We start from the raw sequence: 576,716 nt of genomic DNA, 5'->3' as shown, positions 1-576,716 counted from the left end.
TGTTGAATAATATCATCCTCAATGGTGAAAAATGGAGTAAATTTCCCCTAAGGTCAGGAACAAGACAAGGATGTCCATTTTCAACACTTTTTTTTTTTTTTAAAAAAAGGTTTTATTTATTTATTTGACACAGAGAGAGAGATCACAAGCAAGCAGAGAGGCAGGCGGGGGGGGGGGGGGGGGGGAAGCAGGTCCCCTGCTGAGCAGAGAGCCTGATGTGGGGCTTGATCCCAGGACCCTGAGATCATCACCTGAGCTGAAGGCAGAGGCTTAACCCACTGAGCCATCCAGGCGCCCCCATTTTCACCACTTTTATCTAACATACTACTGAAGTCCTGGCCACAGCAATTGCACAAAGGAAAGGCATAAAAGGCACCCAATTGGTAAGGAATTAGTAAAATTTTCAATATTTGTAAATTTCATGATATGGAATATACTTATGTATAGAAAACCTGAAAGGCTCCACCAAAAATCTACTAGAACTGACAAATTATTTTAGTGGTCGTAGGATACAAAATCAATGTACAGAAACCTGCTACATTTCTTTACCTTAATGAAGCAGCAAAAAAAAAAAAAAAAAAAAGAAATTAAAAATCTCATTTACAATTGCACCAAAAATTTTAAAATACCTAGGATTAAATTTAACCAAGGAGGCTAAAGACCTGCACCCTAAAGACTATAAAACACTGAAGAAAGAAATTGAAGAAGACACAAAGAAATGGGAAGACATTCCACGCTCATGGATTGGAAGAAAAAACATTGTTAAAATATCCATACTACCCAAAGCAATCTACATATTTAATACAATCCTTATCAAAATAACAACATCATTTTTCACAGAACTAGAAAAACAATCCTAAAATTTGTATGGAACTACAAAAGACTCCAAAGCAATCTTTGAAAAGAAAAACAAAACACAACACCCCAATTTTAGTTATATTACAAAGCTCTAGTAATAAAACAGTATGGTACTAGCACACAAAAAAAAATTAAACATAGATCACTAGTACATAATAGAAAGCCTAGAAATAAACCCACAATTATATGGCCAATTAATCTTTGACAAGATCACTAGTACATAATAGAAAGCCTAGAAATAAACCCACAATTATATGGCCAATTAATCTTTGACAAAGGAGGAAAGAATATCCAATGGAAAGACCTTCTCTTCAACATATGGTTCTGAGAAAAATGTATTACATGTGAAAGAATGAAACTAGACCACTCCTACACCAAACACAAAAATAAACTCATGAATTAAGGACCTAAATGTGAGACACAAAACCATAAAATCCTAGAAGATAGCACAGGCAGTAATTTCTCTGACATCGGCTATAACAACATCTTTCTAGATATGTCTCCTGAGGTAAGGGACACAAAAGCAAAAATAAACTCTTGGTACTACATCTAAATAAAAAGCTTCTGCCCAGCAAAAGAAACAATCAACAAAATTAAAAGACAATCTACTGAATGGTAGAAGATATTTGCAAATGATGTATCTGATAATGGGTTAGTATCCAAACTTATAAAACTCAACACACAAAAACCAAATAATCCAATTAAAAAATGGGCATAAGAAAAGAATAGACATTTCTCCAAAGAAGACATATAGATGGACAGCACACATGTGACAAGACGCTCCACATCATTCCTCATCAGGGAAATGCAAATCAAAACTACAATGAGAGATCACCTCACACCTCTCAGTCTGGTTAAAATCAACAATATGAGAAACAGTAAATGATTGCAAAGGATGTGGGGAAAAAAGTAGCCCTCTTGTATAGTTGGTAGGAATAATTTGAGGAGGAATAATTGTGAAGGACAGTATGGAGAGTTCTCAAAAATTGAAAATACAATGACCATATGATCCTGTAATTGTAGTAAAAAGTCTGACCATGAAAACACTAATTCAAAAGGATACATGAGCCCTATGTTTATTGTAGCATTTGTTACAAAAGCCAAATTGCTGAAGAGCTCAAGTATCCACTGACAGATGAATGGATAAAGTTTTGTGTGTATATACATACATACATATATATACACACACACACACATATATACACACACATATACATATATATAAACATCCACACACATACATATATAAACATGTATATACACATGCAGATTCTATTATATAGAAATTATATATATATATATATATATATATATATATATATGTATATATACATAAACGTGTGTGTGTAATGGAATACTATTCAGCCATTAAAAAAGAATGAAATAGGGGCACCTGGGTGGCTCAGTGGGTTAAAGCCTCTGCCTTCAGCTCAGGTCATGATCCCAGGGTCCTGGGATCGAGCCCCACATCGGGCTCTCTGCTCCGCGGGGAGCCTGCTTCCTCCTCTCTCTCTCTCTCTATCTGCCTGCCTCTTTGCCTGCTTGTGATCTCTCTCTCTCTGTCAAATAAATAAAATCTTAAAAAAAAAAAAAAAGGAATGAAAACTTGCCCATTTGCCACAATGGCTAGATCTAGAGAGAATAACGCTAAGTGAAATAGGCCAGTCAGAGGAAGACAAATACCACGATTTCAGTCATATGTGGTATTTAACAAATGAACAAAGGAAAAAAAAAAAAAAAAGGAGAGAGACACTGAAAAAGAGACTAACCATAAAGCACAAACTGGTGGTTACCAGAGGGAGCCTGGGGGGTGAAACAGGTGAAGGGGTGGGGTACCTGGGTGGCTCAGTGGGTCAAAGCCTCTGCTTTCGGCTCAGGTCATAATTCCGGGGTCCTGGGATCGAGCCCCGCATTGGCCTCTCTGCTTGGCAGGAAGCCTGCTTCCCTTCCTCTCTCTCTGCCTGCTTCTCTGCCTACTTGTGATCTCTGTCAGATAAATAAATAAAATCTTTAAAGAAAACAACAACAACAACAACAACAACAACAAACAGGTGAAGGGGTTAAGAGTACACTTACCTTGATGAGCACTGAGTAACATATGGAACTGTCAAATCACTATATGGTACACCTGAAACAAAGATAACACTGTTATGTTAACTACACTGGAATTTAAGTTTTAAAAAACTAAACGACTAGAAACAATATGTTATTCAGAATAGGAAATAAAATACGATTTAATCATAAAATGGAATTTTGAGTATAAAGAAGTATATCGAACAGATAAGACACAGAAATCAATGTGGATAAATCTCAAAATCACAATGGTGAGGCACCTGGCTGGCTCAGTTGGTAAAGTGTGTGACTCTTGACTCAGGGTCATGAGTTTGAGCACCATATTGGGTATAGAGATAATTTAAAAACAAAATCTTTTTTAAAAAAAGTCACAATGTTGACCAAATATAGGAAAGTTATAAATCTATATATGTACTATATAATATTAAATATTCAAATATTTTAAACCCCCCTAAAACAATAGAATATAGGATTTTAGATATTTAAAGACCAAAAACAAAACAAAACAAAACAAAACAACAACAACAAAAAAACTGAAGGACACATCCAAATACAGAAGAGTAGTTACTTTAGGTATGAGGTTCTTAGAAGGGGAAGAAGCTAGGGCTTTGGTTTTCTGTATTGCCTTTTACGTTTAAGGAAAAATAAGCACACATTCTGAGTCAAAAAGATAATGAAGGAATTGTGCGTTGTTAATGTCTCTTTAATCTTTGTAATGTATTTATAAATATATCTATTATACCATTTTCTACTACTTTTTGTAGTTCAACCTTATTGACAACGAGGAACAATTTGTACAATACACAGCAAAGCAGCTCATTTGCCTTTCTCATTTCCTTTGTAAGAGCAGTATTTAACTATGGTATAGTTACGGTAACTTCAATAAATACTGAATAAGCCTTATTACATAAAAATCAAATTAGTGTGTGGTTTACCGATATTAGAAAGGTAAACACCAAATGATTCAGGTAAAAAGTATTTAAGGATTTCCTTACTGTAATCATAAGTCTGTTTTATAGATTATTAACTATTTGATAGCAGTTTAAGAGGAAAGAATCTTAAGAATCGGATAAGAAAAATCATGCCAGAATTTAACCAAAAGAGCATATACTTATGATTAAATGAAATATTTACACAGCTTGATTTAAAGTTAATTTTATCTCTATATGTCAAAATGCAACTACTGCCAAATGTCAAAGTCTTATTTTTTTCCAATTGATAAGAATATTGCTTAAAAATATCTGATGATGGGGAAATAAGGATATATTTTATTTTATTTTTATTTTTGTAAAGATTTTATTTATTTATTTGACAGACAGAGATCAGAAGTAGGCAGAGAGGCAGGCAAAGAGAGGAGGAAGCAGGGCTAAATCCCAGGACCCTGAGATCATGACCTGAGCCAAAGGCAGAGGCTTTAACCCACTGAGCCACCCAGGTGCCCCAAGGATATATTTTAAATTTAAAAAGTCTTATGAGATATTAGTATATTTACTTCATCCAAAAATGCCAAAGCAGTTAGCAAAATGACTTTTCTATTATTAAAATAAATATCTATGCAACTCCAATAGTAGCAAACATCAAAAGTCCTTATTTTGTTATTTTAAAACTTTTTATTTTTTAAGTGTAGATAAAGAGATATAGCAGAGTTCTATTCTTTAAGTGTTTTTGTTTGAGACAGAGATAGAGAGTAAGAGAGAGAGAGCACAAACAGGATGAGGGTCAGAAGGAGACACAGAACACAGACTCCCCGCTAAGCAGGAAGCCCAATGGGGGTCTCGATGTGGGGCTTGACGTTGGGACTCTGGGATCATGACCCAGGCCAAATGTAGACGCTTAACTGACTGAGCCACCCAGGCGCCCCAGCAGAGTTCTAGTCTTAAAAAAACAGATTACATGTCATAAATAAGTAGGTAAAAGAAATTTGGTGCTTCAAGATCACAGAGAGAGCAATCTCATTTCTCAAAAAGGAATTCCTCAAAAACAGACATTGGGCTTTATGTCTCCTTGTATTATAGAAGAATAGTATCTATGCAAATTCTCAGTGATGAGACTTTCACGTATTCCAGGATTGTATAGCAATACCTGAGTGAATTTCCAATCTCAGAAAATGTTCACGTCCATGTCCCTTGAACACCCCGAGAAAGAGAATACCTCACCAAGTCTGCCACTCCAGTCATCCCACTTTTCATTCCAAGTTTCCTGGTATAATGAATAATTAAACCATCCAGAATTATGTTTATCTCCTTTTCAAATTATAGTAAGTAAATTCTTTCTCTTTCTTTCTTTGTAAAATTGCTTTAATATTTAAATTACAAATTTATCTGCCTTCAGAACCCTCTCTAAAGATGATCCTATCAACCATGTATTTGACCAAGACACATTATTTAACCTGTTTCTTCTTCTATGTGATGTAATAATAGGACCTATGTAAAAAACATTATTTGGAATGAGGACCACACAGTTAGTATCTATAAGGTACTTGGAAAAGTGCCCAGCCTTAGTCAAGTCTAAATTAGCATCTGTTTAATTTAAAAGGTGAGAGAGGGAATGATGGGTATTTTTTATTTATTTATTTATTTTAATTAATTTTTTTCATTTTTTTAATTTTATTTTTTATAAACATATAATATATTTTTATCCCCAGGGGTACAGGTCTGTGAATCGCCAGATTTACACACTTCACAGCACTCACCATAGCACATACCCTCCCCAATGTCCATAACCCCACCCCCCTCTCCCAACCCCCCTCCCCCCATCAACCCTCAGTTTGTTTGGTGAGATTAAGAGTCACTTATGGTTTGTCTCCCTCCCAATCCCATCTTGTTTCATTTACTCTTCTCCTACCCCCTTAACCCCCCATGTTGCATCTCCTCTCCCTCATATCAGGGAGATCATATGATAGTTGTCTTCCTCCAATTGACTTATTTCGCTAAGCATGATACCCTCTAGTTCCATCCACGTCGTCGCAAATGGCAAGATTTCATTTCTTTTGATGGCTGCATAGTATTCCATTGTGTATATATACCACATCTTCTTTATCCATTCATCTGTAGATGGACATCTAGGTTGTTTCCATAGTTTGGCTATTGTAGACATCGCTGCTATAAACATTCGGGTGCATGTGCCCCTTCGGATCACTACGTTTGTATCTTTAGGGTAAATACCCAGCAGTGCAATTGCTGGGTCATAGGATAGTTCTATTTTCAACATCTTGAGGAACCTCCATGCTGTTTTCCAGAGTGGTTGCACCAGCTTGCATTCCCAACAACAGTGTAGGAGGGTTCCCCTTGCTCCGCATCCTCGCCAGCAGAATGATGGGTATTTTATCAACTGCTCTAGCAAATGATGTTCGCCGTCACAACTTTTTAAGTGATATATCAGAAAGTTAAAACACAGCAACATTTTCAAGGCTACGATCAAAAGATCACCTCTGACCTGATCACCTTTGGTAATTTTTCAGTAGTGATGAGAGGCAAAAATTACACCCCATTTGGATCTGTATTGTATCTATAAATCAGCCAGTAGCCCCTGATGATAACATCTGAAGTTTTACTATTTACACAATTTCCTTCATCTAGTCTGCCTTTTAAATACATATATAACTGACATTAGTATCATGAGTTATTAGTTCATAGGGTGAAGGAGTTTATCTGGGTGTTTTTTCTGTAAAATTAAGGAACCCGCCATCTGTAAAGACACGGATTAAAGAGAAAAAATAGAGATACTGGTGTTAAAGGAAAAGCTTGAAGTTGCAAAAGAAAATAGAGGTACTGTTTTATCAAGGATCTGTTTTATCTTTCAAAAACTCACGCAGGAAAATTGACAAGAGTGAGAAATAATTTTCCAAAGTCTGTGATCTATTGTCCACTTCCCTGGGGAAAGTCCATGAAAAACACTAAGAGAAATGGTTGAGTATGAGTCAATATGTGACAAAGCGTGCCAGGCTCTGCTTCATATCCATCACAGGACAAATGAAGCTGTTGGCAGTGATAGTCTGGATAACATATGTCTCTACCTGTTTCCTAAACTGGCCTCTAACTTATAATATTTGCATGGAAAAACCTCACACGAAACTAATTTGTGCTAAAGAAAAAGAATGTCAGTAAAACTGACATATTAATAAATCTATTATGATGTTGGAAATAAAAATTCTAGCAACTAAACTGTGTGCCTTTGAGAAAATTAGAATTTACTGTAGGCTTAGTTTCCTAAGACATTAAATGAAACAATTGGGGCAGAATTTCAGTGTCCACGTGAGTTTTGAAACTCCTCAATTCAATGAGCCATCTTGTGGTTCGCCTTTAAAGTAATTGTCTATACTGGTTTTAGAGATGGTGTAAAGGGTTAGGCCTTTCTTTCAAAAACAAAGGTCACTACCATTGACAGCAATAAAAATTCCCTTTGTCCTTTAAGCCTGCATTGCTCACATATCATATCTTCTGAATTATTCCAAGAACAGAAGGAACAGTTTGATGTGAACAAGAGGGTAAATGCTAGTGCCATAATTCTCAGATGCCTGTCACAAAAATTGGAGACAGAGCTCATTGCAATCAGCGATGATTTCTGTAAAGGAATAATAAAGAGAAAAGCTGTCACCGAAAGTGGTTTTGAATAAAGGAGGAATCTAGAAGAAAGAAATAATTATTATTTTGAAATCTGACATCTTTTTACCTCCTAAAATTCCAATTTATATTGACTGACTTTGTAGTTTACTTGTTACATGTAAGCAGAATAATGAAAGTTATGATGTCAAGGACTAAAGTGAACTACACATAGGACTGTCACATCATCATCATCGTCAATTATATTGTTGAAAGCCTACAGGGTGTATGATACTATGCTATGAATAATCAGTTTTCTTCTCCTCACTTTAGCTTAGAATATATTTCCCTGACTGTCTCAGAGAAAGGAAAACTCAATCTGTCTCCATTCCGGAGACTCTTATCTCTTCAGATTTGGGGTATATAGCTGGCAAGTGACCTACCATCCTAAGAAAGAGAAACACAGAAGTAAATTTTGTCCTGCCCTTGACTGTCCATTTATTTTGTGATATATGATTTTCACCCTCCTTGTGTATTATGAATACAAAACTGGGACAAAAATTAGAACTATACAAAGAACTTTCTCTACCTCATATATATGAAGCCATAAAACTAACTGACAAACTTAAAAGTTATAGTTATAGAAACACACTCAAAGCAATAGTTAAAGAGGTAATACACCAATTTGCAAAACTAGTGAAAGGTATGATTTTTTATTATACTTCTTATATATTTCTTATATATATATTCCTTACATCAAGCAGGATAAATGCATAGAAATACCTAAATATACTGTAAAACTGTAGGGACAAAAGTTAAAAAAAAAGTACATAAAAAAGAGTCAGAAATAAAAGGTAGATTATCTATAAATAAAAATATTTAGGGGCACCTGGGTGGCTCAGTTGGTTAAGCAACTGCTTTTAACTCAGCTTATGATCCCAGGGTCCTGGGATTGAGCTGGCATTGGGCTCTCTGCTCAGCAGGGAGTCTGTTTCTCCCTCTGCCTTGGCTGTTTCTCTTTCTTGTGTTCTCTCTCTCAATCAAATAAACAAAATCTTTAAAAATAATAATAAAATAAATTTAAAAATAAATATAAAAAAATTAAAAAAATATATCTAGACAAACATCCAAATTCTCGATGCAACAATGGCAGCTGGAAATCATGGAACATCTTTAAAATGCTTGGGAGAAAAGGACTGTAAACACTGAATTGTTCACTAATGAAACTATATTTCAAAAATGATTAAATGAAAAATATTTCAAATATAGTCTGCATTTATTACCAATAAATTCATGAAAAAAAGGAATACATTCCTTAAAAGTGCTTTAATGAAACCAAAAAGATGGTCTGAAATGCAAGAAAATAATAGTAACAAGCAAACAAAATGGTAAACTTTCTTTTCAGGGAATCTAAACAAAAATTACAAATAGCAAAAATGGGACTCCTGGGTGACTCAGTGGATCAAGGTGGGACTCCTGGTTTTAGCTCAAGTTATGATATCATGGGTCATGGGACCACCCCTTAGCTGGGATTCTGCTTGAAGATCCTCTCCCCCTACTTCTCCCCCCACCCACCTGTGTGTGCACACTCTCTCTCTCTCAAATAAATAAAAACATCTTTAAAAAAACAAATAGCAAATATAAAAATCTCTAACTTACAGACTCAGGAAAAAAACCAGATATAACTAACTAGAAAATAATAGCAGTATACTGGGAAAAAGATGAAACACTGGGAAATTGTGCAACGCTTTAAGATCTTTGTATTCATTACAAAATGCGTTCATTACAAAACACATTTTTTGTGTTCATTACAAAACCATATTGATTGAGAGAGACCCCCTCAGCCTATGATGTAGATTGCTAGAAACAGTATCACTCCAAACCTAAAAACAAGAGAAAAATCTGTCTGAAGCCCTCAGAGGGCTGAGATCATAGGACAAACAAGCAACCTAAAATCTCAGACCCTGGAAAGAGAGACTGAATCAGAGCCCTGGCTGACGTGTGGATGTGCAGAGGAGGAAATCATGCCAGAAATTACGTAAGGAGGTGTAAGAATCTAGTTCTCCCCCCACCCTACAAATTGCTAGTGATTAAGTAAGAGTTAGAATGAAAATATAGAAACTATGGCAGTCACAGCCACAATAAGAAGAGTTTATATTCATGAAATAAGATTTTCATAGATCTCTACCAACCTCATGAAAGAGGACTGTTACAGGCAGGAGACTAAGGAAAGCTTCCCTTAGGGATGGATGCCACAGGATGGACGGAGGCATCAAGTCCAGTGAGGGATGAGCCCCCACCTAAAGCTATTATCACTACAGAAGAAAAGTCTTCTGGTGCTGGGGAGGGCAACAAACCTCACTGTTCAAGGCATAGATGAAGACAGAAGACAATAGCATGACATCCTTAAGGTACTGTAAAAAATTAAAAGTTGTCACCAAAAATATGTTTCAAAAATTAAGGTGGTGATATAAAGTTTTTTTGAGTCAGAGAAATACCTAAGAGAATATGTTTCCAGTAGCCATGTCCTAGAATAAATTTTATAGTCCTTAAGGGAAAAGGAATATGATACCACACTGAAGCTTAGTTCTACAAAAAGGAAAAGATCTCTGGAAATGGTGAAAATAAAGGAAATATTTTAAAAACTTATCTCTTATTTTAATTATGCTAAAAATAGTGTATAAACCAAAAATACCAAAAAACAAAACAAAACAAAACAAAACAAAACAAAAATATTGTGGGATTTGTAGCATATGTAATATGTACATTGTAGCATATGTGATAGTGAAATGTATGGCAACAACAGAACAAAATATGAGAGAGCAGAACTGGAAGTATGAGGTTTAAGTGTCCAATAGTAGGCATAATGGAGATATTATTTAAAGGTGGGATGTAACTGAAGATTTATAATTTAAACCCTAGGAAATAGAGACATACATAATAATCCAAAGACAGAGATAAAAAGAAATAATACATTGTTAAAATCCATGTTGCTTATTCTAAGCCTTAATATCTAGTAATGTAAGACCTACAAATTTGTCCTTCTCCAAGACTGTCTTGGCTAGTCTTTGACCTTTGTATTGCCATATGAATTTAAGAATAACCCTATCAGTGTTTCCCCAGCCCCCCTCCCTGCCACACACAAAAAACTGTTAGAATGTTGATTGGAATTACATTACATATTAACATAATCATAATATCTTATCTTCCGGTCCAAAACCATGACATAATCCTTCAACTATGTGGGTTCACTTTGAATTGACTCTATAGTGATTTGTACTTGTGCATATAAATATATAAAACCTCTTGTTAGTTTTGTTCTTAGTTACTTAAATTCTGTGATATATTAAGTTGTATTTTTTATAATTTCATATTCTATATATTTGTGTATATAAATACAATTGATTTATTTCTAGGAAAATTGTTAATTCGCTTATAAACTATAATAGGCTGTTGTTCTCTTTTGGGTTTTCTGAATACAAAAAGCATGTCAATTATGAACAATGACATATTTATTTCTTCCTTTCCAACATGTGTAACATTTACTTATTTATATTACCTTAGGATAATAGCTGGAAATGACAATTAAATGTTGAATATATGTGATGGCAGCAGAAATTCACACCCAGAAGAAAAGTCTGGCTTCAAAGGAAAATTCTTTAACTCATGGTGTTTGTTGTATTTGTTTTTCTTTTGTCATTCTGTCAGTAGGTTAAGAAAGTTCCTTTCCTATTCCTATTTTGCAGATTTTTTCTATAAAAAACATTAACCTATTAATGTATTTTTCTGCATCTATTAAGATAGTCATGACACTTATTTTGTTAATGTGGTAAATTATCTTCATTATCTAAAGTTAAGTCAATTCTATATTCTTGATTTGGAGCAGTGATATTTGCTTAGGAGTTTAGCATTAATGTTCATGCAGCTATTAACAGTACTTTTTTTTCCTTACTTGTAAGGTCTTTGATAGTTTTGGGGATCAAAAGTATATATGCCTCAAAAAGTGAGTTCAGAATTATTCATCCAATAAGGATATCTGGCCAGGATAAGCAGAAAAAGAAGAAATAAGCAAAAGAGAATACACACACACACACACACACACACATTTAACTCAGGGAATTAATTTTCTCTAAAAGATAGTCTTGATATTGTTAAAATTTCAGATAATGAGGAAAAATTTTGCATATTTTATATTATTAAAACTGCATATGACAGACGAATTTATTTTAAGATGCACATTGCAACATCTGGCAAATCTGGCTATAACTATGCATAATTTGAGAAGGGAGTTGGACCACGGTATACATTTTTGGTCAAATATTTAATGTGTCCTTGGGGTGTACTTAATTTTAGCAAAGTCCTAATAAATTTCAGATGTTTTTAGGGTAACATCTAAAAAACAATTATATACATTTTAGAGATGCTGAGCTGCTTACTCTATTGATCCTATTTGAAACATAGGAACAGTGCCAGGAAAAAGTAATGTGGTGTGATGAAGGGTGGACATACGTTTTTGGAGGAGGTAATCCCCTCTTCCAAGGGAAAGCTATGCTTTCATCTCAAGTTGCAGAACTTGAAGTGTAAGAGCAGAAATTTCATGAAGAGCTTATGTGAAGTATTCTAACCTCAAGGAAGAATGCAAGGCTTTCCTTTCTTTCCATCCACAGTGGGGAAAAAATGTATTCTCACTTGGATCAGAGTCTGAGGATTGTTCTCTAGTACTAGGCTTGGGCCCACAATGAGAAGAGTGTTTCTGGTTTGGTCTGTATGGCATTTTACAATGGGATGAGATTTTACAACGTTCTGTTTTGCTATTCTCTTTTAGATTCTTTCCCCCAATGAGACTCTGCAGTCAGATAGCCTGGTGTATTCTCTTTTTCCTCTTTAAACACCCAATGGCCAATTGGAAATGTGAGTATTAGGAAATAAGTCAAGGAAAAATTTATTTAAGTTTAGTTTTATATATCTTATTCTAAGGATGAGAATATTCTTCATGGCTTACTCACACCTCAACCAAATTGACCAGAAAACAGAACTACATCAATACTTGGGGCCAACACCATAGGAAATAATGATTAATAAATTTAACTCTGTGCTAGAAATAAACTTCGTGTGTCTAGAATGCTGGTTGGTGACATCTTAAGTTCCTAAGATCTAAGGATATTACCCAAAGAAATATTTAGCAAAAATAGCTAATAACTTATTTATTTACTTATCAAGTATTATACAGTAGACTGAATACTGCAAAAGAGTTAGACTTAAAATGATCCGTGAAATTAAAGGAAGAAGAAATCACAAGTAACAAGAATTAAAAAGGAAGCCTATTTAAGAAGAAATTGCTGTGATTAACTGCATTATGAATCCACACAAGGTCCTTGTATTATGAGAAAGACTATATTCACATAAAGGATAACTGTGTTAAAAGATATGTGTAGTGATCCAAAGGGGCACATGCACCCGAATGTTTATAGCAGCAATGTCTACAATAGCCAAACTATGGAAAGAACCTAGATGTCCACCAACAGACGAATGGATAAAGAAGTAGTGGTATATATACACAATGGAATACTATGCAGCCATCAAAAGAAATGAAATCTTGCCATTTGCGACGACGTGGATGGAACTAGAGGGTATCATGCTTAGCGAAATAAGTCAATCGGAGAAAGACAACTATCACATGATCTCCCTGATATTAGGGAGAGGAGATGCAATATGGGGGGTTAAGGGGGTAGGAGAAGAGTAAATGAAACAAGATAGGATTGGGAGGGAGACAAACCATAAGTGACTCTTAATCTCACCAAACAAACTGAGGGTTGATGGGGGGAGGGGGGTTGGGAGGGGGGTGGGATTATGGACACTGGGGAGGGTATGTGCTATGGTGAGTGCTGTGAAGTGTGTAAACCTGGTGATTCACAGACCTGTACCCCTGGGGATAAAAATATATGTTTATAAAAAATAAAATTAATAAAAATTTAAAAAAAAATGTGTGTTGGGGCACCTGGGTGGCTCAGTCAGTTGAGCATTTGATTCTTGGTTTCAGCTCAGGTCATGATCTCAGGGTGGTAAGACAAACCTCCACACTCAGTGGGGAGTCAGCTTGAGATTCTCTCTCTCCCTCTCCTTCTGCCCCACCCACACTCACTCTCTCTCTCTCTCAAATAAATAAATCTTTAAAAAAAAAAATGTTGCCTGTCTGTCTCTCTCTCTCTTTCTCTCTCTCTCTCTCTCACACACACACACACACAAATACAAACACATAGAAACATCTCACAACTGTCCTTAATTCCTCTTATGTGAGAAGAGGAAAATATGACGAGTAAGAGAGATACAAGGTCCCCTTCTATGCTCATGTTATGATTTGTATCAAGTGCACCTAGATCTTGATGCATATTAGGACTCGATTTTTACACTGAGAACATATGTTTATGACTCTCAGGAATAATTAGCACATCTTTATCCTTGTATCTTCAGTGTTTTAAAAAAGGAAGGATCTAGAATTATGGTAAAGAAGGGTCATCTCCCAATTCCCAATGGAAAAACTTCTTTGCTTGTAGGCCATAACTATATTACCATTTGTATATCCCGTAAAGGAGAACTTCCTCCAAATAGCTTTGTAATTCTTATTAGTAACTTCATACTCTATAATGAACAACCGAGTACTGGCAAGTACTAGGCACTCACGAAATATTTTTGAACTAGGCATTGGTTAAAAGAAATAGGATGAATTATTGACACAAGAAATTACACATTATCTGTGGAAGACAATGCAATTTTTGTCTATTTAAAATAATCAGGATAGCTTTGCTATTCTTTTCATTCATTTGTAGCCTTTCTCTACTCTATAATTGACTAATTCAATATCTTCTTTACAGTCTGATTAAGACCGTTTATTGCTAGTAAAATGGATAAAAATACATTGAAATATATTATTGCTCACAGAAATAAATGTGTTGTTTTCTCTTAATAATTACATTCTTTATTATAATTCACATTCATAGAATATGGTCATAGAATTTTTATTAATTCAGTCAATGTGACAAAATACAAATGGTCACTGAAAATGTCAGTCAAATCAGTTGCCTGCTTAAATTGATGAGTTCATTCAGCTAAAATGGATATTCTACTACACAATCATTCATAGAGCTACCTTTGTAGCTATAAATGACCTAACATAAAGCAAGATAAAGTTACTAAACTTAAAAATGTATGGCTCTTTCTATGTGAATGTAATGTTCTATTTAGAATCAAATCTGATAAGTGTTAATTAGTTTCCTGACTTATTTCTGAGCTGGTTGATGCATGACAGAGTACAACTTAATTCAGTGCTCCTATTTCTTGGAAGATAACTGTCAAAGTATATTATTCTAAGAAATTTGATTGAAGCAATAAGTAACATATAGAATTTAAAATTAAGATTAAAAAAACTATCTAACATAGGCAGTGGGTATGCTCCAGTTAAATCAGTATTGTAGGCACGGAAATCTGCACTTGTGTAGATTGATGGTTCTTCAGAGAAATGACCTAAGATGTCAAGAGAAACATTAGAGAATGGAAGTCTTCAAGGAAAATGTCTCTGTGATTGCTCTCACATTGAGATCTTTGCTCATCTTTCTCAGTTGAAGCAGCTTGTGAAGATTGCTGACAGGAAAAATGTTACAGATAAGAATGCAGACGATCTAAAGCATTTGTCTTTGATACAACCATGTGCAAGGGAAAGTCCATGGAATGAGTGTATGAGTAGATAATAGCACTGAGTGTGTAATGTACCAGAACTTTCATAGTACTCCTCCAAGTGTTCCTACGAAACAGATCATGATAGATCTACCCTTGACAAAGAAGAGAAGGTTGTGGAATAAGGACTTGCTCTATCCATAACCAGGCATCCACTTTTCACCTACAATTCAAAGTAGGACAGGAAAGAATTTCTGAAATCTCTTGACCATTTTAACTCCCTATGGCAGTGCAGAATCTCTCCACTTCCCAACCTATTACATCCATTATAACCCAGGGCAAATATGAAAACTTCTACTTCTAGTACTCCATTTTGTTTGTTCATTTTTCTTGCTTTAATATACCTCGGATATCACTTTCCATTATGCCAATTAGAAATGAAGAAAAAGCTGTATGTCAGAAATGGTTAAATATTTTAGTTATTCTTATTCAATTAAATTGCATAACATACTTTTTAAGTTATTGCTATAAATATTTAGAATAGAGGAGAAGTGAGCAAAACTAAAAGTTAGGACATAAGATAATGATGGCTGATGCAAAGGATCTATATTATAGTAAACAGGTAATAAATTATTACTGACATTTCAGAGGTGCAGTTGAAAAAGTCTTAGGAGTTCAGACCATGTAAAATACTTTTACACAAGTTCTTGTTATTGCATATATTGCTTTATCACTTGTGAGACTCAAGTTGAATCTCTTTTCTAAAGATGTTTATGACCACTTAGCCCCCCAAAATAAATAACTGGGTATTGTTTTCACAGAGAAACATACTCCATTACAGAACTTTTCCACCACTCTTCTGACTCTTTAAGGGCAGGTATTTTTATATTTTCCAACTTTTTATTCCTATAATTTAGCATGCTGCATAGAAAATAGAAAATACTCAAATTCTGTCATGAATGATATGTATTTAAATAAATTTTAAAAATTGAGTATGAATGACTAAAAATTGAATGGGTGATGATGTTATTACTTAAAAGATCAGGAGGAAAAATGCGTTGTGGGTTGTTTTCTGTCATGAATATTTTGGAACATTAAAATAAGGATTTCAAATGAATAGCTGTGAATGCCACCTAGGATATTTGAAAATGTTTATAACGAAGGCAAGCATTTGGAAATCACCAATTCAAAGACAGTATTTAAAGTTATCAGGATTAAATGAAATGATCATAATAAATAAAATAGTCATGGAAAAAAACATATAAATCAACAAAAATAGGAGAGCTTTGATTGGACTTGAGCAAAACCAATACAATGAGGACACAAGAGAAGATCCAGAGATTTAAGAAGGATGAATAACAGCAACTAAAGACAAAGGAGGACACTAGAGAAAATCCTGTCACAGAAGACAAAGGGAAAGGAGATTCAAAAAAGAATGTGTGCTTTATTGCACCAAGCCTTAGGGGATAAAAACTAAATATATTTCTTACTATGAAAAATCTATGGGAAATATAAGAAAATAGGAATAAAGCACAACATGATGTCATCATTTTTTTAATAGTGAGAGCTCAAAAATTAGAGGACAGATATTATTCTAACTAGGTGATCCACCCAAGGCCTTTCCAAAAATACATTATTAGGATTATTGTGTTGAATAACCATCAGTTTCCCAAATAAAACTGGAAGTTTTAGTGAGAGCACCATGTGGAAAGAACAGGAGTAAGAAAGTCAGAGTTTAGAAATCCACAAGTGCTTAGAATGAATGCATCACACAGTTTAAGAGATGGGGCTAAAAATTGAATGGATGCTGTATCAAGAGCAACCCTCTAATCTATGCTAAGGAATTCTGGCTTTGTCCTAAAATTTAAAACAAACAACAACAACAAAATTGACAGATTTTAAACAGAGGAGTTACATGATCAGATTTTTATTTTATAAATACCACTATCTCACAGCTGGAAAAATGGGAGGCAGGTTGCATCTTTAGGAAGCTGACTCTTCTCTCAAGATAGGAAACCATAAAATTCAGAACTAAGATTCTGAGCATATGGAAACAATGCCAGCCTGTGGAGTTACAGAAGAGAAAGCAAATTGAAGGATTTTAGGGATTTGTATACAGCCTCTGGCAAGTCTCAGTATCTCAGAGCTGTAGGGTTTTGAACACAACTGTAACTCTTTTGCAAATAACTCTTTTACTTTTAAGAAACAGATTTTGGCTTGCCATTTGGTCCTGGATAGGAGTCTAAAATTCTGCAAACTGAACTGTTTTTTATGAACTAGGTATTATTGGACCCAGAAAGCCATAAATCTGGGATTTACAGCAGCATTCCATCTTCAAGTGGAAGCAATATGAACAAAGTCCAAACTTTGCATTGTTCCAATATGTACACATTTTAGTTGCTATAGCTTAGTTAAGTACCAGTCACCCAACAACACACCTCAAATTCCAAGTACTATCGTATATTCACCTGGAGCAACTGCATGAGAGACAATCTTTACTGCCAGCTCTGCAATCCAAAAATCACTGTGTAAATAACATGTGCATCATGATCGGTGACCAATAGCATCACTTTGTTTAGTCTGCTGAAGACTGGTCATGCTGTTATTTGGTTCATAGTCAGACAGGAAGGAGAGTAGTCATGTTGTCTCCCTGTGTCCCAGTAACAAACCTACAAGACCACTCACAAAAAGTGGTAATTAAAAGAGGGCCTTGTCCAACATAGATGAAAGTGCAGCAAAGTAATGAAAAGTGGTATTGTTGGAAGTAAAGTTTGAGTGAGACTTAAATGGAGTTATAGAAGAAATAGCTGATGTCGACACTGCCACCATTGGAGAAACTAAATATGTGGACCCTGGTGAACATGAAGTCATTGATATAAATGAGGAAAGTAATGAAAAGGATGATGATATCCCCGGGGAAGATCCACATTAAAGAGACTTTCATGGATATTTCACAGCATTGAAAGTGCAAAGGAAAAAAAAAATGTTGGAAGCTGACACAAACTCAGATGTATGACAATTCACCAAGGCACAGAAGAGATGCTCACTCCATATAATAAGTTATATGACAGGAAGAAGGCAAGCACTCTTCAAACCATTCTTGGTGATATTTTACAAAGAAATAACACACTTTAATTTTCAATGTTTCTAATGTTTTTTTTTTTAAGATTTTATTTATTTATTTGACAGACAGAGATCTTAAGTAGGCAGAGAGGCAGGCAGAGAGAGAGGAGGAAGCAGGCTCCCCGCAGAGCAGAGAGCCCAATGTGGGGCTCGATCCCAGGACCCTGGGATCATGACCTGAGCTGAAGGCAGAGGCTTTAACCCACTGAGCCACCCAGGGGCCCCTCTAATGTTTTAAATTGCAATGTACAAAATACATATTAGCTTTACCAGTTTTTCAGTTGCCTTTTTTATTTTCATATAGTTAATGTTGGTGTTGTTTATCTTACAACTGGATACAAAATATTTAGAGGGGATTTTTATTGAACTTAAAGAGAAATTAACATCAGTCAGAGCTGAACATGGAGCCAGATGTACTTTGTGTCCACTTAGGAAGAGGGAGATAGTGTTTTACAGAAGTGATAATTGTATCTTATTGTTTTACTGTTTTATTTATTTATTTATTTATGAAAGAACCTGAAAGAGTGAGAGAGCAAAGGGAGGAGCAGAGGGAGAGAGAGAATCCTGAAGCAGACTCCCTGCTGAGCATGGAACACCCCCCCACCCCCACCCCGCCACTATGAGAGGCTGGATCCCAGGACTCTGAGATGATGACCTGAGCTGGAAACCAGAGTTGGCCACTTAACCAACTGAGCCATTCAGGCACCCCAATTGTATCATTTTGAATGGAAACATGATGTCAGTTTTACTGCATGCAGTCTTGAATATGAAGAGAAAAATGTTGTGATTCAAAGAAGTAGCATGACTAGATGCTGAGTAACTGTTGGTAACCGTGTGGGTAATGTACATTGTGGCTCTTAGCTTTCTCATCCTGGTCATTCTGTAAAATTATTTGGCTGGGATAGGGGTGAACAGCAGTATTTTTCTCCATAAAAATCTGAGTGACTGCATCTTCTTTCCTTTTACTCTCCCAATTTTTTCAAACTAGACTCTGCTTTCCCTAACCACTTGAGCTCTTTTCTGTAATTGGAAGGGGATGGGATCACACAAACCTCATTTTTCAAGCTTTTTGCTGACTGGTTTCTGGTTTGGTTCTGCCAATGAGACGCACTGGTAGAAGATCAGATTAAAAAGTAGGGGAGAAGTGCGTCTCTTATTTTCTTCTGGGTTCTAGACACGACTATAGTATTTGTGATTTGGGCTTCCAAGTTCTCATCAACACTGCTCAGCTCCTGGTGGCAGGGTCAGAACTGACATGGGACACAGACTTCAACCAGATACACTGGGTTCCTGGACTTTGTAGAGCCATTTCTTTGTGTTCCTGCATTATTGGTCCAGGGACCAATTGCCTTCTCCCTTTTCTCCTCCCTCAACCTTTCTTGAATAGTTTCTGTGTTAAATCTTCTCTAATAAAGATTTATAGTATCTTCAGTTTTTCTGATAAAATAGAACTGGTGATTATTGAATATTGAGCTTTAAGAATTGGAGGAAATCCATGATTATGACAATATTCTACCTTAACAATTGTCTAGATGGTGAAGATAGGTTTATTAGTGGTAATGATGTGTAATAAATAATACCAAATATTGCCAATATTTCAAACAGGGTAAATACTACAAGAGAAATGTTGAACTTACAATTAGATGCTTACTTTCAGTATATTTAACATAAACTACCCTTATGGTTAGTTTGAATTCTCCTTATCCTAAAAGCACATTTAGGGCTGAATCAAGATCCCCTTTATTTGCAAAGCAAGTCTGGGTAGTATCTCTGGAAAACATAAACACATGTTTGTAGAAAAAAAAATGGTTATGGATTACTCTTTCACAATTACATGATAAAGGGGAGAGATTTATAGAATAGCATAAAATGTGGCAGAGTTATTTTTTGATCTTGGGAGACATGGGAAAATATATCAGTTTTGAAAGCAGAAGAGAAAGAATAGGTAAGAGGGAGAATATTGAGATGCCAGCAGAAGGAGCAGGGAGATTAATGGCCAGTTCCTAAAGAAGATTGATTCAAGTCCAGAGACAGAGATACTAACCTTGACAGAGAGAGTCACTCATTTCTAGGATACTTCATGAAAGAAAGGAGGCAGAAGTAAGATGCAGATGAAGGGGTAAAATTACAGGTGAATTAGGAAGGTCATACAAGATTTGAGTCTCCACACAACCAATTTTTTTTTTCCCCAGTACAGAACACACATCAACCCATCCCTCACTGAAAAGCTAGGACAGAGTCAATGGAGACTGGCAAAGTAAACAAGAGGATGTTTGGGAAGAAAATCAAAGGCCATAACAGTGATGAAACAGGAGTTTCTGGTCCCAATGAATCAATCAGCTTCTACAACTGGTCATATGTAAACCATATATATGGCTTACATTAATTGGGGGCTGTGTTCCTATATGTTCTTATACGTTATGTTATGTGTAATCTATCACACCCTTTAGTCTATTCAAGGTGAGTAGTGTTTTCAAATAGACAGGATAAAACCAGTCAGGTATATATTACTGTGTAAAACTTTTTTAGAGGACTATTTTTTATGTTAATCTATATTTTCATTTATAAACATATATACTATATAATTCAAACCATGTTTAGAAACATTATGTTGTAGTATAAAAGTACTAGTTTGGTAATCCATAGATTTGAAGTAGTCTTGCCTCTCTTTATAAAGTTTTAGGCAAATGCCTTTGCCATATTAGTTTTCTATTGTTGCTGTAACAAATTAATACAAACTAAAAGTCTTAAAACAACACTAATTTATAATCTACTTTTCTGGAGGTCAGAAGTTGAAAATTTATTTCACTTGGCAAGGTATTTCAAGGTAGTGACAGGACTCCTTTTAGAAGATTTTGTTCCCTTGCCTTTTTTAGGCTGCCTGCATTCTTGGCTCATGGCCCCTTCATACATTTTCAAGGCCAGCAGTGGACAGTCAAGTCTTTCTCACACTTCACTACTCAAACAATGATTCTCATATCTTTCTTCTTCCATTTGTAACAGTCCTTATGTTTATATTGGGACAACCTAGATAATCCATGATAACCTTCCCATCTCAAGATCCTAACTTAATCATATTGGCAAACTCACTTTGCCTTGTAAGATAACATTTCACAGGTTCATAGATTAAATGTGAACATCTTTGGGGGTCTGAGAGAGCATTATTCTACTACATATGCCTTCTCTGAATCTTTTTTCTTCATCTAGAAAATTGTATAGGTACCATCAGAAGTAAAATACTACCTCCCTTCTCTCCCCAATAAAAAACAACACATTGAAGATAAACTATGATCAGATATGAGAACTTTTGTTTAACCTTAAAGCATTTTTTTTAAAAAAACTAAGCCTTATTGTTTAATTTTTCTTGGCCTTAGGTTCCTCTGGACAAAATCGCTACTTCCATTAATTAAAAAAAAAAAAATCTGGATAATAGTTTTCAGGAACATAGACATAAAAGAGTATTTGCAACATACAGAGTAAAATGATCTCTAGACCATAAGTAATAGTTTGCAGGCTCCATGAAGTGTAAACTGGTTGAGAACGTTTCAGACTATGTACCATATTGTTCAATTTTGCATTTGCAATTTAAAGGGGGTGTGGGCACCTGGGTAGTACAGTCCCTTAAGCATCAGCCTTCAGCTCAGGTCATGATCTTGGGGTCCTGGGATCCAGTCCTTACCAGGCTACTTGTTCAGCAGGGAGTCTGCATCTCCCTCTCCCTCTGCCCGTGCCGCCTGTTCATGCTCATTCTCTTTCTCTCAAATAAAAAAATAAAATCTTTTAAAAAAGGAATGGAGATGTTGCAACATAACAAAGAATAGAGCCACCACTAGAAGTCATAGTGGATGCCACCCTTCTTTATTTTCCTCCATTCCTTCACTGACCCCAAGTACAAAAAAATTTACTGCCTTTGAAGAATCCACCTGAAAACAATTCCTCCCATATTAGGTGAAGAATTTCCAGTATTATCAGAGCAAATTTTTGGAAATCTGAAATGCTTGACAAGAACGTAGCAAAGGAGAGAGCAATATAGTTGTCCTTCCAGAAAAAGGATTGCTCCAGATGACAACCACTGTTGAAACTTTCTACAACAACCTGTTATCAACTTTTGAACTCTTTTCCCATTTAATAATAGTAATAATAATAATAATAAATTGAGATTTTCCATGTTCCAAACACATAATGCAATCGTTTTATCATTTATTCTAATAACTCAAAAGGCATTACTAATATTATTATCAACATTTACATTCTATAGATGAATAAATTGAAGCCAGAGAGATGAGGAGAATTGCCCACTACCACATGCTGTAGGTGAGAGTCTGAATTGTAATCTGTGTCGTCTTCCTTCAGAGCTTCATTCCTAACAAGCTCTCCAGAGTTTCATGAGTAGCAGCATTAGGGAAGACCACACAGAATCCAATCTTAATTGTGATTTATGATTCTTATCAGAGAATCCCTTTAACTAGTCCTGACAGTTGAATAAAGAGGTTATAGAATATTAAGCATTGCTGTTTTGCTCATTATTAGTAGACCAAAGAATAGAATTTGACTGTGAAATCTCTGATCATCTTCAGTTGTCTCAATGACTTCAGAATAAACTAAGTACATATTGACGTGCTGGAAGAGATCGATAGCCACTGTATGGTGGAAATTACACCATTCAACGACCCATGTTACATCAATATTTGCAAAAGAGTTAGGCAATGCTGTACACTATCTCAGAACTGTTCTGCTGCAGCCCTAGAACTGCTCTTTAACCAAATCCACTGGGAACACAGTCAGCAGAAATGGTAAACAGCTCATACAGTCTCTATCAAAAGATGACTTCATGTTACATGTTAATGACACATGTGGCATAATTAGGAACATATCTGACTAAAATACTAAACTCATGAATTGTACTAGTGAATACAACCAAAATAAATGGCTTGTCCAGGTAAGTTTGGAGACTTGAACAAAAATGTTTACTTCTAGCAGCTCTTAAAGACCCTCAAAAAATAATTCAGAAAAAAATATTTAAATGTACAGGGTCTAGAAGGATACAAGAGATGAAGTAGATAAGTAATATTAATAGCATTGTTTTAAGGAAGGAAAACAACAGATTATCAGTACTTGACTCATCAGAGCAGAAACCTGAAGTCTAAGTGCATATGGTTAGGAGTGGTGAGAATCGTATAAGAATCACATTGTAAAATCCCAGGAAGACTTATTAGCATTGCTGTCCAAGAATTTCTCAAAGTGGGACTGAAGGGGTGAACCTGAAAAAGATGAATTGGTTAAATATCTTCAAAATGAGAAGTTAGACACTGGGGTCCTCTCTCCCTCTCCACATCAAGAGTTAATTGCTCCATCTGCATTCCAGTAGAATGTAGGGAGTTTATTTCTAGAATGCCTGAAACAGAGAACTGGGAACTTGGTCAAGTATATTAGAGGTCAGAAGTAAAACACTGTAATGAACACAGATAAAATAGAAGTCTGCATAATGAAGAGGGAGACCTGTTTTCTTGCCTTCCAGGCTTCAAGTTTATGGTGAGCCAGGCTAATATCCTCCAGGAAAATGACTGAAGAATTATTTTCCTAGGAAGATTCATTAGCCTAAGGGAAAAATTAAAAATAAAGACAGGGAGGGAAGAGGCATTACTAATGAGATGGTAGGATCCCTAACTATCAGGTATGATTGAGATTGAACAGTAGACCCCCCCTTTTTTTTTAATCTATGAACACAAATCTTTTCACCTATTTTGTATTCCTCCTTAAATATCAGCAAAAATCCAAGCATTCTGAGATTAAGAAAATCCTCCAGTATGAAAATTGGAGAACTAATGCTGGTATTAACAACAACAACAAAAAAAGTAAAAACATTCAAATAAAATAAATCAGTGGAAAAAGACACCTCAAAAGTAGCAGAAAAATATGCCTATATATATATATGTATTTTTATATAAGAATATAAACATATATATTCTTATATATCTTAGATGTATTTATTTCTGTTGATACTGATACACAATACATAGAAAGAATAACCTTAGAGTAATTTGACAAGCTATTGCACCTGAGGACTACAATAAGAAAATTTAGAGAACAAGTGATGAAAATATTGCGGATTAAAAGGTGCCTGGCTGGTTGTCAGAGAGCACATGACTCTTCATCTTAGGGTTGTAAATTCGAGCCCCACGCTGAGTATAGAAATTACTTAAAAAAAGTAAAATCTTAAAAAAATATATTGTGGATGAAAAATAGAATTTTTAAAAATTACCAAGAGATTAAAAGATATGACTAAAAGACTAGCATAGAAAATACAACAAAAAAGTCAAAGGACAGAAAATAGGATTTAAAAAAAGTAGAGACCAGGGGCACCTGGGTGGTTCAGGCAGTTAAGCATCTGACTCATGGTTTCAGGTCAGGTCATGATCTCATGGGTTGTGGGATCAAGCCCCAAGTGTGCTCAGTGGAGAGTCTACTTCAGATTCTCTCCCTCTCCTTCTCCCTCTCCCCTTTTCCCCACTTATGTGCATGCATCCACATGTACTCTCTCTCTCTAAGATAAATAAATAAGTAAATAAGTAAGTAAGTAAATAAATAAATAATTTTTTTAAAAAAAGAGTAGAGCTCAAATTACGTATTCCCAATAGCTGTCTAATAGTTGTTTTAAAAGGGAAGGAATATTAAAAAAAAAAAAAAAAGTTGAGAACTTCACAGAATAAGTATTTCTGAAAATTTTCTGAAAACCAAGAGAGCTCTGTTTACCAACTGCAGTAGGTTTTTTGATATTCAGTTTGTCTAGACTAGAGTCAGTCCTAGTTGCTCAAGCACTAACCTAGGTCTTGCTGTGAAGATATTTTGAAAATTTTAAGTAAAGCCTCTATTGCTTGATTTTAACTAAGAGAAATTATTTTGGATAATCTGAGTGGGGCTCACCCAATCAGCAAGAAAGAGAAGAAATTCTTCTTGTGGATGATGGTTTATGGTCATCCTTTCCTGACTATCTTCACTGTGGACCTTTGTCAAGAACCAACCTTGACTGAATGGAGAAACCTGAGCTCGGGGTTGGGAATGAGAAAAAGAAACACAAAGAATGGGATCAGGAGGGTCACAGCTAATGCTGAGATGTTTATGGTTTATAGCAGTCTTATATGATTCAAGCACAGTACAATCACGGGGGAGTCACCTTGATCATTGCATAGATAAGTCAATAGAACAATCAACAGGGCAATCTACCCGTGAATAAGTTTCCTCATTTTGCCTATTATACCACATTGTGTCAGATCAGAACGTTGCAATCCTATCAGCAACTAGCTTAAGGCCAAATATATTTTTCTAGGCCTACTTCCTGCTAGTGCTTCTGCAAGCTGTGGTGGTGAGGGCTGGTCTCTGACCTGGCCCTAGGACCGCAAGGACCCTGTCAGCTTGCTATCTGGCCAGCACAGATTTTGGATTTGTCAAAGCCCCTGAGTGAGTAAATCTATTTATATATATATGTCTGTATGTGCATATAGTTATATGTATATGAATGTACAAATCTCTCTTCTACTGCTTTTCCTTCTATGGTTGAATCTTGACTGATACACAGATTGAATGAGCTGATTTAAATATTTCCTTAGTAGAATAATGAAAACCTACATCAACACATCCTATTGGAAATTTTCAGAACACCAGGAAAAAAAAAATCAGAAAAGAGAAAAGGAGAGGGAAATACGTTGTACATACACAAGTTCTTAGAAAACAAAATAACATCATACTTTTCAAACAATACTAAAATGTACAATATGATAAAAAGATGACTTCAATTATCTGAGGTAAAATTATTTACAAAAAAAAATTGCATGGTCTGTGTTAGGAGTTGGATTGGGTCACTCTAAAATACAAATGTTGAAGTCCTAACTCCTAATACCTCAGAACATAATCTTATTTGTAAAAAGTGTTAAGACGTAACTAGTTGAGATGAGGTCATAACTAGAGTAGGATAGGCCTCTAATCTGACTGATGTCCTTATAAAAGAGGGAAATTTGGATACATAGACATATGGGGAGAAAACTATATGCAAATAAAGAGATCAGGTTGATGCTCTACAAGCCAAGGCACACTGAAGATTGCCAACAAACCACCAGAAGCTGGGGGAGAGACATGGAATGGATTCTTCTTCATAGAATTCAAAGAGAATCAACCCAGATAATACCTGTACTTGGACTTTTCGCCTCTAGGACTGTGAGACGGTAAATTTCTCTTGTTTAAACCACTCAGATTATGGTCTTTGTTAAGTCAGCTCTAACAAACTAATAAAGTCTGATAAATTAGTGAGTAAATTAAGAGTAAGGTAAAATATAAACACTTTCAGAAATTCAAAATCTCAGATATTTGCCTCTCATGTACTCTCTTAGACACAGATATATAAATTAATACAACAGAAATAAAGGTATCATATAAAGAAGTAAACCTAGGGAATTTTCCAGAATGATGCTGAAGGACTATTTGAGGATGTCAGTTGTACAGCTGGCAAGTTTCTAGCAGGTCTAGAAAATAACCAGTAGGTAGAGGATCTGAAGGACAGAGGACTTCCAGAGGGAAATAGAAAATAGATTCCCTGATGGGGTAAACCATATTAGAAGAGATTTACAATTCTGGTTGAGGAGATTTGGGTACTGAGAAACCTAGGCAGATGAAACAGGCAGTTATTAGGTCCAAGAACAACTATACAAAAATGGAAAGGAAATCTTAGTACAATACAGAGTCCATCTATGAAAACTATTAATATAATCATAATGATGTAAAGTAAATATTAATTTAAAGATGTGATATATAACTATATTTGAGGAAGTGGGTAGATAGATATGAAGAAATGAAACCAAAACTTTATTGTTCATAGTTGAAGGTCAATATTCAATAATCCTAATTTTAGGTAACAAGAAATAGTATAAAATTAAAAATTGGATGGTAGATAACTAAGGTAACAATTTAAAAGTGTTTGGAGCTGTGAAACAAGATTAACATGGAGGATACTTTAATTAAAATCCTTGGAATAAAATTGCAGTTTTAAAACTTTATATATTCAGTAAATGAATACCAAAAGTTTCTGTAAGGATCTTGCTCAGTACACTATTCAAACCAATAAAAAATGAAAAAAGAAGTCCATATTTTTCTCAGCAGACTAATTCAAAAGCACATTCACTAATAAAATAAAGCAAAAGTATGTGTATGAACATAAATATAGTTATCAAATAAACTACCTCTCTATGAAGACTTCTGAAATCTTAGTAAAAAACATGGTATTGAGTTCTTGTGTACAATCAATAACTCAAGAGAAATAGTGAACAGTTATACAGAAATAAATTGGGTAATCTGTATATAAATTTGACTTCAGGGATATATACAAAAGTTTTCCATTGTATGACTCCTATATTTTGTTTATCCATTCCATGGGCATTTGAGTTGCTTCTACTTTTTAACTATTATGAATAATACTGTTTTGAACACTTGAATACACATTTTTGTGTGAACACTTTTTTTTAGGTCTCTGAGACAGAATTGTAGGGTCATACAATAATTCTATGATTAACTTTTTTAAAAGATTCATTTATTTATTTTAGAGAGAGAGAGAGAGAGTGAAAGTGGGAAGAAGGGAGAGGGAGAGAGAGAGACTCTCAGACTCCCTGCTAAGTGTGGAGTCCAATGTAGGGCTTGAACTCATGATCCTGATATCATGACCTGAGCTGAAATCAAGAGTTGGATGCTCAACCAAGTCACACTGGCATTCTCTATGATTAACTTTTTGAGGAACTGCCAAACTGTTTTCTAAAATGGCTGCATCATTTTACATTCCAATAGTAATGTATGAGCATTCCAATCTCCCAATATCCTTGTCAACACTTATTATTATCTTCCTTTTTATTATATCCATTATGGTATTTGGAAAGTAGTCTCTTAAGGTTTTGATTTGCATTTCCCTAATGACTATGATGTTGAATATCTCTTCATTTGCTTATTGGCCATCTGTAAATTTTCTTTAGAGAAATGTCCGTTCATTCTTTTGATCATTTTTTAGATTGGGTTTTCTTTTTTACTGTTGAGTTTTTGTTCTTTATTCTTCTCTAACCAGATGATTACAATCCTCCTCTGTAGATGTTCTTCTTTGAGGAGCATTCAACTGAAACAAAAATATATTTATAATCTCTGGAGACTTAAAAGGTTTACCTACATATGTCTCCCCTAGACCCCCTTGTTACCAATATTCCAATTATATTTCTTCTAAGTTCTCTGACTTTTTAACTAATACACTAACCACTGTACATTAATTTATATAAATTTGTACCTCTGGCTATCTTGCTATTTGCCAATTGTTTTCTTAAGTGTTTCCTAAGTCCTCTATTACGGTTAAATGGATATTTCTAATGTATTGTTTTAATTCCACTGTCATTTATATATGCATATATACTTAAGTATATATATGTATGTTTTTATGTTTCTACTTATTTTCTTAGTGATTGTTCTAAGGCATACAATTAAAGTCTTAATTTATATCAGTCTAATGATTGAATTAGTATCACACTGATTTCAACAATATACAAAAAATGTGTCCCTATATATCACTATTCTTTTATTATCCTTTGTGTTCTTTTAATCATGCAAACTGTATGCCCAACAACACAGATTAATATTTCTGCTTTATGCAGATGAGTTTTAAATCAGTTAGAAGAAAAGACCTGCACCAAAAAAGCATATTTATATTACATTTTATGTTTACTCATGTTATTGTTATGTTAAAGTTACTGTGTTTATGATAAATACTTCTTATTGGTGCTCTATATTTTTCCATATGAATTCATATGAATTTACTGTTAGATGTCCTTTCATTTCATCATTTCATCCTGAGAGATTCTCTTTAGTATTTCTTGTAGGGTGGGTTTGCTAGTGACAAATTTCCTCAGTTTTGTTTCATTTTTTTTTAAATCTTGGATGTCATAATTTCTCCAATTTTGAAGGATAGTTTTGATGGATACCGAATTCTTTGTTGTCAATCTTTTTCTTTCAGCACACTGACAGCATCAATGCACTACCTTCTGGCGTCATGTCTTCTGTTGAGAAATCAGCTATTAATCTTATTGAGGTTCTCTGTACATGAAGAGCTACTTCTCTCTTGTATTCAAGATTCTCTGGCATCGGCTTTTAACAGTTAGATTATGCTGTGTCTAGGGGTGAATCTTTTCGTGTATATCCTGCTTAGACTTTGTTGAGCTTCTTAGATGTGGGTATTAAAATTTTTCATAAAGTTTGCCAAGTTTTTGGCCATTATTTCCTAAGATATTTTTTCTGCCACTTCCTCTCTCCCATTTTCTTTTGAGATATTATGTATATGTTGGTATACATGGTTTCCCACATTTTTCTGAGATTTTGTTTATTTACCTTAATTCTTTGTACTTTCTGTTCCTCAGATCAGATATTCTCAATTGGTTTATTTCTAAGTTCACACATCCTCAGTTATGCTTGCTAAAATCTGATGGTGAGCTCCATAATGAATTTTTCATCTCATATAATGTATTTTTCATCTCATATAATGTATTTTTCAATTCCCTAATTTCTATGTGCTTCTTTTTAAATAATTTCCATATATTTTTTGATATTCTGTATTTGATGAAACATTATTTTCATACCTTCATGCATCATTCCCATTAGTTCTTTCAATATATTTCAAATAGGTGATTGAAAGTCTTTGTCTAATAAGTTCAACATGTAAGCTTCCTCAAGGCAGTTTTCTATCTACTGTTTGTTTAGGTACTTTTATGAATTAATTATGTAAAGTCTGAATTCTCTTGCATATGTGACCACTTAAATATCCGTTCAGTTAGCATAGTTTTTCACTAGTAATTAAACAGAGAGTTCCATAAGCACCTGGAACCAATAAATCTCCCAGTCTGCTGGGAGAGTCTCCAAATTTGAGTTAAGGTTTATCTTCAGCACTTGGGCCAGCAGTTAAAACCCATTCATTAACCTTAATATCTTTCTTATACAGAATCTCAGGAACAGCTAGAAGTGAGCTCAGTGCAACTCAGGGTGACTTTGCAGATTCTAGGAATACATAAGAGTTTATTAGTTCCCAAGCTTTTTCCTTTTGAACTTTTTGCTTTAAATACTGCTTGCCCCAACTATTACCTACTGCCTCAGGAAGCTGTAAAGTTAAACAATTCCTTCTATTTGATTTTGACAAACAACATGAGGCCAAAGATAATTGGAGTTGGGTGAGCTCTAAGTGAGGTCAAATAAAGACACTTCAAAAGAGGATCCTCTGGGCGCCTGGGTGGCTCACTGGGTTAAGCCACGGCCTTCGGCTCAGGTCATGATCTCAGGGTCCGGGGATCGAGTCCTGCATCGGGCTCTCTGCTCAGTGGGGAGCCTGCTTCCCCCTCTCTCTCTGCCTGCCTCTCTACCTACTTGTGATCTCTCTCTCTCTGTCAAATAAATAAAATCTTAAAAAAAAAAAAAAAGAGGATCTTCCACAGAAACAGCAAACCAATCAAATAACAATAGTTCTCTAGGAACTGGGTTGATAAGAAGCTCTTACTCCAGTGACTGCCAGTCTGCTGAATTTTACTTTGACTGTGAGATGTTCGTTTTCAAGGCTGCGGGAGAGCTCGTTAGGGGCTGGGAACAGAACAAGTTACAATTTCTTAAAATTCACTTTTTTTTTTTTTGCTGAGATTTGGTTGTCATTGTTGCAATGATGCTCTTCAGATTGTTGTAAGACCAAGAATAATTTCCAGAGTTCTGAAAATGTTGATTCTGATGATTTTTGCAAGTGTTCTCCTTGCTATTAGGGAAGAGAGAATTTCTGGAGGCTTTTATTATACCATCTTCACTGATATCCTCTATACAGAAATTTATAATTCTACTTTTAATGTTAATGATTTTAAGGTGTCTTCGATATGGAATGCAACAAGATGGGACTGACATATATTCTGCCATCTCAACCTAGAAACAATGTGTTTTCCAATTTAAAACATTCCATGTACGAGCATCAAGAGTTAGGATTTATGGGGCGGCTGGGTGGCTCAGTTGGTTAAGCAACTGCCTTCAGCTCAAGTCATGATCCTGGAGTCCCAGGACCGAGTCCTGCATCAGGCTCCCAGGTCCATGGGGAGTCTGCTTCTCCCTCTGACCTTCTCCCCTCTCATGTTCTCTCTCTCTCTCTCTCTCAAATAAATGAAAAAATAAAAATAAATTAAAAAAAGAAAGAGTTGGAATTTATAATTACTAGATCCTAATGATAATATTGTTTTTTAATAAAAAGATTCAGTAAAATATTAACTTGTTTATACAGTGAAACTTGAGGAATTGAAAATAAATGAGTAAATGAAATATATTTTGGAGTTTCAAAGGACCAAAATTAGTATGTTTGCTTTTCTGTTAAGAACGTGGAGAGTTTGTAAGATGTGGGTTGCAAAAACTGTTATATAATTATTGACTTGGCAAGTAAGTTATTTTGTGAGCTGCAATTGATTATAAAATAAATCAACAAGATAAGCCAAAGGTCAACAAGTTTATGTGTATCAGTTATTAATGAGGAGAATAGTTTCTTGATTAGACTAGAATAATTTCTAGGGGAAAGATAGATTATACTAAGAGCTTGTATAAATTTTTTTGGCATCAGTTTGAGTAAATAATACATAATAAAAGTATTTGAGAACAGACTATGCATTAACGAACAGTGGGGTTGTAAAGATGTGGCCTATGCAATCCAGAAAAGAAAGAACCCACCCCGCCCCACACACACACAAAAAGTACCTACCAGGCACAGTACCTACCAGTTACTGTGTAGTAACAATTTCCTTTCTTTCTTTATCTCCCTCCCTCCCTCCCTCCCTTCCTTCCTTCCTCTCTTTCTCTCTGTTTTACTCCCCCTCACTCACTCTTTCTTGCTTTCTTCCTTCTTTCAGCTTTAACATCTTGGAGGACTGCATCCCCTAGGGCTGGCCAATTCCTAGAACAGTTAACAGCTCTCCTGGGAGGGTGCCTATATGCAAGCCACCTAATCCAGAGTTTATCCCCAAATTCACTTCCTTTATTGGGTTTCCACCCTCCAAATCACTGTTCCCCTGTCCAATCACACCAGGGTCAATTTGAGACAGATCCTATACACAAGAACTCCTTTTGAAATCATTCAAAATAACCAATCCTTTAGTCTGCTTTCCCTGACCCACCGATTCCTTCCTACATAAACCATTATAAACCCTCTTCCTCATATTTTCCCCTTGCTCCCTCTGACTCCTGATGTAACCTGCTCCTTCTCTGTGGCCTTGAGTGGCATGTGGCACCTCCTATTTCTAGGAAAATGTGAGTAAAAATTTCTTATTTCATGACAGTAATTTCTGTTTATATATATTCTGTGAGTTGTTTGTATATAACTATACAGACCAATAAGTAAGAGATCAAAATTGAGCTCCTTGGCTTTGTTGGGATATCTTCACTGTTGCTAAAGATTCCTTTATTGTTTATATTTGACATATGTTTGTCCTGTGAAAAATCATGCATATTCTTTGTAAGAAAGAGCTGTTAAATTTTATGTTTGACGATATATATTTCATGAGAAAGCTTCATGGAAGACAATGGGAACATATAGTTTTTCTTGAATCATTCAGGTATTTATATTAAAAAGAAAGTATGCTAATCACTTTTTTAGATGATCTAAGAAAAAAACAAACAAACAAAAAAAGGCGACTATAGCAGGATCCTTACCCTTGAGGATCTCTTCAGGAAGTGAGGCAAGATTATAAGTTATCAAGTATAACATGAGAAGTTCGAAAGAATGAGATACAATATGTTGGAAAGAATCAAATAATTTCTAACTTGGATGAAAGGAGAGGTATCAAGTAGAAGTAAGATCTGAACTCAAATCTGAATTAAGAGTTAAATCTTGACAGGCAAATCAACATAAACAACACATTCTAGGGTCACCTGGCTGGCATTGTAGGTATAGTACATAACTCTTTTTTTTTTTTTTAAGTTTTTACCCATTTATTTGACAGAGATCACAAGTAGGCAGAGAGGCAGGCAGAGAGAGACGGGGAGGCAGGCTTCCCACTGAGCAGAGAGCCTGATGCGGGACTTGATCCCAGGACCCTGGGATCATGTTCTGAGCTGAAGGCAGAGGTTTTAACCCACTGAGCCACCCAGGAGCCCCTATAGTACATAACTCTTGATCTCGGGGTCAAACCCCACATTGGGTTCAGAGCCTACTTGAAAGAAAGACAGACAGACAGACAGAAAGAAAGAAAGAAAGAAAGAAAAAGAAAGGAAAAAAGAAAGAAAGAATTCTAACACAAGTAGTAACATGACCAAGAAGAAAAAGCAAGAAAACATGAACAGAGTTTAGTTATGACATTGGGTGACCAAAACATTAGTCAATACTAAAAGAGAACTAGAAAAAAGAAAGATAATTAGGAAAAAAAATCTCTTTTTTTGTGATTAATATTTTAAGGATGATCAAATCTCACATTGCTAGATTGTTACCCCAGAGAGTTATACTAAGTTGATGGCATTCATGACTTCAATTCAACTTCAATTCCCCGTAACCGTGTCTTTTCCCAGGAAATTTTGTGGTGTGCTGCTGGTTGGTTCCCTGTGATATAGATTCTGAAGTGCAGACTAGTGGCAGGAAGTGAATTAGGGAGAATTGGGGGCTCAATATTAGCTGAATGAAATGAAGAAGAAGAAAGTTGAACTGCAGTGCAGTTTCTATAGAAGCTTCAGGTGATCCTACAGGAAGATCTGGAAATGAAATTACTAATCAGAACTGTTTACAGCAGGGGTAAAAGGTTTTAATACTCCTGTGTCAACCAATCACTGACTACAAGGAAGGAGGCATGATCTTTGGGAAGGTAGCTCTCTGTAGCTATGGCACTTCCTAAACTGAGCTGACAACTGAGGAAGCCTTCCAGCAGCACTCCCATCAACTGATTGTTTCATTCCTGAAAGGACGTCTGAATATCATGCAACGGCTTTCATCATACAGTGCCTTCCCACTCAGATGGATGGCCATTTGATATGATTTCGTTCACCCCTATGATATAATTTGGACAATGGATGTTATAAATCTGACAAAAGCAGAGGTTTAAAAGCTCTGGAATGATTCAGCCTGTCCTTTTGTTCCACCTGCTCTGTAATTAATACGAGAATATGATTAGGCTTTCCTGCTGAAGCCGGAAATAAAGGGATGGATAATTCGAGGGCCACAAACCATCTCAGCTGAGACCATCCTACAACAAAGTCAACCAGCTGACCACCAGGCTTGTGTTTGGGCCAAGATCCAATTAGCCACCCAGAAGACCCTGAGGAGATGACCACCAATTCATGAGTGATTCATTCCAATTAGCTGTACCATGTGGATGTGGGAACTAACTCAATGTTTACTGCATGCCATGGAGACTTTGTGGTTGTTTGCTATTCAGGATTATCATTGCATTGAATAACTGACATATTAGCTAAATACAAATTATTATGATAATAGAATTTATATTTCATAACTCATCTTGATATTAGGATTACTGTATGGGATAAGTTCATAGCATGAACACCATTTCAGAGGGATTCTCTTTAAGGATTATAACTCAACAATAGATCTATTCATATTTGAAAATGGTAGATGGGGACAGAAAGCATTATAATTGTTCAATCAGGAGGTCTGTACTGAAACATCATACCTGCTCTGTATTTCTTTCTTGATATAATTCCAAGAAAATGTAATTCAGATGCAGTTAATTGTAAAGAATAGCATACAGATAAAAAAACAAAAACATATTTCTTAAGAGTCTTCCATTTTGGATTGATAAGGAAATAGTACTTTCAGCCTATTAATTCTCAGGTCATCACTTTATATTTTACATTGGATATCGTTGAATTTTCTGAGACAATTAGACCTTACACTTACAGATACTTAATTAACTTGACTATTAAGTATAAAGTGCTATATTATTCTAGTTTCCTTTTTAATTAAAATGTCAGATTTGTTTATTCTAGATTGGGCAAAATATAACAGAATGTTGAAAAGATAGCACCAAAGAAAATTAGTAAGTTAGTTTCAAGGACCTTATTTCATAATTCAATAATCATTAAAGAAAAATCAATCAATGCTTAATTGTCTATCATCCTTTCATATTTGTACAGTAAATAACTATTGGCTATGCCTTTAATTGCTTTACCTTTTTCTTACAAAATTCAATGAGAAGAAGAATAATTTTAATTCTCTTGTCAATTTCAATGGAATTGGGAGGAGGGGAGGTGGTAATTAAATGACCTGTTCATTTATGAGTCTTCTTACAAAAACTAAAATTATAAAACATTCTAGTTAATTCTTCAAACTTAATTATTTTGACCATCTATAAATTAAATTAGCTAGTAGGCTTTCATTCAGGCACATAAATAAAGTATTAATTAACATTTCAAGGTTATTTCTATCATAAAAAACAGAAATGTACTCATTGTAATGGAATGGTAGGGATTCTTTTCCAGAGTTGTTCTTCAAACTTTTTGCATTCTACCTAACCCAATCAACTTCACAATACAATTGACTTCTTAAAACAGACATATTTTTATAAACCTCAGGAACCAATAAGGAGACAAAACCAAATTTTTTAACATGAAGTTTCTATTTAATCACAATTCTTTTACATTTAATAGAACTAGTATTTTAACATATTTTTTGGAATCTTTTTATAATAATGGTGACTAACTATTACCACAAACAGTGATTAACACAATCATAATCTTTTAACAGACTACTTAACATAATTGATAATTCTAGCAGGTGAGAAATTCCTGTTGCCCTATGCAAGAAAAAAATAACCAGTTGTTAGAATTAAACAAAAAAAAAAAAAAGAAGAAGAAGAAGAAGAAGAAGGCCAATTGGTAAGTCAGATAACAGTGTCAAAGTCATTATTGTTTTGTTTTATTTCAGGCATTGCTTTTTAAAAACTGAACACTCTACTATTTCCTAACCAGTAACAAGTATGATATAGTATAAAAATAGGTAAGATGCCTGGATTTATACTCTTGCTTTGACATTTACTGGGCATAAATAAATTTGATAAGCAACTTTTATTTTTCTGTAAGATAAAAAAAACTATTTCTAATAAATATAGTAATTACCAATTACCAAAGTAAAAATCTATAAAATATAACCATATATTATACATGTATAATACATTAAATATATTATAAATATATATATAATATTATCAAATATGTATGCATGTATTGCTAAAATAAATAAATTATATATGTATGTACAGAAGTGTGTGTGTGTATACGTATAGCATATATATGTGTGTGTGTGTGTATATATATATATATATATATACACACTATTTATATACATATACCAAAGTAAATAGTATATATGTGTGTGTGTGTGTGTGTGTGTATAATATATGTAGTATATACATATATATAGTATTTACTTTGGTGATACTACAGACAATTGAGAAAACAGCTACTTTTATGTGGTCTGGAAGCCTTCATGGCTGCATTGACTGTTGACTAGATACAATACTGTGCTTAAGGAATTCCTAAAAGAAATATGGCATGAAAAGATCCAAACTTTTTAATAAAGCCCTGTGTGGTCTGGGCTTACTATCTATCCAGCCTCATTAATACCACCCTAGGATACAGTCAGGTCATCATTCTACAGAGCTCATTTTGATCTCAAGACACAAACATGCTTTTTGTATGAACGCATTTTCATTCCTTAGGTTCTAGCTTAAAGCATCTCATCATAAAAGGCTTCTCTGACAGCTTTATCTAAATAATGTCTCCTACCGCCCTATGATCTTCCCATTCACAATATGACTGTTTTCTTCCTCATAGCACTAATCATAATTCATATCTCTTTGTTAACTTTTTTATTATCTGCCTCTCCCACTGGATCTATTTATTTACTGCTGCACTAGCAGCTACTACTCTGTTACATACATAATAGATACTTATCAAATATTTGGAGAATGAATAAAAGAAATAAAAAGAAGGACTAAATGAATTAATGACAAAAAAAAAACAGAAAATCTTCCAAAATCAGCACTAAGTCAAACAAGGGCAACAATATTTCTAACCGTTCTTTTCCAGAAAATAATTCATAAAGACGTGAAGTGTAAAATAGAAAGCTATATGCCAGTGAAGGACAATTTTACTTGGGTAAAAAGAAAGAGATTTAAACAACAAGCTGGTCTTAGATCAGAGTACTTAAGCAATCGAGTTGCTGGGAGTCTCTTGTAAAATCTAACAGTTAATGTAATATTCTGCTAGACCAGCTCACCTATTTGAACACACCCACTCAATTATTCTACATTCCAAGTCACCAGCTCACTCCCCATTCATTCACTCTACTATTTTGTCCTGTCACTCTATTCAGATCTTTGCATCCCTATTTGACTAGTTTGATTGAACAGATCTGACTGTAAATATTGTTTCTCTCTGTTCACCCCTGGGAAAGATACACTCTGATCAGGCCCAGCTCTCTACTTACTTTACTCTGTGCTTATCTTTTGTAGCTGAATATTGTTGGTGGAAAGTACACAGTTATGTTACCAATTTTCAATTCTAATTCACGGTACTGTTGGCCATGTATCTTACATAGACCTACTGGTATTGAACTACACTCTAGACTAAATGGACTTAACATATCCAGAACATTCCATCTAATATCAACAGAAGACACATTTTTCTCAAGAGTACATGAAATATTCTTCAGGATAGATCATATGCTGTGCACTAAACAAGCCTTAACAAACTTAAGAAAACTGAAATCCTATCAAACATCTTTTCCAACCACAGTGGTATGAAACTTGAACTCAATAACAGAAAAACTGGAAAATTCACAAATACATGGAAATTAAACAACATACTTTTGAATGACCAATGAGTCAAAGAATAAATCAAAAGAGAAATCAAAGGTATTTTAAAACAAATGGAAATGGAAACACAACACATCAAAACATATGGAATGCAACAAAGGCCATTCTAAGAGGGAAGTTTATAGTGATAAATGCCTACATTAAGATAAAAGAAAGATCTCAAATAAACAACCTAACTTTATACCTCAAGGAACTAAAAAAAACAAGAAACTAAGCCCAAAGTTAGCAGAAGGAAGGTAAGATAATAGTTGTGTTAATTAATCATTCCACAATGTGTATGTAATCAAATCTTGTTGTACTCTTTATACATCTCATGTGTACTTTGTATGTATTATTTGTATATTTTGTATATTACAAGCATATTTGTACATATACACACATATTTTAAATGTTTATATACAGTACAAAGAATGTATATATAGTTAAAGAATGTTTATAAATAGAGTTGTGCATATGGTGTATACACACACACAACATATATACAGTTAAATCAATTATATCTCAATAAAGCTGGAGACAAAACAAGAAAACTACTAACCCATCTAGACCTGTGACTACACTCTCTGCCTTTTCTCTTTTCCTAAGGATAATTTAGTACTGGTTACATTCATTCTTTTTATATCACTGACCTTCCTTCTCTTCTGGAAACAGAAATAGAAATAGAATCAAACATTCTCTATTTGTTATAATCATCCTTTGACCTCATGTGATCTCCAGATATTATCTGCTCTCCTCTTTATTAAAAAACCTAATGAAAAAAATTAAAAACTTAATGAAAGACTTATCTATTGTTATTGTTTTTTCTTCATGCATCAACCCAGGAAACAGAATGTGGTGTGTGTGTATGTGTGTGTGCACGCACGTGTGTGTGTACATGTGTGCGTGTGTGTGTGTGTGTGTGTGAGACAGAGAACTTGCTTACTCAATTAAATAAGCTGATTAAGTTGTCTCTGTAAGGCTGCTGTCTCCTTGTCTGTATTGGAACTTGAAATCCATGGGCAGGCGGTCAGGAAATAAAGGTCACAAGCAGGCTGGAATTTACACACATAAACTAGAACCTCACAAAATCATTCTGAAATCTATAAGCAAACCATGAGGTTTCTTATTGCCTCTGCTCTCGGTGACAAGAAAACTTATGGAAACTGGACCTTTCTGTCCCAAAACTAAATGTACACCACTGGTCAGTAACTGGAGAAGAGCAGAACAATTGTAGGTTCAGTTGCTTCTTCACACCGGTGGGTGGTTCAGCAGATCCATAAGTATGTGAGTTACAAAATGGTTTCTGCTTCCCATCTGCCTTTCAAACCTCCCATGAATCTCTCCTGTTGCTCATTCTAATGTAAACATACAATAAAGAAAATTCTGGGAAATGTAGTTCAGCTTGGCTAGGCTGACATATTATAATTCCCAATCCACATTCTACACTCAACTAGACTATATCAACTGGTTTTCCCTACTAGCACTACTCTGAGATTGATTTCTGTTCTTATTTTTTAAGACCTCTCAGCAGCTTTTTGTGTGGTTGTTGATTTAAATAATTGATTAGAATTGAAATTTTGGAGAGGATCTGGAGATTAGGATTCTTTCTGATGTTACTAAACTATTTCCATGCATGGAAAGAAAAATGACTGCCTGAGAGAAATTTTCAGCCAGTGGTGCCAGAGGTTATGCTCCTCATCCAAGATAAATCAAGAGGCAACGTGGGCATTTTATTACCTTCCCAGAAATATGCCAGAATGATGCCTAAGCATATTCTAGAAATGTTGACAATTAATATCTTGTATTCCCCTGTTGGAATTCAAATATTGGACAATCCTGAGAGCTGCCCCTAATTGACAGTGAGCTGTGATTGAAGCCATAGGTATATATAGCCCAAAAAGTCAATATATAGAAAGGTTTAGGCTGAAAATGCTATTCAGATATTACTAGTAACTGGCATGAAGTTTTTTTAATCAAAAGTCTTTTACACAATATTTCAAAAATGAGCTAAGAAAAATAATACATAATGAAAGGAAGGGGGTAAGTTGGATTTTTTCCAAGTTGGTCTGTTCAAAGAAATAATAATTATCCCAAAGCATTATATTTTAAATGAAGAGCTAAGAACTTCTAAACCAAACAATATTTAACTAAGGAGTGTATAAAATATCTCAATCATGTTATTTCTCTTTAGAGAAGTGTCTCTATGCTCCATATCTTTGTGTATTATTTGAATTTTGGAAGCATACATTATTTTTGCATTTTAAAAAATCCCATTTTTAAGAAATATGTAGTTCAGAGAAAGAAAAGCAACAAAACTAAATTTTACAAATATACACACACACAAATGTATGTGTCTATGTGTGTAAGTACTTGCAGTGGACTACTAAGCAGTCAATAAAAATATATTTACTACTAATCTAGAAAATTGTTATAATGTACTTATAGCTGGCAAAAGTGCATAGCATCTTCACTTTTATATAAAATATATATTTGATTGTGTGTATATATACAATGAAATTTTAGCAGAAGTATTTGGAAATACCAGTAAGAACAACTGATGAAACTAACCTGAGGCACAGACTGAGAGCAAGGGACAAATTTCACACTGCAATTTACATACTTTAAAATACAAACTTAATTGCCAAGAATAATTTCTAATTATAAATTAAAAATAAAATGAACAGTTCAATGTCCTGATTTTTTAAAAACCTAAGTATTCTTTCAGAAAGAACATCATCCGTGTTTTCCAAGTAGATCAGATTTATACCAATGTTTATACCAATGTACGTACCTATGTGATTCACTGGATAGTCTCAAATAAACCCAGGAAATGCATTCATTTGGGACTTGGAGAGAAAATCACCTTCCACAGAGGAATCTGGTGGGACTGAACTGCAGAGCTTGGTTGTTGAACTGGCTCCAGGTTTAATATGTTAGCCAGTGTGAACCTTCTCTCAGCTATTAGTCCCCTGTTCTGCAGCACTGAAGGAATGAAGATTCTATAAGACGTGACCCACTGGAGTTTATCCTCCAGCACATCTACCACAAGGAATGAAACCAACAACACTCAAAACAGCATGAAGAGGATAGGGTATACAAGCAGGAGTTTTATATGTGGGGGATAGCATCCCTAAACCCACACAAACATACCTATGCAACTACCACTGGAACTCACAAGAAAATTACCTTCCTGCTACAGTCTGGAGAGGTCTAGGTTATATTAAGATGACACACAAAAATATTCCTGGGATCCCTGGAACTGTTTGGGAGCCAAGATCCAAAGCAAGACTAGACTTATTACATATGTAAAATACAGAAAAAATAAGATTTGGGGAAATGGATGCTCACTTTCAGCTTCTGCTTTACACATTTAAGTATTATTAAGTAGTTAATATTTGTAGTAAGCATATGTTATTTTGTAATAAAAATGATCACATTTCATGTTTATGATATATTGACATTTGTTAAATCATCTCTTACAATTTTTAGTAAGTTCCTTACTCTTCTGTATCTAATGCTTTCTCCCTGTGAGTATGAAGGTATTTAACTTGCTGCTCCTATTTTTACTCCACTCTCTTCTGAGATACATCTCAAACTTTCAATGAGACACAGAGCTGTATCTCGTTTTAGCCTCTCATCCCACATTTCTTGGAAAATGAACAAGGAGAGTGTTACTTAGTTTTAAGAACTCTAAAAAAGGAAGGTTTTGTTTGTTTTGATACTATGAAAGAGGATGTAGTAAAAAGACTAAAAAATGCACTAGAGTGACCATTTAATTGTATTCAAGCAAAAAAAAAATTACATCCCTTAAATATATGATGTTACTCAGTTGCTTAACTGGGTTCAGATTCATTGCAAATTGATTTAATTGGTAAGAATTCCTGCTAAATGATAAGGATTTATACATTATAATGATTGTGATATTTTCTGTCCTATACTAATAACAATAGTAGGCACTGCTTATTAAGGTTTTCTATAAACCAAGCATGACACTAAACATTTTGTGTAACCTATATAATCTCATGTTCACAAAAACTTAATAAAGTTTGCTCAGAGGGTTAAATAAAGTGTCCTTCATTACTAGACACCATTACTAGACACCTCACCTAGTGAGGGCTAGACACAGCAGATCTCACCTCCAAACACAGGCCTCTCTTAATTCTGCTTCAATTCTGAAATCTTTTCATGACTCACATTAATGTGCATGTAAAAATATGGAAATAATACTATTTTTTAAGATCTCTCAAATATTAGTTGGCACTTGAGTCTCTTTGATAGAACTTCTGATACCACGACACCAACCTCAGAAAACCAATATAAATAAAGGACAGACTTCAAGAAATTCAAACTTGGTAATATCTATTTCATTATTAATTAGCTGGTTTCATTGCAAATGTGCTAATTCATCATTAAAAAGCAGTTTCAACTCAGAATGGACATATTACCCACACTGTAATGTAATCATTTCCTCTACAGTAAAGGTATTATTAACTTATTTTTGGTGTGTCCTTCCTGAATATTTCTTAAGTATTCATGTTTTAGCAGGGAGTAATTAATGGTTTTGCATTCCTTTAGCATTCTGCATGCTTCGTCTCCAAAACTTGATCCATTCTCTTATAACATTACACAAATAATTACAACTGATCTAGACAGAATCCCAGAATTGGCATGAATCTTAGAAATCACCTCATCTAAATCTTCATTTTTGAAGAAGAAAAAGAGAATAAGAGTGACGAAATAATTTGGGAAATTCATGATATCAGACAGAAAGGGATGGTTGCTATGACATACAAGGAGGAAAGATTTCTTTGCTGATGTGACTGACTTTGAAATTGGAAAAATGTGAGTTCATTGTAGGTCCAACAGCTGTCATTCCCAAAACCTTAAACAGATATCTACTTTTGTGTGTATATGCCTCAGTTTCCTGGCTTGCTGAATTGTAAAGGGTTAAGAACAATGTTTTGCATATAGCAGGTACTCTGCAACTGGTAGCTACAGGAATACATTATTGAATTAGTTACAGTTAACGGGAAAGAAATTATGCTAGATTAATTTCCATCTATCTCGTAGATTATCAGACATCGCCACGCTTCTAGTTACTCTGACAGGATATCTTGTACTAGGTTTAAATGTTCCCTTTGTCTGATTACATCCTATTTGCAACCATTCATCTACTCAATTCTAAAATATTTAATGAGGAGTAACTATATCTCAGTTATTTTTCTAAATTCTGTGGCTATAAAGACAAACACTGGAACGTTGTGTCAATTAACTCCTTCCTTCCTTTAGAGGTAGAATTTCATATAATAAAGCAACACATTCTTTTGTTCTCTGGTGTCTAGTTGGGTTGGCCAAAGAACAGTATCAACAATTTATCATGGACAGTAGAGGAATGAAGTGCAAGTTTGCAAACATCCTCCCTACTGAACAACACCTTAGCAGCATGCAGGCAAATTTGCCCCCTGTTATCCCTCTAGGCTTATGCATCCTAACAAGTCCCCACTGTGTTTTACCACTGTGTGTTGATTTTCATTAACCATGACTACACTTTCCTGTGGTCACCTACATAACCTCTTCAAGGGTGTCATCAGTTTCTGCTTAGCCCCTGATATATACACGTCAAACCTAGAAGGTGAATTCTCTAACAGGCCATGAGACCGTTCTTGATCAGGGCACTCTAGAAACCTAGGACCTAGTGATCCAAAGGAGCCAAAACTGGAACTGGGGACACCTCCTTAATTGCCTCTCCACAGTTACCTACATACACAGAGCTATAAACTCCTAAATGGGAAATACACGCTATTGTACAGTCCTGTGTACTTCTAAAATTTACGTGCTAAAATCAGTCATGTTCGCCTGTGCATTTCAGTTAGTATAGCATTCTCCCTTCTTCATACCCTTTCCTTCACCATTTCTGCATATCTATCAAAGATATCACCATTCTCCTAGTCACTCAAATAGGATATATTATAGCAGTTTTTAATCACCTTCTCTGTTTTATTACAATCATTTTCCCACTAACTTTTAAAATACTTAGTGAACAATTCCTCTATGCAAGGCAATTTTTTAGGTCCGTGTATGTAGATAAGGACAAAACAGGGGAGTTACACCTTGGCAGAAGAATAAAACAAGTAAACAAGCACATGAACAAGAGAGATGTAGATTGCTATATTACTAAGAAGGAAAAAATAATGATGTAGAAGACAGAGTTGCAATCATTGTCATAAAGATTTAAGTTGATATGATAAAAAATAAAATGTTACGGATGGTGAGGCTACTATGAACTGGCAACTAAAGGATGACCCCAACCGTGCTGTGCAATAAAGCTTAAAAAAAAAAAAAAAGAAAAAAAAGAAAAAGTTGCATTTCAGCCAGAAAGACAAATGCAAAGTCCTGGGAATAGGAAAAAGCTTGGAATGTTCCAGAACATTAAAAAAGTCAGTAAGCATAGAGTATAATGTGTTGTAGAATCACATGGACCAGATCATGCTGAACTTTACACTCCGCAGTAAGGAATTAGAATTTTATTGTTAATAGCAAGTCATTGATATATTTACTCTGGAGAATTATGTGATTTAAATTAAGTTTTTAAAAAGTTCTCTCTGGCTGTTTTGTGGAGATGAGACGTGAGGAAGCAAGAGAGGACTACTCAGGAAAAACAGCAAGGAGGCCAGGTGGTACTGTCAGAGATGGAAAGCAGTAGAGATATTAAGAATCTATTATGGGATTAATTATGCAGAATAAAGAAAAGGATGATATCTGGAATGATTCCTATAATTCACCTTCCACAATTATGAGCGTGTTGGTGGCATTAACAGATGGGGAAGACTGAGCATTGCCATGTTCTGAGCATTGCCTTGTTCTGTACATGCTATTTCTAAAATCTTTCTGACATACGCCCACACCACAAGCCATTTCTCAACAATCCCCTTCATTCAAGTGAATTAAGCAATGGTTTCCCAGTCTTCTACCAAATATTCAGCACACAGTTAAAAGATTTATACTGCTGAAATAAGGTTCCAGAAACTCCCCCTCCCACCCTCCTTAAAAAAAAAAAAAAAAAAAGAACAACAACAACAAAATTACTGCAAAAAATCCCTCCTAAACAAGGACAGGACTCCTAGGATTCACAGTTATGGTTTCTGAAATCTCTCTTCTAGCCATATAATTTATTCACCTATTTCTCTTCTTCATGCACAACACATAAGAACTCAATGTTCTCCATAGTCCCCAGTGTTTTCCTATATCTGTCCTTTTGTACCTCTTTGAATAGAATGTATGCCCCTTTGCCATGTGATCAAATTCTTTATCTAGGGTCCAATGAAATTTCTATTTTTCCTATCAAGGTTCCCTTTTTTTTTTAACAAATGAAAAAAAAAATTCCCTCTCCTCTGAAAGCCCATTGTACTTTATATTGTCCCTTTTCATACCCCTTAACTCTTGAGGCCTTATATTATCATTTTATATGACTATGGAATATTCTCTATTATAATGTATGTTCATTATCAGAAAAAATCTGATTAAATTGTCCATACCCCATAGCATTTAACCATATTAGTCTCTCAAAAAATGTTAAATGACTAGATGAACAAGAGATTAGAAGATATTTAATAAATCTAAATGTCTGTTAAATTGAAGGAAATTAACAGTGATGGGTCAAATTGATTCATGAGATACACTGAATGAGTCAATGAAATGTGACTCAGATGTTAGCCAATGTTCTCTGTTCTTGGAAATTTAAACAAAATTGGTTATATCTACCTATCTATCTCCTTCCCATGGGGAGTATAATAACCTTCTCAACATTTTCACTGATTTGTAAAGGCCTCTAGTTAATACAGATATTTTTGATTCAGAGCTTTTGCTCCTGCCAACGAGGAAGAGCTCCTCAGTCTTTGTATAGTTTTCTTTCTTCTTCTGTTTCACAAGTTAAAACAGGTAACTTGATTTCATTTCCATGATTAAAATTAAGCACGGCACCACACACAAGAACAAACCACGAAAAATGGGCAAATATGTGTCTAAAGCCGTTATCCAGTCCCCAGCTTCTTCCCTGTTCTTTGCCCAGAAGCCTGCACCCTTCATCCCTGAGTGTTCTGCTTCCTCCATTCTCCACCGAAAGCAAACAAAATTCAGATTCCCCCCTTTATTCTGCTCTCCATCCCCAGCTCAACCCCACACCTCACTCAGAGTTCATGTCTCTGATTAAGAAACATCTGCATCTTTTGCTGACAGAGAAACTAGAAGTTTTCAATCTTTAGACTTTCTTTTACCAATTTCTACATGGAAGGCAAGAACAAAGAGGTTTACTTTTTTCCCTGGTATAATTTATGTAAGAAAAATACATGCTTAAATGTACCACACACTCTTATTCTCTCCTACACACATGTATGCATGCATTTATGCACATTTCTGAAACCACAAAGTGACTATTTGGGTTTTAGCTTTAAAATTTCCTGGTAATAAACTCGTGGAATAATACTGAAGCACATATGATGCAGAATTAATTTATTCTGGAGAAAGTGATCTTTGAGAGTTACAGAAAAATTAACTAAGGAGGCAACATTATTCCAGACATGTTACGTATTAAATGATGGATCTATCTCTAGATAATTCCAGGGAGTTCTAAATGACTGAATATTATTTTCTAAGCTTTTATTCATTTTATTTAATTTTTAAAAAAATTAATAGTTCAGGTCTTTTTGTGGTTTTTTTTTTAAGTTATGAGAATGTTGACTTTATTCTAGTAATAGGAAATATTCTTTAAAATATACTTAGTTGTATTCTTTAAACAAAAATAAAATCAAATGTGATTATTAATAAAATATGAGTATAGGTGGTATACAGCTTTCATAAAATTTTTAATGTCAGATGTGATTAAGTGGTTTAGAGACAATGATAAGAAACATTTTAAAAAGTGGTATGTATGAAGGGATATAATTCAGGACTTCAGCTTTCTCAAAAGGTGCCAGTTATTTAAGTTTGAAACTCAAAATAATTTGATATTTTACAAATATCCATATATAAGTGTATATACATGGATATATACACATACGTATTTAAAACACATTAAAAGAGCACATAAATCAACATTCTAATGAAGAATATTTCAAAGTAATGGGGTTGTGAGTTTTTCTTTAGCTTGTGGGTTTTTAAAACTTCTATCTTTTTTATTTTTTTCTTTTTTTATTTCTCTTGACTGATAAAAACAATAAAAGAAAAAATAAGTATCTATATATCTTAGTACAGACTGATAGAAAAAATATGATAGACTGGGTAGCTTAAAAAAAGAAATTATTTTCACACATTTCTTGAGGGTAGGAAGCTCAAGGTCAAGGTGCTGGCTGATTTGGCTCCTGATAAGAGTTCTCTCCCGGCTTGCCGGCTGCCTTATCCCTGGAGGGAGAGGGAGAGCAACAGGTGGAGGGGGCAGCTCCCGTGTCTCTTCCTCTACTTGTAAGGACACTAATCCTATATGGGGAACCCACCTTATGAACTCATCAAAACCTAATTATATCCAAAAGCCCCACCTCCAAACACTGTCACATTGGGAGTTAGGGGTTCAACATATAAATCGTGAGTGGATACAATCAGGCCAGACAGTATAATAGCAACTCCACGTAACCATTATCTAATGACATCCTTTTGTTACAGGTATTTTTCTTTCCTTATAGTTTTCCAGAAGTGCTTCACTATGTACATATTCTTCTCTGGTTAATCTAAATGACTATATGACAACTCCTTATTGTGTGGCATGGCTGTAAATCACTACTATTTTTTATTTTGTTTTGTTGTTTTGCCTTATTTATTTCAGGTACTTAGTTATTGGAAATTGAGTGTTTTCTGATGTTTTAAAACCATCAGTGAATATTTCTTCCTTAGTCTGTTTCAGCCGCTGTATACAAGATATCATTGCCTGGATAGCTTGTAAACAACATTCATTTTTCATAGTTCTGGAGGCTAGAAGTTCAAAATCAAGGTGCTACCACATTCATGGTCTGGTGAAGGTCCTCTTCCTGGTTCACATAGGCAGTCTCTTCATTGTATCCTCACTAAGTGGAAGGGGTGAGGGAGCTCTACAAAAGATGGATCTCTTTTATAAAGGCAAAAACAGTATTAGCAAGAACTCCTCCCTCATGACCTAATCACCCCCACAAAGGCCCCAACTTCAAATACCATCATATTAGGGATTAAGTTTCAACATTAATTTTGTGGGGAAACAAACATTCAGTCTATAGCAATAACTTAATACTTGAGGATGGTGGTGAAAATTTTGTGTTTACAGCTATTATATTAGTTACGCATATTTTACACAATGCCTAACTCTAAAGAAAATTTAAGGTGGTTTATACTGTTGATTTCTAATTCTGGCAAATAGAATGTATACCTGCCATATCTACTTGATGAATATTTATTGTATTTTAAATATTAATAAATACTCTTAATTCAGACTGCCACAGACCTACTGAGTGCACTTGGTAAAGGATAAACAATCTTCTGGCATATCTAAATGATTTTCCAGTTCCTACATTCCTATCAGTATCTAATATAAAGAAAAAACTCTAAATATTGGTATTTCTGTGTGCACTGATATATTCTATTCTAGCTACAGGATTGTCTAACTCAACTTCTCCTCGTCCAACCAGCTTCCTCTTCACATGACTTTCCATCTCATTTTCTATGTATTCCCTTGTTTCCAATGCGATGGCAAAACCTTCTTTCAAAGCTCACATCGACAGACATTGTTTTTTTTCCCCTTGAATTCTAAAGTTTCCTGAGCTTATGTGTGATCTTCGATCTTCTCGTTCCTTTCTTTTCTGATCATTTTCATAGTTCAATTTCATACTCTTCTTTTTTTGTCCCTTGTTGTTCTTTCTTTTATTTATTTTGAGGGTCAGTAGTAAAGGCAGACTCATTAACACCTTTTTGTTGAATTTAACTTTAATCTTTATAAAATATGTTTATTTCTGGGAACTACTTTATCAGATTAAAGTCTACTTTATCAGATATTAATACAGCTACCCCAGTTTCCTGGTGACTATTATATTCTTGCTTTATCTTTTTTTAATCATTTGTATCGCAACATGTCTATGATTTTATGATTAAGGTGAATATCTTATAACAACATACAGCTGGGTCTTGCTTTTATACCCATTCTGAAATTCTCTGCTTTGCAATTGAAGTGATTAGTCATTTAAATTTAATAAGATTACCAATATAGAAGGATTTAACTATAATCTTGCGAAAACTGTTTTCTATTTGTCACTGTGTTCTTTTTCTTGCTTTCTTCTTCTCATCCTACCTTTCTTTTGGATTAATTAAATATTAATATTGAACTTTATTTCCTTTATTGACTGGTCAACTATAGTTTGTTATTTTGTGTTTTAGTGGTTCCCCAGTGAACACAGTGTGTATTCCTAATTTACCATTCTGTACCTTGACTTGCTATTATATCATTACACATACAGAGTAAGAACCCTGCAACAATATGTCCCCATTTAGCTCTCTCAGTCCTTGGTACTAGTGCACATTTAATTTTATGTGTCCTATATACCCCACAATACAATGTTATTAATTTTACCCTAAATAATCAATTTTACTTTAAATAAATTAGGAAGTGGGGGGATTCTGTTACATTTCCCCATATATTTACTCATTCTGTATTCACCATTCAAATAGATCCAAGTTTTCTGATAACATTTCTCACGAGCATGATTAACTTGCATGAACACTTTTTATAAGGCAGTTCTATTAGAGATATATCCCAGAACTTGTTTTTTTCTTTTTTTAAGATTTTATTTATTTATTTATTTGACGCAGAGAGAGAGAGAGAGAGATCACAAGCAGGCAGAGAGGCAGGCAGAGAGAGAGGGGAAGCAGGCTCCTTGCTGAGCAGAGAGCCTGATGTGGGGCTTGATCCCAGGACCCTGAAATCATGACCTAAGCCAAAGGCAGAGGCTTAACCCACTGAGCCACCCAGGTGCCCCTCAGAACTTGTTTTAATCTGAAAATATTTTATTTCATGTTCATTTTAAAATCCCAAAGCTTTAGCAGTAGGAACTCTAATCCTTGTTTCCCCCACTGAGAAAGATCACTTCTTTCAAGCTTCACTTCTTGTTCTATGGTTTCAAATATGCCTCTATTCAAAAAGCCTAGATAAATGTAGAGCTCACCTCATAGGTTTCCCATTTCTTAAGGACCAAAGTCCTATGCTGTCCAATGCTGTCCAATGCAAAAAAATATATTTTTTCCAGTTTTATAGTTGTTTATAGAAACATGTTACATTTATTTACCTATTTACTTTAAAAGATTTTGTGTATTTATTTTACAGAGAGAGAAAGAGAGCACAAGTGGGGAAGGACAGAGAGTAGGAGAAGGAATCTGAAGCAGACTTCGCACTGAGCATGGAGCCCACGTGAAGCTTGATCCCACCCCCAGGAGATCATGACTGGAGCCCAAACCAAGAGCCCGACAGAAATTTCAAGTTAATGATTTGGAAACATCTGGGATAAATTGATAAGTCCTCATTTATATAAAAAAGAGACACGGAGCGCCTGGGTGGCTCAGTCGTTGAGCGTCTGTCTGCCTTCGGCTCGGGTCATGATCCCAGGGTCCTGGGATTGAGCCCCACATTGGGCTCCCTGCTCGGCAGGAAGCCTGCTTCTCCCTCTTCCACTCCCCCTGCTTGTGTTCCCTCTCTCACTGTGTCTCTCTCTGTCAAATGAATAAATAAAATCTTTAAAAAAAAAGAGAGAGAGAGACAAAATTTTGAATGTGAGAAGACAGTGCTGATTGAAATGAACATTTTTCATTCAAATTTTTGTTTTTGTATAAATTAAACCCTTCTAAGTTGTTAATTTGGTGGAATATGAGCAATTTAAGAAACTTTTAAGTTTTATCTCTAATTTAAATGCATTTTGTTACTATTTAGTAATATCCTTTTAATTTTAACTTGTAGTAATTTTGTGCTAATAGGTAATACAATATAAATGTCGTATTGATCAACACTGTCACTGGTCTCCATACACTTATAATTATGTTTCTATATATTCATATTGATTCTTTGAGGGCCTGAGGGAAAATTTAAATCAATTATAATATCTCTTACTATTTGGGTACAATCAAAGTTTTTTGCTATTAAATAATATTGATCTAAATTTTGTAGAGCATATCTCTTTGCTTTGACTTCTGTACCACCTCGCTTCAATATTCATTTCAGGTAGATTCTATATAAATATGAAGAACAAAAGAAAAGGAAATTAATCTAGGGAAATTAAAACAGTGATTTGATAAACATGATACCAAAGATAAATTGTAAGGTTTATTCTAATATCATTAGGCATTTGTCTACCATTGTTTGATCTTACAGCTGAATTAGCAATCTGAACCCATTTTCAAAAAGAAAAAAATATTTATTTTAAAATATAATTCCACATTCACTTTGCTCCTTTTTCCAAATGATAATAAGTTGAATTTTTCATTATAGAATTTAGGAAGCAAAGCATTTATAGGATTTTAATCGCTAGAAGAGGATTTATTGCCATGTAGCTAGGACAGCATCACCTTTATAAAGTTTAAATCTCAAATCTCTATAACAAGTCTTGAGAGGGGAATTAATTGAGAATGCTTCTACGGAGAATAAAAGACTTTGTAGAGTAGCCATATACTTACACGCTCATAGTAAGCACCATGAAGCTAAGCAATTATTTCCTTTCGAATGTCTCCATGCACATCAGCACTGGTTTTCCAAGTAGATTATTTATTAATTCAGCCACTCTTACTGCACATTCATTTTATGACATCAAACTAGGTAATAATAATACAAAGATGAAGAAGAAGTTGTCCTTGTTCCCAAAGAACTCAGTGCAATAGGAAAGGCAGACACACATACTCATTTGTAATAGAAGGCTTCAGTTACAGAAATGAATGAATGAACAGAGCACTTCTGGAGCACAGAAGAAACTCTACCTATATCTTACACTTTAACTTAATAACTCTTCTTGAATGCCACTATCTGTCAAGCACTGCACTAGAAATCATATTATAGTAAAAAAGATTATTGAACTTGGATCTTACAACTAAATTTTATATCTAGTTCTACTAACTCTTAGCTGAGAAATTATGTACAAATAACTTCATCTTTCTTAGAGTCTTTCTTCCATCTGCCTAATAGAAATAATAATATCCATTTTTTAAAAATAATTAAACCTCTTTAATGTAACCACTCTACTACCATCAGTGATACTTTCCATGCTATCTCAATGACCTCCACTCAGGTTCCAATACTCCATACTAGCACAACCCACAGATGAAAGTTTCTTACATTCTTCAGGCTCTAACATTCCATGGCAGATCTCCCAGATGCTCCCCCACACCCGCGTGGGCTCTTAAACCCCATTTCAGGCCACAGACTCCTCTCATTTGCATGCAGCAAGCTACCTTCCACGGACTCACTTAATGGCTTTTGGATAGAAAATTTCAAGAATAGAAAGGAAGGGAAGAAAAAGAAAGGAAAAGTAAAGGAAGAGAAAGGTAAGCTATGCATAGTCTGCAATATAACAGGGAACACAAAGCTTTTCAAAAGGGTTCTACCAATTTCCACTCCAATCTACAGTTCAGGTAATTTGTTCATAAAATGTGTTGTTCAAACTAATATACATTAAAATTTTAAAAGCTCCTTTTAAAAAAAAGTGTGCTGGGACAATTAACTTTAGCCAGGATTTTATTAGGCAAATGGAGATGTTCTTGTCACCCAATGCATGAAAATTTCTATCTCTGTACATCTTCAGCCATACTTAATATTGCGATTAATTTTAATGCCAACCCTTTAAGTTGGTGCAATGGTAGTATCTTATTTTAGTTTGCAATGCCCTGCATGCTAATGCCACATATTAATATTTTTTGATCTTTGAGCTATTGTCTTTGAAGAGAACATATACAAGTCTCATCTATTTTTATAATGGGTTGTCTTTTTACCATTGTTTTTTAAGTAGTATTTCCAGTTTCTGGATTATGAGTCTTTTCCCTTTATTTTTCCATTCAGAGTAAATTTTAGTTCAAATAAACACAGTCCAGATAACTGTTTGGGTGTCTCACCCAGAATTATTATACATTCCAAGACCAAGGTATCAGATATTCATTCAAACATCATAGTGGAGTGGGGAAATCATATGTCATACCTTACCAATCCACTACTGATACATTATGTTACTATTGCAAGCCAGCATTCTTCATTCATACAAATATTATGTCCACTCTGCAGTGATTCCTCACCATTCCAACCCCATGCATAGACCACCAACGATTTCCCTTTCTACTCACATTCTCAGGCATGTTGTCCAGAGCACAAAGCTTAGGGTAGCAGAATAGGTTTGGAAGAACATTTCCAAATTAATTATAAGATACACTAAAACATTTTCCCAACATGATCATGAGTTTCTTGTTTGAACCTAGGTCACGACACTATCCTAGGACAAATAACATTTCATATAGGTAATCTGATTAAAGAAGCTGCATTGTCTGTTTTTTCCACTGAGACAGAGTTGAGGACAACCTATGTCAGCCCAAGTGGTAACTCAAAAGAAACAGAAACTGGCAGCAGACACCCATATGCCTCTGACCTTTCCAGGTGCTAGTTTCTGTATTTCTGGATCCGAGCACTTTTTTTTACAGCCCAGAACACAGGAAGGAGGTTTTGCCTGTAGTCACAGGAGACAGGTAAATGCTAGTGAATTAACACCATTTCTTTCTCCCTGAGACAGCCCTCAATCAATGACCCCCCTGAAACTAGCCTATAAATAAACAGCACAGAGCCCTCACCCCTTCAGAGCGAGAATTCTGAGTCAGGAATTAAACTGAATTAAAATGAAGTTTCTTATTGTGGCAACTGACTTCATAACATACACATTAACTACCTTCTCTTCCCTGTATCACTTCCTGACTCTCCTGGGGGATTACCGGTACCTCTTTCTCCAAATTACTAGGGCCGAAATCTATTTCAGCATTAGCTTCTGGAGGAAACCAAACTAAGAATTCTAACTTTGTAGTCCAGATACATGTAATCTGCTTAGTCTTCAGTTATCAATCTTAAGAAGAAGGAATCTCAGGGAGTGACACCTTGACAGAATCAGAAAAGATTTTGTTATGCCATCATCCAGATGCCATGATTGCCCCTGTCTTCTCCATCTGCCTCAACAGCAGAATCTCTTAGTAAACTTTCACAAGACAAAAAAGCTCAACTGTTTAATAAAAAAGACAACATATTGAGGTGCCTGGGTGGCTCAGTGGGTTAAGCCTCTGCCTTTGGCTCATGTCATGGTCTCAGGGTCCTGGGATCCAGTCCCACATCGGGCTCTCTGCTCAGTAGGAAGCCTGCTTTCCCCTCTCTCTCTGCCTACCTGTGATCTCTGTCTAATAAAAAAACAAAATCTTTAAAAAAAAATTTAAAAAGACAACATGTCTTCCCTGATTTCTGTTCCTTTTCTCCAATTTGTCCTTTAGGCCTGGTCATTCTTATGCAGAGTTGACATTCAGATGACACGCAGAGTTGACACACCTGCACATTTGTTAAATATTTGAATACTTCTAAGCTGATTGCAGAACATCCATCTCCTGAGCTCCAGAGCTTTCACTCCCCACCGCCTGGGTGACCTTGATACGTTCCTTGGGACTCCAAAATGGCCCATGATTAAGGAAGAAAGGGTTTAATGCCAGGCCAGTAGGACTTCTTAGATCCATCTCTAAGGTACAAGCCTCATTTCACAGCAAGGATATCCTCTGACTGATCAGTGCCAGTGTGGTTGGGTAGACAGCTGGTTAAACATTTTCACTGCCAATACAATTCTTATCTCAGCCTGCATTTGGTTAGCTAACACTTCTTTACCCTTCACTGGAGCCTTACCTGTCCTCACAGAATCCTTCCATGATCACTTCTCTAAAGCAACAAAGTAAATATTCCTAGTGATAAGCTCCACAATGTGCAAAATCAGCTTCCCCCCCCCAAAAAAAAAAAAGAAAAGAAAAAGGTAACTCTCAGGCTTAACAAAGTAAAATTTTCCTTTTGTGTTAAATGCAGTCCTACTCTGACTTTTAATATGCTAATTAGGTTGTGAATATCCAAGTATGGATTTCAGCAGTGTTTCTGCAGCCTATTTGACCAGTACTTTGACTAGTAGTAGACATGTACTAATGTTCTACATGCTTAACATTAGAAGGACAGTAGTATTTTGATTTTGATGTAAAAAGCATAGGTACACAGCATCAGATACATGACAGTCTCCAGAGAGACAAGTATTTGACCATTATCTTTTGGGGGGGGGGGGGGAAAGATGAAGAAGGAAAAAATAAAAATCAATTCAATCCAACAACAGTAACAATATAATATAGAGATTTTAAGCCAAAATGTGTTGTTTGACAATTTTTTTTCAGAAACATAAAGAAGCAAAATTAGGGGCACCTGGGTGGCTCAGTGGATTAAAGCCTCTGCCTTCGGCTCAGGTCATGATCCCAGGGTCCTGGGATGGAGCCCCGCTTCCGGCTCCCTGTTCAGGAGCCTGTTTCCCCCTCTCTCTGTCTCTGTCTGCCTCTCTGCCTACTTGTGATCTCTGTCTGTCAAATAAATAAATAAAATCTTAAAAAAAAAAAAAAAAAGAAGCAAAATTATGTAATCTGAACTGTCTATGTGCACATTTCTCCAAAATAGGCCTACTGAATTTAAGTTAGAGGCATCACTTCAGAACGATAGGCCAGTCCCAAACAACCAGAGAGAAACTGAACTCTGAAGAACGTTCCCCAGGCTCTCTGGAGTAGTCCTACAAAAGCGTGTGGGGGCGATGCCAGGCAGCCCGAATCTCTCCACACCCACCAGCAGCCGCACTGGCAGAGCCAGACTTACCCTTCCGGGACGTGGTGGGGGGCTTGGGTGGGCAGTAGTCTTTTGCGCTCTCATACTTGACCAAGTCGTAGGCAGGAGGTCGTGGAGCGGGCAGCAGACCAAGCGGCCTCCAAACCCACAGCCTCTGCCGCTCAAGATAGCCCTGAATCCACGCAGGTCCAGGCCAGCATGTCAACAGAGGGAAGAGCACCGCAGCCTTGTCGGTCTTCGTGGCCGCAAGCATCTGGGCCATCTTGCAATGCATGACAAGAGGGTTCCTGGGGATGGGAGGGAGCAAAGGCACATTAGAATGAGGAGAGTAGCACCCCCCCCCCCCCATTGTCCTGGGCAGAAGTATGGGCATATTACTGCCCCTAGGTTTGTTCCTCCTCTCTAAAATTGGTTAGTTCCGGCATGCTTACCCCGACCTGAGACACCCATCGGATCTTGCATGAAAACCCACTCCTCAGTGCAAAACCAGTGAGCCGCCCTTCCTTCCCTGGCCGATTGGGCTTGCTACCCCCACCCCCAACAGCCACAGCGCTTTCCGCCAAGTCACTCAACCCTCGGGCTCAAATCCTTCTCCACCCAGAGCAGTTCTCTTGGGAGGAACTGGAAAAGAGGCCTGGAGAGGGGAGCGCGCCTGTGGCTTCACCTACGAGCGCAGGCCTCTGGCGGTGCTGAGAATTCCAAGGGCCAGGCTCGGGAGCAGCCTCGGACACTGCGGGGTCAGGAGTACCCGCCGCTGGGCACTGTGCACCCGGCCGCCCACAGAGGCCAGCCACAGAGGCCTACCACGGAGCGCCCCGGAATCCTGGCGCGGACCCTCCGAGGTTCTCTCCACCAGCCAAGCCACCAATACGTGAGTTCAAGTTTGGGCGCACACTCGCGCAACACGAGCCCATGACGTGTGCTCACACTCCCAGCCGCAGCACAAAAAACGAACCCAGCGTGGGCGGAGGGGCACAAAGTAACACCCGTGCACGCTCGCCCCCAAGCACAGCCCCCGCCCCCTCAAATGCACGTTCGGAAACACGTGACATGCCACCCAGCCCTCACCTTCCCCTGCTCAGACACGGAGACACTTGCTGCAGTCTCATACTGCACGCAGGCTGCTCCAGCATCCCCCTCAGGGTCCCCCTCCGGGGGGCCTCAACCCTTCCATCATCCCTCCAGGAATAGGGCTCAGGACACCCAAACACTCCTTTACCCTTCGGGACTCCCCGCGCCTTTCCAGAGTTCCCCAGACTGAATGTCAGTGGGTTGTTAGCCTTGGATCTAAAATGCCGAAATGTAGGGGCGCCTGAGTGGCTCAGTGGGTTAAAATGCCGAAATGTTTGATCTGGATTAATGATGTCAATATAAGATAGTTATAGGTATAAGGCACATGTAGCTCTTGCTATGTCATTTGAATATTAAAACTGAAAAATGGTTTCTAGATGGCTGCCAGCCTTCCTGTCATGTAAGCCACTATTATCCTTCAGCTGTCACTCATTATGGGATTTTAATTTAATTTTAATATTATGTTGTATAGACTTTTATTGTTCTCTGCTTACTTAGTGAATCCAGCAATTATTTATAATAAGAAAACTGTAGGTTTAAAGAAACAACTCCTTGAATTACATTTCGTTAATGAATGCTCTAAGGTTTGCTGTATGTTATTCTTGGAGCTGGAAGAGAGGATCTGGATTAGGGAAGAATTCACAATACTTCAGAAATAATGTTCAAGTTAGTGAAGTGTGCTCAGATCATGATTAACTTGCCAACACCTGGCTGAAATGATGTACAATGCAAGTTCATAAAAGGGTGAGGAAGGATAAAATAATTTGTTGGACATTTTTCCTTTTGAACAAAATGAAGTTTTAATCTAATGAATGTCTGAAATAGGGTTTAGAAAGTAGTGTACTTCATACCTCTAAACTATATACATCTTCTATTAGGGTGTGTGTTTGCCTGTGTTTGTCCATACTTGCATGCCTGCAAACATATTAAAAGCTAGACGTGGGGTGAGTGAGACACAGAATAGAACAGAATTGTAGATGTTCCCTTTCCGTGTACATAATGAAATAAACAAAAGATATGTTAAAATTTGCTTACATGTGAATGCACCAACATCAAATAAGTAAGAGGAAAATAGATGAACTGTCAAAGGGGAAAAAATTGAAGCTATTGGAAAGACAAGAAAGACTCTTGGTCAGGACCTCCTCCAGCCAAACAGCACTAAGATAAGCAGGTGACTGGAATTGGTCTTAAGAATTCTTACCAATGCCTTCCCATCTCAAAGGTGATTAGGATGGAAATGGGTGAATCATGAATAACAGACTCCTGTGAGAAAGGCGGAGCAAAAACATTGAGCCTAGACAGTGCTGCACGCTCATGGTACCAGGGAAGGTACCAGAATGAATGGCTACTGAGCATGTCACTTTTCAGGCATGTGAAAGAGCCTGGAAAGTGAGCAGAATCTCATGAGACTAAATGACACCCTGATGGAATGGAATGTCTACATATTTCTATTTTTATTTCTATCTTTCTATATATTTTTATTCCTATATATTTATTTCTACATATATTTTATTTCTATATATTTCTTTCTATATTTCTATGCCATTTCCTTCTAGAGGCGATCGAATGTGTGTGTATGTGTGTATATATACGTGTGTATACACGTATATATACACATATATGTTTGTATATGTGTACATATGTGTGTATATACATGTGCACACACACACATATATATACACACATACACACACATTCGATCGCCTCTAGAAGGAAATGGTACAGAAAGGCTGGCAGGGCTATAGCATTGCCTAGCCTCAGGAATGAGGCAGGTCTCTAGAATATAATTCGCATGCCCACCTGGAATTTTCAAAAGCTGCATTCGACCCAACCAAGTTTCTGCAGCCTACATATTTTCAGGACATATGGTTCAGATTAAAGAAAATTGGCTAGAAAATAACACTCAGCCCTAATACTATCATGCTAAGAAAGATGAATTGCTTTCATTTAATGGTTCTTTTTTTTTTTAAAGATTTTATTTATTTATTTGACAGAGAGATCACAAGCAGGCAGAGAGGCAGGCAGAGAGAGAGGAGGAAGCAGGCTCCCTGCTGAGCAGAGAGCCCGATGCGGGGCTCGATCCCAGGACTCTGAGATCATGACCTGAGCCGAAGGCAGAGGCTTAACCCACTGAGCCACCCAGGCGCCCCATCATTTAATGATTCTTAAATATCATTTAAAGTATATTGTATCTTAAAATGTATCTATTTGTTTTCCATCCATTCATCTATCCATGCATGTATGTATATATAGCCATCCTTCTCTGTGTATAGAGGCATAAAGAAATGTCTATAATGATGTTCACCAAATGGTGACAATAGATTTACCCCAGAGATATATTTGAGTTATCTATTGCTTTTTTCCTGTGGCTCTTTTGAAATTACAGAATTTAATCATTAGTAGAAGAAATAGAAGAGGGGCATCTGGGCGGCTGTACTGTTAAGCGTCTGCCTTCCACTCAGGTCATGATCCCAGATCCTGGGACTGAGCCCCATGTAGTGTCAGGCTCCTTCTCTCTTTCCCTTTGTCTGCTGCTCCCCCTCCTTGTTCTCTCTCTCTGCCAAATAAATAAATAAAATCTTAAAAAAAAAAAAAAAGAAAAGAAAAGAAATAGAACAAAATAAAGAGAGAGAGAGAGAGAGGGAGAGCTGCATCTCCTCTCTTAACACTATGGAGAAAGAAAGTTCTCGAAAATAAGTTTTAAAAATTTGCATTTCTAAATTTTTTAAAAGAGAGTAAGGGAAACTAGGATATTTGTTTCTTTCTATCCCAGCCTTATTGAGATATAATTGAGATATAGAATATTTTTTTTCCAGCAGTAAACATAGTAGCAACAAAAAAAATTGTAAGAGTTTAAAGAGGGGATAGAGAAATAGACTTTGCTAAACTGGTTTTAATACCTCTAATCTTTGCATTTGTTATTCATTGTTTAGTCTCTCTCTTTTTTTTTTTTTTTTTAATTTCATTTTTCTCTGTTGAGCTTCGTTTCTGATACCAATGCAGAAATGAAGAATTTGTGTTGAGATGGATACGTTGGTTATCCCCCTGCTGGTTTTTGAGATTCTGTGTGTGCATTTTTGTACGTATGTGTGCGTGGGTGAGTGTGTGAGCACGTGTGCATGTTGTGAAAAGAGGGCAGGGACAGAGAAGATTGAAACGAATTAAAAACATTGTCTCAAGGGGTTTTGAAAGCAACAGAGATTTACATTTATAAATCACTATCTTTCAATACAATTATAGACCACAGGAAGAAAACTACCCATGACTTACAAATTAATGCTTGATTTACTTAGGGTTTTTTTGGTTTTATTTTTATCTGTCATTTTGCACTTTCGTCCATAGACCTAACAGCCTACAATAATGCTAATGTTATTTGACTTTGTAAGATCTTGTTATTCCTATCTTTTTGCTATGACAAATTGTGTAGAAATTTATTTGCAGCACAATTTCCAAATTTCCTTTTGTCTTTGAAACTCAGCTCTAAATCAAAGTAAAGTTGGCTAGTATTCCAGAACAGCCAATATTTCCATTTCAGTGGATATGGCTCTGCAAAACGCCTGCAGCCCACCCAGAAAACAAACATCCAGAATCTTTAGTTCTTTCTGTAATGACCTTTAAATAGAGGATGCTGACTTCGGTGTTCTGTATCAGCCTATATACTCAAAGTTAAATCATTATATCTAAACCAAAGTGCAAATTCTAATCATACATTATCACTGTATACTGGGAGAAATCACTATTTATATTTTAATGTTTAGAAAACAGTTTTCCTAAAATTTCCAAATTGTCCATTAAAGTACTTTACTAAATGAAATAAAGTTGAAATACAACAGAATAGGCTTAGATTTTTGTGTGTGTGTGCTTTTAAATTCTAAAAAAAAAAAGAAAAAAAGTGATCCAAGGTATTATCGAAAACTTCAACTGTGCAACATCTATTTAGCTGTTTATTATCATGTGGGCTGAATTTATACCTTCATATATTCCATTAAGTGTGTATATCAAGATATTAATCCACGCTGCTTTGGTAAATCCAAATTCTATGCCTTCTGAAGAAAAAGCAGTGACATTTCCTGGGGTCTTAAATGCTGGTTGTAGTCAGATTTTTCTTGAAATCTGTAGTGAGAGAAAATACAATTAATTGTTAGTTGTCACTTTTGATGAACTCAACCATCGAGGAATTTTCAATAAGTAGTAAAAATTGCCAGAAATGGTTTTGTAAAATTCTTCTGATGATTTACATTCCCTGAAACAATGTACTGTAAGTCATCAGGCTGCTGAGACTTTGTCAGTACCAGAGAATGTAATTATACCAACAAATAGAACTTTACTTCTAGAAAGAAAACAAAGCTCATCTTCAATCACATTATAGGTGTGAATTTAGGTCAAATGATTTTGTATAGTTAGTGATAAAACTTAGAAGAGCTCTAGGCCTATGATATCTTTTACATTCTCAAATTTAATTTTTTTTCAAATCTTGAAATTTTAACAATCACATAAATTAAACTTCTAGACCTTTGCTTTCTTTCAAACCTTCAAACTACATATGGATCACGGAAGCACACACATGCACACACACACACAAATGACAGAATGAAGTTAGAACTTTGAGCTAATTGCATTATTTTGTTTTTAAGAAGTAATTCTGGTTTCACACCAAAGGACAGACTAAAGAGTAAAATAAACAGACCATATAAAATGTACAACAAATTATTTACAAATATAAAAAGTACGTCAATTAATGTATGTTTTTATAACCCATGTGAATGAATCATTCATGTTGATGGTATATTTCCAAATGCTGCTACTAAATACAAATTAAGAATAGAGGGCATATATAAACATTGGGTTTAATATTGGAAATAAATGTTCTAGATTTGAAAAATAAAAAGAGTAGAAGGCACATCAAAGATGTTCTATTAGGAAAAAGATTTCTTATTCACCTTGGAAAATGGCATTAGGCAATCTCATTTTGCATTCCTTGCCAATTGTTTTGTGTTAGTATTCCACTCTTCATACAATTGCGAAGGGATCTGTAGAGTATTAATTATTTTGCATTACGGTTGTAGATAATTTATATGTACTTGTGTTATACATGCTTAATAAATTAAGAAACCTATTCTAAAAACAGTAACTGCTATACAACTCATGGAATTAGTTGATTTTGTTTTGTGGTTAGTGAAGCCCAGGTACATTGATATACCTTACCATTGCTTTTTAACCTACATTGTATTTAGTGATGCAAAACAAATAAAATTTATATTAAAATGACATGGACTTGGTAGCAACAAGTATAATGTCAGGGATTTTCCTGAAAGAATTATCATGTCTTCCCATTAAATTGAGATTATTTTATTACTATCATTTAATGAGAAATACTTATTTGTTTACATTACATTAAAATATATCTCATATTTGATGATTGTCACAGAACTGGCCTTTCCAAAATAATGTATAACACCTTCCAGAAACCACTTAATGAGCAATGTATAAGGAATAATGGATCTAGTTTCAGAATAAATGCAATGTTCCTTTTTTGAGTATCTGTTTAGTCAGTGGTGATTTTGAGTCTTTTTTTTTTAACTACATTGATATGGCAACTGTTTGAAAATATTTTCATGCTTTATATGATGAAACTGGCAATTAAAAAAAAAGTGATTTGCTCATCAAGGCTGTTTAGGTTATGACTCCAAATAACTGGAGGTAAACTTTCCTTCTCCCTTGCCATAAGAATTTCTCTGATGGAACTATCTGAGAAGCACTATACTATAATAATACCATATTCCCAACAGTTTTAGGATTTATAGTAATTTTTTCTTCCAATATTGAACATCAGAAAAACCTTCCATAGTTTAGGAATATCCGGAGACATTGGCAGAGCTTTCAAGGAAAATGGCAACATTTCTCTTAATTTGCACTTATTTGTGAAAATGGACATGGTATAAAATTAGAATAAAACTGCTTATATGATGTAAATGAGGAAAACCTGTCAGACATTCCATATTAATAATAGTATGCAAAAAATAGAAAAGTGAGTTATTTTATTTCTCATGAACCAGAACATAAATGAAAGGGAAGTATGAAAAACAGGGATACTCCATAACTGAGAGAAGGGCTGAGTGAATGTAGAGTCACAGTTGAGTGAGGCTGCCCCGTGGCTGGAAAATCCTGCCAGGAAGAGGCACAGATGTCACTGGGGTAGAAAACCTGTGTGAATGGCCATGCCAGATGGAGGAAAGATACTCTTTTTGCAAAAAGGTGAACCTTTACTGTGACTACCTGAAATCTGCCATCCTCCATACTCTATTTTAGCCACTCTGCAAGCACAGTGTTGGGGTAAGCGCTGAGGACATACTTTAGCTCAAGGGAAGTGTGCTATGACTGACTAGCAAAGTTTGCCATTGGAACAATGGTAGGAAGAGACATCAATGATTCATGTATTTTATAACTTTGATGTAAATTAGTTCATTTCCAAACATTTTTTCGATTCCATTTTTTTTTCCTTTTTTCTTTTAATCTTTACCTCCTCGCCATACTTTGTAGGGTACTTTTTTTTTTTTTTCCTTTCAGAACCTTTTAGAATTTTTCTTTCTGTGTAGTGATTCCTTACACCCACTAACTTGTATTGAGTTGTGTGTGGATATCTTAGTTAATATTTATTTTACCTGGCACTCAGGAGGGGCTGCCATTTGAGAATTTAGATCATGGAATAAGTGGCAGCAATTTTTAATTTGAATCTTGCTTCTTCTCCATTCCCCCATTCTTTTTTTTTTTTTTCCCTCCTTCTGGAAACTTTCTTCCATTTTTCTGAATTTCCCATTCTATTCTTTATGCCTCTTAACTGCTGGTTCACATTCCTTTTTGTCTGTTTGTGCTGGGCTGCCAGTTTCCTTCTGCTCCATCTTCCTCTGCTGCAATTTTCTACTCCACATGAACTTAGAAGGATCTAAAAGAACTGCTGAAAATGTTTATTTCAATAGCAAATTATTTCTATTTCAACAACTTTTGACAAAGATATTGTTAAAAATGTATACATTGCCTCAAGAATAAGGTTCTGTCTCCTGATTCTCCTCCAACTCCCACATATAATATACTGAAATAACTTCATGCTCATGATAAAGCAGTTATGTGCACACACAATACACTTACTGCAAGTAATCCGAACATAAGAGCTACTTTAAGAAGATAAATTATATTTACATAACAGGTCCAGAGTTTTGGTCATATATCTTTAAAGTTGAGAAATTACCATTATGGGCATGGGGTCGTCCTCATTTCTGGCCTGCTGGTTAAGCTATGTAAGAAAGCAGCAGATTGTTATTTTTTCTTTGAGAGAGAGAGAGAGAGAGAGTTGGGGGAGGGGGAGAGGCAGAGGGAGGGAGAGACAGAGACTGACTCTCAAGCAGGCACCATACTCAGTGAGAACTGGACCCGGAACTCAGTTTCATGACCCCAGATCATGACCTGAGCCAAAATCAAGAGTCAAATGCTTAACTGACTGAGCAACCCAGGTGTCTCCAGAGCAGCAGATTCTGAAGGAAATCAATTCCTTTTGACCACTTGTCCATAAACAGTAAATGCTTTGATTTTCTTTCTCTCTGTCCTTTCATTCTCAGTACTTTCGTTTTTTGTAGCATCTTGTATAAAGTAAAGGAAAAACCAGAATTGACATAAGGCAGAAAAAGTAGAATGTGTGTGTGTGTGTGTGTGTGTGTGTGTGTGTGTGTATGTCTGTGTATGTATGTATTTAAGGAAAATAAAATTTGAATATAGTCAGATGATGATTTGGGTGAACCAGAGGTCCAAAGGTTTTATTTATGTCACCACGTTTGTCTGGTGCAAGGGATTGATGTTATTTGTTTTCCTTAATTTTCTTTAAAGGATTTTATTTATTTATTTGACAGAGAGAGAGGGAGAGATCACAAGTAGGCAGAGAGGCAGGCAGAGAGAGAGGAGGAAGCAGGCTCCTTGCCAACCAGAGAGCCGGATAGGGGACTCGATCCCAGGACCCTGAGATCATGACCAGAGCTGAAGGCAGAGGCTTCAACCCACTGAGCCACCCAGGTGCGCCTTATTTTCTTTAATTTTTAATGAGATAAATGGACAACTTTTAAAAATAGAGTCAAAATGTAAAAGTCTGTATCCCTTGAAAAACTGGAATTCTTGAAACCTGGCCATCTTGGGCCCATTATTCTATTAAGCAAAAATGTGAGCACGGCAAATAAGTCTCACATTTAGATGAGTGTCAGTATTTTTAGTTCTTGTTACAGGGTCTGCTTCATTTATTCACATTGTTTACCTGTCACCTGTGTCATTTGGGTCTGCAGCTCCTCTCAGGAATTCCATGAGGTGGGTTCCAGGCTCTCTGTTCTTTCTCTTAGCTTTCTCCCTAGATCATTCCATCTATTCCCATGATTTTTCATTTCTATCCAAATTGAAACAACCATCTTCACCCACCTGATGTGTTCGTTAAGATAGGCTAATTTATCAAACAACACCCAAAGCTCCGTGGCTTGACACAGCAAAGATTTATTTCTCACTAGTGCCAAATAGATTCTGGATACAGATAACTCCGCCAGACAACGGATGTATGCCACAAATTACTTCCTTAGTATGCTTCTGTCCTGTGCCTCCATCTTATCTTTTGGGGTAGTTGATTTTTAGGTATCGACTTGACTAGGTTAAGGGATACCCAGATAGCTGGTAAACCATGCCCGAGTGTGTCTGTGAAGGTGCTTCTAAAAGACCGCGGCATTTGAATTGGTAGACTGGGTAGAGTGGATCTCCTTTACCAACGTGGGTGGGCCTTCTTCAGTCCTTTGAGGAAGGGCCTGAGTAGAACAAAAAGGCAGAAAAAGGACACATTTGCTCTCCACTTGAGTTAGGACACTCCTAACCTGTCCTTCTTCTTCTGCCCTTCAGAGTTCCTGGTTTTCAGGCCTTCTAGACTCAAGCAGGAACCTACCTTATTGGCTCCCCTGGTTCTCACATCTTCTTGGCTGGGGTACAATTACAGAACCCCAATTTTCCTGGTTCTTCAGCTTGCTCAGTAGATGATGGGATTTTTTCAACCTCCACAATTACGTGACCAAATCCCTCATACTAAATATATTTCTATATACCCTCTATCCTTTTGTAGAACCCTGATTAATATAGTAAACTTCCTTAATTCCCTATTAAAAAAAAAAAAAACTTACTAGGATTTCAAACCAGAAATTAAATGTATCTGTCCTAGAAGGGGCATATGCACCTCCACGTTGTCCAGAAACAGTCAATGCAAGAGTCCAAGAGTTAGTCTTTCGTATATGGGCACAGGAGAGGGGAAACATATTTGTAGGGGAAAAATGAAGCTACACATCTGGAAAACTGCAGCACATTCTTCCTGGTCCCCTTTTATACTCCCTTCCCCCATTTACAATATATTCTCTTCACAGGAACCAGAATGATACTCCAAAAACAAAGTTTTATTAATCCCATCTTAAACATTCTTCAGTGGTTTCTCATTGCTCTTTGAATAAATTTCAGTGCTTTAAAAATGAGTTATAAGCCCTGCATTATTGGTTTCATTTTATAACACTCTTCCCATTGAACACTATTTCCCAGCTACTCTGGACCTGCTTTAGTCCTGAAACATTGCAAGTTCATTTCTACCTGAGAAATGCTGCTGTTTTTCACTGGCAAATTTTTTAACTAATACTACCCTTTTTTAAAATTTAAATCTTAATTAGTTAAAATACAGTGCAATATTGGTTTCTGGAGTATAAGTCCGTGATTCATCACTTACATACAACACCCAGTGCTCATCACAACAAGTGCCCTCTTTAATACCCATCACCCACCTACCTCCCTTCATCAACGCTGAGTTTATTCTCTATCATTAAGAGCCTCTTATGACTTGTTTCCCTCTCATTTTTTCCTCCTCCTTTTCTTTTTCAATTTAATGAGCAAAGCACAAACTTTCTATTCTGATATATTTTTATACCTATTAAAATAAATTAGAAAATAAATGCTTAAAACAATATCCTTACAAAGCTTACTTCTTTGGTGATGACTTGAGTCATATATTGGGATTCTTAGTGATCACTTGGACATGCCCTAAGTCAATTACTAACCTATTTATTAGAGTGGATTCTCCAGCAGATGGCTAAACCAATCCATCTTTTTTTTTCCCAGTGTCTGGGCATACATTGATACTGTGAAGAAATATCTGGAATATATAAGTATTTTATTAAGTAAATAATTACCTTAGTGAATTTTCTTTTTTTTTTAAGATTTTATTTATTTATTTGAGAGAGAGACAGTGAGAGAGAGCATGAGCGAGGAGAAGGTCAGAGAGAGAAGCAGACTCCCTGTGGAGCTGGGAGCCCGATGCAGGACTCCATCCCGGGACTCCAGGATCATGACCTGAGCTGAAGGCAGTCGTCCAACCAACTGAGCCACCCAGGCGTCCCGCCTTAGAGAATTTTCATCCAAGATACTTTTACAAACTGGAAAACTATCTTTAAAAGTATCTTTGCAAGACGGGCACAAGGGTGGCTCAGTGGGTTAAGCATCTGCCTTCTTCAGCTGAGGTCATGATCCCAGGGTCCTGGGATTGAACCCCATGTCAGACTTTCCTCTAAGGGGGAGCCTGCTTTTCCCTCTCCCTGCTCCCCCTGCTTGTACTCTTTCTATCTCTATGAAATAAATAAATAAAATATTTTTTAAAAAACTTATAAAAAAAAGAATATTTTTGTAAGAAGCATTCAAGTATCCATTATAAAATAGGTCTTTCTACTTACTCAACCAGACCTTCCTACAAAAACAATGATTAGTAAGAATAATATTTAGTAATCAAAACTCTTTAACACTTGCAATGATCCAGGTATTTTGCTAAGGGCTATACATTCATCATCTCCTAGAATCTTAATAACTCATGTTATCAATTAGTAATTTCAGACATATTAGCAAAACTTCCAACACCTGTAAGTAGCCTAGCAGCAGAAACCTTGAAAGGGCATTACTGAGTCCAGTAAAATTTCAGAGACTGAAATGTATGTTTTATTATTTTTTTCTTTTTGTATAGGTAAGCACTGAGGTATAGATAAGGTTTAAAACAAAACAAAACATGGGTGGCTTGGTGGCTCAGTTGGTTAAGCGACTACCTTTCGCTCAGGTCATGATCCTGGAATCCAGGGATCCAGACCCACATCGGGCTCCCAGCTCCATGGGGAGTCTGCTTCTCTCCCTCTGACCTTCTCCCCTCTCATACTCTCTCTCACTCTTTCTCTCTCTCTCAAATAAATAAACAAAATCTTTAAAAAAGAAATAAAAACAAAACAAAACAAAACAAAAAAAAAAAACAAAACTTCCTGAAGTTTGCTGTATTTAGAATATGTTCAAATTAGACTATATTCTAAATCTATCAAACAGCAGAAAACATCAGACTCAAAACTTCTACATTACCCAGGACTAATTCCAACTCAAGACAAAATATATTTAATTGGCTCTTGTCCCACATATCATGGTTCTAGTTCCAAGAAGACTTTTCTGCTAATTCATCCAGTAACCTAGTCCTAATAACTGAATTTGTGCATTGTGGATTCTGTTTGAGCTATACTTCTGATACTTTAATTCAACTTGTTTCAGCATACTGAGTTTGTTTTAGTTGATCTCAATTAAGCCTAAATTGCCCCCATTAAATAAATGTGCATATGAATAAAATTCATATTATTTAAAATAGCATAGAAAATGTGAGTTGTTTTAGATTTATAGCAACAACAAAAACTTTCTTTTGAACAATGAAATAGGTGAGGATGAATATTGTTTCTGTCAGTTTCCATATCATAAATAGTGCACTTGTCCTTTCATCATTAGTTTTAATGCATATAAAGCCATATGTAAGTGGTGAAATTGATATTAAGTCACAGAAAGTAATAATCAGAGCTGGGGGGGATATATTTTAAGAAAAATCAGATTAGGGGTGCCTGGGTGGCTCAGTGGGTTAAAGCCTCTGCCTTCAGCTCAGGTCATGATCCCAGGGTCCTGGGATCCAGCCCCACAACGTGGGGGGGGGGGGGTGGTCTCTGCTCAGGCGGAGCCTGTTTTCCTTCCTCTCTCTCTGCCTGCCTCTCTACCTACTTGTGATCTCTCTGTCAAATAAATAAATAAAATCTTTAAAGAAAAAAAAAGAAAAGAAAATCAAATTAGTTCATTTCAAATATATCAAATATGTCAAGTATTAACTTCAAATATTAATTTGAAGATGTGTCAAATGATTCAAATTTTCCATGGCTAGGAAAAAACAATATACCATAAAGTTGTAGGAAACTAAGAAAATATAAAATTCTGTTTCCTGTAATACCAAAATCATTGTACTTTGAGACAAACAGAGAAGCACTACCTAATTATAATTGAATAAAGATTTTAACAAGAGGTCAGAACGTATCACTGGAGCGATCCAATGGAATCAATTACACCAAAGCTGACCTAGCTCCTGGTGTTCACCTTGGGAGAAGATATGACCAGTAAAAAAAAAGAATCCGCAGATAATAAAGGAGCAATAATAAGGAATTTTAGATAAAATATCATCAATTCCAACAGATGCATATAAGCCAGGTATTAAGACATCTTGAAAGGGGTAGTAAGGTATAAGTGAAGACTTCAATACTGTGGAGAATACTCACAAAAAGAAGATATCGTGGTTCAGGTTGAGGACAGTAGTTCACCAGAAAAAAAAAAAAAATAAATAAATATAAAAATTGATAAGAATCAAAGCCCATGGAGATACTTCACTCCCTGATTCATAATATTAAAATAATACAGAGGACTGGGCCAACAACAAAACAATTTGGGGAGCCTAAAGTTTGTGTATTGTGTGGCTGGAGCTAGATATCTTGAGTCTGTAGGAGATGAAATGGCCCCAGCTATGGTGAGAGTTATAAATTGAAAGTTTGGTCTAGGTAAAGCTTAATCTAGTACATCTTGTAGAGAAGGTGATAAAAGTATTTATTTAAAATGATGAAAAAAGACTATAATTTCTTGAGTTATATGTCTCATGCTTCATTATTCAAATTGTTAAAAAACTTTGTTCCTCAAGATACTATCTGAAAAGGGAGAGTAGACACAAAACTTCTTATATGGAAAATGTTTTTCAATGAAATAGACTCTCATCCAAGTCATTTTATATATATGATGAAGTTTTAGAATATAGGTGAGGTTTAGTAGGGGGTTCAGTAGGGTGAAGTCCAGAGCAGATGACCAAGAAAGAATTCTTGAGACATCTTTGGTGCAAAATGGTGGCTTATTAAAGCACGGGGTGAGGGGGTGGGGGGGTGAGGGGTGTGAGGGGTGGGGTGGTGGAGAATAGGACCCGGGGCAGAAAGAGCTGCTTCCCCTGGGGTTGTGAGGGGTGGCAGATTATGGGTTGGGGGAGGTAAGGAAAAAGGGCTGTTTCAAAAGAACTTTCATATGGTAAAGAGGACCTACAAGACACCAGACACTAGATACCAGATACCAGAGGTCTTGCCATTATCAAGGTTTTTCCCTCCAGCAAGGTATTAAGATTAAGGTAGTTGGGAGATTCTTAAAGAATGTCACACCTGTCCCACCCCAGGAGAGGGGGTGGGCAAAGGTTGCAGGGTGTCAGCTTTTGCTTTGTCCTCAGCCAGCCTCATGTTCCCTCATCATACATACAGAGTTGACTATGGCAGGGTCCTTACTGTCAAGGAATTCATAGTCCAGTGGAGAAAAAGAAATTATAAATTATTTATTTATTTTTCTATTAGAAAAGTCTAATAGAGAATAATTCTAAGGCTCAGAGAATTCTTTTATGAATTTAAAATTTATAGATAGAAATGCAGCTGTGTTTCATATTATTAATTTAAATACTCTGTATACTCAGGATTAATAAATGACAGCTCACAAAATAAACCCAGCCCTCCGTCAGTTTTTGTAAATAAAGTTTTATCATAACACGGTTATGCTCAATTATTTACATTCTGTCTCTGACTGTCCTTATGTTTTGGTGACAAAGCATAGTAGTTGTAACAGAGGCCAAATGGCCTACAAAGCCTAAAATATTTACTATTTTGCCCTTTATAGAATAAGTTTGCCAACCCATACTGTAGATTAAAACTATACATAATAATTAAAATGTAAAACATGAATATTTAATACTCTTGTCACTATTTTTCAAGAAGGACTTTCATTACCAGCGGGAAATAGGAAAATGGGTCTTAGGGAATTTTACAAGAGATCAGGGTGATTATATTTAGTTTTTATTTTTGAATCTACATAAGCACACATAAGTTTTTTGGGGTTTTTTTTTTTGACCTATGAGTTATTTGTAATATAATACAGAAAATTTAGTTTTCTACAAGTAGAATGAAAAAAATGATTAGTTCCATATATTGTTCCTCTGTTAAAAGTAGTTATTTTTAGGTAACAATTTATAACAACTTTTTTTGTTAATTTGATGTATTTCTACAAAGACTGTCTTTATATCTTACAACTAAATAGAACAATTGGGAGCAAATGAAACAGGAAGTAATTACTAATTGTCTAAATTCACCATTTTCAACAAGGTGGTGGTACGTATTTTGGACCTTTTTGCTTTTCCGGCTATGCTGAGTAACCCGCAATAGCTTTTCTGGAAAGACGAGAGAAAAGTGCCCAGGACAAAGCACAAGCAAACAACTGAGCTTCTGTTTTTTATTTGGAGCTGTTTCACCTGACAAGGCTTTTTCCATCTCTCCCTCACTACTCTAATGACAAAAGTACAAACTCCTCTCTAATTAGCTTATTTGTTTTGCCTTCCCCTAGGCAGTCTCTATATCTTCTGCTTGTGTTGACACCAAACTATCTAACTTTAATGGCCTACATATGAAAACTCCGTCTTTCTTCTCCTTCAAAATCAAGCTGTGGAATAACCAGTTTATTTTATGTACCACAGTAGGTACCAAGCCTTTGCAATATCCCTTTCTTCACATAACTTCAAAGGTGATTAATCTAGTAAATGTTGCTTATATTGTTATAGCTTGAAGACTCATTTTTAAATAGTTATCATAATGCCGCTTCAATATGGTTTACTATGATGTGTGAACATTTATTTATTTATTTTCTTTGTGAGCTGATTAGCATAAAGGAGACAGGAGATTTATCTTAGAGATGGTTCTTTATGGACTATATTTTATTCATGTGAACTAACGCTCTTAAATTGTGTGTCTTACTCAAGAGTCAGTGTGAAAGACTTCATGTAAAATTACAAAAGCTCTTTTAGGATCCTTGAGATAGATTGAATCATAAATATACAGGAAATTCAGTTCGTAAAACATCACTGGACTGTTAAGTTAAATCTATAAGGATTTAAATGCTAACCATATCTGTGCTAACTAAATCTGTTCTTGATAACCAAATATAATTCTAGTTCACATTTGAGATAATTCAGTGTTTCAATACTATAGTAGTAATTTAAAATATACAATACAAATTTTAATTAATAAAATATAACATGACATTGTAAGTTATCTAATTATTTTTATAGTTCTATAAAATATATGCTCTATTTTGAAACACACGTCTTGAAAGATAGGACAGGTACTCAGAGAAGTTAAAACATTTTTCCCAAGGAAATGGAATTAACATTAGAGCCTCATGACTATAATATAGGGCTTTTTTTTAGATATCAAACTTCTATTAAAATCTGGTATGACACAATTGTAATTCATAAATAACATCATATTATATAACAAATATAATACAATGTATGTAATTTAATTGTAGTATGTAATGTCTCAAACTATTTGAATAATATTTCTGAACCTGGAACAGAAAAGCTTTCCACCACTCAGAAAGCAGGAAAGCTGGGGATGTAGCAGACAACATCATGAAACTCTTAAATCTCTCCCTGGGAGTCTAGAGAGTTAGTGAACATCTCCATCTCTATGAAAGGAAGGGAGAATGATAAGAGCTAGATAACTGGAGGCAGCTTGTGCATAATTTCTGTAACGACTATGAGAAAAAGAAATAATTACTTGCTTTTTTAGGTAGAAAAACTAGTTTCTATGCTCACAGATAGTTAAAAAAATATTTCTATATTTTATCTATCTGACATTTCCAGGCCATGATATAGCCAATACTCTTATAAGTAACTGAGCCTGAAAAATATTACATTAGTTCTAAGTAAATTGGACTGGCAAGCCATGAATTGTCTGAGGCTGTATCAACAGACATATTTCTAGTATTAAAGCATAACCCAATGATCGCTAATATTATTAAAAATGCTAGATATGTTTGATTTCAACAATATAATCTCAGCAATATAATCTTATAATTTTATGTCTATTGTTTGATAATTTTAATATTTATATCACTGAAAGTTAAAGAGTGGGACTGTTCCAGCAATGCCAACCTCATATTAAAAGAGACTGAGTGAAATTCATTCAATAGAACGATCAAATATATACAAAAATTCCCCAAGCCATAGGTTTATGAATAAAAAAGAGGATATTAGCTCAATACATCAAAACATGTGACATATATAGGCATCCAAATAAATTGAAGATATATTTTACATATGGCTACATATTATAGATTGGATAAGAGATATGAGTTTGTAATATTTTTCTCAAGATGATGATAAATGAGAGAAGATTAATTTTGGAATTTGTCTATACCATCCAAACAAGAACATCATCTTCCTGATTGATATATTGAATTTTCTACAATGGATAATGATTGATGTCTACCAATTTATTGTTCCACGGGAAATATGTTTAGTAGCCTAAAACCATACAATATAGTGCTATAAATACATTTTATATCTCCATGTAGTGATGATGAAAACTGCCACTGTTTGATAAGAAATGTTAAATAGTATTAAATCTATGAAGTTTCAATCCAATATACGAATGGAAAAATAGAGCATTTTGAGTTCAAAACTTTAAAAAGCACAAATACAAAAGAAATAAAACTTGTATTTTGGTATGCAGATTTCAAATACCAACTAAATGTATTTGTAATATAATTCCAGTTGGAAGTATGGAATATTGGCAGACCATGTTGCAAATTTGTGAGATGTCAAAAAACAAATATGTTTAAAATCTCATCACAGTTATATGTCCACAGATCAGTAATTCCCAAGCTTAGTTTGATAGAGATACACAAGGTAGTGTGTTAGATTTCTGGGTCTATTATCCAGAGTTAGTGATTCACTAAGTCTGTGATGAAGCTCAGCAACAAGAACCTGTAGTAATTCTGGTGCAATGAAACCACAGGTCAAACTTTGGGGAAAAACAAACAAAAAAAACTATCACTGATAATGTATCTTCATGGACAATATTTATTTGTGTAAGTAAAGATAAAATTATACATTAATGCTCAACTTGGATTTTCCTTCTATTATTTGAGAGAGATGAGAATAGAATCTTTGTTGGGTTTCTTCAAGCAAAACAGGTTAAACTTAGCAGGATCCTCATCATACTTTAAGGACCAAGTTGCTATGGTCACCTTGAAGGATGAGGAGAAAAGTTACACAGAAAAGTAACACAGAGGCAAACAGTCATCTGTGCTTCTTCCTACAAAGAATCAAATTAAAATATATATAAATGGGGGGGAGCAAAAAACAAAAAAGATTCATATATTTAAAACCAGTAGCCAACCAATGGCAAGAAGAACAATTGTATGTACCTGACCAGTGTACCTGTCATCGCGATTTCAAAGCTCAAAGCCCTGGCTTCCTGAAGCAGATAATATATTATTCTTGAAGCCAATTCTAAGTGAACCAGACTAGTAAGTTACAACTCCTTTGAAGCAGTTTCAAAGAAAGGGTTTCAAAATTATAAGAATCAACCTTTCTGTGTCTACCTTAGCTGTACAGTAGAATCTTAACTTGAACCTAAGCTCTGCTGTTCCCATGATCATAAATGTCTAAGTGTAGTCAAGGGTCTGTGTGTCGGGTCCCCAACCATATTCTATGATGTCTTCCGTGGAAAACAAAACTCATCCAAAGAGAAGAGGTAGTCACATATTTGAAAGTTGAACCAAGACAGTAGTTTAATGCTGGAGAAGATCCACTAAATACGGGGAACATCTTAAGTATATTGTGGAGTCAGATAATATGCCAAAGAGCTCCCAGGATATTCATTCAATGAACCTCTTTATTCATCAGATCCTTAACATATATCTTACCTGTATCAGGCATGACTGTGGACATTAGAAATGCATCAGCAAAACAAAACAAAATGAAACAAACAAACAAAAAAGCCCTCTCCCTTGAGGGAGCTTACATGGTAAGAGGATAGATTAGTGATAGGTGATTCAGGTAAGGTTCACCCCAAATGACATTGTGAAGAAGTGACAGTTGAACAGGGTTTAAATTAAGTAAGTTTCCCCAAGGCAGAGAAAACAGAGAATGCAAAGGCTTAAGGAGCAGAATACGTGAAAAGAAGAGAGTGATGCCACAAAGGGCCAGATCATAAAGGAGGTCTTACACCACTGCAGAGAATTTGGGGTTGGATGATGTGGGATAAGGAGACCGAAATCTGTGGAAGAAGTCAAGAACTAATAACCAAATGAGATCAAATCAACACTGCTTTAATTATATGTGCTTAAATGAAAAGGAGAGAGGTTGCGACTTTTAGTGGGAAAAAAAGAAAAACAAAAAGAAGTACAATGTTTAAGTAATTGATCTCTGGGACCATCTTTCCTGGATTCATATTCAGAATTCATCATTCACTAGCTGTGACATTTGGGTAGGTTTTTTAAATTTTATTTAAATTTTCTTTACCTCAGTGACCTCGGATAATAAAGGTTTATTGTGAAGAGTAAGTAACTCGAAGGATCTGGTGTTGTACTGAGTATATATTAAGCATTCAATTAGCGTCATTTTTTCACTGTTGTTATTACTTATTTATTAAATTATGAAGAGTTTTTGTACAAAATGCTATTAAAAGACAGCTTATTCATAATTTCAAGGTGATCACATAAAAAGCTAATGCTACAGCTGATATTTTCTATCAGGTATGACTCTGGTTTGTAGCTTTATTCACATCTATAAAAATTTTATTTTTAAAATCTATAAAACAGGGCCCTCTCGGCAGCTTCTGCATCAAGTGTAGAATTGTAAGGAGTTCAGAAATAGTAGACAGCTTTCTCAATATGAACACATATCATATACATGAACGTTCATAGCAGCACTAATCCTGTATCCAAAGTTCAAAACAACCGAAATGTTCATCAACAGAATGAATTAACAAAATGTAGTAGAGCCATACAACCATATAATGAAATATTCAGCCATAAAAAGGAATGAAGTATTGATACATACTACAATATACTTGAAAACATTATGCTAAGTGAAAGAAGGAAGACATAAAATGCTGCATATTGTATAATCCCATGTAATAAAATATCTAGAATAGGTAAACTCATGCCAACAGAAAGCAGGTCAGCGGCTCCCATGGGCTGGGAAAGAGGAGACTGGGGAGTGACTGCTTCATGGGTATAGGTTTCTTTTTGGGGTGAAATGATCTGAAAGTAGAAGGAATTGTTGCACAACAATATGAATATGCTAACTGCCACTGAATTGCACAGTTAAAATGGTTACTTTTATGTTACAGATATTTCACTTCAATAGAAAGTCTTAGACTATACACCACAAAAGTCTATTTTAACTTGTTACTTGAATCTAAATGTTAAATGTTTCCAAAGTAAAAGGCAATAGTAATTTTTTTAACCCTATGAAAGGGTCTGCAAAAACAGGTGGCTTATTTACTCCACTTGCAAGGAGACCAGGTTTCAGCCTGTACTTAAGTAGAACGAGAAAAAAGGACAGCAAACAAGTACCACTGAGAGCAACGCCCATACATATGAAAACATCTAGCTGAACTACGTTCTTTCTACTTATACAGTAGAACTGTATAAGTTCTACTTATATGTAGAATTTGTGTTCTACGTAAGTTCTATATTCTTTCTACTTATACAGCAAGTCTATTAACCCACATAATGGACACTTACACCTCATGCGACAGAATCACTAAATTAACTATACATCAATTAGAAATTCCCAAACCCCATTCTCCAAAACAGTTTTAGTACATTGTTAAGTACTGTAGGTCACTTAGAAAAACAGAAATAAAACATACAACCAGTCTTTGCAATTATAAAGTTTTCATAACATATAAACAATGTTCAGATACAAATTCTGAACCAAATATGTTTTTCTAAATATGATTTATGTAATCAAGGCTTTCTTAAACAAAGCCAGGTCTTAGGTATATGATCTGTACAAACTTACAGTAGTGTGTATTCCAAATAGAGATTTTTTTTCCTATTATGATATGAAAATGTAACTCTTTTCTGAGTGAAGATACATGTTAGCTTAAGGTGTAAACAGTTTGGGAGGCAAAGAACTTAGTAAAGAAATAGCCAGTAATTTAAAAATGTGTATCATCTCATAATAGGCCTCTGAATTTTCAAATTTACATGTGAGAATGCATTTACATCTTAAATATCTAAGAAAGGCACAGGCTTTATATAAAAAAAAAGCAAAATTTTAAAACCACCGATTTATTGAAAAAGTCATTTTATGAGAAACAAATAATGCTTCTCAAGACATTGGCAACAGGTCATAGTATAGACATATATTTCATACAGTGTACTTCTCCCTTTAATTATATTCCAGAAGGAGGTGAAATACCTCCTTGGCTGTGGGAAGCAGAAGTGTTTGATGGACTATGTAAACTGGTCTCCTTGTACACAAACCACACATTGATATCGTGAAAATAAATGCAATTTGGATTTCATGGTTCTTAATGTTTAATCTTATTTCACAAATAGATCATTAAGGAATTATGCATCATAAAGAGGAATTTAAGTGAGCTGTATTATGGGTGCAATCTCTTTGCACGCACATTTGGGTATATTCTGAATGCAAGATTATTCACATTTTGCTTCCTAATCTTTTTGTTGTACAGGGCCAGATTTCTTGTTCTTACCACGTGATTATTTATATGTGAAGCACATCTTGCTGTTGCCTTATTTTTTGTTGCTTTTGTTCATGACAAGAATTGTCAATATGAGAGTGTATATCTTTTATGCAACAAACTTAATAAAGAAGTTAAAAGAAAAAAATAACATTCAAATTTTAAAAATATCCATAAACATCAGAAAGTATGATATTATGTGTTGGTAACTGTGGTGAAATCACGGGACATAAACAGCAAGAAACCGTGCCTTGACAAGGAGTAGCAACTCAGTACGCTCAGGGTCAAGCACATAATTTTATAGGTGTGAATTTTGAGACGACTTTCTAGATGCTAAAGGATTTAGCAGGAGGCCATGTCAGGGAGATAGGAGTTAAAATATAAGGAAAATGAAGAACTTAAATAGCAGAAACCAGAAGTGTGGTGATGATAACAGAGAATGCTCTTATGTTATGATTGGAACATTTGTGTCCCTCCAAAGTTCACATGTTGAAGCCCCAACTCCCAATGTGATAATATTTGTAGGTGGAGCCCTTGGGAGGTGATTAGGTTTAGATGAGGCCCTGGGCCCTCATGATGGGATCCATGCCCTTAGAAGAAGGAGAAAGGGGGCTCCTGGGTGGCTCAGTGGTTAAGCCTCTGCCTTCAGCTCGGGTCATGATCTCAGGGTCCTGGGATCGAGTCCTGCATCGGGCTCTCTGCTCGGCGGGGAGCCTGCTTCCTCCTCTATCTCTCTCTGCCTGCCCCTCTGCCTACTTGTGATCTCTCTCTGTCAAATAAATAAATAAAATAGTTAAAAAAAAAAAAAAAAAGAAGAAGGAGAAAGACCAGAGCTCTCTTGGCCACTCCTCTATGTGAGCACATAGTGAGAAAGTGACCATCTATGAGCCAGAAAGAGGGTTCTCACTGGAAGGGAATCTGTACTTTGACCTTGGACTTTGACCTGTACTTTGACCTTGGACTTCCTTTCCCCCAGAACTGGAGGGGAACAAATGCCTGTTGTTTAAGCCACCCAGTCTATCTATGGTATTCTGCTATCACAGCCCCAGCTGATTAAGACTCTCTAAAACACTAGCCTTCAAAGTTCTTGTTTGTTTAATCCTTAAAGGGTTTTTGGAAAAGAAGTACATGACTCACACTTTTAAATTTAACAGTGGTGCCAAATTGCCTGTTAGCAAATGAGCACCATTTCTGCCCCTGCCCCCTCTTATTCTCTTTGCTCCATCACAGAGGCTGAAAGCTTTGGAACTACCTTTTTTTAAAGTGTTTGGCAGCAGAGTCCTAAGGAACATTCTGCCATTGAGATGCATTTGCACAAGACTGAGAAAACATAAGAAAGCTGAGGCCATTTTACTATTTCTGTAGCAGAGATTTAGGCTGGAAAAGCCACAGGTTTGTCGAAAAACTCAAGACATTTCCCAGCAAAACCAACATCCTTAATACTGTAGAAAACTATAATCACTAGTGTAATTTCCTGTGATTCTTGCAATTTTTAATTCTCTGAAAGCTGTATGAATCTGAAACCTGGTGGAGGTTTTCCTGACCTTTATATCATCTATCTCTTTTAATGGTTTTGTAAAGACCTAATTGTTCTTTAATTTCAGTCCTTCTTAAAATACATGGAGTGGTTTCTGTTTCCCTTCCCAAATTTTGAATGCTACATTTAAGATGTAATATGTGCAAAGTATGTATTTCTGACTTTTTGTATATTGTTACTGCAAATATAATTTACATATATTTTCATGAAAGTATTTTGAGATACAGGTCTAGGTCATCCAATATTTGAAAACATGCACAATTTGACTTAATGATAAAGTAATTCTCATCATTAAAATAATCAGCCAAGGCAGACTTAATTTCCATCAGAAAAGTCACTCTTCCCTAATCAGTTCAAATAAGTATATTAATATACTTATTAATTATACTCTCTTATCTCTGAATATCAAGATAGGTGATAGATGATAACACACATACTGTGCAAAATTCTGGCTGTAGATTATCATGATGTACTCACTTTAGTATACTTACAGGCCCATTATTATCACAGGCCTTGCCTCAGTGGCTCAAGTTTCAGTTGTCTCTATGTTTGCTTCTTTAGAGATTTTTTAGTTTTGTTTTTTTTTTTTTCTCCCCTGTAGCAATAACTCATTGATAGTTGAAAGATATTCCTTTTTTATAATAAAATGGGAAATGAGTTCTTATGAAAGGGGAGTTTGGAATAGAAACTAGGGATCAGAAGTAGACTAATTTTAGGAAACAGCACCCATAAAAATTGAGGATCTGGACAATTGTTTCCTTTAAATTATTCATGTCCATACACTTCCTAGAAAACCAGAGGTTTGTGTTCAAGACCACTGCTTTAATGGCACATCTTTATTTCCTCTGCCTCCAAAACAAGAGGCTCCAGGAGAATGAATAGTTATATATTAGCCTTAAATAGGATTTTCCATTTTTTATATAACAATCTTAGAAAGAATTTGTGGTTTTTCAGTACTTGAATGAATGTGCTTAGTGCTCACCACAGGTGAATGCTTTGAAGTAACATTCATTTAGCTTGATTTATTAATGATCATAATGCGGCACTTCAATACTAAGCATATTTTGAGGACAACTATTGCATCTTAGAGGATATCTTCTCTTTTGACTTCTTTTATATACTTCTTTTTAATAAAAATATTAATCACTAACTATGTGATGGCATTAGAGTGAACTGAGGACACATGAGTGAACTAGGTTTCCTGGCAGAGCAGAGCTCTCAGTCTAGTGGTTCAATCTGTTGCAGACAAGGTGTCTAGAGTTAATTCCTAACACACAAATCTATCGATTTCATTCATTCTCAGCCAGCCTTTCTATCCACCATCAGAAAACACCATTCGCCTCCCTCCAAAGGGAACAGCATGGAGAGTTTCAACTACTACATTACAGAAGAAAATAATGAGTGTTCACATCTTCTATGATCCTAACATTTGCCAGATAATAAACTCTTATAAAAAAGCTCTTATAAAAAATTATTTAACTTAATACTCAGAATACATCTATGAGATGTGTATTTTTTCCTCATTTTCTAAGTGAATGGGCTGTAGATTAGATCATTTTATATACTTATACAAGGTTCAACCTTTATTCAGTAACAAACTCCACATTTGTCCCATGTTCCGGGTTATTGTCCCCACTGATTCCAGTCTTCTAATGTAAATTCTTACAGAAAAGGAATCCTGTTTGTCTCTCTGTCACACAGTTTTGCTTCAAATACACTGATGTACTTATTACCTCTCTCATGATACCACAAATATGTTTTGCACTTTGACCCCAGGATATTCATAGATCATTTTACATTGGCTAGAGGATCCATGTCACGTACACATTTCGAATATGGCGCAGGTAAATTCTGTCCTTTCCTTTGATGTTAAGATAAAATCTTACTTCCTTGAGTAAGTATTCCTCAGTGACCTCTTCTCTTGAGGACATGGCATGTAAATCAGATGTAATATATATCACACTTTCGTTAATGTCAGTTCTAATGCAAGGAAGTATATTAATTTATTTATATCAATTGCTTTTAAGGATATTTTTTTTTCTTTCTTTCTTTCTTTCTTTCTCTCTCTTTTTCTCTTTCTTTCTCTCTTTCTTTCAATTTTACTTAAGAAGGAGAGAGAGAGAGCATGAAAGACAGCGAACATGATCAGGAGGAGGGGTAAAAGGAGAGGGAGAAGCAGATTCCCTGCTGAACAGGGAGCCTGATGCAGGACTCAGTCTCAGGACCCTGGGATCATGACCTAAGCTGAAGGCAGATACTTAACCAACTGAGCCACCCAGGCGTCCTAAGGATACACTTTTATTTAATTTTACTTTGAAGCTTCTACTTACCAAAATTTTCTTTTGCCTTAATTTTCAGAATTCTTACCTTTTATTTGATTACACTATTTTCTCTTTTTTGTGCATGGATGTGTGTCCTTAACTGGTTTCAAAGTTACATGCTTTTTGTTTTATCTACTTGACTGACTATAAATATTTTAGCATGAATATTTAACTGAGTAATATTCAAAATTAGCTAACATTTCTGTTTGTCTCCTGAACAAAGACAATACTGCAGATATTCCTGTATTCCAGAGCACTGTTGATTATTAATTTAGAGCTACTTATTTTTTCTATAATATTTGTAATCATAATACTATTACTAAAAAGTCATCGTTAAAATTAGATTTGCTGAGTATTTTACTTTTTTACCCTGACTTTTGTGTACCAGTCTCTTTTTGTCTTTGATTTGCTTCTTGCTGGCAGACCCCCTTCAGTGGTTTATTTGGAGAAGAACTAAGAGTAATAAATTCTATTCGTTTTTGTAAAGATTAAAATTCACCCTTTCTTTCAATAAAAGCTTAGTTTATTACAGAATTCTGGGTTGACTCACTATATCTTCTGGCCTCTGTTGCTCATGATAAGCCTACAGCCAGTCAGAGACTTTCCATTTTTTGGATTCTGTGTTTCCTCCTTACTATTAAAAAATACATATTTAGCTTTGATATTCTGAAGATGTACTACTATGTATTTCATCATATGTTTGGGTTTGTTTCCACTAATTAGGATTAGAGGTGATTTTTCAATCTGAGAGTTCATGTCTTTTCCCTATTATGAAATGATTTAAACCATTATATTTTTCAATCATGCCTCTTCTCCATTCATTCTCTCTTTCTGGAACTCTTATAAAATTCAAGTTGAAGCTTGTTTTAGTAGATGCCTTATCTCTGGATGTTATATTCTAGTAATTTCCCTGTGGAAATCTTTATGAGTACTACGTCTTCTATAAAGCAGTTCATTATTTTACCTGTCTATTTTTTTTTTATGACTATGTTTTTCAGTTCCAGAGTTTCAATTTTTTTCTTTCAGATCTGCTTGCTTTTTTTTTTTTTTTCCCCACACCATCTTATTTTTGTTTAATTGATTCTTTGGTGCTTTAGTGGGCCATTTTTAAAGTCTTGTTTCTGTTTTGTTGTATCTATGAACTCTTTCTGTCATGGTGGTTTTTTCCTATATTGTTTTGTATATTTTAATCACAAACTCATCCTCAACAATTCTTGATTTCATGGAAGTACCACAGACCTTAGGTTGTATAGGGCCTTTGTAGGGGCAGTTTTTATTTGATTCTGCTGGAGCCCCACTAAGGCCAGTCTTTTTCTTTTCTATTCTTTTCTTTACTCTTTTTCTTTCTTTCTTTCTTTCTTTCTTTCTTTCTTTCTTTCTTTCTTTCAGACAAGGTGTTGATCCCACGAGAGTGGGATTAGTTTAGAAATAGCACCTAATCCAACTAAGGCTTAAGACTGTGATGAACCTATCTCATTTCAGTTGACCATAGTGACTGAGGCCATCTATTTGTGTGTCTTTATTTTCTTCTTTATAATATAAAACTCCGTTACAGAAAGAATCATCTTTTCTAATGTTCTTTGTCTATGCTTACACATTGTAGATAATAAAAATATATACTTTCTCGAGTAAATTGTCTATTTAGCAAGTAAATATAATTCAACCTGAATACAAAAGTTTAATTACATGAAACTAAAGAAGCCATAAGAACCCATGGTTTATATTGTAAAGTTTATCAATGAAATGGTATTTAAACAAATAATTTTAAAATAGAAGTCCAATTTCTCCAGTATTTTGAATGTGTTTTTCTATCATGCAAGTAGAGAAAATAGTACAGATATATTTGCATAAAAGCCTCTGAGTTATTCTTCAAGTATAATGGTTTTGTTCTCCTAATCCCACCTGCAAATATTTATTTTCCAAGAAAGATTTTACCTAATTCTCTCCAGTAACAACATGATAAACTTATATTGAGGGAAAACTAAAATTCCTAAAGGAGTGAAGGTACATTCTAAGTACATTAATTATAAAAAACAGTTTTAAATGTTAATCTATGTGCAAAACAACATCCAATAATGAAACTTTCCTTAGATATACCCTATAATGGAATAGTACATACGAGATGTTTAGAGGAAATCACACTGTTGGCAATCAAACCCACACCACCCCCCAAAAAGATCGCATTTCTATAGTTTGCATCGTCATAGAACATCCATCATAAAGTAAAGGAACCAGATACATCATTACGATATTTTGTGCTTGTCTATAGAAAATGCATCAATATATAGGCAGGTTTGCAACAGGGCAACAAGATCTTCGCTGAAATTCTTTATGGGAAATACATCTGGTTTCTTTGCCATAAAGATGGAAAATTAAAATCAAAGGTGTTAATTTACATTAGCTCGATGTTTGACCATGGACAAATCACTCACCCCCTTTGTTACTTATTTCCTTTATCTATAGAATGGAATAAACTTAGATGTCACTAAAGGTCCATTGCAACGTGAATAGCCTAGATTGCAATTGCCCTTCCTTAGAACTCACTGGAATGTAAGATTGATGCTGGAAAAAACAAAGCTACAGTGATGAACCTAAAACAAATTTGGATTCTGTGGAAGAACTCCTCCTCTAGAATCCCAAACCCCTAATCTCTTTGTTCTTTAAAGGCGGGAACATTCTACTAAAAAAAAAAAAAAAAAAAAAAAAAGGTGGGAACATTCTAGATACCAAAGGAGGACTTCCCTACTAACTAAACTGCTAGCAAGTCGCCTACTTCCCATGAAGGGAAAAATTAAAATAAATAAAATAGAAGACTTATTTTCATCAGAATAATTTCAGAGAAATTGAAAAATTTTCAAGAAATTGGTATCATATTAGAAATCTCAAATTTGGGGGCGCCTGGGTGGTTCAGTGGGTTAAAGCCTCTGCCTTCGGCTCAGGTCATGATCTCAGGGTCCTGGGATCAAGCCCCGCATCGGGCTCTCTGCTCTGCGGGGAGCCTGCTTCCCTCTCTCTCTGCCTGCCGCTCTGCCTACTTGTGATCTCTCTCTGTCAAATAAATAAATAAAATCTTTAAAAAAAAAAAAAGAAATCTCAAATTTGGAAATAAACAGAATGAACTGTAGCCTCCATCCAAGGAAGTTTAATTACAAAATTGCTGGTTTTGATTTTAATATAGAACAGCTATTATTTGTGTTTTGTGCGTTATTTAATCTAAAACACCAATAATCTCCTTTGAAGAAAATAATTGAATAATTTTTTAAAGAAATAATTTTGAGTATGATGAGTAGAGTATTTTTTTAACTTAGAGACAAAAACAATCAAATTCTCTGTCTCCCTCTCTTTTTCATTGTATCATGTAACTGGAAAATTAAAGAGGTCCTCTTGTAAGATATATACAGTATATATTTGCATAAAAAGGGGTACCATTTCAAATCCAGACAAAATAAGTAATTGCCTTGGCTTAGTGTCATAGCTCAGACTCTTGGGTCAGGTTGTTAACCTTTCAATCACTGCTATCACTCAGTAGCTATAAACTTTGAAAAACTTCACTTTGCCCTTAGTTTTCTCATCTGTGTGATGAGACCCGTAAGAAAACTGAATACACTCAACTGGAAGAAATATTAAGAGAGGAAGAACGAGACACATAAAGAAAAAGAAAGAGACAGAAACAGAAAGACAGAGAGACAAGAGACAGAGAGAGAGAGAGAGAGAGAGAAAGAGAGATCTTTTCATCTAATGCCTGGTCCAAACAAGTTGCTCAAATATCTTTGCTGTTTTTCTTCCAATGATCATTATTGTTGCTCATACTATTACTTTGTGATGAAAATCAATGGACTTTAAGATCCAACATTATGAAGTAACAGATTTTTTTCTACAGAAGTCCCAATTTAAATCCATTTTAATTTTGTGAGAAAAAACATATTAATAAACAACAGCAATTTTTCTATAACCTGGGCTAATTTCCTTGAGCTAGAGTTAGGGGATTCGTCATTCCTTTGATCACTCAATAAAACACATACTGAAATTTACTACGTACCAGGTCCTGGACTGATCCTGTAAAAGCAGTGAGGACCAAAACAGTTTAAACACAGGCCATCATAACATCATAGAGCTTATATTATTGGAGCAGGAGAATGGATAGACATATATGGGTATATATATGTGTGTGTATATATGCACAAATACAATGTTTATTATATATTATATACACATAAATAATGTCAGATTGTGATATGGTAGAATGTAGGAAATATAACTGGACAAGGATAGAGAGTGTATGGGTAAGTGAGGAGAGAAAATAATTTAAATAGTGTGGTCAGAAGGATTCTGACCCAAATGAAGTGAGAGAGCAAACCTTGAGAATATAATGAGGGAGAATGAGCAACATAACTGAAGTAATGTTCCTGAACACAGATTATGTTTGACATGTTTGTTCATAATACTAATTTAGCAACTTGGTTAAAACAAATGTAGTTTCATAAATCTGTTATGCAATGTCTGGTACATAGTAGGCACTCAGCTTGTGATAGTTAACTATTATGAAAGGAAAGTATGGGCTAATGGCTATATGTGGATTTAAGGGGAACTAGAAATACCTAGAGAGAGAAATTCTCTGGTAAAGAAGTGGTTGAGGGCCCCTGAAATATGAGAAAGTGCCAAAAAGAAAGAATAGGCTATTAAAAAACAGACAAGGGAAACCCAAATATAAAAACAAATCATTCTACTGCCTGGCCAAATGTAAGGAATAGAACTGATTCTTTACAATTAAGCCCATCATGTCTTCGCTAAATCAGTTTCCATCACTCTATTAAGAATGTGCAATGTGTTAAAAACATAAATAGAATTAATGCCTAGGTTTAATGACAAACGTTTTACCTATACTTTTGTCATTCTCCTATGTCATATTAAAGAATTTAGACATTATTTTAGAGGAAATAATCTCAGCAGCTATTTGTTAGAAAGTAACAGTGGAAAAAATCAGAAAATAAAAAGTTGAATTGATTGAAGACCTCCAGTAAGTTCACCTGTGTTTAAAAGACATGTGTTAAAAAAAGAAAAAAAAAAAAAGACATGTTAAACATGTACAATGTACTCCCTGACACCTGGGAAGAGGCAGAGGATGAAAAGTAAATAATTTAGTCCCAAATGACAAACTATAAAAGTAGCATAAAGTGGATGATAGCAGCGATAGCAGAAAGGATCAGAGGGATCCAAGGGCTACATTCATTTTGATAGAATTTATTAACATAAGTAAACAAAGAACACATCTTTCAGAGAAAAGGTGGGGGAAGAAAGGAAAACAAGCAAACAAACAAACCAAAGGGGCAAATTCCATAAACTGATAATCTCTGTCAACCACTGTCTGAAGGACTGGATGTGTTGTCCAAGGATTTTAGTGTAGTAGCCTTTGGGTTGCTGCTAATAGCACTTTATTAGGAAAGCACTTCTAACTCCTATGAGCCCACGTTAACGAAGCCATTCTCAGACTGCTATTTAAATTATGATAAAGATTTCCTTATAAGTAGAAAATATCCTGGTCATCTGAATGTGACTTTGTCATGTATGTGATTTTTCTGTTTCTCATTAGTATTTTGTCAGTCTGTTGATCAGACCCTGAGGTTGGATAGTGTGACGCTGTCCTGAAGGACATTTTGATTTTCACCTGCATCAGGATACAGGATCTACAATATTGGGTTCCATATCAGGATCCCCAGTCAATTCCCCAAGGATGCAGCCTTTTACAGACCTTGAAATAGTCAGCGAGCCTTTCCAGGAGATCTTCCACGTCATTTGCAGAATTCGTTTCAACTCCTCCAAATACATTTTCTTTTACCTGTCTTTTCCAAAAATCATTTTTTTATGTTTAGAAGTTGCTTCTCCCACCTGTTAAAAATCTCATCATTCTAGGCCTTTAATATCATTTTAAAACTACCCTGTTTGGGATGTCTGGGTGGCTCAGTTGGTTAAACGGCTGCCTTCAGCTCAGGTCATGATCCCAGCGGTGTGGGATCCAGTCCCACATCGGGCTCCTTGCTCTGCAGGGAGCCTGCTTCTCCCTCTGCCTCTGCCTGTGCTCGCTCGCTCTCTCTCCCTCTCTCTCTGACAAATAAATAAATAAAATCTTTAAAAACAAAAACAAAAACAAAACAAAACTACCCTGTTCCCTGGGTTCCCTGTTCCAACCACTGGCTGGAATAATATTTTGGTGTTTTTAGCTCCCATAATGCTTAGTATCTGTGGGTGTGAGTGTGTGTAAAACTATGTTTTATTTATTTTTTTAAATTATTTTTATTTTTTTAAAGATTTTATTTATTTATTTGACAGACAGAGATCACAAGTAGGCAGAGAGGGAGGCGGGGTCTGGGGGGCGGGGAGGGGGAAGCAGGCTCCCTGCTGAGCAGAGAGCCCAACTCCGGGCTTGATCCCAGGACCCTGGGACTATGACCTGAACCGAAGGCAGAGGCTTTAACCCACTGAGCCACCCATGCACCCCTGAAACTATGTTTTATATCATTTTCAACTTGTATATTATTTCTGCTTTTTAAGTGATTGCTACCTAGTAAAAGAAAATGGTGACACGTTATTATGTAAATCTGGATTTTTTTTTCACTCTTTCTTTTTAAAAGACTATTTTTTAGAATACTTTTAGCTTCACAGCAAAACTGAGAGGAAGGTACAGAGATACCCTTATAGCCTCTTCCCCCCAACAGTGCACAGCCTTTCCCCTTACCAACATCCCCCACCAGAGTGGTACACTTGTTACAGTTGAGGACCCCACACTGACCTAATATAATCACCCAAAGTCCACAAATTAGGGTTCACTGCTGATGTTATATATTCTATGTTTTGGGATACATTTGTAATGATAACTATCCATCATTATAGTATCATGGAGAATGTTTTCATGGCCCTGGTAGTTTTCTGTGTTCCACCTATACATCCCTTCTGAACACTTTCCCGAACCCCTAACACCCACTGATCTTTTTATTTTAAATTATTTTATTATTTCTGTTAACACTTTTTCCAGAATATCATATAGTTGGGATCATATAATATGTAGCCTTTTGAGATTGACTTATTTCACTTAGGAATATGGAGTTAAATTTCCTTCACGTCTTTTCAGCACTTTGATAGCTCATTTCTTTGGAGCACTGAAAAATATTCCACTATCTGGATATACCAGTTTATTTATCCATATACCTACTAAAGAGCATCTTGATTGCTTCCAAATTGTGGTAATTATGAATAAAGTTAGTATAAATACTCATGTCATGGTTTTTGTGTGGACATGGGTTTTCAATTTATTTAAATACCAAAGAATGTGATTACTGGATTGTATGGTAAGGGTGTATTTAATTTTTTAAGAAACCACCAAAGTCTCCTACAATGTAGCTAAACCATTTTCTGTTCTCACTGGCAATTAATGAGAGTTCCTGTCATCTACATCCTCCTCAGCATTTAGTGTTGTCAGTGTTTTGAAATTTGGCTATTCTAATAGGTATGTAGTGGTATACATTGTTTTAATTTTCATTTCCCTGGTGATATATGATACATCTTTTCATATTCTTGCTTTCTGTATATCTTCTTAAGTGAGTGTCTGTTAAGATCTTTAGCCCCTTTATTTTTTTTTTAGTCAGGTTGTTTATTATTATTGGGTTTTAAGAGGTTGTTTTATATTTTGGATAATAATTCTTTATCAGATTTTTTTTTAACATTTGTTTTCAGTCTGTGGCTTTTCTTATTCTTTTGACATTGTCTTTCACAAAGCAGAAATTTTTAATTTTAATGAATTTTAGCTTATCAAAATTTTTAATGAATCGTGCATTTGGTGGTATATCTAAAAAGTCATTGCCATAACCAATTCCATCCAGGTTTTCTCCTGTTTTATCTTTGAGGAGTTTCATAGTGTTGTGTTTTACATTTAGGTCAGTGATTTATTTTAAGTAATTTTGGTGAAGGGTGAAAGTGTGTGTCTAGATTCATTTGTTTGCGTGTGGATGTCCAGTTGTTCTAGCACCATTTGTTGTAAAAAACTATCTTTGTTCCACTATATTGTCTTTGCTCATTCATCAAAGATCGGTTGATTGTATCTATGTGGGTCTGTTTCTGAGCTCTCTGTTCTGTTCCATTGATTTATTTTTCTATTCTTTCACCAATACCACACTGTCTTAATTCCTGCAGCTTTATAAGTAAGTTTTGAAGTCATGTATTCTCTGTCCTCCAACTTTTTTCTTCTCCTTCAATATTGTTTATTCTGGGTCATCCTTGGGAAAATAAAATGAATTAAATATCTTTAATGTATCAAAGGCTTTCTAAGCATTCTATATAGGCACATAGAGTTAATTGCCAATACTGTATAATTTCATTTTGGTACTATTTCTCACAGAGCAAATCTCCTCCTTAACGTTCTTTCATGTCAAATAATAGTAGAAAAAATTATACATTGTTCTAAAGAGACAGATGGTCCACTTAATATTAATAAATTAGTTATTTATTAATAAATTAATGATTTATCTAGAAAGGATGATAAAGAGTCCCTTCCACATAAGAGGCAGGGATTATTTCCCTTCTGACTGCTAGATGTCGGACTGTGCCTAGCTACATGAACTTGCTTAGCGCAGAGTACCAAAGGCATTATAGGTAAAATAGGTTTTACCTATTTTACCTATAATGGTTGAAGCTTGGCTGTGTTTGTTTTAGCCCCCAAAAAGGCCCACCATTTCACAGAACAAAGAGATGGTGGTGTTAAACGTGTTCATCCTGCTCTACTGCTTCTAACCCTGAACAAAATGTGAATTCTCAGAAGCGCCTTAGCCCAGTTTGATGGGTAGAGCTCAGTACAGGGAGGGAGACTGGTCTAAAGCCACATTAAGAATCCGTGTGCGAGAACTGTCACTAGACCTTGGGAGCAATTGCAAACAAGCCTGTGCCCAAAACGGGAGCCTGTGTCAGTCTTAATCACCGTGGAATGACACTATTAGATACAGCAAGCACTTTTAACTAAAGGAATTTCAAGGCTAAAACCAGCATCAGGTCAAAGGACAACCATCTTCCCTGGTAAAAAGGAAAACATAAATGATGTACAAAGTTGACATCTTAAAATTCCTTCAAAATTGGTTTTAAGATCATTTTGTCCAATTAGAAAAAAAAACAGAACAAAACAAAAAACGAAAGAACAGAGGGGCACCTGGATGGCTCAGTGGGTTAAAGCCTCTGCCTTCAGCTCAGGTCATGATCCCAGGGTCCTGGGATGGAGCCCCACCTTGAGCCCCGCATCGGGCTCTCTGCTGGGCAGGGAGCTTGCTTCCCACCACCCCCCACCGCCTTTCTGCCTACTCGTGTCAAAGAAATAAATGAAATCTTAAAAAAAAAAAGAGAGAGAGATAAAATATTTTTGTATCACCTAGTCAGCTAGCACTATGCATTTTTCATGTTGTAATATTAAGTTCTAAGCAGGAGTCAAGTTTGAGTCAAAGCAGTAAAGATATTCTAGGAACAATTGGGGCAGATTTAAGAGAAGTGGCTGAGGAGCCTTCTAGGACACTCCATCTTTAGCAAGAAAAGTAGCTGCCATAGGGAGTTAGACCTACTTACTATGGCCAGATTTTTCATTAAGGAGCTAGTGATTCAGAAATATTAATTGTTTCAGTGTGTCCCCCATCCCAGTGCCTTAGAGATCTATGAAGACACAGATAATAAGTTAAAAGGTTAAAAGCTATTTGACTTAAATATTTATAGCAGGGCTTTGAGCCCATCCTGACACAGTGTAACTCAGAGGATTGCACAGTGTTCTCTCCCAGTTTCCTCCAAACCACCCAGTTCATTTGGCACTCAGACTTTCGTACATAGCATTTCGCACAGGCATTTGGCAGAGCGACCATACCTCATGGCAAGAGATTTTGGTACCCAGTAAAGCAACAATACATTTCATAGTGGCCCAAATGGAGAATGTAAAGATGAGTAGATTAGTGCCAATGCCCAGAGGGAGACAGCAGTGGTGGTGGTGGCAGTTGGTGGGTTGGTGGGAGCAGACTTGTTTGCAAGAAAATGAGAAACACTCTCTAAAATACCAGGGAGGGGTTTTTGTTGAGCACTAACGTTCTTCCATCTGCTCTAGGGATAGGCTGCCAGTGTAATTTCTCATCTGCTCACAGGCTGGTAAAACTTAGGGAGACAAGGTGAAGGTAGAGTTAGTGTAACATTGCTGATTTCTATATGACTGTTCTGTAATATTTGGAAGTTAACTGATTTTTATGCATGTGATGATCATGACTTCTGATTTTAAACTTAACAAGTTTGTGCTATGTAATATATCATTAACATGATTTCACGATGATAATTATAGAGCCAGACCAAACTATCTTATAGTAGCAATCCAGAATCCAATCAGATATAATTTTAATGTCTCTAATATTTGTGGTGCTGACATCCTGGAAAGAAATATATATATATATGTAGAGGACAGAATACAGCCAAAAAGATTAAGCAGGTAGAACAGAATTAATAGGGGTATAAATACTACAATAAGATGACATTAATGGTTCTCTAGAGGTAGGTGAGAAAACACTTTAACTATCTCAAGAAAGCAAAAAAAAAAAAATTGCAAAACCAAACTGAACAATGAAGAGACAATGCAAATTTAGAAGTGCTTGAGGGATTGTGAGAGTAAATAATGTCAGAAGAATTGCCTGAAGATGTAATTTAAACTCAGGAAGGTGAGCTTCAAGAGCTCCCACTTTAGGAAGTCCCTTTTTATGTCATTGTACATCAGATTTGAAATGTTCATAGAGAACAATACCAAAAGACACATACTGTGCCAAAGTCAGAGTCCTCTCTGGTCCACAGGAACCTTAGGACACCAACAAATTAAAAACCCATCTTTATTTATATTTTTGAATGACAGGAAGTTCACCCACTTTATGTGTCAAGCATTGTTACAGACTCTGGGATAGAATGGTAAACAACAGGGTCCATATCCTCATGGACCCTATATTCTAGAGATGGAGAAGATGGAGAGTAAATAACATACTCTACAAGGTTCTATTCTATTCTAGAAGATGAAGAGTAAATCAAATAATCACACACATTATATATAGTATGATATTGTACTTCATCAAATCTGAAATACTATCATTGTAAAACGTACTATTTTGTTCCTATGACTAGGAAAAAAACACCAATAAACTACAATGCAATGCTTTTTTATTATTTAGATTTTTTTACATTTTTGAAGATTTCCTTAGATTTTATTATATAACCACTTTTGGTCATACATAAAGAAGTGAGTACAAGTGAAATCAGCTGGATAATGTTTTCCTAAAAATGTTTTCTATTCACAATCAGCCTCCCCTTGGGGGTATTGATGTCATCACACACACACACACACACACACATACACACACACACACACACACACACACACACACACACACAGAGTCATTCTCTGTGTTATCAGGAATGTAAATGCTCTAAGATTTCTTACAATGGACTCTATTTTTTGCTTCCAAAATTTTCTTCCAAGTCACTGAACTCCATTCTACAATTTTGGTGCCAGTAATTTCCAGCTTAGCATGTGAAAGGCAATTTCTGTGCATAGAATTCAGTCACAAAATATAACTCATCTTCATCTATTGTTAGTATCTTTCTTTTTCAGACATCATAAAGAAATTCATTGTTGCTTTGCAAGTAAATGTGGAGATGGAGTGAGTCCTCCACTGACTTATACTTGCTATACTATCAAATTCATGCCACATTGCTATTCACATGCATTTCTGCATTCACAATATTCATTTTGTTTTACTGCCAAACCAGTGTCATTTAAAAATATTTTTAAATGGCAATTAAGTTCAACAAATGTCATGCCAAAAAATGCACATAACTCTGCAATTTACAAGCTCATTTTAGAGTGATAAGCCAGCAAAGGTGGCAGAAAAGTAGTTGTTAAGTAGACAAGGAAAAAAAAAAGGTAGACAGGAAACCAGTTTAGCCAAGAGAACAAAAACCTTTAACTGTGCTAAAAACTACTGAAATGCCCAGATAAAGAAGATTCATAAAAATCTTATCATGTTCAGTGACAAAAGGGCAATAATGAACTTAGAAGTAAAATCTTTCAGAGGAGTTGCAACTACATTTGCAGTTTGGAACAGGATTCTATTCTCTGTCCTAAAGGAATACAGTTAGTAATTGTAGTCAATTCTCTTAAGTTTACCTTTAAAAAGAGAATGGAGAGAATGTGGAAGTTGCTTAGTTATAAGAATAAGTGAAATAGAGCCAATTATGTATTTTGTTTTAAGATTTGGAAAACTTTAATACACTTAAGTGGCCTTAAAAATGAGCTAGTGAATTTGGAAAAGTGTCAGACAAAGAAAACAAAAGGGATGATCAATACTGTATAGTGCCTGAGAAAACTATAGACAATAGGGTTGGGTTGAGAAATCATTGAGAGATTTATTCTTTCATTGGATATTAGGTATGGAATAATGGTTCTGATCATGGTAGGCTTTGTGAAAGTAACTCTGCTTAGTTCTGGTTGGCCTTGAGCAAGTTAGTCAACCACTGTGCCTCAGTTTCTTCATCTGAAAAAATGGGGATAGATGATGGTACCTATCTCACAAGATTATTGTAAGGATTACACAAATTTGAAATGTCCTTGGAACAATTACATTGTTTGTAATGTCCTTACAATAGAACATAACACATATTAAGGATTTATAATTTTTTGTTGTAGTCGTTTTATTAAATGCATTTGAATTACTTATATTGAGAGAATTGGCTACTTCAGGTTAATGATTACTATTTATAGATCATTGGCTAAAATACAAGATGTCAGTGATTTCCTGAAATTGTGTCATATGTGCTATTGGTATTTTCAACCAAATTATGCCTTTCTGCATAATTTGGTTGAAAATGCCAAATTTTTTGGTATTACAAAATTACAGATCAAAATTTTTTTAAAAAGCAAAAAAAAAAAAGAGAGAAAGAGAGAGAGAGAGAAGGAATTTAATAAGTAGACTGGCCACTTCAACACTCAACTTTTGACCTCACCTTCTAGAAAATGTGGGTTTTTAAAATGTTACAGATTCTTTGTGGTTTAAAAGATGAATTTTTCTCCCTCCTTTCCTCCACCCCCTCCCCTCTCCCTTCTCCTCTCTCCCTCTTCTCTGCTTTCCAGCCTACATAGTAATAAATGATAATCCAGGATTTCAGATGTACATGTTATAGGTCCATTTGGTTTATCAGACACAATAAATACAGAAGAAAATCCGATTGTTCTGATTTGGTCCAGGTGCATACACTAGATTCAATTATTCTTGGTCAGGTCATAAAATCATCTGTGTTATTTACTAGTACAGTTGCTAGGGCCCTATACATGTAATGCCGTAGGAAGGGGATATGTTTCCTGAGAGGGCCACTTCGTTATGAATGGCACAAACAACCCAATAATGTTCTTCCCTGGATGGTATCTGTATGCCAAAAGTTCACATGCTGGTAGGAAACCCAATTTTCTAGACTGATTTTTAATGGCTTAGAAACCAGGAATCCCTTTTAATTCCTTTAGTACTACACCCATTTTGAAGTCATAAATTGTAGAGCTATAGAAGTCACTGTTGAAGAAACCGAGATCCAAAGGAATGGAAATGTGTTGTTTTTTAACGTGTAGATGTTTTTGAATTCAATATAGTTAACATACAGTGTTATGTTAGTTTCAGGTGTACAATATAGTGATTCAACAATTCTGTACCTTTCTCAGGATGCATCAAGATAAGTGTAGTCTTTAATCCCCTTCACCTACTGTACCCATTTCCCAACCACCTCTCCTCTGGTAACCATCAGTTTGTTCTCTGTAGTTAAGAGTCTGTTTTGGTGTGTCTTTTTTTTTTCCTTTGCTTATTTGTTTTGATTCTTAAATTCTACATATTAATGAAAGCATATGGTATTTGACTGACTGACTTTGCTTAGAATTATATTCTCTAGATCATCCATATTGTTGCGAATGGCAGGATGTCATTCTTTTCAAAGGTTGTTTAGTATTCCATTGCATATAAATGCCACTTCTTTATCCATTCATCTACCAATGGACACATGGGCTGCTTCCATAATTTGGCTTTGGTAGGTAATGCTGCAATAAACATAGGGATGCATGTATCCCTTTGAATTAGTATTCTTTGGGTAAATACCTGTAGTGGAGTTACTGGACTGTACAGTAGTTCTATTTTTGAATTTTTTGAGGAACCTCCAAACTGTTTTCTGCAGTGGCTGCACCAGTTTGCATTCCCACCAACAGCGCAAGAGGGTTCCTTTTTCTCCACATCCTCACCAACACTTGTTCTTTCTTGTGGTTTTGAGTTTTGCTATCCTGACAAGTGTGATGTGAAAATCTTGTTGTGGTTTTGGTCTTCATTTCACTGATGATGAGTGATGTTGAGCATCTTTTTATGTGTCTGTTGGCCATCTGTATGTCGTCGTCGTTGTCTTCTTCCTCTTCTCCTTCTTCTTCTTCTCTTAAAGATTTTATTTATTTATTTGACAGAGAGAGCACTGCAAGAGGGGGAACACAAGCAGGGTCAGAGGGAGAGGGAGAAGCAGGCTTCCTGCTGAGCAGGGAGCCTGATGAGGGGCTCATGCTAGGATCCAGCGATCATGACCTAAGCCTAAGGCAGATGCTTAATGACCGAGTCATGCAGGCATCCCCATCTGTATGTCTTCTTTAGAGAAATTTCTGTTCATGTGTTAGGCCCATTTCTTAATTGATTTGTGTGTGTGTGTGTGTGTGTGTGTGTGTGTGTGTGTTAAGTTGTATAAGTTCTTTATATATTTTGGATACTAACCCTTTGTTGTATATATCATTTTCACATATCTTCTATTCAGTAGGTTCGGTTGCCTTTTAGTTTTATTGTTTCTTTTGTTGTGCAGAAGCTTTTTATTTTGATGAACTCTCGGTACTTTATTTTTGCTTTTGTGTCCCTTGCCTCAGGAGATGTATCTAGAAAAATGTTGCTATGACCAATGCCAGAGAAATTACTGCCTATGCTGTCTTCTAGGATTTTTATAGTTTCAAGTGTCACATTTAAGTCCTTAATCCATTTTGAGTTTACTGTTTTGTATGGTTTAAGAGAGTGGTTGAGGAGGGCCTGGGTGGCTCAGTGGGTTAAAGCCTCTGCCTTCGGCTCAGGTCATGATCCCAGCGTCCTGGGATCGAGCTCCACATCAGGCTCTCTGCTCAGCGGCAAGCCTGCTTCCTCCTCTCCTCCTCTCTTCCTCTCTGCCTCCTCTCTGCCTCTCTGCCTACTTGTGATCTCTGTCTGTCAAATAAATAAATAAAATCTTTAAAAAGAGAGAGAGAGAGAGTGGTTGAGTTTCATTCTTCTTAATGTTGCTGCTCAGTTTTCCCAACACCATTTGTTAAAGAGACTGTCTTTTTCCCAATGGATATTCGTGCTTCCTTTGTTGAAGACTAATTGACGATGTGATTGTGGATTCTTTTTTCTTGGCTCTCTATTCTGTTCTATTGATCTATGTGTCCATTTTTGTGCTAGTACCATATTCTTTTGTAGTATAAATGGGATTGTTTTCTTAATTTCTCTTTCTACTGCTTCATTATTAGTGTAAAGAAATGCAATGGATTTCTATACATTGATTTTGTACCCCTGACCTTACTGAACTCATTTATCAGTTCTAGCAGCTTTTGGGTGGAGTCTTTCAGGTTTTCTAACATAGTATCATGACATCTGCAAATATTGAATGTTATTATTTATCAATTTGGATACCACTTATTCCTTCTTCTTGTTTGATTGCTGTGGCTAGGACTTGCAGTACTATTTTGGATAGAAGTGGTGAGAATGGACATACTTGTCTTGATCTTGAGCTCAGGGAAAAGTTCTGTTTTTCATCATTGAGTATGATAGCTGTGGGTGTTTCATATATGGCCTTTATTATGAAGTATGTTCCCTCTAAACCTAGTTTGTTGAGGGTTTTTATCATTAATGGATGTCATACTTATCAAATGTTTGTTTGTATCACTTGAAAAGAAAGTACGGGGTGCTTGCGTGGCTCAGTCAGTTGGATCTCTGCCTTCAGCTCAGGTCATGATCCCAGGGTCATGGGATCCAGCCCCACATTGGGCTCCCTGCTCAGTGAGGAGCCTGCTTCTACCTCTCCCTGTGTCTGCCACTCTGCCTACAGTACTCACTCTATATATATCAAATAAATAAGTAAAATATTTTTTAAAAAGATCATATTGTTTTTATCCTTTCTCTTATTGATGTGATGTATCACATTGATTGCTTTGCAAATATTGAACCACCCTTAGAATCATATGAATAAATTACACTTGATCATGCTGAATGATTTTTTTAAATGTATTTTTGGATTAGGGTTGCTAGTATTTTGTTGAAGACTTTTATACCTATGTTCATCAGAGATATTGTAGTACTTTTATTGGGTTTTGGTATCAGCATAATGATAGCCTCATAGAATAGATTTGGAAGATTTCCTTCCTCTTCTATTTTTTGGAAAAGTTTAAGAAGAGTAGGTTATTAACTCTTCTTTAAATGTTTGGTAGAATTTAGCTGGACACTGTCTGATCCTGAAATTTTGTTCATTGGGCATTTTTTTTAAAGATTTTATTTATAGATTTTATTTATTTATTTGACAGAGATCACAAGTAGGCAGAGAGGCAGGCAGAGAGAGGGGGGGAGCAGGCTCCCTGCTGAGCAGAGAGCCCAATATGGGGCTCGATCCCAGGACCCTGGGATCATGACCAGAGCTGAAGGCAGAGGCTTTAACCCACTGAACCACCCAGGCACCCCATTCATTGGGCATTTTTTGATTCAGTAATCAATTCATTCAATTTCATTGCTTGTAACCAGTCTATTCAAATTTTCTATTTCTTCTTGATTCAGTTTTGGCAAGTTAAATATTTCTAGCTATTTATCCATTTCTTCCAGGTTGTGCATTTGTTGGCATATAATTTCTTATATTTTCTTATAATCCTTTGCATTTCTATGGTATTGGTTAATATTTCTCCTCTCTCTTTCCTGTTTTTGTTTGTTTTATTTTGGTGTTTGTTTTTAGTTCTGTCTCTTATGAGTCTGGCTAAAGTTTTATCAGTTTTGTTGATCTTTTTTGTTTCATTGATCTGTTCTCGTGTGTGTGTGTGTGTGTGTGTGTGTGTGTGTGTGTGTTTAAGTTTCTATTTCATTTATTTCTGCTTTAATATTTATTATTTCCTTCCTTTTGATCCTGCATGCTCTTTTTCTAGCTCCTTTAGCTGTAAGGGTAGGTTGTTTATTTGAGTGTTTTGTTTTGTTTTGTGTGGGTGTTTTTTATTTGTTTCTTCTTGAGATAGGGTTGTATTGCTATAAGCTTCCCTCTTAGAACTGCCTTTGCTGCATGCCAATGATTTTGCACTATTGTGTTTTCATTTTCATTTGTCTCCATGTAGTTTTTTATTTCCTCTTTGATTTCTTGGTTGACCCACTCATTATTTAGTAGCATGATATTGACCTCCATCTATTTGTGCTCTTTCAAGATTTTCTTCTTGTGATTGAGTTCTAGTTTCATATCATGGTCAGAAAAGATGTGTGATTTCTTTTTGAAATTTTGAGATTTATTTTGTGGCCTACCAAATGATCTGTTCTGGAGAATATTTCATGTATACATGAAAAGAATGCATATTCTGTCATTTTAGGATGGAATGTTCTGAATATATCTGTTAAATCCATCTGGTTCAACGTGTCATTCCAAACCATATTTCCCTGTTGATTTTCTGTTTGGATAATCTGTCCATTGATATAAGTGAGTGTTAAGATCCTCTACCATTGTTGTATTACTATCAATTATATATTTGTTACTAACTGCTTTATATTTGTGTATTCCCATGTTGTATCCATAAATATTTACAATTGTTATAACTTCTTACTGATTATTTACTTTATGATTTTATAATGTTCTTTTTCATCTCTTGGTACAGTCTTTGATTTCTTTTTTTTTTTTTTAGATTTTATTTATTTCTTTGAAAGAGTGAGAGAGAGAGAACACAAGCAGGAGAAGGGGAGAAGCAGGCTCCCTGCTAAGTAGGGAGCCTGATATGGGGCTCAATCCCAGAATAATGGGATCATGACCTGAGCTAAAGGCAGATGCTTAACTGACTGAGCCACCCAGCCACTCCTATAGTCTTTGTTTTAAAGTCTGTTTTGTCCAGTTTAAGAATTGCTACCTCAGCTTTCTTTTCACATCATTTGCATGGTAAATGCTTTTCTATCCATTACACTCAGTCTGCACATATCTTCAGGTCTGAAATGAGTCTCTTGTAGAGAGCATATAGGTGGGTCTTGCTTTTTTATCCATTTTGTCGCTCTGTCTTTTGATTAGAACATTTTGTCCATTTACACTCAAAGTAATTATTGACAGGTATGTAGTTATTGCCATTTTATTACTTGTTTTATGGTTTGTTTTTTGTTGTTTGTTTGTTTTAGTTTTTCTGTATTCCTTCCTTCTCTTGCTCTCTTCTCTCACAATTAGTTGGCTTTCTTGAGTGGTATACTTGGATTCCTTTCTCTTTATTTTTTGCATACCTATTACTCATTTTTGATTTGTGGTTACCATTTGATTGTCCATAGATAGATAGATAGATAGATAGATAGATATCTTCTTCCTAAAGCAGTCTATATTAACCATTGATTAAGTTTGAACCCATTCTTTACTGAAGTGGAAATGTTTTTCTATAAGTTATAATGACTCTAGTGGATGTAAGATTAAAATTAATTCTACCAATTCAATGAAATTGTCTAAAAATTCCAACTATTTTACAGAAATTGACAAGGTGTTGCCAAAGTTCATATGGAAATACAAAAAAAAAAACTAAATATTTAAACCAGTGGTAAAAAATAAAATGCTGCAGAGATAACACATGCTGATATGTTATCTTACTCCAAAGTTTAGTAATCAAGAGAAATGGCTTATGAATAGATTTGTGGAGATCAATGAAATGGACTTGACAGTGTATAGCCAAAGGTAATATTAATGAAGTTGGTTGGACCTCTTCCTCAAATCATATATAAAATGTAACTCAGAATGTTTAAAGTAATTAAATAATACTACAGGAATCCTCTGGAATCTCAAAACAGCTCCTCTAGTGTTCATTTAATATTACAATTCCATTTGCAATGTAAGTCTTTCCCTGTTAAACAGACAGGAATGGTGCCCCAAAATAGGAAGGAAAGATTCTTAGTTGAAAAAAGAAAACACTACCACCAACAAAATGCCTTCCTATTATCTTTCCCTACTCAAAGCCTGGATATTGCAAATGAATAATACTTAATATATTTAAATTATAGTTATATCAGCAAGGGTTTTGGACAGTGAACTATCCATATACATTATTTTGCATTTTGCATTTCTTGATTATTAAATATTATTTTTATGCCCTCCTTTTGGAACAATAGCTTACATATATTATTCTAATAAAATGTGGTAAATATATCATTAGCTATGTATAAATGATTACAATAGAAGATGCTAAAATGTATAGCTATATTTTAAAATCAATTTTATCAGACTTGCATTTATTTTTACCTAGCTAGATATGTCATACTGTGTTTTAAATGAAAGTTCTCATATATATATATATATATGAAATATATATATGTATATATTATATATATGAAATTAATTTAGTTTGTGGTTTGAATATGTTGACTTATTGTATAAGCTTATCGCCTATGGGAGAGCCAGATAATTTTGACCAAAAATAGAGTGTATTTTAATGAATATTTCCAATAATGAACAATTAACATGCTTACATCTTCAACTGAGTATATGTGCTGCCGAAGCGAGCACATATCTTCAACTGAGTAAGATAATTTGAACTTCTATTTTTTAAATTTTTTAAAATTAAAATTTAAATTTAATTAAAATTAAAATTTAAATTTAAAATTTTTAAAAAATTTTATGTGGTTTCAGTTCCTACACTTTTAGTCATTTTAGTCATTTTATGATATATCCAACAAATATTGAAAAAAGTTATGTTGTACATCTCTTTAACTCTACAGGAGGTTATAAATAAAATAAAATAAAATAAAGGGGTAATTGACTTCCTTCCTTGTCTTAAACATTTCAGGGTTTTTTTGAGGTAAAATTTATATGCCATGAATTTGACTGGCTATGAGTGTACAGTTTAATGATTATAAGGTCTTCTTATACAATGTTGAAAAGTAGTAAGAGCAGACATCTTACTCTTTTTTCAGGTCTTATAAGGAAAGCAGTTTTTCACCACTGAGTGTGATATTGGCTGTAGGTTTTACATACATTTTATGATGTTGATGAAATTCCTTTCTATTCCTATTCTTTTGGATTTTGTCAAATGTTTTTCCTGAGCCTACTGAGGAAATCACATGGTGTATCACATTAAGTGATATTCAAAAATTAAAACATCCTTCCATTCCTAGAACAAATCTGACTTGGTAATGGTTGAGAACTTTTTTTTTTTTTTTTTACATATCATGAGATATGATATACTATTATTGTGTTAAGGGCTTTCATATCTATATTCAAGAAAAACATTAGCCTGGTTCCCTTTTCTTTTTCTTTCTCTCTTTCTCTTTTTCTCTCTCTCTTTCTTCCTCTCTCTTTTTCTCTCCTTCCTTCCTTCATTCCTTCCCTCCTTCTTTCCTTCCTGTTATATCTTCGTCCTTCATGTCAGGATAAAACTGGCCTCATAGAATGAGTTAGAAAGTAGTTCTTCTTCCTCAATATTTTATGAAGGGTTAGTTTTATTTCTTCCATAAATGTTTGAAAGAATTCTTTATGTGGACATTTTTAATTAATTGCCTTAAATTGTAAGCAATAAGAGCTTATAGATGATATCTTTTCATATTTAGATCCTCCAAATCACCTAATACCAGGTCTTCATTAACTGAAAAATTAGCAAAAAAGTCAAGGACTTGAAAAAGACAGTTCATAGTATTTTTAGGAGGGTGAATAAACCAGTTCCTTAGAGCTAAGAGTAAGTAATGAGTGTCTGAAATTACATTAAAGAAAATTATTAAGGATTAATTCATTTTAACTGAATTAAAATTTACAGAAAATAACTATTACATCACCCCCATTCTACTTCTAGTTCTGATAATGTACAACATAAAAAATTCAATTGCGTTTTTTAATGATAGTAGTATTTTGCTTGTACTGTGTTGTGTGTGGTACATGTTTGCGTGTCTTTATGGAAACTGTAAGATGAGTTATATTGCCTCTTTTTCTTATGACCACAAAGAAGTTTAAAACCTACTTACTCTCTTTCATTTTGCAACATACTACAGGTGAGTCTTCTGTTTCGCAACGGTTGTGTTGTTATATTTGCTAATTCTTTAAATGACTTATTCATTATTTTGTAGAGTCCCATCTCACTAGAAAGCTGACAGACATTCTCAAAGAAATTTAATAAAGTTCAATTGAATATTTGTAATTTATGTTATGGTAATGTTTTCCATGTTTTGAAAAGTACGTACTATATTTTTAAGAATAGGTAAGCCAGTGGGGCGCCTGGATAACTCAGTTGGTTAAGTATCTGCCTTTGGCTCAGGTCATCATCCCAAGGTCCTGGGGTCAAGCCCTGAGTCAGGCTCTCTGCTCAGCAGGGAGTCTGCTTCTCCCTCTCCCTCTGTGCTCTCTCCGTATTCCCTCTCTCAAATAAATAAATAAAATCTTAAAGAAAAAGGAATAGATAAGCCAAAAATCACTCGTACGTTAGAGTTTTTATTCAGTCCTGCAAAGTTATAGCTGAATCAGAAATCCAGGACTGTTGTATATTTATTACAAAAGGTAAAAATGAAAGTTATTTTTTAAGATGTTGAAGACATATCAACAAATGACACATGTGCTACAATAATATTTTTCTCATAAATTTAAGATTTCTTCTCAACTTAATCCTAACTGATAGTTCAAAAGCCATCTTATGTATCATTTTGATAACATTACTCAACTTTGGAGAATTACAACCTTCAGCGTCAGGACAAATTTCTTCACTCTCAGTCTCCAGTTCTGCTAAATATGCTTGATCATATGAATCTTAAATTACAGGTAACTTTGCTGCTTTTGCTGTAGTTAAACTATGTGACCCACTGTGCTTGCAAAATGATCTATTCTATCTAAATCTATTCAGATTTAGTGTCTCAAGAACTGACAGAAAGGATATTTTGTCCTACATATTAGTGAAGGAAAGAGCCTTCTTTTCAAAATTACAAATATGTATCATTGGTTCTCACAAAACTCTAAGACTGTTTCTCAACTGAAAATTCTTCACACAGACCAGTTAGTCTATAAAACTTCACTTCTAAACTAGACTTTGAATAGATCAAAGTAATTGAACAATAAAATAAGCCTTTCTGTAGCCCTTATTTGATGCTAATACTAAAAGTAACTTCACATTTTTTAGTGACAAATATATACAAAACAACATTGTTCAATGAATCTTATCAAAATATTTCATTTAATCTTGCAACTTAGTTATTATATTCATTTCACAATAGAAGTTTTACCTAAAGCGGCACAGTTAGTAGTAACTAAGGCAGCCCCAGTCTAACTCTAAATCTGAGGTTCTTTCTACCATATTACTCTTTTTTATCCTTGACCCTTATTTCCCAAGACTAGTAGTATATATGTATTAATTCAAATAATGTAAATCCTAATTTCTTACAGCTTCTTTAAGGAAGCTAGGATGATAATAAAAGGTGGGTTGCAAACTGAGAAAAACAAATTTCCTTTAATATGTACTAAACTTCATGCAGTGTTCTAAATGCTTATAATATGTTAGGCTTGCCATATTCTCATTGCCACCTTTTGAGTTAGATAATTAATCTCATTTTAGAGTTGAATAAACCGAAGCTCAGAAAGGTTAATTGCTTTGCACAAAGTAACAAAGCTAATAAAGAAGAACAAAAATACAAACCTGAGTCTCTGTAATACATAAATCTCTTTGCCTTCTTACACATTGATGCTCCTGCTGCTTAGCATTTTATACAAAAAAAAAAAAACTAATAATCTTGTATGGTCTTTTTTCTTAAGGTTTTCCAGTTTTATTCTCTATAAAGCTCTTTTTCTTAGCCTTGATTTTCTGCAATAATTATTACTGCTTCCCATGCCCCCACACAAATATTTGTGCTCTCCATTATGGAACCCATATACCTTAATCCTTTTAAACATTTTAACATGGACAGTTTCCAATCTAATAAAATGAATCCTCATGCATCCATTACAAGGCTCCAAAAAACATCAGCATTTCTGATTAAATATCCTTGCTTAGTCTGTCTCCAACTACCCCTTACACTATCATTCAATTTTTCACATATCATTTGCATAAATTGAAGTGCACAGTATGAAATATACAATTATAATAAATGGGTACATATGATCCACATTTCCAATAAAGATACAGGATATATTCAGGGCACCTGGGTGGCTTAGTCAGTTAAGCATCTGCCATCAGTTCAGGTCCTGATCCCAGGTCCCTGCTTGGAGGAAAGCCTGCTTCTCTCTTTTCTCCATGCTCATGCTCTCTTTGTTATCTGTCTCTCTCTCTCAAGTAAATAAATAAAATCTTTAATAATAAAAAAAGATACAGAATATTTTCATCAGTCCAGATATTTTCTCATGTTTCTTACTTATCACCATTGAACACAGAGACCACCATTTTTTTCCACTGTAACTTAGTTTTGCCTATTCTAGAACCTCATTATGTATTGAATCATATATATGTACTATTACGTGTGCAGAAACTTTGGTTCACCATAATGTCTATGCATTCCATCCATGTTGTTGTGTCTGTCAATATTTTGTTGTTGGGTTTTTTTGGCATAATATTGACCCATGATATGAATATACCACACATCATTTGTCCATTTTCCTGATGATCAGCATTTGGGTTACTTATAGTTTTGAGCTGTTAGGAAACTGCTGTGAATATTTGGGTACAGAATCTTTCTGTGGACAAATGATATATTTTTTATAACCTGGAAATGGGATTCCTGGATCAAATTTTTACTTTGCAAGAAATTCCAAACCTTTATTTCCAAATTATAATGTTTATATTCCCATCAGCAATGGATGTAAGAGTTCTGGTGGCTCTACATCATCACTGACATCTGAGTGTTGTCAGCCTGTATACATTTATCCTCTCTAGTAGATGTCTACAGGTATTTTATTGTGGTTTCAGTTTATATTTCTCTAATGACTAACGGTATAAGTCAGGAAGATATTCTTATACTTTCTTGTACTTCTTGTATTCTTGGATTTATTCTAAATGCTTTATTGTTTTAGTTTTTACAGTTAGGGCTATTATCCACCTTGAATTAATTTCTGTGTATTGTGTCAAGTTTATAGTTGCTTTTCTCTTCATATGCATAAGAAGAGACCAGTACCTTTTGTTTAAAAGATCCATATCAGTGTGGGTGTATTTCTAGTTTCTCCAATCACCATTGTTGGCCTCACTCTGTCTATTCTTTTTTTTTTTTTTTTTTAAAGATTTATTTATTTATTTATTTATTTGACAGACAGAGATCACAAGTAGGCAGAGAGGCAGGCAGAGAGAGAGAGAGAGAGATTGGGAAGCAGGCTCCCTGCTAAGCAGAGAGCCCGATGCGGGCCTCGATCCCAGGACCCTGAGATCATGACCCGAGCCGAAGGCAGCGGCTTAACCCACTGAGCCACCCAGGCGCCCTCACTCTGTCTATTCTTAAACCAATACCAGAGTTACTTCTTTTTGGCTTTTTCTTTGTACCATTTTATCTATCTATGTATGTCCTTATTCTGAGGATTATAATATATACCATTTACAAAGTTAAAATTATAGTACTCTGTGTAAAATATAGGAAAGTTGCAATAGTAGAGCTTTCCTACACCTTCTATTGTGCAATTTATATCATATAATTTGTGTCTACTTATGTTGCAAACCCCGAGAGAGTGTTACTTATTTAATAATTAATTCGTTTATTTTGGCTTTTAACAGTCATATGCCTTTAAAGCAATTAAAAATATATATTCTTGATCTTTTGTTTTATTACCTTTATTGAAGAATAATTACTACACAATCACTGCCCAATCCCAGATTTTAAGTTACACTAAAAACTATGGTAATTGAAACCATATGGTACTGGCATAAAAGTATACACATAGATAAAGGGAACAAGATAGACAGCCCAGGAAGAAACTAATATATTTTTTAAAGGATTTTGTTTATTTATTTGACACAGAGAGAGAGCATACAAGCAGGAGGAGCAGTAGTGGGAGGGGGAGAAGGAGCCTGCTTCTTCCCACTGAGCAGGGATTCCGAAATAGGACTCGATCGCAGGACCCTGGGATCATGACCTGAGCCAAAGGCGGACACTCAACTGACTGAGCCACCCAGGTGCCCCAACCCAAATTTATATGGTCAGTTAACCCACAAAGAAGACATGAATATGCCATGGCAAAAAGACAGTCTCTTCCATAAAAGGTGTGGGGAAAACTGAACAGCTACATGCAAAAGAATGAAACTGGACCACTTTCTTACATTACACACAAAACTAAACTCAAAATGTATTAAAGACCTAAATGTAAAACCTGAAACCATAAAACTCCTAAAAATTATTATAGGCAGTAATCTCTTGAACATTAGCCCTACCAAATTTTTCCAGATATATTTCCTCAGGCAAAGGAAACAAAAGCAAAAATAACATATTTGGACTACACCAAAATAAAAAGGATTTTGCACAGCAAAGGAAACCATTAGTGGAATGAAAATGCAATCTATGGAATGGCAGTAGGTATTTGCAAACAATATGCCTGATAAGGGGTTAACTCAACAACCCCAAAACAAATATTCTGATTAAAAATTGGGCAGGGGACCTGAATAGACATTTTGCCAAAGAAGACATACAGATGGCCAACAGACACATGAAAAGATGTTCAACATCACTCATCATCAGGGAAATACAAATCAAAACCATAATGGATATCACTTCACACCAGTCAGAATAACTATTATAAAAAGACAAGAAATAAGTGTTGGAAAGATGTAAAGAAAACAGAACCCTGTGCATGGTTAGTGGGAAAGTATATGGAGCAGCCACTATGGAAAACAGTATGACAGCTTCCTCAAATCTTAAAAATATAAATATGATAAATATGATCCAGTACTTTTACTACTGGATATTTACCCTAAGAAAATGAAAACACTAATTTCAAAAGATATATGCATCAGTGTGTTTATTGCAGCATTAGCATTATTTACAATAACTAAGATATGGGAGCAACCTAAGAATTCAGTGATAGATTAATGAATAAAGAAGATATGATATATAGATCTACTATGTATGTATCTTTAAATACACACATATACAATGTATGTGAAGCATACACACACACACACACATAAACATATACACATGTACATACACACAATGCAATATTACTTAGCCATAGAAATGAATGAAATCCTGCCATTTGCAGCAACATGGATGGATCTAGAGAGTATTATGCTAAGTGAAATAAGTCAGACAGACAAATACCATATGATCTTACTAATATGTGGAATCTAAATAACAAAACAAATTAACAAAAGAAGAAAACAGAAACAGACTCATAAGTACAGAGAACAGACTGGTGATTGCCAGAGTGGATGTAGGTGTCAGAATAGGCAAAAGCAGTAAAGGGGATTAAGAGGTACAAACTTCCAGTTGTGAAATGAATAATTCATGGGGATGAAAGGTATGGCATAGGGAATATAGTCAATAATATTGTAATAGCTTCATAACTACACTTAACCCAGTGAGCATTGAGTAATGTATAGAACTGTCAAATCAGTATGTTGTGCGCTTGAAACTAATCTAACATTATCAACTTATCTTCAATTAAAAAATGAGAAAAAATCTACAATTTAATAAGTTTTGACATATGCATATGCTCATTAAACCATTAAAACAATAAGATCATAAACACATCCAACCATCCAACGCTTCCATAGACTTTCTGTTGCCATTTAGTAATTCTGTCCTCACGTTTGTTGTCATCCCCAAACAGGCAATCATTTAGCTGCCTGTTGACACTATAATATTCATTTAAATGATTTTGTATAAATGTATTTATTCAGAATTTATCATTTTGTCTGGATTCTCACTGAATATAATTATTTTAGTACTCATGCATGTTGTTCTACATTTAGTAACTCACTACTGAGTAGTATTCTGTTCTATGAATATCTAAAAATTGTTTAACCATTCAATTTTTGGTGGGCATTTGAGTTGTTTAAATTTTTGGCTATTACAAATAATTATGCCTCCTAGATTTGACTGTCTGACCCCCCCGACACACACACACACACACACACACAGATTAGGGAAGTTTTCAGTTATTATTTAATCAAATAAGCCTTCTGCCCACTTTTCCTTCTCTTCTTCTGGTACTCTGATGATAGGAATGTTATTAAGCTTTGTGGAGTTACTGAGTTCCCTAAGTCTACATTCGTGATCTGGTATTTTTCTTTCCCCCTTCTTTTCAGCTTCATTATTTTCCATAATCTTATCATCTATATCACTTATTTGTTCCTCAACTTCTTTCCTTTTCTAAAGATTTTTATTTATTTATTTGACAGAGAAAGAGAACACACGTAGGCAAAGAGGCAGGCAGAGAGATGGGGGGAAGCAGGCTCTCTGTTGAGCAGACAACATGATGTGGGGCTCAATCCCAGGACTCCGTGATCATGACCTGAGCCAAAGCAGAGGTTTAACCCACTGAGCCACCCAAGTGCCCCTTGTTTCTCTACTTCTTTCATTCTTGTGGTCATTACATCCAGTCTGTTTTGCATCTTGGTTATAGTATCTTTTTGTTTTGTTTTATTTTATTTATTTAGTTTAGTTTAGTTTAGTTTTGGGGTCTTTTATCTCTGTGGTAAGGGACTCCCTGATGTCTTCTATGCTTTTTTCAAGCTCAGCTAATATCCATATGATTGGTGTTTTAAATTCTAATTGAAGTATATTATTTATATCTGTTTTAATTAGATCCCTGGCCATGACTCTTCTTGTTCTTTTGGGATGAATTCCTCTGTCTTGGCATTTTGTCTAGGTCTCTGTCCTCTGTGTGCAAAGCCTGTTATGTTTCCTGTTCCTGAAAGTAATGGCTGTATTAAGAAAGGATCCTATACTGCCCAGGGCCTGATACTTCAAGAAGTGTTTCTAATGTATGTGGTGGGTGTGTACACAGCTGTTGTGTTTTGGCCACTCTTCCTCTCAGGTCAGTCCCATTCAGAATCTCTCCTTGCCTGCAGTGGGAAGTGTTTGGACTTTGTCCACTGTGTGGTGAGTTTTAACTAGGTGTGTTTTGATCTATTTATTAAAAGAGGTTGGTTCCTATTTCTGCTAGAAATGAGGCTTTGCAACACTCTGTGGTCCATAGACTTTATGGATGAAGGGGGTTTGTGCTGGTTTTCTGTGGGAGGGGCCTGCCACTGCTCTAACACTCAGGCACACTGCCCTAATGAAAAAGCACTTGTAGAGCACAGGGGGACAGGGCCTGGTATAAGTGGTTCAAGCCTCCTCTGTGAGCACTGTGCTGTTCAGTGAACTCTGTGCTGATGGGCAAGGGTAAAATTATCATTAGCCTGCTCTCTCATACCCAGAGAGGGAGTTCCCACCCACTGCTGTTCAAGAAGCCCTCACAAAAGAGTGAACAATCTTCCCTCCTTTGTCCCAGGCTTTGCTTAGATCCCTGCCTTTATGCTGTCTGTGTCCCAGCCATTCGTCCAGCCAGCAGTGCAGTGCTCCTATGTTGTAATTGGCACCAAAACAGACACTTAGATCAATGGAAAAGAAGAGAAAACCCCAAAATGGACCCACAACTATATGGTCAACTGATCTTGACAAAGCAGGAAAAATATCCAATGGAAAAAGACAGTCTCTTCAACAAGTGGTATTTGGAAAACTGGACAACAACATGTAGAAGAGTGAAACTGGACCACTTTCTGACACCATAAGTACAAAAAATTCAAGGTGGATGAAAGATCTAAATGTGAGACAGGAAACCATCAAAATCATACCAGAGAACACAGACAGCAACCTCTTTGACATTATTTGTAGAAACTTCTTACTAGACATGTCTCTGGAGACAAGAGAAACAAAAGCAAAAATGAACTATTGGTACTTCATCAAGATAAAAAGCTTCTGGAGGTGCCTGGTGGCACAGTCCATTAAGCATCTGATTCTTGGTTTCATCTCAGGTCTTGATCTCAGGGTCATGAGATCAGGTCCTATGTGGGGCTCCAGGCTTAGCTCAGAGTTTGCTTAAGACCTTCTCTTCCTCTGCCCCTCAGTCCATGCTCTCTCACTATCTCAAATAAATGAATAAATCCTAAAAAAAAAAAAAAATGAAAAACTTGACAGACTTCTGCACATCAAAGGAAACAATAAACAAAACTAAAAGGCAACCTATGAAATGGAAGAAGATATTTTCAGTGACATGTTTGATAAAGGGTTAGCATCCGAAATATATAAAGAACTTACCAAACTCAACACCCAAAAAACAAGTAATCTGGTTAAGAAATGGGCAGAAGGCAGGAACAGACATTTTCTCAAAGACATCCAGATGGCTAACAGACACATGAAAAGATGATCAACCTCACTCATCATCAAGGAAATATAAATCAAAACTACAAAAAGATATCATCTCACATCTGTTAGAATGGCTAAAATTAACACACCAGGAAACAACAGGTGTTAGAGAGAATATGGAGAAAGGGAAACACTTTTACACTGTTGGTGGGAATGCAAACTGGTACAGCCACTATGCAAAACAATATGGAAGTTCCTCAAAAGGTAGAAAGTAGGACTACCCTAGGATCCAGCAGTTGCACTACTAGGTATTTACCCTAAGGATATAAAAATACTGGTTAGCAGAACACATGCACTCCAATGTTTATAGCAGCATTATCAACAATAGCCAAATTATGGAAGGAGTCCAAATGTCCATCAGCTTATGAATGGATAAAGAAGTGGTGTGTATATATATATGTATACATATACACATATATACATATATACACACACATATACATATGCTGGAATATTACTCAGCCATCAAAAAGAATGAATTCTTGCCATTTGTAAGGATGTGAATGGAGCTAGAGTGTACTTTGCTAAATGAAACAAATCACTCAGAGAAAAACAAATACCATATGTTTTCACTCATAAGTGGAATTTAAGAAACAAAAACAGATGAACATAGGGGAAAGGGGAAAAAAGAGAGGGAGGAAAACCATAAGAACTTCTTAACTATAGAAAACAAACTGAAAGTTGCTGGAGGAGAGGTGGGTGGGAGATGGGCTAAAAGGGTGAAAGGTGTTAAGAAGGAAACATGATGAGCACTGGGGCTGGGTGTTATATGTAAGGATGAATCACGAAATTCTACTTCTAAAACCAAGAATACACTGTATGTTAACTAACTAGATTGAAATAAAACCTTGAAACAAAATGATTATGGTGTGAATGTTTATGTAGAATTCTTTGTATGGACATATAGCTTCTCTTGGATACATGGGAGTGGAATGGCTGGATTATATTGTAGCTGTATATGTAACATGTTTAGAAGCTACCAAGCTGGTTTCTTAAGGGGTTGTACCATTTCATGTTCCTTTTAACACTGTATGAGAGATCCAGTAAAGATCTAGATCCTTACTAATGTCTCCTTTTGTCTCTCTCTGTTTTCAATTGTAGACACTATAATAGTTGGGTAGTGGTATTTCATTATGACAGTGTAATGTCATCCTAATAGATTGTGAATTCTTGAAGTCAGGCACTGAGTCATTTATATCTATGTGCCAATTACTTAGCATATTATCTTTCAGGAGTTGGTGCTTAAATAAATTTATTTAATTAAATTGAATTTTTAGTATGTAAAATCATATCTAGTTTGTAATTTCTCCTTGTATTTTGTAGTTCGGTGGAAAAGAATAAATATTTGAATAATTTCAGGGTTGGACTTATAAATATATTTCCTTTGACTATTGATCTCAAAATACAAAAGCATTATAATTTTTTATGTTTTTAATTCATTTAAATCTTCACTTCATTCTAGTAAAATTGGTATAAAATTCTGAAACCTACCCACACAGTTTTATTTTTAAAGTTGTAAGTGAATAAAATCCCACTTAGCCCAATCTGCAGTCATGTTTATTTTCTTGATGATAAATGGGCATTCATAATTGTTTAGTTCTTAAAAATTATGTGTGATTAATTGTATTTATTCCCTTACTAGTATAGGGATCCATTACAAATATTTTCTTATTTTATATTTTGTTTAAAATGTTGGCTTTTGCTCTTTCTAAAATTAATCAGTTTTTCCTTCTTTTGAAATGCAAAACATAAAATACATACAAGACATCAATAATTGAGAAAGTTCTGAATACATTTTTCTACCAACAATACAGTCTAAATATACTGTTTAAACAGAGTCATTCAGTATTCAAAATATATTGTTAAGTGGAATCGTTATTCAATATTTTTTGCTTTTACTACTTCCAAAAATTTTACATATTATCAAAAGTTCTCATTATTGATAAAAGGTTTTCATTTAAAGAAAAAGAACATAATTAATATTGAGGATCACTTTCTGCTATAATGTTTGGGCAACACCCTGCCATCCCCAAGCCAAAACTTCAAATGTTGAAACCCTAACTCCAAGGTGATGGAATCAGGAGGTACAGCTTTTTGGAGTGATTAGGTCATGAGAGCTGAGCCCTCATGAATGGGACTGGTACCTTTATAAAAGATACCCCAGAGGAGTCTTTTTCCCTTTATGCCATGTGAGGACACAGTGACAAGATGGATGTCTACGCACCAGGATGGGGGGACCCCACCAGACACCAAATCTGCTGGCAACTTGATGTTGGACTTCTCAGGCTCCAGAACTGTGAGAAAGATCTGCTGTTTATGAGTGACCCAGTCCGTGGTATCTTATTAGAGTAGGCTGAGAAGACGAAGACACTTTCTACCCAGGAAGAAAGTATGATTTGTTCACAGAAAAAAATAAATGATTAGAAAGCCAGGCCCCATAAAATAAGACCAAACAAAATAGTTAATTTCTGGATGACAAGAAGTGATTCAAACCTGGGTATCATAAAGGTAGACTGAGATATATTTAATCCAACTCTGTTTCTTAAATCTGTACTTCCATATGTACACATACACACCCTGATAGAATTTTTAATCACACTTTACAATCCAGTATTTAACATCAAAAGAAGAAAGAAAATTAAAAAGAAGAAATAAAAAGCATTTATCATAAAATAAGTGTTTTGTCTTAATGTAAACATCTGAATTTCCACCATTTTAGAGGAGGTTGTACTGTCTGCTGAGAACACTGTTGTTTTGTTGCCTGAAACACTGCTTGCAGGTGGTAAAGATGAGGATAAGACAGAAAATGGAACACATGCCATTTGAGAAAGAATGGCTTGCTCTATCTAGTTCTAAAAATTATTAAATGGCAATTCTACAATATGTTGTGTTGGAAGTTGATAGCCAACTCCACGATGTCCTAAAAAAATACAGTACATTTCACCAAAAGACTGTAAATATTGGTGTTTATATTCTCTACACACTAAGCTAGTAATATTTAATAATAATTAATGTTATTACTGAAAGACTTTTACTCCCAAAAGCTGTATAAGCTGGCAAGGTGGATTAGTGACACATGTTCCATTTTTGTTATATTGAGACTCTATAAAATGACATATTCAATTCCTGCCTGAGTTAACTCAGCTCTTCATTTTTTCTTTTTAATATAGGTAAAATTGCTTACTATAATGCTTATTGAGTCTTTAAGTACTCAGTTGCTCCCTAATGTCCTGGGATTTTTTTTTTTTCCCTGCTTAGGAGTTCCTTCAACAAAGCTGACTGATTTCCATTCCAAGTCAAAGTTTATTTAAAGTAGAACTTAAGCAATCTCTTACTTCCATGAACTTCCACTTCATGGAAAGTGACCCTAAAATATCTAAAGAGGGAGTGACAAGTTAAATTGCAGTGCTCACCACTATTTTATAATCTTAATCTGTAGACCAACTGCTCCATATCCTTCATCATCTAGGCTTTTTTTATTATAATAGTCATAACTCAGAGTTAAATGTTTAAATATAAATATATGAAATGTGACATGTTTTGGAATTAAAGTGACAAAGGATGCAACAGCAACTACGAGAAAGTGTCCTTCAGCAGAATTTTACATATAATGTTATAAACAGAGTAAATTCTAAGAAAGTTGTGGTATTAATTTACAACTTTGACTGGAACAATCTTTAATAGCTGTCAGGTGCTAGGCACTCAACAAATAGTCATCAAATGCCTATCATGTGCTAAGCCTTGTTATATGTATTCTCAGGATACAACAGCGAACAGTGATGTGCTGTCTTTAAATCAATTACAGAAGCTCATTCCTACCTAGCTCTTGAATCCATCCCTGAGCAAATATGTATGATTAGTATATCGTGGTAGTAGGAGATGGGATCTGAAATAAATTTAGCTGTAATTAGCATAGTGAACCTCCCTTGTTGCTATGAGTCACTGTGTTGAATGTATTCAAGTAAACTTACTGTCTTCATTATCTATCCTTGACATGGACTTTTTGTTCAGATGATTTTATCCCCAGTGGGATTAGAGTCAGGCCTTCAGTTTCAGCCTGTCCTTTTCATCCAGGATTCAGAAAAACCGCCTGGACAAAGCGGATAGCTTGCTGAGAATTAAGATGTATCATTCTATCAGATTCTGAATATTGCTACTATCTAGGCAGTTTGACCAACTTAATACAATGGTTTGCTCACCTTCCTGACTCTCACTTCTATTTTGGGTATAGCTCACATTCAGCCTAATCATTTAAAACAAAAATTGGCAAACTAAAGTGTGAGATCCAAATCTGACCTTCCCTTGTTTTAGTAAATAAAGTTTTGGAACACAGCCACACCCATTCATTCGCATATGGTCTGGGGTTGTTTTCCTGCTGGGATGGTAGACTTGAGTAGTTGCAATGCAGACCATATGGACCACAAAGCTGGAAATATTTATTGCCTGTCTTTTTACAGAAAAATTTGCTGAGACTTGCTATAAGGCTTCTATTTGAACAGTTGTTAACTATAGACATTATCTCTCTGACAAGTGGATTTGCATTTTTTACTACCAATCTACACATTTTGTTTTTTCGGCCCAACGTCTTTCTGTAGTCCCAGCATACCTCCCCAAGAAGCTTACCTGACGTATAACATTAAGATGTTTCCTTACTGTTCACTGTGTAATGTTTCCTGATAGCTAATCATAGGCACAGTGATGATAATGATAGTGAGATCAACAAGAGAAAATACCTCTTTTCACAGGCACTTCTATCTCTTTCACTTCTCTTTGAAACAGAGGACTATCAGGACTAATGAATCAGCCATGTTAGATTTAGAAATCCTTGAACAGAAATAATCTTATTTTTTTGTTCCCCTCTGTAGTTGGGTTTCTTTTGTGCTCTTTTTCCTGCACAGATTTGAAACTGAGGATTCCGGAATTTGCACCTGAGGGGTCGCAGTATAAGAGCTTGAGTGTTTGGGAAACCAAGGAGACTGAGTTTATTTCCCAACTCCATCTCTACACTTTGTTAAAAAATTATCATATTGCATTCTGAAATTGTTAATTATTAAAGTAAGTTCAAAATAAATCAATATGGTATTTTCTAGATGATCAACAACATTGACTGTAAGGAGACTGCTTAGCTTTTATTTTACGTGAAATTTTACTTTTTATTTGAAAAATGTAATTTTATATTTTGAATATATAACAAATAGATTTTGTGTAGGTACGAGTATATGGGACACTTCACAGGCTGCAAGTCATCAGTACGCTGTTGCCACAACCAGTATCATTTGTAATATTGAGCTTCCTCCCAGGGCCTGACACACAGTAAAGTGCTACATGGGTGAAACAGGTAATAGGAGTGTTCCCTCCATGCTTGAAACAAGACCATCTTTACGGTCAGCGCTTAGGTAGAGCATGTAAGAGTTCCTTTGAAATGCTGATCACATTTTATCTTGATTTTAGCTAAAAAAACCTGACTTTAGTGTGTTCTATTTTCATGAACTACCCCAGAGTGATCAAGTATAGCTCAATAAATATCTCTGAAGAGGGACACCGTATAAAGCCATTGTAAAAAATGTATTTTAATTATTATCTTAATAGTAATTATACAGGAAAACAACTCCATTTCCAAATAGTTCTGAGCCTGCAATTAGATGTTTTAGTGGAATGTAAAAGTTTTAAAAGATAACAGTGCAAATATTCAAAAGTAAATTCAAAAATCAAAGTTATTTTTAAAAGAAAGAAAAAAACAAGCAAAGGAATACAAAGAAAAATGTGAAGTAAAAGTAAAACTGCAAACATTTGTCATGCTATTTGGTATAATAAATAAAACAGTAAGGGTGAAGTATAGCAGACCCTTATTAATAGCACATATCTTCCAGACCCCATATTTGTCCAGAGTGAATGTAAATTGTACATGGTAAGTATAATATTTATATTAAAAATATGTTATATCTTGCATATATGATATTTATCTTAATGTATGCAGTACATGACATAATAATAAAATATATTTACCTTATTGCACTGAGAAATAAACTTTGGGATTAAATAAGAAAAAGAGTATCTCTGTGTGTATATATGTATGATGTGTTTACTCAGAGAGATAATGGGAAAGGTAGTTATCAAGTTAATAACAATTGGTTTAACCTGAGTTATATGTGTGAAAAGTTTTAATTTTTTCTTTATACTTTTCTATATTTTTAAATATTCTATTGAAAATGATTATATTTTGAGAATATATTATTTTTATAAGCACAAAAAACTATTCTTTCCCAAAATTGTCTTGACTTGTCAATAACCACACATTGCTTAAAAGTTTAAAGTTCAGTTTCTTGGTGTGCATATAATTTCCTTCATGATTTGACTCACTTTGTTTAATCTCATTCTCGGACTCCTCCACCTAAATATAACATATGTGTTAGCAATACCAAAATATTTAAAGATCCCCAAAGGCCATTTCTTTCATGCTTCCATGCATTTGTTGATTGTTTTCCTTAAGTTTTTTTTTTTTAAGATTTTATTTATTTATTTAACAGACAGAGATCACAAGCAGGCAGAGAGGCAAGCAGTTAAAGGGGGAAGCAGGCTCCATTCCAGGACCCTGAGATCATGACCTGAGCCAAAGGCAAGGGCTCAACCCACTGAGCCACTAAGGCATCCCTGTTTTCCTTAAGTTTTATCCTCCATTGAATTATCCATCAAGCCAGTGCTGGAGCAATATTGTCTAGATAATTCAAACCAAGTAAAAGCCAATCCAGAGCCCAGTAGTACCTAATCAGGCCAAATACAGAAAGTGATATTGACTCTTAAATGTTCCCATTTCTTCAGTTGTATATTGCTATATGTCTCTTATTCTTCAAGCCTAAATTCTAGAGATTAGATCTAATTCAAAATCAGAACTTTTTTTTTTTTTTCTTCTCTTTGGTCTGGTGTCTCTGTGAGGTGATAGCCAAAAGGACAAAAGACACAAAAGCAACCTCTTTTGATCACATGCTGATAATTTGTTTCCCTTTGAGTTGACAATCTCCTATCCTGCCCATCCTTATTAATCTCCTTAGTTCAATTAATTTGAACACCCCTCTGTGTTTAAACAGCAATATGCAGTATATTGAACCATTACATTTTATCTATCAGGACATAATGCATTTGTAAAATACAATATTTCTGGAATCAGAGATGTATCAATATGAACAGAAAGGTGTTTTAGTGTTATGAAATAGTTTGATAATAAAATTTTTAATTTTGTAGTGTTATATAAAATAATGCTATATTTTATAATCAGTAGCATCTTAGAATTGATTATATGTATGTGAGAGAGTGTGTGTGTGTATTTTGGTCAAGTCCTATAGAATATAAACTTAATAATAGTGAACACTGTGTCCCTGGTATACTTGGCACTTACTAACTAGCTAATAATCATTAGTAAAATTATTAAATAAAATGCCATTCACAGCAACATATGTGGATGCATGTGGTCTCATTGGAATGCCAAGTGCCTATACTTGAATAGTCTAGTAAAACCTGGAATGTGTTCCAAGATCTACATCTCAGGAGTTATATGCCTATCTCCAAAGCTGAGTAAAAGCAGAAGATAAGCTCAGCCTAAAAATTCTGATTGGAGATGCCAGTGAGAATGAGAGAAAACTCCAGTTAATCTAAATTCATTTATACCAGAAATTTTGCAAAAAATGCACGATCAGTATTCCCAGGAAGTATAAGTACAGGGTCTTTTCGCAGTTGTGTAGAAAGTGCCCTATTGTGAAGTTACCATCTTTGGTTAGCATAGTGGTAATGTCTCCATTTTTTTCTTTTTTCGCTTTTCCTTTTCTCCACTTCCGTCTCTTTATGAGTTTCATAAAGACCTCTTAGTCCATGAGTTTGTGTGCTGATGTGAGTTGTAGGCTGAATAATGGTCCCCCAATACATCAATACCTGAATCCCCACAACTTAAGAATATATTTCCTTGCATGGTAAAAAGAACTTTGCAGATACGATTAAGGTTCAGGACCTGGCGATGCAGAGATTATTTTAGATTATCTGGGTGCAACGAGGTCATATAAGAAGGAGGTGAAGGCAGAGTTGACTACAGAAGAAGAGGGTCCGAGAGAGAAAGGCAGTGTCAGGAGGGAAGCAGAGACTAGAGTGATCCAGCCACAACCTGAGGAAGTAGGTGACCTCTAGAAACTGGAAGAAACGAGGAACAAATTCTTCCTCGCAATCTCCAAAAGGAAGCAGCCCTGCAGACAATTTAATTTTAACCCTTGCTTGCTTAAGACCTCTGACCTCCAGAACAGTTTTAAGCCACTAAATTTGTGATATTTGTTATAGCAGCAATAAGTAAGCTAATAGAATGTGCTACACAGTTCAGTTTTTAGCTCTAACTCTACTTCCTTAGGAGATTTCATCTTTGCCTTAAATTGTAGTCACTATCTATAAACAGCTGATGCCCAAATTCTTTCTCTGATGAAACATCTCTATCCAGATCTTACATATGCAATTTTAATCCAAAAGCCTTCATTCAAGGCAGATTCTAGAATGTTAGACCATTTCCTCACAAATTACATTTAATCAAGCACCAAATCTAAGAACGCACATCTCAACTGTTTGTAATTTACTTATTTTCAGCCCACCTCTTCTCTCACAGCACCGTAGTGACAAAATCTATCATGTTTCCATATTGTTGTAAGAGTGACATTTTTGGAACACATTTAATTATGTCAATTCTCGGCTTCTAATTTTTTTCTCTTTCTAATTTTTGAGAGAGCCTTTAATTAACAATATAAATCATATCTATTTGGTAGGATTCCTTCATCACGTTATAGTCTTAACTCAATATGGAACAATCTCCCCATATGTTTTTAAAGGACGTTGATTGTTTCAGACTAGTTATTTAGAGAGTGTCCTTCATTCTGGGTACGTGTGACTGTTTCCTCACGGAACTATTATCCTTGTTCTTTCATCTCCTGTATTTCCTTTAAGTGAACATCGGGCTTTGGGGCGGGAATAGATGCAGGTTACACATTTTAGGGATTGATATTTCCTAGGTGACTTAGGCTACTTAATATTGTACTATACCAGGAATATCATGGTGTAGGGATGCAAATTGAATGATCCTGAATTTGAAGGTGCATTTTTCAAATTTATAATGTACAATTAATATGTGGAGCGATAATAGGCATCTTGTCTATATCTTGTTTTCTAAAACAGTTTCATGTAATGATTTTAGCATCTACCAATTGTATACAATCAAATGGATTATAACATGGAGTATTATAAAGATGGTGATTTTTTTTCAAGATTTTATTTATTTGAGAGAGAGAGAGAGAGAGAGGGAGAGGGGGGAGGGTCAGAGGGAGAAGCAGACTCCCCGCTGAGCAGGAAGCCCCATGTGGGACTCCATCTTGGGACTCCAGGATCATGACCTGAGCTGAAGGCAGTTGCTTAACCAACTAAGCCACCCAGGAGCCCAAACATGGTGATTTTTAAATTCTATCACTTATTAGTTCTCATTCTTCTGTAAATAGCTATTATGTATATTATATGTATATAATGTATATACAATATATATTCAATCTGTTACCATCAAAATAACATATTCCTTTACTGCTTACATCAAAATGTGCTACTTACCGCTAAAATAATTGACTGTTACTGATAATTTAAGAACATCTTTACAATTCTAGGATGTTTTGATCTCATAAGATATGCTAAAATTAATAATTTTAACCAAAGAGAGTATTTATAATTTTTCTATGTTACAGAGAAAAAGGGTACTATCTAAGTGCTTACACTGCATGAAATCACTATCCTGAGGAATTCCCATGTATACTTTTTCCAGTCAAACTTCAAAATATACGATGTCTCTTGCAACTTTGTTCACCAACCCTTACCTACCATCTCATTTTACAGATTAGAAAATTCATACCCTGAAAGGTTAATTAAGCTTCCCAAGAATACATAATTAGTAAAAGATGAGCAGGATATAAACTCAGATATTTAAATTCCTATCCACCATAGTTCCTCTCTGAAGTTCTAGTTACCTTTATTTCACTGTTATGATTCAAAACAGTGACCATGTTAGTCTGGATTCTCCAGAGAAACAGAACCAATAGTGTGTGTGTGTGTGTGTGCTTGTGTGTGTGTGTGTGTATGTGTGTGTGTGTGTGTAGAGCAGCAGGGGTGGAGGGGGAGGGGGAGGGATTTTAATTTTAAGCAATTGTCTTTTTTTTCTCATTGAAATAAATATCCACATTTAAGTTCATTAATTTTTTTTTTTAACTGGTTGTGTTGTTTATGGATACATTAAACTTTCTGTTTGCGCATCCATCAATGAAGTGCTTAACATTTATTAAGAAGTATGATATATTTAAACTAGGCTCTCTAGAAATTATAATGGTAAAAAAAATAGAAATTATAGTGGTCATAGGTTAATGGCTTCAAATTTTAATCCAGAGATGGTCTTTACTGATGGTCCTCTTTGCTGGTTTTGGGCACACCTTGTTAGATCTTAAAAATAATTTTACAGTAAAACCTATGGACAGCAACAGTGTTCTTCCATGAGAGTGAAAATATTGCGCTGCAGAAAAATACTCGACTGAACCCTATTCTCCAAGGAAGCACTCTGGGTCCTAGAATGCTAAATATCAGAAAGGCAGTTATTGGACATGCTGAGAAAAGCCAGTGGTAAGCTTTCTTGCCTATAGTTCAGGTACCACTTCATTCATCCTGACCTATTCCAATTATTCCCTCATTTTATTCTTTTTATACCTACTACATTCTGGATAATTTTGTATTTATTCTTTAATTCTATACATTTGACCCTCAAAATTGTGGCTGAGACTCAGCCCTTCAGCGCTACTTGTTTTAGGTAGAAGCCTAGCTCTTTAAGATATAATTTCAAATGGCAGATTAATTGACTGGTGTTATATTGGGTCCTTTCCAATCCCTTGCTTGTATGCTTTGGGACAAGACTTTTCTAAAGATAATGTAACACTCCACGTAGATTGGCAACAATAGGAAAGGGATCATTTGGACATACATATGCCATCTACACCAGAAACTCATACCTTTAATGTGTTTTCAGAAACCACTGATAACTTTTCAAAATTCTACAATGACTTGATTGATTGATTTGATTTAATGATTTGATTGGAAGCTTTAGTTTCTTTAGAAACAGTGATTATCCTACTTATCGTGAGAAGCATGGAAAGAGCATAGTGACTTTTTTCTTTATATTATTGTTCTTAAAAAATGATATAAGAAAAGTCCTATGGCTCATGGTAAATCTGTATCTATTATTGAAAGGGACCCAGTGGCATTACCTGTTTAGCTTTGCCTCTGACCTTCAGTATATCCTAGAATTTCAGAAAATGTTCTTTCACTAAAAATGAATGAAACCAAAGCAGAGGACTTCAAGGAAGAACTCGAGCCTCAGGGGATAAGCCTGTACACAGATTAGCATGACTGGAAGTTGAACAAAGGGGCAGCCGCAAGCTTTCCCCTGACCTTTTCCCTTCACTCAGTGGCATTTATATGAGCTTAGACTGCAAGTATTTTCGAGATGGCAGAAAGCAGATCTGGATAGTTCAAACTATACTGATTCTTTTTTGCTCCAAAGAAATGTACCAAGTTATTTTTTTCTCTTTTTTTTTCCCCTTGACCCCTGACATAACTAAAAAAAAAAAAAAAAAAAAAAGACAAAAAAAGAAAAAAAAAAGGAAGAAGGAAGGAAGGAAAGAATGAAGGAAGGAAGGAAAGAATGAAGGAAGGAAGGAAAGAGGGAAAGAAGGAAGGAAGGAAGGGGAAAAGAAGAAAGAAATTAACTGTCTCAAGGTAAATGAAGTTAATGTAAATTTAATTCTGTTGATCTTATGAAGAGGAAATTCTTCATGCCAATATGTAGGGAGAAAAATTTAGGGAGCACTAGGACAAAAATAATTAAAATGAAAACCACCTCTTTATTTAGTAGTGACTTTTCCAATAGCCCATTTTTACTGTTTTTCTTTTTCTTTCTTTCTTTTTTTTTGTATAGGTATTATACTTGTGCAGTAAGAAGAAAATGTTAATAGTAGCAAAACTAACCTATGAAGAGTTATTCTCATATGCTAGCATTTGTGTTGAGCTTATTAATTCCTGGAAACTTCCCTAGCATTTATTTTTAACTTTTCGACAATTGTTTCTACTAAAGCAAAATTAAAGTATACATAAACACACAGATTATAATACCCAACCACCCACACACACGCAAAACCATTGACCTTGATGTACCAAAAGACCTCTATACCAAATGTTATTGCTGCCCCATCTCAAATATTCTCACCCAACTGACATCGCTGGTAGTTTAAGTTGATACTTTCCAGCCTACTCTCAGCTTTTCATTTAAACCCTTCTTTCATCTTATCTTCTGAGGATTTTTTTTACCACTCAGCTGAGGTATGATTGACATGTAAAAGGTCATACAAATTTAATGTATGTAATTTCTTGAGTTTGGAGATAAATATACCCCCAAGAAACCATCATCACTATCAAGGCCATAGACATATCCATTACCTCCCAGTGTTTCTTCCCTTCCCCTCAATATTATTATTTCTGTGTGTGTAGTTGGTAAGAATACAAAATGTAAGAGCTACCCTCTTAGTAAACTTTAAGAATATAATACATTATTGTTGAGGATTTTGTTGGTGACTGAGAACTTGTTTGGATAGAATTAGGGACAACTTGTAAATTTTAGGGAGCTGGTGTTCCTCAATTAACCGTCAAATGGTGAGGACTGGGGTCATCAATGAGTCAATGCAAGATCTCCCTTCTTCTGGAGGAGTGATTCTGAATCTTATTCCATAGTTTCGCAGAGGGTCCTTAGAGGACTGAGTCAGAACCCTAAAACAGCAGTTATATTAACCCAAGTTTATATCCCCTGCCTCACACTCCCTGAGTTGCATCTCCTGAGATCACCTCTCATATACATTACCTGTACCCAAGTTTTTATCTCTAAGTATGTGTTTACAGTAATCGAAACTGATATAGTGGAAAGAAACAAATACAAGTTGTTCATTTAAGTTACTTCTTTGTCGAAAATGTCAATGATAAAATAGGACACCTGGTGAAATTAAATTCTGACAGGATTGTAAAATGACCAAAATATACTGATTTTCAGTTTAATTATTTTACATTTATAGATCAAAAGATTCCTATGACACATGCAATGATATTAAAGTTATCTAAGTAAAAATATTTTAAGTGAATTATACACTTATTTTTAGTGATGTAGAATAAAACATAATTCTACAATTACAAAATAATTGGAAATTCTTTCTAATTAATTTTTTTAAAGTTTTTATTTATTTATTTGACAGACAGAGATCACAAGTAGGCAGAGAGGCAGGCAGAGAGAGAGGAGGAAGCAGGCTCCCTGCTGAGTAGAGAGCCCAGTGCGGGGCTCTATCCCAGGACCCTGAGATCATGACATAAGCTGAAGGCAGAGGCTTAACCCACTGAGCCACCCAGGCGCCCCTCCCTCTAGTTAATTTTAATTTCAACTGTTCATATTTATTAGTTGTCCAAAAAAAGGAAAAATTCTAGTCAATATATTTATCACTGTTATAGCTAATATCTTCTCTGTTGAAAATCTGTGTTTCATTTGGTCTTCAAAATTACTTAACTATCTTCAAATGAATTCTGTTCCAAGTAAATTTTATTTTAGTTCTTCTCTTCTTGCCGTAGAGAATAAAGCACTTCCTTAAGGGGGAAGAGAATTGAAGTGATTCACACTACCTGCCTTAAAATAAATTTATCTTTATTTCCTTTTAAATTAAATTTGGATATTTATTATATCCATAATACAAGATCACTTACAATACATAAGAGTCAGATTGTGCATTCAGGGTTTCCCATAGCCCAGCTTATTTTGAGTAAGTGTAAACAGTAATACCCATACTTTTTATTGGCTAATACTATAAGGTGGCATCTGTCATCAGCATCCTCATATAAACTCACCATTGCCACAGCATCTGTTCCATCACACAATGTTCTATTTCTGTGTCTCGCACATTTCACTAGAGAGGAACAAATATACTATTTTAAAATAAGTTGCCAGTGTTTCTAAATGAGAACTCAAATCATCTTGCCAGATATGTGCGTGACAGAACAGAAATAAACTATGACTTGTGATTTTATAAAGAGTATAAAAAATGGGTTAATTGTTTCATTTATATTTAAATATTAAGATTATACAATTAAGTAATTGGAGCACAGGTTTATGCTCCACTTTTCATCTTTTTTTCCTAGTATGTGTAACTTAGTCTTCGTTTTGAATTGTAAATCTATTAATAAATAGCGCAAAAGTGTGACAAATCTTTTTGAATCTTGGTAGATTCAACATAGTCAATTTTCTATGCCAAATACTTCTCCTGGGACACAGTGAATTAGAACTGAAACACGAACTCATCAATCTATTCATCCATTCATTCATTCAGTATTAACTGATCATACTATGTGCAGGGACACAGGAATAAAATAAAGCTTCAAAAAGCAGTGGCAGAAATGTGCCTGCTTTCAGGAAACTTATCATTCTAACAGAAGAAGGTAGAGAATAAGAAAATAAAATATTTAATATATACCAGGCGGCATAAGTGTTGTGAAGGGAAATAAAGGAGGATACGGGATAAAAGTTGCAAAACAGGGTGTTACTTCAGAAAAAGTGATTTGGGAAAAGGCTTCTGATTCAGTAGAAAGTATCTCAAGTGAAGTTAATAATTAAAGTCAAAGATTAAGGAAATGTGTAGTTATTTATTCTCTTGTAGAAAAGCTGATTATAAAACATCTTGAATTGTTAAAAGAAAGTAACACGCTTGTGGCAAAAGCTAGTTAGAGAAACCATGAGAATCAACAAGACCAAGATTTTGCAATCCCAAAGCAGAGTAAGAAAATCTCAAACAGGCCAGTCCCTAGGAAGGCTTTCTACTGTGCTTCCCTACAAGCATGTATTTGATGCAAACCCTATACATAGCTTACACAACTTAATGGAGGGGAGACTGCTTTTACTTTGTTGGAGAAGTATAGCATAAATTATTACCATAATGTTCAATTATTCTTCTAACTGCTTTATAACTGTTTGAGAACATTTTGCATGAGAAAAAAATATGTCCAAATATAAATGAAGGCCACCCAACGTGTGAAATGTAGCAACATTTTGTGGCACATGGTGTATCTCTCAAAGAAAGAAAAGACATGACAAAATTTCATTTAATCATGTTTTTATTCACAAAATATTAATTTATTTAAACAGTATTCACTTCAAACTAAGTAGATATGCCATAGGAATAAGAGCTTCAAGTTTTTATTGTTGTTCACAGAATATAAAGTACTGCCATTATTTCATTATGTGTATATTTTAATTTTAAGAAGGCTAAAAATAGTTTTGAATGTGTACAACATAAATTATCAGAGAACCATGTTATATTTAAACTAGATTTTCGATAATACTTGATGCAAGCTTCTGAACAAATAAATCAATAAGTGAGTAAATCAATGGAAATATTTGAGTAAATACAGCCTCTTACTCTGATGTTAAGATAGGATCTTTTCTTTCATCAAGCTTAGAATTTAGTTGTACCAATAACACCTATTAAAATAATGGGGAAGTACTAAATAGGTCAGTGTTATTAAGACCGATTTTGCATATTATCTGATGGTATGTGCATTTCATTGTGAAAATCATACAGGGTTTAGGGTCAAAAAACATGGATTCTTACTCAATCACTGAGATTCCCTAACAGGGTAATTTTGAGTTTCAGTGTGTTCATTTCTAAGTAATCAACTATGCAGGATCTCTGATGCTTCAATTGGTAAGCATCTCCTTCAACTCAAGTCATGATTCCAGGTCCTAGAACCCATGATTCTAGGTCCTGGGATCTAGTCCCACATCTGGCTCCTTGCTCAATGGGGATCCTGCCCTCCCCCCTCCATTTGTGCTCTCTGTCTCTCTCTTTCTTTCCCTCTCTGACAAATAAAAGAATAAAATCTTTAAGAAAAAATAATCAACTATGCAAAACTTCTCAAACTGAAGGGAGGAAGAGAGAGAAAGGAAGAGAGGCTCAAATGAAGCAACGCACGTGAAAGGTACCAAAAGTGGTCTTGGTTTTAATCACCATTAACACAGTATTCAGAAGGATAGTTTTATTGATTTATTGACTCTTTAACTCTTTATTGAATAGATGTTTATTGAGCCCCAAATATATGGCAGGCACTGTTCTGGGTGCCCGACATATAGCACAGAATAGATTAGTCCTCTGCTTCAGGCAAGCTTATATTCTAGGGGAGGGAATAGAAAATGAACAAACAGCATACCAAATATCAGATACGATCATAAACACTGGAAAAAATAAAGCAAAATAAGGGGATGCAGAGTGATAGCCTTTGGGGAGAACTATTCTATTTTATTCTGTTTTAAAGATTTATTTATTTATTTTAGAGAGACAGAGTAAAAGAGCATGCAAGTGAGTGGTGGGAGGGGCAGAGGGAGAGAATCTCGAGCAGACTCCTTGATGAGTGCAGAGTTGATGCGGGGCTCAGTCCCACCACCCATGAGATCATGACCTGGGCCCAAACCAAGAGTCAGTTGCACCACCAACTGAGCCACCCAGACACCCTAGGAGAACTGTTTTAAACAGGCCAATCAGGAACATCCTTTCTGAGAGATGTCACATGATAAAAGACATGCATGAAAAAAGGGTGAAAACAATGCAAGATTTTAGGGTAAGAGAGTTTCGGGAAAATGAACCAAATAAATGCAGGCACCGTGGGGGTAATAAACTCTGTGTATTGAAAAAAAGAGTGAGAAGGACAAAGTGAGTGAGGGGCAGTATTATAGAAGGGAGGGCCGGAGGGTTGTGTGGAGGACCTAAAATGGGAAGGGAGATGAGGATAATCAGAGAAGACAGAATTAAGAACTTTACCAGGATCTGGAAGGAAAGTTGAGATTTGTATAAAGAAAGAGAAGAAGGCAGGGCATCCATGATGAGGGAAACATGGAAAAGGAACTGAGTAAAATAAACATTAAAATATTGAGGAATTAGGGTCATAATGAGAACTGCAATGGGATAGTGAACCAAAGCAACAGTTTAGAAGCAAACAGCCATAAAACAGCCCCCCCCTTTTTAAAAATATTTTATTTATTTATTTGACAGGCAGAGATCACAAGTAGGCAGAGAGGCAGGCAGAGAAAGAGGAGGAAGCAGGCTCCCTGCCGAGCAGAGAGCCCGATGCAGGGCTCGATCCCAGGACCCTGGGATCATGACTTGAGCTGAAGGCAGAGACTTAATCCACTGAGCCACTCAGGCAGCCCCCAAACAGCCCTCTGATGTAAAAATTATTTGGCAATGATAAAAAGGGTGGTTTGAAATGATGAGCATCTGAGGTCAAAGATACCCACAGATGATATATAGCCCAAGTAGGCTAACTGATTTAAGAAATGAACCACTAAATCTCACTGGGTTTGCACAAATACTTTATTTCTTATTGAAATCACAAAGAGGTCAGGCCCTCATGGGGGTGCCACTCTACCCGGCCATCCAGATCCCCAGGGTCCTGCCACATGGTGGCTCCATTTGCCTCCATGTCCTTGAATTTCTCTCCTTTCAGCCCACTGATGGAAAGAACATAGCCTGGGGTTCAAGGGCAGTTTCTCTCTATTCTGGGAAGAGGAACTGATTGCTTCATATTCAATGAGCTGAACCTAAATGGCCACACGTCACTGAAAAGGAGTGTAGAAAACACAGTCCAGTTGTATAATCAGGAAGAAAACCAAAATGGAGAAAATATAGTCAGAGATTCATAGACATTAGATATAAGTAAATAGCACAAAGAAATGTGGTAGAAAAGAATATACATATTAGAAAGAATAATAACATATATAAAGTAAATAGCACAAAGAAAAACACCCAATATCATAGATGTTCTCTCTCTTATTTTAATATTCTTATTAAAATAAATACAAAAATTATCATCAAAAAGCTTTTTGATAAATATCATTAGGGCCAACTCTTCATAACAAAATGTTCTATCTTTTATTAAAATATTACCTTTAGAGTTGAATTTCATATTTTCTGGTTTTCTACCCACTCTTAGAGTATATCATTGTGGTCTGTGGCATTTCAATAATGGGATTATTTTTAATCATTTATTTTTTCCCATGTTCCCTAAGTGAATAATGCTTCATTATGTCCTCATTCTAAAATGCAATATGCGTATGCATCTGTGTGATTTTTATTTATTGAAAAACTGTTTTTTCTTACCAATTAGAAACAAAGAGATCTTAAAATGAGGTTTCCCTCTTAATTTAAGGTAGAGATAAAAACAGCAGCTTGGTATCTGGAACTATTTGGAAGCATGAATGAAAACAAGATTTTAAAATATAAAATAATATTCTTTAAAGATAATGTAATAATTGTCAACTTATCCAGAATGGTTGTTAAAATCACATATGGCCTCACAAATCTGACCCGTGGGCTGTGGCTTACAATGACCCATGAAAGTTGATCAATTTCCCAATGCTTTCAACATCTATGTAGTAGTGGTGGTGGTAGTAATAGTATTATTAATTATAATAAAACAATAATATTTTTAAAGTATACTAGGTAGCAATTCTCTTGATCAAGGAGACATGACACAAAATTATCGTTCACTGAATTCAGGTGTAGCATGAATTAAATCTATATGTGTGAAATAACTATTAGCTTTATATCAGATCAAAAATCCTCCTAATATTCTCTCATATTTATTTTTTCTCCATCTCTCTCCTGCTATTATCTGGTGGCTAAAATCTGAGTGGATCTTATCATTCAAAAATATTAATTTCTGATATAAACAGATGTTGTAATGATAGTGCTTGTGGAAAAGAGTGGGTTTTTAAAGTATTTTTCCTCATATATCCCCCATAAGAATTTAGAATAAAACAAATGTTTTTAAGAAAGTTACCAGGTTGACGACTTAGTGGTAATAGTTTAAAATAGCTAAGCATTTTAAGATTTTATGTCATTAAATACTGGCATTTAAAAATGGACAGATTATGTCAACTTTTTAAATTCTGTCCAATGAGACTTAAGTATCATAATGATTGGATACAAGACATCGGTAATTAAAAAAAATACACAAACAGGGGCACCTGGGTGGCTCAGTGGGTTAAAACCTCTGCCTTTGGCTCGGGCCATGATTCCAGGGTCCTGGGATCGAGCCCCACATTGGGTTCTCTGCTCAGCGGGGAGCCTGTTTCCTCCTCCTCTCTCTCTCTGCCTGCCTCTCTGCCTGCTTGTGATCTCTATCTGTCAAATAAATAAATAAAACCTTTAAAAAAATACACAAACAAGTTTAATATTGCATGGTTTTTACTTTTTTAGGTCATATTCAATCCCAATTCTTTCGCTAGATTTTATTCAAATATATACAACACATTCAAGTCTTTGTTGAAAGCCTTCTATTGTTTCTCTGCAATAAAATATATATATTTAAACTGAAAATTATTGTTAAACTTTCTATAAACATGACAGTAAAAATTAAAAAGTATTTTACATTGACATACCTTTGCTATTATATATAAATGTAATGAGCAGTTCATCAAAGATATTCTATCATGTATCCATGGATAAGTATTATTTATTATGTGAATATTGTGGAACATTCATTCCATACTTTTTCTTAAAAAAAATAGATCTAAAAAAATATAGGTTTAAGCATGAAGAAACTATGTTCATATAAGTAAAGAGATTTGAACAGACTTGTTGTAAGCCCATAACTAAATCTTTGAACCTTTTCCGAGTTTTGTACAAAAATCTCAGGCTGATTTCCCTTTAAAAAAAATTTCATCATCTGTCATCTGATAACTAAATTTGGTTCTCCTTCAGCTCTGTTAAAAATTACGAATTGGAGGGACGCCTGGGTGGCTCAGTTGGTTGAGCAGCTGCCTTCGGCTCAGGTCATGATCCCAGCGTCCTGGGATCGAGTCCCGCATCGGGCTCCTTGCTCATCAGGGAGCCTGCTTCTCCCTCTGCCTCTGCCTGCCATTCTGTCTGCCTGTGCTCGCTCTCTCTCCCTCTCTCTCTCTGACAAATAAATAAATAAAATCTTAAAAAAAAATTATGAATTGGAAACTACCTGGAAAACTGTTTGTTTTCTAGTCATTAGAATCATTCATTTTCTCAACTTTAGCACCAAAATCTAGTTTATCCTCTGTATATATATGAGGGGGTGGGAGGGTAAAGAGGAAGAGAGAAAGAGAGATAGAGGGAATGAGATGAGGGAAACACTGGAGAATTTTACATCCTGGAACAACATATCATAATTAGCCTTAAGATGGGTGAGAAGTATTCCTTTTTAATATAAAGTTTTGATAAACGTATTAGAGAAAGAAGATGTAGGAAAGAAACTGCTTCACTCAGGAACATTATCAGTCTTAGGAAAGAATCCATATGGAAATAAGGATCAGGAAATTAATTTTCTTAAAACCATCTGTGCTTATATCGTATAACCACAGGCTATGTATACCCCAGTTGGAAGACAACTGGTCTAAGGAGGCTGCCTGCAAACTGGAGACAATCCCTTGGAGAATTTGAATATGCAGACTGACAGTTTCCTTCCTTAGTCTCTTTTTTGGGAGGGGGGTCACTTGTCACAGGCATGGGATATATCCTATGTAAAGAGTAGAAGTTTCATATCCTAGAATGATTGACAGTACCACACTTAATCTTATATTTGCCTCAGCATTTTCCAACTTAATGAAGTTTGCATGTACACTGTTGAATGGACTTACACACTATATGTTTTGTAGTTTTAATAGTGTAATACTCACAAAATGGACAAGTGAAATACAAAGATTTCTGCCAAATAAACATGTATTAAAGATAATATATGATTAATAATCCAAACAGGAACAAACAGCAAAAAATGGCAGAAGTCACGTTTAATCTTCTGGTAGACCACACTGCAAGATACAAACTGTGATGGTGTAAACTGACATGACAAAAGGACGCCAAAAAATTTCTAAATCTTGAAAAGACAATGTGAATATACATATTCTTAATGAAATCTTTAAAAAAAGTTTTATCATTTTTCACACCTCTGTATTTGGTTGTGGCTTATAATGTACATACTTGCACTAGTTAAGAAGTATGTATACATAATTTACCAGTAAATAAATGTATTTTAGAATATTTGTCCAAAAATGTTTTTATGATGGGATGTGTTATCAAAAAATTAGGGGGACCATACTCACCTTGGTAGCACATACACCAAAATTGGAACAATACACAGATTAGCATGATCCTTTCGCAAGAGTGACATACAAATTTATGAAGTGTTTCATATTAAAAAATAAAAAAAATGGAGGTACCACTGGTCTAGAGAAAGCACTAGGGTTAACTTTTAATATAAAAAGAACAATAGGTTAGTAGCTACCTATCTAGAAATTTTGTCAGCTTTATTTCTTCTCGATATTTTGCACTAAATGGCAAATATAGAAGAGGCAGTGAGGTTTGGGGACAGTCTATTTCCAATGATGCCCATGAAAACATAATTATGCTATTCTTTTTTTTTTTTTTTTTAAAGATTTTATTTATTTATTTGACAGAGAGAGATCATAAGTAGACGGAGAGGCAGGCAGAGAGAGAGAGAGAGGGAAGCAGGCTTCTTGCTGAGCAGAGAGCCCGATGTGGGACTCGATCCCAGGACCCTGAGATCATGACCTGAGCCAAAGGCAGCGGCTTAACCCACTGAGCCACCCAGGCGCCCTAATTATGCTATTCTACCTGTGTAAATAGTGTCAATGATACTATTATCATTATGTCAATGATAATAGCGTCAATGACATAATTTATATGTAAATAAATAAAGACAATGATTTTTTGGAACAGTAGCATATGAAGATTGGAAAAAGACATGTAATTAGACACAATTTTCTTGTAAGGTGAGTCATTTCCCTGCAACATAAACTCAATATAAATTCCAACAGAACTTCCAGAATATTTGAGTCATGACCTGAACACTGCTTTGTCTGAAGCTGGTATTCCTACCACAGAGAAGCAGAGGTCTCTGAAGGAAAAAAAAGTCAGTCTCTTTGCCAATTTTACAAGTTGGCCATAGCTATAATCATCAATTCCTTCACAGATACAGAGTTTGCATATAAGATTTTTTGTGTGTCTATAGCTCTGGGCAGGTATTCAATTTAGTGGTGATATTACCATTAATGAATATGCTTTAGGTTAACAAACATGGAACAAATAATATTTTTATTTAACTGCTGACCAAATTTTAGATACTTAATTTCTAGAAGATGTAGGACTTGAAATACCATTGTGCTTTAATGTAATCAATGGGTAACATCTAGTTCCTTATTTCAGATGTAAGAATTACAATCCAGACAGAAAGAATACAAAGAAAGTGCTAACAACTCAAAGCAAAATTCATACAGCTTAGAACACAAAACCACCTGGAAAAGAACCAGAATGAATAAATGAATTTGTCTATATAAATTAGCAATTCTCAGGCTATGACATGTGAATAGACTGGACTCTAAGATTGAGGCTGAAACTGACTTGAAAACAATGAAAAATCCAGTTCTATAAATGGCTATAGGGGAAAAAATTTTAAATTGTGAAAACAGCTTTTTATTAGACATTGAGCTTTTTCACACATGCAAGCACAATTACAGCAATTTTATCAGTAGTTGTGTGCAAACTTGAATAGTAATTGTACACATGTACACAGTTTCATTAGAATTTAATGCTTATCTTTCCAAAATATGTTAACTAAAATTTAACTGTTTTTAGTTGAATAAAACAAAATAATGATACTGATATCAGTTACTCATAACTAAAACAAGGGTTTTTTTTTCTCTTTAATTTGGGCTTCTATTTAAAATTAATACTCAGAATACCATCAAAAACTTTCATTGAGCAAGGAGGAAAACCTTTATCCACTTAGAAAAAAAAAATAGTCCAACATAAACCCACAGCCAAGTACTAATCTAGATTTAATAGTTGATATCATAGTGACTTTTATGATTTCCTTAGGGTAATGCTAAAAAGCTTTAAGGCAGTTTGCCTCAAATTGTGTCTTTCCTGGGTTTGCTACTCATCCAAAACATAACCCAGTTAGGACTGTTAAGTAAGAAAACAGGAAAAATTAAAGAATAGGAAAACATGCATTGTGCATTTATTTATAAAATCTATATTATTTAAATATATTTTGTGTCACCAGATTGAAAATCTGTATGTCTTCTAAATGCAAAGATGCTTAAAAATCAGCATTTTAGGAGTTCCTGGATGGCTCCGTTGATTAAGCATCCAATATTGGTTTTGGCTCAGGTCATGATCTCATGGGTCATGAAATCAGGTTCCAGGGTAAAATCCACACTCAGCATGGAGTCTGCTTGAAGATTGTCTCCCTGTCCCTCCTCCAACTCACACACTCTCTTTCTCTCTCTCTCTCTCAAATAAATAGATAATCTTTTTAAAAAAATCAGCATTTTATTGTGAATATTTTGCAAGTAAATATACCGTGATCTTGGAACTTGAAAAGATTCTTAACACATCTAAGGATGTATGAAATAGACATAAATTAAATATAGAGTACTTATCACAAAATTACAAAGTATGGTAATTTGTGCAAAGTTCTTACCTATGAATAAGGAGATTTGGAACATTTAAGAAATCAGTTAAATTCATCTCATAAACATGGCTTGATTATACACACATTATTGTATCTCATATTATTGTAGACATTGGCAGCAAAAATTTTTAGTACATGTTTTCTGCCACTAAAGACCTTATGTAATACAGAAAAGAGTCATTAGTATCACCAGCTCTAAGAATAACAAAATGCAAGGGGAGAGAGTCATTTATTCTTTAAGATTTTGGCCTATTGTATTTCAATAAGTATTTCAATAAGTATTTCAATAAGTATTTCAAATACTTGAAAAAGAAGTGGTATTTGGGAAGAGCATTTTAAAATGAGAAGGAATTCCACAGGCAGAGAAGCCAAAGAGATATTACATTCCATCCCATTGCAAACATCTCATGTTTTCTCATTTCCACATTTCAAAATTATCTAAATCATTTTAAAACTTTCTCATCCCTCAGGTTTTGTTTGAAAGGACATTTTCTATGAGAAATCATCTATGAATCAACAATACTAAATAGTTTTGTTAATTCTATTTTTATCCATTTTACTATATAGGTTATCCAGACTTGTGTCCTTCATTTTTATATGTTTTATTTTAATTATTTCTTGGATGATTTCTTTTCATTCTCTTTTCTCTCTTTCTGGAATTATTATTTTGGAATGTTTGACTTCTCAGCAGTCAGGAGTCCTTTCAATTTCTTATATTCACTCTGCTACCCCATGTTTTTCCTTGCTTCATTTTCTTCACTGTATAATCAACCCTTTTGTTGAATTTTTCATTGCAATCACATATATTTAGTTTTTTTTTTTTAAGATTTTATTTATTTATTTGACAGAGAGAGATCACAAGTAAGCAGAGAGGCAGGCAGAGAGAGAGGAGGAAGCAGGCTCCCCGCTGAGCAGAAAGCCCGATGTGGGGCTCGAACCTAGGACCTGGGATCATGACCTGAGCCGAAGGCAGTGGCTTAACCCACTGAGCCACCCAGGCGCCCCACATATATTTAGTTTTAAAAGCTTTTTTTTTTTGTTTTTGTTTTGTTTTGTTTTGTTTTGTTTTGTTTTTTTGGTCTTATTCCTGTATCATGGGTTCAGTGTGGAGTGGGCACGGAAGGCTGGCTGTTCTGGACATGTGTGGTAGCCATATTTCCCAAGATGTCCCCCTTATCTCACTTGATATTTACATCCTTGTGTAATTCCCCCTCCCCCTTGAGTGTGTGCTGACCTAGTGACTTGCTTCTAATGTATTGAATAGGTAAAAGTGATAAACTATAATTCCAGAGATTAGGTTTTAAATAATTATAACTCTTGTCTTGCTCACATATGCTTTTACCTTTCAACTTACTCACATTGATGAAGCAAGATGCAATGTTGAAGAGACTCATGTGGTAAGGAATTAAAGATAGCCTCTAACAGAGAGCCTACAAGGAAGCAAATCCTGCCAACAACAAAGTAAGTAAGCTCAGAAGTGGGTCCTTCACTAGCTGAGCATTGAAGTAACTACAGTTCCCTCTGATACCTTGATTTCAGCTTCTGAAGGACATTACCCACACATTACAGCTAAGCTCTGCCCAGTTTCCAGGTCTACAGAAGCTTTGAAGTGATCCCTGTGGTTTCAAGCAACTGAGCATTGAGGAAATTTGTTGCTATGCAGGACACTATTCTTATCTTCATTCTGCCTGATATAAACTAGAATATGAGCTTCTCTTTAACTTTTTCAGAGAATAAAACTCAAGGTTTGAATGGGGTAAGGAAGAGGGCAATTTACCTAACTGCACAGATTGGGAAACAGAATCTGGGAATTTGGTTCTTTTTAAAACACACTTTCAACTAAAACTTATATTTTTATTCCATTGTTCCACTATCTGAATTACATAATGCCATAAATTTCAGAGCCTTCTTCAGACTCATAGCAAAAATCAGTCTGTTTCACAAACCATTGGAGACTCTTAATCTCAGGAAACAAAGTGAGGGTTGCTGGAAGGGAAGGGGTGGCTGGGTGATGGACATTGGGGAGGGTATGTTCTATGGCGAGTGCTGTGAATTGTGTAAGACTGATGAATCACAGACCTGTACCCCTTAAACAAACAATACATTATATGTTAATAAAAAAATAAGTCTGTTTAAATAAAAAGAATGAAATCTTGCCATTTTCAATGACATGGATGGAGCTAGAGAGTGTAATGCTAAAGGAAATAAGACAGCTACCATATGATCTCACTCATATGTGGAATTTAAGAAACAAAACAAATGATCAAGAGAATAAAAAAGAGAATTAGAGAGAAGTGAAGAAACAGACTCTTAACTGCTGTGAACACACTGATGATTACCAGAGGAAAGGTGGGTGGGAGCATGAGTTAAACAGGTGATGGGCATTAAGGAGTGCACTTGTTCTAACAAGCACTGGGTGATGCATGGAATTGTTGAATCAGAATATTATATACCTGAAATTAATATAACACTATATATCAACTAAAATAAAAGACTGAAAGGAAATATTGGGATGCTTATTAGTTTTTCCCCCACTGTTGATTAAGCTTCAATTTTCTTGGGACTCTTAGATTATATATCACTCATTCAATTATAGTCCATCTTCCAAAATATTTTTCTGTTCTCTCCTTTTCTGTTCTCTTGCTCCTTATGACTTTGTGTTAAGTCCCTTTATTAGTAATTTTAAAAATCCCTTCATTAGTAATTTTAGTTGAGTTTCAGAGGCAATCGATAGAGGATCATGTGTTCAATCTACGTTTTTTTTTTTTTCCCCCTTTTTAAGTAGGCTCTACAGCCAGTGTGGAGCCCAATGCAGGGCTTGAACTCATGATCCTGAGATCAAGACCTGAGCCAAGATCAAGAGTCATATACTCAATTGACTGGGCCACTCAGGTACCGCTCAATCTATTATGTTTAAGCAAGGCACACGTTCATCAGCATTTTTAACGATTTTAAGAAATTAAGGATACTGTAAATATTTGGGTGGAGTTAAGGGTATATGAATATTATATGTAGCTTTTTGCAATTTAAAAATATTTTTAATGTCAGATTTAAGTTTCAAAAATCCTTTATTTGGTCTACATTATACAGTTCTTGGGTTTTCATAGTACTGCATTACTGCATGATAATAAAAGTTTTAACCCACTTAATGTGATTAGAATATCCAAAACGGAAGACTATAAAAAGGGACTTCAGGTAAAACTCCCAATGCAAATTAATTAAGATGACTGACTTTTACTTTTCACATGCTCTTTTCTTTTCTTTTTTTTAATTTTCTTTACTTTTCTTTTCTTTCTTCTTCTCTTTATTTCTGTCGTTCTTTTTCTTTCTTTCTTCTGGAAAAGAAAAACCTTTGTACATAAATAAATACGATATTTTTCCAACAGTGTGGTTGGAGAAACCAAGTCATAATCCTATGACCACAGTGTAATGATGTTAAAAAAGAGATCTGTTTCCATTTTCTTCAGACCAGCCGCCTGACATTTCAAAAGATAAGAAGCACTGCTCAGCTTGAATGAACTCAAAAATATCTCTGCAAATGTATTTGAACTCATCTTTTGAAATGTCAGTTTGGGATGAAGTGATATGAGTTACTGATTCTCATATAAGCATTAAGAGTCTAAAATAATTTTTTTAAGAAGAGAGAATGATGTTGAAGAATATACTTTTTCAGTAAATCAAGGAAGTAAAAGTTTGTGGCTATTATTTCATTAAGAAAATTAGTTACCTACTATTAAGATACTTGAAGTTTAAATATAGAAATATAGATTTATATATCAAGACATTAATTTGATTTAAAAATGTTCTCCTTCAGGTATTCTTTTTTTTTTTTTTCAGGTATTCTTTTTTTATTTATTCATCCTTCCACTAGCTATTTCACTTGCTGTTTTATATTTATGTGGAACATTCTTGTGTGTCTTAATATTTTCTTTGCAAAGAGATTATACAATTGGATTTGATTCATCCTGTTGTTTTGTTGTTGTTGCTGATAACTTGGAGGTGTAATTGGAGTGGTAATAAATCACATACATTTAAAAATTAATAGTGAAAATTGACTTACCGTATGGCCCAAAAATTGCACTCTTGGGCATTTACTCCAAAGAATGACACTTATTTACACACAGGAATTTGTATACACAAATGTTCTTAGCAGCTTTATTTGTAATAGCCCAAAGCTGGAAACTACCCAAATGTCCATCAGTGAGTGAATGGTTAAACAAATTGTGGTACATTCATGCTATATAATACTACTTAGCAATAAAAAGGAATATATATATATATATATATATATATGTAATTTGGATGATGAACTTCAAGGAAATTATGTTAAATGAAAAAAAGTCAATCATAAATGGGTACGTACTACATCATTCTTCTTCTGTAACATTGTGAAATAACATAAAAATATAAATGGAAAATAATTTATTAGTGTTTTCCAAGGGCTAGAGGTGGCGGGATATATGCAGCTATAATGGGGTAACATGAGGGGATATTTTGGTGATGGTACAAGTGTAAACTGCACACACATACACACACACGAGTGCATTTATACCTGTTGAAATGTGAATATGTCCTATAAATTGTGCCAATGTCAATTTCTTCATTGTCATATTGTGTTACAAATGTGTTAGATTAACATAGGGAAAATTAAGGAATATAGGGAAGGATTCATGGAACTTCTTTGTAAATATCTTTGCAATGTCTTGTGAATCTATAATTACTTCAAAATGAAATGTCTACAAAAATTCACTTATAGTAAAATAACTTTCATAGGCAGAACCTTAAGAGACAATGCAGTGCTTAAAAGTTTGCTTATCGGGACTCTGATACATTTTGAAGGTGCTAATGTTCACGTCCATTCATCTCCCAATGGGAGGCTGGTGTGCTCAGACGAGTCCACTGTGTAAGTCTGCAGGAAGGCTTCATACATGTGCCCGTGAACAAGAACTTGGAGGTGTTTTTTTTAAAATATCGAATGTGCATTTCTACTTTGCCTTTGGGTTTTTTTTTAATTGTTTGTAAACATGGAATAGAATCTGATTCTCAGATACAATAATACTGGGACTATATTTTATATAAGTGAAGAAAAAAGAAAATTTATATATATTTATGTAGAATTTTTGTTCTCTGGAAAAAATTAAAATTATTTGTTTAATATTTAAAATAAACATTTATAAAATAATACACCCATTTTCATATTTTTATTGACTTCCATTTACTAAAAATTTCAGGTTTAACAATAAAAATTATTGGTAGGTTCTAAACAACTATTTCAATTGATGATTTATGTTCATGCTTACAGGTAGGTCCCTTGTTGAGTCATGTTCTTTCTCAGAGGCCATGGGTACTGACAGGTAAATCCATTTTCATTTACAAGACAAAAAAAATGCTCATAGTACTTTTAATGAAATCAACTAGTTTTACTATGAATCTTTATGAACATTTTCATATGTTATCTTCCTCTATGTCCTTTATCTTCATACCTTATTTTCATACCTTATGTCCTTTAATTGCTTAAATGTAGTTAATGATATATATTTGTTGTTCCTATATAGATCTCGTATTTTTATAAAGTTTATAAAACAAGGAGGAGACATGAAAGAAAAAGGGTTGTTTTAGAAGGTGGCTCTATTTTGAGCCAGTGGGACTACGGAAATCTCTCTATGATTTTTTTTTTTTTCAGTTATATTTGTTGAGAATCTTTGGGCATAAGGTTACTGTAGAAAATGAACTTGCAAATCTTCTATTTAATTGAAAAGATGGGAATTTAGGTCCTTGAAGAAGGGAGAGATGAAAATTATAAAAGAGAAAGCCAGGAAAACTGATACCAGGAAAGAATTTGATGAAAAGACTTGCTTCAGAGAAATTTGCAGTGATATTTCAGGCTATCAGATTTTAGAACACTGAAGTCAAATATCAATATTTGGTGATTGTGTGTTACAATCTTCCTCTCATTTCAAAAGGTTAAGAAAATTAGCTATTTGAAGCCTTTAATTATTATAGCAGAGGAAGAGGGACATAGCCAATTATGAGGTAAACCAGTGTGGAAAGAAACAAGAACAGAACTGCCATTAACTAAGTAGGGGTGGTGGAGATTCCAGCAGGAAATGCATTGGACATGAGGTACACAACAGAAATTATGCCTCTCAACATTGTCAGAATACTTGGAAATGTTATGGACATACTACAGAAATGATTATGTCCTCCAGCTCTTTTCAGAATAGGTGCAGTAGCTAACTGAAGGAATTTTATTTACTAATTTGTGGTAACATAAAGTTCTTCATTATCACTGACTGTATCTCAACTCTCCTCTGTCCTTTTCTCTTTCTCTTATTTTTGTTTTCCTTATTATGAATCTGTGCGTTATATGTATGTGTATTTCTTCTGGGATATTTTTTACTTCTATGTTTCCATGGTTATATAAGTAATAAATGCCAGTTATAGAAAATGCAAAAATAAAAGTGGAAAAATGAATCCAAATTATCCCACCAGTCATATACAGATGTCACTAATGATACATAGCTTTCCAAATTAAAAACAAAATGCTTTAAATTGTGCCTTTATAATCTGATATTTTAGAGGTTTTTTTTTTTTTTAAGTATGCATATATTCTTCCAAACATTTAAATGGTTCCATGGTGTTGCATTATTATACAGATATATTTAACACTTCTTATTGAACATTAATTTCTGATTTTTACCCATTAATTATGGGGGAAAAAAGATGGCAGTGGAACAGGAGGACCCTAGGCGCTCCTCTTCCCATGAACACAACTTGATAACTATCAAACCATCCTAAATGGTCCAGAAATGAACCTGAAGACTGACAGAACAAGTTCAAGGACTAAAGGGAGAGAAGAGACAACATGGAAGAAGGTAGGAAGTGCAGAGATGTGGTTTAGGAGAGAAATGGATCACTGGTGCTGTGGAAGCAAGGGAGATACAGTCTCAGAAAAGGGCAAGAAAGAGGAGCACACAGGGAAATACACAAGGAGAATGTTTCCCCAAAACCATGAGCTTAGACAAGAGGGGTTGGATTTTGTGAGTTCCTGCAACCAGTGGCATTTTAAAGGTCAGCAGGCTCGGCTAGGATACAGTCAGGAGGACACTACTCTACTCCTTAAACAAGGCAGGCAAACAACCTGGGAGCAGATAACATGGTGACAGTGATCTGAAAATGCCTGGGGCCAAAGAGGGGAGATTATTTGTTACTCTAGGAGGGCTTCCCTGACAGGCCGCATTCAAGGATACATCTCTCCAGGAACAATGGAGCTGGATAGGGACAATGTCTTCCCCCACCCCTTAGCATAAGCACAGAGCAACATGCAGGAAAAGGTACAACACCCATGCTGGTTTCTTAACTTGCTTACATCAAGCCTCACACCCCTGCAATCTGATGGGACTGCCCTTCTCAGTCACACTGGCCTTAGTCCCAGTGCAGTGGGCCCTTCCACAGAAGACCAACACAAACCCCTGCCCACACCACATTTCCCATCCAGAGAGTTCTGCTGGGTCTCAGTTCTGGTGGAGTTGATGTCAGATCTCATTTCCCAAGCACACCAGTACACACCTGGTTAAAACTCACCACATTCGGGCCAGAGACAAAACACTGTCTGGAGCAGGCAAAGAGAGCCTCTGCAGAGCAGCCAAACACAAAAGCAGAGTGCACATAGTACACCAGAATCATTCACTGAGGCACCAGCCCTGGGCACTATATGACTTTATCTTCTTAAGACCATTACTTTCAGGAGCAAGACGCATAACTGGCTTTTCCAAAACAGAGATGAAGGCAGAGACTTAGACAAAATGCCAAGATGAAGGAATTTATCCCAAATGAAAGAACAAGATAAGACCACAGGAAGAGATCTAAGTGAAACAGATATAAATGACATGTCTGATGAGGAATTTAAAGCAACAATCATAAGGATACTCACTGGGCTTGAGAAAAGAATGGAAGACAAGAGTGAGACCATTGCCATAAAGATAAAAAAGAGTTAAAAGAGAATTAAAAATGAAGAGTGCAATAAACCAGATTGGAAACAGACTTGATGTAAGGAACAGCAAGCTGAAGAAGCAGAGGAATGAATTAGTGACCTAGAAGACAAAGGGATGGAAAGTAATCAACATGAACAAAAGAGAGAAAAAATAATTACATAAAATGAGGATAGGCTTAGGGAACTCAGTGAATCCATCAAATGTATAGGAGTCCTGGAAGAAGAGAAAAGGGGGCAGAAAATTTATTTCAAGAAATACTAGCAGAAAACTTATCTAATCTGGGGAAGGAAACAGACATCCAGATCCAGGAGGCACAGAGAACTGTCATCAAAATCAACAAAAGCAGGCCAACACCAAGACATATTATAATTAAATTTGCAAAATATAGTGATAAGGAAAAAAAAATCTTAAAAGCAGCAAGACAACAGAAGTCCTTAACATAAAAGGAAAAACCCTTCTTAGTGTAGCTGGAGATTTCTCAACAGAAACTTGGCAAGACAGAAGAGAATGGAGTGATACATTCAACTTGCTAAATGGAAAAAAATCTGCAGCCAAGAATCCTCTATGCAATCAGGCTATCACTGAGAATAGAAGCCGAGATAAAGAGTTTCCAGACAAACAAAACTAAAGGAGTTAATGACCACTGAACTAGCCCTGCAAGAGATATTAAAGGGGACTCCTTAAAAGACCAAAAGAAAGGATCAGAGAGAATCTCCAGGAATAATGACCAAACAAGTAATAAAATGAAAATAAATTTATAGTAAATAGACAATTCAGTAAATTGTAATTATAATAAATTTATCTATTAATGAGTACTTTGAATGTCAATGGACTAAACATTCTGATTAAAAGACACATAGTTTCAGAATGAATAAAAAAACAAGACCTACCTATAGAAGAACTACAAGAGACTCAGACCTAAAGACACATGCAGATTGTAATGAAGGGATGGAGAAGCATTTATCATGCAAATGGACATCAAAAGAAAGCCAGAGTAGCAATACTAAATATTGGGAAAACTAGACTTTGCACTAAAGACTGTAACAAGAGACAAAGAAGGGCACTATATAATCATAAAAGGGACAATCCAAGGAAAAGATATAACAATTATAAATATTTATACACCAACATGGGAGCAACCAAATATATAAAACAATTAATAAAAAACATGCTATTAATTGATAGTAATATAATAGTAGGGGGCTTTAAAATCCCACTTACATCAATGGACAGATTGTCAAAACAAAAAATAAACAAAGAAACAATGGCTTTGAATGACACACTAGACCAGATGGACTTAACAGATATATTCAAAACATTTCACCCTAAAGCAGCAGAATACACATTCTTTTTGAGTGCATGTGGAACATTCTCTAGAACAGAACACATATTAGGTCACAAAACAGGCCTCAAGATATAGAAAAAGATTGAAATCATACATGCACTTTTCGGACCACAATGTGAGGAAATTAGAAATCAACCATTAGAAAAATATCCAGAAAGACCACCAATACATGCTACTAAACAGTGAATGGATCAAACAGGAAATAGAAGAAGAAATAGAAAAATACATGGAAACAAATGAAAATGAAAACACAACTGTCCAAATTCTTTGGGTTGTAGCAAAATTGGTCGTAAGAGAGAAGCATATAGCAATGCAGGGCTACTTTGAGAAGCAAGAAAAATCTCAAAAAAAAAAAAAAAAAAAAAAAAAAAACCACCCAAAGAAGCCAGAAAAGGAAAAAACAAATGAGTTTAGCCCTAGCAGAAGGGAGGAAATAATAAAGATTAGAGAAGAAATAAATGATTTGGAAACTAAAAATGCCATAAAACATATCAATGAAACCAGCTAATTCTTTAAGAAATTAATAAAATTGAAATACTTATAGCCAGACTTATCAAAAAAGGAAAAAGGAGTCCAAAAAAAATTACAAGTGACATAGGAGAAATGATGGCCAACACCACAGAAATACAAACAACTGTAAGAGAATATTATAAAAATTATATGCTGATAAACTGGACAATAAAGAAGAAATGGGTAAATTTCTAGAAATACATAACCTACCAAAACTGAAACGGGAAGAAATAGAAAACTTGACCATACTGATAACCAGCAAAGAAATTGAATCAGTAATCAAGAAAAACTCACCAAAAAAAAAAAAAAAAAAAAAAAAAAAAAGCCCAGGACCAGATGGCTTCACAGAGGAATTCTACCAAAATTTTTTTTTTAAGATTTTATTTATTTATTTGACAGAGAGAGATCACAAGTAGACGGAGAGGCAGGCAGAGAGAGAGAGAGAAGGAAGCAGGCTTCCTGCTGAGCAGAGAGCCCGATGTGGGACTCAATCCCAGGACCCTGAGATCATGACCTGAGCCGAAGGCAGTGGCTTAACCCACTGAGCCACCCAGGCGCCCCAGAATTCTACCAAAATTTTAAAGAAGAATACGTATTCTTCTCAAACTTTTCCAAAAGAACAGAAAACGGAGGAAAACTTCCAAATTCATTATATGAGACCAGGATTACCCTGATACCAAAACCAGACAAACACTCCACTAAAAGAACTACAGGCCAATATCTCTGATGAATATGTATTCAAAAATGCTCAATAACAGACTAGCAAACTGAATCTAAAAATACATTTAAAAAATCATTAACTATAGTCAAGTAGAATTTATTTCTGGTTGTGAGGGTAATTCAATATTTGCAAATCAATCAATGTGACACACTGCAGTAATAAAAGAAAGGATAAAAACCATATGATCATTTCAATTGATGCAGAAAAAGCATTGGACAAAGTACAACATTCACTCATGACAAAAACCCTCAAAAAAGCAGGCTTAGGGGAAACATATCTCAACATAATAAAGATCAGATATGAAAAATGCACAGCTAATATCATCCTCAATGGGGAAAAACTGAGAGCTTTTCCTTTATGATCAGGAACCTAACAGGGATGTCCACACTCACCACTGTTATTTAACATAGTACTAGAAGTCTTAGCCACAGCAATCAGACAACAAAAGAGATAAAAGCCATACAAATCAGCAAGGAAGAAGTAAAATTTCACTATTTGCTTATGACAATACCCAGATAGAAAAACTGAGAGACTCCACCAAAAAGCTGCTAGAACTGATAAACAAATTTGACAAATTCTCAGGATACAAAATCAATGTACACTAATCTGTTGCATTTCTATACACCAATAATGAAGCAGCAGAAAGAGAAATTAAGGAGTCAACCCCATTTACAATTGCACCAAAAACAGTAAGATACCCAGGAACAAACCTACCAAAGAGGCAAAAAACCTGTATTCTGGAAACTATGAAACATAGATGAAAGAAATTGAAGATGGCCAAAGAAACAGAATACCTTATGCTCATGGATTAGAAGAAAAAATATTGTTAAAATGTCTGTACTACCCAAAGCAATCTACACATTTAATGAAATCCCTATCAAAATACCAACAGTACTTTTCACAGAGTTAGAACAAAGAATCCTACAATCTGTGTGGAAGCAAAAAAAGACCTCAATTAGCCAAAGCCTCCTTGGGGGGAAAAAATAAAAGCTGGAGGCATCAGAATTCTCCACTTCATGTTATCTTACAAACTTCTAGTAATCAAAACAGAATGTTACTGGCACAAAAATAGATACATGGATCAATAAAACAGAATAGAAAACCCAGAAATGTACCACAACTGTATGGTCAATCAATCTTGGACAAAGCAGAAAGAATATCCAATGGGAAAAAGTCTCTTCAACAAATGGTGTTGAGAAAACTGAGCAGCAGCATGCAGAAGAATGAACCTGGACTACTCTCTTAAACCACACACAAAAATAAACTCAAAATGGATTAAGGACCTAAATGTGAGACCTGAAACCATAAAAATCCTAGAAGACAGCAGAGGCAGTAATTTCTCTCGCATTGGCTATAGCAATATTTTTCTAGATACGTCTCCTGCATCAAGGGAAACAAAAGCAAAGATAAACTATTGGGACTACATCAAAATAAAAACAAACAAACAAAAACTTCTGCACAGCAGAGGAAGCCATCAACAAAACTATAATGCAACTTATGAAATGGGAGAAGATATTTGCAAATGACATATCTAATAAAGGGTTAGTATCCAAAATACATAAAGGACTTATAAAACTCAACACCCAAAAAATGAATAGTCCAATTAAAAAGATAGGAATATACAGTTTTCCAAAGAAGACACACAGATGGCTAACAGACACATGAAAAGATGCTCAACATCCCTGATCATCCGGGTAATGCAAATCAAAACTGCAATGAGATACCATGTCACACATGTCAGAATGACTAAAATCAAAACCACCAGAAACAACAAATGTTGGTAAGGATGTGGAGAAAGGGGAATCCTCTTGCACTGTTGGTGGGGATGCAAACTGGTGCAGCCACTCTGGAAAACAGTATGGAGATTCCTCAAAAATTTAAAAATAGAACTACCCTATGATCCAGCAATTGCACTACTAGGTATTTATCCAAAGAATACAAAAATATTCATTCAAAGGGTTATATGCACCCTGCTGTTTAGTGCAGGATTACCTGCAGTGGCCAAATTATGGAAACAGCCTAAGTGTCCATCCACTAATGAGTAAGTAAAGAAGAAGTGGTATGTGTGTGTGTCTATATATATATATATATATATATATATATAATGGACTATATAATATATAATGGACTATATAATATATAATGGACTATTACTCAGCCATCAAAAAGAATAACATCTTGCCTTTTGCAATGACATGGATGGAGCTAGAGAGTATTATGCTAAGCGAAATAAGTCAGAGAAAAACAAATACCATAGGATTTCATTCATATGTAGAAATAAAAAACAAAACAAACAAGCAAAGTGAAAAAATGAGAGAGAGAGACCAACAAAGAAACAGACTTAACTATAGATAGCAAACTGTTAGTTACCGGCATGGAGGTGGGAGAGTTGATGGGTGAAATAGGTAATAGGGATTGAAGAGGGCACTTGGGATGAGCACCAGGTGTTGTAGGAAGTGTTGAATCACTATATTATACACCTGAAACTAACATTACAGTGTATGTGAGCTAACTGGAATTTAAATAAAAACTTAACGATACCATTGTGTTTCATCTTTTAGTGCATTTTAATTAATTTATTTGTTTAAATTTTAAAAATCTGTAATTGCTAGATGCAAAGCTATCACATTTTAAAGGCACTTGATGGTATTCTGAAGCACCCTACAAAAGATGTTCTAGATTCACTTCCCACCGGCAGAGCATGAGAGAGTCCATGAGATTAACACCACTAGCTTTTACCTAGATGCCTGTTTCATGGACAACCAACAGCAGCATCGAAAGCTTGAGTGCATATGTACCTCGTATTTACTTATGCCACTGAGCAAATTTATCAGTTTTTCCTCTAGGAAACTATAGCTAGCTAGATTATGAAATATGTTCCTGTATGCATAGATTATTACGAATTTCAAGTGAGTTTAAGCACTGTATTTATAAAAAATCTCCCTCTGAATATGAAAAATGTTACAACCTATTTTTTGCATAACAGTAAATGCTTCCAGAATCCAGAAGATGGTTAGGATAGGTGAGTTTTAGCGAAGTGAGTCACTCTCCCAGTGTATCACTTCAATCTTGGGACTCTTCTGAGTACACTTTCCCTACTTTTTCAGCCCCCAGAGTCCTTACTATTTCACTGTCCACATTGTCATTTGATGCCAGTTTTCTAAGATACCGGAGGCAAACAACCACCAAAGAATTCCTGGCAATTCAGTTTGGTTTTTCATCAACTACAGCAGCACTGGCTTCCTGTTAGATGAAGTGTCAGCAATCCTCACACACTAACACAGGAGTGATTAGAGAAATCAACCACCACTACCACCAGTAGAAACCGGTGGCTATTCAGTTCATGCTAATTTATTTAAATATCTTGCTTTTTTTTTTTTTAAAGATTTTATCCATTTATTTGACAGAGAGAGATCACAAGTAGACAGAGAGGCAGGCAGAGAGAGAGAGAGAGAGGGAAGCAGGCTCCCTGCTGAGCAGAGAGCCCGATGCGGGACTCGATCCCAGGACCCTGAGATCATGACCTGAGCCGAAGGCAGCGGCTTAACCCACTGAGCCACCCAGGCGCCCAAATATCTTGCTTCTTATTCTTTGCTACAAAATTCTCTATTAGTACTCATTGACAGTGGAGGATTTTATTATGTTCTTGGTAGTCATAAAAAAGACAAAAATGAGGGCAGATTGTGATAGAAACCTATTTATTTTTTTAAGGTGTGGAGTTGACTTTATTACAACTGATGAGCCAATATTGACACATTGTTATTAACTAAAGTCCATAGTTTCCATTAGGTTTCACTCTTGGTGTTATGTACATTATGCATTTTGACAAATATATAACATCATATTCTACCCAGACAGCGCCATCCATGATGGTTTCACTTCCTTAACAAGCTGTTTTTATCTTTAACTTTTGTTTTCATTACAAGTAATATTTCAATGTATTGTTAAGTAATAAAATAACATAATTAAAACCTTATTAACTTATTAAAAAGTATTTATTCTTTATTTTTTAAATCACTCAATAATCAATTAAATTGAAATATAATTATATTAAACATTAATAGTAAAAATGTAGGTCATTAGTAGGGAGAAGTGACTTGGAGACTTCAGAAAACTTCTTAAAAAACTTCTTAAAAAGACTTCTTAAAAAGATGGGGGCACCTGGGTTGCTCAGTGGGTTAAAGCCTCTGCCTTCGGCTCAGGTCATGATCCCAGGGTCCTGGGATCAAGCATTGGGCTCTCTGCTCAACGGGGAGCCTGCTTCCTCCTCTCTCTCTGCCTGCCTCTCTGCCTACTTGTGATCTCTGCCTGTCAAAAAAATAAATAAAATCTTTAAAAAAAATAACTATGAACAGAAATTAAAATAATATCTGTTTTATGTTAATTACATTAAAATGCGACATAAAATAATGAATACATTAGCATTTTCTTGGTTGTGAACTTTAAGAGCTATTGATTGCTTAAATACATTTTAGTCAGCCTTTTCCTTTGGGGTCAAAATAATTAACATCACCATATATATATCCTCTTCAGGAAATCATGGACTTGAAAATTAACTTCATTAGTGTATCTTATAGTTCATTAGGCTATCCTATAATTCCGTATCTAAAATCTACCATGGGTTAAAATTTTGCTTTGCTCTTGCTTAAAACCCCCAAAATTCTCCCAAAGAGATCATATTGCTAAGAGGCAAAAATATTTAAAAAACAACTATGTAAAAAATTGCCAATACTTCATAACATTTTAGGAAAAAATGCTTTTTGGCATCTGAAGTTTTATTTAGATTCTTTTAAAAGATTTTATTTATTTATTTGAGAGAGAGAGAGAGAGTACAAGTTGGGGGGAGGAGCAGAGGCAGAGGCAGCCGAGCTCAGGGCGCAATCCCAGGACTCAGAGCTCATGACCTGAGCTGAAGGCACACATTTAGCCAACTGAGGCATACAGGAGTCCCTATTTAGATTATTTTTCTAAAGACTGTTGTTTATGTTTTCTACCATGGTTTAATGAGTTTTGGGCAATCTGTGCTAATACTGTCTGTCCACACAACTCACTGTTTTCTTGATTTGGCCCATTGTCTCTCCATTATACACAAATTGTATGAACATTTTTGTTTATATGAGACAATCTTTTTTCCCCAAAAAATGCTTATATAGGCTCCCTTGTTTCTTATTTTCTTCTATTCATTTATCTGACGTGTACTACATTATTTGGCTAGCTGCTTTTGGATTTAAGTAAACCTAAAGATTGGAATATTTTTATTTATTAATTGTCCCCATTAATGCAGAATTTGGGGACAGTCCTCTCATTCTCTCTCTGTCTCTCTCTCTCTCTCTCTCTTTTTTTTTTGAATAACTGATTATCACATTTATTCTTCACTTCCGTTACATTACAGTTTTTTTTTTTACACAGAGTGAGAGCCATGGGTTAAAACTGTGTTGTCTTATTAGCTGTGAGACTGTGGGGCCACTAAGATTGCCTAACCGCATTTCCTCAGTCTTCTCATCATTAACATGGGGCTAATAATTGCACCAACAGTGTGGTTGAAATGTCAGTATTAAGTAAAATAATTAATGTAAAACATCATGTAATGCTTCACACATAGCACATTTTCAGTAATTACTAGCAATTCTGCTTATTATAATTGCTTTTGTTGTTCCACTTTGAATTCAGTGAAGATATTCAGGATTATTAATACATTGAACTTAACTATAGTATCTTTTATAGGGTAGTAACCTTTCAAGGTGTCTTATCAAGGTGATCCTGAATTTCTTTTCTTTATGAAAGCTTAGCAAAAAGCCAAATCTACAGTGAAATCTAGAGAGATATCAGCCACTTTCACCTTTTGAGGCCACAGCAGTTATCCCAAGCAAGAGAAATGCAAACAATGGGACTTTCAAGCCCTTACTGAAGTTTTAGCCTCTTCTGGTGCAAGGTAGTAAAGTATGAAGGAAAAAGACAAATCTAGTTTTCATGCAATACTGTGGTCCAATGTCAGTATGCTAAGATAGAATTTACATTCCAAGAAAACAACACAAGACCTGATATAAGTTCTCTTTGAGACTGAGGCCCAAATCAAACCATCCTCATTGCCTTGATTAACTCTTTCATTGCTGTAATTGGAGCTCCATTCTATAGCTGTTCATTCTTTCAAGGACATATGACAAATGTTATTAAAAAACCATGATGAAGATGGCTGCTATTTAAGGTGAAGAAAATTAAAGAGTTGGCTTTCTGTAGCCTTAGTCACTTAAAGAAGACTTAAGTATTTTGGGTAGGAGATAATTACCAACCATAGTGAATAGCGTCCCAAGTTTTCTTTGACATACCCAGTTTAAATTCCTTTCATCCCAATACATAAACTTATAGTTCTTAAATAATTGGTTCCAGTTTTTCATTCAGAGAATATTGCCATTGTGTTGACTGACATACATCATAAGCTATGGATACTTTGAGAAGGAATACCAAATCACTTCTTTTTGTGAAAAGATCAGTCTTGATTACTTATACTCTTTGGACACTGGGTAGGATTTTAGATGAGAGAGATGTGTGGGAAGGAAAGGGTTAAATATTTTTAGGGGGTGAATCTTCTTTGGGATGGAATGCCAGGCATAAAAATGAAGAGGTATGGGCTATTTAGGGAATACTGAATTTCAAGTTTTAAGGTAAAGTAAAACAGAAAATTCATTTAAGATTTTTGTAGTAGAATACTTTCAATGCCAGGCTGAAGAAATTGAAAAATTCTGTACTCAACAGTAAGTAATTGGAGATAGGTGAACAGGGTAGTAACTTAGAAATGCAAAGGATATGGAAGTAAAAGGAACTTGAAGATCATTTTCTCCAAATCATTTTATTGATGAGGATACTGAGACCTATAGAAGTAAAGTAACAAGCTCAAAGTCCCCTTAAACTGCCTACGTTCCATAATAGCATTATTATGTATCCCTAGGTTTTAGTTAACTTAGTTGGTATTCTGTGTAGATATTTTTAAGTTATTCAACTATAATTTGGAAGGAGGAGTTTACATTTTGAATGGTCTTCAAATAGAAATATAAAATTCAACTTTGTATCTCAACTTTCCATCAGTTTTTTGCCAAACTGAAAGGCTGATTCACTGCCATTTCTTTAAATTTGCTTCATGCATTTGGAGCACATTATAATGAAAAGAAGCTGCTTTTAGATTTCTGGTGCCAAAACATTTCAGAAAAAACAAACAAACAAACAAAAAAACAAAAAACAAAGATGAGCTTCCACCTCTTTATAAAATTGCATCACTGCTTCTTTATTCTTTCATCTTTATTACAAATATTTAAACAGAAAACAAATGTCATCAGCTAAAGATGATGAGAAATTTATTGTGAAGACAGACTCTAGATGTCAAAGCTAGTGAGCGGACTCCCCTTCATGAGGTGCGAATGCAAACCCAATCTTCACAGTAGTTACTAGACCACAAATTAAACAAGATACCTTTCTCCCAAACTCACACTTTTGGTATATGTTTTATTTGCAATGTTTACTACAATTGTCCTTCAGATGTATCTCTTTGAAAGAATGAATGAGAAAGTTGAAGAAAAAATATTAAAAGCAAGAGAATACATAATAAAGGTGAAGCATAGAAAGTCAATTCTTTTAAACCAGTTTTTTGGTAATTAATTTGTAAATCTCTCAATGCAGTAGAATACACGAAATTAAAATAATATTTTTTAAACCCTGAAATTATTTGACCCGTGCCAATTTCACCGGAATTAATTGCCTATAGCTGCGTATCATATAATTTCTAAAGTTCTGTAACACATTCTATCAATGAAATTAATGAATTAAATGATCACATCGTCAAGTACCTGGCACACGACAAATATCAGTCAGTCAAATTCGTTGACTCCCTGAAATTTCAATTATAGTCACGGTGTCTATATTTAGAAATTCTACAATTTACTTCTGAAGGAAGCGTTGACTAATTATCCCATCCCAGCTGCCAAAGTATTGGAAGAATAGAAAGGGGGAGCAGCAGCGAGCGATATGGGTGTTTGGGAAACTAGCCACGGACCAGCACAGCCCGCGAAGACGTGGTTATGTGACGACAAGGTGGCTGATGCCACAAGCCCGCGATGGGCAGCAGGCACGGTGCCAAACCGAGGGACCCGCTTCTCCAAGGGCTGCCGGCGGAGCCTAAGGCTGATTTCCCTTCCGCCTCCCGGGAGCCCCGGTGTTCGCAGGCACCGTCCAGAGAATTCTTCGCCCCAATTCTCCGGGGAGGAAGACGCGCCTTTCCCGGAGACCGCTAGGCAACACTCACCACGGCAGCCTCCCGACCACTTCCCTCGGCGAGTGTGTGACTTCGTCTAAGCAGCTCACACTTACAGTAGATGCTCGCTGGCGAGGCTGCGAGCAGCAGAGGGCGGGGGAGCTGGCGAGAGGAGGAGGGGGGAGGAGGGGAGGTGCAGAGCTGGGAGGCAGAGGAGACGACAGAGCTCCAGACCCAGCAGGAGCGCGCGGTGGCGGTGCAGTTTCCACCGCGTCCTCCCAGCCGCGCGCGCGCCGCCTCCTCCCCGAGCCGCGGGGACCGCCGCAGCTCCGGGCTGCTGCCGCCGGGCTCCGCGCTCCTGCCCGCTCGCCGCCGCCAGGACCTCCCCTCGTCCGCGCTCAGCCCGCAGCTGTTTCCTTCTGCCAGGCTCGGAACTCTCCGGATCTTCTCCTCGGCTCGCCTCGCTCGTATTTTCTCAACTCCTTTCCTTTATCCGTAGCCACCCTGTCTTTTCCTCCTCTTTTTAGTGAGGATCTTTCTTGACTTACGATGACTTGTCTCCCTTCCCTTCATCATTTATTTCAGCCCTGAAGACTGAAAAGGAATCTTTATCTTCCCCTCAGGGGCATTTTAAAGACCCCCAATCCTGAAAAGTCTTAAGAGGCAGAGAAGCAGGACGCGGGACCCTCTCGACACCCTGGTGTCCGGTCCAGAACCGCGCTCTCAGCCATAGCTAGTATTTAATGTAAGCCCCACCGAGGAGAAGGGAGGCAGGAGCCGGGAGCAAACTTCGGACGTCTCCGCGGACCCGCGGTCCCCGCATTTGGAAGAGCCGCGCGCCAGAAGGCAAGGGACCCCACGGGGAACGCGAAGGCACCGCGAGCCTCCCTCGCCCCCTCCGCGAAGCCGGGGCCGTGGACTGAGACGCGCGGGACAGCAGCGGCGGAGGCGGCCAGGAGAAGATGCGGGGCTCGGGGCCCCCGGGTGCGGGACGCCGGAGGCCCCCGGGCGACGGCGACACCCCCAGCACCCCTGCATCTCTGGCCGGCTGCTACTCCGCACCTCGCAGGGCCCCCCTCTGGACTTGCCTCCTCCTGTGCGCCGCGCTCCGGACCCTCCTGGCCAGCCCCAGCAACGAAGGTAGGTTGGGGGTGGGGACCGCAGCGACCTGGGGCGGAGGGGCGAGGCGGGGCCTGGAAGTGCGGGTCGGGGCGGTCTGGACGCTGCCGCCGCGGAAGAAATCTCCCTCCGCATCGCCAATTCACATGTGTCCGGTTTCGCCAGCCTTCTCGCCCCCCTCTGCTGTTTCTGGGTGCATTGTTTGCCCTTAGGTGCGGGGCGCCGGGCGAGGGACCCGCGTGCGGACCGAGGCTGTTTGGGGGGCTGGGAAGTTGCACGCGGGGGAAGGAGAGGTCCGAGACCCGCGCCGGGAGGTTGGGTGCGGCTGGTTCTCACTTGGAGCGCGTGGGGAAGTGACATTTCGGGCTCGGAGGAGTGGGAACTGTTCGAAGCTCAGCGACCACGATCTCGGGAGAGGGGGGCTTAGAAACCGTTATTTGAGGCCGGCGATGGGAAATATTGTGGGGGTGACTGGCTGCTTTTATTTTGGGGGAAAGTGCCTTCTGGAAGCTGTTATTTAGGGCATCGCCAGCTGCTATTCTGGGGTGGGTGGCGAGAGCTGTTAGTTCTCGAGGGAGGGGAATGGCGAGGGACAGAAGGAGCCCCACACTGTGGGGTGCCCTTCACTTTGGGGGCTCATCATCACATCGAGGTGAAAGTGGAAGAAGGCGGGAAGGTGGGATGCGGCGGGAGGCGGAAGAGGGGTGGAGTGTCGCTGCCTGGAAGTTGCTGCTCGAACCCACTAGGGCTCGTGTCTCGGTGTTTGCGTGACGGAAAGCCCCGCTCTGGCCCGAGCCCGAGCCTGGAGTCCCCAGCCCTCCTCCCCACCCCCAATCCTGCGCTCCGGACTCTGAAGCCGTGTCAGCCTTCGGCTGGGCGGGAGAGTCGAGCAGCACCTCCGTGGCGCCCGTTGCTCCCGGAGCCGTGCTCAGTTCCCGGGCCCGCCACAGCTCGGGCGGCCGCCCTTGGCCCTGGGTCTGCTCCAGCGGCGCTGGCTCCTCTCACACCCCCGCCGCGCTGGGGCTCAGCTCAAAGGCTCGTTCCTCCAGAATGGAGGTGGGAGGTGGAGCGTCTCAGATCCCGATCCCGGCTGCAGGGAAGCGGTCAGCTCCACCGTGGAAACATCATCAAAAACCCTAACCCCCGGCTGGAATACTGGGGTTTCGATTTGAATCGGCTCCGCAAGCCACGGGTGAGGCACAGAGCCTTGGGGAAAAAAAAAAAAAAAATCCTTCCACTCCTAGGGCTGGGGACGCTGGACCAGAAAGATGAAGCAGCAGCAGCCTTCGGGGTCGTGTATGTCCTCGTGACTTGCACGGGTTGTGTGGCTGCAGGAGAAGGCGCTGAGCTGGTTTAGGAGCGCTGCCAGCTCCCTAGGAACCGTGTGAAAGCGGGGCCGACTGCTACTCCCGGCCCCACCCCACCCCACCCCGTGAACTTCTCTCTTTAACCCTCAATTTATTGTTTTAAATCTGATTTAAAGATTCTATGTAGCTCAGTCTAGCTAGCTAGCTAGCTATGGTAATCTCTCATGCTTAACCCCATCCGCATCTTTCCCCCTTCTCTGTAAAGTTGAAAAAGTGTTTTCAGTCATAGTCGTTTTATTAACCTCTCATGTTAGATTCATGATGTTAGAAGTCCCGAAGATGGTGACAGGGTTTGGAGTCCTTTTATGAACTGTCGTATGCCACCGGAAGGGGCATCCTGGTTTGGATTTAAAGAGTAGCAGGGATAGTACTGTCATTCATCCTTTCCTGTTCCCATTATATTTCATCCCCCCCCCCCAGGTGTGATGAAGGAAGTGGTTATGTAGAGATGAAGGGGAGTAGAAGCTTTCCGTTAGGGAAGGAGGAAAAATGTTGCCTCAAGGGCCAGGACTGCGCCTGGGAGGAAGAGGCAGAGGGAATGGGAGAGAAGCTAGGAAATAGCACTGGCCTCTTAAGGTGATGTAAGCAGAGCTCAAATCTTCTGGAAGGTAGACTGGTTGATTTCACAGACCTAACAACCACAGGTTGTCTTGTCCTTATGCCAGCTAGTGGAACACACAGCAAAACTTTGGCCCTAGTGAGGTGGGGATTGCAGGGGTCTATCACTATTTCACATAGTAGGAAATAAAATCGTATTAATATATATGATTTTACCTCATTCATTCCATTTCTACCCAACAGTTTTCCATCTTTCCATTGGTATCATCTCAGAACATTACTTCTGTTCTATAAAATTTATGCTCCCCTTTCTTTTTGTTTCTCCATGTGTTATTATAAATCAAACAATACTATATTAAGATACTAATAATAGGAATTTATTAATTTGTTTAAAGATTCCAATTGGAGTTTTAAAGTTTGTTTTTGATTGTTAATTTCTGGAAGGCCTTTGGAAGATCAGGGGCAGAAAGATTTGATGTATGCACAGCATCCATTAATAACTTGCTCTCATATACTTTGCCTTCTGCAACCTATAGCTACCTAGTGACTTCCCAGACTATAGTGTGTGTGTGCATATATATATGGGTGTGTGCATATATATATATATATATATATATATATATATAATATGAATGATCCCAGTATGTGAGAAAAAAATTCAAGGCAGATAGACATAAATGTGACTTTACATTCACAATTTGTATTCTAGTCATTTTTAAAATTTAACTTTGGTAGACATAAATAAGCAGAACTGTACAGGAAAGGCCAAACATACATCTAGAATCTTAAACTAAGATGGAATGAATGTTAAGATATATTGGATAAAAGACAATAAGAAGAAAATACTCTTTAGACTGATTTCTAAGATAAGAAAAAAATATGTTGTCTTTTTACATATATTAGGCATTAATTACATGTGGAAGAAACCTTTGAACTCTGGTGTAATACAAGACACTTTTATTATAAAATAATTCAGAAGCATATTTAACAAGAAACTTATCTCTGAGATTGATCAAGCAGGGCAAACATTAGCAAGTATATCAACAAGTGAAAATGTAAATAGATTTAATAAGTAAAGAGAGCATGTCCACTTTTATGAATATTGGAGGTGGCCCTGAACTTATTCAGTAACTGCCACTTTTTGCTGTCTGGAGATATATTTGTAAACAAGCATTATTTGACAAGTGCTTTTCGCAGCAGGGTTTCTTGGCCAATTACTGCTGAACAGCTCTGCATTGAAAATGATTCACCCGCAGTGAATCAAGCTTAATTCATTGAAGCTACAGTCAGTGATGTCCCAGTAAAGTGCTTCTGACAGTTGTCAGCACTTAGTATTCGAAAAGTCCAGTTTCTTGTTTCTGATGTTTTCTACGTTTGAGAAGGTGGGGTAGAGGGACTCTTGGGGAAAAACGCACACACACACACACACACACACACACACACACACAGTGAAGACATTTTAGGCTAAACTGTTAAAGAATCATAAAATTGTAGATGTTTCCACTGGAAAGAAAGGAAAAAAAGAGTTTGTTTTAGGGTTTTTCTTGCTTTATAATAGGACCAGGCCCATAAAACAGATTGAAGGACATAATAGATTTGTAAACTAAATGGCTTTGTTTTGTGGCCTTGTCATCCTGTTATAATTCATTTCCTTTTAGATAAAACGGCAGGACCCCACAGAAAAGGGACAGTAAAATCATTCCCTCACCAGGACACTACTGAACAAAAAAAGAGAGCAATTACCCTTATTTGAATCTTAGGTGGTTAGAAGAGAGAGGCCATGAAGAGTTTGGCTTTTTGCTTTATAAAGCATGAAAGAGGGGTAAAGGGTTGACTCTTTAATTTTAAGCTTTTTTTTGACGTAGACAAAAATCTTGGGTGCAGGGTGACAGGGTGAGAAGATTTCATTTCCTCATAGAAGACAGGAGAGGGTGGACAATTCCTGCATTTACAATGAAAATTTCTCCTTTTGCTGAAAATACTCCTTTTGTAATATCACTTTATTTCAATCTACATAGGATTAAAGGGTTTATTTTTTATACTTAGAAGCATTATTGTACTTATTGTTATTTATATTATTAATACTCTTCTCTACAAAATGTGACCATTTAGAATATTTCTACATAAAATGTCAAAATTAGGTGATACAGCTATTTATAGACAAACATTGCCAAACTATATAATTAGATACTAGACTTTATTCAATATTGCTACTGTTGTGAAAATGACTATGCTTTAGTTACTTTCACTACATTTTTGCTGATTGACTTGACCACTTGAATCTCCTTTGTTTGGAGTGCTTTCTTATTATGTATTTGCTTGAATGACTAATTAATTTCCCTTTCATTTGGAGGAAACCATTCTACCTTTGACTATAAAAATAGACTATGATGTGCATTATTATATTAACTATAGCTATTTTTACTTATATGAGTCAAAGTTAATGTTCTTTTAAAAAAAATGTGCTGCTAGTATCTTAAAGACATAACTACTATAGAAAGTATTGTTAACTCTTTTTACTTCATTTTTTGCATTTAAATTACCAGATATATTTCACTTTACTAATGAGTGGTTTGAATTTAAATTAGCAGAGTTACCTAGTTATTCAAATATGATTTATGCATTTTTTACCATTTTAAAATAGTTTTACAATTGTTTTTGTAAAGCATCAAAATTAACTGAAGTTTGAATATGCATCCTTGCTTATTATAAACCATTAAAAATTGATTGCAGTATTTGTCCATTTTTCCCTTTCAGAAAGAGTATATATTTTATTATAAAAGCGATATTCAAGCAAAAAAATGTAAATTATCACCTTAGAGACTCTGAATGACTCTTGCAGTTCTTTGTATGTATTTATCTGTAGAGCAGAATAGCTCCTACTGGTAGCTCTACTGGGTAAACACACGTTTCGTTATTTTATCAAAATTTATGTAATCCAGTTGGTTAGGTGGTGATTTCTTTGAAGGAGTTATCCTAGTCTATTGTATACATAACACACCTAATGTATTTTTAAATCACATTAAAAATTGTATCCCAGATGTGGTGGTACACTTATTGTTTTTATGAATGTGTACAAAGTAGATAAAAAAAAAATGAGTTCTAAAGGTTTTGTAAATACAGATTAAAAAGTTCCACATTTTTTAAGAAGCTTAATAATATATATCTTTAAAGTAATAAACACAATGTTTTTATTCAGTAAGAAGTATTTGATATAAGAAAGATAAGAGAATCTCTGATCTACTCATAATTTTTAAAGCACTATATAGTGATTAGGAAACTGGAAGATTTGAGAGTTTTTCACTGTGAAAGTCTTTTATTGGTTCCATTAAAAACATCTAAATTACAAACTAAAATGATTCACCCTTAAGTATTTGGTTTGAACTTCCAAAACAATTAGCATGAGTATTTGGAAAAGTCTCCCTTTATCACATATTTACTTTTCTCTTTTTAGTTTCTGACTATCCAGAAATTTCTTTATTCCAAGTTAATGAAAGAGATTTTAAAGTGTTTGAAGAAGACAAAAAATATATTTTGCTGAAGAAAAAATGTCTAAAATTTTAAATTCAAATTTTAGAAAACAGTTCATTTTTGATAATACATTTATTAACATATACAAGGTGTCATAATGAAGAACTTTCCACAAATATAGTAGGATCAGTAATGCCACAAATTGTGCTATGAAATTGCTGTTTATAAATCAAGGTATAAATAGATAGTGACACAGATATTCTTGAGTATTGAAAGGTGATTGGAATTTTCATTTTCTGACACTATAAATTTCACAGATATAGGATTCATTCATTCCATTTATTTTGATCACATAAAATCAAGAAGTAGCTTCAATTTAAAATTTATATTACAGTAATAATAGAAAACAATGAAATGATTTAAAATATAATTCTAATCAATGAACTTCATGAGAAATGTAGACTTTTAAATTCCGTTTTAGCTTCTTTCATTACTATCTTAAAAAAACCTTACTTAATATCTGTTAGTGAAAGCAAAAAGTAAGTGAATATACAAAAAGGAAAAGCACTGTTAAGGTACATAAATATGGAAATTGTGTCTAGAGAAATGTGGAGTGGTTTTGAAAACTCTGTGGTTTAGCATAATATTTATTAACTGTCATTTAGTGTTAGTACAAGTTTTAAATGCTTTTTTTTTTATCTTTAGCACTTGAAAGAAACCCTAAAGAGTCATTTCTACCATTGAAAAATTGCTGGAAAATCCTTTTTAAAATGTGCGTGAGCTTTGCCTTTAGAATACCATTTTCAATGTATTTCAGTTAAGGGAAACCTGGTAGGTTCTGTTTGTAATTAAGGTTTATTCTAGCTCTTCTTTTCCTATAGGAACTCCAGCCTTTTGTCTCTGACCAGTTTATGTGTTATTTTATTCATATCATTTAAGTTGTTTCATATACTATTGAAGACCATACAAAATTTTGTCGGTCAAAAATCAACCCTAGGTCATGCATTCTTTCCTCACGTGTTCATGGCTTTAATCATGGTGCATTCATTAAGCAGAGTGCAGTAATTTCACCAGAGGATGGTCCAGGTGCACATGGACACATTTAGGGGTGTGTAGAAAAATCACGGTGAGGCTGAAACAAAGAGTGGGAAGAGATGTCAAGATGGTATCACTATGACTTTGATATTAATAATAGTGCTTGCATTTTATTTTTTATATTATTTTTTAAAAATACATTACCCCACCCCCACCACACTTACTCTAAGTTTATATTTGTTACACGTATGCTCTGAGGATATAAATTATAGTCTAATAAAAAAAACTATTTTATTTCATCAAATTAGGTTTTTTTCTTCTGTTTCTCTGTAAATTCTACTGTTTTGTTGAGTCGTGCCAAATACTTATGGTGTTAGACACCCCGCAGATTAAATAATTGGGATTAAAGTGTCTGTGATGATTCTAATTCTGTTTTAGTTGCTGGACTGATGCCCAGGCCATCTTCTCCATCCATCACACATGTCTTCAGTTCTAACTCAACTGGGCCCATAGCTCTGTTAAGTAAGTGATTCTGGGGGAGAAAAAAAAAAAAAATCAAAGAGCCAAAACCTGAGGGTTGAAATATTTTGCATATGCTTTGCGAGAAAATGTTCCTACTTGGAAACATGTTTCGGGCTAAGTATTGGAAGATTTAGAGAAAATACAGTCTGTTCTTTTACTCAGAAATGGGTAGTGTCTTTTTTTTCTCTTATAATAATGTCACACTCTTATTTTTATCTGCCAAATCTCCCTTTCCCTGACCCCCAGCCCCTTCCTTCAATCCCTCCTTTCCTCCCTCAGGTCCTTCCTTTACTCTCTTTCCAACCCTCCTTCCTCCCACCTTTCCTATCAGACACTCCATTCAGACAAAGTTGAAGCAAGATAAAAGGACAGTAACACATGCCTCCTATGTTCCATTACCCTCAAGGAGGTCATGATGTCAAACTGGGTGAGAAGTAATAGTCTGTAAAATAAAGCATGGGACCCAGTCTCCAAAGGTGAAGAGCATATTGTGTCAAACTAAGTCATACATTGTTTATTTAATTCATAAATCAGAAACACAAGAATTTAAGGTGTCTCTGTGAGCTTTATGTTTCTTATAAGATAGCTCACTTTCTTTCCACCAGCTGTAACTTCCTGTTCCAGGATGCTTGTTAATGTCTTTTCTGTGGAAAGACAAACTCAGCAGGTAGATCCGGCTGGCACTGGTTCAGCCCAGCAGTCCTCAGCAGGAGCTTTCTCTGTGAGCCAGATTTTGGCTTTCTCGAGCTAGCTGAACAGGTGAGGCTGGCCACCTGGTCTTGTGGAAGATAGCAGTGGACTCTCTCTTCTCCCTCAAGAGTTTTACCCTGGGCAGTGTAATGAGGCTCCTACAAGGGTATACAACTAGCCTTGTGAGAAAAGCAGAAAATCCTTGGAAACTTCTGTGTCTGAAGGATTTGAACCATGTCCAGTTTCAAACCATCATATTTGGCTTCTCTGGAAGGGGGTGGGGAACACCTAACAATAGAACCACGTAATCTTAGAGAACTGGAGTCACCGTTTTTTGATTTAAGCTTATGAAACACAAGTTGAAAAATGATGAAATGTTATAGAATTATGGAAAAATAAGCAAAAACAAACACTGACTTTGAAATTCAAAAACAAACTAGCCTTGTTTTTGTTTTTTATTTGTTTGTTTTTGTTTTTGTTTTGTTTTTGGCTAATCTCCATTGCTTAACAGCCCTAAGTTCTGTGGATGCTCACTCAGTTTTCTTTTTTTTTTCTTTTTTTTTTTTTTTTAACCTCAGTTCATTTATTTGTAATTGGTACTGCCTACTTTACATAATTGTCCTGTAGAACAAACAAAATGAAACAACTTTCTAATTGGTAGTGAATGTCACAAATGAAAGTTCTGGGACTCTGCCCGATTAACACTCCACGTAGTGCATGCCTGTGCACCCCTCACTTACTGGGTAAGGATCAGGATACAGGAAAGCACTGTGTGCAGCAGTTCTGTTTTTAAACTTATATGATGAGAGGAAACTTCCTTAAGAAAAGGAATATAAAAATATCTTACCTTTGCAAATATAACAGAATTATGGCTTTAGTGAACACTTCCTTAGTGCCTTAATAGCATGGAAGTGGCCTATGTCCTTGAAGGCCCAGTAGCTTAATTTTAATTAACTTCACAATAATTGTGCTTCATACTGGGTAGTGCAGAGTGAGGAGATGTAAACACCATGAAATGAGCTCTATCACACATTAGTGGTCTTGAACCATCTACCTCAGATTCCACATAGTTAAAATCAAGTGTTAACACACACTCATAGGGTTGCTGTGGAGATAAAATAAGAATGTATATATGTTGCCTAATGAAATTCCTAGAGCAGAGCAGGTATACACCAGATGTAAGCCCCTCAATTTCCCCCGCTACTAAATACAGGCTGTTTGAGAGAAGATTTCACAATCACAGGTTATCATCTCACTTGCCCTGGATGATTAAAGGGAAACTGGGACAGAGAACAATCTAAAAAAAGAATTGAATGTGCAAAATTTCCATAGAGCTAACCAGGATAGAAATCAATGACATGATGTGGTCTGAATTTTCTGCTGGTTTCCTCATTATTGCTTTTGAACACTGGGATCTGATTAGGAAATAGAAAACCACAAGTATAAGGGTCATGGGTTGTAAATGTTGCATTTTACCTCATTATTCCCCAGGTAGAGGTCACAGTTTGCTTACTAGCCGCAAAATGTATCAAGAGATATCTTCAAATATTTTAGATATTTAGTCCTAGCATAGTATTTTGTTAGTTTTACCTGGTTGACAGATAGATAGGTGGACGGATAGATAGTCGTTGAAATGACCCAGTGGATAGGTGGGAGAATTAAATTCTTAGAAGTTTCCTAAAAAAGATATCTGACATTATAATTTGACATCACTCTTTTAGTCTGAAATATATGATTTTCTGGTCTGTTCAATTATATTCAGAATTTGAAATAGTACTGGGAAGTATATATTTTTTTTATATTTTCAGAAAGATTTTAATATAATTCTGTGAAGGCTTATCCTTTTTACATAGGTTAACATAAACAGGTGTAAGGAAGTTTAGAATGTACTGTATTTAGAACTGCTTATGAAATGTAGGATTCTATTTACATACTAATGAGTAGACATACCTGTATACCATAATTATAACTAACATTGATTATTGACATACTGTGTGCCAGACATTTTACTAAGTAGTTTACATATATATATTGATTTCTTTTCCCCAAAACAAGCTTAGGAAATCATGTAATAATAATAGTAATAATAATAATTATTATATTTTCATTTTACACATGATGAAAGTGAGCAGGGAATGGTTAAATAACTCACCCACAGTTGCAAATCTGAAAGTGGTAGAAATCTGCATTCAAACCCAGGTAATCTGACTGCAGCACAGCTCTTAACAGCTCTTCCAAGCCAGGAGATACTGTTGACTAAAGTCCTCCAGACATCCACAGTCACTCTTGCTCTCATCATCTAAGTAATGGCTCATTCCACTGAGAATGGGAAGTATAGTAAAAGTGCATACAGAACTACATTACAGTCCAGAACATATTTTCTGAGTAGTTCACTTGCAGCTCCCTCCTTTTTTTCTCCCCTCAGTAAATATTTGATCAGCTGCTTGTCCTAAGGCTCTTATGCTCTGATATACTCCATGTTGACATCTCACCTTTCCATTGCCCTGAACCCTGCTAGCACAAGGCAAGATCTCTTCCCACACATTGCTTCCATTTCAGGGCATGCATTCTTTAATTTTTTTTTAAGATTTTATTTATTTATTTGACAGAGATCACAGGTTGGCAGAGAGGCAGGCAGAGAGGGAAAGTGAAGCAGGCTCCCCGCTGAGCAGAGAGCCCGATGCAGGGCTCGATCCCAGGACCCTGGGATCATGACCTGAGCCGAAGGCAGAGGCTTTAACCCACTGAGCCACCCAGGCGCCACCATTCTTTACTTTTTGAGTTGTTTTCTCTTATTTTAGTATATAAGCAAGCCAGTTCTCAATCCCTAGTCCAGGCTAAGCTGTAGACTCAGGTTTCTATAGCCGAAATCCCATTAAGGAATTCTCTTGGAGGAGTGATAGCTCTAAGATGGTGACATATGTAGTTCCTGACTTCTGCTTCCCTCACAGGAAGCATAACTAACTATTCAAGAACAAGACACCACTGAGAGAATCCTAGAACATGGGTTGAGGTTGAAGCACCTCTACACATCACAGAGAGCAAAACATACTACACTAGAAGGGTTAAAGAAGCATCTATACCTTGACCACATTGCCCCTCTCCAGTGCAACACAATGCAGAGAGGTCTCCCCTGGCTCTGGTTCTTCCAGTGGGGAAAGACAACACAGAGGAGACAATACTCCCCCAGGATTGTGAGTCACTTTGTAAGAGCTCTTGCTCTGATCTCACACCATGGAAATTACAGGAGAATCTGTGGGGTTCAGTCACGGGGAGTTTTACAGCCTTGGGGAATGGGGGAGGGGCTTGCAGCAACCAGCACATGGATCATGACGGATGAAGTTCATACTTGTAGTGCCCAAGTAGTAATCCTAACCAGATGCTGATCTACTCATCTGCAGAATCGAGTCAGAGGCTTACTCTGACTAGGAAACAGGGTAGGGAGCTGTCTGCCTGATTTGGATCCTCCAAGGAGAAGTTTTGGCAGTCCTGCAGCCCAGTTTGCCCATACCATTCAGGGAGCTGAATCACAGTCCCATCTTCTGCGGAGAGTGTCTTATGGCCCCATCTGTCGAGAAGGACAAGAGACAACTCCCAGGAGGCTGTGTGGCCCAGATCAGAGCTCATGCTTCAAATCAGGTAGGCAAAGCCAATAGTTTGCAGAGCAAAGCCAGTGGTTCTGTTCAGTTTAGAAACTTTGGATGTAGGTCTGCTTGAGTTAAGATGACAAACAAAGGACTTTACTGAATTTAGAGATATTTCTTCCACTGTACCCCAACAGGGAATTTAATTTGTGTTTCTGCTCAGTGCTGAATACAACCTTCAACCTGTCCAAAAAGGCAACCAAATTGGAGCACGCAGGAAACTGTACAGCCCATCCAATAGCCCAACATTCAGTGGCATTTGAACAAGGAACACAACCCGTGCCTTTCCCCATTTATAAAGCAAAACCAGTGGCCTTATTTGATGAAGGAATTCAGTACACAGTCATACCTAATTCAAGTATGCAAACAATAAGCTGTACATCCCTTGGTCTTGTCCTTCCCGAGTAGGGAAGCAAATTCATAGTTCCATCTACTACTAAATATTGTGCCCAGTCCTGACTGTCTAGTAAGCCTTACCAGAGATCCAGGCAACTGTGGAGATCATCCAACAGTCTTATGTGAAAAACAAAGGCAGCAGTCCTATCCAACTATTATCAACCAACAGTACAACTCCCATCCCTTTCTTACAGCTCAAACAGTTCCCTCTCCCAAAGTAGACCATGATAGGAAACTTTGCCCGTCCAGGGACATTACCAGCACACACCCAAAATCTCCAGCTGAGCTGACTGGTGAAGAAACTGCATCTGTCAGAGCAAACCTCTGAAATCTGGAAGAGGACCCTGTTACTTAAATGTGCAGATACCAATATAAGGAGTCCAGGATCACCAAAAAAAAAAAAAAAAAAAAAAAAAAAATCAGTTTAATATGACACCACCAAAGACATCTAATAAAGCTTTAATAACTGTCCCTAAAGAAATGGGGATCTGTGAACTGTCAGACAAATAAATCAGAGTAATCCTTTTAAGAAAGTTTAGTGAGCTATAAGGAAACACAAATGAAATTAGGAAAACAATTCATGAATGAAATAAGTTTGACAAGGAAAGAGAAACCACCAAAAGCAAACAAAAAACACGCAGACTTTCTAGAATTGAAAAATACAAAAAGTGTACTGCAGAATTCAATAAAAACTCTGAAAAGTAGACTCAACCAGAAGAAGAAAAAATTAGCAACTTAGAAGAAAGACATTAGAAATCACTCAGTCAGAGGAGGAAAGAAAGAAAGAAAGAAAGAAAGAAAGAAAGGAAGGAAGGAAGGAGGGAGGGAGGGAGGAAGGAAGGAAGGAAAAGAAGAACTCATACAAGAATTATGGGATACAATGAAAAGAAACAATATTCACAATATGGGAATTCCAGAAGGAGAAGACAATAAGGGACAGAATATATATTTAAGTGATAACGGATGAAAACTTTCTGAAGTTGCAGAGAGAAGTAGACATCCAGGTTCATGAGGCCCAAAAGACTCCAAATAGATTGAATCCAAATAGGGCTACACTGAAACACATTATAATTAAATTTTTAAATACTAGGAAATAATTTTAAGAGTAGGAGAAGCAAAGAGAGAAGTTTCATACAAGGGAACACCCATAAGACCTTCACCAGACTTCTCAGCAGAAACTTTTCAGGTCAGGAAAGGTGAGACATTCAAAATATAGAAAGAAAATAACTGTCAACCAAGAATTCTATACATGATGAACCTGTTCTTCAGAAACAAAGGAGGGATAAAGACTTTCTCAAAAAAACAGAGGAAGGAACTGAGGAAGTTTATTACCACCAGACTTGTCCCACAAGAAATGCTAAAGGGAGTTATGTGAGTGGAAGTAAAAAGATGCTAATTAACAATGTAAAAACACAAAAAATTGTGTAAATTTCACTGGTAATGGTAAGTATATAGTCACAGATTCTGCAATATCATAATAATGGTGTATAATTCGCTTACAACTTTAAAAGATTTTTTAAGAAATATAAATAACTACAGCAATCTGTTATTAGTTATGCAATTAAAATAACATAAATTGTAGCAACAATAATCTAAAATGTGAGGGAAAAAGAAATAAAATTATAAAGTATAGGAATTACATTGAAGTTAAGTTGTTATTAGTTTAAAATATGTTGTTATAACCTTAAAACAGTTTATGTATACCTCATGGTAACTTCAAGGGAATATCCTGTAGTAATTGCCCAAAAGAACATGATAATGAAGTTAAAGCATGCTGATACCAAAAGACATCAAAATCACACAAAAATGTAAGAAAAACAAGGAAAATGGATCTATAAAGCACTCAGAAATCAACAAAATGGGAGTGGTAAGTCCTTACCAATCAATATAGGCATACCTCAGAGATCTTACAGGTTTGGTTCCAGGTCACCACAATAAAGCAAATAACACAATAAAGCAAGTCAAATGATTTTGGGGGATTTCCCTGTATATACAGAAGTTATGTTTATGTAGTTCATTAAGTGTGCAACAGCATTAGGTGTAAAAAACAATGTATACACCTTAATGAAAAATACTTTATTGCTAATCATCATCAGAGCATTCAGCAAGTTATAATCTTTTTGCAGGTGAAGGGTCTTGTCTAATGCTGGTGGCTGCTGACTGATCAGGGCAGTGGTTGCTGAAGGTCAGGATGGCTGTGGTAATTTCTTAAAGTAAGACAAACAATGAGGTCTACCACATCAATTCTTCTTTTCACAAATATATCTCTGTTGCGTGTGATGCAATTTGATAACATTTTATCCACAGTAGAACTTCTTTCAAAATTAGAGCCAATCCTCTCAAATCCTGCCGCTGCTTTATCAAGTAAGTTTGTGTAATATTCTTGACTGTAGTCAGCAGTCTTCACAGTATCTTCACCAGAGTAGATTCCATCCCAAGAAATCACTTTCTTTGCTCATTCATAAAAAGCAGTTCCTCATTCCTTCAAGTTTTATCATGAGGTGGCAGCAATGCAGTTACTTCTTCTGGATTTACTTCTAATTCTAGTTTCCTTGCTATTTCCACCACATCTGGCATGCCTCCCTCCACTGAACGTTTAACTCCTCAAAGCTGTTCATGAAGGTTTGCAATCAATTTCCTCCAAACTCCTGTGAATGTTGATACTTTGACTTCTTTCCATGAATTACAAATGTGCTTAACAACATCTAGAATGGTGAATCCTTTCCAAAAAGCTTTCAATATACTTTGCCCAAATACATCAGAGGAATCACTATCTATGGCCTCTACAGCCTTATGACATGTATTTCTTGAATAATAAGACTTGGAAGTCGAAATTTTTCCTTGATCCATGGGCTGGAGAATGGATGTTATGTTATTATCAGGGATGGAAATGGGATTAATTTCATCGTACATCTCCATCAGGGCCTTGAGTGATCTCATGCGTTGTCAATGACCAGTCGTATTTTGAAAGAATTTTTTTTTTTCTGAGCGGTAGAGCTCAACAGTGAACTTAAAATATTCAGGAAGCCATGCTGCAAACAGATGTGTGTTTGTCATCCATGCTTTGTCGTCCCATTTCTAGAGCACAGGCAGAGTAGATTTGGCATGATTCTTAAGATCCCTAGGATTTTCAGAATGGTGACTGAGCATTGGCTCCAAGAGATACTCCCTATAAGGGAGTCAGCCTCGCCTGTTTAGCTTCCAGGCCAGGCATTGATTTCTCCTCTCTAGCTATGAAGGTCCTAGATGACATCTTCTTCAATATAAGGCTGTTTTGTCCACACTGAAAATTTGTTGCTTAATAGGCACTTCTACTGCTCAATATAGCTAGATCTGGATAACTTGCTGCTGCTTCTGCATCCGCACTTGCTGCCTGTACTTTGCACTTTGATGTTATGGAGATGGCTTTTTGGCTTATACCTCATGAAACACTCTCTGCCAGCTTCCAATTCTTCCTCTGCAGCTTCTTCACCTCTCTCAGCCTTCAGGGAATACAAGGGAGTTTTGACTTTGCTCTGGATTAGAGTTTTATTTAAAGAACCTTTATGGCTGGTTTAATCTTCTATGCAGATGCCTAAAATTGTTCTTCATATCAGTAAAAAGGCTTTTTGCTTTCTTATCATCCCTGTCTTCACTGTATAGTACTTTTTTATTTCCTTCAAGGGCATTTCTTTTGTAGTCACAACTTGGTTAGGACTTTTGTACAAGAGACCCAGCTTTTGGACTGTCTCCACTTTTGACATGCCTTCCTCATTGAGCTTAATCATTTTTAGCCTTTGATTTAAAGTGAGAGATATATGGGTGCCTGGGTGGCTCAGTTGGTTAAGTGTCTGCCTTCGGCTCAGGTCATGATCCCAGGGTCCTGGGATCGAGTCCCTCATTGGGCTCCCTGCAAGGTTCCCTGCTCCTCCCGCTCCCTCTGCCTCCTCCCCCCTGCTCATGCTCTGTCTCTGTCTCTCACTGTCTCTGTAAAATAAATAAATAAAATCTTTTAAAAAAATAAAATGAGAGATATACAACTCTTCCTTTCACTTGAACATTTAGAGACCTCTGTAGGATTATTAATTGGCCTAATATAAATATTGTTGTGTCTCAAGAAATAGGGAAGCCAGAGGAGAGGGACAAAGGGGGTATGTGACTAATCAGTGGAGCAGTCAGAAAACACACAATATTTATCAGTTAAGTGTGCCTTCTTATGTGGGTGTGGTTTGTGGCAGTCCAGAATAATAATAGTAACATCAAAGATCACTGCTCACAGATCACCATAACAAATATAATAATGAAAAAGTTCGAGATATTGCAAGAATTACCAGAATGTGACACGAAGACAGAAAGTGAGCAAATGCTGTTGACAAAATGCTCCTGTGGGCCCCGGGTGACCCGGTTGGCTAAATCTCTCATGATCCCAGAGTCCTGGGATGTCCTCCTGCCTCTGGATCCCTGCTCTGCAGGGAGCCTGCTTCTCCCTCTGTCCCTCCCCACTCATTCTCTCAATCTCTCTGGCTCTCGTACTCTCTCTCACAAATAAGTAAATAAAATCTTTAAAAAAATTTGTAATTGGGGCACCTGGGTGGCTCATGGGTTAAAGCTTCTGCCTTTGGCTCAGATCATGATCTCAGGACCCTGGGGTCAAGCCCCGCATCAACCTGTCTGCTGGCAGGGAGCCTGCTTCCTCCTCTCTCTCTCTGCCTGCCTCTCTGCCTACTTGTGATCTCTGTCTGTCAAATAAATAAATAAAATCTTTAAAAAAATGTAATAAATTATTTTTTAAAAAAATGTCGCTGATAGACTTGGCTTGGTGCAGGGTTGCCACAAACCTTCAGTGTGTGAAATATGTAATATCTGCAAAGCACAATAAAGAGAAGTGCAGTAAAATGAGGTATGTCTGTAGTGACATATGTCAATTATTTCTCAATAAAACTGAGAAAAAAAAAGGTATACTAAAAAAGAAAAAAAGAAACCCTCTCTAAGATCATTACCCCTTGCTCTCTTAGGAATAGAGCAGTTTTAAAAATGCTCTTTTGCCTTTACTTGTGGTATTATATTTTTGAGGCAATACTACTACTTGTAACAGGTGAGGGGACTGAAAACTTCAGTGAAAAATGCATCTACCTTTGTCTTTTATCCCAGCCAACCCCTTGGATGCTGTTTTTCTTTTTTTTTTTTCCTTTTTATATGCACAGTTATATCAAATATTTTATAATCACTTTTATGTAGTTTACATTATTACTCTATGATTTACCAAATGTTCTAACCTATATTGTTTTATGAGAATCTCATTATAAAAGCCTATAGGATAGATTAGATAAATCATTGTCATCAACAAAGGAATCAAGACAAGAAAGTTTGATCTATTAAGAAAACAGAACTAGGGGTGGTGGGTTGCTCAGTGCCTTCAGCTCAGGTCATGATCCCGGGGTCGAGCCCCATGCTCAGTGGGGAGTCTGCTTCTCCCTCTTGCCTCTGTCTGCTGCTCTGCCTACTTGTGCGCTCTCTGTCTCTCTCTGTCAAATAAATAAATAAAATCTTAAAAAAAAAACTCAGGACTAGTTGTAAAGCATAAATCTTCTAACTACGGAACCAGGACTCCACTTCAGAAGGCAGTATAAGAGGGTTGAAAGGGTGTAGGCTGTGGAGCCTGGCTGATCCACTTAGAGCTGGGTGATTTAGGCAAAGCTAGAAAACCTCCCTGGCCATATGCTTTCTTGTTTGTAAAATGGAAATATTAATACAAATATTGCAAAAATTAATACTGAGAAAACATCAATTAAATGTTTGTTAAAAGTTCTGGTACATAATAAACATTATATGTGTTATATATTATATATATTAAAAAAATAGTGTGGGTTGGCACACTGATATTTAGCAAGGGCCAATTTTCTACATTAGTGAGTACTGTCTAGTATTTATTATAAATGGAAATACCAGAGAAAAATACTAGATTTGGTGAAGCAGCCCTTGCTTACTTCCTGGGTAAATCCTTCAGTAGCTCTGCAGTGAGCTCATGCTAAAATCTAAACTCCTTGAGCCTAACTACAAAGCTCTTGGTGAGGGGCGCCTGCGTGACTCAGTGGGTTAAAGCCTCTGCCTTCTGCTCAGGTCATGATCCTGGGGTCCTGGGATCGAGCCCCACATCAGGCTCTCTGCTCTGCAGGGAGCCTGCTTCCTCCTCTCTCTCTCTGCCTGCCTCTCTGCCTACTTGTGATCTCTTTCAAATAAATAAATGAAATATTAAAACAAAAAACAAAGCTCTTGGTGATTTGCTTCTGGGCCACCTCTCCTGCTGCTTCCCTGCCCCCACTCTGCATTCCCCCACTCTGCCTTCCCAGTCTCCTGAGTGGGAGACTTGCTTTTTTTTTTTTTTTTTTAAAGATTTTATTTATTTATTTGACAGAGAGAAATCACAAGTAGGCAGAGAGGCAGGCAGAGAGAGAGGAGGAAGCAGGCTCCCTGCTGAGCAGAAAGCCCGATGTGGGGCTCGAACCCAGGACCTGGGATCATGACCTGAGCCGAAGGCAGCGGCCTAACCCACTGAGCCACCCAGGCGCCCCAGGAGACTTGCTTTTAATGCAGTTGGATTTTGTGTGCTTGGTAGGCAACACTCAGCTCCTTCCTTCACCTAAGTAATTTGATCATTATGCCTAGGTATATATGGCAGGACCCTTCCCCAACTTCTCCAAGATCGTGTGCCAATTATCATTTCATATGTAGCTTATCACACTGAACCAGAATTGAGTTTTTCCTTGTTTGTATAGTTCTGATATTTGATCAGAATAGAAATCACTGTAAAAAGTAAAGGTTAATCAGAGAAAAATTCTTTTCTGTACTGAGAATTTGCTACTACCAGAGATAGTATGATTTGCCAACCAAAGCAAGTTAATTTCCAGATAACTGGCAATAGAGCTATTATTTTTCTTTACTACGTGCATCAGTATGAGGAAAGATTTGCCTGTCTGTAAACTTATTGTGAGCAAACCCCAATGTCTGACATTCCTTATGAGATATCATCAAAGTATGTTATACTCTATGAATTTATTTTTAGTGAATAAATTTTAATAAGTCATGTCTTTGTTTCTTTAAAGACACTGCTTTTAACCATGACCAGTCTGACCTCATTACTGTTTTATTAGTAGAGTCAATGTAACTCTTTTCCTAAATTTGTAATTATTAGAGTTTAGAATCTCTGGTATTATAGAGTCTTTTTTCTGAACTACAAAATTGCCAACTAAAAGATTGTATGATTTTGCCAACCCAAACAAGTTAACACCAAGAAATTTGGCAGTAGAATACTTCATTTTAAATGACCAAAAACATCAATGAGAAGAAAGTTCTACTGATTAGAACATGACTAGAAAATAATTAGTAGATATCCTGTGGTCCCTATCCCTTTGTGCTTTCATCAGCTATGGCTTCTTCCCCCTCCTTCTTTCTTATGAGAAAGTCTCAGAATTCATATGAACTGAGCCACTATCAACCAACGTAAAATAATTTTTTTCTGCTTTAAGTGTGATTTGATTTTACCTCTAGGAAAACAATTAATATAAAATATATGTTTCTTAATGATTTAAATTTCTTGGGAGGGGATGGATTTATTCTTTCGCTTATTCTAGATTTCCTGGATTATTTAGACTGTCACTTACTTTATGAAGTACTTTAGATTTATAACCTGATAGGAATTCTTAATATTGCAAGGGAAATGGGTAACATCTACCATGTGAATAGAATGATGTTAAAAAATAAACTTATTAGAGAAGAAAGTTTAGAATGTAAAGATGAATGGCTTTTTAAGTAGAGTTCAGTTCGTGTTTCATTAGTGTATTTAATTCTAACCAGTAGCTAGTTAGTATATTTAAAGAATTATCCCTTTTGAACATATTTTTATTTATTCTAAAAATTCTAGCAAATATTTCAGAAATATCAGTGCGTTAATATTGTATTCTACTGAGCCAAGAATCCTTCAAAGTGAATATTTCTCTAGATGGGAGGAATAATAATGATAATTGTTGTGAAGACTATTACCACATAATTTCTAACTCTCAACAACAACCCTGTGGAATGGTATTATTATTCCAGTTTATTAATGGGAGATTGGGTTTGGAGGAAATTAAGTAACATGTATTTGGTTACACACAAAATAAACGGACAAGATGGGAGCCAGAAGTGTTTGATGGTGAACATCTTGGTTATACCCACTATGCTAGAGATTACATTCATGTAAATGTACTTAGTATTATGATTTATACTTTATTTATGCATATAATTTTTCAAGGACGGAATCATGTTTTATTAAAAAATCACGTTTGTGAGAAATTCAATTAATATAAGAATAATACAAATACAGGCAATGTGTAGAGAAACAGGGAACACTTTTATCAAGAAAATCTCACTACCATCAATGTTAGAGCAATTGTATAGAAATATTTATGTACTGGGCGCCTGGGTGGCTCAGTGGGTTAAGCCGCTGCCTTCGGCTCAGGTCATGATCTCGGAGTCTTGGGATCGAGTCCCGCATCGGGCTCTCTGCTCAGCAGGGAGCCTGCTTCCTCCTGTCTCTCTGCCTGCCTCTCTGCCTGCTTGTGATCTCTCTCTGTCAAATAAATAAATAAAAAATCTTTAAAAAAAAAAAAAGAAATATTTATGTACTTACATCAGGAAAAAACTTGTTTTTTTCCTGACTTTGGGATTTCAGAGAAGCTGGCCACAGTGGTATTTCTGTTTGCGGTATTGAGCAATAGCATGAATAGTAGTCTTAACAATTTTTCAAAATGCACAGAATTGATTTGCATTTAATAGGTTTTTAATATGAGTCATTGTTGAAAACCAAGGACATAATATTAGTGGTGGTTTTCAAACTCTCTCTCTCTCTCTTTTTTTAAAGAAGCAGAAATTCATTCAAAAGAATCACTGTGGAAGCTCAATATATGAAACTGATAACATAGTTGTTGGGTTTCCTGGCTGTGTTTTTACGTCTCCCTCCCTTCATCTGTTTGTGCCTCTAAGATATCTCTTTCGAACCACAGAGGCATCATGACTTCAGTGTGAAAACCACTCTGTTAAGATATAAAAAGAATTTTGCACGGAACATCAGTATACTATGATCCTGACTTGTAGCTTTCTGATAATCTAGATAAAAAAAAACAAATTATAATATGAAGTCATGTTTACTTTGAAGATTTATTTATATTTCAGAGTGAGAGAGAACGCACTTAAATAGATGTTAAATAAATATTTGCTGAATGAGTTTATCCTCATTCTTTGATAGTGCCGTATTCCATATACCTGGAATAGAAGTTAAGGCAGTGAGCTAGACTTTTTCCTCAGTTGTTTATGCATTATATATATCATATAGGATTGTATAAGGATGCAGAGACTACAAAAACTATTCACCAATGACTTAAGATGTTGAGTGCTTGCCGTTTAAATGTTTGGGAGGGAAGTTTCAGGGGAGAAGTTTGCTGATTTGGGTTCAGTGGCTTCATGATGTCAGGATTAGAATCATTGCAGGGTTTTTTTGGCCTTACTCTCAAGCTTATTGTCTCACGATTGTGAGAAAACTGATGCATCTCCAAGCTTCTCATCCAGTTCAGAATGAGAAGAGAAAGAGAAAAGCCAAGAACCATTCCAACAGCCCTATTCCTTCAGCTAGGACAACAAAAATTTCCCAGGCACTGGAAGGTAGATTTCTATTTATGTCTTATTAGTGAGACCTATGTAACAAGGCACCAGACCCAGGGAAGGTGAAGATCATAGTGACATGATTGTCATTATTGATCATGACCTGTCGTATGGTACTAGACACATCGCCACTCCAAACACAGTAAGAATCTGATACCAAGGAAGGAGAAAGAATGTGAATATTTAATAGCCATAAAAAGCATCTTTGAGAATACCACAGAAAATGTCAAACACTTTCACTTTATCTCTTTTTTTCACTTTTCCTTTCTATACTTTGTGAAAGGAGAAATAGCTAAGTGCTGAGGTTATATTTTGACCAAAAATAGACTCTTGAGCAAAAATGATTGCTGCGAGATAATCAATCTTAAAGCTTGCTAAGATATATAATTAATTGTATTCAATAAACTGACTTAAAAATTACTTTCTTGTCATCATGAATGCTGCTAGCTATTTTGAGATGGATAACTATGGCTAGGTCATAAGTAGTAAAATGTTTATATTCAACCACCTAAAATTATTAGCCACAAGTTTTGTTGATACTTCTGTCTGTATTGCTGTACATTCTAACTAGGTTTTCATGATAAATGGCTACTCAAAGATTTTTTGTAATATAATTTTTTCTATTTTAGATAATAAAGAATAATTTTGTAGGGTTTACATCAGCATTAAATTTTAATTAAGGTGTAAGACTGACATAAGCATAATGACTGAAGTTGACAGCAGAAATTTGGGTCACTTATCATTTTACAAAAAGGACTATTGGACTACTCAGTTTTTTACTCATTTTTTTTGGAAATGCCATCACCTTAAAATGCATACTGTGAATTTGTGCAAGTTTCTGTTTTAGTTCATGTTCAGATCCAATCATCATTTTTCCTGCCCTGAAGGCTTGAAAGCTAATGATTATATAGATTGTTTTGTAGTTTGTGGTATTTCAGTCAAGCATTAGGGATAATTAGGGACTGGGGTAAGGATGCATTCAAAACAAAGAATCAGCTTTCTATATATTTTTCATTCTATGTTTATGTGCTTTTTGTCTTCTAAGGACAAAGTTCATGTATTTGAACAAATATATGTCCTGTTTTGCCCCCAATTAACATGTGCAAAGCATAATGAATAATAAAATTAAAAATTAGGAAAAGAGGGTTCATAATTATTTTGTTCTTTACACTTTCACTTTCAGGGATCTTGTAACTTAGTTGAATCTTTGGAAATTTGATACTAAATTTGTAACTTACTGCAAACTAGTTGGATATTTGATACTAAACTCTGATTTTCCCAGGAAAAACTAATGTCTTTTCTGTTTAGGTTAATATATGTGAAGATTTCCATCTTATATACAGTACTCTTAGAATTTTATGGTAGATGCTGGGTTCTGTAGCATACTATTCACAATTCATTGATTTAATAAAATTTGTTGAGATATAGGGGTTAAGAGTTTCAAAGGAGTAAACCTTTGGATTCAGCAAGTCCAACATTGGACTGATGTGATATAGAAGCAAAAGAAAGAGCTTTGGAGTTAGATAAGACTTGGATTTATATTCCACCTATGTGTTTATTAGCTCTGGGACCTTGGACCACTGCCCTATTTAACTTTTCTCAACTTCAAATTTCCTTATCTGAAAAACAGGGGAAAAACATACCAAAGGATCATTGTTAAGACTAAGTGATATATGTATATTAAGCACAGACATATAATTTTATTAGTTTCAATCACTAATATTACAGATACAAAAATTGAGTCCCTCAAAGTAAATTCATTTCTATAAGCTTACATAGTAGCAAACCAGAACCATAGACTTAATGAATATTCTCTGTGCAGTGAACCATTCAAAAAGTGAATTGTGAATAAGCACATTTATTTCAAGTATTGAAGATTTACACTCTTTGGTAAGGAATAGCTTCTTACATATACAGTGTGATGTGGAACCGAGTAGCTATTAAATGTGTGTATTCTGTGATGTGATGATTTTCAAGCCTGTTATGTCATTTAATGTTTACTTTTCTCTTTAGAATAAAAACAATATGTAAAATTTGACAAGTTTGGTTACCACACCTGACAAGGTAGCTGCTGAAAACCATATGGTTTTGGTCTTTTCATGCCATGTGTCCTGTAAATGTAGCAGACTGCTCGTTAGTCATAATTTAGCTGTCAGTGGATTTCAGTGTTACCTGTGCCTAAAAACTTTGTATGGAATAAACAGTGGATACTAATTCTGAAATCCTCTTTGCCATCTCCCCGAGTTTACAATTTTAGAGTTTAATAACTATTCAGAAATCTTTAGTTTACATTTCTTATTAAGTTTTGCTTCTTTCGGAGTTTTATGCTTTGTAATATGAAATTCTACTGCCTAATTTTCAAAGAACAGAGGCTAAAACTCTTTATGATGATGAAAAATATTTTGAAACAAAATGAACCAAAAGAAATAAAAATAACAAAATGGGCAGAGATGAAAGTATTTTGAAGCAATTAAAGGCAATAGTTGTTGTACAGAGTCAACAACTAAGCATAATATATTAACATTGAAAGGGACATCAAAGGTCATTTTGTTGTTCTTTTTTTAGAGAGGGGGTGACAGGGACAGCAAGAATCCTGAGCGAGCTCCACCCCCAACGGGGAGCCCAACACAGGGCTCCATATCTTGACCCTGAGATCATGACCTGAGCTGAAATCAAAATTCGTACTCTTAACCAACTGAGCAACCCAGGCACCCCAACAAAGGTCATTTTAGAGATCACTTCAAAGATAATCTGAATTTAAGTAACTCACTTGGGAATGTTATTGGAATGTTGTTAATAATAGAGTATTAGATGTTTCAAGGCATGATGAAAGGAAAGCAGACTCTGGAATAAAAGAGACTGGAGTTTACCTTCACATTCTGCCACTTAGGAATTGTATCACTAAGAATGTCTTCCTCTGAAAATAACAGCAAATCACTTCCTCAGTGGATTAAGCAACAAAATTGATATATTTTTTTTCTGACATAACAGAAAGTCCTAAGAGAAGCAAGTTTCAAATTTAGATGGATTAGCTACTCTATGATATAATTTGGAACCAAATACTTCCCATCCCTTCACTCTGTCAACCCTAATCTGTAGGTTTTGCTCTCTGCTGATTCTCCTTATTTTCTCTAGATGGCTGCATCAGTTCCAGGAAATACACCCATACCCAGCAACTTTCAAAACAGCCAGGAGTTTCCTTTTCTAATATTTTCTTCTCCAAAAACTCCCTTCCCTTCAGATCACCTTCACAGCTCATTGGACAGAACTGAATCAGTAGTGAGACCACATAATGGAACTGAAATAAGTTCAGTATTGCCATATTGTGGACAAGGAAGGAGGGAAAAGACTGAATGAAACTGGTGAGGAAAATGGAGACCAATCCTGGAAGGACTTATATTAAAAGAAATGAAACCTAACTATAAGGTTTGAAGTAGGGGAGTGACACGATCATATTGGTTGCTTAGAAAAATCTTTCTGAATACAGCTTTTTGAAGAAATTGTCAGGGATCATGCCTTTCTACAGAGAAACCAGTTACGACTTTCTCAAGTGAAAAATTATGGCAAGAACTTGGCTGGCTTGGTTATGCTGTAGAATGAAAAACAACAGCCAGTTCAGAGAGTTAGATATAGGAGATCATTAGAATGGATATGGTTTGGTCACTGATTCAGTGTGTGAGTAAAGGGGAAAGGAGACAAAGATGACTCACTGATTTCTGGATAGAACAAGTAGTTCTATGTCATTGCTTTCCCCAAGGAGGAGATGTTTGTTTTTTCTTGTGCAGGGAAGATACTTTGTTTATTTGGGTGATGATTACATATCATGAATGTGTTAAAAGCAAAAACAAAAACAAAAACAGTAGGCAGTTTTATAGATTGATTGCAATTTCAGGAGAGAGAAATAAACAAAATATATGGATTTATGGGGGTCATTAACATCTACATTATATCTGAAGATAGAAATTCATGAGCCCCTCTATAGAGTTTCTTATGTAAGGATATATGCTGATATCTTAAAGCAAGCAACAAAATATTTACTAACCATTTTCCATCCTAAATAGTCTAATTCAGTATGTGTGGACTGGGGCCGAGACATTTACTCTTTCAAAAAGCTTCTTTTATTTTTAGTCCTATGTTAAGTTCTAGTCAAGATTCATTGGTGTAGAGTGAGAAGTGAAATTGGTCTATAAAAATTAGAGTATTGGGGCGCCTGGGTGGCTCAGTGGGTTAAGCCGCTGCCTTCGGCTCAGGTCATGATCTCGGGGTCCTGGGATCGAGTCCCGCATCGGGCTCTCTGCTCAGCAGGGAGCCTGCTTCCCTCTCTCTCTCTCTCTCTCTCTCTGCCTGCCTCCCTGTCTACTTGTGATCTCTGTCAAATAAATAAATAAAATCTTTAAAAAAAATTAGAGTATTAATCAAAGCCAGGGTTTGAAGTTTGGTTCAGGTAGAGTAGCTTATAATGAGAATAATAGCCAGAGAAGTAGAAGAAAAATCACAGAAATATGTTGTCATTGAAGATAAGATATGAGAGAGTTTGTCCGTGGGGGTATGGACAAATACTGCCAAATTAGGAACTCAGAGCTACATGATTATCACAAATCAACTTGCTAACAGAAGTTTTGATAAAATGGTAAGATTGAATCCAAATTGTAGTGGGTTAGGTAAAGAATGAAAAGAATATGCAGAAATAGACAGGAATATTGACAACTCATTTAATAATTTGAATTTAGAAGAGAACATTAGCTGGAAGAGAATATGAGATTTATTTTTAATATTTTAACTAAAATTTTACAAAGTATTTTGTGGTTAATTTATGAGAAAACTGATTTCCCAAAGAGTAGATTTGTTAGGGAATATTGATGGACCATTTGAGGCCATTGTTAATTTATAATACATATTTAATTAGATAATTGATTATGATATTTTATTCTTAAGCAGTGTTCAGCACCCATAGTTCATGTACAAAGTAAATTCATTCATGATCAGAGTTTAGATAATGGCCTTTGGATGTCCAGAGAGATAGATGGCTGTAATCAAGGTATCTTCTATTCTGGCTCCAAGGAAGGGACTTGGTTGTGGGAAGCCATAGGGAGTACTTGTGGTTTGTCATAAAGACGTCAAGTATTACTTCATGGTTTCTTCTTTCCTTGATTTACCTGCTGGGCTCTGAATAAGACTGGAAATTATCAGTGTTCTTTTTTTTTAAGATTTTATTTATTTATTTGAGAGAGAGAGAGAGAGAGCAAACATGAATAGGCATGGTGGGGGGAGAGGCAGAGAGAGAAGCAGACTGCTTACAGAGCAGGGATCCCGATGTGGGGCTCAGTCCCATGACACTGAGATCATGATCAGAGCAGAAGATAAATGCTTAACCAACTGAGCCACCCAGGTGCCCCATCAGTTTTATTTTTAAGCCTATACATTTGTTAGGAAGATTAAATTAAAGAATATATATAAATTACTTGATAGAACATCTGACACATAGTATACACTGAATAATTTTTTAAAATTTTTCTATATTCATCCTTTTTCCATATTCATCCTTTTTTTTTTTTCCCTGAAAGAGGTTATACACATAGGTTGCTCAGAATTGGGCGGGGGGGGAGAAGTTCTCACATTCATTGTCTTCAGAAACACTGTTAGTTATGGATTTTTGCCTTCAAGTAGAGCACTGCCAGAAATCTACATAACACTCCTAAACTTTTAACATAATTTTTACCAAATTTACAAATTTAGTTTTCCAATGGGAAACACATGTACTCTTTCCCTGCACTCATATTGTCAACTTTTCTTTGTTCCCTGCAGCAGTTGTCAAATTATAAAATTTAGCCTGGAAGCAAGAAATCACATCTGTGCTGACTGGGACCATGGAGAGAGGCTGGACAGCTGTACATCTGGGGTTTGTTCCCACAGATCAGTAAAATGCGTGCTATAATTGAATCCTGTAGCCTTTCCAATATTGTTAAATGGAAATCAATAAGCAAGCATCTATCAAAATCCTAACTGTATGCAATGGGACTTTGATTTACTGCCTTTAAAGAAAAACAGTGCCATCTTCTCTGCTATGAATCCAAAGTATTCCTTCCTGCTGTGGTGAAGGTCCAACTATACCATTACAGTTGTGTGTTGTTTGTTTATGTAAAGATAGGGAAAATTAGGAACAAAGTAAGTGTAGGAATATGCCACTGACACTCTATTTTACCTTCGTGTTATCAAGGATCATACATTGTTTCAGAGCCTTGTGCAACTAACGGTGGTGGGATGGAGTGTCCTTGAGCTGTCTTTTGACTCTAAAGTTTCAAAACACCTTCATCTGATTGTATCATTTTCCTGAAGAATCTAACAAATTTGTTTCTGCTTTTTATGACTAATATTAGCAAGATGTTAAGGAGGAAGATATGGAGTCAAAATGATACACGGAAAGTTATGAATATTTGAAAGTTATAATCATTGAAGAGCATATTTGAATTATTAACTTAAATTAATCTTTAATTGTTAGAATGTGTGAAGTTGAGAACTTAGCAATCTTCTCATGCATATTAAATTTTACTCATTCTATCCTTTCCTTCCCCCACTCTTGAATCCCAACCAAAAGAATGAGTTAACAACTTTCTGACTTTTCTGAAAGTAAATTCTTTAAAGGCTTTTCTCTGTTCAAGAAAGCGTTAAATTTATTAGTGTATAGTAATAAAATTAAAGTATACTTCAGATTAGTTTGAATTAGTTTCAGTTGTAATCTGTTATTCGTCTGGATAGACAGTTAACTTATTTTTACTTCCTAAAAGTTCCTGTATTAGTTAATCATTTTTTCCTATATTAACTTTAGGAATTTGTAATAGACTATATACTCATTGACCCCTGAAGAGTTATTTCTCCTGGAGAATCAGTCTTCTTAATTACTGATGAGAATACCAACTAATATGCCCATTTTCATTGTAATTATAAAATGGCTGAGGAAAATGACCTTGAAGACTGTCTTTCAGTTTAATAGTGTGACTTTATTTTTAAAATATAAATAATAGAATAAAAACATTTTCCATAAAATTTCTGATATCTAATTAATGTCTTTCAGAATAACTGTGGTATCAAACATTCCCTCTAATTATATTCATTAGTGGCTTCTCCCAGACAAGTTTTAATTAAGTTGTACAATGAGGATCAATACTCATTGTGTATTCATTGCAATTTACAACAAGCATATATACTGTCCAGAACAATTTAATTACTGTAATTGTTGCATAGAAGATACTTAGTGACTGTGCTCCATTACTGCCAATCTCCCCCTTTAATAAATTCGGTAATGAAATTGGGTAATGAACTTCTGAAAATGCCCATTTATATATACCCTATGTCTAAACTTCTGGTTTCTATGTTACTAGCTTAAGTAGTAGAGGAAATGGAGGCATTAATAATATCAGTGTTGTCGTGTTTTTTCATGCATGCCATCATGAATGTTGAGAAATTATTAAAGCATAAATAAGAACACTTATAATAATAGTTACATTAGTTATATGAAAAATGATTTAAGGGTTTGGATAATAAGAATAATCTATTTCCCCCATATATGATTTCAATTTTTATTACTCTTATTTCCTTAAATTGTAGTATTTTAATTTATTTATAAGGAATGCCTCCAAATATGCTAACTTCTATTAATGAAACTCGTACTACTGCTGTGCTGCACAAAGAATATGAAAATAGAGATTTTCTGAGAGCATCATAGGTGTATACCAGCGTTTCTTAACTTTGGCATTAGTGAAATTTAAGCCAGATAATTCTTATTATCTCGGGCAGGGAAGTTTTGCTGTGCATTGAGAGATGCTTAGCTGCATACCTGGTTTCTTCCCGTGAGAATCCAGTAGCAAATACTCCTCCCACTCTCCATTTTTTACAATCAGAAATGTCTCCAAACATTATCAGATGCCCATGTTGAGAACCACTGGTGTGTGTTGGTTCAGACACACCCTCCTGATCTGCCCACTGACCAAATGATTCATTAATAAGACAAACAGCTATTCAGCTCTTCTGAGTGCAGGCTAGGTCATAGGCATGGGTCAAACATGGTATTCTTTTAAGGGAACAATACAATTCTGTATATTCAGTGTTTTGGAGATAATGATTGGGTGCTAATAGACTATTCAGTAATAATACTTCATCTAGATTTAAGAAAGAGGAATAGAGATGGCTTCTTAGAGGTAACAGTTCCTGAAATATGTTTTGTTGAATAAATGAAGTTAGCGATTCAAAAGGGTGGGAAGGACAAGCTAAAGCAGCAAGTGCAAAGCTTGGAGGTATAAGAAAACTAACACTCTCCATATCTCTGTATCCATACATCTATATATCTATTTCTATTTCTATGTAAATATCTCTATCAACTATCTACTAACTCCAATTTTAATTATTTTTCCCGAGGCATCAAATTCCAATTTCCTCTGAATTATATGAACAAAATTACAATATAGTAACCTGCAACTAATTGCCTGAAACATCTAATTTTACTTTTTTAAAAATTTATAATTTAGTAATCATATGTATAAGTATCTTTCTTTGCATTGTATGAAAACATGTTTCCAAAACAAAAACAATTTTAGACAGTAGTAGGAAATGACATAGGTTTATGTCTTATAAACTTCCTAATTTATAAGACATTCCTAATCTATTTCTTTGAAGAAGAACTTTTGACAAGATCATCAGAAGAAGGATCATGTACGTTTCTGTTGTGGGTATTTTCATGTGCTTAGTAACGTATGCCAATATTGAAAATTCTCAATAGATGTATTAACAGCCCAGCTAGTATTTTGAATTCATTCATTTAATTTCACATACACATATATATTTTCAGCCAAAAAAGAGTTAAGAATAGTAACTTAGATTAAAGTTAATTCACGTGAAGGTAACTAAATTTAAGAAGGAAATCTGGAATTCTGTTGGCAGTAATGGATATTTGAAGATACACATGTTACTAAGAGGCCTACAAGGAATGTTATTTTTCTCATGACAGGCTAGTTATGAATTCCTAGAATTCCTATTCACATCAGTTTGCCACTACAGGATTAAGTTCAGTTTGACTGCCATCATAGTAGAAGGCCTTTAGCTTGCTGATTTGCTCTATTTTATCAGGTCTACACAGATATGCTGCGGTTCAATATCAAAGGTGAATCAAGTGAATCGTAAGGTTGAATAAACATAACGATTTAGGTTCTGCACTCCCATGGTATTTAGTCATGTCTAGACATAGCCCTAGTGTCCCAGAAAAACTAAAATGAGGACAAGGACATTTAAGTTTAATGTAGCTTTATCCCCATGGAAACTAGAAAAGCCAACAATAGAGTAAAAAGAGTATGGATCTAACTAAAAAATTAGATTTAGTGGGATGACTGGTGGATTTGTAAGGTCAGTGGGTAGTGGAATAGTTCCAGTTTGTTTTTATCATTTTAAACAAGAGTCTTCAGCTAGCCCAGTTTCTTCTAAAAAAGAATAATCCAACAAATTATTTATTTTATTATTCTATAAAGCCACTCTGATATGTGTAGGCTAAAGATGAGGCAAACATTCTATAGGCATGGATTTTTAGAGTTAAAGAGCTCAGAACCTAATGAGAGAAATATACAAGTATTTTGAGTACACACATATCATAGAAGGCTGCCATATATATATGTGGTATTGAGTATATTTCTGTGTTTTCTAAAAATTTTTTTAAATTTTTTATTTTTTATAAACATATAATACATTTTTATCCCCAGGGTACAGGTCTGTGAATCACCAGGTTTACACACTTCACAGCACTCACCATAGCACATACCCTCCCCAATGTCCATAACCCGACCCCCCTTCTCCCAACAGCCCCCCCAGCAACCCTCAGTTTGTTTTGTGAGATTGAGAGTCACTTATGGTTTGTCTCCCTCCCAATACCATCTTGTTTCATTTATTCTTCTCCTACCCCCTTAACTCCCCATGTTGATCTCCACTTCCTCATATCAGGGAGATCATATGATAGTTGTAAAGTTTTGGTTTCTCTTTATATAACTAGTATTACACAGACTGTTAACTTAGTGAGTAAGACATATCTTTGGATAACAATGGATAATAAGGTTTAAAAGCACATAACTTCTATAATACATAGAAAATTTTTATTTCAATTGTGATCCTAATGTTCTTAGTTGTAATAATTTCATCTTATATTTTCTAAGATTTTATTTATTTGACAGAGAGAGACAGTGAGAGAGGGAACACAAGCAGGGGGAGTGGGAGAGGGAGAAGCTGGCTCCCCTAGGAGCAGGGAGCCCATTGCGGGTCTTGATCCCAGGACCCTGGGATCATGGCCTGAGCCAAGGGAAGACGCTTAAGGGCTGAGCCACCCAGGCACCCCATCACCTTATATTTTGTTGTAAGAGTATTGTAACACATTTCTCAGTCTATCAGCTATTACTACTTTAGTGCTCCAGCTTCACACTTACAGATAGAATCTTTTTCTTTCTTTCTTTCTTTCTTTCTTTTTTTTTTTTTTTTTTCCCAAATTGGTAGCATTTCAAGGTAGTGGTTCTTGAAGTAGTATAAGGAAGAAGCTTCAGTACCTCTGACTAGGGATAACCCAGTTGTTTCCCTTTTGGGTCCATATGCCATGCTCATTCAGATGGTTTCAGCTCCCTGGTGGGCCAAGGTAGATCACTTGGAATACGCATAATAGGCTGGAAAGATGATCATCTGTGACCCAGGTCTGAAGCAGTTTGACAGTTTGACGACTCAACATCCCATAAGCTAGTTTAATTTGGGCCTGGGGAGGGAGAACAGTAGATAAACCTGTTGAAATATAAACACTGTGTGTGTATCTGTGAGTGCATGTGTGTACACATAGTCTTTCATGGCTTCCTTTTGTAATAATGATATTCGGGCTTCCATTCTGGCAGTTCCAAATATTTTAGGATATCCAACCATAATTGAGGTCTACATTTCAAAAATGTAGCTGATAGTTCTATAAGAAGCACATTATAGACTATGGTTATTTGTAAGTAGAAGATATTTTGGGGAATGCAGTCGACACTTAACTCTAGCAACAACCCTGAGAGCTGCTATAATTTTCTTGGCTTAGTTATGCGTGTGTGGATTTATTTCCTAATTTAACTTGCAATTTGGATTACAGATTTCGGTTAATATCACAAAAAAAAAATCTTACAAACTTGGGGATAGCTTATTTCTGTTTAATGTAAATTATTTGTTAATTGCTTCATAATAGCTTTCCAGAAGAAAATACAATATGTTTAGTCACAAATTTATGGCAGCTTAATCCCCAAATTGAGAGCCTTTAAAGGAGTGACATAGTCCTTAGTTTTCTGTTGACTTTCATTTTTTTTCTTTTTCCTTTTACTACTTCTTTTCTTTCATTCTTATTTGACAGAAAAGAGCACTTAGAGTAATGACTTGTTTACGTACTGTTGCTGTAATTGTTTTCCACATGTTTATTCAAAATCACTTGTTCTTATGCATCCAAATAGTGTTTTCATTAAATTATAACTCTTGTATTCATGATGAATACTTAATTTAATTTCAGCTATGTAAGAAATATGCACTTTATTAACACTATGAAAATAGTGATACTTTTTTATACATTTGACTCAGTTTTGTGTTCTTTTTCTTTCAGTGAATTTATTGGATTCACGTACTGTCATGGGGGACTTGGGATGGATTGCTTTTCCAAAAAATGGGGTAAGCCTTTATATTTTCCCAACAACTTAAGCTACCTGAGTGGACATCATGTTAAATGTCAAAAATGAAAATTAACTGAAAATATTTTGATTTGCTATTATCCTGGTTATGTTGACTAGGAAATAGAGATTAACATGTCAATGACCAGTGTTGATTCAAGCACAATTTATTTTGTATTTTATTCACTACATTAGGGAATGAAAATGATATAAGAAATTCCTTTAAATTTTACTGAGATTAAAAGTTTCTTAGACAATCAAGTAGGTAATCAGAGTTTTCTTTCAATTCTTTAATTTTTCTTCAGTGAAAACTCTCAGAAAGCTGTTTCATTGGAAGATTTTTATAATCAGCAATTGTTTTTGCTAGTAATTTATTTTACTGGTGTACATTAGAAATAATGTGCTTTAGGTAAAAATTAAGTAAAACTACAGTCTTAATACATAGATTATATTAAAAAGTATTTCATTATCTTCTGCTCAATTAAAAGTATACTATATTATCAGATGGAATATTAATATAAGTAAAATAGTGTGATATAAAATCATTATATTACACAGAAAATAATAACTGTATTGCATGACATTAAAAACAATTCATATTTTGAGAGATTTTTATTTATATATAACTTTAATATTTACCTATTTTATAATTTTCAGACTCAAACTACCTAAATTCATTATAGAACCATATTGTGGCAAGGACAAATAGTATTTTTCAATACTCTATTTTGAGAAAATAATTTAAATGTTTTGAATATTTAAAACTTTATAGTATAGTGTATATAAGTAATTCATTTAGAAAATTATTTGCAGTAATAATAGTTCCTATGAGTTCCAAAGTTAATTTTGGTGTAATTAAGTAATCTAACATTGTCATAACTCACATAGTCAAGACTTATATTATTTTTTTTTTGCAATTGAGGAAAAAATCAGGTATGTTATTCAGTCCTTTACAGAGTTATTATGGAGGTAAAACAAGTCGTATTAATTATTGTAATTCATAATTTATATGCTAACTTCCTAATCTCAGTGTGATTTCTTTCATTAAGATGGTATTTTGTTTTGGTTGTTAAAAATTATGGTTGCATTTAGAGACATACTCTAAATAAAGTATATTAACAGCTTGTTAAGCTGTTAGGACATAAATATAAGCTAAGGGGAAAAAGTATAGTACCAAACAAATATAGCCAGTGCCAACATAATGGTGTATATTCTGTTAGTCTCTCTTTTACCTTTCCTATATTCTTTCCTCTTCGTTTCTGTTTTCCTCTTCCCACTCCTCATCTCAAATTGTTTTTTTTTTCTTTCATCTATCATGACCCCTCTACAAGTACATGGCTGGATAATATCCATGTATGGGAACCTATAGCTGTATTTTGTACTCTGAATTTTTTCACATACCAAAAATGATCTGTTATGTAGATATTTTAAATTGCCCTTTCAGGGATGATAGCTGATAGGTGCGGTTGAAGTTAATTTTTTAAAAGCCTGAGAAAATTTTTCGTATTCCCTTTGAATTTCGTTTTGTGTGTCTCCTCTTTCTATCCAGGAGTTATTCAGAAAAGGTTTGGCAGAGTCCATCTTTGAGGGTAAATCTGATTTGTAGTTGCTTTTGCAGTGTAAATTTTTGGGGGAGATTACCCAATTTTGTACAAAACACAACTACTTCTGTTGTAGCAACATAGTCCCTTTACATCCAGAATGAGCACTTTCCATTCTAACAACTTTATGCTTTCTTTTTCTTTCCATTATAATTGTTAGTATACTGTTGATTTTGTTGTTTTTAATTTTTTTAAATTTTTAAATTTTCAGTAATGGTGTTTTTTTTTTTTTTTTTTGGAGAGAGAGTATGTGGGGAGGGTGGATAGGCAGAGAGGTAGAGGGTGAGAGAGAATCTCAAGCAGGCTCCACACTCAGTGCAGAGACCAACACAGGGCTTGATCCCACAATCCTGAGACCAGGACCTGAGCCAAAATCAAGTGTCAGGTTGTTAACCGACTGAGCCATGAGGTGCCCCGTGTTCAGTATTTTAAACAATGTGTTTTATCTTCAACATTCTTATAATGTTTTGAGTTATGTTTCTTTGACATAGCTATGCCTGATGTTGATATTAAAAAAAAAAAAAGTTAAAGTAGAGAAACTCAGTGAATGTGCATTTGCCCCAGTAGGTACTTGTCCACACTTGTCCAATGTGTAGAGAACATAGATGTTTTATTTTGTGTTATGTCATTCAAACACAAAATAAAGGAAATATTAAAATTATAGCATAAAGAAATGAGTATTCAAAGTGTAATTAATTCTAATAAGAATTAATATATTACTCTATTGTTAGTAGGTTTTACCATTTATGATTAGATGATACATAGATCAAAAGTGAGGCCACCGAAAATTTTGGAGTAAGGGCCTCTGCAAATATTCTTCTCCATATAAGCCATGAGAAAACTGGCAAATATTGTCAGAATCGATTTTTCAGAACTCCAGAAATTAACCAGTTTTGGAGCAATGCAAGGATCATTTATGCAAGAAAAATGATGGAATATTGTTAGAACAGCAGCATTAACTTTAGCATTAAAAAAATTAAAGATTAAATTAGGTTAAAATTTTATTATTTATTGGAACTGGATATTGTCTTTTTTCTTTCCTTCTTTTAGTTTATTTTAATAGCTTTAGCATTTAAGGTTCCTTATGTCCTTTCCTGCCTCTCCAGCTGTGAGGTAGCCTTGAAAGACCAGACACCGGCTGGCTAGGTGAAAAGCAGCGGGCTAGCAGGCACGGGAGAGGCGGAGTGGGACAGGAGATTCTTCAAAGACTCGATCCCAGGGAGTTGTCATTATTTGATCTGATAGCTTCCTGGAAGACAGTTTTTGTAAGGCTGTATTGATTTGATCTAACTCAGAGCTCCCCCAGTCTGAACGCCATTATTAAACTAAGTAAATAAGAATATTCTCCTTTTCAGAATATTTTTCGAACTTCAGGCCTTAGGAATGAATGTTTTATTTATTCACCCCAAGTCTGCACCTAAGGATTAGGCAAGTATTTAAAAGAAACACTGTTATCCATCCCTTCAAGTCATGCACATGTTCCACACACTTCTTAGAAACAATCATTGCTCCTGTGATACTTTTTCTATGCTTGTCAACTCCTGGGCTTCCTATAGCTATCTCATGTTACCATTCTGCAGTGTTTCTACAAGTTGGCTCAGGTCCTGGCATATAAGAGAACTTCCGTAAATATGTATTAAAATGATAACTTACTTTATTGTTTTTAAAATTTATAAAATGGAGCACAAATTACTGAGATATAGTTTTACATCAAGATTTAAATAGTGGGACTGAGAGTAGAACTTGGCACAGTGCTGGCACTCAGCAAATATTCTTTCTTTGATCTACTGCATTTCTATTCTCCTTATACCAAGAGATCCAACTGTTTTGTTTTTTTTGTTTGTTTTGCTTATTTTTCCATATAAGTATATCCATTTGAATTCCTTGTCAGCATTAAAGATTGAGAGATTCCAAATACGATCTGAATTTCCAGCTTCTCTGTTTAGTTGGAACTTTCAGAACTGGAATTAGCAGCCCAACAGCCCAAAGCTGAATAAAGGTTGCTATTTTGTGAGAGTCAGCAAATTATTTAAGTTGCTAGTCTGTAATGTTAGCAGTATTTTAGAGTCATTTAATACTATACAATCATTGGAGCACCTGGGTAGCTCAGGGGTTACGTGACCGACTCTTGATTTCAGCTCAGGTGCTGACGCCAGGGTCCAGAGATCTAGCAGAGTGGGGCTCAGCGCTCAGAGAGTAGAGTCTGTTTGTCCTTCCACCCCTCCCCCCCCCACTTGTGTGCCTGCACATGTGTTTCTCTCTCTCTATCAAATAATAAATAAATAATATCTTTAAGAACTACAGTCATCAGGATTTTCTTTTGTTTCAAGAGGGTCTTTAAAAAAAAAGAAATCTCTGATTGTTACATGCTGGGATAGTTTCTTCTAGATAGATTTTCTTTGAGTACTTCCCCTTCATCAGGAAACATCATTCAAATCTGGGCTTCAGCATGCTCTCTTTAGCCACAGTATGTGAGAGAGACTGTACGTGTATGTGTATGCACGTCACGCACACATACTTCGTGCTAGTAACTTAAACTCTCCTTCCCTTTTTTTAATCTGGACATATCTAGAAGTACTATGTTACAGCAAGGTTTGCTATTTATGCAAATTTCCTGCATGCATTCATTCAACAGGACTGGGAGCTTAGTATGTGTCAGTGAGTTTTCTAGGCACAGTGAGTATGGCACAGAAGAAAACAGCTGAGGCAGCATTATTATTTTTAGAATGAGTAATCAAAGTATGTTAGAACAATGTGGTAGATGAAATGTTTTCTATCCTATCTTTTCTTTCTATAGATGTGTAAAAGTGGCAGAGAGGTGACAGTATTCGCTCAAGGTCTCTCTGGTAATTTGTGCCACACTGGGAAGACCACATGTATTGTATTTGGCACATCTGGTATCATATCACTGTTTCTAATTGTCTTCCTGTGAAAAATACTTCAAGTACATAAATTCACTTAACACTAACAATGACAATGCAAAAAAAGATACTTAGTATTATTCTTATAGATGAGGAAAAGGAGGCTCAGTAAGGGTAAGTGAATTGCCCAAGGTTAGGCAGCTGTAAAAGACATTCTATTTCAAGCCCCGCTCTTCCAGGAGACTGATTATTTTAAACCAGAGGCGAAGTCCTCCAAACAGTTAGGTCTCCAGAACATGACTGGGTTCTGGATGGTGCCCAGATTCCTAGTTTATAAAAAAGAGGAATTGATGCTGAAAAGGAAATTCACCTGAAAAAAGTTTTAAATGAGCCAGAGTGGGTTTCATTCTATTCAGTGCCAGATCATAAGTATTTGAAAAAAATGTACATATAGCACATAGGTGCTCAAAAGTATGTTGTGTTGGAGGAGGAGTCAAGATGGCGGAGAAGTAGCAGGCTGAGACTACTTCGGGTAGCGGGAGATCAGATAAATAGCTTATCTAAAGATTGCAAACACCTACAAATCCAACGGGAGATTGAAGAGAAGAAGAACAGCAATTCTAGAAACAGAAAATCAACCACTCTCTGCAAGGTAGGACTGGCGGAGAAGTGAATCCAAAGCGACGGGAAGATAGACCACGGGGGGAGGGGCCGGCTCCCGGCGAGTGGCGGAGCAACGGAGCACAAAATCAGGACTTTTAAAAAAGTCTGTTTCGCTGAGGGACATCGCTCCAGAGGCTTAACTGGGGTGAAGCCCAGGCGGGGTCAGCGCGGCCTCAGGTCCCGCAGGGTCACAGAAGGATCGGGGGTGTCTGAGTGTCGCAGAGCTCACAGGTATTAGAACGGGGAAGCCGGCTACAGAGACAGAGCCGAGGAGTGAGCTCTAAGCTCGGGGTTACCTTGAACCGGTCGCAGGCTCGGTCAGCTCGGAGCGCGGCCGGAGGCCAGGGTGATGGGAGTCATTGGGCGCTGTTCTCTGAGGGCGCACTGAGGAGTGGGGCCCCGGGCTCTCGGCTCCTCTGGGCCGGACACCGGGAGGCCGCCATCTTCACTCCCGTCCTCCGGACTCTACGGAAAGTGCTCAGGGAACAAAAGCTCCTGAAAGCAAACCCAGCAAACCCGAGCGGATTACTCAGCCCAGCCCCGGGTAAGGGCGGTGCAACTCCGCCTAGGGCAAAGACGCTTGAGAATCACTACAACAGGCCCCTCCCCCAGAAGATCAACGAGAAACCCAGCCAGGACCAAGTTCACCTACCAAGGAGTGCAGTTTCAATACCAAGGAGAGTGGCGGAATTCCAGAGGAGAAGAAAGCAAAGCATGGAACTCATGGCTTTCTCCCCATGATTCTTTAGCCTTGCAGTTATTTTAATTTTTTTTCTTTTTCAATTTTTTTTTCTCTTCTACTGCTAAATTTTTTTAACTTTTACCATTTTCTTTTTTAACGTTTTTTAAATAGTTTATCTAAAATATATATATATATATTTTCCTTTTTATATTTTTATTGGCTTTCTTTTTTTAATAGTTTCTTTTTTTTTTTTCTTTCTGAACCCCTTTTTATACCCTTTCTCCCCGCTCACGATTTGGGATCTTCTCTGATTTGACTAAAGCATATTTTCCTGGGGTTGTTGCCACCCTTTTAGTATTTTACTTGCTCCTTCATATACTCGTATCTGGACAAAATGACAAGGCAGAAAAATTCACAACAAAAAAAAGAACAAGAAGCAGTACCAAAGGCTAGGGACCTAATCAATACAGACATTGGTAATATGTCAGATATAGAGTTCAGAATGATGATTCTCAAGGTTCTATCCAGGCTTGAAAAAAGCATGGAAGGTATTAAAGCAACCCTCTCGGGAGATATAAAAGCCCTTTCTGGAGAAATAAAAGAACTAAAATCTAACCAAGTTGAAATCAAAAAAGCTATTAATGAGGTGCAATAAAAAATGGAGGCTCTCACTGCTAGGATAAATGAGGCAGAAGAAAGAATTAGCGATATAGAAGACCAAATGACAGAGAATAAAGAAGCTGAGCAAAAGAGGGACAAACAGCTACTGGCCACGAGGGGAGAATTCGAGAGATAAGTGACACCATAAGACGAAACAACATTAGAATAATTGGGATTCCAGAAGAAGAGGAAACAGAGAGGGGAGCAGAAGGTATGTTGGAGAGAATTATTGGAGAGAATTTCCCCAATATGGCAAAGGGAACAAGCATCAAAATCCAGGAGGTTCAGAGAACCCCCCTCAAAATCAATAAGAATAGGTCCACACCCCGTCACCTAATAGTAAAATTGACAAGTCTTAGTGACAAAGAGAAGATCCTGAAAGCAGCCCGGGAAAAGAAGTCTGTAACGTACAATGGTAAAAATATTAGATTGGCAGCAGACTTATCCACAGAGACCTGGCAGGCCAGAAAGAGCTGGCATGATATATTCAGAGTACTAAATGAGAAAAACATGCAGCCAAGAATACTATATCCAGCTAGGCTATCATTGAAAATAGAAGGAGAGATTAAAAGCTTCCAGGACAAACAAAAACTGAAAGAATTTGCAAATACCAAACCAGCTCTACAGGAAATATTGAAAGGGGTCCTCTAAGCAAAGAGAGACCCTAAAAGTAGTAGATCAGAAAGAAACAGGGACAATATACAATAACAGTCACCTTACAGGCAATACAATGGCACTAAATTCATATCTCTCAATACTTACCCTGAATGTTAATGGGCTAAATGCCCCAATCAAAAGACACAGGGTATCAGAATGGATAAAAAAACAAAACCCATCTATATGATGCCTACAAGAAACACATCTTAAACCTGAAGACACCTCCAGGTTTAAAGTGAGGGGGTGGAAAAGAATTTACCATGCTAATGGACATCAGAAGAAAGCAGGAGTGGCAATCCTTATATCAGATCAATTAGATTTTAAGCCAAAGACTATAATAAGAGATGAGGAAGGACACTATATCATACTCAAAGGAACTGTCCAACAGGAAGATCTAACAATTTTAAATATCTATGCCCCTAACGTGGGAGCAGCCAACTATATAAACCAATTAATAACAAAATCAAAGAAACACATCAACAATAATGCAATAATAGTAGGGGATTTTAACACTCCCCTCACCGAAATGACAGATCATCCAAGCAAAAGATCAACAAGGAAATAAAGGCCTTAAATGACACACTGGACCAGATGGACATCACAGATATATTCAGAACATTTCATCCCAAAGAAACAGAATACACATTCTTCTCTAGTGCACATGGAACATTCTCCAGAATAGATCACAGTCTTGGTCCTAAATCAAGTCTCAACCGGTATCAAAAGATTGGGATCATTCCCTGCATATTTTCAGACCACAATGCTCTAAAGCTAGAACTCAATAACAAGAGGAAATTTGGAAAGAACCCAAATACATGGAGACTAAACAGCATCCTTCTAAAGAATGAATGGGTCAACCAGGAAATTAAAGAAGAATTGAAAAAATTTATGGAAACAAATGATAATGAAAACACAACGGTTCAGAATCTGTGGGACACAACAAAGGCAGTCCTGAGAGGAAAATATAGAGCGGTACAAGCCTTTCTCAAGAAACAAGAAAGGTCTCAGGTACACAACCTAAGCCTACACCTAAAGGAGCTGAAGAAAGAACAAGAAAGAAACCCTAAACCCAGCAGGAGAAGAGAAATCATAAAGATCAGAGCAGAAATCAATGAAATAGAAACCAAAAAAACAATAGAACAAATCAACGAAACTAGGAGCTGGTTCTTTGAAAGAATTAATAAGATTGATAAACCCCTGGCCAGACTTATCAAAAAGAAAAGAGAAAGGACCCAAATAAATAAAATCATGAATGAAAGAGGAGAGATCACAACGAACACCAAAGAAATACAATTATAAGAACATACTATGAGCAACTCTACGCCAACAAATTTGACAATCTGGAAGAAATGGATGCATTCCTAGAGACATATAAACTACCACAACTGAACCAGGAAGAAATGGAAAGCCTGAACAGACCCATAACCAGTAAGGAGATTGAAACAGTCATCAAAAATCTCCAAACAAACAAAAGCCCAAGGCCAGATGGCTTCCCGGGGGAATTCTACCAAACATTTAAAGAAGAACTAATTCCTATTCTCCTGAAACTGTTCCAAAAAATAGAAATAGAAGGAAAACTTCCAAACTCATTTTATGAGGCCAGCATTACCTTGATCCCAAAACCAGACAAGGATCCCATCAAAAAAAAGAGAACTAAAGACCAATATCCTTGATGAACACAGATGCAAAAATTCTCGCCAAAATACTAGCCAATAGGATTCAACAGTACATTAAAAGGATTATTCACCACGACCAAGTGGGATTTATTCCAGGGCTGCAAGGTTGGTTCAACATCCGCAAATCAATCAATGTGATACAACACATTAATAAAAGAAAGAACAAGAGTCATATGATACTCTCCATAGATGCTGAAAAAGCATTTGACAAAGTACAGCATCCCTTCCTGATCAAAACTCTTCAAAGTGTAGGGATAGAGGGCACATACCTCAATATTATCAAAGCCATCTTGAAAAACCCACCGCAAATATCATTCTCAATGGAGAAAAACTGAAAGCTTTTCCGCTAAGGTCAGGAACACGGCAGGGATGTCCGTTATCACCACTGCTATTCAACATAGTACTAGAAGTCCTAGCCTCAGCAATCAGACAACAAAAGGAAATTAAAGGCATCCGAATCGGCAAAGAAGAAGTCAAACTATCACTCTTTGCAGATGATATGATACTATATGTGGAAAACCCAAAAGACTCCACTCCAAAACTGCTAGAGCTTGTACAGGAATTCAGTAAAGTGTCAGGATATAAAATCATAGCACAGAAATCAGTTGCATTTCTCTACACCAACACAAGACAGAAGAAAGAAAAATTAAGGAGTCCATCCCATTTACAATTGCACCCAAAACTATAAGATACCTAGGAATAAACCTAACCAAAGAGACTAAGAATCTATACACAGAAAACTATAAAGTACTCATGAAAGAAATTGAGGAAGACACAAAGAAATGGAAAAATGTTCCATGCTCCTGGATTGGAAGAATAAATATTGTGAAAATGTCTATGCTACCTAAAGCAATCTACACATTTAATGCAATTCCTATCAAAGTACCATCCATTTTTTTCAAAGAAACGGAACAAATAATCCTAAAATTTATATGGAACCAGAAAAGACCTCGAATAGCCAAAGGAATATTGAAAAAGAAAGCCAAAGTTGGTGGCATCACAATTCCGGACTTCAAGCTCTATTACAAAGCTGTCATCATCAAGACAGCATGGTACTGGCACAAAAACAGACACATAGATCAATGGAACAGAATAGAGAGCTCAGAAATAGACCCTCAAGTCTATGGTCAACTAATCTTCGACAAAGCAGGAAAGAATGTCCAATGGAAAAAAGACAGCCTCTTCAATAAATGGTGTTGGGAAAATTGGACAGCCACATCCAGAAAAATGAAATTGGATCATTTCCTTACACCACACACGAAAATAGACTCAAAATGGATGAAGGATCTCAATGTGAGAAAGGAATCCATCAAAATCCTCGAGGAGAACACAGGCAGCAACCTCTTCGACCTCAGCCGCAGCAACATCTTCCTAGGAACATCACCAAAGGCAAGGGAAGCAAGGGCAAAAATGAACTTTTGGGATTTTATCAAGATCAAAAGCTTTTGCACAGCAAAGGAAACAGTGAACAAAACCAAAAGACAACTGACAGAATGGGAGAAGATATTTGCAAATGACATATCAGATAAAGGGCTAGTGTCCAAAATCTATAAAGAACTTAGCAAACTCAACACCCAAAGAACAAAGAATCCAATCAAGAAATGGGCAGAGGACACGAACAGACATTTCTGCAAAGAAGACATCCAGATGGCCAACAGACACATGAAAAAGTGCTCCATATCACTCGGCATCAGGGAAATACAAATCAAAACCACCATGAGATATCACCTCACACCAGTCAGAATGGCTAAAATGAACAAGTCAGGAAATGACAGATGCTGGCGAGGATGCAGAGAAACGGGAACCCTCCTACACTGTTGGTGGGAATGCAAGCTGGTGCAACCACTCTGGAAAACAGCATGGAGGTTCCTCAAAATGTTGAAAATAGAACTACCCTATGACCCAGCAATTGCACTGCTGGGTATTTACCCTAAAGATACAAACGTAGTGATCCGAAGGGGCACGTGCACCTGAATGTTTATAGCAGCAATGTCTACAATAGCCAAACTATGGAAAGAACCTAGATGTCCATCAACAGACGAATGGATAAAGAAGATGTGGTATATATCCACAATGGAATACTATGCAGCCATCAAAAGAAATGAAATCTTGCCATTTGCGACGACGTGGATGGAACTAGAGGGTATCATGCTTAGCGAAATAAGTCAATCGGAGAAAGACAACTATCATATGATCTCCCTGATATGAGGGAGAGGAGATGCAACATGGGGGGTTAAGGGGGTAGGAGAAGAGTAAATGAAACAAGATGGGATTGGGAGGGAGACAAAGCATAAGTGACTCTTAATCTCACAAAACAAACTGAGGGTTGATGGGGGGAGAGGGTTTGGGAGAGGGGGGGTGGGGTTATGGATATTGGGGAGGGTATGTGCTATGGTGAGTGCTGTGAAGTGTGTAAACCTGGCGATTCACAGACCTGTACCCCTGGGGATAAAAATATATGTTTATAAAAAAATAAAATTAAAAAAAAAGTATGTTGTGTTTGTTATATTGTGTGTATATAATACACACACATATAATTATATAGTAGATCATTAAAAGAATGAATTAACTTGACTCCCAGCTGTATCTATAATTCCTCTTGTTTTGGGGACCTCTCTGAATTTTGGCTTTCCTATCTGCCAGGTGAGGTTGTGTGACTATTATGTCATTTGTCTCACAGTGTTGTTTTTAGGATAAGATAATGTATTTTAGTGCACCACCTAATCCCTAAACTATCAAAGAAATAGAGAGGATATTGCTTGATTTAAAAGCTGCTTCCCTATTGCTGTTTCCAGATATACCCAGAAAGCAACATTTTGGTAATTAAAAGTGATAACCAATCACCTATATGTTTGGCATTTGACTATTGAATGAAGTCAGTAGACTTCAAGAATTTTCATATTTCAACGCCCAGACATGAGACTCCATACTCCAATCTCATGTTGAGTAAATTTAAGGAGAAGGGTTGTAAACTCATTTCCCCCCCCAAACTGGCTTTTAATTGAGAACAGAAACAACAACAACAACAAAATACAAGCAAAACACAGATTGACTTCTGGCTAATTGATGTAAAATATGCATGGTCACCTTCAATTCTAAATTTTACTGCTTATTTGAGTAATTTCTTTTTTCCTCCAGAGCACCTATCATTAATATTCTATATTGAGGTTCTCAAACTTTTTTGGTTTCAACCTATTAGGAAGACATAATTTAACAGCAATAATGATTCTTTTTTTATTATTTTTATTTTATTTTATTTATTTATTTGACAGACAGAGATCACAAGTAGGTAGAGAGGCAGGCAGAGAGAGAGGAGGAGGAAGCAGGCTCCCTGCTGAGCAGAGAACCCAATATGGGGCTCGATCCCAGAACCCTGAGATCATAACCTGAGCCGAAGTCAGAGGCTTAACCCACTAAGCCACCCTGGTGCCCCAACAGCAATAATGATTCTTAAGAATGAGGCTGAGGGATAATAAAGAGACTCTGAGTTTGTTGATTTCATGATGGACTCTTATCCCTGCAGTTTTTCTTTGGTGTTTTCATAAGATTTTACTTTTAAATTCTTGTAAATTGGGATGCCTGGGTGGCTGAGTGGGTTAAGTGTCTTCCTTCTGCTCAGATCACGATCCTGGGGTCCTGGATTGGAGCTGAGCATCGGTCTCCTTACTCAGTGGGGAGCCTGCCTCTCCCTCTCCCTCCCGCTCCCACTACTGTGCTCTCACTTTCTCTCTCTGGCAAGTAGATTAAATCTTAAGAATAAAATAAAATACTTGTAATTTTATAACTATTTTAATTTTTTTAAATGAATAGACTTTATTATCTTCACTTTCCCATTAAACGGCATGTATCGTAGCAAATTCCACATCTAGACTTTAGGAAAAGAATAGCAAAACTTTCAAGAATGTATTTTTCTTTAAAGGTAATAGCTATGTTGTATAAATCACATTTCAATTAAAATAATGAAAATATTTAGATTAAGATGAACAAACTTCATGGCAATACATTTATCCTAATTTTCTGATTGAATCATTTGGCTGAATAACAGCAGAACCTATAGACTCTTCTCAGATAACTATCTTCTAGGGGCACTTGGGTGGCTCAGTTAATCATCTGACTCTTGGTTTCAGCTCAGAGCATGATCTCCTGATCACATGATCTCAGGGTTCTGGGATCAAGCCCTGTGCCAGGCTCCAGGCTCAGCAGGGAGTCTGCTTGAGATTCTCTCCCTCCCTCTCTCCCGCCCCTCCCTCTCTTTCTAATATAAATGACCAAATCTAAAGAATAAAAAAATAAAATAAAATAAGTATTTCCTCACTTATGGCTTTCTTCTCTCTCCGTTTTTTTTCCTTCCCTTAAATATTCAAACTTGTATCCATTGCTTTATCAGCCTATCTGTACGCAACCTGAAGATGTATTTTGCTTCCTTTAAATTACATTGAATTTATTTTAGTCATCTTCTGGAGCATTTAATATTGATTAATCTATATACTCTAAGCATAGCTGTAAATAACATTGTTTTCTTAGAAATTTTAACAACTTGTTTCAAGGCTTATTCTTGGGAGAATCAAATTAATGGTCATGATGTTTGTTTAGAGTAGATTGTGCTGTTATGTCTCAGAAATTCCACTATTGCTCTTTTTTTTTTTTTCCCATGTGTTGTTCTTGCAAAAGATCACAAGATACACCTGCCTCCCTTGCTTTGGTGGAACCTGCCATTTCCCCACTGAGTTCTCTGTACTTCCTGGAGCACACAATGGGCAAGCCACACAGTCCCCTGGGTCTCACTTCTGAATTGTCCCGCAAGCTCTTCTTTTAGGTTCGCTGTCTTTTCTTTCAGTCAAATAAAGTAAGCTTTATTGTGAAATCTTTTCCTATGCAGATCATAGGGGCTATTAGCATCATGTGCAATAATTTATTCAATTGAGAAGGATTTCAGAATATTGACTTAAATCATATTTGTAATAAAATAGAGACAAGAGTAACCCGATCTCTGCCCGGGGGGAGAAATAACAAGCAATAATCTTCCATTCAAGACCCTTCACAGCAGGAGTTTGTGGCTTTTCTTGTCTTAGTGTCACTTTGTTCTACTTTCTGATTTCTTTGAGCTAGAGAACCTGTGTACTTACTTTTGAAGTTGAAAACAACTCAGGTCTAGATTACTTAAAATGGACTGTGAATACATCGTTAGTGTGTTACGTGGATTCACTCGAACCTGGAAGAACTTACACTGGATTTTCTATTCTGATACACAGATTTACCAAAAGTGTGTGTGTGTGTGTGTGTTGGGGGTGGGGGGTTGTGTGTGATTCACTTTCCCCAAAATTAAAAGCAAAGGATGGGAAATATTTAAACACTGGTAATCTCTTACATCTTGGTTATAATCAAGGTAAGTTTTGCCAGAATCTTATTTTGGCTTTGCTTTCCGCTGAAGGAGAGGAAAGATAATGACAAGCATTGAGGCCCACACTGAGCATGGAGAGGCTAATAAAGATTAACGTAATGCTAAAGTGGGTAAAAAAGAACACATTAGTGGATATAGAAAAGCACTTTATTTGGACAGTGATAGAAAATAATTCTAAAGGGAATGGATATTATACTATATAATGCAAATGCCAGTATAATGAAGCACAATCCTGTTCCAAAGTAGCTTTGTATTCATTATTTTTTACAAAAACAAAAAGAACACCCAACCCGTAAGGTAATTAAGATAAATAATTTAAGGAATTCAAGATCGTCATTAAGCATACACTGAAGTTTAGAAGAAGCACAATTTTGCATTTAGATTTCCCACGTGCAAACTTAGCAATTATGAAGAAAGTTCTTTAAAATGTCCAGCTCTGCCTTGGCATACAAGACAGATGTTGTATTTTTAGTCTTTGATATATGCAATTATATTGCATGAACTAGCAATAGTCACAGTATGTTCTTACAAAGTGGGGTTGAGATATGTTTGTATTATTTATCAGGTATCACTTTATTTGTTCAAAGTCACTGTAAAATATTGTAAATATTTTCTTCTTTAGAAGCTCTCAAAACACATTCCCACATTGTAAGGGACACTCACAAATATACACTGGAGAATGACCTTATTCATGAAATCCTTTTGTTAATCCTTCCTCCTTCACCTGCCTGTAATCACCTACCTGAAGGCTTCATCCTTCAGACCATAGTTTAAGTCCTACTTCTGCAGGAAAGTATGGCTCCACAACTAATTATTTTCCTCCCTGTTTACAAATTCGTGCTATGAAATTTTTCTTCCCTCCATCTCAACCTCTGTCTCTTTTTTCCTCCAGATTGCAGTGTGTACAGCCATGTTATCCATTCTCAACACCTTGTCTAGTGTTCTACTGAAATACTTAATTCTTCCCATTCATTCCTTTTTTTGATGGATTTTTCCATTGGTCTGTATAACAAGCAGGGAGCCTAAATGTGAAGAGTTTCAGATCATTTCTAAAGAGTCATGTACAAGTTCCTGTCACCTTGCCTGTGATGTGAGACACCTGTGCACATACTTGGATCATTTCCAAATATCGTTTCCACCTGTTTCCTACAGGGTCCGCATGGTTCCCTTTTCCTCATTAGGTATATGAGGATTTCTAGGTTTCTGTCCAGATTTTCTTTACCAAATGTTGTGGTCCATGTAAAATCTGGGCCTAAAATCCTTTTCCTTCTGAAAAAAATGTTCTGTTCTCATTGCTATTTGTACCAGTTTCCATATGTGAATATGATGATTTTTTTTTGTTCCCATCTTCCCACTCATTAATGAAGATGTTAAATAAAACTAGGCCTTGAAGAGGTCCCTGGGGTCCAAACACTAGGTATTTTTCTGAGTAGTTTGATTGCTGTTTATCATAATCTTTTTTTTCCTCCTCTCACCATTCTTCAGCTGTTTTCAATTCATGTGACAGTGCTCCCGTGCAAGTCAATTTGAATTAATTTTGCAACCAAAATGCTTTATGGTTCTGAGTACATAATCTCCCTCTCCCACAGAGAAAAAATATACGGTAATCATCCAGCATTCCTGTTGATTATTTCCATTAAAGGCAGCAGGGGGAGAGAGAATGCTCAAGACTCCTCTTGTGTTTGAAGTTTTTGAGGCTTTTGCTATTCATTGCCTTATTCTTCTCTCCCTCTGTTTCTCTCCCTCCCTCTCTCTCTCTTTTTCCTTTTATGCTATTCATTGCTTGCACTAATGCAGGAAGGGATGGTCCAGATCTCTCAGCCTGGAATCTCTGTGCTCCGGAGCCTAGCCACTGTGGTCTTTGTGTTTATACCCCGCTACACCCTCCTCCAAATGAACTAAATTCTCTCTTTTTAACTCCACAAAGGATTCATATAAATTTCTACCTCTAGCGTTTTGTACAAATTGCTTGAACTGCTTCCCCTCCCACTCTCCATATAACCCATCTTACCGCTAGTCACATTCTTCAAGACCCAGCTGAAGACACAATACATGAAACCTTTCATTACCCCCCAGCAGGGTGACCACTTCCTAGGCTGAATCAATAGAGCACTTATTGTGTATTGAACACACTAAAATTTGGATATTTTAGATTTACCTATTGTTTGTGTGACTACCGTAAGTTTCTCCAGTGTAAAGACCTTTTTGTCTTCACCTCTAGCATGTCCCCTGATGCCTTTGATGTAAATTTATATTCACTGTATCTCTTACTGGTTGATAAATAACTAGGCATCTGAATCTCTAGGAAGTGGTGATTGTTTGGAACCAAAAGACTGCACATTTTTGGCTAAAAATAGAATAATGGAAAGCAACATCAAAGGGTTCTAATTCATTCTATGTCATGCAGCCCTGAGCCAGGATTATTTAATTATGTAATTTATTTTTACCAATAGACTAATATAAGCCAAGCACTGAGATTACATTGATAAAGAGGACTCAGTTCCTCTCCTATGCAAACAGACAAGTTTGCGTGACATCACCTAGAATTGTGAAATATACAACCTGTGCAAATATACTCACAACTCTGGGGTCCCTTCTCTATTGGGCTCAGTCCAAATTACTAATTTATTTAAATACTGACCTCCTTAGAAGCAGTGTGGTTGACATGGAGACTTTGAAAACAGTTCATCTAGATGATAAATCTGGCTTCACCCCTTACTACTAATGTGTAGCAAATTGGTTAATCTCTGTGTCTCTCTTTCCTCATCTATAGATTATGTATAAGAATGCCTACTGAACAATATTCTTATAAGGATTAGGATGAGGAAACACTGTAATGGTTAGCACATTGCCTGGCCTTTATCAGTGTGTGTGGTTATCTTGGTTTCTATTCTTGGTTTTTGTTTTTATTTTTATTTTCCCCAGAGATACTTAGTAACTGATGCACTTATAATGTCATTATGTCTTGATCATTATCTTACTAAGTATATTTACTTAAAATGTGAAGATGGAAAAATGTGTTTGCTTGTTAAATAAAGCATCAAGATTCTTTATTAATGAAGACTTAAGAGGTTTTACCAGAAGTCACCTGGCCATTTGCGTGGTACACATAGAGGGCTTTCTAAAATATTTTCTTTTCCCATGATGAACAATTCACTTTCCCAAAAACAAAACAGGAATGTGCTCTAATTGTAGCAAGAAGTGAAGATTCACAGTGAAAGGAGAAAACCATTTATCAAAAGCAGAATGATCATTTTGTAGACTGGTGGGTGCTATGATCTGAATGTTTGTGTCCTCATCAAAATTCGTGTTGACATCACAGAGCCCCATGTGATGGTATGAGGAAGTAAGACCTTTAGGATGTGCTTAGGTCATAAGAATGGAGCCCGCATGAATGAGATTCATGCCCTAATAAAAGATATGCCAGAGAGCTAGCTAGCCCCCTTCTGTTATGTGAGGACACAGTGAGAAGTCTGAGACCTGGAAGAGGTTCCTCATCTGATTATTCTGCCACCCAGAACTGTGAGAAATGAATTTCTCCTGTTTATAACATACCGGCTCTGTGGCTATTTTGAAATAACAGTTTGAACAGATTAAGACAGTGGCCTCAAACAAATCTATGAAAGTTTAACTCTCTGAAAATTTAAAACTCTGAAAAGAGATATATGTATTTTTACTCTAGAGCAGGAGTACAATTTCTACAATACATATGGATTTTATCCAACATTCAGTAATTTTATTGGAGGGGTCTATTTGATTTATTTAAAATTTTCGTGTTATTTTTCCCACCATCCTTGTATTTTGAGCTTCCTTGCAGTGACGGATTACGTATCTTTTGGTTCTCATCATTCTTTATATTTTAATTTTTAATTGAGCTATAGTTGACATATAGTATTAGATTAGTTTCATCTGCACAACATAGTGATTGAACAATTATATGCATTTTGAAATGCTCACCACAATAAGCGTATTACAGATTTATTGACTATATTGTCTATGCTATAGGCATCCTTCTTTTCTGTAACACAAATATCTCTGTAGCTTCCAGGCTACTTTGGCTGGATATTTCTGTCTACATCTAGTTATTATGAGTAGGCATAAAACAAATAGCATGTTATTAGCTCATTGTTTCCTTAGAGCCCAAGAAAATCACCCTTGTGATTGCTGACCTGGTTCTGAAAGTCCCTGTGCTGCATCTAAAGCCAAGTCTCTTCCTGATGAGCAAGTTGAAGATATAAAAATATAAAAACGAAAGAGGAAGCCAGTATTTACTATCGATTAATATTGTTCCTTTATGTGGGATTTCCTTATATTATTTTAACATATCCAGAATGCTAGTATGACTGTGTAGTGCCATAGGTTGTGGATCTGAATTTATTCAGAAAATACATTCTAATTCAGCTTTATTTCTTAGTAGTTGCTCTGGAACACAGATAATGGAAATAATGCTCCTTTGCTCCATGAATGTCTAACTTAATCCTTTGTTTATTCCATTCTATATTATATACATCAGGACAGAATAGATGCCAAGGATGTTGGAGAAGTTCATTTTATTTTTATTTATTTATTGTTAAGATTTTTATTTATTTATTTGTCAGACAGAGATCACAAGCAGGCAGAGAGGCAGGCAGAGAGAGAGGAGGAAGCAGGCTCCCTGCTGAGCAGAGAGCCTCATGTGGGGCTCGATCCCAGGACCCTGAAATCATGACCTGAGCTGAAGGCAGAGGCTTAACCCTCTGAACCACCCAGGCGCCCTGGAGAAGTTCATTTTAAACAGAGGTTTGCATATTTGGGCATGCCTGGACTTTCAGTAGATTTTAACATGCAAGTGTTTTGGAATCCAGTGAATCAAAGCTCTGCTGAGATTATAAATTATTCAAGTAATGCAGGATTACTCAGTTTATGTCACAAATCCTTCTACTCTGCACAATTAAAGGCATAACAATAATTATAATCCTGAGACATGAAGTCATTCCATTAAGCAAGATTCTCCGGTTTACTGTTTGCTTTCTTTTGATGCCAGACTGAATAATGAGATTTTTTTTTTAAGATTTTATTTATTTATTTGACAGAGAGAGATCACAAGTAGACAAAGAGGCAGGCGGAGAGGGAGAGAGGGAAGCAGGCTCCCCGCCGAGCAAAGAGCCCGATGCGGGACTCAATCCCAGGACCGTGAGATCATGACCTGAGCCGAAGGCAGTGGCTTAACCCACTGAGCCACCCAGGCGCCCTGAATAATGAGATTTTTGAAGGTGATTAATAGAAATGATGGTATTTGGTATTTATATCATCTTATAAATTTGGAGTTCTTTATATTCTTAAAATATACAGATTGAGGTTGTTATGATAAAAAATAGCATATATAATTTCAGCAATAATATTAGGAAAATTAATATGGTTCCAAAAAGTGCTATTAGTATGTCATTAATCCAGAAGGTGAAAGACAGCTATCATGTCATTAGCTATTTGATAGTGCTTTCTAGCTAGCCAGCCATCCGTGGTTTTCATAGTAGCATTATTTTTTAGTGCACTGAAGTTCATTCCTGACATCTACATGTTTATTGTGTTGTTCTTTGAAAGTAGAAATGAGTATGAAGATACAATATCATATACTCAATCAGTAAAATATTGAATTAAATATTCTTTTATGCACTCCACTCCCTCAGATGGAAACTTTAGGACAAGTTGTGTAAAAAATAATGATGAACCATAGGATTTTATAGTTGGGGTTCTTTGTAGTAGTGCAGTATGGTCAGTGTAGGGGCCTGTTTAGCCAGAGTGATTCCATCCGGTGTAACAGTGATTTTGTTGTTTACCCAGTAAAACTTAAACTGGCTCTGCCCCTGCCCCCCCATCCCAGGGGAACCTACTTAAAAGCAAGTCCAGGAAACCAGTAAAATATGGTCGACCAGTCCCAGATAACAGAGCCCAAATACAAGGGTGGGTCAGGTCAGGTAGAGAGAACAGAGCCCGGATGCAGGGATGAGTCGGGCCAGATGGAGACATCTAATCAGTAAAGCGTGCATACTGTCTCCCTAGCTACCAAGGAGTGTGGGCCCTGCCTTTTGGGCGCCAATTCTGACCAAGGTGATAGGCTGGTTCAAATAGCTACTGTGGGGTGAATTGTAATTTAATTGGCCACCCATGTGTGACCTAGCATGACTGTGCAGCTTTCTCTGTGTGTTACAATCTCATTGGCCACTTGCTTGTAGCCAGGCTCAACCACATGGCCTTTGCTCTATAAAAGTTAGTCTGTAAGGCAGGGAGGGGTCGCCTCTTTGTAACAGATGGCCCATCGGGTCGGTTTGATTCTCCATGCTTGGCGCTAAATAAAGCTTTGCTTGATCTTCACTTTGTATCAGTCTCGCTCCCTTGATCATGGACCCATTATTGGGGGACCTTTCAGTCAGATTTCCAATACACTTTAAAGAGTGTTCTTTAAAAATGAATTCATATTGCCTGAAACTGTGAAAACCACCACCACAAAGACAATGACAAGAACAGTACAACAAACAATAATGATAACAATCTGTGAGTCGTTCCAAACTTTAATTATCTCAGTTTACTCATCTAGTAAAAAATGATTGTTGGTAATTTTTAAGATTCTTTTAATGCCCACATTTTATGCTTTTTTTTTTAAAGATTTTATTTATTTGACAGACAGAGAGAGAGAGATCACAAGTAGGCAGAGCAGAAGGCAGAGAGAGAGAGGGAAACAGGCTCCCTGCTGAGCAGAGAGCCGGATGTTGGATGTTGGCTCGAACCCAGGACCCTGAGATCATAACCTGAGCTGAAAGCAGAGGCTTAACCCACTGAGCCACCCAGGCACCCCCACATATTATGCTTTTATAGTTCTGACTTTGATTTGAAATCTGACAGAATAAGTGATAATAATGTGTACAAAAATATTAGCACCATGAATTAGCTCAAAGTTTGAATTTGTGTAAATCTAATGAAGAAATCAATTCTATGGTTCTAGGTGGGGTGGTTAAGTCTGAGAACTGAGGTGTGAATTTGTTGAAGTTTGATATTTTAGGTATTGATTGCTCTGTACTGACTGGGCCACATCCCTCCCATTCATATGTTAAAATCATAATGTGATGCTTTTAGGAGTGATGCATTCAGAAGGTAATTAGGTTCAAAGAGTGGAGTTCAAGGTGTAAAGAGTGGCCTTATGAGAGGAGGCAGGGGAGAGAAGTATGTCCTTCTGTCTCTCTATCCTCATCTCCTTCTCTGCCATATGAGAATATAGCAGGAAGGTGTTGCTCTGTAGGCAGACACTAAATCTGCTGGAGCCTTGATCTTGGACTTCCCAGACTCTAGAACTATGAGAAATAAATATTTGTTGTTGAAGTCACCTAGTCTGTGCTATTTGCTATAGAACCTGAACTAAGACAGGTGCCAATTTTCTATTTTTCTAAAGGAGTATTAAGTTATAATGTGGTCAGACCCAGAAGAGGCAATGAGAATTATTGGAGATAGATCTCTCCCTCTCTCTTTCTTGCTCTCTGTTTCTCTTTCTTTCTTTTGGTTAAACTGTACATTCCATTAAGTGAATATGTATTTATTAAGCAAGATAGACTTTTAGGCAAATAAATTAAGGAGGACCAGAACTCCTGAATTGATGTCCAATATTTCTCAAAGTGATATTTTACTAAAGATTGAAACAGGAAATAAATGTGTGAAGCTGAAGGAGTTCTGTACTTAAGTAAGTTGGGGAAATTTAAATTAAGTGGAATTAAACATTTAATTTTCTCTACCTGCTGCATTATACTAAGCCTTAAACATGTTAATGGCACGGCAGGTTAACCCACACTTGATCAGGAAACGTTTTACCCACTATATTCAGGAACATCTTTGTGAAGAACTTCCAGTGAAACACAGTTTAGGAAACATTTTCTTCAAATAAAGAACTTTTTCTTTTAAAACCTATCTGAATGCAATGATACAGAGAACTAGGAGTGAAGGAATATGTTTTTCTCCTTTATCATAATAGCATATGGAACAGTGTCTATGAGCCACTTTCCTACACGTCTGGAAAGGTTGTCTAAGGCACCATGATAACAACTAGCTAGTCTGTCACTGAAAATTACAGCCTACACACAGTTGGATGGGCCACATTAGGCTTAGTCTATATTCATATTAAAGAAACACAGTGAGCTCAACATGCAAGCTACTGTTGGAGATTTCAGATCTACTTTTTCCAAGGGTCAATCAAATAAATTCCCTTTTCATTTACATAAATGAGAAACTGAATTATTTATTTAGCTCATGCTTTAATTAAACATCTATGTAATCTCATCTATTGCCCCTTGATAGGACAGAGAAAGAAACTGCAAAATTTCACAGAAGATTCTATTGATTTCATGTCATGTGAAAATATTGTATCTTATCTAAATCTACTGCATCACACATGCACAAGTGGATTTTCTAAATAAAACTTTGATTTGAAATTATATGATCTTGTATATAACATTGAAATTATGCCCTTGGACTTAATTTCTTGATGTAGTTGTGGTTTATATATTCATCTACTTGTTCAACAAATATATATCCAACAAATCTTTTGATCTTCTAGAATTATACTAGGCATTCAGGATACAGAGATGAAACAGACATTGACTTCTTAAAATAGTGTTTCAAGACTGGAGATTATCCGTTATACAATTGAATACATAAAACAGTTCAAGTCTTGTAAAGGATTTTAACAATGAAATTTGAAACTCTAAAATCAGATAAAAATATTTAAATATTTTTTCAAAATAACGAAGTAGATAATAGTGATATTTTCTATGGACTTTGGGAAACATAAGGAGTAAATCTTGTATTCAATGATATGTTAGAACTTTACTGCAGTATTTATCAAACTTCAGAAATTCAAAAGTATTTTTTGTTATTGCAGTAAATTGATGTTTTATTTCTTCACTGTCAGGGACAAATTTAAATATCAAGCCATGTTTTACAAAATGCCTCTTTTCAAAATGTAAAACTGTTGCTTAAAGTATAACTTGGCTGTATGTGATATTCAGTTAACATTTATTGAAGTGCCTTCTTTAAATAAAGATTAAAATAACTGCTAACAGACCCACATACTGGAATCCAGATGCTGGCTGTGTCAGTTGGTGATTCCAAAATCAGTTTTACTTATTTTTAACTGCAAATTGAATCATTTATTATATTGTAGACAGTTTCTTATCATGTAGTCACAACCATAGCTACAAGGAGATTTTTAAATTTAGCTCATTTTTTTGCATTGGCCTCCTTTTATGAATTAGGTCAAGTAGGTCAATTACTAAATCTTTCTAGGGATGAGAATATTGACTTACCTCATAGGAGAACTCAGAGGGAAATATTAAGCACTTTAAAGGCTTGATATCTTAATATTTCTGAATGTCATAGCTAGCATCATTTGATGTCTGAAGAACATAACAGCTTGCTTTCATTATTCTACACTGTATGATTGCATCTGTGCATGAAATGAAGTGCATATTCAACATGAATAAATAAATAAATAAATAATTCATAGATGAGTGTTATCTATAAAGCTATGTAAAAAAACAAGTAATCATTTTATATATTTTATATAATAAATTGGCAATTTCAGAAAAGTAGGTAGGCACAATACTCTTTACATGCATGACTTTCTTTTCTATTATCTCAGTCTATTGCTGCATTTAGTGGCTTTTCCCCCACAACATATCTCTAAGTGCTTCTTTTACATTCTATAATTTATGTAGGGGAGCACATATGATCAAGCTTACTTAGTTCCATCATAAGGGAAAGTTCTTTTTTTCTTTAGTTATCTAAGTCTTAAATACCCTTAGAGCTGTAGTAATCAGGTCAAGCATGCATAGTGGTATTAAAATCTGAGGTGGTGGGGCGCCTGGGTGGCTCAGTGGGTTAAGCCTCTGCCTTCGGCTCAGGTCATGACCTCAGGGTCCTGGGATCGAGCCCCGCATCTGCTCAGCAGAGAGCCTGCTTCCCCCCTTTCTCTCTGTCTGCCTCTCTGACTACTTGTGATCTCTCTCTCTCTCTGTCAAATAAATAAATAAAAAATATTTAAAAAAATTAAAAAAAAATCTGAGGTGGTCATTCCATCTATGCCAATTCCTATTTTTAAATAATAGTTGTTTTTATTTTTAAAAAATTAAAATATTTTATTTATTTATATGAGAGAGACAGAGAGTGCACATGAGCTGGGGCAAGAGGCGTGGGGAGAGGGAGAAGCAGACTCCCCACTGATCAGGGATCCCCATGTATGATTCAATCCCAGGACATGGACGGAGATACTGACCTGAGTCGAAGGCAGACACTTAACTGACTGAGCCACCCAGGTGACCCAATAACAGTTGTTTTTAAATGACCATTTTGTCTATTGAATTTGTTAACTTCCTTTGAGGATGAAATTATTTTCAGTAATTTGTGCCCTTAAAGACATCTACCTTTCAATTTGTTAAACATAAGGAGAAAGATAACGATGGGAGTTTATTCTGTTACAATTTTAAAAAGAAGTGCAGTTCTTTATAGCAGTAAAATGAACGTTCTTGTCCCATCTGTAGTCAGCAAGCTGCACATCGTTGATGTGTGACAACCACACTCCACAGTAGATTTGTAAATCACTAATATGAAAAGCATTGAATAATGACAAGCATACTTAAAAGCACTCAATTTTTGGTTTTGAAATGTCACTAGGATTGCCTTTGTATTTAAACTAATTCAATAAATTTTTATTTAATTATTTTATCTCCTATTTAACTTTTCCTGAAGTGTAATCATTCTTTCCACTTTATTCTTCCTCTATTATCATAAATTTCTCCAGGTTTTTCAGCTGATTTCTATTTTCCTAGTTTCTGATCAGTATTATAATTTGTAATAGTGCAATGTGAGGTTAGCTGTTAGATCATGGATTTTACCTTAATTTTTTGGACATTATTCATTAATCACTGATGGATTAACATTTTCTGAAGTTTTACATAGAATTTAGTAATTTTGTCAAATAAAACCTTAAGTTTTCATTATTAATTATAATAGTTGCCATACTGCTATGAAAGCACATAGTTGTTAAAGCACATAGTTTATTTATTTCTAAGAATATAATATCTATCACGATTTTTAATGTAATTTCATTAGGATATTTTGTTATATTGTTCTATGACACTGAATAATAGATATGCTGCATTACCATTTTATGATAAGGATAAAATAGTGCTATTTGGATAGTCATTATGGAGCCACTTACTGCAAAGTTTTTATGCCTCAGCCTCCATGGAGTGGCTGTTTTGAATACACCTAGAATTCCAAAATCCTGGAGCCTCCTGCTTCATACCTTGGAAAGCTCTAACAGACACTTACTATTTCCTTTCTAACACTTATCAGAAACCCAACTTTATATGATACAGTATCTTACTATTATATACCTCCTAAGAGAGTGTCTTAGGTATAAATATAATGTAAAAAACATGCAGTTGTCTTTCTTGTTCACTGTTGTGTCTCCAGAGCATGGTACGTGATCAATATCATTGTTGAATGAATGAACAACTAAATGAATATGTGGTTGGACAGGGAATTTTCCCTCATTTTCAGAAATATGGATTTAGATCCCTGGGATTATTGCAACAGAGCTTTGAGTACTAGGCATCCTAGACATCCTTAATTATAACTTTAAATGTGCTTCTCATGGAAACAATATCATATATATTAATTACATATTGCATAGGTTAATAGCCTTACGTGAGACTTATGGCCCAGGAACACAATTTCCTTTAATAAAATTGTTTTATTATAAGAATATGTATTCTAGGGCGCCTGGGTGGCTCAGTGGGTTAAGCCGCTGCCTTCGGCTCAGGTCATGATCTCGGAGTACTGGGATGGAGCCCCGCATCGGGCTCTCTGCTCAGCAGGGAGCCTGCTTCCTCCTCTCTCTCTGCCTGCCTCTCTGCCTGCTTGTGATCTGTCAAATAAATAAATAAAATCTAAAAAAAAAAAAAAAGAATATGTATTCTAAGATTCAGATAAGTTAGTTACAAATAATTTGGGAGTGCTACTTTTTCATAAGTTAAACTACCTGAAGTCATGTTATCTAAATCAGTCGATAATAAATTGTTATATAAAGAATACATACCCTTAAAATTAAGTTTTAAAACAATACTTGACAGTACCTAGGCTTGCTCAGTCTCTAACATGACACAGCAACTGCTCTGCTTTTATTAATAATTGAAGCTATATAAACTCCAAGTTCAAATACTGTGCACAGTTTTCTTCAAAAGCCGGACCAAGTTCGTTTGGGGAGGCATCATTCATTTTTTCTTTTTCACAGACAAAACCCAACAAGCATCTCGAAGAACTGTAATTATGCTGTTCACCAACCACTGATTTAAAAATTAAACTCAAAGTGCTCCCTAAATAAAAATTTGTTTTCACTATTATGATTATCTTCTATTATTCCTATTGTTTCATTAAAAAGGGGAATTCTTTTTTTTTTTTAAGATTTTTATTTATTTATTTGACAGACAGAGATCACAATAGCCAGAGAGGCAGGCAGAGAGAGAGGAGGAAGCAGGCTCCCTGCTGAGCAGAGAGCCTGATGCGGGGCTCGATCCCAGGACCCTGGGATCATGACCTGAGCCAAAGGCAGAGGCTTTAACCCACTGAGCCACCCAGGCGCCCCAAAAAGGGGAATTCTTGGGGCACTTGGGTGAGTTAATTTGTTAAGGTTCTGACTCTTGGTTGGTTTCAATTTGGGTCATGATCTCAGGGTTGTGAGATTGAGTCCTGGTCGCTGAGGAGTCTGCTTGAGATTCTATGTCTCTCTCTCTCTCCCTCTGCTCCTCCCCCCTCACTTAATTTTTCTCTGTCTCTCTCTATAAAATAAATAGGTAAATCTTAAAAAAAAAAGAATTCAAAAGTAATGGGAAGCATATAATCCCAAGAGAAAGAATATTTCATTAAATTGAATAAATTTGGTTTTATAGAAACACTTAGTGAATTTTTCTCATTTCTTTAAGACTTAGTAAAAACTTTGTCATGTTCCATTAGCTAACATTTGGGAGTGAGGTGAAATTTTGTCCTCATTTACAGACTGGAACATTAAACCTCTATCTAGAGTTTTTCCAAATTGGCCATGTTACTTCTGCCAAAGGGTAAATTCAGGATATGTGTGATTCAGGTCCACATGTGAACAGATAAACTAAATTAAGGCATAAGTATTTTTCTAGAAAGCCTTTACACTGCTATGATATTTACTGTTATTTCTAATTCACTAAGAGTCTACTTGGTAGATATAATCAAGACTGTAATAAGTTTACAGTTCATCTATGAGTAGTACACCCAATGAAATAGTATTCAGAGATGATTCTAAACAAAAAAAAGAAGTTACTTTTTTTTGTAGAATAAAGCAATCTGAATAGAATACAATTAAATAGTATATTAATAAAAAGATGCCTAGAGCATGTTAAGTCTGACTGGATAATTTTAGCCTTAGGAGACTTACCTGAGGTTTAATCATACTTCTTAAGCTGCAGCAAAACAGAAGCTGAATGAAACTTTAATCTGAGGCCTTAATGGATTGCAACCTCTCCTTTGCAGCCTGAATACTGAATGTTTGTTGCCCAATGCACCTACCCTATATTTTCCCAAATTTCTAACATGCTCAGAAACATATCCATGTACAGACACACACAACCTAGTATTGGGTATAGAAAAACAGCCAGAAAATTATTCCAGGATTCTATATGCCAACACAGTAGAAACCCTAATAAAAACATTACATGCTAAAACCTAGCACAAGAGGTTTCAGGGAATACCTCAATATTTGAACTCATATTCTTGTCCCTGGACACATGATTTTCTTTCTAGTTCTGCGTCTTAATTTTTCTCATGGATTATGATTTCTGGACCCTTTTTCACTTTGTTTTTGGTGCCTCCATTCATTTGTTCAATGAAACAACATTTACTGTAAGTCTTCTTTGCTGGTACTGTGTACATGGTAAATGGAGAAATGAAAGACAAACTTTAAGCTGCTCATGTCTAATGGAGAAGAGAAGTTGTATATATCAATTTATAAACATAATCGCCCGCTTATTATTGATGAAGTTTTAGAATATAAGTGAGGTTCAGTGGGTGGAGTGCGGAGCCGTCGACCAAGAAAGAATTCTTGAGACGTCTTTGTTTCGAAATGTTGAAATGTTTATTAAAGCACGAGGACAGGACCCATGGGCAGAAAGAGCTGCTGCTACCCTGGGCCTGTGAGGTGTGGTCCGCTATACACTTGCCAGTTGGTAGGGGATCAGGGATAACATGAGTCTCTAAGGAATTTTGGAAGCAAGTTTTCCAGGACCTTGAGGAGCTAGCTGTTGTTGGGAAAAGATCATTTATTACTATCTAATAAAACCTTAATCATGAGACCCTTTAGATGCACGTCGGTAAGCCATATGCTTGGGGATAATTGCCAGCACATATCTTGGAGGGTTTAGAGATAAAGGAAGTTTCCAAAAGAATTTTTATATGTTAAAGTAGATATACAGAGTCCTTGATGGGGGTGAGGGAGTGTGGTCAGGCTAAGACTGCCTTTTGCCTGTTGCAAAGTATTAAGGTAGAGGCAGTTGAGTCCCTAGAGGAATGTCACTCTGCCTGTTTCAAGGACTTCTCAGTGGGCTCTAGGTAGCAAAGAAATTTAATAACTTTTCTTCTACCTGTGTTTCCCCACATCAATATGTTTCAGTGACTGTATTTGACATTGATTATCAAATATGGATGTCTCGTCTCCATAAAGTTTAAAATCTAGATTCATGGGGCGCCTGGGTGGCTCAGTGGGTTAAGCCGCTGCCTTCGGCTCGGGTCATGATCTCAGGGTCCTGGGATCGAGTCCCACATCGGGCTCTCTGCTCAGCAAGAAGCCTGCTTCCCTCTCTCTCTCTCTCTGCCTTCCTCTCCGTCTACTTGTGATCTCTCTCTGTCAAATAAATAAATAAAAAATCTTTAAAAAAAAAAATAAAATCTAGATTCATTATATCAATACATTTGTTAGCTCCCCCTTCTGGCCACAGTTAGTATTTACCACTCCTGGGTGCAGGTGTCTTCCCAGGTTGGTGCATATTGTGGGAACTAGATTATGTAAAGGAGGAAGCACTTTGTGAAAACAAGTGATATTCCCCAATATTTTTATTTCATTTTTTGTTCTTTAGCCTCACTACACATGCCTGCAGTGTTCATTATTCAAACTAGGCTCTGTGCTGATTAAGGTGAGAATCGTTTTTCCAAGACCAGTGTCTGAGGTTAGCAATTACTCCATTGCTTCTCCTAATGAGTTTCAATATATGGTGCAAAAAATGGTGACCTCCTTCGTAGAGATACATACGGATGTCGGACACACATGTAAGTATTGAGCGCGCGGTTCCCTGAGTAGTCATTGCTCACTTCCTGCCTTTCCTCCTGTCTAATTGTAAGAAAGAAAGAACTTGTCACCTTTTGCATTTCCACTTCCTTCCCATGCATGGAGAAGGCTTTGAGGCCTTTGTGTTTATGGAAATCCATTATCTGATTCTTCAAGTTACCTGGATTATTTTTCAAGTACATTTATTTCCCTTTCCTCTCAGAAAATATGAATTTCTATTCTGTTTAAGCAAACTTTTAGCCAAACAAAATTTCGTGGGTTGCTTTCATTTCACAGCGATATATGTAACCCCGCTTAAGAAATGGAACATTAGGGGCGCCTGGGTGGCTCAGTGGGTTAAAACCTCTGCCTTCGGTTCAGGTCATGATCCCAACGTCCTGTGATCAAGCCCCGCATCGGGCTCTCTGCTCAGCAGAGAGCCTGCTCCCTCTTCTCTCTCTGTTTGCCTCTCTGGCTACTTGAGATCTCTCTCTCTCTCTCTGTCAAATAAATAAATAAAATCTTTAAAAAAAAAAAGAAATGAAACATTATTTTGACTTTGATTCTTATAGAAAGGTTTCCATCGACCTACAGATAGGAGATTTTGAATGATTTGCATTCTGTGTAGCTATCATAAACAAAGAAGGTAGATTTAAAAACTAAACAAAAAAATTAAAATGTGTCATATCTCTGTAAACAAACTAATGAATGGCAATCACTTGTTCACAGAAAAACAAAACAAAACACTGAATGGAATTCCAGTATAATGAAGGAACGTTGTGTTAATTTTTAGTGTATTTAAAAGAACAGTGTGCATAGAGATTATGTTTAGAGGGAAAGGGCATAAATTCTTCTTAATCCAACTCAGTTTATTTTTCTGTGTTTCTAGACCTGAAACCTAGACCTTATCTGGGCTACATACTAAGATGAGGTATAATTTTGGCCATTTCATTTAGCTTTCTAGAATCTTAGCCACAGACAATCTCAAATAGTAAATTTAGGAACATAAATATGTTCAAAATTTTAAAATTAAAAAAAATCATAGCTAATGGTAACAAGAATTGCTCCTCATAGAAATGAGTATTAAGGGGCACCTGTGTGACTCAGTGGGTTAAAGCCTCTGCCTTCGGCTCAGATCATGATCTCAGGGTCCTGGGATCGAGCCCCCACATCGGGTCTTCTGCTCAGCAGGGAGCCTGCTTCCCCCTCTCTCTCTGCTTGCCTCTCTGCCTTCTTGTGATCTCTCTCTCTCAGTCAATAAATAAATAAAATCTTTTAAAAAAAGAGTTTTAAGACTGTTAAGAAATGGGCTTGGGACGTAGGAGAAAGTGTTTAGGTCAGTGATAGAATAGGCCGTATCATAAAAGGAAAGTTTCCTATATGTTTCCTCAGTGCATATGATTTTGGTGATTTCCACTCTGAGGATTTGAAAAGAAGAATAAGTTCAACAAATCTATACTAAGAACTCAAGTAAAGGATCCAAAATATGAATATATAGTGTTCCTTCTTTTGGGATTTTTTGTTTAATTTGAGAGGCCGGCACAGTGTAGCTACCTGTGAGGTTATCCACATTTATTGGACATTCTATAGAAACCTAGTTAAATGTTAGACTCACCCAAAAGAGGCTGGGTAAGTGACAAGAAATCAACAGCTAGGACTCTGAAGTGATACCATAACTCCACATTTCATTAACTTCCCTAGTTTTCCCATCTAAATAATAGTAACTTCCTCAATGGATCCTGGTGAAGATGACCTGTGTTAAAGTAACCTTGAATATTTAAGAAAATCCCAGACGCATTTTAGATAGTTAAGATATTTTAAACAATTATTAACTATCCTATATGATTAAAAATACATATTCCTGGGTCCCAGGATTCTGTAGGCCATGTGCCTGCCCTAAAATATGTATTTTTAATAATCATTAGAGGTAGCTATGATTGACAATTAAACCAGTGGTTTTTGTTTTTGTTTTCCCTTTGAGGGTGCGTGCATTTGTGGGGGAGGAGCGGCAGAGAGAGAAGAGAAGGGAGACCCCTAAGCAGGCTCCATGCCCAGGGCAGAGCACCACAAGGGGCTCTTTTTTATGACCCTGAGATCATGACCTGAACTGAAACCAAGAGCTGAGCCATCCAAATGCCCTTAAACTAGTGTTTAGAAACCTCTGTTGTAGGTCATCTAAATTGAGCCAAGGAATAAAAAAAAAAAAAAAAAAATAGGAACTCTAAAATAGTATTATTAATTTAAAAGAGAGAGAGAGAAGAGATGCTGGTATAAATAAATATTTTAGAAGGAAATGCAAAGATAAAAGAGAATGAGTAGGGTTTACTTTTACAACTAATAAGCTAAGGTTTTCATTTATATATTTATGTAATCATGACCCTTTTAAATTGAATGGGAATTCTGTACACATAGGTATTACCTGGGAAAATCTGGTCTGTATATATATTAATGAGGCTCACTTGGTACATCTCTTGCTGAGTGTTTAATACTGTCACCTTTAAGGTATTTTAGCTGAGGGAAAAAAGAGTTAAGGCCGTTTAAATTAAAAAAAAAAAAACCTCAGTCCATTATTCATCTTCCATTTAGAGGTACACTTTCAAAACCAGGCTGTATAAATCAAATCCAATTATTTAATATCAATGTATAGTTCTTATAGTTATATATTCTTTACGGTTGGTGATTCTAACTTGGATAACATTTTATATTTTATTATTAAATAGCAAAGTTCCTCTCTTTTTTTTTTTTTTTAAAGATTTTATTTATTTCTTTGACAGAGAGAGATCACAAGCAGGCAGAGAGGCAGGCAGAGAGAGAGGAGGAAGCAGGCTCCCTGCTGAGCAGAGAGCCCGATGCGGGGCTCGATCCCAGGACCCTGAGATCATGACCCAAGCCGAAGGCAGTGGCTTAACCCACTGAGCCTCCCAGGCGTCCCTCAAAGTTCCTCTTTTAATAGCTTTTTTCTAATGAAGATAGTCCAGTTTTTTTTTTTTTAAATGCTTCAACTTATATTTATTTGTATGCTTATCTAATGCTGGTTTATGAAACTCTGCAGAATATTCACTTCTCAAATAATTTGTTAAAGACATCATTTTTCAGTTATGTAGAAAGCATCAAACTGTTTATAATAGATTAGTGAAAATGACTCTGAAGTAAAGTATTATCAATGAATGTACATATGCAAACAGTTGGCAGGTTGTCAAAGAGATCAGATTTCTGCCTTGATGCTATAAGGTGGTTAGCTCTAATGTATGGCTGTAAATTCTTCTGAGAAGAACAATGAGACCTTCTATTAAAGCAAAAAAAAAAAAAATTAACTACATGTATTGAGATCTATAAAACTTTTCTGCTTTTTAAAAATTTCCAGTAAGTATTTGCTTTGATATATTTTGGAATAATTAAAATTTTAGCATTTTATTTTGATATGATGTGTTTTCTACAAGAGTTGTAATTAAATATGACAAGAATTATTGACACTCTGTATCTTGCTTCTCAGATATGTATAAAAAAACCTTCTCTTTTTAGTCTTATAATTTACCTTCATTTGGGTCAAGTGAATGGGAGTGTATGAATATGTATATAAGCCCTAATGATTATATATACACACATATGAGCTCTAATACACACACACACACACATATATATATAAAATAAGTGAATATAAATATATATGCACATAAATTTATATAATAAGTCTCTGTATATGGGAAAGATTGGGGTGAGTGAAAGAGAATCTATGTTCCAGCATACAAACTTTACATTTCATTTAGCCTAATTAGATCTTGTCACAATAGACATTTCAGATACTACCATATAACTTTGATATCTTATTTTATGTAAAAAGAAGCTGGTTGGAGCAAGCCTCAACATCATATGAAATGCAGTGTGCTTTTCTTTGCATGGATCACTGAAATTTTTAAATGTTATGTTTTGACCATTCACTAAATTTATAATCTTCTAAGACCTCCATGGGCTTGCCAACTGTCACTTACCAGTGATAATTAGGAACAGAGATACACAGATAAATGAAATTCACAGTGATTCAGGTAGCCTCTTTTTCTACTAGATTCAATTCTCTTTGGTATAAAACCTTTCCTGGAGCTGCCAACTCTTAACAACATTTGACAGAATTCAGTTTAACCTTCTCTTTCTTTCCTTGCCATTCTTCTGGTGGGAGTTATTATTGAGAGGAATAAAATAGTGGCCAGAGCAAAAGGCTGGCAACATTTCAGGGTTGACATGCCAAGTGTTCTCTGACTATATTGCTTCTAGAAAAAGGAGAGAGGAATAACTCACTTGAAAGTTCTTTCTGTTCCCTTGCTGTAGATCCCAGCACATTACTGAGTAAAGCAGTAAAAGTAAATAAATCAACTGGCTGTTTTTGTTTTTACTCATTTATTCTTTTATTCACTTATTCATTCTTTCATTCTTATGTGCATACACTCAATAAATATGTATTGAGTTTCTACAACTCTCCTGACAAAATTCTAAACATTGGGGATACACAATTGACAACAGTTTTCTTTGTCATTGAGTGAATCTGGTGGAGTATATAGACATGTAAACTGACAACAGAATATAAATGAGGTACTACGAAATCTATCACAGGGGAATAGCCAGAATTTAAGACATCATTATATGGCATTCCATTAAGTAGCTATAGCAAAGCAATTATCAGTCAACACCATAACTAGAAATTCCCAAATTATGTGCTGTGGAGTATTCAGCAAAATGCTTGTATGTGTTATGAATAAATATGAATAAAGTTTTCTGGCAATGCAAGTGTGGAAAATAGAAAATATATAAAACTTAGTGGATACCTTACTGCATAGCTTTACTATGCAGATGTGTATAATATGAGATTACTTTACACATGCACATAGGATTCTCAAAGCTTTTGATTTTAATATCTTAAAAAGGAATACACTGGGAAGAGTTGTATAGCTGTCTTGTTAAAAAAATTGTTTTCACTTATTCGAAAAGTGTTTACTTTCCTATGTTTACAGCAACATTATTTGTAATATCCAAGATATGGAAGCAGCCCAAGTGTTCATCAGCAGATGAATGGATAAAAAAGAGAAGCTTTATATATATATACAATGGAATATCAATCAGCCATAGGAAAGAATGAAAGCTTGCCATTTGCAGTAACATGGTTGGATTCAGAGGGTATAATGCTGCATGAAGTAAGTCAGTCAGAGAAAGACAGATACCATATGATTTCACTCATATGTGGAATTTAAGAAACAAAACAAATGAACAAAGGAAAAAAAAATACAAACAAAAAATAGACCTAACTATAGAGAACTAACTGGCAGTTGCCAGAGGAGAGTTGGGTGAGGGGATGGGGGAAATAGATCATGGGGATTAAGAGTACACGTCTAGTGATGAACATTGAGTAATGTGTGGGCTTGTTGAATCATGATACTAGATACTAGAATTAAAATATAAATAAAGGAGAATGAAGGACATTTGTTTTCCATGAAATATTTAGGGAGATTCTAGTTGCATAGAAGGTACTTTGAGTGACAGTACTTTAAAAACTACTTTAGCTTTAATTTAAAGTTAAATAAAAATAAAGTGCAGAATAGAATTTTGGGAATAAAAAATATGGCTGTGCCTTGAAAAGAATACCAGAGAGTGACTTTCTTTATTTCATTTATTGGTTTGCCTAGGAATGACTATTTTCACATAAACTCTTTGTTTTCCTTTGGGAGACATCATGGCATAGATACTTAAAACATGAGCTTTGAAGTCAGATGCATCTGAATTCCAAATGTTACTGATATTGTTCATTAATTGTGTAACATTTTCTCCTGGTCTTTCATCCCTATTCATCTCAATTCTCTCTTCTCTCTCTTTCTCTCTCTCTCTTTCTCTCTTTTACATGTGTGTATGTGTGTGTGTACTAAGTTCCATACAGATTCATAACCGTGTAGGTTTATATACTCACCACCTTTACAATACTAAACAGAGACAATACCACCAAGATCTCTCATATTGCCCTTTTGTGACCACATTCATATTTCTCCTGATCCCTCATGTTCTTGTCCCTAACCTGTGGCAACCACCACTCAGCTCTTCTCCACTTCTAAAATATTATTTAAAAATATGATATAAATGGACACAAAAAACATTTTACATTCTGAGATTGATTTTTCTCACTCAGTATAATTCCTTGGAGACTCATTCAAGTTGTTGTTTGTATCAATAGTTTGTTTCTTTATACTGCTGAGTAGTATTCCATAATACTTTTGCACCACAGTTTGCTTAGCCATTCACCCACTGAAAGTCATCTAGGCTGGTTCTAATTTCAGGGCTATTAAAAAAATAAAACTGCTATAAGGGGCGCCTGGGTATCTCAGTGGTTAAGCCTCTGCCTTCGACTTAGATCATGGTCCCAGGGTCCTGGCATCGAGGCCCTCATGGAGCTTTCTGCTCAGCAGGGAGCCTGCTTCCCCCCACCTCTCTGCCTGCCTCTCTGCCTACTTGTGATTTCTTTCTATGTCAAATAAATAAATAAAATCTTAAAACTGCTATGAACATACACGTTTTGTGAACATGTTTACATTTACTTGGGACCAGTGTTGAAAAATGAACATGCTACATTGTATAACAATTTCATGTTTAGCTTTATAAGAAATTGCTTGTTTTACTGTACTATTTTACATTCCCATGAACAATGTATGAGCAATCCAGTTTCTCCAAATCCTCACCAACATTTGATGTTGTCACACACGCAAATTAATGCATTTCAGATAGGTGTGTAATGATATCTCATTATGGTTTTAATTTGAATTTCCCTGATATTAATGACATTCAACATCTTTTTCATGTGTTCGCTAGCTATCTGTGATGGCTATCCAGGTGCCCCTCAGTTTTTTTTTTTTTAATTTAATGTTTTGGCTCTCAAAAGTGTTATTATAATATGTCTAGGCATGGATCTTTGTTATATATTAATTAAGTTTAGTGGGCATTTTGGATTTACTCATCAATCTTTTTCATTAAATATAGCAAAATCTTGATAACTTATTCAAATACCATGTTTCTCATTCTGTTCTCTCTTCTCTTTTGGGGCTTTCATTACGTATATGCCAATATGCTTTATTTTGTTCTAGAGGTCTCTGCAGCTCTGTCATTTTTTTTATTCAATCTTCATGTCTCATTTTATTAATCTATTCTCATAAATTTAGTGATCTTCTCTCTGTTCATTTTTACTTTTATCACCATATGATTATATGATGTAATAAACATAATTTATAGTATTGTTTTATTTATTTTTAAAGATTATTTATTTATGTTTAAAGTATAGCTTTGTTGTTTAAAAAAAGTCTTCATTTTCCCTATATCATGTGTTTGCAATCTTTACATAAACGAATGAATGTTAGCTCTTGTTCAATGATGTGTAGTCTGAATATAACATGTTTTACTCATTCTTACTGAGGGCATGTATGTTGTTTCTAAGGTTTGGCGAGCAGTGTTGGAGATAACATCTTGACATACATATTTCTAATCACATGTGACAATCCTAGTTAAAAAGATAATAATTTGCCGTGTATTGCTAGATAGCTCCCCAAATTTGGCTACTAGTATATACTCCCACCAACAACATAGAAGAGGCCCTGTTCCCTATAGCCTTTCTAGAATTTGATTACATATCTGCCTACTTTTTTCCTAATAAAACACACATTTAAATGTATATAGATTTATTCTATATTAATTATAACTAATTAAAATCGGAATGGAAAAGTATCATCAAAGAGCTTGAGATGCCCAGCAGCCCACTGAGCCATCTTTACTGGGAACTGTTAGTTATATACCAGATAGACTATTAGCTGTGTAACACACAAAAGAATAAATGGATGTCACAGACAATTACCTCTTGTAATTATGAATATATTTTTATCATAACAACAGTCCTGTTTGCTCATCTACAAATAAATATGAAAGTATCAAATAACATCTAAGGTTATTAAGCTAAAAATTATGTATTTCTATGTCATAACTAGACTTACCTGTTATCTATATTTACTCTATTTATGTTTCCAATTACCAGAATATATTGGTAAAGGGGAGTGTGTTGATAAGCAGAGGAAAATGGCAGTTAATAATTTGTTTTAATTTTAAGGTTAAAATCATACTACAAAATTAATTCCACTGTTACCATTTACTGTTACTAACCTAAGAAAGAGACAATTTCTTGAGAGAGAGGAAACAATATATGAAGATAAGAAAAAAATATAGGCAGAAGATCCAAGTAGGAAGAATGAAAGATTTATCTTCCTTACTGTTGCAATTCCATTAATGCTGTAAAGATTTCATATTTGCCTAGAATTCTTAGAAAAATCTATTTTCACAGTTATTCTCAAATTACAAATTAAAAAAATTCAATAAAAATATTTAGATTGAATTGATAGGTAAAAATAATTTCTATAATGTTAGTCATCACTATCTTTAAATAGTGTTCCCTGTAATAAAGTTCCACAGTCTAATGTAGGTCAAAATTAAATTTGCATTAAACTAATGATCTAAAACATGAAAAATAAACACTGAAATTTTGAAATTGTCATTTTAGAAGTATCACTAAACATTTTAAATGCCCACGTTTTACTCGAAGAGCTCTTGTTTTGTTGAGATCCCTGTCTTGGCCAGACAAGGGTCAGCAAATGCAGAGGAGGGATTTGCCACGGACCTATGGCTGTGCCTTCTTTTAGTTCCATATCAAAGAGAGCAGCACTGGGATTCTGAAAAATAAAACCACTCCCTAGGAAGTTCCAGCTCCTGACATGACAACATGCTAAATGTAGATGGCCTCCATTTCTACAGAATTTCATTAATATAACTGTGGCAAGTGGATGAAGTAGACTTCAGTCCATATTATGGAAATACAGTCCCTTAAGCTTGAATAAGCTCAAAGCTCCAGTGTGACTGTTTCCCAACAAAAAGGATGGAAATTTGTGTTGAATAGCCACTGATTACATGAACATGATTAATGTGAAATATGGAATTGATTTACGGGCACTGTTGTCAAGGCCTACACTGCAAGTGCAATATTATCTATTGAAAAATGAGACCAGAGTAATGACTAGAGAGCACAGACAACATTATATTTTCTGGTATATCTTATAGGCTGGATTAATAACCCAGAGTTGCAAATGGTTTACTGAATTTTTTTTTCTTGCCAGAATAGAAAGGGTATAATTGTATCTGTTTTGCCTGAAATATCAAATGCACCAAAAGTTAATATACTTTATTTTCATTAAATTGAATTCCAAGTAAAATGTTTTTTTTCCCTCATTTACTGAAACTTTCATATTGCTTTGAAAAGAAAGCTTCCCCACAGAATTTGTAGCTCTCTGTAAGAGGACAGTATTTATATTAAAGAGAGTAGTAATGTCACTCTGAAATTTTAAGTGTTATTGAGAAGATATGCATTTAAATAACACTGGGAGGATCATTTCTAACATCTCACAATGACTGTCAGGAAGGAATTCTTTACAGTGTATGTGTGTGTGCATGTGTGTGCATGTGTACACGTGTGTGTGTGCACATAAGTGTCCACTGTGAAATCCTGAAACATAGAAATGTATGACTTCTTAGACTTTAAAATGTTCATGGTAAATATGTACTCTTGCTTGAGTAAGTATAGAATTGAGATCACAATCATTTCTTTAGAAAGATAGAAACTCATAGACTATATAAACTTTTATTGTCATATAAACTTTTTTATAGTACATGAAAGATTATTAATATTCCAACAGTTTTACATGTTATCAAATGTTGGGTTGACCATCTCTTGGTATTTAACATGATAGAAAATATACAGTGGTAAGCGACTTAAGTGTGTTGTCCTGATAGACAGTGTGACTGATATGGAACTAAACTAGATCAGTGATTTATAAATCTATTTGTTTTTAGCTGCTTCTTTTAAAATTACAACTCTATAGCACAAAATCACGGACAAGCTAGATAAGGTATCATATTTAATGGGACTGCCTTTCGATAAAATACTAATGAGCTCATTTAAGATTTTAAATCAATTTATTCATTTGTTAATTCCAGGAGTACTTATCCACTTAGCTCATGCCACCTTTTAAATTACTGACCATTTGAAAAATTTGAGTTGGTTTTCCTAAGTGAATTTTTCAAAGGAGAAAGCCGGATTTTAAAACGTGTAGTATTTAGGACATATTTTATAATTTTATGTGACACTATTTTTATGCCTTCATAAACATGGAATAACAATAAATGTATAAAGAGTTGTGATATATACATTTTCTTTTTTGTTTTTAGATCATGTTCATCACAGTATTTAGTAGGAAATTCCGGTTTTGCTAAAATCATGAACCTCTCTGTGCATGTTTCACTGATACGGTCCTTTTGATTTCCCCATGTCCAATTCAATTCAACTGCATTTGGATAATTTTTTTTTTTTAACAAATACAAGAAATAATTTATTATTTTCTTCTTCTCATTTATTTTTTTATTTTTCAAAAAAAAAGTATTTCAACATTAAAGAAAAAACTATGATTTTTTTTTTAGGGAAAAAAATCTCCTTTCTGACATTCATATTTAGTGTTGTAAGCAGATGCTCAATTGCCCATGGTTCCCTGTGAAACTATTCATATATATTTGAAAGTTTAATTTATGTCTTTCTCAAGTATTTTTATTTCATGAATTGAATTTGAGCCCATGTAATTGACTTCACCTTTATTCATACACAGAAAATTAATTGAGTTATCTCTAGTAATATTTCTGCATCATACTCATGAATTTTAAAGATGTTTTAAGCAACTCAAATGCCTATCTGATGTAATCTAACATATTATTGAGGAAATGGAGCAAGATTGTTGGTTCAAATTATTTTTGTTGACAAATTATTTTTGTTGAAAGTTGATAGATTTTGTCATATTTACTTCACTAAAGAACCATAGCTATTAGAAAGATTGAATTTCTGAAGTAGCTGACTCATGCTCGCTCTCTGTCAAGTAAAAACAAAAAACAAAAATTTAAAAAATGTAAGAAAAAGAAAGGAAAAACTTCTTAATTTTATGTAAGTATAGTAAGTTTTATTTATTTATTTATTTATTTATTTATTTATTAAAGATTTTATTTATTTATTTGACAGACAGAGATTACAAGTAGGCAAAGAGGCAGGCAGGCAGAGAGAGAGAGAGGAAGCAGGCTCCCTGCTGAGCAGAGAGCCCGATGTGGGGCTCGATCCCAGGACTCTGAGATCATGACCTGAGCCGAAGGCAGAGGCTTTAACCCACTGAGCCACCCAGGCGCCCCAGTATAGTAAGTTTTATAAAATGTTATGGGGACGAACATTAGTATTGTTTATCATGCATCTGGGGAAAACAAGAAAATAAGCAATTCAGTTATCTTTATTTGACTGTATTTTACCTAATTTTAATCAGTATAGCAAAATAGAAAAAAATGACACAAACTATTGAAAAATCTTCGCTGTTTGAAATTTATGAATTTTTATATTGTGTTTCTTTTTTTTTTTTTTGAGATTTTATTTATTTGGGGCGCCTGGGTGGCTCAGTGGGTTAAAGCTTCTGCCTTCAGCTCAGGTCATCATCCCGGGGTCCTGGGATGGAGTCCCACATCAGGCTCTCTTCTCAGTGGGAAGCCTGCCTCTCCCCCTCTCTCTGCCTGCCTCTCTGCCTACTTGTGCTCTCTGTGTGTCAAATAAATAAATTATTTATTTATTAAATAAATTTTATTTACTTATTTATTTATTTATTTATTTGAGAGAGAGAGAGCACAAGCAGGGGGAGTTGCAGAGAGAGAGGGAGAAGCAGGCTCCCTGTTGAGCAGGGAGCCCAGTGCAGCACCATTATGACCTGAGTCAAAGGCAGACCTTTAACCAGCTCAGCTACCCAGGCACCCCTATATTGTATTTCATCTGATTTTTGCATAACAAGAAGCTTCTAGAATTCTAGACTTTAGGTAAACATATTAGGAGGCAACAATTGGAAAGCTACACGCACACGTATACACACATACTGCAGATCATAGTAAATGACATTTAAAAGTATTTTAAATATAATAGGAAACCTGGAATTTCTTTTTGGAGCATTTCAAAAGGTATTATACAAAATACTGTGATATTAAATCACAAATATAAGGTAATTATCCCTACATTCAAAGAATCACTTATGTTGTAAACAAGGTCTTGCTACAAAGTTATGCTTTGGGCATGTCAGAGTAAAACTGAAAGCAAGTGATTCTTAGCTATATTTTTATATCACTCTGCTAAGCAAAATACCTAAGAAAGTCACAATGTTGTTTGACTGAAATGTGAAATAAAGTTTAGTGCTACTAGCTCATATGCTATATTCTGAGCTTTTAATTTGTACAGAATAGTGAAGAAGATTAGTGCGTAAAAAATTAAAAGAGTATTTTTTTAAAAGATTTTTATTTATTTATTTGGCAGGTAGAGATCACAAGTAGGCAGAGAAGCAGGCAGAGAGAGAGGGGGAAGCAGGCTCCCCGCTGAGCAGAGAGCCCGATATGGGGTTCAATCCCAGGACCCTGGGATCATGACCTGAGCCGAAGGCAGAGTCTTTAACCCACTGAGCCACACAGGTGCCCCGAAAAGATTATTTTTAAACATGGTCAAAATAACACTTAAACTAAGCTATAAATTAAAATTATTAAAATCTATGTTAATGCAAATTAGTTCTATAGGTTAATACACAGAACTGAACTCCAAGTAATTGTACGGATTAGTGAACAAAAGAAAATATCTTAAATGTTTCCAGCTTTTTATTGAAGATTAATTTTCAAAAAAACCCCATGAATTTATAAAGTCTCCGTTTCAAATTTATAAAATTTAGACAATTTGCACAACAAAATTTATCTTTGTGTGAACAAACACAAAAGACAAATCATACAATTATTTATTTACCATGTTTGAATTATTGCATATTTTGAATTAACAGATCTCTGGACTAAGGAGGAATGTGTATATATTTGATATTAATTCATTCGTATAATATATTGCCCTGTGGTGTCAGACTCTGAGATACAGTAGAGAATAAGGCAACCATGTGTCTACTCTCATATCTATATTTCAGACTCTGTGTGTGTGTGATGTGTGTGTACATAGAGAAAGAGAGAGATGGGAGGGAGGGAGGAAAAGAGGAAGGAAGGAAAGAAGGAAGGAAACAAGGAAGGAATTCATAAGGAAAGAAGCAAGGAAAAGAGAGAGATAAAGAAAAAAGGTTTACAGCTAGATGATGGCGAGAAAATGTGAATTTCCTTTTGACAGAGTTGGGTAGCAACTGATGGCAGTTAATCAAGGAATCCCACACACAAATACACTATCATGGACAGAGATGTGCCAACAAGAGGACAGAGGAAGACACAGGCAGATGGAATGCTCAGATGGGAAGAGTTGTCCTCTGTGAGCTTGGGAAAATCTTTCCTTCTGTCTGGTCTTCAATTTCCTCATTTCTAATATGAATGATACAGCCAGACCTTTGAAGACCCCTTCTAATATCTTACATGGGACATTTAATGACTAGAATAGAGTGTTTGAGTTATGGGTAGTTCTGGTTTGGGTAGGAAAAGTTAGTAACGCTAACTTTTGGATGTTTATCATGATTCACACATGGATATGAAAATAAGTCCATTTTGTTTGTCGCTGCTCTGATGAATGGGACTGGCTTGCAGTGCCTGGTCAAGCACTGAATTTGAATACAACTTAAGAGCTTTCAGTGCCCAGCAGGAAAAGGAGCAAGCCTAAGCATCTGGGGAAGAAATCAAGCCAGTCCAAGCTGACTGTGTAAAACCAGTTCTTTAATCTTAAAGATACAAGAGTAAGGAGGAAAGGAACAGAGAAAAACATGGGCTCAGAGGATGAGCCTTCAGGAGTTGCTAGACTTGAAGAAAAGAGAACACCACCATATTGCATTCAGTGACCACAATTCCAAAATGCCCAGGCACATTGCTTATGATAATCAAGGTACAGCAAATACTTTTATTAAACCATGGGGTCATAGGAAATCCTACAAAATTGAACCAAAAATATTATGTTTTCTATCTGTGCCTTCATTAAACTGCTATAATTTCCTTGACATGACATTTGCAAAAGTGTCTAAGGATATACCTGCCACATTCTTGAGTTCTTGGTGTTACTCTCTTTTCATCCCATTGTTTCTTCTTCGTCAGTATGATCATTACTGAGGATGGCAAGATGTCCGCTTTGTATTAAAAAGGAAGTAAACTTGGAAGAATTCGGAGTTGTAGTTCAACTAGTCAATCCAAAATAAATGAAATTTTTTTGTCTGTGTCTTAGCGTATTTGTCTACGTAGTAGCACTTATTCATGGGAAATGTGTATGCATTCCCCAGTTGATTCTCTGAATGGCTTATGGCTATAATTATTTAAATTAAAGTATTTCTATTCACTCATTAAAAATAGAAAATGCGAGCCTTCATTTATATTTTGGACACTTGAAAAGAAAAATAAATAAAATTTCACCATGATACATTCTAACTTCAAAGAAAATTATAATTTTTCTTGTCTTAATTGAGAATATTCAGAGAAGTAAGATGCTTATGCACATGCTTTGAAATTATCACCTGAAGCAGTAACTATTAAGCTGTCTTGTCGAGTGCTGCTTGGCTTGCATTTTTAATAATATTTGTGGAACCGTGGACTTTATACAGACAACGACTGTGAATTGCTTGCCTTATAATCTCTTAGAAGATGCTGTTGCTCTGATTCCTTTAACTTCTCCAATTCCTTTCACTTGCTAGCATTGTCCTATTGGAATTACTATGCAGAGATAGTTTTTATTTTATAAATGATCTAAGGTCAAGGATTTGAAGTCTTTTTGTGTTTTGTATTGGAAGACTTATAAAAGAAAACAGAGATAATGTAGCATTTTTATTTTCCTTTTTTAGAGAAGAAATTTTTTTGATGCTATTTCCATTTTACTAACTCAAAAATATATATTTAACGTAAGTTGATCAGTTGTATGATTTTTGGTTAGGTGAGGTATTATATTGCATGAAATGTTAATAATGGCATTCAGTAACCATTTATAATAAAAAGATTGATAGCTGGATCACTTCAGGAAGACGATGTGAATAGTTTAGTGACAGACTGCTGAGATAGAAAGCTGTTTTGGAAACCTGAAGCTACGTAGAGTTTGTGTACATTTTGAGAGAAGACAAAACTGAGATTAAGTGAAAGAACTAAGGCTTCACATAACACCATGATGGGAAAGTGGTTCAGATAAAATCTTGATGTCTCTCTCTTGTGAATTTAAGGAACTCAGCAGTTTTCCCTCATTAGCACCTTTTACTTATGTCTGTCTGAGGGCAGTTAGAATTTTGAGAGGGACCATCTGAGGTACACAATTTATGTGCATCCCTTGTGACTCCACATTTTTCACATCTGTGTCAGTTGAACAGAATCAAGAAATAATGCTCTATTTAATTTCATGTCTAAAGAGATGAAGTTCTATGAAGTTTATTATCTATAATATTTAATGTGTGAAATCACATGCTGGATTTATTGGAAGTCAGTATGATTTCATTGATTTCTGTGTTTTAGGGTCATTTTAAAAGATTTAAAACAAAAATATGTATAAATTTGTACACATAGCTTCTTTATGAATCTTTAAATAACTTCTTAAATTATAATAATGATGTCTTTAGGGAGAATAAAAATTTGTTTCTATACTGTTCAGAAAGTGATTACGGTACATCAGAAGTCTTAAAACTGGAATACTTTATTGGGAAAGAGCTAAGCCTAGCTCTCTCTGACCAAATATTTTGGAAGCTATATAAATCATACTTAATTTTTTTTCTGTACCCTGTTTATATTCAGAACTCATAAGGTCACTCTGTGTGAAATAATGGGTTGGTAAAAATAATTAATGCATTCCCAAAAGCTCAGGATTCAAATGCCAAAGCTATTCATATATAATTTTAATCTCTATTTTATATCTGTCTCTAGGTATATGTTTTATAGATACACTTATGAATAAACATTTAGCAATCCAATTTGCAAAAGAATCCCAAACAGATTGGGTCAGTGAAATAAGCATCTACTATTGCTTTTAAACTAATGAATTTTCTTGCAAGTATTATTACATTGATGTGTTGTTTATAACATGCCAGAATTAAGTAAATGTGAATTCACATTTTACATTTTTTCTCCCTTCTTTTTCACATTTACTGCTTTTATCTGCTGTTGTCTTTTAAAAAATGTACTTCTTTTTTTCTGTCACATTTTATCTACTCTGTTGGTATACATACTTAACTTTCTTCCAAATATAGTTAATTTCCTCTGACTTGCTCCTTCGTGTTAACTGCACCCACATTCAATTTACGTCTACGTTTTCTGTGAAATACATGCATTTTCTTTTACATCAAATTCATTTGTGTTAACTTTTGAGTTAGTGGAGACAAAGAATAATGTTCTGTTAATTTACTTAATTTAAGAAGGTATTTTTTTAAAAAAATTCTCATTGTAGAGCTCCTTCTCCCAATACCTTAGATTAAGGCTGCAGAAATTTCTATATCTAAAATAGTTTTCTATGATAATTTTTGTTAGTTATTTTCTAAATACTATATAATTGTCTTTCTATTTATACAGTGGGAAGAGATTGGCGAAGTTGATGAAAATTATGCCCCTATCCACACATACCAAGTATGCAAAGTCATGGAACAGAATCAGAATAACTGGCTTTTGACCAGTTGGATTTCCAACGAAGGTGCTTCCAGAATCTTTATAGAACTCAAGTTTACTCTACGGGACTGCAACAGTCTTCCTGGAGGACTGGGAACCTGTAAAGAAACGTTTAACATGTATTACTTCGAATCAGATGATGAGAACGGGAGAAACATCAAGGAAAACCAGTACATCAAAATTGATACTATTGCGGCCGATGAAAGCTTTACAGAGCTTGATCTTGGTGACCGGGTTATGAAACTGAATACAGAGGTCAGAGATGTAGGACCGCTAACCAAAAAGGGATTTTATCTTGCGTTTCAAGATGTGGGTGCTTGCATTGCTCTGGTGTCTGTGCGTGTGTACTATAAAAAATGCCCTTCGGTGGTAAGACACTTGGCTGTGTTCCCCGACACAATCACTGGAGCTGATTCTTCGCAATTGCTTGAAGTGTCGGGCTCCTGTGTCAACCACTCTGTGACAGACGATCCACCCAAAATGCACTGCAGTGCTGAAGGGGAGTGGCTGGTGCCCATCGGGAAATGCATGTGCAAGGCAGGATATGAAGAGAAAAATGGCACCTGTCAAGGTAAGAATTTGCCTGCAGACGTGCAGGAGCTATCCGCTTCAGTTGGATCATGTGTGTGTATTTCCTCCAGTGATTATGGACAGGCGACCTTTTGCTTTGCTAATTTATGGAGATTATTTCTCCTCAAGTTTGATTTCTCTCCGAATTTTAAAATTCTGGCAATGGTCAAAGATTTAATGTAATATTTTGATGGATATACATAATTAATGTTCAGAGAGTGTCTTACTTGCAGTGCAGTATTTTATATTCATTTAGCTTTCAGGAGTTTTATTTTTGAGTAACTCAAACCAAAGGAATGTTTTCTTTGTATGAAGAAAAAAGCTGTCTGCTGCTCTACTGCTATTTTCTCTCCATGAAGAGAAAATAGTAGTACCCTCACCTTGCTATATAAAATTCAAATGCAAATGTTAGATGAGACTTGTTTGGTATACTTTTGACTGCCTTTAAAAAAATTCTTCAGAAAGAAGTTTGACTATATGAACTCCGTATGAAAATGCTTGTCATCTGACAGTTTATTTAGTTTACTGTATTGTTTACATATAATTGCTATTACATGTTTGCTTTTAAAAACTTAAACGTCAATATGGAATGCATAATAAGTAGTACCCAAGAAAATAGCTTCGGAGATAGAGCCAATACAAAAAAAAAAAAAAACAAAAAAGTTATTTCAAAGCAATTTATACTTGGGGATTTTTTTTTCTGTTTTAATTTTTGTTTTAAATTGAAACTTGATCATTTGTATTTCCCTTTTCATTTGAAAATACCCTCATTTTGCCTGCAGCATAGTGAGTTAAACTTAGATATTTAACAATGGTTTTTTGGAATAGGTTAATGCTTTATGTCAGAATGAAGAACCACATATGAAGAAGAAAATATTTTTACTTAAAAAAAAAAAGATTCATCCTTATGAACCTGAGCTTGTTTTCACCATGCTGTGCACATGCTAAATAGGCAAGGAGAGTTACTGTTCACTGAAGAGAAAACTAAATGCTGAGACATCCGTAATACCACCTGGTAGCTTCAGATGCATTTTTTTTTTTCTGAATCCTTTATATTATATGAATCAACTTGCTCATGTTCATTCAGGCCTACTATAGATTGATTACAGATTCAGGGAATCGAAACTAGGGAAATGATCAGTAAATAATAGTGACTTTACTTAATTATTTCTCCCTAGAAATATGTTGCACCATCTTTAAAATTATTTTTCAGCATCAGCTTTTATTTTGTATTCCTACAATATCATCTACAATTAAATTTATGGTTGTCTTTTTATTTAGTCTACAACTCTCTATACTTTTGTATGTGTATATACACATATATAAAGTGTTATTAAGTCAAAATTTTGTCTTGTAAATTATTTTAAACTTTTCAGGGAAGTGAATTATTTTTCATTTCAGATTGGATTTAAAGAAAAATTCTAACATTATCTTAACTTTTCTTCTTGAACAGTGCCTTTTAGTGTAAGGTGAAGATATAATTATAGAATCAGAAGCAGAAGATTATTTATAATCTGTTGAACACATTTCATTATTTCGTCTAAAATATTTACAATATAAATCTTACTATTTCTAAAGTTTTGTTTACCAGTATTATAAAGCAAATGCTCTATTTGATTATTTATGTCACTTAAGAGATTGGTATGTGGTCACTTTAGGTCAGAACAAAATGAACTTTGTCTTCATCCAAATGGACAGAGGGTATGAAAGATCTCTGCATTTATAGAAGACAATTTTTAATTGTTGCGGGGATTAAAAGGTTCTGTGCATTCTTATCATGAGAGCATCTTGGGGAAGTAGTGTTCTGACAAAATGTTTCTTAGCCCAGATACTCAGTGCATACCTTTCTCTTCTCATACTTTTAATAATTGAGGGGTGGAAACCTAACTGAGAGGCAGTGGGGTGTTCTACACAATGCAGTCTATATGAATGGTGCCTCCTCACCCCCCAATACAGAAATTTTACTTTAAATATAATGAATGACTTTATATAATAATATTTTGATATTTGAGTCATGTGAATATATGCCTTTACAGAAATGCAAATCTCGTTGTTACACACACCCATCCTTCTCTGCCCCCACTTAACCTCCACCACAAACTTTAAATACTTCAGTGGTTTCCTTTAAGATAAATTTTTACAATAGCTTAAGATTCTGCTTGATTTCGCTCTAGACACATCTTAAGCTATGTTTCCTCCTCTTCTCTGTGCACTAGTCACGCTGGCTTTCTTTCTCTTTCTCAAAAGCTCACTTTTACTACTTGTTCTGTGATTCTGTTTCCCTGCCCTGAAACATTGTTCTACCGACTTCATGCCTGATTAACTCATACTAATCCTTCAAATTTATCATCCAGCAACTCTTCTTCAGGGAAGCTATCCCTGAGTCTTCAAGATCAGGCCTCTCTATTATTTACCTACAAGATATATAAGTAAATAATAATAGAGAGCCCTTTAGAGATATGATTTTGCATCTTTTTGTTGATTTATTGTTTGATTAATGACTCTCTTCACCCCCAATAGATCACATGGTCCTGGATGGCAGTGGTGGTGAATGTTATCTTAAGGAATGAGCAAGAAATCAAAAGGCAAGAAGTAGAAAAATGAATCAAGAGAGAGTAGAATGAGCAAAAGTATAAAAGAATATTGTGCTTTAATTTTGCAGTAGTCCTTCCTTATCTGAGGGGTTTACGTTACAAGATCCCCAGGGATGCCTGAAATTGCACATATTACCAAACCCTATAAACACTATGCTTTTTCTTATGTGACGGTCTAATGTATAAATGAGGCTCAGTAAGAGATCAACAATAAATAATAAAATGTAACTACTCTACACTATAATAAAAGTTATGTGAATGAGGTCTCTCACTCTCTGTCAAAATATCTTGTATTGTGCTTACCCTTCTTGGGATGATGTGAGACGATAGCATGCCTGCAGGTTGAGATGAAGTGAGGGGAATGACATAGGCACCATGACCTATCATTTGGCTACTATTAACCTTCTGAGGATATGGCAGGAGGATCTTCTGTTTCTCTTCTGGAGTGACTGCAGGTAACTGAAACCGCCAGAAACTAAAGCGTAGAGAAGGGGAAACTACTGTATTAATGCGTTTTTTAACTTTAAAATCATCTGTAGAAAGTCTTTTTGGTCACAGAATTGACAAACGTGCCTCTTAAACCAGTCATTTCTTAGTCCTAAGATTCTCAGGCCGAATTTTCAAGTTCTTTGTGTTAAATCATACATAGTTGGCATATGATATATTAACTGTTACGGAGACCGTCTTAGTGATCTAGACTTCAGAACATCACATCCTGATATGTTTTTATAATATACTCTTATTATACATTTACATTTAATTACGTTTCTTTGATAATCAAAATATGTTGGGATTTCATTAAAGATATGACTGTATAAAGAAGCTAAAATTTGAGTAAATCCATTGTAATGATTATCACATGTTAATATATACTTTATTAGGATTTGACCAGGTAGTTGCTGTCAGATCATGCTCATGTGACCTGATATACGTGCATCATGGAGTTGACCTAAGGTCTTTTAGAGACTAAACATTCAGGATACAGAAAGCTGGGCTGCTCATTAACATATGGCTTCAACTCAGAAGACACTCAAGAAGTGACTCAGAAGTCCTTGTCCATTTAGCAATTCATCATCTATCATCTTTTCTTCATGTCCCCTTATTTTACTTCCTTTAAGCGAAATTGACTATCCCGTAATAACCTGGTTTTAATGAGGTAGCAGAATACTCTGGTTTCTGTTGCATTAACTTAAATTATAGAATGCATTTATTTTTCTATGGCTTATTTATATGCCCGAATTTTCAATAATAAACTGTTTTAAGTATACAAATTTATTTCTTTGAAATATTTTTATTTTCAGAAACTAATAATGTTTTAAATCCATTTCTACAAATATGTTTTCCTACTTGTTATTTATTATTATTTCTGATGAAATTCATGCTGTTTTTTTCCCTTAAGAGTCATATGATTTTTTTTTTTTAAGTACAAAATTATTAGCAAAAACACATTTTGGAAGTTTTTGCTTTTTATTGAAGTGAATGTGTTTGACAGAAGTAATTGAGTTCGCATGAATCAAATGTTGCCTGCTGAGTTCTCTTGTGATTATGTTGCTGACTTACTCAGATGCAAGGCAAGACCACTAATCTTCATCAGTTGCTAGTGGAATGAAGTAGTAATTTGAAATTACCCCTAGATAATTATAGTTTCACTTATATCAAATGGAGGAAAGAGATTTAGATTGTGGGTCACTGCCAAAACCAGTCAGAGTGAAGAAGGTATATAGTGCATGCTAAAATACAGGGTAAGCGAGGTTACATGCCAAGGGCTGTGGAAAAAAGCACTTATTAATTGTCCAACTGGGAGATGATTGCCTAGCAAGGAAAATGTAGTGAAAATACTGAGCTCAAGAAAAACCTTGATTCAGAAATAGTACAGATACTGCAGGGAGTAGTATGTCGATCATTCATACTTCTGGTGCATATTTATGTTTGAGACAAAATTGACTGGAAATATAGTGTATTAGGTATTTGTGTAATTATGCATTGGAAAGCCTAGTTATTTTTAATTAGGCACATTACCAAAGAACATAAAAGGGGTTGAACTTTTGGTTCTATTTGGTATGCTCTTTTATGCAACAAAAGGAAACTAATTTTAATTTCAAAATTTTAACAAAAGTTAGTAATTATGAAAGTACAGGGTGTCAGTGGTGCATGTGTGTGTGTCTCCTGCTTCTGAGAACCATCACCAAGACAATTAAGTGGATAAATCACTTCTTCCATTTGCAGGTATTATGCATGAAACTCATAAAATAGATTTTTTTCTTTTAACTCCTCCTTAATGTTTTGGATTAGTTCTGTTACAGTTTTAAAGCATACCTTGCATTCATTTTTGCTTTTGCTTTTTTTTTTTCCCCCCTAAATCAAGGTTTCTCAAACTGGTACTATTGGTATCTTTTGTTAGGCAATGGGGTGGTCATGAAACCTGATTGATTTAACTTGGATATCATGGGGAATATGCTACTTTTGAGAGGCAGCATACTCTAGTGGTTTGAGCACAAATCTATATTCTGGCCAGAATGCCTGGATTCCAATCCTGCCTCTTGACATTTATCAGCTCTATATCCCTGTGTTAATTATTGAATTATTGAATCTCCCAATACCGTTCTTTCTCCATCTCTAAGTCATAGCAATGCTTTAAGATGATATATGGAAATTGCTTACTGCCTAATGCACTGTATTTATTCAGTGAACATTAGCTACTCCTTACATTGCTCTTTAAAATAAAATGTATTTACAGGAGTATGTGTCTATCTATTATAAAATACAGGGTGGTTTTGGTTAAAAAAATCCTCTTGATTTTTCAGATAGATAGTTTTTTCAGATAGATATCATCTTCTTGAGCAGTATCATTTATCAAAGGATAATCCTATATTTGTATTTATTGGGTAATCAAAACTATGCAAATATACTAGAACTGTCTTTATAAAGAAGATTCGCTCTCTGAGTAGGTATTATCACTCCTTCTTTAATTTCTGATTATACTGGGCACTGTATTCCATGTATATAATTCCTGTATCCCAGAAATGGAGACACATAGGTATACAAACATGCATATAGATCTACACTAACAAATTATGAGAGTTGCTTATAGCAGGACGAGTGTGCCAGTTTAGATAGGTCAGGAAGAAAATATTTCTCTGAAAAGGTGATGTTTAACATAGATATGGAAGGGGAAAAAGCCATGTTAAGAGATTAAGGAACAGCTTTTAACACAGAGGAAGCTTTCAGTGCAGAGATCCATTATATTATATTAATCAATTTTGTGTATATCTCTTTACTTTCTAAAATTCTATTTTAAGATGTATTTGCATAGTAAAATTAGGGTAATAAAAGAGCTTCAATTCCTGAAATTACCTGCTAAGTCTATACATACACATATGACATTATCTTAAGGATACAGAATTCCTAATAATATCTGTGTTCAAACACAGGCATATCAAACATGAAACAATTCACTATTTTTGAGTAGTATTGTGGGTGGCTTCTTATAAGTGATTACACTCATTGAAAGATGAAAGGTTTTTCTTTTTTAAAAATTTAGTGTTTCTTTGATCCAACAATGACCGAATCTTCACATAGGTGTCCACAGTCAAACCTTTATGAAATGGAAGACTGAGATTCGAAATGAGGCCTGCATCATCTTAAAACTTTAATTTACTACACACAAAAACTGGTGATTTTACAGTTCGCTTTTAAGGTTTTAGTTTACTTAATGATTTTATGAAAGGGTTGGCGACTTTGTTTCTTACCGATTGCATTCTTTTTTTTTTTTTAACTTTTTACTCTTGAAAATCTGAGAGCAGACACAGAGATGTTTGCTGAATTACATTCTGTGAGTTTTAAACATCAAATTTCTCTGTACACACAACTTTTCCTATGAAAGCCATACTGATTTGTGTTATCAGACTTCAGGAAGTTTGTGCTATCCAAATAATAAGAAAAGAAGCAAACAATAAAACTAAAGGGACTATGTTTTGTGTTAACACATTTAAATGTTATGGATTTTAAATCAATTCACAATATAGCAATTAAGATATGGCCTTTGTAAGATCTGTATCATTAATTTTTCTAGGAATTATCATTCTATATTTGTTTATTATAATTAAAGGATCCTATCCAGTGCATCTCATTTTAATAAAAGTTTATTGTCGAGGTGTTTTGTATAGTATGAGCCACATGAATATAATCATTAATTCAATATCCATGTGACCATGATGGAGCTCCATCCAGTTCATTAATGTTACAATCCGTTTGCAGAGTAACAATGCAGAATGTGTCATCATCATAATAAATAAAATCATAATAAAGCGACCAACCCAGGTCTCTAGTGACCTAGAGACCTACCCAAAGTATAATTTACAAAGCAGTTATTAGTATTACTGTAAATATGAAGTATAGAATAGAGAGATGGGGGTAGGGAGGGACAGAGAGACTCAAGAATTTCACTAGTATACCTTCTTTTATGAGTGAGAAAATAGGAGTGCAAATCAAGATTAAAACTTTGTCCAGCAAAGCAAAATATTTACCCTAATCACTTTGGATATTTGTCAAGATATTTCACTATTTATGTCATTTTAGAATGATTACACGTTGATTATATTTTTATCTCCTCCTCCTCCAGATGTTCCTTAATATTGTTTTTTTTTTTTTAAGATTTTATTTATTTATTTGACAGAGAGAGATCACAAGCAGGCAGAGAGGCAGGTAGAGAGAGAGGAGGAAGCAGGCTCCCTGCCGAGCAGAGAGCCCGATGCGGGGCTCGATACCAGGACCCCAAGATCATGACCTGAGCCGAAGGCAGCGGCCCAACCCAGTGAGTCACCCAGGCACCCCTTAATATTGTTTTTGATGTAGATTATAGTTCTATAACTTTTGACAGTATTAAATCTAATGATAACATTCTCTTTTTTTTTTTTTTAACTTCTTCTAATTACATCATCTTAGGAATCCCATACTTACTGTTTTTTTCTACTGTTATGATAAATAGGCAATATTGGAAAATTAGGGGAAAAAAATCAAACCACAGAAAAGTAGAGAAAAAAGTACAAATGGCACCCATGTCCTAATCACTCCAGTTTGTGAATTACCTATTCATTTTGGGGTTGCTTCTCTTTTCTCATTGACTTGTAGGAATTCCTCACATGACTTAGCATTTCCTCTCACTGAGGAAGTTTTATTGGGACGGAGTTTTATCCAAGTCTGCTATTCTCAACGACTATAGTGCAATGCAGTAATGAACCTATAAACCATAGGATTGTGGAACGCTGCAACAGTAGATTCTGGTCCATTGTGGAGTACCGGCCCAGCTGTCACCTTTTTTTTTTTTTTTTTTTTTTTTTTTTAAGCTTCCTGGGTCATGGTAATGTGCAGCCAGGATTGAGAAAGATTGTGATATTTAGCATTAAGGTGGTTTTTGGTGGCTGGTGTAGATTTACACACCAAAAGTTTAGCCGGGGAAGGCCACAGATTTCGATTCTTGATGATTAATTTCTTCTCCCCATCAAGAGGTGCACCCAGAAGCCTCTTCAGCGGTCCTTGTGCACATGCGCAGTGTTTTACCCCTGTGAGCTTTTGAGAGTGTCCAGCTAGCGCTTCAAGGTGTCAGGCTTTCTGACGGGGTCCCCGCTAAACAAAAGGCTGGGGCTCTTTTTCTTGGACCCTGGAGCATTAAAATCCAAGTCTCTGGGTTTTGCACACGCCATCTCACGCCACCTGGCCTGCAGAGCCACAGGATCTGCTCCAGCTCGGCAAACCATGCTTTAGCTCCCTTTTGTTTGCATCCCTTGTGGTCTGCTTGTCCCAGACTTTGAAAAACATATAATACTTTTCTTATCACTCCCCTACTTTAAAACAAAACATTAAAAAATTCACCCCAGTCTTTGTTCCGTTTAATTAGGCATTTCTAGGTGTTTGTAGCTCGATCATTTTCGGGTTTTCCTTTACCTTTTCACAGTTTAGACTGGGGGTTAGAATTGTATATTTAACTTTAGATTCTTCATTCTAGTACTGTACTTTGTACAGTATATAAACATGTTTAATTAGAATAATTGATTTGTAGTTTGTAATAACATACAACATCAATGATGATCCCAAATTAAAAGGAGGATTTCTTTTTAGGACCGTATTTCTGTTACAATTAATATGTTAAATGTTTTGTGCCCTAGCTGTATAAATTTATTTAGTGCACCTTCTTATGGATCTGCCTTGAAAAATCTACTTCACCACTTTTAAGGGTTTTGCATAGAACACTAACTCTCTAGGTAACTAAGAGGAAGCTTACCCTGTAGCTATCAATCTATCTAATTGATGTATTCATGTATATCTAGTTTCTGCTCCTTACAGGGGAAAAGGCAAGGAGGCTGTTTACCGAAACTGTATAATGTATTGCCTTTCAGTCTCACTTTTACATTAGTCTAGAAGGATATGCCAATTATTATAAAGCAGGAAGGCATGGAACAACTAGCCCTGGCATAGTTTTTTCTACAAAGTGTATCATCCACTAATTGTAACAGTAAAAAATATGAATTCTAAGCTATCCATGATATCATAACTGGTGTTTATTACATGAAAAATTCTTTTGTATCCTCTATCATTTCTGGTTATGGATATATGGGTCACATCTTGCCTTCTAGTATTTTATTCTCTTTGGTGTTTAAATGTTTTGTCTGCGTTTAAGGCTGGCCAGTAGGAATTGCTGTGTTAAGAACAGAAGTGATCTGTTGATATGTTTTGATCTTTTCTGAGCTTGTAGATACCCTGCTCATTTGAGTGCTGTTAAGGTATAGTTAAAAAAAGAAAAGGAAAGAAAAGAAGGAAGAGCCACAGTTTGGGGGAAGCAACAATTAGAGCAAATGATAATTTGACTGATGGATAACTCCATCTCTTTGATGGAATTGTTAGCAGGAATCAGACTTGGAGAATGAATGCTTCCAAAGTTCCTGCTGTGTGATTGTGAAGGAGAATAATAACACACTACTCCATATGCATAAGGGCTTTGCCTCTGATGAATTCAAAGCACTTTGAAAGGATTCCATTAGGACATTTCCTAAATAATGGGTGGGACTATCAGAATTTTGTTTTCCATTTTATGGATTGGAAAATGATGTGATGTGATCGCACCAAGGGTTTCCAGTGTTCTCCTCCTGCTTCCCTTCCCAACACTATACCTCTAGTTTTACACCATACCGCTAAAAAGCAACGTAATTTCTTTCTCCTGTGAAGGTTTTCTGTTATTCACTTACTCCCAGTATCTGCCAATGCTAAAAGCTTCTTTTTTTAGAACTAGACTGACCTGTATTATTTATTTATTTAAAATTCGCTTTAGAAGGTTTTGTGTGTCATCCGTTGTTGCTCTCTTGGTTCAAGCATGATTTAATATGTCAACCCTGGTTTGCTTAACTGTGCTTGATTGTCTTCCATACTTTACATAGAACTAGGCGGTCTCCTTTTCAAGCATGTTGCTGCCCAGATAAATGAAATGTCACAACAGTGAGTCCTCCTCGCTTTGTGACAGCAGCAGCTTTCTTTGACACAGCCAGTGGTTACAAAGAGGGGTGGTGGGGGAATTTAAAAAGTAATAATAGAGCCAACTTAACTCAGATCAGTTCCTGTTCAGACCCACACAGACAGGCGCAATAGATCATGCCCTTAAACTTGGGGGAACTTCACTCCTCAGGTGAAAATGAAGTTAAATCCAAAATAGGAAAATTTTCCCACAACAGACAGGAGGAAAACATCTATTAGCAGTTTTTCAAAATAATACTCAGGGAGAGCACTTTTTGTTTTTAGAGGTTGATTTCTCCCCTGCTTTGTTGTCCTGCCAGAGATGTTACTATTCTCGGTATATATTTGAAACTAATCCACAGGAAAAAAATTTTTCTTCACCATCTCCTACAATAAAAGTATGTTTATGATTTCAAAACCCGGATTAGATTTTAAAGATTGGAGGCTCATGAAGCTTAGTATCTGGCAAAAAGAAAATCCTCAAGACATGCTGTTTAGCTTTAAAAGTAAAAAGCAATTTCAATGAGAGATAACCCTAGACAGAGTTCTGGAGTTTGTTTTTGTTTTTGTCATTTGTTCTAACATGTACTGGTGTTGCTACCACTGCCCAGGGATGGTGACCTACCCTCATAGGACACATGGAATACTGAGAAGTGGGAGTTCAGTCTGCAACAGGTCCGCAACTCAGGTCAGGGCCTTATTTAAAGACTGAGGAGGTTTTTGAGTGTGTTTGTATGAGTAAGTGTGAAAACTTTTATCTCACTTTAAGGCAGTAATAAACTGGACCAACTGGGCATGTTGAAAGTAATTAAATAAATATTACAGGATGGGGAGTCCATGAATAACAAACACTCTACAGGGACTGAAGAAAGAAGAAAGTTGCCTTTTAGGAAGCACAGAGTTAGACAAATATCTGAGTTTTGGAAGAAATGTGATGAAGGTGAAAGTTTTAATCAAGGGCATCCTGTGTCTTCAACGAAAAGAGTGGTCTGAGTATTTCTGTGATCAGATCTCAGGAGAACTTGTTATTGTCAGCTGAAGTTAGAAGAGAATGGAATTAAAGTTGAGGAGAAAAGGAACTTGTTCCTCAAAAATACAAAAGTGGGCCAAAGGGAATAGTTTGACTTTCAAGTGAGTGTCAAAGCTAGAACTAGAAATAATAGGGATCCAAAAAAAAATAGGACCTAAGATTCTGAACACCAGAATTGTTAGGATACCTTAAATGGGGTGGTAAAGCATGAGGAAGTGTTGGTATGATTGCAAAGATGTACTATATGCCAATACTGTTCAATATCTTATTCACTTTCTTCTAAGCTGACAACATACTGTGAGCTATAGTTTCTAGAGCAACTGAAACTCAGGTTAGTTTTCTTTTCTTTTCTTTTCTTTTCTTTTCTTTTCTTTTCTTTTTTTAAGATTTTATTTATTTGAGAGAGAGAGAGTAAGATGGAGAGAGACAGTAGGAGCAGGAGAGGCAGAGTGAAAGGAAGCAGACTCCCCACTGAGCAGGAAGCCAGATGCCAGGCTCCATCCCATGACTTGGGGATCATGATCTAAGCTAAAGGCAGGCACTTAACCTACTGAGCCACCCAGGTGCCCCGATTTTCTTAAGATCACTCAAACTAAAACTAGAAAGTGGCAAACTGACATTTCGACGCAGGTGTACCTGTTTCAAAATCTGTGTCTTTCCACTATATTGTGTGTTATCCATTACAAATAATTAAGTTCCACTTACTTTTGTCACCTTGATTCAAATCACATGTGTGCTTAGTATGTTGTCTGTGTCAGCTGCCCTATATTGCACACAGAAACAGTGATGCCCCAGAGAGACCTAGGAGCCACCATCATCATCTGGAAGAAATTCTTGTTCCTTGATCAGACCTCAAAACTGAAGAAGTAGAAAGGCCATTTGAGATGGATAGAAAGGAGGAATCACGTAGGGTCAGGAGAATGGAAGACACATAAGGCAAGACCGAGTAAGCAAAGCATGAGTGCAAAGACCATGTTGGGATTCTGAGGGACTTACCCTGAACAGTTAGAGGCCCTGTAATTAGGATACACAAGTACACAACCAGGAACTAAACTAGAAGTTACCATGTTTTCTATGCGGACGTTCATGTGGGAGGAGAAATACCAACTTTTGAAATAAACCCCATGTACATGTTGTGTTTGAAAGAAAGAGTGGATCAATGGGTTAAGAGATCTCTCAATCCATTTCTGACTTTTTTGCTTTGTGCATTCTTGTGTACATAAATTTCTTTGCCTTGCTTGTCTTCTCCTATAAATAGTATAGAAGGCTTTTAAAAACATGTTTTAGCGTTGGTGTATTGAAGTGTCATTTTTTTTTTAATTTTATAAACATATATTTTTATCCCCAGGGGTACAGGTCTGCGAATCGCCGGGTTTACACACTTCACAGCACTCACCTTAGCACATACCCTCCCCAATATCCATAACCCCACCCCCCTCTCCCAACCCCCTCCCCCCATCAAACCTCAGTTTGTTTTGTGAGATTAAGAGTCACTTATGGTTTGTCTCCCTCCCAATCCCATCTTGTTTCATTTACTCTTCCTCAAGTTTTGTTTTTGTTGGTTTTGCTTTGTTTGGGTATGTGGTACAGAAGAAAAAAAGTTTGGACTATGTAATGTGAGTGCGGAGACTTCTCAAGATTCAGGCTTGGAAACCCCCTTGAGAACACCGTCTGTGCCTCCTGGACCCGGTTGGATCTTCAGATTTTCATCTCCACAGTAAAGAAACTAAATGATTCTTCATCTCCCACCCATCCTGATCTCATACTGTTAGCAGGTGTGATGTTTCTGCTTGGAGGAGACTTCCATTTTGAAGTGTTTTCACGTCAGTCTTGATTTAGAGAAGTTGGAAAGGGACAGGATACGAAACAAAACAAAAGAAATTTAAAGCAAAAGAATGAGCAAACAGACATCCATAAACAAAACCGTACAATTAAAATAATCTTCATTTTTCTTTTGACTGATCTAAATTAAATAATCAGCCTGATTATAACGGCAAACATCTTTATGCTCTAATGGATAAAACAGAACTGTTCCAGGGGGGGAAAAAGGGAGGGGTGCACCTGCGTGGCTCAGTCATTAAGCTTCTGCCTTTGATTTGACTCAGGTCATGATCCCAGGGTCCTGGGATCGAGCCCCGCATCAGTCTCCCTACTCTGTGGGAAGCGTGTTTCTCCCTCTCCTCTTCCCCTGCTTGTGTTCCCTTTCTTGCTGTCTCTCTGTCAAATAAATTTTTAAAAATCTTTAAAGAAAGTTCATATCCATGTATTATTAGACCCAGCTACATGCCAATCTATGGAAAACAATTCAGTTCTGACAGTTAACCCTGCCAGATATATAGTGTTTCTATTTTATATTTGAGGAAATTGAGGCTGATCTAGATTAAATATGACTTCCAAGAATCCCAAGTTAGTAGTTAGCTTCAAATACAACTTTGTTTGGCTTCAGTGTATATTAACTTTGAGAAAAAAAATACTGGCTGTCCTAAGTCACCAGAAGTTGCCACATTTTATTTTTTAATTAAGATGGAGATGAAGCCCAATTATTAGAGTTATGTAGGGAACAAAGGACAAATGTAGAGAAGTTTGTAGCCCTGATGTGGAGAAAAATAGTAACTGAGACTTATTTTAATAACAATTATTATTTGATCTAAAATTGTTTACATTCAAATAATTCCTATAATTATTCCTATAATAATTCCTATAATTATTAGGAAAATACATAAATAGAACTAATTCTACTTAGATATATACTTTTAGTAATACTTAAAGAATCATAACCAGAGGGACGCCTGGGTGGCTCAGTGGGTTAAGCCGCTGCCTTCGGCTCGGGTCATGATCTCGGGGTCCTGGGATCGAGCCCCGCATCGGGCTCTCTGCTCAGCAGGGAGCCTGCTTCCTCCTCTCTCTCTGCCTGCCTCTCTGCCTGCTTATGATCTCTGTCTGTCAAATAAATAAATAAATAAAATCTTTAAAAAAAAAAAAAAAAAAGAATCATAACCAGAATCAAGATTGTATAATTATCACATCACTTGAATGTGATTTACTTTTGGTGGGAAAAATTATATTAAATCAGGTACAGTTATAGAAAACTGCTAATGTTTGACCACTTTGAAAGTACAAAGAAGTATTTTCATATTATCTAAAATAATATTAATATATTAATAATACTCCCTCATTGTTTACATCATGAAAATAATCTAGGAATTGAAGAAATATGACTGGAAACAAATCCCTTAGACTATAACCCTTCCATCTTTCTCTCTTACTCCTTCTCTCCCTTTTTCTCTTCTTTCCTCTTTTCTGTCTTTGTTTTTGGAAAACACTAGTTTCATCTTCCAAAGATGATAACTTTCAGATTTGCCAGTATATCTCAAGTAAAATAAAAATGCTTGAGGTCTTTCCTTTTTTTTTTTTTTTTAGTTTTAGAATTACAAATATTTTTTGATGATAAGGTCTAAAAAGGAAGAGAAATGTGTCCCTGGTTGCTATAGAAAAATGTATGTTCTTTTTCTCTATTTTGTCCAATCACTTTCTAATTCATAACATAGTTTTTAGGTGCTTTTTAGAACTTTTAGATTTATAACGACTAATACAACAAAATGTTCCATATTTTCTGAGTGGAAAGGACAGACACAAACCAAATGTAACTGCTTTCCACTAAACCTCACATTTCTCTGTTTTGTTTTGTTTTTTTTTCCAATGAAGTCTCACTTGCTTTGGTCTCAGAGATGAAAAGATTTGTCTTTTTATTTGTATTCTGTCGTTTTAGCGTCTTTACTGCTAAAGGGAATATATCCTATTTAAACGCAGGGAAGTACTGAGTATTTTAGCTCTTACGGTTAATTAAAACACACTTGGCACATATTTTTACTCATGAAAGTGGTATTTGACCTTGAAAAACTCTGAGGGCCAACTCCCAGATAAGATTTAAAACCAGGTTGTTGTTGTTATTTTTTTTTTCTCTCTTTTCTTTTCTCCAGTTCTTAATTATTCTTGTCTAGAGTCACTTTGGTCTTTTACTGTTTTGATTATTTCTACTTATATCCTCTCTTAATTTGTTTCTTTCCTTCCTTTATTATAAATTTCTCTGTTATACGTTATTCCCTTCAATTAAATGTCTACTTTTTGAGAAACACTTAGTTCCCAAGAGAAAACTATTTTTGAGATTGTTATTTCTTTTAAGACTCTTTCTTTCAAAACGGGACCCTTGGTTCTGTTTATTTAGAACCAACAGACATAGAAGAATGCTGTTAGGATATATAAAGACCTAGTTTGATTAATAAATATTCGTTAAATGTGTGTAAGAATTTGTACAATGAATTCATTTTGTTCTATCATTAGAGATAAAGATTCAAAGGTATTGATGATGATATTAATATTAATAATAATTATTATGACAACATGCCTAATATTTCTGTAACGAGTTCTCTGTGCCACACTCTTCTAAGCACTGCATATTATTATATAATTTGGCCTTCACAGAAACACACACAAAATGCTATGAATCAAGTATAGTTTTTTTTTTTAAAGATTTTATTTATTTATTTGACAGAGAGAAATCACAAGTAGGCAGAGAGGCAGGCAGAGAGAGAGGAGGAAGCAGGCTCCCTGCTGAGCAGAAAGCCCGATGCGGGGCTCGAACCCAGGACCTGGGATCATGACCTGAGCCGAAGGCAGCGACTTAACCCACTGAGCCACCCAGGCGCCCCTCAAGTATAGTTTTTAAGTATTACAGAGACTTTGTGTAACAGGGAGCACAGTCAGTAGTTGTGAAGTCACATAAAAGCCTAGGCCATTTGTTTGAGAATCTTTTCTTACCTACGGTATCTATTGGCAATGGAGAGACCAGCACACGCTTTTATAAGCATTTCTTTTGTCCTCTCTACAAGATTTTCCTCGATTTTCCCATCAAGAGATAGCCAGTGAAAAAAGAAAAAAGACTGAATGTGTAATTATATGAGTGATAAATAATTATGTAAGTAGACTTCATAACAATATTCTCATAGGATGTTCTTTTGATTAAAAAATCTCTAGAATACTTAGGCTCTTGATACTTTTTTCTTATAAAGAGAGTAATTCAAATTTAGAGCTTTATATATTTACACATATATAAACTCTGTAAAAATAAACACAATGGCTACAAACTAAGATAGCAGTATTTTCATTCGGAAGTGTAAATTAAAAGTAGTAGATAGAAACCCTTTCCTACTAGATACTGTTTTTGCTCACACTCAGCTCCTCCTGTTTCCTCTGCTACTTTTAAACATGCAACAGAGAAAAGGCTCATGTGTGTAGGTGTACTTTGTCACATTTGAGCATTTTTTGGAGCAGACATGGAAGCTATGTCATGTTATACAAAAATCTAAAAATATCTTTATCATCAAGCTTTTACAGGAGACTTTTTTTGAAATAAGGATTTGAAATACTATTTTTAAACTTAAAAATACACAAACAATAGCTTAAATAGTATAATTAAAACATTAAAGGTTGGCATTTTCAATTGAAGATAATTTACCTCTTCTTAGGCATCACTATGTCCCTCCAATAGTGATTTCGTCACAAAAGGGAAATGCATTATATTTTGAATAAATTGATAGGTGTTTATGCTGGAAGAAAATAGTCCCTTCAGCTTCTAGATAGACCTTGTCCATTTAATTCATTTTATTATTTTAAGAGAAAGAGGAAAATTCTTAGTTCCATGAGTAGGAGTGGATATAAACTATAGGGATTTACTGTGTACAGTTGGAGTGATCATATATTGATTTTCCCCAAATTAATATGTATTGTTAATATGTTATATAATTTATTTATAAATACTATATATTTATGTATATTGAACATATTTTATTTATACTTGGCATATATCATATACATTGGAAATACATGATATTTCTATTTCATTTTTTCATTATTTTCATAATTTCATCATTTTATGTGAAAAACAAGAAGTATATTTTTCTCATTTAACAAATAAAATTTTACAGTCTGAAGGGTGATAACCATAAGCCATAGGGAAAAGTGCTGGACCACATTCAAATTAGCCTTATTGTTCTGTAATATCTTACTGGAGTACAAGGTTAATTAGTACCATAGGCAATATGCATTATTCATCACTGCAATCAGGCTTTTATTCTGCTGGGTTTTTATCGATTGCAAATTGTTGTTCTTCTCATAACAAAACCTTGATAAACTATTGTCATATTTAATTTTACTGAAATATATTGGTGATACATACATTAGTTCTTATACTATAAATATTCTGAAGATGCCATGCTATCCTGTCTAGAAAAAAAGACAGTAAGATTAAAAACTAATGTCTTCTACTGTAAGAGGACATAAACTTTCAAGACAATGAACATAAATTATTGTTCTTTAGAGTAGACTTTTTTAACTTTTAGTTCATTTTCTCTGTATTCTATAGAGAAAGCTTTAATAATATCATGGTGGCACTAGTTTCTCATTAGATATTTATTTTAACATACATTTCCTTATATATTTATAAAATTATTAATTTTCTCTCTCTCTCTCTCAATAGAATATAAACTACCTGATACCAAAGCATGTGGAACAAATATCGACCTATACCTTAAACATATTTTTAAGTGAATTTAATAACCATGTATGTACAATTGCAAGTAAGAATATATGTCTATTGACCAACAGTGTTATATGACTTCTATTGTAGAATTAAGAGCAGGGAATGAAGATCCTTGTCTCAATTCTAGTTTCTGTATCTCCCCTTCTCTGACATAAAGGAGACAGAAATAGAAGAAAGGAAGAGAAGAAATAACCACAGAGGACAACACAGAAATGATTATCTATTATGTAATCCAAAGTTGTAGAATCAAAACATGGTCATATAGCATGAATCCCAATTCTCATTTTTCTTAGTTCTACACCACTGCAGCCTGAATTTTCAGTAGATATAGGTAAATTAATAAATTTCTCCTTTTCTTCTATTTCTTAGAAGTCAGATCATTAAGATAAACCACAAACAGCACAAATGCAAGTCAGTTCCAAGAGATGTTGAAATACAGTTTTAACTTTTTCTCTTTCATCAGGGACTATACAAGTTACTTTCATAGATAGCTTTGTAACCTTCACTTATCTAGAGATCAGTTATCAAAAAATTTGTGACTGCAGCAAGACACTTCAGTTTATTGCTTTTTTGATAATTTGTCCATAAATAAATTCTTTTTTCTCCTAGGTATGATTAGGGGAAAGTTTTGAGATTCTTTTGTTTTGCAATCACAAGTCACTTCTGATAGTTAAACAACAGTGATTAGTCTTTGTTCCAAAGAAGAGAATATTATTTACCTAATGTATAGCTTTCCACCTAATTTAGTTAAGTCTAAAATTTAAAATGGAAAGTTGTACAAGGTATAGTTAAAAATACCTACTCCCCTGGTGTAGCCTGAGAATAGAACTGTAATCTGGAAAATGAGCCTTAAATTGTTTGCCTTGTGGAAACTTCTACACTAAGTTACCATGTTAACAATGTTGGTTTAAATCTAAATTATTCTTTCCTTCAGAATACACTGAAAATTTTTATTTTTATTATTTTATTTTTTTAAAGATTTTATTGACTTATTTGACAGAGAGAGAGGGACGCAAGAGAGGGAATACAAGCAGGGTGAGTGGGAGAGGGAGAAGCACGCTCTCTGCTGAGCAGGGAGCCCGACATTGGGCTTGATTCCAGGACTCTGAGATCATGACCTGAGTGGAAGGCAGACACTTAACTACTGAGCCACCTAGGCACCCTAAAACTTTTTATTTATTTATTTAATTTCCTAGATTAATTTAAAAATGTTTGGGGCAATCCAGGTCCTGTGTAGTTGAGGAGGACGTTTATTTGTAGAAAAGAAAAAAAAAAGGTTTACAGGCACATCTGTACACACTTCTATATACTCAAACATGGGTACTTTTCAACTTTGCAGCTTAACTTTATTACTTAGATGATTTTGTTAGAATTTTTTTTATTTTGTTAGAATTTTAAATGTCTAAATGTAAAGACTTACAAACAAAACATTGTTAAAACTGTTGAATATTGGGGTGCTTGGGTGGCTCAGTGGGTTAAGCCTCTGCCTTCGGCTCAGGTTGTGATCTTAGGGTCCTGGGATCGAGCCCCACATCAGGCTCTCTGCTCAGCAGGGAGCCTCCTTCCCGCTCTCTCTCTGCCTCTCTGCCTACTTGTGGTCTCTGTCAAACAAATAAATAAAATCTTAAAAAAAAAAACCAAAAAAAAAAAAAACCTGTTGAATATTTATCTTAAGACTCAGCATATAATATAAAGCCCATATAGAAACCATCTATTAAACTGGTATGGAGTAGCCATTATGTCAATGAATTTTTTACGGAAGGAAGGAAAATGCATTGAAGGCATTCTTAACTCCAAATCTGATACTGGATTTTAGCATACTGCAGTTAAGACAAACAGGAATTAAAAATATCCCTATGGCTGATATATTTTAGAACTCATTCCCTTTACTCGACATAATCTATACCAATCCATGGAAAGAAAGATACCAGTTTAAGTTTCAAAGAGCCCATTGATATAGATATTTAATGATGTTTCAAAAAACTAACTCTGCTGGTCAAATCATGTCACTTGCTATTTTCTGTGGTCGAGTCATGTCACTTGCTAAAGCCTCCATGGAGTCCTTGAAAGACAGGTTGGCTTGGTGGAGTGCTTTTCAGAATGGGTTTCCTAGACATAGTCCTCTAGGCCTTAAAGATCATTTATTAGCATGTTTATGCTTTATATTTTAATTTCCATAAATATCTTAGACATATGCCTTATTGTTTTCAGTCTGCGATAAGAAAATACCAAAGACTGGGTGGTTTATAAACAAAAAATATTTATTTCTCGCAGTTCTGGAAGCTGGGGATTCCAGAATGACCACACTGGCAGATATAATGTCTGATGAAACCTCTTTTCTGGGTGCAGATTGCAGATTTCTTGCTGTGTTCTCACGTGATGGAAAGGATTCCCTCTGGAGTCTCTTTCATAGGGCATCAGTCCTGTTCATGACTCAACCCTCGTGATTTTAAGACCTTTCAAAGACATTACTTACGAATTCCATCATCTTTGGAGGTTAAGATTTCAACATGCACATTGGAGGGCAAGGGTGCAAGCATTCATACCAAAACAAAATGTAATGTAAGTGTCTTCTAAATCTGAGAACTGGCAGAATAGGCATTTTCTTTAGATCTACTCTTGCACTATTTCAAAGTGACTCCTTATTCAGATTCAATTTACTTAAATATTAATGATTTAGAGTAAAGGTAAAAAATTGGAATCAGAATGACACATGACCAAGTAAATTTCAGATGAAAATAGTGTTCATTGTATGAATAAATGTTTTACAGCCTTTAAAAATTCTAAATAATTGAATCATCACTTTGAGTTAAACTAAAAAGTTCCCCATTTAATGACAGGCAGCATATTTGAACACAGCATTTCAGTTTCAGCTAAATAGCATGATGTTTCACATTGACTAGTATTGTTGATTTGAATTTTACTGGTTCTGCAGTTTTGTTTGTATTAACTTGATAAAATTACTTGGCTTTATAGTTTGTAGCAACTGTTAACTAGTAAGTTTGTTTTTAGCTTTCTATTTATATAAACAGTCTCTGATTTGACAGTGATTCAACCAGCTGTGATGCTTTTGACTTTACAGTGGTGTGTAAGCAGTTCACATTAGTAGAAATCATACTTCTAATTTTGAATTTTGATCTTTTCTGGAGGTAGTGATATATGATATACTGTCTCATGATACTGGGCAGACACAGTTCACCATAGCTCCCACTCAGCCACACCAACTTGAGGGAGAAGAACCAATACATTTATAACCATTCTGTACCCATGCAACCTGTTTTTCATCTTCAGTACAATATGCAATAAAAAACATGAGATATTCAATACTTTATTATAAAACAAGCTTTGTATTAGATAATTTTGCCCAGCTGTAAGCAAGTGTAAGTGTTCTGAGCATGCATAGGCTAGGCTAAGCTATGTTGTTCAGTAGGTTAAGTGTGTTAAATGCATTTTCAGCTTATATGGGGTTATTGGGATGTAACCTCATTGTAAGTTGAGGAATATTTACAAATATTAAGAAAGGTAACAATTTTTTTAAAAAATTAAGTACTGAGAAAATTTTCTTCTTTTAAAAATTAAACATTATTCAAGTTTTAGAATTCTCTCTTTGAAAATGAAATTGGGTTATTATCAGGCTTAGTACTTTTGCGCATTTATCATTAACTATATACTCTTTAGAATGTTTTCTAAAAGATTAATAGAGAGAATTAAGTTTTTAAGTTATAGAAACAATCTTATAATTTGTTGCACAATCAATATTGCATTTGTCTAAGTTACTTGCTCTTTAAATGAGAGTCACTAAAGAATTATTTTTAACACTTCAGTGTATGTCTGCACTGGTAAGCTAACTCAAGGCAAGCTAACTCCTATTATTGTTGGTTTGAAATTATTCTGCTCAGAAAAAGCAAAATCTTATCCTTTCAGTTTTAATTGATATATAGTTGGTTAGAAATCAACTTTTAAAAAGCTGGCAATGATCAGGTTTGAAGAACCTGAACTTGAAAAAATGGAAATGATTGCATAGAATGGAACTTTTCAGTACAGTTATGCATGACCCAATAGAGCTAAAGAATCTTTATGAAATATGGGGAAAACAAATACAATGAGTAATAAAAGGAATTCTATTTCTAATTTTATAATTGGGAAATATTTTGAAAGCATCAATTATACATAGCAAAACATTATAAATGTGATGGGACCCATTTGTTTCAATATTCATATATCTTACTTTGAAACTTAAGCTGCACTGCCTTATCCTGAAATGGCAGGTCCATGTACATGTCATGGATGTGTATGGCAACATACTAAGATGAAGCAGTAGAAATTCTACATTAAGACAGCAGACTGCTAGTTAATTAATTTGTGGTGGTGGTAGAAATAGGAAAAGGTTTACCCATAAGAATTTTTAAATTATCTTGAAAAATTTTTTTAAAGTCTAAAGAACGTACCACGGGGTGCCTGGGTGGCTTAGATCAGTTATACGCCTCCGTCTTCAGCTCGGGTCATGATCTCCAGGTCCCTGGATCAGTGCACACACTGGGCTCCCTGCTGGGCGGAGAGTCTTCTCCCTTTCCCTCTGCCCCTCCCTACCTCTCCTGCTTGCTCTCTCCTCCAAATAAGTTAAAAAAAAAAAAATCTTAAAAAAAGTGCCATATCTGTTGGTTATAAAAGTATGCTTCATATAATTTCTACCTTAGATTGACATTTCAAAACAGTCATTGTTTTTTTTTTTTTTTTCAAATTAAAGTGCATTTTTTAGTTTAAGATCTAACTGAAGATCCAGTGGCACCTGGGGACTCAGTGGGTTGAGCGTCTGCCTTCAACTGATGTCAATGATCTCAGGTTCCTGGGATGGAGCTCTGCGTTGGGCTCCCTGCTCAACAGGGTGCCTATTTCTCCCTCTTCCTCTCCCACTTGTGCTCTCTCTTTCACTTTCTCAATTAAGCCTCTGACTCTGGCTGAGGCCATGATCTCAGGATCCTGGGATTGAGTCTGGCATTGCTCAGCCTGGAGCCTGCTTCTCTTTCTCCCTCTGCCATTCCCCCGTTTGTGCTCTCTCTCTTTCTGTCTGGATCAAATAAATAAAACCTTTCATTGAAGACCCAGTTGGTATAATATTTGATTATTTCTAAAAATATAATTGTAAGATTTTAGCATTTTGTACCAATCTGGCATTCTCTACATAAGAAAGCTATAATTATAGGCTCTGGAAATATGCTAGAATAAGTAAAAGGCAACATTCAGGGTAACTCTGTGTAGTTCTTCTCTCATATCTTTTTTTAGTTTGTTGCCAAATTATCGCCTAAGTCTTTGTTTTTGTTTTTGAAGATTTGATTTACTTATTTGACAGAAAGAGAGAGAGCACAAGCAGGAGGAGTGGCAGGCAGAGGGAGAGGGAGAAGCAGGCTCTCCACTGACCAAGGAGTCTGATGTGGGGGCTCATTTCCAAACCCTGGGATCATGACCTGAGCCAAAGGCTTAACCACTGCACTACCCAGGTGCCCCACCCTAAGTCTTGATACTAAATACCACCCATGTATTTGTTGGTAAGACTCAAAGACCTGTTTCCTAATGTGTCTTTTCAGTCCCCCCCTTTAAGATAATAAAATCAAATAGCATACATGCTTTTAATTGCAAACAGTAAAATATTTACCCATATAAAACTGTAAATACATTCCTTACATGGAGGAAGTCTCTACAAGTTTGCCCTGCATTAATTAAGGTCAGCATTCTGCCCTGAAGACATATAAATGGCTCAGATCACGCAGACATGTGCAGGTTGGGCAGTAATCTTACCTGTATATCTGTGTCCCTCTGCTTACTGGGACTGCCCAGGTCCACCATACCCTGGTTCCTTGAGGATGAATTTCAGTTGCCACAGCTTCTGCCTCTAATGACGGCAGGAGAGAGGCTGAGCCCTGAGTCCCTGGCTTACCTGTGTCTCTCCAGCCTGCTCTTCCTCCACCCATGGTATCTGTTACTTTCCTTTCTATGCAAGAGAGGGAGGAAACAAAATCAGGAGGGAAAACTACAGCCATCATTTTTCTGAATGTAGACGTTTGGAAGTAGAAGACTGCATGTTATGTGCAGGATATATGTATTAACAAAAAACAGCAAGGGTTAGCGCGAGTTATATTAGGGAGAGTGTTATTATATGAGAAATTTAGCAGGTTATCCTACAAGACTTCAATTACACATTTGGGAAGGGTGTTGAGATTAGATAGAGATAAGACTTAGAGATAAAAATTAGATATAGATAAAGTATATTGATAGAGATATTCCAAGAAATAACCCATTTCATGCATTAAAATTTTTTATAAACACCTTATATTTACTTATTCCATAAATATTAATTAAGGGCAATTAAGTGCTACATATTCTATAACTAGGGACACAAACTGAACAAAGAACAAAAGGTTTCTGAGTTCTTAGAGACTATTTATAGCCTGATTGGTGACATCTATCCTGATCTGAGAGAAATGTGACTGGATTTTGTGAAGACACTTTGGTTTTCTGGCTCAGTACATACTTCCCATTTGACCTTTTTTCCTTAAACTTATTTACAGAAATTGTGGCTGGATTTCTACTGATATTTTAGATTCTAGGTAGTTAGTTGCATTTCTTCACATATGATGCAATGTTTTTGATTAAAATGAAGCCTTGGTTGAAAATAATCTAGTCTATTTCAAATTAAAATATGAATAGTAGTGTATGTACAGAATTTGCTTGAACTTTAAGGCAGAGGAATAAGAAATGAATTGTGCTCAAATTATAATTATGTAAATTAACTGAGCATGGAAGGGCTTTTCCCGCGTTCGTCTCTAAACACCACATCAGTTGCTTATGACCCTCAACAGATGCATAGTAACTTACTTCATATGCTGCTGTCATGCACACATGATATGGCAAATGTTTTTATATCTCATAAAAATGATGTAATTGCCACTGATTTACAAAAGCCTTGGAAAGGAAATGCCTAATTATCACATGAATGAACATAGCTGAAAGTATTAATCAAAGAAGATACCTCACAAATACTGAAGTCCAATAGATATGGTCTTTTATTTTTATTTTTTATTTTTTTTAAAGATTTTATTTATTTATTTGACGGACAGAGATCACAAGTAGGCAGAGAGGCAGGCCGAGAGAGAGGGGGAAGCAGGCTCCCTGCTGAGCAGAAAGCCCGACGTGGGGCTCGAACCCAGGACCTGGGATCATGACCTGAGCTGAAGGCAGAGGCTTTAACCCACTGAGCCACCCAGGCGCCCCTAGATATGGTCTTTTAAAAACAGGGGTTCTCATACCAGTTATGGAAAACAATATATGTGTAGTTAATATAAAACTTGCTCTTAAGTAAATAAATTACAATCATGGTGATAATAAATTAAACTTAAATCTGTGTTTGGAGAATAAAGTACTAATAATAATTATAAGAATAAACCTTCCCTTCAGATATGATCTTTAACAAATGCTTCTTTGTTTGGTTGGAAATAAAAGGTACATGCAAACATTCTATTACAAGAGTGCTGGAATGGTTTATACGTGTTCAAGAAAAATAGACTTTCTTTTCTTATTCTGTGGTGTATAAAATTCATCACTTTCTGTGTGGAGAGAGAATGTCATTCAAACTGATGGACATGGAGTGAGGTAGCAAGGGACTGAGCATTTGCATTGAGTACGAAGTCAAGTCCAAAACTCCCAGTGGTGTTACTCTGAATGTTCGCCTGTCCTAACTTCACGAACTTTTCATATGTGTCTAGGGTGAGAGATCTCCCAGGTGAATAGAGTTATAAAATAAGTGACAATCCACAGTAGGAAATAAGGAAAATATGCCAAAGTCTCTGGTAACGGGAAGTTTTAGTCCCTCATTTTTTTTGTTTGTTTGTTTTACACTCAAATTTGTGTGTAATTTAGGGGTGGCACTGAACCTATTGGATGAATCAAAGTTGAGACAGATGACTATAAAAAGAGGCTTGTTTAAGTGAATGATAATTACACATTCATATGCTACATACCTTGTGCTTGCCTTATTATTTCTTATACTTTGCCATTTTCTCCACATGGGTGGAGAGCTCTGCCCTGGAGATATTTTTGATAACCAAAAGCTAACAACAAAATTGTGAAACATCACGTCCTTGATTAATTTTATATAATTATTTCTAATAGAATTCTCATTACATTTGGATAATGGTGGTGAAGTTGCTAATAGATTTATTAATAAGGGTTTGAAAAAATATTGAAAACTAAATCTGATTATAGACTTGCTCTCTTCCCTTCACAGGGACCTGAGTAAGTATTTTAATATAGACAGCTTGACTAAGCAGTAGAGTTTTCAGATAAGCTAAGATCTCCGTTTTAAGTTATGGAAGTAGTAGATGAAGAGACTAGTTGATTTCTATGTCATGAAATTGCTGTGGTGTGGGGTTTGGGCAGCAAAAAGAGAAGGTACCTGATACTCTATTCAACCTGGGAGAAGTCTGAAGATTTGTATTTCTGACTATTTAAAGGTGTTGGGCAGTAGAGATGCTGTAAAATAGGGCTGGCTAAATTTTGTCATGATTCATTTTGAGATTCTTTCTGATCTACTCCATTGTTCTAGTTTGTATGTGCTTTATGTTGATCATCCCCTCCTAAAATTGCTTAATTCTTTATGTTGTTTTCCTAGATTTACCCCTTTTGAGGGCTTGCAACAGTGTTTTTCTAATTTAGACCTTATTGCTCTGTGGGATAGTGTTTATCCAAATTACACCCCTATGCCAGCCTCTTTAATTTCTCTTTAGAATGGAAACACTGTCCAGTCAGACCAGGGATTTCACGTTAACATATCTCTAACTCTGATCTTGACCTGAAGGTGAGATGCCAGAGAACCTGTCAGAAGTTTCAGGAGATTTATAGGAAAAGACAATTGATGATGGACTTGCACAGAAAAACTCAGTATCTCCGTAGTATTACCTGTGCATTCTGCTATGATATTCAGTATTCTCTGAGAAAATGATCAGCAAGGCTACATATATTAACCAATTAAACACTTAAACTACACTGTCTTCCTTATGATTAACATTCTAGTAAGTTTCCATTTAAATAAATATTTAACTATATTTCTAATTATTTTCTTTTTTATATAATTTCATGTTTTATTGAACAGATCTTTGGTTCACTATTTCTAAGATGGAAAGCTAAAATAATACTTTAAGTGTATGGAATAGTAAAGGGCATGAATTGTCATATTCATACATTTAGTGAGTAGTAAAATAAGGAGAAGAAAATATGTAAAACTTTCAGTCTGGGATTGGAGGAAAAACCTGGTCAGGACTGAAGGGAGGTCCTGTGTTTTTAACAAAAACATCCTCTTGACTTAAGATTATACAAATAAGAATGTTGGTTTACAAATAAATAAATGAATAAGCAAACAAACAAACAAACAAACAAACACCAAATTGCACAAAACCATGTTAGGTAGGAGGAAAGGCCAGATAGAAGGAGGGGCGTTGTGGAGATAGCCACCCTGGAGCAGGGATGGCTTGGCTGGAGATTGGGAGCTCAGCTGGAGGCTAGAGCTCAGGTTCAGGACCTGTAGGTAAGAGCTGGTTGGAAAGTCTAGAGGCATTTACCAAAAGCCCTTGCTTTCTAGTCAAGTTACTAGGATACTGATGCTTTCCTTAAATAAGGTTTAATTATTTTCTTAATGTACAGCCCTAAGAGTATGAATGTGTCTGGGTATTTTAAAAGCTTTTCAAATATATTCAAATCTACCTTAAAGAATTGCTATGATAATTACTATAATAGAAGTAATAAATGAGAGTGAAGGACACACTCCATTTTACTTTATTTTCTGTTTCTACTTCCCTACACACCCATACTTGTCATATTCCATATACATAAACTGAGAGAAACTCTTTGTCACAGAACTAGATTTATAACCACAATTGCCGTATAAACTTTTCAGCTAGCGTATGGCTCATTGTATTATTAAAGGGGACAGAAATTGATAAGCATGTCTTGTGTACTAAATGCTTAAATTCCTTTCCTTTATTTAATATGTTACTGGGATGATTCATTCTTCATTGCTATCAAATGTGGTAAGGGCTTAAGTTTAAAGATAGATATTTGACTCTGTTTCTAGGTCATATCTTCATCTCTTGAATGGTTGCATTGGAGGTTAAATCATATATTACGGTTACAAAGTAACAAAAATAAGTATGGTGACATGATCATAAATAATAAAATTCTTCTAACAATAAATATATACTTAAAAACTTATTGGGATGCCTGGGTGGCTCAGTTGGTTGGACGACTGCCTTCGGCTCAGGTCATGATCCCGGGGTCCCGGGATCAAGTCCCACATCGGGCTCCCAGCTCCATGGGGAGTCTGCTTCTCCTTCTGACCTTCTCCTCGCTCATGCTCTCTCTCACTGTCTCTCTCTCAAATAAATAAATAAAATCTTTAAAAAAAAAAAAACTTATTGCAGAGTGATTGGGGAGAAAACATTCTGAAGATTAAAAGCAATCCTTTGATCAAAACCACAACGAGATACCACCTCACACCTGTCAAAATAGCTAAAATTAGCAACACAAGAAAAAAAAAAAAACAGGTGTTGGTGAGGATGCAGAGAAAGGGGGAACCTTCTTGCACTGTTGGTGGAAATGTAAACTGGTGCGGCCACTCTGGAGAATAGTATCTAGGTTCCTCAAAAAGTTAAAGATAGAACTGTTCTACAACCCAGCAATTGCACTACTAGGTATTTATCCAAAGAATGCAAAATACAGATTCAAAGGGATGCATGCACCCTGATGGTTTTTTTTTTTTTTTAAAGATTTTATTTATTTGTCAGAGAGAGAGAGAAAGAGAGAGAGATCACAAGTAGGCTGAGAGGCAAGCAGAGGCAGAGGGAGAAGCAGGTTCCCTGCCGAGCAAGGAGCCGGTTGTGGGACTCGATCCCAGGACGCTGGGATCATGACCTGAGCCGAAGGCAGCCGCTTAACCAACTGAGCCACCCAGGCGTCCCCACCCTGATGTTTATAGCAACATTTCAGCAATCACCAAATGGTGGAGAAAACCCAAATGTTCATAAGCTGATGAATAGATAAAGAAGGTGTGGTATATACACACAGAGAGAAACAGAACACACATACACACAGCAGAACATTACCCACCCATCAAAAAAAATGAAATCTTGCCGTTTGAATCAATGTGGATGGAGCTAAAGTATACTTTTTTAAATGAAACGAATTGGTCAGAGAAAGACAAATACCATATGATCTCACTTATATGTGCAATTTAGAAAGAAAACAGATAAAAACAAATTGGGGGAGGGGGAAGGAGAGAGGAAAACCGTAAGAGACAACAAACTGAGGATTGATGGAGAGAGGTAGGTAGGGGGTGGGCTAGATGGGTGATGGATATTAAAGAGGGCACTTGCTGTTGTATGTAAGTGATGAATCACTGAATTCTACTCCAGAAACCAATATTGCACTGTATGTTGACTAAAATTTAAATTAAAAAAAAAAGCATTTAAAAAAAATGTATCCATTTGAAAAATAAATAAATAAAAACAATCCTTTGTACTTTTGATTTGAGCCTAGAAGCAACATCAGTACTTAGGGATGAGATTTAAAAAGGAGCATGAGAAATTAATCACCAGTCAATTAAAAAAAAACAGAAAATATTATTCAAGGTATAGAACTAAAGTTCACAGTTATCCTTATTGCATATTAAATTATTTTCCACTTCTTAAGAACTTATGTATTTGCATCAGAGTTCTATAAAGAGATCATATTTGACACATGAGAAAATGATTTATACTTTTATAGCTGTGTTACAATATGGAATTCACTAAAGTCTTCATTAGGATCACAAATTATTTCTAAACTTATGTTCAGATTTAGGACCAGAACAGAAACAGAGAAATAACAATACACTAACCCTTTCATATCAACATGTGCTTCAATTGCAGTGTTTTTATTAATTAAAAAATTAATAGAGGGAGGAAGTTGATGTAAAAAATATAATTTATATTGATTATCTTGGGGAGTTATATTTCTTTCATGGACTATATAACATGATTTTGAAGGTTTATTCTAATTTGTTGATTTTACAATACAGAAATAATATTTAGAAGTGTAATTATTATGTGATGATAAGACCCAGAACTCTGACTACATTGAAAAACAAAACAAAACAAAAGTTTTAAAAAACCCACCCATTCAAAGACTAATCCCTATGACCAAAATACATATTTGTATTAAAAAATAAAATACACATAAGACCTCAAAAAGAAACTTACTTTAAAAAGTAGATTCTTGGGCGCCTGGGTGGCTCAGTGGGTTAAGCCGCTGCCTTCGGCTCAGGTCATGATCTCAGGGTCCTGGGATCGAGTCCCGCATCAGGCTCTCTGCTCAGCAAGAAGCCTGCTTCCCTCTCTCTCTCTCTCTCTCTGCCTGCCTCTCCATCTACTTGTGATCTCTCTCTGTCAAATAAATAAATAAAATCTTTAAAAAAAAAAAAAAAAAAAAGTAGATTCTTGTGAGTGCTGGAGTTAAAAACAAGGAAATAAATATTGGGAAACCTGAATACAAATGGTAACCAATGTTGTTTGAGAAACAAACCTTTTTCCTTAATTCTTTGAAATTATTTTTTTTAACCCTGTTTAAGCCTTGGTGCTTAACAAGAAAATGTTCAAGAATTGACCCACTGGGGGCGCCTGGGTGGCTCAGTGGGTTAAGCCGCTGCCTTCGGCTCAGGTCATGATCTCAGGGTCCTGGGATCGAGCCCCGCATCGGGCTCTCTGCTCAGCAGGGAGCCTGCTTCCTCCTCTCTCTCTGCCTGCCTCTCTGCCTGCTTGTGATCTCTCTGTCAAATAAATAAATAAAATCTTAAAAAAAAAAAAAAAAAGAATTGACCCACTGACTGCTTCATTTACCTTTTCAGGCGGTTTCATGAGTAATATCCAACACAATGATATAATAGTCTTATAAATTTTATGATACTCCATTAAATCTATTTTAAACCTATTGATTTAGAGCATTTAGGGAATACAGTTTTTTATAATGTGTTTTTTACTTGTAAGTGAGCCATATTTTGCCTTTTTCCTGTTAAGTGGGCAATATTATTTGCAAGTGGGCCATACTGTTCATTTTAATCATTAAGGATTCAATTTTAAGATCCTTTAAGATAGTCTCCTTACTTCTGTTTTCCCCTTTCCACGACTTCAGTGAATCCTTCTATATTTCTCTGTCCTTTCCTTGTCACCTTCTCATGAGGAAATATTTCTAGAAAGGAATGTTCTATTTACTAAGTTGAGAGAAAGAATGAGGGAGGGAAGAAAGAAAGAAGGTGGATTTTGAAAGGGAAGAGGAGGAGGAGGAAACAAAAGTGAATATTAGGGTCTTGTTTCTCTTAAGTTATATCGTGCCCAGTCTTTCCAGAAACAATGACATTCTATCACTGCTTGCTCCTTTCTTCTCCATTGCCTTCTAAATATAGATCATAATGCAAATTTGTTATTAAAATATGATAAATTAACTGAATGTCAAGACTTTTCTCTTTATTGGCTTTAACTAAAGAAATTATGATATGGTTACAGATTGAATGTAAAAATCATGTTAATGGTTTAAAATATGCATAGACAATGAAATGCTGCCTCGGAATACCATGCTTTTTTTTTTTTTTTTTTTTGATACAGAACATTACAGAATACTCATAATTAGTTATGTCTTTCATCTAAAAAGGCAGTAGGATGTCTACTCTTTCGCTGATCTTCATTCTTAAGCAATAACATTTTTATCCTAGAGTGGTCGAACTTAGGTGGGTGAGAAAGACGATTATGGAAAGGAAAGATGACTTTATTAGTATTAGTCTATTTCAAGGCTCAGGAAAGGCAGATCAGAAGAACATTCGTAGGGGTATGTGTATGGCGGAGGAGTGGAAAGAGGTGGTCCAAATAGCTCAAGGCCATTACCCTGGGCACCTCTAACCAGAAATGTTAAAAATTAAGATTCTATGACTAGATTCAGAAAGCTGGGTGCTACCTCTTGACTTGCAGTGACTCTTTGATTTCATTAGTGCTTCATGGAGGTTGAATAAAATAGTCTGATATTTCTGATTTTAAAGCTTCTAGGTCTTAATACTTTGTGAATTTGCATAAGGCTCTCACCCTGATGTAATTTGAAATTAAGGATATGCGTAAAGGTTCAGCGAATGGAACATATCTTGGAGTAGGGAAGAACTCTGAACTCATGAAGCATTTAAACTACCCAGTTGCCCAGTGGTGTAGCTTGCTTTCTGATCTGCGCTGTGTATCTATAGACCTTCCTCCATACTGACCCCTCCACAAACACACACACAGATCCATTTAGCAAATATTGTGTTACTTACTTAGAAATTTGGGGTTGTATATATTTTTCTTTCTTTTCTTTTTTAAGATTTTATTTATTTATTTGACAGAGACAGACAGCAAGAGAGGGAACACAAGCAAAGGGAGTGGGAGAGGGAGAAGCAGGCTTCCCGCTGAGCAAAGGGCCTGATGCGCGACGATCCCAGGACCCCGGGACCATGACCTGAGCCAACTTCTAGAGGGAACAACTTCTATAGCAAGAAGATTTTCAAATTTTGCCAAATGTCTGACTAAACTCTAAGGTTTTTCAGGGTGTTTTTTTCTCCAGGACTGGAAGAAGAAGGTGTGCAAAACAAGGGTTAGGAATCAATTGTATTAGGTACTATATACTTAATTAAATTCTAGATATTTAATTTTGAGGTGAAATAGCAAAATCTTTACCCAATACTAAGTACAAAAACATTATTTTTTATTTGTATATTCCTATAACAAGTGAATGATTTATGGTCATATTTAATTTTTTTCTTTCATGTCTGAACTATGTTCCATTTTTGTGCATGTTTTGAATAAAAGAGAATAATGTATATCTTTAATCAGCAAAACCATTCTGTATTGATTTGCTTTCAGTTTACCTGATCCCAGTTAAAGTTGTTTAAGAAATATTCATATCCTCTAAAAAATTGAATTGAAACTTCAAACACAACATTGCTTTAATAACTTGGGAGTGAGGAGGAATATCTCCAAGTTTTATCCTATTGATACACTGATTTTTCTCTTTTACAATCCTTAAATGCACACTGAACTTTGCAAGTTACCTTTTACCTTCTTGTTTTATGTCACTTTTTAAAAAAGAACCCTTGGGGGTGCCGGGGTACCTCAGTCGTTGAGTGTCTCAGTCGTTGAGTGTCTGCCTTTGTCTCAGGTCTTGATCTCAGGGTCCTGGGATAGAGCCCTGCATCTGGCTCCCTGCCCAGCGGAAAGCCTGCTTCTCCCTCTCCCTCTCCCTCTCCCTTTGCTTGTGTTCTCTCTGTTGCTGTGTTTTTCTCTGTCAAATAAATAAATAAAATCTTAAAAAAATAAAGAACCCTTGGAAAATAGTTGGATTAATTCATATAAAATGAAAATGGACATTTAAATTCATGATAAAAACCAATTAATTTTACATTTACAAAATATTATTTATTGCATTTATCTTCACAAATATTTTATTTGGGGTTAAAAACTTTTAAAATACTTACTTCAATATAATGAACCTAACCTAAATACTTTTTGTTTATTTCCCTTAATATTGTTATAATATTGTGATAATTTCACTGGTTATTAATCTATTTTCAAAGTATATGTTTGTGATATACTTTTGTAACAATTACATGTTTGCATACATAAGCAAATTATTCTCTGAAATAGAATCAGTGAGTTGGATATTGCTTTTCAAATGTTTTAGCATTTTATCCTTTTATTATGCTTAGAAAAATTGAGCAACCTGAGGGGAGGTGCCTGAGTGGCTCAGTCAGTTAAGCATCTGCTTTGGCTTAGTTAATGATCCCAAGGTCCTGGGATCTAGCCCCACCTGGACCTTCCTGCTCAGCAGGGAGCCTGCTTCTCCCTCTCCCTCTGCCACTCCCCCTGTTTGTGTTCTCTCTCTGTGTCAAGTAAACAAATAAAATCTTAAACAAAAAGAAAAATTAAGCAAACAAGTTTTATAAATGTACATCATAATAAAGGAAAAGAGTCATTTAGTGTAAGAATATATGATGATTTTTCATGATTAAAATTGATTAAACTGAAGGGGTGCCTGGGTGGCTCAGTTAGTTACGTGTCTGACTTTGGCTCAGGTCATAATCTCTGGGTTTTGGGATCAAGCCCCATGTTGGGCTCCCTGCTCATTGGGGAGTCTGCTTGTCCCTCTCGCTCTGCCCTTCCTTCCCAAAACCCCCTCCCCCCCCACCGCCCATGCCCATGCTCTCTGTCTCTCAAATAAGTAAATAAAATCTTTTATAAAAATAGATTAAACTGAAGAGCACTGGAGGAACACTTCTTATGATCTTAAAGGTAATATTGACAAAATTGAAAAATTCATTGAAAGTAGATTCATTTTCTTTTGTTATTTGTAAGAAACTAATCCCTTTAAAAAAGCGCGAACAACTTTTTTTTTTAGGATATTATTCCCATTATCATGATATTTATGCTTTTCAAGACAAGTACTTTCCTGAAAGAATTTCTCCTCTGTAAATTGAATGATAGTCATTTCACCACTTCCGTTGGTGTTTTCCTTAAGGTGAATTAAAACACAATATTGAAGAATGAAGAACGAAGATTGGATATTAAATAAAAATTAACCATTAATAAAAATATATAACTTCCTGTTGTACATTTGTTATAGTTGATATTTAAAATAACTTGTGGTACAAATAAAGGACTATTCAATATTTTATGACACATCCAGAGCAAATGTAATCATTGCTATCATAAGGCAATATTTTCCATGATTGAAGATTATTAAATAAAATACAACAATATTTTGGTAGATATAATTGTGCTAAGTGTCCAAAAGTTCTATATATTTCATTATTATGCTTATTATTCAAGTGAAATAAGTCTATTTCTATGCTTCTCCCCCAACAACTGCTATTAAAATGCTTTATTTCCCCCAAAAGATATCTACGTCTGGCAAAATTAGAAAGTTATTTGAAAAGGACACTTGCTACTTGAAATGAACAGATAGATTTTTCTCTAGAGCAGATAAAAAGATATGGAGTCAGGCCCACAAATTTGTCCCATGACAAAAGAGGTACATGAAGTGTTTGTTTTTGACAAAAAATAACAGCATCATTTCAATATTGATTATTCATGAATATAAGTAGATTTTCATTGTTCCTACACCAAGACTTTGAAAATGAAAACTGGCCCATAATTCATTATACCTACCAAAAAAAAAAAAAAAAAAAAAAAAAAACAGTGGAAAAGGAGGGTTACTTTATCAGTTGGCTGAATGTAAAACAGAAGGGTTGGAACAAACGATGAATGTGAATCTGAAAGTATAGGACAATGTCAGTGAAAGTAACAGAAATCATGAAAAAGTTTCCTGTCCACCCCAACATAGAAACTTCCCCTGATCCATATTTTGAGTAACACCGTTGGTGAATAGAACATTCTCCTCAAACTCTCTGGTTAACAGGCACAATCATCATCCATATTTGATGTTCCTTGTCAAACACACTTTTAGATACATGCAGGCAGATATTACCTACTGCCTTTCTATGTGAATCATTTAATTTTTAAATTTTTTTAAAAGATTTTATTTATTTATTTGTCAGAGAAAGAGCACAAGCAGGCAGTGTCAGGCAGAGGCAGTGGAGAAGCAGGCTCCCTGCGGAGCAAGGAGCCTGATGCTGGACTGCATCCTAGGACTCTGGGATCATGACATGAGCCGAAGGCAGATGCTTAATGACTGAGCCACCCAGGAGTCCCTATGTGAATCATTTTAAAGAATGCATTTTTATTTCATTCAGTTTTTTCAATCCTAGAATGTCAAACAGTGACAGAGGTTGGCTGTTCACCAGTTTGAACTTGAGCATTTACTTTTTGTCAGAGATCTTCTCTTAGGCTATCTCTTTTCCTTAATATGTACTGAATTCCTAAACTCTGGTGTTATTGATATTAGCTTATATGTGGCAATATGTCAGCTGTTTAAAATATGTTTTTCTTACAGTTATAAAGTAAATAAAGGAATAAAGTAAATAAAGGGGGATTCAATGTACAGCACAGGGTATAGTTTTTTGTTTTGTTTTGTTTTGTTTTTTTTTGTTTTTTAGGGGTGGAATATAGTTAATGATATTGTAATAATTTTGTATGGTGACAGACGGTAGCAAGATTTATCATGGTGATCATTTTCTAATGTATATCAATATTGAGTCACTGTGTTGTACACCTGAAACTAATATTATATTCTATGTCAACTATACTTCAATAAGAAAATATGTTTTTGTTAAGGCAGGGAGTGGGGGTTTGATATATTATGGCCATTTAGAGACCAAGTATTAAAAATTAGAAAAGAGCACCAGTGTTCTCTTACAACTCATTTGACTGATGGAAGTAGGGTTACTAAGAAGTTCATTTCTGGTGATAAATACTTTACTGAGTTCATCCATTTATGTCTCATATAATGAAATACTTAAGAACCAAAACTTTCAAGAAACAACAAAATTTTCTATTATAATGACCTGTAAAAAGGAAAATTATCATTTTATTCCTTTTGCTTTCATAGCATATTAGAAAAAAAATATTTTTCAGGTGTCTGATAATTGCCAGTTTGATGAATGCACAAAAAGAAATGTGAAGTAAGTGTGTATAGTCAGTGTGATTCTTTCATACCAAGTGTGTGAGACCTAGAAGAGCATGACCGTGCGTAAATATACATTCCTGAAATTCCCATTTAAAAACATAAACCTTCATTATGAAGAGATAGAGGAATTGCTGAAAAACAAATGTTTGAAAGTCTGTTTTCCAGGGCAACCCTTGTATATTTTAGGTGATCTCTAGTATGTTACAGTTTTGGTAGGAAAACCGATTTATAAGAATTAGTGGGCTGTCAGTTACATTTTACTCCTGTTGAAGATATGAATGGTGCAATACAGACAAGGCCTGCTACCAACAGGACTAGGGTTGCTAACCTGCAGCTGTTTCTAGCCAGCTCAGAGCTCTGGGGCCCATCCACGCAGCACCAGCACTGTGAATTAAATTGGAGCAACACCGTGCTGCCTCTCTGGATTTCCATCAAAAAGTAAAAACAAAAACAGAACACAAAAAAACACACAAAAACAAAAAACAATAACAACAACAACAAAACCAGAATGACAGGAAAAAAGAAAAAAAGAAGGTGATGGATGGCATTGAAGACAGGGCATGAAATTGATTTAGCAAAGGGTTCAACATTGACACTGCAGCCTTAATTCCTGAAAAAGTTTGTTATGAAAGATGTTCCAGAAGAGTCTTAGTTTATTGGGGTGGATTTTTAGAAAACACTGTGTTACTTTGTGCACTGCAGCTGAATATGAAGTGTTAAGTGACGTCCTGCATAATATCTATATACATCTGCCAGAGGGAATTGTGTGTTTAATACACACTGCAATTTAATCCATTTAGACTGTTATTATATTGTGACATGTACATTGAACATCTTTGTTGCATGAGTGGAATTGCTAAACAGAACGAGGAGACCCCATTGTCTTCCAGTTACAGAGTCAGGTGAAAATTGGGGCAGAAAGCTCTTAATTACCATATTTCTATGTTGTAAAAATAGGGCCCCCACAGAGGTCTCTTTGTAATGCAAAGAATAGTGAAATTATGAAAGACAAGTTTGAAAGGATATTTTCAGGGAAGTGGAGAATTCAAAATTAAAACCCAAGAACTGGCTAAATTAAATATTGCAGCATTTCCGACACATCAAATTTGAAAAAAAAGATATCAGGGTGAAAAAATGAGATAGAAATAGTCTTCTAGTTATGTTTCTAAGGTATGATGGGAAATAAAATTTTTATAAATTATTTAAGATTATTAGCTCACAGGCAACTTTTTTAAAGTTATTTTTATTAACATATAATTTATTATTTGCCCCAGGGGTACAGGTCTGTGAATCATCAGGCTTGCGCACTTCACAGCACTCACCATATCACATCCCTCCCCAATGTCAATAACCCAACCACCCTCTCCCAATCCCCCTCCGACCCCCCCCACAACCCTAGTTTGTTTTGTGAGATTAAGAGACTCTTATGGTTTGTCTCCCTCCTGATCCCATCTTGTTTCATTTTTTCCTTCCCTACCCCTCAAACCTCCCACTCTGCCTCTCAATTTCCTCATATCAGGGAGATCATATGATAATTGTCACAGACTACTTTTAATTTTTTTTTAAAGATTTTATTTATTTATTTGACAGAGAGAAATCCCAAGTAGGCAGAGAGGCAGGCAGAGAGAGAGGAGGAAGCAGGCTCCCTGCTGAGCAGAAAGCCCGATGTGGGGCTCGAACCCAGGACCTGGGATCATGACCTGAGCCGAAGGCAGTGGCTTAACCCACTGAGCCACCCAGGCGCCCCAGACTACTTTTAATTTAAATTAATATTTTACTTACATTCTGTCCAATTTTTATTTCTAACATAAATCAGTCTTTTTAGAATATTTTTGGTTCTATTTTCACTGTCAAACATATATTTACTTATATGTGTATTACCCAGAGTTTAGAATTTTTTTTTTAAAGATTTTATTTATTTATTTGACAGAGAGATCACAAGCAGGCAGAGAGGCAGGCAGAGAGAGGAGGAAGCAGGCTCCCCGCTGAGCAGAGAGCCCGATGCGGGGCTCGATCCCAGGACCCTGAGATCATGACCTGAGCCGAAGGCAGCAGCTTAACCCACTGAGCCACCCAGGCGCCCCTAAATTCTTTTAACTAAAGATTATTTTGTACTTTAACACGTATGGAGCTAGAGTGTAATGCTAAGTGAAATAAGTCAGTCAGAAAGAAAAATACTTTATGAATTCACTCATATGTAGTATTTAAACAAAACAAGTGAGCAAAGTGAAAAAAAATTGAGACAAATCAAGAAGTAGATTTTTTTTTTTTAAGATTTTATTTTAGAGAGAGAGAGAGTGAGGTGGGAGGAACAGGGAGAGGACAAGCAGACTCCACCTTCAGTGCGGAGCCAGGCTCAGGGCTTTATCTCAGGACCCTGAGATCATGACCTCAGGGGACATAAGGGTTTGAACCCAACTGATTGAGCCACCCAGGTGCCCCTATAAACAGATTCTTATCCATAGGGAATAAACTAATGGTTACCAAGGATGGGAGTGGGTGGGGGGTTGGGTAAACTAGGTGAAAGGAATTAAGGAGTACATTTGCCATCATGAACACCAGGTGCTGTATGGAATTGGTGAATCGCTATATTGTACACTTGAAAGTAATTTAGAACTAAATGTTAACTATACTGGAATTAAAATAGCATAATAGAATTATAATTGCTTCAAATAAGAAAATATTTAAAAGAAACAAAACAAAGAACAAAGGGGGAAAAAAGGGGAGAGACAGACAAACCAAGAAACAGACTCTTAACTATAGAGAACAAACTGATGATTACCAGAGGGGAGAGGGGTAGGGGGATGGGTGTAATAGAGAATTAAAGAATGCTCTTATCATGGCGAACACTGAGTAATGCATGGCATTGTTGAATCATTCTGTTGTACATCTGAAACTAATATAACACTGTGTGTTAACTCTACTGGCATTAAAAATAGAAAACTTAATAAAAGTATTTAAAATTTTAAAATTAAAAAAAATAAGAGTTATTGCTTTCTGTATTCTGTTTCTTTTGCTTTACGCATGTTTAAGTTTTCTACATTTGATGAAAGCAAAATATTATGTGAAGTATTAGTTGTGAAAATAACATAGCTAATAGATTCCTACATTTTCTGAAATAAAGATTGATCAAAAAGATTTGGGGTAGAATAAGGTAAATTGGAGACTGAGCAAAGTGAAATTATTAAGACCATATTAGAAATCACTTATTAGGGGCTGCTGGGTGGCTCAGTGGGTTAAGCCTCTGCCTTTGGCTCAGGTCATGATCTCAGGGTCCTGGGATCGAGCCCCGCATAGGGCTCTCTGCTCAGCAGGGAGCCTGTTTCCTCCTCTCTTTCTGCCTGCCTCTCTGCCTGCTTGTAATCTGTCAGATAAATAAAAAAACAAAAAAATCTTAAAAAAAAAAAGAAATCACTTATTAAATTTTTCTGGAACACATAATTATAAGTTCTAAGTCTCTTTGTTATGTAAGAGTACAAGTTTAGAAATTAAATACCTTGTGAAGGCTTAAAAAGAGAGTTTTTAAAGAATAATTAGGTTGAATATACTAGGCAGCAAATTTAAAGTGCTCTTTTCCCAAGATTGCTTAATGATAAAACATTTAGCTGGCTAAAATTCTATTACCTCTGATCCATTTAGCAAATGGGTCACCACTGACATTGGGAACTTATTTTCTGAAAAAGTTTATTATGTAAGGGTGTTTTAGAAAAGTCTTAGTTCCTTGGAATGAATTTTTAGGGAACCCTGTGAGGTGTCACTTAGTATATTGCAACTGGATGTGAAGAATATTAAGTGACTTTCTATAAAATACCTTATATACCTTGCCAGGACCCTATCTAATATTTTAATTAGTTATATAATATTTAATGATATATTCTGTGTAATTAATAAGGAAGAAGTATAGAAAACCACAAGATTTGTTTCAAGGTGCAATTGTGTGAAATAGCATCATAGATTAACAGTGAATAAATTTTAAAATAGGAGAAATAACAATAATAGGAAATATAGACAGTTGATAGGTGATGCCATTCCTTGCATTCTTCATTGTTTCTGTAAGTGTGAATGTATATCAATCTAAATATATATATATATATATATATATATATATATAATATAGCTTAATTTGGTTCTACTTTATTTTTTGTAGTTAAGGAAATACTAATCTACTTCATATGGTCCGTAGCATCTGAAAATGTTTAAGACAACTCAAAAGAATACCAGGTACTCTACTGGCTGAGTTTTGAATAACTTGTATATGAAGCTAGAAAGGGTATAAAGTTTATAGAAATAGGATTGGGGTGATTAGGGCTGAACTAAGCCATCATTCACACGTGCTTCTAAAAGGATATGATAAAAAATAAACACACAGCTAAGTTTATAGAAAGCAAAATGTATAGAACCAGTTTGTAGATTCAAACAAAGTTCAAAATCACATGGAAATGAGGGAGAAAAGGAAGGAGTAATGTTGGTAATTTCTTATGTAATATTTAAATTTCTGGTAAGGGACAGCAACAATTATCCACAACTGAATAGGAAATATAATTTAGAAAAGTTAGTTGAAGTGGTTCTAACATTTTAGACAAAGGTTCTTTCTTAGCTTGAAGAACTTCTTTAGAGAATTTGCTTTTGTGGCTCTTTGGTATCTATACTGTATTTCTAAGAGCACCACCAATTAATATGTAAGAAACACATTTCTCTTGACTTATTTGGGATGGTGAAACCCCAAGTTAAAATATGTATGCAGAGGTCAAATCTGGACTGAAAGATGTTTTCCTTTTTTGTTTAAAGATTTATTAAGCATAGCTGAGAGTAAATGGAGAATAACAGATGATAAATTAATTTAACACTTAGTACCTGGTAGTTTACAAGGGATCTGGGACAAAACATAACTTGAGAGGAAAATTTCTAGTAATTGTGGAATATGTTATAGTACTCGTTTTGATTTATTAATGTTGGATTTTTCTAAACAGATGGATAAATTCTGAAAACATGCTTTTGAACACATTTAGTTCCTAAAACTTTGTATCTAAAATTCTCTCATTACCCATTTAAGATTTTTCAATAGGACAGAAATGAGGGAAATGGCTTTATTTCCCTCTAATGAAAAACTAAGCATTTTTCATGTGCTAATTTTAAAATATCCTTATCAAAACCATGCTCACCTCAAGTCATTAGTCTTCACACTGATTAAAAAGTGGGCATGTGGGGCGCCTGGGTGGCTTAGTGGGTTAAAGCCTCTGCTTTCGGCTCTGGTCATGATCCCAGGGTCCTGGGATCAAACCCCACATCGGGTTCTCTGCTCAGCAGGGAGCCTGCTTCCTCCTCCTCTCTCTCTGCCTGCCTCTCTGCCTACATGTGATCTATCACTGTCAAATAAATAAATAAAATCTTAAAAAAAAAAAGGAAGAAGAAGTAGGCATGTGGTATCTCAGGTATTAGAGATTTTATGCTGATTACTCCTTATCTTCTCCTAAGAAGATAAGATGTTATCTTGAGAAATTTGCTGATAAATCTCTAAATTTAGTAGCTTTTTACTGTAGTTCTAGTTCCTAAAACCTTATCACAATGTAATTTCTTATTAACTGCATTTCTAGAAAAATAACTATATTCCTCTCTGTCAGGTTAAGAAGGTATTTGTGTGCTGTTATGGAAGAATGCTGAACTATTTTACGCCTCTAAATAGTTCTGAATGTTCTCTTTTCTACTTCTTTGATGGAAGAACTCAAGACCACTCTTACTCATTCTTGTAAATATTTTCAGTTGAGAGTAATCAGTTAAGCTTCCATCAGCCATGCACATATTAGCAACACCCAAGAAATAAAACTCAGCAAGTTTTGGACAAGGGACAGTTCTGCCAGATGGACCACTGAAGTAAGGATCAGCCAAGTGTTCCATATGAGCCATGTATAATTTTAAAAAAATGGGGATAAGAGGAGGAAAAAAAGAATAAAGGAAATGAATTTGTATTATATCTTCTTGAAAGTATACATTACTCTGACCATAATATTTTAACTAAAATAAAAGTTGTATGTGCAGTATTTTAATTAATCAGTGTCTTTAATGTCTTGAAGACTTGTGAGATTTCTCTAAAAAATAATTTCTTAAAAGTCGGAAAGAATTCAATAAGTTTGCCTTTGACAATTGTAATACAGTGGGGGGAAAATTACTACCTTCAGTAGGTCAGGAATGTTTTGGTATACATATTCTCCATAACCCCCTTGCATAATGAACCATATGTCTCACCCATGCATGTACATGCAGTTGCAAAATTTCCTTATGGGTTCTTTTATATGAATTGCCTATAAAAATAACCCCAAGTTAAAAATAACCCTTAAAGTTTTTTTTTTCTTATGATAATATAAAATCTAGTTTCAAGAAAACCTAATTGCATTTTCCCTTAAACTCGAGGCAATTCAAGTAGTCCCTAAAGGTCTACAAACATTCATAAACATTCAAGGTTATGTTAGAGAACCCTAAAGGTCTTCAAACTGTGTAAGAAAAACAATTGAGAAGCATGGCCCTACAAGGTAAAATATAAACTTGGGTCTCTTAGTGCCAATGACATTATAAACACAAATGCAGAAGTGGCTCTCTTCAGTACTAGTAGGAAATCTATAACTGTCTTATATTAATTGCCTGAACATATCAATGAAATAAAACCACAAAAAATATCCAATTAAAATTATGGACCTCTACATTTACTTGGATTACTGTTGAGGAATGCTATCTAATTGTTGCTATAGAATAATTTCAATGCTTAGCAATTCTGGTTCTTTCAAGGAATGATGGCCAATGACTTTTAAATTTGACTCAAAATCTCAAATAATCAGAAGAATCAAGAGCTCTGCTGTATTCAGTTGAAGGTGCAAACTTTCTGATAAACACAGTTAACTAGATTACAGATATTGATTAGGTTAACTCTGAACATTGTCAAAGTAAATGGTCGCCATAAATGTCTTACAGTATTATGCTCTACTGGGAGTCCCTAGGAATACTACTGTTTTGAGAGCAGCAAAGCAATTATTTTTAAGCACTTATGTGTATCTTCAACTGGCTGGTGTATCAGTTTTGCTTAAAAATTATTTCCTAGAATGTTTTTTTTTCCTCCCAACCTTTTGTGGTTCATTCTACCTTATGGTTTCCAAGAAACATCCCCCAGATCAATACATGTATTTGGCTTTTAACATAATGGAGGTGCGTGGACTTGGTGATGAATTGAGGCATTGAAAAAGTTTAAATCAATACTATAAGTCTTAATTTCAATGGCCTAATGCTCCTTTTGCTCTCACTTTCTGCTTTTACTCTCCATGTATTTATATACTTGTGAGAAATTAGGAATTGACCATGAGATCATTGAACCACATAAACAGCCTCAATTCAGAAACATCCACGCCGGCTAGGTGATACCATGCCTCAGCTCACTGTACTCAGTCTAACTCCTGCCTCCCCTTGTTTATGAATGATGCATCTGAACAGAGGGACAACAGACACTACCTTGGATACCCCATTTACTGATGACTGTGGAGAGCATCACTACTTGCTCTTGCTGCTGGCAGATTGCCTAACAAAGTATCTGGCATTCCATAATGCTGCTGTCATCGGTATAGGCATCTGAGAGCTCTTCCCCCTTTTTGGTCAAGAATATATTTAAAAACCCATTTGTTTTGAGGAACAAGGAAATTGAGTTGCTATCTTTTAAAATATGTGTACTTTTTGTCTCTTAACAGTGTCACTGTAGGTACTGAGAAAATTCTTCGTCCATAATTCCAAGCCCTAAAATCATCCTGTGTTGAAATTTTAGTTTGAATTCCATTCTTAACCGGTAACAATAAATGCCTGTACCTACTAATAAAGTTGATTTGAAGTTACAGTTGTTTTGAATATGAGAGTTTTATTCTAATCAAGAACTTATGAATTAATGATTTGAAGGACTACACGTGGATGAGCACAAGATCCCTGAGCGATTATTTGAACAGTCAGCATGGAGTCTTTTAGCCATAATCAAAGCACAGCATTTCACTTAGAAGCATTTTTTTATTCAAAACACTGAAGGCATATTGTCTATATTCTGTATCAGTTCATTTATCCTCAGAATGCCTGAGAGTCACTTACCAGACAAGGAGTATTAGCCTAGGATACTTATATGAGCACAAATATTTAGGATTAAGCTAGGGATTGTATTACCTTCATCATTTCTCTACTCCTGTTCACAGAATAGGTTTCTAGTGACTCCAACTAAACACAGTTAAAACAGAGCTTTGCATTTGGAAGGGGTCACAGAAAACTGACAGTGAACTGAAATAAGAAGAAATCTGAGAGAGGGAGAGAGATACAATCACCTTCCCATATCTTTTCCAAAATGGACTGGACAAATAGAATATAAAGATAAGGAAGTTAATCATAAGACTGATAAACACTTGTGTGTGCTATTTCCCTACTCATGTAACGGTGTGAAGATGTTATGAATTTGAAAATAAAATTATTTGAAAATACCTTCAGAACAATACAGGGAAGGAAGAAAATCTTTATTCCTATGGGGGTGAAAATGAAGTTGTGATACTGAACAATGGCTAAGTATTCTTTTGTATAGGAAACCTAGCTTTCAGGAAATTACATTGCTAAACCACACACAGAAAACAGCCTATAGAAATGCAAAACAGGTATCTGGATTAAATGTGTCAATTTTCCTTCAGAGATTTCTTATTTGAAAAGATTTATGTGACGACGGCAATAGCCAAATGATCAGTCTACATTCTCTAAGAGCTTTGGGGGTACCTGATAGAAACAATCAGTTTGATTCAAAGGAGTGGGCCGTAAGTTCCAGGGGTCAATAAATTATAATATTTCACACTTCCCTAGCATGTCACAGCCGTAGAAATAGACCTTTCTCACTGAACTGCCCATGCTTTTTTTGTGAATAAGAGGTTATATTTGAACATTATCATGTCAGATGTTTATGGAATTAGATAATATGCTAATGTGCCAGCACTAAAACTGTCGCGATTCTTACTTTGGTGAATATATGTATAACATTTTAAAACTAATATACTCATGTAAAATATGTGCCTTTTCAGTAATCAAGACATTTCATCCTGTCGGAAATCAACCATGTAAAGGAAAACTGCCGGCAACTGCGAAGTCAGTTCAGAATTGTTTCGCAGGTATATGGTATGAGTAAATTCAGTCTAGAAGTCACTGAAATGACTGCCAGCATTTTTTTTTTTTCCCCTGTAAGGCATTCTAAGACCCTCAGCACATCCACATACCCATAAGGGTTTTCACAGAAGCCCACATGCCCTCCTTGCAAAAGCTCATGACACTGGGGAAACCCACCCAGGGAGCTCCGCTGGCTAATATTTATTAAAAATGAAGAGCCTGTGAAATCACTGTGAAAACACAGTTTTGTGGAGAGACCACAGAAAAACCTCAAGGTTTCTGTTGGGAGAAGGGATTGTGCGAACACTTCCAGGAACGGATGATTTCCTGCCCAAGAGGAGCTGGCTGCTTTACAAAGTACACTATGGACGGGGAACGTCTCTGCTCACTGCTGGTGTGACAGCTGTGGGAATTGACAATTTAAGTGCTTTCATTCAAAGCCTTACGGATTTACTTTGAAGTGATCTCTAAAATTATGAAAATGGTCTCTGTGTTTCCGTGTGCTTTTAATATCTTTATGAGTATCTGTAATAATGCACCAGATTCTAAGTTAAAAACTGTTGTTCATAAGTAAATAAAGGAATCAAAGAAGGCGACTGAAGAAAGATAAATGAGAAATGGGTGAAATTTACAATGAAAAACTTTACCTTAGAAAACCTTTATTTTAATAAAAGAGAAAAAAATTGTGTCAGGTAATTATTACCTGTTTTAGAAACAATCCTTATCTTTTATTTTTAAGAATTCTCTAAAGAAATTTGCTTTGGGCAAACTTTGACATCTTGAATAAAATGTTAGGTCTCCAGGCAGAAAACCCGAGTTAAGTTCCAGTAATAGATATTCTATAATTATTTTCTTTTCTTGCAAAAAGGACATAAGAATAGATTCCCAAAATGACTGAATGCGTTTGTTATAAATTTGTCCTACTGTGCTTAGGATATGAGGTGTTCAATGAATACTATACACATATATGCCTGCACACACACGTATCGAAAATGAAGAGAAATAAAATGGTTAACTGGGAGACATGATATGAATGAAATATCCTACTGATGCTATATTTAATTTTTCCTAAGCAATACCTGTGTGCATTTTGGGTTCCATTTTTATCAATGGATTGTGGGAAACTTAAATATACATCAAGTGTAACTTGATGCAGGTGTGATTTGTTATATCAATAAATGTACATATTACTACACTTACACACCTGGTAGAGAAAGATGGAAAATAAATTTTCTGAGGAGTACAGCTTAAGAAGAATGTTGACTTGGAAAGTATAGAATCATTTCAATAATCAATCAATGATGAGGCAATATTGCTCCTTTTTTTTTTTTTCTCACAATACTTCAAAGTTTTCAGCTATTTCCCTGTTTACCCATTTCTGAAGCCCCACATGGTTGCTAGAATGTCACTGTGTCTATGCTTTCTGGCTCTGCCTTCTACCTCCTCACCAAAACTTCTTGTTTCATACAGGTATCTATCTGTCTGGTCTCCTGGATTAATGACTTAGTGAGATGGTGTCCATGAATTTGGTTTCAGGATTTTATTATTTTTCTGTTCTCTACTGTTGTGGTTCAGTGCCTAGATTAAAGGCTGGCACAACATACACAGTCCAAAAACATTTGCCTAATAAATGGTGATAATGATAATTATAAATTTAATACTTACAAAATACAGATCAGAGTTCATAAAAGCATTTAGCTAACTTTAATTTTTTAATGATAATAGTTGTAGATCATTTGTGCTTCATACTGATTCCCAACATATCTGCCCCCAAAATCCATAAATAAATTTATGAGGTTAAGGTGTGTAGCAACAAAGTGAGAATAAAACATCGATACCCCATGATGCATGAGAAATGTTCTGCCACAATCTCTATTACCACATCCTTCCTCAAGTCTGTTTTCATTTTTACCTCCAACTGTGAAGCCTAGAATATCCATGTAAATTTTAGTGAATTTATACATGGGTCCTATTCTTCTATTTCCAAGTTTTATCACATACTTCATCAAACAAGAAACTGAGAAATGAGAAAATGAGACCTACAGTTGCCCAAATAAAGAACACAAACAGAATTTATATCAGTTAATGATTTTTTGATAGAGAAAGTGAAGGAAAACTCACTTCATATGGAATTGGAACAGAATCCGGAATGGTTTCCATACTACAGAATGCTCTATTACTAACCTTAGATGTGATGGCTTTTAATAAATACTAATTCAGGTCTTAGCCAATGCAAGAAAGCAAAAAAGGATCCTGATCTTTTCCTGGGCTATATCATATTATAGGCCACTCGTCCATAGCTAAAATAAAGCTAAGTCCTGAAGCTAACAGTCTATTTACTAAATTTTATCTATACTGTGAAAATAGCATTAGAGATAAAACTAGTATCAATTAATATTTTTACATTGATCTTTAAATTCCTTAGAATCCTCTGAATTCTATGAATTTTTTCCTGTTGAAACGTGGATCACCATGTACATGATACTGTTGGATAAAGTGTTTTTACCAAACGCAAATATATTGTTAGTGGTAGAAACATAGCTTAATCCTTCTAATTCAATATTTCTCTCTGGCCCACACTTGTTAAATGCTTATTTTTGTGGAGAGGAGAAATTATATCGGTCATGCTGAGGTTATTTCTAATCCTGGTGAGTACTCCTCAGAGTGTTCTCAGCGTGTGACCGGACTCCCACTATTGAGAGAGTGAATTGTCCCTGGCTTAGCCCTGCCACTCATGGAACATTTTATTGACATCATAATAGTTCTTGCAAGATCTCTTGAGGCTGTTCCATTTAATCGGACTGGTTGTGAAATAACACATATCCACACTTGCCATCAAATTGGCTTTATGCTTTTTCAAACTTGATATGTCAGTAGAAAGATGTGTTTTCTGTATGAGGAACGGCTGCTGAGGGTACAGGTCTTATTGACGTTACAAAAATCAATAGAATTTGGTGAAGTCTGTGTACATTCATCAGCATTAGAGCATTTTATTGAATTGCATTATTTAAAAAAGTTTAGTTGGAATGGAGCTAAAAAGTTTTGGGTCTGAAAAATAAAATCTTGAAAATATGGAAAGCTTTATATATTCTCCCTAGTTTTTTTCCCCTTATAATTGATAACAACTTATATAAAATGAAAAGTTTCTAAGCAAATAGAGATTGAAAAATGCCAAATCAAAAATATTGTCTCCTGGATGTTATCCTAGTGTTTTCTATTTGACAGTCTGAATACAGCATATATCTCTTTGTAGCATTAGTAGGCTACGTGGTTTGGAAATTAAAAATCCACACTAAATAATCAATTACTGTCAGTTGTCAGAATATTTGAATGATCTCCTAAGAATTTGATGAAGCAGCCTAACTTTGAATAGTATGTCAGAGTAGTGAAATACATGAAATTAAAAATAAAGCCATCTCATTTGCTCTGAAAAAAGTAGGTATAACAGTTTTACATCATTGTTGATGATGACATGCTCACCTTTCAGATACATAACCAAGCCTTAATACAATTGCTGTCATAGGGTGCATTCCCACTAAATATTGGATATATGAATATAATCAGACAATTTATATATCTATCTTTAGAATGAGAGAACCCTTATATACAGTAAAAGAAAATTCAACATGGAAGTATATTTAATGGTTAATAAATCCATACCTAAAGGAATATTTTATTAATAAAATGTAGATGAAGTACTTGAAAAAACTAGAGTGTAGTTTTAGGGGAAATGACACCTATAATATACTTTTATTATAATTATCTTCATATTTAATTTTATTTTACCACTTTATTTCTTGCCTAACTCTCAGATTTGGTCAAAAACTCATTTTTATATCCTACAGATGTTAACTTTTAAGACAAATTAATATGTACATACTTGAAAATAATCATTTGATAAATAAAATAAAACAATGTTACTGATCTCATCAATAGTTTAGTCAAAATTACAGCTAAATAATAACTAAATGATAAAGTCTCATGAAATGAATGAAAATAATAAAATGGAAATCATATAGATGCTATATTAATATTAATTTTAATTTTAATACATATATGAGATTTTAAGTGAGGCTGTATATCTTTGAGATTTGCAGAAATGTAAGTCTCAGAGATTTTTCTTTCCTTACTTGCCTGGCATCTTCAAAGGGTATATGATGTAAGAAGGACAAGGATAAAAGAAGAGTAGTTTTTTTTTTTTTTTTAAAGATTTTATTTATTTATTTGACAGAGAGAAATCAGAAGTAGGCAGAGAGGCAGACAGAGAGAGAGGAGGAAGCAGGCTCCCTGCTGAGCAGAGAGCCCGATGCGGGGCTCGATCCCAGGACCCTGGGATCATGACCTGAGCCGAAGGCAGAGGCTTAAACCACTGAGCCACCCAGGCGGCCCAGAAGAGTAGTTTTTGAAATGAACATTGAAATTCCTAGGTACATAATAACTTTTCTCATGTACCAAAGACAACATCTTTTGCTAAGAGATACCTTACTGAAAATATAATGAAATTCCCTGAGGATATTTTTTTTTCTCTTGCTTTGCATAGCTTCTCAGAAATATATCTAATATATAAAATAAAATCAAAATTCACTAGAGTTTTCTATTAGGATGGTGCATATTGCCATATTACTAAAAGATTTTCCATTTTGGAGAAAAAGAAGTTATTTAAATTTTGAGGCAGCTGAGAATCTCTTCATATATAATTGATTTCAAAACATTTGACTCCCACGTTTGAATACCTGATATGTGCACTGCAGTATTTATATAGCTGGAGAGATTAAGGGAGATGGCCCAATTTCACAAATATTTATTTAGCACTTTATGCAAGCTACTATGATCCACATTTCTTCCTCACATAACATTTTAGGAATGGATTTCAGCTTATTATTTTACTAGGTATTTGGCTAGACTCCCAAACTGATTGGAAACACATCAGAAACTAAATACATCTAAAGAGAAATTGGAAGACAGCTAAAAGTTCTCTTTGATGTAACTAGAACCTCAATGATATAAAATATGAAATCACAATTTCTGGAAATGCAACTATTGAGATAAAGAAGTTTAGAAAAACAGCAAGGCGGTAGTGTGGAAATCAACATAAACTAACAATCATTTTAAGCCAGTTGTCCTTTAATTATACTGTTCTTATTCTAAGTTTGTGTATTTAAGTCAAATGGCCTTCCAATGTTGAACAATTCTCTAAAGGAAAGAAAATGGCTGGGCTGTCCCATTGATCCATTTGCTTACTCAAATTCTCATGATAATATACCTAGTTGACTTTCTTCTTTCGATCAGCTTAATGTAAATTTGTGTAGGACATAGATTTCAAAATGCCAACTCATCCCTAAACTCATCGCTGAGGTTTTTAAACCTACTGTACTCATAGAACAAAATCTAGAATACATAATATTAATTCTAAGGCATTTGTCAATTATTATTTTCACCCTTTCTCCAACCACACTTTTTCATCCATCTGCAATGGATAGATGTCCCAAAAGCAGGTAATAACTGGAATGGGTACAGCCCAGCAGCTAATCATTTTATTCTTAAATAATAAAGCGATTGGCCTTAAGTTAACATTTCATAGAAAATGTATCTATCTTGGATTCATGTTGGTTCTTTCTTAAAATATGATTCTTTCCCATTAATTGTGGAGGATATTTAATCAGGTAGAAATAGTTTTGGTTCATGCTTTACCTTTTAACAGACCTAGAGATATAATTTTTTTTTCTATTTTTTTTAAATTTTTTTTTTATTTTTTCAGCATAACAGTATTCATTATTTTTGCACCACACCCAGTGCTCCATGCAATCCGTGCCCTCTACAATACCCACCACCTGGTGCTCCCAACCTCCCACCCCCCACCCCTTCAAAATTCTCAGATCGTTTTTCAGAGTCCATAGTCTCTCATGGTTCACCTCCCCTTCCAATTCCCCTCAACTCCCTTCTCCTCTCCATCTCCCCTTGTCCTCCATGCTATTTGTTATGCTCCACAAATAGAGATATAATTTGAAAGGAAAACAAAACATGCAGAGGAAAACCCTTGAACATGATTGGTACATTTAAATAATGTTGTGACCTGACACTAAGAGACACTTTTACAAGTATTTTTGTCTCACAGTGTGAATTAATCACTAATTGCCTTTGTGTGATGAGTTGAAATTGGTCCTTTCTTCCTTATCACTGTCTAAGACATCTCACCTCCCACTTCTTAAAGAGGTCGGGGCCTGGGCCTCTCCTTGAATCCTAAATGAGATTTGTCAGTCAAGCGTAGCAAAATCTAATCTCATCCAAAGAAAAAGAAGAAAACGGACCAGAAAATGATCTGATTTTCCGATTTCATGGCCAAGGTTACCCTGGGAAGTGATGAAAGTGGCATTTAAAGCCCGTAACTAAGGTGGTATGCCAAACTTTGCAGTAATAAAGGATAAACCGTGTGGAAAGATATCGCTTTAACAATTTTACAGTTGCTAAGTGTGAAAATTGTAATGTGGTCAAGCTCCAGGAATCCATGGCAGTCGGTTCAAAGAACTGGGACAATGCTCAACTAGAAAACATTCTCTGCTCCTGTAACTTAAATACTGATGAAGTCAGCATCTGCTGTTCTGACATCAGGCCACAGGGCCCAACAGCTTCATTAGTGAGGTTGGTGTCGTTTTCTCTCCCTGCTCTGTGAAAACAGTCTCACTGAGGAGACAGGTAGAAATATACTGAGACCTGAAGCATGGCTCAACCTATTTAAGGTGAATATCATTCCACCAGTTTGCAGGAAGAGAAGAAAATTGCCGAAAAGTAGGTGCCATGTACAGACTTGATAGTTTACAAAATTTTTAACATATAATTAATTAACCACTACCTTCTGATGGTCAGAATAATTGTACTATGTGCATGGGAATAGCTAAGTTTTTAGGACTCTGAAATTAAAGAATCAATATTACTTGTTATAAGTATATAAACGTTACTAATAGTATAACCAATATGAGTAAAAATGAGTCTTTCTTTAAAAAAAAATTAGAAAATTTTGTACCACCAACTCTTTTCCAAACTGAATGCCATTGCTGTCTTTTATTTTGATTGGCTTTATATTTCTAAAGCACATTATTGTTGAATAATTATTAACTTAAATTTTGCCATACTTTTACATTTTTGCTATGTTATCATCATTCCTGTATCTGAGGTCTTCCATCTATAATCATATTCTTGTTGCCAGAATAGTACCTTTTAGAATTCCTTAAGTGTGGGTCTACTGGTAATAAATATTATCAATTTGTTTATCTGAAAACCACCTTGAATATTGAGAATGTTTTTGCTGATTATAGAATTCTAGATTGCTGGAATTATCTTCCAAGACTTGATGATATCATTCCATTACCTTCTCATTTCCATGATTTCTATTGAAAAGACAACTGTTAGTGTATTTTTTCTCATTTGATTGTAATCTGACATTTTTTTCTGATATTCAGATTTATTTTTGTCTTGACTTTACTGGATACATATATATATATATATATATATATATATATATATATATATACTATATATATAAATACATCAATATTTTTGTCTTGATTTTACTGGAGATATATAGATATAGATATATAGATATATATAGATATAGATATCTCTTAGCAAAATATATATCAATATATATGTTGACTTTACTGGAGATAACTATCTATCTCTATATATATAGATACATATATATATAGCAAGATATCTCTTAGCAAAATTTATATCTATATCTGTATCTATCTATCTATATATATCAATAACTTTGAAAGATCTGCTCTTTTTTACTTGACTTTGAAGCTAAAACAGTTATCTTGCCACAGTTTCATGCACTTTGACAGAAGACAGGATACTCCTAGGGTAGAGACAAAGGACTCTGTTATTCACAACATTATCACTAGTGAAACTATTGTGCTATTTTCCTGAGCCTCATCCCAGAAAGAGATGCCAGGGGCCACGTGACACCTGCACTCAGTGTGTTGCATTTCAAGCAAGAGACCTCAAGTTGAGGGAACATGAGAGTTCATAGCTTTACCTTTGTTTACTGGAGCATGCAGAAACCTCTCTTTGCTCCAGATTGAGGCAATAACTTTATTATCTAATCGGTTTGCTATATAAGCTTCGTGTAAAAGTCTAGAACAAAGCCAATTAGTGCTTCTGCTTGTAAGACCTGCAGAAACATGAAACATAGACAATTTCCCTTAATATATTACTTTAAATTTTCTTGCTTGAAACAAATAGAGTTCTTGAATTTGTGGTTTCACATCTTTTATTATGTTTGGAAATTTCTTAGTCATTACTTTATTAAACATTACTTTTGTCTCATTTTATATTTCCTCCTTTTTTTCTGACTCCAACTAGAGGTAGGTCAGTATTTCTTAGTATTATCTTTATCTCATACTTTTTCTTCTGTATTTTTCATTCTTCTCTTTTTATATATCAATCTGGAATTTTTTTTCCTCTTACTTATGTTTTAGTCCACTGACTTTTCTTATACTTTGTCTAATTTGCTAATTTGTCTTATACTTTGTCTAATTTGCTATATCTAATCACTGAATTCCTAATTTTGTTATACATTCCTATTTTTTGTCTTATACTTTGTCTAATTTAATATGTCCAATCACTGAATTCCTAATTTTGTTATACATTCCTATTTTTCAATAAATTTTCTTAATTTCAAAACATGTTATTCTTATATTTTTCTCATTGGACATATCTTGTTTTATATAGCTATTTAGAATAGTTGTATTTATAGTTATTCGGTATCCATGCCTGCTAGTATCAATACTGTAGTCCCCACAAGTCAGTTGATATTTCTTGTTGTTTTGGACTGGGTGGCTTTTATTCACGCTGCCCTGCTTTGCAGTCCTGGTTATTTTAAATTATGTATTGTATATTTTATTGGAAAACCCGTGTGATTATTTAACTTGAAAGGTGATAATACTTTCCTCTATAGAGAATGTTCTCTTTTGACCCATTATTTGTGGTCATCTGAGATCATCTCCATCTGTTTTCAAGAATTCAGATAATCTGAAGCTGAGCAAAATTCTTGTTTTAACTTATTTTATTTAAATTCAATTAGTTAACACATATTACATCATTAGTTTCAGATGTAGAGTTTGGTAATTCATCAGCTGCATATAACACCCAGTGCTCATCACACCATGTGACCTGCTTAATGTCCATTACCCAGTTATCCGATTGCCTACCTCCCTCCCTTCCAGCAGCCCTCAGTTTGTTTCCTATAGTTTAAGAGTCTCTTATGGTTTGTCTCCCTCTCTGATTTAATCTTATTTTATTTTGAAGCTGAGGAAAATTCCATATGAAATTGCCTGTGGCTTACCTGGTGTGCAGCCCTTTGGGGTCACTTTCCACTGCAATAGTATTTACTTGGGATCCCGCAGCACCTGCCTTTGGGTGGCCCTAAATTCAAATTTCTTTCCCTAAACCTCTGTGGCTTTCAAAAGAGCCACTTAACCTCAGTTTGGGAGTCAAAATTATGTTAGCAAAAGTGTCCCTGAACAACAAAGAGATATTTTTCAAGGGATTTTGTCCTGCCCCCCCCCCTTTTTTCCCCTGAGGGGGGAAAATAGCTTGAATTACCTATTTTATCATAATAAAAAAAAGAATCCCAAGAGAATTTTTTAAATGTTTTTCTCCTACCTAGAGCATTGTTTAATAGAACAGTAGGAAAAAAATAAAAATTAATGGATTATGAACTACTTTAGACCATGGAATATGTCAAGAGAGCCTAGTCAATGTATATTGGCTGACCTTTTTAAAAACAGCTTCCCTGTCTCATCTGCTCTTTTTTATTGCCTATTTTCTTTTGTTCTCATCACCAAAGTAATAGCCATAAAGTCACTCTTGTTCTTTCTTTTTTTCCCCCACTTGCCTTTGAATCTTCATTATTTTGTCCAATTGATGTATAAGTAACTGCAGGTAGCAGAGAAGTCCCAGGGTGGAAAAAGTCAAATTTACGCCAGCATGCCTCCGTCATTGCCATCTGCTTACTCCCGTGTTTATAAGACACTCTTCTCCCCCATTCCATACAGACACCTCCACAGACCTCTTCCTCTCCCTTCTCTGCCTTGATTCATCACACCAGGCATTGGGAGCATCTGTTATTACAGTTTTCATGGCTGTGAATGCTATATTTAAGGTTGCAGTGACATTTCCATTACAGACCTGTTGCTTCCAGTCATATGGGAACTTATGAATAATTATTCTGTTGGGGAAGAGGTTGAAATTTTCAGTACATATATTATGCATACAGGGTATTTTGGAGGTTGGGTAAAATTATTTTAAATTAGTAAAATATTTTAGAAAGCGTTACCTCCTAAAAATAACATTCCCATTAATGATAGATGGAAACTCAGTGGTTATTTATAATAATCATGCTAACTCTTTTTTTTTTTTTTTTGGTAGCATTTGACTTCAGGGATCTTGAAGTTGAGGCATGTTGTAACTTGTGCATAGTATGCTCATAAGATTAAGAAAGCCTATGATTTTCAGGTGTCTTTAATGTCATTCAGTGAGAATTTCAGTTGCTAAGTGAACAAACTTAAAAAACCCGGCATCATACATCGCTTTTGAGAATCAGTGGACAGTAGCAAAGATATCTGCAAGTTGTCACTAATGGTCTACTGTCATTGGACCACTGATCCGTTATTGACAACAGGTTTTATTTCAGACCATGTGCACTGATCTTATTAGACCAAATCGTTGGCCCCATATGCAAGCTTCTGTTGAATCTAAAGAGTGGTGGCTTATATGTGTTGCATTTCTCTTCTATCATATAGAAAAATCATCCATTGTTCCAAAACATTTTTATCTTTCTATTTGCACCTTGCTTTCTATTGATACTCATTGAGTCTGAGCTCTGGTATTCCTTGTTTTCTGGTTTCTATGTTATTCATATCCTATTATGTTAGATTTTTCTACTAGTAGGTAGAGTCTATAAATTTTTTCTCTCTTCTGGACCTCTAGGTCTAAGAAATAACTGATAAGAATTTTCTCTATTTTTTATAAATACTGCTCAACACTTAACATCACGTTATGATTTCATCTTTCTGCTTTGAGATGCATTGGTCAAGACCAAGAATCTTTGTAGTTATCTGATGGGGAATGATGGGAAACTTACTTTGGAAAATGGAGATCCCATCCTTTGTGGGATTACCAGATCCAGGGGGACTGCCTTTAATAAGTGATCCCATTTGACATCTTATCAGACCATATAAGCGGGGAGAAGAAAAATGTGACCAAGTTAACAGAGAGCAGATAGCAAGGACACAACAGGAGGGTCACAGATGCCTGATTCTTTGACATCCTATCACTTTCAGCGAGCAGTACTAACATTTCTAGGGCATAAAAAAATAAGCTTGGGTAAATTTTTGCTGCTTTGATGACAAGTGTATTCATAACAGTAGCATCTGCCTACTTTTGTGGCCACAAAATAGTTTTTCCATCATGATTGAATTTTATATCCTGTCTGTTTAAACACAGTTTAGAGAAAGAATACACATTGGAAACTTAGAATAAAACAAAATCCTAAACACCATTTTTTTTCTTAAAAGTAGAAAATTCTAAAGAGAGGAAGAGAAGAAGGAAGGAGAGAGAGAAGGGGAGAAGGGAGAGGACAAAGGAAGGGAGGAGGAAATGGAGGGAGGGAGAAGGAGACAGAAGGAGTGGGGAGGAGGGCACAGAGGGAGGGAGGAGGACAGGGAGGGTGGGGGTGGATGGGGGTCAGAGAGAAAGAGTGAGGGAGAGAGGCTTAAAATGGTACTATCATGTCTCCATCTCAAGTCATCTTCAAGGCCTTTTCTTTGTGGAAAAGTGTTTGTTTCCTCCCATTAAACAGAAATCAGGAATCAGATCTGACTACCACTTTAATGTGTCCAGTGAGTAACACTTGAAAAGGATTTTTCATAAAAGAAATGTGACTACTATGTGATTCTAGCATGGGGGTGGGTGTGGGAAGATTCCAAACTGTATACTATTACAGAAAGGAAAAGGAAAAAAAAAAGGCATCCAAGAAGGAAAACTGCGTTAGGAACACTTGGTTTTCTGTCTTGCAATGTGGCAACAGAAGAGCTTAGGTGAAACCACGTAGAAGTTAAATAAATCTGAAGTTTTTGAATTATTGTGTGATTTGTGGTATAAGAGGAACCTATTACCCTAAATTCATGTTTCCAGGAATCTTTTGAAATGTTTCTTTTTGTAGTACATTTTAAAAAAATGTACCTGTTGCTCTGCTTTTTAACTTTTACTATAGTTTTTCAGACTGTCAACATATAAATTGTTTTTTAAACACTCACTGAAAAAAACATCCTCTGGGCACCAAACTCAGGGAAAAATAAACAGTTCAGGGAGGGCAAAAATGATTGCTTATTGAATAATAGAATTGCCATGACAAAGTTAGACTGATGTCAGATCAGTCCCATTGTTCACATAAAGTGTGCAATACAAGAGACAACTTGATTCTTTTGAAAAAAAAAAAAAAAAAAAACTTTTCATGCTCATATTTCTTTGATTTGGAAAAATATGTTTTCAGAATACTCTTTTGGATTTAAGGATATATTCTTTGTTTTATATAGTTATGCCCCCACCCCCAAAAGATGCCCGAAACCGTGGATAGTACTGAGCCATATATATATATATATATATATATATATATATATATATATATACCATGTTTTTCCTATACATACATATTTATGATAAAGTTTAATTTACACATGAAGTACAGTAAGAGAATAACAGCCATAACAAGTAATAAAATAGAACAATTGTAACAACAAACTGTAATAAAAGTTGTGTGGATGTAGGTTCTCTTTTTCTTTCAAAATTCTTATTGTAGTACAGTCACACCACTTCTTTGTTATGATGTGACAAAATGCCTACATGATGAGATGAAGTGAGGTGAATGATGTAGCCATTGTGTCTTAGTGTCAGACTGCTGTTGACCTTCTGAGAATATGTCAGAGGAAAGATCTCTGCTTCCAGACTATGACTGACCACAGTAGCTGAAAGCATGGAAGGTGGAACCATGGATAAGGGAGGACAGTGAAATACAGTATGGGCAAACTTTCTTATTGGTACTCACCTGTTTATGACAGTCATGATAAGTGTCTATGAATTCCTAACATTTGTTACAGTGTGATTAATTTTTTGCAGGATGTTTTTTTCATTAGTATCTTCTTCCTGTCAGTGGAATATCCTTATAGAAAGATCACATTACATAATGCCATTTTTGTACATTTTAAATAGAAAGAATGATCTCAGAACAGCATAGCCTTTCAAAAACATTTATTGGGAAACTATGTAGTAGGTGTGTGCAAATTTTATTATAAAATAAGGTTTAATGATTTTAGCTTATTATTTAACTTATTGTATGATTATAAAAGAAAAAAGGTGGTATCATCATTAATATGATTCACAATAACAACAATAAAAATGACAAAGAGTGAAGCTTTAGCAGAATTATTCAGGTTTTGAAGACAATATGATTTCAAGAAACTTCCTTTAAAATTTGAAAAGGCTAATTTAAAACCTCATTATTTCCTCAAATACTCTTTCTTTCTGATATCAATTCAGTGAGATTGTTACTTCTCTACTGATCACATCACAGCTGTTTTCAACCTCTTAGCACAGTTATCATAACATCCTTTTCCCTTCATCTGTTTGCAGTATGTTAACAAACTATTGAACATGATTATGGAAGCAAAGGGAATTATGACTGTATTTCTACTTCACATCTGCTTAAAAACAATTAAAGAAGAATCGTTTTTGTTATATTCAGACCTCATTTGTATCTTCCTTATGCTGACACATAAAAGGCTATCTTCACTCCCTTAATCATATTTGAACAAGGGTTTTCCTTGATGTTTTGTCTTCTTTTCCTCCTCCTCCTCTTCCCCAACCTCATCCACTCCTCCTTCTTTTCTTTTTTTTTTCTGTTTGTATTTTAATAATTTTAAGAACCTTCTAGCATGACATCTTTGACTCATTCTTGGATAGAATAATGATGAAATAGAAGGAACTATTTAATATCATAATTAATACCTTTACGGCTATAAGACAGGAGAATACATTTTCATCTTTCCCTAGATCCATGGATCTTTAATTAAGCTCTGATCATCTAGTAGGAGTGATAAGAAATGCTCTATGGTGAGGCCATTTGTATACTTTATGCCATTTGTTCAATAGTGCAAGCTAGATTATTCTTGCTACATGCTTCTATAACCTTGTGGTTGTCCTGAATAAAACTGTTTGTCATTAATGCACATAATTAAACTTTTTGAAATTACTGTCTATTTAGCCTATGTCACCTTTTGGGATAAATTATCTCTACAAAGTCCACGTTTATTTAAAAGTAAGTTATCCAGAAGCATGATTTGCCTCTCAGTTTTTCTGTTTCGTGGTCGAAAGGAACAGAATGCCTTTAGCTTGTTGGAGGGAAAAGGGATTTAAGATGTGAATTTCAAGCACTAGAATTCAAACAAAAATGGAGGAACCTAGTCTTAGGGAGAGTGGGAGACAAGGAACCTCACCCACAGGTGCTTAGCAAACTTCACTTTTCTCTCTGCCAGTCACAGTAATTACTCACATGTTTTGAGCACCGACTAGTTGACAGGCTACACACTCTATTCTACTTTGCATTACTTTGTAAATGTTAACGACCTCTGGGAGTAAGCTATTCTTGTCCTCATTTAGAACTACAGAATTTGAAACAAGGAGGTATTAATTTTTTCCAAGTTTCCAAAGCTGGTAACTGGGACAACTGGGTTCTAATCCAGTCCATTTGTTTAGACTCAGAACCTCTCTCTCCCCCAACTACATTATTATGCCCTTCTACCTCCAGTTGGTTTACTTTTTAATACTTATATTAAATTACTGCCATTTAGCTTCTGTATTAGATAGGGTGCAGGCTCCCCTCAAAACAAAGAAATATAAAACATGTCAAACAAGAGAGAAAATTGCTTTTCTCTTCGTTAGCAGTTACGTGTGGGTAGGCAGACCACGCTTCATGAGATCACGAAGGGATGCTGGCTGGCAGAATGTCTCTACAGTCCTCAACCTGGAATGCTATTCCTCACCATTTTTTTCAGTTAGAAACAAGGAGACGAGAGAAGCCCAGAGCAGTGCCTTCAGCTTTACGGAGATATCTAGGAAGTTATATGTCATTTCTCTCATGTCCAAACTGCCTGAATGTGGACAGATGATCGCATCTATCTGAAAGTCATGGTGAGAAATGTTGTCACTAGCTGGTTACCTGTATACCCGGGAATTCTTATAATCAAGAAGATAGAGATAAATAAAGAGATAATAGTAAACATTCATGGATCAGGTTTGTCTCTGCTTTTGACTCCAACTGTCAATCTGTTTTCTTTTCTTTGCTTTGCTTTTTCTTATTCCCATACAGATTCTAGATAGCATATCTACAGATTAACCATTGGATTAGCTTCTCATACCAAGTAACTTCTAGATGCTATGATAGTAGGCTAGGGGACAAGGCAGAAATCTGTTGGAATCAGTCATCATTAATATTTTCATATCCAGGAATATGGATTAGATTAAGAAGGGGATAGAAGGTGAGGAGATTGCTTATTAAATATGGATCTGTAATCAAATTTGACTGTTAACATAATCAATTGTTTGTTAATGAGAAACTCTCTACTTGTTGAAGTGGAAGTGACTCAGACCACAGTGGTAATTTTAGTTAGAACCCTGAACTTGTTCAATGAAGTTTGTGCTACCAGAGCCACTTTTATTGGTTTATATTTCAGTTTTCCAATTTTTTTTTTTTAACATTAGAAGGTTGCACTAAAGTTTTTAAACTTTTGAAATATAAGATGAAGTTACCTGGCAACTAGGAGATATATATATCTATCCTCGACCTCCCCTGTGATTTACGTCTTTGTTCCAGTTGTCGCCTTGCAGATTTTTGTTTGTTCAGAAATAAGGAAACTAAATGTTCAGAAATAAGGAAACTAAATATAAGATGAGAACAATATTATTAAAATATTTATTTATTTATTTATTTATTTTAGAGAGAGAACATGCAGTGTCAGGGGCAGAGACAGGGAGAGAGAGAATCTCAAGCAGACCCCAGTTAAGCCTGGAGCCCAGCGTGGGGCTAAATCTCACAACCCTGAGATCATGACCCATGCTGAAATCAAGAGTTGGATGCTTAACTGACTGAGGCACCCAGACACCCCAAGATGATAGCATTTTTCTAATAAGACATCTCTATGTGTGTGAATGCATGTTTGTAGATATGACTTTTTTGTGTGTGATTCTTTTGTTTATAGGGTTCTTTTATGATCATTTTCAGACTCCAAATGTGTAGTATTATGGGTATAAAAGGGTAACAGAAGGATACGTGGAAATCTCTGAGTCTTCCATTTCCAGCATTCATATTTTGAAGCAGCAGTTGTGCTAGCATACCTGTTTTCAGTTTTTTCCTGGATATTTTGTTTTATCTCTTTCTTAAGATCCAAACTCTGTAAGAGCTCAAATATGTAACTGTTTACTAAAAAAAAAAAACAAAAACAAAAAAAAAACTGTTAAGGAAGTAATCAATTAACTACACTCAGAACTTCTAATATAGACATTTCTACATTTCTATCACTTTTATGTAAGATTCAGAATCATCTCCTGGTGATTTGAGCCTGACATCACTTTTGGGTTCTTAAGTATATCAAGTACGTAAAAAAGTCCATGTTTAGTAGGATACAAGTGAGAAGCAGTCTAAATTGAAAGAAACCCTCATAAAGACTGTGAAACTGAACCTTATTATTAGACATTTATTTCTGGGCATTTTATTTGGGAATATATCTTACTGGATAGATACGTATTCTTTTGCAGGCTTTGCTACAGTCGCAGGGGGTTAGTGCCACAAAGGCAAGGAGCAACTTAATTTTGCTATCTGGAAAACTAAGATTTTTCTATGTCATATATTTCCCAGAATATCTCCTACTTATCACATAGTTATACAGTAACTATAAGACTTAATGATGCACATTGATTTTATTCCATAACTTTAAAATGATAATGTCCCAATTTAAATATAAGACCATGCTCAGTTGAATTATGAAAAATCAATTGGAAATAAGTGGTCCATATCCTAATTTCTTACAACTGGAAATGAATTTGGTTCAGTACCTTCCTTTATTCCTACCACAGGGAAAATACAGATATTCACCATCTCTCTCATGTGAGAAATATGTTCTAATTTTTGAATCCCAAGGGTATTATGGAAATTTTGTCCCTTGAAGTCATAGTCTGACCCAATTAGAATATGAAAATGATTAATTCACTTACAATTTAAAAGATGTAAAACTGGGTTGTTATCACAGTAACACCATTCCAAGATATGCACCAATTTTATGTATTGTGATAAATCAAGTATAGGATACTTGAAACCAAACTTCATTAATTTCAGTTTTCATTTTCCTTTGGATGTCATGCCTAACTATTTATCTGATATCTAAGTGTAAAGATTTTCATGAAATTTTCCTTCCAAAACTTCTCCTATGTGAAGAAAGAATTTAAATCCTCTGCATATTAGATTTTCTTTCTCTCAAATTAAAAAAGTACAAATGCTTAATTGTATGTGGATGGAAGTGTTAAATTATTATAAATTCACACATTTGGGGATTTTTCTTCATAATTTGATTCAAAACTAACTTTATTTCAACAATATATTCAAGATATCTATCTAGAATTCAGTGACCTTGCAAAGCTTTAAGAAAAATTTCTATCTCAAAGAGTACAGTAAAATTTACTGCTCAAAAGTTAATGGATTGATCTTTCTAGTAGGTATGAGAAAATGGTGTTTTATCTCAGATAATTAAGAAAATGTATATGGTATTACTAAGATAGTAGCTCAGCAGAAATGGAACCTCATTATTATGGAACGGGGAATTTGTTTTCCTGTAAGATCTTGTCAGATGCAGTGATTTCCTTGCCAGTCAGTAAGGAGTCAATTACAAAAGATTTTGATGCCTGTCATACTTCAAGGAAGTTAAATGAACTGAAAGAAGTCAGATCACAGTGATAAGCTGTTATCTGTTTGCTTCAAAAGAGATTAGGAAAGGGCAGTTGTCTGCCCAAAGCACTGTGGGAGAGATATAGATCCACCCTTTCTAATAGGAAATATATACTGTGATGCTCAGAAGAGGCTCAAATGCAAATAATAATTTATATACTAATGTATTGATCAAGTATAAAATGTGTTAAAAGCATGAAATGGTTTGACATTTTATTGCTATTACAGATACTACTTATTATTTTTTAAGGTTCTTATAAAGCATGTTTCTCCATGAAACTTCAGTATACTTTCTTTTTTTTAATTTATAAAGATGATAGAATGTTTCCTTTAAAAACATTTTATTGTAAAATTATAATACCTAATTGGGTAACTTTAACCACCAGAAAAATGATAATATTAGTTATAATTATTATTAAATAAACTGTGTGCTCGTGAGAGCACCTGCAAAAGTTAGGTGAGGTCAGTTGGTTGATTAAGCACATTTTAAAAACTGTATTCCAAAATTGCCCTTCTGATTTTTAAAAAACACTTTTTTTAATCGCTAATTGATAATGGAGGCAGTGAATTTAGAATTCTTAGTTTTGTCTTATAAAGATTCTTGAAAATAAGAAATTTTGAACATTTTCCTTCTCTAAGAGGTATGCAAGAGAGCCAGTTACCATGATACAACTTATATCTAAAATGTAAATGAGCAGAAGGATGAGATTATACATTTATCTATTTAAAACTATACCTATAATATTAGGATAGTTTGCTGTATATTACAGATTTTAAAGTTATGTTCAAGTTTAATTGTTTTTGATCAATTACTAAAAACACTGATAATTTGCCTGTGGCCAGCACAATCTTTATTATATTTGGTTTCTACTACTCCTTTTGTGGTTACTTTCATATTTTCAATAATTTTCTGTAGTACCTGTTTTATTATGTATATACTTAAAGGCAGAATTCACCAATTAGTTCAGTTAGATTGACTTTTCTAATCAAAATACTACCTGCTATTATCTCTTTACCTATCTACATACCCAGTGTTATTGACATTTTTCATAAATCAATCATACCTTTTCCCTTTCACTAGACCTATAATTTCTGCATTCTAGTATACAACATACATTTTAGAACTATGGTCTTATTATTTTTAACACCTTCAACTCAATATTAAAGAATGGAATCCTCGAAATACTCTCTTGACATTTTACATGTACTGAAATTTTCTACAACTTTGAAATAGAGAATTTTAATAGTTTGGGCAAAATAATTAAGAGCAATTAATTGTCTAAGGTCTAAGAAATTTACAAAACTAGCTTTGATGGGCTTAGAAATTGGATGAATAGTTCTATTCTAAACAGATAAGGTCAATAAATGAATTTATCTGTTCCTCAGGATCCAGAAATTGAATTTAACCAGAAATCCTTATTCTAGGCCATACATGTCTTCAAAATTTTCCAGTTGTGGAAAAGCAGCCACCCTTCTCTTCTATACGTGGCTTTTACCTCACTACAGCATCCATCTATGTCCTGTGATTCTGTATTTTTTCGGACACTATTTCTCACAGATAGACGTTGAAGATCTTTAATCATGTCAAGGGGAGCAGAACAAGTTCTCTAATATTACAACAGTCTCATTAGCAATTAAATACTATTGGTAGATTGGAGGGAAAGCCCGTGGCAAATAATAAGGAAAAAAAGATAAAATAAAACAAAACCATTATTTGATTTTCACTCCCACATAGAATTTCATGTGTTTTTTTTTTTTTAAAGATTTTATTTATTTATTTGACAGAGAGAGATCACAAGTAGATGGAGAGGCAGGCAGAGAGAGAGGGAAGCAGGCTCCCCGCTGAGCAGAGAGCCCGATGCGGGACTCCATCCCACGACCCTGAGATCATGACCTGAGCCGAAGGCAGCGGCTTAACCCACTGAGCCACCCAGGCGCCCCAGAATTTCATGTTTAATAGTGTGATTTTCCACAGAGCTATCTGTGACACGCAAGCTCCGTCCATCAGTAAGGGCAAGCTATTTCCTAGTACTGAACAAAGGAATTTACTCATGAGCAGATTCGAATTTTGAAAATTTTCAAAATACATCACCAAAAAAAATGATAAAAAATTTTGCTTGAGTGGCCATTTCCATTGCAAGAAAAACTAGAACTAATGAAAAACTTCCCATTACAAACATTAGAATCCACATTAATTGGTTGTCATTGGTGGTCACTTTTCCAAGAGCATCATATATCTACTTCAGCATGTTTTATTGTAATTGATGTGGTATATTTCTCATGTAAAATAATATTGATTCAAAGATATGAATATTGCATCTATAGTAGAAACATGTCTCTCAAAGTCTCTGTCAACCTGTGTGATTTATTTGAGATCATGCTCCAGATCCTTGGCAAAAATTGCCCATAAAGTAAATAATATGTGTCAACAGGGAATAACATTGATAGATCTACTTTTAAGGACATCTTCATCTGCTTAATTACTGTAGGAAATATGGGCAATCTGAAAGTATCAAAAGTGAAGAGACTTTATAGATGTGAGTTTTCATTTTGTTTTCTTTTTAAAGTTGAAATGTATTTCACAAAGGTAAAATAAGGCCCCTTTAGAACTCTTAACATTGTTGGGAATGTAAACTGGTACAGTATAATGGATAATAGTATGGCACTTCCTCAAGGAATTAAATATAGAATTACCATGATATCCAGCAATCATATGTCTGGGTACATATCCAAAGAAAATTAAATCACTGTCTCAATCTAAATCACTGTCCATGTTTATTGAAATATTTTTCATGAGAGACAAGGTGTGGAAACAATGGAAGTGTCCACTGACAAATGAATAAAGTGAATGAAATCAAGCTATTTGCAATGACATTGGTGAACCAGAAGGGCTTTAGGCTAAGTGAAATAAGCCAGACAGAAAAAAACAAATACCTCCTGATATCACTTATATATGACATCTTTAAAAAAATAAAAAATAATAATAAATAGGTTTGAACTCAAGAACAGAGTAGAATGGTGGTTGCCAGGGGATCAAGGGGTCAGGGAGAGGCTGGTAAAAGGACATGAACTTTCATTTGTAAGATAAATAAGATCTGAGGATCTAACATATAACATGGTAACTAGTTCATAATACTGTATCCTATAATCAAAATGTGCTGAAGAGTAGATCTTAAATATTCTCACTGCCCCTCAGAAGATAACCTGAAATGTAACTATCTGAAGTGATGTATGGACTTACTAACTTGATTGTTAAAAACTTAAACAAAAAAAGAGACTGTTATACATCAAATCATAATGTTGTACCTTTAAATATCTTACAATTTTATCAATTATACCTTAATGGAGCTGGAAAAAAAGGTCCTTTATTTTGTTTTAGCAGTGTATTATTACAGACTGAATGAAAACAGGAAATTCTGTAAATTAATTTTTAAACAAATTTTCCCAAATATTCTCAATTTGTGTAAACAAATTGTTTTACAAATCTCATATATGTGGACAATGCGAGAGGTATTATGAAACTCTTGTTTTGATTTTTAAAAATATAAATAAGTACTTAGAATTTCATGAATATAAATGTAGCACAACTTTTAATTTCACTGAAAATATACAGCTACTTTCACAGAAGATCATAAAAGTGTGTATTAGTTTCCTAACTTTCTTTCACAGAATAATTTATTTTATTTTTTATTTTTTTTTATTTTTTTAAAGATTATTTATTTATTTATTTATTGGACAGAGAGAGATCACAAGTAGGCAGAGAGGCAGGCAGAGAGAGAGGAGGAAGCAGGCTCCCTGCTGAGCAGAAAGCCCGATGCGGGGCTTGTACCCAGGACCTGGGATCATGACCTGAGCCGAAGGCAGCAGCTTAACCCACTGAGCCACCCAGGTGCCCCTCACAGAATAATTTAATAGGAAGTTTGGTACGTGTTTGGGAACTTGAGCCATTTATGAATTATTGAGTAAACTGAATACATTTGAGCAAAGACATTTGTGTTAGTTATCTTAATTTCATTACTGATCTTTCCAGAGATACCTTTACAGCATAGTAATGCAGAGTGCAGAATGAGAAGCATTTTTAGCTAAACCCTTCTTTGTTGCTCAGTTGAGAAAAACTCTTGATAGTTCAATTTCAAAGTTGATATTCAAATTTGAGGTATAATATGTTGCTCCTAGTCAAATAATAAAAAGAAATACTGAATAATACACTGCTATGTTATCAAACAACAGTATAAAAATGACATGAACTTAAATTTTGATTCAAACGGTTTTACATGTATGTCACTTTGAGCAATGATTTAATTATGGGACACCTAAGCTTCTAAATATTAAAATAAAAATAATATTATTTAGTCTGCCTAGACTATTTAGTCATGACATAATGAAACAGTTTTATAAATTCTAAAATTCTATGTGCCTGTAAAACTAATGCACATAATCTTCCAAGTGGAAAAACAGTATCATACGTAAACTGACTTTTATTTTATTTTATTATTTTTTAAATATTTTTTTTTATTTATTTGACAGACAGATCACAAGTAGGCAGAGAGGCAGGGAGAGAGAGAGGAGGAGGAGGAAGTCTCCCTGCTGAGCAGAGAGCCCGATGCGGGACTCCATCCCAGGACCCTGAAATCATGACCTGAGCCGAAGGCAGAGGATTTAACCCACTGAGCCACCCAGGTGCCCTGTAAACTGACTTTTAACATTTGTTAAAACTTCAAGCAGAAAATTTACCGAGGATAAAAAGCATAGAGACTTCTGATTCTAGTTACTTTTACAGAATCATTTGTCTCAATACGATTTAGTATTTTGAATGAGGACCTGAATTAGAATAATAGAAGTGGTAAGGGCGTGATGTTACTTGGACAAGAAATATATTTTTAAAAGATTTTATTTATTTATTTGATAGACAGAAGTAGTCAGAGAGGCAGGCAGGGAGAGAGGAGGAAGCAGGCTCCCCGCTGAGCAGAGAGCCCGATGTGGGGCTTGATCCCAGGACCCTGAGACCATGTCCTGAGCTGAAGGCTGAGGCTTTAACCCACTGAGCCACCCAGGCACCCTCGGACAAGAAATACTAATGGAAAATTTGAGTGGAATACAGCAAAGTAAAGAGGAGTTAAAGTAGACATTCATTCATTCTTTTATGTTTGTAGCATGGTTGTCCTTTTGACCACAATGACAGAAGAGAAAGATGATTGAGAATTATAAAAACAAACTGTGTCTGACTAACAGCTATTTACATGATGGTAATGAAAGTAATAAAATGTGACTCCTAAAGAGTTCATTACAAAAACATGCCTATAGCTGGAAAGTGCTCAGAACTAAAGAGTATGATTTTGAAAATCATGTACGTAGAGGATACACTTCTTTTATGAACTGTTTGTTTTATGAACTATGTGCAATTATTAGGTAGGAAGTTTAAGAGAGAGAAAGGAATAAGGCCACTGACAGATTCAAGGAAAATTAGGAGGTATAAAAGAAAAAGAGATAGTAGATGGGGCGTTTGGGTAGTTCAGGTAGTAAAGCAAGTGTCAGGCTTCCGCTCAGGTCATGATCCCAGGTCCGAGGATCCAGCTCCACATTAAGCCCTTTGCTCAGCCTGTTTTTCCCTACTTTCTGCCTGCCACTCTGCCTACTTGTGCTCTCTGTGTCAAATAAATAAATAAAATCTTAAAAAGAGAGAGAGAGAGTAGAAGAATTCACTGGTGATCTTGAAAGAGTAAGACAAAATCTAGGAGACAGGAAACATAAAGGATTTCAAAATAATGGAGTTAATGGAAAGTATAAAACTTCAAAATAGTATAAAGTTACTTAGCACTCTATTATTATATTGAAAATTTCATACTTAGGGAAACCTGGTAACTGACTTCTATCTAACTGAATTGGAGATGAAAATATCACTAAGATTTTATCACTTAAGAAAATATTTGAATTAAGTTCTTTCAAACACAATGATAGTTGAAGTGTCTGAGGAGATCTCATCACTTCTTGGAAGATTAAAAAATCATATTAAATTTCAATCAACTGGAAATAGTGAAATATTTTTTACTTTTTAAAATGTAGTCATTGTGGAAAGTATTATTTAGCTTATGTAGGATTTTTAAGAGAAAAGCAATAGTTTCATTTTGATGTGCTATTCATTTGCTTAACCAATATATGATCGATAATCATCACTCTGTGTCCATGTGTACAGTTTATTTACTTTCCTCTTGTTTCACAGAGTATAATAAATAGAAAAACTAGAAAAGTAAATCAACACATAGATATTTGTTAATTGTGATAAGTGCTATAAGGAAGAAGAAACATGGGAGGAATTATTTCACTTTGAGCCACCTAGGAAGGTCTCTTTGAAGAAATATTTAAGGTCAGACTTCAAATATGAAGCAGATTTATTTGCCCTATATAAACTTGACCTCCTTTAAGGCAATAATCCTGTGGGACAGGCTTAAGTGAAAGTCCAATGGCCTAAAATAAGTTTCATTGCCTAAATAAGTAAAAAAGTATTTTTCCCTCCTATACAAGAAACTTGAGGATACTCAGTCCAGGACTGACTGGTACCACTTTATTATCAGGTACCCAGATCCTTGTCACTTTGCATTCATTCTTAAAGAACTTCCTGGCTTAGCCTTAGATGACCTCTGGATTACCAACCACCAAATTCATACTCTAGGCAGTAAGAATGAGGAAAGGGCAAAAGAAGAGAAGACATGCCTTCCAGTTAAGTCAACATTATTTAAAGCACTTTTCTGGAAGTAACACACAAAACCTACCTTTATCTCACTGCATTCTGCTCAGCTCGATTCTATGAGGAGAACCGATAAATAAGCCTTTATAACTAGGCACACCGACACTCCCAGTATAGATCCTATTCCTCAGACAAAAGGAGAGTATATTTAGGGAATAGAGAGTTAGTTGTCTTCACCATGGTGTTATTATACATCGAAGTTAGTAATACACATTTCAAGGCTCAAGCTTAGAGAGGTTAAGATATTCGTATAAAGTCAAATACCTAAAATTATCAGATATCTGTCTTAGGAATTGCCTTACACCCATTTTATCTCTCCATCATGATAAGCTATTATCCTAATACAGACTCTCAATTAATGCTAGATTTCTACAATATATTAAACAATTTCTACCCTTTACGCTGGATTTCTAACTGGTCATCCATTAAAGAAATCCTTAGTTCTATGTCAATCATGTTATTCCTTTACTGTCCTATGCAAATACACACAGACACAGACACATAAAAATACACATGTTTATACACACACACATGGACAGTGGCTCTTTATTTTCCACAAATTGAAATTTAATATTTTGGTCTTATTTTCAAAGCCTTTCATCATATTTGGAATCAATTCCTTGCAGTAACAAACGTTAACTCTATGATCTGTTATTCTGTTTCTTTTACCTGCTTCGAGATTATGAGTTGTTGTTTTTTTTATTACTTGGCATAGCTCTAAAACAGCTCCATAAATTTTCTCTAACTGTGTAAGCTTTTCTTGAATTCTATTTTTGCAAGTTTATACTAATTGTACTAATTTCCTTTTTAAAATCTCTATGATAAATTTGTTTCTCCAGCTAGAATGTGAGATATCTGAAACCAGAGTTATTTTATCATACCACTTTGTATTCACCTGGCACCTGTCAAAATCAAGAATACATAGTATTATATTTTAAATTGTTAACTTTCAGTTGCTTTCTTATCACATTTACTCATACTAGTGTAAACCTTGAATATTAAGTTTTCTAAACTTGTATGATTATAATGTCATTCTGAGTTAGAAAATATTGCTTCCTAATGGTAGATCTTAGTTCATTAGTGACACTTACCAGAGCTTTGTAAGAATGGATCATTGAGTTCCCTGGAAAATTCTTATTATAATTGCCAATGCTATATCAACTTAATTTATTGAGTTCCAAGTAGGTATGTATTAGTAGATAAGGATTATGTATGTCCACATCATAGTTCCAGTTTTAAGTATGCAAACATACTTTTGCGAATCAAGATTGGAAGATTATCTCAACAGAGATTTGTTAAATCATGACATTTACTAATAATCAGTTATGCAAATTCATTACCTACCATATGTATGATGAAAATTATGAATATCTATAGTGGAAAGACCAAATATGCATACACAAGTTTTCTTTCTCTCACTTATTCTTTATTTGAAGAGTATATATGACCTGGTACACTGTATCTGTGTGTGGATGAATTATATGCATATCCATGCACATACACACATACACCCATATGTATGTTTATAAATCTCAAAGGAAGCGTTAAATTCATTGACATCGATGTTAGGATATTAGTATAGTTATTTTTTCATATAAACCTGATTGGGCAAAAATTATTCTTAGCAAACTATTTCAAATATTGAACACGTGCTCGGGGATCAGAAAGATTGAGGATTTCTGCAAATGTGCTTACAGTCTTTTCATAAATATTTCTTGTGCACATCTTATATGTCAGACATTCTTCCAGTCGCTTTTATTATGTCATATGTTTTAATAGAAAAAAAAATATTGCATCCATCAGGAAACCAGTTCTTAAAGTTGTGAGATGTTTTAATTGAAAATAGTTTTTTAAACACAGAAACCTCAGGAATTGCTTTTACATTACCTGAGTACTTTCCTAGACCCATATGTCGCATGACTGTTTATCACTGACATTGTGGGCAGGAGGTTAATTGTAATTGCACGGTCACCTGGACTATCCTGTAATTTGAAGTAGAGTCCCTCTGCTGTGTCGGGCTCGACAGTATATTATTTTCAAGCATTAGTGCCAGGATGTTCTTTAAATCAGCTATGGAACTGGGGAAGGAGTGATTTACGTGCTCCATTTACTGCTCTCTTCTTGCTGTCTGCTTCAGGCCACTTTCCTACGAATAGCAGAATATGAACAGAATTAAAATTCAGATGCAACCAAAGATGGGAAAAATAACATGAAACAAAAGAAAATGAAAGTAATCCCTGCTCTGCATATTTGTTGACAAGTATGTAGTATGTGTATCCCTGGGTATCCTGACCTACTTATTTCTCTCTTGAAAATTCTTAAACATTAAAAGATGGATTTTAATGAATGAATGGCTGTAGAGATTGAATTTCCACAGTTTGTTGTTCCTTTCTAAGCAACAAGGGAAACCAATTATTGTTTTTTCAGTCTTAAAGATAAAAGGAAGACAAGGAGGAAGTGACTTTTATGCGTGTTTCTTATGCATAAAATGTACTTGAGTAAATTAATTACACATTTTAAACTAAAATTATTTTTTAAAATTTTGCTAAAATTAAAGAATGCTATATTTTCTTGTCCAATTTTTGATTAATTAGGCTAAATTTGGAAGCTGTTCATTCCTTCTGGGATGTTTTGGCTCATAGCACCTAATATTTTATCAATGTGCAATGCTTAGCTGTGTTCCTCTTTTACAATTACATTTGCAGACATCCACAGCAAGATTATCTCATTATGTAAGAAATGGCAGAGGAAAGAGTTTGTGTTCTCCACTTACTGGTCAAATAATTTCCTTTTAAGCTGACCATAGCTTAAGCTTCCATCAACATAATAAAATAAGTGAGCAAATAATACTAAATCCTTGAATATTTATTTAATTAACTAAATGTTTTTGTTTTATTTTGTTTTGTTTTGTTTTAAAAAAGGATGCCCAGAACATTTCCTCCCAGAACATCCTAGTTCTAGCAGTTAGCTCTCTGAGAGCACACACACAAGCAGGGGGAGCAGCAGAAGGAGAGGGAGAAGCAAAGTCTCTGCTGGGCCGAGTGCCCAATACGGGACCGGTCCTAGGACCCTGGGATCATGAAATGAGCTGAAGGCAGACACGTAAACAATGAGCCACCCAGGTGCTCCCACTCTCAGATTTTTATAATAAACCATGTGAAGTTATTGGTTAAAAATATAAGTCTGATTTTAAAAAGAAATGGCTCAGGTTTTGTTTGGTTTTGTTTCATTATATTTTCCTTAAGAAAAAACTTGTCGAGATTGTACTTTTCATCCTGAGTCCTAATTAACTCCAAAGGTAACATTATCCTTTTTGTAAATCCTGTGTACAGTGTGTGTCTATCTGTGTGTGTGGGGTGGAGCAGGGGTATCTCCAATTCAGTATAGAAAATTTTGCTAGTTTCACAATATTCAGGTAATTAGAAAATATTTTATGTAAAATTCCTACTCTTTTTTCCTATCAACAAAATTTTTTCATAATTTATCCCTTTGATGAATAAAGACCCAATATATTTAATTTCACTGTAGTGCAATATTTCACTATAAATAGTCTCTCATTTTGTCACTATTGTGAGCAATAGTATAATAAACAATTTAATGAATGGCTGTAGGCACATATATAAATGTTTTTCTACTAGATATACAGGGGGAGGGGTAGAATTTAAGGAAATATTGCCAAATTTCTTTCCAAAGTGTGCTTATTCTTAGCACTATACACTAATTCTGTTTTTACCTCTTACCAACAGTTGGGTAATAATAATATTTTAAATGGTTTGCAGCTTGATGTCTATAAATTGGTAGTTGAAATTCACACTTTCCCAACTACAGGTGACAATGTACATCTTTTTCATGTTTAGTCACAATAGAGGGTTTTTTTTTTATTTTTTGTTTTTTGTTTTTTTTTTCCTTTCTGCAATTCCTCCTAATATATTTTGGAAATTTATCAACTGAATCAATTGTCTTTTTCTTACTGAAGGTAAAGAATAAGATAAAAAGAGAGTAAATGAGGGGGAATGGTATGTTTTTCTTTTTTCTTTTCCTTTTTTTTTTTTAATTAACGTATAATGCATTATTTGTTTCAGGGGTACAGGTCTATGAATCATCAGGCTTACACATTTCACAGCACTCACCATAGCACATACCTTCCCCAATGTCCATCACCCAGCCACCCTATCCCTCCCCCCACCCCCAGCAGCCCTTAGTTTGTTTCCTGAGATTAAGAGTCTCTTATGGTTTGTCTCTCTTCCCAGTCCCATCTTGCTTCATTTTTCCCTCCCTTCCCCTACAACCCCCTCCCCTGTCTCTCAAGATGCTGTGTTTTTTTAAGAAAGTAGAAGTGAGACTGCAGAATGTTCAGTCATTTGATGCAGTTGGTATATGGGCGATATGGCCTACAAGTAATCAGCGTGGCTTTCCTGGCATTTTTATGACCTCAAACGGATATAACAATTGACAGGAATTTTATTTTCCGGACTGATACTGAACTATTTGTAGGTATTTATTCTAATAAACAATTGCAGCTAAAGTGTCTTCTTTTAGACTTTATATGTTTTTATAAGGTATAAATTTCTAATAAAATACAAGAAATAAAATTATTTTTAGAGCATTAAAATTCCTTGACATCAAATTAGAATTGCAATAAACAGTTTGATGTAATGTTTTGCCCCATTGCCGTTTAATTATAGCCTTCTTCAAGACTCCCTAAGCCCAAACTACTTTCTTTTTCATGGAGGTATAGTTGACACGCAGTATTATATATTATTTTTGGGTGTAGGACATAGTGACTTGATATTTTTATGCATTATAAAGTGCTCACAATAGTAAATGTGCTTACCATCTCTCACCATACAAATGTTAATACATCTTTAATTTTATTCCTTTATACCGTGTTTTACATCCCCATGGCTTATTTATTTCATAACTGGAAGATTTTACCTCTTAATCCCAATAATGTGTTTTCCCCTTCCCCCACCCCTTACCTTTGACAACCACCAGTTTGAGCCTGTTTGAGGCTGTTTCTACTTTGTTTTGTTTGTTAAACACTAAGTACTTGAGAGTAGATATTCTGTTTTCATGTTCCTGGCTCTTAGAACAGTACTATAGTGTGAGTGTGTGTCCTGGTATGTCTGAGATGGCTACATTTCTATCCTTTTTTGTGTACTATTTTTCACTCTCAAAATTATTTCAACTCTGAAATTTTATCAGATCCCAATAACTTTTGATAAATGAAAAATAATAAGACCTATCATCAATTGAATACTTACTATGTGACAACTATTAGGTTAAATACTGATGAGACTCATTGCAACTAGGCAATGAGGCAAATAGCAGTATTATACTGTATTTTATAAGGCAATTGGAATTCAGAGAGGGTAATTTGCCCAATATCTAGCAGAATCGAGTTAAACAAAATTTTAGTTATTTCTGTAACCTCAAAGCCTAACATGATATAGTCAGCTACCAGAAAGAGATATCCAAAACATCTTTGTTTGGTGCCTGAGAGAAAGATACAGAAGAACAGATTCTGAAAAATCTCATGGTACTTGTTTGAAGCAAGGATTCAAAGAAATGTGATATGCTATGGCTCTGATTATGCTTATCCTATTCCTGTATTGGTGTATTTATGGTTTATTCATGCCAGGGGGCTTCCCTTTGAAAAAATGATGAGTCTGTGTGTTTTAGTAAGGTCATTGTGTTTTTATTTCTTTATGTTTTTCATTTGAGAAAGTCTGTACTTTTAAATGTGAACACTTTGAGGCAGAAATCACTGCTCTTTTGAGTATAGTAAATAGCTGCTCAATGGTTCCAATGGGTGTAGTAGGTTACTGAAATGGGCTGCAGATGTGGATCTTTGTAGTTTAAGAGCAGGAAGAGACTTGTAGCCAACAGATTGATAACTGCTGTAGACAGAAGAAAAAATATGTTATATGAAAATGTTCCAGCCTAAATATGAAAAGCTGTATATTGGACTCAAGATAAGATTTAAATCTGTCATTTTAAATTGTATTCTTATTTCATAACTCTGGGACAAAATAATCAAGGACTTGAGAGTGAATGAATGAATGAGTAAATAAAATCATAATAAATTGTTTATGTTTTAAGCCACAGTCATAAAGGTGACTTAAAATATTCCTTAGCACTGCATGCCAAATACCCTTCCATTCATGTAGTAGTTCCAAGAGATATCTCATTAATAAGCCCTTTAGTACATGGAAAATTATATCATTATAAGCTTTAAAAAAATCATCTACTACCTTCACATATAGGTTCTCCTTAAAACACAGGATGCATACCAAGGACTCTCCATGGAACATAGGAGATGACAATGGTATGGTAGATATCTTTTTTTTTTTAAGATTTTATTTATTCATTTGTCAGAGAGAGAGAGCACACGTGCAGAAGCAGGGGGAGTGGCAGGCAGAGGAAGAGGGAGAAGCAGGATCCCCACTGAGCAAGAAACCTGATGTGGGACTAACCCCAGGATGATGGGATCATGACTTGAGCCAAAGGCAGCCACTTAACTGACGGAGCCACCCAGGTGTCTCGGTGGATATCTTTAAGAAAAGAAAAAAAATAAAGACTTCCTTACAAAAAGATACATATCCAAGAGCCTCTCCTCTGGTTTGTAGGAACAGTTAGTAGATCTATCATATTTCCTGATATACTAGGTTTCAGCTATTATACAATTGCCCCCCCCCAGGAAAATATTAGTATGAGGACTCAGAAAAACCTTATTCATTGATATGGCAAATTACCAGGATTTTATTCAAAGTTAAGCATATTGAAATTGCCCAGCTTAGAAGTCATAAAGTGTGTGATATATACATCTGTAAATACTAAATTTCTTTTATCTTGAGGTTATTTTATAATATTCCATTTGGCTAAATCAAGCAAAATCTGGCTGGCTCCAAATAGGAATGCTGAAATATATGAAACATGGCTTTAATCTTCAGAACTTTGAATTTTCAGAGAAAATACAGACACAATTAATTATAAAACTGAGCAAGTGATAAGTGGTATATAAATATATAGACTACAAATAGCAGAGGAATACATATTTGTTGGAATATAAAAGTGTAAGGCAATAATCAAAGATACCATGTGTCAACAATTTAAAAGAATTACATCTTTGTCTACCTAGACATCTCTGGCTAAGTAAACAAAGCACGGTATCTCTTTTGTTCTCTAGACTTTGTAGACTCCTTTCTCCTTTGACTCAGCTACTTCAAATATTTTATCTTTAAAATTTCATCCATATGTATTTCAATCTCACTGTGCCCAATCAAAAATATAATGAAAGAAAAACTATAGGGAAAACAAAGTGTGGACAATAAGATTTTTATATATGTTTACAAATTTGCTTGGGAGGGGAGACTAAGTTATTTCTAGGCTTTTTGTAGTCTGACATCTACATCTAAGCTTTCAAAGTTTTTGTGGTGGTGTTTTAATAATGTTCACTCCCGTGATATGAAAGTGGCACACCCACCCTTTCTCCCCTTCTTTGTTCTAGATTAAGAAAAAAAAACTTATTTGAACCTGGAACCTTGCCTGTAGGCATCCTATGTATTGAAATCTCGTAGTCAGTAGTTTTCTTTTTCTTAGGAGGAGCTAGAAGCAACTAAAAAAGCAAGAAGAATCTGAAAATTCACCAAAGCTATTTGGAATGTACTTTTTATTATCTATGTAAAGTCTCAGTTCTACATTGATAGTTCCTCGGTTCCTAAATCCAAATAATTTCATAAAGGAAAATATCATACAGCATAAGATTTGTAAACTCAATTTAAAGCTGTTTTCCTATTTGCACTTTTGGTTATAAATTTGTTTTTCATCACATGCAAAAAACTTTGTCTTTTTTTTTTTTTTAATATTTTATTTTATTTGACAGAGAGAGATCACAAGTAGAGAGGGAGAGAGAGAGTGAGGAGGAAGCAGGCTTCCTGCCTACCAGAGAGCCCGATGTGGGACTCGATCCAAGGACCCTGAGATCATGACCCGAGCCGAAGGCAGAGGCTTAACCCACTGAGCCACCCAGGCAGCCCCCAACTTTGTCTCTCTTATATGTGCCTTTTACCCCAGTTAGCTGGACATCATATCAATTATTGTTTACAAAGGCTAGCAGCCAAAGAACTATAGAAATATAGTAATATCCATTACAATAGCAAAAACAGATGAAATATCAGGCCAAGTGAAAGAGGACCACCAATCTTTTTTTTCTTGCTTTGCCAGTTCAAAGTTTAAGCACTGTGTCAGTGCAACAGTGTATAATTAGGAATTTTTTTACACCAAGAACTATGGGACAAAGAAAAAATAGTTAATGTTTTTTAACACAGTATTTATGGGCTCCTGAGAATAATATAATATGTTATGCTATACCATACTATAATATGTTATATTATATACTGTTATCATATATCATATTAAATCTACATTTCAATTATATAGTATTAGTAATACCATATTATTATACTATTATTAATAATAATATGTATATACTATTAGTCTATTAGTCTGTGATTAAATATTAAGATTAGAAAGATAGAGTATTTTAGTAAAATGAAATCCGCTGACTAGTCCTAAGTTAGAAGCTACCTGATGCTTGTCCCTTACACCCTTTGCCTCTTTTTGCTGATCATGCTTTTTAAATTCTCTTGATGTACTTTCAAGCCTCGGGAAATAACTTATATTCAGTAAGTGATTTAAAATAAAATGTGTAGGGGCGCCTGGGTGGCTCAGTGGGTTAAGCCTCTGCCTTAGGCTCAGGTCATGGTCTCAGGGTCCTGGGATAGAGCCCCACCTTGGGCTCTCTGCTCAGTGGGGAGACTGCTTCCCCCTCTCTCTCTGCCTGCCTCTCTGCCTACTTGTGATCTCTCTCTCTCTGTCAAATAAATAAATAAAATCTTAAAATAAAATAAAATGAAATGTGTAATGTGAGACCCCCTTATTCAGACTGTTGTATAAGTTACATTGAATCATTTTGACTGCAGTGGATTGGATGGAAAGGAAATAGAAGTGAAGAGTTACTGTAGAAGAGATCACACAGTCTGTGTGAAGAAAGCCTCGCAGGTAGATGATGTTGTGTGCCATCAACAGCCTTCAGTCGATCCTGAACTAAACCAGTGGCCATGTTGGTTCTGTTATACGGATTTAAAATCTATGTCGTTCACATATTTGCATTAAGGAAACAAAGAGACTTCTGTAATGTTAGTACCAAGGTATTGGATGACACTTTAAAAACCTGTTCTCTATTAATCACGGAGCTCATATGTTATTTAAAAATCTACTTGCAAGTCTCAGTACTCTGGATAGCTAATTTTAATGACAGAGAAGATTTGGACAAGGGTCAGAATTGCTCTTTTAATTATATTTAAATACAGAGAAGTCTTTTGCATACCAGTATGAAAGCTAGATGAAAATGATAAGGAAAGTATGAGAGAGTGTTAACTTTGAATAAATCAAGTCTAATTCTTGATAATATATGTATTTATATAGTTCATTTACAGTTATTAATTACTTAGAAGAACCCAACCGACAAGAGGAAGTAGAAAATCTCCATCCTGTAATATTCTTGAGGAATTGGGACAAAAGAACCAGAGCTTCCTTGGAAGATACAGAACATGTTAGAGGCAGTGCCAGGCCACAGCAGCACCTCTAGCAAATTTAAGTCAGTTAGTCTGATCTTAGACCCTTCTATACTGTTTTAACTTCCAAAGATGTGTGTTTTGAGTGTTAAAGTTATTTGTTAACTAAAAAGAATTTTTAGATGGACTATGAAGTTTCAAATGGAGGGGAAAGTTAAGTTACATTACAGTTTTCAGAATCAGAGCTTCACAAATCAAGGTCTAGCAGTTCTAAGTCTGAGATGCTCAGTGGGCTGACCCACTTGCCACAGGCCAGTCCTTTATAACATATTCATGGCAGGCACTGGGAAATGGATTCATCAGGGTGGAAATGGTAGCTGGGTTAAATAAAGAAGAGGAAGGAAAATATTTACTTTTTCCCCTGGTGGGCAAACATAAGCATCAATGACTCTCAACGGATTAGGACCAGAAGAGTTTAGGTTTGGCATTTCTATATAAAGCTTACTTCACAAGCTCAGCTTTCCTTATTTGGGTAGAAACTTAGATTAAAAAAATGTAATGTAAATGTTAAAAGAATAGAGTCGGCTCTAGGTTATGAAACAAAGACTTGCGCATTGCAGGTCTCTCATCCTTTGCTTTTACTCTCAAAGATAACAGGGTGTGCACTGGCACAAAAACAGACACATAGACCAATGGAGCAGAGTAGAGAGTCCAGACATGGACCCTCAACTCTGTGGTCAAATAGTCTTCAACAAAGCAGGGGAGAATATCTGATAGAAAAAAAGACAGTCTCTTCAATAAATGGTGCTCGGAAAATTGGGCAGCTATATACAGAAGAATGAAACTCGACCATTCTTTTACACCATACACAAAGATAAACTCAAAATGGATGAAAGACCTCAATGTGAGACAGGAATCCATCAAAATCCTAGAGGAAAACATAAGCAGTAACATCTTCGACATCAGCCACAACAACTTATTTCAAGACACGTCTCCAAAGGCAAAGGAAAAAAAAGCTAAAATGAACTTTTGGGAACTTCATCAAGATAAAAAGCTTCTGCACAACAAAGGAAACAGTCAACAAACCAGAGAGGCAACCCACGGAATGGGAGGAGATATTTGCAAATGATACTACAAACAAAGGGCTAATATCCAAGATCTATAAAGAACTCCTCAAACTCAACACCCTAAAACCATATAATCATGTCAAAAAATGGGCAGAAGACATGAACAGACACTTCTTCAAAGAAGACATACAAATGGCTAACAGACACATGAAAAAAATGTTCATCATCAATAGCCATCAGGGAAGTTCAAATCAAAACCATACTGAGATAGCACTTTACACCAGATAGAATGGCCAAAATTAACAGGACAGGAAACAACAAGTGTTGGAGAGGATATGGAGAAAGGGGAACCTTCTTACACTCTTGGTGGGAATGCAAGTTGGTGCAGCCACTTTGGAAAACAGTGTGGAGATTCCTTAAGAAATTAAAAACAGAGCTACCCTATGACCTTGCAATTGCACTACTGGGTATTTACCCCAAAGATACAGATGTTGTAAAAAGAAGGGCCACCTGTACCCCAATGTTCTTAGCAGCAATGGCCACAATTGCCAAACTGTGGAAAGAGCCAAGATGCCCTTCAACAGACGAATGGATAAGGAAGATAAGGTCCATAAGGCCAATGGAATATTACACAGCCATCAGAAAGGATGAATACCCTACTTTTGTATCAACATGACGGGACTGGAGGAGATTATGCTGAGTGAAATAAGTCAAGCAGAGAAAGTCAATTATCGTATGTTTTCACTTACTTGTGGAAAATAAGGTATAACATAGAGAACATTAGGAGAAGGAAAGGAAAACTGAATTGGGGGAAATTGGAGGGAGAGATGAAGCATGAGAGACTGTGGACTCTGTGAAACAAACTGAAGGTTATGGAGGGGATTGGAGATGTTTGAGCCTGGTGGTGGGTATTAAGGAAGGTACCTATTGAATGGAGCACTGGGTGTGTACATAAACAATGATCTTAGAACACTGAAAAAAAAAAGAGATTACAGGGTGTGTTGAATAGATAACACTGTATCATAGAATTGAAATTTGCTAAGAGTAGAAATTAAATGGTCTCAACAAATGAATGGATGATTGGATGAACGGGTAAATAAATAAATAAATAGGTAGATCTCCATGGGCAGTCTTGGAGTAGTCACTGTGAAAAATGAAATCTGCCACTGAAAAATGGTCTAGAAAGTACAGTGAAGAACAAGGGGGATGCACACATTAAGGCCCATTGGTAGGAGGGCATGTGAAAGAGTTCACTGTTACCACTGAACAATTAGTGTCACCATCAAAGAATCATGGTTTTTAGAGCTTAAAGGTGAAGGGAATATAGAAAGAGATTGAGGATATGTGGGAGGGGGGATTGCTTTTAATTTGAAGTAGACTAGGAATCACAATAGTTCATTTTCAGAAGTTATGGAAGTAAAGGATATGGGGTCAGTAAAAGGGGGAATATACAGTGTTATATTGAGAAGATGATTCATATGGTGAGAGACGAAATAAGGATTCAAGTGTGATGATATGTGTAAAGCATTTATGAAGGACCTGGCATTTTGGCACTTAGCAAATGTTGAGTATTGATTTTTACTATGTGGATAAATATAAAAGGTCATTTCCCACTGAATTTTGACTATTATGACAAAATCACAATGCATGTTAAAATGATTTTAAAGGCTAGACAGATTAATTATTGAGATATCTTTTCAAAAACTTTAAGGGGTGGACAGTTGATTCAGTTTATGCCCGGTTTTAGGCTTCCTTTTTGTTACCTTAAAGAAAACAAGCACACAACATGTAAATATTTGGAAGTGCTTAGAAACCTTCATGTGAAATACTCCACTATAAAATATGACTTATCAGAATCAGGAATGATTTTCTTTTCAACTTTATGTATCAAATATGTCTGAAAATAGTTTATAAAAAATAAAACTTCCTACTATTTGTGTGCTTACATAAATGAAAATCTACCAAGAATATTTAGTTGTTTCTTGAGATCATTTATAACTTTTTATTTCTTTAGACTAGAGTCTTAAAATGTGGGTAGAGCAAACACATATGACATAAATATCAAAATAAGTTCTCCCAAATGTCCTATTTCCTAACCACAAATTACTCCAATTGTCCAAACCACATCATAATTTGAGAATCCTTCCTTCTCTGCAGGCTCAGAGCCAAATCTGCATGGCATGCTTGATCATAGGACGAAAGACTCTCAGTTCTAGTAAACCATCACACATCTGGCTTTTGAAAACCCAGAGAAATTTTTCCCCTCAAATTTTGCCATTAGATTTTTAATGTTTGCATACAGGACAGATTTTGTAAGGTGTATTGATTTCTGCTTCATGCTTGTGATATATTGGATGATGTTTAAATGATTCATTATAAATTCTATATGTATCACTACAGCTTTTATATTTTAAATGTCTATTAACATGTTTATTAAAATTAATATAGATAATGACATACTTATTTCTTAGACTTATTTTCTCTTTATGTTCATCCATCACTGGCAATACCATGCTTACTGATATCTTAAATATTCTTAATAGTAACCTATGTTAATGATAGATTTAGTGAATTTTAATAAGAATCTTTATATATTGTGACATAACGACTATACTCAAAAGATGATTTTTAATTTTGTCCCTGTCCATCTTCACCATCATTTTTTATTAAAATGCCATGATGAGCTGAAGAGCATTGTAAAGAGAAAAAAATAAAAATGTTCCCCTGGACAATTTAAGATATTATTTAGTTCTGGCCATCTCTGAATAAAAATTGTGAAAGTACAAAGCCAGCTGACACTTAGTCCAACTAAGTATGGATTTTCCTTCAGAAAACAAAAGATAAGTTGGAGAGAGAAAATGGGACTAAGTTTCTTGCTGGGAAAGAAGGCAGATAGAGTCAGAATTCTTTCTAGGAAAAAGAGAATACACAGGATAATAGCAGGTTGAAGGGGCAGATTTCTCACTAAACAGAACTCAGTCTCAATCTCAGCTCTGCTCTTGGGTATGTTTCAGGAGTGTAGTTGATTTAAGTGTAAAATAAACGATATTATTTACCTCATGGGTTTTTTTGTGAGTTTTAACTTAGGAAATGAAGTTAAAGTGCATCTTAGTAATCTCTCAGGAAACTGAAGACACAGTAATTAGTAAGAAAAAAGCTAAAAGCCATGCTTTGAGTCTCTTTGTAGTATCTTTGTATCCTAAGCACCCCACTAAAGACAACCTACAGTGTCTAGAACTTTGTGTGGTGGATGTTGAATGTGAAGGGCCATGCACTCTCCTTCATTCCCCACCTTCCCCATGGAGGTTTTATTCAGTCCCATTCCTTAAGTCCTCATTCACTCTGAGATCACTCCAGCCCAGACTCATTTATGCAGCTGCGTAGTTGGTACCTCCACCTGAATGCCTCATACTTCTTATATGTAATATATCTAAAACTGAATTCCCTATCTTCCCATGAAAACCTGTACCATCGGCAAACGTCTCCATATCACCTAACAATTTCTCCCTTTTAGTTTCTTAAATCACTCTTTATTCCTCTCCTTATGCTACTCCCCGCATCCAATCAGCTAGCAAATACTGTTGTCTCTATTTTCAATTATACATAGCATCCAAAGGTTTCAAACCACTTCCGCTGCTACCACCCTGAACCAAAGCAGCATCATCTTTCTGGTGAATTATTGTAGCAGCTTCAGCGTTTCCCCTTGATTTCCCCCTGTATTTGTTAAAGTCAGTTCTCAAGGCAGAGGCCTTTAAAAATCCTTTAAAGTCATATTATGTCACTTTCCTGAGTATAAGTAAGAGTTTTTACAAAAAGCTACAAAGCCTCTCATGATCTGTTGCCTGTTAACTGATTTGACCACATCCCTTAATACACTTTCTCTCACCAACTCTAACCCAGCCATTCTGGCCTCCTTCTGTTCCATGAAATAGCAGGTATGCTGCCTCATTAGACCCATGCTCTCTCTAAGCTCATTCTTGGATAATTTGTTGCCTCCTTTGCTCAATTTTTGCTCATTCATCCTCAATGATACCCAGCCTATCCATAATTCATCTATTAAGTGACCTTGTAATTCGTATTTAAACATAGGCATCACTTCATTTATGCAGCCTTCCATGACCCCTTTATATTCCCCACCACTATGTGTTTTTCCTATTTTTTGTGCTATAAAACCCTACTCTAAAACCTATCAAACCTGTTTTTTTCACCATCATACATACCTCTGAATAGTACATGCCTGGCATATCACACTCAATAAACTGTTACAATGAATTAATCTAAGTGCACATGGAACCCCACCATTTGTGCTAGAGTGAAATAAACAGAAGATGAGAGGTGTACTAGAAATGAGGTAGCAGAGAAAAGAGAATGGGTACAGAAAATTTAGATTATTTTGGCCTAGAACTTTGGACATAAATAACATTATATAAAATAATTTTTATATAACATGCACTATTTGTAAACCAAAGTATTAATCTGAGATACTAAGGAGTGGTGTTTTATATGAATAGAATAACTGGTTGTCTAAAAATTTTTGTGTAAATGACCCAGAGTGTCAGCTAAGATTTATAAAACTTTTCTATGACGTTTGAAATTAGGTTACCTCATCCATTGCCTTTTAAGACTGTGGATTTAACAGACTTAGAGATTTAGTGTAGAAAAATATTGAATGATTCTGAGTGTCTTATTGAGACATATACACATGTACATACACATATGTACACAGCATTTTACAGCATGATAAATTGAAATTTTCAGAGTAAATGTTTTGCCAACATTATTTGATGTAGTCTCTTTGACAAAAATCTTACCATTACCATACAGATATCTTGAAGATATAAAAACTGATCATTACAAATGATAATCACATAAAACACCCTTAAAAAAAAAAACATGGATAGTGTGTTAACTCATATATGCTTGAGAGGTATTCTTGAGGCATGGTATTGAGATTTCAAAGATCTCATATTTTTAAAACATATACTTTAGCCAATATTATTCCAAATAAACAAACAACCACCTCTCTACCTCTCCCCACTCACATTTCTTTGAGTAATAGTATGTTAGCTCAGATTTCCATAACCAAATATCCTGGATAGGTAATTTAGACAGTGGGAATTTATTTCCAATAGTTATGGAGACTGAGAAGTGCAAAATCAAGGTGCTGGCTGACTCATTTCCTCATAAGGACTCTCTTCTTGGCTTGCAAATGGCCATTTTCTCACAGTATCCTAATGGCTTTTGTTTTTTCCTCAGTGCATGTTCACGGACAGAAACAGGAAGATGTCTCTCTCCTCCTCTTCCGACAAGGCCACTGATTCCATCCTGAGGGCCCCATCCTCAGATTCATCTGTCCCTAATTACCTCCCGAAGTCAATACCTTCTAATAGGACTTCAACATAAGAATTTTTAGAGGACGTAAATATTTAGTCCATAAGAAATACTGTCCTTTCAATATTCAGTTTAGATTTCGTGCTGTGAAAGTATAAATCAATGTTGTAGGTTCATGATGTAAAAATGCAAAAAAAAAAAAAGGAAGAAAAAGAAAAAGCATAGAACTTGAGGTTCTATAACATATATACACTTTCATCAGCCTCTGTCACCTGTAATTTTTAGATTAGTTATCCATTTTATTAAAATTATAGTTTCTTAGAAAAAGTATTTCCCTAAAATTATGATAATATGCTATAAAATTATTAGAAAATTAATATATCTTACATTTCTAGAAGCCCACAAAGAAAGAGCTTATCAAACTTTGAATTTTTTTTATGTTTGAGGAAGGGAAAATGGGTCAAATTTTAGCCTTATAGAAGTGTAGGCCTGATTGTAATAAAATGCTGGCAGTCTCTTAAAGTTTTAAATTCAAATGAAGTGAACATTTTGAATTTGTCTATGCATATTATCCTCAGGCTTGCTGATACTGTGATGTCCATCTAAATCTGGAGGAGATTAGTAAAGACAATTGTGAGATGTTTGACATAAGAGAAACAGTGGAAGGGGTAAAGGCTCACACCGCCACCACCAACAACAATTTCCATAGTATGTGGCTCTGTAAGATTTATTTTTGTCTTAAATGTTCTTTATGATCCTTCTGAGAACAGTTTAATAATACACTTGAGAAAGTATAACATTGGAATCAGGGACCAAAATTTTAGCCCTTAGTTTCCATATGATTTTAGACAGGCTATTCTATCGTTTTGTGTCTTGGTTAAATGGTTTAAAGTCCTGAAATGCTTTTCTTCCTTTACATTTTAGGTTATCCTTATGTAGGCTTGTCTTTCACTGTTACTCAAGTTTTAGTGTGGTTCCTTCAGTGGAAAAAGAAAGGGAGGTGAAAGGAATTACTGCCAAGTGTTATGTACAAGCCTAGCACGTGCATGAGTTATGTCTGATGCATGGCAGTCACTTCCAAAGTCATGGCCAGTTTTACAGTCCTGGCACTGTGAGAGGTATATTGTATTGAACTGAAGCAGATAGATACACAGACAACTGAAATTCAATGAACGTTGGCATATTAATCTTAGTATTTATCATAATGATTTTTTAAAGAGTATCAAGCTCTGTGCTACACATATAGTGGTGCATGTGTGCTACATATCACATGTATATTATATATATATATATATATGTGATGTGATTTAATTGTAATATACACATATATTGCAATTAAATCCTTACAAAGATCCATATTTTACAGATAATTCAATTTAGACTCAAGGTTATAAAATATCTTGTCAAGGGTCATATACATACAATGTAACATTGCTAATATTTAAACTCGAGTCTGTGTGACCTTGAAGTCTATGCTCTTCTAACCAAAGAGAAGAGAATGTGTGTCTGCATGGACTGAAAGAGTTAAGAACCAGCACCATGGAGAGTGCAGTAATGAGGGGGGAAAAAAAAAGTAGTGAATTAAGATCTGGCTAATATTAGTTCTGATTACCTGAGATTGCATACAATACACTTAAGGTGTCCTCAATCCTTGAGAATGGTCAGTTAGGTAGAAAGTATTAGTCAAGAACAAGAAAGACAGTGCCTCAAGTCTGCTCTCACCAGAGCAACAGTGAGAAAGCTTAGTTGTGTTACCGGACTCAATTCCCAGATTCTGTACTTAATACTGGCTGGTTGTAAGATTTTAAGCATATTGCTTTGCCTTGTATTTATAAAATGGAAATGTTAATGCACTGACTTCATATCATGATTGTGCTAATTAAATGATATGGATCTGTGTAGCATTCCACTCCCTGACTGGTACTAGTGGACATGATGAATACGTCAGTTTGTTTTATTAGCATGACTACTGTTATTATCTCTATGTGATGTGGTTATAAGAGAGCATGTTTGGTGATACAGTGGCAGGATGGTGATAATCATAAAATGACAATGGAAAGGAACATGCTTTAAAATATAATCTAATATGGGCTATGATTATAAACTGAAAGTCTAAGTTTTCATATTACAAAATAAAGAAACAGCTTTCTAATCATCCCTGAAATCAATCATTTGGAGTTATTGTTTTTCTGGCTTCCTTTTTCTTCCTGCTCTGGCTTCTGAAAAAAAAAAAAAAAAAAAGCCAAGCCCTATTCTGGTTTTGAAACTGAGATTGCCAGATAGCTAGGACATAAAATGCTAGGAATGATTGAGTAATTCTGTAGCACTGATCATAATAAACTAAGAAGAAAAAATATGGGAGCTACACATAGAAAAATAAAAATAATGTAATATATGATGGTATGAAATGTATTTGAGAGTTTGCCTGGGTGAAAGTTTTAGAAATAAGGTAAATTTTTAAAGGCCACTCTTTACCAAGTAATTTTGGGCCTAAATTTCCTATTCTGTGAATAAAGAATTTTGACCCTAATGTTGACATTTGAAATTGTTTAATTTGAGACACAGTAGGACATTTACACACTGAAAATTAGGGACAACTAGATGACTGCTTTTGCAAAAAGAACTGTACTAACCAGTTGCTTTTGCTAATTCACAGAACTTCAGTTTAAAGACAAACAAAAAAATCCCAACAGTATCTCATGGATATGAATTGAACACTTATAAAATGGTTTGATTCATTTTAATTCTCAGTGTACAATTTGCCCAAAACTGGTTTAAAGCAAGTGCATGACCCATGTGTTCTTTATACTTAATTGTATTTATATTAATAGCTAAAAATTAGTTAGATCCTCCACTCCAAGTTCACTTTCTCACAAATCATCAGGGCAATTTAAAAAAAATTTCCCCTGTTTTAAGGCAAATTATAGTTTTCAAACACTTGTTACAGTTAATCTCTTTACATCTATCTATGCTTTTTAAAGATCTACATTGTTAATATTTTCTTAAATTCAAATTATGATCAATCTGGGCAGTAATTCTGTGACTATATTGAGGAATAAATTTTCCTTTTGTTGTCGTTCTTTGATTTTTAAAGAGAAAAATGTAATCACTAATGCATTTATACTACATATAATGATTTATTCTTCATTCTAAAATAGTACATATTTAATGTGTACTTTTTCATCATATCAAAGGAAATATAATTTTGTTATACAGCCAGTATTGTTTTCTCAGTTACTGAACTAAGCTGTAATGTCCAATGGTAGAAGGAGAAATGTTCATAACAGAAAACACTATTTTTACCTTAGCAGTCAAGGCCAAGCCCCTGAGCCCAGACGTTGAATATATTTTCATAACAAAGGTCGTGTTGGATGCTTTTATCCCTTTGTGGAAGTTTTATTGCATTAAGAGGAACATATTCCCTTCATGATTCATAACTGGACTTATTTAATGACCATACAGACATGAGGTAAACAAACTGGCTTTCACTACCTGATTCTAGAAATAATGGTTACTTCAAATCAAATACTCAGAGCATAAGGTTTTCTTTCAATTACAGGATAAATCATCTAGCTTAATATTTAAATACTACATCCCTTCTATCAAGGCAATAAACATATTATCACAAATAATGTTCAGAAAAGCACTTGGGTCAAACCACTCAATAATGAAGAAAAAAACACTAAAGGCTGACACAATATTATTTCATGATCTTTCATCAATGTTTAATTTTATCATATTCAATGTGAAATAAAGTGTAAAGGCTAGAGGTCATCAGATTCCAACAATTTGTTCAGAAAAATTATCTGCGCCTGAAATGAGAGAAAATTTAAGTGGGACACTTGGATACCTTTTAATTTAGAGAAGATAATATATGTCCTTTTATCAATATATGTCCTTTTATCAATAAACAAGTGCTAAACTTTATGTTGTATTTTTAGTAAGAACGCATGTGTCTATAGATTTCCCCTTTCATACAATTTTCCATAGTAAATTTATTCTCAGAAACATAGATATCTAGCTTTCTCTAAACTTATAAAATAATTACAAACACTAATTTTGCTTGTTAACTCTTAAATCTTTGTCTAATTAAAAAATTAATCAAATGGAAAATATGTGAACAAATATCAAACATGTTTTGCCCATACACATACTCTGCCATATATATCCTACACACACTATTATTGAAATGTGCTGATCTGAATCGATTCATATTCATTTGTTTGGGAGAGCAGAATTGCCTAACACCTTAAGTAGCTATTGAAATTTTAGAGATATGAAAAATACCTAGTAAAACTGACAATTAAATAAAATTATAAATTTATGTATTACGTTTATTATGGTAGAGGAGTTCAATGCATTAGAAACTAAGGAGAAAAAGTAACCTCTGCTTTGAGAGATATCATGAATTCTATTATCTCCAGTAAATATTCATCCTTATATAGATAGGTAGAAGAAGTCTTTCAAGAATTGCTGAAATTGTGTCTTCCTTTTAATGGATATTCAGCTAGACATACAAAGTGATAATATTATGATTTACAACTGTCCACAGTTGAGAGGGTCATGTGTCAGTCCATTCCAAACCACAAGGAGCCTCATATTTTAGATATGTCCATGTTGCCAAGTTGAAGAAATATATCATCATACCATTGTAGAATGCTTTCTAAGAATACTCTTCAAAACTCTTGGTATTTAAACTTGTGAAGCTAGAATTACTTTGGTTTAACTATTTTACCTTATGAAACATATAATTTTTCAATTAATAATTGTGAATTAAAGATTATTGAATCAACATGCTTTACTTGAGCAAGACAAATATTCCATCCTAGCTTATCTCATAAATTGGTTATATTGATACATATTTTCTTCAGTAAAATTTGAGTATTTTCTAACTTTGCTAGCTATTAGTTATAAAGTATATAAGTTCTAATCTTAGAAGTAAACCAGGAAGAGATATTGGTACAGAATACCTTTTTACTAAATTTTAGGATATTCCCCTCTGTTCTGAAGTTCAGGGAAGGTGATAGTTTCTTATCTGAGCTATGGGAGGGAGGTCAGTATTATAACTGGTTTTTGACACTATATGATACAGCATTTCTATAAAATAGAGACTATGTTTTATATAAAATATGTGTAAAAGCTACAGATGTAGAAACATTAAAATGTTAAAGTAATACAATCCTCAACAGTTTCTAAAGTTACACATCTGTATTTTATTTTTAGCTGGATAAAATTGTATTATATATGTTTAGTGTTTTACTGAGGGACCTTGATTTTTTTGTCTCTACACAGATAAGACACACACATTCACACACACAATGCTATTTTTATTTATTTATTTATTTATTTATTTATTTATTTTTTGGACAGACAGATCACAAGTAGGCAGAGAGGCAGGTAGAGAGAGAGAGAGACAGGAAGAAGCAGGCTCCCTGCTGAGCAGAGAGCCTGATGTGGGGCTCAATCCCAGGACCGTGGGATCATGATCTGAGCCAAAGGCAGAGGCTTTAACCTACTGAGCCACCCAGGCGCCCCACAATGTTATTTTTAAATTGTTGTTTTGAGTGCTTTTTAAAAAATATATATATATATTAATACTAAACAACATCAATTAATGAAACCTTAAATATGTGCCCAGCAATGTATAAGCAATTTGCTACACCTGACTGAGTTATTTAATGGCATAGTAGCAAGAATGAGTTTTAATTATGTATGCATGTCCAGTGTCCAGTATGGTTCATGACACATAAGCCTGGCTCATTATATATATTGAACAAATGAATATCTAAAGGATATGTAGCAATTAATTTTACTCTTCATTTATAAATATCATATAATTTATTGGGGCTTCTATCAATATTTGGCAAGACTAAATTATAAATGTAAGTATAAATAAAGATAGAGATTTAATGTATTTATCAATAGTAGTCTTGTTCTGGACGAAGTCCTCAAGATGGCAGCAGAGTAGGAGGACCATAGGCTCCTCTCAGCCCACAAACACAACCAGATAATTACCAAATCATCCTAAATACTCCAGAAATCTGCCAGAAGACTGACAGAAGAAATTTCATAAGTAAAGGGAGAGAAGGGGTCATTTGTCATTGAAGAAGGTAGGAAGTGTGGAAATGTGGTTTAGAGGAGAAATGGATCACAGCTTCTGCAAAGGGAAAGAGCTGTGGTCATGGTGAAGGGCTAGGCAGAGAGCAACACAAGGGGAATGAACAAATAGGACATTTTCCCACAATCATTGGTTTGGAAAACAAGAGGAGCTGAATTTCATGAGTTCTCACAGAGGGACTTAAAACCTGGAATTTTAAAGGATGGTGGACTTAGCTGGGATACAGCCAGATGGGGTACTGTCCTACTCCTGAAGAGAAGGCTGGCAAACAATCCAGAGGCAGACATCATGGAAGCAGCCATCTGAAGAATGCCTGGGGCACACAGTGGGGAGATTATTTACTCTTTTGGAGAGGAGAGCATCCCTGAGAGGCAGTGTTCACAGAGATACTTCTTCAGGAACAAGGAAGCTGGTCAGCACCATTTCCTTGTCCTGACCTTCAGCACAAACACAGAGCCACCATGACTGGTGGGAGGCAGCACAGTGCTGAGGTTGGTTGCCACCTTGCTTACACCAAGCCCACCCCCCTGCTCTGATGAGACTGCCCTTCTCAGTTATGCTTGTCTCAGTTTCACTGCAGCAGGCTCCTCCCCAAGAAGGCCAACACAAACCCTGCCCACTCCAAGTCTCCTAACCAGAGTTTGGCCAGGCCTCCGTTCTGGTGGAGTAGGTGTCAGATCTCATTCTACAAGTAGACTAGAGCACATCTAGTTAAAACTTGCCACATTCGGGCCAGGGACTAAACAGTGCCTACAGTGGGCAAGGAGAGCCTCTGCAGATGAATGGGGTGAAGAACAGAGGAGTCAAAACACAATAGCAGAGTGCACACAGCACATACCAGAGACACTCCCTGAAGTGCCAGGCCCTGGGCAACACATGACCTCTTCATAAAGCCATTGCTTTCAGGAGCAGGAGACATAACTGGTTTTTCTAACACAAAGGAGAAGGCAGAGACTTAAACAAAATGCCAAGATAGAGGAATTAATCCCAAATGAAAGAATGAGATAAGGCCATATCCAGAGATCTAAGCAAAATAGATATAAGGAACATGCCTGGTAGAGAATTTGAAGCAACAATCATAAGGATACTCATTTGGTTTGAGGAAAAAAATAAAAGACTTTAGTGAGACCCTTACCCAGAGATAAAAGAACTAAAAAAGACTCAATTAGAGATGAAGAATCAATAAGTGAGATTAGAAACAGGCTTGATGTAATGAGCAGCAAGCTGTAGGAAGCAGAGGAATGAATTAGTGACTTAGAAGACAAAATAATGGAAAAATTATGAAGCTGAACAGAAGAGAAAATGAAGAATTATGCAACACAAGGATAGACTTAGGGAACTCACTGACCCCATCAAATGTAATAACATTTGTTTTATAGGAGTCCCAAAAGAAGAGAGGGAAAGGGGAGCAGAAATTTTATTTGAAGAAATAATAGCAGGCACCTTCCCTAATCTGGGGAAGGAAACAACATCCAGATCCAGGAGGCACAGAGAACTGCCATCAAAATCAACAAAAGCAGGCCAACACCAAGACATATTATAATTAAATTTGTAAAATGTAGTGATAAAGAAAAAAATCTTAAAAGCAGCAAGACCAAAGAAGTTCTTAATTTATAAGAGAAAACATAAAAGGGTAGCTGGAGATTTCTCAACAGAAACTTTGTAAGCCAAAATGGAGTGGCATGAAATATTCAACGTGCTAAATAGGAAAAATCTGCAGCCAAGAATATTCTATCCAGCTCGGCTATCATTCAGACTAAAAGAAGAGATACAAAGGAGAGACGAAAAGTAACAAAGACAAGAAAGGATCTGAGAAAATCTCCAGAAACAATGACAAAACAAGTAATAAAATGGCAATAAATACATACCAATCCATAATTACTTTAAATGTAAATGGACTAAATGTTCCAATCAAAAGACACAGGGTATTAGAAATGACCAAAAAACAACAACAACAACAACAACAACAACAACAATAAACAAAAAAAAATCTATATGCTGCCTACAAAATACTGATTTTATTTTTTTAATTTTAATTTAAATTTTAGTTTTTTTGAGATAGTGGAAGTGCATGCATGTGAACTCATGAGCAGGGGAAGGGCAGAGGGAGAGGGAGAAAAAGAATCTAAAGTAGGCTCCATGTTCAGTTTGGAGCCTGACTTGGGGCTCAATTTGATGACCTTAAGATCATGGCCTGAGCTAAAATCAAGAGTTGGACACTTAACCAACTAAGCCATCTGAGCACTGCAAGACTCATTTCAGACCTAAAAACACCTATAAATTGAAAGCGAGAGGGTGGAGAAGCATTTATTATGCAAATGGGTATCAAAAGAAAAGTCAGAGCAGCAATACTTATATCAGACAAACTTGACATTTTTTGTTCTTGTATTGTTTTTATCCTGCTTTGGTATCATTGTAGTACTGACTTCATGGAATGATTTTGAATAGGTTCCCTCTTTTCCATTATTTAAGATTTTGATAGAGATTGTCATCAACCATTTTTTTCAAATGTTTGGTAGAATCCACCAATGAAACCATCTAGTCTTGGGCTTTTCTGTGCTGAGAGATTTTTGATTCCTAATTCAACTTTTATGCTTGTTACTGGTCTAAGAAGATTTCCTATTTCTTGGATTCAAGATTCATGATTCAATTGTGGTAACTTGTGTGTGGGTTTTTTGTTTGTTTGTTTGTTTGTTTTTGGTAATTATCAGATTTTTTCTTAAGTTATCTGTTTTGTTAGTATATCATTGTTTATAGTAATCTGTTATCATACTATACATTTGTGGTTATCTGTTGTATTGTTTTCTCTTTCATTTCTTATTTTGTTTGTTTTTTTCCCCTTACTGTCATTAAAGCATTGCCAAATTTATTTTTTTAAAAGACTAATCACGTGTACAGAAATTACCTTAAAAAAAAATAAAGGTTCCATATCAAAAAAAAAAAAAAAAAAAAAAAAAAAAATAAAAGACTAATCATTATTTTTTAATATTATGTTGTTGTTTATTCTTGTCTCTATTTATTTCTGATTTTTCTTTTTTATTTCCTTCATCTAGTACATTTCAGGTAAATGTCTTCTTTTTCTAGTTCCTTGTAGTTTAATGTGAAATTGTTTATTTGAAACTTTTTTTTCTTAATATGAGTTTATAGCATAAATTTCACTCTAAAGTTTGTTTTTGCCATAGGCTTTGGAATACTGTATTTTTTTCTTTTATTTTGAGACATATTTTGATTTGCTATTTTATTTCTTATTTGGCTCATTGCTTGTACAGTAGTGTGTTGTTTAATATTTACATATTAATATTTAATATTTAAAATGTAGATTTCCAGCTTTGCTTTAGTGTTGATATTTGGTTTTGTATCACTGTGGTTAGAAAATACAGCTGGTATGATTTCAGTTTTCTTGAATTTGTAATATTTGTTATGTCTATTTTTATGTAATTTAACCAAGGAATTCTTCGGTGTGTAGTCAAAGAAAATGTGTATTCTATTTTTCTTGGATGGAATGTTTTAGATATATCTTTTAAAACCATGTATTCTGAAGTATGCTTCAAATAAAAAATGGTCTTGTTGGAAGAAAAAATAATAACTGAAGGCAGGTAGATGGGGGATGGGTGAAATAGGTGATGGGGTTTAAGAGTACACTTATGATGATGAGCACTGAATAATGTATAGAATTGTTGAATCATTATATTGTACACCTGAGACCAATATAAAACTGTATGTTAACTATTATTATAAAAAAACTGGGGCGCCTGGGTGGCTCAGTGGGTTAAGCCGCTGCCTTCGGCTCAGGTCATGATCCCAGGTCCTGGGTTCAAGCCCCACATCGGGCTTTCCGCTTGGCGGGGAGCTTGCTTCCTCCTCTCTCTCTGCTTGCCTCTCTGCCTACTTGTGATTTCTCTCTGTCAAATAAATAAATAAAATCTTTAAAAAAAAACAAAAAACTATAAAACTTTTATTTTAATTAAAAATAGTATTATTTTCTTCTCAGATGTTATTTTCTAATATTAAAATCAGCCTTATTGCTTTCTACCATTTAAAGTTATATTCAAACTAGCCAGGAATTTTAGATTCTTTTTTTTTTTTTTAAAGATTTTATTTATTTATTTGTCATAGAGAGAGAAGCGAGAGTGAGCACAGGCAGACAGAGTGGCAGGCAGAGGCAGAGGGAGAAGCAGGCTCCCCACCAAGCAAGGAGCCGGATGTGGGACTCGATCCCAGGACGCTGGGATCATGACCTGAGCCGAAGGCAGCTGCTCAACCAACTGAGCCACCCAGGCGTCCCCAGAATTTTAGATTCTTGACTAGGCTCTTTGTCCTATTTCTATGTGTAAGCATTCAAGAGATGTTGCTAAATTTTAGAATTCCTACTTTAAGATCTATTTTAATGTACCATTGTTTTAACTCATTACCTATTTTATTTACACTGAGCATACATTTTAAATATAAAGATCTGCTTTCATTTTTAAATTTTGGTGTAAGTATTAAATTGTTTTGCAATTTCATGATAGCATGTTGTGTTATGGTTTTTCTTAATAAACACATCTTTTAAATTTGGGTTAAACTATCCTACGGTCACTTCATTTTGAAGGATCTGCTTAAAAAGTAAATTTTACTTTGCTTATATCCTCTGGTAATTCATCTATAATAGAACTGTAGTAAAAATATGTCAAAGTGATTGTCTTTCATTCTTATAAAACATAATCAGATAAAACTAATAACATTTTTGAAGATTAATTGTATCAAACGATATAGACAAAAACAAGCAGTGCATATTCTATTTAAGATGATCTGTATATTTTAATTGTAGTGGGGAGAATAATAGTATTCTAAATTACTAAAACAGTATTTTCTACATTATTCTTTTTTTCTTGGTGACTGTGCTTCTGTTTCTGGATTTTGAATTGTAAAATGAATTCACTTAGGTATCCCAGGGGTGATGGACCTTTAAGACAAAAAAAAAAAAAAAAATATATATATATATATATATATATATACACATATATATGCATATTATATGTATATAAATATATATATATATATTTTTTGGACACATTAAAAGTAATCTAATTGGTAATTGGTAATAAGTATAAGGAAAACCCTATGGACATCTGGGTGGCTCAGTCATTAAGCAGCTGCCTTCAGCTCAGGTCATGATCCTGGGGCTCTGGGATCGAGTCCTGCCTCGGGCTCCCTGCTCAGTGGGGAATCTGCTTTTCCTTCTCCCAATCCCCCTGTTTTGTGTTCCCTCTCTGGCTGTCTCTCTCTCTGTCAAATAAATAAATAAAATCTTTTTTAAAAAAGTATAGGAAAAACCCTAAATTATCAGGTTAACCATTTTTGGTAATTTTGAGAACTTTTTTAGATCTTCTAATTAGATTAGGCAACACCTTTTCACAAATTTGACAATTGAAATTCATATATTGATGACATGCTTTTTCTGTTTAGATTTTTAAAACTATTTTAATAGATATAACTAACAGCCTTGTTTTCTAAGTGATAAATATGAGAGCTGGACTGTTGGCAGGTTTTGCAAAACTTCTAAAGTAGCCGACGTCGATATAGGACATACTATTTACTTGCCAAGACTTAATATTTAATTAATTTAGCTTCATCAGCTTTTATTAAGTTCTGCTGTTTCATGTACATTCTGAGGACAGAAATGTACTATTTACACAATAAACACTGATGAATATGTACTCAGTACAACAAATTATGCTACATATAATGAAAATCAAATGAACTGTTCCCATTCTTTAGAATGTTTATACAGAGTTTTCCAACTCTATATAAAGCAGGTAAGAATTCATGCACATAAAATTATGGCAAAATTTGTGCTATATGCTAAAGACGGATGTTCAATAAATAGTCTGTAGCCCTATAAGATGTGTAAGGAAAGAGCATATGACAATGGAGATGATTACAAACATCATGTAAAAGGTAGCACTTAAAAAGAGCCTTGATGGGGCGCCTGGGTGGCTCAGTGGGTTAAGCCGCTGCCTTCGGCTCAGGTCATGATCTCAGGGTCCTGGGATCGAGTCCCGCATCGGGCTCTCTGCTCAGCAGGGAGCCTGCTTCCCTCTCTCTCTCTGCCTGCCTCTCTGCCTACTTGTGATCTCTGTCTGTCAAATAAATAAATAAAATCTTAAAAAAAAAAAAGAGCCTTGAAGCATGGACAGAATGGGAATTATTAAAAACATTTTCCTTCAAAAAAAATTAGTTTTCTTTCCTCCAAGTCAGTCTCATGAAACGTAGGATGCAGTTTTTGTCTCCGACTCCTTGTTCATCTTAAATGGACTTGCATAATACTTTCTAAATAATTTTTAAGTAACATACAATTGTCATTTTGAAATAATTTCACTCCAAATATTCCTTTATTTTAAATGAAACATATAGAGTTGGAGTTTAAAGAAATATTACCACTCACCTAAATAATTACTTGTTCAGTGTTGTCATGAGTAAGATGCAAAAAAGGTCAATTTTGCTTCTTTTGATTATTAGTTTTTATTTATTGTCTCCCTAAATATGTGTAGCTTTAGGGTGTCAAGCACAATTTTTATATTCTGACCACAATACAAATATTTCTTGCCACAGTGTGTGACAAAAGGAGTGCCATGAAAAAATAAGTACCCTGTGTTTTCCAAATGCATTCAGATTAAATCCAAATTCCTTATCAGGGACTGCAAACTTTTTTTCCCCAGTAACTTACACTTCTTGTCTTTTGGCTGGGATGCTTTTCCTGAAAAATTTAGAAACAGATAACAGTTTCTCAAATGCAAGAAATTATAAATAGGTTAGTATGGTTGGAGATTGTGAGTGTGGGAAGAGACTACATCTGAAGGAATTCTTAGATATTGTGTGGAAACTTGTAGACTTTGCTAGCATTTTGTAGTAAAATTAATTGGAGTTTCCCAAAAAGGACATGATCAAATGCTGTTGAGAAGGATGGGAACAAGATGACTGCAATCTTAACAAAACAGGTTCAGGGGAGTGGATTGTGCCAACGTGTGATTTAAAATAGGAACTAGAGATGCGTGTATGGAAAAGTAATTTAAGAAATTGTGTTCTGCAGGGAAGTGAAACTAGTAGCTACAGGGTAAATTGAGATCAAATGAGATTGAGAGTTTATGGTTATTATTTGTTTTCTTTTGCTTCACTTTGTTTCCATTGAAAAATTCTGGAATATTGTACTGGGCTCATGTGAATGTCTAGGTGAGAGAAAGAGAGAGACCACAGACAGACAGACAGAAATATTACCCACAGAGGATAGAGATGAGGTTCCTAATTAAAATAAAGATATTTTCCTTAGATAGAATCAAAAATACCTGTCCATTTTAATGGGAAGAAAGGTAGAGAGGGTGGCTACAAGTGCATTTAGGTTTAGAGATTTGGTGGCAGAAAAATAAACAAGTTCCTCTAACGAATTCCATTTTCTCAGCACAGAGACAAATGTAACCAGCTAGGAATCACAAAAGAACAGAGCTTCTAAGGAGTAAGAAGAGAGAGAAGAAGCTACAAAATCATCATGTTGATGCCGAAAATTAAGTTAACTAAGGAAATAATACTAAGATTGTCTAGCAGCATTGTATGTACCATTTGGATTTCGGGCCATGATTTGAAGGCAATGAATAATTACATATATATGTAGTTTTTTCTTGGATAATATTGAGTACTGCTTTCCTCCCTAGATCTCTATTTGGATTTCTTTAGCCACCTCAAATTAAAGAACACTTCAAACTTAATCACTATCTTCCTCCAAATACATTTCATATCAAACATTCTCTGAGAAAATGGCTCCAGTAGTTCCTGTGCAGTTTAAGCCAAACACCTCAGAGTCAGCCATAGGATTTCCCCTCTCACATCTGACCATTAAATAAACCATGAAACCTCGTTGATTTTACCTCAGACTGATCGCCTAAATTCACCTACTCTCATCTATCACCATTGAAACCACTCTTGTTAAACAAGAGTCTTTTTTCTGCACAGTGCAACAGAGGCAAAAGGACCAATTGCCTCCATCCCTGCTCCTCTCCATTCCATTATCCACAGTGCTACACTGTGATGTCTCAAACATCATTGTCATCCTAGTATTTTCCTGCTTAAAATTTTATAATGACCTCAAATAATAAAACCTATAAGGTGTGGTCTGGTGTCCTTTTCCCTGTCTAACTTTATCTCTACCACTTTAATTGTACTCTCACCCTTATCAATTCTTCAGTTTCTTCTATCTCCTTATTTCTTCCCTGTTTTGGTCCTTTGCAAAGAATTTGCCTTTCTAATGCAGTTTAATACACTCTAATTGTCCCCCTAATGTAAAATGGATATACTTCCTTTTTAATTTTTTTAACATCTCAACAAAGACAGCTTCCTAAGGAAGTCTTTTTTTGACATACCAATCTAAATTAGATGTCAATGTTCACTTCCATGCTCTTTCTTTTTTTCTAGCATAACAATATTTATAATTAGTCATGCAGTACTTTTAAGACTCACAAAGGCAAAGCCATTTCTATGTTGTTCACCTCAGTAATCTAGTACAGAGCAAAATTTTTGGCCTATTACACCTGCTGAAAGCATTTTGCTGAACTACTGACCAGAAAGATACATTTATCTACTTTTATTTAAATTTATATTAATTAGCTTCCAAAGTTTCCATGGAGGGTTACTAAGTGTTATATATGATATCAAAATAAGTTTTTAGGTTAAAAGGCATTCAATAAAATAAAAGAACTGGCTTTTGTTTCACAAATGATTATCAAATTCCAAATATGCAGAATTGTGGATTGACACTTCATGTCTTTGAAAGTAAATAGCGTTTAAAGTGAAAATGGTTTTACTGAAGAGGATAAAAGGAGAAAAATGGATAACTTAGCTAAGAATGGTATTGACTGCTACAGCAATCCTATTATAAGAAAAATAATATTTTAAATCTTTTCCTAACCATTTAACTACAAGAATGTCCCTAATACTATCAAAAAGCTCTTCTTATCTTTCAAATACCTTCACATTCTCTCTGAATTTATAAGAGCATTAAGGCTTTGCTATCGCTATAATTAGATCTACTGAAAAAGTACCTTCTCATTTTTGTCAATTCCTGATTATTCATGGTGATGGCAGAAAGCCTTAGCATGGATTACTAAAACCCCAAATCATTTATACCACATGAAAATTAGCCCAAATTCATTATGTCTATCAAAAACTTCTGTTGAAATATCAGTTCACCTTTGAGCTTCAGCAAATTTCCATTGATGCTTGAATAAATGCTCTTAAGTGTATGTGCTGAGTTTTGAAAATAGAAAAAAATACATAGTTGATTAATTTTACGTACTCTAAACCCTAAAAAGTAATCCAACCAACACTTTGGTGTCTTTAGCCCATATTGGGCAACTGGAATGAAAGTTTGACTTTATTAGCCATTGAGAAGAAAGAAAGATTCAAAAGGTTAGGGAATGAGCATCATAAAAAGATTTACTTTGTAAGCACTTACTTAAAGACTAACAGAAATGTTAATAAAAATATCCAGAGCACATTTTCTTTATGTGATTCTGAATAGTGTAGTTACAATCTTCATGCCATGTCATTCATTCATTTATGCATTACGTGATAATTTATAATCACCTACTGTGGTCAAACACTGTGAGAATTATTATGAATGCAAAATTAAATAAGACACAGTTTCTACTCTTTATAGATCATTACGATTTGTACAGTATGAGTATGACTGATATTAGAATAGATGCATGTCGCGTCAAATAAAAGTCCTAAAATGGAGTAAAATATGAAGTAAATGCCTATCATCTGACTCCCCTGAAGTCAATATAATGTGAATGATACACCAGCTCATCCCTGTGGTCTCCCAAATCCAACAAAATTTGTGAAGCTCTTAACATCCACCAATTAATTAATTTATTTATTCAATAACTAATTTTTGAGGACCTACGATATCCCATACCATTCTATAAGCATAGGGTAAAATTATTATTTTTCCACAAAATTCTGTTAATAATACCATAAATAAAATTTATACTCAAAGCCCTGCTTCAGTTTTAAATACATCTAAGTATTTATCTTTTGTAATATCATTTCTTATAAGCTCCTGCAACATAAAGACCACTAAAAATACACACAGTCCAGACATGTTTAATTTAAATCCTTAAATATTTGATTATCTGAATGAATAGCCTGGTATTTATGATTCAGAAGCTTATGAATCATTTCTGAAATTAATGGCAATATTGTGTTATATGTGATCTGTGTATACTCGTCAAATTAATGACATTATTCACAAAACAAACACCGCATCTGTTCCAGGGAAAAGCTTAGTCTCTTATTTCTTTTGACAGTGTGCAGACCTGGGTTCTTCAAAGCCTCACCTCACAGCCAGAGCTGCAGCAAATGTCCACCTCACAGTTATACCCATGAGGAAGCTTCAACCTCTTGTGTCTGTGAAAAGGATTATTTCAGGAGGGAGTCTGATCCACCCACAATGGCATGCACAAGTAAGGAAACCCACTGATATCTGGTGATGTTCACCACTTTGAAGAGAGAGCATGATGGAGCCTGTTACATCCTGTTACTATTTTCCTTAAAACAGGCATAATGTTTAATCTTCCAAAACAGATTTTTTTAACCAAATTTTGATTTTCTTAAGTAAGCACGGAAAAGTTGGAATCTCTTTTATTACTCAGTGTTAGAAGCATTCATTTTCCCTAATTTCAAATTCAACATCGGGGACAGATAATTTTTTTCTTTTATTTTGAAATTTCTTTTCATGTTTATGACAGGTAAACACGACTTTGATAAACCCATTTTCCTTTTCACCGTAAACCGTTTTTTTCATTCTTTGTTCTCTCCCGAGCCTGGCTTCTGATCACATAAACATGTAATAAATGGTATTTTTTTTTTTACCTAATTTCCCCCACTAAATGACAAAAGCCAATGAGAAAGTCATTTATGAAAGAAGACAGGAAACACTTCCAGAACATGGAATACTGGGGGTTGGCAAGTCAGATTTAGGCGTCAAATAGAAAAAGTCTTTAGATAGGACTTTTAAGCAGTTACCATGTTTCTTATAAGTGAGGGTCCTTAACTACTATTTATTATATGATTCCATAATCATATAATTAGAATGATGAATAGTAAACATTTAATTTCAACATTTGCAGTGGAAGCATCCACATCCAGCGATGTTTTGGTGTTTTAGTTTTTCTGGTATTCCACATATTTCTGAGAAGGAAACGCACTTATGTATTTGTTTGGTTGATAAAAATACTTTCGTAAATTATCTGCATACAAAGACTCTATGGCAAATCAAACCAAAACTCAGAATGGAGGGAAGAAAGGGTATCCACTCTCCGCTAAGAGTCGGTATCCATGACCTTGCCTTATTTTACTATTTTTGATGCCAGCAAACTGCATTTGCTCTCAAAGATGATGACCAAAAGTGTTGAAATCTAGTATTCATTCTAGTATGAAATATAACAGACATACAGTTGTTTGAATCAAATGACCACAAACTGAAATTTTATCTGAATTTTAGCATCTGAATTTTATAGTGTCAGCAAGACATATTTTCATAATTTCTCATATTGATATTAGCTATGCATTATGAAAGATCATTCTTTTATCACAAGACTGATCATTTTATGGGTTTGATGATTACTAATTGTAAATAATTCCTTTTCAAGTAAGTAAATGACAGTATTATATACACTTTTAGGAAGATGCAGTTGAATAGAGGAGATGTAAACTATGATTGAATGTGATGTGTTTTGGTTACAGCAGAAATTATTTTAATTATCAGAGCAAAAGAATGCCCAGAGAGTAAAGGGGAAATGTGGACAGAAAATAGAATGAATTAGGGAGAGAAATAGGGAGAATTAGAAATTAGGAATAGAATTAGGGAGAGAAAACCATATCTTGAATTATCTTTTAAATTTCATTAATTTCCTATAGTTATTTTAAGTGGCCCAGTCATGATCTTTCTGTTTCTCAGCATAAAATTGAGTCTCCCTTTCTGTAAGTTTGCTAGGTTTGGGGTGATGGATAAGCCTGTGCTCTGGTGTCAGGGACTGTTTACTCCCATTATAGGATTTGAGGCTTCAAATTTTCTGTTTCCAAGTGTGTGAATTTCTAGTACTGTGTTTCAAAGAACACTAATTTGTATGTATTTCTTGAAAACACTACTGGGACTTGTGTAGATCATCTTTCTAATATATAATCCATGGGTATGTTTGTTCCGTTTTAGTTGCATTCGTAACACCACAATACTGCATATGACCTCCTTGCATGGATGGCTTGACTTATGTTCACATGTTCATATGAAAGTCTGGAATTTTGCTTTCCCTGGGCGCTTTGGAATGAAATTTATGGTTTAACTTCTAATAATTTTTGATATATATGTATATATATATATATAATATAAATATATAATATTTATTATAAATACATAAATCTTGAAAATAGAATGTTATAAACTTAGAGGAAAAGAAAAAGATTTTGGTTAATCTGCTTAAATGAAGGGACACTTCTCATAGCTCTGTTTTGGTTCATATATCACATCTCTTAGCAAGGCAGTGAAATTTCATTAGGTTACTTTTTAGGTACATGCCAATCTGAGTCTCTACTTTTTACTTCTGCTTTAGGGCTTCACTTGAATTTGAGTTCTATTTTGATATTAAAAGGCATATTCATCCCTCCCAAGTTTTAAGGGGCTGTTGGTAGAGAGTCAGAAGAAAAGGGAAGAGTCAGAATCTGATTTTTTTTTAATGTTTTAACAGATTTAGGGAAAAGGTGTTAATTTAGTTATATTTCAGATGTCAGGGAGAAAAAAGTTTGATGTCTTCCTGAGCTAGACACATTTCAATATATTTTAACTTTTTTTCAGAAGTATACCTGTAACCTTTTGATTTCAAATGACATTTTCTCTGTAACTTTCCACTATTAAATAAGCTTAAGTTTACAGTAAAAAAAAAAAATACTTGTGGATTCCCATCTTAAGTAACTGCTTTATATTGAAGTGTGTGAGGCTGTATATATGGAAAACTCACAGGGTTCGATCAGAGATATAGCTGAGGTAGGGATTATTTTGCCAAAAATGGCAACTCTTAGATTTGCGGGGTCAATTTAAATGGCATTTTGTAAATACCATGTAGCTTTTTTTTTTTTTATCACTTTTAAATTTAGTCTTCGTCATGGCTTAATAAATGTTAGTTAGAAATTAATATTAACCTCTATATTTAAAGGAACAGATATTAAGATAACTAACTTATGCCCTTCCAAGTGGCTTAATTTACGCTTATGAACCATTCAGCGACACCATAGTCCGTTCTATTCCTTGTCGAGAAGTTTTACATATTAAGTCTGAAAAAAATATAAATGTATTTTTTCCTTGGGAACGTGTGACCATATAACATTAACAACTGATTGATGTTATAATAGATTGAAATATCTGAAAATCAACTGTAGAGACAGATATTATACGATTCCTTTTTTAAAAGACTTTATTTTTTTAGAACAGTTTTAGGTTCACAACAAACTTTAGAGAAAGACACAGAGACTTCCGTATACCCCATGCCCAGATACATAAAGCCTCCGTCCTTATCAATCCCTAACAGAGTGGTATAAAATTGTCACAACTGATATGGAATTAATTTCAGTTCTCCCTAATAAGCTAATTATTCATTTCAGAAATAAAGTAGTATACAAATGGATATTGTTTTTTATTTATATATAAATTTGTTCTGCTGATCCTTCAAGATCTGAACACTTTCATTTGTTCTCTTATAGTGTTTTTGAGAGTTATTTTTAAAATAAATTTCTGATTTCTAATTAAGTAAAATTCACAATTTGCCGAGCCACAGTATTAAAACAATATCAAAGTAAGTGAAGTTTCATTACACATTGCAGTGTCCAGCTACTTAAATTCTAGTTTCTTCTTGACTTGTGAGGAATATTTCAAATGGTGTTAGTGATTTATCTGTGGATATGCAATTTATTTTGAGGTAAGCTCAGGCCATTTTACTTGCTGCAGAATTTGTAGTCAAGAGCCACACTGAGAAATCCTATTTTCACTTGTGCTCATTGCTTAGTAAATCCTTCATGTGTATTTCCTAGGTTTCTGGGACAGATCTCAATAAGGAAGTAATCAGTTCAGTCCCCAAGGAGAATTTTTCCTTGGACTTGTCAAAGGACTTACCACTGTTTGAATATAAAATTTTTTTATCTAACATTACTTTTGCATAGTTTTACTCCATCATTCTTTATATGTACACTAAGCAAAACATTTGTTTTAACTAAACAAGTGGTTATAACAATGTCAGGATAAGTTATTTCTATAGGGTGTAAGTCCCACTATTGTCCCAATGAAACTATAACAAGATTTTTCAAAGATTATTACAAATTGATGATTCTTGCATTCCCCTTATTTAAAAGACTGATTGCCAATCAATTTTTTTTCCTTCAGACCAGGGATATGTGTAGTAAACAATGCGTAATTTTATCATCTTAAAATATGTTTTTCTTACTTTACTTTGCAAACCAGGACCCCCCTCACCTCCTCGGAATGCCATCTCAAATGTTAATGAAACTAGTGTCTTTCTGGAATGGATTCCTCCTGCTGACACTGGTGGAAGGAAAGATGTATCATATTATATTGCATGCAAGGAGTGCAACTCCCATGCAGGTGTGTGTGACGAGTGTGGAGGTCATGTCAGGTACCTCCCCCGGCAAATCGGCCTGAAAAACACCTCTGTCATGATGGTGGATCTGCTCGCTCACACAAACTATACCTTTGAGATTGAGGCAGTGAATGGAGTGTCCGACTTGAGCCCAGGAGCCCGGCAGTATGTGTCTGTAAATGTAACCACAAATCAAGCAGGTAAGTGTGATGTCCAGCCAAATCATGTACCTTAGGCCAAGCTCTGTCAATTATCTTCATAGCTAAGTGAGGGCTGAACTGCATGAGATCTGCAAGAAAGCGTCCCGTAAATTACAGGGTTAAGACTTAAAGTCGACTATATCTCAAAATGCTTTATTTAGTTTTAAACAAGTAATGGCTAAGGCTTTCTTAGTAGACTCATCCATGGACGGGGTGGGGGGGGGGAAGATATGCTTCAATTGAATTTTTTTATTAAAAAGACGTTGCTGGCTCAAGTTAATTTGTAGTAAAAATTTTGACCTCAAATTTCACACTTGCAATTATGATAGCTCAAATCTACTTATTTTGTTGTTTTGTTTACATTGAGTTTTTTTATTTATTTCATTAATTTAGCAGATAACCAGGCAGGTCTATTTGCTTGTTTATTTGTTCATTTGGCATCGCAGCTGAATTTTCTTTGCACGTTGAAATAAGATTTTCTTATTATCTCTAATATTATTATTATAAAAATGTAAAGAATGAAGTTTTATTTGATAATCCACTTATCAAAATTAGAATAGCTGAACTATACTTGAAAACACATCTATGTTCCATATGAAGATCTTGGAATTACTAGGGAGTAATTATTAAGGAGTAGGGAACACAGTTCTGCTTGAGCTAGTTTCCCCCCTCATTTCCCCTCAGATATTCCATTTTAAGCAAGTCAATATAGAGGACTTCTTTTCTGGTAAAATGAAAACCAAAGATAAACTATAGTTAAATTAATAATTCAACCTATCATGTGGCAGAAATCATTCAAAGCTTATGGGTAATTTATGACTTGTTTTTGTCAACAACAGGATGTGGGTGGGATGAGGCATTAAATAGAACTTCCCTCTATTCCCTGGCCACAGTTCTTAGTCCATGGACATAAACTTGTCACCTTATTAGTACCCCAGTTGGACTTTTTTCAGTGAGGACATCCTTGCCAGTGTTCTTATAGTAAAACAAAATGTGTTCAACTGAATCAAATTGGACTTAATTCATATACATTAGTATAAGTTTGTAGGTTGTAGAATGACTGGGTTGACAAGAGAATGCTGTCGGTAACCATGTGTTAGCCAAAATCATTTGAATTATTGAATGTGTTAGGTAAATCAAGTCATTACCTCTTGAGAATAAGAAAATGCATGCAGTTAAATTCATCGTTCCTTCTGATTGATTAAACTGAGGGAAGTATTCAAGAGCAGCTTGTATGATATGAAAGTAGTTGAGTAATTCACTAAGAATCATTCTAAATATTCTAGATATTCTTATCCATGCCGCATAGATGTCCACAGCATTTTTTTTAATTCAGTGAGAGAAAAGTTTGCACACATATATGCCACCTCCCTAAGTGAATCCTTTATATTTTTCTCCATTTGCTCCCTAACCTAAGATGGAAGTAATAAAAGTGTTAAAGAGCTGGATAGGAATAGTGAAAATTAAGTTTTCCTTCACTCTAGACTCAGTTGCTGGCAATACTGGTTTGTGTCGATATTCCATCACAGTATCTAGTCACAAGTGTTCAGTAAATGTGTGCTGCCTTCCCATGTCAGAAAAATGTTGGCTTTATAACATGTGATTTCAGGCTTCTCATGCAACATCTTTCAGCTTTACTTGATTCTGTGTATGAGTCTTCCATTAATATATTGAAAACATTTTGAACAATCATTAAGAGTTGCATTCCTCAGGGAGAACGATTTCTGGCTTGCATAACCTCAACTTACTTGAAAGATATTCTCTGATGAACTAGGTATAGGAAATGACTGTATACTTTAAAGATGATGTACTTAATAAATATTTGCTCTAGTTCTTTGACTTGCTAATCTGTTCAGACTGCAAAGTGTGCTTTTTTGATGTATAAACACCTTAAATACCATGAAGGAATAATTTTCATCCAGCTGTTCAAAGCATGGCTATCATATAAAATAAACATTTGTATTCAGAGCAGACATTTTGGTTGCTGCTTTTTTCCAAGTTCTCAGGATACACTTACAGTAAAAGCCTTCAAACCTTTAAAAAAAAAAATCAAAACAAGAAGAGATTTTTCTTAGTGTCTAACCATTCTAGACAAACCAAGCCTCAATTTGCACAAAAATTGTTAACTTCAAGTAGCTCTTTAGATGTCTTATATTTAATATCACTATTGCTGTACATTTATCAAGTGCCGACATTGTGGAAAATAGGCTATAATAGTTACTTTTTAATATTTGAATATTTTAAGCATTAAATTGAAGCAAATTATTTGTGCCATATGTGTTTTTTATATAAAATTTCTTTCAGCAGATTTTAACTTTAGTTTCAGACTTTTTTAAGGAGGTTTTTTGAGAAATGCGTTTCTTTTGTAATAGATTCATTTCAGATTTGTAATTTATTTTGGCATTTTCTGATTCATTTTTGTGACAACAACAAAGTGTGTTGTTGACTAAAAGAAAAAAAAAAGCCAACCTAAAATAGATTAATACATATTTTATTCGGTGTCTTACTGAGGACTATAGACCAGGAGACAGTATTTTAAGCTGCTTGAAGAACTGTTCCAAAGCATGTCAGTTTACAGAGGATTATATGCAAAAAAGGGAAAGGATACCTATCTTTGCAGACAGTTCTCCATTGTACAGTTGTGCGTCCCAAGGTATAATTCTTTTGGTTGTAGAAATTAAGATTTACCGATTTCCACTTAGGCACGTGAGAGACCCTTATGTTGTCATAATACATTTTGTTTCTATCATATCAGATTATTCAGGATTATTACTGGCCTGCAACTGCTTAACTGGTTTTCCAGTTCTTAGTTTTGGTTTCTCCTTGAGGTCATTTGAGATGGTCAGAGAAGGTTGACATCAGTCATCTTTTGCAATTTTAGTGCACAGTCTGAAATGTCCATATTCAACATTATATTTGTAAAGTACCAGAAGAAAAACTAGCAATTTTTTTTCAAGGTGAGAATCCTGCATTAAGCTAGGAACTGCAATTGATTAGGTAACCCCAGCTGATTGGTCTATAAAAATAAATAATGGTTTTTGTGTTGAAGATAGTGATTAAATGACAAATTTATGGATGTTTATACAGTATTTAAAACACTTTCCCAGTCATTATATCATTATGATGCCCACCTTACTCTTGCAAGATGTTGTCTAAATTTAAATCGTACTTTTTTACAAGTTAATTTAATAATAAAATCAAAATATGAAGTTTTGGGGCACCTGGTTGGCTCAGTTGATGGAGTATGTGATTCTTGATATCAGGGTTGTGAGTTTGAGACTCATTTTGGGGGTAGAGAGTACCTAAAAAGCAAGGCAAAACAAAAAATTTCCCAAATATAAAATTTTAAGAAAAGCTGAATACTAGAATTAGTTGGACTTTACGGTCCTTGTAAAATGCAGCAAATAGTACTGAGGTTGACAGGAAAGCATTGTAAAATTGTGAAGGTTTTCATGGTCAAGAAAAATAAACACATCTGAAAGGGATAAAAAAAAAGAGAAAAAAGTAATTTACATGAAATAAAGAAATGCTGTCTGTGGAGGAGGGGGAAAATATAGGAAAATACAATGGAAATATGTTAATTATGTAAAGAACTCTTTTAACAAATAGGTTGCAAAGTGGATGAAATGATGAAAATGCAGACCGTGAATTTTTTTAAATTTTTAAACATAGAAAAGGGATGTCCAGTGAGTTCCTCCAGCTTCCTAGTGATTTTATGTCTGTTTTATGCAATACATTCTTTCAAAAGGTTGAATTACCCATTACTCATTCCTTCTAAAAACAAGTATTTAGATTATTTACGTAATGACACTTCTGTCGTTCTTCTGTTTTATTTGTTTATCTAAAATATCTATCTCCTAGTTAGGTGGATGGATGGATGAATGAATAGATAGATATGTAGATAGCTAGAAAGTGAGTGATACATCAAAACATAGTATGAAAATTAAATTCTGTTAAAAGCAAGTATTTTTAAGTTTCATTATTCACTCACAAAACAATGTGCATTATCATATTCTCCTATGAACATATTGTTCAAGTTTCTATTTTAAAATAATTTTGCTCTAGGCATATGACATCAAGTGCTAAAATTTAAAACTTTTAAAATATATACAAATGTATATTTTATCCCAAGAAAGAATAAGCTTATTCTAACCAAAAACAAACAAAACCCTCAATTACTAACATTTTAATATGCAAAGGTACAGAATTCTAATTCTGAGGTAAAATAGACCAAACTTTGTTTTGAATCAATCTTAGGCTCTTGGTTTCTGTCTTCAGAGGGTTCGGTTGACATGACATGAGCTGCAAATGCAACACACATTTTCGTGGGGATGTCCCAACCTGTCCCAGACTATCAGAGATATCACTAAGATCCTTTCTTGGCTTTTTGGCTAAGATCAAGTACCAATATATCACTAAGAAAAATGCCCCTGTGTTTTGATGGTTTGTATTCCTTGGTTCTTGCAAAGGTGTCTGGGGTAACTGATAATCCCATTTAATCAAATACTTTCAGTTTGATGCCATTCGTGTAGTTGACCAGCATGATGTATCTTAGGATATTGGGATGATCAGGATTCCCTGAAGACTGAATTATGCTGTAGAGCTGGAAATTTAAGAGAATGCTGAAATGAGATGGTAAAAGTAGGTTGTTGCCCTTGCCAAGGTGGCAACAAATGTTTTCTGGTGGTTTCTGTGTATTGAGATGTTTAAAAAGTTTATTGTCACCTATTAGACCATTACTAAACAATGGTAAAGATATTTGTTGATTTTCAACAGTGGAGAGACTATATTAGGTGTATTTGTAATCACCACCTGATTAAATACATATTTTGGCAAGATTAGTTTGTCTTCTACTCAAACTAAACAAGTCATTAAAACTCAAAATCCCCACTCTTTCTTCTTCCATATTTTTTATGGTGGCACTAATTTCTGCATTTCCCCACAGATACAATAAAGATTTGTGCTTCCTCTTTTGGTAGGATGGAGATATTTTAATTTGACCATTACTATAGTTTTACAGATTTTACTTCATGGGCCTCGGAGACAGAGGTTTCTTTCAAGTGCAAGGTAAATCTTCCAACTATATACCAGTGTGTGACCTGAAGAAAGAATCAAAGATGGGATGGAGAAGGCATCAATGTGCCAATGGTACCATGGCCTCAGAACAACATCTCATTCATCACTTACCCCCATAATGTCCACTCAGATCAATGTTTCTTAGTGGTATTTGGAATTCACAGGGATTAATGTTAGCTCAGACACAATATTCAGTAACTATGAAAGATCTGGGCATTTACCTCTCCCCTTGTCCGTTTATTTAGAAATGGTCAGAAATACCCTTCAGAGAAGCTAAAAGGCAGATGTCGAGTGTTAACATATGTTGCTATTGCACAGTCCTTCTTTAAAGACAATCACCTTTCTCTTCACTTTAGGGACTGTGGGGTACGTACAGATCTTCCTGGATTTATGATCACCTTCTATCACGATAAAACCATTTTAAGTTGGAAATATCTAAGTCAAAAATGCATTTAATACACCCAGCCTGCCAAACATCAGAGTTTACCTTAGCCTATCTTAAATGTGCTCAGAACATCAAAATTAGCCTATAGTAGGGCCAAATCATCTGACACAAAGCCTATTTTATAATGAAGTGTTTAATAACTCGTGTCATTTATCAACTACTGTACTAAAAGCAGAAAAAAAAATCAGGGGGTTGCCTGCTTGGGTACAGAATGCTTTTTTTTTAAATTTTTTATTTTTTATAAACATATAATATATTTTTATCCCCAGGGGTACAGGTGTGTGAATCGCCAGGTTTACACATTTCACAGCACTCACCATAGCACATACCTTCCCCAATGTCCATAACCCCACCCCCCTCACCCAACCACCCTTCCCCCAGCAACCCTCAGTTTGTTTTGTGAGATTAAGAGTCACTTATGGTTTGTCTCCCTCCTGATCCCATCTTGTTTCATTTATTCTTCTCCAGAATGCTTTTAAGTGTTTTTTGTTGTTTACCCTCGTGACTTCGTGGCTGACAGGGCTGTGGCTTGCTGCCCAGCTTCGTGAAAGAGTATCACTAGCCCAGGGAAGGATCAAAATTCTAAATTCTAAGTAAGGTTTCTATTTGAATGTGTATCACATTTGCAACACTATAAAGTAAAAAAAAAAAAAGTAAGTTGGACCATCTTAAGTCAGGGACCATGTGTAAGCTAACTCAGGTCTGGGAATTGGTGAGCTACCTGACTTACCAGCTCGCTAAATTTTGATTTGTATTTCTCAGACCTTCATGTCATTAGTGGCACAAATCAAATGGCCCATAATTTTGGTCTTTGAATGCCAGAGTACTAGACTTTTTGCCATCCAAATCCTGCTGCATATTATGAAGTTCATGCCCACCTCCTTCCGATGGCAAGTGCTACTGCTTGGCCTCTGCCACCCCCGAGCCCCATAGAAATCAATAAATTATTTCACGGAAGCTTCAACTTCTGTGTTAAGTATAAAGAACAGAAATTATAGAGATTTTGTTTTGATTGTGGCACTGCCATGGATTTATTTCTTGTCATTATGATAAAGAAAATGTCCCTGGGCCCTTCCTGAAAATGTGGGTAGTTTCACAGTTCTTGAAATATCAATCCACTCTAACACTTCTTTTTCAGCATGTTGTTTAATTCTCTCTTCTACATTAGAACAGGAATTCACAGTTTTTGAATTTATTTTAACTTTGGACACCTTTCAATCCAGATTTTGGTCAAAAAGTTAAAGAAACATTTAGCACTTGTGCCAATGACCTGGAAAAGTACATTGAATCCAGAATCTCTAATCATGAATTTATACTAGCTTGAATTAAATTGTTTCCAGCTCTTACGCATGTGAGAAACTCATAAAATTCATTTTTACGTACATTTGTTATGCTTTGGCCAATTTAAGTCATAGAATCTTGTGATTCTTATATCTAGGAAATATCTTGCCCCCAATATTGACTAGAATATTAGCTTTCAAGAAAATATTGGTATTCTGAGTTGAGATGGAGTGATAGTTTTGGGCAGGAAGAGAATTTCTTCCATCTATCAGTTAACAATCATAGGTAAGGTGTAGGCTTGGTAATGAAGATGTGAAGAAATCACTTTCTTAGTCAGGTGTGGAACAGCTGAATCTGGTAGCAAGAGAGACTCAGTAAGTTTCAGAAGTTGAGAATATGCTGAGTTATCTGACTTCTTTCCCGTATCTGCATTCCAATGCTCAGAATTTCACTTTTTCTTCCAATCAGTGGCCTCATTTTCTCATAAGTCACTGCAATAAGTTCATTCATTTTTACAATTCCGGAATTCTATGAAATCAGACTTGGACTTTTACGTGCAGCTCTGTTATCCTTTTCACTTGAGTAAGAGGACTTTTGGCAGGGAGACTCTCTGATGATCTCAGATGAGCTGAAAACTTAAATTTTAAGCTTCTTACTTTATTCTTCAAATTCTCCAGTGTACTTGGATACAGCCAGTTCTTCCCATATTTATTCTATTTCTCGTACTTTTGTAGTATAAACATAGGTGGGATTTGGTCACCCAAAATATTATGTTCCAGAAGCCCTGTTATTGAGGGGACCTCAGGTGATGAAACGTGCTGTTATATGCCGGACATTGTTAGATCACCACCCCTGAATGCAAAACAGGTCCTTGCTACACTGAAATACAACTAACTCAAGTCCTAGGGTCTATACTCCCATTCCCTTAAAGGTTGTTGCCTGAAACATTTCTCTTGGGGGAACAATTTTTGTTTTTAATGTCTGTTTTCTTTGTTGCAAACAAAATCTACTCTGGCTGGTTTAAACACTCTTTCTCTTTTCCCTTTCTTTCCTTTCTTCCTTCATTCTTTCCATCCTCCCTTCCTTGTTCTATCTTTCTTTCATTATATATATTTGTATTTCGGGTGTTGAGGGTTGAGTTAATAAGATACCTTACTTCTTGGCACTTTACCATCTTTGAACTATGCAAAGGTTTTACCTGGTTTTTATACTTTCTTGTGTATCCACTTTTATCCCAAATCCATTTTCATGGATTACACAAAAGAGCAGATTCTTTATGTAGTATGGGTTTTCCTTGTTGTTGTTCATAAGTATTCTTATCAAATGTTTACTTAATATTGCATATACATGTTTTTAATTTAATTTAATGGCTATGTTAAACATCTCATTCTGTCTACCACAATCTTTTTTTCACTATAATCTAAATATTTTGTAGATCTACCCATGTTGCTTTTGGGCATCAGATGTGCTGCTTATAACTGCCGTACACTCATTATACTTTCTGTCTCAGCTCACCCAATAACAGAGATCCATATTCTCTGAGTATCCCATTTGTGAACATTCTTTTTTCATATTAAAATCTTAATATAGTGAATTTCATTTGGTATACACAAATTTTCTTTTAGAAAAAAAAGGAAAATAAAAAAGGAAAATAACAAAAAAACAGGAAAACAACAAAACCAGTAAACCACATTTTCAGTTCTTTTCTCATTTCTCTACATGATATTACTAGTATAGATTTATTGTCTTCCAAAATGAAATGCACAGAGTAGAAAGTGTGTGTGTGTGTGTGTGTGTGTGATTCCATTGCACAGAGTCGTAGATTAATATTTTGGTTAAGTTTCTAGATTGTGGAGCCAGAGTTTCCAGTTTCCATAATGTCTTTGCTGCTTACTAGCTGTATGATGTGAGTAAGTTACTTAGACCTCCCAGATACTAAATAATAGCATCTATGACATAGATGGTTGTGAAGAGTAAATGAGTTAATATCTGTAAAACAAGTAGTGTAATGCCTAACATGTAATAAGGCATTAATAAATGTTACATAATAGCACTGAAGAAACTTCTCACTAATATTCTAAATAGTGTCAGTCCGTGGGAGAAACTCTGAGACAAATAGGTTTTAAACTTTACGAATATTATACAGACAAACTCGATGGTGAGGTAAGATACAAGGAAAGAAAACATTCAAAAGAAAAAACAAATATATATAACCACTAATTATACAGGTAACAAAAGTAACTGCTTCAAGCTTGAGGAGTAAAGCAAAAATACTATTTTCCAATGGTGATGCTATCTTCAATGATATCTTAGAACACTGAGTTTGATATTAGCATTGAAGTTTCTCTAATTTTGATAAAAAATATCCAGAGCAATAGCACAAAGAATAAAAATATCAAAGTAAAAGCAAAATGGAAAATACCTTGTAAATAAAAATAAATACATAAAAATAAATAAAATAATCAGAATGAAAGCTCATTAGAAAACAAAATGAAACAAGCACAACAAAAAACCCCAGAGAAAAAAGAAAAAGGGTAATACTTTTTATTTGAATCAAGATATATTTGGAAAAAAAAAATTATTTTCTTAACTACATAATTTTTTGTGTGTGGATTGACATTAATTTTGGTCAATTATTAAAGTTTCAGAGGAAAGATACCTTAGAGACAAATGTTTTGTTTAATTACATATCATGGATATCTCTATATTGGCCTCAAGCTGATGTTTCTATGACCAATTACTTATATTACAGCTACCAATGAAAAGCTTCTAATTTTGCCAACTGAAGTTTCCCATTTACGTTGAAACTTGGCTTAAGTGAGGTTCAAATTCTGTGCTTATTCCTATGCCTATTTGTGTTTTGAAAACAAAGCTCAAAGATGAAACCCTGATTAGTCTGTCCATAATTCATCTCTGGTTTATTTAATAAGGCTTAAGTGGATGGGCTGCAATATTTAATATTTTCAGAAGCCATCAAAGTTCTTCTTGAGTTCAGTGGCTTTAGAAATCTGCTAAAGGTTCACCTGGTTTCTACAAAGGCGCTCCAGAGTCTTCTGTTGCTTCTGTCTCCCTTCTACCTGCTGTGGTGACATGGTAGACATGGTGATGGCGGATATGTCTTGGTATTTGTTGTGTGCATGGTCACGTGAAGACCTTTATTTGCATTTTCTTCTTTGATCCTAACAATATCTTCATGACATAATATTATTATTATTCCCATTTTTAGGATGAAGAAACTGACGTTTAAAGATGTGAAGTGATTTGACCAAGGTCACAAATCTAGTAAGTGAGGGAATAGGAATCTAAACCAAGAAATTCTTACCCTAGAGCCACAACACTCTGACTCCCCAGGAAATATTGCACACGCTATTCCTCCCCTGCAGCCCGATTTCTTATATCCTCATCCGAGATAGCTCAGGCTGCAGATCCACTTAAACTGCTGCTTCCTTGAGAAAAGCTTTCTCTGCTCTTCACTTCGCACATGCGTCTCTAACATAACACAGAGCACAATGACTGTAACTATTTCTTCTTTCGACTGTTTTTCTGGAATCTTTCCTTTGGGGTCACAACAGTGCCTCACACTTGTGTTTTTTGCAATAGTTAATGAATGATTTTGACGGTTTCTGTATTATTCAAATTAGTGTTGTAATTCCAGTTCCTGGTAGTGAAGTTGATGTGGAATGTGTGTGTGTCTTTTTTTTAAAGATTTATTTATTTGTTTGACAGACAGAGATCACAGGTAGGCAGGGAGGCACGCAGAGAGGAGAGGGGGGAAGCAGGCTCCCCGCTGAGCAGAGAGCCCGATGTGGGGCTTGATCCCAGGACCCTGGGATCATGACCCGAGCTGAAGGCAGAGGCTTTAACCCACTGAACCACCCAGGTGCCCCGATGTGGAATGTGTTTTAAAGATTTTTGGAATTCTTCAAATAATTTTATAACAAGTTTTTGTTTATGAGTGTCTTTTATTTATTTACTTACTTTTAAGGATCCAGACACAGAATCCTGAGTAATTCATAGGTTTAGGTTCTCTAGGATTCTGAAATAAGATATTATTTAAGGTCCACCACTTAGGTAGCCCATCTACTTTATTAATCTCTCTTCTTTAAACATTCTAATTTTGACAAAAGGATTCATTGAGTAAGACTGAACCTATTCTAGAGAAGAATTTTATATAATTATGGCTATGCTATTTAAGGCTAATACATGGTATTTTCACTCTCAGTGTTTTTATGGATTACTTACTCTTGGACTCCACACCCTAAATTTGGGACTCATTGTATCTATAGGAGAGCCCAAGAATCTACATATTTTCTCTCTCTCTTACTCTCACTCTCTCTCACACACACACATACACAAACACACACAGCTAATGATTCTGCTGCAAAGTGTGTTTGGCCCCCATTTTAAGGAAAATTATACTTGCAAGAGGTTCTGATACTTGTTTCCTATCCTTCCTCTTTAGGCAAATAATAAGAACCCATGTAATCAGGTTTGTTTGATATTGCTTTTCCCTAAATCTCTCTATAAAAATATCTGCAGACAGTCTGTTTTTATACCAGCAATGATTTTGTTAATACCATTCTTTTTCTCTAACCTGGAAACTCTATTCTGCCTATTGCTTACTGGCAAACTGGTTTTAAAGTCCGCTCTTTGTGTCAATTCCAGTTGGAAACTGATGCCCTGTTCAACAGATACATGGTCAATGATCCATTTCTTCTGGGGCTTAGCTCAGAATCAGAGCAGCTCAGCATTTGACCTATTCAATCATTTGTCTCATTGGCATGTATGCTATGAACTTACTTGCGTAAAGATGCATGTTTTAAATTGATATGCATGGAATATCAATTTCTTTAAAACCTTACTCTGAAATGCCATTGCCCTTTATTACCCGTCCTTGAGAGCAGAGTTTGGAAAGACTTCCCAATGGCCTGGTATCATGTAAATCGGCTTAGTGTCCTCTTTAGATGTGGTATAAGAGTGAAACTACAGATGTAAAATGACGTTTAAATTAAGAATATGCGCAAGTCCTCTATTACATTCTAAACAAAGTTTACCTAGAATACTGAAACATTTTTACACAGCTAATTGGAATGACTTGTTCATGTTATTTTCCCAAAACTGACTACCATGCATTCAGACACCAAGTATGTATTTAGTATCTCCTGCATTCATTATTCTCTATTGAGCATTCTGAAGACAAAGTGGAGTTGAAGATGTGCTTCGTCCATAGAGGATTTTATTTTCCCACTGAAGAATTAAGAATAAGAATTAGGTCTAATAAAGTAAGACAATTAGAAAGAAATTAATGACAATTGGGTATTAACTTCATCAGCCAAAGCATCAGATTCATCTTTGAATGACAGTATGGATTGACTTTTTGACTTCACATAATCTTTTTTTTTTTTTTTTCATTTTACCTCCTCTATCACATGTACGTCTATAGAGGCATTCATTCAAATCAACTTAGTCATGATATACAGGTGAATTTACTGAAAATAGATGATAAACCATTTTGTAACTGCTTTTATGTCTATTAAATGGTCATGCCTTGTTTGGTAGACATCCATATAGCATAATCAATATTTACTGATAATGGCCTATTGTTGAGTGATATACTAACACAAAATGAAGTGAGAAAAGAAATATCTTAAGGTTACTTGACTGTGGGGGGTATTTTCATTTACTTTGTTATATCTAATTTTATTAAAAATTGACAGTACATTTGATACATCATTGAATTACAATCAGAGCAATTTATTTATATTGTAGTTTGACACAATAATACTGATACCTTCTTTATCAAAACAAGCATCTAGCTTGATGAAATTTTTTGAGAATGTGAATGTTTTTCATTAAACAAAATATACTTTGAGTGCCTGCTTTTTGATCTTATTTTTTTACAAATTTTCCTCCGGTAGTAAGAAAAGAGAGGCAAGTTCGTTTAATTTTCAAATGTAGAAGGCTTGAGGATATGACCTGCATTGCAAACTGATGCTTATATTATGAATAAAGCAACGATTTCCTTTAGACTTGTGGTTTGAACCAAATATAAATAAATACCGCAACTGTGTAGTTTCTCTGCTTTAGTTATATCTGCCTATTTAAAATACATGTCACAATGACTAAAAAAAGACAAAAGATAAAAAATGTTGGTGGGGATGTGAAGAAAAAGGAACTTTTGTACACTCTTCATAAGAATGTAAATTAGTAGAGCTACTGTGGAACAGTATGGAAGGTCCTCAAAACATTAAACATAGAAATACCATATGACCCAATAATTCCACCACTGAGTATTTACTCAAAGGAAATGAAAACACTAATTCAGAAAGATATATGCACCATTCTGTATACAGCCAAGGTACAGAAGCAACCTAAGTGTCCATCAGTAGATGAGGAATAGGGGCTCCTGGGTGGCTCCATCAGCACCATCCAGTTAAGCACCCAACCCTTGCTTTTGGGTCAGGTCATGGTCTCAGGGTCATGAGATGGAGTCATGGAGGCTGCTAAGATTCTCTCTCTCTTCTTCTCCCTCCAACCCCCCCACCTCTACTTTCACTCTTTCTCTATCTCCTAAAAAAAAAAGAAAAAGTACAAACAAGGTCTGTGTGTGTGTGTGTGTGTGTGTGTGTGTGTGTGTCTAATATTACGCAGCCATAAAAAATGAGATTCTTGACATTTGAGAGAGCATGGATGGACCTAGAGAATATTATGCTAAGTGAAAAGGTCAGTACCATATGATTTCACCCATACGTGGAATCTAAAAACAAAAGAAATGAATCCGCAGACAAAAAGCTGAATCAAGTCTATAAATACACAGAACAAACTGATGGTTGACAGAGGGAAGAGAGTTGGAAAAATGAGCAAAAGGGGTGAAGAAGAGTGAGAGATGCAGCCTTCCAGTAATGGAATGAGTAAGTCACGGGAATTAAAAGTATAGTACAGGGAATAGAATTAATAATATTACAATAACATGGTATGGTGACAGATGGTAGCCATACTTGTGGTGAGCATGACACACATAGATGCTGAATCACAATGTTATACACCTGAAACTAATGTAACACAGTGTGCCAATGTGAAAAGTTTGAAAAAATAATAAAGTTCACAAATATAGAGGGTCTATTTTTAGCTAGTTTTTATTTTTCCCTAATAAAATAGGAAACAATATTTGAAGGTAAAAACTCTCATTTATCCTATAAATTATTAATCTTTCAGGTTATAATTTCTGTCATCAACAGTCTACTCATATTAACAAGGCTTCCCTTGTTATTAGATATACTTAACTAACTCTATATACTATAGATATAAAAGGAAATACTTCTATTTTAGGAGGAAAAAAAACCTGTCTCTAAAGAGTAAATTAGTAGTGTTTAATGTTATTATTGATAGTAGTGGGAATTGTGGTGGTAGCTTAGTGATTTATTTATTTTTGTTTTGGTCCACTTTAAACAATTAAAAAAATATGTGTGAGAATAAAGGAATTCAAAGATCGAATGAGTAATTTTAATTTCCCAATGTTATGCTGATATTGATACTTTCAAAAAGAAGCTGATTGCTCAGTTGTTCATGGAATTTATGTCTCTTTTTCTAGGGACTAAGACTGGAAACATCAGTGGCTTGCCCCTTAAAACTATGAATCACACCTTACGTACTTGGTAGGGGACCTTAATATCATGTAGTCTGACTTTTTACTTTTTTAAAGTGCTCTTATTATTTCTAGCCCTACCATTTATCTCTTTTAAAGATAAAATCCAACACTGTGTGTCCCTGTACTGTCTTTAATCAAGAGAGAGAGAATTCACAATCTTCGTTATTACAAGGCACAAAAGAAATTAAGTGTGTTTAGAAAATTTCCCACAGTCTTTTCCAGTTAATTCCACATGAGATGAGGTTCTTGGGTCAAAACTGTATGAACTTTTTATAAGGACTAACCATGACTGTTTTGTAAAACAACTATTGTTTATTTTGTTAGAAAATGGCTCAATGGTAGAACTAGGGTCTGTTTAACAACAATTTACCCTCCCTTGATTTTCTCATTTGTTTTTGTTTTAGTAATGTGGATAGTTTTTTTTTTTATTGAATTTCTATTGAATCAGAATTCATCATAAAATTCTTGATTAAATATTCTTTATTTAATACTTTAATACTTATTTTAAAGATGCTGACAATAATGATGATGACAGTAAAACACTTATCTATATGCTGAGTTGTTCCAATTTTATAGAGACATATTAACTAAATTTCTTAACAAAATATCTCTATATCTTTGGTGAAATTGGAAATAGCAACATCATTTAACTTTTATTCCTGAAACTGGTCCTCTTTCCCAAATAGATATGAAATTGTCCTTACCTCCCTCACCTGCATCAACACTTACATTTGGTTCTGAGGAACTAAAGAGATCTCACATTTCATCTAATACAAAAATGGCTTTGGGTTTTTTTGTTTGTTTGTTTGTTTGTTTTTTCATTTCCCTATGTAAGAGCCATTTTTTTCTTGCATAATATTTCCTAAATTATAAATAACAAAAGGGATCACCCATTATCTTTTTTATCCCTCATACCAATTCATTGAAGAATTTAAATTGTATCTCTATTTTACACACAATTAATAGATTAGAAATTTAAATTCATAGTTGACTCTACAAGAGCCAAGAAGCTGCAAGTAATATAAATTCAACTAGAATGAGTTTAAACAATACAGGGGATACAGGTTAGCATTGAAAGGTACCAGTTCCTGGAATAGTTTGGTCATGGATCTGGCTCTATTTCTCTGAGATTTGTACTGCTTAACCCTCTTCTGGATCTGCCTTGACTCAGGATCGAATTCTCCCATGATAGCAAAATGGCTGTAGCAATTCCAGACCTCATATATGTGTAGCACATCATACCAGAAGGAAAGAAAATTTTTCTTCTTCCATCAATGACAGGTCTGAGACGTCATTCCAGTTTGAAAGAGGGAATTGAACCCATCACTGTGATGAGGGGTTAGAAATAAACCAGCTGGCTCATTCCCCCTGGACCTCCCCTGGTCCTCCCAAGGACAACCCAGATGTAGAGTCAATCCCATCAAAACTCTGAAACTGTGCACAATAGAGGATGGAATGCATTTGGGGATTAGAACTATTTGTTTCTTACCCATATGCACTGTTCTTTATTCTAATCCATAAAAGATTTATGAAAGTTTGTCTATTAATATTTAAAGTGTCTTCATGAAACACCCAGCTCCTGGAATACCCAGTCTTTCTTTTTTGAAAAATCAATGTCTTTTTTCTTTCTTTTTTTTTTTTTTTTTGCAGTACATTTTATAATTTATTTTATTACCCCCATCAATTTGCATATTTTTAGTCCTCAAAGTTCTGCCCTGGAGCCTTCAGTTCTCTAACTTAAAGAAAAAAAAAAGGGTTAGGATATTCCATTTCACTAACATGCTTAGCTGTGTATATAGCAAATGTCCCCAATTTCAGTGACTTAAAATAATCACTATTTTGTATGTTACTATTAACTATATGGTGATTTGGCAGTTCTATATATTACTCAGTACTCATCGCAAGTGTATTATTAATCTTCTTTATCTATTTCACCCATAATAAATAACTACTTTTGCTCATTAGTCTATATATCTGCTAGGAGTTTCATCTTCCCTCCGAGTGCTTACTCATCCCTACACAGCTGCAGTTTGGAAAGGGTGACTCTATCCGGGGGGCTGTTGTAGCAAATTAACACAAAATTAGTGGCTTAACACAAATTTATGAGCATAAAGTTTTGTAAATTGGAGTCCACTAGAGTGTCATTGGGCTAAAATCAAGATATCTGGAGAGCCGTGTTCTCCTTGGGGGGCCATAAGAAAGAATGGATGTCCTTGTCTTTCCAGCTTTTAGAGGATGTCCGCTTTTCCAGCTTGTGGGCCACTCTCCAACCTCAAATCCAGCAATGGCGGCTTAATTCCTTTTTGCATTCCCTTCCCCCTGACTTCCCCTCTGCCTTCCTCTTCACTCTTATGCACCCTTATGATTACACTGAACCCCCCCCAGATAACCCAGGATCATATCCTTATCTACTGATTAGCAATCTAAATTCCACCTGCAATTTTAATTTCTCTTTGCTATATCCTGTGACATATTCATAGGTTCTGGGGATTTGGACATGGACAACTTTTGAGGACCATAATTCTGCCTAATATAGTGACTCTCGTTGGTTTTGGCTATGCTGTCCTATATATCTGAAGATAAGCAGACTGGCTTATTTAGGAAGGCCTTGGCTGGGATAACTGGGCTCTTCTCCATGTGGTCTTTCAACCTGTAGCTTGTCTCTTTGTTGAAGTCAGATTAAAAAAAAAAAAAAAAAAAAAAGACGTGAAGACAATCAATGTTCAAATAGGTCAAGTCAAAAAGATAGTCCAGTCAAAAACATTCTACAATCACCTTAACGACTCTGGCTTATTTCCTAAGCATGTAACCTCTTTAGTGCTTTCTGACTTCCTTATCTGTTGTTCTGACTGGCTGGCATTAAACAATTCTTCTCCAGTATATCCCACAGAGTGGAAGACAAATTCATTTATTTATTCTTAGATTTGTTATAGGTGTGGTCCCCTGGGAAAAAAAGGGAAGGGTCAAGTTTCACTCAGCTTTAGTGCCACCTTTTTTTTATATTTTTAAATAAACCACTTTATTTGCCCCCTGGTGGTTATGGGACCATCATATTTGCATGTCTCATTTATGCTATCTGTTCCCAGAGGTAAGAAAGATGTGGGAAATTCATGTGGACAACTGTAATCTCAAATATACTGGGATGGCTTGCCTAGAAGGAAAGGGATGTGCTACAGAAAGGATGTCTCCATCCTAAGTATCTAACTTTGATGACAGGAAACTTAAGGGAGAGAAGCAACTTGTACAAAAAGTCTCTGTTTACAATCATTTATTATCAGGAAATGTTTGGGAGTTGCATAATCTTGGACTTCTTGTTGATGTTTTTCCTCCTGCAAGCTGCATCCAACCATCACTAAATCCTACCCATTCTAAACTCAATGAACCTACAATTCAGTTTTTCCCACCATTGCAACACACTGATCCAAACCACCATTGTTTTTAACTAAATTATGACAATCGTCTCCTAATCAATCCATTTCTTTTCCCTTTTACACCTCTATGGTTTATTTTCCACATAGCAGCCACAGGAATTTCTAAAACATATCAAAAGGTATTACTTCCTTGTTCAAAACCCTCTAAGGACTCCCTGTCTCGGCTTTCGGCTGGGGTCATATCTCAGGGTCCTGGGATCTAACCCCACATTGGGCTCTCTGCCCAGCAGGGAACCTGCTTCTGCCTCTTTCTCTGCCTGCCTCTCTGCCTACTTGTGATCTCTTTGCCAAATAAATACATAAAATCTTTAAAAAAATAATAATAATTTCAGACAATGACTTTGGACAATATCTGAATGATTTATGTTTAAATGAGGACTGTAGAAAATGAAGTAATTATCAAAGGCTACTCAGTCATTGGAAGGTCCAGTGCTGCAGCACAGGTGTCTGGAATCCCTATTCAGTCCTCTTCACATTTCACTCTGCCAATTTCCTTGATGTTTTTCCTTCCTAATAGTACAAATACTGACTTAAAGAGCTTCCTCCTATCGCTTTGAAGGTTCTTTATTAACAGCAGTGGTATTTCTTATAAATTCCATAGAATTGTTTCAAACTCATGACTGTGACATATTAAATCAATAAAATCCAGTTTAAACAAAAATATTTACAGATATCATTGAAACCATGAATTCCTTGCTTGTTAATGTCACTATTACATACCCGAGTAAAGAATTATCTGTGTTGAAGGACTTTCCAATGGCTTTGCCTCAGCTATGGAATGAGTAAACTGCATTACACAAGAACACATATATTGTAATTGACAGATCTTACGTTCATTTAAAGAGGTGTTACCAATATTGTCCAGCTTATTAGCAAATAAATATTACATATGCATGTTTGCATCCACAATATGAGTTCTTTGTGTCAAATAATAAACATTAGTTACAACCTCAACAATAAAAATATGAAATGATACTTATCTTTGTGTACTATACACTGACATTTTTGGGAAAATATTAAATATTATTTTCTTATGGTTCATGGATATTAAGTATAATTTTATATTCTCAAGATTGCATTTATTATCATAACTTTTTTAGAACGCTGAATAACAGCTATGGTAGGATATAAAAACACAGTCACAAAATCTTAAAACTCTTCTCATCAGAGATAGAATCTCTTTTCCAACCCTTATATCTGGGTCGGTTTGGGATTTTTTTTGTTTTTTTTTTTTTTTACTAAAGAATACAGTTGGAAGTGATGTGTAATATCTGTTTCCAAGGCCTCTGCAGATGTACAACTTTCTCTCCCACTCTCTTGGAACCCCGAGACTATCATGTTCTGAGAAAGTTTGCTCTAGCTTTCTTGAGGATGTGAGAGCTCTGGAGAAAAAAGCCTCCAGCCTTCCCATATGAAGCCCAAACTTGGGAATGAGGCAATCTGGAACAAGTCTAGTGCCCAGCAGTTCTGCAAAATAAATGTAGCCAGGACAGTAAAGAACAACAGAAAAATCACCCAGACAATGCTTAGAATGGTGAGAAATGGTAAATCACTGTTGTTCCAAGTCACCAAATTTCTTTGCAGCAATTGGTAATCAACAAGATGGCCAAGTCTGTGATGTGCTTACAAAATGCTCCAACTGCTCTAAGCACTAAATGAACATTACTTCAGCTTTATCCAGATCACTTCTCTTTTACTGAGGGGAAAAGTGGCATATTAAGGATTGAATTTACTTACATACAACTAGTAAATAGAGACAGCAGAATTTGAACCCCTGCAATTTTGCTTCAGAAAGCTTCCATTAACCACTATGCTATATTAGTTATCAAAAATGATTCAGAAATCAACATAGATGATTTAGTCTTAAAAGACCAGAACTTCTCCAATTGCCTTGTTACGTGGATGAATATGCATAAATTGTACTATTTATCTATCTGTCAGTCTGTCAAACTCTCTCTTCATCATCTTTGGTGTGAATGTGCTTCATTCCCCCAGTACAGCTACGATCTACTTGGCTAAGTGCATAATGATGCGGATCAATTATATTCTGTCACTACGTCTCTGTGGACCTGACCTCAGTTTCTTTTATGATAATACATCTTTAGTTTTTGTTCTCATTTTGTTCCTTCTTATATTTCATAATATTTTTATGTTCATATTCTAAAACTTAAGATTCTGTCTCTCTCCTTAAAATGTTGCTCCATTTTTGAAGCTGTCAGTTGAAGTTTTGTCTGACCCATTAAATGTGCCATTTGTGTCTGAGGCTGTAAACTTTATATATCTTTTATGAAAGTCTGACTTAGAGCAACGTAGTTTCACAATGGCCTTTATTTTCCATCTCCTCCACTAATCTGCTCTTTTGTGATGTATTTTAATGAAATTTTTATATGAAGAATATAATAAAACAAGTACTTTTAAAAATAGCATAAGACAGTGTTGAGGAATCATTAATTTATCTGCTATATGTTCAGTAAGCCTATATATAAAAAATGTGTTAGTGACAGCAAATTGGGAGTCTATGAAAGAATGGTAATATTATTTATTTAGTTTTATAATGATACAACTTTTCTGTCCTATCAGTTACAGTGACACAGTTTTAATGTTTATGAATAAATTACAGAAAAAAACATACAAACATAAAACAAGCATAAAAATAAAAACAACAAAATTGTATAGCCAAGGAGGAATATAGTGATATATTGATACAATTTGACTTACTGTGACTAGATCTGTTCTTCACTTGAACTTTTCACCACAAACTATCTAGTTTTTAGCCTTACTTTATCTAAGCTTGATGGCTAGATGTAAATTTGCAGTACCTCTTTTACTGCTAATTGTTAGTTTGTTAATAAATGAATGCAAATCTCAAAATGTTAAAATTCAGCAATGTGGTATAGCATTACAGAGATATTTATTAATCAATAAATGAGAGTGTAGCAATCATTTGGAAATTCATAGTAAATGTTAATGGTTTTCCCCCCATGTTTGTTGACATTTTATCACACATAGAATATATGACATTGATAGTAAATCGATGATTTTTTGTGGTATACTTATTGTGAAATGGTTATATATGACATCTGAGAACAAAATCAAGAAAAATACTATCTATAATAAAACATCACTGTGGTATAACCTCATTCTTCACCTCCATTCTTTCATCTCAAACATACACACACTGAACATGCACGCATACACAAACACACACATTCATGCTCATACACAACCTCTTCCACCATTACTATTATAGACAATGACAATTACTATTATAGACAATATATAGAAACATATATTTAGTTTAAGTAACTAATTCCAGATCTCAAATAAATGCAAGTTATTTGACAAACGTAGTGTAAACACCTAGAAGTTTATTTTCTCCTTTTTAACCTAGCTGTGAAGATAATGAGTAATACTGTATTATGTTTCAAACAACTGTATATTATTAAAACTGTTTAAATGTACTTTTGTTATGTATAAACTCAACATAGCTATTGACCTTGAAAAGTTATTATTTATAACTAAAAGTTATTGAGTATTTAGTATGTTTCAGACACAAGGCTAAATAATTTACATTCAGTACTTATTTAATTCTCCAGCATCCCAAATGGAGTTTTCATCTGAAGCTAACAAAACTGAGGTATAAAAAAAACTAAGTAATTTTTAGTAGTATAGTTAATGATGGAACTGAGATTCAAACCATGTCTGGCTATCTCCAGTCAAGTAGTTAGTTAAACTTATATTTAGTAATGTGAATGTAATATGAAATATTATGTATTTGAGAATAGACTACATAGTATTAATTTCTGTACCACATACATATTTAATCTTGCTAAATATATTCCAATCACCAGGATCTATATACACGCATGTGTATATAGTTTTTAAAAAATCAAATCATGCTTATTTTCAAGACACTATATTGCAACAAACAAAATTTAAAGTTCAAGAATATATTATTTTCAAATTTCTCAGGCTGAAGTTCAAAGAAAATTCCATATGGAGGGTGGATTGTTTTAAAACATTACTTTGGTAGGGTTTTCTATTCACAACATTTGCTTCAGATACAAAACCCACTCCCATCTTTTTTATTTTTAAAAATTTTTTTTTAAATCTCAAATAATAAATTATTTGAGAGAGAGTGAGAGAGAGAGAGCACAGGGAGAGAGAGAAGCAGACTTCCTGCTGAGCCTGGAGCCAACGAGGACATTTAATCCCAGGACACCAAGATCATGACCCAAACTGAAGGCAGATGCTTAACCAACTGAGCCACTTAGGCGCCCCAAACCACCTTAATTTTTTGGTGTATGTGTGCTAACCATGTTGGATTAGATAAATATATTTTACCTTTACTAGTTCTTCTTTCGAGTTTACTGAATATAAATTGCTTCTTCCTTAGTTCTTAAATTTTCCTTCCTTAGATTTCCATAATTTCTAAGTCCCCAATATTGATTCTAGTGGTTTAGTGTTTCTTTGATTCCCACTCTAACAAAAGAGAGACTATAAAGGCATACACAGATAAATTTGGCTTTTTATTTTATTTTTCCTATATATGGAAAATTTTGTCATGGTAAATAATATATTTCCCTCTTATAATATCCTCCTGCATGAGAGAAGTAACAAGAAGATTTGAAAATAACCCTGCCTTAGAAGTAAATCTCCTAAATATGACTAGTTGAAATTAAGACTGTTGACTTGACATGCTCATTAGAAGGAAAGGCCCTATCTCCAGCTAATCATTCATACTTTCACTGTGCAATTGGTAAAATGGAAATATTTATAAATATTTTAAGACATATGAAAATCCCCCAGAGAGCAGTGATTGTGCATTATATATTACAATTGAGGAAAATTAGAAAGGTAGTTTTCCATAGATCTGGCTTAATTTTTTTAGATTGTTCTTTTTCTTTTTCTTTAATTTTCATTGTAGTGGTTGGATATGATAATTTGTGGATATTAGATCAGAAAATGGGAACTGAAGCCCATTAGTGAGATGCATTGTTTCTCTTAATTCCTAGATCCAATATGAATTAGGAAGTAAACTAAGTATAGAACATGATTTTTATATTCCTTGGGGATGTATAGCTCATAATTGGCCCCTGTATAATCTCCACAGGCAAGAACTATCATAATTCAGATTTCTGATTATGGTTTCCTTTTTTTACCTTGTTTGCAGGTTTTAGAATGTGGAACGTGACTAATTCCTAGTCTCATGAAAAGCCAGGTGTGAAAATTCATAGCACTTTCATTGCATGGCATAGGCATTTAAAGTTAATGAAAAAAAGTGTTTTAATATTTGGAAGAACAAATTATATTTAAATTCATATTAATGCAGATGTTAACTCACTTGATAGTAATATCAATATTAATCTCATATCCTAGATAGAGTAAAATGGGCATAAATAAATCTTATAAGTAAATGGCTGATTAAATAAATGAACGAAGTCATGTAGAGATGATATTTACATTAGCCTTATTTCTGTTCATACATTTAGTCTATAAAAATTATGAATACTTACCATTAGAAAGATGCTATCCTAGGCAATATTTGAAATACAGAAATAAATCCTAATTCCTGCCTTCAGTGAGTATAAGGTTTAATAGGAGAAATTACATATGTATACAAGCAACTAGAAGATAAAGTTGTAAGTAGTTTTATTAAGGTGATTAATAAATGAATGTGGACATTCAGAAGCAATAGCAATTATTTGAGATGAGGGAATCAAAGGTTTTATGAGGGAGATGACATTTGAATGAGGTCATGAAATAAAGGTAGAATCTAGACATCTTGAGATTGAAAAGAACACACTGATCTGTGGAAATACACTAAGGAAAAGCAGAGAAGTGGTGTGGATAAGGAACTTAAAATGGTCCTGTTTGATGGTACTCTCTGTAGGACAATGAGAGCCAATGCTTGAAAATGTGTGTTGGTGCCATATTTGGGAGGCTTTAGTAGCAGAATAAAAGTATTTTATTTAATTCTCTATGCATTGAAGGGACCTTACAATTTCTTAGGATGAAACCGACTTTATTGCTTCAAATGTTTTTAAGATAAAATAAATGAAAATAAAAATTTAAATGTGAACAAATTCCTTACAATGAAAGTTTATATTGTCATTTATCATATTATAAGGAACTAATTTAAGAAGGTCACTCTTCAGCAACCCCCCTCACAAATGAATCTAAATTTCATACGCTTGTATGTTACACTGGCATTTCCAAAAAATTTAGGCCCCCTGGTGGAGTAAATGTAGTGTAGGCTAAAACACCTGTAATTTTAAGAATTTATATATACTAATTCTGATGTATATATGCTGAGCTATGCTTAGGAAAGCACTACTTTAAGTTATGAGACTCCTCATTGAACAGAAAAAACAATAATGCACATAAAAAAACCCCATAGATTTGAAAATATGGGTTCTTGGATCTTCTTCTGGGATATGTATTTAAAAATGATTCTTAGGGGTGCCTGGGTGGCACAGTTGGTTAAGCACCCGACCATTGGTTTGCAGCTCAGATCCTGATCTCAGGGTCAGGGCCATGGAATCCAGCCCCCCGTGGTGCTCCAGGCACAGTACAGAGTCTACTTAAGATTCTCTCTCTCCTCACCCTCTGCCACTCCCCTCCCCCCTAAATAAATACATAAATCTTTAAAAAAAATGATTCTTAAGCAAATGTTAGCTCACAGAGATAGAATATATTCTTAAATCAAGGAGAAATTTATTTCATCGTGTAAGAAATAGAGGGAAGTACATTATCATTTGTATGTAACTTATAGAATATTTACTATATTGCTTTCATAAAATAAGCCTTTCAATTCTCATAATGACCCTATGATATAGGCATAGTGTTTTCCCCATGTAACAGTAAAAGAAACTGAGTTTAGGTAACTTGCCTATGTCACAGAGCTTGGAAGCAGATGATCCAGTATACAAGCCAGGCAAGCTGATACCAGACTCCATTCCATTAAGCAAACACAGTGCAGTTTTTTCATGTAACTCCCAATGCACTCCTTCCCCTTTTCATTCTTACTGAAGAAATTAGTTCACAAATTAAAGCACCTGCACCTTATCAAAATGTCTGTTTTTCCTATCTCTACGAATAATAATAATATTAGTGCATTCTGAAGGTCAGTTTTAAGGTTATGATTTCTTTCTATCTGTCCTTTTTTGGTTACACTGATCTACATCAGACCCTAATAAAACAATGATATTCATAATGTGTATGATGTTTATTGCTGCAGTGAGATAGCAGATAAACTCTTGGTGTTATACATTTTCATGTACTGAGCAGTTTAATCAGATTGAATGGAAGAAAGTAATGATTTCATGTATATCAATATGCTTCCATGTCTTGAAATGGAAAGAAAATGTTCATTTATTACTAATCAAGTTTGATAAACTGGGTAGGTGACATATTATAAATCAACTAATAGTGGTATGTGTGTATGTGTGTGTGTGTGTGTATTTATTTAGCATGCTTTTTCCGTTCATAGCTGATATACTTTGATAGAATCATATTTGACTAAAATAATTGTGTTTTATGCACCTTTTATGTTGATTAAAATTTTAATTAAACATTTCCAAGACCCATTAATTACTTGGCTCCCTTCAAGCTCTCCCATCATAAATTAAGCAGCATACGTGATTAGTTAAAAATACAATCTTCTTGTGACACACTAATCAGCATTAACATTTCATCAATGATTCTAAAACGAAGTGCATGTTTTCCCTTTTTATTAGTCTTTCACAAATTGCAGAAAACAGAACAGCTACCACAAAATGTTTAGAACCATAGGGTGTTTCATACTACTTTTTCCTTTTCTTCCATTGCGAGAGAAAAGAAAATTCAAGAACAGGGTAAAGAAAGGTTCATAAATGGAACCACAGAAATTAGTGCTGTGGAATCTGCCAAAGTTAAGCAGATCTGCCTTTGGTATAGAAATTCCCTTTGCTGTTTTCTGAGAGGTCTTTCTTTCAGTGCCAGACTGGCAGAGCCCTGTTCAGGCATTCACTCTGATTGCCCCTATTTTCAAGCAAATTTGCATAGTAGTTATTCATACTGATTCATGGTTTCCTTTAAACAAGTCTCTCTCTCCTCCCAACGCTCCTTTTGGCAGCCTTTGCTACCCAGTTAAGTAGGAAAAGAATGCACTTGTGAATGGCTCTGACATCTGATCTTTCCTTGAAGAGGAAAAGAAATCTTTCCAAATTCAGTTCATAAACATAAAGATGTGTAGATTTTTATCATCCTTGTTTTTTAAATAGAACAAATCCTACCAAACCAGTTTTAGCCTTCTCTTGCACTAATAGCTGTCTAGTGGACATCTGACATTGATCTGAGCTTCTAAACACATACGGAAAGATTTTCCATTTATTTGATTTGAGTATTTACTTTTCTTCCATATTTGCTGAGGGTCTATTGAACATTGCATAAGACCGATACTTTTCACATGCTGCAGAATTCGCTCTTCGTCCTTCAGAATGTTCCTTACTGCTCTGTATGTGGTTATTTCAGTACGTATGAATACATAATATTTTCCTTTTTGATCATTGTTAACTTTGTTTTCTGTTTTTCCCTCAACAACTGTGTCTCTTTTATCCTCAGCACTTCCATTGCTCCCATTTTTTGGTAATCAAATACATGAGATTAAAAATGTTCTTACAGTTTTTCATTAATAAGCAAATGCCCAGGAAACATGAGCAACCTGAGAACTTTTACTTAAATGATTGCCTACAGCTGTTACCACCACTAGAATTTAGCTTTGCTTACATCAAGTTCTTAAGTCACAATTCTATGACCAAAATTAGTAACGATTTGATGGCCTAATAGCTGATCAAATCATTATGTTCCACCCCCCTCTCTCATTCTTTTTTTTTCTATACATAAATTTTAATACAAAATTTTTTCAAGTCTCAAAAAATTTTAAATCACTTTGGCCAACTTTTGCCTTGAAAATGCCACATCTTACATACCTGTCAGTTTACACAATCTATACACAATCTAGAGTGTTTTATGATTTGATGGTATTTGGAAAAAACATGCTGTTTTTGAGAGGTAAGAATACTACTCAGGGTAATCTGAATTTAGATACTATTGATGAAGTTCTAGAATATACCTGAGGTTCAGTAGGGTGAGGTCCGGAGCCGATGACCAAGAAAGAATTCTTGAGACATCTTTGGTGCAAAACGGTGGCTTATTAAAGCACAGGGACAGGACCCGTGGGCAGAAAGAGCTGCTGCCCCGGGTTGTGAGGGGTGGCAGGTTATGTACCCTCGAGTTGGGGGGAGGTAAGGAAAAGGGAGGTTTCAATAGAACTTTCATATGCTAAAGAGACCCTACAAATATACCAGATACCGGAGGCCTGGCCGTTGCCAAGGTTGTTTTGCCCTCTAGCAAGGTATTAACATTAAGATGGGTGGGAGATTCCTAAAGAATGTCACATACTTCTCACCCAGGAGCGGGGGTGGGGGAAAGTTGGAGGGTGTCAGCTTTTGCTTTGTCCTCAGCCAGCCTTCTGTTCCCTCATCACTATTAATTCAATAAATTTAATAAATATTATTCTTCCAATTCTTGGTGTGTTTTTTTTTTTTTGAAAATTCTGTGCTTTTCCAGGTAAAATTCATTGATGTGAAGAGCAGAAAATTAAAAATCTTATTGTCAATATATTTTCACATATTTTGGAGAGAAAGATAGATAATAGGCAAATCAGACATATTAAAAAATCTCATTACTTAGTGGAATATTTAGTGTTTGTGTACATTTTTGCTCTACTAATTTTGTATTGTAATTTCCACATGTAAACAATTTAAGGACACATTATCTTTCTCTACTATTTTAATTAGATTTTTAAAATACATATAATTTTCCATGTGTGCTGATGTAGAAAAAGTTAGAGAGAAAAATAGCTTGTTTTGAGTATCAGAAAATGGTTAACCATGGAACACAATATTGCATTTAATGCGTAAGAGTTACTTGGAAGGCAAAGGCATTTGAAAAGAAAACATTTCTTTTTCTCATTACAGTTCAAAAAATTATGCTCATTTATTACCACAAGCTTTCTTTTAAAAATTTTTTCTAAGTTAGTAGAACCATTGTTTATATGGACAAAGATTGGAGAAAAGAGTCCTTGGAAACTATTACTCAGTGAGAATGGAAAACCTAGGAAAGAAAAATAATGTTGATCAGCTCAGCACAACTTTCTTCTTTTCTGAAGGGGGATTTTTTTTTTCTTCTTCGTTTAAAAAAAATTTGTTACACCCAAAATATGTAGTTGCTAAATAGAATACAGAATTAATAGAGTGAAAAAGCTGTTTTTGGTTGTTACTCTATAGATCACTCTAATTTCTTCATTATTTCTGCTTTATTCCTTTCAATTTAAACACAAACATTACTCACTCATTTTAGTTTTTTTGCTTGCATTCAGGGAAAATGACACTATTGGTTTGAGAGTGTAGACATTAAAACTTTACTGTCTGTTTTTCAATTTATGAATTCCCACAGCCATGGAATATTTATTATTTATTTTGTTGTATTTTGTGTTTCAGCTGAGCCAGCTAATATACTTTGCTTTAAACAATGATCTGTCTCTGTCACAAGCTTACTTAAAATAGCTATTCTCCTTCCAACTGTTTCAGTGTGTGTGTGTGTGTGTAAATTGATGAAAAATACTATGCAATAAGTTTTCATAAGTTGGCATTAATTTTTTATATAAATAACATTTTTATATACTTCAGGAATAAGCATATTAATCTATTTGATATTTATTGTAGAACTTAAATATCTCATGTAGAAAGAAGTATTTATTAATCTTTCTTGGATTAAAGAATTGTACAGAAATAGATTATAAATTTTAACTCCTGCTACACTAAGTAGCAATCATGAACTGGTTAAAAAAAAAATCTCACCTGAAAAATATATTGATATTTTCAACACCATTTTGAATAAATGTTAGAGGTACATGAAACTTTCAATGGATTTTTTATTTTTTTATTTTATTTTATTTTATTTTGGATTTTTTATTTTTAAATCTCTCTAGTTCATTATCCTAAAGATTCTAAAAGATTCACTGGATAGATTTCCCCTACTCACCTATTCAAATATCTTCACCCATAAAACTATTTTAAAGAAATGGATATGAGTTTTAACTTTCAAACTTATACGATTTTGTGATATTTAATTAGCTTGATTATGGTGATTGTATCTATGTATATTAAAACATCATTGTTGTGCACTTTTAATATGTACAACTTTTATCTGTCAATCATACTTGATTCAAGCTGGAAAATTTTATTAAATTAAAAAAATAATACAACTTTGTTGGAAACTTATAGGAGAAAAAGATAATAATTAAACTGAAGGGGAAAATAAAGCTCCTCCCAGCAGCAGTTTTCTGAGTATTTTGTACCTGTTTCCTCCTGCAAGTTTTCAGACTCCTCCCATTCCTGGTCACATTCATCTTTTCTCTTAATTGGAGACACAGAGCCATCATTCATGAACATCTGAAATAGCTTATTCATATGCACCTGACCACAATATCAGGCCTTCTATGATTGTGCTAGAAGTGCTAGATTTTTCTCAGTGGGGAGAAAAATCCAATGTTAAAAGCTCTTGACTATAGTTATGAAAAGTTGCCAAAAGTGCTTTTGATAAAATAATTTTACCGTGCTCAGAAATACATTTGATTTGATTCTTGTTCTATATTGTTGTTTAGTTGTTTCTTTGCTATAAATTCAGTTATTAAAAAAGTGTCATTCTATCCTTTGAATGTCATATTTGGTGCCAGAATTATGCTTCTTAAATTTATATATTTTTGTGTAACTTTGAAATAATACACCTTGAATCTACTATAATTAATAGCTAACAAAAATGAAAGTGTTTATTTTGATGGCTATTTGGGATTGTAAACTGTGATTAAAATGCAGTAGAATGGTACTGTTAGAATTTTGTCCAAATTATTTTATTTTATAGAAAAAAAATATATGATGGGCCTTCTGCGTGGTTCAGTCAGATAAGCACATGCCTTTGGCTCAGGCCAGGATCCCAGGGTTCTGGGATGGGCCCCTCATCAGAGTTCCAGGATCCAGACCTTTATAGGGCTTCCTGCTCAGCGGGGAGCCTTCTTCACCTGCTCCAGCTCTCTCCCTCAAATAAATAGATAAAATCTTAAAAAAAAAAATGATTTGAAGATACTTAGGAAAATGCTTTAAGAACAAATATGGTTTTCCTTTTTGTTCTTCAATTATTCTTTAAATTTTTTAAAGTTACTATTGAGTAGTCAATGCATGTGATACAAAATATCTCATAGAAAGAAGCTACTTATACAAAATGACTGAAGCCACCTGTACTGTTAGCCCAGCCTCATCATGGGAGGATGGGCACTTCTGAACAGCCTCTGGGGTGTTTAGTAAGTCTTTGAAGTATCATTAGAGGTCTACAGTAGGAATAAGGTTTCACTGTTCATGCTTCAGGCATTAGTGAAAAAGGGGAAAGATATTTTTCCTCATGTATGAATACACTTTTAAGATTGTATGAAGTTATACTTAAGGAGGCAAAGCACTACTTGTGTTTCAATTTTAGGTCAGAGAACAGACAAGGAAAAAAGTAACTTAGAATTTGTACTGAAGGATTCTTTGTCACAACTATTTTGAATTTCTTAAGGAGTTTTATATTCTTTTCTGAGGTTAGAAAGTGATAAATTAATTGTCTGGGAAATTAAATGGAGAAATCAATACATAGGTGACTTCATTCTGTTGAGGAAAGTATATTGACTTGTTAGTATATCACTGTCAATTTTTTTTTAAGATTTTATTTCTTTATTTCACAGACAGAGATCACAAGCAGGCAGGGAGGCAGCCAGAGAGAGAGAGAGGAGGAAGCCGGCTCCCTGCGGAGCAGAGACCCCGATGCAGGGCTCGATCCCAGGACTCTGGGATTATGACCTGAGCCGAAGGCAGAGGCTTTAACCCACTGAGCCACCCAGGCGCCCCTATCACTGTCAATTTTTAATTCAAACACTGGACCCATATTTTAATCATTACCTCCAAATTTAATAATTTCATATGATTCATAATTGAAGGAGAAAAGTTGTTATTTCTAATATTTCACATGATCATACATGTTCCATTCTACTTTGAATGTGCAAGTAATACAAATGACATCTAGATTTTTTTCATTGTTCTATATATCTGTCCCTCCATGTAATGGTTACAATGGCTTTGCTTATGGAATACTGGCTTATGGATCAAGGTCCACCGAATATTAAAATGTAGAGTAATAGTGCTCTGTGTTTCATTTTCAATTGTAGTAATTTGTAATGGTGAACCAATTCAAAAAAGCAAAAGTATATAAATGAATTAATGTACTTAAAAATAAGCTGAAATATATAGAAACATTTCCTCTCATTAGTTTAAATTCTCTTTCACTTCCAGAAAAAGATGTTAAAAATTCTATAGTTAAATTGATTCCCATTCTTTCTCCTTCAACTTCTTCCTAGAAGAAACCATGACCCTCAAGTGTGTGTGTACTGTTTGTATGTGTGTTTCATACTTTTGCTGCAAATATAATCATCAATGAAAAAAATACCTACTTTAAAATTTAAATACATGACATTTTTCTTTTACAGAGTTAATTTTTTAGAGCAATTTCATGTTGACAGCAAAATTGAGAAGAAGGTACAAAGATTCCCATGTATCCTCTACCCCCACACATGCACAACCTCTCCCATCATCAACATCACTTTCCAGAGTGCTACTTTTGTTGCAACTGACAAACCTACAGTAACACATCATAATCACCCAAAACCTATAGCTTATGTTAGGGTTCATGCTTGATGTTGTACATTCTAACATCTTGCTTTTTTTTTTTTTAAAGATTTATTTTCTTTATTTGGGTGGGGCAAAGAGAGAGGGAGACAGAATCTCAAATAGACTCCCTGCTGAGTGAGCAAGGAGCCAGATGCAAGGCTCCATTTCATAAACCTGAGATTATGACCTGAGCCAAAATCAAGAGTCCGATGGTTAACTGACTGAGTCACCTAGGCACCCATTAACACCTTGCTTTTATTATGCTTTTAAAACTTATCTATGTTGACACCTGTGTTAGTTTGCTAGGATTGACCTAACAAAGTACCACAAATTCAATGACTTTAACAACAGAAATTTATTGTCTCCCATTTCTGAAGGCTAGAATTCCAAAATCAAGGTGTTGCTAAGGACCATGTTCTCTCTGAGGGTAGTAGGGAAGGATCTGTTCTAGGCCTCTTTCCTGGCTTCTGATAGTTTCTCAGGTTAGAGCATTATAACCCCAGTCTTTACAAGGTAATCTCACCCTCTTTATGTACTTCTAATAACGTTACTGTAATATAAATGTGCTCATATATACATAGCTATTTCCCCAGACTCTCTATTGCACTTCATTTATTCATAGTAATTATAATGTGATAGGTATAATAACTAGAGTAATCTGTGATGTTTGTCTCTCTCCCTCTTTTTTTTTTTTTTGGTGGTAGTGGGGTTTGTGATTCTTGTCTGCTTTTGCCATAGGTTGACTCTCTCTCTCTCTCTATATATATATATATATATATATTTTTTTTTTTTTAATTTTCATTTCTGTGGATTTACTTCTGATTCTGTGGAATAGACTATTTTCAGTATAAATTCTAGTTTATTTGAAGATTATCTTCTTTTCTTCTCTGGATCTCTTACAATTTTTCTTAACATTTGTGTTTTTTAAAGTTTCCATATGATAAAAGTAATGTTGAGGTTATTTTCATTTATAGTTCTTAAAACACATTATAATTGGTGAGATGAGGATATATGATACTTGCCCGTTTCCTAAATTGGTCATCATTGTTTCTTCAAATCTTGTCTTCTCCTGGTTCTTTCTGCTCTTTTCTTTTGAAACTCAAGTTAGATAAATTCTGATTTTTATCATTATGTCTCCCATGTCTATTCCTTTTTAAGAGGTCATTTTTAAATATTTGTCAGTTTATCTTAATTACTTTGGATCACTCTTCTTCCTTTGTCTGTCTTTTCTTTGCAAGACAAGGATCAATTTATTCAAGGAATACCAGAAATTCACAATAACTTTTTAGTTCACTTTGTGTCCAATCTTTTCCTTTTCACAAGTCAATGGGATTGTCTGTAGCAAAGAATTCAGCCTTTTCAACTGTGTGGGCAAAAATGAGTCATGAATGTACATTTTCTTAAAGATTTTATTTATTTGAGATAGAGAGCATGAGCAAAGGGAGGGCAGAGGGTGAAGCAGACTCCCCGCCGAGTAGGGAGCCTGTCACTGGGCTTGATCCCAGGACCCTGGAATCATGACCTGAGCTGAGGGCAGACACTTCACCTACTGAGCCACCCAGGTGCCCCATGGATGTACACTTTTGATTTAAGTTTGTCTAAGGAAAAATAACATTTAGCAAGATTTAGCAGTCTTCTAGATTTTATCAACTTCTGGCTTGAAGAAAAAACAATTAAATTGTGTCTCTCTCAAGTCCATCTTACAGAATTAGAATATATTCGTATATAGTCTATCTATTGATCTATCTATCATAGGTACTTCCTCCAAAACCCCTCTTTTCAGAATAACAACTGAGACGAAAGGAGCCATAAATTCGTTTGACATCAACCATAATAGTGGCTGCATTACATTGAATGTCATAGTGTTTATTTATTTACAGAAGTGTTTGGAATATCTAAGGATCATGGTCTCTGCCCAACCACAAATATATGAGTGGAGACAACTGTTACCTCTTAATGCATTTATTACTCCCTGACACACAATATGAATGCATTGTTTCCATGGAAATAAAGTAAGCTTTTATAAATGCAGGCTTGATGATATTACTCTTTATTGTAACTATTAAATATTCCCAGTTGGTTTTAGATAAATAAATCAAATATCCCCACTTGGTTAGATAGGAGTTAGATAGGAGTATTCAAACTCCTCAGTATAGTTTATTGGTTCTATGTCATTTGTCCCTGTTACCTCACTAGCCTCAAGTCTCATTCTCATTTCATAATTAGTGTTGCAGCCATACTGAAACATCATATACTCTCTTTCTCTCTCTCACACATACACACACACACACACACACATATAATGTTCTTTGGGCCATAAGAGATTCTTTAAACTCTTTTAAATAGCTTATGTCTAGACATTATTCATATCTTGATTTATAAATCATTTTCTTTGGGGAAACTTGCCTGATTCTCCAAATCTGGAAGAGGTGTTCAATGCATGTGTTTCCATGGTTCACTATCTTACAAACCACTGTAGTTACTTCCCACAGTGCTCATTATAATAACATTTTTTACTTGTCTGTATCCCTCTCTAGTATCTAAGTTCTGTGAGGTAATGACTGAGTCTTCTTTTTATGCTGTAGTGTCCTAATACTCATCAAAGTTCCTACCAAAAAAACACGTATTTATTAAATAAGCAAATGAATGAATGACAGAATAAATAACTTCTCTAAATTATTATTGTAAATAATTTCAAGTATTGCAAATAGGCCTTTTTTGGGCCTTACACTAGTAGATACCATATAAAGAAATTTGTACTACTATAATAAAACTGACAATAGTAAATATATTTAGAAGCCAATTAACAAACAACAAATACAATTTAAATAAGCAAGCATCTTTATTCATCAAAAGCCTTGTAAGTCATGTTGGGCCTTTGTTATCTTATTAAAAATATCATGAGTATGTTAGACAGAGGGTTGACATGATCTGAATTTAGCCTTACAGAGATCAATTTGACAGCTTTATAGCTATTGGCTATGTGGCTAGTGTGGATAAAGGGACACCAGTTGAGGCATTATTGCAGGATCCAGGAGTGATGGTATTGGTCTACCTAAAAATGGTAACAAAGACGGCAGGATGTTTTTTGAATGTTAAATTTCAGAATGGACTCAAGTATTTAATAGGCATTTCAAGCATTTCCATTACTTGAACTACTAGAAGAGTTAAAGAAAGAAATTGCTAGTCTTGCTATTTGCCGCTGTACTTCTATATCGATTTGAAGTAGTGGATTTGAAGCACAGCCATGTGAACTAAGATTAATATTTTTGTACAAGAACATTAATTCTTTTGTTAGTTTGAATGATGAATGTAGTGAGTGTTCTCTAGCAAGGAGAAGGTCACTGAGTATATGAATGGCCCACTGATCTACAGGGGGAAAAAATTCTAAAATTTTAGATGGCACAACTCACTTCTTTCATTCATTCACGTTAAGGCTGGAGTACACATATTCTATGTAGTGTGGTGAAATGAAACTGCTTGTAATAAAAAATGATGAACTTCTTCTTCCCATATATTAATGTTTCGGTTTTATGGCTAATTCTTTATGGAATAGCTGAAATTTTGGTCTGCAAAGCAGCAGTTTCAGATGTAGTTAGCTCTCTTGATGATAAATCTCCTTGAGAATGTTCACAATCTTGTCGGCATCTTCATTACCCAGGAAGGTGTGTGATCAGTTAAATATGCTCATACAGCAGAAATATTTGAAAGTCCTTGATATTCATCATTTGTGGATTTTTTTTTAAGATTATTTGCCTATTCATGCATTTGAGAGAGAGAGAACATAAGTGGAGGGAGAGAGAGGGGCAAGCAGACTCTCTGCTGAGCACAGAGAACAAAACAGGGCTGGAGGGCGCCTGGGTGGCTCAGTGGGTTAAGCCGCTGCCTTCGGCTCAGGTCATGATCTCAGGGTCCTGGGATCGAGCCCCGCATCGGGCTCTCTGCTCAGCAGGGAGCCTGCTTCCTCCTCTCTCTCTACCTGCCTCTCTGCCTACTTGTGATCTTTCTCTGTCAAATAAATAAATAAATAAAATCTTTAAAAAAAAAAAAACAGGGCTGGATCCCAGAACCCTGAGATCATGACCTGAGCTGACATCAAGAGTCAGATACTCAACCGACTTAGCCCCCCAGGTGCCCCTCACTATTTGTTTTAAACTAACTTCTATCCATGTTATCAACACTCCTCCACAATTATAGTTAAATGGATTAAATATTGTTTGATGTCTTAAAACACTAATGTATTTGTCCATTCAATTATAATAAGGACACATATTGCATTAAAAGGAGAAATGCTCAGCTATTCTGAATAATTTGTATGAAAATTAAAGTGTACATATACCACAATTTAAGTCATCAATCAAAACACTAAAAAGGATTTCAATAAAAGATTGATTTAAAGTTACCACAGTCTTTGCTTATTGATACTGTATAAAAATATGTACCCCAGACCTGGCAAAGAAAGTAAGAAACATTTGCAAAGTAGAAAGAGAATCCAAAAAAAAAAAAAGTATTTTATTTATTGGAAGTACGGATTAATGATAAAACAGCAAAATTGAGAGCTGGATGCAAATTTTCTTTTCTTTCTTTCTTTCTTTTTTTTTTTTTAAGATTTTATTTATGTATTTGACAGAGATCACAAGTAGGCAGAAAAGTGGGCAGAGAGAGAGGAGGAAGCAGGCTCCCTCTGAGCAGAGAGCCCAATGCGGGGCTTGATCCCAGGACTCTGGGATCATGACCTGAGCCGAAGGCAGAGGCTTTAACCCGCTGAGCCACCCAGGCGCCCCAAGGATGCAAATTTTCTAAAACCCATCCCTACTTCTTTACCTGCTTTTCTGAATTAGCTCACAAATAAAATATGTTCAATGGCTATTCCCTACAAAAATTGAACATAAAGGCCTATTTTTTATACTTTCTGATGGGCTAAATAAATTTCTAAGGATAGAAGAATTTTGAGATTTGGGGAAAAAAATGCAAATACTCCTAAAAGCAACCAACCCAAATGTATCAGTAATTGGAGTTGTTTTCTTTTTAAATAAGTAGTGATGAGGTGGCCAAGGAAGTCTATGGTAGAGCTACCAAGAGAGAAGATAAATATCGGCAATAGCAGCAAGAAAAACAAAGCAAATAAAATGTATGTTTGGACCAGAATGAAAAAGTGAATATACTGGTTGTACACCATCCATTTCATCTAAATTCATGACAATGAAACTGGTAAATATATTATTTCTAGACCTGTAATAAAAACAATCAGAAAACAAACAAAACACAATGACCACCATCACAACAAAACCACAACGGCTTCGAATGATAACCATGCAGAATTGCATATCACTTCAACTGTCTAAATCTAATTTTTCTTTTTTGGAAAAACAAGACCATATATATCATAGCTATTAAAAAGATCATGTCTATAAATCTTCAATCTGTGTTGTGTGCATAGTAAGTATTCAATAGAGTTTGATTTCTTCTTTTCTACTGAAATTTTATGAAGACTAAATAAGATTATTCAAATAGAAGTGCCTAGTATCTACAGTAATAATAATAAGTAATAAGTAATTGGGCATTTCGGTGTAAGAGGCACTGGCTAGATTATATAAATATGGTATCTTTGATCTTTGTAACAACTTAAAAATAGGTACCAAATTGATTTTATAGAAATGAAAAGAGGTTAAGAAGAGGTAAGTAGCTTGTTCCAAATTACTCAGCTAGAAAGTGGTGGATCTGGAATTTAAGTTTGTTTGGTACTATTTTAAAGCTGAAACTGTTTCCATTACATACACAGCTTCATTAATTGGTGGCCACATGAGTAAGTTATTATTACATATACAAGTCAGGGGGGTATAGCTCAGTGATAGAGCATTTGACTGCATATACAAGTCAACCATGGAAAGACTTTCAACTAAAAGTCAAAAACCAGTTACTAAGAGATGTTTATTGTTCTTGTACAATTCAAACCTATAGACAACCTGCACATAATAGGTGTGTACCCTTCACTTCCTTCCCTATACACACACACACACACCCCAGAAGTCTAGAAACATAGTGTTTTTAAAGGGAAATTAGCTATTAAACTTTTGTTTCTACTGGAATTCCACCTTACTATTGTCAGTATTGCCATGCTAGGGCTGAGACCCAGAAAATGCTCCCCTCTCCTTCAATGGATTTCCATCAGACTCCATCAACTGAAGGCAATAAAGCGAGGTTGGGAGGCATTGGAGGGAAGAGTTATCTTTCTCATTTGTTTGCTGTACCAAGCATTGCTTCCCTAGTCATTATTGTCTCCACAATAGCAGTTGTTTCCAACCTCCAACTTCTGTAGGCATTCCCGAATCCAATCTCATCACACTCCATCAGAGCTACTCTCCAAGCCTCTGACATACCAGCAGCAACCAAGTTCCTGGTTCTGATATCCCCCAATTTTCCCTTTCTTTGATGTAGGGATGACAGCTCCTTATGTAGTTCTTGTCCCTGAGTTACCTCAATATTCCCTTTTTTAATCTAACTTAATATGCCTACACCAGTGTAAACAACTTCCTAAATTAAATTCCCTCTGTTGAAATATCTAGTATGCTTTTTTTTTTCTATTTTTCTAATTGAACCCCAATGAATTCAATTATAGTAATTTTGTGCAGAGAAAATTCATTTAGAGTTTAGGAAAACTTGGTCAGCTTTATGTAATTCAGATAGCAAGATTTATATATGGATACCCTTAAAAAAAAAAAAAAAAGCTAATGAAATGCAGATACCACTGCGAAGTAGAGCGTCTCAGTCTAGACGAGTTGAAAATAACTAGGGCAAACCCCAGGACACTACAGCAGGACCTTCTCATCCACTACACCTGACATTTCTGATTTGCTCTTCTAAAAAGCAAGTTGCTGAGGTATTTGAGGTTTCTAGCATTGTTCTTTGAAAAGAACTGTTGGAAAATATAGTTTGTTCAAATAGGAACTTGAAAGGGTTTCTAACTTCTGAAGTTCACTGTATAAATGTCCATGATCTGGTGAACTCAGTAGAGATCTGAGACTTGTGAGTTGTCATCCCCAGTGTTAGGCAGTGACTGTGTGACTACAGACAAGTCACTTACCCTCCTCTGCCTCGCAGCTCTTCTCACTTTACAGGGAATTGCCAAATAACAATGATTTTTCAGATGACACAATGTAGCTACAAAATTTCTTGCTGCTATTGCTAAAAAAAATATGGTTGTGGTAGGCATATTTAATTTTATTCTGCTCTATTATTTCTAGAACTCAGGTTTAAAAAAATTGTATTTATATGGAGTACAGAAAACTATTATCATTTGAATGTATGCGTATGTATGAATATCTATATATTCATAGGCTGAGTTCCTACACACACACACACACACACACACACACTGTGTACACAAGTCACTCAATTAAAGATCTGTAGAGTCAAGATAGCATAGAGGTTAAGAGTAAATCTCTATAGTCAGACTACATGCACACAAGTGGAATGACAAAGGACATTTTACTTAGGAATTTTTACTTCATCTATGGGATAATAGTATCTAATTCAGGTGGTTTTATGAAACACTAAATTAAGTGATCCATGTAAAATGCCTAGTAGTCCTGGCACAAAGCGAAAGTTCTACATCTGTTTGAATAAAAAGATCATACATCTTTTACAACAAAGATATAGTCAAGTTCAATCAAGTTGGCTAGCTGGCAGTTTTCCTTGATAATTACTCTACTTAGCCTGGATCATATTTTTGAATTGAGAAAGATTTTCACTCTTCAACTTGATGTTTCCAAATCTTCCAGACTTCTTTCTTTTTTTCTCAACATTTTTTGCAGACCCTTCCAAGTCAGTATTTTCATGTAACCTACTTTGTTCTGTTTAGCAGTTGTAGTGTTTTCCGTAGGATGGATATACAGTGACTCCTCTATGTCATCCAGATTGCACGTTTCCTCCTTCAACCTCCATTTCTTCCTTCTTTCCTTTCTCTCTCTCCCTTTCTTTATTGTTTCCCACTTATCTCTTTATTTTTCCCTCTTACTAGAGTAAGCATTAATTTATGTTTATCTAGTGGTAAAGATAAATTTATCTAGATATGTGCATTTTAAACTTAAATATTATAAACTTACTTTTCAAAAAAGCTTGTAGGGATATCTGGGTGGCTCAGTTCTTTCAGCATCTGCCTTAGGCTCAGGTCATGATCTCAGGGTCCTGGCATCCAGAGGGCACTAGGCTCCCTGCTGAGCAGGGAGCTTGCTCCTCCTTCTGTTTGCCCCTCCCCTTGCTTGTGCTCTCTCTCTGACAAATAAATAAATAAAATCTTTACAAACAAAATGAAACAAAAAAGCTTATGATTTTACAAATGAACTATGGAAGTATTGGCTTTCTCACACCCTTAATAATATAAGATGATTTTATTTTTTTTTAAGATTTTATTTATTTATTTGATAGACAGAGATCACAAGTAGGCAGAGAGGCAGGCAGAGAGAGAGAGGAAGCAGGCTTCCCACTGAGCAGAGAGCCCGATGTGGGGCTCAATCCCAGGACCCTGGGATCATGACCTGAGCTGAAGGCAGAGGCTTTAACCCACTGAGCCACCCAGGCGCCCCAATATAAGATGATTTTAGATTATTTTTAATTTTGCCAACTGGATGAGTGCTGCTTATGTCTATGTGAAGCAAAACACTTTTTTCCTGTTTATTGGTCATTTGCATTTTTAAATTAATTACTCCACATTATTCATTTTTATAGTGGAGTATTAGAATGTGCTAATGGTATAAATAATGTGGTAACTTGAAATTATCAGAAAATCAATAAGCCAGTATATTGACAAGCATTATTGACTTCAAAATTGTTAAGTTTTTGTATATGGTACAGTGAATATACTTTTGATACTTTAATTGTGGAGAAATAATTTTAGAAGCAATAAGTAACTCACAGTGAAATGACATTTGGATGAACAATTAATAAAGGTCTGGGCAGATGATAGACAACAGCCTCAGCCCTACTTGCTTCTATTGTACTTTATAAGTTGCCACACAAGGCAACCATCAGATTCCTTTCATCTTTCTCTCCTCACTACCACCCCAAACACACCACAGTGAGATGGGCCACCAGAAATGGTTCTTGAGACCAGGCTTTCCGTCTTTTATCTTTCCTCTCTCTCCTCCCAGAATTGAGAGCCCTCCTCATGGTGGTACTCCTCCCTCCCCCAAAGACACTTCTTGATTTACACATGCCTAGGTGAGTAATAAGCTTTTGAATTGTGATTTTCAGATTTGGTGTGATGTCTTTTGACATTCCATAGCTTTAAAAGGGGCTGGGGATCTATGGACATGGTAGTTGAAGGTCTGACCTTAACATTAATGTGTCTCAAAAAAAGCTGCTGGAAATATGTATTGAATAACAACAGAAAGAGCTCATTTAATTGAAGTATGTTTTTATATTATAAACTAATAGATAATAAATTAATATTTCTTCTGACAGAAATAGAGAATTCTACTCTGTGTTTGTTTTTCTTTGCAAAGATTTAAGAAAAATATTAGTAAATATTATAAAAACAATAGATTCATATATTTTCCATAATCTTATTTTTTTGGCATCATTATTATGACAATTTTATAGACATAGTACTAAAGTTCAATAAAGTCTCAGACTTCTCTCTAGAATCTCCTCTTTTTTTTTTCTTCACAATGTTCCCCACTTAGTGTATCATTTATATATCATAAAGACTTTTTATTGAATTAATCATCCAGAGAAAACCTGTATTCAGATTGTTTGATAACATCTATGTAGAACTTTCTTCGTAATATTCATATTGACTGTGTATAAGCACTATATGATGTTAATGGTAACATTTCTGAAGTTCAAAATAATTACTTTCAAAGAATAATTTAAAGAATTTTGGGGAGACAAAGGACTCTTTTTACCTATTTATCTTTTTTTTTTTTTTTTTAGAGAGAGAGAGAATGAGAACACGAGTTTGGGAAAAGAGAGGGACATGCAGACTCTTTGTTGAGCAGAGAGCCTGATGCAGGGCTCCATCCCAGGACCCTGGGATCATGACCTGAGCTGAAGGCAGATGCTGAAATGACTGAGCCACCCAGGCACCCCTAATTGTTTTTCTTTAAGCTCTATTTTATATAGATAAATATTACAGTAATAGTCACAAAGACTTGATGTCAGAACATCTTGTGAAATTACTGGCAAGTTTTTCTGAAGAGAGAGATTATTTTTTGATAACTAGGAAATAAGTAGCTATTGCAACCCATCAGCATTACAAAACAATAAATGAAATAAAACACTATATTACTATAGCTACAAACATGACAGAAACTCTCATAATGTAAGCATATTTTCTATTTTTTAAAAACATTAGGGTATTTATTTTACCTAGATCAATTAAATATTGTTCATCCTGATCATTTTGCTTTCCTTTTGGTAAATGCGAACATAAGAGAAAGTGGTCTAACAAAGACATATTGCATACAGATTGAACTATGCGACTGGAATTATTAAAACAAATCAAGATAGTTTTGAAAAGATCATGAATAATCAGTTCCCATTGCTACGAAGACAAGCAAAAATACCCTGTTACGTGCCTTATGGTTACCTAATAATTGATTCATATACATTTTCTTCCTAACTCAAATGTATTTATTTCATTTAATGTCAGCATCTTATAATTCTGCTCAGATTTAGGAAGGAGTCTTCAACGAACCCTTGTAAATAAGAATTGTTAGAGTATCTCAAATTTTAAGGAGTGATTGATCCTAATACTTGGTGTCCCAAAATGGGGGAGGGGGAGAGAAGAAAAACTTTTGTATGTTGACCAAAGATTGTGTGTGTACCATTTATCTTAGGATTTAGAAACAAAATGGGCATTGACTAATCTAACTCATATGATAAACCTAAGCAATGTTACAATGTTAAATGTAGGATTTCTTTAAGAAATGTAAAACAACTTATACATATCTGAATGTACCTAAGTATTCCAAATTTTCTTGCCTCTTATAGACGCAACCTGTGTATTATAGTATGGTGGTATCAGTGGTTAATTATGTGGACTCTTATTCCAGATTCTCTGGGTTTGATCAACTCCAACACCATTTTTAACCTCTGCCTGCCTCTGTATTCCCATGTGTAAAATGGGCATTATACTGGTACCTACTTCATAGGGTACTTTTAGATTTACAACAGTCATTTTATGTGAGGGTTTAATATATTTTAGTGAATTCAGAATAGAGTTATATAAGCTGTGTATGAGTGTTGGCCATTTTAGCTCTTTATAATGTAAATTATCTCAACCAATCTTTTTTATCTGCCTCCTCCTACTCAGAGTTCTGAGTCTTTACTTCTCTTTCATAATTACACATTATTATAATCTCTTGTGTATACAGCTTACTTTTAATTTTCTTTTTATTCTTTACATATTTGGAGATAATATTCATGCTTCTTTTTCTTTTCCTTTTTCTCACCTAAAACCACTAGCCATCTTGTAAATAACTCTAAAAATTAATTTCAGTTCCCAACCTCTTTGATATCTCTGCAGAAATTGTCTCTACCATTGACCTCTAGACTTTTGAAATCAGAATCTAGATGGCTGGCAAGAAATGCATCCAATAGGGTAGTGAAATAAGGTGTGATACCAGAAGCGCAGGGTCAAGGTCTTTGTATGCCCGGCTAAGAGGCTTGAAGGCAACATTGTAGCATTTAGTGGCAGTTTAAAATGACCAGCAAGATTGCATGGCCTTGAACTTTGGTGGCATTTTAATAAATATGTGGAAAAATTAAAAAAAAAAAAACTTGTTAGAAATGACTTGGTGGATATTTGTGACTATTTAATTTGTGACTAATTAATTTGTGATCAATTTAATATTTGGATATCCTTGACGTTTTCAACTGGGTAGTGTTTATTTTTTATAACGTAAATGAGGCATACTGGGGGTATAGTTGTAGGGTTTGAGTTTGAGCAGTTATAATATTGTAATTCCCTTAGAGAAAGAAGACAACTTATTTAAGAAAAGACAAAACAAGTTATCACTACCTTATTATCTTTCCCTTTATTCCTATGAAAAGCAATGACTTCATGGTTTCTTACCATCTCCTATTATCCAGCAATTTCTTTCCTATCCCAGATATCATACACAGGTTGGCAGAGACAACCTCTTACTATGCCACTTTCATGATGGTAGTTTCTTTATAAATGTGTAAATAGACTATATATCTATATTTTATAGAGATATAAGTATATGGTCACATGTGCATATGCTTATGTATTTTCTTGCCTGGAATACATTTTAATCTCAGTCTAATTAACAAAATCCTTAGTACTTTGGATCTAACATAACTATTTAAATTTATTACCCAAATATTTATTAGTTCAAGCACTTCAGAAGACAGTATCTTTAATTTCCATGTAATTTACTCGCTTTTGATATTTTCCATATCTAAGCCTTTGGACATTTTTTTTGGTTAAAATTCCTTTTCTCTCTTATTTTCTACCTATTTATATACTATCATTCAAGTCCCAGTTGAAAGCAATTTCTACCAAGCCATTGTAATCTTACTTTTTTAGGATTTCTATAGATTTTTTATAGATTTCTTCATTGTTATTAAACAATATTGCATTTACCATGCACCATCAACACCAATAGTAGTAGTGTTAGCAAAAGCAATAGCAATCACAAACATGTAGGATTGCTTGCATTGGGAGTTAGGGCATAGAATTGTAGAAGACTGGTCACTGTCTTCAAAACCTAAGAATCTATCTTGAGGCACTGGATTTGCACCAAAATAAAATATTAATAATAATAATAACACCAGCAATAAAAACTATCCTAGTTATAAAATCAGCGATACAGCATTAATCTGGTTTTTAACTCTTACTCCAGTTTTCTTTGCTGCTTTCACCCACAACACATATCCTTTATGCAAACATCACTGAGAGTGATATAACATTTTCTTTGCACTTAGTCATTGTTCTTACATTCCCCTTAGTCCAAATAGTCCCTGCTCTTTTGTCTGATGGAAAAATTCCCATTTTAAGCTTCATTTAAATTCTTTCATAATACTCCTTGACTCCATATGGTCATTCACAGCCTTCTTTCTGTTTCCACAGCCTTCAGCTTACATTTTAGAATACAGATATGGGAGGACATTCAAATGAGATGAAAAAAAAATAGAAATATAGACATATAAGTATGTATATATAAACACGTAGATACATTCAAATTTACGTTAATTTTATATTCATATATATAATTCCAAGGAGTAAATGGGCTTGATTAATTAATTAATGTAACTGATGTGGGGAATTCGCCTTAGAATGGGTTGAAAAGACAAATGTGATACAATAATATGATTCCAATGGAGTATTTTGAGCTAATGGTATGATTATTCTTCATGGCCTCTGATCATTAAATTAACAGTTTATAGATAAATCAATAGCATTTTGAATGTAAGCTTCACGAAAGAAAGAGACTTGCTTATGTTGTTCACTGCTGTTTTTCCAGCAATTAAAATAGTGCCTGGCACATGGTAGCCTCTGAAAGTATTTAATTAAATGGAAGAATGATTCTACTACGGTGTTTAATGAATGGATAAATACTGTTTTCACTTCTGAAACCAGAGGATTTCATTTCTGACACTTTTTTAAAAGGACCCAGTATGAAGTCTTTGAGATTTGATAAGACACAACAAAAAAGAAAAAAGGAAATGGATGCTTAAATTTTAACTCTGTAAATCATGATTTTTTTAATATAGAGATTTTATTATTTTTATATTGCATTTAATATGACATAGAATTCCTTGACTTTTTGAGTTAGGTGAGAAAAATAAAATCCCAATTTCTGCTTTCACTACTTTTTGGCAGAATTTAAGCTGGATTCCAAATTCACTCTAGAATCCAATAAGGAATCCAGTTTCATAATAAGAAGTAACAGAGATGAAATCCCATGAATGAATTTGTAGTTAGCACAATTGGTAATTTTGCTTCCTTATCAGAAATTTTGGTCATTCCTTAATTACAGAATTTTTAAAAAAAAATATTCTCAGTTGGTACTTCTAGTGAAGTGTAATCAATTGTATTTTAATATTTGATAAAAATGAAAAGTCTTTTATTACTATTTATGGATTATCCAAAATTTGATGTATTTTTTGGATGTGGTTTTCTTTTCTTTTTTTTTTTTAAAGACTTTATTTATTTATTTGACAGAGAGAAACACAGCAAGAGAGGGAGATGCAGGTTTCCCACTGAGCAGGACCCCAGTGCTGCCAGGCTTAATCCCAAGACCCTGGGATCATGACCTGAGCCAAAGGCAGATGCTTATCCAGTGAGCCACCCAGGCGCCCCTGGTTGTATTTTTTCTTAATGAAGAAACAAATATCTAATCTTACTGTTTGGTGGTACATACCCTGAGGGCCCTCTTGGAAAGTTTTCCCAGAACTTGTTAAGATGGACGGCCACTAAATACAATAAGAAATAGTTTCTGACTGGTAGAAAGCCAGAGGTTCTTTGTGAGAATTTATAAACCCAGAATGATAGCTCTGTTTGCCTTCTTTACAAGAATATTGTGAGCTAAGTTTCTAGAATAAGTTTGAGAAAAAATGCCTTTGTAATGCATGGATAAAGAGTGAGAGTGAAAATATTGCGGGTTTTTAAAAATATTTTTATCTTGTGCAGATATTCAAAAGAAATGACACTTTTACTGTATTTAGACACACTTACAAAAATTAGCACATCATTCATAAATTCCTGGCAATGAATACTGCAAAAAGAGATTTCTTTCCTCCCCTACCATGTTATTGTGATGGAAATATACAGATCAAAAGCCTGGTACCATTTACTCATGAGAGGATAAAAAGAAAAGAGATGAGTACTAAATTATGGGGAAAAACAACCTTAGGCATTATGTAATTGATCAAAAAGTCATTAAACTCTCCAAGTCCCAGTAGGTGCAAGTTAGTTATGGATAGATAATCTCATGTCTAAATAGCCAAAGTTAGTTATGGTTGTGGTAATTCCTATATTCAGATGATTTCATGCTGATTTGGCTGTTAAAATATGTACATTTAAAAATAGCTACAGTGCTGCTGAATCCAAGAATATTTTACTGAATTTTGTCCATATTTTGAATTGAGAAATACTTAATTTTGTTTCAAATTAGTGAACTTCTGATTCGTATTTAGTGCCGATTCATCTTCGTTTTATCAGACTCTTTGGATTGCCCCATCGATACCTCCATCGTTTTATGTGAGAATGATTCAATAATAAGGCAATAGGACATTGGATTGTCTAAATACAGAAGAGTTTTAGAATAGAAGACAAAGGATATTGATTTAACATGAAAGTCCCTACAAGAAGCTGTATAGCACTTTTGATTAGTTACAATTTTTGGTGTTTGTTTGTAGCACTACATTAGTAGACTTTGATAATAGTTGGTCAGAAAACGGAAACATTTCTCCAAAGTATTACATACTGTATCTGAAAAATACAAATAATTTTGTTAAAATTAATTGTATAGAGCCTCCAAATTTCCCTATTCTATTTCATCAGAACAACTCCGCCTCAAAATGACCTAGCTCCTATAACTATTGGTTGAATTAAGCAGTTTTCATCTAAAACCGCTAATTGTGTCTCACCAAATAGAACTTGTTCTTATATACAGTTATTACATAATTAACTACTGTTATCTTTCTTCACTGAGAGTATTATAGTGTCTACTGTCAGGTGAGGAAATGTTTTAATTCAATTCTAACAACATAATAAATGGTTAGGATCCAAGAGTTGAAAAATCATATTAAAAATTTTTTTTTTTAGATTAGGTAATTTTCACTAATGCAGATATTTAATTAGACTGATGGTCAAGTCACATTACCATGTGTCTGGGCTTTTCTGATCAATTCGAGATGAGCTTTTCTTTTTCCTTCCAGTGCTTCATTTCTATGCTTATAGAATTTTTTTTTTAAGTGTCAGAGAAAATAGCAGACATATTTTGCCCTAGTATTTTAATTTTACACAGAAAAAGGCTCAGTCATTTGCTCCTAATGCTAAGATAGTGCCAGAGCTAGAACGGAAGTTCCCCTTATTCTCCTATCTGAGGATTTTAGCAAACATAAGAACTTGTCAGAGAACAAAGAGTAGAGAATAAAATAGCCTACATCTACATCTAGAAAAATGCTTGGCAATATTTCTAGAATCAGTCAATCTAATTAAATACCCCAGTTCTCTCCTTATGGTCATGAGAGTCAGTACCAAGGTGTGTACTATTTTGATTTTTTTTTTTTTCTACACTCTGAAAACCCTTTGAGGGTGAAAAGGACCATATCAATGCTATTAGGGCTATTATGCCTTCAGGCATACTTCTTCATCTAAATGCTACAAATATTATTCTTGGCCCATGTGTGTGGTCTAATCAATGCCACTGCTGTTTCTCTGTGCTGGGAGACCAATAAGAGTAGATACAAATCGAGTACTGATCTCAACTACCTATGACACAGATCTTAAATTCTCAATGTCTGCAAGTTGGGATTTAATATGTGGTGATAAAGCATCATGAATGTTTATGAATTTGCCCAAGGTGTATATTTAGTTAATAAACAAGTGTTAGTCAGGATTTGGAAATTATAGGTGATTTGCCTTTACTTTTAAGTGGTCCTTGTAAGGTAATATTGGCTGTTAATGGTAAATTCTTTTACCTACATATACCACAATTTGCACACAAAGAAGGCAACGGAGGAAATTATAGGGACCCATATTTTTTGTATTGTCATTCATATATTTCATTTTAATTACTGTATCTTAATAAAGCATTATGTTTGGTTGAAGCATTTTCTAGAAGAAATGGGAAAAATCACAAAAATTATTTCTGAATGGAGCATGCCCTGGTTGGGTACTTCAGGGTCTTACAAAAATTAGGAATCATTTGGTTTCAACATTACAGTTTAATTCAAGGGAGAATTTTCTGCTTATTTCATTAGAATTTTTAAACAGTTGATGGAAGATTGCAGTAATTTCTGTAGTAGGCAATGATGAATGGAAAAGTGATTTGGGGGTGATGCAAAAGAATGTATTTTTAAAATATTTGGTAAGGTTTCAAAGAGAATTAGATGAATTTTCAAGGTGAAAAAAACCTGCATAAATGAATTCAAATAAGATATTAAAGTCCTCTGTTTAAGTAACCCTATGGGAAGTATTTGGAAATGTGTACATAAAATATAATTTGAGAGGTGCATTTAACAGTTCCATAACAGAGATGTGCTTATAAATTTATGGCTTTAAAACATATTATAATGTGGAAAGGCAAAGCCTGTAAAGTGATACAGGTTGAACCCAAAAATTTGGTGAAAATCAGAATATGTATACATGTGGTAGGTTGAATAATGGCTCCCCAAAATGTTTATATCCTAGTTCCTGATATCTCTGAAAATGCTACCTTTCATGCCAGAGGGGGCTTTGTGAATGTGCTTAAATTAAGGATTTTAAGATTGAAAGATTATGCTGTATGATTAGTGTGGGCCCAATATAACAATAAGGGCCCTTATAAAAAGGAAACAATAATTAGAGCTGGAGAAAGATGTGTCTAAGGAGCCAGAGCCTGGAGTGGTGTGCTTGGAAGGTAGAAAAGGGGGCTAGAGCCATAGAATGCCAATAGCTTCAAGAAACTAAAGAAGGCAGGGAATGATTTCCTTCTGAAACCTTGAGAAGGAACGCAGCCCTGTTTGATATCTTTTTTTTTTTTTTAGACTTTTAACATCTTTTTTAAAATTTTTTTTTTTAAAGATTTTATTTATTTATTTGACAGACAAGATCACAAGTAGGCAGAGAGGCAGGCAGAGAGAGAGGAGGAAGCAGGCTCCCCGTGGAGCAGAGAGCCTGATGTGGGGCTTGATTCCAGGACCCTAGGATCATGACCTGAGCTGAAGGCAGAGGCTTTAACCCACTGAGCCACCCAGGCACCCTGACTTTTAACATCTTTGAGAAAAAACATTTGTAGGGTTTTTTTTGCCACTAAGTATATGGTAGTTGTAGCAGTAATAAGAAAGTGATAAAATAGGATATTGTGGCAGGACTGTTTTAAAATGTGTCTGTGTGTCTAGCTCTCCTAATGAATGAAATAAAAAATTATAGGCCTGATAGTTGTCTTTCTCCGATTGACTTATTTCGCTAAGCATGATACCCTCTAGTTCCATCCACATTGTTGCAAATGGCAAAATTTCATTTCTTTTGATGGCTGCATAGTATTCCATTGTGTATATATACCACATCTTCTTTATCCATTCGTCTGTTGATGGACATCTAGGTTCTTTCCATAGTTTGGCTATTGTAGACATTGCTGCTATAAACATTCGGGTGCACGTGCCCCTTCGGATCACTACGTTTGTATCTTTAGGGTAAATACCCAGCAGTGCAATTGCTGGGTCATAGGGTAGTTCTATTTTCAACATTTTGAGGAACTTCCATGCTGTTTTCCAGAGTGGTTGCACCAGCTTGCATTCCCACCAACAGTGTAGGAGGGTTCCCCTTTCTCCGCATCCTCGCCAGCATCTGTCATTTCCTGACTTGTTAATTTTAGCCATTCTGACTGGTGTGAGGTGATATCTCATTGTGGTTTTGATTTGTATTTCCCTAATGCCGAGTGATATGGAGCACTTTTTCATGTGTCTGTTGGCCATCTGGATGTCTTCTTTGCAGAAATGTCTGTTCATGTCCTCTGCCCATTTCTTGATTGGATTATTTGTTCTTTGGGTGTTGAGTTTGCTAAGTTCTTTATAGATTTTGGACACTAGCCCTTTATCTGATATGTCATTTGCAAATATCTTCTCCCATTCTGTCAGTTGTCTTTTGGTTTTGTTAACTGTTTCCTTTGCTGTGCAAAAGCTTTTGATCTTGATAAAATCCCAATAGTTCATTTTTGTCCTTGCTTCCCTTGCCTTTGGTGATGTTCCTAGGAAGATGTTGCTGCGGCTGAGGTCGAAGAGGTTCCTGCCTGTGTTCTCCTCAAGGATTTTGATGGATTCCTTTCTCACATTGAGATCCTTCATCCATTTTGAGTCTATTTTCGTGTGTGGTATAAGGAAATGATCCAATTTCATTTTTCTGCATGTGGCTGTCCAATTTTCCCAACACCATTTATTGAAGAGGCTGTCTTTTTTCCACTGGACATTCTTTCCTGCTTTGTCGAAGATGAGTTGACCATAGAGTTGAGGGTCTATTTCTGGGCTCTCTATTCTGTTCCATTGATCTATGTGTCTGTTTTTGTGCCAGGAGATGCAACATGGGGGGTTAAGGGGGTAGGAGAAGAATAAATGTAACAAGATGGGATTGGGAGGGAGACAAACCATAAGTGACTCTTAATCTCACAAAACAAACTGAGGGTTGATGGGGGGAGGGGGGTTGGGAGGGTGGGGTGGGGTTATGGATATTGGGGAGGGTATGTGCTATGGTGAGTGCTGTGAAGTGTGTAAACCTGGTGATCCACAGACCTGTACCCCTGGGGATAAAAATATATGTTTATAAAAAATAAAATTAAAAAAAAATTATAGGCCTGTATTCTGGTGAAACTATGTTTATCATAACACATTTTAAGGATATACCAAAGATATTGGTATGGTTTTAGGACTTGGTTTCATGAAACAAATTTCTAATAATTAGATAAGGCTTTTGAATATTTTGCTGTGAATATATTACTTTTTAATATGAAGCCCTTATGTCTGGATTCTATTGTTACAGAACAAGTGTTGTGTTTGTATTATTGATGTCATTTTTAAGGTCACCAAAATACAGAAAACTATATTAAAAACAAGTATCATGTAGTATTTTTGTGAACTAAAAAGAACATATTTGAGTCCTAAATTGTACCTAATATTTCTTTATTTTGCTTTAGGTTAGGTACTTAATTACATATGATGCTTTGAAATAAGTGGGTGAAATTTTTTTATGTGTGTGTGTGTGTGTGTGCATGTATTAAATACACATACATGCAGATCTGTATACATATGGTATATAATGTATGTCATCTATGTTTATATTGTATATGTGCATAATGAGATGCTTAGTAAAATTAATTCAAAGAAGGATGCTTCATTATATATAGAAGTAGCAGGTAAATTATCTTTAGAATCGGGCATATCTGGGTTCAAATCCTAACTCCACTGCTTATGAGCTGCGTGTATGGAAAACACAGATGCACTAAATATATTTACATATATATTTATGTGCTATATATTTACGTATGAAGGCGTGTGCGCATGTACATTTACATATGTATTTGTGTGTCATATTATAGATAGATTTATGAACTTATATACTATTTTTACCTACTTTCTCAAAAAATAAGATAGAGTCTGCTCTAGGCAGATATAACAGCAATAGTAGGAAATGGAAATTAATGGACTGATGGCAGTGAATGAAAACAAATGATGAAGTTTAACTGAAAGAACTCAACACAGCAATCTAGGGCTACTGAAGATAATTTTCAACTAGATTGTGTTAAATCTTCTGACTGTTGCTTCCATTAATTGACTATAGACACTCACTCTAAGCAGGTGCAAATAAACCTTGCTTCCAGTATTTCTGAATGATTTTGCTGGATCACAAATTTCTCTGCCTTGTTTCACTTCTGTTATCTCTGGTGATTTTCTGCATTTACAAATATGGTATTATAACAGTCAATTATGTATAACCATGTCTTTGAAGAACACTTTAGAATTATATTTATTGTAATTCTTAGTAACTTTCACCTGCCCTAGTTCTTCCTTCTATTCACAAGAATTGGTTATTCTTGTCTCATTTTTATTCATAAGCTAGACTTGAACTTGTAATATAATTCATGAAGGGCCTTTTCAAGTTTACTCCTCTTTGGCTTTTAAATAAAAGCTAACATAAAAGTTAAAAATGGCGTTTGCCAGACTTACATACAGATTTTGTAAAACCAAGATTCCGTTATATTTTTAATAATGGTATTGCATCTTTACCACTTGTCCAAAATGTCTTATAGAAGTTTCCTGTTTCATTGGCTTCTTGATTGATTGGATCTTTGTTTTTTTTTGTTTTTTTTTTGTTTTTTTTTTTTTCCCTTGGTCACCTACATGTGCTTGTTCTCTTTCTAGTTACAGAGGATACAAAGACAAATGAGGCCACTCACTGTACTCAAGAGTTATATAGTCTGGGAAGCAGGTAAATAGATTTGCAGAGGAATGGTTTCACTTTCTGTATCTGAGGTATATAATATTTCCCCCAAATAATTTATTTTTAATATCCCAGTTTTATGATCACTCGCCAGGACATGGGTAATTGTTGATTGTAGAAGTCCAAGTGACTAGTCTCCGACACATTAGATTTTCATTAATAATATGAAAGGAGGGAAGATGAATGGAAAATTTCTGATACTAATCTTTTTCCCTCTAGGGGTCTCTTAAAAGACCCTGTGGCAGAGAAAAGGTGGGTGGTTTGAGTTTTGGGGAAAGGAATGTGCTGGGACAAAAAAGGAGAGATTTACATGAAACCCCCACATCTCTATTGTATGACTCCATGGTGCAGACAATGCTTGTTCTATTGTAACTCCTTGCAAGTTATCATGTATTTACTATTAAGTATCAAAGTTTGTGAAATACATATTTTTAAATATATATAAGGTAAAGGATAGTCATGTCCATCTGTATGATAATATTTGCCTTAAAGGGTTTAGCTGGGCATTTCTGAGTTGTGGAGAAGATTGAATTGCACCTGGCATGCGCAGAATTGCTCAAAATCTGTGGTCCATCTTACCTGTGGTGAGGCACATGCAGAGAAGTCATTACAGAGGCACTACTAATGGTTGTGCGATCGTGATTTATACTGGGGCTTTGTCCCAGAAGAAAATTTCCAGATTTCGTCAGTATGGGAGTATGTATAGGGAGTTCTCACACATTGGAATGCTCTCTTTCAGATGTGTTATGGTAGACAAAATTGTTTTGAACCATTGCTTTACGTTATGCAACTCAGAGTAGACACAGTTATCTGTGACCAAGTGGAACTTTTGTAAAATGTATCATCTTGGCCAGAATTTCTGTGTTATTGATTGATGAATGGATGGATGGATGGATGGATGGATGGATTTTTTTTTTGGTAAACATAAACACAAACCACTGTTCCAGTGAAACAAAAATATACGAGCCTTATGTCATTAGAACTTCTGATGACAAACGTATAGTGTTGTATTTTGTTGGCTTTCAAAATTTCTGTGTGATTCCTTTAAGTAAAAAATGGGCTTATGTGCAACTTTAGTATTGGCTGAAATTTTCCACAACCTGGAGAATGTGTGAGTTTGATTCCCTAAAATTAGTTTCATGGTAAGGGCCAAGGAATTAAATATCTGATAATTTTACTAATTTGGAACAGAACATCTTGATTTGGCTTTCCTCTGGACTTCAAAAGTTTGACTAGCTGTAATCATTAATCTTGTATTTTTGGTAGTTACAGGCTGTCATGTTACTGCTAGAAATTATACTATATAAAGTTACCTGATTGGAATGTTTATGAAATCAGCTGATAAGTACCACTGAGTTCTCTCTGGCTATTTTGTAGTCATAATGTTTAATTTTTCTGTTTGTTTCTACTGGCACAATTTCAGATTTTAAAGGAGTCTTGGCAGATGGCCTAAGAGAGGAGATACTTAGGGCCTTGAACTTTAATTGTACACTAGGAATCTAAACTGTTTTTTTAAATAGTCAATAATAAATGATAACTTATTATCATGATTCTTGTTGAATTAAATAATTCTTATTGTTTGCATAACTATATAAAATTAAGACCAATGGTAAGTGACAAAGGAAAAAAAAAACGAGTTATTTACATTTATGATGTGTTTATTTTGCTCCTGAAAAATGCTACATCAGACTAGTTTAGATTGTGAAAATCTTGAAGTAATTAAGAATTGAATTAAAGTTTCCACTGTATGTCTTTATTATTGTTGGTGGATTATTCTGTGGTTAAGACCTTTTATAATGTGGATTTATAAGAAGAGATTATTTTTTATGAAAAATGAGCATGAGTTATAAGAGTATATTGACCGGGGCCCCTGGGTAGCTCAGTGAGTTAAAGCCTCTGCCTTCCGCTCAGGTCATGATTCCAGGGTCCTGGGATCGAGCCCCACATCGGGCTCTCTGCTCAGCGGGGAGCCTGCTTCCCCCCTCTCTCTCTGCCTGCCTCTCTGCCTACTTGTGATTTCTGTCTGTCAAATAAGTAAATAAAAATCTTAAAAAAAAAAAAGAATATATTGACCTAATTACTATTTATCCACCTATAAAACTCAATGACATACCTTTAGTTGAGGTTTAATATGGATAAACAAGACTGAAAATTATATATCAGACTATATTTCCTTGAATATAATATAACTGAATAATACCATGCTGATTAAAGTTTTCCAATGTGCCGCATTATTTACTAGATATAACTTCATTTTACTTTAAAAGGGTACTATAGAAATTGTTGAAACCCTGTTTCTCATAAAATGGATACTGTGATTATTGAGATTAAATAATCATTGACGTGAAGTCCACTTTGTATACTACAAATTCTATTAGAGGGTAGTAAGCAATAAATGGAAAACACATTGTATGATAATTTATTTGATGTGGGATTAATTTCATTATCAGACAGAGGCAAGTTGTCATTTTACACATTGTTATATTTAATATTTGTTTTTGTAATTTGCATGATTGTTTTGGAAAATGATGACAATAAATGCCAGTGCATAGTTCTCTATTTTTATTATTCCCATTTTTTTCTAATTAAAATCATTGTGAATATGACTTCAAAATGATATCTGAAGCATATGGTTTAATACTATGAAGACTGATCATGCCAAAAATTACTTCTTTGCAATTAAGTTCCTTTTCTTTCCCACTGAAAACAATTAATTTTCAATATCTTACAATTTTTAAGTCTGAAAAAAAAAACACAAAAAAACATGTTCTACCTAATGGGACATTTTAGTTCATAGGTTCTTTAAAAAACAAAAAACAAACAAAAAAAAACCACACACACACAAAAAACAAGGATATCATGTCTCTAGAACTACTGACATTTAAAGCCAGGTTTTTGTGGAATGGTCTTTCAAATCTTCACTAAGATCATATATCAAAAGATCCAGTCACAGGTTCTTAAGATGAAGTGATTGTAGGTTTTGTCTGAATGAACAGATTGAATTTTTATTTGAGAAAGAAACCACTAAATATCCTCTTTCTTTAGAAGAGAGCATGGATACCAGGTGTGTTGAGAAGGCACTGCACTTATTTTCCTTGTCCCATGGTATCAAATGATAATGTGTTGATACGTATATATTAATTATAGAATAAGTGTTTATATATATACATATGTGTATAATTTATATCCTCTATATAATATAGAATACAAGATATATGGTATAACATTTAGTGGATGTGTATGTATTTCAAAATATCTGCCTTTTCCATTTTAACAACTTTAGATATCTTTTTTAACTTTCAATATATTTATAATTTAATTCAATAGTATTTCTCACTTATTTAAAAAAATATAGTTACTAGACTTATTTTCTTAGTTCCAAATAATAGATATGTACGCTAAAACTCTAAAACTGATGTAGTTTCTGCTCTTCTCAGGCACTGTTCTCAGCACTATCCAAATATTAACTCAAATGCTCTAAATGCTCAGTTTGATGCATTTTTGTCATTTTGGGGAGAGGTCTAGTATGTTTGCAGTGTGCCAGCCTAATTATGGAAGTAGAAATGGCTCAAAGTGACCCACAGTGTGGACATTCCTGTCCAACAGATGGCACCAATACAAGATTGGGATCCAACGGGAATTATGAAATAGCCTCAGTTTATTTAACTTCAGGATGATTCAAGTTCAACAGATCATGGTCATACTTGCTCATGATAAGAGGATAGAAAATGATATAGTGTCAGTTTGTTAGTGATTAGCTTATCTAGTGTTCTTCCTATTTTACCTTCATTCTATTTTGCGTGAATTTATTGAAAAATTTGCTATTTAGTTTTATTAGAATTGATTTTAAGTTATGAATCTATTATAACTTATTGTACATTTGCAACTTTCCTTTATATTGTACCATCAAAGTGTGGTGCAGTACAAAGGAAAAAAAATCAAGTCCACAGAGAGAGATTGTGGTCATTCATTTTCATAATATTTATTTCAGTCTACACAAGGAACAAAGACATAATTACCCATTCTTAGAAGAAATTACTCGAGGCATGGAAGATTTGAAAGAGAGTCTAATTAGGAGAAAAATCATGGTATAGTCAACACGGATGGAAGCAGTCATAAGTTATAAGAAGTTGTCATTTCCAACATACACAGACACAAACATGTACACTTTAGCAGCCTTATTGCTATAAAACTGATGTATAAGAGACTGCCCAGACAGCACACAATTTGATAAATTTTAATGTTTGTATACATCTATGAAATATCACCACAAACAAGACAGTGAGCATATCCACTTCTCCCAAGTTTCCTCATGTCTTTTGGTAAGCCAGTTAAAAAAAAAATGCATACAATATGTCTTCATTTATTTAACACTCTAAAAAATGCAAACAGATCTATTGCAACAGAAAGAAAATCGTTGTCCCTTTGCATTCTTACTCACAAAAGACTTTAAGGATCTAGTATCGTCCAGAGACTGTTCTAATGACTAACCAGGTCTAATGAAAAAGACACAAGACTTTTCAGATTTTATGGAGATTATACTCTTGTTGGACTTAACTAGATTCCATGTAAAATGAGCAAACAAAGCAGTTTACATAAACTACTACTGGATCAGGAAACCATCAAATATAAGAAGAATAATACCCAAATGAAGAAAGGCAAATACGGTAACAGGGACCAGGAGATAACAGTAACAGTGAGCTGAAGGTTCAAGACAACAGCAGTTCACAAGACATCAACACTGACCCAGCTTCTGACTTCAGCTTATTAAGTTTATATAATTTTATTAAATGAATAATGAATCCTAGCATAGTTTACCTTCAGTCATTCCCAAACTTCACTAGTAAAATGATTCAATTAGAGACTATTTATTAAAAGTAGGGAATCCTTGACCTGAGTCTGGCCACTTGAGTCAGAATTTCCTGGAAAGAAACCTAATAATCTGTTTTTCTTTTTTTAAATTAATATTATTTATGTATGTATTTATTTGACAGAGAAATAGAGAGCACAAGTAGGCAGAGCAGCAGGCAGAGGGTGAGGCAGAAGCAGGCTCTCTGCTGAGCAGGGAGCCTAATGTGGGGCTCAATCCCAGGACCCTGGGATCATGACCTGAGCCTAAGGCAGCTGCTTAACTGACTGAGCCACCCACGCACCCCAATAATCTGTATTTTTAGGAAGAACTGGCCCAGACCTGCCTGGATGACAAGCTCCTAAACATGGTGAATAGTGCATGGCAGAGATAAGTGGTGGGTTCCAGCTGGCAGATAGTGACAACCCACCTGGTCACACTTTGACCTTGGAATGAAATACTAGATATTGTATTTTTTTTTAAAGTTGTGTGCAAAAAAACTAATACATTATTCATGTGGAGGGACTTTTGTAGGAAAATGAAAGAAGTGCCATCTGGGAAAGTTTTAACACATTCATAGACTGTCACAGACTGAGGATTTCAGTGTTGTCTACTTTTCTCAAAGCCTTAAGACCCCAAATAGAGGTAAATAAGTCAAATGCATGAAGATATGTTATTTTTTAATTTTATTTTTTGGAGATACATTATTTTTTAAATACAAGTAACCAATAGGTGACTCGACCTATAATTTATTTTTGTCTACACAAATAGGATTGGTTACAGTGATGGATGAATGGTATTTTTTTCTTCCATTTAACACAATAAAGGTTTATGTTTTCATCAACCTCTTTTAAGGACATTTTTATATACATTTTATACTAAGTGAACTATTAGTCATTTTGACAGTTAAAAATTCAACACATTTTCATGCAATAAAAATCTATGATTATCAAGGAAGTTTACCTATAGCTATTTTACTGTGGATTCATGAAATTCACTAGACATAGAATATAAAGACATCTTATCTCTATTGGTACTTGGGCTTTAGTTAGAGCAGTGACAAGTTCAGAAAAGATGCTACAAATAATTTTGATTCATGCATGTTGGAGGGCTAAGGAGTTATGGAGAATCCATCATTGAAGTCTTCTTATACAATTGTCTGCTATTTTACAACTGATGTTATTACAAACAGTATTTTTGGGGCACTAACCTTATACTTGGTATTATACGTATAGAATCATATTTCAACCTTACAAAGAGATGAATTTTATCACAATTACTATTTAAATATAAAAAAGGACATTCATAGAGCTTAAGTACCTAAATAGGGCCACACGGCTAGAAAATGGCTGGCTGCTAGAGGATTAGAAGTTGGTTTTCTTTGACTTTAAAGCTATGTGTGTCATGTCACTCTTTCCCATGTGGTGACAGTGTGCCTTAAACTAGGTTTCCATATTTGAAGAGTTAGGTTGTCATGCTTTACAATGATGTCACGGTTTTTTATATCATTGCTTGAGCTGTTGAGATGTTAGGGATTTCTACATTCTATCATTATCAATAAGTCAAACAGACATCGGTTAGCAATTCTTTTTTTTTTTTTTAAAGATTTTATTTATTTATTTGACAGAGAGAGATCACAAGTAGATGGAGAGGCAGGCAGAGAGAGAGAGAGGGAAGCAGGCCTCCTGCTGAGCAGAGAGCCCGATGTGGGACTCGATCCCAGGACCCTGAGATCATGACCTGAGCCGAAGGCAGCGGCTTAACCCACTGAGCCACCCAGGCGCCCCTCGGTTAGCAATTCTTTAACCACTAGACACATATACTAGAATTGAACAATTAAGTAAATGAATGGCAGGTGGAGTGCAAGTTTGCAGGTAAATAGTGTGAAAGCGAGAACAACCTGTGTAGCAACTGGTTAGAGTTGGTAACATCAGTATATACTTACGTTTGCCTTAATATACATATATATGTATATATTTATAGATATACACAGGTTGATGTAAACACATTTATTTCCCAGCTTTGTAACAGAAGAAGAAGCAATGATACCCTGTAAGAAGAAACACATCTAGATCTTGGTTTCTAAAAACATTCTCTGATAAATGAAGCCAACACTCCTAGGAGAAAGGACTGATTCTAGAATTGGGACAGTAAATGACAGATACTTAAAAAAAAAAAAAAAAACCTATCAGCGGTGGGGAGCAAACTAACAAACCCATAGTGATAGGGGATGTCAAAGAGACATAGGAGCTAACTGAAAGAGTAATCAATTGTCAAAGCTTTAACAATCTGAGTTACAAAATAAAGCATTAGATTTTATACCAAAATGTAAAAAAAAAAAATCTATGTGTCCATATTGGTATAAATATATGATTAGGGCCACCTGGGTGGCTCAATGGGTTAAGCTTTTGCCTTCGGCTCCAGTCGTGATCTCAGGGTCCTAGGATTGAGCCCCGCATCGGGCTCTCTGCTCACCAGGGAGCCTGCTTCCTCTCTCTCTCTCTGCCTGCCTCTCTGCCTACTTGTGATATCTCAGTCAAATAAATAAATAAAAATCTTTAAAAAATACATGATTAAACAAACAAACAAAACAAATAAGGAAGAATGGGCAAATCTCCTATGCAGAATAAATAATTTATGCAAATACTCCTGCCACAAGGAGGTGGAGTGTAACTCCTCACTCCTTAAGTTCAAGCTGCACATAGTGACTTCCTTCCAGAGATTACAGGAAACTGGAAAAAATAATAATTTTATGGTGGAGAAACCTGATTAACACTACTACCATCAGGCAAACAAGGTTAACCTAATAGTGATGTTATGCTGATAGTGTGTATCCTTAATATGACGTAATGAAATGGAGTTTTACCCTTCTAGTCTTTCCCCCAAAACTCGTAACTCCAGTCTAATCATGAGAAAAACATCACACCAATAACAATCGAGAGATAGTCTAATACTTAACCAGTCAAAATGTCAAGATCACAAACTCAGTCTGAGAAAGTATTACAACGAAGAGGATCCTAAGATGTGTTGACTATGCCTGGTAATATGGTATGTTGGATGGAATCTTGGGACAGATAAAGGGTAATAGGTAAAAACTAAGTAAGTGGACTTTAGTTAATAATAATGTGTCAATATTTTCATTAATTGTGACAGATGTATTATATATGCTACTGTAAGATATTCCTAATAAGAGACACTAGGTGTGGGATATATGGGAAATTTTTATACTCTCTTCATAATCTTTCTATAAGTGTAAAACTATTTTAAACTAAAAAAAAAAAAAAAAGAGTTGAGCAAACAGACAAAAACATTAGCCTATGGGAATGGGAACTATTTCTAGCCTGATAGATGACCATCTTGCATATTACACTGGTACTTAAAGATCATCTCCACTATAGAAGCTGTAATGCAGAAACAATTTGGAATGTTTCCACAGATCCAAAATGTGAAATGCAGAATTTACGTAAATTATTTTGTTCTAATCACAACTTGATTTCGTTAGTATTTTTGTGATTCCTACCTTCTTCCAGTAATGGTTGTATGATTTAACATCATCCAACAAAATTTCACAAGCAGAAATGCTCTAAGTCATCATTCTCATTTTGTTCCTGGCTCACTTAATAAAAGTTTCAGCGGGTAGAGTGAAAGGTATCACTGGGGAAGAGGACTAAGATAAATTAAACATGCCCTTGATGCTGACAAATCTGGTTACAGTTGTTTTAATGTGCATAATATCCATAGAATACTTTACAAAAGTAAAGCACTGCCATTCACAATTTGTACATCATCATTACGTCCTTGGGAGCTGTCAGTGGTCCCCACTTTCATCAGCTTTACCCGAATGAGGCAGAGATGGTATTGTCAGAGAGGAATCGTTTCATTGAAGTTTGTTCCTGAACTATTCTAACCTGAGTATGGTCTTCTCTCTCCATCCTGACCAAGCTTTAAAGAATACCTTTTAGCCTCTGAGAAAACTGAGTTTGAAAAACAATGTTTTTTGTTTTGTATTGTTTTGTTTTAAATCAAGCAGTCTTTGAAAGCTACATGATTTCTGTTTAACTTTAATGGATGTAAGTAAATAACAAAGTATTCCACTTCAAACTGGTTATATATGTTAATATTTATTTGATAGCTTCACTTTGAAATGGTTAATTATTTTATTAAAGCATTGAGTTTTTTTTAAAGATTTTATTTATTTATTAGAGAGAGGGGGGAGAGAGAGAGAGCATAAGTACAGCAGTGTGAGGAGGGGCGGAGGCAGAGGGAGAAACAGATTTCCACTGAGCAGGGAGCCCAATGCAGGGCTCAATCCCAGGACCCCAGGATCAGGTTCAGGATCATGACCTGAGCCAAAAGCAGATGCCTAACTGAGCCACCCAGGTGCCCCAAAGAATTGTTTTAAAATAAAACACAAATCCCCAAATAAGATCCTATCCTATGCTTATGAAGCAAACTGTTTTGAATGATACATTATGTATTTTCCATTCATTCAGTCATGCACCCATTCAAAAAATATTTCTTAAGTTTTTAGATACCAAGTAATTTTCTGGTAATTTTTTTATAGTAGAGAACTAAACCAAATTAATCCCTACCTTCATGGAGCATACTTTTTTAAATTTTTAAAAAGATTTTATTTATTTATTTTTGAGAGAGAGAGAGAGAGAGAGATCACAAGCAGATGAGGCAAGCGGAAGGAGAGGGAGAAGCAGGCAGGGAGCCAGATATGGGGCTCTATCCCAGGATGCCAGGATCCTGACCGGAGCAGAAGGCAGACACTTAAATGACTGAGCCACCTAGGTGTCCCTGGAGCATACATGTTAAATTCAATTCATGAATAGAAAAGTGGCCCTACCATCAACTTGTTACTGTTTCTACTTGAGTATATTTGCTACATTGCTACAGATACTGTATGAACTATGGGGCCCATAGCTTGCTCTTTCTTGTTTCCATGTCTTCTTGATGCTCTGTCCATAGTGGCAAATACAAGAGGACTTTTCCCTCACTAGGAAATCAATCGAAACTTTGACCCTATATAAAAATATGACTGTGAAAATTACCAGTCAATTACAATTTCCATACAGATAAACAAAATGCAATTTCAAGATAATTTTAGACAATTCGGTTTTATATGCACAGTATGTGTTCTGTAGTATGTAGAAAATTCTGAGGAACTGGACATATTTAAGAAAACAAGATAAAGCTGAAAATATGAACCCTCTGAGCCCGAGTATCACAAAATTCTGTGATTGAAAGAATAAAAGTACACATTGAAGTACCAAAGTCATTATCACCCTGTTGGTATATAAAACACTAGACAGCTAATTTTTCTCTCCTACAGGTCATATCTGTTTTTATTTATTTTAGTTTTATTAAAAGACATACTTGACCCTTGAGTTTCATAGTTAATTTTGTTGACATTTAAAGTAATTTTTATTTTAAAAGGCTTAAACCTTTTAAAAGATTTTGTATGTATTACTTTGATTTTTACCATTCATTCCATACATACTTATTGGACCCTCCTCTGTCTCAGGCATTGTTTTAGATCCAGGAATTTAGCAGTGAATAAAATAAACAATATCCCTGTCCTCATAAAAATTACATTCTACTTGAGAGGATCGAAAAAAGCAAATTTGTATTTCAGTATGTATATCAGGTAGTGCAAGGGCAAGAGTTAAGGAGAAAAATAAAACCCCGAAGGAGCAGAGGGCATGGTGAGGAGGGGGGGGAAGGTGGGGATAGTTACCTCAGTCAGGGTGGACAGGAAAGGAGAAAACCATAGGAGAAGGAGAGACCCCTGAGAAGTCAGGGTGAGAAACTTGTACAAAGATAGAATGATGGAATGATAAAATGCTTGTACAAAGGTCTTTGGCCAAAGTGTGTCTGAAGTTGCCTAAGAACAGAAAGCCAGGGCACAGTTAGCAGGAGATGAAGTGAGAAAAGATGCAAGGTGCCAGACCATGTTGATCCTTGTATGCAATTCTGGATTTGTCTTCTACTCTTGAGTGAATAAATTATATATATATGTATATATATACACACATATATATACACACACATATATATGCATATATAGACACACCTATATAATGCTATGTAATATATTATCTATATGTGTGATATTTTATCTATATACATTCTACATATATAAATTATATATAATTAATATATATGTAATTTAATCTCACCACATGTTTAATACTGTTCAGTTAGGGCTATACACTACTCACTATCACTGGCATTTTTTCTACCTTATATGTGCATTATAATATACATAATATATACATATTATATAATATACATTATTACTCTCTCTCTACACACACACACACACACACACACACACACCATCCACTAGTGCATGATGGTTTCTCCTAATCAAAGCTAAAAATTACACAAATAAAGATCATCTACATCAAGAAAAATATTAGTCAATACATATTTGTATTGTCAAACCCAGGATCTATACAAATCTCTACAGATTGACAAAACAGATGTTGAATCAAATATTCATATGTTTGAAATCCAGACACATTAAAATAGCACAGATTTTTTTTTTCATCAAAAAAGTCATTCAATAGGCCCTGACAGATAGCAATGAACATCATAAGTATTTGTGACTTCTAATAAAATACTTGGAGAGCTGGAAATGAAAGAAAATGTTTCTTTTTTATTAAACAATAACTGACATGCAATATTATATTAGTTTCAGGTGCACAAGATAGTGAGTTAATATTTTTTATACATTACAAAATGATCATCATGATAGGTCGTTATCATCTGTCACCATACGAAATTGTTGCTGTATTATTGATTCTATTCCCTATGCTGTACATTACATCTCTAACTTATTTATTTTATAACTGTAAGTTGATACCTCCCAATCCCCTTCTCCTATTTCATCTGTCTTCCCCTCTCCCAGCTCTCTGGCAACAGCTAGTTTATTTTCAGTAACTGTGATTCTATTTCTGTTTTGTTAGTTTGTTTTGTTTTTTTTTCAGCTCCACATATAAGTGAAATTATATAGTACTTGTCTTTCTCTGTAGGACTTATTTCACTTGGTATACTACCTATTAGATCCATCCATGTTGTCATAAGATTTAGTTGTTTTTGTTTTTGTGTTTTTTTTGTGGCTAAGTAATATCCCGTTGTGTATATGTGTGGTTGGATGAGTGTATTTCTACAGGTATATAACATATATATCACATAAGTATATACAGTATCCTATATTTCTATTTATCTATTGATGGATACTTTGGTTCCTTCCATGTCTTGGCTATTATAAATAATCTGCAATGAACATAGGGGTATATATATCTTGTGAAATTAGTGTTTTCATTCTTTTTTGGAAAGATGCCCAGAAGAGGAATTGCTAGATGCTATAGTAGTTTTATTTTTAATTTTTTGAGGACTCTCCATTTTGTTTTCATAGCAGCTGGACCAGCTTCTCCACCAACAGTGCTCAAGGGTTCCCTTTTGTTCACATCCTTGTCAACACTTGTTATTTCTTGTCTTTGTGATAATACTCACTCTGACAGGTGTGAGGCAGTGTCTTATTGTGGTTTTGATTTGCATTTTTCTGGTGATTAGTGACACCGAGCATCTTTTCATATGCCTGTTGACAGGCATATCTATGTGTCCTCTTTGGAAAAATATTTACTCAGATCCTCTGCCCATTTTTTAAATCAGGTATTTTTTGTTATTGTTGTTGTTATTGAGTTGTATGAATTCTTTATATATTTTGATATCAACTATAAAATACATGGTTTTCAAATATCTTCTATCATTCAGTATGTTGCCTTTTCATTTTGTCAATGATTTCCTTAACTATGCAAAGGTTAGTTTGATGCAGTCCTTTTTTTTTTTAATAGATTTTTGCTTTTGTTGTTTTTGCCAGAGAAGTCATATCTAAAAAAATATCACAAGAAGAGTGTCAAAGAGATTACTGCCTATATTTCTTCTAGTTTTAATTTTTTAAGTTTTTAGGTTTCGAATCTTACATTCAAGTCTTTGATTCATTTTAAATTAATTTTCATGTATAACATAATAGTCCAGTTTCATTCTTTCCCGTGTGACAGTGCAATTTTCTGAACATTACTTATTGAAAAAACTGTTCTTCTCCCATTGTATGTTCTTCCTTCATTTATCATAAATTAATTGGCCATATATCTGTGGGTTTATATCTGGACTTTCTATTCTATCCATTCCATAGTCTATGTGTCTGTTTTTCTTCCAATATCATACTATTTTGATTACTATAGCCTAGAAGTATAGTTTGAGATCAAGTAGTGTGATACTCTGAGTTCTTTATTCTTTTTCAAAACTGCTTTGGCTATTTGGGTTTTTTTGTGATTCTGTACACACTTTAGGATTATTTGTTATAGTTATACAAACAATTTCATTAGTATTTTGGTAGGGTGTAGACTGAATTTGTAAATTGCTTTGGATGGTATGGACATTTAAAAAGTATTAATTCCTCCAACCCATGAGCATAGCATATCTTTCCATTTATTTGTGTTGTCTTTAATTTCTTTCTTCAGTGTCCATAGTTTTCAGAATACAGGTCTTTCATGTCTTTGGTTAAATTTATTCCTAGATATATATCCTTTCTAATGTATTTGTAAATGTGATTGTCCTTTTAATTTCTATTTCTGTTAGTTCTTTATTAAAGTATAGAAACACAACAGATTTCTGTATATTAATTTTGTATCCTGCAACTTGACTAAAATAATTTATTAATTTTGGCAGGTTTTTTGGTAGAGTCTTTAGCTTTATATATATATACCATATATATATATATGGTATCATGTTATCTGCAAATAATGATGCTTTTACTTTCTTCCAATTTGGATGCTTTTATTTCTTTTTCTTGCCTAATTGCTGTGGCTAGGAATTCTAATATTATATTGTGGGAGTGCACATTTTTTCCTTGTTCCTTAGAGGAAAAACTTTCAGATTAAGAAATTTTTTTTTTCAGATTAGGAAAATTTTTATCTTATCTACTATTATTTTCAAGAAATACTGCAAGTTTAATAATATATTTTGGAAAGCAACCCCCACTATATTTAACTGATGATTTTATTAATGACTATAGCACCCACATGATTAAAAAAGTAAAGAGCCTAAATGTTGTGAAAAAGTGGTTTTATGTATATATATACATACATATATATACATATAATATAAAATCATGTGAACTAGCATAATAGGATATATGTTATGCAGTGCCAATAACTTTAGAAACATGGACGATATATAAGGTCATCAGGAATATCTTTATTCTGTAAGAAAAATAAGATAGTTCATTTATGTTTCTAAACTTCATAGAGAAAATGTACACTTAACGATTCTATATGACTATAGTTTTAAGAAAATTCTCAGGATATTTGATTTATATTTGTAAAACATTTTATAATCTCTAGAACTTTTTATTATGTAAAGAAAGTAAAATTGTTTTTAGGTTAAAAGAAAGTTTAATTGTTTATGTAGTTCTTGTTAAATTGTTAATGTAGTATTATGCTACATTATATCTCATTGTAATTTCAGGGCTCTGTTAATCCTGCAACTCTGTATTTACACTATTTTGCAGCTCCCTCTCCAGTCACCAATGTGAAAAAGGGGAAGATTGCAAAAAACAGCATCTCTTTGTCTTGGCAAGAGCCAGATCGTCCAAATGGAATCATCCTAGAGTACGAAATCAAATATTTTGAAAAGGTAAGAATAATAAGATAAAGAATGTCCTTTTATCTTCTTCGGCTTCTTTTTCTTTTTTCACTTTAGCAACTGCAATTATCCAATTTTTAGAAAAGCATGTTGCAATTTTATGTGTAAATCAATGACAATTGATTCTGCGGTCATGATTATGGAGGCCAGAAATGTAGAGGGAGTACTCTGTTCTGCTACTGACAGATAGTTTGTGCGGCCGGACTACTGCCACATAGTCTAACATCAGCTTAACTAGGTTTCACAGCATTAGAAGATGAAGTCATAGAACATTTTGAAAGTGTTTTTTTTTTTTTAAAGATTTTATTTATTTATTTGACAGAGAGATCACAAGCAGGCAGAGAGGCAGGCAGAGAGAGAGGAGGAAGCAGGCTCCCTGCTGAGCAGAGAGCCCGATGCGGGGCTCGATCCCAGGACTCTGAGATCATGACCTGAGCATAAGGCAGCGGCTTAACCCACTGAGCCACCCAGGCGCCCCTTGAAAGTGTTTTAACTGCTTCAGTTCTTGAACTTCAGTCCCGACTGCCGTGTACTACAAGGAAAAATACATATGGCTATAGCCATTAACCCTGCCTAATACCTATGCTCTTAAGGAGGTATGGGTAGATCAGATGTGAATATAAAGCATAATTTTAAAATCCGTATAAAGAACTGATACTGTATTATAAACTGCATTTTATTTATTTATTTTTAAAGATTTTATTTAGGGGCGCCTGGGTGGCTCAGTGGGTTAAGCCGCTGCCTTCAGCTCAGGTCATGATCTCAGGGTCCTGGGATCGAGCCCCGCATCGGGGTCTCTTCTCAGCGGGGAGCCTGCTTCTCTCTCTCTCTCTCTCTCTCTGCCTGCCTCTCTGTCTACTTGTGATCTCTCTCTGTCAAATAAATAAATAAAATCTTTAAAAAAATAAATAAAGATTTTATTTATTTATTTGACAGAGAGAGAGAAGTCACAAGTAGGCAGAGAGGCAGGCAGAGAGAAAGGGGGAAGCAGGCTCCCTGAAGAGCAGAGAGCCCAATGCAGGGCTCGATCCCAGGACCCTGAGATCATGACCTGAGCGGAAGGCAGAGGCTTTAACCCACTGAGCCACCCAGGTGCCCTATAAACTGCATTTTAAAATGAGAAGACATAAAAGCAAAAATGTACGCCTCCCATTTCCTACATTTTCTTAATTTCTTCTTTCTGGAGTTGTCTCTTAGGTCTACTCTTGCATGTTTTTCCATAAAAGTTCTTGAGTTTTAAAGACAGTAATTAGAGGTGCCTGGTTGATGCCCCTAATTGGTTAAGCGACTGCCTTCAGCTCAGGTCATGATCTCGGGGTCCTGGGATTGAGTTCCGCATCAGGCTCCCTGCTCAGTGGGGAGCCTGCTTCTCCTTCTTCCACTCTCCCTGCTTGTGCTCTATCTCTCTCTCCGACAAATAAATAAATAAAATCCTAAAAAAAAAAAATAAATAAAGGCACCAATTATTCATTTTTCTCTTTTCTGAATCCACAACCAAGTGAGCTATTGACAAAGAAATAAGACAGATGGAAAATAAAGGTAAACGTGAATTTCTAAAGGGGAACTATAGTATATAGCTTAGATATGTAGTCACCATGGGTCTTCCTATATCTCCCACCTCCATTTTACTTTGATTTTTATACAGTCTGGATCTGAATGGCATACACTACTTAGAACAACAGGGCTTCTAACAGAGGAGATAAAGATAGACGAGTGCTCCAACGAGACTCTGACTGGTGGGTAGGGAACTCTGACTCAAGAGTATGATTCCTATGAAAGTAGGAGCAGAAAACATTACAAACATATGCAGAGAAGCAGATCCGGAAAGAAAAGGAAAAGACCCAGCCACATGTGCTCAATTGCTTTCCCTAAACTCATGGAGCCATCACTCTTTCTGTTAGAGTGAATAGTGAAGAGGTTAGGAAGAAGTTAAAAACTTTGCAATCCCAGAGAAATTGTCCTTGTTAGCACATTGGAAAAGAGAGGGGAATAAATGGTTCTCCTTGTACTGATGCAAAAATACCAGGAAAAATACTTATATTCTATTAATGAAAGTTATTTAAAAATTCAACATTTTGTGTATATGCATAGATGAAAGAGTATAGGTAATACATTGAAATACATTAAATAACGCATAGCATTATAGGGTTTTTATTTTCTAAAAATTGTTTCTTTATTCATTGATTTAACAATTACCTGTGTGAAGATAATGATAATAAAACAGTAGTGGTGGGGACAAGGGGACAGTGGAAATGTCTACATATCCTTTCTAGGTTTTGAATGCCTGTGTTAAGTTCTTATATTGATTTTATAAATAGGTAAATAAATAACAGATTATTACTTTTGAAGGATTACTCAGTAATCCGTTCTAGGAATGACTTGCTGGCAGCATTACAAATAACTATTGAATCATTAGGGAACATAAATGAAGATACTTCTATTTCATAAAGAAAAATGTATTATCAAATATATTATTCACCAAGAATGTTCTAATACAATACCTATGAGACAAAACTATGTTGGTGTAGGGGCACCTGGCTGGCTCAGTCAGTGGAGCATGCAATTCTTGGTCTTGGAATTATGAGTTCAAGACCCATGCTGGGTGTAGAGAATACTGAAAAATAAAATGTTAAAAAAAACCAAAAAACTATTTTGGGATATGGTTTACAGTATTTATTATAAAAAATAAGACAAATCGAGTAAAATATTGTGTCATTAATATTCCCTATTGATTCTTGTTTCTCTGGGAGTAGTACTCGAAACTGCATTTTAAATTCTAGAGCTCTACAATCTAAACACACCCTGTATCCAAAATAATTTGTTAAATCAAGGTTTACATCCTTATTCATTGTTTTATAAATTTTATTACTGTATACTATTGAAAAACAGGATATATATACATATGTAACATAGACTGATTTTTTGTAAGTATTCTGAGTTTCAAATTTTTATTGTAATTGAAGTTGATTTCAAAAGAAGTTGAAATGTATAATGACATTTAAAAATAATGATGTACCAGGGGTGCTGGCTGGGTTAGTCAGTGGAGCACACACTCTTGATCTTGGGGTTGTGAGTTTGAGTCCCAAATTGAGCATTGAGCCTACTTTAAAAAAATAAATTAAAAAAGGGAGTATCTAAAAAAATTTTGACTACTACTCACCAAAACTCTGTATTTGAATATATATTGTAGATGAAATAAAGTTCAACAGCAAGAAGACTAAAATTTGATGGCTTTTTTTTTTGGTATGGTTTTCCCCTAAAGCAACTAGCTGGACCAAAAGACCAAATGTCTGGTTTCTTTTTTGTTTCTGATGAAATTATCCTATTTTTTTCCCCTTATGAGTAATCTTTCATTGTTTTTACTGTTACCAGCATGTGCGTGAGTCTCATATGCATAATAATAAAAGCAAGGATTTATAATTTTTTCTTTAAGTGAAACAGTTTTTCAACAAATGATAGGCAAAGTCCTTTTCTCTTAATATTCCTTCTAATGAATTTTAACCATATTGTGGAATTATTTCCTTCATAGTTCAATTTTTTAAATTATACTTATTTCATGAAAATTTAACTTTATATTTAATATCTTACATTCAATGCTGTGTTATACATTCTATTATTTTTATAACTCAGCCTAAGAAAAAAATAACTTAGGAAATTATTTCTATATAGTCTCAGTAAATGAAGAGTAAGTTGTCCATTTATATTCCTAAAAAGCAGCAAAACCTTTATATATTATTTGGGGGAAGTTATTAACTTCTCTTGGTCAGTGTTTTCCTTTTTTTTTTTCAATACTTTTGGGGGGAAAAAAAAGAAAAGAAAAAGAGGAAGAAAAAGATAATGAGCTCTTATAGCATGTTTTGAGATGGGGGTCCTGATAGGTTTCCAGAGCTCATTTTGAACCTTCAGAGGCTACCGCCATTTTATTGGATGGCTCTTGGCCAGACACAGGTGGCAGAGCTTTCCAGGGCTTCTGCATTTGCCAGCTGGCATTACTGCCTGCCATTGCCCTGCTCTAATAGAGGTCATTGGGCCTCTCTGCTCCTGCATGGTGATGGGCTCATTGCCATCTCTTAATTAAAGGCAGAGGCAAAGGGAAGCTGCCCCTTGGCAGGGTGTTTGCCAGCTGGCTCCTTCTGCTGAAGCCCTCCCCTCCCTGCATGTGAACAGTGTTTGCTAAGCAGCTGGGGAATGTAGCTCATTTGCTCAGTGGGAGCATGAAGGCAGCAAAAGCCATTGCCCTGACCAGGATCTGGCAGCCTGGTGGTCGTGGGTGTTGAAGATGTATATATAGGGTTTGTGATAAAAAGGAAATTATAATACGACTGTGACTGAAAAGAGTGGAACAGAAGCAAATTTTGGAAGATGCTTAAGTAACTCAGAATGTGTATTTATGGTTTTCCATCCCTTCGTTGTATGCTTTGGTGAGTCCCTCTGTTACTATAGGTTTCAATTGACCCAGAAAAAGAACGCAAAATTAGAACTCAGAGAAGAAACCACTTAGACATACATGTTATTATAGAAATCAGAGTGTTGTGTGATTTTATGCAATTGTTATTAGATCATCCAATATTTCAAGGAGCAGCATGCCAGTTTCCCTATAATGCCCCCACCCCCAATCTGGCAGAAGTGTCCGCTTCTAATAATTTTACAAGACATATTAATTGTAACTTCAATAGTTAGGAGTTTACAACAAAATTTTAATTTTTTTTCTTTTTATTAAATTTACTTTAAATTTACCATCTTGCTACAGAACTCAAAGTCAAATTTACCTAGAACTGGTTATGTTGTGGAGATTTGCTGGGTGCTCCATATATCATCTCTGTCTCCGTGTCTATTGCTTACAATGCTCTTAATAAATAATTTTATCCCATTTTAAAGAAGAAAAAACTGAGGTTAAGTTGTATATTCACATTTGCACACTTCCTTAGACAATTGCATGGCTTGAATTCTAACTCTGATATTCTGTGCTTTTTTTAAAAACAAACAAACAAAAAAACCTCTTACTTTACATTATAAATGTTAATATTTTATGTAAAAATCCTAATTATATCAAATATACCAGAATCTTTAGTTTTGTCTAGATATTTAAACCAACTTCTCTTTAAACAAAATGCAGGTAATAACAAACATATATTTTATCAGTTCTTGTTGAAATTACTATTCAGTTATAGCCAAAGTGAATAGTATAATCTTACTGAGAAAGTCTTGTATATTTAGTCTTAAGCTTGAGCAGCCACAGAACATCAGTAACTACAATAGTTTATAGAAGCTATTTACCTCCTTTAAAAGGAACACATCAAGAAATTGCTTTTTTTACTGCCTTATTCCTAGCGTATAAAGGGGTCAATTAGAGTATAAAGGAGAAAGTTAATAACTGTTTGTGAATGAAGAAAATGATTGAAATTTCTTGGTAAAATTTTATAGGATTTGATGACATACTTTAAATCCTTGCAAAACTCTAGTAGTATTTCCTAAGCACTTTAAAGAATTGGCATTTTATTATTAATCTGTGCATTAAAAAATTTTTAAAAAATAGTTGTTTGCGTGGAGTGCATCAGAAAACCTATTTGCATTAGAAATTAGAACATACCTATTTATATAGAAATTTGGATGAATTTAACCCTAAGATAATACTACATGTTTGACTTTATTACATGAGGAACGGTAAAACTGCTTTAAAAAATGTTTGATAGGTTGTATATTTTAGATTGCATTGGTGATAGAATAGAATGTGATTAGCCATTGACTTTGATTTGTCAAAGTAGAAAAAATTTAAATAATAATTATGACAATTATACCATGTACTTTCTAGTTTAGTAAGTGTTTCACATGCATTACTTTTTTTCATTCTTATAACATGTCTATGAGGATATCCAGGCACCAATTTCTATCCTAACTTTACATATAAGATAATTGAGGATAAAAGTAAAAATTGACTTGCTATATTTTAGCATGTTTTCTGTGTCCACACTAAAGTCACAGCATGATATGCTGCTGTTGATTGTAAACTTCAAGGGAAAAGGAGCATGGTTTGCATTTACTTTACATTTTAATAGTATTATGAAGATTAAATAATAATCATATTCCCTATTGGGATTCTTGAGAAGTAATTGTTATATTCTTGTTTTCAATGTTTTTCTCATTTCAGAAAAAAAAAGTCCTTTACATGTTATTCCCATTAGATCTTAAAAAAAAAACAACAAAAAAAACAAAAACCCTCTCTACATGCTTCTATTAGTAAAGTAAAATTTTCTGAAATGATCTAGAAAATGATAGTTTACAATCATCAATCAAGATACTGTAAGTAAAGACCAATTCCTAAAAACGGAAAAAGATCTCTAACCATTACCTATCATTAATTCAACCTGTAATATCTATCAGAAATGTAGTAATTGTGGAAACACCTTAAGGAAAATACAAGGGTAGTTAAGAATTCACACAGAAAAATACAAGGGAAGAGAAAGTTCAGAAGAGGGACTGTGTGTTTAGATCTTTGTAGGTTTAAGATTCAGTGTGTAGGTCTAAGATTCAATGTACTAACTCAGAGGTGGGGAGAAGTTATGTATGGTTAGTGTAGACTTTGGTAGCAGTCGAAGTAGGAAGTTTACAAGCTATCTTTACAGTGATTTTTTTTTTTTAACTCCATCTCCATTCACTACTCACCCAGCTCAAATACATAAATGTGAAACAATGGAAAGCTTTTAAAAAATAAAAAATATATATTTCTTTAGTTTTTCTTTAGTAATCCTTGTTTAGACTTAATGAATTGAAATTAAAGTTCTCCAGCCAAGTCCTCATTCCTTCTCTTAAGCCCTAAATGTAATTAGAAATTAAAAATCACCAAAGATATAAAGCACAAGTCTTAAACCTGGAAATATATGAGATCTTGCTACTTTCCCCTGTGAACAGGCAGCATGTTAGATGTGTTCCAATAAAAATTTATGAGAAAAACAAACACACAAATACCAATACTAAAATAGAGTCTATAAAAAAATTCATCTTCTGCAAATCATTTGAAAAGTTTACAAATTTATTTGTGCCAAAGACAAGTATGGTGGATGACCAGAGAACATGTTACCCACCATCCCTGAGTTCTAGGAAACACTTTTAGCACACTTAGGATGGAGAGGTTTTTTTTTTTTTTTTTTTTTTTTTTTTTCCTAGAAGAGTATATTTGTACTAATAACAAGTATTAGTTTCTGATTTTCTGATTTATGATTCTAAGTTTTATCATCATCAGTAATTCACATATTGACTTTTTTATTGTATGTACATGTGTAATCCAAGGACCAAGAAACCAGCTATACAATTATCAAATCTAAAGAGACAACTGTGACTGCAGAGGGCTTAAAACCAGCTTCAGTATATGTCTTCCAAATTCGAGCACGCACAGCAGCAGGCTACGGTGTCTTCAGTCGAAGATTTGAGTTTGAAACCATCCCAGTGTGTAAGTCATTTTAATTACTGTCAACTCATGTCTCTGTAATGGTTACCAGCAAAGAGTCAGTGGATCAATACGCTCCCTGGGCATTCTGTCAGTCTCCTGCTTCTCTCTCTCTCTCCCAGGCATGACCCCTTCGGGTAGGAAGCATTTGTCATGCTATTATGGTGGGTTAGTGGGTTAACACATCGGACCGTGCTCCTCATCACATTTAGTCTACTGGGAGATGAAACATCAGGAGATCCTTAAGAAATGTTTAAACCTGCTTGTAAAGACTTTCTTTCCACAGCTGCCATACTTTATTGAATTGTTGCCGTTTACTTTTACTTGTTTCATTGAACAATGCAATCAGGCTTCGTCTTTCTTTAAAAATTCTACAGGGAGCGTGCATAAGTATTAAGTTTGGCAAGAAAATGGCCGTCTCAGCAACCAATCTGATCATTTTGAAAAATCAAAATCTCTGGCAGTATCTCTAACTGAAGGGTCTGGAAATATTTCTGGAAAACATTTCTTGTACCATTTTTTAAATAACATAGCATAAAACGTTTTTATCTTTATCATCAAACAAAATATTTAGATTACTTGTCCTAAAGCACACATTAAAAGCAAGATTAGAAGAAAACAGTAGCTTGCTTTTACTTATAGATGAAAAACTGACATTCTTAATTCTTGGTTATGAAGAAAATGACACACAAGAGTAGTGTGAAATGTCAAATGTGTGTGTGTACGTATCTTCATTTGGTGCATGGAAGTTAAGAATACTGGCTTTGGGACGCCTGGGTGGCTCAGTTGGTTAAGCAGCTGCCTTCGGCTCAGGTCGTGATCCCAGCGTCCTGGGTTCGAGTCCCACATCGGGCTCCTTGCTCGTCGGGGAGCCTGCTTCTCCCTCTCCCTCTGCCTGCCATTCTGTCTGCCTGTGCTTGCTCTCTCTCCCTCTCTCTCTCTGACAAATAAATAAATAAAATAAAAAAATTAAAAAAAAAAAAACGAATACTGGCTTTAATGTGTCACCACTACTGAGAAAATTCTTTTTTTTTTTTTTTTTAAGATTTTATTTATTTATTTGACAGACAGAGATCACAAGTCGGCAGAGAGGCAGGGAAGGAAGGGAAGCAGGCTCCCTGCTGAGCAGAGAACCCGATGTGGGGCTCCATCCCAGGACCCTGGGATCATGGCCCGAGCTGAAAGCAGAGGCTTTAACCCACTGAGCCACCCAGGGACCCCAAGAAAATTCTTTTTTATCATTCAGGAATGTTAGGACAGAAAATTATCTGAAGATCATTACCTTGAATGTACACTTTTAAAAGACTTTTCTAATTGGTTACTCAATTCATAATAATGATGCATGATGTTATTGATTTGCTTAATTTTTAAAATTCATGAATTTTAATTTATACTGTATGTGGGCCATAAAATTGCTATAAAGGGTTTTTCTTTTTCATCTGTATTATCTTGTATGTCATGCATATTGTCCTAGAACCGAATTCAAACGATAAGCATAGGAATATAAAATCTTTATTTTAGAAAGGCTATTTAACATGAGGATTTGGATGGAAAAAATCTGACTGGTCTTTCTCTCTCAAGTTTTAGTTTATATTTTATAACTGCCTATTATCTGCTTTATTTTAACTTTGTATGCATATAAATAACATATTTTAATTTGGCCCCATATATCATCCCCTTTCCCAACAACAATGATAAAAATGCACCAGCAAATAAACCTAGCATGAATGAAACCGTCCAGCCAATCTACTTAACTCTTTTTTTTTTCCCCTGGTTTCTTTTAATGTAAATTGTCTTGAGGCTTTGAGACTATCACTGAATTTTTCTTAACTCCCATTTACCAAGATTTACCAAACACCTTTGTGTTTCTTTTATGATTTTTTTTTCCAATCCATCACTTCTTTTCATCCAGTTCCTACCTACTTGATTCAAATCTGTATAACCCAATTGCTGAAATAATGCTATTCTATTTTTCCAATGAAATTTTTACTTAGATAAGTGGAGTTTTATATGTAATTGTAAGTAACAGTGCAGAGTGAACTCTTGTACAATTTGCTCAGTTCTCCTAGTGGTAACATTTTGCAAAACTATAGCATAATATCACATTCAGGATCCTGACATTGATAAACTCACCAATCTTACTCACATTTTTTTTTTTTACTACTTGTTGAGTGTGTGTATAGACATATGTGCATATTAAGTTGGATACAACTTGGTCAGATGTATAGATTTGTATATGTACCATAATAGTCAAGATGCTGAATAGTGCCATATCACAAAGATCCCTCAGGTTGCCCTTTTATAACTATACCAACTGCCTTAGGGAATAGTTCCTGTGCCATAACTAATCACTGACAACTAGTTTCTAAACATCCATTTCAAAAAGTATGATATTTCAGAAATGTTCTATACATGGAATCATACAGTATGTGACAGTTTAGAATTGACTTAATTCCCTGGAGATTCATCTAAAATGTTATGTGTATCGAGTTTTTTTTTTTTTTAATCAAGTGTCAGAATAACTTTTTTTTTTAATTAACATGTAACATATTATTTGTTTCAGGGGCACATGTCTGTGAATCGTCAGTCTTACATAATTCACAGCACTCCCCATAGCACATATCCTCCCCAGTGTCCATCACCAGCCTCCCCATCCCTCCCATCTGCCTCCCCACCGACAACCCTCAGTTTGTTTCCCGAGATTGAGAGTCTCTTGTGCTTTGTCTCCCTCTCTGGTTTCATCTGGTTTCATTTTCCCCTTCCCTTTCCCTATCCTCTCTCTTTTTTCTCAAATTCCTCATATTAGTGACATCATATGACAATTGTCTTTCTCTGATTGACTTATTTCACTTAGCATAATACCCTCTAGTTCCATCCATGTTGTTGCAAAAGGCAAAATTTCAGTTTTTGTTTTTTTTTTTAAGATTTTGTTTATTTATTTGACAGAGAGAGACACAGTGAGAGAGAGAGCACAAGCAGGGGGAGCGGGAGAGGGAGAAGCAGGCTCCCCGCTGAGCAGAGAGCCCAATGCAGGGCTTGATCCCAGGTCCCTGAGATCATGACCTGAGCTGGAGGCAGATGCTTAACAACTGAGCCACCCAGGCCCCCAAGATTTCAGTTTTTTGATGGCTGCATAATATTCCAGTGTGTGTGTGTGTGTGTGTGTGTGTGTGTGTGTGTGTGTACCACATCTTCTTTATCCATTCTTCTGCTGATGGATATCTAAGCTTTTTCTATAGTTTGGCTCTTGTGGACATTACTGCTATAAACATTGGGGTGCATGTGCTCCTTTGGATTGTTGCATTTGTATCTTTAGGGTAAACATCCAATAGTGCAATTGCTGGGTCATAGGGTAGCTCTATTTTCAACTTTTTGAGGAACCTCCATACTGTTTTCCAGAGTGGCTGTACCACCTTGCATTCCCACCAACAGTGTAGGAGAGTTCCCCTTACTCCTCGTCCTCACCAAAACCTGTCGTTTCCTGGCTTGTTAATTTTAGCCGTTCTGACTTGTGTGAGGTGGTATCTCACTGTGGTTTTGATTTGTATTTTCCTTGATCAGATTATTTTAATTAAGAAAATTAATACGTAGTTACAGCTGTGGTAGAAAGATTCCCAAATTCTTAGCCCGGCATTCATAAACCCTTTAATCTGTCTTCAACAAATCTTTACAGATTCATGATTAACTATTTAAACATAGAGCTAAAATGTAGAGAATATCTATATAATATCGGTTTGTAACCAGGAGTATAAGAAGCAAAATAAGGTAATCAATAAGATTTCTCAGTGTATGCTCTCTTAAAGTTTCCAGGGGTAATGTAAGTATATAATGATTGAAAAAAAGGAACATTGTTTACTAAAGAATATTAATGTTTATAACAAATATCCTTTTAGTAGTGGTGTGTCGTGTTGCCCCAAATTTGCTTTTAAGCATTTCTGAAATATTCCTCAGTAATTCTTCAAAAACTATATGACATATAAAAAAAATAGGAAATGTGAGTGACTAGAGGTTCGTATCTTTAAAGATTAAAAAAAACTTAATGACATATTAAAACAATAATCAGATATTACAATTTATAATTATATTTTTTGTGTTTTTTATTTTTATTTTTATATATTTTTTATTTTTATAATTTTTTTCCCTGAAGAAGTATGAAGGTTTTGACAGTACCTTTCAATTCTATATATTTTCAAGTTAGCTGATATATTGGGGATATTATTGATGCTGTCAGGGCAAACAAAGGAATAAATAGTACAAAATCTTAATGAATTATATTTAATAGAAATAGCTCACAAAAATTAGTACATTTGAAATAGTAAAATAATTAAATCCCATCAAGGAAATTAGAAAATGCTGAAATTTTTTTAAAAAATGAAAATGTTATTTAAATTCTTTCTCATAGGCCCTTGATTTAATTGTCTATTATACCAAAAGATCTGATTTAAGTGAACAGTAGATAAAAACATGTAAATATTAATGTTTGTGATTTGGCATTACTAAAACATATTTTCATAAAATGTATTAATTTAAGCATTTGAAAATTTTTGGTATGCCACTAAAACTTACTTTGTTGCAAGATGTTAACCCATACTATGCATGTTTTAACATATTGTTAAATTAGAGTAGGTCTTGTCAATTATTGAAAATGAAGCATTTGGGGCGCCTGGGTGGCTCAGTGGGTTAAGCCTCTGCTTTCGGCTCAGGTCATGATCCCAGAGTCCTGGGATCAAACCCCGCATCGGGCTCTCTGCTCAGCGGGGAGCCTGCTTCCTCCTCTCTCTCTGTCTGCCTCTCTGCTTACCTGTGATCTCCGTCTTTCAAATAAATAAATAAAATTTAAAAAAAAATGAAGCATTTGACAGTATGAGGCATCCATATTTTTTTCTCCAAATTAATATTTGGTTAGTCTGAAATTGTCCCATTTTTAAACCTACTTCTGATCAATCATGCCCCCTCTCTCCAAAACTAAATCTCAGAGTGCCAAAATGCCACATTGAGACCGGAAAGATCCGTTAGAATTTTGTTAGAAGAGTTTGAAATCTAGATGGAGAATTTGGGACTTTTTTTTTTTCATAGATAATAAATGCTTATTAACTTTTTGGTCAGGGAAACATGATCAAAGTGATATTTTTGGACATTTATGTGAATACTCACATAGAAGGCAAAGGGGACACTTAAAACACCAACGAACCATATGCAAGCAGATTTGAATCAAATAGGTGACTATCAGATGAAAAAATATAATTCATGGGGAAAAACAGAAGAACAGAGAACGTGTTTATTAATTAATAGGCAAGTAGGAGTTAAGAAAATTCAGTGATAGTTGAAAGAAACCAGAAGAAAAGAGATCAAATTAGTCTTATGTCAAATTAGTCAAATTAGATTTATGGTATGTTTATTTATTGATGTGTTTTTGTTAATACCCTTGAGGTTGGATGTGATATAAGGGCTGATTTTATATATATATATTTTTTTGTTTTTTTGTTTTTTTTTAAGATTTTATTTATTTGTCAGAGAGAGAGGAGAGCAAGCGAGCACAGGCAGACAGAATGGCAGGCAGAGGCAGAGGGAGAAGCAGGCTCCCCGCCAAGCAAGGAGCCCGATGTGGGACTCGATCCCAGGACGCTGGGATCATGACCTGAGCCGAAGGCAGCTGCTTAACCAACTGAGCCACCCAGGCGTCCCCTATATATATTGTTTTTATATGAAAATACAATCCAAATAAAAAGAAAGCAGTCTTTTTTTTTTTAAGAGTCAAAATTTGAAGAGAAATAACAGCTGGGAGTATAAATTTGGAACTCATCAGCTTATAGTTAACTGATGCCATATGCAAAGAAGTATCCATGAGAGGTAGGGAGAGAAGAAAGAAGGGAAGGAGAGAGACAGAGTGAAGAGCTGGGTGGCGGGGGAGTGTGGAGGATTAAGAGCCAGCATTCATCTGAAATTGTTCAGGCATAAGAAACGGGGAGAGAATGTGAAGCCAGCAGAACTGACAAAGTAGGACTTCAGAGTGGAGAAAAAGAGAAAACAACTCATCTGACGTCATAGAAACCAAGAGGAGCAGAATCTCAAGGTCAAAGTTTATGTTCAACAAGGTCAAATGCCCTATAATGCATGGTAAGGGAAATGGAAAAGTACTTATTGCATGCAGCCAGAACATCACACATAGAACTCAAAGACAGAAGAAGTTTCAGAGAGAATTTACAGTGGTCATCAGAAAATGAGGCTGGTTCTAGATAACTTAGTCAAGATGCTGACAAATAGGAAATAATAAGAGTGATAAACAAAGCAGGATCAGATAATAATATGCAGAAATATTATCTACTATTTGTTTAAGGCTGACAATAATTGAAGCACTATGCTAAATATTATCTCTAAACAGAATTATAATGATCCAGGAAAAATTATCCCTATTTGGAGATTAATGAAATGAGACTTGATAAGGATAAGTACTTTGCTTTGGCCTACTAAATGTTGAACCTGTTTTCAAATTTAAGTTGATTTTTTTCTTTTTTTTTTTTTTTACAACTTTATAAACATATATTTTTATCCCCAGGGGTACAGGTCTGCGAATCGCCAGGTTTACACATTTCACAGCACTCACCATAGCACATACCCTCCCCAATATCCATAACCCCACCCCCCTCTCCCAACCCCCTCCCCCCATCAACCCTCAGTTTGTTTTGTGAGATTAAGAGTCACTTATGGTTTGTCTCCCTCCCAATCCCATCTTGTTTCATTTACTCTTCTCCTACCCCCTCGACCCCCCATGTTGCATCTCCTCTCCCTCATATCAGGGAGATCATATGATAGTTGTCTTTCTCTGATTGACTTATTTTGCTAAGCATGATACCCTCTAGTTCCATCCACCAACATCACTAAGTTTAGGTGTAAGGATCTGTGTCCCCTAAGGAGAATTATGTGTTCAGGCTTGTAGATAGCAGAGAAGTAGCCTGTAAGGTAATGAAAAACTTCCCTGGAGGGAGATTGTTGAAGGTGCCAGGTCTTAGAAGAGAGAAAGAATTCTAATCTTGGAGTTAGGTAAAGCAAAGGAAAACTGCATACCCATACAGTTTTATTTAACCATGGCATTCAGACTTCATCACTCTTTATTATCTATAAAGTTTAACATTTCTGAAACACGAGAAGTGGTAATGAGTTAGTTTTTTGAGAAAATGAGAAGGACTCATTACGGGGATGATTTTGTCAGGAAATTAGTAAGAGAGAATCAAAATAATTGGAACGGCAGTTAGAGCCCAATAAAAATAATGTCATGTATATAGACCAAGTCTGCATGATTTTCTCTAGGAACATCCCCCGTACTAAAAAGAAAATTAAAGAACTGAGAAAAAGCAATGTTATAAATAATCTGAGTTTAGGGATTATAAAAGCAAATCTTGGGTCTAGGCTCTTTGCGATAGTGGAGTAGCTTTACCCTACCCCAATTCTATTGCACACTGGCTGAATTCCACAGACTTCAACATCAGATAATAGGAGAGAAAAATCAAGATAAAGAACCACTGAACCATTCTATTATCCAAGAAAAGGGAGGGTAAGAACATAGATTTAGATTATCAATAACAGTCTTTCTCATACATGACCAAGCTATTGTTGATATTGGGTTTGAAGACTGGTCTGAAAGGGTTAAAAGTGTAATTTAAGTGAACGAAGTGTCAGAGAATCAGTCAATTTTGTTTTGAAAGAATCAAGGGTGAGGTGACAATCATGGAAAGGGAAGTGCTTGGATGTCCAAAACTATTGATGGGGTCAAGATCTGGTAAGGGGTTATAAGAAACAAAACATGGAAAGTATAGTTGTTAATACTTTTGATGACTTAAAATTTGTTAGGAAGGCGAGCTAAGGCCATTCTGAATTTATCAAAATGATTATGTTCTTAAGCGATAGTATAGTATGTATCTTACTGAACAGTTTTTGAGAACATTAGTAAAATTTATTTTCCGCTATAGGTTTCTTGGCCTAGTAATGCGTAATAAATATCTCTGTGCTTATTGAGGTACAACTATCTACTCATGTCCATATTCCTCCTATTAACGACGATCGTACTGTTAAAATGTAGCATATTTCATTGGAAGCCGTGTATTTAAAAAGAGATGATGTAAACGAATCTACTTTTACTGGAGACTTCTCAAAGTTCTAAATGCATGCCTTGATCTCTTTTGAAAAGTAGTCCTACACATCAAGTATGCTCACTGACTAGATTCTGCTTGAAACAGTTTTTAAACTTATATTGGGAATAGTAATATTATCTTAATATTCACTGAAGTCATAGCCAGAACATTTTGACGTTCAACCTGTGTCTATGGGGAAATTAAAAAAAAAAAAAAAAAGCAACAACCCTGTCTGAGGTATCAAGATTTTTTTTCTGGAGAACAGCCACATGTAAACTCTAAAATGTCAGAACTCATATACTTAGCAGCTCTTATTCAGATGAAGGTGTTTGATGTCAAGGACTAAGTTTCATTTTATCTTGCAAACCCAAGATCCCTCGATAAATACTATGTAAACAATTACATTCATTTTTTATGATGACAAGGAAATAATCAGTGACTTCGTGATTCTTTCAAATTTCCACTTGGAGAGTACATATTTTCTCCCAAAGATGTCTTTTCAATTATACACCATTGAGCAGAGATATGAGGGGGAAATCTTGGCCAAGTGTGGGGGAATTGCTTAAACCACACATCGATTCGCGACTATTAAGCAGCTCGTATTCGAATGCATATGATCTCTTTAACCACGGGCTCCATTCCCTGTGTTTCCTATCAGCAGTTGCAGCATCCAGCGATCAAAGCCAGATTCCTATAATTGCTGTGTCCGTGACAGTGGGAGTCATTTTGTTGGCAGTGGTTGTCGGCTTCCTCCTCAGTGGAAGGTAAGAGAGGAAGCTGTGATTTTGAACTTTTGCACCTGATCTCTTCTTTACCTTGATCTGACCATTTGGCCGTTAAGCACATCCTAAAACCAATCGGGCAACCAATGTATCAGTGGATAACCTCAACGTATCAGGTCTTTTTAAGCTTGACCTTGTCCATATGAAGTGCTAACTTTTAAACACAGAATCTCTCTTTTTCAGGTATGCTCTCCTCGCAAGGGTTAATTATTAAGTTAATTATTAACTTATTACGTATTCTGCTTTTAACCATATTTTTTCTAACATAGTTTTTTAAATGTGATTTTTTTTTTTTCTCAGAGTTATTTCTCAAAATTATTTATGGTTATCTGCTTCGATTTTAGTGTTTGGGAAGGCCTGTGCCTATACCTGGTAGACTCAGAGGAGTAAGACTAATAATTCTACTTAGCCAGCATTCTATCCTCACAGGGTGATGGATGACAACAGACGCTCTGGCAAACCAACATTCTGAGAAATAACCAACCCTTTCTCATGACTGCTTTTCTTTTCAGCTTCTGAAGATTTCAATCTGAATACATCAATCGTAGCGTATACTGATTTAAAGTGAATTGTACTGAATGTCGTACCAATAGACATATTAATATGTGTGTTACATATCTACATTTTTCATTTTGAACAAAAATAAAAGAGGTAGAGACCCAACAGCAAGTACATAGAAAGGATTTCCTGATATTGTGCTGAGCATTATCAACTTTCTGAGAAATATTTTAAAATAACAATAAGTAAATAAACCAAAACATGCGTATGCTCTATTCCTACAACAAATGTATTTCCATTTTTTAAACCAGGCCATTGTCAGAAGGGCCATTCAGTAATGAGAGCTGTCCATCTGAAACTGTTTTGGTGTTAGACTATTACAGAGAACTTGATGAAAGTCTTCATGGAAATATTTAAACTTGCATAAATATATGAAATTGTAGTGTAAGGTCCAAAAAAAAAAAGCCAGAAAATCAATATTTGTATTGATTTTGTTCCTGTTCTACGTATTTACTTTTGACTCTTCAGCACATATTCAACTCATAAATATACAGAATTGGGCACTTTTCAATATACTGCATATTGTATTCTGAAAAGATTTATGGCTATATTCTTAAATTACAGTAATTTATTTTCATAAAACATTGTTGAAAATATTCCTTTGAACATCCTTTCTTTTTGTATCTGAAAATTCCTTTTCTTCTAGTTCCTGCTTATTTAAGAATGTTCAAAATTTTCTGAAGAGTGTATCTAGAAATCCACCACTTACTTTTTTTTTTTTTAAAGGTTTTATTTATTTATTTGGCAGAGAGAGATCACAAGTAGGCAGAGAAGCAGGCAGAGAGAGAGAGGGAGAAGCAGGCTCCCTGCTGAACAGAGAGCCTGATGTAGGGCTTCATCCCAGGACCCTGGGATCATGACCTGAGCCAAAGGCAGAGGTTTAACCCACTGAGCCACCCAGGTGCCCCTAGAAATCCACCACTTACTTTAATGTTAGACCAGCAGTGATGCATTTTAGAATTTGTAAGTAGGAAGCAGTTTGTGATCTTGTGAGGACAACTGGCCCTATTTGACTAGAAGGCTGGTTACCTGGTGCTCTACAGTTCTTTTCTCTCTGAAGTCACCTGGGAAGAATACTCTGATTATGTCCCTGTTTCCTGGAAGATAAAAATTTTGTCCTAAAAACTTTGCTCAGATTTTGATTAAATAAGATAATTAGGTTGAGTATATGGTAACTATCACAAAAACTGCCACATGATATGAGTCTTTTCTACCTCAAAAGGATTGATAACTATGATACAGTTTCAGAGATGGTTTGTAAAACCATTTCTTTACTTCTGACTGAGATACAAGTTGGCTTCTTCCTTTCCAATAAATCCAGAAGTGTTAGTTATAGTTAGGGGATGGAGATCATAAGAAGATACTGTATTTCTTAGGTCCACATTTGAAGGAAGTGAATAAAACTGGAGGAAATATCTGAGATCTAAGGTCTAATAAATTTATGTATTTAAGGTTTTCTTAAGGAACAAACCAAATATAGAATGTATTTTATTATATACTTATCCACACTATATTTATTTAACCTACATAATGTTAATGTGAATTTACTGATGATATTCAGCTATGGATTCTTGCTTACTTGTATGTGAATCAGCCCTTGTTCTCAAAAATTTTTCTTCCCCAATATATACACAAAATTAACTTAAAAACAATTCACTTTGTTGCATCTGTAGCATTAGACAAAGTGTTTGAGAGAAGGTTCAATTAACCTATTACTTGGTAACTGAAGAGTAGTAATGCTTTAGCGTGTGTGTGTGCACACATGCACCATGTGAATTCTATAGGTACCTGGATTTGCTGTATAAGAATAATTAAATTTTAGTATAATTTCTCAGTTATACTAGAATCACATCTACACTCAAAGGTCAAAGGTAGACCCAAAGCTTAAGTTTCAGCATAACTAAATCTGAGACTTGCTAAGATAAATTTTTGAATATATTGTCTTGTAGAAGTATATTACTTTTTAAAAATAGCAATACCTTATTAATTTGTACCTTGTTTATTTATATTAAAATTTTTCTCAATTTAATTTCATAACACAGCTTACTACGCAAAGACTAGGAATTTTTTATTTAAGGAGAAACCAATCTTAACCCCCAAAATCTGAGACTTGTATTTTTTTACCAGCATATTTTTTTGCATGAAATTTTCATTACTTCATTTTGTTGAATGCACATTCTTGAATTTCAGGGAGTGTTTGTCTTATAAAAAAAAGGTTTCTGGCCATCTTATTTTATTTTTCATGGATAAGTTATTTTATGTTGTTTTATATAAATATACTTACTCAAAAGCTAAATGAAATCATTCTTAATATATGTGCTGCCAAAGTGAGCACTAAATGAAATCATTCTTGAAGGTCTTTTCCTATCTGGTTCAAGATAATGAGCTTTGCAAATTTGTCTGGACTAAGGAATGTGTGCCTATCTCGTAGTACTTACAATTCCAGACTTAAGTCAGTAAAGATTTATCATATAAGGTAAAAATTAAATGAAGAAATGTAGCCAAAACCCAGCAGTATTTAGGAAATTATTTATAAGTACTGACAAGTTATTGAAAAAAGTCTGCTCTAGGATTGATCTGAAGACAGGGAATTATGTTTGTTTCTCCCTCCTTTTTTTGCCAAATATGACTGATAAACGCACACACATAAATATAATGAAATTTAGACTATCCTCTCACCCTAAACTATTTTGTTACTTTTTAATTTCTTGAGTTTATAAAAATCAGATATTTGCTCTGAGGTAAAATATATTTGAATTACAAATAATTTGACTCAGTGGTGATACAGATAATTTTTATATGTTGCAAAAATATTAATATTACTTTGAATGTAATATTTGTTGGAAATTTATACCATTTGGACCCAAAGAAAAATGTCTTGAAGATACATTTTCACTGATAATTGGCATTTTTGTTCATACCAAGTAAAAAAAAACTGAGGATTATAACATATTGAATATTATGGGGCTAATTTATCTCAAATAAAAAAATGAACTTTTTGTTCTAAAATAAATGAAAGATAAATAAATCAAATATAGAGACTATAATCTTTTTAGGCTAAAAGTGATTATACTCTTGGAGTCTTCCTATCTAGATACAGTTAAAAATAATGTAAACAGATATCCATCCTAAAGGAAAAAGTTCCATTTAAAAGTTCCATTTAAAAAATAGAAAGAATTATAACATCTTAGGATGCTGTCAATCTTAGAATTTGTGTGATCTTTTTGTTTAGAGTTGCTAAATATTCCATAGAGCATTTTCTGCAGAGTTTAGATTCTCCTTTTTTTTTTTTTGCCATTAATTTTAAAATGCTTTTTATTGGATTACAAAACAACTGACATTCCTCAGCAAATTATGAACCAATTGCCCTAAGATGAATACAAGTTAAACTTCCTGATATGCACAGCATGCTGTAATTGTTGTTTAATTTTTCCCTTTTATCAGTAATGACAGTGCACATTGATCTAATTTTATGTTTTTTCTCCTTATAGATACTACGTTATAGATGTGAATTTCTTAATGAACTTTTAAAAAAAAGTTTTATTTATTTATTTATTTGAGAGAGAGATAGAATGAGTAAGAGAGCATGATGGGGGGAGGGTCAGAGAGAGAAGCAGACTCCCTTCTAAGTAGGGAGCCCAATATGGCACTCAATCCTGGGACTCCAGGATCATGACCTGAGCCAAAGGCAGTTGCTTAACCAACTGAGCCATCCAGGTGCCCATGAACTAACTTTTCATTAATGATTGTCATCTTCATACTGCCAGTTACATGTCTGAGAAAATCTTTTATAATGTTCTTCCCTTTTTCTTTCCTTTGAAGGTGATCATTGATTACTTTAAGTTACTTTTTTTCTGTCTCCATTTCAAAGTTGGTGCCTAATTCTTGTTTACTGGATACGTCTTATCCTGATATAAAGCTTAAATTAACAAGATTTAGTGGTACAGAAAATTTAAAGGAAAACATTTTTCCGGGTAGAGAAACTTTCTTCTTTGAACCTTGGTCAATATAGACATCCTGGTATTAAACAATATTTTTTAATGCTTTGTTTCTGATCCCCTGAATCTATTACATGCTCATGAATTTATTTTTTAAGAAAATCTAGAGTTTTGCTTTTTTATTTCAATCAGTTCCACAGGTACACTCAGAGGTTAAAGACACACACATTATACACATACACTCTGACATGTTTGCACACATTCTTGCAAATAAGTACGAAGAAGTTGAAGCTGTTCACCAGTTTTAAAAATAGAAACAAAACAACAACAACAACAACAACAACAAAAACCCTATGAGGTGGAAGAATTTCCTCATGCTGCTTAGCCTTTGATGTGATTTTAAGGCTATTCATTCATGACTTTAATATTATAATACTCCTGTAATGATACTGTTAGTGTCTGGGGTGACTTAATGTCTGTAAAAAGAATTATTTTCTGGGCAAAAATCTTCCCTTGTTTGTCCTATCCATGTTCAAATCCTCTGGCTGGATAGATAACTGCAAATCCTATTTCCCTCTTTGTTAATGAAACAATGGAAACTCAATTCACTTCAAATGTCCCATAGTTTCTGAGCCGAAAATTCTTCATGGAGAGCGTACTTGAAGTGTAATCTATCAAAATTTAGATACTGAGATCATGTTAGAAATTTAAAGGAAGAAAAGTAGATTTATGTAAGATGCTGCTTTAGGTTTTTTATTGCTTAAAAATAATATTAAAATTTAGCCTTTTGTAAATTTTATTCAGATCTCTAAATGGCAACAAGTTATAACTGCCATATTCTTTTTTTTTTTTTTAAAGATTTTATTTATTTATTTGTCAGAGAGAGAGAGGGAGAGAGAGCGAGCACAGGCAGACAGAGTGGCAGGCAGAAGGAGAGGGAGAAGCAGGCTCCCTGCCGAGCAAGGAGCCCGATGTGGGACTCGATCCCAGGACGCTGGGATCATGACCTGAGCCGAAGGCAGCTGCTTAACCAACTGAGCCACCCAGGCGTCCCCATCTGCCATATTCTTTAAATAATCTGCTTATTGAACATCTGTAGCACATCAAACACCAAGATAAGTCCAAGGCATGTGAAACAAGAAAGCAATGCCCTTTTCTCGAGGTGTTTCCACTCAAATTTTGTAGTCAAATCAATGGGCAGAATTTCATAAACAGAATAGCACCAACTATGGGTAAAGAAAAGGGTTTAAACTGAGATCCCTCCTTCATGGTCACTTCTTTTCTTTGGACCACAATGATAGTCTGATGGATTAATTGAAGAAAAATTTAAGTTCTTATTACATGCCTGCCATAGTTCTTATGTTAGGAAAAGCAATAGTCTGATGGAAAAGCACACTGGGCTTAGAAACTTTCCTTCAAGCTTATTTGGAGCCAAATAGAATAATTATGCAGGAATTTTGAATGTAATTATTTAATTCAGACAAGTGCCAGAGTTCTGCCTACTTTTGATATCAAAGTATAATAGCTTCCTAAGTGAATGGTTTTTAAAGGGTATAAAGTATTTTAAAGCCTTCAGAGAAGTCTCTTTGCCTAATGGGAGTAACATGATAATAATGTTCCTAGGAAGTACAATATGATCTAGCATGAATTACATACTGCCTACTAGGTATTGTTCCAAGGGTTTTATATGTAATATTTTGCAACACTATCTTAGTATTAGTTCCTATCTTCAGTGTATGCTGGATAAAATTTTCTTCTTGGAGTTTTTTGATCATTGTAAAAATAGTTCAGGTTTGAGGCTTTTGCACTGGCTCTTCTTGGTTCCTAAAACTCCCCTGCCCCAGAGAAGCACACAGCTTTCTCCTGCTTTCAGATCCTTGAAAAATCCCATCCTCTCAATTGGGCTTACTAAAATGGTGGCCCTTCCACTGCATATCAGATTTCTCTTACCTTGATTTGGCTCTTCATAAAGATTGTAATTATATAATAAATATATATTTCTCCTATTAGTTTTTTGTCTGTACATCTAAGACAACAAAGATTCTCTCCTGTGCATTATTTCTTCCCTTCTGAGAAAATATCTAGGACACAAATTACTGTATACAGTTAGTGAGAGTCTGGGGCTTAAATCCTGCTCTGACTTTAGGGTCCTTACTCTTCACTATATAAATTCCCCATGACATATAAGGATTAAACTGTATGATTTGGGGGAAAATCTGAACTCTTGTATGCGAAGTCCTTGCCCAAAATAATACTGCCCAAAACAGTGGTATTAATTAACATTACTTAAAACCTTTCCAAAGTGGTCAGTGATATAAATAAAATAAGTCCTAGAAATTAATGTCAGTGATAACTTACACTAAAGTAAATAAAAAATACATTAGATTTTAGTGTATTGTCCCTCAGTCTATCACTGGGAAATTGTACCGGATAAATTATTTGTTCTAGAATCACATATATTAAATATCACCAACTTCATGACCATTCCTGATTTTGTAATAGGTAGTTAATTTCACCTCTGTGTTTCCTCAAAACGTTTTTTCCAGTTGAAGTAGTTTTAGTTCATCATTTTTTATATGTCTCTCCTGAAAGATATGTGCTCATCTTGAGTGCACAGATTATAGTGTAGGTTCTCAGTAAATGTCCAGTTATCTTATCACTGGAAGAATGAAGCTGGCATTCGGGACTCTTGAAAATACGCTGCAAAGTATCCTTCTGGCATTACTTCTTTGTGTTTTTGACCTGGACTCCTTTGATTGCATGGGACAGAAACCAAATTCAAAGTGGCTTATTCTGGGCGCCTGGGTGGCTCAGTGGGTTAAGCCGCTGCCTTCGGCTCAGGTCATGATCTCGGGGTCCTGGGATCGAGTGCCGCATCGGGTTCTCTGCTCGGCAGAGATCCTGCTTCCCTCTCTCTCTCTCTGCCTGCCTCTCCATCTACTTGTGATCTCTCTCTGTCAAATAAATAAATAAAATCTTAAAAAAAAAAGTGGCTTATTCTAATAGAGAATTATAGACCACATAGATGAAAAGTTCCAGAGATTAAAAAAAAAAAAAAAATCCTAAGTACAGACACTTATTGAGCTGAGGCTAAAACAGTGTCTGATGGGCAATTGGAGGCAAATGATTTGAAGAGTGCTATGGCACAAATATGGTATTTAAAGCACTCATCAAAATAAGATTATTTGGATGGAGCCCAGGAACACTAACATTGAGAGAGTGAAGGAGAAAGATCCAGTCAGAGGAGATTGAGGAGTGGCCCATGAGGTAGCAGGAGACTGGATAATTATTGGGTCACTGAAGGAGGAATGGTCACCCTATTGAACCCAGCTCTGACTTTAGAGCTCTTGCCTTTCACTCTGAGCTCATATGGTACAGGCTCTGTCTGACAGGAACCTAAATTCCAGCTCCACAGACTAAGTCAACCAATAGCACTGGGACCTTAAATAAGAAGAGGATGGAGAAGCTATGCTGCCTCACCCAGCACAGTAGGAGCTCACACTTGAATCTGAAGACAGGGTCAGTCTCATAACAGAGCACATGAAGTAAGAATGTGGAAAGAGGACCTCTCTCTGTGCCTTTTTTCTTATGCTTCATTTCATGTCTCAGCATTTAAACCTTACCCATATGTCAAGACCCACATTAACCATTATTTTCTATCACAAAAATCTTCCTTAATTCCATTAGCCAAAGCCTTTTCTTCTTCTGCTGAAGTCTCGGAACAATATATCAATATTTCTCATGAAATTTAACATTTTCAACCACAAATTATAGTATAGTGAGTAAATATCTTCTCTCTTCTTCAGTATTTAGAAGATAAACACTTCTGTGGCTCTCCTACATAACCTAATTGAACGAATACCTCATAAATTATTGAATTAAAGATAAACTGTTCATCAATCTCCATTTGAAATACTTTGTCCCTATTAATGTTGATAGTTTGGAACATGAAAACTATTAACATTACTAACATAATTCTAACAGAATATCTAACCCATATATGTGCTTTCTTCCTGATTGCTGAAATATTTTGTGCCATCACAAAATAAATGCAGTGATTGCAAAGAAGTATTATATAGGAGTTAAGAAATCTTCATCAGATGGGGTGTCTGGTGGCTCACTTGGGTAAGCATCCAACTCTTGATTTCGGCTCAGGTCATGATCTCAGGTCATGATCTTATGATCATAAGATCAAGGCCAGCTCAGGGTCCATGCTCTCAGGGAGTCTGCTTAAGATTCTTTCCCTCTCTCTCTGCCCCTCCTCTGACCCAGCTCCTGCTCTCTCTCTTTCTCTCTGTCTCTCAAATAAATAAATCTTTAAAAAAAAAAATCACCAGTTTATATTATTTATTTGACATCTGGATATGCTGATGCCAATATGATGATGCACCTGGTAATACTAAGTAGCAGTAGTTTTTTTATTAATAATAATATAGGTCAACAGGTTTGTATTTCTCTCCTGATTCTCTTCCAGTTAAGTGTATCATGAATATATTAGTATTTTAGTATTTCTAACATAACTAGGATCATATAGTTTCAAAACTTGGTAGGTTTTTTGTTTTTGTTTTTGTTTTTTTTTTTTAAACTTGGTAGGTTTTGATAAGAAAAAGTATATATAAAAATATTTTGCCTAATATTATTTTGCTCTAAAATACTGATAAATAGCCAAATATTTATAATCACCCATATAATCACTGATTTTCAGAAAGCTCTCATTAAAAGCAAATCTCAGTGGTTTATGAATTAGCAGTAGATGTGACTTTATGAAACTGTACTAAATATAGGCATGTGTATTGATTTAATATCTGAGAGTTGTTATTCCTTCTATTTTCTCATGATTACTTGCTTTTTTCTTCAAAGGCTCTGAATCAAAGATAATTAGAAAGAAGATCATAATTTATTAATAACTGACAAATGGGGATCAGGGCAGACTAGTGCCAGAAAGACTAGGAGCATAGCAACAACTAATTGCCCACTGTGGGAAGTAAATCTTCCTAGGAAACTGAGCCCAAGAGGGTTACTGGTTCAATTGCTCCATGTTATTGAATATCCCACCTGCGACTTCTCCCAGATCAAACACGGAAACATCACTGCAACTCTCAGGAAGTTCTATTGAGGCAAATATTTGGAAGGAAAAACTCTATGGTACTGAGAAAAGTTAATATCATTGATTTGCAAAAAAAAAAAAAAAATTATATATATATATATACATATATATAATAGCAAAGAATCCAATAAAGATTTAAAAAAAAAAAAAGAATCCAAAGACTCAGATTTCATCAAGTATACAACACAGGGCAGGTCAAAAGGCTAATACAAGAGCAAAATATGGCTCTTTGTCTAAAGTTCCATTTGCCCGAAGCTCCATTTCTCTAAGATGTGAAAGAGAGCATGCTGGCATGCCAGCAGACACAGAGCTCTGACTGAAGGTTCTAGCAGGTTTCTGGGAATCTCACCACATCTCTCTCAGCCTACATAGACTCTCACAGGAAACTGATACCCAGCTTTACAGAGAAAAATCAATAGTTCTGCCCTATGCCAAAGGGTAGACCATCTATGCAACAAGAACTCAGTTAATTTCCGGAGCCATGTCTGGGAATGTATCTATTGCTGAGAAATGAAGCAAATGACAATAAAATGTTCCAAACGATTTTAAGCACCAGTTAAAAGCCACATTTCTTTGAAATCTGTGTTCTTTTTAAAAGTTTGTGTAAAACTGGAAAGAAAGAAATGTTTTTAATGGATTAGCAATTCAGTTTCAAACAGCTGAATTCTTTATTGTGCCATGTGGAGGAACTGAGATTAGATGTATTTGATGTCCGTGATAGTTTCAGTGCTACAAAACGTATGATACCCTAATTATGTTGTTTTTCAGAAATCTTTGGAATATATCTCATTCCTTGCTTCTCATTATTTCCCACTTCCCTGACTTTTTAATGTCACAGAGAAATGGCATTTTTTTGTGTTAGTTCTTTGGCATGCATTTGCTCTTAGTAGTCTACAGACATTGCTCAACTCTTTTTGTAGCCATCAACATGCATAACAATGTCAGTGAAGTTTAGTGATTATTTTGGGGTTCCGCTCTTTAAATCATGGTTTCGTTTGTTAATTTTTTTTTAAATGGCCTGTTTGCTTTTATTGCCATTTTTATGAGCTGGTGTTGGGCTCCACATCTCCATTATGGTCATTATGGTCATTGTTTGTTGAATTCTCTTGAGTCAAGGTAGACTGAAGGCAAGAAAGGTGATTAAAATGTATTGTAGGTTGTTTGCTTGTTTTTTGCCTTCTCTTCACACCACCACTTCCATCTTGAAAGACAAGATATCAAGGTGGCAAAGTGGGACCTCTTTGTGGTGATTAGAGAAGGAAGCACTCTCTGTTTTTTAGACTTTCTTAGGTTGTTCTTAGACCAACATCACAATTCCTCTTCAGTGTTATTCCACACTGAACATTCCATAGGATTCAAACATTCTCATGTATCTCACAAACACCTCTTCTCCACCTCCAAGATTTCTTTGTGCCTCTGACACTGGGAATTCCTAACACTGCTCAGACATTTCTATGCCTATTTCATTGATTTTCTTGAAGAAAATTTAGAAGGCATTGGTTTAAACTGATTCTATCCATAGATGATATATACATTGTGTCATCATTAAAAAAAAAATCTATAAAATTAAAAAAAAATCTATGCTGCGTTTCAACTGAAGTCATGTAATTTTGCTTGTTTAGTACTTTAATTTAACTCTTTAATACTTTGATACTTTCCCTGTTTAATATAAAGAGATAACTGGTACAAAATATGGAGAAATAGTACATATAAGAATGTAAAGGTAATCATAATAGCCAATTATGGAGCAAATATTTGAACAGACATCTTTATTTCTTTAAGATCTTTTATTATGTATTTGACAGACAGAGATCACAAGTAGGCAGAGAGGCAGGCAGAGAGAGAGATAGGAGAAGCAGTCTCCCCGCCAAGCAGAGAGCCCAAGCAGAGACCATGGGATCAGGACCCGAGCGTAAGGCAGAGGCCTTAACCCACTGAGCCACCACATCTTTAAAAATATGTAGGAGGGGCGCCTGGGTGGCTCAGTGGGTTAAGCCGCTGCCTTCGGCTCAGGTCATGATCTCAGAGTCCTGGGATCGAGCCCCGCATCGGGCTCTCTGCTCAGCAGGGAGCCTGCTTCCTCCTCTCTCTGCCTGCCTCTCTGCCTGCTTGTGATCTCTCTGTCAAATAAATAAATACAATCTTTAAAAATATGTAGGAATATAAAATAAAGTGAAAATTTTCTACATTAATATTATTTTTTCCTAGATATTCAAGAATCTTACCACAAATCCTCACTGCTAAAGTTATTTGTGAGATCTTCATATGCCAGTAACACATGCTACTTTTTTAAAGATACCAAGCTCAGCATAAATATTTAAGCACTGTAGATATTAAATCTGTAAAATTATTCTGATTTTCTTAATTTTTTACAAGTATAATTACCGGGAGAATGTCAATCTATAGGTCCAATCTTCTTCAGGAAACTTTTAAGATGAAATGTAACTATCCAAATGACTAATTTCTATCTCATCATGCCAAAGATGATATAAAATCTAAAAAGTTATCAAATCAGCATGTATTCAGTATACACATGATAAGTAATGTTGAACATCGTTTATGTATAAATTTTGATGAAACAAATATATGATAAATCAAAATTCTACATTTGTATGACTTACATGTTTTCTAGTGTATAAGAGCCTCTTGATTTATTTTGATGTCAGATTCTGACTTCCTGACATAGTCCTATTCCAGGTGTTTCAAATGTATATATAGTGGTCTTCCATATTTTCCTCTTCTCTAGTCATTTGTAATGTTACGGGCCAGCATAAAGCCAGTGTTTCCTGGAGCCTTGAAAGCTATAGTCAATCCATTACTCTCTAGCTCCACTGGGAAAATGGCTAATTTTTTTGGCAGTTTTATAGTACAGTCATTATAGATTTTTATTTTTACTCCAAATGCTGTATTTTTTGTCATTGGAAAATTAAACTTATTGATTGCTAGGTATTAGTCAACAACATATTCCCTTTAATTTATTATTTATTTATTTTTTAGTTGAAGTATAGTTGATGTACGTACAATATTATACTAGTTTCAGGTGCACAGTAAAGTGTTTCAACAACTATATACATTGTGAAATGGTTGCCATGGTCAATCTGGTTACCATTTGTCACCATACAAAGTAACTACAATATTATTGACTATATTCCCTATGCTGTGCTTTTCATCCCCATGACATTTATTTTATAACTGGATGTTTGTACCTCTTAATCCCCTTCATCTATTTCATTATCCCCAACCATCTTCCCCTCTGGTATTTTGAATTCCAAACAGATGTCTATTTTATATCCAGTATTTTTCTTCCCAAGAAAGAGGCTTCAAAATGTTCATTCCAGAAATTGAAATGGAAAGTCCTTCCATACATCTCATTTCTCTGGTTGGAACCTGTGTAGCTTGGCTCTTTGTTTCCATCATTTCTCAAAACCAGGGTGACTGGATCCTGCTGCTATGTCTCCAACCCTTTGAAAACCCAGTCTCTAACAGGACTCCCAAATAACCCAGTTTGGAAGTCTATCAGGGTATCATTTCAGTACGTCATTATGTCCTGAAGTGAAAATCACTATCAATTCTGCTTCCATCTCCCCACCCACTGTATTATAATTCCTTAGATGTCGAATATGCAAGTTGCTGGACTGCTTTAGCTATGTTCCAGCATGTCTTCAACTTTAGATTCATGTCCATGAATGTCCATGTTCCTTAGATGAACATCCTTAGATGTCATTATTTTGACATTACCAGATCTCTTGCCATCAGCCTTTTCTATACATTTCAATCTACATTTTGCATTGCATGTTACATAGTTGACATCATTAAGATGATTGTCTTAATTTCTTACTAGCTGATATTTTATTTACATTTGCATTTCTTAATTTTATGATTAAAAATTATATGGAATATGGAAGACAAAATACAGAAAGAAAATTAATCATTTTTATCCACCAGAAGCAATCAGTACTTATATTTGGCCATACATATTAAGATCTTCTTACATGTAAGGTTGAGTTCATAATTTATAATTTGATTTGCTGGTTTTCTTTGAGTTAACATAATAATATAAAGTTTTCTTGTGTAATTAAAAATATTTTAAAAAGTAAATATTTAATAGCTCTTTGATATTCTAATGCCTAATCTTTCCCACATGCTTTCTCTTTGGTTTTCTTTCTTCCCTTATTATTGTTTTGAGGGAGAGGAGTGTCATTTCTATCTTTAATGTCCCTAGAATGTATTTGTATAATCAAAGAGGATCAGTGAATATGAATATTTTTAAGATTGTTGATATATATTGGCAAATGGTCCTCCTAAATCATTGTACCAATTACCATTCCTTCCAACAGTGTGTGATGTTTCCTGGTGATACACAAATTAGCCAGTCTGCTAATTTGGTAGGAGAAAAGAGTTCTGTATTTTTAATTGCATTTCTTTTTTATTTTGAAACCTTATATGTTTATTAATATATATGCAATAATTGTAGTCATTAGGTTTTTTATTACCTGTTTCATAAATTACATATACCACATGCTCTTTACCTATTTAAACTAGTGGATCTTAATTCTTCGTATAGTAAAGATATATCATCAGAAGTGTTAAGATTTATTTACTTTTTAGTAATGTTTGTTTTGCATGGATACAATCATTAATTTTATCTTTTGGGGAATCTAAATTGATATTTTCTACAGATATATGTAAGTACCGGCACTGTTTATCACCCTCTCCCAAAACTATTTTAGGTCTCCACCTGCAGCATTTACTAAGTAAGTGTGTATATAGATGTTCTTTTATCTACACTGCCTCTGGTCTATCAAAGCTATTCTTCTAACCAGTCTAATTTAGACCAGGATCATATTAGTTTAAATACAGTTTTTAAATATTTTTCAATGCTTGGCCAGGCAAATTTCTGCTAGGAAATCACATATGGTCACAATTACAAATATTTTATGCAAGTACTTTTGTGGGTACACACAGTTATATACAATTATATGCATAAAAAACAATTGTAGCCATAATTATGTTATATGTGTATATAACATATTAAAATAGTTAATATTTATCACCATTATATTCAATTTTTTAAAACTTATGACAGTTACTCTAGCATATGATCTTAATATTTCTGACAAATATTAATAGAAAACAAAATACATTTATATGGAGTTTGAATGGTTTGATGTGAAAATGAACATTTAATTTCCTTTTAAATCAACTTCATAATTAATCCAATTCTCATATGTTTATCACAAAATAAACACATTTCTTGTGTTTTTATAATTTCAGTATAGTTCCACAATTATTTTAATTATTTGAGTGTGAAATAATTAAATGGAAACATTAATCCTTCTGACTTCTCTACTTTATATGTTCAATGCTGATAAATGTGATTCAGCTCTGAAAAAATATTCAACAGCCATAATGGAGGGAGCTAAATAAATCAGAACTTATATATTGGCTTATTCTTTGATTAATCTCCTCTCCTCTTTTTTGCCCACTTGGAAAAATTAACATCACTTTTTCACAACTTTATCTGTCTTTAGTTTTTCCTCTCTACTGCTCTCAAAGTAAATTAAAATCTAAAATAGCTAAGCACAGACAGGTAGGTCACGGGAGTCACACACTCCTCTCAAAGAAGCTTTAAAGATAGACCTGTTTCAGCAGTGAAATGACTGAGAGGGAAAAGCTCAGTAGTAACTTTAGACTTCTACAAATGGAGATAATCGATGTTTGCTCAGTGAGGGCATCATCCTGTAGAAGAAAGCAACACATGATTCAGTATTTTGTATGTCAACACTATCATTGTGCCAGAACAGAACCAAGATGCCAGTTAACTGCAAAGGTGAATCTATGTAGTTTTCCTTTATTGCACAAGTAAAGATTCTCTCTTCTGTGGAAATAAACAAACAAACAAAAAATACCTAAGTGAGAACAAGCAAAGGCTATTTATTAAGAGATTGGTGTAGCAAGGGAATCAGCCACCATCACCTGCGTCTGGCAGAAACCCAAAGGCAGGCAGTGGAGTGTAAAACCTTTACAATGAAAAAAGGGAAGGCTTTAGTTTTGCCCTGATTGGAAGTTACTGGAATGGCTAACTGGAAGTGGAGCATCCTGTGGGATTGGTTAGGGGAGAATGTTTGATTTCTTCTAGTTGGTCCTAAGTTAGAAAAGTGTACAAAAATTAGGAAAGCTGGTATTTACTGATAAAGTCCTGACAAATTGAGCACTTGGGTCAATTGCTATAGAGCTTATGCTTTGGCTTTCTATCTAGACCAGTGGCTGTAGCTTTGGTGTCAGAGTTCTAGTTTGTTTATTGGGTCTACCCATTTTCCATTTGTGTAGTCAGTTTCTCATTTATACACTCACTGAAGAGTAGTACAGGTCTTTCTATATGTTAGCGTTCCTGCATTAAAAAAAAATATAAAAGGGGAAAAACTGTAAGGAGTGTAGCCATGAATATACTGGGAATTCCTTTATTAAGTGATCATTTTTATTAAGTGAAATACCTATTTCAGGGGTGCCTGGGTGGCTCAGTTGATTAAGCATCTGACCCTTGGTTTTAGCTCAGGTCATGATCTCATGGGTCATGAGATCAAGGCCCGTGTTGGGTTCCACAGTCAGTGCAGAGTCTGCTGAGTTTCTCTATCCCTCTCCTTCTGTCCACCCTCTGCTCACTCTCTCCTTCTCAAAATAAGTAAATAAATAAGTAAATAAATAACACTATTTCAAATCAGTATCACTTTGAATTTATTGGTTTATGCAAAAAACCATGTAATTTAGAAGTTAAAGGATAGAAATTGTTTAAGAAGAATTTTGTTTTATCAGATAACTTAAGAACCAATACGTCTTTACAATGCTAAAAAAGTGGGGGGAAATAAAGAGGGGAAAGTGAGATTGAGATAAAGTTTAAAAAAATATTACATTTTTAGTCATTCTTAATAGCAAACTTTTCCTTTTACCTATATTTTTACCAGTTTTTGAGGTCAGATATCAGTTTGTAGTCTGTCCTACTTATATAATGCCTACGATGTCCTATTTCCTATTTGCTATTTGAGGAGGAAGTTGAGTTTTCAGAAGATTATAACTGAACTGAAGGAGAGTTCATCCACCAGATGCACAGCAAGCCAATAAAAACTGACTGACACCAAGCTTTTGAAGTGAAGAAAGATAGGTGATTTATTTGTATGGTACCACCCCGGAGAATAGGGAGCTAGTGCTCAAAATCTGGAGCTCCCTGATGGCTTGCAAGTGAGCATTTTAGGGGCAAAATTTGGGGCAGGGATCTTCTGAAAAGGTGGACGCCATTTACAGGAGGCCCAGGACGTCATGCTAGCATATGTTCTGGTGCCACTTCCTCTGGTCCCTGGGGATCTTTTCCATTTCAAAAGACTTGAAATCTAAAAGAAATATATTTATCTTTATGTTAGAAATTTCGTTAGATTTATATATCTTCAGGGTAGTGATGATTAACTACTTGTCCTACAGTTTCCTATGAATAATAAGCAAGCATTCCTATCCCTTGAGCCTCTGCCTACATGTTCTTTGGTCAGTTGAGCCATGCCTGGGGGTGATACGACCTCTAATATACCCTTTTCCATCTGAGCTCGTAAGATGGACATTGGCTTCCAAGTGTAGATATTTGATAAGAGTATGTAGACCAAATAGAGTAAAAAGGTATTAGTGTTCTTTTGACCATATCTAAATTATAGCTTATATATATTTATATATATATATTATGTTAATATATATTTTCATGTATACATAAATACATATGACATGTATAAATGTAGACATATAAGTGTATAATATCATAGTAGTGACATTGAGTTCCTCAAATTTGAATAATATAAAAACATTTAAGCAATGTATGAAAAGGTGAAACAATGTGATTTTCCTGTCCCAAATATGGTACTGGAGCTGTTTTTTGCAAAAGTACTTGATGTACCCTATAACCTCTCTTGGCTGTGAGTCACTGAAGCAGATTCTTTTGAACTTGGTGGCCCATGGGGTTTGCTTTTTTTTTTTTTTTTAAGATTATATTTATTTATTTGTCATAGAGAGAGGGAGAGAGTGAGCGAGCACAAGCAGGGTGAGCAGCAGGCTGGAGGAGAGGAAGAACCAGGATCCTGGTAAGCAAGGCGTTCAATAAGTGGGACTTGATCCCAGGACCCTGGGACCATGACCTGAGCCAAAGGCAAGTGCTTCACCGACTAAGCCACCCAGGTATCCGTAGGGTTTGCTTTCTTAATGGGATTTGAGTCTTTGACATGCTTTCTCCTATCATAGAATGAACAATTCTAATATCGAGGCATGTCATTCCAATGTAACACAATTAGTATTGCGTTTTAACAATTGGTACAGGGGCGCCTGGGTGGCCCAGTGGGTTAAAGCCTCTGCCTTCGGCTTGGGTCATGACGCCAGGGTCCTGGGATCGAGCTCCATATCAGGCTCTCTGCTCAGCAGGGAGCCTGCTTCCTCCTCTCACTCTCTCTCTGCCTGCCTCTCTGCCTACTTGTGATCTCTGTCTGTCAAATAAATAAATAAATAAAATCTTAAAAAAAAAAAAACAATTGGTGTAAGAATGGAATATGGTATAGAGGGTATGATTATCTTTACTTTAGTGAGTACAGAAATATTGTTGCAGAAATGGTAGATTTAAACCAGACCAGGAGAACGAAGAGAAATTTACAGTTCATTGATAGTGTGTGATAAGGAAGGCATATAGGATGAATGAACATGGCATGTCTGGTGTCCTGTAACTCTCTAGACGTCTATAAGGCCTCCTATAGCCTCTACCTGTGACCCTCACTGGCTTCATCTCCAGTCCTTTCTGCTATTTTTGGCATGAGCTTTCTTACATACAAACATTATATATGTATATATAAAAATAATATATGATATAAAATCATGTAATTAAATATACATGCAGTTCCAGTTTACTCCAGCTCAGTAACAGTTCAAGGAAAATCTGTTATGTTAAAATATCCACTTCTTGGGCGCCTGGGTGGCTCAGTGGGTTAAGCCGCTGCCTTCGGCTCAGGTCATGATCTCAGGGTCCTGGGATCAAGTCCTGCGTCGGGCTCTCTGCTCAGCAGGGAGCCTGCTTCCCTTCCTCTCTCTCTGCCTGCCTCTCTGTCTACTTGTGATCTCTGTCTGTCAAATAAATAAATAAAAATCTTTTTAAAAAAATATCCACTTCTTAAAAGCTCTTTTGACAAATTCGTAGCAAAACTGAGCTTCACTTTCATCTAACTTTATGTAAGTCTGTGGTCCAGTAACTATAGGGGCAAAATAGAGATCCTGAATGTAGATAATTTTATAGTTTTGTTATTTTGGTTGAGATAACATGACTTCTAGTTAATCCAAGTAGCTAGTATTGAAATACAGGAATTCAAGAGTCTGTTATTAAACATTCAGCTTGCCATTAAAAGAAACCTGTATAAGGATCAATGTTAGAAAGAAAGAAAGGAAGAAAGAAAGAAAGAAAAAAAGAAAGAAAGGAAGGAAGGAAGAAAGAAAACAAGCAAAATATGAAAAATTTGTGGTTTAAAAAAATAGAGAATAGGATGAAATTTACAGTTACTCAACAAACCAGTCTTATTGTAGATAGTATAAATTAGCATTGTAAACAAATTGTAGAATTATTTAAAGTACTTACCAGAGAACAAATTGTTTTTAAGCACCTCCAGGCACTACTGATGTTTTTATTAACATGCAGACCACTGATATGCAAATTACAAACCTTTTCCTTTGTACTCATTAAGCAAATTCCTCTAAGACTATTGTAAGACAGGTCATTCAATACAAGCATTCATTGAGTACCTATTGGATCCATGGATGTCAATCTGGAGGAATTTCTGAATCCACTAACAGTTTTTGAAATATAATGATACCTGGATCCCACAAACAAGCTATTTTGATTTAATGGTTCTAGGGTGAGCCCTGGGAATTGTTTTTGGTTTTTGTTTCTTTGTCTGCTTAAATAAACAACTGTCACTCTAATCTGTAGCTAGTTTTAGAATCATTGCCTAATGTGAATAGAAAGTTGTTTTTATATAACTTCTTATTCTGAGAACACAACACATAGATTCTTAGTAAATGTTTGCTTATAAGGAGAATGATCGTGTCTCCTACTGTAGCCAAAAGTTTATAAAAGGTGATTAATATTTGGTGAAATTTATTTTGAGTGATTAAATATATACTAGGTTAAATATATACCAGATTAAATGTATACTAGAGTAAGCAGACTGAATCTAGTAAGTTCAATAACATTTTCTAGCTGCATCAATGCCTTTAACTGTGCCAGGCATGGAAGAAGAATGGGTTTTATAATGATCTTTGGCCCCTTAGAATGATTAAAAGATAAACAGTGAATCTTCATTAAAGTATAGTTTGGGAAATATCAATTGAAATATTGTCTAAAGATAACTCATCTCAAGCTATCTTTCTACTTCCATGTGGTGTGTGATATTCCTACGTTCTAATGGTTGTTTCCAGAGTAAGAAATAAGAATTCCTGATTCCAAAGTTAAAGTCAGTTGGGTTTTTGTTTGTTTGCTTGTGTGACTTCATCCTTAAGGCAAAGGGATGGCTGCACATAGCACACTTAGATTTGTAGAGTTGGAGATTTTGTTTTTATTTTAGAAATCCTTGAAATATGTATAATTTATTTACCTCAGGCACTTATATGATTTGATCTCTATTTTATACATGCATTAGTATGTGTAAACATGCATAGCATGCACATACATGCAATAGTAGAGTTAGGGTCAATAACTAATTTTATGGCATCTATCCTTTAATACTTTCAAACAAAATTTGGTGTATTTTGCTACGGTAAGGTCTAGATCCATATATAGGCATTTTATGTGTTGTATTTAATTTACTGTGAATTAATTTATCAGATTTTTTTAACCTGATAACAAGCTATTGAGGAGGAAGAAATAAAGATCTTTTTCAGAGTTCTCCGTGGCAACATCTTAAGTTTTCAACAAAGGGGAGGGGAATGTGGCTGGGTGAATAGGAGAGAGGGAAAGGAACTGGAAGATGTGGAAAGACTTGTGCTTCTAAAACAGTGTGAGACAGTTAACTGGTACCCACATCTTACCTCCACAGCTTGCTTTCAGTGCCATCTTGGGAAAACTGCTTCTTCTTTGAGTCCCAGAATTCTTAGCTCTAAGGTAAATATACTAATAGGACATTTCAGGCTTGAGACAGGAAACACAAGGAGAAAGCAAATATGTCAGGAAAACACACTCCTTTTGTGTTTCTCCTTTACTCTCACACTGCTATCACACTCACAATGCTCTGTTTTGTTTTGTTTTGTTTGTTTTTATATACCGAGCAATTCTCTATGACACCATCTGGGTGGTCTATAGTTCAATTCAATTCTGACAATAACTGGAGTTGGCCCTACAGGTTAAGGACTCAATCAATAGGACTACCCTCTACTTCAGACAGCAATCACAAGTAGTAGGTCCCCAAGTTGCACACAACTTCTGTCCTGTAATCAGGGGTTCTCGTGACTTGCCTCCTTGAGTTTGATCATTTGCTACAACAGGTCACGAAACTTTGGGAAACACTTACATTTACCAGTTTTTTGTTTTTTTTTTTTTTTTAAGATTTTATTTATTTATTTGACAGACAGAGATCACATGTAGGCAGAGAAGCAGGCAGAGAGAACAAGGAGCCCAATGTGGGGCTTGATCCCAGGACCCTGGGATCATGACCTGAGCAGAAGGCAGAGGCTTTAACCCACTGAGCCACCCAGGAGCCCTTACATTTACCAGTTTGTCATATAATACAGGGTATAGTAAAGGGTACAGCTGAATAGCCAGTTGAGGAGACACATAGGGCAAGGTCTAAAAGTGTCCCAGTTGCAAGCTAACCCATGGAGTTGAATTGTATCACCCTCCTGGAACATGGATGTGTCCACCATACTGGAAACTGTCTGGATTCTGGGACTCTTGGGATTTTTATAGAGAACTCATGGTGTAGGCATGATTGATCATTAACTCTATTTCTATCTCCCTCCTCTCTCAAGAGAATGAGGGGTGTGACTGAAAATCCCATACTTCTACTTATAACCTATGTGTTTCTGGTGATGATCAGGATACACTTCATTAGTACAAAAGACATTCCCACACCCAGGAAATTCCAAGAGATTTAGAAGCTTTGGGTCAAGAACCAGGGTGAAAGATCAAGTATTAGAACAGAGATGCTCTTAGTGCTGTTATCACATAAAAAATTACAAGAGTCTTAGGAGCTCAGCGCCAGGAACTGGGGTCAAAGAATAAGTGTTGGAGCAAAGATTCTTCTGGCACCCGTACATACAAGCATTTTAGGAGTTCTATGTCAGGAACTGGGAAGTAGATACCATATATTTATTTCTCATTATTTCACAGCAAGATATGAGAGTGACAGGTTTGGAACTTGATGAGATAAGACTGAGATCCACTGATGTCTCAAAATCTATCCACCAGAGACTTGTGCTTAGATATGACCATTGTTGGTAAAGCATCTTAGCTAATAGGGAGGCACATATAATTGTTGGTGAGGGATAAGAAGCTCTCTATATTAAGAATGAAACAGAGAAGTAGAAAAGAAGCTTGAAAAATTACTGCATATAATGATATCCTATTCCAATTTGTCTAGACTATGACTTGGAAATAGGGAATGAATTGCACATATAAATACCAACATGTATGGTAGATGTAGTATTCCTCTCAGAGTTACTCAAAGACACAATTAAAAAATTAAATAAAAAGTTATTTGTAACCATTTTATACTACCTTCTCTTTAGGGCGGAATAATTTTATGTCTTTGTGCCAGAAGCATGGGGACCGAAGAGTAGAGTTTGGGAGCCATGTCCATCATAATTATACTTTTTATCCTTTGCTTAGTATTTGCAAAAGATTTCTGGAGAGTTTTAACCTGGCTTCATCAGGAAATCAGCACTAAATCTTAGAAGAGGGCAAGGAATTAAGACAGATGTAAGAGATACCGCATTATAAATCTATGAAATGATGAACACCGTCAGTGTTAATTATCAGTGAACAATTTTCTCAGTTTCTTTTGTTATAAATATTTGTTAAACATTTAAATTATTTTCATCATTTAAAAACTGATAGAAGGGGAAAAATGAAGAGGGGAAAATCAGAGGGGGAGATGAACCATGAGAGAATACGGAGTCTAAGAAACAAACTGAGGGTTTTTTTTTTGGGGGGGGGATGGGTGACCCTGGTTATGGGTATTAAGGAGGGCATGGGTTGGATGGAGCACTGGGTGGTATATACAAACAGTGAATGATGGAACACTACATCAAAAACTAATGATGTACTGTATGGTGACTAACATAACACAATAAAAAAATTAAAAAAATAAAAATGATAGTGTGTAAATGACAGTGTATTGTGATAAACCTCATAATTGAACATTTTTAAATGATTTCACTTTCTTAAAATTATAAAGGGAAATAACCACAAAACATCAGAAGCAGAGAGAATTAAAATTGCCCCATAATGTTAATTAATGGGACATTTCAACAATAGTCCTTAAAAAACCACTTTTGTCATCATTTTATTTCTCTGCACACTAATTAATATGTATATAGGGTACTGATTTTCATCACATCATAGACTCCACAAATGTATTTTGTTTTCTTCAAAATATTCATTATTTAATTTCTTTAATATGACCAACTTCATGCATATTTTCTGCACCTCACTCTTTGCCCTAAGACCAGATTATTATAATCATGTCATTTTTAAAACTTCTAAAATGCTCACTGTGAGTCTGGGACAGTGCAAAGAGCTTCGCATGTATTATGAAACTCATTCTTCAAAACCGCACCATGTGGCATAGTTTCTGTTATTACCTTATTCACATCCATGACTGGTTTACCCAAGCGACCCATATGTAATGGACGCATCCAGGACTGCTCCTAGTTTGACTACAAACCCCATGATCTTAATTCTTTTGCTTTGTAATGGTGTCAAAAGATAAGGACTTTTTTATTGCTCGTTGATAGGTTTCAGAGGATTGTGTCCTAAAGGCTTGGTGCCACTTTTCAGTGGCCTAAGTGCCACTCTGCTTTCTCTAGTACTGAGTGCCATTAGTTGTTGTTATTATTGTTTTACTTAAAGGGATAAAGCCTTTTGTTTTCTTCCCCTTTTTAATTTTTTTTTAACCAATAAACTGAAAATATCTGTTACCTAATTAAAGTACTTGTTTTGTGAAATTACCCTTCCTGTGTTTCTCTTCTTTGTCTATTAGGATCTTAGAGCTTTTCTTATCTGCTTCTATGATCTCCTGTTTAACAATTTAAATCATTTATCCGTAGCCTGTAGTCTTGATTCTCTGATCTAGTATCATGGAGAATTTCTTCCCTAGAGTTAAAATCACCTTGCTTTGGTAGGAGGGAGGTTATCTTACTCAAATTGACACACTTCATGCATATATTGATCAACTCTGTGTTAAGTCCTGGCTAAAGTAATTGTATTTGAATCTTCTTTGGGTCTGGAAAGCTTCTGTTATATTTTAATCTTCTGAAGGACAAATCAAAGTATCTTGTTGAAACAAAGACTCACAGCTTTTTTTGTTGTTTTGTTTCTTGTTTTTAGTATAAGCCTGGAAGAGCTAAACTATTTTAAACTTGGCTAATAATGATCTTGCTGTAGCTGCACGCAGTTACTTACAGACTTCCAGGTGCTACAGACTGATGAGAATGCAGATGTGGCCTGTGTGGAGCCATAGCTCACAGAAGTTAGATTGGCTGCTATTTCTAGCACATCTTGGTTTCTATTTCTAAATTATCTCTGAGGCTTGTAAGCATTTTCAACCTGTACTTCAAGTATTTATTGATTAAGGGAAGAGCCTGTATACCATCTGGTGCTGAGGTGTTACTGTGACAGCATCCTCAGAGTTTATTTTAAAAGATTTATTTGGGGTTATTCTTACACATTTGATAGTCCTAGTAAAGGAAGTCGAGTTTTAATTTTCTTAATGAGGCATAGAATACTGTGATCACTACTAAATCCTTAGGAAAAAAAATTCATGGGATTGATTTTTCAAAAAAATCACATGGACCCTTTGGTATTTATATGAGTTGGTCATAATGTATATTTATAAGTGGAAATATTTAGTATGATCATATTATATGGATGGTAAAAAAAAAACAATTACTCTGAGATAATAATCTAGTCCATCACTTTGATTATGATATTACTAAGACTAAGTTACCACTTTTCTCCCAAAATGTATGATATGCCAGATCCTGATCTAAGCGAATATATATATTCTCTCACCTCATTTTCACAAAACTCTCGAGATAGGATCTGCTATTATTCCTATTTTATAGCTGTCAACTGAAACACAAAGAGGTTAACTAATTTACCCAGGGTAATTTATTTGTGCCATCTTAAAATAAGTCAGATGCTATCGGTGCAAATTCTAAATCAATGACTCAAAAAAAATGCAAGGGTTTGATTTTACATGATTTTGTATTTTTGATTAAAGTTTGTTAAAACTTTAAATTAAAGCTCTAGTGATAAGTAAGGTGATATAAATTCTTCAAGACTAAAATTTGTGTATTGGGTGTTACAGTGAATAGCATGTATATTTGTGTGTATGTGTGTATGTATGTGTGTGTATTAAATTGTAAGAGATAAACCTTATAATTTTTAAATTAGGAAAATTATTATTTTTAGGATCATTCAAATTAGGAAAATTATTATTTTTAGGATCATTAGTGTGTTTTGTCTCAGGACACTGGCTGAATATTAAATCCTGTTAGGTAATGCCAAACCACAGTGAAGTTACCACCTTCCTAAAACAGCTCTACATGAGTTTATAAACTGTATGGTTTACAACTAAAAGTATGTTTGTACTTTATTGGGAGATTACATCATCTTTTTTTTAATCATCGAAAAGTAATCAGATATATTTGTCAATAATTACTATTTATTAATTATTTATTGAATTGGAACTCTGCTTTTTGAAATTAACACAGATATGCAAACTTTCCACATCAATAACTATCAGTAAATTGAGCTAATTGTGTCATAGGTAATACCAATTACAGTAAAACACTGACTACTTACAGATGCCATTCATTTTGTTTAAACTGTGAAGTAAAAGAAAAGATCAAAGAATCATTCTCATCTTAGGAAACTAATAGCCTAAGAAAAGAGGAAGGCAAACATTCTCTAAGGGCAGGTATTAAATGTTTGAGGGCCCTATATTCTCTGTCATAACTACTCAACTGTGTCATAACAGCATGGGACAAGCCACGCACAAGTAACGAGTATGGCTGTGTCCCAACAACACCTTATAGACAAAAATAAGTGGTACGCTCGATTTGGTCCATGCGCTGTAGTTTGGCAACCCCTTATCTTAGGGCTGATACAAAGAGAAACAGGAAAGTTGATTTATATAAGACATCAGTACGTGTTTAAGACATTAATGAAATTAATTTAATTATAAAGAAATATATTAAGAACTGCCAAAGTATTTCACAGATGTTTTAACTACTCTTTAAGTATTTTAATATTTTGATATACCTTAACTTTGAATTTCATTATCTCTATAGTGAAATAATTTTAAGGCGTATTTTTTAAAGAATTAACTTTAAATTTAAAAAAGAATTTAAAGAATTTAAATTTAAAGAATTTACACTCAGGGAGTGTGGCAGGCAGAGGAAGAAGCAGGCTTCCTACTGAGCAAGGAGCCCAATATGGGACTCAAGTCCAGGATCCAGGGATCATGACCCGAGCCAAAGGCAGACACTCAACAGACTGAGCCAAACAGGCACCCCTTAAAAATATATTATAATAAATAGTCAAATAGGAGATAACTGTCACAGTATCCATTTTTATTTACTAGGATTCCACTTTAGTGACAGCCAAATTCCCAATTAGTAGTCCTAAAAATTAAAACATCGGTTTACCAAAAAATTATATAGATAGATAGATAGATAGATAGATAGATAGATAGATAGATGATAGATAGAACAATCCCTACTTTTCCTTTCCAAAAGACCCTTTGGAATTTGATTTGGGAAAACTTATCTACCTTTTTTAACATTTCCAAATTTGTTATATGTTTATATTTCACTTTCCTCTCCTTATTTGTTATAAAATAGAGTAGATACATTTCAAATAATTACAATTCAAAATAGACAGATTTTAGACAAAACCCTAGGCCTACTGGTTTATGTGTCATTGCGGAGCTCATTTCTCTGTTCTCTTGAAATCACTAGAAACGATATTCATAAAATATACTAGCAAGTGAATACATTGAAGCACTAAATAAACTTATGTTATAGTCTGCGATCAGTTTTTGTGGTTTCTAATGATAAAGTACATTTTAATAAGTAATTTACTTGGTATTTTCTGGATTTTTTATGACTATGTGGAAAATTTGAAAGAATCTTAAATGTTGCAATATCCAGACAAGTGCATGTATTATATATAGTTTGCTTTTTTATTATAGCAATAGCTCTACAAATATATATTTGGAGATGCATTTTTTAAGTCTGAATATGTAAATTTAAATTGGTAGTTTTCCATAGGTGATTGGAGAAGTCATTTAAGCGTAACATTTTCAATAGGTTGTGATAAATAATGCCACTGGCATACAAAATCAGTGGGTCAAACTAGTAGGACATTATTCTCCCTCCTAATTTGTAGGCCCTATGCAAACATGTATTTAAAGGACAATTTAGCATGTCTTCTGAATATAAATCTTGCAGGAATTTCTGAGGAAAGATATATTTAAATGGGCTTAAATCTTTATTTGTATGTTTGTATTAATTGCATAATCAAAAGCATTGGCTCATTATATTTCCTACAAATAAGCATTTTAAGTAAAATAAAAATAATTATTTAATATAGCACTGTATTTCGTAAATCCATAAAATGCTATTTAATTTGAAAAGCATTGTGGAAGAAATTTAATTGTAATGCCTTTAGGGATTTTGCTTTTGAAAAGCAAAACAGACACCTGTCTAAATTCATAGAGTCTTAATGCTATATTGAGGGAGTGGGATCTCTTCCTTATCTTGGGCTCTCTTGTTTGCTTTTCAGTTGCTGCGAGTGTGGCTGTGGAAGGGCTTCTTCCCTGTGCGCTGTTGCCCATCCAAGCCTAATATGGTTAGTGTTCCCCACCTGCTTTCACTCCTATGTAATGTCCCACCTATATGTATTATCGTCAGCATTCCTTTTTTATTTTTCTCCATTTGTGTACATTTTAACAGTTAGTGCACCAGTTGTGCCTAAAAGAAGAGTGAACTGATTTCCAAAGGGGAATCTTAACAAGTCATTGGGTAAAGGATAATTTCAAAGAAAATATACGTATAGCACATCATGCTTATGTCCAGCATTCATACTTCTCTTCCAAAGCGTTTGCTGTGGTCCTGATTTAAACCAGAAGTTGTAAGATTGTAGCACCTGTTTTACATTTAACATGTTGCTGTGTTTGTTGTTCCATTAAGATTAAAATCATATTATATGTGGAGGTGGAATGCTACTTCTTGCTGAAATGCTGCTTCAAGGTGAAATCACCATTTCTCTCTCCCAGAACCATGGAATGACCATAAGTTAACTGGGATCTTCTATTTTTTTTTGTTTGTTTGTTTGTTTGTTATCCTTGTGGATACATATGGCATTGGAGAATAGAACCACATGTAACTTTAAATGGTTTATTTAATATTTTAAGCTTGGATTATTTCAGATATTAGATGTTAGAGGTGATATTTCTAATTTGATATCGGTGAAGTAAAAAAAGAAAAAATATGCACATTTTGGGAATCAGTGTCCAAATGGGATAATCTTAATTACTTACAAATGCAAATCCTGATTATATATCTGGGTTATAGCTATAAGCTATAGGTTGGTAGGAAAGACCAGAGACCTCTATCCACAGATTTAGAGAGACTCCTACATAATAATGTATTATCTTGGAAAAAGTGAAATAATCCAGATAGTTTCTGCCCAGATTAAAGAATCTAAATCCCTGTACTATCATATTGAGCTGTTATCTGTAGTCAAAATTTGCAAGGAAAAGATAATCCGACATGCATTTTAGAGAAGTATAAGCTTTCCTTGGAGCACTTTAAATTGTAACTTGCATTCTCTAGATGTAAATTAATTTTTGTTAATTAAAAAAAATGTGAATATATGTGCACATGTGTGTACATGTGAGAAATGGTGGGATGGATACCAGTGATCTTCTGAGAACGAGAGAAAGTTAACAAGCAGATTGATAAAACTCAAGAGATCTTTTTCTCAGTCTTTTGAAATTATTGTACTTGTAAAAAGTTTCAAACTTATTATGAAAGCATAGATTTGTTTCACTTGACTTAACGTACTCTAAAAATTCTTTTTCTGAGCATGGGGCTTTGGTGACAAACCAAAAATCCCTGAAATCTGGCAATGGCTAAAGTGTAACATAAATAGCTTTACATTGTGATTTTTTAAACCACGTTGTGGAAAACTAAAAATGAAAATAAAAGCTGCTGAACTGTTCATACTACTTGAGTCTCAAATATAGTTGTTGTAAGAGATATATCTTCACTATGTAGAATAAATAGAATTTACATCTTGGAAAAAAAGATTGACATCCAGGCCTAACTTGAGGTAAATCGCAAATATAAACTTATTGTGAAAGTAAAAATTTATGAAGACACAATTTAGAAAGTATTGGCAAGAACAAACGTTAGTCAGATTTTAAATGCTTGAATTTTAAAAATAAAATCTTTTTCCACTATACAGAGGGCTCAGGGAGTTTATAAAATAAATAAAAGGAAAAATAGAAAGGCAGAATGCTTCCTTCGCAAAGAACACATCAGAAAACCTGACCACAGAAATGTTTTTCTAATATTTTTACTCAGATAACTTTAGTAATTTTGAGTGCATCTGTGTGTGCATGTGTATTTGTGTGTGTGCGCACATGTGCACACACGCACACACTGAATGAATGAATGAATGAATGAATGATTTAGCCACAAATGTGCTTAGATACCTAATAAAATGGTAACAGTTTTCATGGAAAAATTTATGGAAGATCCAGAATTTTTTAATGCATTCTTAGAAAACAAGACAAAATAAAGTGGAAGAAAAAAATTTTAAATTGATTTTACATAAATTAGACTATAAGAGAATTATCTAAAATTATTACTGGGAAAGAATGGAAGTTTAAGATGTTCTTATTGTTATGTTTTCTAAAATGCCATTTTGTAATGGAATGTCAAGTCACTACGAGGTTTCCGTTAAAAATACTATCTGTTTAGATTAAATCATTGAGGAGAAAACAACATTTTATCGTGGAAATTAAGGGCTGAGAAGAATAATTTTCCTAGTAGTCTGTACTGAAAATACTGAAATACTGAAAAATCTTGACCCGAAATCTTGTCACCCAATATCATGTATAATCATATCAGGATGAGTCAGTTACCACAGAAGTATTTTCCAATGGAACATTCTATCACAAGCATGTGTGAACAGACATAATAGACCAAAGATTGTTAGACATTTTGAGATTTTGTAATCTCACTGCTTTTCATTTCTCATGTATAGTTGGTTTTGACCTTAAATTCACTACATTATAATGCAATTAAAATTGCCCACTGTAAATTTACTGGCTTTTAAAAGTACCTGGACATACCTTGTGGAAATCTCGGGGTCTTAAAAGCACAATTTTAAACCACTGACTGAGATCTTTCATCCTCCAGTTCAACTATATTAAAGCTTCAGTTCTCCAGAGTTGTGAGTTTTGCTGTGTAATATCCGTCACCAAAAAACGATACTCCATTCCTTCTCAAATGGATGGTGTATCATTTATAAGATAAAATTAGTAATCAGATGCTGCCAACTTTGATCTCAAATTATTTTTCATCATTCTAGTTGCCCACTTTGTATGAAATCTGTGGTTATATGTAATGTTAATATTTCAAATATTCTTTATTCTTTGACTTCAATCTACCCAATAATAGAAATTATTTCTATAATATTTATGATTGAAACCTAGAGGCCTAGATTTTAGGTACCCAAGATAACCTACCTACATTTTTAGCAGAGGTATTTTTTATTGGTGATCTTTGACTTTATGACATCATAACTACCTTGAGATTCTAATTACTATTTTACTTCTCAAAGGAAATCTATTTTTACAAATACCCTGTGTTGAATGGATTTGTTTTTTAATGTAAATAAGACATTAATGTTTGTAATTTCTAAAATAACATTATCATTTATCCCTTAATATTCATTTGTGCTTATGTTTACAAAAACCAAAAAATGTTTATAACATAGTATTTATTATAAGTCCATCTGAAAGATCCCATGCTCCCCAAATAGCTTTTTCTTGTATTTCTTAAATTCAAACATATGTCAGATTATTTTATTCATTCATTAATTTTCATGTTTTTCCAATGTCTTCTTATCACTTACTGCTTTTCTGAAGTGTTCTAGTGGCAAGGGAAATAGAGTTTTATATTCTGAAAACAGAGGTATTAAAGGTTCATTTACCTGTCCTGTAATCAGGAAATCAATCTCACTTTTTAGAGATTTTTAAAAATATTATTAATCAGAGATGTGAGGGAAAAACTAATGCAGAAATTAGACCAAAACAGAAACAAAAACAAATTTCTCTGACTACAAAGATCACAAATTATATTGAAATATGACATTGGGGTACATGGGTGGCTCAGTCAATTAAGCATCTGACTCTTGATCTCAGCTCCCATCTCCATCTTAGGTCTTGATTTCAGGGTCCTGAGTTCAAGACCCACACTGAGCTCCATGCTGGGCATGGTATCTACTTAAAAAAACAAAAATGAAAACAAACCATTATCTTAATGTTTCAATGAACTATTTTTCTTTCTCTATGTGAAGTGAATATTCATATGAAGTGCATATTTCTTAAAATTTAAAGTGAGCAAATTTTTATTTCCACATACATACAACAGAGATTATTTCATTCATCTTCACAACATTTCTGTCAGGGACTGTATGTGGAAGTACTATCGCATTTTATAGAATTAGAAGAGAGACAGAGAATATAAAATTATCCCTTATAATTCTAGACCCCCATTTGAAGTGCTCATAGCAGGCAGATGTAAGACATGCCATTGCAATACAGAGAATATATTAAATTCCAATTGAAGACTTGCTGTATAAAACATAACAATGAACTGCTCCCAAATTCTTTTTATAATACTTGTGGAACCTCAAATAGGCGATATTGTAGAAGATATTTGTGGACCTACTCTAATTGAGAAATCCAATAGTCATATTCATGAAATAGTTTAAAAATTAATAGGATATTACCTAATCTTACATTAGAACAAGATTTATTGAAAACAGGGAGACAGTCTTCACATGTCATACTTTATGAAATGGGTTTTTATATCAATATTCTAATTCAATTAAAATTTAACTCCATGTTGAAAAGTTTACAATTCATCTTTGAGTATTTGAAAGTGTTCAAGTCTTCCTATTGCTAATTCTAAAATGATCTGAAGAGTTCATTAGTCAAAAATTTACCAATTCATATGTACTATGCTATTTTGGAGGCTGTATTCTTTTTGTCTTTGTCTTTTAGAATATGGAAATTAAAAATGGGATGTAAGACATAAAATAAGAAATAAGTTAGTGTCTCGTGTTGCCTTTAATCATAGAGTGGTTAGTATTCTGATAGAATGTGAGACGGGAACTTTGCAAGCTAAGCCTACATTTTGTGTGGTATAATCACTTCATTCCCATATCCCAAGGAAAGTGTGATTTTCAGCATGAATACATTTCTCTTGAGAAGAGTGCTTGAGAATTTTCAGTAAACAGTAATAGATTTTTTTGTATAACTTAAATCTATCTGTGAAGACCTCAAAAATCACAGTACCCCTAGTATATGAATGAGGAATGTATGAACGAGAGTCAAGGACCTGCAAACAACACAGCTTAATATTCAAAATCTCATTTCAGTACATTTTCAATTGCATTCTTATTGAAGAGTATCATCCTGTAAAACAAAAGTTAATTTGTTTCTAGTATTCATTAAATATATTAATAAGCTGGTATTCATATGCTTCTTTATTTTATGAGGCTGAATTAGCTGAGTTTTCATTAAAACTAGTTTTGTTTAGTTGGAGAGAATCCTGAAGTGAAAAAGTCCAACTCCTTCCTCAGAAGCTGTAACTTATTCTTTTTAAGATGTTAGCAATAAAATTCTTAAACAAATTATGCAGTGGTTAAGGTCATTATCATGTAAGAATAGGAGAGTGTGCACATCAGGAGAAGTGTGGTTTTTAAAGAGGTTTAAATTACAAGATTTTATTTTCCATAAGTAAAACATACTGCTATTTGTTGCCTTTTGAATTTTATTTTTTGGCTCTAAAATATAGGTAAGGCATTTCTTAATCTGGAAAACAGGGAGGCAACATAGAAGTTTTCATTTCTGACCTAGGGACTGCATATGCTCACTCTTTCAGAAAAATGAAAATGCAGAACTATTTCTTTATCCCTCCCCACCTGATACAGAATTCAGCAGGAAGAAAAGCGGTTTTTTGTTTGTTTGTGTTTGTTTTTGTTTTGTTTTGTTTTTTGTTTTTTTCTGTAGGCTAAAGAAATGGAAAACTGATTCTCTGGAAGCTGTAGTTGAATAAGGATTTACAATCTCATTTGGCTATTGCTTTCACTCATCTTTCCTCATTAGTCATAAGGGTGCCATTTAGTAAAGTACTAATTCTATGCATTGCTTGGTCCTCTGGTGGCCTTGACATTCATAATCTAATTTATTATCAAATTCTTAATTGACATCCAAGAATTAAATTACTTATTGGCGCATCCATCCATACATAAATGTATTATGGAAATACTTTCATGTATTATGGAAATTTCAAATATCCAAATTTGGATCATTTCTGATTGGGACTAAATTTTGAAGATCAGAATTAGTATCCTCAAGGATGTGTTACCTAAATTCTTAGAACAACTATGGGAGAAAATAGGCTGGTTTCTAAATAACCTATCAAAGTCATTATTATATTTACACATTGTCTCTCTAGGACTTCTTAACGAATATTAATTAATGAGTATGAATCACACCTACATTCTCATGGCCACCTCTACTGCTAAACAGTAAGACAACATTGTTTTCTAGGAAAACATAAGTAAAAATGACAAGAAGATGATTTCCCTAATTGAAAACACTCCAGATATTTTTAGTACAGCGATATCAAAGCTCATTAAAATGGTGATAGGGAGCAAAATGAAGAAACTGTTTCTTTTCCATTCAGAAAAAAAAAAAAAATCAGTTCCAGAGGGTAGGAAGCATAATTTATGTATAGAATGGCATATTTATTGACTGTGTCTGATGGGTTAAAATTATGCATCTGGAGCAGGTACAGAAGATGATACTGAATGAGCAGTCATCCTGCAGTGCTCTGTTAGTGAGGCTGAACCACTGCTCGAGTGCCAGTCTCTGCCAGCTGCACTTTTACTTGCTGTATCTTGTTGAGGCTTGTTTTAATGATGCTTTGGGGGTTCCAGAACTTAATTTTATATGTTAATGTGGCATACAGCCGTATATGTTACTGAGCTCTAGAGAAGCCCATAGTCAAAAATAACTCCTTTCTATTGCCCTCCTGACTCTCACCTTAGGTATTAAAATGTTAACCAGTCCTCACCAAGGTATTCCCAGACCACTTTTTAGATGAGATCCAAAGTTTTATTTCCATTTTCATATGAGGAATTTGCATGCAATTTAAAAATCCATGAGGCTTATTTAATGATAAAGACTATTTGAAGATACAAATTTGAAAGCTTATTATTATTTTTTTTTCCTTTTGAAAGCAGAGGAGTTGAAGGTAGAATGGATGTTTGTTTTCTAAAGTAAACTGCAAGAAGTTGTATACTTTTCAGGTCTCTTTAGAATTCTTCTAACAAAGGTTTTTTTGTCAGTGTTATTTAAATAACCTAAATCTCAGGGTGATTTCACACAATTTTAGTTAGAACATTGATTTTAAATAGTATCAATAACTTCTCTCTAGAGACACATATATTAAAGATTGAAAGAATAATGTATCTAGAAAAATTATGAACAGTGCGTTAAAATAACTTAAATGTCAGACCAAATGTAGTTTTAGTATGATTTTATGTATTTTTTTCCCTCTCCATTTCACTGCAGTGATTTAATTCAAGATGTCTTAAGGACTCTTGGATGACAAAGCAGCTATCTAAGTGTTATGAATAAAATTTGAAAAGCCACCAAATCCCCATTGTGTATTTTTCTTCACCCAAGAACAGCATTCCTATTAAGGATATTTCAGATTTCCTCAAATATCACTTAGCTGTATTTTATTAATAAACTGTCAGTTTGTTAACATGATTAAACAAAATAATTGTATTTTTCATTCAAAAATGACACAGAGACGGGTTGTGTTATCTACTTTGTATGATATATATGTAGTTATACACTAGAAATGATATAGAATAAAATAGGTTTCATTTCTATATCAAAATACACATATATTAAAGAAATATAGAATATGTAAACAAGGGGAAGTTCTCATTTGTATGTGTGGATTGGACACTTCATTTACAACACATAGTTTTCAACCAATTTTATAATGAAATTATTTGTCAATCTGTCATTTTGCTTGTATTTTCTTTATTTAGAAATGAATGGAAATTTTGCTTTTAATAAACTCAATTTTGTTATGAGACCTTATGAACAGTAAATTCACTTCCCTAGACTTTCACTAAAATAGTTTAAATATTTTCATTTGAGTCAGTTGTTTTAATGTTTTATCATGTACCACATCAACTTAGTATTCATCAACTTTGCAAATACTCGTCATTGTGTAGATGCAACCAACATATCATTCACTCATTCATTTATTCATTCATCAATGTGACAAATATTTTTGGTGCCAGCTCTGACATAGGCGCTAGGTCACTACAGAAATTTATAGATAAATGCTATCTACTGTCATTTACAAAACTGGCAAATAGTAAAAGAACCAGAAGACATACAAAATGATTATGTTGCATTGAAACGGGAATCGCAATGAGACAGGAGTACAGAAAACTGTTAGGTTCCCATGGGGAAAGATTGCATTAAGTTGGGGTATCAGGAAGAAAGAAAACCACAAAGAAGGCAAAAATTGAACTGGACTTTGATAATTGAAAATTGTTAGGAAGAATATCTTAGTTGTGGGAACAAGTATATGCAAATGTGTGGAAGCATGGAGAAAGATCTTGAGAACCTGAGAACCTATAGTCCTGTGTACTTGAAGATAACAGAGGTAGCGTAGGAAATAGGCATTAGGGCTATGTTTAGAAATCTTTATCTCATTGATTGATTAAAGACTTAGGAGACAACAAAGTAGAAAAGTAACCTTATTTATGGTAATTTGGCTACAGCCAGGTCTAGTAGAGTTTGGGAAAATAGTTGCAGAATGCAGGAGCATCAGTTTGGAGGCACTTACAGCAATCCAAATGAAAAATAACAAAGCCTTAATTGAAGAACCAGAAGAGCTAATGAAAAAGAAGAGATGAATTGTAAGACTTTTATGTTATACAATGCTTGGGATTTGACAACTAATTTGCTGTGAAGTACACAAGGATAAGGCTTTGTTCCTAAAGGGGCCAAGGCCTTGCCAGTGTTGTTAACAGAAAAAGAAGGCAACTGATCAAGACTGAAAGTAAAGAGAAGTATACTGATTGGTTTTTCACATCTGTTGAGTCTGTATGCCAATGGAATATCCCTATAAAATAAACCTGTGATGGAATAAGAGTATAGCTCTCAAAAGAATTAAACCAGAAGGGAGGTATTAATTAAATTGACGGAAATGAGTGAATTGACAGTAGAGAACCAGAGAAGTTCACATAAATGAGGGGAGGAGCTAGAAGCATCAGGAAAGGAGTAGTCAGAGATTTCAGACCATCATGAATAATTAAAAACTAAGATAAAGTCACGAGGTGACTATGTCCTTCGTGAACCTCAAAGAGCAGATTTTTTTTAGTAACAAGAACAGGTTGCGAGGACACTGAAATTAGTAAGTAGTTAAGTAAAATAGGAGAGAATAAGATTTGGGGAGTGCAGCTGAACTGAGAAGGGTTGCAGGTTTGGTGAATTGGTAGTGATCTAAGTGGACTGAGAGGAGAAAGATCCCAACAAGAGGGAAAAAAAAATAAAATGATAGAGTAAGATACTGAAAGGAGGACACTATTGAATCAGAGACATATTTTGGGTGGTGCATTCTGTAAAAAGGCTTCTGAGGTGGCAAAAAAAAAGTGATAAAGAAAGAAAGGAAGCAGAAAATATCTGGAGTGTGGTGTATGGTAGAATAAAAAAAAAAAAATGGACTTGGATGGCTTCTGACTTCTCAGTGAAATCTGGGCAAGACTGAGAGATACGGATGGCGGAAATATCGTTCATCCAAAAGAAGGACTGGTGTTTTTTCATGCTACTAGTGTGAAAATCAGTTAGGGCTGCAATCATTTCAATTGCATTTTGAGCTTCTGGGCTTCATGTGATTCAACACTTGGAGATGTGGCTAATTGTAGCTTCCTCTGTTCCAGGCGGTGTGGTTACAGCAAAGCAAAACAAGATCCGGAAGAGGAAAAGATGCATTTTCATAATGGGCACAGTAAGCAAATTATAAAAAATCAAGAGAAAACAAAATAGAGGAGGTTTTATTTTTATTTTTATGTACTTTCAGACAAAGATATTTGTAATAACTGACCAAAATATTGTGTTTAAAAAAATTTAAGTGTTCTATTATGTTCCTGTAAAGCATATGGGCTTGGGGGCATTGCTGCCTGACTCTAGACAACAGCTGGATGATTTATTCAATTTTTTAAAACAAACCTTCATTATCATTTAAAAAAAAAACAACATCTTCTCAATCATTATAAAAAGCTATTATAGTGCAAACCAAATTTCCAGGCCAATTCTAATTTCTTCCAGCAGAGTCAGTAGAAAGTTATCATTAAATAACACCATTGGAAGAAGCAAATAAAATTTCTCAGTATCTTTCTTCTTTTTCTAGCACTTTAGCAGGAATTTCCTGTGCAGGTTCTATAGCAACAATCTTCATTCAATGATTTGAAAAAGACTATCCTTTTTAAAAACACAGAAAATCAAGTTTTGATACCATACTTTAAAAACTAGACTAAGTGAGTTCAAATTAATGGTATTTTAAAATGTGCATTTTGGGGGGAACCTGGGTGGCTCAGTTGTTAAGCCACTGCCTTTAGCTCAGGTCATGATCCCAGGTCTTGGGATTGAGGCCCGCTCTGGCTCCCTGCTCAGCTGGAAGCCTGCTTCTACCTCTCCCACTTGCCCTGCTTATGTTCCCTCTCTTGCTGTGTCTCTCTCTGTCAAATAAATAATATTTAAAAAAAAATAAAATGTGGGGGCACCTGGGTGGCTCAGTGGGTTAGGCCGCTGCTTTCGGCTGGGGTCATGATCTCAGGGTCCTGGGATCGAGTCCCGCATCGGGCTCTCTGCTCCGTAGGGAGCCTGTTTCCTCCTCTCTCTCTCTGCTTGCCTCTCTGTCCACTTGTGGTCTCTCTCTGTCAAATAAATAAAATCTTTAAAAAAAAATAAAATGTGCATTTTTCATAAATAGTATGGCATTAGTTGATTTGGCAAGTAAATAAAAATAATTTCTTTTGTTTTTGTCACTCTGCTATGACCATAAAAGTCAAAATCATTGAAGCCATAATTCATGCTGCAAAGCATTGAATCTGTTTTCATAGGTCCTATCCTATTTAATGCTATTTATCCTTAAAAAAAAAAAAAAGCAACTTGTGAAATTGGTAGCCATTAAATGTAATGAAACTGAGGCTCATAGAATCATAGAGTCTTAGTTAAAGCCATGAAGTAACAGGGGTAGAGTGAGAGATAGAATTTACCTTTTTCTTTTGACTTCTGTGTTAGTCTTACTGGACCAAAGCACCAGAAAAATTATTTTAAATTATTTTTTTGTAAAATCAAAATTCATCTATGATAGCATTTTAAGTGAAACAGAATAACAAAACAGCAACTCACAGCCTTTCATTGCCCAGTGTAGGAAACAAACTCATCTTAGTTTGCCTTGGAGACTGACTCTATGAACATTATTGTTGAAAGATAATATCCATATATGTTGTCATATATGAATTTCTTGTACATACCAGCAATCCAGATTTCTACAATTATAATGATGACATAGCTATACAAATGACTCCTATAACTGAGGGGGGTGGGGGCTGTCCTTACAGCTTAGGCATTTCTAGGAATTAGGGATTTAAGGGATTAGGGATTAATAATGTCTGATTTCATTCATCCTTACAAACGGTTATATTTTAATGCACATTTATTTTTCCAGTTAAGCTGCCAGGAGTAAGAACTTATATTGATCCACACACCTATGAGGATCCCAATCAAGCTGTCCATGAATTCGCCAAGGAGATAGAAGCTTCATGTATCACCATTCAAAGAGTTATTGGAGCAGGTATAATAGTGTGTTTAACTCATACTTTTATTTATTTCTATTTTTCATACAAAATTTGAGTAGTTAATATACAATGCAATATTTGTTTCTGGAGTAGAATTCAGTGATCCATCACTTATATACAATTCCCAGTGCTCATCCTAACAAGTGCCCTCCTTAGTGCCCATCACCCATCTAGCTCACCCCTCACCGACTTCCCCTCATCAATCTTCATTTTGTTCTCTATCCTTAAGAGTCTCTTATGGCAGGACACCTAGGGGGCTTAGCTGGTTAAGTGTCTGCCTTTAGCTCAGGTCATGGTCCTAGAGTTCCAGGATTGAGCCCTGCATTGGACTCCCAGGGAGTCTGTTTCTCCCTCTGCCCCTCACCCCAGCTGTGTTCTTTCTTTCACTCTCTCTGTCTCTTTCTCTCTCAAATAAATAAAATCTTTTTAAAAAAAGAGTCTCTTATGGGTTGTTTCTGTCCCTCCTTTTTTCCTTTTCCCCCTTCCCTTATGTTCATCTGTTTTCTTTCTTGAATTCCACGTGTAAGTGAAATCATACGGCATTTCTCTTTCTCTGACCTATTTTATTTTACGTAGCATAATGCATTCTAGCTCCATCCATGTCATTGTAAATGACAAGATTTCATTTTTTTTTATGGCTGAGTTATATTCCATTGTATATAATATATTCATTCATCAGTCAGTGGACATTTGGGCTCTCTCCATAGTTTGGCTATTGTTGATAATGCTGCTATAAACATCAGGGTGCATATATAATTTTGAATCTGTTTGAAACTGTATTTTTTTTTATCCTTTGGGTAAATACCTAGCAGGGAAATTGCTAGACTGTAGGATAGTTCTATTTTTAACATTTTCAGGAACCTCCACTGTTCAGAATGGCTGCGCCAGTTTGCATTCCCACCAACAGTGAAAGACAGTTCCCCTTTCTCAGCATCCTTACCAACTCCTGTTATTTCTTGTGTTGTTAATTTTAGCCATCCCGAGAGGTGTGAGGTGATATCTCATTGTGGTTTTGATTTGTATTTTCCTGATTATGAGTAATATTGAGCATCTTTTCATGTGTCCATTAGCCATCTGGATGTCTTCTTTGGGAAAGTATCTATTCATGTCTAGTTTTTGACTGGGTTATTTGTTTGTCGGGTGTTAAGTTTGATAAGTTCTTTGTAGATTTTGGATACTAACCCTTTATCAGATATATCATTTGTAAATATCTTCTCCCATTCCATAGGATACCTTTCAGTTTTGTTGATTGTTTCCTTTGCTGTGCAGAAGTTTTTTAACTTGATGAGGTCACAACAGTTCATTTTTGCTTTTGTTTCCCTTGCCTGTGGTGATGTGTCTAGTAAGAAGTTCCTACTGCAAAGTCAAAGAGGTCGAAACCTCTTTGTTTTCCTCTAGTGTTTTCCTCTAGTACTTTGATGGTTTCCTGTCTCACATTAGGGTCTTTTATCCATTTTGAATTTATTTTTGTGTATGGTGTCAGAAAGTGGTCCAGTTTCATTCTTTTGAATGTGGCTGTCTTATGTTCCCATCACCATTTGTTGAAGAGACTGTCTTTTTTGCATTTAACATTCTTTCCTGCTTTGTCAAAGATTAGTTGACCATTGAGTTGTGGGTCCATTTCTGGGTTTTCTTTTCAGTTCCGTTGATGTACGTGTCAGTTTTTGTGCCAGTACCATACTGTCTTTTTTTTTTTTTTTTAAGATTTTATTTATTTATTTTTGACAGAGAGAGAGCACAAGCAGACAGAGAGGCAGGCAGAGAGAGAGAGAGAGAGAGAGGGAAGCAGGCTCCCTGCTGAGCAGAGAACCCGATGCGGGGCTCGATCCCAGGACCCTGAGATCATGACCTGAGCCGAAGGCAGCGGCTTAACCCACTGAGCCACCCAGGCGCCCAGTTCCATACTGTCTTAATCACTACAGCATTGTAATGTAGTTTGAAGTCTGAAATTATGGTGCTTCAAGTTTTGTTTTTCTTTTTCAGAATGCTTTGTCTATTCAAAGTTTTCTGTGGTTCCATACAAATTTTAGGATTATTGGTTCTAGTTCTTTGAAAAATGGTTTTGACATTGTGATAAGGATTGCAATAAATCTGTAGATTGCTTTGGGTATTATAGACATTTTAACAATATTTGTTCTTCCAGTTCGTGAATATGGAATGCTTTTCTATTTCTTTGTGTCCTCTTCAATTTCTTTCACAAGTGTTCTATAGTTATTAGAATACAGATCTTTTACTTCTTTAGTTAGATTTATTCCTAGGTATCTTATTGTTTTTGGTGAAGTTGCAAATGGGATTGATTCTTAGATTTCTTTTTCTGCTGCTTTGTTATTGATGTATAGATATGCAATGGATTTCTGTATGTTGATTTTAAATCCTGCAAATTTGCTTAATTCGTGTATGAGTTCTAGCAATTTTTTGGTGGAGTCTTTCAGGTTGTCTACACAGAGTGTCATTTCACCTGCAAATAATGAAAGTTTGACTTCTTCCTTGCCTTCCTTTTTGTTACCTGATTGCTGAGGCTAAGACTTCCAGTACTGTGTTAAAGTAATGGTGAGAGTGGACATCCTTGTCTTGTTCCTCACAATAGGAGAAAGGCTCTCAGTGTTCCCCCTGAGGATGATATTAGCTGTAGGTCTTTCATATATGGCCTTATGATGTTGAGGTTTGTTCCATCTAACCCTACTTTGTTGAGGGTTTGTATCAGGAAAGGATGCTGTATTTTGTCAAATGCTTTTTCTGCATCTATTGACAGGATCATATGGTTCTTATCCTCTCTTTTATTAATGTATTGTATCATGTTGATTGATTTGTGAATATTGAACCACCCCTACAGCCCAGGAATAAACCACACTTGATTGTGGTGAATAATTCCTTAAATGTACTGTTGAATCTGATTTGCTAGTATTTTATTGAGAATTTTTGCATCCATGTTTATGAGAGATAGTGGCTTCTATTTTCCCTTTTTAGTGGGTCTTTGTCTTGTTTGGGGATCAAAATTATGCTAACTTTATAGAATGAGTTTGGAAGTTTTCCTTCCATTTCTTTCTTTTTTCTTTTTCTTTTCTTTCTTTCTTTTTTTTTTTTCTTTTTTTCTTTTTTCACTCTCTTCCCATTTCTGTTTTTGGAAGAGTTTGAGCAGAATAGACTTAGCTCTTCTTTTTATTTTATTTTATTTTATTTTATTTTATTTTATTTTTTTAGGCATTAGCTCTTCTTAAAATGTTTGGTAGAATTCCCTGGAGAAGGCATGTGGCCTAGGACTTTTGTTTGTTGGGAGATTTTTGATTACTGATTCAGTTTCTTTTCTGGTTATGAGTCTGTTCCAATTTTCTATTTTTTCCTTTCTCAGTTTTGGTAGTTTGTAAGTTTCTAAGAAATTGTCCATTTCTTCCAGATTTCCCAGTTTGTTGTCATATAATTTTTCATAATATTCTCTTGTTATTGTTTGTATTTCTGTGGTGTTGGTTGTGATCTCTTTTCTATCATTCATGATTTTATCTTTTGGGGTCCTTTCTCTTTTCTTTTAATTTGTGTTTATATTATAGAATATACCATGTCAATATCCTGATCTTTTTTTTTTAATGTCCTGATGTAACATAGAATATTTTTAAATCTTTTATAACTGACTTACTTTTAAAGTGGTATGTTATTTGTCATATTTTAATGCTTCCGTCTGTGGAGCTCATATTTCAACCCGAGAATGTGAGACTCCTGGGTGGCTGAGTTGGTTAAGCATCTGCCTTTGGCTCAGGTCATGATCCCAGGATTCTGGGACCAAGTCCTGCATTGGGCTCCTTTCTCAGCAGGGAGCCTGCTTCTCCCTCTGTCTGCCACTCCCCCTGCTTGTGCTCTCTCTCTCTCTCTCTCTGACAAATAAAAAAATAAAATCTTTAAACCAGCAAGTGTTTGTTTAATAAAATTAAAAAAAAACACAGCAAAAATATGTATATTCAAACATAGGATTTTATTATCTACTATTTTTATATTCCATATATAATTTGTAGTACCCGAAACTATTTACATAGTTTAAGCACTCGGTTACTCTGTTTATGAATCATCTCCTCCTTAAAATTATTTCCTTTTTGTCCTTCCATAAACTTTCTTCCTTTTCTGTTCTTATTAATTAAGTCACTGCTACCGTAGAAAGAGAAGGAGGAGGGAAGTGATTTTCAGTCAGTTACATTCAATTTCTTTCTAATGTTTTCATTAAGGTTTTTGTAAGTGAGATGGATGAAGCTAATAACCCCCAATGTTTTATGATCACCAGTAGACGATTTTTCCCAAAGCACCACTTATTCTCTTACCACTGATAATGAAGTTTGGACTCCCCTTTAATACTGTTTTGTCTAAACATTAATATTCTAGGACTTTAGCATAATATTAGGGTAAAGATTTGAAATAATTTTGTGTTTTTCCATCTTTATAACAAGGTGAATTTGGTGAAGTTTGTAGTGGACGTTTGAAACTTCCAGGAAAAAGAGAATTATCTGTGGCAATCAAAACCCTGAAAGTAGGCTACACAGAAAAGCAACGCCGAGATTTCCTGGGTGAAGCAAGTATCATGGGGCAGTTTGATCATCCTAACATCATTCACTTAGAAGGTGTTGTGACCAAAAGTGAGTACAGTAGAAATTACGTGTGTGTGTGTGTATCATGAATATCTGGGTGTCTTCTATTAGGTTATTATTAATTTCAGGATAAAAAAGAAAATTAGCCACAGCAATGTTATTCAAAATGACTCTAAAATTAATAATAATTTTCCTGTATTTTAATAGATTCTTGTCCAAGCTGATCTTTGCAGTTATCTGTAATGATCTTCCATTTGCCCAAAACTCTTATTCAAATATTTCATTTAATTTTGTCTCTTTTGCATATATGTCTCTTTTGCTACAAAAAAAAAAGTAAAAAAAAGTCTCTTCCTTGAAAATACAGATAGTGTCTTAAATATTTATGTAAACCTATTATACCTAAAGCTAAACCAGTCCATGGTCAGTTAAACATTTTGAGCCCCAATATCACTAAAAAAAGAGAGACATCATACCTAACTGATTGATGAACAGATTAAATTAAAATATATTTGTGAGTAGGGCGCCTGGGTGGCTCAGTGGGTTAAGCCGCTGCCTTCGGCTCAGGTCATGATCTCGGGGTCCTGGGATCGAGTCCCGCATCGGGTTCTCTGCTCGGCAGAGATCCTGCTTCCCTCTCTCTCTCTCTGCCTGCCTCTCCATCTACTTGTGATCTCTCTCTGTCAAATAAATAAATAAATAAATCTTTAAAAAAAAAATAAAATATATTTGTGAGTATGTGTGTGTGTGAATAAACCTGCAGCTAATTAGAGTAGTGAATAAATATTTATTTTAATCTAAGTGAATGCATCAGATACTAGTGGGCAACACCCCAAAATTATTATAATTAATATTCACTTCCTTTTATAGACAGCTGATTTATTATAAAACTTGTTTACTGTGAATAGGTCCTGACTGAGACAAACTGAGACAGCTAAATTTATCATATTAAGTCAATTAAATTTGTCATCTATTTTATATGTACTTGAAACCTTTATGAACACATGATCATATCTAAATTTTATAAATTTTAGTCTAAAAAACAGTACTCGAGCTGGGAATACAGATTGGAGATGTCTAATCTCCTAATCAAATATTCTATTTGCTGTTGCTGCCATGAAACTACACATATACATAAAGCAAAATGAAAATATTTAAAATATTTCTGTCCTATTTTTTGTTCTATGTGAGCTCAAACTGCATTTTCCCTTAATAAATGTACCTCTTGATGTTCAGCCTAGGAAGTCTTCAGCTTGTTTTTAATTTACCATGCTGCAACTCACTTTATTTGTGTCCTTAATTTCATGCTTTCTGATCTGATGCTAATTTATTCAACAATTATTCTCAACCTGCAGCACACAGATAATGAGACATAAGTGCAACTAAATCTCATGATTTTTCTGATTGTAGCTGAGGTAGGGAGTCTGAAGTCGCACACCTATGGATGGTGTCATCATGAACCTTCATCTTTCTTGTACCACTGCTCTACGTGCCAGAAACACAAGTCCGAATTCAAATTCCATCTGTGATGTGTTGTTAAAGAGGGCATATCAGAAATATTTATATATTCCTGAGAGACTTCCTGAGAAATGATGTAAGAACCCCACAGTTCCTGGCTTAATTGGCTCATTCGCAATACAAGATGCTTTAATGTAATATATACAGTGCCAACTTCTATGATTTGAAGAGATTCAAAATTAAAGGAAAAATACGAAAAATAATTTTCCCATTGCAGCATCTTTAGTTCTTTAAGATTTATCTTTCCCCACTTGTGGAAATTATTGTCAAAGTTGACTAAAGGAATACTTCTATTGAGTCCTAAAATGATTCATAGTTGTATTTCTTAATCTAGGATCATGTACAAATAAATAAAGTTCTTCTGTAAAAGTAATAACTTTAAACAAAATATTAGAGAAACATAGAGAAATCTCTCCTTATTTGTTTCTATTTCTATGTCTGAAGAGATAGCACATTCAATGACAACTGATTGTTTAAATAGACAATTCTGACTTATTAGATAAATTTGCAATTACTTTTCAAATATAGTATTTCATCCTATCTTTTAAAGTGACTTCCATCTTACAGGCTCTTACTATATATTTTCCAGGGATATTTCAACAATCCTCAAACTAGCCTTCCCACTTTTGTCTTATCTTAGCCCATTCCATACATATATTGCCCCAAGGTAGACTTTACTAAATCACTGCTTTCCTCTGATGATTCATCACTAAACAAGCAAAAAATGAAGCAAAGTATATATACTTTGATGCTTAACCCCATGTAATTTTGCCCATAATCCCACATTTCACTATTTCCTTTCCAGAAAAACTCTTATCGAGTCCTTGTTCTACTTCTTTGAAATACTTCATTCAGCCATAAACTGTCCTCTCCACTTACCTTGGCTCTACCTGACCTTCAATATTAATTCAGATGTGGCTTTATCCATGAGATCATTGTCATTTATCTTCATTTTTTCTTTCTATTCTCAGTGCCTGCCTTGCATACAAGAACCACTAAATAATGTTGGATGGCTCAGTAAAGGAAAGCTTCCCATCCACAAGTAGCTCAGTAAAGGAAAGCTTCCTGGTTCTACATTAGAATTTAAGCCTCAAAGCGCCCAGGTTTTTGTTGTCTTGCTCACCTGTGTGTTCCTAGATCAGTGCTCAGCATGTGTAGCATTTCATATATCTGTTGAATGAGTAAATTCTCAGCCAGGGACAATCTTTTTTTTTTTTTTTTTTTTTTTTTTTTTTTTTTTTAAAGATTTTATTTATTTATTTGACAGAGAGATCACAAGCAGGCAGAGAGGCAGGCAGAGAGAGAGGAGGAAGCAGGCTCCCTGCTGAGCAGAGAGCCCAATGCGGGGCTCGATCCCAGGACTCTGAGATCATGACCTGAGCCGAAGGCAGCGGCTTAACCCACTGAGCCACCCAGGCGCCCCAGCCAGGGACAATCTTATACACTCGATCTTGTATACTCAAGCACTTCATCTTGCTATGCGTGATATCATAGTTATCCCTCCACATGTTTTATCATCCTTACTACAAAATGAGCTACTTGAAATTGATATATGTTTATAGCCTCCCTAGTCTCTATCACAGGGCCAGACACATTAGGTGATTAAAAAAAAAAAGACATAAATTGTATTAACTAAGTGGAATGACTAGATGTGTTTATATAAACATTTAAAACTAGCAAGATATATAGTTTATATATATATATATTTAAAGATTTATTTATTTATTTATTTATTTGACAGAGAGAGATCACAAGTAGATGGAGAGGCAGGCAGAGAGAGAGAGAGGGAAGCAGGATCTCTGCTGAGCAGAGAACCCGATGCGGGACTCGATCCCAGGACCCCAAGATCATGACCTGAGCTGAAGGCAGCGGCTTAACCCACTGAGCCACCCAGGCGCCCATAGTTTATATTTTATTTTGAAAATTTTATCCTATAAAACTAAGGTTGTTTTGAAAAAAAAAATAAAATTCATATGAAGGAAATAGCTTGAGAATCTTTTCAAAAGATCTTTTATATAACACTTACTACTACTACTAATCATTAACATTACTTTAAGAATTTACTAAGCTTAATTCTCTTTATTATCTCCTTTAATCTGCACAATAATCTATTGTTTAAACACTAGTATTTGTTCTCATTTTACAGATAGGAAAAATCAACTTTAAAGAGGTTAAATACCTTATTTAGTATCATAAAACTAGCATAGAATAATGCCACATTTTAAAACTTTCACATAACTTCCAAACCCAAGCTCTTAAAGAGTGTACATTACCAATCTCATATTTCGTCATTCAGTATACACTTGACAAACATTGATTTATTCAAAGATATTAACTGACCACCTAATATATGTCCATAGCTATTAATCAGGATACATCAGAGATTAAACAGACTGAGTTCCTGCCTTTATGAAGTTTACTTAGGGTGGGGAGACAGAAACTAAATGAATAAATATATTTATAATATATTAAATAAGAAAATAAAGCTAGTTGAGGAAACAAGGGATTGCTTTTGTTGAGGATTGGTAATTTCTATTTTATTTAGTTAAAGGCCTCTCTAGTAAGGCTTGAATAAAGTGAAGGTGTGGGTCTTACAAATATCTGGGGACAGAATGTTGTAGAAATAAGCACCAGCAAGTCTTAAATGCAACTTACATGGGATGTTCAAGAAATATCAAGGCCATTGTTGCTTCAATGGAACAAAGGAGAGGAGTCTGGAAAGAACTTAACTTGAAGATGTAGTGTTGCTTCAATGGAAAAAAGGAGAGGAATCTGGAAGGAACTTAACTTGGAGATGTAGTAGGAGGAGAGATGGTGCACAATATTTGGTCCCTATAAAGACCATCTTTTAGTCTTAGCTTTTCCACCAAGATGTGATGGAATCTGATATCTGTGTTAACAAGATCAGTCTGGCTGCCATGTTAAGTATAGATAGTAAGAGCCTATGTTTAAGCAGGGAGACCATGGGGAGGCCACTGACATTATTCATACCTCATTATGGACTAGATCAGGGTGCTGATCTAGCATGGAGAGTAGTATTTGGATTCTTTAGATATTTTGAAGACAATCACAAAAAGGCTTCTTGTGATTTAGATATGGAGTGTAAGAAAAAGAGAACAGTCAATAATTATTAATTATTTATCATTAGTTCTTCAAAGAAAGGAATTGCCATTTATAGGGAAAAGTCTAGTAGAATCAAGACTGTGGTTGGTAATCAGTAGTTTAGTTTAGACAACTTACATTTGAGAGGCCTATAAGCATGTAGTGACTGATTTACCTTTAGTCCTGAGATGTAAAAATGTAAATGTTTTAAAGTGTAAGTATACTTGAATTTTACAATGTACATTTCGCGTAAGGAAATAAATTCTACGAACCAGTGATAAACCACAATGGAAACAAATCTAAAGCCGAAGTAGAAATAAAAGCCAGCTCATTGATTCAGTGCCTGTTTTTCTTTGTTAAGGCATAGAATGAAGTTTAAGAAATATGTGTAAAATAATTATTAGCTATATATAAGTATTCTTCCTGATAAAATCTAATTCTTGCTCATCAAAAAAAAATAAAATAGAACTATACAAACAAAATTTATTGTCTCATAGATTGACTATTAGTAAATTAATCATTGTATTTTTAAAGTTATTTTCATTATTAATAAAAGAAAACTATCAGATTTCTTAATTCTCGGATTCCCCACCTCCTCTGAAAAGTTCATAATTTCTGTTCCATAAGTAATCATCTACCTTCAGTAATGTCAGAACAACTCAAATTAATTCCTAATTTGAGAAATGAGCATCTACTGAAAAAGTTTATCTGTGTAAACAATCTGGAATAAAAGAAGATATTATGGAAAGTTTCGAGTTTCTATTTAGAGACATTTGGTGTTTTCATGCTCCTTTTTCAGGAAAGGTATATCAACTTTTTACTTTATCATCTTTCCCAAAATTAAAATTACGGAATGTTATAAATGATTTTTCTCTAAAATGTTAACCAACAACTAAAGACCATAATGGAATTAAAATATGAATACCCTTCTCATTGCCCCATACTTTGTCCTCCCCTCCTTATCCCCTTAATAAGCATTATCTATTCCTGTCCTAAGCACAAGATTCCATTTTCTGGTTGACCATTAACCATTAATAATTGAACCATGATATTTGAGTTTTCTCAAGTTTCCCCCTGGGTCAAAATAAAAGTAATTTCAAACAGCTGCAAGTGTTAGTGTACTAAATGGAATCTAACCCAAACAGAATGACTGAGTGAAATAAAACTGTAGATATGTAAGTATAAGCACAGGCTTACTTTTAATTATTTACAAGTCTTGTAAAATATTTCTAAGAGAAACCCAATGACAATTATTCTCCAGTGAATTATGATGCTTCTAAATCAAATGCTCCCTGAATGGAGGCTTAACTGGTATCAAGTGTTTATTGATGAGCTAATGGTTTCAGAAAAGCATCTGGAATCAATGCAAATAAAATAAGCCCAGATTTAGCTGCAACTTCTGTGATGTGGCCTAGTTTACTGTTTCTCAAAATTGTATGTGCCCCTGAGGAAATTGTAAAATGTAGAATGTGTTTCATTAGATCAGATCGAGCCCTGGGATTATGCATTTCTAATATGCTCCCAATGGATGACAGCTCTCCAGGCTGTTGGGGCAATGCTATGAAAAACAAGGGCTAGAGTCACATTCCCCGAAGTTTGTTTCACCTAACTTTGAGGTATCTTATGGAAAAGGACTGCTTTGCCAGGGGTGGCATATTCTCTCTTCTTTTGGATTTGTGATGGACGTTAGCACCAAAAAAGTCGCAGAGTAAGGAAACAAACTCAGTTTTTCTATTGTAGTAAAATAACCTCAGATGTATCTTTCTTCTTACATTTTCAAGTGTGAAAACTTCAGAACAATCAGAACATATGTAAGTAATAGTCATATGTAAGGTTATATGTGAGGTTGTGTTATTTACTGAGAGAAGCTGACTTCCTACCGGATCTGCCATTAATGATTGGATAGTTTGTCGCACCATGGTCATGATTACCAAGCTTGTATTAACAGAAAAGAGTAAATAATTGTGAGGTTTTAAAATAAATTTTAAATAAAATAAAATAAATAAAATAAAATTTAAACTTTAAAATAAGTATTTTGAAATTATAGGTATCATAGTGTAGAGGAAAGGAAAATAGCTTTTATAGTCAGATGAACATAAATTTGATTCCCAGCTTCGTTTCTTATACATTTGCCCTCATCAACCCATCATATATTGAATCTTTTTAAGCCTGACTTTTCTGTTTCTGAAAAATGTATTCTGTAATGCCACTATTATGGAATTTAATAAAATTAAAAATAACATTGTGCCTTGTGAAGAGTGAAAATCCAATAAATCAACAAATTGTAGCTCTTTTATGATCACCAATACTGAATGATTAAAATAAAAGGGTGGTGAATTCCATAAATATGTTTCTATTTCTACTTATACTCTGCCTGGGCTAGGTCTTTGGTAAATAATATAAAGGAATATAAAAACTCTACTCTGTGATCAGAATCATGTCTTGACATGCTTTATGAGCTCGTTTTATATAGATTTTTGATAATATGCTTTCAAAATTATTGGCAAATCTATTTTTTGTCTGTACTTCGAGCTGGATAATGGAAAATGATTTATACAGTTTTATTGAATTTACGAGGGTTAGAGAAAGCTACATTAATTATTGCCATGTCATTCTTGCAGCCTAGTACAAACTGAGACAAAACATAAGCCAAACTAAATATAATTAGCATTAAAATGACTCAAGCATGAAAAATAATCGAATGGGTCCTAAAGTGTCTTATTCTTGTCAACAAAAGAAGATCGTGCTTGTTTGCAAACATTCATTTTAATTGCTTTTCTCCCATTTTCTAAAATGTGAGAAGTGTTTTAGTTCCCTATCACACTTCTCAAATATTTTTGTTATTGACATTACAACCTACACTGTCATAAATAATTAATCTGACTTTTAAAACTAGGTGATGAAATCTAAGAAATCTTATAGAACAAATGCCAGGTGCCCATTTCCCTAAAAAGTAATCATTTATTTTTTGCTATCCACATGTATATTATTCAATGTCAATAAATCTTCTGATCAGTTCATTCACTTTACAGCATACATTTTTTTCTCCTAAGCTCAGTGAATTTAAAACATGATTGTTAGTTTTATCACTCCACATTAACCTCACTATATTTTAAAAATGTCCCTTTACTATTTAATGAAAGCATGCTATGAAAATTTGTATTTTTAAGAAACAAACTCATCAAAGAAAAAAATATTCTTACATGGTAATTCTTTCCAATTTCTGCTCAGTAGAACTTGGGTGAGCCGTACTAAATATGTACCATGGACCCATAATGGTAAAAAGACAAATTAAAAAAAAAAGCAGTCCAGCAAATTAAAGGTAGATAGAATGAAGAAATTCTAGAAAAAGGGAATAGGAGAAAACAGAAACTTTTGTGAGTAGAGCTGTAGGGAAGTTGCTGCAGTCATGAAGGACTTGAGGCAGAGTGAGTAATGATAGCCACGGATCAGCTTTCAGTTTGCTGGACAAGACATCGACCATACACTACAAACTAAGAGGCGTCGATGGGGAAGGAAGGGGGGAAGCTAACACTATCTTCTCTGGATGTCTGCGGGAAATCATTTCTTTCAATTCCATTTATACTATGACAATTTCCCCAATGGATTTCTGTAAATAGGGGTCAAAGTCAGAATAAAAGAGCTACCCAGGCAGATTCCAGAAAATGTAGGCCTCCTTCTAGTTGAGTCAGTACATATGAGTATGTAGCCAGTACATACTCTTTGGCTCTATTAGCTGTACATTTATTGAAATACTTCGTTAGTGTTAGTGAAAAGCTGCTGCCAGGATTGCCCAACTCAGCTTCCTCTCCGTTACTTCTGAGTTCCTAAAATCAGGCAAATGAAGGGGTCATATCTACTACAGCAGGCCGTTCCGGGATACTCCAGCATTACGTCTGGCATAACTTTGAATACATAGATGCGTGTGCCACAGCAGGTGTCAGAAATTCTGGCTTTCACCCTTGCGGTGGCACATTAGTTGTGGACTTCAAAAAGAAAATGAGCTTCAACATTAATGAAAATCTGAAAGGGGCTCTTGCATGTGAGAATGGGACCAAAAGGGTCTCAGTGGAACTTTGTCTATTTCAAAATTTGTCTGAATTAAAATGGGTGTGGCAGTGTCATTAAAGTTACATTACAAGCATTTCTTCATTTATGATCTTATATTGTACTTTACTAAAGAAGAAATTACAATCTTTTCCTCTGTTGTGCTGTGACAGGCATTTACAAATACATTATGATTTGTATTTATTTGTTTATTTATTTTACTATTGTGGGCTGGTTGGTTTCTTAAAAAAGTATTTCCCAACTCATCTCCTATCACTTCTGGATGGACGGAGTGAAAATCTAGGGTTCTAGCCATAGTTGAACTTGATGGGTTCCTTCATGACGAGATGCTTTGGCACATGCCACCTCTTCTTGCTGGAGTATCTGCCTCCTTCTATGACATGAGTGACCCCTGAAGCCTTCCAGGTTCAGCTCAAATGACATCCCCACCTCTAGTGCTCATTCTCTGCACGTGTAGTGTTTCACCGAATGTAGGCATCTTCAAACATATGCCTAATGAATTATTTAGACAAATTTTTAAATTACTTTTATAAACATTAAAGAGGAAGAGAGAAATGTGTCTCTGGCTTTATAATATACTTATCACACTCCATTAAAAGAATATTTCTTCTGAAGTATTTAAAAAAAAAGAGAATTATCTGAGTAAGAAATTAGACAGTCCTATGTTTTTATTTGAAATAGTAAGTTTTAAGTGATCTTGACGTTGAAATGAAAAATCTTTTTTTCTTCCTAGTTATTTCTTCTTCATATGTAATTGTCTAACTTTCTATAGCTTTATTTGCACTTCTAGATAGTGTTGTATGAATAAATATGCAGGTTCTAATTCTATGACTTGAATTACTCACTTAAGAAAAATACAGCTGTCCTTCTGGAGAATGTCATTACGTTAATTACAATGCATTTCCTGAATGTATGAGCATTGTTTTCCCTCCTAATACATAAAGTTTATTAATAGACTTATGAGATAGATTTTTCTGACATAAGGTCTCTTTACTTACCTCAAAATAAATTAATACAAATTTTATGTGGCATGCTTTTATTAAATAGTAAAGGGACAAGTTTTAAAATACAGTGAGGTTTGGGACGTCTGGGTGGCTCAGTGGTTAAGCCTCTGCCTTCGGTTCCGGTCATGATCCTGGGATCCTGGGATGAGTCCTGCATCAGGCTCCCTGCTCAGCGGAGAGCCTGCTTCTCCCTCTGCCTGCTACTCCCCCTGCTTGTCCTCACTGGCTTCTTCTTTCTCTGACAAATAAATAAATAAAATATTTTTAAAAAGGTGAATATGGGGCGATAAAACTAATAGTCATGTTTTAGATATATTCTCATATAAAGAAGGGCTTTTGATCTTGTATTTTTCATTTTGTATCACAGATATGTTATATTCAAAGATGCCATAATTTTATAGGGAATAAAATATGATCTATTTTCTTAGCCAACTTGTATCCAGCAAGAAAGTTAACCAACAAATTCTAAGTGATAGGCTGCTCTCTAAGTGACTTTCATGACCCTGTGACTTGCTGAATGCTCACCAAAGCTCTATGGGGTAGGTGCCATTAACACCCTTATTTTACAGATGGGAAAAATGAGGCACAGAGCTAATAATTGACTTGCCCAAGATTATGTCATAGTAAGTGATTGTTCTGGAATTCAAAGTCAGGCAGTGTGACTCTGGAGTCTGTCCAGCGACATTGTAGCTTGTACTTCTGTACCAGACATGGAAGGGGGAGGAAACAATGATTGCAAGAGAAGTTTCCAGATGGCAAGAGGAATTAGAACAGAGTTCTGAAAGATGAAAATATTTGGATTGATAGAGATTGTGTGTGTGACAAAGGAGAAAAAGAGAAGTAGTCATGAGGAAAAGAGTTACAAGAATATAGAAAGAAAGTTAGGAAAATACAACATATAGTCAAGGATTCTTAAGTAGTGCAGTTAAATTGCACAAGAGTTTTTGTTCAGAATTGTGGAAAAGAAAATACATTCACAAAGCTTTACCATTACCTCTAAAATAAAATGCATCCTCAAACTTATTTTGACACAAATTGATTTTAATATTGAAAATGATGTATTATTATATTTGAAATGCCAATGTTATTATTCTTCTGATACTTTCTTCTCATTAGCCCCACCCATTACAGTAAGATAACATCATGTCACGAAATTACTTGCTATTCGAAGAGGATGCTTTTTATTTTTTTTTATTTTTTTTAAAGATTTTATTTATTTATTTGTCAGAGAGAGAGAGAGAGAGAGAGAGCAAGCACAGGCAGACAGAATGGCAGGCAGAGGCAGAGGGAGAAGCAGGCTCCCTGATGAGCAAGGAGCCCGATGTGGGACTCGATCCCAGGACACTGGGATCACGACCTGAGCCGAAGGCAGCTGCTTAACCAACTGAGCCACCCAGGCGTCCCGAAGAGGATGCTTTTTAAAAGAATATATATAGTTTGGACAAAAATTAAACCTTCTAGTAGACTTTTCCTAGATAAGAATGCAAAATCAAAAAGTTGCTGTTCATACCACTGTTTTGTTTCTAGGCAAACCAGTGATGATAGTGACAGAGTACATGGAAAACGGATCCTTAGATACATTTTTAAAGGTAGGTTTGAAACACGTTTAATTACTCAAATGAAGTGTTGTTTGTATGCTGCCTGTGATGTTGAAGTTGAATTTGAGCCACTTTAGAGTTTTTAAATCAAAAGAAATATCTGGAGTCAGAATAGTTATACTTCAAGAAATAAAATTTGGTTTGTAAATTTCCCTTTCCAGAAACTTAAACAAATCTAATTTGTATGTCCCTACAACTTTATTTAAATGTATGTTAAATTGCCTTCCAAAAAATGAAAGAAAGAGGTGATAATGGAAGGAAGAAGGAGGGAAGAAGGACAGAAGGAAAGAAAAGGAAAGGGGTAAAAAAAAGAAGAAGATTTTTTAACAAGTACCTAACTTTCTCAGAGTATCTAGTATCAAGAAAAAAAATGTCTAAGGTCCATGCAAACCATCTGTATTGATGAGGGGTCAAATACGCTCGTAATCCATCTGAGAGCCAGCCACTCTTCGTACAAGAGGAATGGCCACGTAGTAACAGTATCACTAATGCTGTCAGATCTTCTGGGTTGCAGGAAAAGATTCTTTTTACCTGCAAGTGTCTAAATTTTATTGTTGGTACCTCACTGTATTACTACCCTATGTCTTGTGCCGGATAATGTAACATAGTTGCATGTCTGATTAAAGCTATAGCCTGTTACTTCTTCACATTTCATATGGCGACTGCTACCACTGATTAGGTGAAGTGATGGGACAATGGCCTTTCTGGGGATAATTCCAGGGTCCTGTGCATTGATGATGGCAGTCTACTGACCAGGCCAAGTTTTCTTCTAATCTCCAGTCTCTACCAGATTCTGTTACCAAACTTCTTATACATATCTTCAAGTTCTCTAGTCTCTTAAGGCCATATTATTCCTACTTTTCAAAATAATCATTAGTTGGGCATTATGCTGTGTGCCTGTGCTAAGTCCAGAGCCCCTGACAAAGTCAGCAAGCTGCTGAGAAACACTAATGTCCTGGTCATTGTTCCATCCTCTTCCTCCCACGTGCTCCTGAAGAATCTCCTTTATCTCCTCCGGCAACTTCTTCTTCTTCTTCTTCTTTTTTTTTTTTTTTTTAACCCAATGTGTGCCTATCCCGCTAGCTTATCTCAAAGCACCTCAAAAAAGGCACAGTGTTCATCTAAGGTAGGCACTAGGCTGGAGGGATGAACGTACTCCTCTGACGACTGAGAATAAAAGAATTACAATGCTAGTTAGAGCAACTAACTGAAATTTTTGACAAGGGCTTTCAAAGCCTTGTTGGCTTTGACCAAGCAGAGGACTGATCTGTGTTACAAAGTTAATGATATATTTCATAATTTTTTCCATTCTCCTTCAGACACAAATTGCATATGAGGTTGGTGAGAGTATTAATTTGGGGCTTGAAGGAAGATCCTTTTAAATGTCCCCCCAGTGATTGTTGTTGCTGGATTAATATTTCTACATCATTTTAATAGAAAAACGACGGGCAGTTCACTGTGATTCAGCTTGTTGGCATGCTGAGAGGCATCGCGGCAGGAATGAAGTACCTTTCTGACATGGGCTACGTGCATAGAGACCTTGCTGCCAGAAACATCTTAATCAACAGTAACCTTGTGTGCAAAGTGTCTGACTTTGGACTTTCCAGGGTGTTAGAAGATGATCCCGAGGCAGCCTACACCACGAGGGTAAGATCTAACAGAATGCATTTCTGACACAATAGATGAGAGACAATTAATTTTTACAGATTTTTAAAGGAAATAGCAAAAAGGACATTCCTCTCACATAGGAAGACAGAGAGAGAAAGGAATGGTGGGGGGGGGACGATAAAAAATCTGACAATTCTACTTGTTGAATATAAGCAAATTTATATATTAAACTCAAATAAAGCATTCACTTTCTGGGGCACAATAATTCATTTTTCTTCCTACAGATACTGAAAACAAAAACTTTAGATTCAGAGTGAATACAACAATATATAAATTATTCAGAGTTTTAAATGTAAAAGAGAAAGTTAAAGAGAGAATCTCCTACATTAAAAGTAATTAATATTATATATATATATATGAATATATAAACATGTATAACATTATTGGATAACTTAAACTCTCTGCACTATAGTGTCTGCATTTATAAAACAAATATAGAAATAGCTAAACCTACCTTTTAAGGACTCACATGATACGAAATAAAAGAACTATTCCTTCAAAAAGTTTTGATTTACTGGAGGTATTTTAATGCCTAATTACTTCCCTGACATGTTATATTAACTGTTAAGCTCACATCTATGGAAAATTGGTCACTAACTCATGTTGTCATAATTAGCATAAATCAACATCCTTTTCCAGCAAAGTAATTGCTTCCTGAATCAATATGGTATGTACCCAACAATTCTTTTCTGCTGGCAAACTATGGGTATTAGTACAACAGAATTTTCTGGGCAGTCTGTGTATTGCACGTTTTGAGTTTGAATCCCTTATTCTCATTCTAAATCTTTTCAATGTCAAGAAAACATGAAATTAGATATCCTTAATGTTCCAACTCCTTGTGAAGCTAGAAATATTTTTCATTGTATCTTTTTCATTATAAGATTTGGTTAACTTTTGTTTCAATATAGAACACTTTTGGCATCTCACATTCTTAAGATAGATATATTACACATTTGTTTATTTAATTCAATTTTTAAAAAATGATTTCTACTCATAGCCTAAGAATAAACTTTTATCATAGATTATAAGGCTGTTTTTGTTTTCATTTTTTTCAGTGTTGCTTTGTGACTCATGGATGTTTAGGGACTGTACTATACTGAAAATCAAGAGTAATTTATCTAAGCAAACAAAGCCCTCTAATCATTAGCTTAATAAATCAATAAATTAATTGGTAGAATATCCCTCTTCTTCTAGACCTAATTGTCATTGTCATTATTTGCCTTGAATGAAACCTCAATTAAGAATTCTCTTGGGATTAGAGCTACACTTAATAAACTTAGCCTAAGCAAGAAGGAGGTTATTGAAAAGTCCATTCCCACTGTGATTGGTTGGTATCTTGGTTAAATGCACAAAATAGATTTGTCAAGGTCTCTGTCAGTGTATCATGCTGGGGAAAGGGGAACGGAGGCAGAGCTCCTGAGACCCCCAAGATCTACTCCTCTGAAATGAGCGGTGAGATCAGTTTGTGGAAAATCCATATACTGAGAGATGAGAAGATAAGGGAACTTCAGATAATAGTGATGTCAGATATGATGATCAGAGGACCAGAGGAAAAATCCTAGGCTGAGGTTTGAAGTAAATCAACAAATTATGATTTTAAAAGGAAAAGTGAGAACATATTATAGATATCCCAATGACACATGGCCATGCCTAATGATGTGATCTTATCTATGAATGTTTAATTAACAAAAGTATGTATCAGGAAAGTCTTCTTAAAGTGGTGTTACCATATATATAAAGGACAAATAATTTAAACATAGTTTGAATAGTTCAAATTAACCTCAGCTCATGGAACAACTTCAAGCATTACATCAAACTGTTATTTCCCCATGTCTTGAAACTTTGATTCATAAAGAGCAACTTAAGTTCCATTTTTTGCTAGTGTTAAATTATATCCTCTCTGCAAAATGGGAAGGCATAAGTTAATCTTAATCTTTTTTATATGAAAATATTCAAAGCCTATGCATTTCCCCCTTAAATATATTTTTGCCTGTGGATGAAATGTTTGGTTTCCTGAGTTTGCCTGCAGGATATAGAAGTGTTTATTTTGTGAACTAAGAGGAAACCTACCAAACCATTTTTTTTTTACTATTAAAAAATTCCAAACTTGATAATGTCATATGTTTTCCCCAAAATCTAATTGCCATAATTTTTAATATGGTTAAATTAAATGAGAGATCTATCTCTTAGATGAAAATAAAAACAGTCTGTAACACAACAAACACAAAAATACATTGACAGAAAATAAGTGAAGTCCAGTCTAAAAGAAATTGCACAGTGATAGGGGACAATATAACTATACGTGATTTTCACGCTTGTCTTATTAACTGTTAAACCTCTCAGGGTTGCATTCAGCAACCAAGACTTCCCGTTTATAATTCCTATGTTAAAGGAAAAACAAAAAAACAAAAAACAACAACAAAAAACCGACAACAACAACAAAAAAAAACAATGCCCTGGGAATTTTAGTCCTTTACTCTCTGTTAGAAAGTCATGAAAATATACCTTATTGATTTGCTTGACTGCCGCTTTTCTCTCATTGAGCTGCCATCATGATACTGTAATTGAGATGTGGGTCCTGTATGTGTTCCAGTAGTCAAACAGAATTTAAACCAGAAACCTTCCGGACAGCCAATTAGTAGTCAGCCTACAAGTGCTTACGGCCTGAGATATGTGAAAAGAGACTGCATGCTGTCAAACAGATTCACTTAAAAATGCTACATCTCTTTCCAGATCTTTCTAGTGAGGCAACAATATCCTGAGATTCATTTGAAGTATGTGGTAATTCTTTTATTCTTTTTCAATTTTAGGGAGGCAAAATTCCAATCAGATGGACTGCCCCAGAAGCTATTGCTTTCCGAAAGTTTACCTCTGCCAGTGATGTCTGGAGCTATGGCATCGTGATGTGGGAGGTTGTGTCTTACGGGGAAAGACCCTACTGGGAGATGACCAATCAAGACGTAAGGATGGAGCTACTCTCCTTCAAGTCTGGAATGAAGTGCTTTGTTCTCTGAGTCAGGAGACAGAAAATTTTTCATTTCTCACAATGACAATTGCCTAAAAAAAGGAAATACTTTGCTTATCCTCTGATCTGTTTTGTTGTTGTCAAAATAGCCTTTATGCAGAAACTCAAAATAAGTTAGTGCAAAGGAAAGGAAGTTACTATTACATAAAAGTCAGTCCCTTGCCAGACAGTGTTAGCTGTACTATAGTGACAATTCACTCATTTTATGTCACTACCATTTTCAAAGATGAAGAACGAGCCATCAGAGAATGAATACTGACAGCCAAGTTTTTATGATTTGCATTTGATAAAGGCAGCTAATACTCCAAACCAAAAGGATGGATGATATTGATTTAATAGTGGATGTTCTTAGGGGATAAAAATAATAATCTATGTTTCTTTAAATTAAAAAAAATATATAAGAAGAGTTGGATTGTCTATTTAATTTGCAGAAAAGCACAGATTTTTTTCTTATATAGAAAAATAATTTACACTTAGAATAACAGGAACCTAAAATTAAAGGATCTATGAAAAACTCTTCTATTCAAGTTCAGAATGTTTATTATGTGATGCCTGAAACATGGCTCTTTGGTCTTTGCCTTTGTAATTTTCCATTGTTACTATTCAGTACAGTCCTTCCCATTTTGGATTACACAGAAATTTGATATTTGCCCTTCAAATAACAACAAGTATGAAAGCAACTAACATTTCTTGAACCCTAACTATGTGCCACATACTGTCTTAAGTTCTTTATCAACTACCTCATTACTTCTTTCTAAAACCAGTATATGGAGCAGTCCTAACTCAATAGCATACTTATTTAAAGCATTTATTTTTTCCTCCAATTATTTCTTTCATCCATGCTCTGTAAAATCTCCCACTCCTATGCCTTTAAGGGTTATTAGACAGAGACTACAGCTCTGCAGCTGCATTTTATTGAAACAACAGTCCCATACCAGTAATTAAGATTCAATTTCAGATATAAAATTTCAAGTCCAGTCTAAATCAAAGTCAATGCCATATCCAGTTCAAAGTGGTTTCCGCATCTACAGAGCCAGCCTGACCTTCACTACCTAGACTGGGAAGGAAGAATGGTCACGTGTTTGCTCCTCTTCCTCCTCTGTTAAAGTTTGTACCTAGATTTTTCAGAGTTGTCCTTGATGAATATGCAGAAAAGAAAGGGCAGGATTGTTTTTATGTTAGTTTGCTGATGCTTCTTGTCGGTCAGATCTCCGAACTCCGGTTTTCCAGTGAGGTGTGTGTCAGAGCTCTTGCACAGACTCCTGGGGAAACCCTCACTTTGCAGGTCGCTAGAGGGTGAGGATGCACTGGGACTTCCCACAGCTCCTCTCGCTCGCTGCCTTCTCCTGACCTCACGGTCTCTCACCGTATAGTACACGTGTATACATCACTGGCGAGAAACCCCTTCTGGTGGGTTGCTCAGCCATTGTTCCTTCTTTTGGACTATGATTGCAGACTGCTCCAGCCAGCCTGCCTTCTTCAAATCTCTCTGGGTGAGAAACCAGGGTCACACCTCAGCTTTTCCAAGAGTAATTTCACAGCATTCTTCTCTGACAGTAACACTAAATTGGGCTTAATGCATTCCTACTTCTCAACAAGCCTACAGCAAGGCAGCCAACCTCCCCTTTTTGTAGTTACTACAAATTGCTACAATTGGTTTTCTTTGTGCCCCACTCAACCTGGCTTTCGGAGGGAGTGCTGACTTATAGTTCTCTAAATTTAGGAGAACATAGTATCTTTTTTAGGTTTATTATTTTGGGCTAGGGCTATGGTACAAAAAAAAATCACTGAACTCTTATTATATATTTGACAACTCATCAGAAAGATGCTGTTGCTATTCCTGTTTTTAAGCTAAGAAATGGAGTTTAGAGAGATTAAATGACTTTCTTAAGGTCACAAAAAATAATAATCGTTACACCAGAAATTTAAACAGGATTCTCTAAAATTTGTGTACCAAACTACCGCACTGTCTCTGATTGAATCAATGTCTACTTCTTCCTTTTGTTTTCAACCAGTAAACCTAGATCAGCCTTTTGAATGAGTATAAAATAGTCAACTCAATACATAATAATTACTCTGAATTTTTAGCCTAAAGGAAGACCACACCTATTTGCTATTTACTATTCTCCAGAAAAATGCCAAACAGTAACTTGAACTATAGCATACTTCACAGTTTGGCTTCCAACTTTTCTTAAGAATTATGTTAATGCCGTTCTCTCCTTTAACGTTTGTGAATGTATTTTATTCTGCCATGACGACAGTGTTTGTTTCTTCACTCAAAGAAAACCTTTACTCTTTATTTGACTAGTTAACTTCTCAAACTTAACAATATTTTGACTTCTCATTCTGTCATTCAGAATTTTTTGTCCTTCTCAACTATGCGTATGATACGTATAGCCTTATCATCTACATTATTGGCAATTATACCTGATATAGTTGCATCTATCACAATTAAAATTATAGACCACAGTACAACATGATGTGAGGTGAATGTTCGTAAGTGTTTTTGTTGATCTTAACTGGGTATGCTCATGTTCCTGGAGTTCGCTGGTCTACACTGGCGCACCTTTGCTCTAATCCATGTGGCTTTCATGTTCCTCTGGAGACCTGCAGACTAGCCTAGATGTGAACTCATCTGTCAAGTGCCTGAAGGGCCAGAGTGATCCCAATTGCACCTCCTTCTGTAACATATCTGCTAAAATCACATTAGCCAATCCTGTAATCAAGGGATTGACCCAGTCACACTGTCTGTTGTGAACCGACAGTACAAAGTTACATGAAGAAGGGCATAGAAACTGGGAGGTACAAAGGATTTGGGACACATATATTTTTCTGATTTTAGCCATTTGAGAGTCTTGATATTCCATCAGATATATTTATTTCAAACTATTTAGAAAAATAAAAGGGAGTGCTGATACAAATTCTCAAGAAATTATAACAATAAAAAGTAAAATTTTGGCCTTGGCTGGGTTTTCCAAGAATCTAAATAAGGTTTACAGTAAATGATTATACAATTGCAGATCTTCCTAAAATATCTGATTTTAATAAAATGTACAATAAAAGCTATATATTTTCTCACAAGTTCACACTCATTAGTGGAATTTAATTTCTGTGTATAGCACTGTTTGATACCCTCAATTTCTGTCCCAATTTGTATTCAAGAAATATGACAGATCTACTCCATTTGAAAATCATGATCAGTGAATATTTCTTAGGAAAAAAATTCTCAAAGAGCAAAATTACTGATTTGGTGTTTTGAATGCTATATCCCATAATCTCTACATTGCAGATACTACCTGGTTCTAAAAAGGCATTGCAACATGAAAATATGACATTACCATACATGCAGAATATTCTAAATCTCTCAGAGGAGACCTTCTACTATGTGAAGGAGACAGAACGCTGCAGTCAGTTTCTTTTGATACAGGACTGCCTCCATCATCACAGAGAAAAAAACATAACAACACATAATAAAAATAAGCTAGAATGACTAAGATAATTTTAATATCAGACCATGAACTCCATGAACTAAAATAATATCCTGAAGTCAGTAGAAGCTTCTTTATTTGATAAAATACATTTTACATGTCAACATTTTTTTGAACTTAAAATCAAAACCAAAATAAGAGATTTATTAGCGTGGCATTTTTATATTTAGTCACAGTCTTTCTCTTGTATTTATTAGGAAATGTATGAATACATAGAATATACTAAGCACATAGATTATAAAATGTTTTAAAAACTAATTTATTGGCATCCGTGTGGCTCAGTCACTAAGCGTCTGACTTCGTTCAGCTCAGGTCATGTTCCCAGGGTCCTGGAATCAAGACTTGCATCAGGCTCCCTCTTCAGCAGGAAGCCTGCTTCCCCTCCCCCACTCCCCCAGCTTGTGTTCCCTCTCTTGCTGTCTCTGTCTCTCTCAAATAAATACATAAAATCTTTTTAGAAAATTAAAAAAATAAAACCACCTCATTTATCTTTCCAATCTTCTCATGTTAGAATTACTTGAATTACTTTCTTTCTTCTTCTTCTTCTTCTTCTTCTTTTTTTTTTTTTGTGGACATTCAGTTTTCTACTACTATTTCTGTTGGCCTAGATCTGACTCTAAGACAGCAAGAATTTTTGACCCAAAAGGATGTCAACCTACTTTGTACTGGGTGTGCTTCTCATCCTCTTTCTATTCTTTGTTTTAATTACTGATATATATAGATATACATCTGATATATGTATCTTTTATCACTGGAATATTTCATGGTAAAATAACTACTTTACGATAGCACACAACATGTTATAATTAACCAAAGTATGAAGAATGCAGTTTTCAGGTAAATACTGAATATTACCAAGATTTGACAGTGAACAAAGTGTTTGACTTTTACCCTCAATAAGATAGTATTTAAAATGAGTGTATTTGACAGACAAATATTGGTCTTTAAAGATAATATTAGTCTTCTAAGGATAATGCTGCTTGCCCTTAAATGAAAGTAATTATTTTAGTGACTGGTAACCTCATGTTAATTCTTATCCCTTTGGGAAAAAGTGATCCATAAAGAAATATCAATATTTAATTGCAAAAGTCCTGTATCTTGCTATTTAACAAAAACAACAATTAAAATAAAAGACAAAAAATCTAGAACTGGAGCCAGTCATTTTGGGGGCACCTGCGTGGCTCAGTGGGTTAAGCCTCTGCCTTCAACTCAGGTCATGATATCAGAGTCCTAAGATCAAGCCCCTCATTGGGCTCTCTGCTCAGCAGGGAGCCTGCTTCCCCCTCTCTCTCTGCCTGCCTCTCTGCCTACTTGTGATCCCTCTCTCTCTGTCAAATAATAATAAAAAAATCTTAAAAAAAAAAAAAAAAAGAAAGCCAGTCATTTTGGAATCTGTAACTTTTGGTCAGTTGTAGTGATTATAAAGGGAGTGGACTTGAATAGAGAGAATTTTGTTAACTTTATTTTATTTTTTCAGTGTTCCAAGATTCATTGTTTATGCACCACACCCAGTGCTTCATGCAATAGGTGCCCTCCTTAATACCCACCACCAGACTCACCCAATCCCCACTCTCCTCCCCTCTAAAACCCTCAGTTTGTGTCTCAGAGTCCACAGTCTCTCGTGGTTCATCTATCCCTCTGAATTCCCCCAACTCCCTTCTTCTCTCCTTCTCCCAATGTCCACTGTGTTATTCCTTATGCTCCACAAGTAAGTGAAACCATATGATAATTGACTCTTTCTGCTTGACTTATTTCACTCAGCATAATCTCCTCCAAGCCTGTCCATGTTGATACAAAAGTTGGGTATTCATCCTTTCTGATGGAGGCATAAACTCCATTGTATACATGGACCATATCTTCTTTATCCCTTTGCCTGTCGAAGAGCATCTTGGTTCTTTCCACAGTTCAGCGACTGTGGCCATTGCTGCTACACACACTGGGGAACAGATGGCCCTTCTTTACACTACAGGATAGAGAGAATTTTTAAGATCCCTTTAATCTCTGGAACTCTATGGATCTAAGATTGATGTGCTAAGAAAAAGACATGCTCAACATACCTTTAATAAATATTGGAAACAGAAATAAATCCTACAAAAATCGGTGTATCTGGAACTATTTCTGTTGTATCTGACATTATTTCCAGGAATATATTCTTAAACTTTAGTCACTTCTGAAGAGCATCATATCTCACAGTAACTAAATAACTCATATGTGAGATTTCAAGTAAATACCTAATAACATAAGGACTCGCAACCTAGGTAGAACTTAATTCATCAAAACACAAAAATCCAATTCCCTGGAGTAAGATGCATAACTTTCCCATATTATTTCCTTGGGAAATAATTCCAATGATGTGACCCCCTCACCCAGATAGGAAGATCACAGATTTGCTTGCCAGAAAGATTTCAGTGTAAATCTTGCCACTGCTGCTTCTTGGCTGTAAAGATGGGCAATTACTTAACCTTCTGGAGTCTCAAGTGTTTCATCTATAAAATGTGTATAATAATATCTATCTTGGAAATATATGGTAACAATAAATGCAGATAATACATGTACAGTTTGTATTATGGTACCTATGATATAATACCTGGGCCAGTCTAAGTCTTGCAAGAAGCCTATGCCAAGAAGGAATTTGATATACATTAGTGCCATGAAAGAGCAATTCTTGTAAGGAAGAGGGATGAAGGATAGCTGGGAGAGGTGCTAGACTGTGGTAATATTGCCTGTCACGGGAATCACATAGAAATGAGCCTATCTTATTATCACTGCCATACTCAATAACTAACTGGAAGTAACCTGTGCAGAGCTTGGCATTGGTGTAAATGTGATGATGGCTTTGGAACGTTTAGTGCTGACGGTGGTTAATCAATTACCATGTAGCAACTAAAGATCTGAGAGACAAATTTTCATGATTGCTAGGCTCTGCACCCTTTGCAGCACAGACCTACTTTTCCCCAGCCAAGTTCAGGGAGCATCTGTTTCATGGGTCCGTGGATTCTGAAACTTCCTGATGGGGAACTCAGAAGAGGCCCGTTATGGAATCACTGTAGTCCCTGGGGTTTCAATCGATCTCAGGACCTCAGGTCCTTTGCTTCTCCTTCCTCTACTATCCAGTCTGGATTCCCCTCATTTATCAATCTGGCAGGTCATAGTGGCTGAACTGATAGCCTGAATACATCTTTAATTCTTGAAGGTTAGCATTTTCAAGCCACAGTTGTTACAAAAGAGTAACAAGAAGCCCCAGGTGTATCAGCTGGGTTCCACAGGTATTTTTCCCTGCCGCAATTGTGTGAATTCAGCTTAAATGCCCTATGGATGAACGTATTATGAACTACGTGTAGTGGCTGCTGGAACCAGCTTGCCCCAGCTAGCAAATTTTCAGTGAGATCATGCTGATAGTTTGTACTTGACATGGAGGGAGTCTTCATACCACATAAACAAGAAAATGTTACAAATATGTTGCCCCCCCAATCCCCAAGGAGAACCAGCTGTTAATTATTTACCAGCACTTCAGTGAGTATGTGATACTCTTACGCATTCTTTACTGGGAAGTCCATGCCCTCATTGAGCGATATGCTGTGGGATGCAGTGTTTGTGGATCAAGCATTGTAAAGCTTGTAATGCTGGCTGAGCCTCTGTGAGTGGCAAAAGCAAACTGTGCCCAAAATGGGTATATATATATATATACATATATATATATATATATACCCCAAAATGGGTATATATATATCCATTTTGGGCACAGTATATATATATGTCAGGACAAAACCACTGACTCGGAGATGAGAAAATGGGTCCAGTAGAGTCAGCTGGCTGCAAGTGAATAATGCCATATTGGGTACTCAGTATTGAAGTTTTATGTATTCAGAGAAGCAGCATTTTAAAAAAGATTTTATTTGTTGATTTGTGAGAGAGAGACAGATGGTGACAGAGATAGTGAGAAAAAGAGCACAAGAAGGGAGGGGAAGGAGAAGCAGGCTCCTGCTGAGCAGAGAGCCTGACCCAGGACTCCATCCCCAGACTCTGGGATCATGGTCTGAGCCGAAGGCAGACGCTTAACCATCTGAGCCACCCCTGGCCCCCAAGAAACAGCAGTCTTAAAATTGTGTTCAGACTGTCAATTTACACAACGCCAAGGAAATGCATAGTTTAATACTCCAGATTTGGAATGCCTGGGTAGCTCAGTCAGTTAAGTACCTGCTTTCGGCTCAGGTCGTGATCCAAGGGTCCTGAGACTGAGTCCTGCATCAGGCTCCCTGCTCAGAGGGGAACCTGCTGCTCCCCCTGCCTGTGTGCTCTCTCTCTCTTACACATAAATAAATAAAATCTTTAAAAAAAAGTACTTCAGATGTAGTGCATATGAACTGGTTCCAGATTGTCAATCTTCTGGTTGTCTTTTTTTCTTTCTTTCCTTTGTCTATCTCAACCATCCACATTAACACCTGTAGTAGCAATAAGAAAGTCAATTGAGATTATGATTCACTTGGTTATACGTTATAAACTTTATGAGAAAATAAATAGCCTAAATTGAACTTTGATAGATTTCAAGCATTTCAGTACCGGAGTGCACATGCCATTCATTTCTCTCCCAAACCATGAAGGAAACAGTAGTTAAAAATGAAAAAAAAAAAAAAATCAGTGTGTCTAAATATAAAATCTAAAGTTATAGTTTAAATGTACTTTGAAGATAAATTCTAAAGATAAATGTAGAATTAAATTCAGTGACCTAATTTCCTAGATCAAGTACTTAAGTTAACTTAGAGACATAATATTATATTTCTATATATAAATTTACCTGAAAATAAAATCAAGTAATATATTCTGGAAATAATGTCTCTATCAAATAACTTATAAAATTCCTATAAAATTAATGACTTGGTTTAATTTATTCATTTCATAGTCATATATGAAGACTAGCTGCTCAGTGGAGGAAAGACAATGTTTAAAAATTGTAGGTGCTAAAGAAAAAATAGAGCTTATTTATAGCAGCTTTGGGAAAAAATTCATTATGAAATAAATCAGGTTTTAAGTAAGTAAAAAGCACTGTTCTCACTGAATAGTGCAATATTTCATGGCTTGAACTGTATTAGGACATTTTATTTTGGTACATATATGTTATTAAAGATAATAGCCACTGACATCAGCAATGAGAAGTTTTATGATAAGCAAATTAATAAGAAATGAATGTCCCTCAATATGTAAGTTCAAATGGTACTTCTGATTTTTCATTTTTGCTCTTTTATTTGCTCACCAAAGAGAATGATTATTTTCTCAATTTATTTAGACTTTTTTTCTTTTGTAGTATCTATTTCTCTTGAATCTTTTTTTAAAAATAATTTTATTTTTTAATATTTATGAACTTTTTACACATTAGGTAGGCCGATGATATGTTACCGTTTTTGTAATAGTTTCTACCATGGTTTACATTTTAATTTTTTATATTGTTTTTGAGTTAACTAAGGGGGTAGGTGACTCTCAGGAATTTTGCTCATAGTTACTCAGTTATTTATCTGACCATTTGTTTTTGGAGTCCTGGAGTACTTTTTATTCCTCTGTCTGAACTTAAGTATTTGTACTTCTCAGGTACTTTTATTGTATGCCCTTCCCAGGGAGATATATGCCATGTCTGACTTCAAATTGTGACCAAGTTATGATGACTTTCACATTTACATTATCATATCTAATATCTCCTGCACTCTAGCCAGATTCCTGCAAATTGCCATCTGGGTATTGCCCACTCACCCCAAATAAAAAAAGCCCCAAATTATACTTGTCAACATTCTCTACCCCCATAAATGTGTTTGCCTAAAGTAAAGAGCAACAGCCATCCGTGTGAGAAGTCTGAACTTGCTTTATCTCAGATACATTCTTTCCTCCCCCTCTACTACTATATCATAAATGTCCCTTAAATATGCCATTTCATCTTCTTTCCATGTGCCACTGCTTTTGTTCAAATGCCATTTCCTTTATTATTGAGAGACTGGTTTCTTTCCAATTTTTCAAAATGGTTTTTGTAAATTTCCTATTCTAACTATATATATACACACACACACACACACACATATTTGTCAGGTCAACTCTAAACTCTTTGTCAAAAAATGCAATTAACTTTAATTGTTAAGGAAATATTCACAATAGGATTTTGAGAAATATGTGTATTGTAGTTGGCTTTAGTATCACTTAAATATTTAAATTTTCTAGAATGAAACTTGTATTATGTTCAGAAGCATAAATGAATTTCTTCTTTAGTGAGACATTTTGATGATAGCAGCAACATTATGAATGTTTTCGATAAAACAGTTTCACAATTAGACCAATACTCATATGCTCTGTTTTATTTAAAAATCAGTGATGTTTATAATACCTGTGCTACTTAGGCAGTCCTTCCAAATTCCTGATAGAAATCAGTAGATGATAATAAACAGACAGACTTTGACATTATTAAATGATATATGAGACAGTTATGCTAATTTAGCCTTTGACTTATCCATCATTTACCATCCGAAAGTCTCTTTTAAAGTATAATTGCAGTTCTATTACTTTAAAAAATATGTATCTGCCCATAATTTGTCATTAAAAAGGCATTAATTTTTCAGAAAAATCACTAATAAATGTAATCCCTGTTTGGTTCCAGAAGGCAAGGATAAATAAAACATGAACATTATTTTTACGTCAATTAATTTTACAAATCACCCTTCATCAAGATTTTATGTAAAAATTATTACCATTTATTTTCCTTATGTTTTACATTGTGATAACATATTTACTTTTTCATGTTGCTTTGTAGCAAATGGAAGTAATCAGAGATTTTAAAGGTAGTGATGCTGGTTATTACTGCAAAAGTAAGACCAAGAAAGGAGGAAAGTTGGATAGTAGGAAATTTCTCAAGCTACTCTGTACTGAATTTGTGGTGTTGAGTATGGTTCTGTTTTGCTTTACACAGGTGATTAAAGCAGTAGAGGAAGGCTACCGTCTGCCAAGCCCCATGGACTGTCCTGCTGCTCTCTATCAGTTAATGCTGGATTGCTGGCAGAAGGACCGAAATAGCAGGCCCAAGTTTGATGAGATCGTCAACATGTTGGATAAGCTGATACGTAACCCAAGTAGCTTGAAGACGCTGGTTAATGCATCATGCAGGTATGAAGCCAGACCTGAGAGATTTTCTTCCTGTAGTTAATTCACATTGATGCCATGAACATTAAACCAATAAAATCATTTTTATATATGCTAATCTATGGAGCTATATGACACTAATTTATCTAAATACAGTTTTTGCATAGTGTTACTCTCTTAAAATAAAATATTCTTATTAAATAATTTAAATAATTAAAAAGCCGATGCCTAATCTAACAGTGAAAATGCCAGTTTCAATAAAATGTTTATTGTAGCCAAGTTTAGGTACATTAAAAAAAGTAAATGAGAGGTGCCGGGGTGTCACAGTCAGTGAAGCATAAGACTCCCCATGGACTCAGGTAGTGATCTCAGGGTCATGAGATCAAGCCCCAGGTCAGGCTCCCTGTTGATCAGGGAGTCTGCTTGGGATTTTCTCCTCCTCTCCCTCTGCATCTCCCACTTGGGTGCTCTCTCTCTCTCTCTCAAATAAATAAATCTTAAAAAAATATTTTTAAAAAGCCCAAATGTGTGTATATTGATAAATTGTGTATATTTGAATCTCACACAGGTGTGTATAGGGCAAAATAAGATTATGAGATCACACAGAAGAGCCAAATAAGCACAAATAAGCATCTCGTAAACCAGAGGTATCTAAAAATAATTACTCTTTGATTTCTTTACAACAGATTTTAAAGTCTGTCATATATATTTTTTAAGATTTTATTTATTTATTTGACAGAGAGAAATCACAACTAGGCAGAGAGGTAGGCAGAGAGAGAGGAGGAAGCAGGCTCCCCGCTGAGCAGAGAGCCCGATGTGGGGCTTGAACCCAGGACCTGGGATCATGACCCGAGCCGAAGGCAGCGGCTTAACCCACTGAGCCACCCAGGCGCCCCTAAAGTCTGTCATATTTTATGAAGAATGACAACTCCTTTAGAGATTCTTTGCTTTTATTTGGTTGTACACAGATATTTGGCTAATCATCTACTGTGAAGTTGCAACAAGACTTAAAGCTGATAAATGAGTAATTTGTGGAAAAAGATTGGTATGAACAAATGAGAATTTAAAAAAAATTCTGAATGCACATGAATACATTTAAATAATCCTGTATATTTGTAAAACATGCTTTTCTTTTTAACCTGATTAATTACATAATTATCCTTTAAAAAATTGGTTCTGTACTTTAAAAAAATTGCCAGATAGTTATTTTCACTATATTTGAGGCAGTTTTTAATTTTTACAAGATGTGTGACCAAATTGGCTGCCTATTAGTGCGAACTTGATAAAGTTACATAAGTCCTATGATTCTGACATAACATTTGTTTACTAGGCAAAAAGTCATTTTTAAATACAAATGAGAAATGAGTCTTCAACTTCTCTTCAAGCGTCATTAACGTTCTGTAGTAACAAGTAGTGAATTTCTCTTCTTAGCAGTTATTCCTGAAATATCTGCTTTTAGATTATTTATTATCACGTAAATACTAAGCATTTCTTTCATCTACTTGTTTGAATTATGTTGTCACAAATGGACATAAAGAAAGGAAACCGTAAAAAGACATTAGATATTCTAGATTGCATTAGATTATATTGGTATCATTATAGATTAGGAGCAGTTTAAGAATCTCCAAAAAAATTTCATATTTTTTGTGTGCAATATATAGAATGAGCTAACTAGGCTTCATTTAAACAGATTAAGACTATGCCATTTACTAACCATCTTTTTTCAGGCATCTACAAATCTTAATTCTAAAAGGTGTTAGTCCTTGTTCATTGTCTTTTCCTTTATTCTCATCCATGTCAAAAACTTGGTGATTTCTGTAAACATGTAGACGATGTTTGAATATCTCTCAATACCCTGAAATGTTCTCTTTCAATGATTTTGGTCTCTGCCTACCTGGAACTCTCCTTCTAATAGTCATGTTACAGAATTTGCTATTACTAAAATTTGCAACTCTTTCATAACTTCAACTTCAGGATCCTACTTTCCAAATATTTCTTCCTGTATTTCTATTTTCATCAAATCTTTGACTCCCACTGCTTAAAGGCTACAAGTCACAAGATACCCATTTATTCGTCCAGATAGGCACGTGTCCATGTTGTGTCATGCTGTGGAGTAGTGCTGATTATACAGCTTTGAGCAACACACTATTGGAGGAGGGAGATATTGAACAAAATAAAAACATTAAAGGACAACTTTGGTTTTGCAGTAGAGAGTAAGAATAGAATTTGGGAGGGTAACTCTGAGGCTAGATAGTTGTGCAGGTAAGACATGTCTTGCACTGAAGTGGCAACAAATGAGAGAGGAGGTAGAATGGATAGTACACATAATGATGGATTGTGAGGAGACTGAGGACAAGGGATGAGTGAACTGTTGGATCATATACTAGAGTAGGGAAGACTTCATGGGGAAGGGATGTGAAAAAGATGAGAAGTGTGGTTTCAGACATGTTGAGGGGATATTCCTATGATAAATATGGAAGTATGAAGTAGCTGTATGAATACATGAGAAACCTAGGCTGAAGGTAAAAATTAGAGAAAAATAGATGCTACGTGAAGCATAAAAGTGGGTAAAATTGCCTAGAATGGAATTCTAGCCTGAGTAGAGAAGATATAGGGCCAAGTCCTAGGTGCCTCCAAATTTTAAAGTCAGGAAAAGAGGTAACAGGCATTTATTACTGTAAATTAACAAGTACCCTTATGTAAGAGCACAAAATTGAAGAATAAATAACTTCTGAGCTTCCTGGAAAATAAGCATAAATGAACTTGAGTTTCTCTAGCAAAGTCTAAGAGCAATTGGCTTTACACAAATTATCCTTCATATCTAATTTTGGCAGTATTTTCTGTATTATTTTTACAAACAAAAACCAATAATGAGAAGTAAAATCTAAATCACCACATGTTTCATATCACGGAACACTTGCTTCTTAAGCCATTATAAGTTTTCATTGACTACAGGTAGAAAAAAATCTGAATTTTGTGTTCTATATTTTGAATAATTTTCTTCCATGTTCGTATATTTTTCCCTATAAATATAAACACAAAAACCCATTGATTGTGTGCTAATATCACAATTTGCTGTAAAAGAGTTAAAGTGTTACTCTTAATATTGCTATTTTCTGTGTTTTAGGGTATCTAATTTATTGGCAGAACATAGCCCACTGGGATCTGGGGCCTACAGATCAGTAGGTGAATGGCTAGAAGCAATTAAAATGGGCCGGTATACAGAGATTTTCATGGAAAATGGATACAGTTCAATGGACGCTGTGGCTCAGGTGACCTTGGAGTGAGTAATTTTTCTGATAATTTTTACATAATTGCTGGGGCGAGAAAAATTGTTCAGAATCCAATCTGGATGAGGTCAAGGGAAATCAGTTAACCTTTGTCCATGTGTGACAGCTTTCAAGGAAGCCTCTTCTTTTTTAGCCTGTATTGTTAACAACTGCATGGTTAATGCTACTTGTGGCCAGTATCTTTGCTTCTTTGCTTCAAATAAATAACATTTGAATATTGGAATAATTGGAATAACAGCTCCTTGGCAAAATACTGGCATTTTGTGTTGTGGAAAAGATGTTTTTTTGACAAAGTTTTTATACTGGTACTTATGTTATATGAATGTAATTACAAAACAAACTGTAAGCACAATTGGTGTGGCTAGTCCTACGTAATGACAAAACATTTTCTTAAAATTTGGCTGTGATGAATATCTGGGTAGCAACAACTCAAACAAAGCTTCCCAGGCAGGAGTCTCATCTAATCTCTAACTGGTGCACCTTAATTCTTGCAATACAAGGATATATTAGATTCTGCCTCTGATTGTTATTTGGTACAATCTCAGTGGAACCAATTGTGCCCTTTTCTGTTTGCACGTTTAAGATAACATTTATCAAATCTTATAAATAAAAATCACTAGAGTTAAATATTAAATTCTTTAAGGTTGTAAGTTGTTTGTATTTTATTATATACTCTGTATGTGTAATTTTAGCCTAATATTTGTTATTTGTGAAAATTATCTGTTGTTATGGTGGTTCCATCTAGCTTACATTAACACGAATAATGTTTTAACCTGTGAATGTAATAACTGACTTTAAATTACCTATAGATTCAAAGGTTAAAATATTGTTGTAAGGATTAGAACATGGTAGACCATTGTAAAGCACTAAACCGCAGTCCTTATTCCATTACTTCATATAATATGAACATTGAGCAATTGTCTCTCACCATTTCTAGTCTGGCATTCTTTTCTTCATTGAATTCACAGTCCATCCACACGAAAGGTAACAGGGTACCATCATTTGTCACCAGATAATGTCACATTCTCAGACTTTCTCTTCCTCGTATCTATAACTATTGAACTTAAACTCACTACTCAGCATGTTCTCTCAATTTGCTGAATTTCATCCTCACCATCACCTCCAAATTGTATCTATTTGATGACATATATGCTTTGCCCATATTTCTTTGAATGCTCAAAGAACTCATTTGTGCTATATTTAAGATAGTAAACAGAAAATTTTGCTGATAATTTAAAACTATTTTTACATGATTGCTATTTAATTTTTCAGTAAAAATGGTCATTTTAATTTATTAAAGTCATTTGTCATTTTATATTAAAATGATACTGTAGGTATTTCTTCTACCCAATGTCAGATTACTTGTAAATATATAATAAAATTATTTGCATTAAGTGATGTCTCTCTTTTTATTAAAATAGCACATATACATATATATGTGTATATTTACATCCACTATTTTTCACTTCTCCCTTCACAGAATTGTTTTAAACACAAATAATGGTTTTTGCATTAACTATCTCTCTTTTATTTATCTCTTTGGGGCCCCAAATATGTTGACCACTTTAACTAACGTTATTTTAGTGTTTCATATTTCATTGCTTTTAATTATTTTCTCTTGACTTACTTGTTGACTCCTTTCTCCCCAAACTCTCTCCATTTTGCATGTTTTATTTCATGACTTAGTAGCCTTCTATTATCTTCTAATTATGGTTCTCCACCCCATTTCTCTTCTCTAGTAGTTTTTGTCTGATCAGTTTTTCTCTACTTGGTTCTGCTTCTTCTCTTTGTCTCTATTGCTTTGGTATCCTGTTGCCTCTTGCTATATTGCCTCCCTTCAGAGATTTTGTTTTTTAATTTATTTACCTTAACTGAAATAGTAAAGAGAAATTAGGACACTTGCTAACATCATCCTGTTCAGAGATATTGGTCTCCATGTGTCAGTTGCTTCAGGTTCCTGGGCAGATAATTGCCCATTCCTTACTAGAAACTGAGGCAGCAAACCTCAAATCCGGTGAAGTTGATTTCTAGCGGCTTTAAATATATGTCCTCATCTATTATTTTTTAACCACATTTTTCCTATTTTATAAGAACATATTTATCAAAACATCATTTAAATAACTCAGAGAATAGTGAGTAATCATTTACTTGCTTGGTCAGGAATATAAGAGAGGGGAGCCTGGGTGGCTGAGTGGGTTAAAGCCTCTGCCTTCGGCTCAGGTCATGGTCCCAGTGTCCTGGGATTGAGCCCCACATAGGGCTCTCTGCTCAGCAGGGAACCTGCCTCCTCCTCTCTCTCTCTGCCTGCCTCTCTGCCTACTTGTGATCTCTATCTGTCAAATAAATAAGTAAAATCTTTAAAAAAAAAAAAAAGAGTCAGGAATATAAGAGAAAGGTTTCTGTGTATTTTGCTTGCCCTTCACCAAAAAAAATTATTGAAGACACATGGCAAAGTTGCTGGGTTATCAGCAGAGAAAAAGACAAGCTCTTAAATCTTTAGATAATGATTTTTTACACATGGTCTTTACCCAATATCCAAACACTAATTTTATGGAGGCTGCATAATGCTATAATAATATAATAAAATATTATTGTCAGTGTAATTGCCAAGGCATAATAGAAACTGAGAACTGGAAGTATACTTGTGATAAATTCTTAGATGGGGGAAAAAGTTAAGATCAATTACTATAAGACAAGAGATCAAACTGCCATATACTTAAACTAAAACATTATGTTAGAATTTATGCCATCAAATTTGTTCTCATAGTGGGCTTAGAAAAAAGAATAGAAAATATTACAATTTTTTCAGAACGGCATACTTTGATAAAAATTTTCCTTCATAAAAGTTTAATTTTGTTTGTGATTTCCTCTTTCTTCCTTTCTTCCTTCTTCCCTCCCTCCCTCTCCCTTCCTTCCTTCCTTCCTTCTTTCTTTTCTTTCTTTCTTTCTTCCTTCCTTCCTTCCTTTCTTTCTTTCTTTCTTTCTTTCTTTCTTTCTTTCTTTCTTTCTTTCTTTCTTTCTTTCCCTTCCTTTCCTTTTTTTCTTTTTTCTTTCTTCTTTTTGCCCCAGCACACGCATATATGGCTTAATGTGGAAAGGAAATGAGAAACTTAGCAACCTTAGAATTAAAATGTATTCAGCAATGTGGTTTTCAACCTTAGGTGTTTCTGTCTGCCATTCTCTGTGCCTAAACCTTACTATTCTGTGTATAATACACAGAACAATTGTTGTGGCAGTAATAGTACAATCTGTACTTTGGTGTGTAAATGTAGAGACTTCTGGTTGATGGGGGAATTATAAGCTTGTAGCGAGTTGCAAATTGAATCCAAAGATCTGTATTAAGGACAGTAGTACAGATGCTTTTTTAACTTGTTGTCAGACCAGTATTGTCAACTTTTGATTATTCAGAAGATGAGCAAAATCCAATGAATTTAAATATTGTGCCAATTTTATATAAATTGAAGAGATTTATGCTAGTATCATTTATTAAAATGGTGTCTTAAACTATTAAAATGGAGGTTTTACAAATTTAAGGCTAAAATGTATGCACACTAATTCAAGTAGATTTCTTATTAATAAAGACAGACAGCATACTTTACTATATACCTAAAATACACACAGGAGTACTTACTCTCCTTTGCATTCTACATAATTAAGGTAAAGTTTCTAGTCTAGTTCATAGTTTGTAGTTCATAATGAAGCTAAAATTTCTAGTCTAGTTTATAGTCTCACCATGTCTCACTCACTGAAAACCATGACCAGTCATGGTTAATCTTTGCCAAATGTAGATATATTTATCTTGTATAGTAGATATATAAATGGTTGTCAGGATTCTTCTAAAGGAACCAAAAATTTCAAACCTACCACTGCATGATCAAATTATGACAAAAAGAATAAACACTGGAATTTAATGAATATTTATTAATCTCTCTTCTCCCTTCTCCTATCCAGCCAGTATTGGTAGGGTAAATACCAGTGATATGGCTAAAAGATGTGTAAAGCAGAAGGGAGAAGAAGTGAGGGAATGACTTACCCATAAATGAATGAGCTAAATCCTGAATAATCAAGAGTTGCTCCAACCGCAATTAGACACCTCTTGCTACTCTCTGTTTTTCATTCTGCCATTTTAGTATCATAGCATCAGTGTTTTCCATTGTTTAATATTATGGAGTAACATTTAAAAATATGCTGAAATGTAATTGCATCAATAGCAATTCATTATATTCGCAGCTTTTCTAAAACTGGTTGTGTTTTGTTGACAAAAGCCATGTTATTTTTATGTAACAATACTCTTATTATGTTTAAATTCATAAGCTTCTGCTGAAATATAGTTCATCATCATTAGAATTGGCTTTGGGTATTACTTAAGATTATACATGGTCATGATACATTTAGTATAATATTTATAAATGGAATACATTTAAAATTTTACCTAGCTATAAAATTTCCTATATAGAAAAATGAAATGAGTAAAATGGCATATCTTAAAAGTTTCTATAAGTAGAGCAGTAACTTCATCATTAAATGTAAAATAATTTTTATCAAATTTCTCTCACTTTATTACGGCTAACTTGACAATTTAATATATACTCTAAAGAGCAAAATGGCAATTCTTAGAAATCATGAAAGTAGGAACAAAACTACTTTAAATACCTTAATGCATTTATTAATATTGGAGTAAAGTTATTTAACCTTTTCTAGAAACGTTTTTATAATACTATTTTAATAGTCATTTGTCATATAATTAGAACAAATATTAAACAGGATTTCTTAAGAAAGTTCTTTGCTGGGGCGCCTGGGTGGCTCAGTGGGTTAAGCCGCTGCCTTTGGCTCAGGTCATGATCTCAGGGTCCAGGGATCGAGTCCCGCATCGGGCTCTCTGCTCAGTAGGGAGCCTGCTTCCCTCTCTCTCTCTCTCTCTGCCTGCCTTTCCATCTACTTGTGATCTCTCTCTGTCAAATAAATAAATAAAATCTTAAAAAAAAAAGAAAGTTCTTTGCTTTTGAGAACAATTTTAACTTGCAGAAATGATCTTATTTCTCCCCGAACTTTTCACTGAAAATCACATTGCACAGAGGCATAGGTATATTGTATGCATTATAATCATGCTATTTCTAAATTTCTGCACAGTAATTTGACAGCTATTGAAATGACAAGTCAGATTTTAAAAACATCAGCACTCCATTAAAGACACACATAATTTATGGCAATATATAAAATGTGATGCTGTGTTTTTATAACTCCATTTCTTCCATGGAAAGAGGGATGGGAAACACGTTGAATGGAGAGAGAGAGAATTTCTGTTGTCTAAGTATCCATGTGCATCTTAAGAGATAATCAGATTGTAAGTTGACCTTGAAATGAAATCTTATATTTAACTCACTGGGAAAACTTTTCAAAAATTAACTTAAAATCTAGATATATGAAATGTTTTGAAGAAAGAAATATTTTATTTGCCTATAAATACAAGCTCTATAACTACATCTACTAATCAAATACGATTCCTCAAAACATCTGTTCTTTAACATGATATAGATGTCATAAAAAATTTAAATATCCAAAACACTGAAACAGAGCTTTTCTTGTGGTCAGTCAAGATATTTTGATAAAATGAAGTCCTATTTACATATAATATAACAACAAGTTAAAACAGTGGCAATAAAAATAAGTTAAACCAGAGGTTTTATGTCAGTGAGACAACCAAGTGTTCAAATGTGGAGCATGTGCAGGCACGCAGACACACACCCCCCCACACCCACATGAACACACTTCAAATAGATTCTGGTATTGTATATTCAAAACCTATGCTATTTCAGTGAGAAACCTATAATTTCTTTCTCAGGTCTTTCAGAATAAATTTTAGTGATTATTTTCAAAAGCTCATCCTAATAATTGGATTAGTCATATAAATTGTACAATTTAAGTATATATATAACATCAGGACTTTTGAACCTGGATAAAACATATGTTTAACTTCATTTTGATGACTAATTATTTAAATTCTCTAGCAGAGAATGATTATTTCTGGGTTAAGACATTTTAGTTCTCTCACTTGACTTAGGTCCAAACTATGCTAGTGAGCACCCATGAATACCCACATCTACACAGTTCTTCTTGGTTCATAAGGTGTAAAAACATGAGAATGTTAATTAGCTCATAACTGAAATTGCCATGTAGATTGGGTTACCATAACCTCAAAGAAGTATATGTTCAGTTTCCACCATTAAATGTCTTCTTTCTTTTAGAGTTTTTGATATTAGATGTTATCATAAGAACATTCTCATTTTACAGATAATAAATGATTGGATGTAATTGAAGTACTTTGCTCAAAATTGTATCTCAGAGTAATGAGAAATTAAAAGAGTACAGACTTTGGCATCAGGTTCCTGGTTTTAGTATTAACCTTGCTACCCGCTAGCTGTGTTATCTACTCAAGTGATTTAAATTCTCTAAGCCTTCATTTTCTCATCCATGAATAATTAACAAAAAATCTATGTCATGGAGTTGTATATTTTTCTAGCATATGGGAAAAAGACATCTTAATTTTCACCTATTATTTTTATATTAGTGCAATGGTTGTCAAGTGGGGGGAGATTTTTCTATTCACAGGACATATGGCAAACACTTTGTCTTGTCACTACAAAGAGTCAACAGTGGTGCAATGTTTCTGGTATTTGGTGAATACAGGCCTGGGATGCTGTTAGATATTCTATAATGCACAGAGTAGCCCCTTTAACAAAGATTTATCCAGCCCATAATGCTAACAGGGGCAAAGCTAAGGAACTGATGTAGTAGAAAAAAGAAAAAAAAAGAAAGACAATTAGACTCAAGCTTTTCTTATCCTTATGCTAGTCATTATCTATTTTATAGCCTATTTCATAACTAAGAACAGTGATTTTATTTCAAAGTGATTTATTTACTGTTTTCTTTTAATTTTTGCCAATGATTATCTTCCATGACCATACACACACACACACACACACACACACACACACATACACACACACACACATATTTTTGTACTCTGGTGTCTTATAGATTTAATACTTTCTAATATTCAATATTCACATTCTAAGAAAGAAAGAACTATGTTTCCATCCTAAGTATCAATGTATCAATTGCTTCTTTTTTTAGCTCCTTGCCATTTGCTAAAACTCCCCTAAAAAATCGAGAAAACATAAAAGAAAAAAGAAACCTAAGATATTATTTAAATAAGCAATTATTTCCAACATTAATATATGTAGAACATCTGTACCCATTTTTTAAATTTCTATTCTCTGATAATCAAGAGATTTACTTGTTTCCAAAGCTGTCCAATTTGACATATAATCATTTTCATGTCATTGTATCCAATTCTAAAGAATTCTGAGATACTCTGAATACAAAAATATCCTTTGAGTATAATATATTCAATAAAGTAATTATCTAAAGAAATCTAATATGGCAAATAGTTTTGTCACTTAAAAATCTTGATTTGTTCTTTTTTCCCCTGTAATTAATGCTACCATTTGCCAAATGTACCTGAATAATTTTATTTGCCAAATACATACCCTAAGGGTATATAATTTCTGAATAGCCCATGAAATAACAATTAATAACCATGGGCATTGACTGTGGGTTCCATAATATGCTGTTAGTTTAGAAATCTAAACATTTATAATTTCTTTGAATAATAAGCTTGTTTAAAAGAAACAATAACGATGTGCCTTGGTTGAAAAGACTTTCTGAGAGTGTGTAATCTTCAGAATGCTCTAAGTGCTAGTAGAGCCTAGATATTATTGGTAAAGGAAGAAAGCTCTAATACTTTGGGTTCCAAGTAAAAAATAAAATATTTGGAAGTAGTATAAGAGCAATGTAGTGATTATTATCCCATAAAGATATCTGTTGTATAAAATGATTGTACTGACTGAGTCATTTGAAGAGTTTGGTCTTCAGCTGCTTAACTGTATAATTTTCTAAAGTATATTTTATGCTCCCTTCTTTTATCAAAAGAAAAGAAAGTTATTGTTCCTATGGTAGGTCCATATTTTCAAAATTGTTCGATGAAATTGTACCTTTAATTTAAATGTTATTGGTAAGCATATGCAAATTTATTTTTCCACCACTCTGTGCCAACAAAATAATGAAGCCCCAAAAAGGGAGAAAATACATATGATAGCTCTCCTTATTATTATAAATTATATGTTTGGCTGCAAACAGATTTTCAAGGTACAATTTGGGAACCTGCCTTTGAAAACTGGACCCCATATATCTAAATCGGGACTGTAATCTAACTAGTTTGTGCAAAAGGTTTGTGTCTTTGCCGTGTGAAATATTGAGGTGTGCTACTAGTTGAATCAATACATACATCCAATGTGTGCTTTCTTCATGCAGGGATTTGAGACGGCTTGGAGTGACTCTTGTTGGTCACCAGAAGAAGATCATGAACAGCCTTCAAGAAATGAAAGTGCAGCTGGTGAATGGGATGGTGCCATTGTAACTTCATTTTAATGTCACTTCGTCAAATGAATGATTCTGCACTTTGTAAACAAGCCCTGAGATTTATTTTAACAAACAAAAAATAAAAAAGGGAAAAAGGGAAAACTCAGTGATTTCTAAACCTTAGGAGAGCATTTGTTTCAGCCACAGAATTTGTAATCAGTGTTTTGCTAAAATCTCCTTATCTTCCTCAGTGTCTTCATTTTTCATGAAACAAATATAACCTGCATGGAATAAAAACACGAATTTAAACATTATCTTATGTTGCAACAAGAAAATCCTTTCTGCTACTTCTACAAAATTTTATAAATGAAAAATATAACTATATAGAGCACCTTTACAGACTGAATTAAGGCAGCCCCTTTCAAAACTTCCAAGAATCTGCTTGAAAGGAAAAGTTTATAGCCATTCGTGGGCTAACAAAAGCTGCAATTTACTGAAGTTTACTTCAAGTCTTAATCGTCTACATAAGTGTATTGAAGAGCAATATGATTAGGTAATTTCTTAATAGATACCTTCTTTTGTAATTTTAAAATGCTGTTACACAGCGTTAAGTTATAGACTCTAGTGTATAAATATGTTGCTTGATTAAGGACAAGTACAATACAGGGTGTATATTTATTTTTCTGTGTTATAAAATTTACTTTTAGTTGCTCTTCTAGAAACCATTAGGTAATCAATGTGTATATACTGTATAATTTGCTATATACCCAGGAATCAATTTAAGTTGCAGTTTTGTGTGTGATGCTTGCACATGTGTGCGTTATCATTCTGCTTGCATTTTTAATAGTTTTAATTTGGGCAACATACAGGAACAAGTGCTCTACAGTGTAATATGAATAGGAGAAGTAGGGAAGCGGTAAAACGAAATTTAACACAAGCTTGTGTCTCTCTTCCTCTCATGTATCCAAAAGCTACTAAATCTCTTTATTCACTAACAGGAAATGTCTATAAGATTAAATCCCCTTTGGCTTTTTGAAAACACTTTGTGATATCTGTGACAATGCAGTTCTTCTAGCCATTAATCTTGCACCCCTGTAAGAAATTTCACCTTTCTGAGTCCCAGAAAATATCTTGTCAAGCAAAGTTGACACCGAAGGGCACATTTTCAGCAGGATGTAGAAGGATTTAACTGTGCAGGCTTCTGTTAATGTTGTTAAATCCAGGCACATAGCACTAAGCATTACCCCTAAGTGTTAATCCTTTGTAACCATTTCCCTTGTGGTTCAGCCCTAGAAATTTTGATACTAAGGCAGCAATGGAATAATGAAATACACACACACACACACACACACACACACACACACACACGTATATATAATATATCCTTGTTTCAAAACTTAGCAAATTTTATTAATTGATGGCTGTTTATTCATTTGGTAATTTCTTCTTATATTCAGTTTCATCAAATTGAAGTTATTTTGATAAACCAGTCCAAAGTATTATTTAGTTGACCTTATTAAGGAATATAATATATGTGCTATGTACATTCTATGTACCGCACTTGGTGAAGACAGACTTTTGTGTTATAAATTATATGGTTCATTAGAATTTGAACAAAACTGAGCTTCTTGGTGAAATAATACATTTTTTATAGTATTACATTTTATAAAAATCATAGAATTCAAGGAGCAGGGCATTTGAACAAAATATAGCCTATTTATGATTATCAAGGGCAATAGTATATTGGAGTAGTCTGGATTAATGAAATCCATAGAAAATATACCTGCATGATATTAATGGTATTCTGTCTTTTCCAAGCACTTGCTTTAGTTGAATGTTAGCACACACAAGAATAAACCTTTAAGGAATAACTTCTTTCTACCTTGCCCACTTTTTACTTAAGCAGTAGGGTAACTCTTTGCTAAAGAACATGCCAAAAAAAAAAAAGAAAAAAAAAAGAAGAAAAAAGAAAAGGAAAAAAACAAAGGTCTAAACAATTTTCAGATGGTATATTTAGTTCAGCCCAATTATGGCTATAATTTATTAGACCTACACTGTACCATGGGTCCTAACGAAATACACTTCAAGTATATTTTAATAGATTAGTGAAATTTGCAGAGGAAGTAGAGAAGGTGGATTTAGCATTGTCTTGATAAAATCACAAGTAAGCGGGCATCACTATCACGAAAAGATGCCTTTGTTCATTTCAGGAAAAGAAATGAACTAATTCTTTTTATACAAAACAATTGGAGATATATTGCACTTTATTGAATTTTGTAAAAAAAAAAAAACAACAACTGAATTTAAGTGATAAAGTAACAATTGAGAAACTTCAAAGTAGGAATAGACATACTGACTCTAAGTACAAATTATCATAAATGTTAGGACTAGCCACAATGACTCACACATAACAAAGATATTTTCTGAACTGTCTTCTAACTTTATATGTTTAAAAATGATTGGGAGATCAACACAGAGATATCTAAGTGATTAGAATTTATTATTCAAGTAGATTTCCTTTTTTCCACAAAAGAACAAAATAAATTAATATGGATCGATTCCTTTGCAGTCTTGGTATTCCTTATGGAACATAAATTGAGATGAAAGTTAGACACATCAATTTCATCTATATATCACTTTGGTTGAGAATTTCTAAGGAATGAAATATGATTTTAATATAAATAAAGAGACTTTCAAATAAGATCTGCTCTCCCCCACATAAAAAAAGAGGAAAGAATTCCTTTCTAAAATACTTATTCACCACTGGATATGTCACCAATTGGGAAGTGCCAATCTCATCTATAAATGTGAGAAGTGGAACCAGAGAAGAGGCGGCTCTTGTGAAATGCGGTGAGGCAGTAACCCAGGGCGAGGTTTGACAAATCTTGATTGTGTGATTTCTTATCCTTTTGGTTCATTTTGTCACCCGCCAGACAACCAAAAATAAAACATAGACTCAATAATTTTAGCACATAAGATAGATTTGTCAAATAATACATAATGTTATTGTAACTATCAAGTAGCAATACCTTTAAAGTATGAGTCGTTCTCAATGTTGAACTTGGAAAATAGGTACAAGCGGGCAGTTTTTTTCAACTTACTGATACGTGTTGGTCACTCAATTTCTACTTCTATCAATCATAATTTGTTTCCTAATCTTCCCATTGGCTCACATGTTCTTCTTGGCCATTGAAATATCTGAATTGTATGTAAAAATGTAAAGATTTTGTTTTTCCCATGTTAAAAAAAATGCGCATGGTCTCTTATTTCTTCTCTTTTAATCACCAAGTCAGTGTTCTAAAGTTGTAGGATTACTGTAAAAATTATATTCCAATACTCTATCTAAACTTAAATATGGCCAGCATTATTGGTTTCTGCATTGCCAAATACAGGGCATCCTTTGCTGAGTTTGTAAAGAGTTTTAACCAGTGTCCAATGATGAGGAGATAGTTTCACATCTTAAGTTTAAAATGTGAAACTAATATCTGTTGAACACTTAATGTGTTTGCATGTCTGCTATTTACTCTTTATGTGAAAGTCAAAGATTTTTTTTTTTAACACCATTCTTTCTCTCATTTAATGTGGGCTTGCAGAAGCACAAGTAGAAAAATTTACCCGTGGAAGACATTTTTGTTTGTAATGGTGTGTTGGATGGCAAATTTGCATCAGATGTTAGAAATTTACTAGATGTACGATGTTGCATAGTAGAATAAGGTCTTTTCCCCATTTTTTTCTTTCTAAAAATAAGAAGACAATATACTAAATATGATATAGTAAGCTGTCTTTGCTTATGTCCTGCCAGATGTTTAAACTCTAAATAAATAAAAAGTAGGTACAATATGATGATGATGATGATGATGAATAAACAATCAAAATGCTAGTTTTATTTGAAATTAATAACTAGAATATGTCATCATTTTTTCAACTCTGTAGCACAGCTGGTTACATTGAATATTTTTCTCTATTATGCTGTTAATTATATAGTAATGTATCAAAGGAGAAATAGATAAGAACTTTCTTTTCATGTTGGTTTATAAAAAACATCTTTTTACATATAAATGATTGAATGTTCTTATTCAGAATGACCACAAAATTATTGCTTAGGAGAAGACACAATTCTTTAAAAAGAGAGCGAGAGAGAATCTACTTACAATAATCAGAATCAAATGTCATTTGTTTCTTCTAAATGTAAATGAAAAAAAATTGAAAGTAGCAAAATAAGTCATGTTTATTCAGTCTGGGCTATAGTAACAGTAGAGATTACAGTGGTCAACATATTTGTGAATCTTTAGATTGCTATAGTTTTACATTTAATAATTTTACAGTGTGTAAATTTCATTTATAATAGCTTGAGAATAAAATTTAGGCTCCGTTGTTTGTTAATATGTTTATTAAATTCACTTAGTTTCAGGCAGGTCAAAAGCAGCTGTATAGAGCGTCTTATTCTAGGCTAGGCATCAGGATATCTCAAATCCCTGCCTAAGCATTAATTCACGAGAGGATTAGTGTTTCTGTATTTTCTTCCCCATTTGAAGCTCTCTGTGCATTTGGTTTGTGTATATGTTTTTGTAGTGTAAGATATGAAATTTTATATTTTTTCAGAAAATAAAAAACCCTTTGAATACAGTTAAATCCGATTGTCATGCTTGACCCTCCCCCAATAGATTCTAAACTTACAGCCTTTGTATAAAGATTTCAGTTAGTTCTAATAAAAATGTTTGAATTTCCTATGCTAAATATTTAAAATGCAATCAGCATTCATTTTCTTCCAAGACATATTCATGAATCTTTGCATTCGAGTATTTTTGCAACTAGGGTTTGACATAAGACTGTAGGACATGAGCATAATTGTGTGAAACCTAATTAGAAGTTAATTTGTGACAGTGTAATACAGCATTACTTGAAAAAAAAGCAAAAACAAAAACAAAAAAACAGAAGACTCTGTACCATCTGCAAAAAGAGACTTTGCTGTGTAGCATAGTTGGTCATCATTTCACTGCCAAGCATCTGCTTGTGGTTTGGGTGGAGGATTACATCCTTATAGGAAAGGGTGTCAGTAAGTACAAATGCTCCCTCTTTTTCTGTATATAATATATTGGTCTCCTTTTGTAAAAAGCATACCAAACAATCTGCTGTATTCAAGGAAATTTGTCATATTTGTAAATTTTTGCATTTGCATTCATGAAAAGTGACATCACCATGACTATGGAAATAATCCTTAACTCCTTTGCCTATACATAGAATCAGTATTAGAAGGTATATAGATATCATTTACTATTTTAGTAAATGGCCTCATGTAAAGACTCTGAGTACTTTGTTACCAAATACACTATTCTCGCCTCTGCTTTGCTGCAAATGTAAAGATCTCATGATAAAAGCGATTTGTCTCCCAATCCTATGGACATTCTTGATCAGGTAGGAAGGATGGTGTGCTGGTGGGAGGGAAATGTTTAATAAAACATTTTAAAAAAGGGGGGGACTATTCTGTATTATAATTTTCCACACTACATTATAATTTTATTGTCTCCACTTTATTGATGAGGACACCATGACCCAAGGCTGTTAAGAAATTGCCCAAGTCCCTGACTGCTCTTCAAAGGCAGGGTGAAAACTACATTTATTTGAAACCAAACCCAAATATTGACCACGCTATCTAGATAATGGAATCATTAAGGCCAATCTCCTGATTTAATTGGTACAAGAATTGAAGTTTAGCAAGAAATTGCCTAAACTTTTTCACAAAGTGAGGTGTAAACCTTGGGTGGGAATCAGGATTTGACTGATTACATTTCTAACATATATGATTTTTAGAGTAAGCCAAACCTTGGGAGTCAAAAATAGTTTTGCTTCTTTGTAATTCTTCCACTGAATAGGAGCACAATTTATTTCAGTGCATCTTTCTAGTATAGGCATAGTTTTCTCAACTACAAACACAGAAGATTGCATTACATATTTTTTATTATTTCCAGCTATACTATCTGAACTTCAGTTGTGGAACTTTGAAGTCTACAAGTGATTCATGACCAAACTGTTACCAAAAGTTAAAAAAAAAAATTGATATTTATTAAAGTTCATACTAACCATTTAAATCAAACAGAGTTTTATATAAAATATTAAATGTAATTTTACTTGAATTAGCAGGCTAAAAATAATAAATTAGAAAAAAGCTGGCCAAAGTACTGAACTATAATTTTTTTCACAGTAAGAGTTATTAGTTCTTAAATCTTCCCCCTAATTTTTTAAAGCTAATAATGAAAAATATTAACATGTAACATTAATTTCAATTTGAATTCTCAGTGATCCTGTTTTCAGAAATTAAAAATTTGTTCAGTCCTCACAACAGTCCTTCAAGTGAGATATTTAATCTGTTTTTCTTTTGAACAAAGGTAGAAACCAAGGCTATGCAAGGCTAAGTGACTTTCTTCATTACTACATTACTACATCTTCATTACTTCATTACTTCATACTTCATTACTACATCTCTTCTTTCTTTGAAAGTTTATCCTCCGCCTCTGAGTTCCAGATGCTGCTTTCCTACTGCTTTGAAACCTGTCGCATCAATTGCACCTGGTCCTGAACGTTGTTGCCTATCAGTCTCCATGGTTCCCTTCTCCTAGCCTCTACGTGTATGTGAGGGAGTCTATGGAATGTGGTTGTCTGGAGCTAGCATGTCAAAACTAGTTGTTTGAACTCAAACAAACCATTTAACCTCCCTGTTTTCAAGTACCTCATTTATTAAATGGGGAAATCTTTTGGCTATTATGAAAATCTAATAATACACATATAGCTAGCAAAAATAGTGCTAACCACATAATAATTGTTTAGTAAATGTTATTTATCTTTATATATCTTCTTCACTGAAATATTTCTCCTCACTGAAATCTTTGTTCTCACTCTTATAAGTGTCATCAAGACTTTCAAACACATATGAAATTCGATAAAATTTTAATAAATTCATTTGTACATATAAGCCAGCTTCAACAATTATCAACTTAATGCCAGTTTTGTTTTGTACATAACTTCAGTGACTTTCTCCTCTCATAGATTAAAAGAAAATAATATTTCAAAAATAGTTCTGTGTAGATCTTCAAAACAGAGGGATTATTTTTAATATGATCATAATACTATTAAACTAAAAATTCACAGTCTTTACAAAATATTTTCAAATGTCCAGTTGGTATTCCCCTGTTTTATCATACTTTTTTTTTAATAGTTTCCTTGAATCACTATCCAAGTGTTTCCTTTTATTTCCTATAAATTGGCAATTAGACTCACAGATTCAGGTGAGTAAGATTCAGGCCTCATTTTTTTTTAAAGAAGACAGAAGTAGTGTGTAATTACATCAGTGCACACTCAAAGTAAGCTATCTTTCTGTGATGTTAACAGTAATTGAGGATCGTTGCCAAATTATTATTCATTAATAATTTTGAAATGATGATTTTCATCATTCTTTTTTTCATTTAACCGTCACACTACTTTTATAAAGACTAATTTCCATTTATCAACTATTTAGTTACTTAGAGATAGAGTTTATATAAAGAAAGCAGAGAAGTTGATTGGTGTTATTTTTTTCTGTCTTTATTTAAAAGTAGTCCCAGACTCAAATATCCCCTTTGTAACTAATGTCATCTCTACTAATGTCCTAACAACATTAAGAAGGTCTCCTTTAAATATTCCCTCCTTCTTGGTATCCAAGAGCTCAATCTTTTCTGTTTTATCTACATTTCTGACCATTTATTCTCAGTTAATCCCACTAGCTTTTATCATTCTGTCATTCTTTTAAATGCCAAAATTCCAGGATTGTGTTTTCAGTACTCTTCCTATTCCATACTATGTGCTTGCCTTAAAAATTGCATCGACTCACAGTCTTCAATTTTAACATGTATGGGGATGGATTTTCATTCTGAATCTCCAGGGCTGATATTTCTCCAAAGCTACAGTTCCATATGTATACATTTATACTGAAGATCTTTAATTGACTCTTAAAATGAGCATATCTCAACTGACCTTACCTCCCAACACAACTTACACCTTCTCCCATAGTCTCACTAGAAGATACTACTTTATATACAGTTTAAAAAGATAGAAGCCCCAAATTTACATTTTAAGTTCCCTTTGCCCTCAACATCATGTGAAACTTGTCATAAGATTTTATTAGTTTCACATTAAATATGTCTCTCATACATATTACCAGCAGGTGTAGAAAAATAAGCAAAAGTCAAAGGTAGCACTAAGTAGGAAAAAAAAAAAAACCTAGAAAGTTTAATATATCACCTCAAATCAAAAGGACACTCTTGCTTGGTGTTTTATTTTATGCATTTTTATGATAGGAATTAAATGGGAATCTTACACCATTGAGCAATCAATTATAAACAGTAAACAGCAGTTTTATCCAAAATTTTTCTACTATTATAATTTTGGGTCATGAAATTAGAAAAAAAAAAAAAATTGGAAAGCATCAGACTGACTTTTCCTTTGTCCAAATGGTATACCCTATAGAGAAGGTGCTCTGAACCATGTCAGCAAATAAATTGACTTGGATTATGCTGAAAATTTTTTTAAAGATAATAAAAATTTAGTCACAGTCATTTGGAAGGATAATCCTTGAAGGGTTTCCACTCTGATAGAAGGATAAAATAAAATAATTTACTGCATGTTCCCTGGAGTGGTAATAGCTCTAACCATTTGAGCTAAGGAAGTCAGACCAAAACCAGATGTTTTTCAATCATTCCTTTTTTCTCTACAAATATGTGTAATGGAATTATAATGGATATTAATATCAAGTAAAACATTTCAGAATGTGGAATTTAAATATGTTTTCAGGTGAAGTATGTTGTAGACTTCTCTGTCCTTTGCTTTGCTTATGCTCATAAGGCACCAGGTGTTATGATCTCATTTTTGTGGAAAGCCCAAGTCTTTCTCAGGATTTTTCTGAAAGTTCCCCATGCTTAATGATGAGCCATTCCTTTATGCCTTGTCAAAGCACATGGTCATAATACAGGAGAAAGCGTCCAAAAAAAAAAAAAAAATCAATGATCCTTTGTGCTTTATAAGAAAAGTTGTTCAAAAGTCAAAGTCATATAGGATTTGAAAACATTGTTTCTATTATCCTCTACTGGAGCTTCACAAAACATTCTAGAAATGCAAAGACTCATCTAAGTTTAATTTAGTGATTCCCCAAATGTTTGATCATGCAACCCTTTTGGTTTATAGTAGTTATTACTACTACCATATGGTAATTCTAAAAGGAGATTGTCATCCATGTGAACATTTCTCAGGTTAACCACAAGAATGTTGTATTTTCTCAACAATGCTACTCTGGGAAAACATTGATGAGAAGATATCCACTCTGAGTTGTATGTATATCAGTGCAATGTATCTGCGTGTTTCATCCATACTCATGCCTGCTTTCCCTGGAGATCAATGCCATAGTGAAATTATGATGCAGTTGGGGAGTGGCATAGGCTCTAAAATATATAAAACTAATTAGTCAATTTTACTTACTTTGAAATATGTACTGTATTTCATTAATTTCTGGTACTTAGGATGTGGTCTTGAAATAAGAGTTTACTGAATAAAATATTAAAACAAACAGTAAATCATGACCTTGGTCTTATTGCTCTTATTACCCTGGCAAAAGTGTTATTTGATATTAAAAATTATAGTATTTTGGGGGGCACCTGGGTGGCTCAGTGGTTTAAGCCTCTGCCTTTGGCTCAGGTCATAATCTCAGGGTCCTCAGATCGAGCCCTGCATCAGGCTCTCTGCTCAGCGGGGAGCCTGCTTCCGTCTCTCTCTCTGCCCGCCTTTCTGCCTAATTGTGATTTCTCTCTCTCTCTTGTCAAATAAACAAATAAATAAATATTTACAAAATTATAGAATTTTTCAAATAATCTATGCCAAAAAAGGGCAATAGGCTTAGGGAAAAGAGGTTGTCTGAGAAAATAGAAGTGGATAACAAAAGACGGTTGATAGAATGAGTGTCTTAGCAGAAATGAGTACATCCACTACACATCAACCCTAAGGGACTGAGGAAAAAGACTGAGCTGGAAACAAGACTGAAAATTGAAAAACCATCTCTCTCTCTCTCTCTCTCTCTCTCTCTCACACACACACACACACACACACACACACACACACACACTTTGTTAAACTTAAAAGAGATGTTATGTGGGAAAAAGAGAGGTATAAAATAATAGAAGTGCATAGTTATCCCCTGCTTTCTGAAATTTCACTGTATACCACTTCCCAATTATGAAAGACCTACATTAATACAGGCAGTGTTTTGGGTTGGTTTTTTTTTTGTTTGTTTGTGTTTTTTTTTTTTTTCATAAAAGTGAAGAACCTCTTCAGATTTCTCTCAGATAGCAAAAATAGGTAGTACTAATATAGGTCTTTGATAAAACTGAAGCACATATTGCAAACTTTTGGAAAGCAGGAGAAAGTGGCTTTAAGCCATTTTAGCTTACAAAGAATTTCATAGGAATATTCTACTCCTGGAAACTTGAGGTAATCTGCATGTATAGGACTCATAAAATCAGGAAGTAATAAAACAAAGAAAATACATATGGAAATTTTACATAGATATTTCTGGAGATATTATCCAGCACCAAAGGTGTTAAAGCAAGCATTACTAACCTTTTAAAATGTTATTTAGAACCCTTAGATGATAGCGTTTGGAAACTGGGGAACTCTTTAAAACTTCAGAATTTGTCTATGTATATTTTGGAAGGAGAATTCTTATAGCTGTTATTGAATTCTCAAAGGATTCCAGACAATAAAATATTAAAAATCCTGACAAAGTTATAATGGACTATTCTCTAGTCAATGATTTCTTATATCTGCAAACAAACGATTTGTAATAGGACTCTCCTACTATCTCCACTTATTTTCCAATGTTTAATCTAAGTCCTAGGGAGTCATTGAGAGATATGCTCCCAGGAGATTAATTTATTTGTATCTCAAAGACAGTAGATAGAAGATATTGATAGTAATAGCTTCATAAGGCAGAGGGACCTAGAGATAACATAATCTGATTTCTTTTCTTCAATGAACTAAGTAGAAAACTATACTAACCCTAAACAAAGTCTATGCAGCTAAAACAATGATATTATCATACAGAGAACAATTTTAAAAAATAGTAAGAAATCACCTAACTACTAAATTAGATGGATATGAAATCTACTAGGTTTGTTTTCACAACATGATTTTTAGCACAAGTTTTATTGTGTTAAACCTAGGCTAGTGTTGTTATTTTGACTAACTGGACACATTTTAATGGTCTATATAGATCCCTTCTCCAACACTTATTTATCTTCTTATTTGTTTAAATACTTATTATGTTAGATACCCAAGATCCAGACCATGAACTCTGGAGTCCTATAGATGTGGTTCAAATTCACACCAGCTGTGTGACTCTGGGAAAGTTAGTTTATATCTCTATGCTTCTGCCTCTTCATTTGCAATACAGACAATAACAAATTTATTGTGAGTAGTTTGCTCACCCCATATTCTTAATGTTCCTATCACATGGATTTTGAAGCTACTATCTACCTCAAAATCTTTGTATATACTGTTTCCCATACCAGGAACAATCCTCCCTCAGAACTTTGTATAGCCATTATTTTACTTCTTAAGGTCTCTGATTAAATGTCTGTGGGGGTTACTTGGCTTGTCTAAAAGTATCACACCATGCCCCATCTTTTTTTCATTATGGAAGATTATTTCCTTCAAAGCACCTTACAAATACGTACTTATTTTGTTTGTGTATCTTATCATTTGTTTATAATCTGTCTTTCTCTAAAGAATATAAGCTCAATAAAAGCACAAATCAGGTCTATTTTGCTCACTGCTGTATCCTTATCACCTAGCACTGTTCTTGGACCAATATAGGTATTCAGTATATGCTGTCTGAATGAAAGACAGAATAAAGCAAACATCACATTGTAGCACACAGTAAGTCCTAATTAACTTCTTGCGATTATTGGTCTTGGGGAATTAGAGATATCAAACACTAATCAATTCTTCCTTCCTTCCTTTGTCCACCTGAAACAACAACAACAACAACAAAACAAAACCAAAACCGAAGGGAGGAATCCTTAATAGATGAAGCCTTTATAATCCTAATATATGGAGCTCTATGGTACAACTGAATCAAAGAATCTGACTTGAATTTCAGAGCAAATTGAAGCTTTTTTTTTTCCCCTCCAATCAAAACTTGGGAAGTCATCTACCAATTAATTAACTAATTAATTAATTGCCGAGGTGACTTCAAAGACATCGATATACTCTTCATGTAGATTTTGGTCTAATTACAAATTCAGTTTCTGCAGTAATAGAAGGTGGAAAAGATTAAGATCTGTCTTTGAGTCACCAAGTGTTCTCCTGGAAGGCTCCCCCAAAGACTTCAGCACATGCCTCTTTGCTACTAACTTTTGAGGCAAAGTTACTCCATGTGCTAGCTCACATGATGTTACTAGCGCACACGGTGCTACCCCAGCGAATCTTTCCCCAAGAAAGAACTGTGAGTAAAAGGTGGAGTAAGAAAAAAGTTTGTCCTTCCAACGACTTTTCCAAGAAAATCGAATTGTTTGGGGACTCTTGTCTGAGACTAACAAAAGAAGATAGGGAGAGGAGGTAAGTGTTAACTATCTCCAATTACTGCTTTGAGGTTATTTTTATTGTTATTTTTAGGATAGTATCTCTGCCCATAAGAAACTATAACCTATCAGTGCAAGACATATTAGTCAAAAATAAATAAGGAAACTCTCATGTGCACAAGGGGTGTTAGGAATAAGGAAGAAGGAATAGCTGATCTCTGATGACTAATGAAAGGCCTCTTCGTGAAGTATGCAGTCTAGAAGTGTACCGTTAAATATGGTAGCCCTGGGGCGCCTGGGTGGCTCAGTGGGTTAAGCCGCTGCCTTCGGCTCGGGTCCTGATCTCAGGGTCCTGGGATCGAGCCCCGCATCTCTGCTCAGCGAGGAGCCTGCTTCCTCCTCTCTCTCTACCTGCCTCTCTGCCTGCTTGTGATCTCTCTCTGTCAAATAAATAAATAAAATCTTTAAAAAAAAATATGGTAGCCCTTAGCCAAATGTGGTTATTTGATTATAAATTTGAATTAGTTAAAATTAAAAATTTAACTCTTCAATCTCACCAGCCATGTTTCGAGTGCTCAGATATAGGTGGTAGCCATTCCATTAGACAAGGATTCATATTTACCCAATAGGTAAGTATAAAACATGACCATCATTGTAGAAAGTTATATTGGGCAGCACTAACGTAGGGAACTGACAGTCTTGCACGTTATTCTTGTGTGAGATATCTTAGTGCAAGAATACAGTAAAAAACCAATTAGCATGGAGATAGAGTGAGATAGATGATAAATGCTTAAACAAGAACATAGTAGTGGGAGTGTTGATAGATAGAAAGGAACTGATAAAAAGAAATTAAAAGATGTAGATTCAGTAAGACACATAGATGGATTAATGCCCTTGGTTAAGAAGAGAAGCATGGGTCCAAAATGTCTGGCTTGGGTGGCTAAGTGGCTGTTGACCATGATCAGAATATAGAACACTTTACCCCATGTATCAGCATAAGCTTCAACAAATCTTGCCTAGTTCTTTTCATGGTTATTCTCTGACCAAAGACGGAGAACAAGCTTTTACATCACATCTACAAGCCCCTGGATCTTACCTCTGGCTCTTCAAATATGAAAACATTGATGTCCACACAAACAAGCATTGGCATGCCACACAGTGCAATTACAGTCTACATCCAGAGAAGAAACACTTCTTCTGAAAGGAGCAACACAGTTTTTATTGACAAAGTCCTGACTCAAAAAGGCATAGACATCAATCTACATTATTAAGAGAACACCAGGCTTAGAAGTTTAAAACTCCCTTATTACCTCAAGGATTTCATCCCAAATTGTGGTTTACGTAGTTGCTGTGTACATTTGGAATTAAAGGGACAATTTTCGAGACCACCCCAGAATCCCAGAATAAAGGAGGAAAAATGTTTAAAAAACGGTGAGGGAAGGAGTGGTTACAATCACCACTTTTTGGAAAACAGGAAACTGAAGCTTTGAAATGAAGCTTTCATTTCCCTGGGGTTCTAGAAGTCCCATCAATGCCTTGGGAATTTCATTCAAGACTCTGCTTCACATAATCAAATTACTAGGAATTATTGCTAAAGCATTGGAGAGTGATTGAGAGGTATAGTTGGAAAGGAAGTAGTGGTACCAGCTGTTCATTCTCTCCACCAACATCTTAATTTTCATTCCCAGAAAAGAATGCCTGAGGCCATGACTTGGGTGCCTGAGATTTATGTGGGAGGTGATTCCAGAAAGCAAGAGTGAGGAATGGGGTAGGAGCAAAAGCAAACAACAAAGCTGTAGAAACCAACAACTCCTTTTCTGCCAGGATTTCTGGGAAGCTTTGACAATGCCCTGCAAATGAGCCTCTGGAAAATGAAAAGTCTGTGCTTTTGTCCACCAGCTCCCATTCCATATTAACTGAAAGTTGCCCTTCGGTGGCTTTCATCCACAAACTTTCATGCTGCATTTTCACACAGGCTTGTGAGTTCCTTTGGCTTCAGTGATGACCCTGAAGCAGAGAAGTAGAATTGTGTACAGCACGAAGTGGGTGATTTTACCATAAGACCAGAACTATTTGCCACAGCTGTGGATAAAATCACTCAGATGAAGGAATGTGACCCAGGACATCACAAGTGTTTGCTGTAGTCCAATCTCTGCACTGCTCAGATCCATTCAGGCCTGTCTACTCTTTAAGACAGGGCTAGCCTCAATGGCCTGTGACCAGGGCTGTCCTGCAAGTTCTGTGTTCAGGAAGGCTCGGTGCTTAAAGTTTATTTCTGTCATCTTTGAACTTCCATTTTGTAAGTAAAATCTGATGGAACAATGAAGACTCTGTGTGTGTGTGCGTGTGAGAGAGAGAGAGAGGAAGAGAGAAAGAGAGAAATTAAACCATGAAGAGGGTATAAGGAGACTAGGCTTCTGCACTATCCCACCTCTTACCACCCCCATGAGAAAGTTCTAGGGTACCTGCTCCCCTCCCTCTAGCACTGTAGGAACCTGGCTCGCTTAACCCACTGCTGCCAGCCTCCCTTCACCCACAGGAATCAGGTTATATAAATGGAAGTAGGCCTATGTTCTATGTTCCCATTTGGCCCCTATAGCTGTCTGAGCACAGGTGTAGGGAGAATTGGTGTTGAGCTCCACCCTCCACAATGTCTCGGAGTCAACATAGCAATTGCGGTCCTGGTCCTGGTTGGTGTTGTCATTGCAGGTAAGGAGACAAGAACCAACTTCAAGTCCACCAACAACCCAGATACCAAGTGCTTCTCAACATAAAATTTGCCATCCCTTGGAGGTCATCTGCTCATCGAGGGTTGGGACTGTGAGCCCCTAGATAAAGAAAATCGAATACTCACATCCTCTATCTGCCCTGCAAGTATGTTGGTGTTGTCGCAGCCTGATTTCTGAGAGGTCATTCACGCACATGCTCAGTTGAGAGCTTTACACTTTCCTGTGTGTCAAGCTGTATACTTTCCCTGTAAAGCTGTAATGCTCTACACTTTCCCTGGGATATCCCCAACCACAGAGAACACAACATTAAATAACAAATTAAAAACACTCTGGTCAAGAGAGAAAGAAATTAGAAAGAAGAAAGGAACAAGTTTAAACAATATTTTAGTATCTTTAAGAGCTTCTGCCTTTCAAACAAGGGAATCTGGGTTTTCATTTTTTTTTTTTTAAGATTTTATTTATTTGTTTGACAGAGAGAGATCACAAGTAGGCAGAGAGGCAGGCAGAGAGAGGAGGAAGCAGGCTCCCTGCTGAGCAGAGAGCCCGATGCGGGGCTCGATCCCAGGACTCCGAGACCATGACCTGAGCCGAAGGCAGTGGCTTAACCCACTGAGCCACCCAGGCGCCCCTGGGTTTTCATTTTTGATTGGACCCTAGAAATCACGTAGCCCTGCCCGTTACAAGAAACTCACCAGTGATCACCCCTCAGAGAGGAAAGAGTACAGAAGAAACAAGTTGTAAAAACTAAACTCAAAGCCCTAAATGATTGGCATCTCTACTTTCCCCTGCCAGTCATCCTAATTTTCCCTCATTCTCTGCAAGCGTTACACACAGCAGAGTTTGCTTGCCTGAGTAGGGGACCTACTGTCAACCCTGAGTGGTCTAAATTCTTTATTGCTTTGGTCTTTTCTCACTCCGGGTGCTGTCATTTCCTATTCAAATGCATAGAAGCCCAGAGACATTCCCCAATGACTTCAAGTTTGACATCTTTCTCTTTGTCCCTGTTATGTAAGAATAACCTTAACTCCTTATAATCATGAGGGTCAGTTATGCTTGTCAATATAACACTTCCTTTCCCTTTTGGTTCAGTTTCACTCCCAGATGAGCATAATCAATATAGCAGAGCCCAAATGCCAACACAGATAAGATCAATTCTGTAAGTTGATCACTGTATTAGTTTGTTATGGCTACCATATGGCTACTGTAGTGAAGTACCACAGAATGGGCGACTGAAGCAATAAAAATTTATTTTTTCCTAATCCTGCAGCTAGAAGTGTGAGATCAGGTTGTCGGCAGGGGTGGCTTCTTCCGAGGACTCCGTTCTTGGCTTGTAGATGGCTGCCTTCTCTTCCCTATGTCGTCAGATGTTCTTTCTATGTGTGTCTGTATCCTGATTGCCTCTTCTAATCACACAAGGTAGTACTGGATTAGGGTGCACACAAACAACCCCATTTTAACCCAATTACCTCTTTAAAGATCACATCTCTAAATACAGTGATGCTCTGAGATATGGGAGGTGATGACTCTGACGTAGGAATCAGGGGTGGGGAGGAGCAGGCGTGTTTCAGGATCAAACAGTTACCAAGTCTCATGATAAATCTTACTTTCAACCTTTGGTCTCTGAACCCAGATATTCTAGCTATTGGAAATAAAGCAGCATGAATAGTTCCTGAATTATCATAAATATTGCATCCTAGAGGATGGCACCATAACTTTCCGGTGCTCCATTTCCCTTCTGAGGCCTTAGATGAGGGCATTTTGGGTCCTATCTGACTACTACTAGAGTGATGTGTCCATAGTAAAATCAGTGGATTCTTGATCATGCACACATGGTCACAAAGTCTTCACTGTAAATTGGATCCTTGGATTGAGGTTCTGTTCTGTGGCATCCAATGTCAGGAACTCACGCATGCTATCAGTTCTCCCCTAATGCTTCTGACAGAGACACCGTAATCAGGGTAGGTAATCAGGTAAACTTATATCTGGTATAGGCATGGAAGGGTAGAAGATATGTTATGTGACTGATTTATGACCAAGCAGTTGTTTGGATATGAGTGCTCACGACCAGGAAAACAGTAATCAACCTGCAATCAACCTTAAAGGAGACAACAATGCTGTTGGGCTATGTCTGCCTAGCTGAAATCCCTGTCACCAGGACCACTGCACATGAACCCACTGTACAAGCATTGGAAAAGTCATGGGTAGGGTTAGGTGACTTTGCCAGGCTCCTGATTTACAAGTGGCTCTTCTACACTACATGCTCTGTGGTGGACGTCAGGGTGGAACACAGCAATTCCTTCACTGTGTGTGCTCATTCCCAGAGATCCAGTCAGCATTGACTTCTCCAGACGCCCTGGCCTCTGATCTTCTACTTTGCCTTTCCAGGTTCCCCAAGCCAACCTATCAAGGTATTCACCACTATCCAGACTCTGTGGACATCATCACTGAAAGCCATTATTCACTCCTTCAATGCAAACCTCAAAGAGTTCTTTTCACAGGTCTGCTCAATACAGCAGCACTCTGTTCTTAGCTAACACCAATGCAGCAAGTTGAACTATTGAAAACTATTGAAACCCCCAATTTTCTTCAGTCACCAGAGGATCCAATTCTCTTGAGTCATATAGATGGGAGATGGAAGATGTCCGTGAAACACAAGTGGGAGACTCTGCCATCACTTCATGAAACAGATTTATGTTCACTGGGTACATTTGATCCAAAATACCTTTAATGTTGTATGATGTTTTGCTGCTATACACACTGGCCCTGATGAGTTAATAGAACTGATAACATCCCTAAACTCCATTAAGTCAGGAAGTCACTTATCATCAACCTCTACTACTTCCCAGTAGCCCATCACAGCAGTTGAATGCTAGACCAACTCCATAACCCAGTATTTCACTTTGCCTGTACTTTATCCCAAATTAGCTGAGAATCTTATTAATTGTGATATCACCACATTCCTGCTGCTTAATATCAGCAATGGGATCCACAGCACATTCTGATGATGAGAGACTTTGATGGTTACACAGGGAAGATAATTGAAAGGACTCATAAGCCCCACAGAACATATTCATGTAAGGCTTTAATGAGGCTAAATGATGTAGAGAGCAGTAGAAATAAAACGCACGTAAGCATGGAAGGCTGAGATACTTTTAGGTGCAGCTCTCCAGAGTCCTTGCTCTTTAACCCCAGAGAGCTAACTACTAAGACATAGATGAGGAATCTCTGTTTCAGGAAACTGGGCAAGAGTTTCCAGGAGGGTCTTTTATGCCCCAATGGGTACACACCTGAGCCAGCTGCTCACTGATTTCACTGGGTTTAAGTCATCAATCCACATATCCCTAAACAAAAAAACCAAGGTGGCTTTAGGTGCTGAGGATGTTTCAAGCATTAAATAGCTCATTATAAACCTCTAGCTAGCCTATCTCCTCCTTATCTTCGTCTGCAGTCAGTATCAGACTTTTAGGCAGCCCCACAGATAACACAGATAAGTAGTTCTGCTTTGAGATAACTTTATCTTACAGAGTGACCTAGTTCCAGAATTTTATTCTGAATTCCTGCTTCCTAGGAATACTTCTGGTTTCAACTTCTTAGTTTTTTGTTTTTCTCCAAAGCATAACCTGGGTCAAAGTCATGGCTGCAGGTCATTTATTTATGAAATTCCTAGAAATCAGAAGCTGGTGAACAGTGATGAGAAGGGAAAGAGTAAAAAACACCAGAGGGGTTGCTTTATTGAGATTTTGAGACACGGAAACAGAAGGGATCCCAAGAAAAACTGTGTTTTTCACTCTTTTTCCCACTTCTATCCTTGCTGGGACCTAAACACAGCCACTTTACAGAGGCCTTATAAAACAAATAATGTGTGTCCTTTAAAGGTCAAGGAGTTACCAATTTCCTTGGAGTCTTCCAGCATAATGGAAAACATCTAAGGACTAACCAAGCAGTGTCATCATGAATCTTTTCTTTTCTTTTTAACTTAATTTAATTTATATATTTAATAGAGAGAGAGAGAGAGAGAGAATGCAGGCACCTGTGCAGGGGGAGTGATAGGGACAAGCAGAATCTGAGCCGAGCATGGAGCCTTACTTGGGGCTCCATCTCACAACTCTGAGTTTATGACCTAAGCTGAAACCAAGACTCAGACACTTAACTGACTGAGCCACTTAGGTGCCCCCATCATGAACATTTTCTAAGACCACTGACTCATCAAGACCCCTGGCTCAGGGCATAAGTGACTTACGGAAGACAGCTAAACACTCATCTTTGTTCCTGGGTGCCTGAAAAGATACATGCACTGAAACATAATCCTCAACAAAAACTCCAGACCCCAAGCAAAAATAAGACTCACTTTTTTTTTTTTTTTTTTTTCCCCTGAGTCTCCTACGTACTCTCTATCTGGACTCTATGTCTCCAGTAAAACCCGCTTACTTCCTCATGGCTTGCATTTGGTTTTTATACCGCACAAAGCCAAAACCCTTCTTGCCTATGTCTGCAGGATCCTCTCTGGGTCCTTGGACCCAGCCAGCCTGTGTTCAGTTTCAGCTGGAATCACCAAAAAGAGTAAAACATTTGCTCCTGTGAATGTCTGTTTGAAGCATGGGATGGTGGGGCACCCATTTAGTAGCTTTCATCCATATTTGTTGAGAGTCGCACCTTGGGGTATTAACGCCTTCATTCTCTCAGGCTGCATGAGTGTGCAAAGGACCAGTCTGGTTAGGGCTCTGAAGAAGACGATGGCTTTAAATATAGTTCTGTGGTATGGGGCACCTGGGTGGCTCAGTTGGTTAAGTGCCTTCGGATCGGGTCATGATGCCAGGATATTGGGATCAGGCCTATGTTGGGCTCTCTGCTCAGCAGGAGCCCGCTTCTCCCTCTCCCAGCCACTCCCTCTTCTTGTACTCACTCTCTCCCTCTCTCTCCGTCAAATAAATAAATACAATCTTTAAAAGTAAGTAAGTTAGTAAATAAATAAATAAACAAACAAATAAATAAGGTCCCATGGTAGAAATCTTTCAGGAATTTTGAGATCCTATTGTAAAACAGCCATCATTAAAAATTAAAATTCCATAAATTTATAATTAAACAAATTACATGAAGAACAAAAGTAATTAACACTCAAAACCCATCCTACCCTAATTATTTTCTATTATCTACACCCTTCTGATCATTTTTCTATTATTTGTATGGTGAAATGCTGACATGATGGAGTGCTACTGTATCTCTCCCCAGAAACACATTCAATATATTATACAGTAGCTTGAAATTCTCCATAGTGAAAATATTTACACCTTGGAAATAAAATATATATATATATATATATATATATATATATATATATATATTATAAATCAGGGCTTGATTCCTGCTCTTGCATTGAGCCCCAGCTGCTGGTTACACAGTTACTAGATTCCCACTGCAGACAAGTAGTGAGAAACATGTCCTAGAGATGGGAGACTATCAGCGTAAATTGCAATTGCCCAACCCACATGGTTGAAATCAAATCAGAAAAGCCAAGGACATGCGATGTTGGTAGTTAAAATAATCTGTTGTACTCCCAGTCTCCCAGACTTTATTCCAAAGTGGTAGTGATGTAGAGTATTTTGCTTTCCTCCTAATCCCTGTCTGTCCCTCAACCACCCATAGATAATTATTGTTTAATTGGACTTGTTGGACTTAATGGTTTTAAGTGAAGAATTTCAGGGACAAAAGGCCAAGAAATTAAGAGGCTAGGTATTGGCTGGGATACCATCCCACACCATTAAAGTAAGTCAAGATAAATAAATGAGTAAGAAGAAAAAGACATGGGGTAAAAATCTTAAAAATGTCATCAAAAGTTAAGGAATAGTGGCTAAAAAGTGTGGTGGGTAGTGAATATTATATCTGACTAAGTATTCATAAAATGGGAGGGATTTTACATGAGAATGGTGGAATAATGATTGGCAATGCACCTAGGAAGGACCCTTTCCAGTAAGAGTCCTCGTGGTAGGACTGTCACCCACACACCTCATGCAGCACAACCATCCTCATTTTCTATCTCACAAGTACACATTTCAACAATGATACACTCAGAACTATTTAGTAAGTAATAAAGCAAGTCATATTTAAGGATTTTATATATATTAAGACATGTTTTGTGTTCTTTGTGTATATTTTAATTTTTTAAATTTTTTAAAAGACTTTATTTATTTATTTGACAGACAGAGATCACAAGTAGGCAGAGAGGCAGGCAGAGAGAGGAGGAAGCAGGCTCCCTGCTGAGCAGAGAGCCTGATGCGGGGCCGGATCCTAAGACCCTGAGATCACGACCTGAGCGGAAGGCAGAGGCTTAACCTACTGAGCCACCCAAGTGCCCCTAATTTTTTTTTTTAAAGATTATTTTATTTGTTAAGTGAAAGAATGGGGCAGGGGTGAGAGAGAAAATCTCAAGAAGACTCCCTTCTGAGCATGGAGCCCTATGAGGCGCTCTACATGGGGCTCGACCTCATAACCTGAGATCATGACCTGAGCTGAAATCAAAACTAGGATATTGGACTGACTGAGCCACCCAGGCGCCCCATCTTTGTGTATCTTTTTAAACTTCACAGAAATTAGACAATTTAATATCATCTCCATATTACATTATTCTTCCCACATTACAGGTGAAGAAACTGAGGTACAAAGAATTTCGATAACAAACAGTAGGTGGTAAAGTCAGGATACAAACTGTTCTCTGAAAAAAAAAAATCCTTCTTCATATTCTTTTATTTTTTTTTTAAGATTTTATTTACTTATTTGACAGACAGAGGTCACAAGTAGGCTGAGAGGCAGGCAGAGAGAGAGGAGGAAGCAGGCTCCCTACTGAGCAGGGAGCCCGATGCGGGGCTGGATCCCAGGACCCTGAGATCATGACCCGAGCCAAAGGCAGAGGCTTTAACCCACTGAGCCTCCCAGGCGCCCCTTTCTTCATCTTCTTAATCTGAGTGAAATCTGTTATTGTCTCAAGGCGTAGCTTACTTTTCAGTTCTGTCAAACAATGGGTGATTGTATACCCATAAAGCCTGTGAGCAGGGTGGTATTTTCGTTGATTCTTACAGCTGCTTCCAAACCATTGCTTGTCTTTCCCCTTGAGATTAAAATCTCATTCCATCGAAGGATTTGCTAGCAGAACATACTGTTTCTCCCTTTCTGGTGTGGTCATATGCAAACCCTCCTCTCAGTCCTTCTCATTCATCAAGAAACTTAACACCTTCCCATTCACTGACAAATTCAACACCCCTTTTTACTACATGTTTGGTAATTCCAAACCCGGGGCTATTAGCACAGAGTATATTTGTTCAAATTATTTTATTTTTTTTTTTTAAAGATTTTTATTTATTTATTTATTTATTTGACAGAGAGAGATCACAAGTAGGCAGAGAGGCAGGCAGAGAGAGAGGGGAAGGGAAGCAGGCTCCCTGCTGAGCAGAGAGCCCGATGCGGGACTCGATCCCAGGACCCCGAGATCATGACCTGAGCCGAAGGCAGCGGCTTAACCCACTGAGCCACCCAGGCGCCCTGTTCAAATTATTTTAAAAGGCCTCTTCTGTGTGTATGAATTTCAGTAGAGGCACTCACTTTCGGCAGATGAATTAAAAAAAGGGAGTTCCTTCTTCCAGATTGAGATTAGATCCAGATCCTGATTAGTCTCTGTTCAGAGCTCAGGGTTGGGAGTAGAGCTTGAACTAGAATTCAGCCTGCTGATCCCTTGGGTACCAGACTGTCCCAATAAATGATTCCTCCAATCTCTTTCTCTTTTAATTTTTCTTTTAAATTTCATCATTATCAGTAACTTTACTTCCACCCTACCTCCACCACCAACTCCCAGCCACATACCATGACTCCTACTATGAATAACTGTATAGCTCCAAAATGTACTAAAGTCAGGTCTTCTCTGACCACTATCTCTAATAGTCCCAGGTCACCCACCCTAACCATTGTCATAACTCTTTACTTTTCAGTTCCTTAATGGTACTGTTTTCACTCCAATCACTACCTCAAAAATCTCCTTATCCAATCTAGATACTATGATTCTCCATAATAATCATGAAATCACATTTACAGTCACTCTTAAATTATTTGCCCTATCTTCTTCTATCTTCTTCAGTTGGCAAAACTGTAACTCTATGTAATTTACTGTCTTCTTATCACCTGTAAAAACTGAGTAGGAAAAAAAAAAAGACCCCTGTCAATGGTCTAGAAATATAAATTTTTTTGAAAAAAAAGTTTATTATCTAGAAATATATATATTTTTTAAAAATGTTTATTGTCTAGAAATATATATTTTTGAAAAGAGTTTGTCTAGAAATACGTATTTTTTGAAAAAAGTTTTATTGTCTAGAAATATATATATATTTTTGAAAAAAAATTTATCGTCTAGAAATATATATTTTTTGAAAAAAAATTATTGTCTAGAAATATATATATTTTGAAAAAAGTTTATTGTCTAGAAATATATATATATTTTTTTTTTTGAAAAAAATGCTTATTTAGACCACTGTCAATGGGATCATTGTGTATTTGGTGTCACAAATTTCACCAGGACTCATAGCATTGCCTAGCAATATTTATTGCATGTCTCTAGTTGATTCACCTTCATGTCTCTCACCTATTTAAGATCATTTTGCCTCCCAAAAATACTTGTCCCCACGTCACATCATCAATGCTGTCTTCTCTATTATGTCATTTTTATCAGAATGTAAACATGTGGTAACATCCTCCATCCTAACTGACCATGCCTTAACTCTCTTCAGTTACTGTTCTACTTTTCTTCATCAATTAGGTAGCAAGTTTTTTTGTTGTTTGTTTATTTGTTTTTGTTTTTAAAGACAGGTTTTTTACAATAACTTCTTCCAACTCACATGCTCTCCATTAATTATGACTTTTCTGTCATGTTCACTAATAGTATTTACAAGGAGTGATTTCACAAAATGGTGTCATATATTGTTTCTGACTTTGCTCCCCTCTTCACATGGACAACTAACAACTATTCAAAACAAGACACTTATGAGAGAATCCAGGCTGAAGCAACTCCCCACCATAACTCAGAAACCAAGATAGACTGTATTAAAAGAAGATGAAAAGCAGCTACATGTTGACCACATTAACCCTTCCTCAGGCTAGCTTAGCATCATGTAGAAGAGGTCTCCCTGGAGCCTCCATGCCTCCAGTGGGAAAAAAGAAGCAGAGGAGACAACCAGCATCTTCCTGCATTGGGGTCACTTTGTGGGAGGCCCTACTCTGGTCTCACACAGCAGAATTACAGGATAATATCCAGGGCTCAACCACTGGGAATCTGACTGTGATGGAGAAGGGAAAAGGAGTTTGCAATTATCAGCACACGGATCTTAGCAGAAGGAGTTCATAACTGCAGTGCCTAAGTAGTAATCCCAGCTAGTGTTTTTATTCACCTTCAAAACCAAGTTGGGGTATTCTGGGGTATTCTGAACTTGTCAAGGTGCAGGTCTGCCTGATTCAGATCTTCAAACAAGGAATTATGCCAGCCCTAGAGCCTAGTTTGCCTACACCCAGGCAACAAACTGAGTCATAGCCCCACCTGCTCTGGAGAATATCTCCCAACTATATCTGACCAGGATGGCTTCAGGGAACACCTGGAACATGTGTGGCCCAGAAGCACTCTAGCTGAGAGGCAATAGGTAGAGCTAACAACCCCAGAACAAAGTCAGTTCTGGGAGGTTTCTTGTACTATGCACTAAGCACGGGCTAGTTCATAACCAAAGCTGAGTGTACCTCCTAGCCCTTCCCAACTAGAGACCCTGTTTGAGAAATTGAGAATTTCTTGGAGCAGTCTTTCTCCTTCCCGCCAAGATGAAGAAACTAAGATATAGTGATGTGGAAAACGAAAGCAAAAGAAATACAGAAGAAATTAATTTTTCTTACAATTTATAGCCCATTGATAAGTTCTTGAGACAGGCAGAATGACCTTCCTCCAGCAACTTAACTTCCTCAATATTAATACTTTGCTAGAGGCAAAAGACAACCTTAGCTTGACATTAACCTGACTTTCAGGATCCTGTAAGTCGTCTTTAACATATAAAAATCCCCTTGGAAACTTCCTTTATCTCTATCCCCTCAAGATGTATATTAGCAATCATCCTGCAAACATGGCCCACTGATACACATCTGAAGGTCTTATGACTTAAGATTTTACCAGGTAGTAATAAATGACCTTATCATATCAACAGCTGGCCCCTCAAGGTCCTGGAAACTTTGCTTCCAAAATTCCTTAGACACTTACACGAATCCCTAACACCCTCCCAATTTGAAAGTAAATCATCAGTCACTTCTTACAAACTCAGTACACCTCTTTCTGCCCACAGGTCCTGTCCCCATGCTTTAATAAAACCATGCTTTTTTGCATGAGAAAGATCTCAAGAATTCTTTCTTGATCCTTTGCTCTTGGACCCTGACATTTCACTTCAACAGCATCACCTTTCAGCATCTGACCAGAAGAGCTGGTGAGAAGACCTGAAAACTATGTACCCAGGTGGTGCTTGGACTGAAAGAAGGGCAGACAGAGCCAATAGTTTGCAATACAAAGCCAGTAGACTTCCTCAACCAGTGAATTTGGGGAATGGGGTTGGCATTAGTTAAGACAACAAAAGCTTGACTGACTTTAGAGATGCTCTACCACTGCACCCACAAAAGAAAACTAATTCATAGACCTGCTCATTACTGAATATAGCCTTTGGCCTGTCTTACCAGGGAACCCAACCAAAGCACATGGGAAGCTGTATGGGTCATCCAACAGCCTACTTACTATGGCACTTAAACAGAGAGCACAGCCTATGGCTTTCCCCTTCTACAGAGCAAAACCAGTGGCCTCACATGAACAGAGAATTCAGTGCACACTCTTGCCTTATTCAGATGCCCAACCAATAAGCCATATAGGTTGTGGGTCCTGTTTTGCTGCCTTGCCAAGGCAGGAAAGCTAATTCACAGTCCCATCTACAACTGAATATAGTACCTAGTCCTGACCCCTCTAGTAAACCTGACCAGAAAATCCAGGCAAACATGGAGCTCATCCTACAGCCTCAGTTGAGTAAGGAATGAAGTCAGCAGTCTTATCCAAATGTTCTCAATCAGGGCACACCTCCCTATCCCTATCCTCAGAATCTGAATGGTTACCTTGCCCCAAAATTGAGTGTAATAGTAGACCCTACATTCCCAAAGATACTACCAGAAAACCCACCCAGAAATCCAAACTGAGTTGACTAATGAAGGTCTGTCTCTGCTAGAGTAAACTTGCAAAGTCTGGAGAGGAAGCTAATTACTCAAATGCACAGATATCAATGTAAGAAATCAAGGATCATGAAAAAAACAGGTAAATATGACATGACCAAAAGAAACTCATAGAGCTGTAACAACTGATCCTAAAGAAATAGAAGTCTGTGTACTATCAGACAAAGAATTCAGAATAATCCTCTTGAAGAAGTCTAATGAACTACAAAAAACAAACAAACAAACAAAAACAAACAAAAAGAATAGACAACTAAATGAAATTAGGAAAACAGGGGCACCTGTGTGGCTCAGTGGGTTAAGCCGCTGCCTTCGGCTCAGGTCATGATCTCAGGGTCCTGGGATCGAGTCCCACGTCGGGCTCTCTGCTCAGCAGGGAGCCTGCTTCCCTCTCTCTCTCTGCCTGCCTCTCTGTCTACTTGTGATCTCTCTCTGTCAAATAAATAAATAAAATCTTTAAAAAAAAAAAAGAAATTAGGAAAACAAAATGATTGACAAAGTAGTAGAGATCATTAAAAAAAACACAAAACACCCAAATACTAGAGGTGAAAAAAATACAACAACTGAAAAATTCAATAGAGTTTAAGAAGCAGACTTGACCACACAGAGGAAAGAATCAGAGCAAATAGGAAATTGGAAATTATTCAGAGGAATGAAAAGAGAATGAAAAAGAATAGAGAAAACCTATGGGAATTCACTGGCTGCATGATACAAAATTAACAAACAAAAATTAGCTCTGTTTCTATAACAATACATTTTCTGAAAACAAAATAAAGAAATTAATTACATTTACAATAAAATCAAAAACATAAAATACTTAGGAATAAATTTAACCAAGGAGGTGAAAGTTTTCTACTCTGAAAGTTACAAGACATTTACAAAAAGAAATTGAAGAAGGCAGAAATAAATTCAAAGTTGTTCCATGGTCACATATTGGAAAAATAAACATTGTTAAAATGTCAATACTAGTGAAAGCCATCCATAGTTTCAATGCAGTCCTTACCAAGATTCCATGGCTTTTTTTTTTTTTTTTTTTTTTTTTCTGGAGGAAGAAAAAAAAAATTCCTAAAATTTATGGGGAACCACAAAAGACCTTGAATAGCAAAGGAAATCTTTTTTTTTTTTAAGATTTTATTTATTTATTTGACAGAGAAAAATCACAAGTAGACAGAGAGGCAGGCAGAGAGAGAGAGAGAGGGAAGCAGGCTCCCCGCCGAGCAGAGAGCCCGATGCGGGGCTAGATCCTAGGACCCTGAGATCATGACCTGAGCCGAAGGCAGCGGCTTAACCCACTGAGCCACCCAGGCACCCCAGCAAAGGAAATCTTTTTTATTTATTTATTTATTTATTTATTTATTTATTTATTTGACAGAGAGAGACCACAAGTAGACGGAGAGGCAGGCAGAGAGAGAGAGAGAGGGAAGCAGGCTTCCTGCTGAGCAGAGAGCCCGACGCGGGACTCAATCCCAGGACCCTGAGATCATGACCCGAGCCGAAGGCAGCGGCTTAACCCACTGAGCCACCGAGGCGCCCCCAGCAAAGGAAATCTTAAGAAGAGCAAAGCAGGGGCGCCTGGGTGGCTCAGTGGGTTAAAGCCTCTGCTTTCGGCTCAGGTCATGATCCCAGGGTCCTGGGATCGAGCCCCGCATCGGGCTGTCTGCTCGGCAGGGAGCTTGCTTCCTCCTCTCTCTCTCTGCCTGCCTCTCTGCCTACTTGTGATCTCTGTCTGTCAAATGAAATGAATAAAATCTTTAAAAAAAAAAAAAAAAGAAGAGCAAAGCAGTAGTCATCAAACTTCCTGATTTCAAACTATAAAATAAAGATATAGTCATCAAAACAGTATGTACTGTCATAAAAACAGACAAATAGAACAATGAAACAGAATGGAGAACTCAGAAATAAACCCAAGCATATGTGGTCAATTAGTTGACAAGGGAACCAAGAATACTCAGGGGAGAAAAGATAGTCTTCTCAATAAGTGTGTTGGGATAATTGGCTGCTCACATGTAAGAGAACGAAAATGGAACTCTCTTAATCACTGCTCACAAATATTAATTCAAAATAGGTGAAAGACTCCAATGTAAGCCTGGAAACCATGGAACTCCCAAGGGGGTGGGGGTATACAAAAACAAAGCTTTTTGACACGGGGTTTGGAAATAAGTTTTTTGGATATGACACCTAAAGCACAAGAAACAAACTAACAACCCCAGGAAAAAACAAACAAACAAACAAACAAAACCCACAAGTGAGACTAAAAAATTCTCTACAGCAAGAGAAACCATCAACAAAGTGAAAATACGACCCTATGGGGAAAAATTTTGCTAACCATATATCTGATAAGGAACTAACATCAAATATAAAGAATTCATACAACTCAATAGCAAATAAAAAACCCAATTTTAGGGCGCCTGGGTGGCTCAGTGGGTTAAGCCGCTGCCTTCGGCTCAGGTCATGATCTCGGGGTCCTGGGATCGAGTCCTGCATCGGGCTCTCTGCTCAGCAGGGAGCCTGCTTCCCTTCCTCTCTCTCTGCCTGCCTCTCTGTCTACTTGTGATCTCTCTCTCTGTCAAATAAATAAATAAAATCTTTAAAAAAAAAAAAAAACAATTTTAAGAAGGGACAAAATGGGGTACCCTGGTGGCTTAGTCAGTTGAACGTCTGACTCTTGGTTTTGGCTCAAGTCATGATCTCATGGGTCACGGGATTGAACCCTAGATCGAACCCCATGTGGGGCTCCACGCTCAGCTCAGAAGTCTACTTAGAGAATCTTTCCCTTTCTTTCTCCCCCCATTCGTGTGCACTCTCTCTCTCTCTCTGTAAAATAAGTAAATCCTTAAGAAAAGAGGGGGTGCAAAGGACGTGAATAGACATTGTTCTAACGACAATATTAAAATGAAAAAATCCTACCATTTGTGATCACATGGATGGACCTTGAAGGCATTATGCTAAGAGAAATGTCAGACAGATAAAGACAAATTCATCCACAGTAGAATCTAAAACAAACAAGCAACAAACAAACAAACAAACAAAAAACATGGAAAAAGAGACCAGACCTGTAGTTAGGAATGCAGAGGATTGGGGTAAAGATAAATAAATACTAGAGTTATAATATATATGATGACTATAGTTAATACTGCTGTGTGATACATAAGAATGTTGTTAAGACAGTAAATCCAAAGGATTGTGATAATCATTTCTTAATGTATGTAAATCAAACTAACATACCAAATGTCTTTTTTTTTTTTTTAAGGATTTTATTTATTTATTTAACAGACAGAGATCACAAGTAGGCAGAGAGGCAGACAGAGAGAGGAAGGGAAGCAGGCTCCCCGCTGAGTGGAGAGCCTGATGTGGGGCTCGATCCCAGGACCCTGGAACCATGACCCAAGCCGAAGGCAGAGGCTTCAACCCACTGAGCTCCACAGGCACCCCCCCAGTCTTAAACTTATGCAATGAAGATGTCAATTGTTTCTCAAACTGGAAAAAAAAAAATTATCTCCATATTGACAGAGGCAATAGTCAATTTTATTCTTTCCCTTACTTTACCTTCGAGATATCAAATTCTCCTTTCTGAAACACTTTATTCCCTTAGCCTTTAGAACAGACTCACAACTCCTGAAGTATCATTGGTTTCATTTGTAGTCTTCTTTATTCATACACAATCTATACTCAATTCACATCCAGGTTTGTACCTGTAAGTAATTTTATATCACTTATGCCAATATGTCTAAAACATTTGCCTTCAGAATTGACACTCTTCCAGTTACAGACATGTATTCAACTGTCTTTCTGATATCTCCATTTGGATATCTAAAAAGTATCATGAATTTGACAAATCCAGAATGGGAACCTTGATATTTGTGCTCCAAAACCTGCTTTACTCTTAGTCTTTCCCATCTCCCTAGAGGAACAACCATTTATTCAGTTGCCCACGGCATAACTCTAGAAGTCATTACTGTCCTCTGTACCTGAATCCTATATATAAATTTTTAGCAAGTTCTATGGGTCCTCCATTAAAAATATATTCCAAATTTGACCATTTCTCATCTCCTCTATTTCTATCACATGTGATACCAACTAACTGATCCTCTTGCTTCTGTTCTTATTCCCTTAAGCAAATTCTTCATAAAGTAACCAGGATTATATTTAAAATAAATAAGTCGTATCATGTCAGCCTGCTACTCAAACTCTATAATAATTTCCTGTTCCAAAACCAACTTTTAAACATGTCTGACAGAATTTTAGAGTGTATTCTCCAGGATTCTTTGAGTTTATCTTCTAATCCATTTTTGTCTTTTTCGTTTGTTTTGTTTTGTTTATTTTCTTCTCTTAATTCTAGTCACATTGGATTAGTGTTCCTGCAGTACCTTGAGTATACCAAGTTTGTCTCACCACTTTCTGTTCTCTCTTCTTGGAACACTCTTCCTGGTAGAAATTTCCATGGTTCCTCTTTCTCCATCAGGTTTCTGCTCTAACCTTCTCTCCCCACTCCATATGACTCTATCTTATGACCTGCTTGATTAATCATCACAGAATTAATTACTGTTTGAATTCATGTGTGTATTTGTTTTGTGCCTATTGTCTGTTTTAACTACTGTAATGTAAGCTCTCTAAGAACAAAGATTGTATCTGCTTTGCTTATTACTATTATTTCATTCTCTAGATAAATAGCTTACAAATAGTACTCAATGAAAGAACAAATTGATGAATAAGTCATCATTTGGGAAGGAGAAGGATGACTTAGATGGTGTCGCATTGTACACAAAAATGAATCACTTTGAATCTTTATTAAAGGACGAGAAAGCAAGGCAGTAAGAGAAATGACAGGCATTTGCCAGACTTTCCTGTAATCACATACTTAATTATCTTATCTCTCCTGCTGGACTGTAATGTCCAAAGAGCACTGAATGATATTTGTGCTTACCACTGTTTCTCAACTGCTTAACACTGTGCCTAAAGGAAAACTCAGCTACCCTCTAAAAACCTGTTGAATGGATGAATTTTAAAAACCCCTGGGATTCAACCAGTTTAGGAGGCAAGTGGAGTCATTAGGATATATCAGGGAAATTAGTATAGTTTAACTATACAGTTAGTTCCCTTTAGATCATTTATTTTGTTTAAGGCCAGTAAATGCTTCTGACAAACTTATTTGTGGAAAATTATATCATGTCCCATAAGCTATCAATATAATGATGATGAAATTATTTGCAAGTCCATTATAAAACTAAAGAAAATCTGACCAAGATGGTAGGCATACAGGGGCGCCTGGGTGGCTCAGTGGGTTAAGCCGCTGCCTTCGGCTCAGGTCATGATCTCAGGGTCCTGGGATCAAGTCCCACATCGGGCTCTCTGCTCAGCAAGAAGCCTGCTTCCCTCTCTCTCTCTCTCTGCCTTCCTCTCCGTCTACTTGTGATCTCTGTCTGTCAAATAAATAAATAAAATCTTAAAAAAAAAAAGATGGTAGGCATACAGAATGTTGAATTAATCTGATAAATGTCATCAGTATACTCTCAAATGCTTTTTATTGCAATAGAACTGGTAATGAACAAGACTAAACTCTTTTTCAGAAAAATCCACTGACTTGGTGAGATAAATGTTCCATACATTACTCAGTAATTCAAGTACATGATTAGCACAGCAGTAAAAAATTCATCTATGTTGTTTGTGGAGTGTTCACATATGTGTGAAAATGAAACAAACTTTTCTATTAGAAACAACATTTCCAGAAATTCAGTCAGAAGTTTGAAATCAAGAATATAGTCACAACTCCACCACAGGAAGGAAAGAGAATAGGGAAAAGAAGAAAAAAAAAAAAAAAAGAAATTAAGAAAGAAAAAAAAAAAGAAAAGAAAAAGACAAGATATTTACAGAATACAAAGATCTGAAAAAACTTGCTTTTCTTGGCCTCCATTTGCCTGATTGATCATGTGTCCAACTCTGTAATGCTCTTCCAGTACTGACTAAAATCCAGCAAAATCTATCATCTTCATAGGCAGTAAACAGTCAAATGAAGCAACACATTTTAGGAATTTATTATTTAGATCCCTGGGCTTGCAACAAAATGTTCAATCTTCATATAACTTCATTTTGTTTCTCTCTCCAGTATTAGCTGTTTGTAGCTTCTACTTTTCTTTCCCTCCCTGCTCTGTATACATTCTCTGTCTTGTTCTTCCTCTTTCACTCTGTCATTTCCTCTCCTCTTCTCTTGCACAAGAATGCTATATCATACCATGTCATTATTAACAGGTAAATATTAACTGGAAAGATATACTTATATAACTAAATAATGCCTGTTTTTATTTTATTAATGTTATTAAAAATGAGAAGAGTAGCCTTAAATATACATTGGCTTAAGTAACAGTACTTTTAAAAATTGGGGGAAAATTAAAATGTTAAAGTTGTAATGGTTTGGATATTGAAACTTGCAGATTTGGGTTACAGGCAATAGATAACATTTGTATACTATACTATGGTTTACTTATATTTTTATTTGGTCACTTTATACAGTAGTTCAGAACTGTTAATAGCTTGAATGTGGTCTGTATTACAACATGGTTAATATTTTATCAGAAAGTTATTGCCTTTACCTTGAAATTGTTTTATTCTTTGAAATTTATTCTTTTTTATATTCTTTTAGAAAACTTACTATACTGTAACTGTATTCCATCTAGGAAACTGGTTTTTAATAACAAAATATCCTTTGGTTTTTAAAGTCCGTGGAAAAATAATTGCTTATATGAAGTTTGTTAAACCTGATTTTGTTTGACTGGAAGTATTTCATTATCAATAGACTACCTGACTTTAGTAATACAAACTGAAGTACATAGTGTTTTTCATCATTCTGCAGTTCTATAAAGGAGATTTTTGGAACTAAATGCCATTATAGTAAATGGTAAGTAACTTTTTGAATGACTTCTCTGTATTTTTAAATTAAAAAGTGGTCTAGGTTGTACATTTTTAAAAATATATATATAATTCAATGGGATGACTGGGTTATTAAGTCGGTTAAGCATCTTACTCTTGATTTTAGCTCAGATCATGATCTTGGTCAGGAGATTGAGCCCCACATTGGACTCCACACTGAGAGTGGAACTGCATAAGATTCTCTCTCACCCTCCTTATGCCTCTGCCCCTCCAACTCCACTCTCACTCTCTGTCTCTCAAGTATATATATTTCTAGGCAGTTTGATACTGTAATCCACTTACCTGAACTGAAAAGAAAAATGAAGGCACTTGCTAATTCCTTACATCAACTTCTCTCCAAGCACATATATGATAATAAAATAAATGTTATAACATAAATCTGGAATGGAAATGTTGCTATAATGAAAAGCTTCCTTATAATTATGTTTTCAAAATATGGAGACGGTTCTAGTTTTTCCTATAATACAGGAAATAAACTGTGTGATAAATAACATAAACAGCAAGTCAGAGAAATTAAACTTAATGAGATATAAAGAGCAGAGAAAAGGCAAAGAGCATAGCAGTTGGAAATCTGTCTCCATAACTCAATGACAAATACAGATATCTCTTTTGTGCAGCATATAAAAGCTCATTTTTGTGCATAAAATTGAACAAATTTTATGGGACTTTGAACATTTAAACTATAATATAGTTCATATGGTTACTATAATTTGTAATGACAGCTTGATCAATTTGTACATTTTTTTTTTCAACTGGAAACAGGAATTAGTTTGAAGTAGGACTATTTGGAAGACAGACATAAAAATTCATATTATTCTAATTACAAATATGATATTTTCTAAGGAAACATCATTATTATTGTAACATTTAGAAATAATGATACAAGTGAATTATAAGATATTTAAACTAGACAAAGGAGAGGCAGTCATTATTTTGTATTATTAATGCTGACTTTTAAAGCACTAGAGACTAATAAAAATAAAATATATTGGGGTGATTATTGGATGTAAGGTGTTCTTTTAAGGTGCTTATATTAGATTTCATAACAGCTGTCTGAATCAGTTACTTTTGTATGTATCATGAAAATCATATAGAAGTAATTTTCCCAAGATCATAGGTGTGGAGCCAGTGTTTCGATTCAGTCAGTCTGGTTTCCAAATCCATCCTTTAAACCACTCTTCTTGTAAGGTTCAATCCTGCTGGCCCTTATTATATTTTTTTCCCAACTTATTCTACTTTCTCAAATGAAGACTCTTTTTTCCTTCCCATCACATCTAATGGCTCCAGTTTCACAAAGGACCCAATGATTATACAAATGAGCTGGAGCAGGAGGGAAAATTACACTCAGAGCTGCTGTTTCTTATCTTATCATTTATTTTCTTTTTGGTTGTTGAGTTTCTTGAGATTTTTTTTTCCTTTTACTTATTTTTTTTTTAAATCATTTTGGGCATTTTAATTCTATCACATGGAATCAGATATTTATTCAAAACTTCACAGATACGATAAAGTAGTTATGAAATAATCGCAATAATCTAATGTCTTAATGGTAAAACAAAACAAAACAAAAACAAAAACAAAGACCATTCTACCAAATAGCAAATTTTAGATTATTACTCACAGAGAATAATTTTATTCATACCTGAGAAGTTAATATTATTCTTATTTTTAAGACCTTTAAGGCTGATGCATTTGAAAAAGGAAAATTCAGTAAAAATGTAAAATGCAGTCTGGTGCTCCAGCTTTCTTTAATGATTAGAGACCAAAATTTTTAAAAAGCTAAACAAATAGCAAATAATTCCAATAGACTCTAGGGCTAGCCCGTAAGAGTTTATACATATACAGCTATGTACCCTTGCAACCACACAGAGGAAAAAACAAAACTAAACTAAACTAAACTAAGAATAAGCATATTTTATGGGAAAGCTGGTCTTTTCATTCAATGCATGCCTTTCCAGTGGACTTGCATGCTTGCCTGCCCCATCAATCTTTAAGCTCACAGGAAACTCCAAAACAGAAAGGAATTAAAAACACATTGTTTTTAAGATCAACTTAAAAAAACAAACAAACAAAAACAAAACAAAAAACGATGATCTTCCAGATGTGAATTCTAGTTATTTGGGAGATAAAGTTTTGTAATTTAGGGAGTTTTGCCACTTTGAGATAATGTTGAAAGGGGGGAAATAGGTAATACTTTTCAGTAAAACTATAACTAAATTTTATCTTTCATTAAAGGCTATAATATCTTTCACTTTTTATAATGATACATAGATACATAAATAAAGATAGATATGATAACTATAATTACATATAGATTCATATTATCCATATCTATCTTAATCTGTGTGTGTACCTATGTGCGTATCTATCTATCATCTCTATCCTATTGGTTTTGTTTCTCTGGAGAACTCTGACTAAAACACCACCCAAACAAACCCAAATAAATGTGGTGTGTGGACTAGCACTGTCCGCATCACCGAAGAGCTTGATCAAACTACAGAATTTTGGACTCTGCTCTGGACCTGCTGCCAGAGGTCCAGATTTTATATTTTAACAAATTCCATAGTGATCTGTGTGCATATTACAATTTCATAAGGACTGCATTAGAGTACTGTCTTGAGTTTAGAAGTATACATTTATCAGTGTGATTTCATTACGTTTATAGCTATATCTTCTATAAGGTTCTAAATCCATGAGGATAGAATCATATCTTAAATGACTATCCTAGTCATATTTTAGTAATAGCATATTACTGTATCTTAGGCTTGCGCACTATTGTATCTTAGATGACTAACCCAGTTTCTGGTGCAAATTTATTGAACTTTTTAGCGCTGAAAACTAAGTGCCAACATGAAAATAATCACAATTAATATTAGGTAGTACAGGGTGTAGGACAATTTAAATTCTTATTACTTTTATAATATTTTACATTCCTTAATTATACTTTCTATAAGAAGCTAATTTTTTACTTTACCTGGAAACTAGTAGATTATTAAAATTACAAAAAATAAGATATAAGCAAAGCCCATCATTAAGAGGAAGCATATATATTTTGAAATTCATACTTACAAATAATACATAGGTAACAACAACCATTTGTGTTTGACTATTCATTCTGACATCCAAAGATACTATCTACAGAAAACTTTTTCACTTGCCTCTCCATTCCAATCTCCCCAAAAGACTCTATAGAAGTAGGTATCAGTCCTAAGTTTTGCTTCACCTCAGTTTCTTGCTGTCACTCTTGAGATTTGTTTTCGTTTGTTTATTTGCTTTAATATCGAAGAGCACATTTACTAGATATTTAAAAATATATTAACCATGGTGATCTTATAATCTGTTCTTATTTAATGGAGTAGTTACTTTGGGTTTTCAGAGGCCCAGGAAAACAGTGCATGTATTTGGGCCAGTAGGTCATCTTTTTTCTACAGTCTTCTCTACAACCCCAATTTTCAGAATTGGTATCACAAGAGAAAGATATATTCTTCTTCCTTAACGTCTTACAATGTCACACAAAAATTTAGTAAATTAACTAGAAACTTCTGGGCAATTTCTGGATAATATGGCCTAATGTATTACCATGTATATTTTAAAAACTGGACTTTTCAATCAAACACATAGTTGCAACTCAAGAATGATACAATCAAATTGCTTCGGTACTTTGGCTATTATGTTAAGATATTCTATCAGAGGCAAGAGTAAAACATAAAGACCTGATATAATTTAAAATATATTTTTTTAAGTTAGATTAGCTCACATTCCTCTAATTGGTATCATTCTTTTTCTAACAAACACCAAAAAGAGAAAACTCAATCAAAAAGAACATTCTGTAGAGGGTGATCCATAATAAAATCTATTTTTCTGTCTCTAAGAAAAAAAATAGCCCTAGAAGATGAGATATTCAAGTCTACTTACTGGAACGCAGTAATAGAATAAGCATGGAAACCAGATTAAAAAAGCTTTTAAAACTCGACTCATTTTTCTTCATCATTTTTTAATGTAATACCATGGAATATATTTAGTTTTCACCATGGTGAATTATTGAAATTAAGGAAGTTAAAGTTCTCTCCTTGATAATGGGGTAGATATAGTCTGTTGTCAGCAAACTGAGTCTGCCTGTGTTGTGATTTGTCAGCTACCTATCAACTATGGGACAAGAGGGTGGCTTCGTGATCTCCACTACTCCCTTTTTATTTACAGGTGTCTCCTTTGTTTTTCTTTTTGTTCTTGTTTGTTTTTGTCCCTATAACATAGTCAAGTATTTTTATAAAATGGTGCTATGAAAAAAATAATTTCAAAAATTGCTATAAACTGTGAGGCCAATTTTGAAACAAGTAAAGAAAATGGCTTTCAAATAAGTGTAAAAGATATAAAGGACAAAGGGTATTAAGCAATCAAGTAAGTAGACATCTAGGAATGCATATGCTTGAAGAAAAAGAAACTAGATGTTTCATTAAAATTATTCTTTAAGGGGCTCCTGGGTGACTCTGTTGGTTAAGCATCTGCCTTTGGCTCAGATCCCTGGGATCCAGTTCTGTATCAGGCTCCCTGCTCAGCAGGGAGCGTATTTCTCCCTCTCCTTCTGCCTATAGCTCCCCCTGCTCGTGTTCTCTCTCTTTGTCAAATAAATAAATTAAAACTTCTTAAAAAATTATTAAAAAAAAAGAAAAAGTATATATTCTTTAAGTTTATACAGAAAGAGAAGAAAATAAATGGTCCAAAGACCTTGCTTTTATTTAACAAAGCAGGGAAAACCTTGTAATAATAAAAAGAAGCCTTAGAGCCTCCACAGACACTCTTCGAGGAATGGAAGATAGGATTTGTAATAGGTGCTCCAGGCACCCGTGCAGTATGTACCCACTCACTCATACCCTTGCATTCTTTTAGAAACTTCCAGCACTAACCTAAGAAATTGCTAGAACCATCTCTTAAACATTGCTCTTGGTATTATTCTTGCTGATAGATAAAATAACTATGTTGGCTTTTCCTTTTTGTTGATTATCTATGTGTATTCTTTACAATATTTTCATGTCAAACCCTTATAAAAATATACAGCCCAATTAATTATTTTTATTTGTCTTTAACCTGGACTTCTTTTGGACATATCCCGAAAGATCAAAAGAGTCCTAGAAATAATTTTTTATAAGAAACTAATAATATGACTATGATACACCTTATAGAATCCTAAATGCTAAATGCTTAGGCTAGTTGTAAACATTATTTTATAATAAACCTGATTAGCTAATTATACACTTGTAGATTCTACTCTGAGATGCCTTCAAATTTTTGTGTGGTGAGAAGGGCTGGCAGTAGCATATGAGTCTCCTACATCCTCAAACAACTGTAGAGTCGTGCAAGGCAATCAAAAGCCCAGTAAAGAGTGACCCCAAGGATCTGAGAGTGAGGACACTTCAAAGTCCCTCCAAAGAATTGGTCTCAGAACACTTGACTTGGCCCATATAAGGAAGCGTACTATAAGTGATCTGAAAAAATAACTCCAGTGAGGTGGCCTTACATGTACACAATGAAATATTTTTGTTATATACCACCAGCAAAACAGTCCTTGTCAGCAAACCAGGAATCCCAACTCAGGTGATTATTATTACTATTTTTTAACTGAATCTTAGAAGCCTCCAAGGGAAAAATAAAGAAGACTTTGTAAGAAACAAAACAAAAATAACATCATCACTTACTAACTACCAGTAGTCTTACACAAATTGTTCTTGTTTAGTTTAGTTTTAATATCTTTTGCTTCAATTTCCTTATATGTAAAATGAAGAGATAGGGACACCTGGGGGGAGGGGGAGGGGCTCAGTCGGTTAAGTGCTGACTCTTGATTTCAGTCGGGTTTTGATCTCAGGGTTGTGAGTTCGAGTCCCGCATTGGGCTCCACACCAGGCGTGGAGTCTACCTAAAAAAAAAAAAAAAAAACAGATTGCCAAGAGTCTTACTAGCTTAGACAATACAGAATTTTGTGATTTGTGGATGTCATGTACAGAGCAGCGATATTTACTTTTGTGTTATTTCTGTCACATATTTACAGTAAACTGATGCTTGCACAAAGTTCAACATCCAGTTTTCTCCAGAAATCTCTTCATTGTGTAAGCATATGCTTATGTAATATATTGGGAACGATGTGATAACATGATGGATATTAGGTAGCATTAGTAAAATTACATTGTAGAGATAGACGGTAAGTAAAATAGAGAAAATACTTTCAGTTTTTACTTTTCATTATTATATTGTGGGTTACAACACACCAAAAGTATACACTTCTTTAAATAAACTACTATCAGAGATTTTATTCTTTGGAGGATCTTTCCTCAATTTTCTATGAGTTTTTCCCTATTTTGTTCATCTTTCTTTTTCTACCAACACTTACTTTGATTCATCCCATATGACCTGGAACAGGTACTGTTATAAAAGTTTTTAACCAATTTAATTTGCTCTTAAGTATTTCTATTTCTAATTGCCTTTTATTCATCCACTGAATAAATCTCTTAACATTTCTCTCATGATGTCACTCAGTGGATCAAAAGTTTAACGATTTTTCATTACCTGCAAATAAACCCCGAACCATGAACAACATTGAAGACTCTTGCCATTTGACTTCAAGTTATCACCATTCCCTCCTTCTAATATATATATATGTGTGTGTGTATGTGTATATATATATATATATATATACATATATATACACTAGATAGTTTAGACACACTAGATAGCTCAGTTTCCTAAAGAATTTTGTATGTATTTCTACTTGCCTAAATTGTTAAACTTTTGCTTCTGAGGATCATCTTCTGATTTCTAAAACTGGATTATTAATGCCTCAGTCTGATCTGATGAACTTCATGTTGCGAAGAGAAAATAGATGTTATTGTTTAAGGACTAACCATAACCATATTTACCAATCTCTCTCTCTCTCTCTCTCTCTCTTTTTTTTTTTTTCCATTTACATCCTCAAATATTGTGTCAGGCTTCTATCCAAATCTGACCCCTCCTTGTCCTTAAGAGCTCATTCTTTTGTACCTTCTTAAAGCCTTTGTAATAGAGTTATCCTCTTTCTAGTTTGAATCATAAATTTCTCCTTCTTCACTGCATCATTACATCAGCATTGAAAATGCAACCCATTTATGACATACAGTTTGCAAAGCTCTGAATCTTGCCTGGTTTATGATTCTAAGCTTCCTGAACCACAGATTAAATTTTCTAAGTAGTTTATATAAATGATTTATGTGATTCCTGTTAATTGAAAAGAAATCTAAAAAGACATATAGCATATTTTAAAATTGTAGGGTAGACATTACACAGAGTAGTGAATAAATATACTGCATGGTAAACAGCAACAACAAAAAATGCCAGCATTTAAAAAAAAATTCAATTAATTTAAGGGCAAATATTCACATAGAATATTTTGAACATAAAAAGAACAGATGTAGCATTTGACGAGTAGTGTAAACAAGATGAGATTATTGCAATTTACCAAATTGACTTTCCCATATACCTTGTTTAAGAACTATTTTACTTAACAATGCAATAGTTTTTATAGTAAAATAACTGCCTTAAAAAAAAAAAAAGAACTGTCTTCACTTGAATGAAATTCTCAAGTAAACTTGAAAATATATAAGGATATAATGTATAGTATATTCTCATCCAGACCTCTATGTTCTAAACATCTGGATGATAAAACATGTCTAAAGATAGGAGGTTTGTGGTGTCTGGGTTGCTCAGTTGATTAAGCATCTGCCTTTGGCTCAGGTCTGGATCCCAGGAAGGATCCAGTCCCACACCAGGCTCCCTGCTCAGCGGGGAGTCTGCTTTTCCCTCTCCCTCTGCCTGCCACTCCACATGCTTATGCTCTCTTTCTAACAAATAAATAAATAAATAAATAATTTTTAAAAATAAATAATTGTAAAATAAAGATATGAGTTTCTATCTCTATATCAACAAGTGCTAAAAGCTATATATATATATTTTTAATTTTTTTTTAATTTTTTAAAGATTTTATTTATTTATTTGACAGACAGAGATCACAAGTAGGCAGAGGGGCAGGCAGAGAGAGAGGAGGAAGCAGGCTCCCTGCCTAGCAGAGAGCCTGATGCGGGGCTCGATCCTACAATCCTGGGATCATGACCTGAGCCGAAGGCAGAGGCTTTAACCCACTGAGCCACTCAGGCGCCCCAAGCTATATATAATTTTTAAAGGTAAAATTACAATGCACATATTAACTCAAAACTATGTGTGAAACATCTTATTTTATTCTGTAATTGATAAACAAAGCAGCAAGATGCCAAAATTTGTTCAGGATTCCTAAGAATAGACATGTATATAGACAATCAGGAAGGTTAAAATAAACTTGCTAATATATGCAAAATTGGTCAATATCAAGAAGAAAATAAAACACATTGTTTGGAGTGATCTCTTCCACCCTGGTGGTTTAGGATGAAGGAACTCAATTTCATCTCCACCAGACATAATTATCAACTCTGTAAGCAGGAATAATTTATATTGCATCTGTTTTCCACAGTTAATATCTATCTATACAGAGGTTCATAACAGACCAATAAGGGCAATGAAAGGCTACACCCCTATGAAACCAGATTGCCCCCAAGTGTCTGTTAGCAATACCTAGCATTCCATACAACAGATACCCAAAAGAAAATCTCCATCTAATCTATTCTAAATTTGCTATAAACAGAAGCAGATCTCTAGATTGCAACTTTCACTGAAAATCTGTCCTTCCACCTCTGTTTATATGCATGCTAAAAGGAAAAAAATATTACTAATTGCTATCATAATTAAAACATAAATTAATAAAACTTGATTTTAATGGTTAGCAGTAATTTTCAATGTGAAATACACATCAATATTACATTTCTTTAATGCTATTTAAGGTTATACGGAAAAATCTGTGATCACTCTTGTCAACACACTTATTTTGATATCCCCCAAATTTGAAAACACTAATTTAAGTCATAATTAAACTGTCAGTACAAAGAATGAGATCTGACTTTACTTAAAAATCAGCGTTTTATTTAATTTCTCCAGTTCTTTTGACCGCTATCCAGTGAGATAAATCTGAAAATACCATATAATGAAAAAAAAAAGGAGAAAGACTTATTTTCGCTAAGTTTAGTTTTTCTAAATTTTATTACTATTTACGAACATTCAAGTAGGTCCCAAGTGAAAATTCTCTACTGTTTTCCATGCATTTTCTCTTGAAGTCAAAGACAAATCTTACATTCTACTAACCTTTTTGGCTTTTCTAGTAATGTGAACCCTTTCACTGGGCATTATTAGCCTCTTTTGAAACCATTAAGTCCTTTGTATCAACTCACACTGAAGGAGTCAAGACTGTTCACTGGTGTAAAGGTCCATATCTGGGTTCTATTGTTTTTTTCATCAGGATTATTAATACTATAAGACAATTGCTCACAAAGATATTCTCCTCCTCACTGCGTTTTAATAAGCTGCCTATGCTAAGCAGGTGTCTGCGGTTGTGCTGTTAAGCAGGGGGGACACACATGGATCCAAGGGATAACCAGGTGACTCTGCTTCAGCTGAGTCATTTACATGCTTCTATAAAATATGTATGACCACATTTACACATCAATGTAAATAGCAATAGTTAGATGTTTCCTTTGACTTGTCTTGAGAGATAAAAGTAAGAAAGATACTAGGGTTTTAGACAGATTATCCTGAAATTCTCATTAAAACTATACAATACAGGTGAGAAAGTAAAATGCATACAGATTTTTTTTAAATATTCTAAGCATTTTGAGCTCTAAAACCACTCAAAATTTCCCTCAGGAGTATACATGTAATGTGTTTGAATTCTAGGTCATCACTTTGAAATCAATTCAGGCAGAAATTACTTAAAAATTCTGAGATTTACATAAAATTGGTAGCAGTGTTAGATGCTATTCTATAGGATTCAGGCTTCGGCTCTTTTTTTCTTTTTATTTTACAGGATATCTACTATGTACTTAGCCTGAGAAATACCAAAAACTCTCTTCAGAATTGGAGAACGGTGATTACAACCAGTGACTGGATTTTGTAATTTGGATATACAAAGAACAATATACTCTTATTCAAGACACACAGCTTGGAGCTTGTGAGAAATGCAGAATCTCTGGCTCTTGCCCAGACCCAAAGACTCACGGTTTGAATTTAACGAGATGCTCAGGTGATCCATAAGCACATTAAAGTCTGAGAATCACTGCTTTAAATGGCTTCATGCCTTCTGCCTTGCCTCTCTTCAACTCATCCTTCATGAAATGAGTTCCAAACTCCAAGGCACTGCAATATTATCATAATGTATTCGAACATGAAAAAGATTCTCATACCAAAAAATAATTGAAAACCGTAGCTCAATAGTACAAGCGTATTGATATTACAAAGAGACAAACTAGATTATCTTGCTGCTTAAATATAGTATATTAGTATTATGTATAATAGTCTCTAAAATAAAATCCAAACCCCTGGCAAGCAAGGCCTGTGCAGATCTGGGCACAGCCCAATCATGTCACAATCACATACAAAGTGAATTTTTTAAATATATTAAACACTTGAAATTCTTGCAGCTCCTGAGTGCCTGGGTGGCTCAGTTGGTTGAGCAACTGCCTTCAGCTCAGGTCATGATCCTGGAGTCTCGGGTTCGAGTCATGCATAGGGCTCCCTGCTCAGCGGGGGGGGGTCCTGCTTTTCCCTCTGACTTTTCTCCTCTCATCCTCCCTTGCTCTCTTCTCTCAAATAAATAAAAAATATAAACAAACAAACAAATAAATAAAATCTTTAAAAAATTCTTAAAAATCTTGGAATTCCTATTATCTCTCTTGCCTCTATACTCTTCAGGTACTCCTTTTTCTGGCTGGAATGCCGTATTCACCTCAGCACCTCTTTTTCAATCTGAAGAATATTCTAACAAGTGTATGCACTATGAAGCCCTGACTAATTTCAAACTCTCCTTAAGTTAGCATTTAACTGGGCGCCTGGGTGGCTCAGTGGGTTAAGCCACTGCCTTCGGCTCAGGTCATGATCCCAGAGTCCTGGGATCGAGTCCCGCATCGGGCTCGCTGCTCAGCAGGAAGCCTGCTTCCCTTCCTCTCTCTCTGCCTGCCTCTCTGCCTACTTGTGATCTCTCTCTGTCAAATAAATAAATAAAATCTTTAAAAAAAAAAAGTTAGCATTTAACTAATACATCCGTGAGACCCCTGTTCGAAACTTCAGTAGACATATTTATAGACATCTGCATATTCAAGTCTGAGTCACATGGAGACCAAGAGAAAATAAAGATAGGAGTTACTCCTTTTGTGTTTGTTTCCCTAGATATAGTAGACTCTAAATATATGTGAAAGCAAGGATGAAAGAATGAAAGAACATTCAAAGTGGCTCCCTCTTCTTATATTCACGTTTTGTCTTAGACCAACATGTCATGACAATCAGAAGGTCATAGATGATATCTACCTCATTTATGAGAGAACTGGAATATTGCCCTGAAAGACTAGACTATCTCTGTATTCCTATTCTTAGAGACTTAAAAAGCATTAAGAGAAAGAGAAAAGATGCTTCTAGTTTGTCATTTCTCTTATATCTGTACAAGAAATTGAGGTCTATCATGACAGAATATCTAGTCCTAGCCCATTGTTTGTCTCTCTGTTATTCATGACCTTCATAAGCAATACGGAGTTATCAAAAGACTAACCTAAGTCTACTTCCCGATGAATGTGGAAGAATGAGTATTTAATCCTTTTGAAGACTCTTTCAACCTTGGTATCATATCTTTCTTCAGTGAAATCTAGATAAACTATTTGCTTTGCATAAATATAGAATAAATAGAGAGGAGAACAAGTAAAAAAGAGAAATGCTTAGGACACAAACAAGTGAGCCCATATATTTCTATAATATCTCAGAATCACTTGTATATTTTGGAACATCTGAATATATACAGATAGTTTTCAGTGTTTCATGACAAACTAGAAAATTACAATTAGACTATATCTATATACATCATTATGAGTTCAATCTAAACCTTCTTGCATAATTTAGAATGTGAGATGAGCCGATGGTGTTTCTGCTATTTCTTGAAACCTTTAAGTCTTCTCTTTAGTCCACATATTCATTTTATCTCTAAAATACCTTCTATGTCCTTTTTCAAGCTCACCAAGTGTTATAGTTATTCTTTGTCTGATATTTATTCACACATTCATTATTTATTGATTTCTTACAAGCAGTTGTTGAGAACTCCGTGAAAACCAGATTTGTTAGTGCATCGATAATAATGGGATGAGCGGGCGCCTGGGTGGCTCAGTGGGTTAAGCCGCTGCCTTCGGCTCAGGTCATGATCTCAGGGTCCTGGGATCGAGTCCTGCATCGGGCTCTCTGCTCGGCGGGGAGCCTGCTTCCTCCTCTCTCTCTGCCTGCCTCTCTGCCTACTTGTGGTCCCTGTCTGTCAAATAAATAAATAAAATCTTTTAAAAAAATGGGATGAGCAAAGGATGTGGCTTATAGATCTCTACCTACAAGGAAAGAATATACATGAGACCTGAACCTTGAAAAGGATGTCGATAGTGATATCAGTTTTTGGAATTCATATTATGTGCACGTCTGCCTTCACATGTACCCTTCCGCCATTAAAGGAATGATGTTTAATGGGGTCCAGCTTATCTATCTCTGTAGCCCTCGTATTAAGAATGGTTTTAAGTAGTGAATCTGAGGATTTTATTCCTTCTTTGGTTCTGAGAAAGTAACAGCTGTTATTTTACCAAATGTTTTTTTTTTTATGACCTCTATTTTTTTCCTACTAAATTCTATATTAAATGAATCCCAGAACTTCTCCATTTGTTTTCCATATTTCTTAATTATTCTAAGTAGGATAATTTGATTGTATTAACATTTTTACCTAAATAGAATAATTCTTCAGGTTGATCTTCCAGCTTCCTCATTTGTTTTATTTCTTCTATATTCTCCATTCGAAGTATTTTCCTTTCTAAGCTTTAAATATAATAACTTATTTTTTTCAGTATCTTTCTTTTTAAGGTGCTATATTTTTTATTTAAATTTTAGTTAATTAAGATATAGTACAATATTGATTTCAAGAGTAGAATTCAGTGATTCATCACTTACACAGTACATGCTGTACTCATTATAACAAGTACCCTCTTTAATACCCATCACCCAAAATAGCACCTCCTCCATTCATCTCTCTCCATCAACCCTCAGTTTCCTCCCTTATCATTGAGTCTCTGGCAGTCTCTACCTGCTTTTTTTCTTTTAAAGATTTTATTTATTTATTTGACAGAGAGAGAGATCACAAATAGGCAGAGAGGCAGGCAGAGAGAGAGGAGCAGAAAGCCCTACTGCAGGGCTCGATTCCAGGACCCTGAGATCATGACCTGAGCGGAAGGCAGAAGCTTAACACATTGAATTACCCAGGTGCCCCTCTACCTGCTTTTCTTTTTTTTTTTCCCATTTGATGCAATTCCCTTCATTATCTCCCAGACTTCCACACATTTTTATTTTGAAGCTATCATCTGATTGCTTCTTTCACTTATCTTTTTCTCTTTGTTGATTTTTATGTTTATTTTCTGGGATGCCTCTTTTCCAAGTTGTGGGTCATGTTTTGCAGCACAATTATCCCATCTTCTTAAACTGTGTTTGTAGTGCTGCCGGGTCTGTTCCCAAGGTTCCTGGGCTGTAACACTGGTAGCATAGCCTATGGTTTGGAGTAGTTGGGACCGAGAGCTGAGGTTTTCAGGGGTAGCAAGCACTAAAATTCCTTGTCCCCTTCTTCTTCTACACCTGCTTTTGATTCACAGATAGTTCTCTTTCTGTTCTGAGCTCTATTCTGAATGCAGTTACGGATTCTTAAAACTCTTCCATGTTTTCTTTGGGTTTCCTTGGGAGTGCTCGGTGCTTCATTTTTAAACTGGAAGTAGTCGTTTCAAGCACAGGTTTTTAGCATGACTTTCTTAAAATGGATATACATAACATTTTAGTCTGGCCTTGAAATATAGATTTGGGTTTTGTACGCTAGGATGGAGTGGGGAGGAGCAAATTTCAGTCAAGTCTTCCTTTAGCAGTGTATGGAAATTAGAAGCAGAAAATACACTCAGAGAATGATGGTAGTGTGTATACATACACATTTTTCAATGATTTAAATATTAATCTTATTCAAAAACACCTTTACAGAAACATCCAGAATAATGTTTGATCAAACCAAAATATAGGGGCACCATGACCCAGCCAATTTCACACATAAAATTAACCATAACAAATGCACTCTTGGACAACTTTGTTTTTTGTACTTTGTCCAAGTGAGGAGCTACAGTCCACAGCTATCTACTTGTAGGCTGTGTCTATGTGTCATGCAGAACCACGTGTAAATCTGGCTGAGTCTTCTTCTGCTCTATCAACTGATCATAGAGAATTCCCCAGGAGGCTCTTGGTGTGGGCTGGGAAGGAGAAGTTGGTGGAAGAAGTGTAGAAACCATAGGCATTGGAGCTACTTCTTCATGGTTCTTACCTATGCCTACAAGGCCTTTTCATGGCAAATATCATATACACCACTTCTATTTGATGATGGAGTACTGTTGTACACACTCAACTTTAGCGTTTGGTGGGTTAGGTAATTCCCAGTTCATGATAGGAAACTCAGGTCATGTGATAACTTGGTGGCCCATGGTTAAAGCATTCAGTCTCTACAAAGGCCCAGTGGAAGGCCAAAGCTGTTTCTCGAAAGGACAGTAATTATCCACGGAGAATGGCAGGGCTTTGCTCCAAAATCCTAAAGGCCTACACTGTGATTCACTTATAGGAGCTCTGAACAGCACCCCTAACTATCACTGACATTTCAAGGACCATTAGATCTGTGCATGATATGGCCCAGTGGCAGAGTAGCTTGCATAGCAGCCTGGAAAGAGTCACAATTCAAGTCCAAAGACAGCCTGCTGGCAAGAATTCTTTCTAGCTCAGGAGAGGTCTGTCCTTGTTCTATTAAGAGCTTCAGCTAATCAGATGATATAATTACTGAGGAAAATCTGTTTTACTCAAAACCCAGTGATTTTAATGTGAATATCATCCAAAAGGAACACCTTCACAGAAACACCCAAATATCTGAGCACCATTGCCCAGCATATCAACATATAAAATTTACTATCATAGATGACATAATCAAAATTGTTTTTAATAAGATAATTATAATTATCTTTTAATGTTTTTAATAAGGTAATTATAATTATCTTATTAATCAGCAGAATATACAAAAATGTGTAGACATTGAAGAAAAGAGTATTCTTGAAATACTTAAAGAACAGGTTAACAGAATTTTTGGTAGTGTTAGAAAGCAAGGTACCAGAAAGAAACGCTATATCCATGGGACACCTGGGTGGCTCAGTCTGTCGACCATCAGACTCTTGATTTCTACTCCAGTAGTGGCTCTGGGTCATGGGATTGAACCCTGCTTTGGGCTCCATGCTCAAAGAGGAGCCTACTTGGGATTCTGTCTCCCTCTGTCCCTCTCCAGGCGTATACTTGAGAGTCTCAATCTCTCTCTCTCTAAATAAATAATCTTAAAAAACAAAAGAAAGGCCATATTCAAAAATAATTATAATAAATTTGATAAGATAATTATGTATCAAAATATTCAATAAATATTTAGAATTAAAATACTCAGAGAGGTAGAGCAAGAATGAAAATGCCAGTTCATTGATCATTTACATTGAAGTCAGAATTGAATCTGTACTTATTTTTAAAAACTTTGACCAGTACGCATGTTCTTTCAAAGAAATATTTAATTGCTATCAGCTTAAAATAACAATGTGATGCTTAAAGTCACAATTATTTAAAAATTCTTAAAATTAAGACTTACATTGGGAGATATTTTGTACTTTGGCTTCTGTAAAAAATGTAATCCTAAATATTTCTAAAGACAATCAGACCGTTGGTATTGTGATTGATGATGAGCGTTAGGTTACTATTGCTGACTTATAAGTAGATTTAGAGGATTTCGTTTTGAACAGTGAATATTGCATAATTTAGTTTTTCTAAAGAGGCTTTACTGCAGGGCTTTGATGCATCAATCAATAAATCTTATTTATATGGGAAAAATATTAAGTTCGATAATGACAATAGCCAGTGGTTCATTTTATGATGCTGTTGCATTAGCTTAACTGTCTGTGCTCAGCTTCCTTAGAATCAGAAGATTGAAAAGGGCTTTAAGAAAATATATTGTCAGTGTACCTGGGTGGCTCAGTGGGTTAAGCCTCTGCCTTCAGCTCAGGTCATGATCTCGGGGTCCTGGGATCGAGTCCCGCATCGGGCTCTCTGCTCAGCAGGGAGCCTGCTTCCCTTCCCCTCTCTCTCTGCCTGCTTCTCTGCCTACTTGTGGTCGCTCTCTCTCTGTCAAATAAATAAATAAAATATAAAAAAAATCTTAAAAAAAATGTCACCTTAAAAAAAAAAAGAAAATATATTGCCTATCACTCTACCTTAGCTGTTCTACATTGCAACAGTATTAGAAATCTAAGATGGCCCTGCCTTACCAACAGCCTAAATTTTTTAAATGTCTGACTTTTATTCACAGCTGATTTTTAATTTGTATTATATTCACAGTTTGCAATTTTATCTTTAATGACTTAAAAAATTAAAAATCTTTACATATTCAGCAATTTTATTAATCTAAGTTTTTTTTTAAAGATTTTATTTATTTATTTTACAGACAGAGGCAGGCAGAGAGAAAGGAGGAAGCAGGCCCCCTGCTGAGCAGAGAGCCCGATCGGGGCTCGATCCCAGAACCCTGGGATCATGACCTGAGTCGAAGGCAGAGGCTTTAAACCACTGAGCCACCCAGGTGCCCCTATTAATCTAAGTTTTAATGTCCCAATTTCCTACTGCTAATAGCAAAGCTTTATTATATTTCGCACAACAAAACACTGAAGTCTGTGATTCTTTTTGTAAAGAATGTCACCAATTTGTTCTATTTTGTCAATTTACAAAATGTAATTTAATGTAACCTTGTAAGATAATACTGCTACTTTTTATATTAACATGTTGAACCAAACTGCAAAAAGAAAGAAATTAAGATGACTTACTTTTAATTTTGGGACAATAGAGGTAATGGATCTAATATCCAGTTACATTGTTTTCTCTTTCTGAACACAACTCCTTGATTGATGTGCTTCTCAGGATTGTAAAGATTTGCTGTTCTTAAATGTCTTATCATAGGACTTAATAGAGCAAGTGAGAGTACTTTGACTTTGATTAATGCAGTTTAAAAAGAAAGAAAAAAAGACAGTCAAAATAGGAAAAAAGATTATAATAATAGCTACAATAGTACCAGTGCCAAAGAAAACAAAGCTGGTTTAGTAATGTAGGTGCTGTGCAACATTTTCTTGAAGCCATTGCATCTTTTCTTTTCATTCTCTCTCTCACTCTCTCTCTCTCTTTTTTTTTTTTTTTTTTAAGAATTATTTGAGAGAAGGAGGGATGTAGTATAAGCAGGGGGGATGGACAAGGGGAAAGAAAGTCTTAAACAGATTCTGCGCTGACTGGATGAGCCCAGCGTGGGACTCAGTCTCACAACCCTGAAGATCAGGACCTGATCAGAAACCCAGATTCCAACGCTCGACTGTCTGTACAGTAACTCAGGTGCCCCAACATGTCATCTTCGCTATAGTTAGTTTTTGTAGAGGCATAAAGTCCTATAACCTTCAAAACTGCCTTAAGATTAAGGGGGTGAAATGAACTAAAAAACTGCCAGTTATGGGAATTGGGGTTTAAAGACCGGTAGCGGGGTGCCTGGGTGGCTCAGTGGGTCTCTGATTTCGGCTCAGGTCATGATCCCAGGGTCCTGGGATCGAGCCCCGCATTGGGCTCTCTGCTCAGAGGCTCCCTGAGCCTCAGAGGATCTGCCTGCCTCTCTGCCTACTTGTGATCTCTGCCTGTCAAATAAATAAAATCTTAAAAAAATAATAAAAATAAAGACCTATAGCAAAAATAAAGGGAGGGTCAGAAAATACTAATTTCCTAGATAAAAATAATCCTTGTGTTAACCAATTCTTCATTCCAGTGGAACATCGTCTTACAAGTAGGTGCGGTCATTTCTAAATTAATCATTTCCTGAGTAGGTGCACCCCCACTAAATGACAGAGATGGTCTTCAAGTTTTGAGCAGCAGCCTATTTGTGATATTTTTTATATTGAAGTGATGTTTGAATTCTTTTCTCTTGAAAAATTATTTTGAATCAATTTGTTGTATCAAGGTAAAGCATGCAAGTAAATGTTTAAAAATCAGATATTATAAAAAGCTTCATAAGAGTGAGTCATGCTCACTCCTTTCTAAGGCATTCCTTTGTACCTCTGCTTCTCATAGGCAACTCTTTTCTATCTTTCCAGATGTTTGTTTTGTTATTTATTTTATATTCCTAAATATTATGCTCTACTACTACTTTTGTCCTACCAATTGCAGACTCTCCTATTTAGCAGTTATGATGGGTTAAGACACACCTCTCACGACCAGTTCACGGATCCTGGCTTTCTTCTTTTCTCATCCTTCCAATGAATTATATTGTCATTTAACTTAAACCGGCAATTAGGGTTTTTCTTATTATCATCTGTAAAAAAATGGTCACTTAAGAACCACATAGTGGGGGCGCCTGGGTGGCTCAGTGGGTTAAGCCGCTGCCATCGGCTCAGGTCATGATCTCAGAGTCCTGGGATCGAGCCCCGCATCGGGCTCTCTGCTCAGCGGGGAGGAGCCTGCTTCCTCCTCTCTCTCTGCCTGCCTCTCTGCCTGCTTGTGATCTCTTTCTGTCAAATAAATAAATAAAATCTTAAAAAAAAAAAAAGAACCACATAGTGTACCATGTATACTTATACTTCCTTCTTATATATCCGTATCTTTTTAGAAGTTCGAGGATTTATTTGTTTTTCAGATATTCAGTTGTCTGTCTATTGCCCTTATGTTTTTCTACATGTCTCCTCAGATATGTAGTGTTTTTCAAATGGTAAACTCTATCAGCTGACATGTCAATTTTCATTTTTTCAAAGGTTTTATTTATTCATTTGAGAGAGAGAGAGAGAGAGTGCACAAGCAGGGGGAGGGGCAGAGAGAGAGGGAGAAGCAGGCTCTCCACTGAGCAGGGAGCCTGTTGCAGAGGTGGATCCCAGGACCCTGAGATCATGACCTGAGCTGAAGGCAGACACTTAATAGACTGAGCCACCCAGGCACCTCTTTCGTTTTCTCCCCTTGCAATCCATCTTTTTCCTGCTCCATTTTGATCTGGCTTCTCTCTGGGCCTGTTGTATTTCCATCAACTTAGCACTTTCCTGGTGGGTCGTCTACTGATTCTTCATATTTTTGTTTTAATTGGTTTACATCTTTATTTCCAGAAGTGCATTTGTCACACACTTTCTAAGAAAGGATACATGTAAGATAATTTGTTTTGAGTTCTCAATTATCTAAAAACATTTTTATTCTATGCTCAGACTTGGTTGACAGTATGTATACATATACCTATTGTGTCTGATTCATTCAAGAGTCTGAGTGTTCTCCATTTGTATAATGAAGAAATAAGAAATACAAGAATTATGTGATCCCTATTAAATTACATGACTGACTGGTCAGAGCTATACAGTTTTCTTATTTCACAGTTTCTCCCTTGACAAGGTCTACTTAAGCCTTGTATATATAAAATCAATAATTTCTCTTTCTGGGAAAATCTCTCCATTTCTTGACACAGTTCCTTTTTAAAATGTACATTTGATAAGAATTACTTCTTTCAAACATTTTTACTAATTAAAATAATGCTTATTATAAAAACAACTCTTGTTCTCAGGCCACAGCATTCACTTCTCTTTTATAAGAAATGCTTTAATCATGTTTCAGTTTAAATCATTAAGATCTTGAGTATAAATACAGCAATATTATGGTTGCTTTAATTATTTTTTATTTAAGGACAAAAAATCAACCCGACTATCATAAAATATTTTTAGAAATACAGGGTCAATAACTTCTCAGTAGATATTGGCACAGAATTTCTCAAGAAAATATTCTGTCTCAACAAATACAAAATATTTCTATGAAAATACATGGGGTGGTGCTACCTATGTTCAATTGGAAAAAAATATAGAAATTTTGGAAATAGAAAGAATATAAAAAGCACAATTGGAGTGGTAAAAGATGTTCTCTCCCCTGAGGAGCAAATATAGGAGAAGCTGAAATACACCATTTTTACTGCAATTGCATTACAGGTAGATGAGCACATTCTCCTTGGTTTAGAGAAGTGTCTAGGAATACAAAGCTACATTATTTTCAGAAGAAGGGCCTCTAGAATTTTGAATCTATGCTAAATTCATAAATAAAAGAAAAAGAATTCACTCCATGGAAGTAATTACCAACACATTCATTTGTATTTAAGATTAGATTAATCAATTTAATTAGTACTTCTTTCATAAAAATTTAAAACTTCTCCACTCAATAATACTCATCACTATAAAAATATTGAGAGGAAAATAACTAGGAAAACTGTCACATTTATGGCAGATACATATTTTTTAAAGTCTTATAAAAGTACACTATGCATATGTAAAGATGCATGCAATCATCAGTGATTAAAAAAAAGGATAAGTTAAATAAAAAGATATTATTACTCCTGATTGACACTTTAACCCACTTTAATTGGAGAGGATATGTGGAAATAATCACTATCATATCCTACTGACCAGTGTGGAAATTTGTTCGACCTTTCTGGAAGGCAATATGCATAAAAATTAAAAATGTACATACAGTTTGACCTAGCAATTTCACCTCTAGTGATTTATGCAAAGAAAAATAATTGGAAAAGTGCAAAGATGTATAAAAAATATTTTTCACGGTATTATTTATAGTATCAAAATAGCAACAACTAAAATGTCAATTAGGAAGAATTTCATTAAATAAAAATTATGATACCTCGACATAATTTAAAGCTATGTAACTGTTATAAAGGTAATAGCAATTATCTATTAACCTATGGAATATTTACCATATAATGTTAATTTAAAACAACCCAATGATTTTAAAATATTATGGAAGTTTGACCACATTTTTTTGTGGGTGGAGAGGGTATCCTACACCCATAACCACATACAGAAGCAAGTTTGAGAGATTATGTAGCAAATTATTAAAAGTAATTATTTTTGAGTGGTTTTTAGACAACCTTTTCTTAAAAATTTATATTTATGTTTTCTGTTTTTTAACCCATGGATATATTACATTTGTATCAGAAAAAATTTTGTTTATTTTTCAAAACTATCAAACACACACACAGAAATGTCCAAATGTCAAGAGTGATTATTATGAACAGAATTATCTGTTCATATCATGTTTATTAGGTCAGATGAGTGAAAAAAAACCTTAATGTCAAAGCATCTTACTTAAAAACTCATACGATGATTATTAATATTACATCACCAATTTCAAATACAGTTCACTGTACCAAATCATTAATAAGATGTCCGAAGACTTTTTTTTTTTTGCAGTAACACAAGGCAGGGTCTATAAATGCTAATGAAATTCCAACTGTTAATATTAAATCTATTCAAATACAAAAGCAAGTAGACTAATGATATATCTTTTGTGCAAGGGACTGAAAATTAATAAAAATGAGAATTTAAATGTTTTTCAAGCAAAAACTAATTTCAAATCCATTGGAATTGAAAACTCCTAAATAATTACTTTATAAGATTTATTTGTAAATTAATTTCTATTAATGTAATTGAAAAATATGAAATTTAAGCCTTCCATATGACAACAAAAAATGCCTAAGTTCTCCTACATATAAACTTAGCAGCACAATGTCGGATTTCACTTATATATCAGATTTACCCAGTTCTCAGAATCTTTTAGCTCCACTGAAACATTTCATTACATTATTTGCCAACCATCTTTGATGCCTTTTTAAAAGTAATATGTATTTTTTTTAATGCACAAAGTTCAGGTGAACAAAGAATATTTAAAATTTAAGCGCTAGCAAGAAGTGGGAAAACTTAACCATCATGAATGCTGTTCTTTACTGTTCCAGCAAAGCCTCTGAGTCGTTCTAATTAGTAAATACATGTGCTTCCAAGTGTGCATTTTTAATAGCACATCTAGTGCCAGAGGTCAGCCATTATTTACATAAAAATGGGAACTGAGATGGCAATGCAAAATCAGATGTTAATACAAAAGGCAAAATGTTAATAAGAGAGGCTCCTGGAACAAAAGACATTATCCTAGTCCATTGAGTTCTTTTGATTATTCATTCTGTACATTTGTAAGAAGATTCCAATCACAATTAAAATTAAAAGCTATCAGGGGCTTTAAAACATCAGGGAGCAAGGATGTTCAAGCCTTGACAGGCTTTACCACTAGAGAAATGAAGACAGAGAGCAAGGACTTACAGAGCATGAAGCCTGGGATCCAGAAGTCACTGAGAATGGTCGGGTCATAGACATGTATTGCCAAATAGCATTATTGAGTTCAAGGGTCTTCAGATATCAGGAATAAGTTGGAAGCATACAATAAACTGTTCAGTAAATATATAAATTGAAATTTCCACACATGATTTATTAAGTAGTGGTTTTAATATAATTAACATTCACTTGGAACTTCAGTTTTTGTTTTTAGTTCTTTTTTTTTTTTTTTTTAAGAACTCCTGTTTTAGTAATTTCCTGGCTATTTTACTGTTAGAGATACTGTTTTATTTTTTTCTGGCTAAGGCTTTACTTTAGAGCCTTAATTTTAGTAAGTGACTCCAAACTGCTTTTCAGATAAGACTTTCTTATTATACTAATGATGATGATAGTAATATCACAATTATAAGCTCACCTTAATAATTATTTGCTAAACATACCAGTAAAATATTATACAAAACATAACAAACTGAAGACAGGGTCAGAGAACTGCATATGCTCCTAATGATTATCTTATCTCTCTATTCTCCCCGCCGCGAATTCAAACATTTACAGCTAAGCCATCACAGCTTCCCAAGAAAACCATTAGGACTCATTTCATCATACCCTTTATTTCTGTTCACTAGAGCCACATGAAATCCTAGAACTCCTGGATCATCCATCATAACCAAGATCTTCAAACCTTAGAGGTTTATGTTTCCCATAATCTGACTTCATCTCCCACTCATGCAGATTCACAGATTCACCCTTGAGACTTCTTCACCCCATTCTGTGCCCCAAAGACTGACCAACATATGCTCCATCAACATTTTCCTTGTACTTTGGCTTCTGATTGGATTCAGTGAATGGGAATCACCCGCAGAAGATAGGAGACAGAGTGGGAAGAATGAGGTTGGTATATTTATCCTTCAGGCTTCCTCCCTGTGGCGTCCGTATGGATTAGCATTTTGGGGACCAAAAAAGTCTTAGTTTCTGTCAGGTGCCTCTTCATGAAATGCTGCTCATTCTCTGGGTCCCTCCTCTTGCCTCTTCAGGGTGCTGTCACTCTCTCATCATTTCTGCAGACTTTTATAAATTGTTCCTTTGTTTAACTCATCTCTTCTGAAACAGTTGGCCCCATCCAAGCTTGCCATCTATTTCTTTTTTTTTTTCTTTTTTTTTTTTTTAAAGATTTTATTTATTTATTTGACAGAGAAAGATCACAAGTAGACAGAGAGGCAGGCAGAGAGAGAGAGAGAGGGAAGCAGGCTCCCCGCTGAGCAGAGAGCCCGATGCGGGCCTCGATCCCAGGACCCTGAGATCATGACCTGAGCCGAAGGCAGCGGCTTAATCCACTGAGCCACCCAGGCGCCCATTGCCATCTATTTCTTATTGAGGCCATGACTGAACTTACTCTAGGTCCCCAAATTCTTCCATCGTTTGCTTTAGAACCTACAGTCTGATAGTAGGAAAATCCCTATGTCCTTATCTCCTGAACCTTCTTGAATCAAGTAAAAGCAGGTTCTCTTTTGAGGATACTGCTTCCCCTATGGCCTTCTCATATGTAGTGGCAATTTATCAGACATTTATACTGTAGGACTTGCTGTTTATTGACTTTGCAGGACTATTGTCCCTTTCTCCATCCTAAACATTCCATCTTTAAAGTTATGCCACACAACTGAAGGACTTTATACTCCATCTTGTTTCTGTATTATCTATAATGCCCCCTTCATTAGTTGTCACTTAGGAACAAAAAGCCCCAAGCCTGGGTAAATCCAACTGGTATAGATGGCGTGACAAGGAAAAAGTTACAGAGCCATGATGCTTGACCTCCATTTTTGGATCACCAGCATTACCTGAGCCTAGAACTCTTTCCAGCAATCAACGATATTTCCTTAATTCATTATCTCTCTTACTCATAGATTTTCTCTCCATCTTAACCTCCAGAACATCATCCTTTATTCTTACATGTAGGAAAATGAACTAACTCTGCTCCCACTTCCACCTTACTCAACCAACCTGCACTTTACTCATTATTTCTGCTGCCTTTATTCTCATTACTATAGATCAGTGATTTTCAACATCTGTCACAGTAACTCCTAGAGATTCCTGTGTTTATTTTCATTTATGAAATAATTAGGAGGTGGGTGGCAGTAGTTCAGTTATTAGATGGCAGGGATCAGGAGTCCTATAAAAACTGCAACAAATGAGATGGTAAGGCCCTCAAAAAAGTGTTTTCCTACATGCCTTACAACTTTTGAATGTCTTGTCATGAATTCAGGTACATAAATATCTGTTTTCAATTATCTGTGTCTAGAACATAATTCTACTTAGAAAGTAAACATAAAGGAATATTTACCTTTTTTGAAAAAAAATATTTTGAAAAATGTCATACCCAACAATATAGCTCATTATGTTTGAGGTATTTGGGTCTAATGATAATACACACCTGTCAGTCTGTACTTGTTCTTGTTATATTAACATAGATCCTCCTATTTGCTTCATTAGGTGTTGCGGTATGATTATTTTCTAGAAATTAAGTAAAATGATTATTATGTTGTTATAAATGATTTTATTTTTTATTTTGACTGCAATACTGATGAATGTTGATATTTTTGAAGTTAAATCTGGAGATATTATGTTTTATAGAAACATAATTTTTGTGTAGTAAAGGTCAAGTTACCAAATATTTGCTATGAACAGAGGTAATGGCCCTGATGACATTGAGAACCATCATATAGTTGAATATGTCATGCTCCTTTCAAAGCCCAAACTGGTAAACTGAATTTCTTCCTCTCTTTCTTCTCAAGACAGTACTTCAGCAACTGCCCTCAGCTTTCTCTTGTACCATTCATTTATTCCAAAATAAACTGGATCATTCTCCAAAGCAAATAAACAAGCTAAAACATGCTATAGAACCTCTCTCTCAAAAAAAAAAAAAAAAAAAAAAAAAGGGAAGGTGCGCCTGGGTGGCCTAGTGGGTTAAGCCTCTGCCTTTGGCTCAGGTCATGATCTGAGGGTCCTGGGATCAAGTCCTGCATCAGGCTCTCTGCTCAGCTGGGAGCCTGCTTCCCTCTCTCTCTGCCTACTTATGATCTCTCTCTCTCTGTCAAATGAATAAATAAAATCTTTAAAAAAAAAAAAGTTTTCCTTGAACATGGGAGATTGTTAATTTTATTCTACAGATAAATTTCAAGATAGTTCTACATTATCCACTGTCTCTTAATCCTCTAATCCTTTTATCTCTGGAACCCAATTTATTTGGGCATTTCCCCCACTACCATGTCAAAATATCTCTTCTTAAGAACAATAGCACCTCTTCACTGCTAAACCCAGGGTTCTATTTTTTTCTTTCCTTTTTACTGGCCCATCACAGAACTTAATTATTTAATTTCTTTTCTTTTCCATTTTTTTTTAATTTTTTTTTTTTTATTTTTAAATTCTACATGTTGCAGTGCTCTAGGGACATTCCTTAGCCTTGTCTTCCCCTAGTAATTTCATCCAATCTCCCAATCTTAATTATTACCTACATGTGGATGATTCTGAATGTATTCCTCCAGCCTGGGTTTTTGCCCTTAACTGTAGACTTGCTGTCGCACTTATTGTTAGACATCCGCACTTGAAGTTTAATAGGTACCTCAAATATGAATATGTCCAAGTCTGAACTTTTAAATTCAGCCCCCAAATCCACTCTTCATACACTTTTCCTCATCTCAAATAATTGTGAGTGACTCGTCCCATTCTTCAGGCCAAGAACCTCCAGTCATCCTTGACTCCTTTCTTTCTCTCCCTCCCCGTATCCACACCATTGGTATTTTCTATTGGTAAAACTAATAGAAATCTTTGAAACCTATGTTCAAAATGTACCTAGAATCCAACCACTTTTTACTATCTATGTCATTCTTCCTTTGAGTAAGCTTCACTGAATTAAAATATTCCTAAGTTCTTTCTTTTTGCAATCTTGTCCCTCTTTTGTCTATACAGACTGATCTTTTGGAAATGTAGCACAGATCATGTCACTCCCTATCCTTCCAATATCATTAAGAGTAAATTTCGGCGTTGTCACAAAAGCCTGCTGGAATGGGCCCTCTGTGTACTTCCTGAACCCATCTGCATCCATTGTCTTCTCACTGATCCTAGTCCAACTTCATTGACCTCCTTGACCCTCCTGGGACACCTCAAGCATAATCTTGCCTCATGGCATTTGCACTTGCTTTTCTATCCTGCATAGGTCACCTTCCTTCTATCCACAGGGACTAACCTTGATGGTTCAGGTATGTCAGTTTTATAGTGGATCACTTCGTAAACACCTTAGAAAAACTATCAACCTTCCCATTTCTACCAGCTTTCACTAATCCCTTACTTTGGCTTTATGTTTTTCCCCATAGTCATTGTCATCATTTGACAATTTCTGCATTTACTTCCTTTTTTTTTTTTAAGTTTTTTTTTTTCAAGCAAGGTTTTTTTTTTTTTTTTTAAGATTTTATTTATGTATTAGAGAGATGGAGAGAGAGCACAAGCAGGCGAGTTACCAAATATTTGCTCAGCAGGCAGAGGGAGAGAGAGAAGCAGGCTCCCAGCTGAGCAGGGAGCCCAATGCGGGATTCAACCCAGGACCCCAGGATCATGAATTGAGAGGAAGGCAGCCCCTTAACCAACAAAGCCACTCAGGGACCCTCGTATTTCCTGCTTTATTTGTTGACTAGCCTTTCCAACCTTTAGAATGAAAACTCTATTTGTGTAAGGACTTACATTGACATAAAAGTTCAATAAATAATTGTTAAATGAAAAGAACAACTGACCTAAATTAACCATTTTTAAAATTTTAATCTTTTCCTGATTAAATTTTAACTTTATTCATTTTAACCTATTAAGTAGCCAGCACATCTTTCGCTTTCTAATTCTTACACAGACAACCAAGGGACTTGAAAAAGACCTGTGAGATCATTTCAGCAAAAATCTCTTTAAGATTTTTTTTTTTATAATATATCATAATAGCATGCTTGCCTACATAGAAAATGAGCTCTCACCTAGATTCTGAAGATCATGCCAAAAAATCAGAAGATGAGGGAAGCAGAAAGCACTAAAGAGTTAGGCCCAGATGACTTCAGGCTACAGGTTAAAGGAAGAGTATGGTGTTCAGCAGTGGCCTGTCTTCTGAAGTTGATTATTGTCTGGCACGTTCATCCCATGCTTAGAGCAGTAACCAAAAGAGCTACATAAATTGCTAATAAATGATTCAAAAAGTTTTGGAAATACAATGAACACATGGAAGAATGATCATGGTAATCATATGCAATGTCTCTTAAATGCCTTGCAGGCATTTTAAAGTCTGAAAACTTGGAATGGATTTCGAACACCTACTTATGGATGACTTTGAGCAAGTTACTTAAAATTCCTGAGTCTTTATTTGCATAATGGAGATACTCAACAAACCTAAGGCTCGTGGTTATTGTGAGGATTAAGTGATGTAATACATAGAAAGTGCTTAGAACAATGCCTACTGTAGAAGAGGAAAAAGTTTTCCTGACTCTCTAAGGATCTCTGGCTAGGTCTGAAAATTAGACTGACAAAGACAGATTAATAGGAGGAAAGCACATAAATGGTACTGAATTTCTACACGTATATGGGAGCCTTCACAAGAGAATGAAGACCTCAAGAAGTGGCTAGAGCAGACTTTGATACCTTTGAGACAAAGAAACAGCACATTTGTGAAGAATTGACAAGACAAAGGGGATTGGACTGGAAGATAAGGGTTAGTTTAACAAGGTTTGTTTGCAGATATCTCTGGGCTGATAAGAGTCTGTCTCCAGTAAGAGGAAAATTTAGTTCGCAGAAAAGGAGGAGCTTTTTCTGCATTTATTGCTTCTTTTTTTTTTTTTAGATTTTATTTTATTTATTTACTTGACAGACAGAGATCACAAGTAGGCAGAGAGACAGGCAGAGAGAGAGAAAGGGAAGCAGGCTCCCTGCTGAGCAGAGAGCCTGACACGGGGCTCGATCCCAGGACCCTGAGACCATGACCGGAGCCGAAGGCAGAGGCTTTAACCGATTGAGCCACCCAGGGGCCCCTGCATTTATTGCTTCTTAATTGCCTTCAGCTCAAAATAATTTTTATAAGAAAGAGGGCCATTTTGGGGTGACATATTCTGATTTCCTTGATCTAGTAAATAATAACTGAGCAGTATGTATTAGCTATATTATTATTATTATTATTATTTCTCTTCATTATCCTAACCTGGAAATCTTTAAGTCATCTTAAATTCATTTTTAATACTATGAAAGATTAAAAGTGCATTTTTTAGATGTTTTGTTTAAACACTTCCTTTTTAAATTTAAGGGAAATAAAATCTGCAAGGTTTAAATATATTGAATTGGCATTTTATTTCTGGAACTGCTGAATACCACTGGAGTTCTCTAAATATCTACATTCTGTGAAAGACCATTTTTTTCCCAGAAATTATATATATATATGTATATATATATATATATATATATATATATATATATATATATATACACACACCCACACACACACATATATGCATAACAGAGGGAAGTAGCACTACCTTAAAAATTGCAGTTCTCAATGAAAAAACTGAAATTAGACCTCGCCTCCAAGCAGAATATTGCTTTTGTTCCTGGGCTGGTATCCACCAGAGTTAGCTTTAAATAATATAAGTAAATCATTAGACAGGGTGCTTTACTATTATTCTTTGAGAAAACCCATCCCAAGAGATAGGGTCTAACATTCATGCTGTCTGACGAATAAAAGCTCTAAGACATGAAGGGGCCAGACTTCGATGGAACCTGACAGTAAATACTGTTGCTGTCAGTCAGGCCCAAGCAGCCAGTGGGGCTTTGGCTATTTCTGATATAATTAAGCTTCATGCTTAGCATAAAAGATGGATTTAATCAGCCATATGATTCACATCATATGTCAAATGATCAAAAGTTGACACACGGCACGTGAACACCCATTCTCATTCTGAAGATCGTTGTTTCTATGTCTAAAATAACAAGAAGAGATTATTTCTAAGGCATGCCCTCCCTTTCCTTTCTCACATCTCTCTAGGTTCTCCTGTTTTCAAACTACATATCTGTACATATTCTAACACAAGTGACTTCTTGCTGTGAAAATTTCCCATGGGGGACTAAATAACAAATTAACACTAGTTTGGGTAAAGGTTTCCTAATTAGCTGATCAAGGCTGTCAGACCGTGAGGGGAGGCAAACCACCATGATGTTCTTAACACTTCACACATTCCTCCTTTCCCATCTTCCATTCCTCCCTGCTAATTCTATCTGATTAGTTCGGAGGCCTTGAAATCAGCCTAGCTTTTGAAAGGAAGCTGTTGTAAGTGGCAGTCTTTCTTTCCTAAATATGTTTGTTGTCAGCAAGCCAAAAGTACATTTAGAATCTTCTGTAAGCTTCATCTGAGGAGGATGGAGGTTTATAATAAGAAGGCTATTTGCATATAAATTATGCCTAGAATGTACGGAGGAGTGAAGTCTGAGAAATGCTATTATCTGGAAAGAAAACAGAGGGCAATTTCTGATATAAAACTATTTTTAAAAGTTCTGTGGAATTGGAGGGTTTGTATTTCCTGTGTCACAGCCAGCTGCAAGTTCAGGGGGAACATTTTGGCAATCTGCAGGACTCCTAGCCAAGAACTTGTATGACATTTAATTAGAAATCAACATTCTGTGGGAGTGTATACAAAGGGATCTGTGCGATTATCAAAAAGTAAAGTTCTTCGCCTAGTTTGAATAACAGAAAGATTTAAAACATGGTGCTATTTATGTGTATCTGGGGCTTTACATGCAATTAAAAATAACACAGCTAGTTAGTAGAGCACTAAGATCACAAGTATTTTATTCACTTAAAATAAATATTCTGTCTATTACTATACTGGCTGTACAAATTGGTGATACACATGGGGACAGAACATTTCTGACTATAAATTTGGCTTTAAGTAATCAGCAGTAGCTGATTTCCAACATCATATTTGAAATGAACTATCCATCTGATATTTTTCAATGATTTTGATGAACAAATGCCACTGAAAAGAGAAAATCTACCATACATTGAGAGGTCAACATGTCTAGAAATACAATCGCATAGTCTGTATGGAATACCATCCATGGTGAATTTGCGCAATCCTTCTGCCCTCTGGTCCTCATGTTGTAAACCATGAGACACCTATGAATTGCCTATTGCAATGATGGGGCTGTATAACAGGAGGACCAGTCAAATAATTTGTTTCTAAAGAAAAAAAAAAGAAGAAGAAGAAATGAAGACACCTTTAGGGCACAAAGACACCTTGTTAATAAGATAACACCCCGGCTAAATTAAAAACCTCACCTAGCCTAAAGTCATTTAGATTTGTTCTTTGTTCATTATTCTTTGTTCCCCTCTCCCTCTACTTTCGAATTCTTTGCTGACTTTTCACTTATTTACACTCCGATATGATGATTATTTTACTTTAGTATAATAGTGAGACTGTGTGAGGTGAGGTGTATGTGATGCAAAGCCTGCAAGTTATTAAGCTGAGAAGATTAAAGTTTTGGCTGAATATAAAAGGAAACTTTTGAAAACAGGTATCTGCTTAGAAAGCTTTTCCTCCAGGGGCCACTTCTTCTAGGAAACATCTTTCATTGTATACGTGTAGCCTCACTGACTCCAAAAGACACTCACTCCTCATTTTAGTTCATGAAAACTGGATCTGAGAGTCTTCCAGTGTGAGCCAAAGACAGTGCCTGGTTCTGGTGATGAATGTAATCAGGTTAGACCACAGGAAAGAAGATAATTCGGATGGTTCTAGGATTCTCTTCTAAAAGAGGATCAGTTCTTTCAACTGCATTATTAACTGTAGAATTTGTGGATTTCACACCCTTTCTTCCTTCGCTTGAGAGATTATGTTAATACCTTTGCCAGTCTGAGAAGATAAAAATAGTTCACTAATAACTCACCAATAAGCTAGTGAGTTGTAACTAAAAGCACATGCTGTTTTTAACTCTGCTAGGCGCTCCATTTCCATAGTAGAATTTGAGTCTCTTAGAGGCATGGGTCCTCAGTTCAAGTTCTCTTTTCGTGATCACACCTCAATTGATCCATACAGCAACAGTTTACTCAGTACATGTCCAAAGCATGAAGCTAGATACTCGAGATGATAAAAGATAAGAAAACACATATTGTTGAGAAGTTTTCTTCCAAGCGAATCGATATACTAGGTCAAATTCAGTCTTTAATTACCTGATTCTTAGACCTCTTTTTCCTCTACCAAACTCTATATACTCTGTATAACAAAGTAGAGGTAAATCATTTTAAATAACCAACCTCCACTTTACTTTTTGCCAGAGTAACTAAGGTTTATTATTCCCTGTTAATCATGTGGCTAGATTTCCACAATTTCCTGAACTCTTTCTTGAACAAACCAGCATTTCTGCCCCTGTCTAGTGAGTTTCATCCTTGCCAGAATTATATTTATTTCCAAATCTTTTTATGTAGTTATGCATGTTATTGTTATTATAATTTGATTAACTATTGAGTGAACCAATGAAACATAAATGGGAAAAGACCATTATTTCCATGAAAACTAAATATTTTAGAAAGATGTATTGAAGCTGGGTTAATAAATTAAGTGAAATGGATAACTATAAAATACAGGGGGGAATTATATTGCTGAACTTTCACAGCTATACAAATACTTTCACAGCTATACAAATGTCTTTCTTTTCTAGCTCCATTCCAAAAAAAAAAAAAAAAAACCCAAAATCAGGGAGTATAGATCATGAATTTTGGGTGTGATTTATGATAAATAATTTACATGGAATTCTTGTTTGCAGCCCACATACTCTAAGAATGTTCAGAATAAACAGGCTTGCACATGTTTGAAGCTAAAATGATATATTTAATGTTTGTCCATTTAAAGTTTCCCACAATAATGGATTGTTTGATTTAACTGACCAACAGGGTATAGAATGCTTCATGCTCTCCTATCTTCATATCTCTGCACAAGGTGTTTTGTTGGCTACTCTTGTAACCAATCAGTCAATCAATCAACCTTTCTCTTTCCTTGCCACTTAATTCACTACTTGCTTATTCTTCTTCTTCCCTCTCCTACAGTATGCTTGGCTAGTTCATACATGTTTTTTAGTATCCATCTAAGACATATGATGTACATGTAAATTTGTTAAAACTGTGTATATGCGTTTGTATATCCGATGCACAGAAAATACTACTCAGGCACTTCTTTCAATTTAAAATCAACTTCCATTTTATTAATTCAAATTATTATACTCAATACTTTGTTTTTTCTTGAATGCTTATTTAGACCTTATAAATATTACTTTTCTATTTCTAAAACTAGTAAATTTTAACAATTACTTAAAGTGTTCTTTTGATTAATATCTATTCTAATACATAAAGAGATAAATTTGATAAAATTTTTAAACTACTTTTACATATTAAAAATTCGGTTTTCTTATTAAGTACTCTAATAAATATTCTCAAGTACTTAAATAATGCTTGTGAATCTGATAAATTAAACTTATAAACACCTTTACCATTAAGTTTATTTAAGTATTCCAATAAAATTTATAACCCAAGTAAATTTTCAACTTATAATAATAACTGTACATATTATATTATCATAAAATATTTTGGGTAGAGCAATTACTCATTTATGTCAAAATCTTTCAAGCATTATATATGAAAATAGTACCAGGAGATATTATACAGAATATTTCTTAAAATAAAGTGAGTTTTTATGTGTTTAATTTAATTCATTACTTCTATATCAAAACTTTAAATCTTTCTATGGGTAAAATACATTAACTCACCAAGGAAAAAATCATGTGGTCCTGTGGTAGGCAGAATAACACCCTCTTCCTGCAGATGTCACACCTTAATTTCTGAAACTATGAATATTTATCTTATGTGCCAAATGATTTTGGATATTGATTAAAAGTATGGACATAGAGATGGAGAGACCTTTCCTGATTTCCCATTGTAGCCCACCCCAATCACATAAATCTTTAAAAGCAGAAAATTTTCCTAGCCTAGATGACAATGGAAGACAGGGCAATGTGACATGAGAAGACTCAATCCACTCTTGCTGATTTAGAAGAAGGAAGACATGAACTCAAGACTATGGGTGGCTCTAGAAGTTGGGACTGTATCTCCGCTGACAACTGGTCTGAAAATCACAAAAAACAAAATTCTGCCAACAACCCAAATGAGCAAGGGAATTGATAATCTTTAAAATTTCCAGAAAGAAATATAGCCCTGTTAATACTCTGATTGACTCTGGCAAGACCTGTTCTGACTAGAATTTTAACCTACAGAATTATAAGATAAATTTGTACTGTTTAAGCTGTTAGGTTTGTGATATGTTACAGAAGCAATATAAAACTAATGCAAATCCCAAGCAAATTCTGAAGATGGCATCTCAGAATACTTACATATTTTCCAGAAATTTAAGGCAAGTTGCGAAAACTGAAGCAACAATTACCTGGCACAGTTTTCCCACACCCAGATGCTATACTGAGCTCTCGTCTACCACAAAAACAAAATAGATGATTCGGAGTTTTAAAAAAAACAGTAGTTTTGTAGTCAATACTCCCATAATTCAAGCTGTAGTCTACCTAATAGTCAAACCTCCTGTAGCTATTCTTCCTGTTTGGATTTGACTAATGTATTTATTATTCTACGTATGGTGATTTATTTAAATATTTGTCTCATAATTTTTTATATACTTTTAAATGACAGCTGACTTGATTCTTAATTCCACATATCTCCAGAAGTTCTGGTGTCAATTTCAACAATCACTGTATCAAGAAGTCTTCCCTAATTTATACAGATTAGCACTGCTTAGGGCTAGTGCCTTTTGTATGTAATTTTAGAGCAAGCAATCCATTCTCTACTTCTGTCATAACACTTATCATCCTATATGGAACATTACAATATTTATCTGTATCCTATGCAATACAGTAAACTTAATGAAGATAGGATGATATACATTTTAATTTAGGACTAACCTTAGTAAGATTAATATGAACTAAAAGAAATGATTTGGAGTTCTGGAGGGGCAAGATGGCAGAGAAGTAGGAGACCTTGTTTCAAGCGAGCTAATTACCTACCAGAACTCTCTGAACACCCATGAAATCAGCCTGAGATGTAGGATTATACACTTCTGGATCTCTACAGGGGCAGAAGACTCCAGTGGAGAGGTAAAGCGGAGTGGAAACTATAGGACTGATATCGGAGGATAAACGGAAGGGGAATAGGGAGCCACCAGAACAGACCCATTGGGAAGTAATACCCCAGTACAAAAGTGCCCTGTGATTGGTGACCAGCATTAACTTGGAATCTGGTTAAAAGCACTCAAAAAGAGCAAAAGGTCTTAAGGGACAACTGGTGGAATCGGGCAGTCATGGGCATGGGTCTAAGCCCATGGACCCAGGACGGCCACCACCAGAGACCACCCAAGCCAGAGGAGTGCAATGAAGCCTCCAGGCTGTGGTCCCTGAGTCCCTAGCTTTCCACTGCTTGCACCAGCGCTGGGGTAGGTACACCCACACTGGTGCACATGAGGGAGTCTGATGTGGATGCCAGCCAGCACTCTCTAGACCCACAGCCTTTTGCACTCTGTGCACACTGCACAACTAGAGTCTGAACTGCACTCCCCACCTGTGCCTGAGAGTGCTCT

General features: G+C 35.1%; 1 protein-coding gene, 1 long non-coding RNA gene and 1 other non-coding gene across 12 annotated transcripts; all 3 read left to right on the top strand.

Annotated features, from left to right (window-relative positions):
- The first annotated feature begins 132,773 nt into the window (after positions 1-132,773).
- Positions 132,774-132,877, top strand: LOC125094589 (U6 spliceosomal RNA). Its single transcript, XR_007125601.1, has one exon. It is a non-coding gene; the product is annotated as a U6 spliceosomal RNA (small nuclear RNA).
- A 21,359-nt stretch (positions 132,878-154,236) lies between these two features.
- Positions 154,237-510,789, top strand: EPHA5 (EPH receptor A5). 10 transcript variants are annotated; one of them, XM_047719422.1, is made up of 18 exons: positions 154,944-155,126; positions 188,102-188,166; positions 234,357-235,020; positions 337,813-337,968; positions 342,012-342,347; positions 409,632-409,756; positions 417,053-417,212; positions 426,000-426,102; positions 453,794-453,859; positions 463,289-463,356; positions 465,082-465,207; positions 469,642-469,827; positions 480,996-481,057; positions 482,504-482,713; positions 485,545-485,694; positions 496,191-496,384; positions 499,488-499,643; positions 508,024-510,789. In XM_047719422.1, exons 1-18 carry the CDS (start codon positions 154,949-154,951, stop codon positions 508,127-508,129), a joined length of 3,111 nt encoding a protein of 1,036 aa, XP_047575378.1. In that variant the 5' UTR covers positions 154,944-154,948; the 3' UTR covers positions 508,130-510,789. The 10 variants fall into 10 exon arrangements, 7 of the variants coding, with proteins under 7 accessions (XP_047575382.1, XP_047575383.1, XP_047575378.1 ...); XM_047719421.1 differs by having other exon boundaries at positions 425,997-426,102; XM_047719424.1 differs by lacking the exon at positions 453,794-453,859.
- On the top strand, positions 251,670-267,254 carry LOC125093769 (uncharacterized). Its single transcript, XR_007125338.1, has 3 exons — positions 251,670-251,681; positions 266,855-266,861; positions 266,939-267,254. It is a non-coding gene; the product is annotated as an uncharacterized LOC125093769 (long non-coding RNA).
- Positions 510,790-576,716: the final 65,927 nt, after the last annotated feature.

This window comes from Lutra lutra, chromosome 2 (assembly GCF_902655055.1).
Source record: "Lutra lutra chromosome 2, mLutLut1.2, whole genome shotgun sequence".
In the NCBI taxonomy this organism is placed as follows: domain Eukaryota; kingdom Metazoa; phylum Chordata; class Mammalia; order Carnivora; family Mustelidae; genus Lutra; species Lutra lutra.
The sequence above is the reverse complement of the archived record's forward strand: the minus strand, read 5'-3'. Positions and strand labels throughout refer to the sequence as shown.

What these genes read in the sequence shown, in the direction of transcription:
- EPHA5 (XM_047719421.1), top strand. Translation starts at nt 154,949, where the DNA reads ATGCGGGGCTCGGGGCCCCCGGGTGCGGGACGCCGGAGGCCCCCGGGC. An exon ending in GCCCATCCAAGCCTAATATG is followed by an intron (nt 453,860 to 463,288) that starts GTTAGTGTTCCC and finishes CCTCTGTTCCAG; the next exon opens with GCGGTGTGGTTACAGCAAAG. An exon ending in GTGGCTCAGGTGACCTTGGA is followed by an intron (nt 499,644 to 508,023) that starts GTGAGTAATTTT and finishes TTCTTCATGCAG; the next exon opens with GGATTTGAGACGGCTTGGAG.